Source organism: Talpa occidentalis, unplaced genomic scaffold, assembly GCF_014898055.3.
Source record: "Talpa occidentalis isolate TD23 unplaced genomic scaffold, MPIMG_talOcc4v2.1 talOcc4.3, whole genome shotgun sequence".
In the NCBI taxonomy this organism is placed as follows: Eukaryota; Metazoa; Chordata; class Mammalia; order Eulipotyphla; family Talpidae; genus Talpa; species Talpa occidentalis.
The window spans coordinates 122,959,019-123,479,720 of NW_023603184.1; the positions used below are offsets into that span (position 1 = coordinate 122,959,019).

At 41.8% G+C, this 520,702-nt stretch overlaps 4 protein-coding genes and 2 long non-coding RNA genes across 16 annotated transcripts; 4 read left to right on the forward strand and 2 right to left on the reverse strand.

Annotated features, from left to right (window-relative positions):
• Positions 1 to 138,299: 138,299 nt before the first annotated feature.
• Positions 138,300 to 310,054, forward strand: SPATS2L (spermatogenesis associated serine rich 2 like). Of its 8 annotated transcripts, none has more exons than XM_054699976.1 (14): positions 138,300 to 138,450; positions 162,726 to 162,775; positions 219,726 to 219,786; positions 241,113 to 241,221; positions 244,183 to 244,232; positions 247,204 to 247,450; positions 264,037 to 264,243; positions 265,561 to 265,696; positions 287,067 to 287,125; positions 294,208 to 294,317; positions 297,333 to 297,435; positions 300,129 to 300,349; positions 303,058 to 303,349; positions 309,702 to 310,052. In XM_054699976.1, the coding sequence occupies exons 1-14, from the start codon at positions 138,334 to 138,336 to the stop codon at positions 309,824 to 309,826; spliced, it is 1,887 nt and encodes a 628-aa protein (XP_054555951.1). In that variant the 5' UTR covers positions 138,300 to 138,333; the 3' UTR covers positions 309,827 to 310,052. The 8 variants fall into 8 exon arrangements, with proteins under 8 accessions (XP_054555951.1, XP_054555956.1, XP_037379694.1 ...); XM_054699979.1 differs by lacking the exon at positions 138,300 to 138,450 and adding an exon at positions 138,642 to 138,740; XM_054699978.1 differs by lacking the exon at positions 138,300 to 138,450 and adding an exon at positions 138,906 to 138,947.
• Positions 310,055 to 313,453: 3,399 nt separating this feature from the next.
• Positions 313,454 to 330,105, reverse strand: KCTD18 (potassium channel tetramerization domain containing 18). Of its 4 annotated transcripts, XM_037523793.2 has the most exons (8): positions 330,049 to 330,105; positions 329,572 to 329,695; positions 327,346 to 327,579; positions 325,699 to 325,910; positions 323,809 to 324,002; positions 322,247 to 322,341; positions 316,737 to 316,839; positions 313,454 to 315,100 (listed from the first exon to the last, which is right to left on the reverse strand). In XM_037523793.2, exons 3-8 carry the CDS (start codon positions 327,503 to 327,505, stop codon positions 314,635 to 314,637), a joined length of 1,230 nt encoding a protein of 409 aa, XP_037379690.1. In that variant the 5' UTR covers positions 327,506 to 327,579; positions 329,572 to 329,695; positions 330,049 to 330,105; the 3' UTR covers positions 313,454 to 314,634. The 4 variants fall into 4 exon arrangements, with proteins under 4 accessions (XP_037379690.1, XP_037379691.1, XP_037379689.1 ...); XM_037523794.2 differs by lacking the exon at positions 329,572 to 329,695; XM_037523792.2 differs by lacking the exon at positions 330,049 to 330,105 and having other exon boundaries at positions 329,572 to 329,914.
• Positions 330,106 to 338,069: 7,964 nt separating this feature from the next.
• On the forward strand, positions 338,070 to 362,459 carry SGO2 (shugoshin 2). Its single transcript, XM_037523798.2, has 9 exons — positions 338,070 to 338,215; positions 345,338 to 345,472; positions 347,258 to 347,433; positions 348,496 to 348,573; positions 351,099 to 351,184; positions 353,447 to 353,679; positions 355,146 to 358,313; positions 359,373 to 359,523; positions 361,305 to 362,459. The coding sequence occupies exons 2-9, from the start codon at positions 345,340 to 345,342 to the stop codon at positions 361,318 to 361,320; spliced, it is 4,041 nt and encodes a 1,346-aa protein (XP_037379695.1). The 5' UTR covers positions 338,070 to 338,215; positions 345,338 to 345,339; the 3' UTR covers positions 361,321 to 362,459.
• A 4,074-nt stretch (positions 362,460 to 366,533) lies between these two features.
• AOX1 (aldehyde oxidase 1) lies at positions 366,534 to 433,804 on the forward strand. The gene is made up of 35 exons (XM_037523799.2): positions 366,534 to 366,987; positions 373,658 to 373,715; positions 375,901 to 375,997; positions 378,455 to 378,563; positions 380,365 to 380,491; positions 382,270 to 382,331; positions 386,476 to 386,565; positions 387,223 to 387,303; positions 387,868 to 388,012; positions 388,986 to 389,078; positions 389,896 to 390,047; positions 390,224 to 390,317; positions 391,925 to 392,034; positions 393,030 to 393,214; positions 394,163 to 394,325; positions 395,959 to 396,051; positions 397,439 to 397,608; positions 397,930 to 398,056; positions 400,049 to 400,171; positions 404,052 to 404,148; positions 408,685 to 408,809; positions 410,222 to 410,355; positions 411,572 to 411,659; positions 415,626 to 415,712; positions 416,531 to 416,722; positions 418,358 to 418,585; positions 421,983 to 422,078; positions 424,215 to 424,343; positions 424,954 to 425,028; positions 426,424 to 426,476; positions 427,662 to 427,776; positions 429,144 to 429,209; positions 431,402 to 431,590; positions 432,002 to 432,169; positions 433,047 to 433,804. The coding sequence occupies exons 1-35, from the start codon at positions 366,904 to 366,906 to the stop codon at positions 433,095 to 433,097; spliced, it is 4,056 nt and encodes a 1,351-aa protein (XP_037379696.1). The 5' UTR covers positions 366,534 to 366,903; the 3' UTR covers positions 433,098 to 433,804.
• A 45,943-nt stretch (positions 433,805 to 479,747) lies between these two features.
• Positions 479,748 to 484,542, forward strand: LOC119256086 (uncharacterized). Its single transcript, XR_005127626.2, has 3 exons — positions 479,748 to 479,803; positions 481,025 to 481,102; positions 483,105 to 484,542. It is a non-coding gene; the product is annotated as an uncharacterized LOC119256086 (long non-coding RNA).
• A 16,930-nt stretch (positions 484,543 to 501,472) lies between these two features.
• LOC119254819 (uncharacterized) lies at positions 501,473 to 507,405 on the reverse strand. The gene is made up of 4 exons (XR_005127370.2): positions 505,588 to 507,405; positions 505,255 to 505,382; positions 504,969 to 505,023; positions 501,473 to 501,890 (listed from the first exon to the last, which is right to left on the reverse strand). It is a non-coding gene; the product is annotated as an uncharacterized LOC119254819 (long non-coding RNA).
• Positions 507,406 to 520,702: the final 13,297 nt, after the last annotated feature.

Here is a 520,702-nt window from a genome sequence, read left to right on the forward strand (position 1 = left end):
TTTGGAGGTGAGGGGATGGGGTGTGATGGTCAACAGACGTGGGTTTCTTACGGGGTGATGAAAATATTCTGGAATTAGAAAGTGGGGATGCTTGCACAACTTTGGGAATAGTTAAAACCACTGAATTGCGTACTTACGAAGAGTGCATTTTTTTAGTGTAAGAGTCACATCTTGATTTTTTAAAGAAGAATGAACAAATAAATACCTAGGAGACAACTCGGTTTTGTAAAACTGTAACAAATGCAAGTTCCCAAGATGCTATATCCACCGTGAAATAACAAAATATCGCCATTGAGTTCCCACAGTTTTGCCTGCACTTGGTCAAGCAGCTGCCAGCCCATCAACAATTGAAGCAGTGAGCCCAAACCAGGCCTCTGGCACAAAGTCAGCATCCAGCGCCAAGAACTCATGAGAACATCTGGACGATGTCATAGTCAATTCCGACTTCACCCACATATCATCTGATCATCAGATTACAGTTCTTCATAGCCCTAAAATTCTACAGGGTAAAAACTCTCTCAGAACAAAAGATATCTGGATGAGTTCACTCTATAATCAGCCAATCAAAGGCAAGTAAAGCAAAGGAAGGCAAGATAATAAAAGAGAGAGGGACCTTGAACAAAAACAGCAAGTTCTTTTCATTCAGTTGTTTATGTCAGAAATCAATAGAGATGTTTTCTTTCACTTTGGAGAGTCAGAATTGGAATTTGTTGAAATGGGATCTTGAGGCACTCAAGATTTTTTTCTTGGTACTGGCACAATGGCACACATTCTGTTTACCAGGAAGCTCTGGCCACAGGGGCAACAATTGTAGCAATTGCAGTAATTCTATACTCAGCTTTCTGTTTTCAGAACTGTAAAGAATAGGCTCAGAGATGTTCAGGGGCAGTACATGAAGAAAGGCTCTAAGATACTTTCAGAAATATATAAAATATTTTCCTTTATGGAATGCTTGTTTCTGGAAATATCATTGGACAGTAATGTAACCATCGCTGAGTGGAAATTTCATTTCAGAAACAGGAAATGATGATCGTAAATGATCTCCAGATCAAACGGTTTTATGCAACAAGCTAAAATTAGGGTGGCAGTGCATGTTAGCCAGCCTGCTATGACTTTGTTTTAATTAAGGGCTGATTACCACAGCTGCTACTTGTTTACCTAATAACAGAGCTTTGTTTTATCAAAAGCAGGAAACCCCAGGGCTGGAACTGCAGTACCTGAATGTGAGAAGGAGCATCTCATAGTAACCGTCAGTGAACAGGCTATGAATTGCTACAGGATTTTGCCCAAAGCTCCATGAATTCCTAGCAAAGTCAACATTGTGATGAGCTGTGGAATAAGAAGCAGCTGTTCGATAATGCCTCCAAATAGGCCAGTGTGGGCCTCGCACATACCCCTGTTGTGACTCAGAAAATTCTTCTCCAAAATCCCCCCTAGCTTATTAGGTCTCTAGAAGATTCCCAGTTTCCCCTGGAGCAAACACTGCGAGCCAACTGAAATGAGGACATTCAGAATCACCTTTCTTCCTGTACAGGGAAAGTTTATTTCCATGTACTTTCATTTGAGTAGATGTTAGATCTGTAATAGGTTTTTCTGGGTTGATACGCCCTTTAGGCAAGGCAGTTCTAGATTGGGCCAGTGCTGCAAATGCAGAAAGAATAATTTGCTGGTTGTAGTATAGGGAAAGCTTTGTGTAATGGACTATTCGTGCTAGCCAGTCCCCAACAGCCTATATTTTTCTTTCCCCAATCCCTGTCCTATCCAACGTTCACCCTCACCTGTCCTGAACTCTGATGCCTAAATTTCAAACTACCTAGCACAACTGTGTTCTGCCACATCTGGTAGAGCTGATAAATCCTGATGAAAAGCTTCCAGAGGAATCCTTGTGGTTTTATTTATTTTTTTAAAGATTTATTTATTTATACAAGCACAGGGTACAATCAGAAGCGCAGGAGGGTGAGAGAATTCACCAGAGCCAGAGCAGGGAGCAGAGCAGGCAGAAGGACCGAAGTACACTGCTGAGGGGAGCAGCAGGCGGCGGGGGAGGTCTGCGCGCCATGTGGGACCCTCCTCGGGTGGCCGGGGAGCAGCCGGGGATCTAACCAGCGCTGCAGAGGCCGCGGGCAGCTTTGCAACCCAGCGCTCAACCGCTGCGCCACCGGGGTGGCCCCCTTCTGGTTTTAGAGCAGAAGAGGCTGGACTAGGACAGTACCTGAAGTCTCACCCTCCAGGCAGCTCTGTCTCCCTGAGTACCCATGGTGATGTTATTTGACCCTGATTTCTTGTCTAAAGCTGGCTGGGATAGAGGCCATCATCTTGGCTAAAATCAACCATCAATATTGGGTACCTGGATAAGACAACCTCAAATATTTTTAACCTGGAAAAATGTTATTTTGGTTAGCCTTATACAAGGTCTGTGTAGGGTAAGTGAAAAATTATCAGGCTTTTCTGCATTCCTGCCATTAGCATTAATGATGGATCCCTGCAGCGGTTCTACATGCATGCCTGATGGCGGACACCTGGAGTAGGGTGTGGGCATGCATAAGTGGACACACCTGGGCTGAGACTGGGCTTTTAATGGTGGTGTCATGGGGGCACCAGGAGAACAAGGAGAAGAAGAACAAGAACAACAGAACGACAGCAGAACCAGTAGAAAAGCTAAGACCACGAGAGAACGCCAGAGACCCCAGAATGAGTGAAGATTCCCAGCTCCCGGCCCCTCCCCCACCCAGTCTTGTAAAAAGCCCAATAAACCTTGAAAAGCCACCCGAATACTCCAGGTCTCTACCCATCTCCCGGATCATAGAGATCCTGCTCTGTGCCTTCCTGCCACTTCAGTCTCCATCTAGGATAGAGGTTTCAGAATGAGAGGTACTGATGTTCAATTTCTAAATGAGTGGTTTCATCATAAATATCCATTTTTCTGCATTTCCTAAATATTTACTCAATCTTTATAATAAACTTACAGTATCTTTAAAATCCAGATTTTTATCTAACAGAACCTATCTCTATGCCTTGCAAACTGAGAAAGCTAGTGGACCAAAGGGTTTGATAAATTCCACAAGAGCAGGGATCACATCTATTTGTCTCTGCTGTTGACACAAGGCCCAGACTAAAGTAGGAGCTAGAATCAATAAATAAATGTTGAATGCATGGAGAGTAACCCCCTCATTTCCACTTTATCCATGAAGTTAGGATGTGGGAATCTATGTTAATCTAAGTGGAGGTTCTTAAACTCTAGATATGGATATTGTCAACATGACTAAATTAACTTGTTTGAAAAGGATCACTTCCAGTCAAAATGAAAAGCTATTCAATTGAAGCCAGCCGATAATTGGGAAGAATTAATTGTAAATAGCAAAAAAGAATTCTTAATGAGTTTCATCAATGTGGTGTAGTGTTTTACTTGCCTTATTAATTGATATAGATAAGAAGCTGGATGGTCTCATTTAGGGAACATTTAGGTTTATGCAAGAGCACTAATCAATCTAGGACTCAGGATCTTCCAGCACTGGAAGGAGGGCCCAAGGCATAAAGGACCATGATTCTCAAATTTAGCTTGCATCAAAATCACCTGGAGAACTTTTTAAAACTCAGATTGCTCCAGAATTTCTGAGAAGGTCTACAGGGTTGTCCAGAGAAACAGAATCAATAGGAGATAAATGATAATAGATGTAGACGTAGACATTGATATGTAGACAGACATATGGTATGAGGCTGAGAAATCCCAAGGTCACCCATCTGCAAGCTGGAGACTTAGGAAAGCTGATGATGGAGTTTCAGTCTGAGTCCAAACACCTGCAATTTTCAGAAAAGCAAAGGATGTAAGTTCTCATTCGAGTCTGAAGACCTGTAGCTTGAGGGTTGACAGTGTAAGTCCCAGTCCAAGGGCAAAAGAACCTAGCTTAACAGGCAGGCGGAATTCTTCTTCCTTCTTCTATTTATGTCTTCAGTGGATTGAATGAGGCCCACCCACATTGGGGAGGCTATGCTTTACTCACTGTAGGGTAAGGAAAAACGTCAGGCTTTTCTGCCCTCCCGCCATCAGGATAGATGACGGATCCTTGCGGTCCTGAATGCATGCCTGATGGCGGGCACCTGGAATAGGGTGTGGGCATAGGTAGATGGGATTCACCTGGGTTAAGACTGTGCTTTTTAAGGGCGGCGTCACGGGGACAGGAGAAGAAGCCAAAGTAGAAGCCAAGCGAGAAGCAAGAGAAGCAGAAGCCGAGAGAAGGCCGGAGAGCCCACAGAGTGAAGATCTGCTAGGGGCTGGGAGGCCTAACAGCCTCCCGGCTCTCCAGCACCCCTGCCAGCCATATGCCTGGTGAACCCCAATAAAAGACCTGCAAAACCCTTGAGGTCTCCAGAACTCCTCCTTTACCCGGTCTGCATGGGATCCTAGAAAACCTGCTCAGTGGCCATTCCTGCTCCTTACACTAACACTATCTACTTAAAATGCTAATCTCTTCTAGAAACATTTACAGACACATCCAGAAAAAATGTTTAGCCTCAGATACCTGTGCATTCCATGACCAAATCAAATTACAAAATTATGAAGCACAAACCCATCCCTTATCAAGTTGGCAACCATAAACATCTCCTTAAATCATATTTAATCTCTGAATAAAAATAAAAACAATGTCAAAATTCCACCTTGCATGAAACAACTATACTTCACATAGCCTAAATACTAGTTCTTTCTCCAGAAGAGATCAAGCCCTTCTCTTTTCTTCTCCTTAATATGCTATAACTTAAATACTATGTCAAATTAACAGCTGTTAAATACCATAATAAAGTCAATATGCCTCATAATATGGAAATAAGAACAGAAAGAAAACAAAGAAACATACAACACAATATGAAGGAAATGTTCACGATAATTACATGTGATTAACTTTAGCTGATATTTATAATGATCTTCTTCCTTTGCCTACTCTTTATTCCTTTTACCCTGAGCAAGTGCCTCAGCTGGTCATGGTTCTTTACCTGGTGGGATGACCCAAACCTTCATTTCTGAAGTGCCTAGGCCATTGCAGATTCTGCTTGGATTGGATTGTTATTATTTTCCATTGACCTTAATCATTGGGCATGATAATACTAATAGATGCCCTAAGACATCTCCCATATTCCAAAATATACTTGCTCCCTCCATTGTGGAGTTTTTTGGTCCAATTTTTCCTTGGTAGTTAGGATCAGCCAACATCATAACTCCCTTCTTTCCTGCTGGTTGAGAGGCATGAGTGGCTAGGTAGCAATCTTAACTCCCTGTTTAATGAAATCATTGTTGTCTTGTGTTCTGTGTTACAAATACATCTCCATTAGGGGGAGGTATTATGTTCCATGCCCCCAATTAATGAAGTGTAAGGCTGAGCAGCCAGGTGAAGCAATTTAACACGGAAGGCAGGTGCACTTTGGGGAGACACATAGAGAAAAAGGCTTGTTTGCTTTTCAGCTTGGGACTTGCACCAGGGCTTTGGAGGGGAAACATACAGGGATTCTTAAGGAGATGGACTATGGCAGCCATGATCTTGATTTGTACTTTGATTTTGCTCCTTTTGTTCCAGACTTGCCTGGCCCCTTTCACCACCTTCTACTTCCTGTGATTCCCTGCCAGAAGGTGCCTTAGACTTGTAGCAAGTTTTCAGGCCTCAGCAGCCCCAATGCCTGTTTGACTAGGCATTTACCCACAAGGGAATGGGTAGCTTTGGAGGTTTTATTGGAATTTTTTTTTGTTCTTCTCTCTCTATGCACACTAATTCCATTAATGATCTTCTAGACTTAGAGTTTTCTTTGTCTTTGTGCACATGCATGGCTAGACTTCTTTAAAATGTGCAAGTTTGGGGTTCCCTGGGTGCCCCTTAGTTGTGCACTAACAGCTGGATCCCTGCCTTTGGAACTAGGCCCTGTGAAACTCACCTGACATCAAGGAGAGGTGGGGGAGTTCGTATGACAACAGAGCAAAAAGTCACAGAAGCAGCAAGCAAAAATTTTGCTAGTGAGCCACTATGAGTAATAGCAAATGGTGACATGACAGCCCCACTCTCATCCCTTGATCCCTGGGCCAATGATTCTTGGCTATAGGAAAAACAATGCAAAATTGGTGTTAGACACTGAGTCAGAGCACATACAGACTTCTGAAGAAGTCTTACTCTAGCACTACACTGTGTTGCCACCCCAATGGCACTGTAACAGTCCTCAAAAGGACATTCAGCCTCTATCAAGCCAGCTCCTTTAGAATGTTGAGGAGCATGGTATGGCCAGTGAATTCCATGAGCTCATTGACACACGTCTTTCACCACTGAGTTTCTTGATGAGAAATAGTGCTGAGTGGAAATGCGTGTCATGGAAATCCATGGATGCTGGGTTTGGCAGAAGTAGCACAGGCAAGTATAGGATTGCAGGGGGAAATTTCCCATGCCCCTCTGAGGTTCTTAGCAGGCTGGTCCAGCAAACAAATTAATATCAGATAGATTAGCAGGAAAAACAATAAATTTAATTACATGTGGAGAATTTATGTGACTACAAATCTGAACAAGTGAGAAAGACTGAGGGCTTTTGAGCTAAAGAATGGGGTAGAGGCCTGGACACCAAGGAGAGGTGGGGGAGTTCATATGACTAGGAGGGAGTGACTCATGTTTCCTCTGGAAATTTAGATAGGTTTTTCAGATAGATCATGTCCACAGATAACCCCACATCTGGACAACAGTTCTAATCTTCATTCTTCTAGGTATTTAAGGGAGTGAAGATAATATCTCTGATTAGGGAGGTCCAAGAGCTTTTCCTTAGCTGCCAGAGCCTCATGAAAACTTGGCTCCAAATAATCTACACGCCAAAGCAACACATCCTGAAAAGGCCAGTTCTGGGAGTCTTGGGATGTCCTGTTCTACGTATCATCACATGGAAAGCAAATCTTTATCCAAAGAAAATGTCTATTCCTTAAAGCCCAATGTAATCAACCCACTGCTAGGTAGTTAGCTCAGGGAATGGTACCATATCAGGGACTCTGTTGATCTGTGTTACTGACTCATTGGTTACTGAGCAGTGCACATAGTCAGGTCAGTCTTGGTGAGTAGAAGTTCATGTTACTGAACTCATGCATAACACCCATCACCACACCATGGATAAGTTGTTTATGAGCCCATTCAGTCATGACAGGAGTGAATGGGGGAAAGACACTGGTATCCTCAGAGCAACTATTCACCTGATTATTAAAATTCTTCTCTGCTGAGGTCACCTTTTATGAGCATTCACATGGGACACACATATCTTCACACTATTTGCCCACATAGACTTCTCTGAGAAGTGCTTCCTCCAAATTCTTTAATACCAATTTTCCAATCATGTTCCTTCCAAGTCCCCAACCATCCAGTAAACAATTGCCCATGGTCCATGAACTGGTATATAGTCACATATCTGCCCATGTCAGGTGCACATATCTGGTGCAGCATTGGAAGTTCTTTCCTCGGGAGGAATGCCTTTGCTGTTCTTCAGGAATGTCCCAGAAAGGAATTATGCTTCAGCTGCCTATTTTGGGGTGCTACCTGCACATTGTGCAAACCATCTGTAAACCAGGCTCAAGTCTTCTCTTCCTCAGTCCATAGAATGTTGGGAACTCCCCAGGAGGTCTTGGGTCTAGGGTGGGAGAGTGGAGACCCACCAGCAGCAGCAGAGACCATGGCCATTTGGGCCACTTCTTCATGTAAATTACTTGTGCCTTCAGGGCCAATCACATGGATACCACAGTCTTTTGATGTTGGAGCATTGCTATGTGTGCCCAGCTTTTATTTTTTTAAGATTTATTAATTCATACAAGAACTGGGGTCTAGGCCAGAGATGCAGGGGTGAGAGATTTCAACAGAGACAGAGTGGGGAGCATACCAGTCAAATCTACTGAAATACACTGCTGAGGGGAGCAGCAGTTAAGACAGGAGATGTCTGCTGCATCATGTGTGTTAGCTCCCTGGCTGAGGATCAAAATCATGCCGCAGTGGCTGGCGATAGCTTGATAGCACTGAGACTTTAACCCCTGCACCACCAGGGGATCCCTGTGCATGCCAACTTGATGGATGAATAACACCCAGTCTATGATGGGCAGCTCAGGTTTCGTGGTAACTTGGTAGTCGACAGTCAGGCATTCAGTCTCTATTAAGGTCCAGTTGCAGGCCAAGAAATGTTTCCCAAAAAGAGAGTAATTATCTGTAGAGAATGGCAGGGCATTGCACTAAAATCCTAAGGGCCTGAGCAGTGATTTACTTATAGGGGACTGCCAGAGACTCCAAACATCATCCCTGTCATTGACACTTGAAGCACTTCAAGCACTGTTGGATCTGCTGGAACATGTGGCCCAAGTGGCTGAGCGGCTTGCACAGCAGCCTGGACATATTACAGAGATTTCTCTTGTTCTCAAAACTAGCAGCATTTTTGGGTCATTTGGGAAATGGGCTGGACTAACAGCCAGTGAGGAATATGTTTCCTCCAAATCCAAAGAATCTATTCCAATTATACACTTCAGAAATGGGGGAAATAACCACAGGATGGGCCAACTGTGAGACAAATCTGAGCTAAAACTCCACTGATCACCTGACCTCTTCAAGACCTCATCTGACTGGTCCGTCACGGGTGCTTTGGGTCTCCTGGAATTAGTGTCAGTTCAGAATTAGTGTCCAATAGTCCTCCAAAATATCTGATTATTACCTTTTCCCAATGCACCTTGGTAAAAGACCATAGGTAGCTTTGAGGAAGGCTAGGAGAAAGATTAATAGTATATATTCTCAGTAGTGTTCCAAGTTTCTTCCCAAGGGGATATGCCTTCCCTTAAGAGGTTCTGGTTCTATAAAGTGACTCAAGACTGGAGAGAGAGAGAGAGAGAGAGAGAGAGAGAGAGAGAAAGGAATCTGCTAAGAAGGCCCATGTCATCTGTAAGTTAAAGACCCAAGAAAGCCAGTGATGTAGCTCCAGTCTGAATCCAAAGGCCTGAGAGCCAAAGAGCCAAGAGTGTGGTACCAGTCAAAGGATGGGAGAAAACCAATGTTACAGCTCAGTCAGTCAGGCAGAGTCTAAAGATTTGCATTTCTAAGAATTTCCCAGGTGATGCTGCTGCTGCTGCTGCTCCCGGCCCAGACTCTGAGAACACATGAGAACAGGAGGGAGCTGACATGAGGGCTAAAGGGAACCTCCTGTCACAATGTCCAGCAATGTAAATCCTACCAGATTGACTCAAGCATTTGTTGAAGATCCAACTAGGAAAACAGAACAGACATCATTTAATTACCAGAAACCAGTTATACAGTGATGAAGGACTGAGCAGCCAAAGAAGGAATGGCGTGCAGTCCTTAGAATAACAACAGAAGGATGTCACCAGCACGCCTAGACCGTAGGGACAGCAGGAGGAGGTAGGGTTACTGGAATTCAGGGGCAGGGGACACTGGGGAGGCTGCAACCAGAGTGAGGCCTGTCTGTGTCAGGGACTCAGTGTTGATCTGTGTTACTGTCCGATGGTTACAGGAACAATTGATCCGTGGTGTGATAAAGAAGGTTGTGCATGAGTTTAGTAACATGTACTTCTACTGACCAAGATTGACCTGGCTAAGCCCATAGTGGAGGAAATTCAGTGACTGCAGAATATGTTGCCCTGAGCGAACAGAAAAGAAGCCCATGGCTCATCTACACCCACTGCGAACACTCTCTACATGGCGTGCACACACAGCGGAGAGCAGGCAGGCACAGGGCCATCCCCAAAAGTCCCCTAAACCGCCTATGGTGGAGGAGACATGCATGGCCCTGTCTCACTGACCCAACAGTCTAATAGATTGATGGTATGGAAACTCGCAGCCCTGTATGATACTCCAGTCCATGACTGTAGGGTAAATGAAGCTATTCAGGCTTTTATGCCTATGGCCTCTGTGACTATTGCCTGCAGCCTTGATCTTGTTAATGAAGAGAGTGCGTGGGTGTGAGGCATGTCGGGCTGACTATGGACACCAGAGCATGGGTGTGTGCGCATGTATAAGTGAGCACACCTGAGCCTAGACAGCAGGGCTGTAAGGGCGGTTTTACTCAAACATGGCGGAGCAGCTAGGGAAAGAGACCACGAGAGAACGCCAGAGAAAGCCAGAGGAAAGAATATATAGAGATTCACAGGGGGCCCAAGTTGCTGTGACCCTGCTGGCTTGTTTCCCCTGTGGACTATTAAAAAACCTGTGGGGGGCCTCCCTGGTGGCACAAGGGATTAAGCACAGCACTGTGAAGCTATCCACAGCCTTTGCAGCTGGAGTTCCAGCCCCGGCTGGCCAGGGAGCTACCCACATGGCGTAGCAGACCACTTCTGACTCGCCTGCTGCTCCCCTAAGCAGTGTATTTCAGTCAATCTGCCTGTTCTGCTCCCCACTCTGTCTCTGGTGCATTCTCTCACCTCCCTTCCCCCATACCTCTGGCCTGTACCCCAGTTCTTGTATGCATAAATCTTTAAAAAATTAAAAAAAATATGGCCTCCCCTGGTGGCACAGGCGGTTGAGCGCCGTGCTGTGAAGCTGTCCTCAGCTTCTGCAGCGCCAGTTCCATCCCCGCCGGCCAGCGAGGGTCCCACATGGCGCAGCAGACCTTTCCTGTCTCGCCCACTGCTCAGTATATTTCGTCAGTCTGCCTGCTCTGTTCCCCGCTCTTCTCTGGTGAACCCTCTCACCCTCTTGCACAGCTGGCCTGTACCCCAGCTCTTGTATAAATAATAAAATAAAATAAAATAGCGGTGCGGTTGATGCTGAGGGCTCCAAGTTTCTTTTAAGCTGCCCAAGTTGACAGTGAACATACCCGGCCTGGGATGGTTGCAAAACAATGACTTATGCTCTCAGAGAAGTGCTATGTACTCAAAGTTTGTGTTCCCTCAAATTTCCTATGTAGAAATCTAATCTTCATTGTGATGGTAATTGAGGGGGGGATCCTTTGAGAGGTAATCAGGTAATGAGCACAGAGCCCTCCCGAATGGAATTAGTGCCAAGAATGGCAGAGGGCTAGCCCACTCTCTTTCTGCCATATGGGATCTGGCAAGTCAGCAGCCTGCAATCTCAAAGAGGGCTCTTTCCAGAACCCCACCAGGCTGCTACCTATCTTGGACTTGCAGCCTCCAGTACATGAGAAATAAATCTCTGTTGTTGAATCACTCAAACTATCTCAACAGCCCGAAATAGCAGCCTGAAATGATTGAGACAAAAGCTTTTAATTAAATGGATAGGTCACTTTATAGATAAAGATATGAAAAGCAAATTCATTCATAAGCAAAGCTGGGCTTAAAAATTAGAAATTACAATCATAATATAATACATTTTCACTTGTCTGCTAGCAAGTGATAAAAATATTTTTCCTTTTGCCCAAATAATCATGCTCTGTATAAAACTAATGTTTTGAAATGGAACCGTTCCAGTAGTAGCAGTGGTTATCTTTTGAATTTATGAATATTGTTACCATCATATGTTACATTAAAATTAATAGGAGCTGAGATGTGTATTGAGGGGGAAGGAAGGGATCCCTCGCTGAGCTTTAGTTGGGGATGACAGTTGTGCCGAGAAACGGAATTTTAGGTATGATGCATAATCAAGCATGAATTAATAGCCCTGCGGAGTAGGGTCTACAATAAAATGTGTGTATCGCTTCTTGGCCTCTTGGCTAAGATCAAGTATAGTACAATAAAACACGTGACTGTCTTTCACAGCTCAAGTGCTGTGCTCTGCTCAGCTCCACATCCTAGAATTAAGCACTTAAATCAAATATCTAAGTTCTTGCCAGAAAAACCCCAGATTTCTCTTGTAAGCCTGGATTTTTTTTTTGGTGGGGGAGGTGGGTGGATGGCAGTATCACAGAACTGTTCCTTTGAATGTTGTTCATATGGGATGCATTTGAATGACATTGACATTTGGGGGGAGATTCTATGAGGATATGAGATAACTGCATAACTGTTTGCTGGCTGTAGCCATATGGTAATGATATCAGCTTCGCCTGGGAAAAATGACAGCATAAAATTCAGCTGATTTGCCTAGACAAAATTACATGAAATTGCGTGTGTTTGCCTAGTGCATTCTGGTAATAGCATTAGAGGGATAGATTTTTGTTTCTTGGATAGCAAATAATTTGAAGGCATAATTCATACCCAGTATACCCTTGTAACAATAAACAAGTGTCAGAGAACACCTTTCTTTAGGATTAAATGTTGTTGCATAGCTTATTTAGCATGATAACATATTTTCTTCAGAATCTCAGCTGTTAAGAGGACTATTTATACATCTTACTTTCAGGTCATCGGCTAGCTGAGTTTATCTTCTCCTTGGGGCAAAAACAAAGTAATGCCTATTAGTAAACAAACAGGTTATTTTTCTCCTGACAAGATTGAGTTGGTGCTTTATGCTTGCACAGATGTGTCGCACATGATAAAATAAAGGTTTTCTTAAGATCGTGTATAAATTGGGTCATTTTCCTATTGGCTCATATTACCTTGTCAAAGATGTTTTATCTTCCTTTCAGATTGGACTTTAATTAACTTCAAACACTTTAACTTTCAGTTTCTGTGTACTCCTGCACTCTTTCCAAAAGTTTTTCATATTAATCTTGGTAATCTTAAAAGCATGAAATTATTCAGTAATGTCACAACTTGGAGGATCCATTTATTCTGATAAATAACTGCCCCTTTTTTTTCCTTGAAGGCGAGTTTACCCTGTAAACGGCAAACACATTTACCTTTTATCAGTGAATTTAAATCCTGTGATTATGGTGAACACACAGTGCTCTCAGGGTGCAGGCAGCAGCGGGGCTGCCAGCACCCCCCCCTCACCCCCTCCCTGCTGCCCTGTTTCTACCTCAATGCAACAAGAGGGAGTCTCAAATTTCTCAATCACCACCACTCAGGAAGAATCACTCTTCTGATTGCTAAATTCAGTATTCTAGTACTGAGGTGACTGGGCCTTCTCTCTGGGAAAACACCCGTGGGACCACTATATGGTGCATAGCCAGTGCTGGAATACTGAAGGTACAGACCTGAAGCAGGCTGCTCAGCTCTCAGCACCCAGGATCAAGTTCATTCCTCTTTCCCCTCTGCCTCCATCACATGCTATATGTTTTTAATCCATCTTGTGTGATAACAAGACTTTAGGTTGGGGAGTCATACCGTAGAGTAGGCAGGCTTCCCTAAGACATGTCATTCGGGCATGTGGGTTATTTCAAGTTGAGGTCAATGGAGGCCCCCAAAGGCTCACAAGAAACTTTTACCACTCACTTCACTATCTAGGCAAATGAAAATGGGGGTACTACCAGAAGTGGGATTCTTGTCAGAATAACTTTTCTGTCAGAGCAAACTATCTACATGCAAGCCTCTCAGCGCAGAGCATCTGGTCTTCAGCACATGAGTCACTTTCTTCATGATGTGAGTTCCCTCCCCTCTCTTTTCTGCCCCCTGCCCCCACACCATTGAAACCCCAAATCGCTATCAAATTCCTTAGCTCAGGATATAGATCCTCATTTTGCTCTGTTAGTTTTATAATCCACATGCATGTAGATTCCCCATCAGTATGCAATTAAATTTGTTCTTTTCGCCAACTAATATGTGTGATGTTAGTTTGATTGCATGACTAGTCAAGAACTCAGAAGGGAGGGGAAAATTGTTTCTCTGCCCCTACAATGTAAATCTATATCTGGATTCTCTCTCTGACATCTACTAGGTATAAACTGTCTGCCTCAACATTCCTCACCCTTAAAATGGATTTAGTAAGTGCTATGTTTAGGACTTTTGCAAACATTAGTAATAACATATCTTTAAAAACTAGCACAGGGCCTCCTTGGTGGCACCAAGGGTTAAGACGCAGCCTATGAAGCTATCCGCAGCCACTGCAGCATGAGTTCAGTTCCTGGCCAGCCAGGGAGCAACCTCTCCTGTCTTGCCCGCTGCTCCCCTCAGCAGTGTACTTCGGTCAATCTGCCTGTTCTGTTCCCCACTCTGTCTCCCGTGAATCCTCTCACACACACCCCACCCCCAACCTCTGGCCTGTACCCCAGCACTTGTATGCATAAATAAATAAATCTTTAAAAAATACAATAAAAATAAAAACTAGCACAGTTTGTTAGAGGTCAGCCCCAGGGACATGGAGTTGACTGACCCAGGTTGTGAGTCCTCATCTACACATGGAAGGACAAGACTGAAAGGTCAATGCAGGAGGCCGGCATGGTAACTGAGGCCCTTCTTAACACATTATCCCCTGTAAAGGACACCAAACTGACAATTCTTATGTTACCACAGATAATAGCAAGACTGATACAAGGGCTCTCACACTCACAACTGACTCTGCCGCAGACCCTGCCCATATTCTCTTTCTATCTGTCCCCTCAATCACTCCGACTGATGAGCCTAATGAACGCCAATTCCTGAGTCTACTCTTCTTCCACCCCTCCTTGAGTGCAAAAATCTGGCAGATATGTTCCCATTGTCAAACCTGTGCTTGCATGTCACCTCAAAGAGGAGTTCGCCCACCTTCTTTTGCAGCTCACCAACTGCGTGGACACTTACCCAGACAGGATTGGCAGATTGATTTTACTCACCTCCTTACTCACAAAAAGGTTAAATATCTGGTAACAATGGTTGATATATGACACGTTGGGTCGAGGTCTTCCCTGCAGCTAGAGAAACGGCTCAGGTGGTAACTGAGGCCCTTCTTAACAACATTATCCCACGCTTTGGCCTTCCCACCTCTCTCCAATCTGACAATGGTCCAGCTTTTATCTCAGAGATTACTCAGCAGGTCTCCACGGCTCTGGGTATGACCTGGAATCTTCACATTCCCTACCACCCACAATCCTCAGGGAAAGTGGAGCGCACCAATTGGCTAATCAAGGATCACCTAACTAAACTCTCATTAGAGCTCCGCAACTGCTCAGGGAAAACACAGACCGGTACTTACCCAGTCCTGCTTTGGATCTTGACCTCCTCAACTGACCTTCCCCACCACTGCATCCGGGAGACCAAGTCCTGCTCAAATCGCTTCAACCAAAGCCGCTGCAGCCTCGGTGGACCAGTCTGCACATGGTCATTCTCACCATGCCTACAGCAGTAAAACTTTTGGGAGACCCCTCCTGGTACCATCTATCACGGGTCAAACGTGCCCCCGTAGACAAACTGTATGTCATAACCTGGGTCCTACTAGGATGCACATTTCTTGTCAAAATCTCCCCTAGCTCAGTGTCCTGTGTATGGAAATTCAAAGTTAGGGAGACCTTTGTCTCAGGATCCACTGAGACCACCCACTTGGTGGGTACTGCGGAGTGTCCACTGGCTGGATGCACAGCACCTATCACTCTCACCCTCACTCTTGTCGATTACTAACCCTAAGAACACCTTGTTTTGTTTCTTTTATGATCGAACCTTAGATTACTGCAAGAATACCGACAAAGAATACCGGAGGTGCCCTTACCCGTCAAGCGCAGTGCACCTTCCAGACAAATGCAGAGTGTTCTCACCGGTCCGTCATAATATGGATTTCAATACGAATCAAGTTAACTATGCTATTTCAGATCCTTGGGACCAAGGCTGGGTACAGGGAGTCCAAGCCGCAGGGTACACTGGCTGGCATTTCTACCCAGGGACAACACTGTCCATCTCAAGGGAATATGTCCCAACACAAAATGCCACAGTCCAAGTCTCCCAGGACATCCTCCATTCGGAGCAAGTCCTACAAAATCAGCTAACATCATCAGAAAAGACTGAGACACCCTCAACCTGGATTCATATAATCCAAAATACTATAACCTCCTAAATGACTCTTCTGGGACTAATACCTCCTCTTGTTTCTCCTGTGCTTCCCTTCAGAGGCCTCTACTGGCAGCAGTTCCAATTAATCTCAATACCACTACGACCAAGATAACGGACACTGCTTGCCAGACTCCCCAACTCTCAATCCCCCTATAGGACTCCAGTTGTTACAGGGCAGGGAGAGGGGCAGCCCAGAGCCCACAAACCTGCCTGCTCTAAATAGGTTCTGCCATCCGCCGCATCAACACAAAACATATGAGACTTTAATGGGAAGGAACTTTAATACAATTAGGAAACAATACAGGAAAGGCAAAGAATCTAGTTTCTAAATCAAGTACCCAAAGTTACCCGTGCCCTCATGGTAAAAGTCCATCCAAATGGGATTGGCCCAGAGCAAGGCCCCAAAGCCTGCCACAAGTCTAAAGCATCTTAGAGTGGGGACCCACATACAGAAAAGGATCAGAAACAATCAGACAAGTCTGGAGGGAAAAGAGAAAAATCAAAATCAAGACAAAAACCGCCACTGTCACCTCCCCACGGGTCTCTCACCCACATCTGTGTCACCCAGTCCACGACCACAAGACAAGCGCAGTTTCTTCACGTGTCTCGGCTCCATGTTCCTCTTCCAGGTCTCCTTCTTGCTCTGCATCCTGCTTCCTTCCTTCCTCAGTCTCCTCTGCAGCTTCTTCTCCTCCCTGCTCAGCTCCACCATCATTTTGGGTGGGGCAGGAAACCTGGAACCTCCCCCTTTCCTGGGGACCACCCTGTTACACAATCACAGCTACCCCCGCTATCAAAATGACGCCCTTGTCTTTTTCATTCCTGCACTTCTAACATTTTGGTTAATGAATAGATACCTCCTAAGAAAAAAACCTATGTGTCTTTAGCATCAATACAAAGACAGCTCACCTCACCAGCACAGGTCACCCTCCAAAACCAGCGGGCTCTGGACTTGTTAACTGCTGATAAGGGGGGTACCTGCCTGTTCCTTAGGGAGGTAGCCAAAGCAAGAAACTTGCCCCCTTTTCCTATCAACAAAAGGCTGATATGAAAGGTCAATGCAGGATGCTGGAATGCAAAAGCCCACCAGGAAGCCCACCTGGGGGCAGGAATGCAGAAGGCTACCTAGAAAATTCAGACAATGAACCCATCCCCGCCCTAGAATCTTTTCCCGCCCTGCAAACCCAGTCTCCCACCTGACCTCTCCTTACCCTATAAAAGCAATTTGATGCCTTCAGGGTGCTGGTGCATTGCCTGAGATCTCTGGGGCCAAGCTTCACCGACCCCCACCTTGGGTCTGTGAATCCTGCCCGGGGTGCAATAAATTCCCCCCCCCTTCGAGAAATTTAGCCTGGCTCTCCTTTTATTTACCACGCTGAACCTTTCAAAGACCCAAAAGCAGACATGCAGAAAGAAATTTTTTAAATGTTTACCACAGGAATAAGAAAAGGGAGAACAGAGAGAGATAGAAGATTAATTGGTCAACATGTCCTACAAGCAACACCCAACACCATCTGAGCTGAGACACCAGGGTATAAGTAGAAGCTGTAAAAGCATGAGAGAGAGAGCCCATATGTGTTCAGTTTTAAATCAAGTATGGCCACTTAACTCTGCTCCTAGTTTCCAGCAGATCCCAGTCAAGAAGGAGTATTCCTGGCATGCTGTGTGTGAGTTACAGTCCTTGGTGCCTGACAGCTTGTCAGAGTGGAGATAGAGGTGGAGTTGTTAGGACATCATTCACTGGCTCAGGAGTTTGCTCCACACTTTTCCTCTGACAAACTCATGGCACAGAATTGATATACAACAAATGACAATTATGATCATCTTCGTTCTCATCATCATGATGATCATCAGTAATTACAGATAGTGCTTTATTATTATTTGATAGGAAGACCTGTAACTTCAGGAGATAGTGCAGTATTGGCATAGCATTGTATATGTACTATATAATAATACATTGAAAGAATTCATAGGTAAAATTGAGCATATCAATTACATATCTGTGAACTCCAGATTCCTCATGCCCCACAAGGATACAAAAAAAATCCAGAAATGCTGACTCATATACCTGTTACATGTCTCTCTAGTATCCTAAAATAGGCTTTTTGAATATTTCTATGAGTCTCTAGGGTTGTCTCATTTATGCATAGAAAGCAGCTTGGCCCCAGAGATCTCCTCCTACATCAATATCTATCAGGCAATGCACCAGCACCCTGAAGGCATCAAATTGCAGGCAAGTTGACAGCACAAGGGCCTGGGGGTGTCTCTCTCCATTTGGTATTGTAAGCTAGCAAAATTTACAACCCTAAAAAGTCTCTTCAGCATAAGGATTAGGCTAGATAGAGCTTCTCCAGTAAGGAACATTTACATTTACTAAGCAAAATATTCATTTGTGTGTCCCAGTAACAGGAGGAAGACCTAATTTCTTTAACTCTTAGAGGGAAGACTAAATTTCTTTATTATTAGTGGAAAAGGCAGCGATTCAAATCTGCGCAACAGACATACCTTCCTTTATGATGTTTTTCCTGGTAACCTCCCCTAACTGACTTTGCCTTCCTTTGTCTTTAAATGAAATTAAGAGATGGTTTAAGCCATTCAAGAAAGATTTTATTGGGTTACTCCCATCTATACAGGAGTTATATATATATATATATATATATATATATATAAAACATATATATGTATCACTATACTTAATTTTCTCACTTGTCAATCTGTGTGGTGTGAATTTGATTATTTGCCAGCTTAGAACTGAGGAAGGTAGGGGTGCTTCTCCTCTCCCCCACAGTATTAAATTCATTATCAGGTTTCTAAAGCAGTATTGTTTAGGAACTATTAAAAGACAAAATGCAGCTGAATAAAGTTAGAGATCTAACTGAATTTATTAAATAATTCATAATTCAGGCAGCACCTTGCATGGGAAGTACAAATGTTAGCACACAAATGAGGGGCACCCAGTTAGATGCATTCTCTAAAAGGTGCTCTGCCACCCACCACACAAAAACAAAGGAAGCAGATTCTTAGTGTGAAAGATATTTAATAGAATACTTGCACCTCAAGAGGAAAGAGGAGATATTCCTAATAATAACCCCCCAGTAAATGCCCCCAAATTACACATCCATTCATGGACAAATGCCCAGCCAAACAGGATTGGACTGAGTGGGGCCCGCTGAGGCCCAAAAGTTTGCCACAAGTCTTCGGTAATTTCTGGTGGGGAACCACAAGAGGGTTAGGCAGGTCTTAGCTTGTCTGAGGACAAAAGAAGACACCACATAATAATGATGGTTGTCATTGTCAGCCTTCCCATATGTCTCTCTCTCATTATCTCACCCATTTGTCTCTTCCAAGTGTTTCAACATGTCTCTCCTCCATCTGTCTCCTTCCTGCAGCACCAGAATACAAGTAGGTCCACCTGGCCACTCAGTCCATCCCTAATTCCCAGGAGCTCCCCCACTCAGGAAGCCAGTTCATGGCACACCGAGCCCTATCAAGGCAGTTGCATGTTAGTGAAGGTGGGGAAATGGCATCTCCCCTTTGCCGAGGTGTATCTGTACAGGAAGGCACTGCAAGTGTAACAGGGTGGTACCTAGAAAAGGGGGAGGTTCCAGGTTCCCTGACTCGCCCAAAGGAGGGTGGAGCTGACTAGGGAGGAAAAGAAGCTGGAAAGGATTCTGGAGAAGAAAGGAAACAGGATGGAGAGAAATGAGGAGACCTGGAGGAGGCACACCGAACAGAGACATGTGAAGAAACTGCGCTTGCTATTTGGTCTTGGACTGGTTGACACAGATGTGGATGAGAGACCTGTGGGGAGGTTAACATGGCAGCTATTATTGTTATAGGACAGGGAGAGGGGCAGCCCAAGCCCCCGCCAAACCTGCCTATTCTAAATGGGTTCTGCCATCCGCCGCATCAACACAAAACACATGAGACTTTAATGGGAAGGAACTTTAATAAAACTAGGAAACAATACAGGAAAGGCAAAGAGTCTAGTTTCTAAATGAAGCACCCAAAGTTACCCGTCCCCTCGGGGTAAAAGTCCATCCATATGGGGTCGGCCCAGAGCAAGGCCCCAAAGCCTGCCACAAGTCTAAAACATCTTCCAGTGGGGACCCACAGAAAGGGTCACAAACAACCAGACAAGCCCAGAAGGAAAAGAGCAAAATCAACATCCAGATAAAAGCTGCCATGGTCACACTCCCCCACGGGTCTCACCCACATCTGTGTCACCCAGTCCACGACCAAAAGACAAGCTCAGTTTCTCACGTGTCTCTAGGCTCCACGCGCCTCCTCTCAGGTCTCCTGGCTCCCATCCTGCTTCCTTCCTTCCTCAGTCTCTTCTGCATGCTTCCTCTCTCCCTGCTCAGCTCCACCCTTCCTTGGGTGGGCAGGAAGCTGGAACCTCCCCTTTCTTGGGGACCACCCTGTTACAATCCCCCTTTTAATCTTTATTCACCATATCTATGGTGGCACAGATGTCATGGGTGTAATCATAGGAGACAGTCTTTTTCAGGGTCACAAGTGTGTAAGAGAAGCAACAATTTCAGTCAGCCAGCATTGTCCATGAATGTCCAGTATGACAGTTTCATTACGCTAAAAATAGTCCATTATCCAAGCCAAAAGAAAAAAATCTTGGAGCGTTAGCTAAAACAAGACAGCAATATATCAAAATCACAGGGAAAAAATGTGTAAAATGGTTTCAACTTATGCAAAAACGAATTCATCTCAAACCTTGATCCCAAACTTTAACAGCATAGCAAAAGTTTGCAAATTAAATCTACTTTTAAACCATTTTCCTATTTTTGCATAAAATCACAGGCAGAAAATAACTAACAGCAATTTTTTAGCTGGCTTTGTTGAAATACTCCATACAGGATCAGAGCGAACGGTGGCATCAGTCGATGTAGGCTTCAGGTATAAAGTTGGTCTCATCAGACTCCACCTGGGCTTTCCTCTTCCTCTGAGGTACCAGGGCATTTCGTTGGTCGGGTGTCCAGTCCTGCCAATGGAGGCAAGCTTCCTCACCTTCTTTGGAGGTCTCTGAACCCAAACAAGGCAAACAGGTTCTCCTCTTCTTGGTTCAGCTTTTTTTTAACTTTCTGGAAGAACTCCACACAAAGCCACACAATCAAACTCACGTCCAATTTTTTGTTAAAACAGACAAAATCCCTATGGAAGTTATGCAAAAACAGACTCTGAAATAAGTAGCAAAAATTACTACCACTATTTGTATGCTGTGTTGGTATCAAGGGAGAGAAAATGTGACAAGTTAGCTTTGCTGGAAAAAAATTGCTGCAGATCCTGGTTACTCAAAACAAAAACAAAACTTTGTGGATTCAGGACAAAATGCATAAAAAAATTACCAGTATTATGTCAAAGAAAACTTGTAAATGTCAGGTGTATTTCCAGGTCTATTCAGTCCTTTGTAGGAAAGTTTTTCCTCTCAACAGTTCCATCAATAGGAATCTGTTGAGACCTTTTCTCCCTATATTTCCGGAAACAATTTCTGTAGGTGTGAAACAATTGAATTATACATTACAAGGTGACAATCACCATTGACAATTTACATACATACCAGATACTACTGTTAACATTTTGTACATACCAAAGTTTTACCATTTTCCCAAGTGACAATGCTTCCCTTCCAGTTTTACTTCATTAGGTAAAAGCCAAATAGAACAAATTCATGTAATGCCTTTCCAGGAGGAAAGGGAGAAACTTTGTGGAGTGTCTCAGGAGCTCTACTGAGGTTCCACAAAATTCCTTGCACCAGTCAAATGACAGGCTACCAATTTGTACTTGAATTTAGATTTTTGGGAAGCTTTGCCATAAATATCAGAAAACAGAAACAACAATATTCAATCTCTATGAAGGCACCGGCTTAGTTCAGTAGCACAATGTTGACAATCAAACCATAACTTTTTGTTTTTCTCATAACCGGAGACTTTTTTTTTTTTTTCAACGTCTATGGCACCATGTATACCAATTGTCGATCACTGGAGGTCAAGACAGTTAGACACAAGGACATACAGACATACAACGTATAGACAAAGACAGTTTTTTTTTAGTTATGCCACGTAGAATATGTTATGTAACTGCAGTTTTACTCCATAGGCTCAGAAAAAAAAATGTCAAGTCCAAAAAAAATGTGGAGTGTTGCTGGCAGAAAAATTTCCAGTTGTCATCCTGCAAACCTAAGACTTTGGAAATAGGAAGGAAAAGTTTTATTAATCACAAGAGTTACATGACCTTGTTTATCACCTTAGGTTTTCAGTGTTGAAGACTTTTTATTAGAAGTCAATCCTGGGGTATTCTGTACAGCAACTGAAAGAATAAAGTAACAGTTAACTTTCAAGCAAAAGGAGTCATCTCTTGTTAGCCACCAAGCAGGCACTCCTTGGGTTTCCTGGAATAGAACCTGAAAAAGCAAAATCAAATTATCAGTAATTAACTTTCAATTAAAAGGAGTCATCTCCTTACTTCTGTTAGCCACTCTGGGACAGAAGCTGAAAGAGCAGAGTAAACATCTAAGCACAGATTACACCTCCCCCACACTAGGGAGGGGCAACAACAACACAGGTATGAAAACCTGGTACAGTTACATGATGCACCCTAAAGAGTGCTTTCCATAACAGACCTTCCTCAGTAGGAAGCAGAAACTTAGAATCTTGTCTTACACCAGCAATTGAACAAATCCAGTATTCAAAATGGCAAACATGCCCAAAACAAATTGTGTAGACAAAATTCACAGCAGCAAATCCTTTCAGACTCAGACAAAATCTTGTTAATTTTCTGATCCAGACTTTGCAAAAATTCAAGTTATCTCCAAGAATCCATCAAGGATACCAGCGATTACCAGTTACTGCTTAAGGCTACTCTTTCCTTAACACCCAGGCATACATTTGCTAATTAAACACCACCACTCCACAGTTGGCTTGCAAAACCGGTCAGACACAGGGCAGGAAGTAGTCAAAGACAAAGCAACATACCACTGAAGAACCATTATTGCCTTTAGAAATGCTAATGAGACAGCAGAGATTACAAAAAGAAAGAAAAAAAAAAAGTTCCAAGTGGCCTCAGACGCCATCTTTGATCTGGCCACATGGTCCAATGTACTGCCTAATCTTTGAGTAAAACTGGCACAGAACAATTTCCACAAAATCAAATGTCTTAGCAAGTCACTACAAACAAATTACATACAGACACACAGAATCTTCACAAAGCCCAAGCCAGTTTTTCAACAGCAAATCTGTATATGAAACAAACACACTGGAGAAACCAAAATCGCATTTGCGCTTATGGTAGCCAGTGCCATAGGGAAGCCCAATTTCCCATGGGGCTGACTAACCACGGATGGCTCTGTCCTAAATCACGTTGGACGCCAAATCTGTTATAGGACAGGGAGAGGGGCAGCCCAAACCCCGCAAACCTGCCTATTCTAAATGGGTTCTGCCATCCGCCGCATCAACACAAAACACATGAGACTTTAATGGGAAGGAACTTTAATAAAACTAGGAAACAATACAGAAAGGCAAAGAGTCTAGTTTCTAAATGAAGCACCCAAAGTTACCCGTCCCTCGTGGGTAAAAGTCCATCCATATGGGGTCGGCCCAGAGCAAGGCCCCAAAGCCTGCCACAAGTCTAAAACATCTTCCAGTGGGACCCACAGAAAAGGGTCACAAACAACCAGACAAGCCCAGAAGGAAAAGAGCAAAATCAACATCCAGATAAAAGCTGCCATGGTCACCTCCCCACGGGTCTCACCCACATCTGTGTCACCCAGTCCACGACCAAAAGACAAGCTCAGTTTCTTCACGTGTCTCTAGGCTCCACGCGCCTCCTCCAGGTCTCCTGGCTCCATCCTGCTTCCTTCCTTCCTCAGTCTCTTCTGCAGCTTCCTCTCTCCCTGCTCAGCTCCACCTTCCTTGGGTGGCAGGAAGCTGGAACCTCCCCTTTCCTGGGGACCACCCTGTTACATTATCTTGATTTTGATTTTGCTCTTTTCCTCTCAGACTTGCCTGCCTGTTTCTGGCCCTTTTCTATGGGTCCCCACTGGAAGGTGCTTTGTGGCAGGCTTTCGGGCCTTGCTCTGGGCCAATCCTGTTTGGGTGGAGTTGTACAAAATGGAAGATTTTCATAATCAGAAAATGGGTAGGACCAGAACAGAAAGATTTCAGTGAAAGTCACCCTCCCTGAGAGGAAGGCAAGGGGTTCCTATCATGAATGTGAACAGGAAAGTCCAAATTGATTGGTTTAAAATTCTACTGTTTGCAGAGGTTGAAATTGCAATTAAGTTTTGGTGAGGCTTGGGGTCTCCCTGGAGGCGCAGGGGGTCAAGACACAGCACTATGAAGCTATCCACAGCCGCTGCAGCAGGAGTTCGATCCCTGGCCAGGGAGGTGACCCGCATGGCACAGCAGACCTCTCCTGTCTCCCCCGCTGCTCCCCTCAGCAGTGTATTTCAGTAGATCTGCTTGATCTGTTCCCTGCTCTGTCTCTAGTGAATCCTCTCGCCCCCCTGCATCTCTAGCCTGTACCCAGTTCTTGTATGCATAAATAAATACATCTTTAAAAAAAAAGCTTCGGTGATGCTTACATGAACAACTGCATTTGGGGTCTAACCAATGTTACTGATACAGGCATGGGGCTGTGGGTGTGCACTCAGGATGCAGCAGAGAAAGCACTAGGCCATATTCAAAATTCGTTCTTCCCTGGGCAAGAGTCTGTTTCAGATCTAGAGTTCGCTTCCTCTTCCTTAGGAATATTGCACAAAGATTCAACAGGCAGGCACAAAATGGAGTTATTCATGTTGGCACTGCCATGACTCAATTCCTAACTTAAGTGCAATTTCAGCCTCTCTGAAAAGTGGAATTCTAAACCAACAATCTGGAGTTTCCTGGCTGGTACTAATGAGGCAATCCACAAGACACTCCCTACTTTCCCCTCAGGGAAGGTGGCCTTGCCTGAAATGATCTTTCTTTCTTCTGCTAATAACCTTGTTCCACACTCTTTTTGACTATAAAAACCTGTTTTAAAACACTCTTCAGAGTCTTGGTAGATGGGAGCCTGCCCAATTCATGACTCATTTAACAAAGCCAATCAGATCTCTAAATTTATTTTCATGGATTTTGATTTTTTAACAGGAGGAATTATCTTCAGGTGGCAGCTCAGCTGTCATGAAAATAGGTGTTGCTCAGGTCTGCCACCTTGGCTCCCAAGACAGGCCAGGGTACATGTGAATGCCTGTAGTAGACACAACTCCTGTGGTGTAGATGATGCTGGTTGGAAAATCAATGTCACCCCAGTCTGCAGTGACAACCCATACTTCCAGCCAGCGAAGTGTTTTCTTTTTCATTTTCTCTCAGCATTAATGGGTGTGTTATGGGAGACCTGAGGTTTCCTTTTAGGAGGCAATATGTGCAGGGCTTAGGGCCACTATGGAGAGGGCACAGAATGGTACAATGACAACAGTCAGCCTGAAACACATCTACTCACATTTACCACAGGGTTCCAGAGACTGTCATACTCCTCTGGTCTCAAAGTCCCTTCTAGAAGTTTGTAGACAAAGCAGACACAGTACAAGTGTACTGTGTCTGGTACAAGTGTAGCCCCAGGGACCACACAGTTAACCCTCTGTCACTGCACTTCAGGAACCAGGTGGCAGGATAGGAAGGAATCAGGACTTGTCTTTTTATCAATCAAGTGTCAGCTAATTACTAGGCTTCTGCAGCTTGGTGAAGTTCTAAGCCCTGGGGAGGATTTGCAGCTGCTCTAGGGAACAGGCCTGGAGGACCCGTGCCCAGTTCAGGCCACACTTCAAGGGGAATCTGGGTCAATGGCTCAGAAGAGTGTAGGAGAGAATCAGCTTTGAAGAAGCACATTTACCAACAAATAATGGCTAAGCATTTTGCAGTTGTCAAGTTCCTAGTCCCGGAATAATAATGAGAAGGGGCTTAGAGAGGCTAATGACTAATGGCCCCTCCATTTCCTGCTGATGCTGGCAGCTTTGTGTCATTTTGTTTTTATGTTAATTTATGCACACAGGATTAGAATGTAGCATTATGTGGTCATTTAATTTAATTGAAGTATGGAACTGCATGGGCCCAGTTTTAAATTTCCCTTATAGATTTCAGTGATTTTATCTTTAGCATTTAATCTTCCCCTCAGATCACCATTCCTAATGGCAATAATAACACATTTACACTGGCATCACACTTTTCCTTTCTAGGAACTCGGAGCACGTCATGGCCCATTACCCCGCAAGAGCTCGGCAAGGCAAATGCCAGGGTGGATTTTAAGCACTTTCCTTAGGTTTAACATACATAAAAAGGTGCAGCCTATATCAGAGAGATAAGTTCCCAGGCGCCCTTTAAATTACTTCTGAATGCAATGAGAAGCTTTGCTTATGCATGAGGCTTCCGCTGTGCTCTGTGTTTTTCATACCTCAGAAATATGTGACCTTTAAGGCTGACAGCACCACTCAGAGTGCAAGCAACTTCTTAGGGAGTTTTCATTGATCATCCCTCCCTGCTTCTCCTAAAGAATGTAGTGTTTGTGTCACATTGCCTGGAAAAACTGCCCAAGGCCACAGGAAAGCACCGATTGAGAAGTGGAGGAAAGAGCTCAGGGAACGCACATTCCCTTCAAAAGCCACGAGCTGTTCTCTGGTGAATACAGATGGGCCCAAGGAGCATTCTGGGTCTGGGATTCACTGGATCTATTCATGCTCATTATGAAGAGCCATGCGAGTCTCCACTTGGAGGCATTGGCATGTAGCACACTTTTTCTCCAAAGGCCAAAAGAATAAGGGGAAAGTGCAGCCAATCTTGTTGACGCATTCGGGGAGAAGGAGCAGATCACAGCCTGGCAGAAGAAGTTTTCTCTTGTGTCTGAAATAAGGGGCCATGGGAAGGGAAACTATAGAGGACTTGGGCTTGGGTACATCTGCATTTCTCTGAAGGGCCAGTAACACAGAGAGGCCATTTCTTTTACTAGAACATCAGAGAGCACACTTTCTGGCTCATGTCCTCAGTGAGTTGCGGGATTTTGTGCTGACATCCTGGCAGTGTCTATTGTGACAGAGAAGGAAGAACAAGAGAGATGGGGTTTAGGGCAACAGTCAGGACTGACATATAGAAGGTTCCATTTCAACCCTGACTGAAAGACAGGAATCTAATTCTGTCCCAACCACTAACCAGAGTTAACAGCTCAGCCCCACAAGACTGCCCTCACTTCAAATGCCTGCCACAGTGGGTCCCCAAGGAACCTGAATGTCTGACCAAACAATGATAAATCTAGGGGGTCTCAGCCCTCTTCTCAAGTTCAATAATTCACTAAAATGACTCATAACATTGTTAAACATGATTACAGTTTTATTATAAAGAATACAAATTCAATAGGTCAAATGACAAGACTTACAAGGCAAAGTCTGGGAGGGTCCTGAATGCAGAAATCTGTGCCTCTCTCCATGGAATCAGGGCAAGTAGCTGTCTTGCAAATACTGTGTTTACCAATCAGCTAGCTCCATTGAGCTTCAGGTTGTAGGAGAAGAGAGGCAATTTCCCCATCTTCCTTCCCCCTCTCAGGCTTTTGTTTTTTTTTTTAAAGAAAGAAGGGAAGCAGGAGGACATGTTCTTCCTTTGTATACATATATACATATATATATATATATTAAGATTTATTTGTTATTTATACAAGAACCGGGGTATAGGCCAGATGTGCGGGAGGGTGAGAGGATTCACCAGAGACAGAGTGGGGAGCAGAACAGGCAGAATGACCAAAATACACTGCTGAGGGGAGCATCGGGTGAGATGACAGGTCTGCTGTGCCATGTGGGTTGCTCTGAGGCCGGCGGGGATCAAACCGGTGCTGCAGAGTCTGCGGACAGCTTCACAGTGCTGCACTCAACCGCCTGAGCCACCACGGAGGCCCCCTCTCAGGTTTTTCTCAGGCTGGTCAAGTAATCACATCATCAGACAGATTAGCAGAAGAAAAAGATCGATTTAATTATCTATATATGTGGAACCTACATAGAATATGAGGATTCCAATTTTCAGTGAGGGACATGGGTTATATGTCCTGAGCTAAGGAATAGGATAGGTACCCAGGGCTTTAAGGAGAGAGAAGGGAGACTCACCTGACAAAAAGACCAAATGCTCTAGTCTTTTTTTTACATGTTTGTTCTGTCATGTAAATAGGGTTCACTGATAGAAAGGCTGTTTCTATATATAGCCCTAAATATGGGCAATATCCCATATTTCATTCTTTGATTCTTTTATTTCATTCTTCCAGGTAATTAGAGGAGTGATGCAAAGCTTCTTGTGAGCCTGCAGATTCCTCAATTGCCCTAAGTTCCAAATAATTCACATGTCAAAGTCACATATCTCAGGGAGGACTGTTTTGAGCACCCTCAAAGTCCAGAATTTTAATTGGGATTTTATTACGTAACCCTGATTGATTGACTCATTGGTTATATAACTTAACTCAGTCTCCAGGAGAACTTATACCCCCAACATCAGAGGTTGGGCTGGACTGACTCAAACCTCCAACATTTAAAAGCACAGGGTTGGTCTGTTAGGTGAACGGCCCCCATTCTGAAGCTTCTTAGGGGTAACCAGGAGTCACCTAATTAGTATAAAGCAGTTGTGAGCCACAGTGATCATGAACAACAATTCTGTCACTCAGCAAATGCCAAGAGTTTTAGAAACTCCATGCCAGGAACCTGGATAAAGATCAGAAATATGCTTTATTGTACAGTAATAAGCATCTGAATCAGGAAGTGTGACATATATACCTTTATTCTGCAGACTCACAGAGCCCAAGGGAGAGAGTGGAGTGAGTGTATCCTTGAAATTAAAGCTTTAGGGAATACTTACAGTTAGGGACCAGGAGAAGAAAGACATTTGGCTTACTTATTAAAATACTTGAATTCCAGCATCTCTTAGTCCCAAGTACCTTTGAGATTTATTGTCTGTATCCGTTAGCAATTGATGAGTAGCCCTCTTTAATCCATTCAACACTAATTAACACCTAGGGCTATATTCTCAATCTTTATTTACTTAGTTTGCAGTTTTCTCCATTGTTCTAAAACTAAAGAATTATTGTGTGTTCAATCAGAATTTTGGTGCATATCTGTGTTAGCAATCTGTGTTAGCAATCTGTGTTAGCAATGTTAGACACTGGAAGCCCTTTGCTGGGTCATCATAATAAAGAGATACTAATGCAATTGGGCATATGATATACCACAAGTAAGGTATACAAAATTATGACTACATGACTTGAGATACCTATAAAGCATATGAAATGGGCATGAATTTCTACCACTATTGGGTTTTCAAGAACTATCATTTTATTTTAGTTAAATCATATTAAATCTGTCTCAGCCAAATCCCATCTGCTGACTGGTAGAGAATTTCATTTTTGGTCATTTGGGGGCCCTTTGCCTCACTTACCAGCCCAGGTCATCACAACAAAAGATCTGGTAAGTCATCCCCAACTTCTCCATACTAATGTAGGAGAGCAAAACACTCCCACCCCAAAATATCAATATGTCTTTTCAGCAAAAAGTCAGTTTTATAGGACGGGCTCTGAAGGCTAGGTAGAGATTGCTTTGGAGAAGATATTTACATGTAAACTTCTCTCTGACGGGGTTCATACCGGACAACCCAACTCCTTGTCTCTTTTCAATGGAAAAGGCAGCAGTTAAATCTGCATACCTTTGTCTACTGTGCCTTCCCTGGTAACCTCCCTAATTGATCTTCCTGCACACACACACCCTCCCCCCAAGTCCTTCTGCCTTGGCTACACTATTTAATATGGTGTCTGAAACCACATGGGTGATTTCCTCTACCATGCTGGTGTTAAAGAAATAAAATTCACAAACTTAGGGACTTAATTGGATTTATTAAAAGATTCATGAATGGCACAGCATCCCATCTAAATAGGCAACAGTTTACACAAAATTGAGGGTATTTATAGACAGAAAGAGTGTGGGACAAGTTTTTTTGTAAAAGAAAAGATTATTTTGTACATAGTCACCTTTCCTCAGAGAAAGGCAGGGGAGTCTTATTATGTAGATTACCTTGCTGGTGTTGATTAGGAAATACCAGATTGATTGGGTTAGGATTATACTTTGGGGAGAGGTTGGAACTGCAATGAGTATTAAGTCTGGGTGGTGATTCAGCACAAGGACTTCATTTTGGACCTGCTTTTCTATTTTTAACACTGCATCCGTTCTTGGTATACAGGAGATATATAGGTATATATATTTTATATATATAATATATATAAAACTTCTTTTTGACTTTTCTGTTATCAGTCTGTCTGATGCTTGCTTGCTTATTTGCCAGCATTAAAAAAACCCAAAGAGATATAGGATGATTTCCTTTGCACATTGACAGTAATCATTGTGATAAGTCCAATGTCAGAGGACACTGGAGCCCTTAAATCTAGCAGCTTTATTCAGAAAATGCAAATTTAAGCTACTATACATATATTACAAAGGCTATAACAAAAAATTCTGACACCATGTAGTGCCCATGAAGATGCAGGACAATGGAACACTCACACATTATAGGTAGGAATGTAAAATAATAGCTGCTCTGGAAAACAGTGAGGTTATTTCTTATAAAACTAAATATATTCTTACCTTATGAACCAGAAATTCTGGTTCTTACCCTAGAGAAAGGAAATATTATGTTCCTATGAAAGTATACACATGAATGTTCATAGTAGCTTTAATTGTGAAAGCTGTACTGCTGAAACAAACTCAGCTTTGTAAAACAATGGCAAATCAATGCTTAAAAATCTAGGAGAGTAGAATGGGATATGCAAGAAACAATAATAAACAGAGAAGTTAACAAATTAAACAAGTTCATGATGAGGTTGAACAATAGAGCAGTGAAAGTATGCTGATATCAAAAAAAAAAAGACAGATCTGTACACAAAGTACAAAAATGTAAAATATAAAGATTTATTTGTCACCTATGTTCAGGAAAAAAATGTTAGAAAAGAAGATGTCAAAATGAATAGAGCATAGGAATAAAGTTTAACTAGAAATTGCAAATTTTTAAAAAATGTTCTTACTGTATAATCATTTAAAAATTATAATTAGAAAAATCAATCCATGGGCTTTGTTCCTCCAGTACCATATTTGAGTACACCTTTCTACAAGTCCTGTGGCACCAGTGCCGGGGGTCCAGGGAACCTGGGCCCAGAGTATACCCCCCCTTAGAGACGGTGCCACCACTCCCAGGAAATGGAAAAGAGACCATGGGCTCTTCCTGGCTTTACAGAATGTTCATCTTTTCTGGCAAATTTTTACCCACTCCTCTCCATTGTCATCCCCCCTAAAGGGTACATTGTCACTTAGTATTCTTAAAATTTTCAGGAAAGTCAGAAAGAGAGGTTGTTTCAAACTTTTTCTACTTTCAGCTCTTCAAATCCCCCTGAGACAAGAAATACAAAGGACTTGACCCCTTCAAGAAAGAGTGTTAGGGGCAGAATGAGGGGTACCCTACCCTAGAACCCCCCAAACTTTGCACACTCTAAATAGGTTCTGCCATCTGTTGCACAAAGACAAACAAACTCTTTTTGCATAAGACCTTCCCTAGCAAAGAACTTTGATAGAATTAGTGTGGAGAGAGAGAAGTTACCAATTAAATACCTAGTTACCTATCTCTTTGTGGGCAAATGCCCAGCCAAACAGGAATGTCCCAAAGCAGTGCCACTGGAGCTTGAAACCTTGCCACAAGTCTAAGGCACATTCTGGTGGGGAACAATAGGAAAGGGGCAGAAGGGGCCAGGCAAGACCAGAAGGAAAAGAGCAAATTCAAATAACAAGTCAAGATAAGGGCTGCCATTGTCAGCCTCCCCCAGGTTTCTCACCTATTTCACTTCCAAGTGTTCTCCTTCAGTGTCCCCAAGTCCCTGGTAAAAGTCCAAGGCTGAGAAGCAAACGTGGCTTCTTCTTCACATGTCCCTCTGCTCCACGTGCCTCCTCCAGGTTTTCCGTTCAAGTCTCCTCTTCCCAAGTCATTTTATTTTTTAGTTTCTCCTCAAGTCACTCAACTCTACCCGTCTTTAGGTGGAGTAAGGAACATGGAACCTCCCCTTTGTAGATTATGCTATTACAAGAGGGGAAAATAAAGAGAACAAAATGCAAATAGTACTCATTCTTCCAGATTTTTTTATAAGCATGAAAAAGACCCAAGTTAATACCTTGGTAAATACCTGCTCTTCCAGCAAGGAGAAAATTTTGACTTGGCATGTGTATTCTGGTGCCACTAGTCACCAAAATTGGAAAGTACTGATGCAAGTTAAGAGGACTGAGCACATCCCATGGATGTGCACATGAATTTTTGTGAATTGACAAAGGGAATAAGAAGGTTAGACAGACAGGATAGTGACACAAGGCCCCCACTCTGACTGTGTAAAGGTGACAACTCACCTGCTAGCAAGTGCGTAGCATTAGAAAGAGAACACCAAAGGAAATGGTCATCTTGGAACTGGGCAAGGAGTGTTTCCAAGGTGGGCTGTATCTTTAACGTGACAGGAGGAAAGTAAAAAGAAAAAAAGAGAGAACATCAAGCCTCCTGAAATCAAAGCCTAAATCCTATGTCTGACCTAGTGGTAGGAAAACGGAGGGAGGGCGAGGGGGGTGTGTTGAGGGGGGTGGGCAGTATGTGCTCTGTGTAAACTGAGACCTGGACTGCCCTAAAACTGAAGACAGGCAAGTCACAAAATGGAAAATGGTTGCAGGTATTACAAGGAGAACTGAGCTAGCACCATGACTTAGGCTGTGTCCTACGTGGGGGTGTGAGATGAGAGGCACCAATAAGACTGACATCTAACTCACGCTCTGCTGGCCAAGCCATGAGTCTTGTGATGTATCTGTAGCAGGGCAATTCATTTTAAAATTTTTAAATTCAGAAACACTTTAGAAAGATTGTGTATTTCCATTTCATTAGAAAAATTAAACACTAAACTTAGCCCTGAACTTTCTGAAAACCGAGGCAAATAGAAAAATTCCACTAACCCTTTACTTCCTGATTATTTAATAAAAGGAAAACTTTAAGTTCTACTATAGAAGCAAGCATCATATTAGAAGTAAATTACTGGATCCCACCAAGGGGGAAATGGTTTGAGGGAACAAGGCAGACAATGTTATCAAATTACAAAATATGCAAAACCATCCTTCAAACAAACATTTCCTAACCGACCCTCTAAAAAGCCAAGATGAAGACCCAACATAACATAATTTGCATGTATCACTTTATGACATTTTGAATTAATAATAAGATAAAAGACAATAGATTCAACACTCAATGGGCCACTAACATGGACATTTCAAAGTGTTCACAAATCTTTATGCACATTAAGCATTGTCTGGGGCTCAAACAAATAAAAGAAAATCTCAGGTCATGTGGGAGTCAGCAAATTCTTTCTACTTTAACCAAAAAATTCTGACACAATATCATCTATATACTTTCCCACTCAAGATAAATAACCTGAAGCTAATCAGGCAAACTAAAAGTTAGGAACATTCTGTTAAAACTGGAATGAGAGGGTGATGTGTGCTTCAAAAATGGTAATGTAATAAAATACAAAGAAAGGCTGTGGAATGCTCCAAATTAAAGTAGGCATGACTATTAAATGCAATATCTTACCCTAGTCTGGAGCCTGCATGGAAAGGGAAATGTGCTGTGAATGGCATTATTGGGTTTATTGAATATGAATATAGATTAGGTAAAAATATTATATAGATGTTACATTTACTGAAATTGATCATTGTACTGTGATCCTGTAAGAGAATTCTTAGGAAATACTTGCTGATATTTAATGACTAAAGGTCATACCATATGCAACTTATTCTCAAATTTTTCACAAATACATCAAAAAATTGAGAGAACAAATCATAAAGTAAATGAGGCAAGATGTTCATAATAAATAAATCTGGGTAATAAGTTAGCTTTCTTTTTATTCTTGCGGATTTTCAAATACATTTTTTCCTTCTTAAAAAGGAATCCTTTCTATATGATCCCACATGGTGGTTACATGTAATTCGTCCAAACCCCTAGAACGCACACCACCAAGAGTGAGCCTTAATGCAAACTCTGGACTTCGAGTGATAATGATATATCAGTGTAGGTTCATCAGCAACACCAAATGTGTAGATGTTGACAGTGGGGAAGGTCATGATTATTTGCAGGCAGATGAGAAACCTCTATTCCTTCTGTTCACAATTGCTGCAAACATTAACTGCTCTAAAACAAAGTTTATTCTTTCAAAAAAAAAGTGCCAGTGGTCAGCAAGGTTGAGAACCACAACAGCAGTCCTATATGGGTGGATTCAAAAATATATGGTTAAATTTTGAAAGCTGATGAACAGTTGATTGTCTTAATTGTCACTGCTTAGCCAGTAAACAATTCTTGTAACATTGTTATGAAAATTCATACCTCCCATCCTCTAATTTATTGTCATTATGCCTGGGTCATGTCCCTCAGCCATTGAAGCAACTAAGATTTTTTTTTAGGTTTTATAAATCAGAGAAAAATCTAAGCTGTTTATAAGTCTGGACTAACAAAAATCAGTTTTCCTCCCATGCTTCTTTCTTAAGCAGTATCACTGGGCTGACTCTCCAAAGAGTTCATGATCAATAATGATGGACAAAGAATATTAATAAGAGTGTGAAGAAGAGGGTTCTGGCATTTGAGAATTTGATAGATTGAGGATGGCACCATCAGGTATCAAAAAGGGATCGAGCAGGGAATCATTAAAGTTCGGGTGTTGTTTCCTGTTCAGCTTGACACCGGGGGTCTGGCTTCTCACTCAGTGCTCTCTGCTTGGCTTTCTAAACACCAAGGAGACCTCCAAATTGGGTTAAGAAATGTCAAACCACACGTCCAGAGGTGAGACCCTTACACTGTCATCACGTTGTAAACTACAAGTTGTCTTTCATCACGACTTCACAATCATAAATCTTGTCCCAAGCAAAATCCAGCTCTCCCCAAAGAAGAAAAAGGTGGAGGAGAGGAAGAGAGCCTGTATTATGTTACTTGCTGAGAATTCTCTTTCATTAATCTTTGCTCCAAAGGTGACTTTGAATGGCTTTTGGTACAATGAATAATGTTCACACACAATCTTTCCTGTCAAATATTTTACTCACTCCCAAGTCTGACGACAGTTTGGGAGCAGTGTCTTCTGCTATTATGTTTTCCAATTGGCTTACTATTGTCACTTCAAGAAGTGTGGAAACACTTGATTTATGAGAGCCTGGCTTAAGAATGTCATTTCCATGGCTTCCTTAGTAACCACCTCAAATAAGCAGAGGAGGGCAATTTGGCTCAAACTTTCTTTGAGAAGCTTAACTCTAATTTATACATTGGCTAGAGCTCTGCAACTCATTGAAATTCCACTTAATACATCCTCGGAAAACACCTGGAAGACAAGAACAACAAAGCTCCAGTACGCATGACCCCACAGTTATGGCAACAGCTGTGTGTTATGAATACAAGTCTCAAGCAGATCCTTGTTTCCCTCTCTTCCCTGCACTGTCAGAATATGTGAAAAACAAAATTTCAATGAACTCAGAAACTATACAACAGTTAATAATTAGACCTGTTTCTCAAAGATGCTTTAATCCTTTTATTTCCTTAAGTGCTTGTCTATCATTTGTCTATGCTACTCCTGATAGATTTTCCCCAATAACCTCATTCATGGGTCATGGCTTAAAAGTCAGCAGCAAAGAACTGACAGTTTGTGAAAAGAGAGGGTTTAATTTAATATGTGCAAGCACTGGAGTCTCTTGGAAGGTGATCGGTGCCAAAAATTTGGAAGGTCATTATGTGGAATGTCTGTAGTTCACTATCTTTTGAACCTTTTTGATGAGTAAGGAGAAACATTTATGCATAATGATATGGGACTTATTGTACCCTTGTCCTCAATGTTGTCAGTCACCTGCATGGCTCTAAGACTGATTTTGCAAAGTCAGGCTCACACCTGGCTGAACCAGCGGTTTAGAAGTTCCTCTCAACTTCAAGAGGTGAGCGTTTCTTAGAGACTGTTTCTCAGAATTTAACATGTGTGTAAGTCACCTGGGAGATGGTTCCAATGCAGAATCCAGTGGGAGAGTGTAGGGTAAGGAAAAAGTATCAGGCTTTAATGCCCTCCCACCATTAGGATAGATGAGGGAACCCTGGGGTCCCGAATGCATGCCTGATGGCAGGTACCTGGAGTGGGTACACCTGGGCTGAGACTGAGTTTATAGGGGTGGCATCACAGGGACGCCAACAGAAGCCGAGGAGAGAAGCAGTAGAAGTAGAGAGAACTCCAGAGAGCCCAGACAGAGTGAGGATTTGCTGGGGGCTGGGAGGACTGCCAGCCTCCCGGCCCCCCAGCACCCCTGCCTGCCATAGGCCTGGTAAATCTAAATAAAAGACCTGCAAAAGCCACTGAGGACTCTGACTCCTCCTTTACCCGGTCTGCTGGACCAGAAAACTTGCTCTGTGTCCTTCCTGACCCTACAGAGAGACATAGGCTCGCCCCTGAAGGTCTGCATTTTGGACAAGCCCTCAGGTGAAGCTGTTTCTGGCCCATTATCTACACCTTGGGTTTCAGGAGCTCACAGAACACTTTCCCAAGTTCTCCTCTGGTGTAGAAACAAGGACTGGAATACAGAAGATTGCTGCCCCTCTGTGCTGGTTGATACACTTCAGATTCAACTTCATTTTCTTTCTCATTTTCCTGTCACCAGCAAAAGGTGATGCAACTGAGTGAAGAATAGAAAGTGATGCAACTGAGGTAAGAATTTAAAGCTTGGTTTGAATCACTGAGATAATGGTCTTATGCTTTACTTTGGTCTTAGAAACCTGACTGGGAAGTGAGGGGGTGGCAGTGGGGCAGAGGGGAAGGGTCTAGTTTTTAATCTGAAGACAATGGCAGGTTAGTAATCTGAAGATGTGGGTAGTAAAGCTGACGTGTTAGAATGACTGTGCTCGCAGCTTTGTTCTCAAATGAAGGAGGCCAACATCAGATTGCCAGATTTTCCCATAATTCGGACAATTGTTTCCACATGGAGAAGTTGAGTTAGTCTTTTCTATTCAATGCATATGTCATTCCTTTCTCATTATTTCATTAGGGCAAGGTATAATTTCAATACAGGCCAGGGTCACATCACATGGTTGTGTTAGGGATACTAAATTTGAAAACAACTCAGATTTCTTATTTTTTTTCTCAAAGATTTATTTATTTATACAAGCACTGGGTACAGTCAGAAGCACGGGAGGGTGACAGGATTCACCAGAGACAGAGCAGGGAACAACAGCAGACTGACGAAACACACTGCTGAGGGGAGCAGTGGGCATGACATAAGAGATCTGTCACACCATGTGGGACCCTCGCCGGTGGCCAGGGAGCGAACTGGCGCTGCAGAGGCTGCAGGCAGCTTCACAGCCCAGCGCTCAACCGCTGTACCACCAGGGGAGGCCCTCTTATATTTTTTTAAACAGGTTTACTCACTTGATTTCTCTTGTATGAAAACTGTGGTGGCCACAACTGAGCCTGAGTCCTCTGTGCAGAGGTTCTGGTGGGGCTTCATAAGACGGTCAGTGAAATCCTTAGAGAGAGACTTGGTGAACTGTCTTTTTCTAGAGGTCAGGAGTTATGTAGCTGTAGATCTTGCAGATTGCATCAAAGTGGCCTTAGCAAAGTTGCCTGGGGTAGCCATGCAACCCCCCAGTCAGGTGCAGTAGTCACAGCTGCCAGCAGCAGCAGCAGCAGCTTTTAGGCACAGAGGCCAAAACTGTGCCAATGCACTGGGGTCAGGGAGGAGGTGCACCAGCACAGAGCTGCTGGGAAGGTCACCTTGCCAGGAATGGTGTGGCTTGCCCATCTTGTTCCCAGTAGACTCACTAACTAAGAATGATAGGGGGCATGCCCAGGGTGATGCCCCTAGATGGCTAATTCCTTGAAGTGTGTAATGCAAGACCAACATGTCAGTCTTAATCCACAATGGCCACAACCTGGTCCACTTGTCAGCAAAGGTCTGCTTTTACATCGGTATAATCTTCAAAACCTCATCCTTATAGGATGACTTCAGAAAAAATGAAATCAATGATCTCATATTTCATGACAGGCAAGAAAATAAATTGGATCTCCTCCAGGGACTTGATCTTCAGATCCTTGACCAGCTTGGTGACAGGGATCCATTTCTCATCTTCAGCCTCCTCCTTCCCCCCACGCTCACCTGCATAGCACATAGGCATCGCCATTTGGTGTGTTCTCAGAGAAAAAGCTTCTTAGATGTTTTAAGAAACATTTTTGTAGTTCTGGGTGTTCCTTTCTAAGCCTTCTTGAACAGTTTTCACTTGATCCCTTTGGAGTATAGAACTTTTCTGATAGTTTCCACAAGCTGATCAGCTTATCCTTAGAGGGTCTGTACATTAATGGTGGGAGATGTGGGGAGGGCTATGGTGGTCAGAGTCTAGGACAGTGGAATTCTAAAGGGACAGTGTGAAAGTCACAATGCCATGGTAACAAACAACACTGACTGATATATATATATATATATATATATATATATATATAGCCACTTATAAAGTTCTTTATTGTGCATTTTAATCCTGAGTAAAATGCAGAGGTAAAGATGGCAGCCCCCTTCTCACTGGTTGACTTCCACTATAACAGAGGATGTTTGGCATTAACAGAGACTATGAAATCCTACAGCTATAGAAAATACCCATTACTGCTATACCAACTCAACTTATTTTCATGAAGATCAGCTTTTTAAATACTTATTTGTGTAACACTGGTTTACCTTCAATCAGTACAAAAAGCTTCTCTTCTCCCCGGATATTACTTAATTAACAGTAGTAATAGCTAACATTCTTTGGAAACTTAGCATGAATCAGGCACTATTTGTGTTTAACATAACCTAATTCTTATATAACTCTATGTGGTAAATAATATTATTAGCCCCATTTCACAGATGGGAAATTTGATAGTTAAGTAACCCACCTGCTCACCTGGTAACTGCTGAAATCCAGATTTAAATATAAGTAGACTGACTCCAGAGGCTCTGTTCTTAACCAGGAGGCTAACTTATCTTCATTTATGAAGAAAAGTTGAGACTTATTTTTAATTTTTTTGAAGCAACATTGGATTACAACATTATATAGATTTCAGGTGTGTATCATTATAAAATAACATCTGTATATATTACATTCTGTTTACCACTAAAAGTCTTAATTCCTTCACCATGCAATTAACCCAATTTATTTTACCCAATTTATTCACCTCTTTTTGATATTAGCCATTTTCACAGGTATGAGGTGACATCTCATTCTTGCTTTGATTTACATTTCCCTAATACTAAGAAAAGATGAATATTTCATGTGCCTGTTGGCCATCTGTATGTCTTCTTTAGAGCAGTGTCTGTGTAGATCCTCTGCATCTTTCACAGAAATAGAACCAAAAAAGCATAAAATTTTATTTGGAACTGCAACAGGCCCCAAAGAGCCAAACCAATGCTAAGTAGAAAAAAGAATAAAGATAGAGGTATGATGCTTCCTGACTTCAAACTATATCACAAAACAATGGTTATCAAAATAGCATGATACTGAAATAAAAATAGACATTTGGATCAATGAAACAGAATTGAGAGACCAGAAATAAATCCACACATATTTTACAACTATTTTACAACAAAGGAGCCAAGAACATACAATGGAACAAGGACTGTTTCTTCAATAAATAGTGCTGGTAAATCTGGATTGCCACACACACACAAAGAAAAAAAAATGAAACTAGATGACTATCTAACACCATACACAAATATTAATTCAAAATGAATTAAAGGACTTTTCTGTAAGACCTGAAACCATTAAAAACATAAAAGAAAACATGGGCACTATATTCTTTGACATGAATATTACAGATGTCTTTGGGGACTCAACTCCAAGGGCAAGGGAAACAAAAGTAAAGAAATGGGACTGTGTTAAACTAAAAAGCTTCAGCACTGCAAAGGAAACCGTTGTTAAAACAAAAAGGCAACCTACAGAATGGGAAATGATACTTGCAAATCATATATCTGACAAGGGGTTAATATGGAAAATACATAAAGAACACATAAAATTAAACAACAAAAAAAGGGGCAGAGGATTTGAAGACTTATTTAATTGTCAATAAAGGGTATGACTTCCCTTTGCTTAGGATTTTGGGGTTTTTTTTTCAGGGAAATAAAAAAGGGAGAAGGGGAGGATTTTGGGGATTTTTTTTTAACATAGCCTCACCTTGGAGGCTCTAAACCCTTAGAATATCACTGTGTCTAGAACTTAGCTTGACTACAACAGTTTTCGTCATCTCCGAGTACTTTCCAGGCCGGAAGTTCTGTGTTCTGATAGGAAAATAAGGTAAAATTAAAAGAAAAGCTATCTATGGGAAACCTGGTAAATAGAACTGATTCATTCCTTCCCCGACACCACCATGTCTATTGAAACAGGGTTGGTGAAGGTCTGTGAATATTACTGGTCACAATACAAAAGCTCTTGGTCATTTTCACTTCTCGTCTTGCTTGGTCTCTTACTAGACATTGCTCAACACTCCCTCTTCCTTGAAACTTTTTTTTTTTTTCCAGTTACCTTACAAGAAACCATACCTTTTCCCTCCCCCCTGGTCTTTCTCTATCCTTTTCACTGCTCTGTTTGAGTCTCTGTTGCTGGTTCTTTTCATCTCCCTAACTCCCAAAATCAGAGTCCAGTCCTTGGACCACTTCTCTTTAGTCAATCATGCCCTTGATCATCTCAGCCAACCTAGAGGCTAAGCACTCTTAGATTTATGTCTCCAGCCTATACCCCTCCCTGAAAGCCAAACCTATATTCACATTCTGCCCTTAGATGTCTAGACAGCATGGAAAACTTATAATATACAGCTAAGCTTATGACTCTTTCCCCTCAGATTCTCTTTTGGCAGTTTTCTCTATCTCATAAATGGCAACTCTATTCATCCAGGTATTCAGGCAAATCTTGCAATCATTCCTTTTCCCTCACAGTGATAATCAATCTACCATAATCAATCTACCGTCAACATATATCTTAAGTAACTGTTGACTCTACCCTCAGAATATATACTTATGAAAACACTTCTTACCATTCCTACTGTTACTATAATTCCAGTCTCTCTCTTAGATTAGAAAACTACCCTTCTAAGCATTCTTCATGCTTCAACCCTTGTTTCATTAAAGTCAATTCTGAACAGAGTTGAAGTGATCTTTTGCAAATATAAGTCAGATCATACTACCCCTCAAAACCTCCCAATAGCTCCCTATTTCAACCACAAGAAAGGCCCATATTTTTTCAATGGTCTACAAGTACCTACACAAACTGCATTCCCCCAAAACCTTCCTGAACTCATTTTCCTACTTACCCTCTGGCTTTAATCACAGGTTCCAGGGATTAGGGATTAGGGTGTGGTCATCTTTAGAGCCATTATTCAGTCTACCAGAACACAAATCACCATTTAACACATTATATAGCTTATGTATTTACTTGTGTAGTATTCCCTAGTATATAATCTCTATTACATTAAATATTTTTCTACTTTGTTTTCTGCTGTGTTCCATGCCAAAAACAGTCTCTGGCACATGTTAGGAAATATATATATATATATATATATATATATATATATATAGAGTGTGTTATTTGCTTTTTGAATAACTGATTCCAAAAATTATTTAGTATCTATTATATGTCAAATATATACCTAAATTGAAGCTTGTTGACATTTTCTCAGCATTCTCAACACCTTGTCCATAAAGAAAACCTCATGTATGGTTCATCAAGATGAAAGCCAGGGGTCCAGCCCCAAACCACAATAAAGTTATATTTTTTCATTTTTAACACAATGCAAAAAAAGTTGTCTCTGTTACAACAAGCATGCAGCTGAAATCTTTGTGACCTCCTCTACCCACTCCTTAATCACTGGCCCTGTATGAAAAGGGAAGACATGAGATGAGGGTTGGGAAAAACATAGACCTTGGGTCTTAATTACCTATATAAGGTTTGGGTGTTGTGATTCATTCAGCTCTTAATTGAGCTGTCCCACAGCCATACTCAAGAATTTTGTTTCTGTAACATCCCATGCTATTTCTCCAGACAGTGCACAGATAAAAAATGGCTTGTATTTTAACTTTGAATTTCCTGATTCTGTATCAAGCCAGATGTGTGGAAATGTCTGTGTTTGTGAGTGTGTGTTTAGACACTGATCCATATGCTTGCATGGATGTGAATTTTGTGACCTTCTGTTCTTTCTTTTGCTTGATGACTTGTACACACAACCTCATAAGGCAAATCTCATAATTAATCTGGATCTGTTCCAACCATGAATTTTTCAAAAGATCATAATCATCATGGTTTTCATGTCCGTTTAAGAAACGATATAGTCACATATGTCCACAAGTGAACCTCACAGAATGCTGCCCTTATCAACTTTGTTTTGGAACGTGGGCCAAATTGGGCTTATTTATATTCATTTCAGATGTAATGACTTAGTCTGTTACTAAACATCACATAGAGAGCAGAGTCTCAAAACAAAATAAAAGAAAAATAAGCAATTACTCTTCTGTGTTAACTAGAGTCGGAGAATACAAGACTAAGGAAGCAAAAATTAGTTAAGAGCCCAGTTTCTCTTTAAGCCTCAGTTTTCTCTGCTGTGAGATGGGAACATTAAAGTGTTCCCTGAATTCTTTACCTATAAAATCAAGATGGTGATAATAATATTTATCTCACAAGGAGGGGGGGTTGAATTTCAATGTAAAATGCTCTTTTAAAACCTGGATGTCCTAAATATCCAGTAACTTTTAACACATTATTATTGACTCATGGAGTTAGTGAATGTAACACATTTGATTTACATTAACTAATTGTTAGCTATTATTTTTGAAAGCAGAAAGAACTCCCCTAACTAAAGAACATTTATATTGTGTGAATTCAGAAGCACTAAGAATGTTCCTGTAACCTTAGAAGTTTCTCTTCCTCCTTGAAATAAAGCCTGTGGTTTCTCCAATAAAGCTTAATTTGTCTGACTTCAAATTTTAAAATGAAAATACTCCTAGGAGAAATATTACTTTGAGCATTGTTAGCGATTTACACTTTAGAATGAGTGAGTTTTATGCCTTGTTATGAGAAATTTCCCCAGGGGCAGAGAGAAACAACATGAGACAATTGGCAGCAAGGAAAACAACTTCACCTGCTCCACAATTATAAATAACTTGTATGAATATCAAATTTAATGACATATATAATGTTTTGGTTGCAGTGCATTCCCACCACCTCCTTCTCATGCTCCAATCGCAGCGTCAGACAAGCCTCAGAGATATTAAAGAAACAAAAATGTTTTTATCAGACTTGATTAGACATCAAAATTATTTTGTTTTAAATACTTTTCAAAGAAAGTAATTATGGTTTCTGCAGAACATTTTATGGCCAGGACTAAAGCTTAGAAAAAAATGTACCTGCTGTTCCTTGCTTTTATTTCTCCCTCTTTCCTGGCCTGGCCAGGCACCCAATCTCTATCCACCCATCTCTCCCACAAGGCACCCTAGCCAGGCCTGGTTCTGCCAATAGCTTTGCTGGCAGAAGCAGAAACACTGCCTGAGGCTTCCTGGCACAACTAGGTAGAAGGTCTACTAGGAGGTGGTGAATATTTCACTCAGCTGGTGGGGGCTGAAACTCTCACCCTGTTCTTTCACAAACCCTGGCAAGTAGCTTCCACTCTCTTGGCCCCGATTTCCCTATGAGTGAAATGAGGATCAAATAAGGGTAATTTGTAAGACAAACCCCCTAGTGCTCAGATTCTGTGATTTCTCCTTGATATTTTGATGCCTGACTAAATGCCAGATGTCATCTCCTCCTACAAATTTCATACCCAAATGGAGTATAAGTTCCTCTATGCCAGAGTGCTGGTGCTCCAAAGCCCCTGGGAGCATGTCTACACCACAAAGATGGGGCAATTGGTCTTCAACGACTGCAGCCTCTCCCGTTCTCCCCTGGGGTGTTCTGACAGACCACTCTGGAGTCCCAAGCCTTGCTTGACAAGTTATCTAAATTCTCTAAGTTTTAATGTCCTCTTTAATAATATGGGAATAATAATACCCATCTCACTGGGCTGTGTGAGAATTAGTTTACATAAACTATATAACTTACCTAGCATAGGCCTGACACATAGTGGCCATGGCCTCTGCCCTTCAACTTCACTGGTCTGTGCTTTTAAAAGACTATTTCTTTCTCCACATTAAAGGAAAGGAAATAATTTGGTGAAACTGAAACTCATTCATATTGTATGATGATTCCCCCAGGCTGCTGTGGGGTTCAGCCTTTTATCTCAAGTGTGGAAGGCTTTGACCATTCCAAATGTGATCGCAAGCATCTGGGGTGCAGGTTTCTCTTGCTAAGCTGGGACTTTCCTCTGATTTTGAGCTCAAACTTCCTCAAAGACAGTTCCTTAGTCTACTTAAATTTTTTCCTAGGAAGCCAGAGAGCTAGGTAAGCCTGAACAGAAGCAATGGCCGGTCTCCACCAGTCCCCTTCGCCCCCTGCCAAACATGACAACTGTCTGGGCGCCTTTGGGAAGCAGTGGCAGGTGCTGGCACTTCCTTCCTGGGAACTGTGGTGTGGAGGATGAGGTGGTGGCACCATAGGTTGTTTTCAATGACTCCCCCTTCCCCCCTCAGTTGGCCATAGGAGTCTGGGTGAGGAACAAAAACAGGTGGAGACAAGAGGATGAAGAGCCAGGAGCAGCTGGACTCTTGCAAGAATCCCACAGAAAAGACTGTTTCAAGATCTGAGCACTTGGACCTAATTCAGGGTGCTCAGCTCCAGGTCACTGGCAGGGGACTCATTTGCAGTTGCTGCCTGTTATCTACAAAGGGCAGTCCAGATCCCTTTCCTGGTATCTAGAGCCTGCCCAGCATAGCTGTGCCCAGCTGTTGTCTCCCACCACTTCCAACACCAGCTTCTCATCATCTCCTGAGCAGCCTCCATGCCATGCCCATTCATCTGGAAGGCCTTTCTTTCCTTTTCTATATTCAACTCTGACAGTCTGTTTCACCTCCTTCGCACAGGCCTTCTGGTATCTGCCTGCACCTCTCCAGCTTTCATGCCTCTACTGTGACTATTCATCACTGTTAAGTCCCAGTCACCTCCTTACATGGTTGTTTCTCCACTGGGATGTGAGCTATTTCAGAACCTACTTTGATTCACCCCTCCTTCCAGCCCCAAGACTGAGCACAGGAGTTCAACACACGTCTCTTAAATGGATATTGAGCCCCTGCTGCACAAGGATTAAAGAGAGAACTTGATCTTCCCACTGTGTGTCCAGGAGTATCGCTGAGATGGCCGAGTGACTCATCGTATCAGAAACTCAGTCAGTACTGACGCTGACCAGGGTCTATGAGATGACTAACCAAACATGATAAAAATTATACATCTGACTCAGTCGTTTAAAAATAAGACTCACTTTAGTCACGGTCTTCCATATTCAAAATTTTTTTTCCTGGCCCATTTTAAAAATCCTTCTCTTGGGTTAGCAGAATGGTGCCCTCAGCTTCCAAGGAGACTAGTGGTGTACTTCATGCCCTCCTTCCTTATCAGACTCCTCGAGGAGCAACTGAGAGGAAAAAGTAATCATCATGCTGAGGGATTCAGAACTCTGTCGCAAAATGAGCATCAGAGCAGCTAGCTGAGGGTGATTTTTCTTTAAGAAAAAACTCTATAATATACTAAACAATACCATTTTCTAGATACTGTATCCATTTCTTTCACCCATGGAGGAATTCCAAATCTAATTATAGGCACTGATGGGAACTGCTTTCATTTATGCCTAATTACCATGTAGTACAATGACTATTATGTACACCACTCTATGTGTCAGATTAACTTTACTATAAATTTTATTGGACGATCACATCACAAAGCACACACTCAGTCCAGTCTTAAGCAAGTTTGTGCTCTTGGTATGGCTGGCCATTTGAAGAGGACAGTCGTAGCCTTATATCATAGAAAAACTGCTCATAAATTACAGTTATTTTTGATTCTCTTCTGGATACTTCCCAACTCTTAGTCCTGTGATGGCCTTAGAAGATTCCACAAATAGGTGCAAAAATAGACTACTTATTGAGAGAATGTGGAGTTCAGTAGAAAATGTGAGACCCATACAGAACCCTGGGTGGTCAAGAAGACTTTGGAAGACTCCCCATGACTTCTAACCTTCAGGAAGATAACAACGTATTTTTTTTTTTCCAATCTGGTATTTTTCTTTTTCTTTCTGGCTTATTCTGCTGAGCATGATCCCTTCCAGCTCCATCCATGTTGCTGCAAATTGCATGAGTTTACCTTTTTCCATTGCTGAGTAATATCCCATTGTGTATATGTATCACATCTTCTTGATCCAGTCACTTATTTTGGGGCATTTGGGTTGTTTCCATAGCTTAGCTATTGTAAGTAGTGCTGCCATAAACATAGGGGTGCAGGTGCCGTTTTGAATTAATGTTTCTGTGTCCTGTGGGTAAATACCCAGGAATGGAATTGCAGGATCATATGGAAACTCCACCTTTAGCAGATTGAGGAATCTCCACATAGCTCTCCATAGTGGTTGGACCAGTTTTCACTCCCACCAGCAGTGCAGGAGAGTTCCTTTTTCTCCATGTCCTTGCCAACATTTGTTGTTGCTAGTTTATTTAATATGTGCCATTCCCACTGGTGTGAGATGCTATCTCATTGTAGTTTTGATTTGCATTTCCCTGATTACCAGTGATGTTAAACAATGTATTTTTTTTTTTTTTCGGAAAAAGCAAAACTTCTCCTTCTTTAATATAGCAATAAACAATGTTGTTAAGATCTATTAAAAAATAAGTTCATTATTAGAAATTTTAATTTTGAAACTAAGGATCAAGTCATTTTCTTTCCACATATAACTGAATGTGTGTCAAAACAAATTTTGCTTTAGTTTTCATGATTCTTGCCATTTGTCTCCCTCTGTTCCCAGGACACCTGTAAATTGATTTTATATGCTACAAGTAGAAAATAAATTTTAGTACCCAATTGCTACCCTTTATTTCTTTTTTAAAATTTAATTTAATTTTATATATATTTAAATAATGTATTTTTAAGCAATCTTTTGAATAAATAAATGAAAATATGATTTTATTTTTTGTTACCTCTGAACCTTTCAGATACTGCTAAAATAATAACCTCCTTTATCCTTAGGTCTAACGTGGGAGCAAATTTCCTCACAAGAGGAGGCACAGGGTAGGGTTGGGTCACGGAAAGAACTGGGATGGGAGTCAGCCCTAGTTTTGTCTCTAACTGGGGCCTTGAGGTGTATTCCCTCTGGAAACACTGCCTGTAAGATGCACTTGATCAGCCTGACAAAGATCAGCAAACAGGATCATGGATGTAAATGTCATTCTGGATACAGACTGTGAAAGTGTTTGTGTTCCTGTGTAGCCCCTTCCACAGCTGTGCGTGCAGCAGGAGTTTGCTGAGGGAGTGAGACATGTGATGAGGTCCAAAAAGCCAAGGGGAAGATTTGCTGACCTGAAAGTCACCCCACATGTTTGCCAAGTACATCACCTACCCTGCCCTCCACAGTCCCTCTAAGCCTCTGGTCCTTCTCTCTCAGAGACATCCCTTCTTGATTTGTGCTGTAAATTATTGTCCATTCAGAAAGGTTAAGGAAAGAGAACTTGTAAAATCACTTCTTTGGATAAGCTTGGAAGATGCGGGAAAAGCAATTCAATGTAGCTGATGATTATTCAGTCAGTCCTGAGATGGGAACTGAACCTCCTGTCACATGTGGACATATCCCTGAACGCCCTGTATTGTCTGCACACCAACATCCAGATGACCTAGTCTGTAGAAGACAAGGAAGAAGGAAAGAGGCAGCCATGGAGGTATCAGCTCAGTTCTTCCTTCAGAGAGAACACTCCAAGGTGTGCTGAGAGTTGCCTCCCCAGACAAGAGTTCAAGTGGAGGTTGCTCTCTCTTCCCAGCAACTTCCAGTCCAAGACTAAGCCTGGCAGAGAAACAAGGGCTGGCCATTACTGCCCAACGCAAGACTCCTCTGAGGGATGATTGTCGTTCAGACTGGAGCTCCCCATTGGGCTAGCCAAGCTTTCTCAGAGTTTATCTGTAGCCAGCGCACTTCCTGCTCACCTCTCCCCATCCTGCCCTCCCTCTCCCCACCCCTTCACCTTCCTCCATTCTTCTCAGGATGTCAGACCTATTTCATGGTCTGATGACCCTCCCTATCTGCTCCAGTTCCTACTCCCTTTAACTTTTGCAGTGGATTTCCCCACCTCAAAATCCCTCACACTGTGAATTCTGTTTGATGTCTGCTTCACTAAGGACCTGAAATGATACCAGGTATATGCCCAAGAGAGGACAAATTTATTTTATTTTTAAAAGATTATTTCAACTCAAAATACAGGCCCACAATATTTTGCTCACAATTTAAAATCCAAAAATCTCTAAAAATACCAAAATTTGATATGACTTTCTGTGAGGCTATTTACAGTCTACAGTTATTTGGTATGTATGTATTCCGTGAGTCATACATTTTATTACAGAATTATAAGGTGCTTGGTTATGGGGTGCTGTCCTAAAATCTGCTGGGTGTGTGATATAATATATAGCACATGCATTAGATTAGCTCTCCAAAATCTAAAAAAAAAAATCTAAATTATGAAAAATATCTGACTCTAAAAGTTTTGAATAAGAGATGGTAAACCTGTGTTATGTAAAAATTAAAGTTTGCATAAAATAGCTAATCTATAAAAGAAGCTCCTGATTAACCACACCTCCCATCTTCTCACTCTTGTGTGGTCCTCTCACCTCGAATCTGGGTATTTTACCAACAAAATTTGATAGAAATGCTGCTGTGCCATTTTTTTTAAAGATTTATTTATTTTTATACAAGAGCTGGGGTACAGGCCAGAGGCACAGGAGAGTGAGAGGATTCACCAGAAACAGAGCGGGGAGCAGAACAGGCAGACAACCGAAATACACTGCTGAGGGGAGCAGTAAGCGAGATAGGAGAGGTCTGCCGCGCCATGTGGGAATCTCTCTGGCCGGGGGAAATTGAATCTGCGCTGCAGAGGCTGCGGACAGCCTCACAGCTCTGCACTCAACCCACTGTGCCACCAGGGAGGCCCATGCCGTGCCATTTCTGAGCCTTAGACTTAAGAAGGTCTGGCAGGTCTCACTTTTATATTTTTAGAAAATACGACCTACTGTCTTCCCTGGAGGACAGATCCAATGGAGAATCTTAGTGCACAGGAAGAGGTCCAGAAATTATATGAGAAGGAGGGCCCCGGCCATCCCAATGTCCCACCTGAGTCTATCTTTCTGGCCATCCCACCCATGTTATTTAAGCCATCTCCTGCCCTGCAGTTCCCACCACTGACTGCAGACAACTGAGAGCTCTAAGTGAGACAGTAAGCCATCCAGCCAAGACCAGTCAATTCATATTCTTGATAAATAATAAATCACTATTGTTTTAAATCACTACATTTATGTAACATGGCAGAAGAGAAATAAAATACTGCCCTACAATCATTGCTCACAAATGAATGAAGTGTCACAGAATGGCAAAGGGGCCAAACAAACAAAAAAACAAAAATAGAATTCCTCCAAACATAGATGACAGATAGATAGATAGATAATGTTAACAATTTTCACTAACAAAATCCCTGGTATGCTTCTACTACTGTTCTTACATATCTCAGAACAAGCTTAAGACTTAATCTTCATTTTTCAGAAGTGGAAAGTCATGTGAAGATAGGCTCTGTGGCTTGTCAAAAGTTGTCCAGCTAGACTGGGATAGAGCTGGCATACACCTAGAAATGTCCTGCAAGAGGAACCCTGGCTATCTCCCAGCTACTTGGGCTCCAGTGGAAATTAATCCCATTTATGGGGAACATGTACCATCACTACTACTCCTGCAGCCAATTACCCAGGGACAGCAGCCCCAACTTCATGCCACCCTCAGGACACATGCTTTGTTTGGATAGTGCTCTTGCTCATAATCTTAGCCTCTGTCTAGAAACAGATCCTATTTCCCAGGATATGGTTCAGGCTGGGGCAGAGATAGTGAGATTTACTGGGGAAAATACTGTCCTCTTTCCACACTGGTCCTGATACAAAGGTAAATGTTTCTTACACCTTCTCTTCAACCTCATCAAGGTCTCCATATGATTTTCTCGCTCAGTCTTAATGTTTCCTTAGCATTTACCTGAGTATATCCTTTGGCCTGGCCTAGATTGCCTTTCACCCACCTTCTCTTTTTTGTCAAATTGATTCTCAACTTCAAGATTCAGTTCATGTCTCCTAAAGCAGCCTAACCTAGCCCCACCCATACTCCTTCAGCCAAGGGCCAGAGTTTGGGCTTCTGCAGTGGCTGTACAGACTCATTAAATCACCAGTCATAGAGCTGTGTCCCCTCTGGTCTGTCTGCTTGTCTTCTCTGCCATTCTGCAAACTCCCCAAGGAAGGCAGCACATCCCAACCAGCTTTATATCCTTCTCACCTTGCGCAAGGATCAGTCCATAGACAATAACATAAGTTAGCTGAATGGTTGAATAATTGTAGAGGTCTAGTGACCTTCTTCATGTAGTGTAGTTCTCCCCATGGCAATTTAATGGCAGCATTAAATCTCAAGTTCTACTTTTGGCTTTCTTAGTGCTAAGTTGTGGATGGTTGGAATTGGCATGTGTGAGGATCAAAATATTTTGTAATTTCGGGTCAGGAGACAATAAATAGCATCTTCTTCCAGACAACTGAGAGCTCAGTAAAAAAGAAAAAAACATTAGCATTCAAATGTTAGTTTCATTACAGTTAAAAACAATTGAAGAACATGACTTTAATTTGGTGGCCAAGCTGGGTTGACAAATACTGTCTTTCAAAAGGAGAGTTTGGATCTGCAGAGCAAGACATTCATTCAGAATAGATGTTTCCCTTCACGACAAAGAGAGAAAGGACCCTTTAGAGTTTGCATTGCTTTAAGGGTTTTTTATCCATATATTCGTGGAACATGGACCAATAGATGTTAATTTCTTGTGAACCCAATTGATCATACAGCTCCCCTCCCCTTATGTGGAGAAGTGAGAAGAGGACCGAGGAGAGACCAGGAGAAACCACTTAGGAGGAGCAAAGGCAGGGATGTGCATGCTTCTTACATGGAAGGACATGTAGAAATCAGGAACTCTGGAGCTTAGCAAGGTGGTGGCATGTCCCTAGAGAAAGACAAATGTGCTGGTTTCTTTGATAGTTAGAAGGAACAAGTAAAATACCCAGTGAAACTGCAATTATGAGGTGTCTGTGTGAGCGCAGAAAACTGATTAGGAACCTAAAAACCGTGCACTTTACCAGCTCAAGCAATAGTATTTATGGCATGTAGAATAACAAGCCTCTTTGCTGACATATCCAAAGACATTTCTGAAACATGAACAATTACAGCATTCTTTAGTTTACTTGGAGATGTGGTAATTTCTCAGTTTTAATGGAAAGTGCTAAAATGTTATATTACAATGTTCAGGCTGAAATAAATGAGTTTTTTTTACATTATTTAGAAAACTTGGTGGTGGGGGTGGGGTTAGTACAACCCTGGTTCACACCCTATTATGCTTTCAAATTAGTGTTTAGATGACTGTTTTTTCCCATTTCAGGCTCAACTTTCTTCTTAAATTTTAAATGGGGAAGAAAGGTAAGCTGTATATATATTTTTAATGACTCCAGAAATTTGGGTGTAAGTTACTGTGATCAAGTCATCTAATTTCCCCATAACTCAGGTCTCTCATTTCCACCTGTAAAATGGGGATATTAATACCTACATCCTTGAGTTGAAATAGGAATTAAATGAGACAAAGTGCATAGAAACCTGCAGGACTGGGGCCTCCCTGATGGCGCAAAGGGTTAAGACACAGCACTATGAAGCTATCTGCAGCTGCTGAAACACCAGTTCGATCCCCAGCCAGGGAGGTGACCCACATCACGCAGCAGACCTCTCTTGTCTCACCTGCTGCTCCCCTCAGCAGTATTTCAGTCAATCAGACTGTTCTGTTCCCCACTCTGTCTCTGGTGAATCCTCTCACCCCGCCGTATCTCTGGCATACACCTCAGCTCTTGTATGCATAAGTAAATAAATCTTTAGGAAAAAATAAAGAAATCTGCAGGACAATTCCAGGCATTGAACTCAGTGCTTGATAAATGTTTATAAAAGTATTCAGCAGCTCATTCCATGATGAGTGGAGTGTTGCCGTAGCCCTGGCCACTGAAGGACATGGGGAAATCTGGTTGAAGGCAACTGGAGTTTTTATCCTGGTGTGGACTTGTCCCTGTGAACCCGTAAACTGCTTGCATAGAATTATAGATACACCAAGGTTGACTCTTAGAAAGAGGAGGAGAAAAAAATCAAAACATTTCAAAAGCCTTTGTGTAAGCCTTCTGCTCAGGGCATGGGGACTGCAGTATTGTAAGCAAATGGGCATGAACACACTCAGAACATAGGGACAAGTGCATGATGGGACTTTTGAGGGAAGTATTTTCCCATAGCACAGATACTGGCAGTAGCTACTTAATGTGAAAGTCACTCACTCCAGCCTGAACACTCAGCGCCCTTTGTTAAATACCCAAGTATGCCAAGAGCTAACAGTGTATTTTAGGCTAAGGGATGTGTGTTGTACAGACCAAGGGACAAGAATGGGGACAGGTTAAAAGAGAAAATCTGAAGGAGCAGGCATTTGCCCATCTGAAAGTTTTCTGTAGCCATTTGTGTATAATTTAATTTTTCCCCATTTGGAATTTTGGACAGTGAACAGAGAGAAAACAACTAGATAGCATAACAGAGACACATTTTCTTAGCAAGTCATTGTGAATCTTGTATCAAAGTACAACTGAACATGATGCAGACAGGTATTGTTTCAAAAAAGATGTCCAAACACACCTATCTTCAAATTGACATTTGAATTTTTTGTTTATTAATACAAATATGCAAATATGAGACTTGCAAAATTAACTTGATCACACATATCATAAAATATATATAACAAAATTATAAGCTCCATTACGACTAGGAATTAAACATTTTACTCATTACATCTGCCTCAGCACCTACCTGCAATGCTCTAGTAGAAGCTTAATATATATTGAATTACTGCAAATAAATTTAAATATTATAGATGCCAAATTGTTTTCCTTACTTTTCTGCATTTGATGAAAGAAAATGAGATGTGAAAACAAGGACAGCATTAGAAACACCTTAGTTTCTTTTATTTTTTTTAGCGAATGCAATTTTTAAACAATAAGTACCATTCTTATACTGCTGGTTTTTCAGAGTGAATTTGACACAATCAAAGAGGCAGGTTAACTGATCCAGGTCACTGGAGTATCGTTTTGTATGTTGTGAGAGACCAGAATTTCTCAGCACGGCCTCCAATCTCTCAACCTGCTCTGCTTGGGAATTGCCTGGCCCCTGCCTTTCTCTTGCTTTCCTAAATATGGCAAGGATTTTACTGATCTCTGCTTTCCCTATTGTAAAGGACAATGCAGCTCATAAAGGTGATCAAAATATTATCTCAAATAAAACAATTTTAGATGAACAAAGAAAGCACCAATAACTTTTCCTCTTCGCCTACCCTCAAAAGTGTCAGAAAGAAAGACAGTTACTCTAACAGGAAAAAGGAAACATGCTTCATTCTGCCAGCACGGGGGTTTACCAAACCCTCTAATGTCCCAAAAGAGAATAATTACATTCTAGCACCTTGTTCTTCAAGACAACTGATGCCAAAGCTACACAGCTCAGCTCTGGAAAACTCTGAAATGGACAGTCTGGGAAGGGGATCTCCTGGGATCAACAGTGGGGCTGAGATGTTTTACTAAAAGTTATGTATTCTTCTATTTAATTTCCTCCAGGATTTATGAAGGCAGCGACACCATAAAGTTTTATTTCCCAGGACATCCTGTCAAACACTCCAGGCACCAGGGCTAAGGGGTTGCCTCTAGGTTTTTTTCATGAAGGCTTCAATTTGAACTCTCTCCTTTAGCTCTACTTCACAGCCAGTGCCTCCCTCTCATGTCACCAGGACCCAAAGTTGGAGGTGGATAGCCTGAACTTTCCTGAGCCAACATAGTTTCCCAAGAAAATTCATGGATTTATTAGCTAAAGAAAAATGAGCATCTTCTTTTAAGTATATGCCTTGAAGCCCCTGGATGATTTCTACACAACACAGACAATAGGAGAGAATCCAAGAAGCAAGTACGAGACAAGTAGATAGGATCAACTTAGAACAGCTAAAATGAGACTGAGAACAATACAGTGCTTTGATTGATAAGGTGATTTAAAAATTAAAAGAGGGGAGTCTATCTGTGAGCTGAATGCCAGTTACAAGAGATTGATGGATGGCATGAGTCTTCCTTTCTTTGTGGCATCTTTCAGATCTTTCTTTATCTGAAATCTGCATTTTCCTTTAGAGAGGATCTTTATAAGACAATCGTTTGACTTGTGTGCGTGCATATATGTGTGTGTGTGTGCACCACAGCGTTTTAGAGTAAGCCTCTTTACCTAGAATGCAAGGCTGCTCCATAGCTTTGCAAAGTGTCTGTACTTCCCATAGCTTGTGCATAGATAACGTATTTTAAAAACGTCCCTCCTGGATGAGCTTTCATTTCCAATTGTGTCTATGCACCATGTGGTAGCCAACATGATTAAGGAAAAAGTGATTGTGTGAACCTCCAAATCCATCTGTCATGTCATTGGCATTGAAGAGCCTCACTGAAAAATTAGCCTCCTCCTTCCCCCAACTTGTGTTTTCCCATAGTCAAGACAATACAGGAAGCTCTTAGCTGGGGGAAAAGGAACAAAGGGCAAGGAATTCAATAAAAACGAGATCCTAGGCAAAATGAAATATTGTTTCCCTGTCTGTATTGCTCTTTCTTTCCAGTATGTCAGAAAATTAACCACTTGTCTGCTGCACGACGAAGCAGGATCATTTCTAGGATTTGCCTGCAGAATCTGAATTCTCTGAAGCATCGGGGAGTCCAGAATGAGGAGTATTCTGGAACTTAAGAGTCCAAACTGTACATAAAAATGACAACCAAAGTGTGAAAAAAAATTCAGATGTCCTACTTTTGGGAATTTTTCTAGCGCACTTGCTCATTTAAACATACAGGCTCAAAAACTTACTGGATTTTTATATTCTCTGTACATATTTGAGGACTTTCTAAAATGGTATACAAAATTTTATTAACCTGGGCATGTTAGCATTTTACTAAGCAAAGGATCTATACCAACCCTCAGTTTCTTTAAAAAGTCTGTGATCCACAAAGTTAAAATTCCCTACAATAAAGGTATTTGCTGTTCTGTTTAGTTTCTCAATTATAAAGGGTACGTTTTTCATCATTGGGGATTAGGAGTCAAATTCTATCGATGAAATACTTGGACCAAGAACAGACCACAAAGGAAACACAAGTAAACTAGACAACAGATGCTAAATTAAAAGATGAAAGAGGCTGCAGTGAAGGATTTTCAATTCATACTGACATGTTTTTTCTCATTTCATAATTGCAATTCAGACTCAGTTAAAACATAATATGCACAGTGTATGGATTTTTGTTGTTTTTTTAGACTGTCTTTTTACGAATTTTCCTTTTAATTTCTACTTATTTCAATTGTTGAGAGAAAAAGATAGCGTATTTGAACTAATGAACTCATTTAAAATGTCCTCAGTTGATATTAGATTTAAGGAAAGTTAATTAAAATGAGGAAATTACAGAGTAGCAAACTTGTTTCAGGTTAGAGGTTTTTGATAGAAAGAATTATTAACATAGCTTGCCACTAGCAGCCTTGCTTACAACCCAGAAATTTTTTAATCTGCGTGCATTCATCTTAACCTGAATATTTTCTAAGAGTTTTAAAAATCAGAACTCATTGGTGTATTTTAGAATGGAGTATATTAACTGCAATAAATATATAGACTATTTTAGGAAAGCGAAATGCTCCCAAAATTAAAATTAAAAAAGAGAAATATCTCTCATCAAGAAGTGAGTCCTTATACTAATCACTAATTTATTAGAGTCACATTGCAAACTAACCTTGAAGACACCAAAGGGATCTTTTCATGATCCAAACACTCAGTAAGCTAAAAATAGACAGGAACTTCCAAAACTGATAAAGGGTATCTATGAAAAACCATACTTAATATAAAAGACTAAAATCTTTCTCTCTAAAAACAAAATAGTGATGTCCAATCTCACCACTCTTTCTCAACATTATATTGGAAATTCTGACCTGAGAAATTTGACAGAAAAAAAGACATAAAAAACATCCATATTTTAAGGAAAGTTGTAAAGATATTTCTATTCACATATGATCTTATGTATTGAAAGTCCTAATTCACACACATAAACAATTAGAGCTAATAAATGATTCCAGCAAAGTTGCAGTATTACAAGATCAATATAAATACATCCATTTATTACTATACAGGAGTAAAGAACAAACCAAAAAATGAAATTAAGAAAGCAATTACATTCACAATACCATCAAAAAGGATAAAATACTTAAGAAATAAACCTAACAGCTTATACTCTGAAAACTACAAAACATTGCTGAAAGAAAGTAGACATAACTATGTAGAACTGCATCCCTTATTCATGTACCAGAAAACACAATATTCTTCTTCCTTTTTAAATTAAGGTAACATTGATTTATAACAGTGTATATCATTTACAGGAATAGGTTTGAACCACAGCACACCCACTACCAAGCACCCTCAGTCCTTTACCATAAACCATGGGCCCCCAACTCCCTTTTTTCCCACCTCCACTCTACCCTCATCTCTAGTATCTGACCACATAATATCCTTGACAGTAATATTTCCCAAACTGTTCTTCAAATTTAGTACAATCACCCTTAAGATCTCAATTGGCTTTTGGAGGGCAGAAATTAATATGTTGATTCTAAAATTAATATGTAAATGAAAGGGACTTAGAATTGCCAAAATAATCTTGATAAAGAAGAATAAAGTTAGATAACTCACACTTCCTGATTTCAAAATTTTATTTATCATAAAACTACAGTAACTAGAATAATCAGGCATAACATTAAGTAATGTGTAGGTCAATGAAATGGAATGGAGATTCAGAAATAATCCTCCCCTTTATAGGAAATTTATTTTCAGCAAAGGTGCCAGGACAATTCAATGGGAGAAAGAATAATCTTCAACAAATGGTTTTGGGAATGGATATCCATATGTAAGAGCTAAAACTGTAAAACTCTGAGTAGGTAGAAATCTTCATGACCTTGTGATTTAACCTAATCTACCCAATGTATCTTTTCTCGTGTAACTTTTCACTGCTCTCCCAATGAGTTGTAGTGTTCCCCCTCCTCCTATTGCTGTTGGGCATGGTCCTGTGACCGCTTTGGTTAGTGAATATTTGTGAAGAGCGATTTTAAAGGTGCTTGTGTGGTTCACTTGTATAAACACTGTTTACCAGGAGGAGACCATTACCTGGGTAGTCACTATTCCAAGGACGATGGGTTACATTTGGAGCAGACCTGACATGAACACACAGCTGGAGCTCAGCCCGATAGGTTGCCATGAAAGCAGAGCCTCCCAATCCAAAGCAACTGAATGCCAAAATAGCCACAGATGCATGTGAGTGTGAAAATAATGGTATTTGTTATAAACTGAAGTTTTTAAGTTGTCTTTTAGGCAGCATTACTATGACTATAGTCAAATAGTATATCAGTGAACAAGGGAGAGCAACTGAAACAAAAAGTAGGGTCTGTCTAAGTAATATTCAGAGGAAATGGAGTCTTGTTAAACAAACTTCAACTGATGAGTTTCCTGTACTCTGAAAAGAGGAGAGACAGATGGGCAGAGTGTGGTGTTGGTTGCCAACTCCCCAAGCAGTAGACCACAGTTTGAAGACATGTTTTGAAGAGTTGATTGCATAACACTCTAGAAGGAGACAAAATGACAAATATCCATTGTTAATACTTTTCAATTTTGTCCAAGTTCTGTGCTATAAACCAGGCTTTAATCTGAATTCTTATAAACAGGGGAGGAAGCCAAGAAAAGAAAGTTTGATTACAAACAAGAGCATTATATTAGTTATGCCTGTATCATGCTGAGGCACAAACACTTGGATGCTATATTGCTTTCATTTGCTCTGAACTTTATGCTACATGTTTTATACTTGCGCAAGTCCTGGAGTTGAGAACAGAGTTTTGGAAATGAAACCAGAGTCAACTGAAGTTGCTAGAAAATGTATAATCAAGGGCTCATGCATTTATTTATGTCAACAATTCCAAAGGAAATTGCTATCATGTCTTACCAACTGTCATCCACGTGTCCTCTTTCATATCCCGGGTTAAACTATTACAATAATATCTTCCTAGTCTTCCAGTCTCCCTAATCATACAGTAGCTGCTGTTTATTAAGTGCTTATTACCTTGTACCAAGGACTCTGCAGGACACCTTTCAGATGTATCTAATTCTCACAGTGACTTTGAAAGACAAGTATTATTATCATTCCCATTTTAGAGATGAGGTAGGTAATTGTGACTCAGAAAGACTGAGTGACTTCACTAATATTATCACACAGCTAAGAATATGAACCCAGTTCTAATTATAAACCTATTTACTGTTCAACAAACATCAGTTTAAGTTAGAAGTTGAGTTGTTGAAAGTGCTCTGTCTGTGGAAGTTTAGATGCTGGCATAGCAAAAGAACAGTTAGTTATCTTTCTCTGTCTATATCTATCTGATCAGAATCTATCAAAAAGATTCCAGAAAGTATCAGTTAGATCTAGATTTTCTCTGAACTTAATTCATTTTCTTTTCAGCTACTTGTGTGTCCTTACAACATGTTTGTCATAGACCTCTGACTCAGTCTAACATAGACTTGATTTTGAGGAAGCATAGTCTAAATAATTCCAGTCATTGCCTGTATTTCTGAAAAAGTGCAGTATGGTGTATGAATGCAAAATTCCCAACAGTTCTTAGAAATCCTATATCTTCTGGGCACCTCTTATTTTCAACCTCAGGAAATCTCTCGCTCCCTTTCTCTTTTCTTTCTGTTCCCTCCCTCCTTCCCTCCCTCTCTTTCCTATGTTTCCTCTTTCCAACCTGTCAGGCCTGGACCCTGACAACCACTAGACAATCTCTCCTTCCACGTTTCCATACCACTCCCAGGCACTTGGTGACATTGAACCTGCCCAGCCCCAAGGGGAACTAAGTGCCACTTTATAACAACCACTTGGACAAGAACCTCCTCTGAAATTTTAGTCCCTTCTAACTCACTTCTTTTCCTCTCTCACTTACTTCCACCTCACAATCATCTAAAAAAGAAAAAAAATACTGACCCAGAATGCTCTTTAGAAAGGTAGGATATAGCCAAATGGATAACCCAAGACTATTTGGAAAACAGTCCAGGGAAGAAAAAATTAAAAAGTGAGATCTTCCCAACCCCCCATATGAATGCTGTTTGCCCATTACATGGTGTATTAGTTTTTTATTGCTACTGTAACAAATACCACAAAATTAATAGTTTAAACAACATAAATTTATTATCTTACAGCACTGAGCTCAAATGTGCAACATGGGACTCATGGGGTAAAATCAAGGTGTCAGCAGGCAGCATCCTTCTGATGGGGGGATGCCACCAGAGGGTCTTATGGGCAGAACCCAGCAATGAGACTCAAAACTGGGGACTGAGATATTTGGTGATTTCTTGCTGCTTTTAGCTGATTGTCATTCCTAGTTTCTAGATGTCACCCGCATTCCTTGGTTCATGGCTCCTTTCTTCCACCTTCAAAATCAGCAACTGGTATGGCAAGTGTCTCTTAAGCTTCAAGTCCTTTCTTCTTCCACCTAACCCATCTAAGAAAAGTCCCTTGCTTTTAAGGACTTACAGGATTAGTCTGGGCCAAGTCACATAATCTAGGACATTCTGTTCCACCTTCAGGTCCATACCCTTACTCACATCTGTGAAGTCCCCTTTGTTGTCTAAGGTGTCATGTCCACAGGATCCCGAGATTCAGGTATGGACATCTTGGGGTTGGGGTGGGGATAGGGGGCTGGAATGTTTTGCCTCATTTATTGTTACTTCAGATGAAAAGCTGATATCTTAAGGTCATTGCATTGAACCCAAAGTCCCATTAACACACAGACTAACCCATGGTCAGGCTACACTAGGTCACACACATCTCGAGCTAGGCTATATCCTCAGTCTGTATATGATCCTTGTAGAAAAATCAAATAGTCACCTTTGAAAGTCATATAACTATGTCTTTTAAACTGCCCCCCAAATATTTCTACAGTCAATAATCACTTAACGACATTTTACTCAACAACCAAGCACATATATGACAGGGATCTGAACAGGTTATAGCATGCAGGGTAGGTGTGTTACAGGCTGTGGCATCCATGTGCAATTAAACTCTATGGCCTTCACACAAAAACAAACTTGCCCAACAACGCATTTTTCAGAACATATCTCCATCGTTAATTGACACACGGCTGTATTAGTTTGCAGATATTTTAGAATGCTTTCAAATGTAGAATCAGAAAAGATACAGTTTAAATAAATGAATGTTCTTAGGAAAAAAACAACTTTTTAAAATTTATTTTATTTATTTTATTTTATTTTATTATTTTTTAAAGATTTATTTATTTATTTATACATACAAGCACTGGGTACAGTCAGAAGCGCCGGAGGTGAGAGAATTCACCAGAGCCAGAGTGGGGGGCAGAGCAGGCAGAAGGACCAAAGTACATTGCTGAGGGGAGCAGCGGGCGGCAGGAGAGGTCTGTGCGCCATGTGGGACCCTCCTCCTGTGGCCGGGGAGTGGCCGGGGATTGAACTGGCGCTCCAGAGGCTGAGGGCAACTTCGCAACCCAGCGCTCAACCGCTGCGCCACTGGGGAGGCCCAAAATAACTTTTTTTTAAAAAAGATTTATTTATTTATTTATACAAGCACTGGGTACAGTCAGAAGCGCGGGAGGGTGAGAGAATTCACCAGAGCCAGAGCGGGGAGCAGAGCAGGCAGACTGACAAAATACACTGCTGAGGGGAGCAGCGGGTGGCAGGAGAGGTCTGCGCACCATGTGGGACCCTCACCCAGTGGCCGGGGATCGAACGGGCGCTGCAGAGGCTGCAGGCAGCTTCACAACCCGGCACTCAAGCACTGCGCCACCGGAGAGGCCCCAAAAACAACTTTAAAAGAAGTGTCTGGGGTACAAAAAGAGAAAGGCCAGTTCATATTTTTATTAGGCCACGTTTCTGTACAATTTGATATTTTTTTGCTCAAAATTCTTCCTCATAATGGTTTTTCAAGAAAATCACATTTCCCTACAATATCCTCTCTAAATGTCCTGATTTGGCGAGGGTGACAGCATTCAAAAAGCTCCAGTCATCATTACACCAGAACATCACATTTTGACTTATCTCTTCTGCAGGAGATGGAAATATAAAACATGCAGCAAAATGGAAGATGTCCAGAGGAGGCAGGGTAGGGACCACTCGCTTTATTAGATTATTTTTCAGAGTAGTTACTGCTACTGCGTTCAGCTCTCTAGGAAAATTAGAAGTCAAATTAGATCAGGCAATTGCAACAACATGCAGAAACCAAGCAGGATATGCACATGGAGGTTGCCAGAAGCAACTGTGATTAAATTATCTGTGATGAAAAAGTCGAAAGGAAAAACAGAAAGAGAGCTGGAACACCAAAACTGAGTAAGATATCATCACACATCAAAAGCTAATACAAAGGAAAGCACTTTGGGTGATGTTGCCTAAAGGTGAGACAAGGGCCTTTCCATGTGGTGGGCCAGTGGCTCTCCAAGACCCTTATTGGCATAAAATGAGTAGTGTCTCAGAAGATTGGAGTAGATAAATGGAATGCTGCCGTGCAGGCCCTTTTGTGGGGATTCTCACATGAAAGTGCTTTGTGCCATGTTCTTTGTTGTGCATTTTCATCCCACCTGCCAGAACTTCCTATTTATGCTTTCTCTTTTTTCTTCAGCAGAGAGTAGGAGAGTGGTGATGGGCAGTTGATAAAAATGTGGGAATTTACATAGTTATTCAGTGACTGTCATGCACCCTGATGCTTATGGAGTACAATTAAGGGCGTCTCTAATTTGAATAAAATTCTATTCTTTTAGTTTTGTGTCATATACAATATCACTACTAGCTCATCTACATAGCCTATTATAATACACACTTATACTACTATAGCCTTCATCTAATCAGTCATCTAGGAGCTAATCAGCTCAAATACTGTCACAAGTAGCATAATGCATGCAATTATCCTTAATTCAACTTCTAAACATGGAGGTGAAAGATCAGATTTAACCAAACAGGCTTATCAGGAATTCATGAATTGATAATCATGATTAATAGGAAATCGCAGTGCAAAACTTGTTTTAATTTACCTGTTCATGTATCTTGTGTTACAGAGAAATGTGAACTTTCATCCAGCACACACAAAGACTGTCTAGACTATCAAGTGAATTTTAACCCCAGGGTAAGCAATGTACATTCGCTATTTCAAGGATAATCTTAAATGACAGAAATCGGTGTGGCTAAGTCAGGATTATAGCTTTGAAGATATCCTGACCTTGACTCACTGAAAAAGAAATAATTACTCAGAAATGGAATCTCTAGTTATCACCAATAAATGTTTGAAGGAGGGATTTACTTTGAATGAGATAAATTGAATGGCTTGTCTCTGTAGATCCTCAGATTTCTTCAGAGCTGTGCTATTTTGGAAAAGTGGTCTTTGAAGATAACTGCATTAGGGTTTGTGTTCCCCTAAATACTGACTTCTTACTTATAAGAGACCAAGGATACTGACCTATAATTCAGTTATTTATTGAAATATTTATTGAGCAAATATTATACTCCAGGACCTATGCTAAGTATTGGAGATAAAGGTGAATAAAGAATATCATCCTTAAGAAACTTGCAGTTTTGTGAGAGAAGATAAGAAAAAAAAAACTGAAATAACTGATGTCACAGGATGAGACATTTAGAAAAATGCTGATGGGTGTTTTATTTTGCCACTCCTTGTTTACAATGAGTTCACCATGGAAGAGGAAAATATATATTAGTCCAATGCCAGTATCATGTCTCTAAAAGGTTTGGCTTTCTCTCCCATAGTTTCCACAGAGAAATACACATCTTTCATGTCCCTAGCAAAAATGAAAGAGGTTTCAAATAAAACAGATTATGCCAATTGTGGAAGAGTTGGGGTTGGTGTCTAGGCTTAAGTGGTGGTGGGGGGGGGCTGACCCAACACTTAGAGGCAGCTTTCCCCAAAATGAAAAGGAACACTGGCTTGAGGCTCTCAAGAAAAATGGGTATGTACGCTACAGGAACCAGGAGGGATAATGGAAACAGAATATTTATTTTTTTAAAGATTTATTTACTTATGCATGCAAGAGCTGGGATGCAGGCCAGAGGTGCAGGGGGTGAGAGGATTCACCAGAGACAGAGTAGGGAGTAGAGCAAGCAGATGTACTAATATATACCGCTGACGGGAGCAGCAGGCAAGATAGGAGAGGTTTGCTGCGCCATGTCGGTCACCTCCCTGGCCGGGGATCAAACCCAAGCTGCAGAAATTGCGGACAGCTTCACAGTGCTGTGCTTAACCCCTTGCACCACCAGGGAGGCCCTGGAAACAGGAAATTTAAAGGCTGTGGCTGGGCTCTGCCACAAAGTCTCCAGTCTATGGAGAGAACATCTCTGACCTGCCCCTGTCGCCCTGCAGCGCAGCAGCAGTGCTCCCAGGCAGCACTGGGCCCACACTGGCCACAGCAGCAATGACAGTGTTGGCCTGTTTTCTGGGAACCACTCCAGCTCAGAAATACTACACATTCCTGGGCATGTTTGGAAATTCCATGTGACTGAGATAGAATTTCTGGCCTGAGGAATCTATTGTTGGGGAGCAAATCCATACCAGGTGTTGAAAACTACATGCCCACAGGTACTGCAGCTACTATAAAGGGAACTTGTGATGAGTGGGTCTGACCTGACAAAGGTAAACTGCCTTTTAGCGAGAGGGACTGTCGATCACCTTGCACTGTTTCCAACCAGGCGGGAAGGTAGATAGAGTAGAGTGAGATGACTGATTTTTTTCCGATTTTTTAAAAATCTGAATTATTATATCCCCCCCATTTTATTTTTTTATTTTTTTTAAAGATTTATTTATTTATTTATACAAGCACTGGGTACAGTCAGAAGCGCGGGAGGGTGAGAGAATTCACCAGAGCCAGAGCAGGGAGCAGAGCAGGCAGAAGGACCGAAGTACACTGCTAAGGGGAGCAGCGGGCGGCAGGAGAGGTCTGTGTGCCATGTGGGACCCTCCGCCGGTGGTGAGGGAGCAGCCGGGGATCGAACCGGCGCCACAGAGGCCGCGGGCAGTTTCGCAACCCACCGCTCAACCACTGCACCACCGGGGAGGCCCTCCCCCCCATTTTAAATGTTAGTAACTAATTCAAATTCTAAAATATGAAAATCTAAAAAAATCCATCTGCCATATTTGATCCATAAATTAGTCATTTGCAAATTTGGACTACAAGAAGGATAAAGGTCAGTTTTTTTCTTCTTAAGTAAGAAGAGTTGTGGGGAGTGGTGAGGGAAGTTGGATTTTGAAATGGCAATAAAGGAATGGATGGGACTTCTTGTAAGATGTGAGATGTCTATTCCCTGACATCCTGCATCTCTCTTGGAGATTTACTCTTCCACATCCAATAAAGCACCATACTCTGTGGAACTCTTAAACTATCCAATCTGTCATTTATATCTCATTGTGAAAGTCTTTTCTGCACCCAATTTTTAGTAGATAGTCCAAGGTCATGAAGGGGGAAGGCGAAAGGAGTGTAGGGTAGACAAAACCGTGTGTCTACTTAAAATTTTATCTTCCAGCTGACGGTGACTGTAAGGTTATATTTAGATTAATAGAATAGTTAGACTGAACTCTTCAAATCAACTCTAGAATTTGATCTGCATTCTGATTCACTCTCAATTAGAAGAGTTTTCAGAATGGATGTATTTTCAGTGTCTTTAAGATAATAGAATCTTTCTCACTATTTTTAAGCACAGACATTGCTCATAATATAGCGTTTTTCATAGAATGTGGTTTCTTTGAGAGCTTTTAAAAGACTCCAGCTGTATAGAAATATCTCATTAGTGACAAAAACAAAGCACATTTTTTTCCTACTGTGTTTGATCTAACAATGGAGGACTCATCACGCACTGGTGCCTTGCCTCCTTAAAATGGGCCGTGTAAGTTGGGCATTATGTTACCATTCTTTAAACATTTCCTCTTCCTAGCATTAGTCCAGGTGCTCAGATTCCCTCCAAAGTCACAAAATACAATATGAGTTGAACATCTGGCTCATAAAAGTCCTTTTGAAAGCAAAGCAGAATGCCTCTCCAGTCAGAGAAAGATAGAAGAAAGCTCTTCCAGAGGATTCCTGCCGATATGGCTTATGGACTCGTTCATTGCAAACCTGGAAGGTATTGCCCTTGTTGGAGACTTAATTGCCTGGTATTGTAATCAAGAAGCATTCACAAACCAAGCATTCAGTCAGAGACGAGAAAGAGCAAGCATTCTCATGTCCTAAGCACACAATCCAGAGAGGTGGAACAAGTATTTCATACAAACTGTACAGCTGGGGTTCCTGTGAAGTTACTATTGACACGATAATGATCTAAAAGATGAAAGTGCCTAATGGCAAAAATATAAAGCTCAGGAAACAGAGCAGGAAATGTGGAAGTCTCACCCACATGGAAGAATGATGAAAACAAACAAACAAAAAAAAAATGTGTCTGATAAAACCTGCATGATTTGTTGAACTTAAGGCTGAAATACAATAAAAGTTTCTGCTATCCTTTTCACATTGCAAGGACATTTTGCCTGGCTATCCTGTGTCTGAGGGCAGGAATCCTGTCTATCTTCATCAACATTTTATAGAAGGCCTTGCACCCTAAATAATTTATTGAATGTTTGAAAGAACCAAATTATCTAGCCTAAACCATTGTATAAATTACCTATGAAATGGTTGCCAAAACACATACTTACAACATACGATTACTAAAATTTGAGGCCCAAATTTTTACTAAATGGGTTTTTTTTCCACTTGACTTTGTTCATGTTCTAATGGACATATTCAATTTACCTCACAGAGTCTCTGTTCTTCCAGAAGGATGTAGTACCTCCAGAATTATTTAGTAAATTATTGCCTTGTTGGTTTCAAATCCTGGGCACCCAATTTACCCAGAAAGAAAAAATATTGTCTCAGTGATTAAATGGGCAAAAACAAACTCTGATTCCTATTGCCCAGAAACCTCCAAGCTGTGTGACAAACAGATATCAGAGGCACAGAGTCTGAGAGAAACCCAATAGCCTGCACCAGCAGAAAAGCTAATCCTGGGGGAGTGCAATTACCGAGTGACCAGTGGTTACCTCTGTTGTGCTGTCTGGTGCAAAGGTGCCTCTAAGACCTCAGCAGCATGCCCCTGGCCTTGACTCTGCTTTCTAAAGTCATCAGAGCCCCCAGTATTCTTACTCTGCATTAACAACTTCACAAAGACATCATAAAGCACAAATTACTGGTTGGTTTCTTTTTCTCTTAATTCCTTTATTCCTTTCCTCCCTCCCTCCTTCCTTTCTGTTAATTTTGATGATTCAAGGACTAAAACTACACAGAAAGCAGTGGACATAGGGAGAGAGAGACAGAGAGAGAATTTGAGGAGAGTTGAATAAAGCGGCTGTTAGTGAGGGTAGCAAAAGCACATAATTACTGCAGCCCTCAGCTCCCAGGGTGACAGCCTGTAGGACTCACCACCCCCAGACCTGAAGAAGGGGCAAGGTAGGCTGTGTGGAGAGAACAGGAGCTTAGGCCTCCATCCGTTTTCAGTTACTCCACAAGAAGGAATATGGATGAGTAAACACATGCTCCCTCTTCCAGTACTTTTGTCTGATGTAACCCAATCAGAAGCCAAAATGTAAAGGAGTCTGTTAACATGTTCAGTAGAGGTCAGACTCCTGAGGCACCGAGCAGAAAAGGGTAGAAAGTACATCAAGAGAGGTAGAAAGAAGACACCCAGCATTGCTCTATATCCCCAGCCCCACATTTAATTTCTAGTTTAAGCACATAATTAAGATGTCTTTGAACATCTTTTTTTCCCTTCCTCAATTAGATTTCAAGGAATCTTTATTCTTCTGCCTGCTGACTAGATGGCCTATTTTGTTTTAATTTCATAGACTTTGATAGCCTACTTTCCCAACTCCATGATTATTTTAAAAGTTACAAATCAAAGTGATCATTCAGAAAACCAATCTCGTATTTAATATCAGACAATAATGGGTATCCACAGATTCACTCTTAGAAATTTAAATATTTAGGGTTTATGTTAACACACACACACACACACACACACACACACACTCTTTCTGGTATCTACACTTAGATAGTAAAAACAACCCCCCCCCCAGAAAGAAGTCAGGCTAAAATGCTAGTTCTCTTAAAGTTAACCAGATAATCAATTCTTTTTTTAAAAAAAGATTTATTTATTTATGCATACAAGAACTGGGGTCTAGGCCAGAGATGCAGGGTGGGGGGGACGTGAGAGGATTCACCAGAGACCTAGTGGGGAATAGAACAGGCAGATCTACTGAATTACACTGCTGAGGGGAGCATCGGGCAAGACAGCAGAGGTCTGCTGCGCCAGCCATGTGGGTAGCTCCCTGGCTACTGGGGATCCAACTCATGCTGCAGAGGCTGCGGAGAGCTTCATAGCACTGTGCTTAACCCCTTGCACCACCAGGGAGGCCCAGATAATCAATTCTGTACAAAAGTTCATTCAAAGTGGATTATGCTCTTTATGCAATAGGACTTGGAAATGAAATGATACCCAGAGTTCAAATTTGGAAACTATAAAAAGCATTTTATTTGCAAAGTTTTTACATCGGACATCTCTATTCCTGCTCCCAAGCCATAGCCTAGGCAGAGATTCTGCTCCCCTCTGTGAGACCTCACCCCTCCTATGACCATAATAAAGTTTTCCCCAGTTTGGGTTTCCAGTGAGAACCATCAACCCATGGTCTCCAGGGAGAGAAACATAAGGACTGGTTTTATAATACAAAATTACTTCAAGTCACACACAGGTCATTTTTCAAGCATGCAGAGGCTAACGTGAATGGATTTTTCAATCAAACACCATGTCCCTCAGGTTAGCTATTTTGGATACCATATTTTCTAAGTGGAAAAATAATTGTTGTAGCTCAAAGACCACCTGGCTAAGTGCAACTCCCTGGCCCTCCATGTCAGGAGTAGACCACTGCCATGGTGAAGGCAGATGCCAGCGGATGTCTTGAGATAAGTGAACATAACCACATGGAGACCCTCAAAGATCAGGCATTTGACATTATCTCCTCATTTGTTTCACATTATCTTTAGTTAAATGAGAATTTCTTGAAAATAATTTTAAAACTACCTAGTCCACCATAATATTAGGAGAGATGAGTTGCTAACTCTTTAATACATCTGTCTACTATCTTACACATCTTATCTACTACAGGCTTCCACTACATTGTGCTTAGAATTAAAGCTACTTTAGACACCTCCATGTTTGTTAAAGAACACCTTTATGATAATGACCCTCAATGTCTTCTATGATATTCCTTATTCTTGTTGAATCATATATGTCATCTACTCTTGCTCTATAAATCATGCAGCAAATTTTGGTCAAAAGCAGCACAAATCCGAATTGCTAATGCACTATCTTAATGCTAAAGGGGTGTTTTTTTTTTTTTGACTTTTGTCTATTCATTTGACAATTAAACAGATATTAAACAATCAGATAAGCATTTTTAGGGTGCACCATGCACAAAATGATATGATAGAAAGCAAATGAACTTGGGGAGGGTGGCTGATAGGAGTCCTTGGTCTAGAGAAGAAACCAGGCCTGGAGACCCTCCCCAGGAGGGAGCTGGTGAAATGAACACATAATCTCACTCCTCTCTCTCCCTCTACTTGGCTTGAATCCCATTTTCTCCACTTATCATTTATGTGGTCTTGGGCAAATTTATTAGCTTCTCTTAACCTTGAATTTTTTTTTTTTTTGCATATTTGGTTGGTGATAAAAACCAATTCCACTGTGTTGCTGCAATGATTAAATGAAAATGTAAATCCTTTAGGATGTCACCTATAATACTTATTAAATAAACATTAGCTCTCATCCGTCCACCCTCTCTCCCCACTTCATTGAGCCCAGTAAAAACAGCACTTACAAACAAGGTAGGAATCACAGAATTTTATCCTTCAAAAGGATCATAGAGGTCACATTTCCCTTCCAAGTAAGAATGCTCTCCATCATCCAATCTTTGGTATACAGAACTCATTTTATAGTAAAGTCACTGCTTCTGCTCTTATATAATTGCTAAAAAATTATTTCTCGTCTTGAAGCAAAATCAACCTTCAGGAAACGTCTATCCATTAGCTATGCATAATATGTCTAACTCTACTATGTTATGAAAAGGAAATCTTTCTGGGTTGAGAGGGAGAAGATATGGGATTTGGGACACTGTATATCTTTGTGACCTTGAGCAAATACATCAATAGCCCTGAACCTCAATTGATCCAAGAAATGAGGACAACCTATCCAAGGACCTGCCCAATCTCCTCCCCAAGGTCCCTGGAACCTGACAGTTTTGCCATGTCCTCCGCACTGACCACCCCCCATGGCAGCACTCTCACTTCTTTCAGCAGTTTTTCATTTGAAATTTTTAAAGGAATAGGGGCCATTTTATAATAGGAACTATTGAAAAATGCCTAAAAAGCAGTCATGACGGGCAAGGGTGTTCCAGGTAATGGGCAGCATGGAAAAAGTTGTGAATGTGAGAATAAGTGCTTAGGATAATGAGCAGGTGGTCCTGACATTTCACAGCCCAGGGAGATTGTGGCATCACTGAGCAGAGGCAGGACAGTTGTGGGAAAGAGATGTTCATGTAGAGTTCAGTGTAAATGCAGGGATAATAGGTATAATAAAGGGAAAGCATGGCTGATGGGGTGTTCCAAGGATGCAGACACATTGCAGAAGAGGCTCCTGAGTCGGTTATACTGCTTTCTTTGAATCATAGTACTTCTTCTGTATCTCCATTTATTACCTCCACACAGCAAGTGAGTCTATGTGCCATTATCACTCTGTAGGGACATCCTGTTCTTCAACCAGACTGTAAGCAGTGTGAGACCAGGAATTATATCTTGCTTTTCCTGTGCCCTCTAGTGAAAAGCATTTATGCATAGCAGATGCTAATTCACATTTTGAATAAATAAATTAGTTAACTATGAATGTGATTCAAGCCTGAATTGGCTACATCCCTGAAGAGATCTTTCACTAAAAATGCAAGAAGGTATTATAAAGTTTGGTTTGTGACCTGCCACTTCTACTCAGGCACATAGAAATGAGAGGAAACATGTAAAAAGGATTTTTAACACATAGCTCCAAGCTAAAACAGTTGTTTTTTTTTTTTTCTTGGATAAGAAATGAAATCATAATTCACAGCTGTAACCCAGGAACTGAGATCTGGGTATACAAGCTGTTGGGACAGTGAGGGTCAACCCCCACACTGCCGTGGTGCTAAAAGAAGCCATACTCCACAGAGAAGATGAGTCAATGTTACTTTTACATACTGTAGCATAACAAGTCACCCTAAAATTAGTAGTGAAAAGCAACAACCATTTATTAGGCTCATAGGGTCTGTGATGGGAGTTCAGAAAGGGCAATAGAAAGATACTCCTTCCCTGTGCCACCAGATCTGGGGCCTCAGCTGGGACAACTTGTACACTTGGGAGTGACTTGAATGACAGGTACCAAGAACAGCTGGCAAAATCCATTTCCGATATGGCTTCTTTATTCATGTTGGAACCCACGCTGGCATGCTAGAACAGGCTCAGCTGGGACAGTAAACCTCACGAGAGAGGAGGAAAATAGGAAAAGACATCAAATAATGTGTTAGTAAGAATGTAGAAAAATGGAATATGCCACTGGTGGAAAGATAAATTCATTTAATCCCTTGGAATTTAAGAGTTGAGTGATACGCAGCACAATTGAAAATACACATCACCCAACAATTTTATTTCTAGGTAAAAATCTTAGAACTTTCTTTTCAGTGACAGATATTTACCATCTCTTTTAGATGTTGATGCATAACAAACACCCACATCATCTCAATGGCATTCAAGAAGAAAGAGTTACTGGGTTTGTGGATGGAGGTTAGCTGAGCTGGGTGGCTCTGCTGAAGTCAGTCAGGGAGCTTCACACCCCGGGGCATCTGCTGATATAGGCTGAACTCCCCAAGGAGCCCAGATTCCACCCACAAGACTCACCCTCCTCCTGAGCTGTGCCATTGCCTTAGTAGTGGTGGTCATCTTGTCAGTAGCTGGACATGTTCTTATTACCATGGCAAGAACACCAGCCCAGCCACTCAGATGCTCTCCAAGTCTTTGATGACATGTCTATCAGCATTCCACTGGCAAAAGTAAGTACTGTAGGCAACCAGAGGCGGAGAGTAACTGCTAAGTCACATAAGGAAGAGTCTAGTGCAATGAAGAACTGAGTCTACTGACGCTGTGTACCACATCCATGGCAAAACTATAATAAGACAAAAGGAACTTAAATATTCATCCAACCAAAAAAAGATGAGTAAATGGATTGTGGTGTTTTCAGCCACTGGAGCACAATATAGCAGTGAAATTGAATAAACTAGAGCTGTGTATATCAACATGTATAAACATCAAAAACAAAATGTTGATGAAAAAAAGCAAGTTGCAGGATGAAATGTAAAGCATAAAACCATTTATGACAGGCCTTTAAATGCTCCAGACTACAGTATACATTGTTTATGGAGATACACACATGGAATAAAATGTAAAAGGGGAATGAGAAAGCTACACCTAGGCCTCAGGATAATGATTAACTCTGGAGACAAGGAGAAAGAAAATGGACTCATCAAGGGAGACCAAGAGGGCTTCAGCAGTATTGATGATGACACATTTCCTAATATAAATGCTATGAAGCAAATACGGAAAAAAACACTATTATGGGAATATTGAATGTTGTCAATGTTTCTACTATTTCAGAAGGTTTGGTGAGAAAAGGGTTACAAAGAGCCTGAGCAAATAGGTTTTTGGTGCTGCAACAGAATGCAAAATGCCAGAAGATTCTGTCCACTCCCTCTGCCTGCCCTGCTCTCTGTCTACATTCTGAAACTGCTCCAGAGATAGATGCAAAGCAAATTAAACCAAAAGCGATTACCAAGAATGAGAAAACTCCATTCATCACATTCTGATCACTTGTGAGCTTTGGTTTTAAATCCCAGACACACAAACTGCTGCTTGTTTTAGTGACATGTTTGGTTGCTTCCTGAGTCAGCAAATCAAGTTACTAGGACACAGAATCAAGGTGCCTTTGTGGGGAGGATTGAAGTTGGAGTTATTTCACTCACCTTTTTTTTTTTTCTGTTTAAATTAAACTTTTATCTGAACATCTTGGGTTTTTTTCCATCCCTAGGGAAATAAAAAGGACTGTTATGGAAAGAAAATGACACCCAAATTTTGTTAGCAAATATTAGGAAAAATTTAAATCAAGACAAGAAAAAACTGCCAAGGCGCCTGGAAGAACATAGTAGTATCAATGTGGGGGCTGGGAGACAGGATGACTTTAAACATATGAGTAAAGCTAGAGCCAGAAAAAAGAACATGGATTTTTTAAGTAATATAAGGTTTGATAAGTTCTTTTTTTTCCCCTAGCTGAGTTAAATTCACTGTCATTTTATTTTCACTGTGATATTTCACTCTAAAGATGTTGGTTTGGAATTGAAATGTGCATGCATATGAAAAAGCATATAAAAATTGTACCAGAGTAATACAGCCTTTCTAGATGGTCTTTGCAGTTGATCCATGGATGACTTTATTAGTATGTATTAATGGTAAACAGATGACATGACTTTGAAATGGCTGCTTAATTGAAGAAAATAGGATTGTTGGATGCAAGGCCATGAAGAGGCTAGCTGGCATATTTTCCAGAAACACTCAGTCCAAAATGAGTATCCTTGACAATTTGCAACATTAATCTGAATGGTATTGTAATGGAATGATTTTAGAGTTATTAACTGTGATTTTGAAGTTGCCTGTGGAGGTTGTTAATAAAAGAAAACTCTCTCCTCTTACACTCCTTTATAGTTATTTATTATATAGTTCTACTTCCAAAATAGATCTTGAATTTTTCCACTTCTTTCCATCTCCAAGGCCACCACCCTCCCACCTTCATCAAGCCACCCTCCTTTCTTGTGCAAATCTGGTCTCCTGTAGCCACTCTGGCCTCTCTTTCTGTTTTCTCTACAAAGGCAAGAGGAATCTTGAAAAATATAAATCTGGTCACGCAGTTCCCCCTTTGAAAAAAACCCTTCCTTTGCTTGCTACCCATCATCACCCTTAAAATCTTTTTTGTTGTTGTTAAAGATTTATTTATTTATGCATACAAGAACTGGGGTACAGGCCAGAGGTGTGGGGGGAGGCGAGAGGATTCATCAGAGACAGAATGGGGAACAGAACAGGCAGATTGACTGAAATACACTGCTGAGGGGAGCAGCACTCAAGTCAGGAGAGGTCTGCTGCGCCATGTGGGTTGCTCCCTGGCCGGCCTGGTATGGAACTCATGCTGCAGAGGCTGGGATAGCTTCACAGTGCTGTGCTTAAGCCCTTGCGCCATCAGGGAGGCCCACCCTCAAAATCTTAGTAAAGCCAAGAAGATCCGCCTCCCTGCTCAGGACTCCGCACTTGACTCATATGGCTCCTACTAGTGCATGGATTTTAGTTTTGGTCCAAGTTATAATACCCTCATATAACAAAGTTACAAACTCCATGAAGCTCTTAATGCCCCATCTGAAGAAAACCCACACCCCTCACCCCCCACCAGCACCATCTCCCCAAGGGCAAACATTTACAACTATTTTGCCCCTGCATCTCTAAAGGCCAAGGTTTTAATGCTAGTAACATTTTTGTTGTAATCATATTCTATTGCGGTCTCACTATGGAAGAGGAGAATTAGTTCTTTTCCAAAGCTCCCCTGCCCTCCCCCAACAGATCCCTTCCCAGTTCCTTTATCTTCCTGCCATAGCTGCCTGAGATCACTGTGATGCTAGCAATACTCTGTGTTCACATTTTGGTTATGTAAACATTTTTACAGTTGCGCCACAAAGCATCAAAGATTATTCTTCATTTCCTAAGTGCAGAGGAACTTTTGGCTTTCTCTGAAGTTGATCATTGTCATGATTTCCCCCTGGACTCGATGTTCTCATTGCTAAGTCAACCCTAAATGCCCTGTCAGGTGTGTGAACAGCTCCACACTTTCAAACAATTGAGTACATGTCACTTTTTATCATCTTAAAGACATTTCTCTTGCACAGACTTCTCCATCTGAGGAGCGTCTGTCACCCTGGGGTCTCTCTTTATTATCATTTTAGTGGAATTTCAGAAGAAAGCAAAGTAAGTGCAGGTGTCCCTTTTGCCATTTTCCCCACACTTTCTGGTTTTCTTCAGGGCCTTCCTCTCAGGCCTCTCGCCTTCTCTCAGGCTGTTTTCTCTTCTCTCAAACCTCTTCTGGTCTTTACCTGATCTCTTCTCAGCCCTTAGATCTGAGTTTAAAAGTTACTTCTTCAGAAGCATTCCCCGAGTTTTCAACCAACCATCCTCCTTAGACTTTTTCATAATATCCTGAACTTTTCCTGCATAGCACTTACCATGAGTGTTAGTGCAGTGCAATAACTTAAAATATTAATTTTTTCCCTTCCACAACTTACACATGACCTTTTCCCTAATCAGGCATATCCATTTACTCAAGGACAAGTAGGATTTTTATAGAGGGAGTGACAAGAGCAAGAAACCTTTAATGCTCAATTTTTCAACTTCCAAGAGAGTCTTGTGAATATTAAAAGGGCAGGTGGTGAGGATGGGGGAAGTGCGCAGGGATGATGCAGTGTGGGAGAGGAGGTCCTGAGGACCAGGTAAAGGAGAAGAGGGGGTGGGCATCAGGAGACTGCCAGCTCCGTCCTCATCCTTGGCTCTCCCCAATAGGGGCTGAGGCTGTGGGCTCCCAGCACAACATCAGCATCCCAAAGCAAACTGCCTGCTGATTGCTTTGTTCTTCTACCTCAGGGCCTCCTCCCAAGCCACAGGAATTCACCCAGCCTTAGGCAAAGGTAAACAGGACTCCCATCCTTTGGGAATAGACCTTTGAGCTAAGGTCCCCATGGTTTCTCAAAGGTTACCCACAGGATCAGGCCCTGGCCGCCCACAGTGAAAACCAGCACAACAATCTCCCATTTGTTGGCTTTTCTTTTTCCCCATCTCATTCTTCCCACTCTCTCACTCCTGCTTTCTGGAATCACATTCTAAATATACTACCTGTACCCCAAATCTGCTTTGCTGCCCTGGATTTGACAGATATCCAAATTAAGATACCCTCTGAATTATGCCCCAGAATAAATCCCGGTTTCCTATGGGAATTGTGTCAAACTCTTTAATGGCTTGCCCATTGCAGTGATGATGGTTAGTGACAGCAGATCCTGTGAGGGCCTGAAGAAAGTTTCCTGCCCTGCCCCTCTCTCAACTTACCTGCGTCCACTGCTCTCCAGGTCTCCTCCGCTCTCTTGCCATCTCTCCCATCTTACCAAGTGGACAAGCCAGAGAGGTAGGTAGGAGAAGAAGAAAAGGAGGGCATGAGATAGAAGAGGAGCCCGGTTAGAGCACACCAAGAAGGAAGGACCAAAAAGAATGGAAGAGATGAAAGAAAATATAACCTAAAAGGCAGATGCTGACAGTTAGGTGAGCACTCAGTCTTCGCCTTGCCCAGAGGCAGGAGGGGGCCCCGAGGTCATGCTGCACATCTGTCCTGATGAATGAGTGAGTGGGCCAGCACGGAGGGGTAGGAGGTGGGCTGCCTTCTCTCCTCAGGACTAGGTACAGGGAGGAGGAGGTGACAAAGACGTCTCAGACTATCACTTGCTGGGCACATGGTGTCCTGGCTATTAAATAGGCCCTAGGCACACCTGTTTAGGAGTAGTTGCCCACAACCAAAAGATAAGGTGCCAAATAAAACAAAGGTTATGAAAATCACTGGGACAAGTTGTCCCATGACAACTTCCAGTCTATGTAACAGCCCCCAGGAGCCTCTTCAACCTCTACCTAACCTGGACCCTGCTGTACCCCTTGGGAAGGGTTTCGCATTTCTTTGGGGTGTGTAGAGTAATTAGCTCAGCTATATAGTACTGCTACCCCCATCAAGACTTTAGAACCTGGGGTGATGGTTGCTTAACTGTATGGTGGGGGATTCATTTCACAAAGTATACATATATCAGTTCACCACTCTATAGACTTTAGATAGCATACAATTTTATATGTCAATTATGTTTTAACAAAGCTGAAGTCTTTTTCAAAAGGACTGTAGAAAAACGAAAGTCTCAATACTACATTGCCGGGAATTTTTGTGATAAAACGGCATGTGCAGGGAAATATATCATTTATTTAATTTCACCACATATTACAACTACTGTTATATTATTTCCCAACTGGCATAAAGATATTTCTGTATTTCAATAACTAATGCAGTCATATCAGAGGACCTCGAGAAGTCGAGTCTTGCCTGTGGGCTTTTATCTCCATTGCAGGATAGATCTGTACAGGCCTGTGAATAAATCAGCAGATTGTCCTTTCCCGCAGACTCTCAGGCTCCAGCCACATGTCAACATGTAGAATTCACCCTCGACCCCTTCCACTGTCCCTTCAGAAATAGAAGTCACAGACTTGTTTCAGTTTTTTGCTGTCATCTAACAAATCATCCCTGAACTTATGACTTAAAACAAAAATCTATTATTATATCTAATAGTTCTGAGCATTAGCTGGTTTCTGTTCTCACTTGGGGCTCCTCCTGGGGTTACAGAAGACTGTGAGCTCCCAAAGGCTTGTGTGGGTAGCACATCCAAGATGGCTTCTTTACTCATGTGTCTATTCCCTGGCTTGGGATCCTGAAACAGCTAGAGGCTGTCCAGGCATTTATTCACCACCTGACCTCTCCACATAACTAGCCTGGGCTTTCTTACAGCATGGTAGACTCATGTGGGTACCTGGCTACCTCAGAGTGAGCCTCCCCACAGACCAAGTGCAAAGCCTAGTTTAGAAACCATGTAGTCTTTAGAAAGTCTACCTAGTGTAGGAGTTACTTAGCATCTCTTCTGCCATATCCTCTGGATCACAAACAAGGTACAAGTTAGGCATATTTAGGTCAGGGAATGTTCTCAAATCACAGGAAGCACAATTCATGGGGCCGTCTTTCAGAAACTACTTACCGCAGGTCTTGCTATTAGAGGGAGTGAGCAGAAGAAAACTTTAGTTGAGTGAGACCAAATTATGGTAAAAATCCACCCTCTTTGCTTAGTATATATTTATTTGGGTAATTGTGTTTTTTATTAATTCTGTCAAGCAGGGGTTGGCAAGCTTTTTCTGTAAAGGTTCAGACAGCAAATATTTTAGGGTCTCTGTTATATCCATGGGGTCTCTGTTATATCAACTCTGTCTTTCTAGAGTGCAAGCTCTAGAATCAATAAATAAGTGACTGGGTATGGTTCTGCAAAATAAGCTTTATCTATGAACACTAATATTTGAATTTCTTGTCCTTTTCATGGCTCACATGTATCACTTCTTTTGATTTTTTTCCCCAACCACTTCTGCCACTAGCAGAAACAAGTGGCAGATCAGATTTGGCCTATGGGCTGTAATTTGCCTACTCCTGGCCTAAACTAAGACAGGGGCCATGTCTGCCTTATCCACCCCTATAATCCCTGTATTTAGTACATTATAGCAGTGTTCAATAAAATTTACCAATTGAGTAAATAGCTATAAATAATAGTATAAACAAATCATAATAGTATAAACAAATTATAAAACCCTAAAATAAGAACTTCTCTGAAAAACCTTAGTGTTTACTTCAACATTAATCTCCTCCACTTAAAATTTAGTCAAAAATTACATTTGTAGCTTTAATCTACATTTTTTCTAGAAATGTAGCAATATTCATATACCTAAGTCTCACCTTCCCATGCTAAATGTGCCCATAGTACCTTGAATAATCTGAAGCTTCAGTTCTAAAGAATGATGGAGGTTTATTGCCTTTTCAGCTTCTCAGAGAAATGCAAGCGCAGGCCATGAATCGGGTATGGTAACTCCTGAGTCACAATGGGCTATTTAAGTGCTGGCAATATGGTACCGTAGAATGCTAAAATTGCCAAAGTTGTCCTGGAGATTCTTGATCACATTTCCCCATTTTTCCAGCCATCCTGCTGGACATCCCATGCAGATGCCTTAAACACAGGATCTGATGCCAAAACAATGGTCTTCCCTGTTAGCATTCTGACCAGCTCCTCCTCTTGCCTTTCTTATTTCTATTAATGACCGCATCATCCCCAATCCTTGAGGTTCAAAGCTTTGGTATTTCCTTTTTCCTCTCCCTTTGATCCCATCTTCTCATTGCTGCAGGCCCAATGTATATCCTATTAATTCTTGTCTAGACTCTTGACCAAGGTACTCTCCTGACCATACTCTCTCCCTCACCCCATCCCACCTACTTTTTATTTATACCTCCAACAGAACCTACAGATTCAAAACCATGAGTAACTCTCAAATGTCACTTAATCATCATCATTTTATAATCATTTGTGTAGCAACCTTCTTAATGTTTAAATCTGATTATGTCATGTGCCTGCCCCCAAACTTTCAATGGCTGACCATTGCCAACCAAATTAAACAATCTCCTTGGCCTAACATCAAGGAATTATATCCTAACTTCTAGCCTCATCCCTCACATAGAACCTACAATTTTGGAGAAGTTGGAGTGGAAGAGACTGCTTGTCTTCCAATATTTATTCCTCCCCTTTACCTTAAAAACAGCACTAGTGTGTTTTGTGTGGCATAGGGCTACTGAATTTCCCAGCTTGCCTGGCAAAACATTTGATAAAATTCTGACAAATCAGATGTAAGCAGAAATGCCAGGTGCATCTTATGGGAGATATCCTTAAATGGTAATAGGTGTGTCCCTTTTCATTTCTTCCATGTCGTTAGGCAGTGTGTGGCCATGATGCCTGGAATGTGGGCTACCATCTTGGATGATGAGAAGGTAGATGCCATATACTGAGGATGGTGCCACAACATGATAGAAAGAACCTGACCCTGTCATGCTCACAGGGCACTCTGCCAACCCTGAACTCTCAACCTCTCGACTGTAAGAGGAAAAAAATAAATCTTTATCTTGTTTAAGTCACATTTTATTTTCTGTTATTTTAGATTTCATCCCTCACCTAATGTGATATCAGGGCTTACTCCACACTTTCTCAGAACATGCTATTTTTGCTTCTAAGTCTCAGTGTTCTCAGGGTTCCCTCTGCCCATTATGCCCCCGGCCCCTTTCGCCCACTCCGCCTTCCTTTATCTTTGCTGTTTATCTATTGTCAAGGGCAGTTTTCCAATGAGACATCTCTCAATTGTCCCATCACTAGCTTCTGCCACTCCTTAGATTCCTTTAACACTTTTATTCCCTTATAGAAACGTCTTCCCCCATTATGGTCATCTGTAGGCTAATCCTACCCCATTGCTCTCCTCTTTTATGTGAGGCAGATAGTTACTAAAGTATTGTGGCTTTGCATAGTAAATGTTGAATCACATTTTTGGTGTTGCTGCAACTCACAGAGACTCTTGCTGGAGAACCACCACTGCCCCACACCCACTCATACCACCACCACCACCAAGTTTTACTTTATGACTCTATGACCAAATTGGAGTCTCTTTTCTGAGAAATGGAAGTAGGACTCCAAGGCAGCATGTTAACCTGAGAGTTGTGTGCTACCGTGTTTTTATCATGACACTGGAGAAATGATGAGTGTCATTCTGCAGTTTGAGAAAAGATGGATAAAAGAAGGAAAGGGGTTCTAATGACTTTGCAGCTTTTTGGTCCAACCATTTTGGAGGTTGCAATGCGTTCCTGTTTTGGGGTTCTCAAAGACACCCTTGATTCTTGTTAAAATAGGTGACTCTTTTAACTTTATTAATTATATTTTTAATTTAAGCTAATTTTATCAATAATTAGCTTTTATTCCTTTAAATCAAAAGGCCAATACCTATCTGGAATTTTATTTAGCTCACCTGCTGAAGGCTAACAGCTTGTTTGGTGGCAAATCAAAGGAGATTTATCAGCTATAAATTTCTGGAATAATCACATGGGCTAAGAATTTCACACACTTTCTCCCCCACTTCTCCAAATTGTGTCCTCTTTTGGCTTCTGGTGACATGTTATCTGTGGCAGTCTTGTGTCATTTATCATTTGCTGTCTTATTTAGTCAGTTTCTATACATAAATCTAGCTCTGGAGTGACAGTACATGGCACTAGCTTACTTGTCCTCCTGTCCCATAATGCTTAATGAATCCATCAGTATGTTAGCATCTCTGTATTTGTACTGGGGATAATCTGCACTATCACATGCCTGTGTTTGTTATGCTAAGTCGATTACTACCAGGATTAAGTATATTTATAATTCAAATTGGTAGAAAACTGAAGCTCACAGATAAAAAGGAAGAAAAAAATGCTGTATTTTCTTTGCTATCTAAAAATCCTGACCCAAAAGAGAAGGAAACAGCAGAAATGAGAATGTTGAAGAAAAGATATTTCAATAGTGAATAACTTTACTCTTTGACATGAAACTCACTTTCAAGTGTGCTGTGCATTGGACACATATTCTTCTGTTTCTATGTTCAGCAGACAACTGGAAACCCAAACAGGATGCCAAAGCTATGTGACCTACATTTGCAGTTAGACAGCATTTGCTAAAATGAAATCTAAGATTCAGAAACTTTTAGTTAAACTTCTTTGGGAGTATTATGTGTACTGTGTGATGGGGTAACAGATGTGTTCCTTTTTTGATTCTAGATATTTAAAACCATGTTAATCTGCCTATCCATTCTTTAAACAAACAAATGAAATAACTCACTGAGTTGTGTTTTTGCTTTTCGGTTTTTTTTTTTTTAAGCATAAATAGCAATCTATTGAAAGTTTAACTAACCATATTTCTGTATCTTTAGATTTAAGATCTTAAATAAGCTGAACTCTTTGCATTCTGGCTTACATTTGTTTCTCAGTGGTATGGGAGAAATAAATAAAGCAAAATAATTAACATTACAGTATGATTTGTTTTTTCCTCATGCAAATTCCCTGTGAGTACTTCTGCGGAAGTCAATATTTTCAAGAGAATAGCACCTTCCCATGGGATTCCCTGAATGAGCCCATTTAGATCTAGCAATTAATTCCTTAAAAGTGGGTATAGTTTGTTTTGATGATTGTGGTAATCATGAGATGGACTGGGAAGGTAGTTCTTCCTGAAGCTGGTCCATGAGGAATATCCCTTGAAGATCTACATTGTTCTGAACTGGTGTCCACACCCTCTGACTCTCAAACCCCTATTGAGCAAATGAGCTTGAACCTCTCATGACCACAATTTTTTGCAGCCTGTGGAGTCAACTCACTGAGAGTTTTTTACCCAAATTTCCTGAGGAAATTAACTAGATATTTCTACACTTCCATGGCTATCACTTCTGTCTAGTATGTTTTCTTTATTATCACTTCCCCAATGTTCCCTTCCAACTAATGAGCAGAGATCTGTCTCAAAGGTCATTTCTTTAGGAAGTCTTTGCCAATTCACCAAAATTAATCATTCTTCTCTGATTGCCACCACATCTCTGCTTTCCTATCTACAGCTCTTACAAATTACATTAGTAAACAATTCTGTCCCCTTTCCCTGGGGATCATACCTCCCTAGCCCTCTCTCACAATGATCTCCATCTGGAATGTGACCCTTTTTACTCATCTTTGCATCCTCAGCACCTGGACTAGTCAGTTTAAAAGACTGATAATTTAAAAGTGAGTTAGTTGTTTTGCTAAATGAGTCATATACTGTCACTCCCATACCCCCAGCTCTTTTTTCTATGCCTATAAATATGCTCAAGTGGCTTTAGAAACTACCCATAATAACTGATTTTTAATTCTTTGAGTGAATAAGAATCCATGGGTACACCATGACATTACCAAAATGAAATGATTTTTAATCATTAGTGTTTAATCATTAGTGTTTTAATAATTAGTGTAATCTTAGTGTTGCCAAATGCAATCAGTTCTCTCCTAACTTTTTTCTGCAGCATTCGGCATTAACTTTACCTTGTTTCTAGACATTCAAGTCTTTAAGCCTCAACACAGTTTATGTTCTTTCTCTCATCCAAATTTATAGCTACCCTCCCACCATTTTTCACAAGGACTCTTTTTTGTCATTATTTGAAGTGAAATACTATTTATATATGGTTCTTTCCAAGCATGTCCTTTACTTAGATTATTCTCATCTTTAATCATCATCCCCCTAATCGTCATCCCACATTGCAGCTCCTTTGAGAAATCTTCTCTGAATGTCGCATTAAATCTTGATTGAACTTACACCTGTATTTCCTTCCCATAGCACTTAGCACCACATAATATAGTTGTTAATTTACTTATCTGTCGCCCCACTATAAAATCTTTGGGACAGAGACCATAGTTTATTCATCTTAATATTCTCAACATTCATCTTAATGTTCTCAACATCTTAAATGTTTTCAACATCAGTTCCTGGCATAAACGAGGTGCTTAATGTGCAATCAATGAATAGTTAATTGACAGAAGTGACATGTTGGACCTCAAAATAGAATCTAGCTTTTCATTTCTAGACCTCAAAGAACAAAATTTTATTCTAAATCAGGAAGTTGAGTAAAAGCATTAGTTGTTTTCCTTCTAAGTAGGTATATTTCATAGTTATGGCTACTTAGTATACTGGGACTTGACTCCCATTTGTAAAAAACTATTGTCTAACTCCTATAATAGCAGATCAAATGAAAGCATGGAAACTTCCATGCAGACTTTCCCTGACTTACAAATCTTCTCAGGTTGAATGCCAGTTATTTTTTTTTCCTTATACTGTAGTATCCTATGATTTCCATTTTGTAGAGAAAATAAAATGTGTTCACTAATCTTACTGAAACTTCAAAATGATGCCAAAAGTATGGCTTTATTCATCTGGAAAAAAATATTGGGCCAAATTGTTGAAACAAAATGAAACTCTGTAAGAATTTCACAATTCTTACAAAATTCTCTGTAATTTTGCCCCTATAAAGATTCATCCCAGAGACCAATATTCAAGGTATTTTCTATCAACTACAAAAAATGAGGTCTAACGTATACCGAGAACCATGATGTCAAAATAGAACTGACACTTTAAGCCCCTTGACAGAGTTTGTATCAAGTGATATCTTACAGAATATCAAACTCAATCTTGTTATTTTTTTAACAGTAATTAAAAATCATTACCTTTTTTTTTTTTTTTGATGGATATGAGGAAAGGCACAGTCAGACTGAAAATTGGCCTGAAGCCTAGTTTTATTAGGTTGGAGTTAGTATCTTTCTGTACTTTTACCTCCCCTGTTACCTTAAGGAAATCATGGCTTCAGTTCAATGTGGTTTTGTGGGATTAGGACTTGGATAGACATTCTGATGCACAATAAATTATGAAAGCACATAAAAATCTCAGTAAATGGGGAGGGAGGGAAATAGCTAAGAATTTAAGGGGTTTTTTTTTTTTTTTTTTTGCCAAAACTCCTTTTTCATACACCCTAAACTTGAACTCAAATTTTACTCTTGTGCAATATTCTGAACATAGAGATTTACTATTCAGTGATAGTGCGGATTCAGAATACTTGCTGATTCCAGGATATAAAACTGGGAAGTATAACAGAGTAATCTTTCTTGTCCCCCAAGAGTATAAGATGCAGAAAAGGTGACAGTAGAACCAGTGTGGAAAATTATTTGAAAACCAACTTTCAAAAAAGAGTGCAGTAAACATGGGGGAATGTGTTTGGGTCTTTAAAGTAGGCCATGTTTCTTAAGTAGGACACGAAGATAGTGCTGAGCATAAAAGAAAGATAAATAAGTTAGACTATATTAAAACACTGAACTTCTGTTTCTAAAAAGTTACCAGGTACGAAAAGAGAATATACCCTCAAAGAGTGGGAGAAAGTATCTAACATAAGGGACTTGAATCCAGAACATTTTTAAAAAAGAAAAAGAAAAAAAATCTCCTACATATCAATAAGAAAGAAAGCAGAAAAACTAACTTTGACTTCACAGACACTTCACAAAGATATCCAAATCACCATTAAACCTATAAGATGGTGTTCCACACTTGTCATCAGAGAACTAAAATTTTTAGTTCAATTTAAAGATAAGTGTCTGTTTCTGTTTGCTCTTGCATAGAAGTAAGTCTTTGAAGATGTGATAGAACACCCTTTTACTATTTCTTTTTTATTTCATTTTAAATTTCACAGAGAAGAATAGACTAGGTTCCAAGGTGCTAAGTCTGCCCCTAATAACAATAAATGAGTCCAAAGAGCAGATCTCTGAAAGTCATCAACAAACCTGCTTTCACTGAAGAGACAGACCTTCATGTCTGGCCTCTCTTTTACATACATTGGCTTCAAAATGATCGCATTTCAGTCACATCACATATATTTCATTCTCATTAAAATAGAAAGCAAAAATAAATCTTTAAAAAGATGAAATCATGTACCCAAATTCCAGGAACAAGAAACTTTAGATTTTAATTATTAAATTATTATTTGATCATTCAAATAAAGTCATTTCTTGAGCATCTACTACGATCAGGCCCTGAGCCAAGGATAAGAGGCAGGAACATGAGCAGTAGGTATATTTTCAAATCATTGGCTACAATGAACACAAATACAATTTGTGTTTTTTTTACTAATGGAAATCAGTACTGTCTGGTGACTTCATTAATTTAATCAGTGGTTTCAAGTTCCACTTCCATTTTTTCCTTCCCCTCCTGTACTCCAGATCATGGGGTTCTGCACTCCCACCCGCTGACACAGCAGTAGTAGTGGGAGAAGCAAGAGATCTGAACACCAGCGTTCTCTGTCCTGTGCCTCAGTAGAATGTGATTTTCATACTTTTATTCCCCTCTTATTCCTTCTATCCCTAGTTTCTAGGTTTTTATCAGATAACTTAGCATTTTAAATCCTGCATTCTGAATTTCACTTGGGTTGTGTCATTGAAGAGCTTTAAACTTTGAAGTGGTCGAATTTGTATTTTTAAAAGAGCACTATAATTTCAGTGGGGAAACTTAGATGGGAGACAGATATACTTTACAGCTCGCATTTTCAGATTAACCATATGTGGGGTAAATACTCAATAATAAATGTTGCAGGCATGAATGAGTGATGTGAAGAATATGCACATTGTTTCTAGTGACAGGCATGTTTTTATAGTTTGTGCCTTATAAACACATTCTCTCATAAAGCTCATAAAGAAGTGGTAGATAAGCTAGAAGCAACTGACAGAAATTCACATGATGATGCGGCCATGAACTGAGGAATTTCATTTTCTGATCCTTGTCTTTAACTCTAGAATGTCATCAGTTCAGCTCTGTAGTAAGGAGAAATTAGAGTAGTCAGAGGGAGAAAGCACTAATCTATAGGTCTAAAGTACCAAAAGAGGCTTAAATGAAATTTCTGCTTCTATTGCCTACAGATTCTGGCTTGTTTTCATGGGACATTTGCCATAAATATTATTTTATATTTAAGGGAATTTTGAACTATATTTTCGTCATAAAAGTGGCACTCCTATAAAACTATATAACTCCTAAATCTAATGTCCCAACATCTCAGGATGACTCTGTCTCAAAGGATAGTAATGACAGTAGTAAAAGCTAATGTGTATCGAGTGATTATCATACATCCAGTGTTTTCAAAATACTTTATGTGGATGTTGAAAATTGTATAAAAATTCTCAAAACACAAGCACTTCAATTCAAGCTAATCAAAAATACATTGGGCCTAATCTGTTTTGGTTGGAATCTAGCCTAATAAAATGATTTAGAATATGGAAAATACTGTTTAAATGACTATGACATTGCTCATAATTAGAAGCAATAGGGAATGGGTAAGTAAAATATGGTATATCCACCTGATGGGATATTCATTATATGTGTTAAATGATCACATAAATTATAATGCTTTTTTGTGATTATCTCTTTAGTGCCTAACTGTCCTTTTAGAATATAATCTGTAAAGTCTATTTTTTCATTACTGTATTCTTGATAGCTGCATAGTGTCTTACATAATTCATGCTCAATTAGTGAATGGTAAATTATTAGATAAACTATATAGAAATAGGAAAATTGCTTGCAAACAAATGGTAAAATAAAAAAAGAAAAGTCATAATACAGATTTCTCAGTGATATAAAATATGTCTATGAAAAAGACTGGAATAGAATATTTAAGATGATACTTCCCTGTAGGGGTAAAATTATGGGATTTACTTTCTACTATTTTTGTAATAAAATTGTAACATGAGGGTTTTTTTTTAAAGATTTATTTATTTATGTATATAAGAGCTGGGGTACAGGCCAGAGGTGCAGGAGGTGAGAGGATTCACCAGAGACAGAGCAGGGAACAGAACAGGCAGATCAACCGAAGTACACTGCTGAGCAGCAGGCGAGCCAGGAGAGGTCTGCTGCGCCATGTGGGTTGCTCCCTGGCTGGCCAGGAATCGAACTGGTGCTGCAGAGGCTGTGGACAGCTTCACAAGTTGCGTCTTAACACTTGTGCCACCAGGGAGGCCTCTGTAACATGAGGCATTGCCCTGCACAACTGCGCATAAGGTGTGGTGGTGCTGAAGGGGGAGCCATGTGAAAGTAGGGAGATGACTTTCTATGAAAGGTGGGTGTAGGGCAAGAGAAATTGGTCAGGCTTTTATGCCACTGGCCTCTGTGGACATCATCTGAGGTCTTGATTGTGCTAACACAGGAGACACTTGGGAGCGTGGGCTCCGGGTATGCATGCCTGATGGTGGACACCTGGAGTATGGTGTGGGTACGTGTAAGGGTGCACCCCTGAGCCTGGAGGCTGAGGCTATAAGGGTGACATCACACAGAGAAAGGGCTGCGGCAGTGAATGGCTACCAGAGTGATGGCTATGAAAGGAAGAGGCCACAGGAGAACACAAAAGAGTAAGTATAAAGATTCACCGGAGGCTGGGAGGCCTGCCAGCCTCCTGGCAATCCCCCCCTACCCCCCACTCCTTGTCTTAGCATCCTGCAGGCATGCCCCACAGTTGGCATAGAAAGAGCACTGAAGCCTGAAAAAGCTGCTTAGGGCTCCAGGACTCTACCCATCTACAGCCCATTCGATAGAGAACGTACCCCATGCCTTGCTGGCACTAGAGAGGGTGACCAAAGAACCCCAGAAAGTGCCCAATGAGAGAATAAAGTCATTTCGACCTTCATGACTCCAAAGTCGCTAACAAGGGAAAAAGAGGACCCTCCACCTCCTTCTCTCTGCTGGTGTTCAAACACAGGTCAGGCGGAAGTATTGACAGCTGAGGTAAAGTTGTCAGTTACATGAGAGATGGGAAATTTTGATCTAGATTAAGCTGTATTTTTTTATTACATGAAAATAACATTGTTAATAGATGGCTGTGACTGGGGAAAAAAGGATAGGTCTGCTTCATACATCTTTGAGTATGTAGCAAAAAGAAGATGAAGAAAGGAGAGCAGACAGAACAATTTTAAAATACTGAGATGTGAGAAAATAAGGGTATTTTACAATACCACACCACAGACTCAAGGTCATTCATTAAACTGGTTCTGTTGAGCCCAAAAGAATAATATGCTTTGTCTTTTCAATTTTGTGTGTCTGTGTGTGTACATAGATACACACACATTGTGAGGAAGTTGTGTTCCACTCACCCTATATTTACTTGTGTCTGCATTAGTGCTCTTGGTTTGCCTCTCCGGGGCTACTGTCAACTGTCCCTTCCCTACTCTGAGTCCCACTCGGCTGATGTCCATGGACTGTTTCACTTGGCACTTTGCCTTTAGAAAGGGCCATAATTAGAGGCATTAGTAGTAGATCAATGGGCAGGGGAGAGAGATACTAGAGTACTTATTTCCTCCAACTACCCTCCAGTCACTGCCACTCCAGGGCACTGGGCCATGATCACGGGCCCCTCTACTCCTCTGGCCTCCACCATGTCCTCAGCTTTTCTCACAGCCTCTTTCTTTTTCTTTCTTTCTTTCTTTCTTTCTTTCTTTCTTTCTTTCTTTCTTTCTTTCTTTCTTTCTTTCTTTCTTTCTTTCTTTCTTTCTTTCTTTCTTTCTTTCTTTCTTTCTTAGATTTATTTATGTATACAGGAACTGGGGTACAGGCCAGAGTTGTGGGGTTGGGGGAGTGAGAGGATTCACCAGAGACAGAGTGGGGAACAGAACAGGCAGACTGACTGAAATACACTGCTAAGGGGAGCAGCGGGCAAGACAGTAGAGGTCTGCTGCGCCATGTGTGTAGCTCCCTAGATAGCCAGGGATCGAACTCGTGCTGCAGAGGTTTTGGACAACTTCAGAGTGTTGCACTCAACCCTTTGAGCCACCAGGGAGGCCCCTCACATGCTCCTCTTTCAAGGACTCAATTTGCACTGGGGTCCCCCTCACCTTAGGTTTAAGGTCATGTGGCTTCCTGCTAATCCTAGGTTCCTCATTCCTGTTGGTTCTTTTTTCCCTGCACACACCTCTATAGAGAGAGAATTTTTGTCAAACTCCTCTTGAGTAGACATTGTGATTCTTTCCAGGAGTCTAAATAAAACGTACCTGTGCCCAAGATCTCTTATTACTCTTCAAGGGGAGAGACAAGATAATTCCCTTCAAAGAATTTACTTGCAAACAAATTTAATGATGTCCCTGGAATGATATTAGGGTCTGTGGAGGGGGCAGCAGGGGTGCAAGTTCCCTGTTGCTGTGATGGTGAGCTTGGAATCAGAAGACCAAGTTTGGGCCTTAACTTCAACATTTACTAATGAAGTAATTACCAATAAAAATTATCCCTACCCTTAATGTTTCAGAGAAATGCTATAGGAAAAAATATTTTGCATCCTTTAATAGTTTTTAAGGATGTGCCATCCACTGGCTTCTATTATTCCTTAGCAGAGAGAGAAGACTAATTCTTAGTGGGTTTTACTCAATGTACAGGGGAAATACTAGCCACAGGACATGAACTTCTGTCTAGGACAAGTCCACAGGGGGGGCAAAAAGAGCAGGAGGAAGAAATACAAGCTGGCTCTGCTGAGAATCTAGGCTTTAAACAGGCACCCCTACAGCCTCATCCTGTAGGCACTGTCACCCTCATGTCTAACACCAACACGACTCAGCCAGTAGCTTTGCCTTTGTCGTCTTTCTTCTAGCATTTGAATGGTTTCTCACTTTCCCAGATTGCTACTGTTTGCAGATCTCATTCAGGAGCCCCAAGATATACAATTATCTGATGTATACACCACCTGTGCATGCATTTTGTGGACTGTGAGAAATCACTTAGACTGGTTCAGGCCGCTAGACCTTCACAAGGAGCTGCCTGGGAGGCTGTGCCACTGCCGCTCCAAAGCTCTTTCTCTTCTGCAGTAAAAACAATCGCATCACCTCCTGCAAACATCAGGAATGCCAGAGACAAGATTAGTTGACATCTGTTTGTTAGCATTACATATTTATTAATGAGACTTTTGTAACATTTACATATGTTGAAGCCACTTGGAAAATTTTTAATGTTTATACTTTAGAGGCTAGTGGGGCATATTAATTTTCCATTGTGATCATCTTAGTTGATTCTGTTACTTACCTCAATATTTGAGGCTCTTGAGGATCAATACATGTCAGCCAGGAGTTTGCTAACTTTTAATTTGCCCTTTATTTTTAATCCATGTGGTTCTTAAGAAAGAAATTAAATATATTGATTTGAAATTTTATTCAATGAAAAATTAGCTTTCCCTGGGCTGCAGCTTAAAATTAATCATTGGTGAATGTATTGAATCACTACAAAGGACCTAACTTTTATTATAGGGGTGGTGGCATATTGCTAAGCAGCATCCTTCTGCAAAGCGGAGAAAAGATGTTTATGCATGGGAGATGAGCGAAATGCTTCTAGAATGAAGTGAAATTTTCTGAGGGCTTGCATTGAGATGTATACATAAACAATGAAAAGAAATAATAACGCCATTTTGAGAAAGGAGACTGACTGAAAAAGATGGGTACAATTTTTCACCCTACCACTGCTACCCTTTTCTTTTTACTTAATACTTTTTTCTCTCCTGGGATCTCTCCAAGATCTCCAATTTTTATGTCTTCAGTAGGATTCAATTAAACTTTAGTGAGTCATTTAGATAACTTGTTCAAATCATAGGCCATTTCTTAAAGAGAAATCTGCCCTCTATTAGCAAACATGTATCCATCATCTTCAATGTAATATTCAACCAGCTGATTCATACAGAGCACAAGTAGTAAGTGAGCCACTCAACATTGTTTGTTATATGGGGAAGATAGTCATCATAGGGCAAAGCATTGTGCTAACTGCAGCTCTTGTGATCAGAAAGATACACTCCTCAGTGCCCTCCTTTCTGTGATCTTTGCTATGAAGGAAAGTTATTTGGGTATTTTGATAGAAAATCTGAGAAAGTAATTTGGACAGGGTTGAATCTTGTATAAAAGTTTGAACCAAAGCGTCTGGAGTTGTTGGAACTGTCTATTAATTTAGGATACTTGTTTATACTTCTTATGAATATCAGCTCTTAACTCCTCTTTTCTTTTACTTGGGCCGCCTATGGTTAGAGAAATGTTTACAGATAACTTTATGAACAGCAAAATGTAATTATAGAATTACCTTCTGAGAGGGATAAGTCAAGAATCACTCCCTTTCTGAAATATCAGAAATAACAAATTGTCAATAAAATCTGTTATCTCAAATCTTTCCTAAAATTTGTCATTGGATTTCCTTGTCTTTTTCTTTTCTGGATATAATGCAGTTAAAGGTGAAAGAAAATTAGACTTTGAAGTACAACCCCAAAGAATGATTTTTTTCCCTGCTTCTTTGCAAGCAAGATGTTCTTGTGTAATTTAATTGGCTCATTTCTCATTTCTTGTCATCTCTTTCTTGTTTTCTAGCCGATGGGTCGACCACTGTACTTTATACCATTGTTTTAACCTCTATCAAAGGCCTTATTATGCATATCCCATCAAAAGTAATATCAAAATCTATAATCCTACCTTCAACTGAATTAAATATAATTGGACTTAAAGCAACCAATTACGTCCTCAATTCAGTTGGTGTGTAAGGTGAAGCATGCAATTTCCCTGTAGGAAATAGGAGGGCCCTGACTCTGTAAATTATTTTTTAAAAGAATTTTATAATTGTTCCTCTTCCCTGCCAGGCCTATGTCCCATGTACCTCCCCAACCATAGGTTCCATTCCTGTATGTTCTCACCAAACCCAAAAGCCCCACATTCTCCCAGCAGCACTTCCACAGTAGTCAATGTCTTTCTCACCTCCCCACAATTCCCAGCTCAAATCCTACTCATCCCTCCAAGCCCAGCTCAGATGTTACCTCCTCCTCAAAACCGCCCTCATCCCTAAAATTAATCCTCCCCCTTTTGGGGTCCTATAACATAACATCTCTTCTCACCTTGTGCCTGATTTTGTGGTCTTTCCTGTTTCACTTTCTAAACTGCAAATTCTTTAAGGAAAAGAATTTAGAAATTTATGTTTTTATCCCTCTAGTCCCTCACATGTTGCCTTTGACCTGGGAGACATTCCATCATTGTTTTTAGTGAGTGACTAAGCCACAAGTCTACATATGACATCCATTGTGGTTTCCTTACATTCAGAATCTGTGGAATAGCATGTTTTTCCTCAAAAAGAGAATTACTAATAAGACAGTTTTTTTTTCTGCTCACTTTTATAGGAAAATATAAAGCCTGCTGCAGAGAAAGAGGCTTATATTGGATTATTATTTTTCCTGTGCCTATTCCATGTCTAGAAAACCACTTTGCTCTAATCACTGCGATCAACATGTAATGTGCTCTGGTTAACACTGCTGTCTGAGGTGCGATTTCCCTCATGCGGTCACCTCCCCAGCCGGGGCCTGTCATTCAACAGCGCACCAGGCTGGGAGCTGCTTCATGCCCGAGTTTTGACAAGGCGTTTGGATCTTTTATCAGCACAGATAAGATGGTTTCAGAGTAGTAGTATTTTCTACCTCTTCAATTATTGAACGTGAGGGTAATTAACATGTTTATTAGATTAGTAATTTCTTTTAATTCCAGATTCAAAAAGGAGTCTCTTAGAGGATGTCCTGCCACGTGGACACACAGACCCTCAAATAGGAATGCTGTGGACATGCAAATTATTCAATCAAAAAAAAAAAAAAAAAGCAGTCTGCCTCCCTAATGTCAGAAACTTCTAGCACACACAAACACAATAATTTTTTTAATGCTTTATTAGTTTTGCTATTTGAAAACAGCAGAACGCTCGGTTTTTGCAAGTGTTGGTCTGATTTCCAAACCTGATTCGTCCTACATTGAAAGGCATGTTTCTCTATGAACCAGCTCAGGAGGGAGGTCCCCATTTTAGAAACATTTACAATAATCTCCAAACTTTGACCACCCTTTCCAGACCCTGAGTTCTCTCCCCATGCTGGTTCACTGGGTAACCTCCAACTCTAGCTATTAAATTTTCAGACAAACTCCAGATCATGCCCTGAAGAGTGAATCCAGTGATTATTTTTATTCTTCCCGGCAAGATGCACGAGAGATGAATCCCGACTTCCGGCGCCAGGCCCCTCAGAAGATGCCAGTCTCTCCTTGTGACACAGTTGCCCTGTGACACTATGGAGCACTGCGGACGTTTGCCGGCGAGCTTGAGACTTCACTGTGTCCAAAAATAACTAGACAGGCCAGGCGTGGATCTAGGAAACTTTTTAGCTCATAGACATATTTAATAATGGAAACACTGGTTCGAAATTTCCTACAGAGACCTCTGCTTTGGAAATGGTTTTATTTATACATGGCTACAAAAATACCATTTCTGAAATAGTTATGTGGGGCCCAGTATTTAATCTTTTTTGTGACTTCTGGAAAAGTTCTTTCAACTGGTAAAAATCAAAAGCTCTTCTGTTTTTCCTCAACAGACACCTCTATAAGCGTAACCAAGACTACAAAAAGCAACTTAAATAGAACCTGCTCATCTTATTATGATTTGACGCATCGTTGATAATGACTTTTTTCCCCTAGAAAATCTGGGTGTATTTTGTTCTGTTTTAAGCCGTCCTATATTTAAACATGCAAAAATGGTAGTGGATTTTTTCATTTTATTTAATGTTTAACAATGCTATGCATGTTGTGACTATACAGCTTTTAAAACAAATGTTATGATTCCAAGGGAGTCTCAAATTTCCTAGAAAACCTTGCAAAATGTTTAAATCTCATTAACAGCCCCCAATTCTCCTCTTCATCAGTTGCAGCATGTACCACTCCATTTTTCGCACACTACCTTCATGACTCAGACCTCAGATCTGCTGTCACCATTTGTGCAGGGTGAAAAAAGTAGCATTTTCCTGCAACACGTTGTAGAACATGTGTGGAGACCATGCCAGGAGAGGGAGTGGTATGAAATCTCCACTAACCAGCAGCAAACAAGATCCAGCCTTTTCGGGCCTCAGAGGAGAAAAGGATATGGACTGCACAGTTGTGACCCTGCTACTCTGACTCAAAGTCTAAGTTATTTATTTATTTATTTTTTGATTTTTTGATTTTTTTTTAAATAATAAATTTTATTGTTATAGTCCCCATACAATTGCAGCCCCCCCATTCTGACCCCAATCCCTCCCCTCCCGCCCCTGCCCCCCTAAAAGTGTCTCTGGTTCATAGTTTTTTGTTGATTTTGATTTTCACTTTCTTATAGTTATTCATTTTCCTGGTCCCTTATTTAAGTTTTCTAGATTCCTGTTATGAGTGAGACCATCCGGTATTTTTCTTTTTCTTTTTGGCTTATTTCGCTGAGCATGATCCCTTCCAGCGCCATCCATGTTGCTGCAAATTGCATGTGTTTATCTTTTTTGAATGCTGAGTAATATTCCATGGTGTATATGTACCACATCTTCTTGATCCAGTCATCTATTTTTGGGCATTTGGGCTGTTTCCAAAGCTTAGCTATTGTAAACAGTGCTGCTGTAAACATAGGGGTGCAGGTGTTCTTTGGAATTGATGTTTCTGTGTCTTTTGGGTAAATACCTAGGAGAGGAATTGCTGGATCATATGGAAGTTCTATGTTTAGTAGGTCCAGAAATCTCCACACAGGTTTCCATAGTGGTTGGACCAGTTTGCACTCCCACCAACAGTGCAGAAGAGTTCCTTTTTCTCCACACCCTCGCCAACATTTGTTGTTGCTAGTTTTTTTAATATGTGCCATTCTCACTGGTGTAAGATGGTATCTCATGGTAGTTTTGATTTGCATTTCCCTGATTACAAGTGATATTGAACATTTTTTCATATGCCTGTTGGCCATTTGCATTTCCTCTTCAGAGAAGTTTCTTTTTAGCTCTTCTGCCCATTTTTTGACTGGATTATTTTCTTTGTTGTTGTTGAGTCTCGTCAGCTCTTTGCAGATTTTTGTGATCAGTCCTTTATCATTAGTGTTGTGTGCAAAAATGTTCTCCCAGTTGGTGGGGTTTCTCTTTGTTTTTGTTATTGTCTCTTTTGCTGTGCAGAAGCTCTTTAATTTGATGTAGTCCCAGCTGTTTATCTTTGCCTTCACTATCACTGCTTTGGGTGATGTGTCTGTAAAGATGTCTTTGATGTGCAAATCACGTAGTGTTTCGCCTATATTTCCTTCTATATGTTTTATGGTTTCAGGTCTTATGTATAGTTCTTTAATCCATTTTGAGTTGATTTTTGTGTATGGTGTGAGGTAGTGGTCAAGCTTCATTCTTTTGCATGTAGCGTCAAAGTCTAAGTTATTTAATTGTACAAAATCTTTATTGTCTCATCCATAAAGTGGAACAATTCATTCTTGTTTTCCTACCATAAGGATTGCTGGCAGAATCAAGTGAGGTATATTATATGTAAATATACTTTGTAAATTAGGGAGATCTGAGAAACACAAATTATGCCTTAAAAAAAGAAACGAAGTAAGCTATTTTCCCACTAAACCTCATATGGTCTCCTTTAGATGCTGGAATAGGTTATTTTCTATTTCCCCAGTTACTTTCCTAATTGTTAATAAGAGGTTATCACAGCAGAAAGGGCTTTTCTGTTTAACCTCCAGCCTTTTGACAATCAGGCAGAGGAAATTAATCTGCATAAAGAAAGTGCTGGTCAAAAGGGTTGTCCAAAGTTAAAACTACTGAACACAGCTCTTATTAGCTCTTTAACATGTAAGGCAAGTCCATGGAAAATGTAATAGTAACCACTACCTTCAACTGTTGGATGTGTCTGGGTTGCTAACACTGTCTGTCTTGACAAACAGACACCCAACATTATAAAGGCCCAAATAAAACACATTATTTCTCGCTCATTGGAAAATCAAAATAGCTGTCCTTGAGGGGCCTCCCTGGTGGCACAAGGAGTTAAGATGCAGCATGCGAAGCTGTGTGCAGCCTCTGCAGTGACAGTTCGATCCCCTGGCGGCCAGGGAGCAACCCACACGGCATAGCAGACCTCTCCTGTCTCGCCCGCTGCTCCCTTCAGCAGTGTATTTAGTAGATATGCCTGTTCTTCTCCCCACTCTGTCTCTGGTGACTCCTCTCATACCCACATCTCTGGCCTGTGCCCCAGTTCTTGTATGCATAAATAAATGAATCTTAAAAAAAAAAAAAAGCCATCCTTGAAAGGTAAGGGCTATTCTCCAAGCCACATTTGAATCACCAGGCTCCATCCATCTTCTGGCTCCACCACCCTGTACAGAGTTCCCAGGTTGATGTGTTTGTCTGTAAGAAGAATGTGAGAAAACACTGGCTCCTTAACCACTTCAAACTGCAAATGATACCTATTACTCAGCTTATATCCCATTGGCAAGAATCAGGCATGTAGGCCCACCTTGCTGTAGGAGGTGCTAGGGATGACAGCCATCCATGCACAGCCAAGGCATTGTAATATAGACGGGGAGCAGCCATGTTGTTTGACAATCTGTTTTCAATCTGTCACAATATCACTTACACAATATGCCTAAAGAATTCAGAATTGGAGGGCACCCCAGAAGCATTTCTCAAACTTTTTTGACAGTGGCTTACAGAATGAAATAAATTTTACATCATAAACCAGTAGATAACAACTGTGTGTATCTGAAAAAAAAAGTTGAAAAAATAATATTTCACAGAGATGGGAAGAGCACAAGGGACTGTGGTGATGGTTCACAGGTGATGTGGTAGTGGGAGATTTACAGGGACTATGCCTGAGGGAGAAACCAAATACTGCACAGAAATGAACAAAAATGTAAGCAAATTTAAAAACGAATTAAAAAAAAAAAAGACTAAACACCTCACCATGAAAAAGCAGCAAAAAGTAATATTTCATCCTGCGCACTGGACACAGATACTTCTATCTTTAATTCCTTCAATTTAATTTCTTTTTTTAATCATTGACTTTGGCTTTTAAATGGTTTCTCAGTCTATTTTTGGGTTGTCACCCACAAGGTCTGCCTCATCACTTTGGAATGACATGTATGACGTTCCAAGGGGGTCAGTGGTCCCTCTGCCATCCAAGGAAGTGGGCAGCAGCTTTGCCTCCACACCTGGGAGCACTAGACTGTGGCTCAGGGATTAATTCTTCAAATAGTACACATTTCTGGTTTAGATTTTAGATGCAAGTTTCTTTGCTGGAAATTTTTTTAGATATATTTGATGTAGGCAAGTGTTTGCCTGCAAATTAGCACTTAATAATAATTATTGTCTATATATTTTCTGAAATTTGAAGATGGCCGTTTATAGAAATATCAACTGTAATTTATATATATTTAGGTAGTTTGAATCTTGAGTGAGTTCAAAAATATTTCATTTTCCGTTTTATGCATCTGTTTTAATTCTGAGCTCAATTTTCTCTTTTAAAATAAATTCTAGGGCCTCCCCGGTGGCGCAGCAGTTGAACGCTGGGTTGCAAAGCTGCTCGCAGCCTCTGCGGCGCCGGTTCGATCCCCGGCTGCTCCCCGGCCACCGGAGGAAGGTCCCACATGGCGCGCAGACCTCTCCTGCCGCCCGCTGCTCCCCTCAGCAGTGTGCTTGGGTCCTTCTGCCTGCTCTGCTCCCCACTCTGGCTCTGGTGAATTCTCTCACCCTCCCGCGCTTCTGACTGTGCCCAGTGCTTGTATAAACAAACAAGCAAACAAACAAACAAATAAATAAATAAAACATGCCTCTATAAAAAAAATAAATAAATAAATAAAATAAATTCTAAAAATTTGCCTCAGAAATTCTAACTTGGGCCTCCCCAGTGGCACAGTGGATTGAGTGCAGCACTGTGAAGCTGTCCGCAGCCTTTGCAGTGCAGGTTTGATTCCCAGCAGTCAGGGAGATAACCACATGGCGCAGCAGATCTCTCCTATCTCGCCCACTGCTCCATCAGCAGTGTTTTCAGTCGGTCTGCCTGTTCTGCTCCCCGCTCTGTCTCTGGTGAATCCTGTTGCCCTCCTGCGCCTGGCCTGCACCCCAGTTCTTGTATAAATAATAATAAATCTTTAAAAATATATATTATTTAAAAAATTCTAACTTTATTTTTAAATCTCCACTTTCAAAAAAAACTTTCTAATCACAGAGGTATGCAAAACTTTTAAATGATATGTGTGCTTCTTTTCTCATGCTGTTATTTTCAAATTATAGAGTTGCTTGCAAAGTAAAACTAAAGAGTAGACTTTGGAGACAGAATAGCACCCATCTCTATCAAAAACAAAGACACACTGTCGGGGGAGAGGAGGGATTAGGATCAAAACAAGGGGGCTAGGAATTGTATGGGGACTATAACTAAGATGAAAATGCATACATTGTGCAAAAATTAAAAATGCTGTAAAAAATATACAAAATAAAAAAAATGAAAAAATAGTCATCTTGGTCTTGAAACAAGAAGCAAAAACATCTCTGGAATAAATAGACCCACTTTAAATTTAGTTGTATTTTTTATTCTATGCAAAGCTTATGATAGTCTTACAATTTCTCGCCAACTTTTTTGATTAACAAGATGGTGTGGGGAAAAAATGCTTTTTTGAGCACACTCCACATACATTTTCCTGAAAGAACTGCACTGCACAGGGTAGTTAATATTATAAATAGTTAGTGTTTATTTGTATGAGGAAGCTGCAGGGTGTGAGTTCCCACTGGCTGGGTGAGTGTTTACTCAACTGAGAACTCCACACTGTCAGCACAATGGCATCACTATGCTGTTTGGGTGGAAGGAAGAGGAACTTGGGAAACTCCTTAGCAGGAAGGAGTTCCTCATTCTCTCCAACTTGGCTTATGATCCTGGAATTTGACTTTACTTTCTGGTAGCACCGCTGTGGCATCAAGGAGTGGGGGTGTGCCATGGCTCTGAGAACATGAGTTTTGGGCTCAAACAGACCCGCTTTCAGATTCTGATTCTTCCCCTGATTATCTAGGTGACTAGGCAATTTGTTTAACCCCTCCAAATCCTCAATTCATTCTGTAAAATAGAAGCATTTACATTATAGAAACCTATGAGAATGAAGTGAGAATGCATGTAGTGGTAGAAATATCTGGTGCATGGGAAATGTATAATAAATACTATTATTAAGTTCAATTTTAAGGACCAAAAGGAACTTCACAAGTAACAATGAGACTTGGTGTTTTTTTTGTTTTTTTTTTTTCAATCATTCATAAGCAGATTCCTTTGGGTTACAGAAGCATTATTATTGTTATAAAACTGCTTGTTTATTTTAAAAAGACTCTGTAGGCTAAAACTTAGTCCTTTCTAAAATTTAATGGAAAGGCCCTTTACTAGTATCACGTGGCAAAATAATACAGCAGATTAAAATATATTTCGAGGAAAAAAGATTCATCATCAGCTGGGTATAGTTAAGTTTATATTACTTTCCAGGGTGTCATTCATTTCAGTGAGCCTCCCTGTTCTCGATAGATTGTTTGGCTGCCCAGGACCCCTGATGAGAAACGCTCTTTGGGTTTTATTAGATTTCAGTACCACACAACTCAACAGAGTCACAATTCCTGGTTTGGCAGTAAAAGGTAAATCTCTTTACATTGTTGAAGAATCCAGAGGACTTTACAACACTAAATAAGTTTCATGTTATCTGGCTTATATCTTAGGTGATATTTAAAGGTAGGCTGTAAGACAATTATCTACATAATCCACAAGTCATGCTGTGTTACCTAGAGGAAATCAGGGCTTGTCTTGACCTGATTTCCATGTCGCTGTCAGGCTGATGAAACCCAGGTTCTTTTCTTTACCCGAAACCATTTAAATCTTAAAAATTTAGGAATTTGTAAACTTCAAGAGTTATTTTCTATTTAAATTCATTTCTTATTCTGAGAAAAGATTTCATCTATTACATACCTGTTTTAAAGTATGACCTTTCTGCCTTTTGAGGAATTTTTTATTTTACCTTATTTTTTTAAAGAAAATGTCAAGCACATACATGTTGTGGTGAAAAATCAGGGTGTAGGCCAGAGGTGTAGAGGTGAAAGAATTCACCAGAGATAGAGTAGAGAACAGAAAAGGTGGATTTATTGAAATATACTGCTAAGAGGAACGGCGGGGGAGACAGGAGAGGTCTGCTGCTTGAAGAACTTTTTTATTCTAGGGACAAAATAGTAACAATTCTTTGTTGGTAACTTCACTTAGAAGTTAGCATTATAAGTATACTCATTCAATGGAAACACTATTTCAAAGGCAGTTTCACAGAAAATGCCAATTTAAATTATTTGGCAATTATTACACTAAAGCTGTAATAATTTTGTTCACTGCTGCTGCCATCCCCAGCACCTAGAACTGTGCCTGGCACATACTCAATATATAATAAATATTAGTGTAATTATAATAATAATTTATTAAATCAATTTTGGACATAGACTTAAAGCCATGGTTTTAAGATCAAATTTCCTATTAGATCATATGGAATCAAAATAAAAATATTGATTATTGCACATTAAAATGAGAATATTAGAATATCTTGATGGTCACAGATATTCAACCATATTCCTTTCCACAAATAAATCTTTGATTCTTAAAGTTCAAGGTAAAAGCCATCAAGCACTATAAACTCTTTTGACCGACTGAAACTATTCCTCTGATCCAGGAATTGCTCTGATGAACAGAATTCTGTTTGCAATTTTCAGCTGGCAGATGAGAAACGCATGAAGCTCTATCCAAATGGAAAACTCAGTCATTCTTGGTAACACAGAGGGGAAAAAAACTGTCAGCTCTAAGAATTTGTCCCTGGGAAGAATATTAGGGTGATGCAATTTATTTCTTTGAACAGGAACAAGCCTAGATGGAGTAATTTCTAATTTGCACATTTAACTGGACTTTCATCACTATTATCCTTTCTCATCATTCTCCAGCACACTGCAGTACACTGACACACACACTGACACACATGCTTCTCTCACATATAAGTAGTTTCTAAGAATGTTTTGTTGAGGTTAGAATAGCGATTCTCTCCCACCTAGGACTGCAGCCAGTTGTACTCAGCAAGGGGACCCAGAGGAGAGAATCCAGGATTATCCTTGTGACACTCATTCTGGGTTAGCTTTTCCTGCCCCTTCCCCCAAGTTACATGGGAAAATGCATATTGCTGATGACTGCAGAGACCCTCCTGGGAGGAAAAGCAGTGTTTACACAATTATTTCTGAGCTGGATTCCAAACTTTTTATTGTTTCAGTTGTCTGTTTTAAATCAGCGAGAGAATGGTTAGGCAGTACATTGGAAACCAACTGAAAAAGAGAGTGATGTGGACGAATGCAGGGTTTCCCAGACTTCTGGGTTTTATGGACCAAGTAGTAGGTCAAAATTAACTTGGGGAACCAAGAGACGGCTGCCAACTTTTATTTTGGCAAGTAAGACAATGAAACAACAATACCAAATCTGATTATCCACTATCACCACATCTTCCTAAAAGAGGAAACACTTTAATACCCAAAAAAGCAGGAAGAACATAACTATAGAATAAAGGGCTTTTTTCCTAAGACTAGATTTTTGGTGGGGGAGGGAGGGAGAGAAAAAGATAGGGAGGGAAAAAGAGAGGAAGTGGGGGAGAAGGAGAGAAAGGTCATCATCAGGTCATTAGGGGGCTCTCCCACCCCCAGTTTCTGAGCTTTGCTCTCTTAGCTTCTACCAGTGACCTTCACATGTCCTTGGGCTTCTATGCTTGCCTTTAGGCTCATAGGCAGTAAACCGGAAGTGCCTGGGAGTGGCCGACTAGAGCTTGAGTATGAAGTCCCTGCTCCCTTCCTTAGATGTCATGGCCTCTGAGAGGCCATTGCTGTCTTGTCAGGTTAGACTGGGACTGCCCCTGAATTCATGCCCAGTTTGGTTTCCTTCCCACCTTGTCCTGCTTCCTCACTTTCTTGTCACTTTCTCCCGACAACCATTCCTTTATATTTCACTTGCACACAAAATTTTGCACACAAAATCTCTCTCAGGGTTGCTTCTGGGAACCTGACTGGGGACAGAGGGGTAAGCATTTTTTCCCAGTTGGGTGTCAGTCTGGTCACAGCTTTTGAGGAACAAACATCCAGGACTAGGATTGGACAAGAAGGCTGGGTTCTAGTGCGAGCTCACCCCCACGGAAATGTTTGTTTGGCCAAGTCACCAAACCCTTGACATTTCCTGTTCTGCCTTGTTACCTCATGAGTGTGTGGGAAGATATGGAATGAGGGTGAAATTTGGGCAACCCCACAAATGCAGGTGAGAAAGAAATGCAGCTTCTTTGACTCCTGGAGTTGATCTAGTCCTTCTTACAAGCCTTGGTCCTACCATATAAGGACAACATTAAATTCAGCCTAATTACCCTAGAATCATCCAATAGTTAAATAGACTCCTCAGCTAAATTAATCTTTCTCAGACAAATGCTATTCCTTCAGGTGACCTACTCCCCTCTAAGTTGGCATCCAGCAGAACAGAAGGGGAATGTGTTACCTCCATGTGTCAGGGGAAAGGAGAACCTTGGAGTTACACGTGGAGGACTCAGACTTGAATGCCTGCTCCCTGCTCTCTTTGCCCTTGACTGCCTGGCTGCTGGGTACCCCAGTGGCACTGGCAGCTGAATCTAAGGCTCAGGATGGGCAGTGGCTCCTTGATTCAATCAGGGCATTGAAGTCCTCCATTGTCTACACACCCCAAAAGTCCCCCTGTCACCAGGACCCCCTTTTGATGACCACCCTGAATGGTGCTCTCTATTTGGCACAGGGCACTGTGCCCTGTCATTGTGACTGATTCTGGCAGTTTCCCCAGCTACACTCTCAAGTCACACAGGACATTCGGGCCCTACAATACCCCAAAACAGCAAAGCACGGCTAGCACGATCACCCTTTCTGCCCAGGCACACTATGTCATCATTTTGCAGTGTGAGAGAGTGCAAGTTGTAAGGGAGACTCCTTCTGGACTACCAAATAGGAATGAGGGTCAGTGTCTTCTTCTTTGGGCTTTCCCCTAAACTCATTCAAAATGCCTCACCTTCCGGGCTTTCTAAAGAGGAGAAATTAGACTTCAGAGTTGATGCTGCTCTCACCTCTGTCTCTTTCTCCTCCCTGCTGCCCACTGAGGACCAGCAGGATGAGTGATTTCCCCTTCGTCCAGGTTAGCTAGGTTTAGCCCCACATTACATCAGGCGTCACCACGTAGGTTGTGCAGATGGAGGCCCACATGAGAATGCCCAAATGAGACAAGTAAGACTAGAAACCCAGCCTGCCCTCTGCTTACCCAGCAAGGAGCTCTGCATTGGGCTGTGTCTCCTTGGAACAAGAAAATCCTTTTCTAGTTGCACAAAGGTATTGTAAGAACGAGCAGCAGTCCTGGTCCTATCTGTTCTCCCCTGAGGGCATTATCTGGCCCCATTCCTATAGCTACAAGGACGGTGAGAAAACTTACAAGGGCAGAGAATGACATACCCACTGGTTAATATTTTCAAAATATAACACATATGCCAGGTGCTGAACCCCTTTGAGATGGAAGGGTTTTGGGTGGTCAGTTCATCAACAAGTATCTGTTGTGTTTTGCTGTGAATCCTTTACAAGATCAGGAGTGAGTGATGTCTCAACAAGGAAAACTGAAGCAAACTTTAGGGATCAGTGCAAGAAAGCAGGCAGGAGAGCGCCCTGGGGAGCTTAGGTTGCTGGGGCCAAGGGCAGGCGAGGCCCTGAGCATCCAGGGAACTTAGGCTGGGTAACCCCGCTGCTCTCTTACACACAACACAATCCAAGTTTTCTTTTCATAAATTTTTACCAATCTTGGACTTTTCTCTTCTGCCTCCATTCAATCTACTGAAGGGAAAGAAGGAGGGAAAGGGAAGGGAGAGAGGAGAGGCGAGGCAAGAGGAGGTGGGACAAGGAAAAGAAACGAAGTTCCCGAAGGGGCTGCCTTCAGATATGTACTGACCACAACAGGTTTCCTAAGCCTCTCATGAGATGCCGTCGTAGATATCAAGTTGATTTGTTTTCCCTGGTCAGAAGAAAACTCAAACATAATTATTGTGTAAAATTGAGATGAAAAGAAAAACACAATACTGAAGGGCTGAGGGTTTATTTATTTTTATTTATGCAGGCAAGAACTGGGGTATAGTGTGGGAGGTGAGAGGATTCATCAGAGAAAGTGGGGAGGAGAACAGGCAGATTGACTGAAATATACTACTGAGGGGAGCAGCAGGTGAGACAGGAGAGGTCTGCTGTGCCATGTGGGTATCTCCCTGGCCAGGGATCGAACTTGTGCTGCAGTGGCTTCAGATAGCTTCATGGGCTGTGTCTTAAGGCCTTGCATCACCAGGGAGGCCCCAGGATTTGGGTTTAACCCCGCCTCTCCCACCCCACACAGACCTGCCCTTTAGTCTGAGTCCCCTCCCTATTTCATAAGACATGGGATGGATGAGATTTTATTGGGCTAACATTCGTAGTAAGGACATCTGAGCTACGAGGCCAGTCTCCATTTCCTCAGATTGCCAAGGGTTGCACATTTGACTGCCTCCCTTACACACTTGTTTGTTGTCCAAAGAAACTTTGTGTCAGAGATATCAGTTCACTGGAAGGTGAGTTTGTCATCAGCATAAAGATCCTCCAGAATCTCATAGAATAAGGAAAGATCAGGCCATGCATTTGAAGGGGTTGCAGATTTAGTAGATTCACAGAAACAGATGAATGACTTGTTTTTAGTGAACTAGGGTTCATATCTACTTTATTTCTATAAACATATTTATAAAACTATGTAACATTTATAAATATTACAGGCTGTTTCTAATGGAGGAGGAGGGAGAGAGGGAAAGGAAAAGTGGGAGAGGAAGAGGAAGAGAGAAGAGAGACAATAAAGAATGCTTTGCTGGGTCTCCCCAGTGGCACAGCAGGTTGAGCGCAGCGCCGTGAAGCTGTCCACAGACTCTGCAGCTCAGGTCCCGGCCAGGCAGGGTGATTCCCACACGGCACAGCAGACCTCTCCTATCTCACCCGCTGCTCCCCTCAGCAGTGTATTTCAGTCAATCTGCCTGTTCTGCTCCCCACTCTGTCTCTGGTGAATCCTCTCACCCTCCCACATCTCTGGCCGGTACCCTAGTTCTTGTATAAATAAATAAATCTTTTTAAAAAAAGAATGCTTTGCTAACAAGAATGATAAAAAGGTATATTTATGGCCTTTCTCAGAAGATGTTTTTTCCTTCCTTATATTTATCAGAATAGGTGCACTATGGAAAAATAATGCACTACATAAATTTTAGTTATATTTAGCATAAAAATGAAAAGTAATCACAAGAAATGATTACAGTATAAGTATGCTTATAAATTCAATATTTTTCTTTGTAAAAGATGCAGTGCATGATTTCTAGTGGGGAAAAAACATGTTTATTTCACATCTGAAAATGGACTTTTTTAGTATAAAAAAAGGAAAAAAAAACAGACTGCTTAACGTGAATTAATAGAATTACACTTAGCCTGAACAACTCTTCCTACTGCTCTGAAGCACTCACCAACATTTAACAGAAATGTCAAGTCTGTTGGTTTATGAAATGAAAATGGTAACATTCAGACTTGCCCCTGCTCATCCCGCAGGGTTGTTCTGGAAGATTAAATCAGTCAGTAGTATGTACAACAGGGGCATTTTAATTTCTGCTAGACCACGGTGCATCCTGAGAAACACTCAATTTCATGTGGAAAATAGAATCTTTTGCTTTCACATCACTGGGGGCATGAGCCCTGGGCTTTTCTTTCTATTCTATCACAGCTCTCTGGTCAAAGTCCAGAGTCATCTGTATGGAGAATGAAAAGTACAGGTGTCTTGAGTGACTGAAAAAAATGAACGTACACCCAAGAGAGTCTGGATGGATCTTGGCGAAGTCTCAGATATGTGGCCACTTCTTTCTAGCGGGCAACCCAGGGTTGCTGTGCGGGCAACTGTGGATGAAGGAAACACACCCTGGGGTCTTAAGGTAACAACTACCACAGCTACCACTCCATTGACATGTTAGGCTACCCCTAAGTTGATAGTGAGAGAACATATAAGATCCGTATTTTAAGGTTTTGTCTCGAAAAGGATCACATTTTTGTTCTTTCAGCCTCTCCCTCTTCTGCTTTACAAATCATCTTCTTTCTTTGTCAGACCAGTTTCTGGTTTCTGTGAAGCAGAGTGGGTACATGGAGAGTAGAAAAACAGAACTGGCAATGTGAGAGAAAGCGGGGAGAGAACTGAACACGAGGCCCTGAGGAAAAAGGTTGTAAACTGGATGTCAAGTAAAACCACACAGGTAGCAGATGATCAAAGTTCTTTCAAAAAACACGATTAAACATGGGGATGTCTCTTTAATTTATTTTGAAAGCTAGGCTGAGTTTCTCTGGATGATATGCTAAGTAATCACACGAAGCTGTGGTGTTTGTTCAGGAGCCCTGGCCTTAATACCTTTTGATGGCACATATATTACCTGAATGATAACACACCACTGACAAAACTCAAATGATGAATCTCATGAGACTTTAGTAATGAAACCTACCCTGTATGCCTCAAAGATCCTTGAAACTCTTTCAGATCCCCACAATGACGTGAAAGCAAAGATTGTATTTTCCACATGAAAGTGAGCCTGTCTCAGGATGCACTATAGTCTAGCAGAAATTAGTGGGTGAGTCGTGAGCTTTATCAACTATTTCCAGTTACAACTGAAGACATTTTTCCTTCTTTGGCCAAGTCATTCTCTCTGACTCTTGGTAATTCTCCCAAGGATGGAGTAAGAGGACAAGTCAGACTATCATTTGTTATCTGTACCATGTTTGTCATAGCGAACATTTCAACAAAGTGAACAATATTATCACAAGGCTGGTAGATTAGTCAGGTTTCAGGAACCCCATGGCCAAGCCATCACAGCTGGGTTTATAAAATTGTAAATAAAACCATCATTTCATTCAGTAGCATGTAGTGTGAGGCACATCTCTGCTTGTTTGCCCAAAAGCCAGCCAAGAATTGTTTTTGAGCCAGGCCATTCCCCCATGTTGAGGGATTCCCCTCACAGATGTTTTTCTACTTTACCATCACTCCTGAAGGACCAGATCTTCCTGTGAGTTGGCACGAATGGGTGGCAAATGCAGTATCAGCAGCAGACTGGGGCAGGGTGGGCAGGGAGTCTGGAAAGAGCCTCTGGCCTCAGTGAGATACCTGAAAGAGGCTTCTCACCACCAATGCCTCACTAGAGCCTACTTCTGCCTTATGAAACTCCCCACACCTCTCACCTCCACACTAGAGATTTAAAAAGTTAACAAGCTTTAGGGGGACATATAGCTAAGAGAAGGAAGAGGCTGTTCAGAGAGGAAACAAAGGGTTGTTTGTTGCGTTCATGTATCAGCCCCGGAGAGCTGACTTTTCTGTTTTCCTTTGTCTCTCAGAGCTCATTTTGTTTTGCAACCAGAAATACACTTCAGTTTAAAGCCTTATCCAAGCTGAACCCTCCCGCTCCTATGCACCAACTCTTCCCAAAGTTTAATCAGGCAGTAGTTTGCCTTGCATCCAGATGAGGAATCCTTGGTGAATATCATTCTGGAATAATAGCTTCTTTATAATAATGACTTACAAGTAACTCATTACCTTCTCACCAGCCAAAAATATGCGCTTCTCCAGGGCATATCTAAATGACAGTGAGTAAATATGGAAGGAAAGAATTAACTGCTTTACATGGAAATATGCATTCATTCCCTTTCATGAAAACTGGCTTAACAAACTGATACTTCTACCCTGATTCCACAACTGGTAAGTGTTCTTAGCTGATTAATTCTCATAACAAACAAGACTCTGGAATACTAACTTGTTGCCCAGTCCTCAAGCTGGAACTAATTTCTCCCTTTATTTTCTCTTAGCATTTATCTGTACATCATTCCAGGGTTATGGGCCTTGTGGTATAATCATTAAGGTATAATATATCTCATCTTTCCTGCTATGTTTTAATCTTCGTATGATTTATCTTTATACCTTACAGAGCACTCATCACAGCACTTGCTTTTTGTAAGTTTGCCATAAATATAATCATAGTGAGAATGTGTATTTTCCATTCAATAGTCAATTAGTCCTTACTAGGTAAACAGCACTACGCCAACCCTACATACGTAAGGGACATAATCGCCAACATGGAGGGCTTTAAATCATGTTAGTGAAATGAGTTACTTATACACAGAACAACCAGACATTTTGTACAGAGGCCGTTAGCAAGCTACCTTCTACTTCAGTTAGTATCTTCTCCAGCTTAGTGCAAAAATGAATACTAAAAGTTGTTCAAAATCAAGGAGTCAATACAATATAATAATACATGGTTTCTATAACTATAACTGCAGCATATTTAGAAATACTGATTTATATGAAAGCAAGTAAGATAAGAACTATAATTTAAGTAGCAAGATAATTCTCTTTTAATAAAAGTCCTATCTACTAAGAAGGAGGGACTTAAACTGATTTTAATCTTTGTAAGTAAAACAAACAAGAATAGTAAGGAAGGCCATTTTTAAAGATTCAGTTATACAAAAAAAAGCAAGAAATATTGGGGGAGAACTTTTTTAAAAGGACTGATTGTGGGGGAGAAGTAGTTTTACCAGCGATTAAAATATATTAATATGTCTCTATAATTAAAATTGTTGCTATTGGCACATAACAAGAAGGAAACACCAAAGAAATCAAAAACACAGAAATAGACTTAGGTGCATATAAGAATAGAATATATGATAAACTCAGCTTCTCAAATCTGGGAAAGAAATATTTTAGTAAGTGGTAAGCACTAATGGAATACTATAAATAATAATATAAAATTGGACCCATTCCTTATACCAAGATAAATTTCAAATATATAGAAGATTTAAATGTACATAAGAAAAAAACATAACATGTAACAACTAAAAGAAAGCAACAAGAGTGAATTTATAATCTGAGAATAGGAAAATGTCCTTAACCAGAACTCAAATACCTAGAAGTATTAGGGGAAAGATTGTTATATTGGATTATCCATAGTAATTTAAAAACTTTTGTATGACAGAAATACACTATAAGGAAAGTGTAAGTTAATGGCAAAGTTGGACAAAATATCTCACGTTGTAGATAAAGGGTTAATATTCCTAATATTTTATGATTTATATATTATATAACATATCTTTGATTTTTTTTTTTTGACTGCACAAACTTGTCAGTGGCCTATTTCATTTCTATTTATGAATGCCAAGTTCTGTTAGCCATCTCTGTATGTCTCTGTAGGAGAGGTTCCCTTGGCTACCACTCCAATCAAGACACTCAATACCATAACTTTGCAATGATTGGGGTCCTTGTTACCAGCAAGCCCAGATCTGTGTTGGGCTCTCCTACCATTTGGACTACAGAGGAGAGCTACCACTGAACATCTCCTCAATAGTGGTGCTCTCCTCTGGCCAGTAAGTCCTATGACTGTTTCCACGGAACATTAGCTTCTGGATCTTCCTGCCTGCTTCACTAATTTTTTAAATTGTTTCCCACTGGCTGCATTGGCAGTTTAGGTATTCCAAGTTCAGGTGGACCACATCACTCTTTCCACTCTTGTAAGAACCGCCCTAATAGCAAGTTTGAAGTATCTCCTGAGGTCTCTGCCATGGTATTTTAAATCCTATATCTCCAAACAGTAAATAGTACCTATCCAATCTATTGATATGCTGCTATTCCCTTGATCAAATACCCTCTGATCTCAGCCTATGCAAAGAATCCTTGCTCATACTACATCATGTAGCTTTTTTAGGGTATCACATATCTTTCTTCCTCTGCCAGTCCTTTCCAATATCCCACAGCTGGTTAATGCTATGACTTAATCTTAACATTAGCCAGGCACTCAATGGAGGGGTGGTTGGGCTTAAGAGAAGGCCCTGAGGCAGTACATGTTACATGATGGCATGCTTTCTAAGTTATCTCAGGAAGAGGAGGATATTAGTTCTTTCTAAGAAGAGATAGGGCACTTCTGAAGCCTCAGATGTTTCAGAAGTTAGTGCATTCAAAATTTGAGGGGTCATTTACCCAGATATCTGCATCTCAAATATGGGACCCCCATTTTTCCCTAGATAGAGCTCACTCTTGGCATAACAGGCCAGTCTTGGTTGGAAGTTTAACCTTCTCCAGGGCTTGGTCACTTGATTAAGTCCTGAGCCTGGCCCCGGTCTTCTTCAAGATTTTTCTGACTTCTGCCACAGGAGAAGAGTACTCCTTTGTAAACTACGCGAAAATTCCTCTACTTTTTATACTTAGTTTTTTGATTCCTTGTTCATCACTTAGAGTTTTTCATCTTTCTCCAGGACATCAGTAGTGCTTAGCAATAACTACTCAATCTCTTTGCCCTTGGACTTACTATTGCTCACATACCTCTCAACTGCCTGACATGTCACACCAGCTAGTATATTACACTCTACTAATAGATCATTTCAATTCATCTCTGGTGAGAAGTTTAATCATTGGATTGCCACCTTGGGCCAGATACCATACATACGCCTCACCCCATAGTGAGGGGTCCTCACTGCCAATAGGGAAGTGTGTGAACCAGCGCCAAAACCTTGTCTTATCACCCATGTACTCTGATAATTCTTAGCATCAACTGTCTCAAAATAGGCAGGAGAAATAGAGGCTACATAGAGAAAGAACAAATCAATTTATGGAAATTATAGAAAATGTTACCTGGCAAAGTATTGAAAAACTATCACTGAAACAGAACCTCTCTCACTGATTCTTAGTCTGACCACCTGCCTCTACAAATACAAACAAATGGGGGTTTCTTGTAGAAAGAAAGGACTCATTTATTCTAACCTACAGGCTAGAAGAAGAGGAAGAATTCCAGTGTAGAAGAAGAGGGAAAAGCCCAGTTACCCCCAATAGACCTGCTATTACAGGAGCGGGCAGAGTGCAGCAAGGTCTGCTGGGTCTGGAGCTGAGGCTTGTGGTACTCTGGGGTCTTACCAAAGCCTGCCACCACCAGGATGGTAGGGTGTGGCAAAGCCTTATCGCAGTTGAGGTCGAGGGCTCCCTCCTTCCAGGAGGGGTCAAGGCTAGTTGCCCAGCCAGTGGACAAAATGGCTGCCTTCCACAGCAGCTCTGATAAAAAAAAAGAAGTTCACATGTATTGCTCCCTACTAAAGGCTCCTAAAATGGCCTCTCACTTGACTCCCTTCCCCGTAGTCCCTACACTCAGAACAAGAGTAGAGGTCAGACCATGGAACTGCCAAGGCAGGCATTTTCTGCTCTGGCCTTGATAGTATCTGGATGTCAGTGAGAGTTGCTGGATCCATCATCCTGGCCAGCTGCCAGAGGGCCTGGGGAACGTAGGGCTCAGTCACCTTGGGCTGCTCCAATAATAATGTCCCTGTTCTTAGATTGTTTGGCAGATTAAATATTGCTTATTGCATTGTTTGGTAATTTTTATATATTTGCAATTAATCTTTTGGATATATCTAATGATTTTTTAAAGATAAGAAAGCAAGAGATAAATTGTTTATTAATTGTTTATATTGTACAACATCTTATGCTACCATAATTAGAAAATTATGAAAAAGCATTACTGCATTTAAATCTTTTATTTTAGGCTTCCAAATACTTTAAAATAGTATATATGTTATTTTGTTGTTGTTGAAAGTATATATGCTTTGCTGGAATTAACAAAGAAGAGTGGTAGCTCATTATTCTCACTTTTTCTTGTAACATTAATAATTGATTTCGAATAGGAAAATCACTCAGTTGGAGCTTAATAATAGGGTCTATTTTAGCTTTTAACCAATTAATGTCTGAAATCTCCATTCTGAAATGCAGATAGAGATTTAGAAGTCATGATCTTAAGAGGTCTCCGAGCTAACACTCTCAATGTGATGCAGGCTCATTTCCTTTGTCCAGCTCTAATTAATAGTGGGTGCTGATCTTGCTCCATTAAGTTTCATCTTTCCATAAAACTTGTTGCAATATTAATGTAATGATTCTTAATTCTTACATGATGAAATCCTTAAATATTGGTAATTCACTATGGGCCAGCATTATCGATAAAAATCTTATATGACTGTTTTTTCAGCAAAATAATCATGTTTATGTTCCACAATATACATCTTGCTGTTCTATGGATGATGAATGGCTGAGAAGAGGGTAGAAAGGCAGGAGAGATGTCACTAAGGACTGTTGCCAATGTCCAACTGGAAAACAGGTTTTTTGAATCAGATGTGACAGTAGTAATGGAGAAGAATGGGACCAAGAAATATTTTGGCTATATTCCTATGAGGAATTTGGTTATCCATTTGATATAAAGCCAAAGAACAAGGACTAGTCAAAGGTGACTCAAATTTCTAGTCAGGCAGATTGGGTAAAAATGGTACTATCAGTACAGTTTAGTATCAGAATGAACTAATAGGTTTGACAGGGATTAACTTGAGGTTTAGCCATGACTGTAAAAGGTCTAATGAGTGTAGTGGTGGAAACAACAGGGATTATTAAGCAGGGACAATTGCCAAAGGAATACTTTTTAAGATTTTTTTTTTAATCTTTTAAAAACTTCTCCTACTTTTCTGTTTCCCTAGAGGAAACCAGCTCGATCTCCTGGACATGTGTGAAGGAAGAAAATACAGTCACATGCAGTTGAAGCTATCAGCAGCCCTGAGCCACCCCTAGTACCACATGTTGGTCCATGGAAGCCTAATATAGAACAGCATTTTTCTCCATATATCTTAGATTTCATTCTTTTTAAAATCACAGTGAAAACATTTTGAAAGCTATAAAAAGTCTAATTCTTTATAAGTTAGTAACATATAGCTCATGCTAAGAAAAATGATCAAATGCTGACAACCACACAATCCATACTTCTCAGTTGGGCTAACAGAAACAATCAATATATAACAATAGACGTACCAAATATCGATATATAGTAATAAGCCAATCAGCCCTTTAATGGGATGTATAAAGCATTAGCAGGAGGTCCACTTTGGGTTTTATTTTTAGTAGAGCTTAGCTGACCTTTAAATAGATTGGCACTGGGAGAAATGTAAAACTTCCTCAAATATAGTACTACTTAATTCAACACAAGCCATTGCAGTGGGGGAGAGGGTTGTGTCTCTGGAGAGACGTTTTATATTCCAGTAACTATAAAAGAAAAGTTTAATATGATGCAGTTTCTCTGAAATTTTCACATTCTAGTGAAGTTTATAAATACAACTTTGGGCCTAATAAAAATGCCACTGAGTGGTGAGGCTCTCCATGCTGTTCTTACCTCTAGGATTTACTCTCAGGCTCTTGGGGTCATTGTTATTTCATTCTCATAGCCATCCCTGCAATTTTGCTATGATGCCACCAGGTGGTAGTAAAAAAAAAAATTAACTGTAGAGGCTGTGCTCAGGGCTGCAAGATGGGCAGGAAATTAATTGATTAACAGATACCTCTTTTCCACCAATTATTTTAGTTTTTGTAGTGAGAACAGCACAAATACATTATTATTTGTATGCAAGTCTTAAGTAAATGAATTTTGTCTTCTGGACACTTGACACTCACATTCAACCCTCCAACCCCTTCCTGACCACCCCAGGTACTTCCCTAGGTACTCCTGCCTACCCAGTAGCACCTGTCCTGGTTCCTTCAATAGTGGCTAAAAGATCTATTTATTCATTATGTGGCAGATTTCTCAAATAGTCAATTATTCCTCATATCAATCTGCAAGATAGGAATATTATTATCCTTTTGCTGAGAATGATAATACAGAGGGAAACTAAGGATTGAAGAGATTAAGTAACTTGACCAAGTATCCCAACTTCAAAATTTTTAAAACAGGTCTAACCCTAAAACTTCAGCCATTATACCATGCTGACCTCTTATGTTACCTGCCTGAGTTCTTCCAAGGTCTTTAGCTAACAGGAATCTTTCTTATTTAAGAAAATAATTTCTAAAATAAGAGAATTTGGGTAAACTAGAGGATCTCAGAGGCTACAGCTTCATTCTGTTGGCCCACTAAGTCCCTCAGACAACATGTTGGCCTGCTTGATTCAATTCAACAATGATTCAAAAATCTCCACGTGCTAGATACTGTGAGCAAGTGTTAAAGCAGAAGCAAAGATAAATGAAACCAAGTTCTACCTCCTAAGAAGCTCTTGTTTCTTTCCATTTTTACCTACCAAATACCGTGGAATGGCGTGCTACCCTAAGAGAAGAATTTGGCTTAGTGAAGGCAGCAGCAACCTAAGAAAAATATTGGGAAAAGTTAGTACAGAAGTTAGTTAGGCCTAACCCAAGTCAATGCATTCCACATAGTAGTAAGGCTTACCTTGAACGGCAGAAGAAGAGGAGTTGAGAGAAGGAACAGTTGGTAATCTTCAATTTCAGATTATCAGAGCACATGGACTATTTATGTCAATAGTGGGCGTTTTTTTTTTTTTTTTTTTAAATCATCATCCCTTCCATACACAGAGAGATTTTACCCCTCCCATACATAGCGAGATCCTGACAGAGCTATTATTCACACAGTCTCTCCTCCTTAACCACAGTAGTGGATAGGAGACTCCTCAAATTATCCAATCCTGTCCCTCAAGTCATAGTGATTTGTCCAGGGTGTGCATGCTCCAAGCAGAGGCCATCAGAATCCATTTTTGGTATTGATATGGGAACATCTATAGAAGAAGCTGTTTTTCCCTGCTGAGATTTCTATGTGAAACTTGCCCACCTCATAGAAAGAGTCTAAGGTGGAAGGAAGTCAAGCAGAGACCAGCAGTGGAAGAGATAGAGTCAGAGAAGCCTGATGACATCAATTGAACTCTTGAATAAGTTTCTTAGACTCCCAGTTACATGAAATAAATGCACACATAAGTAAAATATTTTAATATGTATCCTTTTTTTCAGGTTTGGTGGGTTTGTTTGTTTATTTGGTGTAACTGAAAGTTGAAAAAACAGAATGAGAAGTTGAGTCACTGCTAGTTGGGAGCAAGTGTCCTGATTTCTAAAAGAAAAATGATAATACCCATAAACCTTGATGGTCATCTGTTAATAGGGCTGCATCCTTAAATCTCTGAGGGTAACAAAGCACAAAGTAGGGGGCCTGGTACAATGCCCTACTCTTCTTTTGCTATGCCTCCTGAGAACAACTCTCTTGGTTATGAGTTCACTGTGTTTCCCAGGTCTCTTCCGGAAGGATTTGGAGCAATCTCTGCCACTCTCTGTAAGTATTAAGGATGTCACTGAAAGCAGCTTCTTGGAATCCTAAGTATCCAAGGCAGCTTTCTCCTCCCTATTAGCAATTTGAACAGTTTGCCATCCGGTCTTGGGACTTGACCCTTTTTCTTTGCTCTGCCTCTCTGCAGATGCTGAGTGATGAATTGAAATCACTGATCTAAGGTTTCTACCTCCACAAAGAGCGATATTTTAGCCCATTCCTCTTAGTTATGAATAAATAGACTTCTGTCTGTGAATCATCTGAAAATAAGCATTTTCCGCGCTCTCACTGACCATTGTTAAATCAGTAAGTCATTCATCAATTTCAATTACCTGACACGATGGGAGGATAAGAACTCGAAACTCTCATCATGGCTGATACATGGTCTGTGGTGCCCTGGATTGGAATTCGGTTACTGAAAACATATGCAAAAAAGAGCTGAGGTTTCAGCCTCACAAGCTCTGATAATTTACTGCTAAAAATAAACATGTGCTCAAGAGACAACTACTATGTAAACACTCTCAGAAAGATTCTCCAGCATCTGCATACAGACGCTGCCATCCAATACCCAGGGAAGCTGAGGGCACGGTACACAAAGAATGCTTTATCTTTGGGGGGAGCCAGCATCTGCTGAGCATGAAGGAAAGGCAGGACAAAGGGTTGCTTCTCTTGTTCAGGCAGGGAAATGAAACGTGATTCATTGTTCCGTCTTAAGCAGTTGCACGTTTACTATTCCATAACTGTGCTAAATATTGGTGCTTGCCTTTCATTAGGAACAGAACACAAGTCCTTAGCATTAGTGAGGACAATGAAATACTTATTGGGAAGCAGAAACATCAACACGCCTTGTTCTCACTGAGTACTCAGTGCTGTTTCCAACATGCTACTTGGCACTTGGAAGGTGCTTGGTAATTTGGGGTTTATTTTTTTTACCTATTTTCCATTAATACTGTCTACTTTAGGCAAATAGAATTTTTACCAATCAGAACTACAAGGCAACTAAATTAGGACACAATAACTGTAAAAGCAAAAGAGTCCTTCACCTCACAATGTTTTAAACTAAAAGTTCCCTCCCTTGGGGTGCATTTAAAATGTAACACAAATTTATAGACATCTTTTCAGCTTCTTATTCAGGCATGGATCCCACTTTGCTTCTGCTCAGATTTGCAAAGGAAAGACTAAAGGAAGAATTGACCAAAAGAACAACTGTTTCATGAGGTAGGAAGTTGAAAACTTAAAAGCTTTTAACTTAAAATTAGATTTGGGGATTATCTGAGGTCTTCAAATATTCATACAAATTGTGTTCTTCATTATCACGGGTCAGAGGAGAAAGTGTGCAATGCATGAGAAGTGACTGCCCTCATTGTGGCAGGAAAACTTCCAGAATCATCAATTCATGCCTTTATGGGTTTTGAATATAAATTTTTGCATGGATCACACATTCATCTTGCTGGTGAGTTGCTCGCACTAAGCTGCATGAGACCCAGAAACCCAGGAGGAGGAGGGGTGAGAAACAACACGTGGATAGGAAACCTGCTACTAGGTTTCCTGCTTTCTGGACTAATTGAGAAGACTGAACACGGAAGCCTACCTCCAACCAGTAAAGCCCAGACTTCCTCCCCTGAGCCTCCTTCCTCACCAGCCACCCCCCCTCCCACCCCTGGTTAGAGCCATGACTTTCCCATCTGTGCTCAATAGTCTGGAAATACTCACCCCATATCTAAACTCGAGTGTCTCCATGGGTGTCCTTTGCAATTTAGGTGGGTAGTTGAGTTTCTTTTCCTCATTTTGAGCTTGTTTGTGTTATCATAAAGTTATGTATTTATTAAATAAATAGCATTATTTAAGGAGGGTTGAGGTTTTTCATGATTCCTAGCATTTACTTAATGATACCTATCATTTCTGACTATTAGATCCTTCCTATTCTAGCTCCTGAATCAGAATAAATGGAAACCATCACCTAACTCTAGTCCTCAGTATATCTTTTATAAGTTAGAAGGACAGAATTTTAGAAACAATTCTGTGACTAATTAATTTCATAGACTTGAGCAAGTCCTGGACTCCAGGACCTTTTCAGTTGTCTGTAGTAACTTGGCACATATATGTCATCCAATGTTATTCTGGATGCTTCTGTGAGAGCAATTTTTAGATTGGTAGACTTTCTGTAAAGCCCAGTGACCACCATGATGTAGGTGGGCCTCACCCAGGCAGATGAAGACCTGCATAGAACAGAAAGACTCAACTCCCCCTAGCAAGAGGGAATTCTGTAGACTTTGGATTTGAACAGCAACATTGACTCTTCCTTAGGTCTCCAGTCTGCTGGAACTTGCCAACCTCCATAACCACATGGTTAATTCCTTATATTGATATACGTGTATATCTACATACCTACAATACACATATATCAATGTCACAGACATACACAAACACATATCCCTTTGGTTCTGTTTCTCTTGAGAACACTGACTGATGCAACTCTCTTTCTTCCATTTTAAATCATGGAGTAAACTGGATCCATCCTGTAGTATCATGAGCCAAAGAATTAGTATATGCAAAAGAGACTTGCAATAAATACTCAACAAATTAAAGATTTATTTTGGTAAACCTTGAACTTAAGAATTTAGAGTGAAAATCAGTCCTGGACTTGAGGTGAGCATCACAGATTTCTTCTCCCGAAAAGCCCTTGCAAGAACTTGCTGCTCCGAATCCACATATCTACCCTTTTCTCTGCTGTAGATGGCAAGGTATGCATTAAACACCTGAATACCAAGAGTAGCACAACTTAACTCTCCAAGAGTAGCACAACTTAACTCTGTGCTCTTCTGCCCAACCTGGCTTCTGGGTGCTGATGCCAATCTGTCCTCTGAGATGCCACACCTTGTCTGGTCATTCTTTTTTTTTTTAATTTTTTTTTAAAGATTTGTCTGGTCATTTTTTATGTAATGTTTGCCCTTGATCTACCACCACTGGCCTCCATTCACAGACACTCTCCCCACTTTACCTGCACCTCCCCCCACTGAAAAGACTTACTGATTTGCCAAATTATATCAGTTTATTCTCTGTGGCTTCTCCTGGCCCACACTATTCCATTTCAGTCCAATTCCAAATGCTGACATGAAATTGGACCAATTATTTTATTTTGTATAATTTATTATATATTATTATATATTATTTTCAGAAAGCTTTTTAATATTTCCTACCATATGAAGATTTCCAATATTATCTTCCTTTTCAGCTGAGTGAGCAGTCTTTTAATTTCATCTTTTATTATTACTTAATTTGGAAATATATGCAATTATAAATATATAGCTCAATGAATTTTTATATCATAACATAGCTGGATAAGGACAGCACCCAGATAAAAGAATATTATCAGCACCCTAGGCAAGCTTCTAAGCTTGCCTTCCAGTTGCTACCTCTCCCTAAAAGATGTCCACTATCTTGACTTGTCTATTTTTTAATTTTATGCAAATAGAATCAAATAGTATTATAGCAGCCATGGACATATGCCAATCGGAACTCCCAAGAGAGAACCCACAGCAATGAGTAGTGAACTGACAATCTCTAGTGCTGCATTATCAGAATTTACACCATGGCCACGCTCCCCCTCAGCTGCACCAAGTCAATGGCTTAGCCTCATTATGGTGCTAGAATCAAGTTATTTCTGTGGAACAGAGGACCCTCTATCAGGGTCTTTGCTGAACCCACCAGTCTGGCTGTCCTACAATCTGAAACTTTTCTTACCAAACCTCTTTTCTTCTTCCTCCTTTCCCAGGTGTCAGACCTGCATTGTAACAGGACAGTACCCCCTACCTATTTCCAGGCCCTCTCCTTCTTACTTTAAATATTGTTATCTCAGACTTTAATTCCTTGTTGGCATCTGCTTTCTAGAAGATCTGAACTGACATACATTTTTCAGTATCACTTCTTTTATTCAACATATAGTGAGATTCATCCATGAGCAATCCTTTCATTTAAAAGTATGATCACATACTTGGGCCTCCCCGGTGGCGCAGCAGTTGAGCGCTGGGTTGCGAAGCTGCCCGTGGCCTCTGCTGCGCCGGTTCGATCCCCGGCTGCTCCCCAGCCACTGGAGGAGGGTCTCACATGGCGCGCAGACTTCTCCTGCCGCCCGCTGCTCCCCTCAGCAGTGTACTTCGGTCCTTCTGCCTGCTCTGCTCCGGGCTCTGGCTCTGGTGAATTCTCTCACCCTCCCGCACTTCTGACTGTACCCAGTGCATGTATAAACAAACAAACAAACAAATAAATAAAACATGCCACTATTAAAAAAAAAAAAGTATGATCACATACCAAGAAGGCTATTAAAATCTTGTTGATAAATACATTACAACTTTATAACTTACCATAGTCTCTTATCTTGTGATTGAATCTACTCTCCCAAATGCCAGTCCCCTCAAACCTCAGTTAAATTCTCTCCAAAAGCCTAACACAGCCTAATGTTCACCTAATGTTCATCATGCCCCAGAATCTCTCATAAATTATCACACATTCATTTGACAAATATACATTAAACCTGTATGATGTCAGACATCAGGAAAGGCGCCTGTTGGCAATCAAATAAATTCTAAATTCAGTAGCCTGGCAGTTGTTGGCCCCACAATGTGGTTCCAATCTCTGTGGTCAGGCGCTTCTTCACATCCCCTACTCGCCTTGGAAGATGTATGTTCCCCCATCCCAAGGATTCTTAGGACTTCCCACTGCACCAGTCTGAAGCTCAAGGCAGAATTGGGCAGGACTGGAATCTATTAACAACCCCAAAAGCTGACCCAGTCTTTGATTTCACCCTCAGGCAGCATTTGTAATGCTGGTAATACTGGAGAAAGGCCTCAGGATAAAATGGGGAGAATACTGGCTGAGGACTGAGAGAACCGAGTTCAATGTCCTGTACTTCCACTTTGTGATTTGAAGTAGTCACAATCTTTCTGAGCCTCATTTGTACAATACAGAGGCCAACCTAGATTGATCTGAAGTCCTTTATGGACCTTGTCGAAGATTCCAATCTAAATGATTAAATAGAGATGGCAAGATGGTACTGGCGCTTTTGGCTGCAGAATGAGCTACAACATGTACTTAATGGTTTGGTTACTTTCATTTTGTCATTTACTTGGATATAATCTTCTGTATTGCCTTGCCCTAAATACTGGATAACCCTGATCTCCATCTGGTACTTACTCTGTGGGCATTTGGGGGATTCTTCATTTCCTGTATGAGTCTGGAATCTTCAAAAGCCCTAATTTCAGTTTGGAAGGGGATAAAATTGGCACAGCATTATAAACTTAGAAAGGCTGAGTATTCTATACTCCATAAACACATTCACATACAAGCACACCAAAAATCCAAACAATGTTATTAATATGTAACAGCTGTTGTGCATATTAATAACTTTGATTTTAACTTACAAGTTCATATAATTGAATATATCAATTTATATTTGCATAAAAATTTTAATTGTAAGGAGCAAAATATTCTTAAGTCAGGACTGTAAGATTAATCATTTCAATATTTTTTGTTTCAGAATTTCTACCAATGATCTAAAAATAAAGAAGATTCTTTGCTTTTATTTTAAATATGAATTCCTTTTGACTTGATCATCTGTCATCTGAGACTCCTAGCTTCCCTCAGAATTGAATTCCATGCGTGAATTTGTAATGCCTAAAATTAGTGATTAAAAATGTAAGCATCAACAACATATATATACAACTATAGTCAAGTTAAAATTCTAACTATTAATGCTTGTGATTATGCAATATTTTAAGCACTTAATAGCACTTAAAAGATTTTGTCTTCATATAGCTCTAATTTTCTCTAGAGCTTTAATTCCATTTTCCAAGCATATTTATTTGCTGTTTTAAAAATGGCAAGAGGAAGCCTAGAGAAATATGTGACCAGCAATTTAATAAGTCTCTTTAAGTTTATAAGATGACAGGAAGAAAGCAAAGTAAAATGTATTATGTGTCTGCGCTAACTCAGATGCTAGGTATTTTCATATATCTTCTCTCATTTAATTAAAGACCACCAAAAAAAAGGGAAAGTATAAATGAATTTTGAGAATCAGCAATTATTTGATGATTTTACTGAATTTATGAAGCTTTTCAATGCCTCCTCCAAGTCCAAGTTGAATGAGTATTTATTTGAACTCTGTAAAAACATCACCTCTTGTGTATAATTAAAAAGAAACCTCTTGGATTCACCTTGATAACTAGAAATGTGTTCAGCATTTTGACCCTTCCATTTCTCCTATTCTATCTGTTAATGTAACATTAAAATTACATTGTACTCAGTCCCCTTTTGTTCAGTTTATTTTCGAGGAAATCCGAGAACAGATCTGCATTAGGTGTGATATGTTTTCCATTGAGTGTTACAAAAATGGAGTTCATTTGTATCTACTAGACATCATTGACATAAAGTAAGATAATTTTAGGTTACTTTTAATTCAAGTGTTGAGTTGTTAATGAATCTGTAGCAAAAAATAGCAATTAACAAATAATAGCACTTAAATAGATCCATTTGTACCTCTATAGCATACTGAATTGTCCAAGCATGTTAATATGAAACAGAAATTATAGAGGGGACAAAAACTTTTTTACCCTGATTGGCAATGAATAGTCATTAAAACAAAACTTTAATCCATCTTTGTAAGAAAAATCCCCGTTCCTTCTAGGAAAAATTTGTATAATGTAAGAGGATATTCTTTAATTATGCATCGATAAAAAGACATGGATCAAATATGAATAAATAGTCTCAAATATTAAAATCTACAATAGTAATGTCAGTGGCATTTTTATTGATTAATTAAAAGTGAGCATTTTGGGGAATTGCCACATACTATTGCAGTTCACTAAAGCGGAAATTTAATAAATGGGACTCAAGTGACTTAAGAGTCAAGTTATTAATAACAGTTATTGACATTTGGGAGCAAAGAACCATCAAATTAGTTTTTTATTTGATTTTCACAACAGCCCAATAAGTTCTCTATCATTATCCCATTCCCTTTTTACAGGTGGTATTGATGGGAGAGGCATTCCTGGGTAAGAATGATCCTTAACTGATTTTGAAGTCCCTGCTGGCTAATTTTCCAAGCAGCTTAATTGGGGGCATCAGATGTATATGATTACTTACCTTTATTAGTTCACCTACATTCCACTCCTGTAAGCTTAGCCAAACCCAGGAGACTGTGCAGTTATAGGCCAGTGCTTTCCAACTTTAACCTACATAATAATTGCCCAGAGAATTTGTTAAAACATAGACTCTCAGACCTGAATGCCAAAGATTCTGATTTAGTAGTTTCTGAGTGGAACCTGAAAATCTGCATTTTTATAAGTTCCTAGGTGATGCTCCTAGTGGCATACTCTTTGAGTAATACTCAAAGATTTTCTTTAATGGTAGGTATTACCCACCACAGGAATAGATTGCTAGAGCCATAGGAAATATCCAGTAGGTCAGCAATAATGTCTTTAATGCTAACTGAACCACTTGGCAGTGAGCATGTACATCACAGCTTTCGAGGAGTGACTCACCTCATCCACCGCCTGCACGACTGTCTGCTGCATCCTGGAGTGCTAACTGTAGGTGTCCCGGGAGGAGGAGTGTGAGAGGAAGAAGAAAGAAACAGGATTGTTTTGACTGTTGGGATTTTAGGACTTCCCAGGTCCAGGAAGATTGTAATAACCTGTCTAATCAGGCTGATTTAGGGCAGGAAATTTATTTGTGGACAGGATCTTAGATCAGATTTGGAAGTCAGATACTATAGATTGAATATTTGTGCCCCCCACACCCCCACTCCCATCCCTGCACCCAAATTGATGTTGAAGCCTATTTCCCAATGTGATGGTATTTGGAGGTAGAATCTTTGGGAAGTGCTTGTGAAAGGCATTCACAACACAAAAGCAGCAGCCAGAGAGCTCCTTTGCTCCTTCTGATATGTAAGTGAATCTGGATACCACCACCACCTCCCTGCCATCTCCTGGTGCCTGTGCTTGACCTCAGAACACTGCATGTAGAGGATGCAAGTGGCAGTGGGTGGTGGGCATTTTACTGCCCACTCAGGCTCCAGGTGGAAGCCAGCAGTGATCGTGAACAGCAGTGGCATGCAGGGCATGCCTCACCACACCACCCCAGGGCATGCAGCCCCTGGTTCAGGGAGGAGCCTGGGGCTCCACCAGTCCAGCTCCAATACTGAGCTTCCCTCCAGCTGCAGGCAGTAGAAAGGCCTGGAATAGACCAATCAGGTACAGCTATGAGCTGATTGGTAAATGGTCCAGTCAGCCACAGGACTGATATCTGTCCAATCATACTGCGGGGGGTGGGGGAGAAAGAGGACCCTGAAGGAGGGTGTAAGGCAGGGGAGAAGACAGCTTGGACTCCAACTCAGGCTCTGGCTCTCGGGCTCCTGCACTCTTGTACTCTCTGAGACTTGCTCAGACTCACTTGCTTGGACTAGACACTTGCTCGCTCAGACTGGGTGCTCTTACCCGCATCCAGCAGCTGGCCTTTGAAGGAAGAAGAGAAGCTTAAAGACTTCACAGAGAAGCCAGAGAGCTTCACAGAGGCCAGGGCTGCTGTCTGCCTCCGGCCTGCCCCTGATATCACCTGAAAGGAGCACCAGGTCTAGGGTCTGGTGTCTCAAAATGCTGTTTGTTGGTGGGTTAACAACTCACAAAGAGCTGTAACACTAGTGACCTGTAGTGGCTGGGACAACGGCCTGTGCTGTCCACTCCACAGGCACTCTGTGTCTAGGTCACCTCTGAGAGCTGTTAATCATCTGGCAGCATCGCCTCCCAGGACTGCTGCCTCTTGCTGTCTGGTCCAGCATCTCATGCTGTCCATCTCGGCCTTCAGACTCTTTCTTGCCTTGGGCAGCTGCGGCGTCATCTCAGCAGCCTGCCTATGAGCTCCTCCAGCTGCGGTGAGTTGGATCCTGGCCCGCCACTCTTGCTGGCATGCCACAAGCCCACACCCTTGTTGACGGAACAGTGCCTTCGTGGATGAACAGCCTTTTGTTTAGGACTTCTAGACACTGTGGACACTATCTGGGGTGAGATAGCCAGCCACCTGTGGCCTTAGACACTCTTTGTTTTCCCTTGTTGGTTAAATAAACCCCATTGTTATTGTTCCCTGAACCTGAGAAGTCGTGCAATTGTGCATGCTGGTGAAGTGCCCACAGACAGTGACCTGTCCTCTATTGGGCCCTGTCCTTTGAAGGCTACAGCCCTCCCCCAAACCCCCATAACCCTGTTCTGTGTGGAGACAGAAAAAAGAGTCACCAGATGCCAAATCTGCTGGCACCTTGATCTTGGACTTCCAGCCTGCAGAACTGAAAAATCCATCTCTGTTGTTTACAATCCACTCACCTGTGGTGTTCTGCTCTAACACCCCAAATGGACTCAAATACCAGGAATCTGGGGAGTCTTGCAGTTCATGTAGTACTATTTGGGATGAAGAGGACAAAAGGCATCACAAAGTTGGGGAGATCATCCAACTCAATTATTCCCAGGACTGTCAGTGACTTTGGTGGCACAGACCCTTGGAAGTGTAGGAACCAAGGCACTGGCAGCAGAGGCATCAGAACACTGCTCCTCCACATGGCTGCCAGATAGCTGCCTCCTTCACCTTACAAACTTTGGATGAGAAGAACAGGGAACCATGAGATGCCACCTGGAACTCCCAAAGGGAAAGAACAAGAAAACTCAGATATTCCAGTAGAGAAAGAGGCTGAGGTCTGGGAGCAGAACAGGTGGGAATCAAAAGCTTGCTGTTTATTCTTGAGAATGGTAATTCCTTTCATGCCCGGCTGGTGAGTTTCTAGGACATTCAAAATAAAAGAAGTGAAAAATGACATCAATCATAAGAATACAGAGTGTGAGCATTCCCTTTTGTGATGGCAATAATTTCATGATTTTACTATTAGTCACACACCATGAGTAATTCACTTTTCTAATTGATCCCTGCTGCTTGTAAACTGCCACTTCAATTACCACTTCAGTTTGTTACCAGGTTTTGACATCTGATGCCAACCCCTGACTCTGGGAGTGTGAAAACATCAGATGAGCAGGTTATGCTAAGCTCGCTGAGTTTTAAAAGACCATCCTCTCCTCCTCCCAGCATTTCCTCATCAACCCATAACGTCCACCTTCTTTGAAAGTAATGGGTGTCCTCATTCCATTTCACTCCTCCTGAAGGAAGGAGGAGCATGTATCTAACTGATAAATTTGGGGAAAGGAACTGAATTGTTTCTAGCTTTGTTCTTTCCTGTTTATGTTATGGTCAGTTTTCAGTTAAAGAATTATCTCCTCTTCTGCCAAGAAGGGGTCTCCCCTTCATGAAGGAAAATCCTAGGTGGGTAATCTAGTTCAAAACCATTTAGCTGCTGTTTCAAACTACATTCTCCCATCAGGGTCCCAACAAGAAACAGATGGCTTGCACAAATTAGGATAATTGGGGAACAAATATTTACAAAGGGGCAATCCACAAAAGGGGAGCAGAGTATAGGAAACATACAAAGGTTTGTGACATAGCAGAGCTCCCCAGCATGGATGGCCATCATCCAATTCATTGAGGACCTAAATAGACAAAAAGACAAAACAAGGTTAAATCTGCTCTCTACTTGCCTGCATGAGCTAAGTGTTGGTCCCTTGCTCTCGATGCTTCTGGATTTCAGGCCTTCAGACCCAGACAGGAAATCAACACTATTGCTTCTCCAGCTCTCAGGCCTTTGAACTGAACCACAGCTGTCTTGTTTCTCCAGTTTGCACAAAATAGATTGTGGAACAGTTCAGCCTTCATAATCACATCAGTCAATATCTTATAATAAATAAATATCTAGATAGATGTAGATGGGGTTAATGAAAGATAGATAGATAGATAGATAGATAGATAGATAGATAGATAGATAGATAGATAGATAGATAGCTGGATGGATGGATGGATGGATGGATGGATGGATGGATGGATGGATGAAGAAATAGAAGATTCATCCATCTACCTATTTCCTACTGTGTTTCTCTGGAGAATCCTGACTACTACAAGTACACTATGGGAGTCCTACTCACAGCGTCTTGCCATCTTGGTACTGTCCATTGGCTTCCAACTGAAAGCACTTACAACTCTTTGCCTGATGGTTTTCTCAGACCAGTAGAAATCTCCTTGGCCTGCACACAGAGCAGCTACGAGTCCCAGAAATTGGATTGTCAGAGCACATTTTCACCCATAACTGATGAAGAATAACTACCTCAGGACCTCACACCAAGGAATGTTCTACACCATCTCCCAGAATCCACCAGTAGGATTGACACACTCCACCCCTGTCCACAGTGGCAATATGCTTGATATTACATGCTTTATTAGGTTTCCTACTCCTTGCTCTCTCATTTTCCCAATTGTCATATGTGCACTTCTAAGAATTGGCTCCTAAGTTAACTACTTTACTCAAGTTCTCAATTTAGGCTCTTCTCTGGATGCACTCAAACTATACCAGTAGTACAAACAGTGTGAGAGAATCAAAAATAACAGTCCAAGCACATTATTTAGACACATAAAGAATAATGCCAGAAGAGACAGGTAAAATAATTGAAAGTGATTATCTTTGGGGAGGGGATTTGGGATAGAGCTGGGTAAACATGTAGGGAAGGAAAGAACAGCTGGTGTTTGTTAAAACTTTGTAATAGTATGTGATTGTTACACGTCTATACATGTGTTTTGTGAAAATAAAAGATAATATTAAAATATGCTTTTGACTTACTTGCAGAATAGGAGCAGCAGGGGAGTAAAAGAAAAAAAAAAGAAATATAGGTTAAGCTGGAGGAAGAAAGAACTTCCTTGGGAGAAATGTGATCTTAATAGTCAGGTCAGGAAAATGTGGAGAGAACAATGAGATTCTGGGGCCATCCTTAATCTACAAAGTATGGAAAGGGAGATGCACCTGAGCCTAACTGCTCATAAATATGGGAGTATAAAGCAGGGTGATGTTTTATTCTTTGCTAGCCCTTGAAAGGAGAATGGGGCTCAAAAGAAATGTAAAAGAGAAAGATTCGAGTTCTCAGGGAGTAAATTGGAATGACATCCCTTGGGAGAATTCAGATGCAAGGAGTTCTGAGCAGCATTCTCTTGAAGTCATAAATAGGGTGCCCATAAAAATATCAACTAGGAAGTACCCCTTGGAGAATGAAATAGCTCTATTAAGTGGTAACAGAAAACTTGGACAGCATTGGAAGAAAGAAATGACTGTAAAGATCAACATGCAATATGCAAAGCATTATTAGGTAGGTGAATTTCATAGTAGCCCAGTTATTGTAAAATGAATCTAGAAATTGCTGGTCCTAGGAGCACTCTACAAAATGCAGAGAACTAAAAGATTCATTGCTAGAAAATAACTGAATAAGTTCATATCAAACCTCAGATGATAACTATAAATTCCAGGAAAAAATATACTAGCCCAACAATCTGAAGGTTTAAAAAATGAATTAAAAAAGGCAAATTTGGGAAGGGTGCAGATAGTAGGAAGAAGATAGTTTCTTTCCAGCTTTTGGGCCAGGGACTAGCCCTAGTTTGCAGCATGCAGAGCAGCTAAAACTCATCTAGAAAATTCAAATGTATTTTAGAATCAGAAGATAGAGTGTGGGGAACTACAGCTACAAGAAAATGAATTTTCCCAAGAAGTACTTAGAAATACAGAGATCCAAATAATTCCATACAAACCTCCGCTGGACCCCTAAAGTCTCGATAAGGATAAAAGAATTGAAATGAGGTTAAAACTGCCACCTAAGAAACAGGTTGAAGTTTGAATGTAAGCAAGTTAATGCCTAAAAAAACCAAACCCAAATGAGACAGAACAAGAAGCCAATATTCATCAGGAGAATTTAATACAATCCAATCTCCACAACATAATAATCACAATGTTTAGGGTACAGCCCTAAATACCTCACAGATTGAAAACTAGGATATTATGATCCATTTTAAAGTGCAGCAACAATCAATACAGATCAAACCCAAAATGATTTGGATAGCAGAATTAGCAGACAAAAGTTTTAAAACAGCTATTAAGCTCTGGTCAGTGAGGTAGAATAAAATACGTTTAAAATGAATAAAAGGTTAGGAAGCCTTAGCAGAAAATTAGAAACTATAAAATCAGATGGAAATTCCAGAACCACAAAGAAAAATACCTGAAATAAATTCCCTGGGTAGAGGAAAATGGAAATGACGGAGTGAGTGAATTGGAAGATAATTCAATATAAATTATCCAACATAAAGAATAAATAGCAAAAAGTTAAAGGAAGGAAGGAAAGGAAAAGAAAATGAAAGGAAAAAAATAAAGGCCAGAAACTCAGGGGACTGGTAGACAATATCAAATCATCTAACAAATTTGTGATTGGAGTGCCAGAACAATTGTAAAGAGAGAAATGGAGTGGAAAAGAATATTTGAAGAAATCATGGTCCAAAACTCTCCAAATTTTGGTATTTGGTGACAGGCATATGACAGGCATAAAAGAAAAAGCTCAATTATGTCACCAAGGTCTTTTTTCATTATCCCTTTTGTCTACAGTGTTGGTTTCATTTCTAGGTTTTAAATGGAAGCTTTCCTCTCACAATGGCAACATTTTCAGGCTTATACTTTTACAATTCAGTGCTTGGAGTAATGGAGAAGAAACTCCTAATAGTTTCTACACAAAATTTTGAGATTCATTTTCATTGAATCAACTTAAGTCACATTCTGATCCATGAACAAATCTCAAAGAGCTAATAGAGCTAATTTGTTAATATTTCTCAGCAGAAGTTAGAGGTGGGATTAGCTTTTATAGAATTACATGGCTTCCCAAAGATACGTGGAGCTATGGAGAATGGAATAGTGGGAATGGAAGCTTAAAAAAAACAAGTCTACTACCTGGTTTCAATAGCTACCCAAAATTATACTTTTCCATGGACTTGCTGTGCCATATATTCTACTTTAAAAGTTTATTGGTTAATCCTTGTTTCTCCACTAACATGCAAGTATCCCTGTTAAGACAACATTCAAACATAATCACCAGTCATGGGCAGGCATAGATTCAAGGAAGGAAGATAGCAATTGAAAGCATGAGAGACCTTGCTATCTAGTGAGGAGAAGAAGCCACCAGAAGGAAAGGGGGAGAAGAGATTTAAGATGTTAACTGTATCTTTTAATGGTTAAAAAAAATAGAGAGGATTCTTCCCAAGACCAACAATAAAATGACTCTCACAAAGGTTGGCAAGTTGTTGGTGAGTTATAATTATGGACTTGTGAGTTTGGAACTGTTTGTATGACATAATGATAGAGACTGAGGATCTAGAAATATAGAGCCAAGGGCAGAGTTTAGAGCTCAAGATAGAGATACTGGAGTTATCAGTATATACAGACTAGGTGAATTAACTTGCACGGAACAAGTAGTCTAGGAATAAATTACAGGCTGAAGAGTTAACAGGCTGAGGACAGAACCAAGTAAAAGGACGAAGAAGGAAGATGAGCCCCATGAGACCACAAGAGGTACTCTGAGAGCTAGGGTGACAACTCAGAATGATCTCTCAGAGGACAGGCAGTGTCAGGTGATTCAAGGAGGGCTTGGGAAATGAGAAGTGAATAGCGTCAACTAAATTTGGCAAATAGGAGGTGGTCAGTGACTTGAGCGAGAGCACAGTGTGTGTCCTCTTAGAACGGACACCAGACATCACTGTGCTAATATTCTTGCCTTGCACTTTGTTTGTTAGAAAAGAGGCAGAAGAAAAACTGTGGGACATATGACTCATCCTTCTCAGATAGGACACTACCACATACTGTAGCATGGAAAATATAATGTGCATGTGTCTAATCTTGCTTTAATGCCTCTCTTTTCTTTTTCCCCAACACACACACTCGTACTCTCCTAATTTTGATTAGAATTCATGACACTCATCTCTTCATTCTTTTTCTCCTTCATTCAAGGCCCCTTGTTTCCTTCTCTTTTTTTTTCTAGATTCATCTCTCTCTTTTAAGTATCTAGAAAAGTGGCACCTGTTCACCATCTCCACTTCTTAACACTTCCAGGTCTGTTCATCTTCCAGCTTCCAGAAGTCCTGTCCTGATAGGATGGTGTCAGATTGGGGCAGCCTAGGAGTGTGACCACCAGGCTGTGAGAAGTCAAATGCAGATTGAGTTTCCAGAGGAGAACTATACTAAAATGTCTCTGAAATCTTCACTGTCAGTGCAATTCCCTCTAGTATGATGACCTACCCGGCCCCTACACTGAGATGGGCCGTCTCTGCTCACAGCTGCAAACTCTTGACTGCTCTCTGTAGGCCATCTGCTCTCATGCCTGTGGCTTATTGACAAAAGGGAACGTTTGGTGGGAGGCTTTAGGATTTGGATTGAAGTCACTTGCTCTTTCAGAGAAGTAGGCTTCAAACAGTGTTGCCAGTTTGGCTTTTATCTACATCCTAGTCCAAGTGACTATGCCTCTTCCTCTTTCCCCACCTTGTACTAGAATTTTTCAAACAAAATCCCCATCTCTGATTCCTGTTCCTTACTACCTGGCTTGTTAGGCACCAAAACTGGGAATTACTGTTTCAAATGAGATCAAAGATTATTTTTATCTCATGTAAAAAAACACATGCAGTTACATAGTCCAGGACTGCTACTGTGGTTGTTCAGTGGTGAGAGACCACTATCTTTCTTTCTGGAACAATGTCTTTAGCGCTGTTTTGTATTTTCAAGGGTGCCTCGTGGTCCAAGTTGCCTGTTGAAGCAGAAGCCATCATTGTTATCTTCTAAGAAAAAAACAGAAGGAGGAAGAAGGGAATAAAATGGTACAAAACAGCTATTGCTCCTCTTTTCACAGTACTTTCCGGAAAGTTCCACCTAGCAACGTCCACTTATACTTCACTGGCTAGAAATTAGTCACATGGCCAAACCTTGCTGCAAATATAACAGTGATTCTAAGTGAAAGGGAAAGACCAGATGTGGCACTGACCAACTGAACATAATTCCTTACCTAGAAACTTTGATCATTCCCATTATATCCTTCTTCTGCCCCTGCACCAGTGTCCAACCTTATCACTCTGATTTCTGCTAAGGGACTTCTATAAATCTGATGTCCTGCTGACCATCCGCCTGGTCTCCAAATATTGTCTGCTTCTACAGTTATTCTTGCTAAGCTATATCAATAGAACTGTTGAAACTGATTACTCTTTATTAGCCTTTCATGCTGTTGACTCTTGGCTTGGACTTCTTGTCTGTGAATTCCTGGTGAACATTGCTTTTTAGTATTGCCAGAGATGCTTGAAGGGAGAGAAAGATGAGCATATTGCACTAGGGGCAAATGTGGAAAAGGGCAATGATAGTAATTGTGTCAGACAGGAATGTATCCGGTCTGAGGCAAGCAGATCTTTTCTGCTTGAATTGCAGCATCCCTCCCTGTTCACCCTGCTCTATCAGTCATCATCTCTGGGGTATGCCCCTTCATTCAGTGCTTTCATTCCCAATTTGGTAACTAGATTGCTAACTTCTGGAATTTCTCCTCCTTGTGGCCCCCTTGGCTCAGAAGCATTTCTGGCTACAAGACATCTCTTTTAGACTTTATCTTAGAAATGATGTTTTCTGGACTTTCTCCTTCACTTGTCCTGTCAGACACTTGTTCTCATTAATACCATCTCCAGGTCTGCCCTGAGACTGTTGATAAACATGTTTGTTTATTCCCAGAGATTCACTGCAGCAGGTTCATACTGACTGTGTAAAAATAAAACAAAACAAAAACAAATATATAACTTGTCATTGAACTATTTGTGCCTTGAAATTGACTATGGTAGGAGCATTTTCAATATGGAAATTGGCAAATGCTATAAACCAGAGCTTTTTTACTGAAAGATGGTTAACTAGCATACTCTTGCTTGTTTGTCTTACATGCACGTGTGCATTTGCGCACACACACACACACACACACACACACACACACCAGTTCCAAGTCCAGATGCTCATCTCTTCGGGCTACCTTAGCTTCCATGGATAACTCTCTGACACTCACCTACATCCAGTTATTGGATGTTTTGACTCTTACCTTAAAACATTCACTTTTAACATTTGATAATAGAATATATATTTTGAAAATACATCCTGGGCCCTAAATAGGCTTATCCAAAAGTCTATTATCCAAAAGTCTATTTGCAAACTGTAAATGTAGTGCACCTGTCCATCTTCAGGGCACATGTAATCATGCAGGAAATACCAGTGGTGGCGTATCTGCATACTTAAAGAGAGGGAATTCATGTATCAGCATCAGAGATGATTCATTGCAGAATATTAACTTCTATGAACTTAATATGGGGAAGAAAAGGCCAGTTAGCTCTTGCAGGTATTTGAGAAAGCCTGGTGCAAGCTCTACAATGATAAAGCTGTGTGAGCCAACCAAAACATCAAGCTGCTTTGCTTCTGACAAGAATGATATCAACTCAGATCATGCTGCTACCTCATATCACCAGAAGCAGCTACATATGTCTTTGATTAATGACAATGAAAAATGAACTGTCACTTATCATTGCAGCATTTTAATAAATAAAACCTCATTCAAAACATTGAAGGACAAACAGTAAAAAAAAAAAAGATGCTGAAAGGTAGGACCACTGCACAATGAATTTTTAAAGAACATGTCAATTTTTTATTTTAAAAAGTCTAATGTTTATTTACTTATAAGCCTCCAGAGGTGGCTAGTACCATGACTAGAAGCACAGGCTCTGGACACAGACTGCCTGGGTTTGTACTGGAGCTTCTCCACTTACTAGCTCTATGATTAGGGGCAAGCTAATTTCTCGGTGCCTCAGTTTTCTCACCTATAAAATGGAAAGGAAAGCACCTGCCTCCCATGATTGTTATGAAACCAACATGAAATAGCACTTGAAGCACTTGGGATGGAGTCTGGCATGTAATAAATAATTAATAAATGTTTGTTATCATTTTCCTTTTTAATATTCTTGTTGGAGCGCTTACAATGTGCCAGGAGCTGTGCTCCTGCCCCCCCACATTCAACCTCTTGCGTCCCTATGAGGCATAAATTGAGCTGGTTTATGAGTAAGCTAGTAGACCCTCTGTGAAACAATGAAACATTTCCAAGCCCTCATAGCCCTTTTGTGAAAGAACTTGGCTCAATATATTTTAGGTGTTTTCACATAAATGACAGAAAGAGGTAAAAACCACAGTTTGTATTGGAAGCCAAAGCATCTGATTTTTTGTACTCTGTTGGGAAATCTTTCCTTCATCTTGTGTGCTGTAGCATCGTCTACTCCTGTTCTGTCTTCTGCAGAGACAGAGAAGCTCAGCAACTCCCATGTCTCCACTTAAAGCTTGCCTTTCTGACCCGTCCTCCCCAGGTTTTACAGAACTCTCCCCTAGGCTCTCCTCATGAACTCTGTTTATTAACCATAGACTAATCTCCACCGAAGTAGTTCCACTTTCTCTAACTGTAACTTTAAATTAGACTCAAAATCTAAAGTTCATTATTAATATAAGTAGGATGCAGTATCCTTTGGCTGAACTTGCACTGTTTGTAAAGCAGCTGAATCTAGGGTTCTGTGGCCCTGATTTGCACATTCTTATTTCAACATCCTTACTGGCAGCACTGTCCACAGTGCACTACCATGTACCTAATAAGTATCTATATTTTTTAATTTCCAGGTTTGTATGTCATTTTGTTTCACAGAGATGTGTCTCAATTCACTTATATTTAGTTATATGATAAGGAAAATAAATGGCCAAGTGGACTGGAATTTTTAAAAAAATGAATATTGTATTGTTCACCATCTGCTCTTTCATCTTATCTGGGCCAAGCACTATGCTAGACACCAGGAACAAAAGGCACGGTCCCTGCTCACAGGGGGTGTGTAAGTCTCATTGGGGAGATAAATGCACAATTACCTAAGTATTAGGATAGACTGATGCACAGGAATCAACAGAAACATGTGCGGAAGGAGTGAGAAGTCGCCCTGGAATGCAGAGGGAGTGAGATCTGATAAAGAAGCCTGAGTAACCAGTTAGAGACCCCAATTTTACTAAAAACTTCAATATTATACCATCTGTTAAGGTTGACTGTGAACCTTCCAACCCCTCCCCTCAACATACATTGAATTCCTAACCCCCAGTATCTCAGAATGTGACTGATTTGGAGACAGGATCTTTGAAATGAGGTCATGAGAGGGAGCCCTTGTACAATGTGATTGGCGTCCTTATGAAAAGAAGAAATTTAGAAATAAAGACAAATACAGATAGAGGGAAAGCAATGTGAAGAGACACAGACAGGAGTGCACATCTATAAGCTGAGAAGAGATTCTTTCCTCAACACCCTCCAAGGGAACCAACCCTGCAAACCTGTTGAGTTCAGGCTTAAAACCTCCAGAACTGGGACACAATACGTTCTTGCAGGTTAAGCCACCCTCCCAGGTTGCTGTTCTTTGTTATGGCGACCCTAGGAAACCACTTATCCATCTCATTGTCACAAGTGCACCCCTGTCTCAGGTTCTACTCTAGGCAAGACCAACTACGGGAAGATATGGGCAAAAACACCACAGCCCAACCACCAGAAAAAGACTGGAATCTGCTTTGGCTTATCTATATGCTGTAATGCAGAGTAATTTAGAGGTTCCTTTAAATAGTGACTTTTGTATCTACAGCAAGTGACTTTGTAACTTTCCAGTGTGGCACCCCAAAGCGACACCAGTAGGTTGTTGCTTATAAAACAGGTAAAAACATAATATAGGGAAATTTAGAATACAAGTTACAATAGATAACTTGATACATAGATGAAATTAAACTTTCTGTTCAATAACAGATCAACAAGGAACTATTTAAAATAGGTGGTTAATATGAATAAGAGGAGAGAGTCTTTCTCACTAGAAAACAGATTTGTGATGAAACCTAGTAAACAAAAGATAGTAATACATATCATAGACTGGATGAATGCCCCTCCTGAGTGATAGCATGTTCACCTGTAACATACACAGGCGTCATTTATCTTTCTGTTGGCACAACTAATGTTGGATGAAATTGGAAGTATCTTTCTAGAACACACATTGACATATAACCTTTAAAACCTAAATAAATAAATAAATAAACAAATAAATAAATAAATCCTGCTAGGGAGTATATATTAATTTCAGGCAACCTAATATTTAGCTCCCATGCAGACTAGCAAGTTCAGCCAAAGGACATAGCTTTGTTTTGTTATGTTTTTTTTTGTTGTTGTTGTTTCCAACATGGGTTGCCCTCAGGCCAGCAGGTTATCCTTTCTGTTCTCACCCCAAGTCATCCTCTTTCCTGGAAAATTTCCAAGCAGAACCCTGGTTCCAGGTCATAACGTCTCGATCCGCTGCCACTGGAACACCAAGGGAGTGACTCATTCCTTTGGATTTGCCTCAGCAAGTCTTCAACGAGTCTTTGTTCCTCTGCCCGTGCATCCTCAACCCCTTGGCATTGGCCAGTGTCCACCAGGCTTTTCTTACAACCTCTCTGACTTTTATTTAAAAACACACACACACAATAGTAAAATGGCATACAAAGGCAAAAAAAATCAAGTGTACAAAGTTAAAAATAGCAGTCCCTCACCCCAAGGGTTGCCAGAGTTAACCATGTACCTATCCTTCAGGATACACAGCTTTCTCCTCCTCCACCCCACCCCCTTTTAGAGGGCATAAGTACATATTGTTCTGACTTGCTTTTATCACTGAAAAATGTGCCACAAACACTTCCTTGTCAACACATATATATCTCCATCATTTTTTGAACAACAACTTATTATTCCATTGTATATGTCCCCAACGTATTTAACCATTGCGCTACTCTATAAATGTTAAAATGTGGTCCACTATTTTTTGGCTCTACAAATAATACAACAGACATGAATCTAACTATATTTTTGCACACAGCATTACTTGTGGGAATATATGGTCAAGGTACATATGCATTTTCAGTATTTACAGACACTGCAAATAGCTTTCTAAACTGTTTATCAATGCATACTTGAATCGCTTGTATATGAAAATTATTTCTGATACATACAAACATTTTTTGGCCCATCTGACAGAAAATGCTAGCTTGTTTTTGTTTACAGTCTGATCATTGGATAGGCTATGTCCTCATAAGCTTATTAGCACACACTCTTTTGAGAATTATTTCTTTGTACCCTGTGTCCATTTACTTGTTTTGCTGTCTGTTTCATATTGATTTCTAGAAGCTACATGCTATTTTTCAGGTTAACCCTTTCTGTATGTCATTGTTGCATATATTTTCCTATTAGGTAACATTGTAACCTATTAGGTAACATTGTTCATAGTACCCTTCACTGTAACACTATAAGAAATGTTGTCTTTTTGTAGTCAAAGCTGTTCACTCTTTTTTGTTATAGTTTCTGGGATTTTTGTGGGTTGGAGCCTGGCAACAAACATCCCTCTCTGTCTCTACCACTTACTAATATGTCAAAATTCTAATAGGAACAACAACTGACCATGACCTGAAATAGGCTTATGATGTCTGAGGACCATGCTCTACGTGACCAAACCTAGACACTTGGAGCTCCAGCACAACCTAGGGGGTGGGAAGTCAGGAATACCGCATTTAGCTTCAATCAGTTCTGCAGGGGAAAACTCAGCCTTATTGTCATACATGAATTTTTTCTACATGCTTTCAATTAAACACATCAGATAAAGGGTGTCGGTGACAACAGGATGGAAAGCAGTGGACATTTAAAATAATTATATGGAAATACGAGAATATGTAAAGTAGTATTTTTTGCTCATCCCTCAGAAAATATTTACTCTTGTGAATTTTGGTTTGTTAAGTCAAGATCTTCACTTTTCTATTTAGTTTAAAAAATAGTAAAATGAGATTTAAAGATTATAATCATAGAGAATCATTTTGGACAACAGAGTCATAGCAGCAAAATTTCCAATAATGTATTTTCAAATAAAATTTAAATATCTGGTGCCAGTACACACACACACACACACACACACACACACGATGTATATTCCATTTCTTTGGATTTCTACATTTCCATGTAATTATAGGAATGCAGCTCATGTTTTTAAGTCATCTTATGTTTAACTCATCAAGATTTTTTTTTGTTACTTACTTGATGTGCACAAAGTTTTTACATACTTTTCGAAAGACATTGTAAAACTCTCCCAGAAACAGAAATTTTCATTTTCCAGAATAAGTTAATTTGAACAGCAAAAGTTAAGTTTGATTTGAAACTCACCATCTATAAACTATTAAAAGATTGCTTTCTTTTCCTCTCCCTTGGCTAACACTTGAAAAGTAGTATTTGTTGTCTTTAGTTACTTTATAACTAAAGTTCATGGGCTAGGCCTCCATTCCCAGTACAGATTTAGTCAATTTGTGGTAGAGTGGCTACTAGCAGTCCTATTTTCCATTTTTTCCCATCAATTCAATGCTCTAATATTTTTGCTCTCAATACACACACCAGTTATTCCATGCTGCTACCTCCTTACTGAGAAGTAGCCCTCAAGTATAAAAGACCATGTAGGGGCTCCTGGAAACACTTTCTTCCCTCAGGTCATCTCGTTATTGAAAGCATTTTTCTTTCAGATAGATTTGGAATCTTAGGAAGAGCCTGAAGTGGTAGAAGAAAGGAATAAAGATGGAGTTTAATGTCATTTCCATAGCCCTTCCTAGGAAACAATAATTTATTATTCATTTTGGAATTCTAATTATAAGGAGAACCCCCCTCCCAAACTTAATAAATTATTTTGTCAAATTACCTAAAAAGTGTATCAAATTGTAAGTCAAATTATTATACCATTTCCATCTAAAGTCAATAAACAATATTATACCTATCCTTTATATTTGTATGTAATATGGCTTCCAGAGGCAAGTTTTCCTATCTGTAGCACAGGTGGAACCAGACTGTGCAGGTTCAAATCCTCCCTCTACCATTTACTAACTAAACAACTGAGGCAAGTTTCTGTGCCTCAGTTTAACTGTAAAAAAAAGTCAAAAATATTATGACTTGATAGGATTGGTTGAAGGACTAAATGAGTTAATATTGATCTATAAATATTTGCAAAATAAATTATAGGATCCACACACTCACCCAGTACAACGAGCAACGCTATAAGTCATATTAGAAAACCGAACCTTTACTTTCAGCTTCTCTATTTCTTACTATGGCTGTGCCTTGTCAACAGGAATGCATTATGCTAGCCGATTTGAACTTTACCAGAAAGATGGTATTTTATTTCAAGTTATGAGTTCCTGAATATCGGATGATATAGCAGGCTGCGGTACACTCAGAGGTTTCTTAGAATTTTGGAGCATGAGAGGTATAACCCGCTCTGATCTGATATTTGCAAAGGAAACTTTGACATCCAAGCAGCCGCTAAGGACAGTTACTAGCATTGAGGAAAAAAAAAAAGAGAGAGAGAGAGAGAGACTAAAAAGTCACCCTCAAAAAAAAAAAAAAAAAAAAAAAAAGAAAGAGAAAAAAAAAAAAAAAAAAAAGAAAAACTGAATTGGTGAACTGCCTGCATTTCACTCTATTGCCTCTGGAAGAGGTGTGTTATCTAAAGTGCTTCCATCATGAATAATGATTGAGAAACTGCCTGTACTCTCCTGACTACTGTACTCCTAGGCAGAAGTCCATGGACGGATGCCCACGGCGTCTGTCTGCAACTTGGTTTGCACGCACGTCTCGAGCCCGCCATCCTGCAGGAGTCCAGCGTGAACGCGCAGCGCAAGGGAGGGATCGAGCACTCCAGGTCAGCGGGGTGTCTGAGGTCTGACCCCAGCCCCGGTACTTTCTCCGCGCCTAGTTTTCCAGGTCCCTTCAGCGTTGGCTGTTTACATCTTGAGCTTGGCTCGGCCCCAGAAAGCATTACTACCTTCTAAAAGGGGAAGCATCTCGCATTTGCAGACAGTGCTGGGGGAGGAGGGGCAAGTTCTTCGGTGCACGGGAGGTTGACTTTCCTGCAACACGTGCGGGTTGTGACAAGATTTTTGAATAACAGGGTAGTTTCAGGGAGGCAGCGGTTTGGGGAAAGGCAAGGAGGTGGGTGTAGGGCCAGGCAGCAAAGTGCGGAAGCCGCCCGGGGATTCTTCTAGAAAGTGGGGTGGGAAAGGAGCTGGGGAGGGCGTGTGGAGGGAAGGGATCTGTGTCAGAACGTGCGTGTGAGCGGATACAAAACCCGAGGGAGGCGTGAGCAGCGCCGTGTGTGCGGGCGCGAGCGGGGGCGCCGGCCGGGGTGCGAGCGCGCGGGTGAGTGACACCGCGGGGCGGGCGGGCCGGCCGGCCAGCGGGCGGGCGCCGGCGGCGAGGGGCGGGAGCGTCCCCGCGGGGAGTGGGTCGGCCCGGAGTTGTGTCAGTGAAGGAATCCAGTCCCGGGGCCGAGCAGGCTGCGTCCTCCGCCGCCAGCGCCGGCTGCGCGGAGCGAGCTCCGGACGGCGCGCGGCCCAGGCAGCGGCTCCGGCTCGGCCCGCCCTTCGCGCCGCAGGGGCCGCCGCTGCGCCCCCCCCGGCCCCCCCCCCCGGCGACCGCGCCCCCCGGCCCGTCCCCCGGCCCGGGACCGAGCGGCCAGAGCTCCGCGCTGAGGTAAGCCCCGGACCCTCGGCGGCCGCCGCCCGGGACTCCCCGCCCGCGCCCCTGCTCGCCCGGCGGGCCGGGACCGGGCGCGGGCGCGGCGGATGCGGTGGGGCCTGCGCGGCCGGGACGGAGGCGCAGCCCCGCCGCGCGTTCCGCAGTCTGGGCCGCCCAGCCCCCGCCGCCTCTGGGTGTGGCTCCCGCTCGGGCCCCGCGCGCGCCGGACGCGGCGGTGCCGTCCTGCCTCCGGCTGGCGGGAGAGCGGAGAGCGGGCGGGAGGTGGCGCCGGGTCCCGCGCACATTGGCGCGCTCGGGGCGAGCGTGTGGCCGCCGCGCTCCGACGTGGACCCGCCCGCCCGGCATCGCAGCCGGCCGCGGCCCCTCGCCCGTCCTCCCCGCGCGAGCGCCCCCTTCCACTCTCCCAGCCGGGGGGTGGGGGACGCACCCCCTCCGGCCGCCCGCCGCCCTCTCGGTCCGAGCGCCCGAGCGGCCCGCCTCGCCGGGACCGCCCCGCCCTCGAGCGCAGCCCGGCGCGGAGGCTGAGGGTCCCCGGGAGCCCCGGCTCCTCGGCGCCCGGCGGGAGCGGGGTGCGGCGGCCCCCGAAGTCCGAGCGCCGCGGCGGTCTCCGGCGGGGTGACCAGAGTGGACGCCGAGCGCCCCGGCCGCGGGAACAAGCGCTCGCGCCGCCGCGTCTGGGCGGGCGGGCCGGGGGCTGAGTCGGCGGCCGGGGCTCGGGACTCGCCGCGGACCGAAACCCGAGACCGCGGTTGTTGGGAAGGGGCCGGCCGAGAGGGCGCTTCCCGCTCGCCCAGCGCACTCGACTTCTCAGGGTCGTGGAAGATCGGCCGCTCTCGCTCGCCCGCGGCTCGCGCGCTCTCCAGCTGCTACTGCAGACGTGGGAGATGAAGGGCTGAGACTTCACCTGGACGGGGATGCAACCCAAGCCTCCCGTCTTCGGGGTGTGTGTGTGTGTTGGGGGGTGGAGTAGGGATGGGGGTTCCATGAGCTTTCAGTTCCCAGCAGTTCTGGTTTTAGTGGGTGTCAAGGTTTTGGATATCTCTGACACTGTAAAGGTTTTTTTCTGTACATCATTTTTCTTGGAGCATATTGCAGAGTCAGTGAAAAGCTTTGAACTTCAAACAGCCTCTTTCTTTGCATAAAATGTTGATTTGTAATGTTTTCACTTGCTTATTTAAACATATAAAAACGTTATATCAAAACTTTTACCAGTTCCCTCACAAGAAAAAAAAAAACACTTAATTTTTTTTTTTACTAAGTATTTAGTATTTGAAAGAGTAAGGGCTTGTGATCTTTATGACATCTCTTTAGATTGTTGCCACTCTGATTGGTTTTATTTTCCAGAGATTAAGCAGATGTGCAATATGGCTGGGGAAAGAAGGGACAGGAAGTCTGAAATCGCATCATTCTGAGAAAATAAAAAAAGAATATTCAAGTAACAAAACTAACTACTTTGAAAGATACTCTGAAAATAAAGACTAAAGTTGTAGACTTATAAAATTTTGTCAGTTAACCGGAAAGTGGTGTGTTGTGTGGATGGGGACAGTTTTATTCAGTAATGAAGTGTTTAAAAATATCTGTGTGTGATAGTTGCTAGATCTTTAACTGGGAAAAAATTAACCTTGGGAATGATTATCTATTTGGACAAGGCAAATATGGCTGCAGTTTCTAATTAGAGTTTTGGATTAAACTCAAGCTTTGTTAAAACCTGTTTTACGAAGCAGCAGAAGAAAAAAATATGTCAGGTTCTATATCTGCATGGCTTTACACACACATGCACACATACACACACAACATTAGATTAACTCCAAAGGATAATGTGCATAAAAAATACAATCGCTTGAATGCAGAGAATATTTAAGAGGATAGTGAAAAGTCAACATCTGGGAAAGGAGTATATTAATTAGCAATTTTCTTTCTTTAATCCCTGCTTCTGAAAATATTAAGTGATTTCCTAGGAATCAACTTAGTTTAATGTTCTCAATTCAACAGGCAAAATGATCAAGGCTCCTTTTGTATTCATTTTGTTTCAGGGAGTCCTGATTGAAAATCTTCAATTGATCATTTCTGTGCTCATGCTGATTTTCAAGTGGCCATTGTGGAGATAGGTATCTGTGGGCTTGTGAAGCTGCTGGCCACCTCTGTAATGATCAGGAGAAAATGCTCAGACCACACCGTTGCTGTCTTTGAAGTTCTGCCAGGAAAGCAGCTCATAGATCTACTTTGACATGCACATGGAAATACTGTCCACCAAAAATTAAGCTTCAGGAAGGTCTCATTTTAGGCTCTGAGTTTTATAAGTTTCTCAGTCTGATCATAGAATTATGCCACTGTCATTAACCATGACTGTTCACTTGTGGCTTTTATGTTGAAAGTGCCTAGGTGTTCTGCATGCTGTTACTTTACACAGGTTTAATCAGCCAGCATCTTCTCAAAAAGAGCCAGGACAGGAACTTTGGGTTACAGTTTTGATAAAATGAAAGAAGTTGAGGTTGCTTGTGGAAAGATCTAAGCTGCCACCACCTGTCTCTCCCATATGGTTAGAGTAGAGTGGGTTTTGTCTGCATTAGACAGATACTGCTTACTCATGGCTTATTCTTCTTTGCTAGTCCTCTTCTGGAGACTTTTTGCTGTTATTTGACTGTGATAATTGAATTAAAGTGATCATTTTTGTACATAGAACAGTAGCTTTTACAAGTATGACACAGGATTTGAGAGCATCTACAATATGGACAGATTTAAGTGATGGATTCTGTTTATTGATCTCTGAATGATTGTGCATAATTCAACTAATCCTTTCCATCATTGGTCTGGTTTAGAGTGTAATCACACAATTAGGACATGACTTTCATGATACAAACAGTTAAAAATCCAGTAAACATAATTATAGAAGAAAAACAAACCTTTCTTCTTTCCTTTTTTGAAGTAGTCTGCAATGAAGGTGTTATTTCCTTGACACATCAAAATGGCTAATTTGGAGTTGTGATGCTTGTTATGTAAATAGGCCATATGTTGAATTTCTATAGTTTATTCCTTCAGTGTTGTAATGGATAGGATACCCTAAATACTGTAGCTAAGAAAAGTAGTCTGTGAAGATGTACTTCTCCCTATATATACCATTTCCATTATTCTTGTTAATAGCTAGTATCTTTATTTTTGTTTTTTTTTAAGATTTATTTATGCGTACAAGAATTGGGGTACAGGCCAGAGGTGTGGGAGGTGAGAGGATTCACCAGAGACAGAGTGGGAAACAGAACAGGCAGATCGATGGAAATACATTGCTGAGGGGAGCAGTGGACGAGGCAGGAAAGGTCTGCTGCACCATGGGGTTGCTTCCTGGCCGGGGATCGAACTCATGCTGCAGTGGCTGCTGATAGCTTCATAGGTTGCATCTTAGCCCCTTGCGCCACCAGGGAGGCCCAGTAGTATCTTTATTTATGAATAAAATAGTCTTTAATGTGAGGTTGTTATCTTTTCTTACACCATACTAATCTTTGTCTCTAGTGCTTTTCCATGTATGCGCCTGTTTAATAGACTTTTCTTGGTGGGTGTCCTACTGTCAGGCTAAATGCTACATGCTTCGTAACAACCTTTTCATATTCTCTGCCTTTCACAGTGAAAAAGCTTTCCTTTTTATGATACTCTTAGCAATCTTTTCATCACCTGGACTTGGGACCCTGGAACCACTGTTGACTCTTTCTCTTTCATCCCTTCAGTAAAATTGCCCCAAGTCCCGGTGAGCTTCCTATGTCACAGTTGCTCTAAGCTGGTGCCCACATTTCCTTGTCACTGCTCACTCCCCTGCTATCCCAGGTGCCCAAGCGACCTCTGCGGTCCAGAACCATCACAGTCTTCTACTTCCTGGCCTCTTTGAGTTTTCTCCATTCTGTGTCCTTCTACCACATCAGCCTTCCCCAAACTCTTCTCCCGAGGCCTCCTCTCCAAGGATTATATCACAGGAAGGCCGTGTTGAAGTCAGGTTTACCTGGTGCTTAAGTTAGTGCTCATTCTCTAAGTTCCTTGCCTGTTCCCCCATCTCATTACCCCTGTTGCCTTGGGTGTAAAGTCCATTCTTTCAACCTGGTTTTACTGTACTTCACAGTCTTGCCCAAATTGAACTTATCAGCTTTATTTTCTACTTCTTTCAACACGAACCTTCTGTTCCTGCCAGTCAGATCTCACTGCCCTTCTAAGACAACCATACACTGTTTTGTTCAGGTTCTGCCTTTTAGAATGTTTTTTCCTTTTTTTCCCTGATCTCTACCTACAGTTTCCAAGTTCAGGTTGACCTGCCTCATCATGTTACTCTCATTGGTTTCTTCCTCTTCTGCCATGTTGTTAGCATCATTGTCTTAGACAGTCAGGTACTCTCTTAAACTATCCTGTCCTTATTCTTGCTTTCTCAGCTGGTTTGCAAGATCCTTGAGGGCATGAATGTACCTTGTATGCTATCTTTGAATCATCTACAGACCCTTGGGTTTGGCAAGCACTTGTCAAATAAACCTGTAGAATCATTAAACTGGAAGTGTGGTTTTTTTTTTTTTTTTTTTTTCTTTGCTCTGTTTTAATGGTGGGCTTTGATGTTGCCTGTGTACTGCTCACCATGGAGTCACCAGAGCCTAGCTTGCAACCTGACACCTTGTTGTGACCTCAGTAAATATTTGTAAACAAAGAAATTAATGTTGACTTTGGATAAAAGAAGCTGGCATTTGAAGGAGGCATCTGTCAAGGAGTTTTTTTCCCCATTTTTCTTCAGTGGTTCTAATCACCCTCCCCATTCATCTGCTATGAGGATTCTGAGGCCTTGGCATTTCCCAGAGTTGAGATAATGATGGAGGCTGGCAGTTGTGATTTGGAATTAAGGAGACTGTCGTTTTTTTAAGGTAGAGTGATGGGTCCCAGTAGTGAGTAAAAATAAAAGCATTCAGGCTTTATGCCAGTATTTTCAACATTAAAACAATTAGGCTGGAGTTATGAGTTACCTGAAAGTTCAGCTACTCAGCCTTCAAATCCTAGATTGTATTGCAGGGCTGCCCAACCATTTCATTTAAAAGCTTCCTTGTAAATTAAAAATAAAAAAAAGCCACAAAGCATCTGGGGATGGAAGGTGAGGTGGGGAAGAGTTTGCTACAAACCATCATAATTGTATTCAGGACAAAATTCAATTGTTTAAACTTTTGGTAACAGGTGACTGTTTCTCCTGGGAGGCAGATTATAGTCTAGTAGGAGAAATCATATAGGCATCTGAAACAAAGGTCCAAGGCAGCTCAGAGGGGGATATTTTCTTCTGTTTGGGTGTGACACTTGTTTAAGGTGAATATTGAGAGGATGTAGATGAGATTTCAATAACTGTTGTTGGAAATACAGAGGTGGGGCATGGTGGTGAGGCAGGGGCTTTTCAGGGTGAGGATTCAGAGTTTGTTAACCCTAAAGTCAGTGCTCTGTTAACAACACCACGGATCCTGTGCTGAACCCTCACGAGGGCTCTCCTGGGCAGTGCTGGTCTGCAGTGTTCAATAATGAAACTTAAAGTGTATACAGACACCTGCAATAATTACTTTTGGTGCCAAGTGCTGAACTGACCGTGACAGAGAGCGCAAAATAAATCCTGTAAGCAGTATACCCAGTGTGTTTCTGGGTAGCATCCAACTTGCTTAGAATGCCTGGAAAGGCCTCCTGTATTATGGAAACACCGCTGATGGTTGAAACTGTCCCATAAATGTAATTAGAAAGAGGGCTACCCTCAGATTGTGGTCCCAAGTAGCCAGCCATCTGTGGGGCCATGCCCAGCACAGCTAGCAGAACTCAATAAATGAGTCAACATACTGTTACTACAGAACCCTAGTTGTGATTTGGTGGCACTACCCCCACCAATTGTAAAACTAGGACCATTTCAGAGAGACAGATTTGGCATCAGTGAAAGGAAAGGTGGTCCTTTCATGGCTGGTACTATTTTGTGAGGTGGTAAGCCCCCCATGACTGAACGTGTTCAAGCATAGGCTATACTAGGCAATGTCTAATTTAAAAACCTGTGTTATCTTTTGTCCTCAAAATAGTGCCTTGAAATTCATACTCTTATTATCCCCATTTTACTGGAGAGCAAACTGGAAGCCTAGAAAGGTTGCTTGGCGGATATGTTGGAGAACAGATGACAAACCCAGGCAGTTTGAGAGCAGAGACTGAATTTGTACTGTGGTAAAGGACACATGCAAACATCAGGTGGCCGTTAGGGTCTTTAAGGACCCTGCCTCACATTAGGATTGATTTGTTAATTCTTTTTAGGGATCAAGATACCACTTGTTGCAAAACTAATTAAAATTAGCAGCAGCACTCAATTCCTTGAAATTCAGCACCAAGGGAATACAGTCATCATCAGCAGCATCACTGGCTATCTTATTAAATCTCAAAGCCATCTTGCAAGGTGCAGGCTAAGTACCCTAGAAAAGGGGGACTCCAAAAATGAAGGAAAGTTACATAACTTGAGTCGTTCTACAGAACTGATAATTGGCTATGAGTCTGTTCAGATTCCTAAACCCCAACTTTCTTCTTACATCACCCTGTGAGATACTGAAAATATTACCATTCAGTTCAGCACAGACACCTGCCTATCAGAGAAGCTGCTAGCTAGAAACAACTACCCTGGCCCTCTCCAGGTGATGTATATCCCCAAGTGATGTTTAGGTGAAATCCAAAGACTTGTGAAAGTCTTGTCATAAACCAAGACTGCAGATCTGGAGTACCCCAAAGCTAGTGACTCCTTGTGATACATAGTATCACATAGTATCACATAGTTTTCCATGTGATACATACTACTAAAGGAAAAAAAGTCTTCACATATATTTCATTAATTGTTGTAGATAAGAAAAAATAGTTTTGCAGTTAAGAAATATTTTGTCTTTCTTATAAATGGTGTAATCTTTTCCCTGTTCCTTCCCTCTACTCTCTTCTAGTCTGAGACCAATCTTTCCAGATGGAGGGACCTTGTTTCGGTTTCTTCTTTGAGGCCTCAACCAACCCCCTTTATAAGTGCACAAACATGCATAAGTCTAATCCTTTATAAAAACAGAAGATAAGGCATGCAAAATTCCCTGAGCACTTTGCCTCAGTCTGGTTATGTTCCATATCAGTCCTAATCTTAAAAGGCAGCTCTTGACAACAGGGTTTTTGCAGCACTGTCCTTCAGATCATCAGACCCATTGTCTAGGAGTCTCTTCTAAGTCTTCATGTTTGTGGCATTTGCTATTAGTAATCAGGGACTTTACCCATCTGTTTTCTGAGACACCTCTTTATGATTTTTTTCCCTGATGAATTGCTGCACTGTATAGACATCTTCATGGGGTCCTTCCTGCCTGCCCCCACCAAACGTCAGCATCCTGTGGAGTCCACCCTTCAATCTGCTCACTTTTCCTACTTGCTCTGGTCCCACTCATCTGTTTTCTTCTGCAGCCACCTAGATGCCCTGGATTCTGCAACTCGAGCCTTGAACTTGTCACATTTGCTCCAGGTGTCTTAAGCTCAAGAAGTTCAAAACTCCACTTCTACAATGAGCACATTCTTTGTGTTCTCTTACCTCAATTTATGAAACCCACTTCACCAAGTTTAAAATCTGGGTCTTCTAGAGTCCTCTCTCTTTCTACACTCCTGTGTTTCAGAGATCACTGAGCTCTGTAGAAAATATCATCCCAAACTTTCTTGAATCTGTCTTTTCCATACTGCCTTGGTTGAGGCCCTCACCACTTTTCTGGAGGATTATTGCAGTAGCCTCATAACTGGTCTCTCTTCCTTCTGCCTGGCCTGCCTCCAACCGTTCCCTACACTGCTGCCTTTCTAAAGGCAAATTTGATCACGATTCTCTGCTGCTTGATATCCTTCAGCAGGATAAAATCTAAGTCACTGCTTCTCCAGGATAAAATCTAAGCTTGCTAACATGTCACAAAAGCTCCATTGTGGTCTGGGCTCTCCCTTTGGGTGAAACTCAAAGTCTCTTCTAGTGATGCTGGTCCCCACTGTATACCCCTGCCCAGAGTATCTCTACCAAAGGAAATGAGCTGTTAAGAAGAATGAAAGACAAGAGGTGAGAGGATGGAGGAACAGGAAAGAGATTATGGAACTATGCTGTCCAGTACTGTAGCCACTAATTGCATTGAGTGCTGGGCTATTGAGCACTTGCATCGTGGCTGGTCCAAATTGAGATGTGCTACAAGAATAGAATACGTGAGTGGTCCGATGGCTTTATATGAAAATAAGAATGTAAAACAGCTCATTAACAAATTTGAATATTGTTTACCTGTTGAAACAGTAATATCTGGGATATAGTGAATTAAATAAAAAAACATTAAAATTTATTTCACATGTTTCTTTTTATTTTCCTCTCTTTAAAATGGTTACTAGAACATTTTCAATTGCCTGTGCAGCTCACATCATAGTTGCATTGGACAGCACTGTTATAGAACATCTCCTCATTTCCAGGGGAGGAATCCTATATGGGTGAAGTCCATGAGCTTTTTTGAATGATTAAGTCAGCTCTGCAGGAATAGAGAAGCAGCAATTGCTCAGTTTCTTAAATCCAGGGGTATAAAGTGCTTTCAGTAGGATTGAGAATTGGAGAGACAGCTTGTGAAAAGTACAGGCAGGAGTCATCCATACAATATGCACAGCACAGAAAGCACAATTGGAGCATACACATCTCCCCAGACCTACCCAACCACTGTCAGGAGTGGGAAGGAGGTATATAGGGAGGTGGTACAGGGAGGGTTTGAAAAAGAGCATGGGAGGGGCAGCTGGAGGCACCCTCTTGGGAAGCCTTGTACTTGTGAGGCATTAGGGACAACATGAGAACCACACCCAGGCCTCTGAGATCCCCACCTGCAACTGAGCCTTGTGCATGGGCTGAGCCCAGCTCCCCCACTGCCCAACTCTAGGATCCTGAGCAAGTTAAGTCAGTCAGTGGAGTTTAGGAATACATACATCGTTCGGTCTTGTGCACTGAGCACAATACATGCCAGGTAACCAGTTAGTTATGCCTTGAGGTACTGCAGGTTACTTGGCCTAAAAGGCTTTGAGGAATGGGTTTATGGACTGTCAGAAAGACCTAGAAGCTAATGAATTGTATCCTAAGAGATATGCAGAGCTTTATGTTTTCCTACTGAAAAAAGCCAACCTGAGAGAGGAAACCAAGCTTGTCTGGCTGGAGCAACCTGGAGGCAGGGGAAGAAATCTTGATTGTCTAGAGAAAAACCCAGTGAGTTCAGATGTTTGAAGTTCTCCAGCAGCAAACCTTGGGACTTTCTTTCCTGGCAGTTTGCATGCTGTGTTTAGTTGAGCCCTTGCATTCTGATAAAAATCCCTCTGAGCAGTTGTTTTTATTTGCTTTACACATTAGGTGTTTGTATATGATTCTGTTAAGGGGAAAGGTTCTTGTGCTAAAAATCAAAGTTTAAAAGTCATACTGCTACAAAAAATGGGCTGAGAGGAGTGGTTACCACCTGCTGTGATTACTTCTCTGCCATTTGTACCATCCGGGATAGATGTAGGCCCTTTGCAGGGGATACAGCTCCCTTATGTCTGTGACTTAGTGAGCCACCATCAGATTAACTGCTCCCTTTGCCTTCCCCTTACCCACACAGCCACAACAGCTTCATCCTTGGGTAACCAAGTCTTCACTTGGTGCCCTAGGTTCTACTTTGTTCCCCAAATTCCCAGGTCCTGCTTTGAGTTCTGATGTGGGAATCCCAAATTGCCTTGAGTAAGGTTCCGTCACCAGTCTCCACACCTTCTTGGGACAGTGGACTTGCCCCTTGGCTTCAAGTCTTGGCTACTAGTCCTTGCTAGTCCCTTCTAGGCTTCTTCAATACAACCTGCCAGCACCGAGCAGGAAACTCAGTTAATTTAATATGTATATGTGGAGTGGAATAGCTTATCTGGATATAGCTATTCCCTGCTTCAGACCCTAGTCACCTAATACTCTTCCTAATTGGCTCTTCCACTGCTCTCGGAGTCCCCTTTGTACCATGTGCAACTTGGGAGGAGGAGGAGAAGGCAAGTACAGAACTGATTTTCCTAAGTCATGAGGCATCCCATTTTTGGTCTTTCATGTGGATGAGAAAGATGGCTGCCTTTGTGGTATGATTTCAGAGTCCATACTGTTCAAGGGATGCTTCAAGTATCAACAGTTTCTCCTTCCTGCTCTCCATTGTGTGAAAGCCCACATTATAAGAGATGTATTCTTTTTTCTAAGACAATATGTGTAGAAGAAAAAGAGGACCAGCTGTGGTGCTTGGATGACTTGGTTTTGACTTATGTTGTTGACTGACTAATGAACTTGAGTAAATTACAGAATTTTTCTGAACCAATTTTCTTATATATAAAATGAAATTTATAATACCTACTTGTTTTGTTGTGATTTTGTTATGATGAAATAAGAAATAAAGTGGTCAACCCCAGGGCCTAAAATACAAATGCCAGTGAAGTAGTAACTTAAACTTATTAGAAATGTCTCTTAAGATTGAGTGATTTTATAGACCCTTCCCAGAGACTAATAAGGAAGAAATCAAGGTCAAGGGGTCCAGATTAGATTTCACCCATCCAAGGATGAAAAAGGACCAGAAGGAAGTTGCCTTCACATTTTGCTTAAGGCCAGTTCCTGCTTAATGGTTTGCATTTATGAAAATACTCATCTGGGATTATGAGTACAGCATGAAACCATGAAAAAAAAAGGCACGTTTACTTCCTCTGCCAGGCAAATGAAGAATAAACAAAGCAAATTTTTGCAGCTCCGAATGTCAGGTGCATTACCATCAAAATAAACTTTTATTCCTATTCTTTGTTGATAAGTTACAAATATAGGAACCACTAAATTACCCTAAAAAGGAAGAGTCATAAACAAATTGACTCCAGGGACAGATCTCACACTTATTTTGTTGAAGCTATTCTGTCCTTAACTGTGGGTGTTTGGGAAGCTCTTTTGTTGTAGCCTTTGTTCCTTATAAGAAGGGGGGAGACTTCAGTGTATTAGGAAAGAATGGTTTTGATTGGAAGCAATATTGTTCCCAGTGTGGGGTGACTTTCATATATTACAGTGATTGCTAATACATAACCAAGAAAACTCATTTATTGAAGTGCCATAAACTGCAGTGAGATAGCCTGATCTGACATATTGCCACTTCTGATCGACAAGGGTTTATTATAGGGATGTGGGCAATCCTATAATTTTTAGAAAGTGGAAGATGTTATGCTGGCTACCGTGACTGCTAATGTCCTGATCTAGAAGGGCTTTGTCCTTCCTGACATATTTCCCCTGTGAAATCTAAATGGTGAACTGGATTCAGAACATGCATTGAGCTGCCAGTGACTTCTGAACTCTTTATGCAATTGATCTCCCCATTTCAAAACCATGCCTTTAGTATAGTGTCATATTAAAATTGTGAACACTCGAGGAGAAAATGTAAATCTACTTCCTCAAAAATTAAAAATAAAAGCATTAAAAATATTATTTAGTACTGGCTGTGGCATTGAATATATAAACTCATTTATTGTTCTGGTAGTCCCAGAGCAAGAACTGCTTCAGCTGCAATGGATGGTATCAACTAAGGTTGCCATGACAACGTTAATTTATAATTTCCAAACTTTGGTAGAATTTCACCTTCTGAACTCTCTGAATTGCATTTAAATTTATAATTATTTCTCTTTTATTAAAGTGAAGCATATTTAGATATTGCTTATATAGATGCGCTAGGTATGACCCCATGAAAATTACTGACATGAAATGAGAAGCCGAGAATGTGGGCATTTGAAAGGGATAGTGGTTGCTGTCATCTAACATCCCCCCAGATGCAGGAACCTTTCCACAGTATCTCAGTCAGCCTTCTGAACCCCTGCCAGGAATGAGGGGTTCATGATTTTATGACACTAAGCAGTTCTGCTGACAATCATCTGCATTGCTCCTAGACCTTACGCCCCTTTAGATTTGGGCCTTGTCTTATTTCTAGTTGAACCCAATACTCATCTCAAGCACAGGTGTGTAAAAATATTTTTTAAACCTGCTCTGCACAGTGAGCTGAAGTCATCCTTGCTGCAGCTTCCTCGCTGCTCTTGCACTGCCCTTTGGACCCGAGGGAGAATAGATGAGCACTTCCTGGGCCGTGGTGCTTCAACTCTTTGTCTCTAGCCATTTTATCACTACTGCAGGTCTTCTCTTGGAGTACTTTCCATTGCGATTTGCTGTGCTGTTAATGTTCCTCTGGGCACCTGCCACTCTGCTGGAACCATTTTAAGTGAAGCATCTTGATGTCTATACCCTACTCCTGAGTCTCTGAGCAGTTTTCTCCTGCTATTAATTTTCTTGTTTGGGACACCTCTGACTAGGTTTTATTCATCCGGTCATATATTGCATTGGTGTCCATTTTAAATCAGGGGCAGCACATTGTCAGTCTATATCCAAAGTCATTTTCAGCTTCCAAGTCTTTTTTCTTAAAACTGCTACAAAACCAAACCTCTTTTCTTCTGTCCTTGTGCAGTTACTTGTGTGACTTGAGCAGAGGACTTTACATTTATCCTTGTTAAACTTCGTGTAACCATTTTCCCTCTCAATCAAGATATTTTTGAATTGCAGTTATTAAACTTCAGTCTGCTGGTGGTACTATATTCATTTATTTATGTGACAATGGGACTTTCTCTGTTGTTGATAAAATGTCAGTTGAGACAGATCAAAGATGAAACCCTCTGATTTTCTACAAGAGAATTCTTGACATCCATATTGAATTTTGTTATTTAAAAAAAAAACCTCACAAAACTAGTTTGTATTCTCTCACTTAGATTTACTTTCTTGTCCCTGAACTAAGAGGATACTGCCAGAAAAGACTTAGTCAAATGCCTTAGTAATGTGACCCACTTACCTCCAGTCATACAGCCTCTATTATGAAGTGGAACTAGCTTAACCTGACTAACTTTTAGATAACATCACTTTTTTCTTTGGAAAAATTGACTAAAATATATACCTAAATAAGCTAATTTTTAATTTATTTTAAAACACAATAACCATTTTATAAAATAAGTTTATACCTCACCTATAATTTCACATGAACTTGTTTGATTCAGAGAAATTGCTTTTTAGTACATCATTTGGTTCCCTTTATGAAAACCTTGCTCTGCAGCAAGGGGGAGAGGGGAGAGTGACAGGAAATCACTCTTAGATGTCACTCCAGCACATCATTACATTCACATCTCCTGGGACAGACAGTAATCAGGCTGAGGCATGTCCAAATAGTTCTCAGTGTTCACGTAAATGGCACATGACAGTATCACTAACATGTCTATGACAGAGAATGTGCCTTTGGCCTCATGTCACTAATGGATGTTTGCTCTAAGTGGGAAATGCTGTGTTTTTTGAAAAGAGTTTATTCTTTTCCCCCTCACACAAACTCTTCTCTGACTTTTTATGTTAGCATGAAATATCTGTCAAATACATATATGGTGCTTTCTGTACTATAGTTTGCTGTATTCATGGACAGTATGTTTTTTCACATGCTTTCCACCTTGGGCTAGATGGAAAGAAAAAATAATAAAAGGACCCAAATCCATAAGTCAGGAAATAAACTATCACTCCATAAAAATACTAGTATTTGTGTTATGTTTTGTGTTACAAATACTTTCTTTTTTTTTAATTAATTTTTTTAAACATTTGTGCTTTATTTATTTATTTATTTATTTATTTTAATTTATACAAGCACTGGGTACAGTCAGAAGCGCCGTAGGGTGAGAGAATTCACCAGAGCCAGAGCGGGGAGCAGAGCAGGCAGAATGACCGAAGTACACTGCTGAGGGGAGCAGCGGGTGGCAGGAGGGGCCTGCGTGCCATGCGGGAACCCCCTCCAGTGGCTGGGGAGCAGCCGGGGATCGAACCAGCGCTGCAGAGGCTGCGGGCAGCTTCGCAACCCAGCGCTCAACCACTGCGCCACCAGGGAGGCCCACAAATACTTTCATGCATTTTCTTCTTTGAAGATTTTTTTTTTTCTTGTGTAAAAATAGTGCATACTCATTGCACTGGAAAAGATGCGGAAATGGATAAAAAAAATTAAAACTCACCTAAAATTTCACCACCCAGAGATTGTGACTGTTAACATCTGCGGGGTTCCTTTTACATGTGGGTGTTTTGGGTATGTTTACATGCATGTGTGTTTAAACTAGCCTTGTGGTGGACGTCGGAACTTTGCCCTGGAGAGCCAGTGTGACAGAGTAGTTAAAGGTACCTTGGAATCAGACTCTTCAATGTAACTGTCCTGGTCATGTTACTTATGTGGTGCTTTTAAATTTCTTAAGCTGCCCAGACTTCAGTGTCTACTTTTATAACATGGGGATAATAATAGCATGCACCTAGTAGGTTTATTTTATGAATTAATAGGATAATGCACATGAGGCATGTGGCAAGGTTCATAGTAAGTGCTCAGTAAATGTGGGCTATTATTATAATAAAGGTTTTCTTTTCTGCTTTCTTCACTTAAAATCTAGGATAATAATTCCCCTTATCATAAAATATTATTTGAAAAACATTTGGAATGACTGCATACATTTCAGTACATAAATATACCTTAGTGTAAGCATTTCCTTAAGCTTAGACCATTCCTAATTCTTTGCTGTCATAAAAAGCTCTGCAGTTAATATCTTTTACATTATTTTTGTGCACAGACAACAGATTCAAAATGAGTTACTAATGGCATTTCATAGAGAAGTGGGAATGAGCTAACCATTCTTTAGTTTCTACTAATGTGTCAGGTTACATGCTGGGTTTTTTTTTAAACAGCAAAATTCTCATTTAACTTTTGCACAACATCTTTGAGGTAAATCTGTTATCCTCATTTTTCAGGTGAAAAAGATGTGAGGGGCGATAAGTAGTTTCCCAAGGTCACAGAGATAGTAGGGGTAGAGATGGTATTTGAAGCCAGCTGTGTGATTTCAAAGCTTAAGCTTTTCCATTCTGGCATGCAGTTCATGCCTATCTTTTTAAGGCTGGCAGAATGAATAGTTATCATTGTGCTTTTTACAAAATGTCACTTAGTGCCACGTAAAAGATAGGACACTTGGCTGGAACTTCTGGCTTACCCAGTATAGTACCCCTTGTGTGCGTATGTTCTTATATGTCTTGGAATCAAGTGTCATTAAAAGAAGGTGTTAGCTAAAGGAAATAAAACATTGATGGGAGTTTTTGATGAAAGAAAACCTCAGGGAAGTAAACATTTCATCAGCAATACAAGAGTCTTCTTTGTTTTAGTTGTATGGACTAGACCAGAATTATTTATCTAACTATGAGTCAAGTATTTCACATAAATCAATATAGAAATTAAACAATAATAACAGCCAAAGTAAATCGATGCTGCCAAAAGGAATTGTAAGTTTCATTATTTGTATTTTAGGGATTGAAATGAAAAAAAATCTTTAGCCTTATCTATAAGATGATAGATCAGGAGAGGGCTGGCAAAATTGCTATAGGTATAAGTAAAGATATAGGGAAGGTGTAAGGTATACTGGGGTAAACCCCCAAAGAATTATTTGGTGAACTGACAGGTTGTCTTTAAAAAGTCAGCCATTTGGAACATTTATCTTGGCAGCTCTCAAATCTGACTTACAGTGTGTAGTTTGGCAGTCAATTTTGTAGGAAAAATGCATAATTAACATGAAGATCAAGGTATAGGTAATGCCAGTTATTACCTAAGACACAATTTCTTAGAACAAAGGAATAATTGAAGTTGTCTTTTAATAGGATAATCCTGATTTGTCTTTTTGTAGATTTGGGTTCTTAGTGAAAGAAGCAAACAAAACAAACCAAAAATGAACCAAAAAACCTCTAATGGTTATCTCATATCTAAGAGGTACTTTGTTTCAGAATTTATAACCAACAGTTGTCCATTCGAAAAAGCTGTCTTTGGGGCTTCCCTGGTGTTGCAAGGGGTTAAGATGCAGCACAATGAAGCTGTCCTCAACCACTACAGCACGAGTTCGATTCCCAGCCAGGGAGGTGACCCACATAGCACAGCAGAACTCTCCTGTCTCGCCCGCTGCTCCTCTCAGCAGTGTATTTCAGTAGATCTGCCTGGTCTGCTTCCCACTCTGTCTCTGGTGAATCCTCTCACCCCCCTGCATCTCTGACCTACATCCCAGCTCTTGTATGCATAAAGAAATCAATCTTTAAAAAATAAATAAATAAAAAAATTTTAAAAAAAGAAAGCTATCTTTGGTTTTTGAGTTTTTGAATTTTTATAGTCCTTGATCTTACACAGTCTTGCTTTAGAATTGTTCCAGTTTTCCTTCTGTCACTGTAGTTTTTGCAAGGGAGAAACAGTGTCAGTCCTAGCCCCATAACTGCAAAGGTTTTGGATGTTGGCAGAACAAAATCATTGACATGGCCTGTAGAGAGTATGTCCCGCAGGGTGGTGTTGCTGGTGGGAAGGCCCAACAAGTTACATTTGGACCCTGTGTTCAGCTGTTGAGTGCTTGGAACTCTGAACAGAGAACTGGATATGGAATCTGCAGACTGGATCCCAGATATGACTCTGTTGCTAACCCTGGGTAAAGTGCTTTACTGTCTCTGAGCCTCAGCTCTCATGTGGAGAAATGACTACTGCATAGTCAAAGGTCATTTGGAGAATTCAATGATATTGAGCAAACTACTTGGTTAACTCAAAAGTGCTTTTATGATTCATTTCCAAGCTATTAATTAATGCCCATAGGTCATTCCTTTCAGGGAAGAGCTGGTTTACCATTTAAAACATTTTTAAATGAATAATGGGAGTATTTGTAAAAATATATATAAAAATGTACCACTCCTGGGGCTAACCTCACCAGACTCAACTCTTTACTTATACTTTATCTAGCAATAGTGGGACAGGCCTTTTCCTGCCCTCAAAACCCCTGGTGCCTAACTTGGAGTCTCTCAAAATTGGACTCATATTCCTCTGATGAGGGAAGAGGGTCCTTGGCATCATTAGGAGGCTCCTTTGAACACCATAAAGACTGTTATAAAAATAGGCATTTAGAGCTGTGATGTTGGGTCAAGATAAAAGCAAAACTTGTATCTTTGATGCATTATTTTAGCTTTCAATAAAAATGACTCAAAGAAAAAAACTACCAGGTTGAAAAACATATTCCAACAAGGTTGCATTACACACACTTACAGGAAATTCTTTGATTGCTAAAGGAATCATGGTGCTGGAGGGAGGAGGAAAGAGAACCAGGAATTTGGGGATTTTGACACTATGCAAGCTTTTCCCAAGTCTATGCAAGCTTTTCCCAAGTCTCTCTGGGATCCCCCAGCCCTGGTTATGCCGATAAGGACTCCACAATGGTTTCCTAGTCTGACTGCAAGACAGTAAACCCCAGTCCTGGGAACTGCATTCCATTTCCTTGGGACCCTGGGGGCTAACCTGGCTTTTTCTGCCTCCCAGACAGGTGCCACAGGTGCCTCCCTCACAGTCCTTTTGAAGGACAGAATTTGTTCCTCAGCCTCCCTAACCCAGACTGTACTTTAGGATCCTTATGAAGGTGTATCAGGCAAGAAATGACTGCAATGTCTCTGTGGCATTCCCAGGAGGTGGGAGTGGGTCAGCCATGACCAATTAGTAGGGAGTCCGCAGTGGAAGGTCCAAAGATCCCCAGATTCCTTGAGTGTGCTTCCTGGGATGGCTACATCTGCTTGCTGTACTTATCTTTAATCAATTTCTAAATTTATCCTCCCACACAGGAAATAATTCTGAATTTCCCCCATTTGCCTTGGTGTGGCACTACATTTCATTCAGCTCATTTCCTCATCAGCTGTTTCTTAAACATCTGCTCTAGACCAGGCACTATGAGGGGAACAAAGCATCATCAGAGGTGACAAAGGTGGAACATTATGTACCTTTGGATGAAAGCAAAATATGCCTTCAGAATTGAGAGAAGGGAGAGGTTAAGTATGTAATGATTTTTTTTGCTGTATTTTCTAAAATAAATTGTGCTACATAAAAATCTATACCAATATTCATTAATGTAGCAAATCCCCTTAGAATGAAAATTCCTGTTTTCTGTGACTTGGGCAAGCATCATTAAAACACAATTTCAATACAGCAGAAGATTTTGGACTGTTCTTGAAGTGCACTGAAATGGGATGTGACCTATATATCAAGCTTTTCATGGTTTTGATATTTTTCATTTCCACGTGTCAACAAATACCTGACTTGATATTAAAGCCAGTTAAATCAATATTTCTTCCTGTAGTCGAGCTACAGCAACATATATCCAAGGGCAGCATTTCCCCCACAGCTATATTTTGTTGAGTACATATCTTTCATCATAAACCTAACTGATGAAACTACCGTCACATGAATAAGATGAAAATATCAACATACTAACATAATAAAAGGAAGGTCAGAGAAATGACAATCTTTTCCTTCACCCCTCATTTAAGCAATCCCATAATTTTTTTTGCTCACTTTAATCACAAGCAGTGACAGTATGGGAAAGATCTTGATTGGGGTAACTGAGGTTTCTTTCTCTATAATTAAAGCATCTCCAGTGGGTCTGCTTTTACCTTCTTCTAACTTCATTCCCAACCAGAGGATTTGTGAGCACTTCTAATTTTTAAAAGATTTTCTGAAAGTTACCTGTTGAAAACTCAGGGTCTGTAGACAAATGGCTTGAAGCTTCAGTTTGTGAACACCATTAAATTTATTTACTGATACCAGAACAACCTAATGTCTTTTCCCAGTGTACTAGGAATAGAGGAGTGATTGTCATTTATTGGGCTCCTACTCTGTGCTAAACACCTATAGTATCTTACCTGTAATCAGTAAAATGATATGTCAAGGCATGTATTTTTTTCCATTTTATGTGGTGTTTGGGCAGCTAAGTAAGTTGTCTATAGGCAGTAACCTAGAAAGGGTACAAACTGGGCTTCAAACCCAAGTTTACCTGATTCCAAAACCTTTTCACTTCTTACATTAGATTATTTTCTACAATATATTATGAGATTGAAAAAGCAGGGGTTTTTTTTCTTCAAATTGTTAAAGTTAGCACATGTTCATTACAGGAAGCTTGGAAAGCAGAGAAAATTATAAAGATGAAAGGGAAAAAAATCACCCATAATTCTTCACCCCAGAGAAAGTCACTATAAAAACTTTAATTTTTTTTTCAGGCTTAAGAAAGCTGTAATTTATTTATTTTAAAAAATATTTTATTTTATATAATTCTTACATCATTTTCATCTTTGTACAATGTATGCATTTTCATTTTGGTTATATTCCCCATACAATTGCATCCCCACACCCCTTATTTTGACTCTAGTTCTTCCTCTCCCCACCCCTCCCGGTAGTGTATCTTTGGTTTATAGTTGCTTGTTGATTTTTATTATTACTTTGCATTGATTAGTCTTTTTCCTGGTCTCTTATTTAGGTTTTCTAAATTCTTGCTATGAGTGAGACCATCCGGTATTTTTCTTTTTCTTTCTGACTTATTTTGCTGAGCATGATCCCTTCTAGCTCCATCCATGTTGCTGCAAACTGCATGTGTTTATCTTTTTTGATTGCTGAGTAGTATTCCATTGTGTATATATACACACATCTTCTTGATCCAATCATCTATTTTTGGGCATTTGGGTTGTTTCCATATCTTAGCTATTGTAAATAGTGCTGCTATAAACATAGGTGCCCTTTGGAATTACTGTTTCTGTGTCCTTTGGGTAAATACCTAGGAGTGGAATTGTTGGATCATATGGAAGCTCTGTTTAGTAGGTCCAGAAATCTCCACACAGCTCTCCATAGTGGTTGGACCAGTTTGCACTCCCACCAACAGTGCAGGAGAGTTCCTTTTTCTCCACAACCTCGCCAACATTTGTTGTTGCTAGTTTTTTAAATATGTGCCATTCTCACTGGTGTAAGATGGTATCTCAGTGTAGTTTTGATTTGCATTTCCCTGATTACGAGTGATGTTGAACATTTTTTCATATGCCTGTTGGCCATTTGCTTTTCCTCTTCAGAGAAGTTTCTTTTTTAGCTCTTCTGCCCATTTTTTGACTGGATTATATTCTTTGTTTTTGTTGAGTCTCATCAGCTCTTTGTAGATTTTTGTGATCAGTCCTTTATCATTAGTGTTGTGTGCAAAAATGTTCTCCCAGTTGGTGGGGTTTCTCTTTGTTTTTGTTATTGTCTCTTTTGCTGTGCAGAAGCTCTTTAATTTGATGTAGTCCCAACTGTTTATCTTTGCCTTCACTATCACTGCTTTGGGTGATGTGTCTGTAAAGATGTCTTTGATGTGCATGTCATGTAGTGTTTCGCCTGTATTTCCTTCTATGTATTTTATGGTTTCAGGTCTTATGTCTAGTTCTTTAATCCATTTTGAGTTGGTTTTTGTGCATGGTGTGAGGTAGTAGTCGAGCTTCATTTTTTTGCATGTAGCGACCCAGTTAAGAAAGCTGTAATTTATATATCCAAGAGAGTATTGTTCTCAGACTTGTCATCTTTAAAGTTTGAAGTTTATGCATGTACTCCAACAGTGCCACCCTTGCTTCAAACACTTCTGGAATCCCTTTCAGAGCCTATTTAGGAATCAAATTCTTTATAGATTCACAGCCAAACAGATATGTTGCCTGAATACCTATCAAAATAGCACATTTTTGTATGTGCTGCCATTTTGTGCCATCTACAATTCTATGTTAAAAAATAAAATAAAATTCTATGTTGCATATATTTAACAATATCCTATAAAGTGTACTCTTACTGCCCTCTTTAAGGGCCATACCGACTTGTGCTGGCTTCTGTTGTGGTAGAAATGGAATTCATCCAAATGTTACTTTTTCCATGTCAAAGGTGATGGATATTTTGGGGTAGGTTTAAAAGTCTTTACTAAAAATTAAAGTTATGAATGTTTAGTATCTCATTTGTTCTCTCATGTTATTATATTGTCAACACAACAATGTTTGTAGTCATAAAATCTGAAAATTGCTTTCGTCCAAAGGTTGCTGGGCCTCCCTGGTGGTGCAGCAGATTGAGCACAGCGCTGTGAAGCTGTCCGCAGCCTCTGCAGTGCGGGTTCGATTCCCCGCCGGCCAGGGAGATTCCCACATGGCACCGCATACCTTTCCTGTCACATCCGCTGCTACCCTCAGCAGTGTTTTCAGTCCATCTGCCTCTTCTGCTCCCCACTGTGTCTCTGGTGAATTCTGTCACCCTCCCATGCCTCTGGCCTGTACCTCAGTTCTTGTATAAATAAATAAATCTTTTAAAAAAGCCACAAAGGTTGAAAAGCATATTTTAAAATCAATTTCTTTTTAATGAAAGTATGTACTCACTGCATTCTTCCCCTCTGAGTTTTTGTGAAAGCATGCATCTAAGTGTGATGAACTGATTTTTAAATAAAGTTAGTAGAATCTGTTTCCAAGCGAATGTTTCTCAAAGAAGCAGGCACATGGGCACTCATATGCACATAACATGAAAGAGAAGATTTCCGTCCAAATGGCCATTAATATATTTTCTTAGCCAAGAAAGTCAAATCATCAAGTGCCAACTGACTCTTCATCTCTTTAGTTTACTGCATACGACTCTGTACTTTCAGAAAACAAACTTAGCCCTCAATTCAAGCCTGTCTCATTGGTTGTCTGATTTCTGTCTTATTTTTCACAGATAGTCTTACCTGCCTTATCATCAGCTTGGTATGACCTGTCTCCCCCAGACTTCAGAGCACCTTGGATTGGTGCAAAATTCTTTAGGGCCACACCACAGGGTTTCGAATGAGGCCAACTGGGCAAGCGTAGTTGTGTGTGTCTGTGTGTGTGTTTGTGTTGCACTCTTCCCTTGTCTGCAACGTCCAAGATTTCATAATATAAGACTTCATCTTGTGCACGAGCAAGTATAGGTCAAATAAAATATAGTCAAAGTTTATGTTGGTATCCTAGGCACAGTGTCTGGCATTGTGTTTAGTTAAAGTGTGTAAGATTTATGAAGGATTTTAAGTTATTCTCTGAAAATGGACTGTTGGGAGAAAAGTTAGTCTGATAAAAAGTCAGAATAAAATAGTAGATTAAAATCTCAGGGCTTGGGCCTCACCTGGTGGCGCAGCGGTTGAGTGCTGGGCTGTGAAGTTGCCTGCAGCCTCTGCAGCACCGGTTTGATCATTGGCCGCTGGTGAGGGTCCCACATGGTGCACAGACCTCTCCTGACTCACCTGCTGCTCCCCTCAGCAGTGTATTTCGTCAGTCTGCCTGTTCTGTTCCCCACTCTGGCTCTGGTGAATTCTCTCACCCTCTTGCGCTTCTGACTGTACCCAGTGCTTGTATAAATAAATAAATAAATAAATCTTTAAAAAATAAAATAAAATAAAATCTCAGGGCTTAAGAGCCTTTAAGTCAGTCTTATGTGCAAAGGAAGCCCAGAGAGCTCCGCTGACCTGGACAAGGTCACCCAGAGAGCTGTTGGCATGGCAGGAATTGCATGCAGTGTCCTGAGTCCTGATGGTCCTTCTTGGCACCACCTCCTTGTTCCCCAGTTGTTTCTTGGAGGTTGATCTACTCTGCAGGTTCAGGGATCAGAGCACTTGAAGCCTCACACACTGCTTAACAGAGCATGAGATATGTGGGGATTCCCAAGAAACACTGGAAGTGGTTGTCGATGTAGTGAGTGATTGGTTGGTTGGCTTAAGGCCCTGTACCCATCTCTCCGCCGACATGGTTACTAACTAGATGGTGAGTTCCCTGGTGGTGTGTGGATATTATAGGCTATCTCGTGGAGAGAAGAATATGATAACAACTATAGTAACAACAGTCAACATTTGTTTGTAATAAATAAGGCAGGGTATCTAAATCATTATGGTTTAGAGCCTAGGCTCTAAGGTCATAGTTAGAATCCCAGCAACCTCACTTACCCCATCTGTTTTTATGGAGAAGTAATAAGACCTGATTTCTTCATCTGCAAAGTGTCAATGATAATTAATAATGCCTACTTCAGACTATTGAATAATTAGCTTGTTTAAAGCCCCAGAACAATACAAGATACTTTCTAAACAAGCAATAAATGTTAGCTATTGTTGTTATTAAAGTATGCTAAATCCATTATATATATATTTTTAAATTTTTTAAAATAAATTTTATTTTTATATTCCCCATACAATTGCAACCCCCTTATTTTGACCCCAATCCCTCCCCTCCCCACTTCCCACCCCCCTAAGAGTGTCTCTGGTTCATAGTTTTTTGTTGATTTTGTAAATCCATTATATATTATCCATTTTTCTCAATAACTATGTGAGGATGGTGTTGTTATTATCCCTAATTTAATACTAAGTAAACTGAGATGCAGAGAGATCGTTCCATCTACACAGTAGTCACTGGAAAGCCCAAGTCTGTGTCTTCCTGACTCCAGATCCTGTGCTTGGGGGTGGATGTGATGAAGCGTGAGATCTGACCTCCCAAATTTCTTTTTTTCCTAGAGCGCTTGGGAACCCAGGCTGCTTTCAGGAATCTCTCCGTGGATGCCCAGGTAAGCCGAGATAGTCCTTCCCTTCTCCGTATCCTCCTCCTGCCCATGTGACCAGCTGTCCCTGCACCTGCAGCTGGATCCTAGGGGCCTCATCACAGCCCTTGCCAGCCTCTCCCCTCTCCCCAGGAGGGCTCTTGTTGATAACTGTGTAAGCCCAAGTCATCTGATGGTGTGGGGCAGGGAGAGCTGTGTACCTTAGTGCTCCTGCTGGTCTCCATGCCTTCTTCACCTCCACTGACATTTCTTTTCTTAAAAAAAAAGGTAGCATTTTTTTATTGAGGTAACACTGATTTATAACACTGTATATAATTTAGGGGTATAGGGCCACACCCTTCAGTTGTGTGTGTATGTGTGTTACCACACCCTACGTACCACCAAAGCACCTCTGATCCTTTCCCACAATCTGTTGTAGACTGACATTTCTATGGATTTCTTTAGAGTAATTTCATGCGTAAAGTAGTTTCAAGGTACGGAAAAAAAAAAGATACTGTTTATAGAGGTCCTTGTGATATGGGAAGGAGCTGTGGTGAGGAGTGGTGCTAGCCTGGTTGTCTTGCCCTCCCAGTGATAACTATATTTGCTGTGTTGCTGATGTTGAAGAACTTGCTCCAGTGAATCTGTAAGACTGACTTGCAGTCTTCAGCGGTCACGCGGTGTCGAGTGGGGAGAACACAAGCTTTTGTGCCAGACAGCTGGCTTGGCGTCCTGCTCTGCCTCCTGCTGATTGTGTGATCTTTGCATGTTGCCTGCTTCTCTTGAACCTCAGTGCCCTCCTAAGATGGGGATACTTATATTCATCTTGCAGAGTTCTTGGGATATTTCCTGCTCTTGCATATAAAGTGAAGTATACAAGGTTGACATTCAATTAAATGGTAACCATGATCATTATCAGTTATTGGTGTTTGAATGAGTTCATCAAAAGTATTTGTTGTACAGACTACTTTCTTTGCAATATTTTTGGCCTCCCACCCCCTCCCTGATCAGGCTTGCTTGTTTAAAGTAATTTGCATAGCAAGTTATAGATTCGTTGTGAAAAAATCATCTCTGCTCTGGATTCCATCAAAGGATCATAAATTCCAAATTGAGGTAGTCTAAGTTAATGAAGTCTTATTGCACCTCAACATTGCCATGAGTGTTTAATCTAAGCCTGATTCTTTTTCCATAACCTGAAGCTTTAGTAGTTAGATGATGTAACTTTTTTTTTTTTATAGAGGCATGTTTTATTTATTTATTTTATTTGTTTGTTTGTTTTGTTTATACATGCACTGGGTACAGTCAGAAGCGCGGGAGGGTGAGAGAATTCACCAGAGCCAGAGTGGGGAGCAGAGCAGGCAGAAGGACCGAAGTACACTGCTGAGGGGAGCAGCGGGCGGCAGGAGAGGTCTGCGCACCATGCGGGACCCTCCTCTGGTGGCCGGGGAGCAACCGGGGATCGAACCAGCGCTGCAGAGGCCGCGGGCAGCTTCGCAACCCAGCGCTCAACCGCTTCGCCACCGGGGAGGCCCTAGATGATGTAACTTTTAAAAAGAAACATTAACATTGGTGGGAACTGGTTGTTTTCTGTGAATGGAACAGAATATTTTATTTCCTCATCTCTGAAATGTGAATTCCTATGAAATAATTTTCTTTGCAGTGGTTGGAAGAGAATTTTATTGGAAACTTCTGCTAGATTCTCTGTCTCTCTCATACACTGTTTAGTTTTTCTTTTGGTTAGGCAACTGAAGAGTTACTATGTAAATTCTGGCAGCCTTCTCCCCATTAGACAAGCAAGGGCACAATCAATTCCTGTTTTCTTGGAACATACCAAATAATCAGAAACTCTGATTATTCTGCTGGAAGACAACAAACAGCTTGATGGAAAGATGTACCAATTGAAAACAATTCTGATCATATTTTTGTGAGAAGAATGAGATGCCTCCAGCTGTCTGTCACTAATCACATTAGAGGTGGAAAGCAGGAATGTTTGGGCCTGCAAAAGATTAATCACATGTTAGAACACTACTTATACTGGCTGCTTACCCCAAAACAGTGACATTGGGTGTCCATTCTGTGTAACTCATTTTGCCAATTGATAGTAGTCTCAAAAACGTCACTTAAAGAATTTTCTAATTACAGTTCAAAGGATTTACTTTTATCTTTTTATGCTCACCCTGCAGACATCACTGATTGAAATGATTTCTCCCTCAGTATAATCCTAATGTCAGCAGATGCAAAGGAAGAGAGAGATGGCAAATGAAACCCACAATAACTGAAGAGGTGTTCGGATTCAATTAGGACAAGGTCTCTTCCATGTGGACACATAAGCCATATAAATCCATTTTAATTGTTAGCTGTGGTACTTATCTGGTCATGTTTATTTTGGATGCAAGTGCCAAAGCTGGATTTAGACCAGAACTCCAGGTCTTGGAGTCCTAATGACCAATTTGGGTATCCATAGAATCCCTTAATTCATTTCTTAATTAGTTCCCCCAGATTTCGAGAGTTGTTTGGTTACAATCATTTTCACAAAATTTTCATAAATCAAAACAAATGTGCATATACTTTTCTCCCTATAGTTCCCACATTTTGGCCTGGCCTTGAAGAACTGTTCTTGTTATTAACAAAATAATAACAATGACAATAACAGCAAGTATATCTTGCTGCCAGCTAGTGTAGTAGAAGATAGACTAGGGCACTGGGAAGAGTGGTTTTAAATTCCCAACTCAATCACTTACCTTGGACTTAGTCAAGTTACTTTCCTTCTCTGTGCCTTAGTTTCCTTTCATAAAGTGAGAGGAATAATAATAACAAGTGATAGGGTTGTTTGGGGGATTAAAAAGCATTGCATCTATGAATTAATATGCAGAAAGCATCTTACCCAACAATAATGGTAGTTATGGTGTTTACTTTCAGTAAAACAATGGTGCTGGTCCCACAATATTGTCATCTAAATATGTCCCATTAGTGTAGTCCATTTGGAGAATACTCAGGATGGTAATGAAACATTAGAGACTCCAAAATTTGAATGAATTGCTATTATTTGTATTTGTACTCCTTGCTAGCGACAGGATTAGCATTTTTGGCATTTCATGCTTGAGCAATATGAGTGTTAAAATGAAACTTTTTGGTGCAAGATTGCTTTAAAAGTTGAATGAACATTTTGTTCTCTCAGTAGACACAATATTGGCCCTCATTAAAAGGAAAAATATGATTACATTATGTAAAAATATGTGTTGTGTGTGTGAGCAAGAGACAGAATGGGGGAAGAGAGAGAGAGACAGAGAGATAAAGTTGAGATTTGGGAGAATGGCTTCAACAAATCCTTTGAAAATTTCAAAACTATTTTTTAACAGTTAAATGCATGTAAAATCATGGTCCACATTTAATGAATGTGCAGGAGTGAAAGTCTAGGAAAGGATAGATTTGTACTTTAATGAGCTTTCCTGATGGCTATGTCAGAGTGAGTGAATATTAAAGTTGATTGCCAAAAGATACACTGGAATTATCTTCCCTTGAGGTTTGTTTGTTTTTTTCTTTAAAAACTAAGATAGGATCTAACACTTTCACTTGCGGATGTGCTTGTGTAATCTGGAAAGATATATACTAGCGCTTTCAGAGACATGTGCAGGAGGTTCATTGCAGCATTGTTTGTGCTCATCTCAAATTAGAAACATCCAAGCTATCACTAAGTAGTAGAATGCATGAATAAATTGTGATGTTATCATAAAATGAATTGCAATCCAGCAATGAACACAGAGTAAACTAGAGCTACACACAGTAAGAATCCACTAGAACTGCCCAACAAGATAGGGATGGATCTTATAAACATGTTAAAAGAAAAGAGATACAAAAGAATACATCACAATCTTACTCCTTTTGTAAGACCTGTGGAAAACAGTAAGATGAAACTCTGTTGCTAAGTGGTGCATATATAAGTGGCTAAAACTACAAAGAAAAGCAAGGAATGTATTGCTGAATCAGGATAATGGTTACCTCTGAGAGAGGGCGCACTGGAGAAGAGGAAGTAAGTACCTGGAGGAATTCTGTGGGTACTAGCAGTGGACTGGTTTTTGACTAGGCTGGCAGCTACATGGGTCATACACAGTATATTCTATCAAACATTAATGTTGTATGTGCCCTTTCTGGTTGTGGGTTACAGTTCATAATTTTAAGGGTTTTTTTTTTTTTTAATGCAAGATAACTGTCTTTTCTGCTTAGGTTGGTTTGTCCTTTTCCTGAATAGCTGTAGGCTTGGAGAATCCTTGGGATTGTAGGTGGCTCCAGAGATAAACTGCTGCTTCGCTCAAGCACAAAGTGGCCTCCAAAGTAGACTATGCATCCTAGGGGATGCTTGAGAATATTCTTGTGAATGGAAAAGAAATTGATTAAAACTTGCATTTGTATTTGTTTTATTATCATAATAACTGATGTTGACTATAAGACACTGGCACCACCCCTGGCTCCATGTCAGGTGGTTCTTGTCACAGGAGGGAGGGAGTTAAGGCCTCCCTTTCTCAGAGCTTCCCCACTGGTTCATTTGTTTCGGTTATTTTGTGAACTGTGTCATGCCTGGTTAACTGGATTTATAAATTCTATTTTTTAGTTTTAACAAACCCTGAAAAACTAACAGAATCTTTAAAAAGATTCTACAGAGAATTCCTGTGAATTGAGCATCATTTTGATACTGCAAGCAACAAGAAAATGGCATAGGTTAGCATGAACTCTTGTTAGGCCTCTTATAAGGTAGTAACAGTGACCATAGAATCAGATCTGGCAAGAAGCTGGCCACCAATTCTAAATTTTCTGGATTTTTTTTATATATCCACCGTGGTTAGTTATAATGAACCTTGTTCTGTATGTATTTGCCTTGAAGAGTTAGGAATAACAAAACATTACATCAGTTCTGCCATGCTTTTCTACTTTGTTCATGTTTAATAAGGTGTACAAAAAGTTAATACAGTAATTCATGTAAGTGAATTATAAACAGGCAACCAGACATTTGGGGGGAAATGTGCTCATAACAAGTTAGATGAAAATATCTTGGACCCTTTGGCACATAGTTCAAAGGCTACTTCCTTATAATTGTTTAAATGTGTAGAAGATGGTTAGAGTGCTACCCATATCAAAAGGAGGTGCCTCCTGGTCCTTATTTTTTTTTTATCGACAAATATCAACATTAAGGCAGTAGTTTATACATTCTACTTTATTAAAAAAAAATTTCCAAGCCACTGGGTTGGAGTTGGGGAAGGAGAGAACAGAAAGATACACACACACACACACACACAGAGAAAAGCTGTTTTTCTGTTTTATGTAAATTTTTTGTATCTAAGGATTTTGTATGTAGGAAATATTGAAGACTACTAGGTGGACTTTCTCAAGCAGGAACAATAGAAAGTCCTAGGTGGCACATGCATCAAGGGCAGTGCACCAGCAATCAGCAGACCCAGGTCTTAGCCCATCTCTGCCACTTGCCAGCAGCCAGGCCCCAGCACATACCTTCTCTGAGCTGTCTCTGCCTTTTCTTTATTAGGAGGATGCTAATAGCAGCCCTTTCCTAACTCTTACAGGATCACATGTGAGAACATCTATAAAATTACAAACGTAAGGAATTAAGACCATGTCCCTTCTACTTCTGCTTTAACAGACTATAACTTTTTATTTAAGTGCTGATGTCCTTAATCTTCAACATTCATTTGAATGGAAGCTATAGAAATGGACTGGTTAGCCTAAACCAAAAGAGAATTGTTAAGCATTTTTTTTTCCATTGGAAGAATCTTGGGGTAGATCTCATGGAATTGAAGAAAGGGGAACCATCCAACTACACAAAGAGCCACAACCAAGGATGCTCCAGCCATCTCAGAATTGGGGTTTGTGACCCTCTTTTCCAAGAGGGTTACTGTTTTAGTGCCATCAAGTACTGGTGACTTCCACCCTCTGGGTTCAGTTTTCTAAGTTTGAGGCCATTAGAGGAGAGACTACTGGTTCAGTTTAGCTTGACTGACCACCTTTGGCTCAGTCTGCCTCAGGGGAGGGGACAAGGTCACATGTTTAAACAAGATTCCAGGGAGCTCTTTGTCCCATGTTCCTGGGCCATTGCAGAAAGATAAGGGATTCCTAAGAACACCTACCTACAACTGGTATTGTTTCAATAGTTGCTAGTGACTCAACTTTCTTTAAGGAATTTTTATTAAAAGAATCAAAGGAACAGAGATACAGAAGTATGTGAGTGTTTTTGTCAATAAATGTCAGCATGCATAATAGAGGCTAGACTTTTGTGTTCTTTATGTGGACACTGGGCTTGAAATCACTTTCATTAAATACTGAAAATCCATGTTGGTCCGAAGGGGCCTCCTTTTCTTCAACTGTTTCTCTAAGGTTAGGCTCCACTCCCACTTTTACCTATTGCTTGCCTCTTGTTAGAAAGAAGGTATTAAGTCATGGTTAGCATGCCTAATATGCTCTTCACTGGTAACCTGGCTGACCCTAAAATTTTGTTTCAAGGTAGAAAGAAAGTAAGAAAGGAGCACAGAGTTGGTGTGCATTAGTCCACGCCACACCATTAAAGGATCTTTGTTTTTTCTCTTGTGAACCTATTAAAGTATATTTGAAAATATCACAGCCTCTCCCAAACAGACTGTATATAACTTTTCCTCACACCAAACACATTTGATATATAACATTTGTTTTATCAGGGCTCAAGCAATTAATTGTAGTATTTCCAGTATGAAAATGTTTATGTGTCTGAAATGTCAATGTCTGTCTGCCCCCAGAATTTGAGCATTGCTTTTAAATATTATACTGACAAGTCTTAAACAGAGTAGGATCATTCACTATAAAACTAGAAAATGCCATTTTTTTTTGTTTTTCAAGCACATGTACATATGGAATTGCCAAGTTTTATATTGTTAACACACAGTGAGATTTTCTTTCTCTGAAAAGAAAATTTCTTCCTTAGAAAAAGCATACCACTGAAGAAAATGATGTGGTATTAACAATGATTATTTTAATTAGCCTCCATTTTCCAAAGTACTGAGTTATAATCTATAGCTCGTACTTTTAAACCAGCTCTCAATACATTACCAATCTAGTGTCTCCAGCATAGGATGATTTATTATTTGTCAGACTTTTAAGTGCTGACCCATGATATGTTAAACTGGTATTGGCAGCTGTTATCTGAAGGTTTGCAGGTGTCCTGACTAATGCTTTGAAAAATCAGCATTACAATAAATCACAGCATACATAATTTTTCAATAAAGTAATGGGAAGGATTTTGCATTGAGTCCGATAAGCTTCGGAATTTGGAAGTTACTTGCATGGCAGATTAACATAAAGGGGTAAAATGTTCTCAGGCTTTAGCCCTTGACCTCTGGGGTAGCCATAGTCAATAGCAAAAGCATCTTGGTAGCTTTGTTCTCCTAACCCTGAGATTTCTTGGCTCTGAGCACTGACAAAGTGCCAAGTATAGGCCTAATTGCATTCCTTGTCACTGAGAAAAAAACTCAAAGGAATTTTCCTTTTCTTTCAAAGGGATACCTTAGGCATTAACATTTTTTTGCAATAGCAGAGTTGTTTATAAGACTTTTGCAAAGCTTTCTGAAAAGAGAGCTTGAAGGGGGCTGTCTCGCCAAATAGAGGCCTGTGTTGCTTACCTATAGCAACAAAGAGTCTGGGTGATGAAATCAAAGATGTGGTTTTGTGCTTTAAGCTTGTTCTCTGATTAATGAGGCAGTGTGCTCTTCTTTCCCTGTGTTCTGCTCAAAAGTTTAGCAAGATAGTACATGATATTTTCAGCTAGCCTCACAAAGACCAACTGTCAGTGTCACTTCTGTCCACCAGTTTCCAGTGCTGTGTCCATTGCCCGATATGTAAAAGAAGTTCAATTAGTATTTGTTGAAATAAGGAATCGATTTAGCAGGTCTATCTGTGTTTTTATATATTGGACTAGATATGCCCTGGGCCAGATTAACTCTGATCAAGAAAAGTACCCAATGTTAGTAGATTGGGGTCTTCCAGTACATAAAGCTAATATTCTAAGGGGGGGCGGGGCATGGACCCAGGCAATGAAGATGCAAGTAACCAGGTGTATAAGCACAATAACTATAGCCAGCAGTAAGGGCTGCAGAAGACCCAAATGGGGTAAGTGCTGTGATGGAGGCCAAGGACTTGTGGAAACAAAACTGGGAACAACTTGAAAACTCAGTGGTGTAGAAGGAATTGATACAGCCTTCCAGAAGACTTCATTTACTCCAGAAATTAGCATGTCCAATGAGGTTCTGTTTATTGTAGTTTTACTTCATGCAGATAGGTTTGCAGATTTCTTACTATATTAACAGTATCAGTTTCACTTTATAAAATTTTGCTTTTAACACATCATTTCCTTAGCACTGAGAGCCAAGGCCAAGGGTTAGCTGTTTGCTTCACTTCCCTCTCCAAGCTGCAGCTTCTCTCCCAAAGCCAGGCAGCTGTGTTCCAATGTACGCTGACAGTCACATGAGAAACCATATGACTAAAAGAGGACTGATCAGCACAAATTTACCATCAAAGTGAAAGAAAGACCCTGAAGGAGAATTCTCTACTGACTGCAGGTCAGAAGTGTTATCTTGTATCTCAAGGACAGAACATTTAATAAAGATTTGGGTGCAAAGTACATATCACCCTGCAGGCATGCTGAACCATGTCAACCGGAAAACCATTCCTTAGGGTTTACAATTTCCCTTTTTCCCTAAATTAAAAAATGCTAATGTGAACTCTTGACTCTCAGCAACACATGTTATTATTGTATATAGGGCAGAGAGTAAATAAGACACTTGCCTAATGACCTAACAGTTCGTTTTAACTCAGCAAGCTGGAAGTAATTTTAGCTTGTTTTCTTTTTTTTCCCTGTGCTTCTTTATGGAAATAGGCCACAAACATTTTTATTCCACCATTCTTCATAACCTTATAGAATGCCTCCTATTTATGCTTTAAGAGCTGTTTTTAAAGACCCTTGAGGGATATCCCATAATACATTCTTTTTAAAAATAATTATTCATCTCTAGTCCCCCTTCCCCTCCCCTTAGAATGTCTAAGGGTTTGGAAATAGAGAAACTTCTTAATGAGATATGCTTAATGGTCTATGCAGAGTATTGCTATGTTTACACCTAGTTCAGTTAATGTAAATTATATTTAATTAGTCATTCTGGAAGAGTAGTAGATATTTTAGAATAGATTCAGCACCTTAAGCCTACTGTTTGGCTTTTATATACAGTATTTATGAATAAAATTCTATGAATAGTATTTGTAGGGGCCTCCCCGGTGGCGCAGCGGTTGAGCGCTGGGTTGCGAAGCTGCCCGCAGCCTCCGCGGCGCCGGTTCGATCCCCGGCTGCTCCCTGGCCACCGGAGGAGGGTCCCACATGGCGCGCAGACCTCTCCTGCCGCCCGCTGCTCCCCTCAGCAGTGTACCTCGGTCCTTCTGCCTGCTCTGCTCCCCGCTCTGGCTCTGGTGAATTCTCTCACCCTCCCGCGCTTCTGACTGTACCCAGTGCGTGTATAAACAAAAAACAAACAAATAAAATAAATAAATAAAAGCATGCCTCTATTTAAAAAAAAAAAAAAAAAATAGTATTTGTAGATTTTTTAAAAAATCTATAGTAACATAAAGTTGGCTGTTAAGGATTTTTATAATAATATGAAGAATGTATCTTTTGAGGGCTTGAAAAACATCCATGTGGGACAGATCACTTTTATAAAAATTCATTATAAATTTTAAAGTGCTGTACAAATGGAATCATATCACTGTTATTTTTACACTTGTGACTTGCAGTTCATAACTTTGTGTTTTAATGCTGACAGTGTTCTGTTTGGAGTAAGGTTTCCTTTTCACCTATAATCCTGTGTCAGAGATGCCTCAGTTCCTAAGGCTGTTCCTTCACACTGAGCTTGACTTTTGAACCCTCGGTCCACACTGTGTCTCTGGACGCATGCTTCTCTAGCTTTAGAAGAGAACCTTGGCTTACGTCCCATCTTCAAGCTGTATAAGACACTGTCAGCATCTCCCAGCCCCTCACGTACATAGGAAAGACTGAGGAATTACTTATTCCTGGCCTAATGTGGCCATTTGTATGGTCCTTTGATGTAGCTCTGACACAACACGTTCTCTGCTGCTATGGGATCTTCTGCAGACCAGTCCTTTTTCGGGGGGAGGGTGTAAAGGGTGTATTTCAGCTACCCCCTTGTCTTGGTTGATTTCTGTTCCTCCCCGCTTCCCAACACCACCTTCTCCACACTGCCACCCCTAATTGCTGTAAGAATCTAGAAATAAGAAAATGTGTCCTGGTAATACTGCTCTGTTGATTTCCTACTCTCCTCTTCCCCAGTGAAATTGCTCTTTTCCACAGCACTCCAGAGTTGCCAGCTGCACCTTTGTTCTCCTTTTTTCACATAAAACCCTTGCAGCAGGGCCTCCCCAGTGGCGCAGCAGTTGAGCGCTGGGTTGCGATGCTGCCCGCGGCCTCTGCGGTGCCGGTTCGATCCCCAGCTGCTCCCCGGCCACCAGAGGAGGGTCCCACATGGCGCACAGACCTCTCCTGCCGCCCGCTGCTCCCCTCAGCAGTGTACTTCAGTCCTTCTGCCTGCTCTGCTCCCCGCTCTGGCTCTGGTGAATTCTCTCACCCTCCCGTGCTTCTGACTGTACCCAGTGCTTGTATAAATAAACAAACAAACAAATAAATAAAATAAAACATGCCTCTATAAAAAAACAAACAAACAAAACAAAACAAAAACCCATGCAGCAGTGGGAGCAGGGAGGGCTGGGGCAGCACAACCCTTCTTCTCAGCACTTCCCCGGGAAAGTGCTTCGTTGTCAGTGTCAAGGACCAGGCCATAGGAGACAGGCTCCCAGTGGTCACCAGAGGCTACACAAATATCAATTCCATTTCGCTTGACCTTTCATTGTGCTCTAAAATGACTGAAAATACCTAAACCCTGCACAGCATTTTTCTGGAAACAAACATAAATGGAGTTCTTTTAAGAAGCTACATTTGAACTTTAACCCATTTTTACCTTTTTGAGTTATTAACTCTAATTCAAGTTTACCTTTTTTCTTGTATTTTCCTTTTGTGAGAAATAGGTAATACTGATAAAATTATGAAGCAAAGTCATTTTTAAGGTTAAGGATAAGGATACCTCATATGGCCTTAAAACACTTAGCTCTGGGAAAAGTGTGTGTCCAGCAGACTGACTTCCTGATTCTCTAACTGCTTTAATGTATTACAGCAGCTCTGTGCTGTGAGTTGACCCTTTTTGGGGGGGTGAAGGGAAAGGATGTAAGGATGTATTGTCATTTGTTTGTGTTTTATGATGTAGACACTGAAGCATAATAAAAGTAAATAAGTTGCCAAAGCGTTATCGGGCAGGGTGAGGGGCACCCCAGAACCCCCCAACCTGCCCATTCTAAATGGTTTCTGCCATCTGCCTCATCAAGGAAAAACATACTCTAGGGGGTAAGACCTCTAATGGAAAGAAACTTTAATACGATTAGTGTGCAATGGCGACAAGAGAAGGGAAAGTGTAGATAAAATAGTTTTCACATGAAACACCCAAAGTTACCCATCCCCTCATGGGTAAGTGCCCAGCCACACATTGTTGACCCAAAGCAGCACCACAGAGGTCACATAATTAGCAGTGGGCAGGGCCCGAACTTGAACCTTGGTGGTCAGTTTCACTGACCACTTTGTTTTTTTTTTATTTTATTTTTATATTCCCCATACAATTGCAGCCCCTTTAATCTGACCCCAATCCCTCCTTTCCCTGTCCCCCACCCCCAAAGTGTGTCTCTGGTTCATAGTTGTTTGTTGATTTTGATTTTTTTTTTCTTATAGACTCACTGTCCACTTTGTTAACCACTGAACTAAGTGGCTTGACTAATTCGGGGATGTCTTGCAACCTCTGGGATCCTAAGTTTCTTGTCTTAGAAGTGGGAATAGTGACACCTACGCTTACTAAATCACAGAATTAAATAAAATAATTATTTGAAAGGGTATAGTTGGTGAAGTGCTAGAACATCAGGTTTAAGTTTGGGCTAAACTGTTGATATGAGATTTTCTATTAGTCCAGTGGGTGTTATTTTTGAGTTTGGTCCTAGCTCCTTGGAACTATATTGGATCAGATGGAAAACTGCTTGTTTTTCTTGGAATTTCAGAAAATTTTGGCTTCACAAAGAAAATTATCCTTTCTGCCCAAATGGTAGCATTCAGGAATATTTAGGCCAGTCTTATTAAGTATAACATGTAATATAGCACGTTAGTTCAATGACATGTATTCCCTTCAACCCCCATGAATGTGGCACTTCACACCCCTTTGCCCTTTGTTTCTAAACATGCAGAATTGATTTTCTTCCAAGTCTTTGTTCACCGCGTACCACAGACTTATGAAGTATCCTTCAATTTGTATTACCAGACCTGGGACCTTGTCTCTCACTGCCAGTATGAGGCCCTGAGACAGAAGAGATCAGACAAATTTTTGGAAATAGGGAGGGTGGAAATACAAAGATAAGGATTTAGAGAAAAAACATGTTTCAGAAAGTGGGATGGGAGACCAGAACTAGACCCCAGAGAGGTGTGATGAGATGCTGGATGAGTCAGAGAACCTGGGAAGAATAAGGAGACTGAAGGACAAACCAAACAGGAGTTGGGCGTTTCTTGCAGCTGGTCTGGGAAAGATTGAAGCTTCCCTCCTCCCACTGTTGCTCTTGGACTCCTTTCATTTTCGGGTCTCACAATGCACCTTGTAAGTCAGAGTGTTAGCGATCTCACTTCTTACAGTCTCGTGGGGGAAGTAAATACCCAAAAGGTCTGAATTTTTGTGGTTCTTTGGAGCTATTATTATGCACTCTAGAAACTGAGTTTTCCTGATCTTTTTTTGGAACTGGTGTTGCATACCCATGGTCACTCTGTTTGGAGCGTCTTCCAGGCAAGATCTGTGTATTTTTTTTACCTCTTTTCCTGGACAAGAACAATATCCTTACCATTCAGTCTCCAAAGATAGCAAACAGTTTGATAGAAGAATATCCTTATGTTAGGAAAGAAGTTGGCAGTCTCGATGATGTGAAAATGTCCAATTTAGAAAACACATTTAAAAAGAAAAGCTGCTTTAAGTCCTTGAACCAGGTGGAATAAAAATGAAAGAATAAATAAAAAATTTAGAAGAATATGTGTGGTCTGACAGCACATTCCACTTCATCTCTTTAGTCTTGCAGGTACTTGTTGATTTTGTCTGAACTTCAGGTGTGTTTCTGTCATACCATTAAAATGTCAGACTGCACACTGGCTTTGGCATCTAATTGGGAGCATAACTCAGATGATATATTTTCTAGCTGACGCTTCTAGTCAGAGCTCTGCAAGAATGTTACCATGGACTAACCATCGAGAATTTCTTTAAGTATATTCTTAAGAGTACTCAACACAGGGATGAGAAAAAAGGCATCAAATTCCAAAGAAAATCAGAATGGAATATATAATTCAATCATGACTGGAGGTATACAAATAGGAAACTTCTAGTATAGAATCATCAAATTGATTAAGGTGCCTGCATATAACACTCACTAAAATTATAGATGTAAATACATCTGGTACATTTGACCAACCCTTGGTGTTATATAGTGTTTTCATGAACTAATCAAAGGGTAAAAAGTATGTAATTCAAGTAAATAAAACTATATGACTCCCTTTGTAGATGGCAGTTTGATAGTGTGTATGTTTTTAAACATTTAAAATATGTTCACTATTTTGTTGCAGGAATGTTGTTTCTAGAAAATTATGCTAATGAAATAATTAGGTAAATATGCAAAGGTTTTAACCCCAAAGATGTAAGAGTGGACTGGACACGGTGTAGGTTTTCTGATCCAGCAGACCGGGTAAAGGAGGAGTCAGAGTCCTCAGTGGTTTTGCAGGTCTTTTTATTGGGATTTACCCGGTACACAGCAGGTAAGGGTGCTGGGGGGCCAGGAGGCTGGCAGGCCTCCCAACCCCCAGCAAATCTTCATTCTATCTGGGTTCTCCGGCCTTGTCTCAGTTTCTGCTTCTCTTGCTTCTCTCTTGGCTTCTGCTGGCATCCCCGTGGCGCCGCCCTTAAAAAAGCACAGTCTTAGCCCAGGTGAATCCCTTCTACCTATGCCCACACCCTATTCCAGGTGCCCGCCATCAGGCATATATTCAGGACCGCAAGGATCCATCATCTATCCTGATGGTGGGAGGACAGAAAAGCCTGACATTTTTCCTTACCCTACAGTCCACCCCCTCAGGGTTTTCTGCCATATAGTCTTCATATATACAATTTTCTTAGCAAATGTAAACAATGCAGCCATGGCCCACAAAAGCAAATATATCACAATATAACAACAGAATACAACAGAACACAAATAAGTCCAGGCAGGGCCCCAACCTAGTGGCAAAAGACAATTATTGGTACCAGCAGATGAGTCACCACATCTGCTGCTGAAGGCACTGCTCATAGGAGGGAGGGGAATCACTCATGGCATCTACTGTAACACACCAGGAGCCGTCAGGCTTCCTGGCCTTCTCTGGCTGTAGTCTCGGCTACAAGCCACACACCACATCCACCCCCAGGATGCACTCACTCGCGATTGGCGATTCTATACTGTGGGGGTAATCGCCAACTCTCAGGTTTCTGTCTGCAGTCACTCCAACATTCGGCCTTCATGGCCACCAATGCGACTTGCAGACCCCTGCACTCAGGCCAACCCACTGCACAAGCACATGGGTCGGGGATCCAAACTCTACATTCGGCTTGGGCTCCACCCCAAGCCACGTTCCCCACCCGTCCCCAAGGACTGGTTCCTTAGCTCTTCACCCTCACTCGCCAACGAGCAGAGCATCACCCACAGGTGATTTTATGAGACTCACAGGTCTTCAGCATACTCAGGCTGCTTAACAGCCACTCAGGGCTTCTCAACTTAGCATCAGCACCAGCTTTTGCCTTCTCAGTTGGCTTTTCTCCTCCACCTAGCTGCTGGGCATACACAGGCTGCTTTTGGTCAACCCACTGGCCACCCCCAGATTCTCCCAAAAAAACCCCATAACCTGCCAAGGTCCTCCACCTTCTGGCAGGATTATCAGTCCAAATTCATTAGTCCAAGTCCGTTAGCCTCTCCCTGCATCAGCACTGGTGAGCTCCGAATCATGGTCCTCTCTTCCGATGATTCTTGCTGCCTCAGGGGTCATTGGCTGGTCCTCTTGGGCAACTCCTCCACACGAGGTCTCATCCTGCAACTTCTGGACCTCGTCCATCTCCTGTGCCACCATGACGCCTCCAGTGTCATCACAGGGAAACAGTCTGTTACTCCTTAGTCCCTCCAGGTCTTCGGAGGGCTCCATACCCGTCTGCATGGATCATCTTGCTGACTTACGCCAATTGTAAAGGTCAGGAATGGACACAGTGCAGGTTTTCTGATCCAGCAGACCGGGTAAAGGAGGAATCAGAGTCCTCAGTGGTTTTGCAGGTCTTTTTATTGGGATTTACCCGGTACATAGCAGGTAAGGGTGCTGGGGGGGCCAGCAAGTCTTCATTCTATCTGGGCTCTCCGGCCTTGTCTCAGTTTCTGCTTCTCTTGTTTCTCTCTTGGCTTCTCTTTTGGCTTCTGCTGGCGTCCCCGTGACACTGCCCTTAAAAAAGCACAGTCCTCGCCCAGGTGAATCCCATCTACCTATGCCCACACCCTATTCCAGGTGCCCGCCATCAGGCATGCATTCAGGACCACAAGGTTCCATCATCTATCCTGATGGCGGGAGGGCAGAAAAGCCTGACATTTTTCCTTACCCTACAATGTTCATCACATCATTCTATAACAAGGTTGTAGGAAATTGCTGAAATGTAAACAATAATGGGTTAAATATATTAATTTATAATGAGATAGTGGAATGTTATTCAGCCACTGTAGACAATGTTGTAAATAAATAAATATAATTAAAAGTTGTTCATTTTATATTATTAAGTTATATTTATATAATTTATATTATTAAGGTAGATAAAACCATGTTACAAAAAACCAAATATACATGGTGAGAACACATTTTTGTTAATATATGGCTATATTCTTATAAAATGACTTAGAAATTTATCTAAGAATTTTTTAAGTGGTTCTTTGGAGTGGTAAGATAATGAGCATAAAAAATGTTCTGGTTTATCTGTGTCTTTAATTTCTCTACGCTGAACATATCCTGCCATCATAATGATAAAGAAGCATCAAAGTTTATTTTTAATCAAAAAAGGAAAATACATGAGCCAAACCCCACTGAAAATATTTCTGGATAACTGAAAGACCTCATGTGATGCTTCTCAGGTGAATGTATTTGTAAACATATTTCAGCTGAACACAGGAACAGTCATTGCTCTTTGTTACCAAATTTAGCAGGAGTTATTAATTTTCTTCCCTATCTCTGCTAAATGAAGGAACTCAACTTATTAGACATCTTGAGATTTCTTCCTACTCCCACATTCCAGGTATACTTCTTAGGTTTACTCAGAGAAGCTGCTGAGTCATGAACTCCCTGCTTTTCTCATATTTACTAGCTGCCAAGTGGTGAAAGTTAAGGTAAGGGTTCATCTTATTTGTAGTACACTCAGACTATCTCACTCTGCAAAGTTATCCTTGATGCTTATCTTCTTCTACTTTGAAGAGAAACCTTCAAAAGATGTAGTTTTCTCATCACTTGTTGATTACCCTTATTTTGAGAACTTATGTTGAGGGTGAGATGACTGAGAGTTGCTCAGTTTTTGAGGGGAGCTTCAGCAGCAGGTGGGAAGGAGTTGAAGCAGACAGTAATAAAGACTCCACTCCCATTAGAGAATAAAAGTCCCATGAACTGTGAAACTCTAACAGATCTCAGCCTCTTCCTTTGGTATCATGGACACTGTCCACACCTCCTGGACCCAGTTAAGTTTAGTGAGGCAAGAGGTCATATATTTTTTCTTACTAATTACTTCTGGCAGATACTTGTTATTACAGTTAATTTTCTCCTACCTTTAACAATATAATTTCAAAGTGAGTTCACAATAAATATAGCAGATCAAACACAATTCCTAATCTGTAACTTCTGAAGTTAGTGGAAAATGTGTTGTTTCACGAGATAGTAACTTGTAGTTTGATCCCAGCTCTGCCATGAACTTGTAGAACATTAGTGAGGTGACCCAGTCTTTTTCAGTATAGGTTTTTCTCCTCTGTAAAATGAGAGGGTTGAATTCAGTTTTTTTTTTCCAAGTCTCCTTTTAGCTCTGAAATTGTATGAATATATGGCCTGCAAAGGTCATTTATTGTTACCTACATAACTCATGACTGAAGGCAGAACATCTATTAACAATCCCTGCAATTTCCCTGCCTCTAATATGTCCTGGTCCAGTAAACCTTTGTTTTCATGTTTATCTTCCTTTTCTCATTCAACACTAAATTTCAGAGAGAATCTCATTTTGGTACTCGCTATATTCTCTATGATATGTCTTTGTGACTAGTGAAAAAGTTCTTAAGAACAGATACTTACATTATTCTCCAGTTTTTAAAGCCATCCCCTGAGAACTAAATGTCAATTCAAAGATTCCTACATTTGTTATCATTTCTGTCCTAACCTATACAAGCCTAAGGCATAATTTGAAACGGAAAAATTACTACCTTGGGACACTGAATTCATAAATATGTAGTATGATTTATCCCTATAATTTAAGAAGAAATAAGGATATTTAACATTTTTAGCAACATTTGTGTCTATGTTGAATATGCAAAATTGGGTTGCTGTGCATGCTTGCAGATGCCACACTTTTAATTGCAGATACCTTATTTTAAAATTGAGTAATAATTTCAAATGAATCTACTATAAAAGGGAAATCAGGTTACTCTAATGAAACATTTTACAAATCAAATACACATGTATCTCAACTTGATCTCTAATTTATAAGCTCTGAAATGTATACTTCCTTTATATGTATATAACATATCATACATGTTATCTGTTTTCTGAAGTAGAAACAGAAAACCCGATCCAAACAGGTCACTGTAGAGACTACTGATTGCTCATCCAATACCCATTCATTCTTTCTTCCTTAGTAACACTTATGATTTTATTCAAGAGGACAGTGTACCCAGCCAAAAACTTAATTTCCCACCACCTTTACAGTTGGTGTAGCCAACATGATATTGTTAGATAGGGCTTTCTGGAAACCACCTCAGTAGGAGTGGATTAAACTGTGTTATATCTTGACTTGTCCTCTATATTCCATTATGTTGGCTCCTTCCTGAGTTCTGCGTGTTTACAAAATGACTGAGGCAACTTAAGTCTCATTATTCTCTTTATTTAGACCTAGCAAAGAGAAAATCTAATTTCCTAAGAGCTCAAACAAAACCCTAGATTTTCTTCTCCTTGGGCTGATTGCCTGTTTGGCACTGCAGCAAACCCTAAGTAAGATACATGGGACGATGTGCAGAGGCACTCATCCTCAGTCAAATACCCCACGCCCAGGTCCATAATGGAGGAAGTGACTCCCTGGGGTTCACTGAAACAAACAGAGCTTTAGTGACCAGGAGTAGTGGGAGTGAATAGGTACCTAAGGGATCAGACCACACATAACCACCTCACCAAGTTTCCCAATTTCTTTTCTGACTTGTTTTGGTATCTAGTCGTGATATAGGTAAATCATTTGGGTTGTAAAGTTATATCAAACAATGATTTGGTTATTGAATTCATTTATGGTAAATGAAGTTGAAGAAGGTCATACCTTTAATCCAGATTACAGATCAAAATATATATCTTTTAGTTTGCCAGATTAATGTTTTGCAATAAGCAATAAACCTGCCCATTCTCATTAGCACCGGTATGGTCCTCTAATGGGTAAAATCAAAGTTTGCCAAAAACATTTTTAAAACTCAGGAAAGCTATATCTTTCAACATAGCTTATTGCTGCAGCAGAGGAATTACTTCTAAGCAAAAAGTTATATAACAAATTAAAGCTAAATGAAATTTAAAAGGACTCATGATAAAGCTTTTAAAAGTGGTACTTTAAAATAGTAATATCAGCAAACTGCATTATTAATATCAGTGCTCTAAGTTGAGATGGAGGAGTCATAGAGCAGTGACAAAAAATATTGCGGTCTTCTCTTTAGTATGAGTGATGATATAAAAGTGATTTTGAAATGATTTACTGAAGTTGTATGTTGGGACATGGTAAACAAGAAGACAGATGATTATGGTCACCATTCTGGAAATGTTCAGATGGCTTTCAATTAGCTTTGGGCAAGCCTGCTTCCTGCAGAAGCCAGTATTGATTTTTCAGAATGCCTCCTAGCTTTTCAGCAGAAGGGCCAGTCATGGCAATCCTTCGAAGCCATAGAAAGTCATTGGAGAGGGGACTGCAGAAAGCTGGGGCCTGGCTATCTACGCTGAAGATAGCAAGAGTGGGGTGAGGGCAAGACAATGAAATGGAATGATGGAAAGTTTGGGTTCTCCAGTTAGGGTGGGACCTAGGTCTGACCCTGAGCCTTCCATATATACCAGAAGATCACTGAAGCTCTCAGAGCCCTGATTTTCTTATTTGTAAAGTGGGGGTATGTGAGAATCTAGTGAGAAACAGCTTCTAGCCCAGTGTCTCTGACTTACCCTAAGTGTTCAGTGGATATTAACTATTATTCTGTTTTCAGAGTTGATCCTTGAAAAGAGGGCATCATGTTGGGTTTTAACTCTTCTGAGTTTTATTAAAGCAAAGCAAAAATCTAAGCAAAACAGCATGAGAGTGAAGAAGTTGAGTTTGGGTTGACTCCTCCTGACAATGCTTTTCCTTTGTTATATGAAGCATTGAAGCATTGACATTGGCATATTGTAAGTCCCTTTAGATCCTGTCCTGTACTTTGGATACAATTTGTTGAAAAGAGTCTTTTATTTGGAAGGATGGTGTTACTGCATCAGTTCTAAGATTGGTAACCACCTGCTGTGGGAGCAACAAGGATCCCAAAAAGTCAGTGAAGTGTCCTTCCTGTCAAAGACCCCTGACATTCCACCTACCTATCATTTTACATGGAAGGGGGTCTCGGCATCTCAGTTAGCAGACTCCTAGGACCCTCACCCTTCATTTTACAAATGAGGAAACTGGCTGAGAAAGGAAAAGTGACTCAAAGGCTATATGAAGAGTCAGTGAGACAGGAGAGACCTAAACAGAATCTTCCTGATGTCTGCATCACAGGAAATCGTGACAAAACGCACTATCTTCTACTAGCTATCCTCAAATTCTCTCCTCATCCAACCATTCAAGGGCAGAAACTCATTCCTTTCAGCAAATTTAGTTTGTTAGAAGATACCCACCCGCTCCCCAAATGTCGATGTCTATAGAGCTTCCTTCTGTGACCACTCAACTTCCCAGGAACAGAGTGCATGTCTGTCTGGGAGTGGGGGGCTCAGGGTGGAGGCTCAGAGTAGCCCACACTAAGGTGGTAAGTGGGAGGACTGGAGCTCCTCCATGTCAGCCTGGCACCTCACACTGTCCTGCATGATGCCTGAGGGCTCCAGATTGTTGGCTTCAGGTTTTTGAAGAATCAACCATCCATGCCCATGGGTTTGGTGGAGAAATGGCTGACTTCTCTAAGCAGGGTGGGTCTGCCCCCCTCCGACCCTCCCAGGGATTCTTTCAGGGCCAAGAGGCTGGCTTCTCTGTGTACTTGGTTGTCTCAAGTTTCAGGTGCCTCTGCTCAGTGGGTTACACTTCCTTGTTGGCTTTCAAATTGTTGTGATGTGCCATAGTTGCTTTGTCTCCTCTCCAATTTGTTGGACTTTGGGTTCATATCCTTTTTCTTTATTTCGCACTATATTAGTGGGATTTGGAAGGAAATAGATCAACTGTTAATAGATTATCTGTTAATCACCTCCATACCCCTAGAATGGTAATAACCATTGTGGGGCAGGTGGGGCGGGGGAGGACAGATAGTGTCCAAAATCTCACCTCTCTTGATACAAGGTTCTAAAGTGGACTTAAAGCTTGATGGATAATGACTGACCTGGGCTGAATGCAATTATTATTTTTTTTAAATAGAAGACCTTGACCTTTGGCAGTACAGAGAATGCGCCAAGGTGTTTGAGGATTTATCATACCATGTGTTCAATCACTGCCAAGAACCTTCCCCAAAAGTCTAGGTTTTGTGCCATCACCAAAAATTAACCTCACAGTGTGGTTCACAAGTACATTTATGAATGTGTTCTGAAAATGAAATGTGCTTCCATGAAATCAGTGGATGGAAATCAAAGAGAGAAGAGGACGTTTTGTATATTCCTTTTGTAGCTGAGCACTGGCTGGAAGGAAGCACTAAACATCTCTCTCAGTGTTTGTGTTTTTAGATGCATCAACCAGCAATAGAAAGCTTTCCTCCAAGTGTGTACATACCAGAAATGAGAGGGATAAATATTTGTTATGTGAATACATTTAATGGATGATAGAGGATTTGGGGACTATGGCAAATGTTTGTGGTAAAAACATCTGAAGGCCAGAGACTTTTCAAAATGCTGAGAAATTAACATGAACTGAATGGCACATATTTCATTTTGCCAAGGACTAAAAATTTCCATTAAAAAATACATAAGCCTGTCAATAACTTTTATCTAATACCTGATGTATTTTAGTTAATGCTACATTTTTCCTGGTGTTCTGACAAACATAATTGTCTCCAAAGGTACTCACTAATATTGTATACAGAACTGATGGCTGATTTCATAACCTTAAACTGAAGGCTGAAGCATTAAAATTTTTGTATCCACCCCTCCAGTCTCTCCAGTGAGGGATTATAAATTGAGTTTTCATTTTGATGCAATTGTAGTTCGACCTTGGGAGAATGTATTTAACAAGAACGTTAAATACATGAGTGTTGACATTAGTGTAAGGTGGTCATGTGGTTTTCAGTCAGGAAGTATTGCATTCTGGCAATATGTGAGGAGTGTGTCTCTTAGTCCCCCACCCCTTAGCATAGTTTTTTAAGAAGGTAGATCTACTTCAGTGTTGTTCAATTAATGGTTGCTTTTTGTTGCCTCTTAGTGGATTCTAAGAATGTGATTTCTCTTCTTCAGTCTATGTGACTACCTTTCTGCTTTGTGCTGTTTCCCATTTCAGTGAACATTTCAGTTTTATGTTTATGTGCTTGAGGAAAGAATCAGGGACTGATGTGATTCTGTGTCTCACCTCCTGCTTTTCCTTAATGCCTACATGCTGTGACAACGCCTCAGGGTTCACAACCAAAAGAGGTACACACTGCATTTGTATTCTGAGTTTGTTTTCCTGTGTGAGCAAAACTGATGATTTAAGGATGAGAGAAAAGGGCATACACTTAACAACATAAAATGAGTTTTGCAAGTTCTATAGAAAATTCAAAACACTGTGGTTTTGAAGCCATTATATAACCAGAACTTGAAAACAGGAACACAAGCAATGTTTCTCTCTTTAAACATCACCTGGATACCTGGTTTAACTATCAATAATTTCTCCCCACTATATCGACAATCCAGTTGCTCCAGCCTTGTGCAGATACAGCCCTAGAAGCTCTAGTGAGTCTGCTGCTTTAATAAATAAACAAACAAACAAACAAATAAATAAATAAGTACCCTTGTCTTTAGTATAGCAGGATTTAATGGAAGGGGGCCTTAGCCTCTGTTCCTGAAGCCTCTTTCTCTTCCACTTCCTTGGAGAAGGAAGCAAAATTAATTTCTCCCCTTCCCTTTTGATTGTAGGCAAACTCCGATGCCACCTGAATTCAGGGGGCAAACCCCCTCCCCTGACAATTACTCCCTTGTTCTTGAGCCTCATGGGCCTGGGGAGTAGGGAGGGAGAAAGGGTAATGAATTCCTCTAGGTGGTGATAAAAGCTACATTCCTAGAGGATAAACTGCACAAAAACCTTCTTCTAGGAGGAAAAAAGGAAAAAGTGAGGACTGTGGGGGGGCACACTTACTTTGACACACCAACATAGGCACACACGGAGCTAGTGTGTGCTTAGAGCCACATTTCAGTTTTAAAGCTGTAAAAAGGAAGTGACTTTAACATGTTGTCCATAGAATGGACATAGATGGTCTAAAGGTTGGGAGAAGTTTTGGTCAGAGGAAGGGCTGTTTTACTGCTTTACTGTGAGAATTACATGTGGCCTCTATCAAGTGCCATACACCCTGGTCAAGACGTGGAAACATTTTCAAAATGCCTTGATTTCAGACTTTTCAATTTCAAGGAGCAAAGAAGAGGCAATGAAAAAGTCCATGTAATTTGTTCAGCACATCTGAGAATGGAGGTATGGCCCCATTTAAACTTTCTTCAAACAGCACAGTCTCTGCATTGAAATTGGGGGTCTTGATTGTGCTACTCAAGTGGCGGTCCCTTGTATGTTTTTCAGCGGATATATTTGGTGAGACGTAAAGGCAGTATCATTCCTTCCTGCTAATCAAGGGCCAGAACCAACCCACACACATCTGCCTCGCTGTTCCTCACTGCCTGTTATGAAAATAAACTTCTCGTTTTTCAAAAAGAAATCACTACCCTGAAAGCAGGAAAAGGAGCACATAGCTGTAGTTCCCAAATCTTGCCAGCTTCTACCCCTTCACCACCCCACCCTAAATAGTCTCAATACCCCGGCTTTTCAGATTTTAAATCTAAACACCCTTCATCTTGCCATAGCCTCTCACCAAGAAATCTGACAGAGTTTAGATAACCCCTAAAAAAATAATTCTGAAGGTGTTTGCCACTCAGACACATAGTTCTTGAGAAATAAACACATAATCAACTCTCTGGGATGCAATGAATTTTACAAGTACTGTGCTGTAGTATAAAACAGAAATATACCTCAGTGTTGTAGGTAACTGCAGCCTTTACAGTTTCTTGGCTGAACTCTGGTCCTCTCTTTAATGAGAAGAAACAGTCAGATATCACACAAATATCAAAGTGGGCTTTTGGTAAAGATGCCCTATCCGCAGTTTGCATCACTGAGTCCATTGGAAATGTACCCTCTTGATGTCAGTATATCAGGTTTAATGAAGTTAAACATTTGCCAAGTGAGTTTGTTTTTCAGAGGAGTCACTTCAGGGAGGCATGTGGGAGCAAACCTCAGCTTAGCTAACCATGAGTAATTATTTGCCTCTGTCCATAATTTTAACAATGTGAATCATTAGCTAAGACCCACTCTTCTGTCCCAGAAAGGTAAAGATGCATTCATCAAAGCCATGGATTTTAGTAGGAGAGGATGTTGTTTACTTCACCTTTGCACGATGAGATGATTAGCTTTATCACTGTGACCCTGGAAATGTTGTCATGGGTCAGGTACTAGTCCTGGTAAAGAGTGACCTTCTTGCTTACCTGCTCTGAAGTCCTCACCAATGTGCAAGACTAGTTATTGCCAAGGATTCTTGTTAGTATCCTTTCTTCTCCTTTGAGGGGACAGTTTGTAGAAAATACACATCTATTTTAATTTTTAAAATGCTTTCTGGAATACATGAGAAAATGCCTTCCCTTTTAAGAGGAAATAGCCATGTGTTTATTAGGTATTTGTTGTGACTGAACAAACCAGATTTGAGCAACAAAGGCAGCGTCTTTGACGTCTTGCCAGGATTGTATTTCGTAGCTAAACATGACATTTAGGAAATGTCAACTGTGAATGACTTTTTTAAAAAAACTGGTAAAGTATGGTTGGATATACGTACAAACTTGGACATACAAGGACTTAACAAGTTTCCAGCAGACATAAAAGACCACCCTGCCTCCACCACTCTTTTCAGGACCCCTTTCATTTCTCCTTTTTACCCTGCTAGCCCTGTCCCCCTCGTCCCCTCCAACACCAGAGTCTTTTCAACACTGCTATGGAAACTGCCTGTGGAGAAACTTGGCTCTCTGGGAAAACTCTGTCCTCTTAAGTGCAAGAAGAGCTGTGTGGCCTGACCCAAAGATAGCTGCTGGGCAGGGCCTGGGGGACTCCCCAATATTTTCTTGAATGCAGTGTGATTCTTTGTAACTTCCTTTACTTTTATTAGACTCATGGGTATCCTATTTTAAAGATCAGGATGTCTGAGAGCCATGAGGAAAACAACCTTTGTTCATTTGTTTGGTCACGAGAATTAGTCACGCTACAGTGACCACTTACACAAACACAGCCCTCGCACATGGGCTGTGCTTTATGGCGAGCCGTTGACAGAGAGCCCACTCAGACACTAGCCCTTCACAGCAGACACTGCTCTACAAATGGGGACACTGAAACTGAAAGAACTCGAAATATTTGAGCTGCTGGAAATGGAACTAGAAGTTGCAAATTTAAATTCTGAATTGAGTTATTTCATTCTATAATCCTTTGTGTGTGAATATTTTATCCACGTACGTGTTTTTGTATATACACATATAGGCTCACGTTGCTGTCGTTTTAAATAGTGAAGCAAATGTATTTGCAGACAATTAGCAAATAATAAAACTCAGAATATTCAAACCATCCCTGACCTCAATATTCTGCTATTTAAAATATCTGTATACCTGAAAGGTGAAAATGACATGACTGGGTCTTATTTCATAAGCTTTAGAGCTTGAGAGTACTATGTGTGCCTATAAAAAAAAACACATTATAAACCTGAAGGTTAGGATCTTACAACCTGATTGCAAAATATCTATGTAATTGTAGTTAATGAAATGCATACGTTATATTTCTATTTATAGGCTAATCCCAGCACTAGTGGTAGATTTACATCTGTGGTTTTTGAATACTTTATACTTATTCTCGGTGAATGGGGTATTATTTTTATCTGCAAAGTGTATTTGAATTCTCTACCAGAAAGCCAGTTTCATTAGATATTTCCATGTGATCACCTTTCTGATCAAGGCCTATTAGCATAAATCTAAAATAGAAAATGATAAACACTCAAAAAGCACATTACACAGGTCTGTTTATAATAACAATGACGACAATGATGACTCTAAACAGATTGTCTCATTGACAGTGAACATGCAATGGGAACATCACAAGAGATCAAGTAGTGCCACTTTCTGTGATAGAAAATTCTCACATTTACATAAAGCCAGAAATAAAAATGACCCCAAGAAAAAACATGTGTTAAGAATTATGAGTGTTAAGCTTAGAAGGAGGGGGGGAAATTGGGTTATCACAAACATTGCTGTTTTCCTTCCAAAATATAGACACACTTTCCATTCTCTGACTCCATGACATTGACTCTGGATAAAAAATGTGAAGAAAACAGAATCAGGCAAATAAAGACAAAATTGTTGTCAATTACATTTAATAGGAGCTGAAAATCTGAAAGCAGTGTGGTAAATAGCCAGTGAGGCTTTAAGGAGTATGGAAGTATTATCTAGAACATTATTTATGATTAAAATATATAAAGTTCTACCTGAATTATTTTCTCTGAAACATAGCATCATCTTCCAACATTCTTTAGCAAAAGAGGTCACTTTTATTTCATGGCCAGGTTTTTTTGTTGGGTTTGTTTTTGTTTTTGTTTTTGTTTTTTTTGACTTGTGTTTGCCCTTCTAATCTGCCTCACTAGGATAGATTACTACTCCTATTCCTGATAGGCGTTTTGATGACAGTAACTGAGAATTACACTCTGGGTTCTGCTGCAGTCTTCATCATTGCTGACTCAGTGAGGCCACTGAGACTGAAGCCGAAAGGTGTGTCACGAAGACTTTTCACTCTCTGAATGTGGCTGAAGTTTGCAGACTTTAAGCCTCAGCTCAGCCTCTCACTTTCTTTGGAGACAAGTAGAAAATTACAGATACCAGCAATTTCTGCTTTTTAAAAAACCTGGAAATGGGGGAGAGCAATGCTGTAACCAATATGATTCTTTTATTAAGTGCCTCTTTTCATCGTTTAAATAAGATTTGAAAAGCCAACCCAGACCAAATTACTTTTTTCCTTACTTTAATACATTTTGGCTAAATTTTAAAGCACAGGCTATATTTTATATAATGAGAATAGGGAAACTTTATTCCCATTTCACATGAAATGACAAGTACAGTTACTTGATTTAGATCCATTTAGATCTAAGTAGACCATCACACTGTTAGCCGTGAACTAGCACTGGGTCTTAAAGTCTTTGTAGTTAATTTTAGAGCATCAATATATGTATGGGAGCAGAACCTGTCTCAGAATGCATTGCAGGCATTATCTTTGAGAGATGACAGGGATAATCAGTTTGACTTCATAGCTGAAGGCACACAGAACCTGGGAGAGAGTTGCTTAACCACTGAGACAAAGAAGCTGCCCTCATGTCAAGCAGCTAATGTTCTGTCACTTGCCAAACATTCTTGCTTCAGATTCATGTTCTGAAGTTTCACAAACCAACTGAGTGAACAAACTGTGTGGTCTAGATGAAATGATATCTGCCTGAAAGGAGAAAAGTGAAGTTAGCCAAAAGTCCAGATGGCAACGGTATTTTCTGCAGAACTCTATTTGGAAAGTGAGCTTTATGTAATTTTTGGTCACTTCTTACTATCTTAGGAGACCATTTTAAGAATAAGTCATTGAGGAATACCGCAAATGTTTCAAAAAATGAATTCCGCCAAGGCAGGTACGTCATATAATCTGTCCACAGAATCATCGCTCTTTCGTGAAAATGTTGTGATTTTTTTCTTTTAGCATTGTTATGACTCTCTCCTCTCTCCTATATCTTCAGTATTCAGCTGGTTACATTACCCTTGAACTTCGGTTCCATAACTTACAATACTGTGGTGTACAGATACGGGGTGACGTGGCTGGAAAGGTGCACGAACTTCCCACTGGCCTTCATCTTGTGCTTGGCTAGATTGCTCACTTGCATGCAGAAAACCAGCAGTTTTCAACTGCATCCACATAAACGTGATGCTTCCTTCTTTTTCAAGGCAAAATGCCACTTCTAAATTGCATCTTCCAGCAAATTTGTAAATACCTTAGATTTACTCCATCTTCCATGTTTAGGAATTTTACTTTGAGGCTACAGGGTGGGTGAGCCCCATAGTTGCAAATAGAAGCAAAGAAACATCAACTCACACTGGGGTTCATTACATAGCAAATCAAGATAGAAGAACATTTTTAAAAAACAATTAAAGCTCTTCGCTTACCAAGTGGTGGGGTTATCTCTAGTCAGATTGGGTTTCTTCTCTTTCTTCCTTCTTGTCTTCTGGTTACCAAGACTTGATCATATTTCTTCTAATTGACTTCAGATTCATACTTTCTCCTCCATTGTCACCTTCATGACATAGTCACACTTTCATGCCCTCATTCCCATCTTTAAGGAGCAGCACTAATGTAATCCAGGCACCTTTACATCCAACTTACACCCCAGTACTAGTTTAATCTTTATAAAGCATTGATATTGTGATGATGTTAAAAATAGTCAGTGGTTTCATATTTTGTCCCACAGCCAATTAGCTCCAAAAATCTCTGCCTTTATTTCATGGCCCAGGATAACCTGGTGCCTTTCCTCTTACATCTCTCCCCCTCAATGACCAACTTTATTTCTGCTCTATAGTATGTTGGCACTCAAGTCAGTATCTGATGAAAACCAACCTCTATCCCATTTCTGTGAGATCTGTTCTTAGACTAGAGTATTCCAAGATAAGTCTCACCTAGAATACTCCTCCCATTTTCCTTCCAGCTCCATAAATACCCATTCAGCAGTCCTCACCATCTCCTTCTGCTTCACTTCAGCATACACTTCCTGAGCACCTGCCATTAAATTGAAAGTCCCATGACGATGTGTGGGAAGGAGTGTAAGACTATGTGAAATAGGGTTCTGATGTCCTGCCTGATTCTCCCACTCCAGCCTCCAGATCCTTCTCTTCTGGACTTTGACAGTACTCAAAATGTAGACCATGACCAAGGATGCAGGAAAATTCTATTGGAACTAATATTTCACTTTTTTTCCATATTTTTTCAAGTTTCTATTTTAGTGTAGTTTTATAAAGTATGTAATATTTTGGTACAAAAGTACACATTTAATGATCCATGTGCAAGCACTTTTCCTAATGGAGTGAATGATCAAAAAGGTGAAAAGCCTGATGATATTCAAAACAACTTCACTGGAGTTTTAGGAGGTCAGTAAACTGGTCCATCAAGGTCCATTCATCTCTCATTCGGAAGTCATTTCCTAATCCCCTATAGTGTGCCAAACAGTACTGAGAGAGCGAAGTCAGGCAGGAAGAAATCAAAATGTCAGCTTTATTTCTGATAAAAGCTCACTGGAAATGTTGGCTTTAAATCAGGGCCAGGGTGGTTTGCTTCATACTTCATCCCTGTGTTGAGTAGACCCAGTCACAGAAATTACACTTTTTTTCTACCTCTTCCTCCCCACCAATAGCAAACCCTGCACCCAAAGATTACTCCATGACCAAGTCGGGGTGAGAGGCACCCTCTTTTAGGCAGGCAGAAGGATCCTAAGCAAGGGGACTAAGGAGGGGTGCCCAGTTGATTCTTTCAGCAGAACCTATGAGATAAGCCATTCCTTCTTGGGGGAAGGAAAGCAAGTAGCAGCCGTTTAGTAAGCAGAAGCCTTTTTACTCCAAAGATGTAAATATTAGAAATTTCTCGAAGGTCAGCGCCGGAAGCTTTGATTGTTAATTATTGATTTGATTGATTGATTTGATATTGATTGATTTGTTTGCTGTGACAAAAACCAAATAACAGTTGCTTAAAAATGTAAGTCACTATCTTCTTTCTGAACAGTGTAAGCAGGCAGACTTTTGTGGAAGTTCCACAGTGATGGGGGCCAGTCTTACTATCTTGTTGCTCAGCCATACTCTCTTTACTAGCTTCTATTGTAAGATCTTATCATACTTTAGCCCAGAAGGGGATGAATAAGATGGGGAAAGCACACCCCTCCTTTTAAGGTTACAACAGGAATTGTGCATATCACTTCCATTCACATACCATTGACCAGAACTGACCTACATGCACATCCTGAGGTGCAAAGGAGACTGGGAACTTTAGCTCCTATAGGGTGGTCATGTGCCTTGGTAGGACTTCAAAATTCTACTACTAAAGGATGGAGAGATTAGATCTTGGTGGACAACAGGTAACGCTGCCTTTAGCTTGATAAAGCCATTCTGAGAGACATGTTCTGGCACGTTGTAGATTGGTAGGCAGGTCATGAGTTTTCAGAGAGGGAACTTATAAGCAGTGTAGAAAATATTGGGGACATAAAGGGGGACGTCTTGCTCTGCAATAGGAGCCCAGATTCTTAGATAAGCTCAGTGTTGCCACCTTACAGACCTCAGGCCTGAGGTTCAGTAATGTGGACACCTTTTCTGCTACTGGAAAAGAAGTTGAAGCTTAACTTCCAGAATATCTTTTGCTACTGTACAACTGAATAACAGTGGATTTTTTTTTTATTTTGTATATTTTTTACATCATTTTTCATTTTTGCACAATGTATGCATTTTCATCTTGGTTATAGTCCCCATACAATTCCCACCCTCCCTTGTTTTGATCCTACTCCCTCCTCCCCGCCAACCTGTAGTGTGTCTCTGGTTTATAGTTGCTTGTTGATTTTGATTTTTACTTTATTACAAGTGAAGTTTCCAAAATAAATAGATTTGGTCTAAAGCCAGGATAACCACTTTGCTCAGTTACCCCCGTTTCAGGCTTCAGATCACGATGCCCTATCACCCCTTGAGCCATCATCCTCCCAGTTCAGGGTATAGCTACACTTTTCTGAAAGGTCAGTAATATATACAAGAGGCTTGTAATGATAAAAAAAAAAAATTAAAACAAGGCTTCTTAAATGCTAGTAATTTTAAGTTAAATTTTAAATTGAATTGTACTATTGTTGAACCTCAAGTGTAAGGTCTGAATTACTTTAGAACTATTCTAGGAAAATAACCATAAAAAGACACTTTGCTGATTACAGTGCTGAACATGCTCTACCTGGGACTTGCATGTCGCATTTGTTTACTTCATTAACCAGGCGCTTTCTTGTGTTAGTGTCCACATCCATCTTTTTCAAATGTAACCCTGGTTTTCATCTCAACCTGACAAGACCAACCTGGATTTTGACAGTCACGCTGATTTTTATCTACTTAAACTGCTAGAAGCAAAATCTGATTTTGTTCCTGGCTTTTGTTACTGAGAAAAGTAATAAAAACCAAGGCAGAATTAGATCAGGGACATCCATTATTTTAACCAGGAACAAAAAACAAACATATACCTCTCCCTAAGTATTGCACTAATTTAAGTATACAGGGGATGTTAAAAATTGCATTTAAAATGTATTTCTCAGTCAATCATTTATTTGATATATACATGTTAACATTTCTTTTGTCTCCAATAGAAATAAAAATGGAGTAGTAGTGGTAGTAGAAGTAGTAGTAGTAGTAGTAGTAGTAGTAATGATAATGGTAATAATAATAATATCTATCATTTGTTGAGTGCTCAGGTGTGAACAAATTTCACACTAATTTCTAAGGTCAAAGCTTAAGTCTTAAATCAGACCCACCTAAACTGCATGGCTGCTGTGTAGTCGAGGAAGGCTGTATTCCCCCCAAGGGAGTGAAAATTGGTTCTTGGAGAGCGAAAAAATCAGACATAGCCAAGGTCAGAGAGGGGATGTGACCATGGAAGGATGATGGTTTGTGCCACTGACTCAGATGGAGGGAAGGGGACAGAGCTGAGGAATGTGGACAGATGTCAGCACCAAAAAATGCAAGAGATCCTCTGAAGCTTCTAGAAAGGAATGCAGCTTTGCCAACACCTTGATTTTTGCCCAGTGAGATCCATTTGGGTGGGCTTCTGACTGACATTGTAAGATACATACTGTTTGAGGTCTCTCACATTGTGTTAATTTGTTACAGCAGTAATAGAAACCCAATACACTCCATTTCTTCTCCTGTTCAGTGAGAAGAATAGAATTCTATGCCACAGGTTTGACGTATGCATAAGTAAAATAACCTGTGAGAAGTTCTTAGCATGGGGAAACATCGGACCCTTCCGGTGGCCTCGCAGTGTTCAGACGGCAGGGTTTGCACTCGGAAGCACTTTCTCCTGTTTAAGTTGCTGATATACTTATTTTTTATGTCAGTGAGAACAGTCAAGTTTTATACTGTCACTTTACAGGGTCTTTGTAGATGGCAAGGTGTTGGCAGGGCTGCATTCCTTTCTAGAAGCTTCAGAGGATCTATTTTTTGACTTTTCAGATGCTGGAGTGCTTCCACTTAGCTCTGTCCCCTTCCCCCAATCTCAAAGTCAGCACCTAAGCCACCATCCTTCCATAGTTACATCTCCCTCTCACTGTGACTACAGCTATAGTCAGGTACTGATTTTATATTTCCAATTGTGAGACATTTATTTCCGTGCTTTCTATGTATCACCAACTCTTAGGTCCATCCCCAAAGCAACTTTCCCTCTCTTTTCTTCTGTCAAAAGAAATGCCTGAATCCTTAGAGAGGTGTGGAGTGACATCCCACCAGGAGCAAAGAAAGGTATTCTCTTGACTGGGAAAAATGAACTCAGGTGTATCTTTTTCTTTTTTTTTTTTAACTTAAGGGAAGTGTCTGTGTGTGTGTGCATTCTCTGTTGTGTTCATTCTTGGTTTTTTTAATGATTAAGAAAATCCCAATGGAAAAGTCTTTCTTCATAATTTCACATTCACTGACTTGCTTCATTAAGTCAGTTGGGTAGAGTCTGGTGTAAATGAAGTGAAGGCCACAGGTTATTCTCTATCTTTGTTGAGTCAATTATTTTCACAGAGAACAGCTTTTACATTATCACAGGAAAGGAAATGAACAGAATTGTATTCCTACTACCCAAGTGCTAAAACTATGTGTGTTTACATATGTTATCTTTTTAATCCTCACAGCATCACTGAAACAGATATCATTCTCATTTCCTGCTGAGGAAAGGGATTCAGCCTCACAACATCACTATGAAATAGATAAATAGATATTGTAGGGGTTCAGGGAGGGTGGCAGCTATACTAGTTTGACTGAGTCAGCAATGTGACTTCTATCTAGAACATCTATTATCTGGTTACATAGGCAAGACCTTTCAGTGGAGGCCATGTTTCAAAGCCTTGTGTTTAGTCCTTGAGGATTGTACATTGAACTTTCTCTGTAAGCACAGAGATGTTTAGACTCTATAGTGGTATACTCAGGCTAACAAAGTTTTAATATGGTGAAGGATCAACCAGAAAATCAACATCTTTTTTATTGGGATATTTGTCTTACTCTGAGGAGCAGGACATCTCCTTTTCAATATCAAAGGCTCACAGATTTCTCTTGTCCTCTGTAAGGGCAGGAATAGACACGGTGCAGGTTTTCTATGATCCAGCAGACCCAGTAAAGGAGGAGTCAGAGTCCTTAGTGGCTTTTTGCAGGTCTTTTTATTTAGATTACCAGGTACAAGGCAGGCAGGGGCGCTGGGGGGTCTGGGAGGCCTGCTAGCCTCCCAGCAAGTCTTCACTCTGGGCTCTCCGGCCTTCTCTCAGCTTCTGCTTCTCTGGCTTCTCTCTCGGCTTCTCTTTTGGCTTCTGCTGTTGTCCCCTAATGCCGCCCTTAAAAAGCACAGTCTTAGCCCAGGTGAATCCCATCTACCTATGCCCACGCCCTATTCCAGGTGCCCGCCATCAGGCATGCATTCAGGACCGCATGGATCCATCATCTATCCTGATGGCGGGAGGGCAGAAAAGCGTGACATTTTTCATTACCCTACATCCTCCACATCAGATTCCTGCCCTGACCCAGCATTCTTTCTGAAGTATGCACCTGGCCATTTCACTCCCTTGCTGGCAAGCCTTCAGGGAATAGCTTGCTACCCTCAGGATAAAGATGAATCTCTATTACCTGATTCTTTCTTGCTTCATCTGTTGTTCTCTCTTCATTCAGCTCTACAAATACTGAAATAGCTCAGTTAAACCTGAATCTCTTTGGCATCTGGTCTTTGGTGTAGTCCAGCCCCACTGCTGGGGCAATGTTCTCCCCTCTTCTCCCATTTGCACTGTACTCAGTTCATCTGTGGTACTGTGATGAGGCAACTGAGACCTAACACCCACCTAGAAACCTTCCTTGACCCTCCTAATCTCAGTTGTTTGCCTCCACCCCCACCCCAACTACAAAGTGCTCTAATAAAACCTTCTGGTTCCTCTAGACTAGCTTGTGTTGAATTTGTCCTGTTGATTTGTCTGATAACTCTCACCACAATCAAACTTGTCTGAGGCTAGGATCCATATTTCATTCACTAAATGTTGTTAGCCTGGTAGTTTTTCTACCCAGTACTTGATGCAAGCCTGCTATGTTAGAAATGCTCACTAAAATTGTCTTGAATGAATTGAGAATGTTCAAGTCCTGGCTCTATAACTTTTTAGTTGTGTGACTTTTGATAAATTCCTCATACGCTTATGACCTCAGTGTCCTCATTTATAAAAAGAGAAATCTCATGAAGGTGATAAGAATTTCTTTTCAAACATGAACATACTGGGGTTCTAATGCAACTCATTAGCCATCTAGAAACCATAAATCAATGATTGTATCTTACAAATGGTAAAATAGGAGCATTACCAGGGACTTAATTCCTTGAACATGGATAGACCATTTCACTCCACTCACTCACAAACAATATTAGTCTACAGATTCATGCCTAGTTTTTTGTTGTTGTTGTTGTTTTTGTGGGACCCTCACTGGTGGCCAGGGATCGAACTAGCGCTGCAGAGGCTGCAGGCAGCCTCGCAACCCAGCGCTCAACCGCTGCGCCACCAGGGGAGGCCCTCATGCCTGTTCTTGAGTTGATATTTCTATCCTTGATGTAGTAGTTTATTTTCTGCAGCATACCCCTTTATTAAAACTGCTTGGGGGCCTCCCTGGTGGCGCAGCGGTTGAGCACTGGGTTGCGAAGCTGCCCGCAGCCTCTGCAGTGCCATTTCGATTCCCGGCTGCTCCCCGGACACCGGAGGAGGGTTCCCACATGGCGCGCAGACCTCTCCTGCCGCCCGCTGCTCCCCTCAGCAGTGTGCTTTGGTCCTTCTGCCTGCTCTGCTCTCTGCTCTGGCTCTGGTGAATTCTCTCACCCTCCCGTGCTTCTGACTGTACCCAGTGCTTGTACAAATAAATAAATAAATCTTTAAAAACAACAACAACAACAACAACAAAAAAAAAACTGCTTGGCATGAGCCTTTTGAACCTAAGAAAATAATAAATTATGTTTGTATCCTTTTTTGTTTGTTTTTATGTCCATCTGTTTTTACCTAGATGGAGCTGATAATATCTTTTGCTGTACTAAGAATTTTAAGTGAAGATAAGTAAATAAACTACTAGATGAAAACAGCAAATCAAATTAAGTTGCCAGAAGAGATAATACCATATATTGACTGTGGAATATTTGATAGGAGAAAAGAGAACTACTAGCATGCTAGCTGTAAAAGTGTGAATGCCCAGTGTAAAACAGCTAATACGTGATGTCCACTAGCTTAACTCCCTGGTGATAAAATCTTTGTCAAAATTTAAGATTGTATTTGAGCATATACATTTTGGAGGCTGCTACCTTCTTCGTTCCTAAGGCTTATTGCCATATAGGATGCTACTGTGTCTCAGGTACTTTTGCTAGCAAGTCAAACACATTTAGCTACTTCATTAATATATTGTATATAATAATCTGAAGTAGTAATTTTTCAAGAGTTTCTATCAGTGCAATTTGTTTCCTAAAATTTGTTCCATATCTCTTGGTAATTGTGATAAATTCAAGATTTGAAACTATTTCAAAAGTCACTTCTTAACCTTACTGCAAAGTCTCAATATTATTGAAATGATAATTATGATGAGCTAAAACATCAGTAATTTTAATGCTCTACAATTTTTATTTTTCTTGTTTTTAATTGAAAGTTTTCTTGCTGAATGCAGAATTTCTTTTGTCTTTGGACAAAACTGTATCAGGCTAATTAGCATTAAAGGTTTTTCCCTTTCTCTCCATTATTTAATGAGTTGTTGCTTATTTAGCAATCCATCATGATTTCTGACCTCCTGACTCAGCAAAGTCTACTTACAGGTCAGGTGGCCATGACCTTGTGTCGACAGAGCAGTCTGTTAGCAGCAAATAGAAAAACACCACCAACAAATGGATTTGTTGTTTCGCTAATGACAAGTTACTCTGAACTCAAGTCACAGCCAATGAAAATTATTTGATGACTCCAATACTTGATATAGAAACCTTGCTGGAAACCTGTATTTTTAAAAAAATGAGAGTATGTTTTGCTTCATATGAAAAATAAATTATTATGGTTAATTTGGAGGCAGATTTTATATTTGGTTATTGATTATTTAAGTTACTTAGCAAAAAGTAGACTAAAGAAATTGAGAAAGTAGTGATTATATTTACATGTGCCTAGTATTTAAGTGAATTCCAATATGTATGGTACATATGGGGTCTATGGGTATATAAATTAAGCCCTGTAAGTTTTATTGGTCATATTGATGATCAGCTGAATAATAGTTTAAATTTGCCTACATTCTTTAAAAATGAGATTAATGACTCTTAATAGTGGGTGGTAAGAGACGTTTATACACAATGTTGCACTTTGTCATAGCTATACTTAATTTTTAAATTATTTTTTAATATTAAAACAAATTTTAATTATTAAAATTACTTTGATACTTCAAATAGCATTATGGGAAAGCCTGAACGTTTTCATTATCAAATACTTGAGAAATCCTGTTTTAACTAATCATAAGTTAAATAAAGGTTGGTCAGTGGCAGAATTTTGACAGAGAAGAAAAGGGAGGAAAATGAATTATTCCCATGGTGCAGAAATCCAGATGTTCTAGGGGGGTAGAGGTGTGGGTGTCAAAAACCCCAAAGAGGACATGAATTTAGCAAAGTTAAAAAGAGAAAAAAAATACCGTGCCCAGAGCAGGTCCTTGCATATAATAGGAATTCAGTAAATACTTTTAAGTGTATAAATTAACTGAGACCACCCAACCATATCAAGCATTGCTATGATTCATATATAACGTACAAAAGTGACACAGTCATAATAAGTAGGAGTGATGAGACACAAGCTATTTGGGCATCTGCTGGAAGTCTTACTCACATTTAAAATAAAACAGGATCTCAGAGACCAGTTTACCTCACTGACATTTTCATTTCTAATAAGGTAAAGTAAATGAAGAGAACTGCTATTTTGGATCTAATTTTAACTAAGAAGAGATTGGTTGGTGAAATAGAAGTGGAAACCATACCCATTTCTTTAATAACTATTTATTGACTACCATGTGCAAAGCACATTGAAGGTTGTGATCATATCACTTTAACTTTTGTGATAACCAAAGAACAGAGGATACATAGAGCCAGATTTGTACTACAGACTTTAGGAGAGAATTTTCAGATGTTCAGGGAAAAAAATAGATATGATTCAACAGCCTTTAAAAAAGATGACTAAAGAGATGAGAAACCCAACCCTACAGTTCAGATTTAGGGCTCTTTCTACATGTTCCCAAAGCTCCTCAAAACTCCCTTCTAAGACCCAGTACATGCTGGATGATAATCACTGTTTATTGTGAAATGTTAAGCTTCAGCAGGACAGGGCTGCTTCTATCATGTTTATTATGTCTGTATCCCCAGCAAATAGGATGGTACTTGGCACATAGCTGGTACCCAATAAATTACATAGACACATGTATAATTCATTGTGTATACAGTGAAGTCATCAAGCATAATGAAATTCTGGTAATATAGTCATAAATATTTTTCCAAACTATCAAAAATCATGCAAAGACATGCATGTATGTACACACACTAAGTCTAATTGTCCACAATTTTTTGAACAATTATAGTTAGGGTTTTGAAAGTCCTAAAAAAAATAAGGAAGAGAAATGGCGGTGACTGTAAAGAAAATGTTCACATGAGCTCAAAATATAAATGACTATTTAAAGAAGAATGCAAGGAGAGGCAACTAACCAAGAACAAATACCAAAGAGAGATAATCCCATTAGAATCTTGTCAGGAAGTCTAGAGTCCAGAGTGAGCTGAAGTATGTAAAAAATTCTAAAAACAACAGAAGAGACTTAAAAAGCTGGCTAGGAACAAATAGTATAGAAAATAAAGGTGATAGAATAAGCCAGACGTACAGCATTGGAATGTTTGCGATGTCAAATGTGTTGTGTCTCTTTTTGATAATGACATAGCTATAATTCCTGTCAAGACTGGAATACTATTTTTATTTCTTTACAGTAGAATTTTGTTTTACTTTTGTAGGGAAAAAAATTGAAAAGGAACAGGACCTCTATGAGAAAAACAGGTTACTATTCATCTCTTCTTATTCTTGCCTTTTAATCAAGAATCATGATTTTCCATCTGGTAAAAGTCAAAAAAATGTGAGTAAGAGGAAACTGTAGCTCTTACCAACACTGTATTACATCCTTAGCCCTTCATCATGATGGGGTCTCCTGGCCCAGATTGTATTTACAGGCCTGAAAGCACTCACACCTGTGACTGTTCCCATCTCCTTGCTCATCTTGGGGAGATTTCAGTGAGTAGAGAAAGCCCCAAAAGGTTGGAAATTGGAAAAAAGAGATAACAAAGTGCCAGAAAATTCTAGAATTAATTCTGAGGCTTTAGATAACACCCAGAAAAGAAAGTGATAATCATGAGGCACCAGCCAGAAGTCAAGCCATTCAGTAGGGTACTTAATGCAAGATGAAGAAAGTGTAATAGGATGTCCATGAATTTCATCAAGGTAGTTCTCACATTATCTCAAGATTTCATTGTGGATTTAATGGAGAAAATAGGAACTGAATAACAGAAGAATTCAGTGGATTCACAACTAGGTTTGCTTCACCTAACCCAAGAAATGCCAAAGAATAGGTCCATGTGATTATAGAGGGAGATCTATAGACATCTACTACTGTTTTATTCTGGATCTCTCTCTATCAGTGACTTGAATGATAATGAACTTGATATAAACAATAAAAATAACAGATATCTGTTAAACTCTTATTTGTCAAACGGTGCTCTGTTCTGTTACTCTATATTACTTTATTTAATTCTTACAACTATTCTACACAATTGATACTGTTATGTCCTTTATACATGAGTAAACTGAAGCACAGAAAATTTATTTTTTTCTCTTTTGTTAATTTTTTTTTATTTTTTAGATCATTGTTCATTTTTAAACAATATTTGCTTCCCCCCACCTCCTCAGGTGTAGTCCCCATAAAGTTTCCTTCACCAATGCACCCGTGCACCATCACCTCAGTCCCTCCCTCTGATCCTCCCTCCCTCCCTTTGATCCCTCTTCCTCCTCCTCCCCTGCAGTATGTCTCTGGTTTTATAATTGTCCATTTTTGCTTTGTTGTGTTGTGTGCTGTTATTTTTTTACACTGATGTCTTATTTGGTTCCCCTATATTCCTGCTATAAGTGAAACCATCTTATATTTTTCTTTTTCCTTCTGGCTTATTTCACAGAGCATAATTCCTTCTAGTTCCATCCACGTTGCTGTGAATGGCATGAGTTTATCTTTTTTGATTGCTGAATAATATTCCATCGTGTATATATGCCACATTTTCTTGATGCAGTCATCTGTTTTTGCGCATTTGGATTGCTTCCAGGTTTTACCTATTGTAAATAGAAGCACAGAAAATTTAAGTAATTTCTTCAAGGGTACAGTTCTTTAGTGTCAGAGCTGACATTCAAACCCAGATTTTTTTATCTACTGGCATAGTTGCATAAATGATAACCATCAATTTGTGAATGACTAAAGTGAAATGTATAGCTAAAATGGAAAGTTATAAATTTGGTATCCAAAAGATCCCCATCAGAATAAAAAAATTAATAAGACAAAATTGGCTTATCTTCTTATAACATAAACTAATGCATTTAAGTTCCTCAAAAATCAACTGCAAAAGTAAGTATTGGAGAAAGGGAATTTGCTGATAAATCACATGAGGAAATGGTGGTGGTTTACATTTACTATTGACTTATTATGACTAATGTATAGTGTGATGTGATTGTGGACAAATTGCAATCTTTCCTTACATTAAAAGAAAAAATAAAGCATAGAATGAATATAGACAATAGGTAGGTATGTGGGTGGGTGGGTGGGTGGGTGGATGGATAGATAGATGATAAATACTTCATGTAAAGAAGACAACATTATGTCACATGAGGAATGTCACATGAGTGTCTGACAATATAAAATTCTGACAATATAAAATGTCTTATCCAGAAAGTAATTTAAGGATCTATGAAGCCTTTCTTACTCTAACCTCCTATGATTCTATTCTAGAATAGGGAAAACACACTTAAGATAGTTTTAGAAGAGTGGTCAGGTTTGTGGACTGTCTGGAGGCAGAACCTGGGAGCATTGGCCTGAAAAGCTACAGGAAAGAAGTTGACTCAGTTTTACTGAAGAATTTACTCACAATTACACTGTGCAGAAGAATCTCTCTTAGGAAGCATTGAGTCTCCTTTGAGCAGAGGCTGGATGTCCATGTTATGAGGATGTTGGTGGAGAGAACTTTCACTCATAAGTCAGAGAGATGAGAGGCCTCTGAACCCCTTGTAATTCCAAGATTCCAAAGAGTAGACAATTACTAACTTCTCTCTGTGAAACAAATAGTGAGAGATGGATGTTGATTTGAGTATTGAAGCTGCCCCAGTTTGCAGGACTGTGGGTGAGCTGAGACCCAGAGATGCTTTCTGTGGGAGTTAGATTGAGTTATGAACCAACTCAAACACAAAAATTGAAGTTAGATAAGAATATATTTGTGCCTTTCTGGTGACAGTTTCTTTAGATTTTGCTTCAGTGGTAAGTCACAAATTGTTTTCCAGCAAAGTTAGATATTTGGAGGCGTTTCTGGTCTCCTTTGTAGGCCAATCTTTTCTATCACTATCTTAGATTCCTGGGCACAAAAAAATCTCAAAGGAAACAGCTCACTTCTGGAAGTTTGCCCAGTATCTGCTGGACCTAACTTGTTTTCAGTTTTCATTTCAAGCATTCAGACAATAAATGACTAAGAGAGAATGACATGCCATGGGCCTCATGGAAATGTATAGACTGAGGAAAAATGACAAACTACGCTGTAATTTTTGAAATCTTGGAGTTACCAGGAACTTAAAAGTCCCTCATCTCTTCCTGAACTGTAAGTGAATCCCCTCTTCAACACCCCATTAACTGCTCCTTCAGCTTCTGTTCAACTAGTTCTGTAATAGGAGATTCTCTATTTCCTAAGACATTTCCTGTCATTTAAAGACCCAGATGTAACAGGAAGAGATGGAAGGGGAAACAGAAGACAGCAAGTAAAGGAAAGATAGCAGTTGTTTGGAAAAGTGTATTCCACAGTGGTCTGTCCCCCTTGAGAAGTGAGAGCAACGTTGAAAACACTGAGAAAACATTGTTCTTCCCAGTGATGATTTTCCTTCCCTATTTGGCTTTTTCTCTTTTTTTTTTTTTTTTTAACCACGCCAGATTTACATTTCTGATTCTAATTGTTGTGGATACTAAGATTTCTTACCTTGAATGAACCCACTCATAATTTTTAAACGATTCACTTTATTTGCATTGAACCAAAACAATGGTACCAAACTAGTGTAATAAACATAAGCTAGGAGTTGGTTTCAAAGGCTCAAGTTCCCATCTTGCTGTTGACTGACTTGGGACCTTGGCCATAACTCTGTATACCTGGTGCCCTCATCTGCAAAATGGAGATGATAATGCCTACCTTGTAGGAGCATTGTGAGGACTCAGTGAAACAGACACAAAGAGGTAAAATCATCCAACACAGTGGGGGAGGGGTGGTTGTTTTGTACACTGTCATATCCCAGCACCTACTGGTGCCTGGCACTGAGGAGGGGCTCAGGGTTTAAGTGGAGACAATTTATGATTGAGTGAATGAATGTAAGTGCTCAGTACATAATGACTCTAACTAAAGAGATGGCAGTACCATCAGACAAGAGAAGTCTTTGTAAAGCAAGAGGCTGATTGATTATTCAGAAGTTTGAAAAAGGAGAATGCTTTGTTATTGCCAAATTAATTTTTTCTCTATTATACAGCATGGCTTCAGTATTTTTTTAAAAATTAGACTAAAAATGTAATTATTATCTAGTCTGTGCTCAGTCCTTACCCTGTGTGTTCCATGAGGAATCTAGAGTTGTCTTATTCTGTCTAGTCATATATTGTTTGAAAGCTTGAAATGAAAAATGAAACCAAGTAAACTCTGGCTGGTAGCCATTCAGAAATGTTTTTTTAAGTAGATTAATTGTTGAAGATATTTTTTCCCCCTTAATGCTTACTCATTTTTAAGAGAAGCATTTAGTAAAACAAACATGAATCTTTTTGGTGTCTGGTTATCTCTTTTTCAAGACTGAATTTAGTAAATTATGTGGTATTGGCTGTCAGTCACCAAGTAAAAATGAAACCAAGTGAAATTTTTAATGTAATTTATGAGTTGCTTTCCTAGAGCTAAATGAAACTCAGCTACATATCTTTTATTTGCTTTGGAGCCTTTAACATTCATCAGATTAAAACATGTTTTTAGCAAAATAAAAAGGGCAAAGAATCAAGTTACATCAAGTTGAAATGATTTTTTAAAAAAAGAACCAATGTTTGATTGAGCATTTTAAGAATAACATAAGAAATAAGGTCTAGTCCCAGAACCTTATAATCAAAAATGACAGTGGAGTGGGACAGAGAATTGGAGTAGAGTGGAACTCCCATTTGCTAAAAGGAAAAATGAAACACGGATGTTATCTCTTTGCTGCATTACAAACAGGACAAGCGTATAATTGAAACCACACTATATAACACCCTCCTCGCATACTGCCTTCAGATGTCATCTGATTGCTTACTGCCTCCTAATCTTACCTCCCTTTAGAAGCTGATAGTAAAATTACACTGCATTACATTTTGCTAAACACATTGTATGTAGGCAAGGTACCTGTGGACCCCAATAACCATTGATTGATTGACTTCTCTTCACTATGCCAGTAGGTTTTCTTTCTGACCTCACACTTGACTTACTTATTTCTGCCAGAGAGGGTTCAGTTCTGCTCTTTATCTTACCTGAAATGCTATTCTTATCATTGTCAGCACAACCTCAAAACCATGCAAAAGAGCGCCTCCTCTTAGAAACCCTCTCTAAATAAACCCTCCTAAAGTAAAGCCCTCTTACCCCTCTAGAAGCCCTTTTATAAATATAGTTGTTGTCAGATCAGAATGACTTAAAGTTCTGTTACTCACATTCTTACTTCTGTTGCCTCTGGCATCTCCCACAATATGTACCCCTTAAAAATAGGCATTGAGGCTGGCCCTCCACAGGCAGTGTCCAGCCCATGGGGAACACACTCAAAGGTTGTGTCCTACATCTGGATAATGACATCTTCTGTTTTGGTAAAAATCAGATAACACTGATTTCTTGTTTCTATCAATTTGCCAAGAATGAGTATATATGGAATCAAGGCTGTGAGAAACTGATCTATTTCATCAAACAAGTGATCAAAACCTAACACATTTAGAACTCAAAATTTCTTTAAAGTAGATTGGATGGCTAATAGAAAGTCTTCTGAGAGGAAATAATATATGGTATTATATTTATTTTGAGAAGCCTGTAGAATAGTTGAGCTACTGTACAAAAGAACAGTTTTGATTCACTCAATCTTTAGAAAAATGATTTGAAAGGGATTAAACTACATATCGCTTAGGCTTACCAACTATCGTAAACAATTGGTACTTTCTGAAATTCCCCCAAAGTGAGTTGAAGCATAGGGCAGGCTGGAGCTCAGTGTAAAAGAGAGGACGTGGTGTCTCTGCCAGGCCTTCTTTGCTGTAAGCTAAAGAGGTAGGCAGGCAGGTCACACTAAGATTTACGAAGCACCCATAGTGTGCATGTGGATTTCAATAGCAGTAAAGGCCCTTATCTGTGGGTGTGGTTACAGTTAGTGGTCAAATGTGTTTACAGAGTAGGAGTCAATTTATTTTTTTCATACCTCATTGTAAGGCAAAATTTCAGCCTTTTTCTTTTGCACAGAGTACAGGTGGAGAGGACTAGTCAAGTGACCTGGTTATTCTGAATACAAGGTTCTGCCTTAAGAAGACATACAATAAATAGAAGGTGTTGAGGAAGTTACCTGGTTAAAGAAGTGGGATACACATGGCCTAACACTGGGAGAAGTGAACCACTTTGCTCTTGTCAAGAGCCCTTGACTCTGAGAATGACTAAAACATCATGGGTTTGGAGGAAACTAGGAGTGGATGGGTGGCTGTAAGGGGTGTGGGGAGGGCAGGGGGAGGTTCAAAGTGATCTGACATTGCTGGTTTTAATGTGCCATTTAAAGGGATAAGCCCAGATATTGAAAACTGGGACATAAATTATTTTTAAAAAATCCAGTGCAACCAAGAAAGAAAAAGAAAATGAAATGACATTTTTCCACTTTTTCCACAAATCCTTATTGAACATTTAGCTATTGAAGGCATTCTGCTTGGTACTTTGGAAAGAAAAAGGAAAGGTGGATTTTACCAGACTTTTTAGAAGGAAGTAATTCTTTGTATAATTTATCAAATCTATTAATATCTTATATATCTGAAGCCCTTTAAAAGTGTTAATTTTCCATAGCATATTTCAGGTGATAGCATTTCTCTTTTTTATTACAGTTAAAAATTCACTAAGATAGTAAATGTGGCTTCTAGAATTTTGAGCATATCATAAAATGGTCAGAATGAGTTTTTGTTATCTGTGATTGCATTAGAATAAACTCAAGGGCATTAAAGTCATATTTTCTCCTTTATCCATCTTGATACAATTACCTGAAATCAGAATGTGTGAATAGAGATTTAGTAATTTTTAAGTTGTTCTCTAATCAAGTCTAAGACTTTATTTGAACTTTGCTCTGTGTTGTACCTGCTTGTTGCCCTTTATTAAAGACAAGAACCTGAGCTATGAATTTGGTCACTAGATCACTGATCATATCTGGTAGCCACAAGGCAAGAAATCATGCCCTGGTATGGGGCCCTGAGCGTTCCGTGGGTAAGAGGTATTACACAATTGCGTCTACTTTTGCTCGTGCTGAAGTTTTAAGAACAGGAAAACAAATGTGCCCCTGACTATAGAGCCCTGAGAGTTTACACCCCTCTTAGCTGTGCTGCAGTAGGATAACCTTGGGGTGCTACCTTCACCTTTCTGGAGTTGCCCTGATTCTCCCTTTAGGTGGGAGTGTCCGTGGGAAGGGAAGAGTGTAGTCATATGAAGGCAATTTGTGGTCAGAAACTTGTGTTTCAGAGAGCACCTCCATCACTGCCTAGATGCATAACCATAACATCTTAAGTCTTTCTTTCTCACCTGTAATGGGAGGAGAGTAAGAAAGAAATCACAGAGGCAAGGGAGGAATCCGAGATTATCTATTTACCTATGTTCTACTGCAGTTACTATGTGCCAAGCACAGTTTGAATCACTTTACAAATATGAATTTGTTACCACCCTATAAGGTAGTTACTATTATTAGCCTAAATTTATTGATGAGGAAATGGAGGCAGAGAGAGGGTCAGTAATTTGCTCAAATCCCAAAACTAGTAAGAGGCAGAGTAGAAATTGAGGCTTAGTAAATTGGAATTACTTATTTTCTATCTTAAGAAGATAAGGAAGACTCTGAACACTAAAAAATAAGCTTCCTTTTCTCCTTGCAGTCATTTAAGGGTCCAAGGTACTATAGCTGTTGTATTGGGGTGAGGCTGGAGGTGCAGGGGTGAAAGAATCCACCAGAGACAGTGGAGGACAGAAAAGGTAGATTTGTTGGAATACCCTACAATTGGGCAAGATGGAAGATGCCCATGAAGAAGGATTCGGGACTCCCTTTCATAACCTGTTTTCATGGACATTTCATGACTGGGCAAGTCAGCTTGGGTCACTTATGGATGTCTGGTGCTGGGCATTGACCAATGTGTCCTGGTCCTGCTTCCACATTCATCATCCAAGTGATCAGTCTTATGGTCTGGTTGCCATAGTAATCTTATCAATTCCTTTATCTGTTCAAGCCTCACAACCCTTCCTGCTGAGCCTGGAATGGAGGCTTAGATTTCAACCTTATTAAATGATACCCCAACAAGAAGTACCTTAGTCAATATGGTTAATACAACCTCTGCCAGGGTCTGACTGTAGAGGCTTCCTCCTGTCTGGTGGTTGGGAGATGGGCTCTGATAGTGTGACCCTAAAGAGAAATAGCATTCCTAAAAATGTGTTGAATTCACGTGTTAGTTTTTTAAAAAGCAAACACAGGCAACAAATACCGACTAATTTGCCTACCTGTTGAGAACTCCTGACAGGTAAGAAAGTTTCTCCCTTCTGCCCTCCATTGTTATCCCCACCCCCATGCTCCTCACATTAATTTTTCACAGGTCAAGACTGAACATTCATTCCTTTGGGTAAGAGCACAACCCCCAATAAAATGTTTATACCCCTGGGCAGGGTAATAAATCATTCCTTTAGCCATAAACTTAGCCAACAAGAATCTTCCAGTGAAGTCAAGAACCAGGAACTTGTGTTAGAAGGCAATAAGGAGAGAGGTAGCCTCAGGGTACAGTGCGAGGAATGTTTGCTAATGGATTGCTCTGCCTGGACTAATGTCCAGGAAGATTAGAAGCCCTTAGCAAACTATACCCGGAAACTGACCTTTGAAATGATGACTGCAGTTCCATCCTACTGTCTCTCAGCCTCTGGGGCAGTCAGTGTAAAGGTTGCAAGCTCCTCTAACTTGTGTCTTTCCCAGAATAAGAATGAAAAACTGTACTTTGACTAACAGGGGCCTGAAGGCAAAAATACTGGCCAGTTTTACAAAAAGAACACTTTCTCAGAAGGTGAGTCCCTCTGAGCCCCAGGTGGCAGAGGCCACCAACCCACTACTGGTTCCTCAGCCACACCCAAGATCCTGCCACCTACCCAGGTTACTGACTCCACCTGCGTCAGACTTACAGGTCACAGTAAAAACAACTTGATAAAGGTAACCGGCTGGGGAAGAGGCGCTATCTGCTTACTGAGAGAGCAAATAGCTGGGACTGTGCAAGGAGTTCTGATTTGGAACACCAGGACACCTTCAAAGTGAGTTGGAGGCTGGTGGTGTGGGAAAGCCTTTGGAGGAACTGTATGGGTGGAGGGAGAGATTAGAGAGGGGCTGGCTGCCTGCAGGTTCTAGCCTGCTGGGTGGTGAGGTGCTGCCCCAGTTCCCCAGTATTTCCTTCCCACTTAACCCCAGAGTGTTCAAGGTAGTACGCTGTATGCTGTTCTTAATCAGCCAGTGCCAGTGACATTTCAAGGAAGAAGGAAGAACCCGACTTTCTCTTGTAGAAAATCATTAAATGTTTTCCATTAGAGTTCTGATGAGCTAGGAATGATGAGCTAGGAATGCATGTTTATTGGGTCAAAAGTTTTTGAAACTAGGAAAGTCTCTGCAGAGATGATGGCTTCCTTTACTAGGTGCTTACTCCATCACCAATGAGCCAGCTCCCCCAGAGTCAGGCTTAGTTGGGATTTTTCTTTGCTAGTCCTGAATTACATTTTAGAACCACAATGTAGGTTTTCTTTGGAAATGAATATGCAGTGTTTTCCTTTAAAAGATGATATAAAAAGTTAACTGCTAGCCCGCCACCTCTGTGGTGCCTGGCTTCTGCAATGAGACGTGTAGGCTGGCCACATCCCAACCCCATGTTGCTCTCTCCAGAACTCAGGAAAAGTTCCAGCTCTGACTTCCTCTGTTGCTTCCTGGTCCAGCTCATTTCTGTGCTTCTGAGGACCTGTCATTCTCCATCCAGTGATAGTATTTTTTTAGGCGCATGAGCTCTGGAGCCAAGAGGTCCAAGTTCAGATCTCAGTCAGTCTCTTCCTAGCTCTGTGACTTGAGTATGTAGCTTTACTCTCTGTGCCTCCATTTCTCTTTCTGTAAAACCAGAAGATAAACCATATGAACACTTATACTCCACATATTATAAGGAGTAGAAGAGTTAATACAAAGCAAGTGCTTAGAGCTGTGCCTGGTATACAGTAAGACTTCATTCAAAGAGTGTTATTTTGTAACCAGTGCTAGCATTCCCCACAGAACTGGGCATATTATAGGTGTTTAATAAATGTTTTCGAATAATAAGAAAAAACATTGCCCTTTCAGTAGAAAATTGCCCATAGCTAGTTGAGGAGCTGAGGAAATGAGAGAGAGAAGGAATGCAGGTTATTTCTTTTTCCACACTGGGGAAGTTTGTGGTAAGGTGTCTGGTGTTCAGGAGAACTGGTGCTTAGTGTTTTGTGTCGACACCTTGGGATTTGGATTTGCTCACTGGGAGGATGGAGCACCCAGTGTGATCCATAGGGAGTGGGTCTTTGATGATGTGCTTGGAAAGGGTGGGATTTATTCTTCTGAACCTCCTAATGCAGGCCACTTCACCTTTCCTGAGGCCTTGTTGAGGATGGGTGTGTTTTAAAGGCTCGAGCTGACATCATCGCATCTTAATAGAACTGAGCATAATTGAATTGCTGATACAAGTGGGTACTTGCACCAGGCCTGGGTCACCCCCATCTCTATGGAAACACATGTTTGCTTTAAAGCCCAGCAATCAGAAGCACAACCTTACAGGAGCCAGCATCAGGTCACTTTTGGAAAAAGGCATTTATTTATATCCTCAAGCCGTCAGAGACCTATGAAATGAAATAATTTCAAATTAAATAGAAAAGCATGCCATAGATGAATGCTAATACTGCCTGCCATGTGCCCTCCCCCTGCGCGCATAGTGCCTGAGATCTGCTGCATTTATTTTAGCTGTCCTTTGCTCTTTTGCTTCCATTTGCATTCTGCTGCCATGGGGAGGTGGTTTGGCACTTTATGCAAAAATGGTTAATCTTCATTCATACGCATTTCCCAGTACTAAAATGGAAAATTCAAAGCTGGGCCTGCCATCAAGTGTGCTTTGTGCTCCGCTGCTGTCTCTGTGTGCAGCACACACAAGGGCATACAATTCGGAGCACTCTACCACCTACACCAGCACCCAGGCTGCTGAGTGAAGACATTCTCCCACAAAGGTCTGAAACTTGCATCAGCACATCTTGCCCTAGATGTGCTCAAGTGATATTCTGAGTGATTGGAAGCTTTTATCTGCCTCTAGAAGCAGGCCTTTTCAAATAAGTATTGACTGTTAATGACCTGTTTAAATAAAACATTCAATTTTCTTTCTTTCTTCCATAAAGAACTTAGTAGGCAGTGACATTTCGAAACCAAAGGCTAACCCTGCTTTTCAAAAGAGGCAGAGCCAGAGCTTTTAAATGTGAATTTTTTCTCTGACATTTGCCCTTAAAATGCTTTTCAGTGAAATTGTTCTAACAGTGGGCTTAGTACACTGAAGTGTCTTTGAATAAAAATGCAACCTTGAGATTTTTTTTTTCCCTCCAATTAAAAAAAAAAAGTCTAGGTAAGTCTCTTTCTATGAAATTCATATTTCAATCACCATTCCTTGTTTCGCTGTTTATGTGTCCTCATTCCTAATAATTAAAGCCCCTTTCCTCTAAGGAACAAGGCACTGCACAAGAACTTTTATTAAACTGTGGGAATTAAACCACGGAAGAATGAAAGCACTTGGAATGTAAGAGACCTCAGTAATTACAAGACCAGATAAAGAACAGCAAAAGAATTGAGGGAGAAGGAGGAAGCCACAAACAGAAGGGAGAGCAGTTAGGCAATAGAAAAATTAAACAACAGAAAACCTACAGAATGTTACATTCTGTAGACAAATTTCCAGTTTTATAGAGAGAACACTATTTCCCGCTTCAGCTGCCATGCAAGAGGCACTCCTGGTCTTGCCTCTGCAACTGGACACTTAGTCCTTGACCAGTTTAAAGGTGATCTTTACTGACAAATAGCCTGCTGCATCAGAGCTGGCGCCCCCACCATTTTTTTCTTTTAAGGTGAATTTTCAATTTTCTGCTACTCTGTCACTCCCAGGGCTCTTACAGACTTGAAATACCTGAGAGCCGAAATGACCCACAGAGGTCATGTTCTCTGAAGGGTAGAGACTGTGCATCTAGAAATTTGACTAAGAGTTCAAGTCATCACACCCCAAAATGCCGCTTTGGAATATTGATTGCTGTGAACTGTAAGCACTTGAAAAACAGCAAAAGCAGGAAGAGGCTTTCTCTAAACTCCCGTGTATGTCTAAAGAAAGAGACTCCTAACAGGGCTCAGCTGTCATACATCCCCTCCCCGGAGCTTCATCCACCAGTGAAGACTGGCTCTCCTCACTGAATGCAGTGGAGAAGGCACCCTACCTGGACACCTTGTCACACACGTCACACCTTCCCTCAGTCATCAGGGATATTCATGTTTTCTAATAATCACTCTCCCCGTATACCCCACCCCAGACCCCTTCCCATTAAAATGGTGTTTAATCCTAAATCTAAGTCACCTGGGAAAGTTCCTCCTTTTCCCTGGCATCACCCATGTATACATAAGTGTGCATGCTAATAAGTTACCATTTGCTTTTCTCTTGTGAATCTTTTATTACAGGAGTCTCAAATAAGAACTGGGAAAGGTAGAAGGAAAAGTACATTTCCTCCTCCACAATTCCAGCCTTATATTTGCACATCAAAGGCCTGAGGTCTTCATGCTACACCATGACCATCGAGACCCTTATCCAGTCTCAGAATTACTGCTGCTAGTGTAGATAGCGCACGCCTTTCCAAGCTCTCAAAGTGCCTCTGCCCCCTTCTCATTCTTAGAGCCCTGCTCTCTCCTATGGGCCAGTTGAGGGCAGTAGAGAATGAAATAAATTAATCTGTGATAATTATATCTTATCCAGCTATAAGAGCATACTATAAATTAAGCAAAATGCAGATATCTCTTAAGAAGTTTATCCGGGTTAGATACTGGCATTCTGGGAGACTGTTGGACACGATTCTGACCGAGAGGCGTCTTTGCAGCTTCTCAGCCACATCACATAATTGACTTCCTACCCACAATATCAGTCCTGACTCTTCCTGTTTGTGGCAACCATGAGAAAATGTCTCAGGATCTACGTGATCGCAGGGCTGTCTGGACTATACCAATGTTAGACGCATGCCTCTTTAATTGCTTTGATTTAGAAAGAAGCAGTTAAACATTAGACCTGGAATGTTTTGGACCCTCTAGCTGCATCTGAGAACCAAAGAAGCAATTTGTTGGCTGAGAGCCCACTAAATGCAGCTTTTACTCTCTCACCTGAGGGAGGAAGCTGCAGAAAAGCAGCCATCTCTTCATAACAAGTACATTCCTGTGTGAGTTAGGTGGTTTGGCTCTGTAGTCTTTGTGTCCTGCATTTGGGGAAGGCCTGCATCACATGCCTACCCCTCCTGATGGGGCAGGAGTTCTTGTTGAATTCTTAGTGCAGTTCATATACAGTGAACCCCAAGACATGTTTGTGATACTTTTGAGGTGCTGTAGACATGATGGCTGTGGGCTCCAGTGTCAGACAATTAGGGTGTGAGTCCTGGCCTTGTCACTTACTGTGGGGCCCCAGGTTAGTAACTGAATCTCTGTGCTTCCACTTTCATACAAATAAAGTAAGAATAATCAGGATTTCTACTTTATTAGGGGTGTGTGAGGCTTAATTCAAAAATTGTGTGTCAAACGCTTAGCAGAATGCCTGGCACATTATAAGCGCTCCATAAGTGTACTGATTATCATTACATAAAATTAATATCAGTACTATTAATATTAGCTAATATTATTGATATTAATAACATGTTGGTGAAAGGACCGTCCCTTAAAAACATAATTATAGAAACTGGCCCCCATTTATATATTTAGGTTTCTATGAGAATCTAGAGAATCTATCTGTTGTGTGTAGTGATGGGGTCAGAGAAAAGGCCCTTTCAATATCCCCAGCTTGAGGCTTTAGGATAGTGGTTCTCAAGATTTAGTTGGTGTGTATCTGAATGCCCTGGAGGCACCTGCACACCACTCCCAGAGCTTCTGTTTAGTGAGGGGCAGAGAATTTGCACTAGTGAGGGGCAGGGAATTTGCAATCTGGACGTCAGGTAATGCTGAAACCTCTGGGAGGCACACTTTGAGAACCCTGCCCCTGGTATAAAATTAATATACCAATCACTACCAATCACTTCATGTGCAAAGGTATATCATGTGCCTCAACCTGGGGATATTATGAAAGGGCTTCTTCTCTGACCCCAATCACTACACACAGCAAATAGATTCTCTAGATTCTCAGAAGCCAAGATAGATAAGTGGGGGCGTGTTTCTACAATTATGTTTTTAAGGAATGGTCTTTTCACTGACATATTATTAAATTTAAATTAAAATTAATTTTACTCTAGTCAAAGCCTAATGTGAATCACATATCAATTTTAAATTTTCTAGTCATCACATTAAAAAAATACAGAGAAAAGTGGGAGCCAGTTTTTAACCATATGTTATTTAAACCAATATGTCAACTATTTCAATGCATACAACACATAATCTATATTAAAAATATTAGGACAGTTCCTTTTTTGTACTAAGGCAGGGTGTATTTTACATTCTCAGTACATTCCAGTTCTTTCTACCCATGTTCACATCTCGCTTTGTATGCAATGACCCGGGAAGTTGCTTTTTTCAGGCCTCCATCCCATATACTATTGGCATGGGGATCCAGAAATCTCTATTTATAAAAGCTCCCAGTTTATTCGGATCATTAACCAGAAAGTCAAGTTGATCCTCAGCCTCTACAGCTTACTTATTTTCCTTCTCTATGCCTAATTTCAGGACTTGCCGTTTATTGATCCCTTTCAGAAACATTAAGATAATTTATTAAGTACTCTATTAACAACCCCAATTATGCAGTGTGACTTTCACATTTTTTTATAAATCATGGGAGAGTTGCATTAATTACCTTAAAATTGTCAAAAATCTTTATACTAAAATTTTTCTTATTTATTTTCTCTGGCTCTTTAAATCCAATTCAGGAAGAGTGATGTAATACCTGAGAACAGGAAAGTGAATCTGAAATCAGTAATAGGTTTCAGAGAAACAAAAGTGAAATTTTATTACTGCCTTCACAATAAAGCATGAGGGAAACAGGAGATTAAGTCAGAAAGCAATTTGGCATTTCAATACATTGTTTTAACTTTTTATGTTTTATATGATTGCATGAGAAATATATATATATTAAACTTGGAGTTTGGTACTTGATTAGATTGTCATATATATTAAACTTTACTGACTTGTAATAATTGTAAGTGCTTGAAACAAACATATTTGCCAAAATTTTACTATTCATGTTTATTTTTCATAAAATAATTTATGTTTGTTTTCAACTAATAGATTTTTCTGACTGGCATAAATGCATATTAAGTAAGATCTTTGCATAATGAGTAGTTCAGTTTGAGCTAACTTTGCACATGAAGTGATTGGTAGTAACTGTGTTTGTGGTTTATTAATTTTGCACTGGAGAAGTGTACAGGTGATATATTGGTGATCTAAATGGTGAAATTCTTTTCTTAGTGTTATCTTTTCCTAATAAATTTTTAATGATGGAAAATAAATACACATCTACAATGAAGTAAGAGATTAATCTGTTATTTCATAAGTAAAATTTCAGTCAATAATTTCCTTGATTTTTATTTTTCTCTAGGTTATATATAAAGCTTAGATGATATCTGTGCATGTTTGAAGTAATATTGCAGAAAGCTAAAGCATAACTTTAAGGAAAAACGTTCAGGCAATACCTAAGCTATTGAAACATGTCAATCTCAGGACTTGTTTTTCTGGTTATTTTAATTTGTTTTGACTAGTTGTATGTATGGACTATGCATTGGTGGATTTGAAGAGTTCGTTCTCGGTGATTGTTTGGTTCTAAGAACAATCTTAAGTGACACCAGGAATTAGAAACCAGGTTCTTTGCCAAGAATTCAGAGCTCCCTGAACCTTTCTAGTGGACTTAAAACCCTAAGATTCATCTCTGTTAGGATTTATATGGGTATTCACCAGAGGCAGTGGTGATATACTGTCAACTGTGGTGACCACCTGTGACTGTGAGCCAAGTAGGTTACCCCTAGGGTAACCTAGGGATCTACAGCTGTGATGACTGGGGTTTCAGGCTGTCCAGAACACTGGGCAGTCATTTGGGAGGAGATGACAATATGTTTCCTGGAGTTAATTTAACTCTTTAAGTTAAGCAATTAAGGTAAAGATTAAGTTGATCTGAGTGTCCAGCTGCAGTTCATAGTCAAAAACAGAATTCCAAAGAATAGGGACACAGCACAGTTTCATTTTCACAGGGGCAAGGAGTCAGCTCAGGCAGAACAATGAATCTGGGCAACACCACATTGTTGTCAATGCTCAGAATCTTCCAGAGGGGCCAGTCTGTGGAAGCGATGTTCCGTAGAGACCTGGATCCCTCTGTGGATCAACCTGGCCTGTTCCAAGTTTACTTCACATTTACTGATCAATAGAATCTGAGTTCACTATCTGGACACCCAAACTCTTAATTAGGGCTAACCAAATTTATGTTCTATTTAGATTAAAATCCTTCATCTACTTTCTGTGACCAGAGCTATCTCTGATTTCCCAATCCCTCCCTTATACACCAGCCAGCAAAAAGCCTTGATGTGGGGAAGGCATTGGAATCTACCTGGAAAGCAGAGCCTGTGGGGGCAGCCCTCCTCCTAGGAAAAAAAAATAAGAGTAAAATGGGCAAAGAACAACTCCCTGTAATTATTTTTATCTTATATTCCCATCTAAGAAACCTGTAATAGCTCCCATTCTACCATTATAACCTACATTTTCCTTCAACAACAAAAAAACAATGTTGTGATCAATCTCACTGGCATCACCACCAAAGAAGAGGTTTCCTTGAGTTAGACTTTGAGGTCAAAGAGGGGGTGTGTGTGTGTATATATATATATATTTTTTTTTTTAAAAAAGCAAGTGTATGTATATATTTATCAGCCTATAAATACTGTTCACCATTCAGTGCTGTCACTTCCTCAGATCTCAGAAATTTTCTATCCTCGTGGAATTACTCCCTGATTCCTCTGTGGATTATAACCATTATAACCTTCCAGCTTCAGAAAATGCTGCACACCCAAATCCTAAACTTCAAAACAAAACAAAAAACTTTTCTATCAGATTTCATACATCTGTAATGGCAAGATTATGTGTGTCCAGAAGATTTAGCTAATCTAGGTTAATGAAAGGAATTGTGACTCACAGATTCATCCTAACAAATAACAGCAAATCCAGCTGTCACCTTTGGTCCTTCATAGTTTCATAGGTAATCCTGTATCTTTTTTCCTCTCTAGCTCCTGCCCCATCCTTGTTCTCTCACACAAAGATACATACACTGTCACAAATACAAAAATCCATGTCTCTACAGAGTATGTTTATAAATGCCAGAACTTCATTTGAATAAGAAAATTAACCATCCAAATATCTTCAAATATCACGGTTGTAGACCACCTTGTAGGCACTGTGATGACTGATGAAAGGTTTCACTTTTCATCTATGGTTTGTAAACAAGAATGATTATTTGCCCTTGTACCTCACAAACCATCTCAATTGACTCTTATAGATGATCAGAAAATAAACCTGTTGTCTTTTACTAGTACCTCTCAGAAACAGGAAAAAATGAGAATGAAATTTAGGTGTTATTTGCCAACTGGTATTATTTACTTTCTCCCAAGTGCCAAGGCAGAGGATACAGAATTTACCATTCAGAGAGTTGTTAAATGGGAGACAACTTCAATAGGATGGGTGCTCTTTGCAACGCCTGTGGGAAGGAGTGCTCTTGCTGGGGATCGAGAATGCAGGGTCTGGCCTGCCAGTGCACCCAAGTGTCTGTGTCAGTGACTCTATCATCTGGAAACATACGAAAATAAAATTTTACTGTTCCTAATCTTTGATAGTACATAATAATATATCTATGAGGCTTCCTATTTGAGGAATAATAGGTTTAAGATTACATATTGCCATGCTTTCATCATAAAATCAACAAAAGGTAATGGACCTGATCTTATGCTTCATTTAAGACCTAGCGAATTCTTGCAAGTTATACCTAAAATGTGTCAATTCTAGATACTCTCTTTATTGCAAGAGTCAAAAAAAATATAAGAAGGTGCTTCTGTGCTTCTTGATGCACAGAAAGTGTTAAACATGCAAATAGTAGGATGTTAATATCTTGGCCTGTCTATTTGCTAAATTCTGACCCAAAATGTTTGTTCATTTTAAGTCATGCTCTATTTCAAAACAAAATTGAAGCTCTGAAAGATTTAAGATCTATCTTCCATAGTCACGTGTGAAAGACTTAGGGCAGATGAGACGAAAGCAAACACCACAGCTTGATATTTAGAATACAGATCTTGGACTGCAAAGGTAGAAAACCTAAAGAATTTTGGGAAATAGGATTATGGGAAGTATTAAGAGTCCATTTGAAACTGACAGTCATGGATTTATGATCATTAAAAATATAGCGAAGGTATGTATTGATCTGGATGGATGTTCACGATAAGTTGGTAAGTTAAAAGCAAGTTTAAAAGTTATTATATACAGTTTGGGTTTTTTCAATGTTTAAATCTGAAAACATTTCTCCTCTTTCTTGCTCTAGCACTTGGTATAATTTTACATGCATGCAGGAAATAATAAATGTTCTATTAACTGAGGCTGATAAAAGGCCTGGAAGTATGATGACAGTGCTAGTTAAAACAGATACGCTTTTCCTCCTTTGAACTATTTTTGACCACCTCTCTTTTACATAATGAGTAAAAACACAATTAAGGTGCATACCCATCTGTCTTTGCCATATTTCATGTCAGTATGCTATAAATAAAGAATTTTACATTGTCTCTAGTGTTATTGTAACATGCTTTTAGAACATATATAAGTCAAACGCTCAACTTGAAAGAATTTTTACTTTCTAAAATGGCATTTGTAATCATGGATGAATGAAATTGTTTACTACGTTGGCAGAGAGCATAAAAATAACACATTGAGAAATCAATTTTAAAACTTTAATCTTTTTTTCCCCTCTTCTTTATAGGGTTTACCCCACTAGAAGCAAGATGGCTGAACTCAATACACATGTGAATGTCAAAGAAAAGGTAAGATAAAGTGTATATTGTAGAAATTCCAAATTGGATATTCTAGTCTCACACTACTAAAAACTTAATTGCAGTGAAAGAAAGGGAAATGATTTTAGAGATACATAGTAAGTCTGACACACAAGGAAACTAACAGAATATGAGTGATGATTACTTAATGTGTTAAGCATATTATATTCATTTTCTCATTTAATCTTGATGACCATAACCTCATAAATACAATACTATTGTTATTTTTTTAAAGACAAGGGAATTAAGACACACAGAAGTTAAGTAATTTGCCTAAGTCCACATAACTAATAAGTGACAGAGCTGGGATTTGAAACCCGGCAGTGCCATTCTGCAGTGCATAACTTTTAACCTCCTTATTAGTTGCATCTAAGAACTGTTAATCACTGTCTCCAGAAATGGCCTTAAATGGAGATATCCAAAATCTCACCTAATGGTCATGCTGGGTAGCCTTAAAGTCCCTTTCAACACTGTCATGACTCTGAAAATCCCCCTTCTCATTATTTGTGGGAGGCCCAGTCATATACTGAAGCCCTTCCAAATATTGTCCTCTTCTGTGAAGTTTACTCCACTTGCCATATAAGCTACTTTGCACTTAGTTCTTAGTGATCATATACCTTAGATCACATGAGACCATGGGGATGAATCTGTCTAACCCATTCATCTGGTACCCTGGGAACTGAGTCCCTGGTAGAGATGTGTCCATGTTGTACTGTGGAGTTGGGTCTCTAAGAGATCTGTGGGTAGAATCCAGGGTTCCATAAACTTGTATGGGGAAAAAATACATTTTCATCTTTGCCAACCTCTAAATGAAATTTAGCATTTCCTTCTATCATGAATGTAGGCAAAGGAAGAAAAAAAAAAGCACCCCACAGTTGTAACAGGAATAGCTGTGACTTTCACAACTAGAAATCACAGATACCTTCCTATCAAATTACATTTGTTGCAGATATGCTGAAATGTTGTTTTTTCATTACTACTTCAAAATTACTATAGTTGCAGAACCCGCTACTGTATTGTGTTATTTGATGTTGATAAAGAAGCATGTCTATTACTATTGCCTAAATTTGTTTTTTATTACTACGTTAACTTTATTTCAATATGAGTGCTTCCTCTGTAATCACATATAATTTATTTCATGAATATTAAAACATTATTCTGAGAAGGACCCCTAGGCTTCACCAGACTATTAAAGGAGGGTCCATGCCCCAACAGGTTTAGAAATTGAGATCCATGCAGGCCTTAGTCAAAGGACAAAAGTAAACTGTGGAAAGGTTTTAAGCAGGAGCATGACTTGGTGTGATATATTTTTTTAAAGCTCCCCATGATTCTGTCAACCACTGTGCTACGTGTTTCAGAAATCTTCCTATTAGGGCCTCCCTGGTGGTGCAGGGGGTTAAGCACTGCACTGTGAAGCAACCTGTAGCCTCAGCAATACAAGTTCGATCCCTGGCCAGCCAGGGAGCAACCCACATGGTGCCGCAGACCTCTCCTGTCTTGCCCGCTGCTCCCCTCAGCAGTTTATTTCAGTCAATCTGCCTGTTCTGTTCCCCACTCTGTCTCTGGTGAGTCATCTCACCCCCTGCATCTGTGGCCTATACCCCAGCTCTTGTATGCATAAATCAATCTTAAAAAAAATCTTATAATTAAATAACTTTCCTATTTGATGAGGACATTGAGGCTTGAGATAGAGTGACTAGTGGAAGTCAGACTCTTAGGAAATGTGTAGGAGCAGTTCAAACCCCTTTGTGATTGGTTCTAAATGTGCACTCTTCCTACTGCATTGTTGTGCTCCAAAACTTTCCACCAAAATACCTTTGTACAAAAGAACAAACTTGCTAACTCAAATATCTGTGGACATGGTCAAAAACAACTTCTACCAACAAATAATTTCTTTAGAGTCTTATGTGTTCTCTTACAATTTGATACATTTCTTTTATCCATTGTATTCCATAGTTTATTCCATTTAGTATTTTAATACAAAACTCTCTTCACTTATTGATCAGTGCTCAGACAATTGCAGCAAAATGTGCCCCTCTTATATCATGGCTTCATATTCTCCTGACTCATTGTCATACTCAGATGAAACTTTGAGAAGCTGGGTCCAGCACCGCAGTGTTGACCAAAGATTGGCCCCCATTTTTATGTGTCCTAAGGATGGATTGACAAGCACCTCAAGTTGAACTGTGGGAAGGAAAGGCACATGAAGGCATCAGAGTCATGGCAACTGATTACTTCAAAGCACAGCTAGTGGGCAGACCAAATCAGTATTGTAGGCACTGCAGTCAAAGTTGGTGTCTTATTCAAAGCAGGGGTGGCATGTGGCAGGGAAGGGAGAGGAGGCTGATCCGCTGGCACATGGAGCACAGAGATGTAGTGTGAGCACTCCATGCCTTGGCTTTGGCGCCACTTTCTTTCACTCATGATCAATGTCAATTATACATTTGAAGATTCACAAAAGGTGGTGTTTTTGCCACTGCGCTTCAGTAACATCAAAATGCTGGCATTATTTTGAAAGGGGGTGATGTTTAAGTTGTAAATATTATCAATCTGCATGACAATGAAAGCACTAACTCAATTAGTAAATCCCATCTTCCTATGTCAAAGGTTAATAGACTTCTCAATTCAGTAAAATAAATCATAATAAATAACTGAAAACCTGATCATTTATAACTTCACATTGATTTATTTTAGTGCATTTATTTCCTTTAGTTATTAGCTTTTATGGCCTTTTTATGATTAGTTTGTTTCTCAATCTGTCACACAGAGAAATGGCATTTTAGTTCCAAAAATTAATAATAACAACTGTTATGTCTTAAATTCTAAATCATAAGCTTTTAGACATCTGAGAACAGATATATGCAGTGTTCTTATATGATACCTAGTCAAGCTCTGTGGGATTTTAAATAGTAAAAGTAAATGTCTCGTAATGAGGTTTCAGGCATCCACCAGAGCATCTTCGAACCCATTCCCCTTTGGGTAATGGGCACCGCTGTACGTGCTTTGGTGAAGAAGTCATTCCTGTGCTCTAGCAGCTTTAGTTCAAAAGAATAATTAATAATTTAGCTAGTACAATTCAAGGCAACTGAAATATACAGTTGAAACTCCTGGTGATTTTTTAAGGAGATCTTCATTTTATTGGATTATAAGTGTAAGGATTTAAATTGGAAATATTGTTCTTCAATCTCCTTAGAGTGACATGCAGCTCAGTGAGCTGACCCATCTGTTTTCACACCTTATCTGGTGTCACTTCAACAAACGCATTGACTCAGCCATCCTGACCTGTGTGCTTTTGCAAAGGCATTCTCCTCCCTGTGGGGTGTCCTCCTCAGGGACCCTGTTTTCATTCAGCTCCCTTTTAGGAACGCTTTCAGATACATCCTTGCTCCTTCCTCCTGCCCCACCTGAATTATTTGAGCTGTTTCTGTTCTGTTTTGAGCCTCTCTACATTCTGTGCTACAGCATTATTCCTACTATTGCGATTCTTAGTCTCTTTTTCTCCCCATGTGTGCTGTGTGCTCCTTCATGTTCTTGGTTTGACATACAGCTGACCCCCAATTAGAGTTAGATAAATGAATGGATAAATGAATGAATGAACCTGTCTACTTGAATAGTTAAGTTCTGTAGAGACTTTATTTCCCATTCATGATATTTTGCAAAATCTCAAACCTTCTTGAAAACTGAAATGTAGGTTAATGGAAATGTCATCTCATTTTAGTGCTCTCTTTGCTATTAAATAAAGCAGGTTTTAAATTGCTTCTAAAATCAGAAACTAAGGTTACTTAGGTTGACTACCTGTGGTTCTACAGGAAAGCAGCGTCTTTCTGAGAAGGTTATCAAATACAGGTGGTTTCCTGATAACAAGTGAAGTCCTTAGGTGAGCAAAGAGTCATCACCTACTGTCCAAAAGAAATGGGAGGAGGGTCCCCATATCTCACCTTATTAAGGAGATATACCAGAACAAAATCTTTGAAATAATCAGGGATATTATATTTAGGGCATACTCACTTATTACAGCTTTTTTCTAAATGACATGATTGTAGAATTTAATACTGAAAGCTTATAGATGAGTTAAGAATAGGGCTCAGTAATGACTTTTATACATTATTTCTTGTGTGAAACACTCGGGTACCAAGTTAAATTGATTTATAACTTTTTAGATGTAATTCTTGACTAAGAAGGAGTTGTTAGAACTGACATAGACAAAAATAAAATTTAGCAGATATTTTCATGCATTATTATAAAACAGCTAAATAGACTATCATTCAGCAATAAAATTTGGAGATGGAAAGTTGAGGGGTTCCTTATTTGTGAAATGGAATATGTGTTTTCTAGGTGTCCAGTTATGACTGGTTACTAATTTCAACAAAAAGTGATCCCAAAGCCCAACTTAGGGAACCCAGTATAAGTGGGAAGTGACCTTCAGTGAAGTAAAGTCATAATGGAATTTGAAGACATTGAGATGATTGACTCCCCAGTTATTAGTTGAGCAGCCAGGAGTAAGTCCTTTAACTTTTCTGGTCCTCAGTTTCCTAATATGTAGATTAAACATGATAATAAAATCTACCAAAATCATCAAATACAATAATAAATGCAGCATTGCTTTAACAGCTTCAAACCTTATACTCTAGACAGGATCAAGAAGTTCATATCTTAATTTTACAATTAAAAATGGAAAAGGAACTCTAGTTAATATTTTTGTTTGGAAGTCAAAATATAAATTCACATACAACCAAGATTAGAAAAATAAAAAGCCCAAATGAAGAAATAAAAACAAAAAACATGAAATTGGACTTGAATTTTTCAAACTTTCATGGTTATTGTTGAACCTCCAAAAAAATAAGTGAAACTAGAAGATAGGTCAAGAGCTTAGTCTATATACTATCCTTTCTGAGTTGTGCCAATTCTTGTGAATAACTTTTAAAGCTGGTGAAGTTAGAAAGGTAAATTGGATTGTAAACACCAATCATATACAGTCCTGAAAATGATGGAGGAGGGGTGGAAAGGGGAGAAGAGCCTCTTGTCACAGTGGCAGCAGAACGGCGTTATCTCAGCATTTCTGCAGATGATCACGATAAGACTGTGTCCTAAGTCTGTCCACAACAGGTGGGAAGGTGTATACTGTTTTATTGTTCATTTTTCCTAGAACTGTCTTGATTATTGTTTTACAAAGTACTGAAATATATGTTTTAAGGCAACTTAGCCCAATCCTTGGATTTAAATAGCAAGAACATAAACCACAAATACACATCTTTTAGGTTTCACCATGGACAGGTTCTTGCCTTTCTTTTATCATAGGGAAAGGTCATTAAATTTCCTTTCAAAGAACAGAGAAACATTGACAATAGTTATTGCCTCATGCTTATGTACAGAATTGCTGTTATTGTTGCCTGGCAACTAGAAGAGATTTGACAAGGGGTCTAAAAGAACTGAATGAATAAATGGAAATGTCAGCATCACTTTCAGGGGATAAGAAGAAATTTACTATTGCAGGATTAGCATCACATTGCTTTTTCTGAGCTACATGATTGGAATTCACAGTGTTTCTGTTCTGCTTCTACTGCCCTCTCTCCTTCCAGCCTTTCATCATACCCCTTTTGCAGCATGGCTGAGAGGTTCATACAAGATAGATGGTTATTGCCAGAGAATACAAGAGCACATCAAAAATTAAAACCTTTGGCGGCAGGGGAAAAAAAGTTACTTCTACTGGCAATCCCTTGGGATTTACAGGTGTTTTACCACTATCTAGTTATTTCCCACGATGATCCTTCATCTTAAATTATCCATTTTTATTGATTAAAAAAAGTGACAAGACTGCAATGATTTCTTATCATGAGCACAAAAAATATGTCCAGATAGATTAGTTAGGTAGGTCAGTAGGTAGGTATGTAAGGAAAGATAGGTAGGTAGGTAGGTAGGTAGGTAGGTAGACAGACAGAAGGGCAGACACATAGAGTCAGCACTTAAAAGTATGCTGCTTTTATTATTATTTTTACAACCACTTTTTCTCTGTAAATTATTTCTTCATGACTTAATTACAAGCTCTTTATAAGCACAAATGGACTTTTAATTTATTTGTGTGCTCAGTATCTTCTATAATAGTGGTAGCATAGACTTTATGTCCCGCAAATGTTTATTATTCAATATTTAGTTAAAGAATTGAACCAAGGTTGTATAATGGTGCTTCTCCACTATTAGGAAGAAGGGAGAATGAAATGGAGCATGCCTTCCTGGGTTGGGGCAAGCATTAGAATGGCAGTGGGGAAGAGAGAGTAATAATTAAGCAAAAGCATATTTTGTGTTCACGTAAGTTCCCCAAGAAGCAGATGCCAAGATGGGAGTAGATGGGGAAGAAATTTCTTGAGGGGATGGGAATGCTTGTAAAAGATAAAGGGAAGGAAACATGAACAGACAAGGAGCGTCTACAGACTTTCAATCGGGTCTGATGTCTTTGAAAGAAGGAGAAGAAAGGAAAATTGGGTGGGAGGAGTCTCAACTTGCAGTACAGTTCTAAGAGTTTCTTCAGGCTGCTGGGGAGTCCTCAGGCCAACACTGCCTGCTGAATAACTTCCAAATCCTCATCAATGAGCTTTCACTATCCCCCCACGACCTCAGTCATTGACTAGGAGCATCCTGGGGGACTTGGGAGCAAATAATCAGGGAGATCCAGGGGGATGGCAGCTTCCTGGGACAGATTTCTACGGCCGCCACAGTATTCAAGAGCATAATATTTCATATTCAAAAAGGCAATGGAAGATGTATTTTGTAATTCAGTCCTGTAGGAGAAAAAGCCTATTGAAAAGAATTGGTGAATAGTTCAAGAAACACTGTTCTATAGTAATTAATAAATCCAAATGTAGATTCTAAAATTTTCCTTTTCTTGGCAAGCTGGGTCATGCTGCCACTAGAATAGGGAGTTTTCTCAGCTTCTAGGGCTGAGAATGACTTAGAAGTCTTTCCTTTTAAAAATATACTCTGTTTCTAACCATGTTTAAGGAAACAAAGGGACATGTTAATCCTACTGAAGAACAGTGCTCTTCAGTATGTTGTAACCTCTCTGGACGTCAGTACCTTTATCTAGCAAATGTAGTTCATATGCAGAGGATCTCCAGAACTCTTCCAGCTCTGATGTTGGATGAATCCATGACCTTTCCCACCTCATGACCTCAATGCAGGACCAAAAAATAGAGCCTGTGCCACAGATCAGAGAACGAGGAGGCAAGCTTAGTCGTGATAGGAATTTAGCTGTCTCCTTTAACTGTGGTACATAAACTCTCTATACTCAGTTTCTTGCAAAATAAAGGAATTTGATTAAACCTTCTTTAAGGTCCATTCACTGGGATGACATTTCCAATGCTGTCCTGTCTTCTGGGCCTTCAGAACGCCTGCTTTTCAATCCTTAAAAGTAATTGTCAATAAAAATGTATTGAAAGGTCTACTCTGTGTTTACAGTACAGCATTGCTCACAATACACAGCAGATCTCTAGAACTTAATCATCTGGCATAATTGAAACTTTATGCCCATTGAATAGCAACTCCCCATTTCCTTTCTCCCCAGACTCTGGCAACCACCATTCTTGCTCTCTGCTTCTGTGAATTTAACTCCTTTGGATACCTCACAGAAGTGGAGTCATGCGATATATCTTTCTGTCACTGGCTCATTTCACTTTATCATAATGTCCTCCAGGTTCATCCATGTAGTCACATGTGACAGGGTGTCCTTTTTTTAAGGCTGAATAATGTTCTAGTACATGTATCTCCCACATTTTCTTTATCCACTCATCCGTCTGTGGACATTTGTTAATGTTTATTCATTTTTATTGACTCAAATTGTAATTTTAGTTATTCTGTCCAGGCTGAGTGCACAAACTAGTTTTAACTCTTTTTTCTGTCTTTAGAGGAAAAGCAAACAAACTCATAAAGTCACTGGGAAAACAAGATCTGGTCAGTCAGGTGATACTTTTCACTGACGTTTAAACCAGCATGCCTTTTCTAAATTGGTCAAACCTGTTAAAAATAAAAAATAATATGTGGGTGAACAAGTGAACACCCCCAGAGAGGGAGCGTGTTCCTGGTTTCCATGGTTTTCAGTCTCCTTCTTCACACCACAGTGAAGAAATAGCCAAAATTGATATAATTTAGAGATTAACTTAACTCTTTTATTCTGCCATTTATGGAAGGGTAAGAGTGACCCATACTTATGGTACTTTTTACTGAAAACTTCTGTGAATGAGCATGGAAAAAACCCACAGGGGAAGTGAATGTCAGTAATTACCTTGCCCACCACTCCCCCTCATGTGGGGATCTTAAATTCCTAAGAAATGAGAGATTTTTACTGAATAGCCCAAGTTAAAGAAGAAGATAAAGATAACAGATGATAAAAGAAAATTATATTGCTTTTCTATTCTGATTAAAATACCAAAAATAAAATGCCTTGTAAAAATAGAATCATCTCATATCTTCACTAATAATTCAAATATGGAATTTATTAGAGGAAGTTGCTAGACAGAATATTTACCTAATTCTTAATACAATGTGGGTGTGACAGGCTGGCTAAGCACAAACTTACAATGGACTCAGAGACTGACCCTACCCTAAATAAGGCTCAATTTTAACTGGAAATTCTGGGAAAATCTGAGAAAGAATCAAGCACAATTATAGAAAACATTTAGGTATGCACTGAATACATGCTAGCACTGCATGCTAAGAATGCAGTGAGGCTGGTTGCTCGTCTCCATGAAGATTAGAGAGGTGACTGATACTAATAACAACCTTTTGCTGTGTACATATATATATTCTTTTTAATTTACAAGTATCACATTAAAGGTCAAAATTCTAGACTAAAAGCTATAAGACATTTTGTTTATTTCATTTTAATTTTATTATTTCTTTAGCTAGGAGAAAAGTTCATTTGGGTATCTCTGCTCTACAAGTCATCAGGCTTATTTCTGGAAATTAAAGGAGTTATATCTAACCAGAACAGTTTCCCCTCAAATGTTCACTGACATGATAAAATATTGTCCCTGAAATTGATAGAAGGAAATCTGGGTGGTGATGGTTTTTACCTTTTGAGGCTCATTGGGGATGAAATGCACCAATGACTGCAGCAGTAGCTCCCCCATTGAGTGGTGGGGTCTGTGACCCTCCCCCAAAACTCAGCGGATTTTTAGAACTGGTGAGCAGGAGAGTAGGAAGGAGGTAACACCCTGTGACTTCTGAATCTAAGTGATTCAGCATCTTCTCACTAGTTGGTAGGCTTGTGCTGGAGCTCTGAGCTGCCATGCAAACAGTCTGACTATTCTAGGGCTGCCATGCTGTGAGGAAGCTCAGACTAGCCCAAAGGGGGGTCCACATAGAGAAGACCTGAGACACCTAGAATCCAACCCCAGCTGCACCAACTCCTGCATCTGTCTGCTTGAAAGACCAAATCAGCCCAGCTCCACCCACCTCCCTGATCCCCAGAAATGGGGAAAAGAACATATTGCTTGTTATAAGCCACAGAATTTTGGGGTGGCTTGTTAAGCAGCAGTTAGATTACTGGAATACTCTCTCAAGCTTTGAGGGAATATCCTCTCAATAAGTAAAACGTTTCTTGGGGCCTTCATGGTGGTGCGAGGAGTTAAGAAACAGCACTATGAAGCTATCCACAGCCACTCCAGCACAAGTTTGATCTCCTGCCAGGGAGGTGACCCACATGGTGCAGCAGACCGCTTCTGTCTTGCCCACTGCTCCCTTCACCAGTGTATTATAGTCAATCCATCTGTTCTGCTCCCCACTCTGTCTCTGGTGAATCCTCTTACCCCTTGCATCTCTGGCCTGTACCCCAGTTCTTGTATGCATAAATAAATAAATCTTTACAAAAAAGTAAAATGTTTCTAAATTAGAGCTGGTATTTTCAAAATGATGCATAAATAGGGGAAAGATGTATGGATACAATGCTCTAGGTAAATTAGTTGATAGATTAGCAGTTAACCTATACAGAGGTCTACCCTATGCCACTTTCTTTTCTTTTCCTTCCATATGATCCTGTGCTGTCTGTGATTTCTGTTATATCTCTCACTCATGGCTTTCAATTCTGGGTGGACTTTAGAAATTTAATCAGTGTTCAGGCCCAGGTTTAATTGTTCCAGGTGCGACCCAAATGAAGATAGCCTGTTAAAACTTAGCTGGTAATTTCTATTTGCAACCAAGGCTGAGAATGAACCACTGTTTAATGCTGACAGTGTCCAAATCTGTGTCCAGGGCTTAGTTCTTTTTAGCTACAGACTCACAGATTCAGCTTATTTCTACATATTGGATGTGGATATTTCACAGACCCCTCAAGCATAGCGTTCCTTGTCTACTTTTCTCGGAAATGGCACCACCATCCATGTAAACACTCTGGCTAGAAACCTGGGCGTCATCTAGATCCCTTGTCTTCCTCATTCCTCACATCTAGGTAAACACCAATCAGCCACTTCCATGTAATCTGTGCTTTTCTCTACACAGCCCCGTCTTGGTCCATTTTCTCTTCCCTGGCAACTGTGTTAGAGTCCTAGGAGCAGCTTCATGATCCCCTCCAACTCATCCACATAGAAACCACAATGACCATAAATACACAAATACCATTCTTCCCCTCCAAATAAAACCTTTCAATCACTTACCCTTAAAATAAGACTCAAGATTTTAAGATGGCTTGTAGGCTCTTGCACACTTTTCTCCATGTCTTTTGATCAAATTTCTCTAAAATCCCCTTCCTTTTAACATTTGGTGCTCCAGCAGTTATGGGGCCCTTTCTCCTGATGGGCTTCTACTCACTTGTCCTGTGCTTTATATGTTGTATCTCTTCCTGGAATACTGCATCTCTTCTCCTTTTCTCCTCTCCTGTCTTGGTCTTAATCACTCTTCACCCCCCTTTTAACTGAGGCTCAGTCCTAAGAGGGGGCTTACCTGACTCACTAGGTTAGGATAGGTCCCCCTGTTACAGACATCCAAAGTATCTTTACTTCCCCTTTCTGTAATATTCAACAAGTTCCTCCAAAGCCAGTGAGGCAACACACCTATCACTAGCTGCAGTCTATCTTCTAGTACAGTCTCTACTTTGTGAATGACTGAGTGAATGAAGGAATAGGAAAATGGACACAAATGATGAGATCAGTAGCACCACTGCAGTGAGTTCCTGTGTAATAATCTGACCACCATGCTTCACTCTGCTCCATCCAACATTCAAATCAACAATTTGAGTAAGCTATAGATGCTGGCAACTAATATTTTAAATGATATGAAATTGGAAGGAATAGATAGCTAATGCATTCCCTGATTTTGATGACAGAAAAGCAAGGTTCGAAAAGATAACAGTTGACTGGGGTGATGGGTCAGAACTTCAGACTGGAATTTCACAAAGATGGATGCAAAACCCTACCCTGGCATGCTAGTCACCGTGCAAGTGAAACACAGGACACTCACCACAGAAACAATCCAGAGTCTGCTCATAGCAAAGTAGCTCTCTTTGAGAGCCTGAAAGTGCCAGTGCCATCTTAGACTCCTTTAATGGCTAAATGGGGTCCAGCCATGGAAGTGTGGGTCACACAGTCCTTGGCTGTGATCCAAACACCACTGAAACAAGGTAGTTTATTTAGAGCATCTTGTTTCAGCAGTATACACTCACATGAACTTCACCAGCATGACAAAAACTTAGAAAGCACAACTTAGGGAACACAGCTAGAGAGTATATGTTTACTCCATAAAAGACAGAATTCTGGGAAACTCTTTATTTCCTTGAAAAAGGCAAAGGATGTGGTCTTTCGAAAAGGGCTTACGCTTACACACCAGAAAGCCTAACTAGGCAAGGACTGCCCATATCTGACCTACCCTGTCTGACCACATCCTTCTTATCATAGACCTCCCTCATCTTGCTCTCTTTATCATCTGCTTTGTATTCTCAATAGGATCTCTCCTCCCTTAGCCTCTGCCTAGTCTTCCAACTCATCATCCACTTTCCTACTTCACGGATGCCTTCATCCACTACCATAATAATTCTCATATCCCTCAAGGTCTACCACTGTATTGCTTAGAGTTTGTAACCTTGGATCATTCCTTGTCTCTGTTCCTGTGTTTGGCTTGTAGAGAATTGCTAGAGGAAGCCATGCCAGTTGGCTCCATGACAAACCTGAGCTTTCCAGCTCTATAGAACTTCAGTCCCACTTAGTATCCTTTCATTCACGTTGGCCATTTTCTATCACATTCTCACAAGGCAGTGCTATACCCCTTTTCATTTTTTAGCCCTAAAGCAAACTAAATCTCTCCCTCAGAGGAAATAGTTTCCTTAAATGTTCCTCTTCACAATTCAATTTTTATTATACCTTCACTTTTCCTTTCTCTCTTTTCCTGCTTTCTCAGAATCCTGAGAAAGAAAGTGAAGACTCTCCCCTCCTTTCAAGAGTTTGCTTTCCACATGGATTTTGATTCCATTTTCTTTCATTTCCTCAGGGACTATACTTCATAGTTTATCTCTTGTGTTTCCTCTCTTCAAATTCTTTCTCATTGCCAGCTCCTTCCCTTAGTGAACATGCTCAACCACTTTGAGGAGATTAATTGTGCAGTGATTGCTTGAAGATGAATTGGAGAGAGGAGAAACCAAACCAGAGACCCAATTAGAAGGATTTTTCCCAAGTCCGGGTGAAAGGTGAAGAGAATCTATCCAGGGTAGTGAAAGAGAATAGAGAATGGGTGAGATTCAGAAAGGATTTTGTTGTCAGCATGGCTCTTGAGTTAGTTATTATTTATGACTTTGACTTATTTTCCCACTGTTCTGTCAGCTTCTTAGCAGTGGAGACAGTATCACATTCATCTCACTTTGCCTCACAAAATCTGGCTGAATGAATGATTAGAATTCCTGAAGCTGTTTGGAAAGGAGAGGTGAGCTGCCCTCTCCATGGTATTTTTCTTAAAAAGAGGACATTTTGAGAGAAGGGGAAAGACTGAGAAAGGAGTAGACTCTTGTTCCTCAGAGTGTGGTCCTTTGTACTAGCTTCCCAGTGCTATAACAGACGGGCTTTGCCGTAACAAATTGCCAGAAACATAGTGGCTAAAAACAGCACAAATTTATTATCTTACAGTTCTGGAGATCCGAAATCTGAAGGGGTCTCATTGAGCTAACCTCATGGTGACAGCAGGGCCTCCTACCTTTCTGGAAGCTCTAGGGGAGGATTTGTTTTCTTGTCTTTTCCTACTTCTAGAAGCTGCCTGCATTCTTAGGCTCATGGCCCCTTTGACCTTCAAACTCATCAGTGGCAGTCAAAGCTTTTTTTTTAAGATTTATTTATTTATGCATACAAGAATTGGGGTACAGGCAGGGGCGGGGGTGGTGAAAGGATTCACCAGAGACAGAGTGGGGAGCAGAACAGGCAGACTGACTGAAATATACTGCTGAGGAGAGCATCAGGCGAGACAGGAGAGGTCTGCTGCGCCACATGGGTAGCTCCCTGGCCAGGGATCGTACTTGTGCTGCAGTGCCTGTGGACAGCTTCATAGGTTGTGTCTTAACTCCTTGCACCACCAGGGAGGCCGCCATGTAGCTGTCAAGTCTTTCTCACCTTGTATCACTCTCACTCTCCTCTTCTACTTGTAAGGACCCTCATGATTTATATTGTACCCTCTGAGATATTCAAGGATACTCTCCCCATCTAAAAGTCAGCTAATTAGCGACCTTAATTCTATCTGAAACATTAATTTTCCATGTAACCTAGTGTGCATGGATGACTTGGGTGTGGTGGTGGGAAGGGGGGATAATTGTGCCCACACCATCTGGTCCAGCAGCATCTATATCACTTAGGAGCTTATTAGAAGTGCAGAATCTTAGACTCTTTCTGCAAGCTCTGAATTATAATCTGCATTTTATTTTATCTATATACCTATCTACATTTATGAATTTGTCAGTTGTTTACATGTCTGTATAACTTTGGGGTTCTATTGTTACTCCTCCATATGTGCACAAGCTTCACTTGCCTTCCACCAACCAACCAGTGCCCCTTTTCTTCCTTCTCCAGCCCTCACTGCTGTCCCCTCTGGACGTAACCTGCATTCTGATCAGATTCCCACATGACTTGAACTTGCTTTAAAGTTTAAGAAGCCACGACTAGACTATCTCTAAGAGTTTCTCCCCTTTCAACGTCCCATGATTTTATGAAAACTGCAATTTTTCCCACTTTCAAATCGTCATTATTCTTTCTAATCCTGGTTTCCTGCCCAAAACAAAAGTTAATTTTGATTTGCACTCCTGGTGTTAATTCCCCAAAAGTCAGCCAAATAGAACATGACAACACCTCATACATTTTTTTTTTTTTTTTTTTGCTGGCAGAAAGTAGATGTTAGAAAAGGCAATTAAATTATAGAATTATCCATGATGCAAAGGTACTGATCTGCAAAAAGTATTTTTTCTTCTCCACGAAGATTCTTAGGAGAACTGTCTTCATTAGTGTGTAGATAATATTAGTGGCCTAGCAAGTGAAGCAAAACCTACACAGATGAGCTGTTTTTAAGGCATCTCTGAACGGCTTAGCATTTGAGAAGTGTGACCAAAGCTGATTATAAAATTCCTTTCAAAGTTGCAGGAATGGCAAACCCATAAATAACTCTGGTTCTCACTGGTGTGAAAAGGAGGTTGCTGGTTGTTTGATAGCTGCCCTTACTGTAGACAATAATATTAAACTCACCTCCCAGTTTATAAGCTCCTCTAGGCTAGGACCAGCCACATGCAGTGCTTGGGCCCTAGGAGACCCGTACTTTGGGGGCTTGACTATCTTTTAATACTGTGTAATGCTTTGTGCTGAATTACAGAGATGCACTGAAAAAAAAATGGATAAATAAAACTGGATATGTCCATGACCATCTCACTAGACTTCCCACCTCCTCAGTCCCAATTCACTCAGTCATTTAGTCATCTATTCAGCGAACATTTATGAATCATCTACCTACCCATTGTTCTCAGCCTTTGTCACTACAAAGATGTGGTCCCTGTCATTCAGGAGCTCCCCTCCCCATGGAACCACAAAAGTAAATAAGGGCTACCAACACGAGTGCTAGCCAAGGTGTGTGAGCAAGGATGTAGGTGACAGTCCCATTTTCACTGGACTTATCTTTCATGGCCCCTTTGCCAACTGGATTAATTATGTGACTCCATTATTTTTTTCCACCCTACTTATTAATGTTGCCTGTAGGCACTCACTGCTTATTCTAGAAAGTGAAACCCTCTCCAACGAGTGCAAGGACAATGGAGGTTTTTATAACTCTGGAAAAAATGAAGAAGTAGCAAAGGCAGGAAGTGAAACAGCCCCTCTTCATCTCCATCAGTTGTCTCCCTTCATATTGGGTAGTCTGGGCTCATGTTGGGTAGTCCAGATTTGCATATTTGCTTCTGTTTCTTGCCTAAGAGTGATGACCATATCTGCTTTGTTACTGCTGTATCCAGCCACTAGTTCAGTGCCTGATCATAGAAGGCACTTAGGGAATGCATGCAGGAAAGGATGAGAGAAGGAAAAAGACACATGTTGTTAGTGCCCCTAAACATGGGCTTCCTGACAATGCCAGGCAGGCATCAGAAAAGGGGAAGGTGGAGGAGAACCTGACCACTCAGCAAGGGTGTGTAAGGCGGTTCCTAAGAAGGAAGGGAGGCAGTCTCCTCCAAGTAAGTCTCAGCCACATGTTTTTTCCATTTCAAAGATGTGCCAATGTTTATGCCTAGAGACCCTTCTCTTTTGTGACCCTATGTAAATGCTCCTGCCCTTTCGTTTTTTTATTTTTTTAAGGATTTATTTATTTATGCATACAAGAACTTGGGTACAGGCCAGAGGTACAGGAGGTGAGAGGATTCTCCAGAGACAGAGTGGGAAGCAGAACAGGCAGATCTACTGAAATACACTGCTGAGGGGAAAGGTCTGCTGCACCATGTGTGTAGCTCCCTGACTGGCCAGGGACTGAACTCGTGCTGCAGAGGCTGCCGATAGCTTCACAGTGCTGTGCTTAACCCCTTGCACCACAAGGGAGGCATTCCTACCCTTTCTTTTGAAAATTTATTGAGCAGCTAATATATGCCAAATTCTATACCAGAAAATTTACATGCATCCTCTTTTTCTATTCTTACAGAGATCCTAGCAAGTAATATCCTCACTTTACAGCTACAGAACCATGTTTCAAGCAGTTCATCCAAGGTCACAGAGCTAGCATGTATCAGAGCCAAGATTAAAACATAAGTCTGTTTAATTCCAAAGCTCCTTCCATGATATTTGACTGTCTCCTTTGTAAAGTACTATTCCCTTCTCGGGCAAACTCAAGTGTTCCCTTCTCTGTAGTACCAGTCCCTTGTTCATTGAGACAGGAACTCTTCCACACTTCCAGGGGCAGTGGGTCTGGCTCAGGGCTGGCCCTCTCAGGGCAATGACTGTATCTGGTTTCCCTTTGTGCCTCTGTGCCTGTCACTTAGTGAGGACTCAGCCAATATTTGTCTTCTGGGCAACAGTAAGATTGCAACTAGAAGGATAGGCAATCTTAAATTCTAAAAAATACCATGAGCACTTTCTTATAAAGAAAGCAAAGCTATTGAAATTATAAGAACTGTTGCCTCATGAATATTCTTCCTACCTCTGTTATTAAAATGTGAAGAACCTATGTGTATTCTCCCTGCCCAGGTCTACATAGCCCTATTTGCTGAGACCCAGCCCTGTTACTGTGGATGGTAAATGCAGAATGGCCAGTCACAATGGTGAAATGTCCCTTTGACTCAAAACAGCAACCTGTTATAACTTTAAGGTGGCGTTTTCTCACTCAACACATCATTATTAGATACCTAACTGTGCACCATATGTAACTCAGAGGTGAACATGGTGATTAAAGTGTCTGAGTGGGTTCTGTGCTGGTGTCACTTACCCATAGATACATGTTCACACACATTCAGGTTATAGAAGTTTGCTAAGTGTTAGAAGACACTCGCAGATAAGAACTTTGGGAACTGAAAGAGGCATAGGTGACTTCTGGCAGTAGTGGTTGAGAAGGACTTCACAGAACATGTGGCATTTCAGCTGGAATACAAAATTTGGACCAGCAGATACCTCTCAGGCCAAGGGCAAAACTTACACAGAGGTGGGGGGAGGGCAGCATGGGGCTTGTACTTGTCTATAAAGTATAGAGCCAGAGGGGCATTTGGAAAACAGATGGGGGCCCAATTGTTAGTGGCCTTGAGTGCCATATGCAGACTTAACTTGATTCTTGAAAGGGAGTAAATTGGTCAGGCTTATACTTTCAGAAGAGCGGTCTGACAGCAGACTCAGCACTAATTTGCAGGGGAGAGGCTAGAAGCAGAGAAGCAGCCGTATTATGTTTATTTGATAATACCAGGTCTTTACTGATCACACAGCTACACAGGTGGATTGAAAACTGGTCAGAACTGTTTTTGAAACTCAGACATAGTCTCAGTGACTCATCAGTAAGCTAAGAAGAATTTCTAAGGAGTCATCACAGACAAGCTCAAAAAATATACCGTGTGAATGAGGAAATCTGCTAACAGCTCTTAAACCAGACAACTCAGGTACAAGGGAGGTAGGTTAACATGGGAGGCTGGAATCAAGCAGCATCGCTTCAAGTCTGTGAACGCTCTACTGCCCGGCTGCTTAGTGCAGGTGAGATGCCAGCGGGGCGGGCCTGAGGCCGAATGGACACAGCCTGCGAAGCCCGATAGGAAAGCCCCAGAGAGATGTGAGAAGGGGAAATTCAGACACTGAAGGTAAAATCAAAACAACTTTTGAGGTGCAAAAGGCTGATATCTCAATAGCAAATTGAATTTGCCAAATCAGATTTAAGTTAGTGGAAACAAAACAGGAGAACCGTAGAGCAGTTGCTAGGTGAACCGCTAACTAGCAGTCTCGATTGTCACCCAACAGCCTGGGCTGCCACCTGGCCAGTGCTGTTTATGGTGTGAGGCCCCTCAAGGGATACAGTTGCGTACAGCTTGAAACTGGGCTTCAGTGTGAAGCTGCAGCAGCAGCAAGCACACCAGCTTGGGCTGTGGCGATGAAGTAAAGGCTGTGTATCTGAAGCAGCGCCAAAAACAGCCTCTGCAAAACAGCCACCGCAGGCGTGAATTTTATGAGTTCCCCATGTGCAAACTACCATTAGTCACGCATTGATTGATCCATTCCTCCAGGAGCTTCATTTCCAAATGCAAAGGCAGCCTTTCAATGCAACCTCACTGTAACTCTGCCTTTGTCATCCAGCCCTTGGCTTTAAAGCTCTTTCACCCCGAGATCTTTTTTAGATCTAAATGCTCAGACCTCTTACAATTCTGCTGCATTGTGAATGTTACACTGTGAAGTTCCTGAATCTTTGTGCACATGTAGTTCTCCTTTCTCATTCCATTTTCATAGGTAAATAAATGTAGTGACTTTATAAATAAGACGGTAGAGAAACAATACCGCTCTGTTCACAATAGCCAAGCCCAGAAACAGAACTTTGCCCAGAATTTCACCAAAATCAGCATTACTGTGGAATATCTAAGAATAGTGAAAATTTTTTTTCCTTTTTCTCTCGTTTCTTTAAAGGTTGAAATTCTTGTCTTAATTATCTTCCTCTGGGAATTATATGTAATATTCATAGTTAGATTTGCAATGCGAACTCAGTTATTGACAATTTTCTAAAGATCTATTCAGAGCTAGGAGATATAAAATGACATGGGTAGATTTTTTTTTTAATCTCTGATTATGGTTTCTTTGTCTTTTAAGAAGAGACAAGATTTTGCCTTAATGTAATAAAGCATATGTTTTGCTGAGGAGAGATTAGAAGCGAGGAGAACAATTATTTTTTGTTTATTCCATAATTCTGGATCTTTACTGATCACATGTCTGTGCAAGTAGATTGAAAACTTTGGTTTAATGTAGCTATACTGTAGTAAATGTAATCAATAACTACACATTGCATTAATAAGAAGGGCATGGCTGATGTGGTAGTGATGGTAATTATTAAGAAATTGTACATAGTACTCAGTGGTTTGAAATGCTAGAATTTACTTGAAAGAATGGCCTTAGAAGGTAACATGTCATTTCTGAACATAAATCCATTGCACAGGCGTACATCACCCTAGACCAATAGTATTTATTGTTGGCCACATCTGATAATAAATATTCAGGGGTGCATGCAGGCATTTTTGTTTTTATACCCACTTTGGTTTCTCTTTAAAAAGAGAGAAATGGTAATATATTGGTCAAAGGGTACAAACTTCAGTTATAAGATTAACAAGTTCTAGAAACCCAATGTACAGCATGATGATTGTAGATAAAAATAATACTCTAGTATATACTTGAAAGTTGTTGAAGATATATGTTAAATAGTTTCACCACAAAAAAGAGGTAACTGTGTGATGGAAGGAGATGCTGACTATGTGAACATTTTGCAATATATAACTGTATCAAATCAACTAGTTGTGTACCTAACTTAATGTAATACACACACAGAGAAAGAGAGAACAAAAAAGAGAGAGAGAGAAGGGGGCACAGAGTGCTAGCTGTCTTTCTGATGTGATGCAGGATAACTTCAGAAAAGGATGGGAGAGGGATACTTACAAAACATAAGTTCTCAGACTTACTTGCATGGCCTTGTAAGCCCTACATGATCTTCCTGCCGACCTCTGACCTCATCTTGTACTCTAGAAACCTCACTCTCTGCCTACCTTCTAACTCACCTCCAGCCACTCCCTCTTCAGCTGAGCCTTGCTCTACTTTCATGCTGTTCCCTCTGCCTGAAATGCCTTTCCTCTTCCCTCCAACTCACGTGCTCTCACTTGAGATCTTCATATCTCAGCATGTCTGTATGAAATCAAGTCTCCCCACCATATGATTTTATAACAGTTATCACAGTATAAAAGTATATAATTTTGCATATGCCTTGTCATATAATAATCTAAAATTATTCACCAAATATATATTTTAAAGAGAAAAAATGAGAAAGAACTTCTATTTGAAGAAGTTAATATTTTTTAATTGGAGGCTAGAAAAACTAGAAACAATAAAATGTGAGAATAGAATAATTGAAGGAATGTTGAATCAATAGATACAAATATATATATATACACAAATATATATATATAGCTATAAAATCCTTGATAAAACCCACACATTTAGCATTTATGAACATCAAGATTGAAAACCAGGTTTCTGTAGTATCAGAAATTTAACAAGTCATCTACCCATAGTTGTGCTATTTTCTCATTGTAACCTCAGTACTCTCATCTACAGATCTATATGGACTAGGTTACCTGTTTTCTAACATAATAGGAAATAGGCTGTACTCCTTATGTTCCTGAGAGTAGAATCACTTTATACATATCATACGCATCTAACATATTTCCTGAATCTGATCACAATAAGCTGCTTGTTACTAAAACTCTACTGGTGATAATTTAACCATTGATTAAAACTTGCAGAGGCTGTGCAGTGCTGTCATCATTGTGGTGGTGGTGCCACTTATACCTGAATTGGCAGTACTTTGCTGTTGTTCGGTAGCAGCTACAGTACTCCTCAATAGAAAGCTGGGTGAACCAGGTTTTTTAAAGTAGCTAAGAACATCTTGTAGTGATTGCAAGTTCTGTGAAATAAAGGTTAATTAATTCTAATAAATAATTAGAAGGAATACATGCTGAGTTTAATGAAGAAATACATCCAGGTCATGAAAAATTGAATATCAGCATAAGCTATTTGAAATTCCTAGCTCTTATGTATGTATTTACTTCTACTAGTTTTAAAATTTTTTCTTCAGAAGTGTGTTTGGGAACATTTTCTATATTAGAGTTAAGATTGCCATTTCAATAAGTACAGTGGCCCACATTTTTATATCTCTATAAACGTTAATGGAGTTTCACCACACACTTCTGTGAACTTTAAGATGGCTGTTTCCACTTTGCTGATAGAGAAACTAAGGCATGAGGCAATTTCTGAAAGTTTTCCAGAGATTCCCTGAGCTAGTGTAGAGGGGAGCCAGAGAGAGAAAACAATCTGTGTCCTCACTGAAAATATTCCTTGTATGCAAGATAGATGGCAAAACCAGAGTTGGGCTTTTATACTGGCTACTGCCGTCCTAACAAAGAGATCTTTGTAGAAATCTGCAGACAAATATAGAGGGTGTCAAGGTGATTACCAGGATGAATTTTTATGGCCCGAAATGCCTTGAGCATGCTTGATAGCAAGATAGATTAGTTGGTTTTTCAAGGCCTTTCTAACAGTTGAAATTCCCTGCAGAGAAATTCATGGATGAACAATATTTAAAGAGTTTACTTTTCTTTTCCATTTCCTTTACAGATCTATGCAGTTCGATCAGTTGTTCCCAACAAAAGCAATAATGAAATAGTCCTGGTGCTACAGCAGTTTGATTTTAATGTAGATAAAGCCGTGCAAGCCTTTGTGGATGGTAAGTACAGAAGTACCATGAGCTTGAAGATGCTGGAATGAAATAGTCATGTATTCCTTTTTGTTTTCCCCTTAAATGCGTTAAATGCCAATTAGTTACTTAATTATTAAAATACCTTAGTCTCATAAAAATAGGTTTGGCTTTAAAAATGCACATACATACTTAATAAGAGCAGAATTTGTAAATTCTTTTTCCACCATAAAAAAAGCCATACTGTAAATAGTTTCCAAAGGATACTTTCTATAATGCTACTAATTCTACTAGTCATTCCATTTCTTATTAAACATGTCTTATTAAACATGTTTGATGGTGTCCTTGCAAATGGAGGATAATATGTTTCATTCCTGACCTGGAAAGCTTCCTCAGCCAGTGTAGTTCTACTTGACTGGAATCCTGGAACTTGATGTTTACATAGTCTGAGAAGACTGGTTTATTTAATACCCTTAGCTTATGATTTTGAGATTGCCTAATTAGTCACAGTATCAATTCATCTTCTCTACCTCTAAAATGTTTTGTCCTTCTCTAAGAAAATTTGTTTTTTAGACCACCCATTGTCAGTGATGTTATAGAAACTAAAGTCTCGGGAATGTGCTTATTTTATAAATTCATAACTTATTGAATTGGATTTCCTGTAAATTATGGCAAAATTCTCCTCTCCTAATCAAATTAGAGTTCCATTTATGAACAAAGATCCCCTACTTGGCCTTAGTCATCATATATCTTCTGTCCTGGTGTCAGCTTCTGTTTTGTAAATATAGACTAAACATAAACTGACAAACGCCACCAGGGAAGACCAGCATATTCTCTGTCTTATCCCATTAACACTTTATTTGTTAAAGATGGCTTGATTTACTCATTTTCCCAGGAGTTGATCTGAGTAGATCTAAATCTTCCTAAGTTTTCAACAAGTATAATTGCATTTCAGGTCAGGTCTTAGAACCAAGCAACGTAATCACATTCTGATATCTACAGTCAAGGTTTAGGGTCCTAACTAAATTAAAAAATAATTGCTGTTCAAAATAGACCTGCAAGCTCACAATGTGTAACTTTCCCTACTGTTTTTTCCCTTCTTTGTGTATTCGCAGATGTAGACTATTTAGTCATAAGAACAAACGGTAGAGAATGTAATATTAATCTGACTTTGCAGCTTGTCTCAAGAAAAAAAATTGGAAATAAGCACATCCTGGCTCGGATAAACTGTCTTTTCAGGTTTTACTTGCCAATATCACTTGTATGGAAAACAGCTTTGAAAAAGGGAAAAAGTTATTATCCCCAGTCCTCTCCACCCTCACTTGGATTGAGGCCCCCACATTCCCCATCAGGAAAGTTCTTATTACAGAGTGACCCTGATGAGGTGCACAGATGCTCAGGAATTGGTATACTGTCATCAGAGCCTTTGCATGTACATACCAGACTCATTCTTGCAATTTTCACCTTGTCACTGTTGAGATCTCATTTTAAAAAACCCATTGATCGCTAAGGAGTCTCATGTCATTTTAGTTGGGGACCAGTATAAAAACGTGTTTAAAAACCACTGAGAATCACAACTATCTGTTAGGAATCACTTAGGAGGTATATTAAAAGCATTGTTTCTGTGTGGCTTAAAAAAATGCCAAGCAATTTCAGTGTAATTAAAATTTAATAATAACTGTTTCAAAAGCCTCTGTAAACATGGGTAGTTCTTCTTCAGAATTACTCTCTAAAAGCTCATTGTCCAAATTGCAAGTAGAACTTATGTCAAACCATGAAAATTAGAAGAATAATTGAATATTGCTATTGAAGCAGTAAGCAACTCATGTCTCCCTCTGACTAAAAATAAGAGTATTTAACATTTTTTTAAAGATCTGCTTTTATTTAGAAAACTGAAACTTAGTGCTAAGAACTAGCTTGAAGATTATTAGCCACTGGAGTAACTTACCCAAAAAACCTAATGAAAATTACTTCCTAAAGTTTTTTAAAAGAAAAATACTGTGAGGCATTTTTCTTAATTCTCTGGGCAAATTAGAGGAAGACCAGCCCAGTTAATTAAAAAAGTCTGAATTATAGCTTACTTTTAAGTGCAGTCTTATTATTTCAAGCACATGCAACTCAAACAAGCCTAAAAGGAGCATTGAATTGGAAACTTTGAATAGATAGGAATAATTAGCCTGTTTCAACATTAGTCTAAGTAATATGGCCTTCTGCTTATCTAACAGTGACAGCAGACTCAATAATTGGGACCCTACTAATTTGAAATTTGTTATAAATAAAGACCAGCCTGAAGTTTATCTTTGTTTAGCCAACGCACTCATTATAGAGAACTATTCATGTAATAAGGTTGTATGAGAATACATGAATGACATACATACATGAATGACATTGACAGAACCTGGAATTCAACTTGGCATTTGATGAACTTTTTTTTTCATAGTGCACATCTTGCTAAGGCCACATCACATTACTATTCACACCAACAAAGGTAAAAAGTGTCATCAGATAATCTGTCCTTCTTATCACCCTGCAAGAGGTGAACATAATGAGAGGCAGAAAAAGAGCAGGAATAGCCAAACAAAAAACTATGATTCACATGGTTAATAATATTCAAAATCCTATGTTTGGTCCAGAAGATTATAGGTATTTTGATTCATATATCAACTAGAGCAATTTTAATTCTACCTGTGGCAATGAAGCAATCAGAAAATCTCAAGATACATTTCATTTTCTCCAAGACAACATAATGATAAAAGAAAAATAAGCTTCATGGAGTGGGGCTTAATATTTCGATAAAACCAAGATCATGCAGTGAATTAAATGGAAATCTGGAAATAAAAAATGAAAGTGGCATTTTTATTAAGGTAGGATGTATCAAAACAAATGAAAAAGCCCAAGAAAGGATCGCTACCAAGATGGAAAGACACAGATGAATTTTGTGTGGTGTTTTATAATGCGAATATATGTTGAAGATTCTTTGTCTTTGTCTAGGCAGCGCAATTCAAGTTCTAAAAGAATGGAATATGACAGGAAAAAAGAAGGTAAGATTAATATTGATTGAACATTAACAACATCTTCAATCAAAGCCTTTGTGGTTGTTACCATTTTAACAAGGCTGCCAACTTTATGCTGCTTTAAAATATGCTAATATGTACACCAAGAAAACTTCAAATTCAAGGCTCTCTTAAATTACCAGTCACCCTGAATGCCTTTGTTTTCTGTTCAGTGTTTTTAACTACCAGGTGTGCTTAAGAAGTCCCCGGTTTTTCTTTAAGGGGAGCCCAGTCAGAGAATTCAAAGGATTCAAGATGTTAACTTGCCTGAGCATATCCTGTAGCACAAAGGAAAAAATGAGGGAGTGTTTCAAAGATACTTGAAAACCTCTAAATAAATTTTCACATGTTTTTTCCAACTGAAAGAATTTGTCCAAGGCTGCCCTGAGATATATATTTTCTTTCTTTTTTTTTTTTTTTTGCTGAGTTCTCAACTAGATCTTTAATAAAAGAAAGAAGAAAATGCCTTAAAGACCATAGTAAATAAGGGACATTTCTTCCCTTCTCGAGAGATTCCTAGCAACCTGCTCTTGGAGAAGAGAGGAGGGAGAGTTTGCTCTGCCTCATTCAAATTATTTTGCTTTCTTGTCCAGTCACACAGTCTGACTTCTGTGCACACACTGGGCCTCTCATCCCCATCTCCTGCCACCCTGACCTCAGGGGCCTGCGTCCCCACTCCTAGAACTTTCTTGTTCTTGGACTATAACCTGCTTCACGACTGTCAATAAAAAGTCAGCTTCATGTTTCTTTCTTATTTATTTATTTATTGAGGTAACATTGTTTTGCATCGTTGTTTGTCTTTTAGAAGTAAAGGGCAGCCCCCTTCCAGTGATGCTGCCATAGTGCCACCCAAGCACCCATTATCCACCATCATATTCAATGGTGCTCCCTCCCCACTTGTGTTCCTCCCTGCCCCCTTCTCTTGCCCCTCTGAATGTCTTAGTTCTATAGTCTGCTGTCAAGGGCTAGTTTCTGAGTTTGCCTTTATCTGACCCTCTGTCTGTTTCTCTATATTCCACATGTGAGTGACAGCATCCAGTATTTGTCTTTTCCTTTTGACTTATTTCACTTAGCATCATCGCTTCCAGCTCCATCTTTGTTACCACAAATGATTACTGAGTCTTCCATTTTCAAAGTAACTGCCTCTCCCATTCCACTGTCTCCAGCAAAGCCTTGTGTTTTGGGTATCCTGGAATATAATACTCTCCCCCATGATGGAAGGTCGCAGGCCTGAAAAAATAAGTTTTCAGCAAACAAACAAAAAAAAAAGCAGTATTACTTTCATAAAATCTTGAGATTACTAGAATTATCATTTCCTCTTTTTTTACTCCTAGTTTCCATAGAATAGAAAGAAATATGAGGATTTTTTTCTACCTTTTGCATGTGACCATCTTTGACAGTCTCTGCTTGTCTTTAATCATAATTTCCCAGGCTTCTGTGTGAAATGAAGATGATTTGCAAGTGATTGAAAGGCAGTATTTACACTTACATGGAAAAATTTCACATGTGTGGCTTGGGTATTAAATTTCCCTGATCTGAAACAAAGAGCAGACAGCCTCTGCGGACTCAGCCAATTCCTGCGCCTCTGCTTAGGAGACCCAGCAGGAGCTGGTCTCCCCAGCCCCATAATGTGAGGATGTGGGTTCATGGAGTCTGGGGGTGAGCATGTACTGCTAAGCAGCCCTTCAGGTAGTGAAGCACTCCTCTCACGTGAAGAAGCATTTACTCAGGAACATGATTGTGGTTTCAAAGGGGAAGAAAGGGAGTGAAAAGCAGAATTAAAAGAAAACAGTTGCTTTTTATTTGTTTTCTAAAAGTGCTGAGAATAAAGCCAAGTGCTGGTCTCTGGTGCTCCCTAATGCAGTAAATGGGGCAGGGTCTGTCCTAATGGGTCAGGCGTCCATTCACATCGACTGAGACCTGTACCATACTGAATGTTAAGTGTATTGAATATCCCCTGGGTTCAAAACCAAAGTCCAGTAAAGCATTCAGCATAATTAGGAATAACATCTTCTTAATGTTCTATATATTATAGAACATAATGTTCTAATCATAATGTTCTGTATCTCACCATTAGGGCATTTTAGGAAACATGCAGTAAAACCCTGCCCTACTGTGATCATTAAGCTTAAAAAAACTTCATTTGTCTATAATGCAGGGTTGTGCACTTGTTTCTAAGTAAATAGTGAAGCCTTATAATTCTGTTCAGCTAGTAGCCAAGTGGTCAAGGGTCCTGCTACATGATCCAAATCAAGGTGGACCCAAATCAGTTAGCAGTAGCCTGCTCCAACCTAAATATTCATAGGATTACGTATGGGCCTGTGCTGCCTGGGGCCTTAGGGCAGTGGCAGCAATCCCAACATCTCCTGATAGGGCAAGGCCTGTTTTATCAACCCAACCTGGACTTGGAGGATCTTTCTTCTACTTCCACATTTTGCAAAGTTGTCTGCCTTTTTCACACCAATCCCTCCCTGATTTCCCCACCTCCCCAGAGGGTCAGGACCTTAGTGTCCTCCTTGTGGCCCCACTCACCATCACTTCTTTAGAAAACAAGGGCTATTCTCCAGTGGCACCCTAACTGAATTCAAGTTCTTTGGGGGCAGTTAGCAGAAGATTTTACTAAATTAATATTCTTCAATTTGTTCAAATACCATCTCTTATTTAAGACATTCCTTGCTACTTTTTTTCCCTTTGAAGGAACCTTTTCATCAGTATGTTTGTGAGATAATAGTTTATAAAACTTATTGTAAAAAATAAACATTTACATTAAGATAATTACATTCATTTATTGTAGAAAAAGGTAATTGCATTATGGGTGGTTATTAAAATCTAGATGTTTTCTGCATTCTATTAGAGCCAGAAAACAACAACGATGACATATCTTCATCTCTCAGGTTCACCTTATATTTCAAGGGTCTGAGATGAATAATACTATCTTTGTGTTTGTTCCTCATTCTAGAACAATAAAAGAAAAAGAAGCAAGTCCAAGCAGCATCCAGGCAACAAAGATGCTAAAGACAAGGCAGAGAGGCCCGAAGCAGGGCCCTTGCAGCCACCACCCCCACAGATACAAAATGGCCATGTCAACGGCTGTGAGAAGGACAGCTCATCCACTGACTCAGCCAGTGAAAAGCCAGTGCTTGTCCCTCGAGAGAAAAAGATCTCAATACTCGAGGAACCTTCAAAGGCACTTCGTGGGGTCACAGGTCAGTAATTCTTAAGTAATTCAACTTTCAAAATCTTCCTTAATGAGGAAGATGTAGGAGTGAAAGATGCAAAGGGAGCCCAAAGGGCAGTTGCTGCTGCTGTTGATATTGTTGGAAGTGAAGGATTTTGATACGTTGTGTATGCATTCTTCCTGCAGGATTAGTGGGGGCAGAGAGGAACAGGGTCAAAGGACATATACTCAATCTAGCCCTACACTAAATCAGGACTTTTTTTTAACTAAAAAAATCATAATTCTAATCTGTATTAGAATCATCGAAAAAGTGGAAATTCCAGTTTGAAGAAATTTTCTTTGTTGACACCTTTGCTGAGATAAGGAAGAAATAGTTGGTGACGAGATTTTATTCAAGAGCAGGCCAAATTGTTTCCATTCCCAGTGTTTTGTGTTATGTGATAGAACATAATCTTTCAGGATATTAGAATCTGGAATGTTAATTATTTGTGCTATAGATTGATTCATCTAAAAAGGCTGCTTCTTAGTCAACCATAACATCTTGGGTGCATTATTTCTGTAAAATAAGGAAACCGTACTAGAATCTATTACATCAGGTTTTCAACACTACCTGACCCAGTGCTCCACTTTTGTAAAAATCCAAAAATAAATTCATAGATAATATAATCTACCTGGAAATAAAGTAAAAATAGAAGAAATTCAGGAACAGGTAAAAGAGAAGGCCTAATAAAATAGTGAGATGTTCACACCCACTTATCATGAATCACTTTGCACCTACAAGAAGTAAGACAGTAGTCAACTGTATATCAGACACTGTTCCTTTATATGTGACATGTGAGGTAAGAGCTTAATAAGTTCTATTTTTATGTGACTGCTGGTGTGGTTGGCCATGTGTTTTTCCAAATGCTGAAAAAGTCTTTGTAAAATCCTGAGTCCTATAAAGTGCAATCTTTTTCCTAATTCACTCAGTAGTTGAGTCCTAGCATACAACAAATCCAGGAAATCCGTAGGTACACTGAACAAACAGCACTTTGTGTTTATATGTAAGGTGTCCGAGAGGATGTGAGAGTTCAGGACACAGGCATCCCCTTGTGCGTGGAATTTCTGTGAATGTCAGTCATTTCGCAGTCACCTCCCCAAAATCATTTTGATACAATTTTTAAACACCTATCATTTTTTCAAAGTATCTCCCAAGAGGGTAGATCCCTTAGTGAGAAACACTACACTGAATGATTCCCAAAGTCCTCCTTCTAGTTACAAAATCCGGAGTTTATTGAATCAATGACATTTTAAACTCTTTTGACCTGCAAAGCATTCAGGCCACAATGGATTCAGAGAAGGATGTGGTATGGTCCAGAACCAAGGGAACTCATACTTGGAAATTCTTGAAGAGAAGCCTGTGCATACACCAGGGATGTTTGGAGAAGAGAGCTAGCTGTCATGGAGGCTAAGAGATGGGGGAGATGAGGGAGCAGTGGGGCCTGACAGACAGAGAGCCTTGAGGTGGTCGAGAGAACTTAGCAGGTAAGAAAGGAGTAGGGAGACTGGACCAGCACCCTCAGACACTGTGTCCTGCTCTGTGTAAGGCAGTGCTCTGGTCTGATAGTCCATCCAAAGATGAATAAGACAGGGGCCCTGCCTAGAAAGAGTTCAATCTAACAGAATAGATAGGTACATATATAGAAAATTTCATGCGACAGGGACCAAATTAGAGATACAGTGAGGAAGCATTAACTAGCACTAGTATAACATTTAGCTAGACACCTGTATAACACACGAGTAAGTTTCTAAGTAGCTCACTAAGCAGTAATTTTCTTCTGAAAACTCATGACCTAACAAATTTCTGTAGTAAATGCTATAATTCAGATAATCCTTAGTACAAGATGATTTCTTAAAACCAACCAGCCAATAACAAAAATAACATATTTCCCATTTAGAATCTAAAATTTCCAGGAATTTTTAAATCAGTGTTTGCTGTGCCTTTAATTTTGAGAACGTTTTGATTTATAACCAGGGCAGGAGAAAGAAATTAAATAATCCAGTGGCAGATTCCCAACTTTACTTGTTATTGCTTTCACATGAATTACTTTCAAATCTAATTACTCAAGTTGCTGTTTTGATATCAATCATAGACTAAAAGCCTAGCACGAATATTTGTTCATTTACCTTTAATTTATACCTTCTTCCTAAAACAATTTTGGTAACTCTATCAAGGATATAACGTAAGAGCAAATGCAATATTGAAGTGCTTTGCTTCAGGGTGGATAGCTGTCTTGAAAGTTAAGTACCCACCAGGCATGTTCTCTGTACAAGGGGGGTTTGTAAACCCTAAGGTAAAACTTTTAGCAAAGAATCCTTATTACATAGAGACATTCCAGGATTCCTTTGGTTTTGTAAATTTAGCATGAAGATATCAAGGAATGTAAGGATTATTTGTTAATGTCACTGGTTCAATACAAATCTCCTCATCATGTAAATTTTTCCATTAAAGAATAAATTATCGTAGTGGAAGATTATTAGATGTTTTTGCATAAGGAAGGGAATCCTGCTGGTTGACCATTAACTTCATTAAAAGCTCACTTATTATGATCATAAATTTTAAAATGAGTTTGTAACTCGTTTTAGGTTTTCCTTCCCAAAGATGGTAAAGATTAATCAGAATGTTGATACCAAATGATGTCAGATGACTTTTGTTCAATCTATCTGAAATCCCGAGACCTCTAATAGCTATTTCACAGATGACTATTAAGGTCTTGGATATTCTGCACCCCATTTTGAGTAAACAGAATTAAAAAGGATGGAAAAGATCCTTTGATCCCTATCCCTCACTTTGTAGAAGTGGAAGCCAAGGCCGCCCACGTTGAGAAGCTGAGGGGATAACCCACACCTCTAGGGTAACTCTATTTGGTTTGGAAAAGACTAGTAATTTGGAAAAATCCATTTAACTTTATGCATGCATGGGAGAGTTATGGCTAAAACCACTGGCTCCCTAACTCCTAAAAGATGTATAATTGAAACATTAGGGAAAATAATCATGACAAATCCAGATAATGGTATTTTTTTCTCATACTTCCTTTCAAAATACGAGCTTAAAAGAAATCTCTGGTCTGTTAGTCATTGCACATTTATCAAGTTTTTCAATAATGAAACTGGCTCAAGAAAGCTTGCCCTAAATGCCCAGCTGGGTAGCAGGCTGTGCACATGTGGAACGCATGTTTTATCTTTTTATAACACCTTTACATTCAAGATCTCTCTTTTTGAAAGTTTTAAACAGAATCATTTTCTGGTAGGGGAGAAGTTAGCTTTTAAGATACATGCAGGTGGCTCAGGGGTGTTAGTGTGACTTCCTACATGAAACCAAAAGCATCATCCTTTGAGACTGTAAATATAGCTCAGCCGAGTAGGACAGTGCTGCATGTCAGCATATAACTTATATAGCTTAGGAGCTTGGGAGTTTGGTTTAATCTTAGTACAAAATTACTTGTTTAAGCCGTGGAGTAGTTTCTTATTTCAGTATTTTTAATAACGACTCAAATTAGATCTTTTACATAATCCAATCAAGATCATCCTTGGTCCAGAATACAAAGTTAGGCAAGCAATAGATACACCAAGGTTTATTTTTACCGAAAGAAATGCTAGGATCATTTTTATTTCTAAGGCCCCATCTAAATGTCTAAAGCGGTTAATGACCTCAGGGTTCAATTTTCCCAAATGTTCCTCCTGCTCTCTTGTTCTGAGGGCTTAGATTGCTGAGATGTACCGTATAACTTATATAGCTTTGTTTCTCACCATAGAGGACAAAACAGGAATTCAGATTTCTGTGTTGTCTTTCTCCCACTGAACACAATTCCCAGTGAAGGGGCAAGGATCAGGATATGGGGCACTGCTGACTTCACTGAGATAAACTTGGGGGTGGGATCCTTGTCCTGGGCCCTTCCAACCCCAGCAGACTTCCTTTATATCCCCTCATCTTGTAAAGAAACCTGGAAAGTCAGCTTTTCTGTTACCTGTTACTTGTCTCAAATAGCCAGCTCCCTGCTGTGTTCACCTACCTCGAGCAGCCCTGTCATGCCCTTTACAATGCCGATTCTGTGTCAATCGGCCTGGAACATAACTGGCTTCTCATTCTCATTTGAGGCGAACCAAATGTGTGGAAAAGGATCTTACTATTTTACAATGTTAGCTTCATTTATACTTCTTGTATAAACCAAACAAACAAAAAACACCAGCCCATCAGACTGTTGCACAATATTTTATAAAGTGAGATTTCTTCTAGTATGTCCATGCACAGTTGTTGATACTGCTGTTGGCCCTAGATTATTTCCCCTGTTTCTCTAAATCCTATATTGGACTAGAGGATTAGAAAAGATCAACAAGAAGAAAGCAGCTCACCTAGAACTTCAATAGTAAAGTCAAATGTATATTCTGGGGTTTTAGCAGTGCCGGGTCTCAAAAGGAAGCCATATAATAAATAGCTAGGAACAAGAGCTTTAGCATTGACATCGTTGGGTTCAGATCTTGGCCTCATCACTTAAACAAGGTGTGGGACACCCTGGCTGAGTTAACCACTCCGTGTCTTAACCTCTTCCCCTACAAAATGGAAAATAAACTCCACTTTACAATATGTGGTGAGCATTGAGTGAGATGCATAAAGAGATGATCAGTTTCAGGCACAATGTAAACCCTCAAATCATTTATTTATCTGTCCAGAAATTTTTTCAGCATCTGATAATGTGCTGGAAGTTCTTCTAGGGGAAATAAACAAGATAACAAAGTTTTTGTCTCATGGAGTTTGCATTCTTTTGGGGGATAGGAAGAAGATATGCATAATAAAGGAGAATACCACTAAGACACAAGGTCAAGATAACTATAGATTATAGCAAAGGTTGTGAAGGCACAAGGACAGAGACGGAGCAGGGGTCCAAGACGACATGCTTGAGCAGAAAGGAGAAATTTAACGTGAGACCCAGAGGCTTCAATTCAGATTCTCTCACACCAGGCTATGATGGTCTGAACAGCCAATGTGTTATTTAAACCTTAAGTCAGGACCTTTAGCTGAAGCCCCCATAAAGTTATAACCATAGGTTTTTACTAGTTTTAATTAAAGATATAACAATTTATTAATTATATACAATTATATGAACATGCACAAAGTACAATTTATCATTGTGCTCATTCCTCTGTAATTATTATTTTAGTATCTGAAATACTTGGTTTTAACTCCCATTTATAGCTGTGTGTTGCTCAGTCTCAACCTCAGCTTCTACAACTCTGTGTCTGAATTGTTCACATAATATTAGGGAAGACCTCAGGTTGCATTTTAGTGACTCAGACTTATGCTTCTTTCTCCGTATATGACAAAGCAGAAAGGGACAGACACAGACACAGGATGTAGTGACATGAAGATGCAGGAAATATAAATGCCCTTGGATTGTTTTTGGCACTTGGGTGGAGTAAAACCCAGAGTCTTCTCTTTCTCATTTGAAAACTAGTTTTGCTGCAACCGTAGAGCAAAAACACAGAACTATTCATCTCTGAATAGCTGATACCTTGCTAATATCTCCCCTACCTTGTTGAGAGGATTTCAGTTACAAATGGAATGAACTCCTGCAAAAGAACAAAAGGCCCCTCCAAAAACTTGTTAATGATTTTGAACAAATGACTCTATCAAAATGCAGTGAGAATGAAGCTTGTTTTGCAGGTTCAGTGAGTTGACACACCTACTGGTGTCATTGGTGTCATGACAGCTTAATTCATTGATTTTATTATCTAATAAATAAATAAACCTGTAAGGTATTAATGACACATGAGACCTTGTTAAAAAAACCAATGTAAATAAAACTCAAAAATATGTTTCCAAGCAGAGAGTTGCTATCTGTATGCTCAATAAACTGATGAGATTTTATAGGACTTGAATGAAATAGTGAAATATTTGATAAAGAAGTTTTGAAAAGACAGCACTGACTGATATTACATCTAAATAAACCCATTTTGGTCTCTGTTCCCAAGTTATTGCTTCCTCTGAATATCTGTTAATTACTCTGTTAGGTAGCTTTAGAAAGATGATGGAACATGCAAATCCAGGTGCACAGTATGCATAGTAGTTGCAGTGTGCAAAGAGTTTTCTTGGGGCATCATCAATAGACCATTATTCTGTAACATCTCAAGTGAGTTATCTTTACTCAGTTTCCATTTCTTCATCTCTCTCTCTCTCACTTACCAACCTATTCTTTATAGCTTGCAGCCCTGTCACTCCAAGGAAATTGCCCCCACTAAGTTCACCGATGGGGTCCTCATAGTGAACTTGGCAGACATTCTTTAATCCTTACTTTACCTTTTCATTTCAACATTCAATGCTATTGACCCATTCTATCCTTGACCACTATGTCTTTTCTCTTTGGCTTCTGACATGACACTCTCCTGTTTCTTCCCCTCTGTCTTCATTGCTTCTCCGTTTCCCTTGAGGGTCATTTCTTCTCCATGTAGCTGTTAATTGTTGAAGCTATTTAAGGCTTAGTTGTTCCAAGTCCTTTATTATATGAAGCTATACTCTCTTCATGGATCATTTCAACCATACCCTAGCTTTAATTATGTAAGCTGACTCACAAACTCACCATCTCAGTGCAAAGTCCTCTCTGAGGTCCAGACTTGACATTTTCACTTTGACATTTCAAAGCCCTGTGACAACATGCTCAAAACAAACTCGTGACCCAGTGTTAGTTGCCCTTTAGTGTTCCTGATCTTACTATACCATCTATCCACTGTGCAAGCCGGAAAGCTAGGTGTCAGTCATGACATCTTGCTCTCTGTCATTCCCTCCATCCAAGCCATCACCAAGTACCATTGATTTTTTTTTCCAAATAGTCCCAGAATCCATTCATCTCTCACTGTGTGTACCTCTGCCTTCCCACCCAAACCATCATCCTCTCTTGCCTATGCAGCTATAATCATTCACTCATGAATTGTGTTTCCATCTTATTCATTCTCTATGCTATAATCTTCTCAGAATACAAATCTGAACTCTTTTTCTAAAAGATTTATTTATTTATGCATACAAGAGCTGGGGTACAGGCCAGAGGTGTGGGGGGTCAGTGAGAAGATTCACCAGAGACAGAGTAGGGAGCAGAACAGGTGGACTGACCAAAATACACTGCTGAGGGGAGCAGCGGGCGAGCCAGGAGAGGTCTGCTGCACCATGGGGGTAGCTCGCTGGCCAGGGATTGAACTCGTGCTGCATTGGCTGTGGACAGCTCCGTAAGGTGTGTCTTAGCCCCTTGTGCCACCATGCAGGCCCAAATCTGAACTCTTAAGACAACTCTTAAAACAACTATTACCCTGGCCCACAACTAGTGTAGGCTGACCCCTGTGTCCTGCTTCAGCTTCATTGCCTGGCATTCTTATTCTTGTTCTCTCTGTTGTAGCTATCCTGGTCTCCTGTAGTTCCTCATACTGGCCATGTATATGAGTCAGGTTCAAGTCAGGAGACAGAAGCCACACTGTTTTTGAATGGGCAGAATTACTAACTAAATCAAAAAGAGGTAGTCAACTACTAAAAAGGACAATGAGGACTTGTGGGGATCTAGACATGGCAAGAGAGCATTTATTATCTGTAGGAAGATTGGAGAAAGAGGGCCTCCCTGCTGGCGCAGCGGTTGAGCACTGGGTTGCGAAGCTGCCCGCAGCCTCTGCAGTGCCGGTCCGATCCCCAGCCACCGGGTGAGGGTCCCACATGGCACGCAGACCTCTCCTACCACCCGCTGCTCCCCTCAGCAGTATACTTCGTCAGTCTACCTGCTCTGCTCCGCTCTGACTCTGGTGAATTCTCTCGCCCTCCTGTGCTTCTGACTGTACCCAGTGCTTGTGTAAATAAATAAATAATTCTTTAAAAAAAAAAAAAAAAAAGATTGGAGAAAGAAGGTACTAGGACTGGGAGAGTCCTATTCCAAGACTGAGGTTCTGAACTTACCAGAGAAGCATTTTTGGCCATTAATAATAATGCACCCTTTTGGTGGCAAGAAAAAAAAAAAAAAACTTGTCACATGGAATGTTCCTTGATAATCTGCAGAAGAGACCAGCTATTGCCAGAGGTATAGATAGACTGGAACTGCCAGTGGGGGAGGGAAGGGCAGGAGTATGGCAAGAGAGTGAGTGGAGCACCTCTGGGTGGCTGTTGTTTCCTGTGATGAATAATAATAATTGTGAAGGGCCAAAGTCTCAAAAAGAAGTGTATTCCATCCTTTCCACTTTGCAGGGTCATGTAATATTGCCCATTACTGACAAAGCTAGCATTCTGTTCCTGGGGTCCAGCTCCATTATCGCACAGTAGGGTAAATAAGGTTAGATTTGGAGCCATGGGCAAATAACTCAATAACTGGATCATAATGCTTGGTCCTGCCTCAAATATAGTCTCTGTCTGGAAAATACTTTTTCGCCTCTCCACCTGTAACTCCACATTTGTTTGTGTGGTAGTTTGATTTATACATCTTCCTGTTAGACTTAAAGTTTTATAAAGATAAGAACATCTTTCTTTGATCACCTAGAACAATTACTGGACATAACAGATACTGAAATAAACCTTCCTTGTGGTCTCTATTGAATTATTAGTGATAAATATGTAAAGTGTAGGCTAATTTAAAAAAATTTAATTGCTATGTCTGAATTCCAAAACAATTTATATTAATGGAAGAAATTTGAGAAAAAAAAAATGCATTAAGGGTTAAGGGAGAAAAAAACCCGACCTCCCAGAAACAATTATTGTTAAATTTCCTTTAAAAATTTTTACCTTCACAGATAATAGGCTTTTAAATGAAACCTATTCACATATTCACCTATAGTATGTGAATTTTTGTATTCTGCTTTGTACTTAACATGGCATTATTAATACAACCAATATCATTATATAGTCTTTTAAAGCATGCTTTTCATGGCTGCTTTGTATATTTTTAATGTGTTATGTTTCTTTCATTTATTTCTAAGCTGTTGTCCATGTGTTTTGTTTCCATTTCTTTGGTATTATAAACAATGTTACAGTGAACATTTCTTGTCTATAAAGCTTTGTGAACAACCATTTCCTTAGCATATTTTCTTAGAAGTAGAATTAAAAGTGTATAGATATTTCTAAAGTCAATATATTACTATTGAAAAATATTGTACTAATCTAATTTTTTACTTATAAAACTGATACTAGGGAGATAGAACATTTTTAAGATGCTTAATTTGCATGTTTATTTCTTCTATGACTATTTAAGAATACTAATATCAGTAACAAACCACTACCAAATTTATTATTATCAGTTACCATGTTTACATTTAAGAGACTGGTAGCATGCTTTAAGTAATAGAGACATTAGGCATTGTAGACATAATTTATAACAAAATTTGTTCCTTTATCAATTTTTCTATACCTACTTTTTGTTATCAGATGATGTGCTTTATTGAAATTACGTGTGTATAGGAAGAGAAAGAGAGTTTTCAGAAAGTTTCAAATCTTAATAGAAAATGACAGTACATATATTATGAAAATATTTGAATACATGTCTGTATACTTTTCCCAAGGGGAGGATTTCTTTTATCTGATACTATTAAAAAAAAAAGTTCATATTTTACTGTATAAGTCAAGGAAAGTCAAATATATAAGTTGATACCATGATTTGATAGACCTCAGTATTGGCAAGAGTTAATTGTTAAAATAATTGCATGACTGTAGCTGAGTATAGATGGGAACAAATAAACTAGAAAATAATTTGGCAATATATACAAAGAACTTTTTAAGAAGAGGAAAGTAATGAATTTATATCTTTCTAATCACAAACTCTGTTGAATTATAGTAAAGAAATTTTTAAATGTAGAAATCCACAATAATGAAGAAAAAGGGAGAGAGGAAATCGATTTCTAGAAGAAGGAAAATAAATAGAAAAGGATAAACTGATGATGCAGAGAATGGGAAGCTGTAGTATAAAGAATTTAGAGGGAGGGAACTTTGGTAGGGAGATGGATGATGCCTGGCAGAAAATGAGTAAGTTCCTAATTCAGAATTAGAGAGGGCAGAGGTCAAACTTAAAAAGAAATATAAAGGAGGGCGATTTAATGAAAATATCTTATGGAAATGCTGTAATCCCCCTATCATCTCTTCTACCCCCAGCTTATTCTATAAGATGATTCATGTTTACTTTTAGGACAAAAAAAGGGAGAGTAGGAATGGAGAGTGATATGCTAATATTTTGATAACCTATTAGAACAAAAGTCAAAACTTTTCAGATTAAAAATAAAATCTAACATTTCTCAATGTGTCATCCACAATGTTCACTTCTGAAGAAGTAAGAAAATGTGACCTATGGTGAAGAAAAAGATTAGTCATTAGGAGCAGACAACCCATAGGCAACCCAGATGTTGAAATTAGCTGCTCAGGGTTATAATATTTTACTATTTTACAGGGAAAATGGATATAATTGGTGAAGAGAAAGGAAATTTCAGGGGGGATTAGAAAGAATGAAATGAAAATCTTAAAACTAAGAAGTACAATATCTGCCCTTGACAGCAGTTTGGACAATAAAGAAGAATGACTCAGTGAACCTGGAGACAGGTCAAAAGAAATGATCCAAATTGAAGAACAGAGAGAAAAAGATTAAAAGAAAAAATAAAACAGTACCTCAGTGAACTGAGAACAGTTTCAAACAACCTCATATATACATAATTGGAATCTCAAAGTGAGGGATAAAGGGGAATTCTATGATGAAATAATACCACAGTTTTTCCAAATTCACTAGAAAACAATAACCTATATTTCCAAAAAGCTCACCAAAATCCAATCAGGGTAAATTATAGAACTATTTATTGGTAAGATATATTACCCAAACAGTAAGTATAATAAAGAGAGTATGACCGTATTAGCACCAAAGATTTCAATACAACAAATATTACTAGAGATGATGAGGATCATTTCATAATAATAAATACATCAGTGTATTAGAATATGTAATAACCCTAAATGTTTATGCTCTTAATAATTGAACTTCAAAATCATGAAGCAGTAGTAAGTATAGAAAGGAAGAGAAAAATTCAAGTCAGCTGTAGATTTTATCACTATTTTCTTAGCAATTACTAGAACAAGTTGATTAAAAATCAGTAAGAATTTTGAAGATTTGAATAATACTATCAACAACTTGAGTTGATTGACATTTATAGGAATCTGCACCTAACAACTTTAAAAGGACATGACTTTTTCACCAAATAGGCCAATTACTGGACCATAAAATATGGTTCAACAAATTTTTAAACATTAAAATTTTTAGGGAACTCTCTAAATAAAATACAATTAAATGTGACAGTAAGATATCTAGAAAATTTCCCCAAAATTTGCAATTAATCTTCTAAATCTAGTGCTTAAAAAAATTCAAAGAGATATTAGAAAGTATTTATAGTTGCATCCTAATAAAAATACAGTAACCCAATTACTAGTATCTGGAATAAAATTATCCCTAACCCTTCACTCATTTAAAAATTAACAAGGTATTATAACCAATGTTTTGCAAAAAAATTAAATAGGTAAATTAGATGAAATAAATTGCTTCCTTGAAAAACACAACTGCTCAAAATGTGTTTCTGAGAAGAAATAGAAAATTGAATAACACTATGCCTATCAAAGAAATTCATAATTAAAATTTCTAGGTTCAAATGGCTTCACTGATAAATGCTAACAAACATTTGAAGGAGAAATAAAATCTTAAACTGAATCAGAAAATCAAAAGGGAACACATCTTAATTCATTTTATGTGGTTAGCATAAACTTTATCAAAACCTGACAATGTTGTTACAAGAAAAATTATAGAACAATATTGTTCATGAAAACAGATGCAAAATCCTCAACACAGTATTGACAAATTGAAGCAATATGTAAAAAAGTATAGTGCACCATGACCAAGTGTGCTTTATCTCAGGAATGCAACATTGGTTTAACATTTAAAAACCAATCAACAAAATTTACTATATTAACAGAATAAAAGAGAACAATATAATCATTTCAATTATGAAACAAAAAAATCACTTGATAAAATAAACACTCTCACCAAACTAGAAATGTAAGAGAATTCTTGAGTCTGATAAACAAATGAAAAACCAAATAGCTAACATCATAAGAATAAACCTTGAATGCAATTTTCCTAACTTCAAGAACAATGCAGGTGTTAATTCTGCATTGTACTAGGATTCCCAAGCAGTCCAAAATCGCAAGGGAGGATTAGAAAAGAAAAAGTTAAGCTTCATTTACAGATGTCACTGATGCCTATGTGGAAAATCTTAAGGAATCTACAAACAAACAAACGAAAACCAAAATTAATGAGAAAATTAACAAGGTTTCTGAGTTTGAGTTCAATATATCATTGAAACACCCATTTTACTTCTGTATTCTGGGAACCAACAATTGGGAATTGGAATTTTTTAAAATATTATATACAATAACATAAAAAGTCTATAATGCCTAGGAATAAATTTAAAGATGCACAAGCTTTGAAAACTATAAAGTAATGCCAAAACAAATTAAAGAGAGATAAAATAGAGAGATACATCATGTTCAAGTGTAATAAGATCCTATATTGTTAAGATACCAATTATCGCTAAGTTGATTTATAGATTCAACACAAAGCCAGTCAAAAATCCCATTAGATATTTTTTAGAAATAGAGAAGCTGACTCTTAAATTTGTATTGAAATGCAAATGAATTAAGATATCAAAAAGAATCTTGAAAAAAAAAGAGACAAAGTTTGAAGACATAAATTACCTGATACTAAAACCTGTTCTATAATTACAGTAAGCAAGACAGTGTGGTATTGAGGTGAGGATAGACAGTTAGTTCACTGGAATAGAGTCCAGAAATTGACTCAGTCAATTGATTTTCAGCAAAGGTGCAAGACAACTCAATGGATAAAGGCCAACTCAGATGTATTGTGTTGTAGTCTTGTTTTTTTTCACTACTTTTCACATTTTACTTACTAGTTGTTAAAGGAAAAGAGACTGTTCCATTTACCTCTATAAATAAGTCAGAGCTAGCACACAATGGGTGCTCCATATGTATCTGTTGTGTCAAAGAGAATCAGAAACCACAAGATATTCAGGAAGTTACATAGATGGATATGTTAGGATTTAATAAATATTTTAATAAAAGTGATGATCAGATAATAGTTAATTAAAACAACACACACTCATAGGAGACCTTTCTAGACACATGGACAAAGATTCCATTTAAAAACAGGGGTGGGAAGAGCACAAGGGACTATGTGATGGTGCATGGGTGAACTGGTGGTGGGAATTTCACAGAGACTACACCTGAGAGGAGAAAGCATACATTGTACAAAAATGAAGAATGATGTGAAATATATATGCAATTTTTACTGAAATCTGAACAGATTGGGTATTTCCAGATCTAACTTTTCTTTCCAAGATGTGGCAACTTTGGTTCAAGAATTTGATGAATTTTAGACTAAGACACCCAGACTCATATTAAACTAGGTTCCCTGTAATTGGAAGGGCCTCGTTCTTCTGTTCAATATTCATCATGTATCTCCTAGGCACCAAGCATATAATAATGAGTGAGAAGGTCATTACTCGGTCACCACTTTCTTCGCATAGAAATTGCAGATAATATTTAAGATTTCACTAAAATCAATATTCTCTTAGTCTAAAATATAAATTGGTGGCAATTACAGATTGTAGACTACCAATCTCACACTCCTTATAGTTTATATTAGGGCTATCCAGTAGAAATACAATATATAATATGTGAAGTAATAAAATATAATGTAAAATATTTAATTTAAAATTTTCTAGTAATAACAGTAAAACAGTATAAGAAAGTAATGAATTAAATTGGGTAATATAGCCTATCTAACAGTATATCCAAAATATCATTTTCACATGTGGTCAGTATTTTTTATATTATCAAAGAAATATTTTTAATTTTTGTGCTAAGTCTTTCAATTTCAGTATATATTTAATACTTATGGCACATCTCAGTTCAGACAAGCTGTATCTCAGGTGTTTAGTAGCCACATGTGGCTAGTGGCTACCTTATTTTTGGACAGTGAGATGGATCAACTGCAAGTGTGTGCCATCTATTGAAGTTCATAAGTGAATTCTAGAAAGAACTGCTGGTGCTTCTGGAGGAAAGTCAGTGTCCAGGAAAGAACTCCCATTATTTTGTTGCTAGAAATATTTGTGTATTTTACTGTGATACCTGTATAATTCCACCAATTTTCATTTTTGACAAAACCCAGTTTTGTTGTATTTGGAAACAGATCTGTTCAGTCAGTGGGCCGCTATACCAAGTGTTTTTTGAAAATTTTAGATCTTCCTGGTATCTTCCATTGTTTCCCACCAATATTGAGACAACTTTTCAGGACCAAAGAAAATACTGCTATACACGTTTCTCAATAAATGTTCACTGGATGAATGATGAAATGAACCAGTAGTCCACATATCAGTTCTCTGATGTACAACAGAATATTTTTAGCTCTAGGTTAATGAGCCCATGCTCATTTGCATGCTTGTCCTCTGTGTAAAATCCTTTTGCACTGATCAGAAAAAAATGTTTTCCTCTATGCCAGGGTAATGACTTCCATTAGGCTAGAATACTGATCCACATATTTTCAAAAATAAGATTAATTTGCTACACTATATACATATGATCAGTATTTTAGAGTCACAATACATATTTCAGCAAGGCTGAATCACAACTGTGATTTAGAGAGGGAATGAATTGGGACCAGCCTGTATTTAATCACTGTTTTAACAAAACATTTATAGACACATCAAAAAAGTCATTATTCCTCTTTCACAATAGAGTTTCTCAAGGTGGGTGGTGCTACTCATCTCCACTCCAACAAAATCACCTGGGAAATAAAGTCTGGGCCCACTGTTCAGTGAGAATTCTGAAAGTGGTATCTGAGAATTTGCATTTGTAATAAGTACCAGGGGAGAACTCATGCACACTGAAATCTGACAACCTCACTGCTCTGCAGTGAGGTTCCACTCAGTGTAACTGAAGATGAAATTGCATACCACTATTTAAATCTGTGTTATTACTGGAGGAAATACTGTTTTCAATTCTCATTCACTTTGTTCACTACATTTGATAAACATCTCATTGTGTACTATAATTTCCCTTTAAATTGTAAAAGGTCTCATTACTCAAGCAGTAGAACGTATGTTACGCTTTCTTGATTATATAGATTATGAATGATGGGATCGACTAAAGTCAAGTTTATAGTTATCATAAATGGGCTAATGTCTAAAATTAAATTGATTAGGACTCAGATCACATTCTTTTGCACTTTACAAATGTAATTTCTGAAATGTTTTTGACAATAACAGAAAAGTTATCCTTTGCTTCTTTTTCAAGGAAGTCATTTTAAGTGTACCTTATTTCAATCACAATTCTACAAATTGCTATTGAGGCAAACATAAGTACTGGGGCTTCAAAATTGAGCTGCATTTTAGTATCTGCCTTAAAGAGAATCAGCTTATCCAACACAGGGGTTAGGGGCAGACATGGAAGCCTTGTGTTAAGTCTGATGCACAGAGCTTTTATGAGACATCATAGGAGTGGAGAGAAGTAAGGTAGAGTGACTATTTGAAAAAAGAAAAGTCTTCGAGTAGACATATAATGTTGTACTCTGTAAGTATGAGGCATAGTATGCCAGAGAAAGAAATTCCTCCAAGGTCACCCATGACATAGGGAAGATTAGAACATGGGTTTCCCCAATCCAAGCCTGCATTCTTTCTACTATCTCAAACATCTCCAAGCACCTGGCCTTTAGAAGCACTCTGGCTTCCCTTCTTTCACATCCAGAGTACTCTGGTTTTGAGTGAGATGTTAAGGGTAATATATTTCCTTTTCAAGCCACTAAAGTGCCATTTCATTCACTCCAGCAATAACTAAATAGAAACCTGCCTTTAAAAGATGCTGAAAGAAACATGCTACTAATTTATTGCCACATTTATTAAAGCTCCAGAGAGACTCTTGACTACCTGATTTTAAATATAGTTGAGATAGTATAATGATGTTTCCTGATTTAATCCCTCCATAAATTAGGCAAAATTATTATAGTACCTGTTGTCACTTCATTCTTGCCCTATCTCCAGTCACTCCTCTGCCTTCATTAATTCAGAATAAAATACCACAAGACAGTAATATAGCACTTGAAGAGAGAAGATCACAGATTTATAGCATCAACTTAAAGACATATTTAAACACACCTAAGCCTTTACCAAGTAGGAAAAGAGGCCCTGCTCATTTCATGTAAGGCTGCTAATAACCTTCCTCAATAGTTATAGGTAAAAAAGCTAAGCCTAAGATAGGTAAAGTGGCTTGCCCAGGTCACTCTGCATGTAATTATCAGAGTCCAAAAACTCGCCCAGGTATTCTGACTCCAAGTACAAGGCTCTTTCTAGTTGATCCTCTAGTCTTCTGGAATTCTATGAAAACAGTTTCTCAACTGTTTGCAATGAAAGGTGTTAGTGCCCAGATTGAAACAAAAACAGAAATCTTGGCATCCCCCATCACTTTATCATCAGTGTTTTTAGTTTATCACTTCACAGTCATTATTTGGTGTTTTCTTACAGAAGGCAACAGACTACTGCAACAGAAACTATCCTTAGATGGGAACCCCAAAGCTTTACATGGAACACCAGAGAGGTCAGATGGCCTACAGTGGTCAGCTGAGCAGCCTTGTAACCCAAGCAAGTCTAAGGCAAAAACATCTCCTGTTAAGTCCAATGCCCCTGCAGCTCATCTTGAAATAAAGCCAGATGAGTTGGCAAAGAAAAGAGGTAAAGTGATTTCTTTTGCACAAATGATTCGACATATTTTGCACACAGAGAAGTGCCAGATGACAGAACTTTCCAAAAGATGCTTTTCAGTGAAGAGAGATATCCACGAAATTGCCTTTCTTTCTGAGACCCACATAGGTGGAAGGGCAGGTGTGATTCCTCCCTGGGTGATCCAAGGGCCTGAATGGTTAATGGAATTACACATGCTTTCTCCTCCTCTTGATTTCATTCCTTTCTCTGTAGGCATGGATAGATTTTTACCACAAATACTTTCTGTCCTAATATCTTATAAAGCAAATATTAATGCAGGAGCTCTCTTTAAAAATGTGCATGATGAATGTTTGCCTGATACCAGCTTCATCACTGCATTGAATGAAGAAGAATCTAGAGGCTGCTATGTCTTCTTCAGATATAATCTTCCTCATATAAATTCAGTTCTGTGTTAGAACTGTCAGGCAATTTAACACTGAAATGTTTCCTACTTGACATACTATCATTTTATTAATTTTAGAGCTTTGATGAACTTTATACAAAATTGGTGTTAAAAATGAAAGGGACTCAATCACTTCCTCTCTGATTCCCAGATTGAAAATACTTTTCTCATTCAGCCTTAGTTGTATCTGATTTCCTTGGTTTTGGTTGGATATGCTTTCTTGCTTTTCTTGAGGGAGATTTCTTTCTTGTAAGAAACATGTCTAGTTGGGATAAGTACAGTTTGCCTATTTTCTCAGTACTATCTGTAAACCCTGGTGAGGGTTTCAGGAAATCAGGCAATATTGGCACCCACAGAGTGGCCTTAAGTCTGCTGCTGTCATTACAGGCTGGCTCGGGACCGTTGAGGTCAGAGCCAGCATACCTGGCACTGATGGTCTGTCCAAATCTGGCTCATTTGTACCTCTCCCAATCTCTGTCAGTTTCCTCTTCCAAAAACCCTGCTGGGTTTTAACCACTTTGAGTGGTGTTTATAGAGAAAGCCGGGTGCCAAGAGTCTTTAGGCATATCATATTCTAAGAAGCTGCAGTTTGTGCTAGAACATAATAGCTAGAGCCTCCTTCCAAAGAGCAAAGGAGACACGTGTGCCCAAAATGGCCTGGCCATGGAGCCCACTCCTCTTTGGAGTTGTCCAGTCCATCCATTCTAAATTTTAAAACTCTGGCTTATCCTCTTGACACAACCTTTTTTTTTTCCATTGAAAAACAAAAGATAAATTTGGGGGGGGATGGAGGAGGCAGGGTGAGTGCTTTACCTGTGGTTATTTAACTCATAAATAAAAAGAAAATGTGCTCCACCTAACATTTTTCTTGACGTTAATTTTAGGCCCCAATATTGAGAAATCGGTGAAAGATTTGCAGCGCTGCACTGTGTCCCTCACAAGGTACCGCGTGATGATCAAGGAAGAAGTGGATAGTTCAGTGAAGAAGATCAAAGCTGCCTTTGCTGAATTACACAACTGGTGAGTAATTCAACCTGAAAACTGGAAACGTGTGGCACTTGAGCTGTTCCTGCAGGTAAAAGCTTCAGATGGAAAACATTGTTTATTTAATATGTAAACATCACAGGATGACTCTTCAGTGGATTTTTTTTTTAAAGCTCTGCAGGTATAGGCATGTATCTTGGGAATAAATAGAACCGTCAGCATTTGAATAAAAAGAAATGTGATAGACATAATTCATTGGAGTTTGAAGTTGGCCCAAAGTGTGTGAATGATCCAGAAAACACGCTCAATGGAGAACAAAACCTTCAGAAATGGTATTTTTGACAAACCCCTGGAAGATTAAGAAAAAGTATTTTCTGGTCTTATCATTATAAAAGAAGAAAAGAGTCCTTAACAAAGCTCAGAGACATCATATGTTAAGCCTGTTCTTCAGTATCTGAGACTGGAGTTAAGAAATGATACACTGGTGTAGTTTGGGGTTTACCCTGTCCCATAGCTGATTTTGAGGGAAGACTTATCTTTGAATATGCACATTTGCTTGTGCCCACAATTAGAAGGTAAATATCTGTTATTATCAGCAGAAAATGTTCTTAGTATATCAGTCGGCACTTTGTTAGTTTCAAGTGACAAAAATGCAAGTTGCTCTAGTTAGTGACAAAAGAGAATGTATTGGCTGATACACAGGAACATTCCAGAGATTCCTTTAGGCAAGTTTGATTCTGAGCCCAAATTGTATTACCAGGGTTCAGTTTGTCTCTCTTTGCCTCTCTCCCTTTTTCCCATACTCCATCTCTCCCACCTTTCCTCTCCTACAGTCTCCTAGTAATTCTTATTCTTGCCTTTATTCTTAGGCACAGTTTCTCCATATAGCTACAAAGATGACTCCCTGGCAGCTCCAAGCTTACGTAATCCTTAGCCCCGTGATCTGAGGCAGGGCTCTGTCTAGCTTATGCCCAACAAAAGTCCATGGGCTAATTCCCATTGGCTGGGTTGGGCCAGCCCTAAACCAGTCACTGTGGCTAGTAGGACAGAGTCTCCCCACAAGCCAAGCCAGAGTCATGTGTCTGCCACCAAGACGGCAGAGTATGAACATCACTTGACCCCCACAGAACAAGAGTTGAAGAACCAAGGATCCCTAGAGAAAAATCAGGGTATCGAAGAGGAAAAATATAGACAAAATACATACCCACAATGTAGAGGCTCACATAATGTGTTCCATCAGTTTTACCAGCCTCCCATGATTCTAGAATTTGATTACATTTTCTGCATATCTTTCCTATTCCAAGTTCTTTCTTTGCCACTGCTGTCCTTTCTAGCTGATTATAGTCATAAAACTAGGGATTATGTTTACTACCAACCTAATCTAATATTCTTGAATTTTAAACCATCTGCCGCATGCAGGACCCTAAGGGTGCATAAGTCCCCAGAGACTTGAAAGAAAATGTCTTCTTCAGTTGTCATTCAATGAGGTGTCACTTACCTCCGTCCAGTCACAGAATCTCTACTGATCTCTGCTGTTTGATCAGGTCACAACCTAACTCATTAAAGTTAGCTTACTTTAAGGATATATTTGAAAGTACTGAGAGAAGATAAAGCCACTATCCAAGCTGAAGGCATTATTTTTATTAATACTTTTTCAATTTTTATAGCTAAGTGACTTTTCCAATATATCCTCAAGTCACTCTGGCAGGTATATGCACACTTAACTTGCAGGCCTGTTCTCCAGAGCCAGAGTCAGCAAACTTTATCTGCAAAGAGCCAACTAGTAAATATCCTACATTTTATAGGCTGTGAGTTCTCTACATGTGGTTCCTCTGCTCTCACTATGTGTAGTCAGTTCAGCTCTGTGGTGGGAGCAGCCAGAGATCATGCAAAGCAACAATAGGCCGGACGTGGCTCCTGGGGGTGTAGTTCACCAGCCTGGGTCTGGAGGCGTTTGTTAGCTGCTCAGAAAGACCACTCGTATCCTTTTGTGTGGCCTTTTAGAATAAACTCTTCCTCTGAGGCCTCTGTATGATACCTTCCATCTGAGTGACTCACACACTACACTAATTGACAAAGGGTAGCAGTGACCTCAAATTACCTCTTTCCTGCAGCTGCTTTGAGTACTTTTATATTTTTATGATATTTCCTTAGTAAAATGAACATCACATGGGTTATGAGACATCTGGAAACTTATAACAAAGTCTTCGAGTGTTTTACTCCTCAGTAACTAAAAGCACGGGGCTAGGGAAGTCAGCACCCTGGGAAGCTGTGTATCAGTTCTCTGCTTGGGGTTCGGTCTGTGTTTTAAACTCATGGAAAGGATCACTTGGAAATGAGCTCTGCCAGGTGATAGTGCTGTTTAAGAGTCACCTGCCTGACAAAATGGTGCTTTTCCTCCATGTTGATGAAGAAAAAAATTAGACCAAACAGGTTCAGTATGGTATTGCTACAAAATGACTAAACACCAACACTTGTTTTTTTCAGATCTATCCCTTAATAAAAATGATCCCAAAATAATTACATAAATGTTAACTTAAAAATAAAACCAAAGTATTTTTTTACGAACCATTTACATGTGTTTCTGCCAAACAGAAAGACTTTGCCTCTGTTCCAAATAAGCCTGCAGCCCAGCCAGCGTGGTGATATACTTGACTAAAACCTTCCTCTCATTTTCTGAGGGGGAGAAAGAGATGTATTTTAGGGATTGTGCTGCTCTTGAAAAATAATAAGTTTCAAAATTTTAAAAGGCAGCTTCTTTTTTTTTTTTTTAAATGGAACTTTTCTACTGGTGCTCAAATGACAAACTCTGGGCCATAGAGAGAATTTTCAATGCAGCACTATTCATGTAACACAGTGAAACCTTAGGCTTACACCACAAGACATCCAGATTTGAAGGATGTGGACCAAGTTCTCTGCAGGTTTCCAAAAGCAGGACCAAGTCCTCTGCAGGTTTCCAATAGCGGTGTTGGTTCAGAGACACACATTAACTCATCACTGTCAACATGGACACCATAGATGACCCTCTTCCAGGCCTTGTCTTCTTCCTCTCAGTCACCCAGTTCCCTCCCCAAAGCCCTCGGCAGGGATTGTGTGTAGTGAAAAAATAAATAGAAACTCTCAAGATAAGAAATTCTTAATGTTCACTTTGTGACCAGAGACCTAGCTTGAGGAGGTGAATCCTGCCTGACTAAATTTACCCGAAATAATGGCCAGAATTGATGAGAAGTGTGGTTTTCTGGGGTTGGTTGGTGCCTCCTCAAGACCTGTAAGCACGTAACCAAGTAAAATGAACTAAATGCTGCTGCTTCTCAATCTGGTCTGAGGAAGACTTTGTTCAGTACAGTTATTGAAAAAAACCATGAAGTCACTAAATTGTAAGCGCAAAGTTTGGCATTTAATCAGGACACAGTTAAATGGGACTAAATGACCATTACATAGATCATTTTCATTTTCCAAGAAAGAATGGGGGGAGGGGGTTGAAGGGAAACAAAGATGACACAATGTTCTCACAATGTGTCTTAACAGAAAATAAATTTTGCAACATGAGCATCTTATGAAAAGTCACATCAGGAACTAACATGAAACAGCTGGTTGCATTTCTATATGATTGGCCCCCTACCACAACTGGAAAATATTCATCCTTTGGAATCTTAGCTGCCAGATTTAATTGCTTTGTGTGCAAAGTAGTCTAGCTTCTCATCACAAATCTGTGTGTGCGTGTCCAAGTTGATGATGAAGACTTAAAATGAGCAATAAAACATTAAATTCAAAAAACATTGAGGAAGGAGAGTAATACTCGATAGTTCTGCCATATGCTAAGGGAGAAAGTATTCCAAAATAGAACTGTAAAGATTGTTAGGTGCTGTTGTCAATTTAGCATCTAATTAAAAGCACTCCTAAAAACAACAACAACAACAAAAAAAACGGAAGATGGTAATGAGCCAAAGGGTAGAGTGTGTGCTGGGGGCAGAGTTACAGAGTTGCAGAAAATGGGGCCTAGAAGGTCAATATTTTTAGACTGCTTTGCTTTTATATAGAAAGGGAAATCAGTCAGAGCATGCATTCCACAGAAGCAAACAAAAAAGTTCCTATACCACTTGTTTATTTTTTCCTGAAGCAATGCCAGAAAATTGGAAATGGGTCAAGAGTTTCATCTCTCCTGACCCTCAGCCTTTGCCCACTTCTCTTTTCTGGGCCAGGTTTCTCTCCATTTGAACAGTGCAAACCTCCTGCTGCTCCCCCAGGCCAGGGGCTCCTCAACATGCAGCACCTGCTGCAGGATAGAAACTTATTAGGGGATATCCCTCTCCTTTTCTTCTTTTTAACCATTGGAATTCATTTTTGTGCAATTGATAACCTCATTCCTTAGATGACCATGTATCCTCTCTCCAGATAATATATTTGCATATTGACAAATGTTAACAGAGTCTGTGGAGACTTTCCACCAGCTAAAAGAATAACACCAAAAGCGAGAATTTCAGGCTGAGAAAAAGCTATTTAGAGATAAGTATATCTTCTTTCAGCATCCCTCAAATCCCACTCCAGAGGGGGCGTCTTGTCTGCTACTGAAACCCTGTTGGAAGCCAAGAAAACCACATACAACCCCCGGGGTGGACAGCAGGGCAGCCCCACACAGACCACACATCATCACTGTGACATTTTAAGTAGCATGTCTTTTTTCTGGGGTGCCCCCCTGAGAAGGCCTCCCAAAGGGGAAATTGCTTGTGGGGCTGTTGCATTTCAGAACAACCGAGGCAGCATTCTGGCCTGTTTTCCCAATTTGCTGCTCCTCAGGTGCTCAATAATATAAAATGGACAGAGTCTTGGAGCTGCTTCAGTTTGAGTCCAAATAAGAGCATTTTCCTTTTGCATTTTGGTTGGTTATTTTCCTTCCACGTCCCCCAAACTTTTGGTTGCTTTTGTGTAATATCTGGCTCTCCATACAATGCTAAAAAGCCTGGTTTCCTGTATTCTTTGGGTTTTTAATTTTTCTTTTTGTGAATAACTTGACTGAAAGATGCTGTAAATTGTTACTTGCTTCTCTTCATACCAAAGTCTACATGGATGCACTGTGATTAAACACTCTTAGAGCTTTGTGGTCCACCTTTGCCAGGGTGCCACTCAGCAATGCTGATGTCATTGGTCTGAAGGGAACTAGGAAAATGGTGTTTTGTTTTGTTTCTTTGAAAACTCCAGGTGATTCTTCTGTGCATCTGTGTGAGTAGTGCAAAGGCAGTGCTATATCTGGGGCAAGAGTAATGTTCTCTATGGGATGATTTCCCTGCCCAGGAGACAGTTGCCATGTCTTGAGGTTTGATCAACTGTCAAAGCTGCAGGAAGCAAGTGCTGCTGGCATCTAGTAGTTAGAGGGCAGAGACACTGCTAAATATCCTAGCTACAAAGGCAGCTACCCACCCTACCCATGCCAAAGAATTATTTGGCCCACAATGACAACGGTGATGAGAAAGCCTGAGCCAGAGGAGGATGAGAATATGCATCTGCCCTTCTGCAGATTCTGCTGCAATTTGTGGGGAGGGACAGAAACCCCTCCCTCTGCAGCAACCGGAAATCTCTCAACCCTTTCCCTGGTTACCCTCCTATCCCACCAGTGGGCACAGAGAGAGATTTCCTTTCCAATCATTTACATGCCAAAAGAACAGTCTTCTCTTTTCATATCAGAGCAGTAAGAAAATATTTTTAAACCCCCTAGCTTCACATTGGAGATGACATTTTTGTGTCTTTAAGACCAGAAAAACAATTATATTGAAGTCAAGAAAATTGAGGGCTTTGCTTTTTTGTCTGGTTTTCCTGGTAGCATTCAACTCAGTCCTTAGGAGGAAATGGAAAAATTAAGAACTGAAGCTTGTAGCTAATGATAGGCAGCCGCTTTCATTAGCCATTCTGTCGCTACCTGAATGTTTTTCTCATTTCGCAATAAAACCAAATATCTCAGTGGGGACCAGGATTAGGATGAAGATCCGAGGCATGTGAAGATAAATACAGTAGGGAGTTGTTTTGTTAAATGTCTGTTTAGAGGATTATTATTTTTCTTTGGCTTCAGCCAGGCAGCGATATTACTCGGTGTTCTTAGGCACACATGGCATATGTCCAACTACTGTTAATGCCAGTGACATCCTCTGATGCCAGCCTAGTGCTTTTTAAACTGAATGAAAACACAAGGTCTTTTTTCATTTCTTATGGTACAGTAGTGATTGGACCAATGCTGGCTGGCAGTACTCTGTGTTACTTGGGGGATTCTTTGGCATTGGGGCACTCTATGTACTTTGATAGGCAAGGACAGGAAAAGTATGTATTAGGTGAAACAGGTCCTGGAGCTGGATCTGTGTCACAGACTAGATACAGGAACAACAAGCAAACTTGGTTTTTGAGTTCAGTTTCATGTAAAATGTTGATATAAACACAGGTAAAGCATAGAGGGTCTGTTTTAAAACTGCGTGGCTGAAATGGTAAGAATTCCTGATGTTCCGCTGGCCTTGCCAGTGTCTGGAGTATTACATTACACAGAAATGAAATGATGCTTTTTTCTATGGTCATGAACAAGGGATTATCATTAAGGAATGACCAGTAGAGGAGCTGACATTAGGGACCATCCCGGCCACTGAGTAGTGTTACATAATCACTGTACAAAGTCTTCCATTCCCTGTTATATCAGCAGTGTATTAAATGACTACTTGAATTTGCCAGGTCCTGACACTAAACGTGTGATGAAGACAAAAATCAAGAGTTGAGTTGTATTGTTTTATGGGTCTTAAAAAAATACATTTTTTTTTGTAATAAAAGGTAATTGTAATAAAAGGTCTCAATGTCCTTCTGCTGTAGATAGAAATAATGCAATCTTTCCACTAATCAAAACTTGTACAAACAAGACTTTGTGACTTATCCCTTCTCATCAAATGGTTTTTCCAAGGAAGTGCCCACCTGCTTAAGACTTATACAAAGCACTATATACAATGGAAATTCAAGCTTGCTCCTTCTCCCCACACCCAATTTTGGGATTATGCTGGGATATTAAAAACACAAAGAATGGACCTGAAGATCCACCTGCAAAGGCTATCCAGAGACAATAGTAGAAGAGGCTAAAATAAATACTTATGCCTCAAGACAGCCATATGTGGCTGGTTTTTGTTGCTTTCTTAGCTGACAAATTGCTCAAAATGACTCCTTTTCTTTACGAGAGTCTAATAAACAGAAATAAGCTCCAGAATCTGTTTTAAGATCGTGAGAAGGGTAAATACCATATAACATGGAGAAACTCAAGGTCCCTGTGACTTTGTAACTAAGACAAGTCCCCACGGTCCCATGTATTTCAAATCTTGCTTCATTTGTGAATGTGTCATTCTAAATAGCTGTATATAACTCGCTCTTTGGAGGTGAAAGCTTCTCTTCCTATTTTCTTTTCTCCCTGAGGCTTTTCTTTGTGTTAGATGTTTCCCCAGGGCCACTGCAAGGACTGAGTGAATCAGTCGACATGAAGGAAGAGCAGGTTGATAAATACAAAAAGTACAGAACTGGCCTTTTCAGTTTGGGTATAGTCCCCAGGAAACCAGCATAAATAGCGTCTTGTATTAATAGCCCTCCGAGTTCCGTGTGTGATTACCTCCATCCATTATGTCAGCCACACACTTACACTGGAAGTCAGCCTTCCTTTCACTGCAGACTCTTTGTGGAATAATAGGCCCACAATAAGAAAAGGAGGGCAAGAAGTTGATTCTGATTTCAGCTTGAAATCTGAAAAGATTTCTGCATCTTTTCAACAAATGAAGGCTGCCAATCAACAAGTTTGGTAACATGCTCCTGAATAGGAACTGTTAGATTTTACAAAAATGTAAAAAGAAATTAGGCAAATTGTTTTATCTACACAACCCCAGAGAGAGTGTGTGTATCATTTGTGTTTTTTTTTTTTAATTTTACAGTATAATCCATTTTCACTGGGAAAATAAGACAAATTTGTTCTTGTAAGTATAAAATATAAAATGTATTTTAGTTTAAAAAGTGAGCTATCCTAGATTACAATTTCAGGATGGATCTTGGAGCTTATATCTATTTATTAGACAGGTACCAAGTGAGACTAAGGAGTCATTTGGGACAATTTGTCAGCTAAGATAGCAACAAATCCTAAAAGCCTGTATCTGACATCAGTATAATGAATTTCTTATATTTAAGTTACATTTTTCTTCCAGTGACTATAAACATTTGATTCTTAGTAGATCATAGCCTGACAAAAGTCACATTTTCCAAGGTTTATTAACTACTTAGTTAGGAAGCTTGGGGTACAGAGGTAAAATAGGATCTAAATTTCATCTCCGTATCTTCAAGCTTTAAAGATGGTTGAGTTTCTTCAGTTGTACTCAGCTACGAAAAGGGTTATTGCTGTCATGTTCTAGGGGTTTTGTGAAGATCCATGTACAAGATAACATTTCCCAGATCATTCCAGAAAATTTCCAACAGGCCTATGATGGTTCAGTCCTTCTGAGATAAGCATTTGGTATGTATTTCTTTTCCTCTTTACCAAGACATTGAGAGTTCTGACAGTGCCATTCTCCAGCCATTTTCTTTACTGAGCATGATGTGGGTCCCCGCCAATGAGATAAGGGTATTCATTACCACATTTCTCTTTTCACTGCTGGCGGAGAGAAATGAAGCAGAGGGACTTCTTGCTCTAACAGACACAGTTGCCACAAAACAACTTCCACATAAGACTTCTTGCCAGCCTTCTCCTGACCTCTCTCTGCCCCTTCCTTCCTTCATCCATTCAGTAGATGGATGAATCTGTGACAGGCCAGCACTTCTCAAACTTTGGAATGCCGGGGAGCATCTGACTCTATTCCCAGAGATGCTGAGGGTGTGCATGTGGGTGGAGCCCAGAAGTCAGCATTTATGAGAACAGTGGGTGTTGATGTAAGTGGTCTGAGGATCGCTTTTATAGAAGCACTGCTAACAGAGGCTGGGGGTAAGAGACAACCTCTTTCCAAAGACAGTCCAAAATCTAGTAGGAGTCAACAGAAACAAGATGTGTAATGCAATATGGCAAATACTGTAATGGATCTGTTGGTGGGGGAAGGGAAAAGCAATACTACCAGCTTAGGTAGAAAAGGGTTTATGGCAGAGGTGACATTCGAGCAGGATCTTAAAGGAAGACAAGGAATTTGCCAGACTGAGAAGGGAGAGGATCCCATGCAGGAGAAACAGCATGGGGAAGCAGAAGCCAGAAAGACCACGGTGTATTCTGGGAGGAGCATGAGCCCTGGGTCTCACTGCCTCAATCAAGAAATCTAGAGCATTACTCTCAAACCACAAAAGGTGCTTGTATGTCATGTTGTGTACTCATAATCTATAGGCTAAGGACCAGCAAAGTCTACTTTTAGGAATAAAAAGGAAATATGTAGTTTAGTGTTTCATTCGAAAGCCAGTGGGCTGGGGCAGGTCCTGAAGAGGACAGGCCTGGGTGGTGAGCGCCTGTGGCCAACCCAAGAGGCATGCAGAGCCATCCGGCTTCCATGCCCTTGTCACGTGACTGCCAGGGAACTCGGGAGGCCCCGGGGCAGTAGAGGCCAGCCGGGCCTTGGGTTGGTTGGGGGGCCGCATTTCTGTGACTTCTTTTTTTTTAAGATTTATTTATTTATTTATACAAGCACTGGGTATAGTCAGAAGCGCAGGAGGGTGAGAGAATTCTCCAGAGCCACAGGGGAGAACAGAACAGGCAGAGCAATGAAATACACTGCTAAGGGGAGCAGCAGACGGCAGGAGAGGTCTGCGCGCCATGTGGGACCCTCGCCCAGCGGCCGGGGATCGAACCAGCGCTGCAGAAGCTGTGGGCAGCTTCGCAACCCAGCACTCATCTGCTGCGCCACCCAGGGAGGAACATTTCTGTGACTTCTTGTGCCAGATCCATCTTTTCTAGTTTCTGTTAAGTTATTCACGTTCCACAACCATGAAGTCTTCTGCAGAGACAGCCCCTCACCCCCCACCTCCCAGAATGTTGGAAAGAAATGGAGTGTGCAGAGTGGTTAACTCTATTTTGGGTATGAGATAAAGAGAGATTTGCCCTTTTTTTTAATTTTGAAATGCCTTTTATTTTATCCTGCTTTCTATATTTTCAGTGTTTTTTGATGAGCATGTATAATGAAGTAAAAATGTAAAGAAGAATGTTAACTCGCTACCTTAAATGATCCCTTGTGCTATGGCAATTAACATCAACAGATAAAATTTTGTTTCCTTTTCCATAGATACAGTTTTTGTTTTTTTTGGAAGGGGGTGATGGTACATCATATTTTTATATGTATAGAAACTGAAATATGTTACTTTTCTTGAATAGTGGTCTCTATAGAAAGAATTGGTAAAGGTAATAAATTATATTAATCAAAACCTTATGTAAAATTCTAAATGAAAGTAATACAAGAAACAGATTTTTCGGCTGAATTTGTGGTTGTTGTGGGATTCATAGAATTTACAGGATTTAATAACTGTCCTTTTTGAGGAATTCTAGGATTTTGTGTCAGGAATTAGTCCTTATATTCAATCTATACATGTCATTATAGAAATGCACCTCAGACAGAGTGATGAAATATTCATTAACTATGATTTAAATCATTGTGGGGTTCCAATACAAAACAGACTAAGAAATATTAATATTAACAGACGCTGTAACCTCTGATAAAAGAAACTGAAAGAAAAAGGCTCAGCCTGATTGGCAAATTAAGTGCAGTTGTCAAGGTTCACAGACAGTCAGGCATTTTAACTTTGCTTTGCATGTTAAGTTTGATTCATGGCGAGAGGCACCTCTACTTTATTTCTGAGTCACGAATTACTAGGCAGCCTTTCAAAGGTTCTGTCCTACCTCCAGTCTTCATGCAATAAACATATATGTTGGATTTTGTATTTTACCAGATAACCCTGGAATTCAAGAAATCTTTAGAAAGATCAGTTATTACCACTGCTGCATTCACATAAAAGAATTCCATTCCCTCCTCCCGATTATCAAAAGAACACAGGTTGTGGGCCTCCCTGGTGGTGCCAGGGAGTAAGACGCAGCCTGTGAAGCTGTCCACAGCCTCTGCAGCACGAGTTTGATCCCCGGTCTGGCCAGGGAGCCACCCACATGGCACAGCAGACCTCTCCTGACTTTCCCACTGCGCCCCTCAACAGAGTACTTCAGTCGATCTGCCTGTTCTGCTCCCTGCTCTGTCTCTGGTGAATCCCTTCACCCACCTCTGGCCTGTATCCCAGCTCTTGTATGCATAAATAAATAAATCTTAAAAAAAAAAAGATACAGGTTGTTGTAAAACCTAAATGTAAACATGTATAGTGACACAGATCCAGGAATCTCAACAAATATTAAATAAATGTATATAGCCAGCTCCTTGACAATGAGTGGAGAGTGGAAGTGGAGAGTAGCATGGGAGAGCCATTTGGGGGTAGACTTCAGAGACTTGATCATGTAGGAAGTTAAGGAAGAACAGTTTTGGAAGTTGGGTGAGAGGTGATATAGGGTAAATGCATTAATCAGGCTTTTTGCACCACTAGCCTCTGTGGCTATCACCTGCGGCCTTGATTGTGTTAACGTAGAAGGCACTTGGTAGTGTGGATGCAGGCACAGGTGCCTGATTGTGGACACCTGTACACATGTACATGTGTTCACACCTGAGCCTAGAGGCTGGGCTATAAGGGCGGCATCACTCAGAGTCAAAGGACTGCTGGGAGTCGGGGGACCAGTGACTACAGAAGAGGCGAGGCCATGAGAGAATGCCAGAAAGAGCACAAAGAAAGCTCAAAGACCCTACCCATCCCACTGCCTCTCCTGTGCCTGGTTGCCCCACCAGCATGCAAAAGATAGAGAAGACAGGAGAGGAATGTAAGGAAAGAAAAAGTTCTACTCTTCTCTGAGTTCTTAGCTAAAACCACTATAATGAAAGCAGGATAACATAAGCAAAACAAACAGAAGTACCCAGGGAAAAAGCAGAAGCTCTCTGAGGTGGCTTAGAATTCAGGATTAAATGCCATTTAATAGGGCAAGGGGTGTCAGGGGGAGATGTAGGCCTCTTGGGGGAGAGTAAATGATTTTTAAAAAGATAAGCGGGCCCTTAGGAGAATAGAATAGACAGCAGATAAGATAGCTTGACAATGCTTGTCTGGATGTGGTATCACCTTTTTATCTCTTCTCCTGTGACTAGAGTCAACAATTTTCCCTGATTGGTGGAAATCCTGCTTGGGGAAAGTTGAGTTCCTTTTAGAGGATCTCTTTATGCCAGAGAAAGCCTCTCCCTGCATCAGCTGTTTTTCAAGTGCCTCCAGCTCAAAAGCATCACTATGCCGAAGTGCTTTATTTTGAGGTGGCATCTTCTGCTACCCTTCAGAATGCAGAGCAGAGTAGAGAGGAATGGGGAATGGGCAGCATGCGAGAGCCTGGGCACACCATTTGCAGGCCTCTGTCCTGAGTGTTGGGGCTACCTGTCCTCCTACCCTTGCATTAGAGACCCACACAGTTGTCTGTTATTTGTGCCAGTCAAGCCAGGAGAAGAAGCTTTGTTGCCAACTGCAGTAGTTGAGAAATGGGTAAGCTGAAACCTCTAATTAGTTTTGCCCTGGGCTTAAGAATTCCTGGTGATACTTGGGGAGCTGGATTGGCAATGGTCACAACAGAACACCTTAAATATGTAAGGCATTTGTGCTCTCAACCTGTTGAGGAAAGTCCTCCCACACAGGGAAGGAGCCCTGAAGCACTTCTTCTGTCAGTGCCAGGTCCCCAGCTCTAGGTGGAGAGGAATTTTTTTACAATTACTTTCTCTTTATTGAAAGAAACAGATTTTTTTTTTTAATAACTTTGCACTCTTTTGCTGCATTATGCTATTTGGTAGAGATCAGAAAAGCTGAAAAATCACCTTGGCATTCATTAGAATCCTTTCTCCCCAGCAGTTTCTGCTTTCTCTTCTGCTTTCTCTGGTGGGGAGTTCGTTCTTCAGTCTGCTCACCCCAGCCAGCTCCAGCTTCCATCTTCTCGGCTGGAAATAAAGTCTCACTGATATTTACACAGAGTTTATTAGATAATCAAAGTGAGGATTTGAACCAGGGAAGAATCTGACAATGTTCCTCTGCCAGGAATGTTCCTGCAAACGAGAGTTTGAATTTAGTTTATATAGGTAAACTAAATGTAATTTTTCTTGGGGGGCATGGGAAGGGTAGGAAGCTTATAGTTCTAAATTGTCTTGACCTAAAAATACGCTGATGCTAGAGGAAGTTTGCAAAGCAGGACTTAAATCTCTTCCTTTCTAAAGAAAGTGCTGCACACTGTTTACAATAGCTAAGCTTTGGAAACAACCCAAATGCCCAAAAATAGATGACTGGATCAAGAAGATGTGGTACATATATACCATGGAATATTACTCAGCCTTCAAAAAAGATAAACACATGCAATTTGCAGCAACATGGATGGCGCTGGAAGGGATCATGCTCAGCGAAATAAGCCAAAAAGAAAAAGAAAAATACCGGATGGTCTCACTCATAGCAGGAATCTAGAAAACTTAAATAAGGGACCAAGAAAATGAATATAAGAAAGTGAAAATCAAAATCAACAAAAAACTATGAACCAGAGACACTTTTTGGGGGGTGGGGGGCGGGAAGGGAAGGATTGGGGTCAGGATGGGGCTTTTGCAATTGTATGGGGGAATATAAAAATAAAATTTATTATTTAAAAAAAAAAAAAAAGAAAGTGCTGCAGGCTTGCAAAGGCTGGGTTCCCATTCTTAAGTCTTCTTTATAAGCTCCTTGCTCATTACTATGGGTTGAAAAACTGGTTTACCTTAGGCAACAGATGCCTGTAAAGGCTACAGGGTGGAGCCTGGTCTGGCTTAAGTCTGTGCAGACAGCTTTGATGGGCAGGGGTAAGAGTGGGGGTTGGTCCCAGAAAACAGTTCACAGCCTCCTTCCTTCCCAATTCCCACCTGCCTTGTTCTGCTTGGCAGGTAAGGAGTTACAGGAGCTCCCAATTGAAGCACTTCACCTAAGAGAAGGTCCTGAAGTAAAATTGTCTGGGGTCAGATGGTCCTAGGCAATTTCCCTCCACAGTCTCCCTGAGGCCAACAGGGGAGATGGAATGTAGCCTGGTTTTAACTCTTTAACTTTTAACTCTGGCTGCTGTTACAGATTGATTTCTTTAAATTCCCTTTGAAATTCGGCTTTCATTCTTCAATATCCGCCAGCAGGTTCTGCTATCCAGCTTATCAGCCCCCGACAGCCCCATGGCTACTCCCCAGCACAGCATCTTTATTTATGAAGGACATTGGGCTCGACTTGGCTCATCACGGTTTCCAAATGAAACAGTTTCCTCACTCAGTGTCTCAGTCTCCAAATACAAAGAAGAGTCTTCCACAGAAGAGAAAATGATAAATCAATTCCTGCTAAAGTACCTTGCCGATTCTTTTTATTATTGTTATCATGAGTCCTCTATAGCAGATTTGAGACAGTGAAAACATTTTTATAAAATGACACTTTATCTCTGTGATTAACTATATAATAAACCATAAAGGCTTTGCCATGGTGATCTCCTTCTTACACCTTATTGCTTTGCTAATAAAAGCTTTTTTATGGCAACAGAGTAAAATTTTACTCTCCTGACAGTTTAGATAAATTGAGAAGATGTGTTTTCGGGAGAATAAAGGACACATCTGAAACATGTGAGGTCACCACCATGTTTTTTTGTGAGCTCTGTTTACATAGAACATGTTTGCTGTGTCTTAAATCTGGTGCCCTCTGGAGGGTGTAACCCAGCCATGTAGAGAACATTTATTTAGTGGCCAGTGAAAAGACAGGCAAGAAGTTTCTGTTTCTGTTAAGTAGAGGATCTTTTGAAATGCAAGAATGTTCAAAACCTAGAATTTCAGCTGAATCACAGTGGAGGGTGGGGGAGCATTAATTCCAGTAATTCATTATCACCCCAATTTGCAAACAGAATCAATTAACTGTTTTGGATCCTGAGCCAAATCCTGTGTTTGGTGAATATTGTATTCACCAAATTCTCCAATCAGCATATGTTTCAAGTGATCAGATTCCATCAGTGACAAAGTACATGAAACACCATGATGTGCCCACTCAAGTTTCTTTGTTGTTAGACCCTAGAAAAATGAATGTTTCCTCCCTTATGTCCATCACTATCAAATAGATTTTGCTAAGCAACGCACAGTAATGTAAGATCAGAAAACTGAACAGAAGTCTTGAAAAACTCTGTCAGGTCTCCTGAAAACACAATTCTATGTGGAGACCTGAAGGACAACCCAAGGTTAATGAGATGAAGAGGGCTGAGGCTGGAGCTCTGGTCGTCAGCAAAGGGGAGGGCGTGTGCCAGGGCCTCACCTTGAGGCAAGAGCAGGCTCATCCCTCCTGGGGTGCCATGGACTAAGATCATTGCAGTGACACCCTGGCACTTACCCTAATGTGTCTGGCGTACAGTGAGCACCCAGGCTGTGTTAGTTGCGATCACTTCTCATTTTCATTTGTCGGAGGGCTGATGTCATTGTAGAGTAAGTGAATTAATCAGGCTTTTTGCTCCACTAGCCTCTGGCTATCGCCTGTGGCCTTGATTGTGTTATCACAGAAGGCATGTGGGTGTGGGGGACACATGTCTTTGTGGACACCTGGAGCACCAGGTGTGTAGGCATGCAGAACTGTGCATACCTGCACCTAGAGGTCAGGGCTGTAAGGGCGGCATCACTCAGAGAGGGAGGGTGGCAATGGGAGTTCAAGCAGTGTGAATACAGATGAGGTGAGACCAGAGAAAACACCAGAGAGAGCTCAGAGAAAGAGGAAAGATTCCTGGGGGGCTGGGAGACTCAGTTGCCTGCCTGCCTTCTAGTGCCCCCTACCCCTGCCCCTGTCTGGCCAGTGCCTGCCTCTTTTCATCCCAGCCCCCCTGCCTTGCCAGCCTGCAGGCTTGGCACAGCAGTCAGCAACACAGGTGTACCGGGAGCAAGTCACGTGGCATTTCTGCTTCACTAGTGGCACTGTGATCCCTGACGCTGATTTTTTTTTTTTCATCTTTGCTGTGATATCATTCTTCTAAAAGGCTCTCTCACCTGCCTCCAGAACTGGTAACTCCTTGTCAGGGTTCTGCCAAGTACCCTCTGTCCTTATGCAGCCTGTAGAGTTGATTTTCATCAGGCAACCCCTCAGTCTTTATCTCTGTCTAGTACCCATAGGAAGATTCAGTCAGACTTGCAAATGGCACTGATACAATTCACCAGGATGCTGGATGTGGGTGTTTAGAAGCTCTTAATGCCCTCTTTCCTCTTGGACCTTTCCTTGGTCTGCTGGTCCTGTGATTGAGAGGCCGGCTCCTCGCTGGCTGACAGCTTGCAGAGGGCAAGACAGCCTGTACTACTTCAGCCTCTGTATCCACTCCCCACAAGTCTCCTTCCTTGCACAAACCTGCTGCCTCAAAAGCAAAATTCCAAGGAAACCCTCCTGTGTACCTTATTGAGATTCTGGAAGGAGGTTCGGGGGCGCTGCCCCAGACTGGCACCTGATCTTGGTTTGCATTCAGTTCATCCTTTCAGAGCAGGGTCCTGACTCAGCGAAGATTTCTTGGCTGCCTTTCTGCACGTGAGTTCTGAAAGCAGTGCCTGAACTGTTAAGATGCTTGAGGACAATCTTTTGTGGAAATGCCCGGAGGAATGGAAGCATGGTTTGGTGCCAACTTCACAGGCTTTTTCACATCCTCAAGTGGGCATTAAGCAGATTAACACTTATTAAGTATAACCTTCATCCCTCCTGTTGCTAGCCCAAAAGGCCTGAACTAATAACTACTGTGCGAAGATTTAGCTTTGTTGAATATGTGTTAGACTTGGGGATATGTGTTATACCCAAATGTCCATCTTGTAAAGTCTCAGAGCATGAAATTATGTTAACAAATTAAATCAACAAGACATTTTACCTTGCTCACGTAGCTGGTAATGAAATGAACAAAGGCCACTCTCTATGCCATTCTCCCCACAGAGCATATACACACAGGCGATAGGGTGCTCAGCCTCCAAGGTGTATAACCCTATCTGGGGAGTGAGAAGGTGAGAGATGGCATGGGGCTTTCCTAGCGCTTGCCCTGAAGTCTGCTTCTTTCCTACCCACTGGGAATCTGAAGCTCCCAGTTCATGTGCATGCATTTCCCTTAAGGTGCACCATGCATGCTGTCAAAACCTGGCAACTCTCCGCAGAGCCTTTGGTTCATTGAGGATGGGGAAATCCCGATTTCTTTTTTTTTTTTTTAAAGGATTTATTTATTTATTTATACAAGCACTGGGTACAGTCAGAGCATGGGAAGGTGAGAGAATTCACCAGAGCCAGAGCCAGGAACAGAACAGGCAGACCGATGAAATACACTGCTGAGGGGAGCAGCGGGCGGCAGGAGAGGTCTGTGCGCTATGTAGGACCCTCACCAGCTGCCAGGGATCGAATTGTCGCTGCAGAGGCTGCGGGCAGCCTCACAGCCCAGGACTCAACCGCTGCGCCACCAGGGGAGGCCCCCTGATTTCTTTTTGTTTTCTTTTCTTTGCTATTATTATTTTCTTTCCTCTCCATCTGTTTTTCACTATTTTCCCAGTTGAATTTAGCACATCTCCTCACCTTCTTCCTGCTCCCAAAAAGAATGTAGGCTCCACAAGGATGATCGGAATGTTTTTAAAATCTGTAGCTATTTTCCCAGCCCTAAACTCTTGTCTGACATATGGCAGGTACTCAGCAAATGATTGTCTAGTGAATGAATGTTTTGTCAATCTCCCCATTTCTAGTGCTCTCTGAGGCATATTCTTGTGCAATCCTGTCCCAAACCTGTGCAACCCTGCTTCACTCCATTGGGGAAAAGAATGGAATACAAGTTACTTTCACTTAACCTATCGCCCTGAAGTCCTTAACCTATCGCCCTATCGCCCTATCGCCCTGGTGTCTCCCAATCCTTCGGGGTCAAATATATTGTCCTGGACTCCTGTTCCTTATGGTGTGGAAGTTCCAAAGCCATCTCCAATATTTGTAGCAGTTCCAGGGGTGGGGCAGAGCTTAACACGCTGCACTCACTCTGCCTCTTCCCATCCGGTAAGCTTCTCATTGACCCAAATGAGAAACCCAACTGCTTGCCCAGTGCCAGGTGTGTGCACCGACACATGCGGACCATTCACACCAAGCACAGAGAACTGGCTGTCGTGAGGAGGGCTGACTTCACACACTTCACAGAGACACATTGCTACAGCATCCTGGCTCCTGGAAGTTCTTTTGCCTGCCCTGCTACTGGTGATTTTTTCCAGCATTTCACCCTCCACAGCTCCTAGCCTTCATGCTGGTTCTTCTTTCCCGCTTCTCCCTTACCTTTAATTAAAAAACATTTTCTCAGGCAGAGTAACTTAACTGTATATTTGTAGTGAAGGCTCCTAGCTCCAAATCTCCAGGTTCTCATCTTAACTCCCTAACAGTTTATCCATTAGCCTTCTTTTCCTAAACTAACATGGAACTGCTCTCCCTACAAAGGTTGTTAAAAACAAATATTGTTTGACGTCTATTGCAGCTCCATTTGTAAATTTAACAGAGAAGCTAAATATATCTCCTAATCACAGGAGCGCCAAGCCTATTGACTCAACTCAGGATTTCATACAATGAATAAACACATGCTGGTTTCTGCATAGGTGGTCTCTGAAAAGAAACACAAAACACTAATAATCCCCAGAGAGGGGAACTGAGATGGAAGAGAGACTTCCTTCTCATGGGATACACCTTCCTGTATTTAAAACACATTGATATCATAAAGTGTAATGTCAATACATAAGGTACAGGTATGCTGGTCATACCAAAGTGACCATATCTGCTGACCTTAAGCCATATGCGTCATGGGCATGTCTACACGGGATGGATTAGGCTTGGTTCCCAGTTACAGAGAACTTGCCATTCACCATGCATGTCGGTTTTTTCCGTTAGGATTTCCTGGTTGGAAAGAGTTGAGCTCCTCCGCCCTCACTCTCCAAATGTTTAGTATACACCATCTGGTTGAAGAGCCCCTAAACTTCTATGGATATACCCCAGGAACCACTTCTTACCTTGGAAAATACTTTAAAATATTATCTCTTAAATGGAAATAAATTTTCAATGCACTTTAAAGTTTAAAAGAACATCCAGTGGAGAAAGAAAATGTGTTGACAAAATAATCTAAGTAACAATAAAGTGATAACTGCAGTATTTTGAAGTGCATTAAGTATGAGTTTATCAATTATACAAACAAAAATTTCATCATTGATTACTTGATGTTAAGGAAACAACTATCATTTTGAAAACTGATTGAGAATCAATCATCTATCCTGCCTTTCCTATACAAACTGTATTTCATAACTAAATAGTTGATGAGGAAGTTTTTCATTATGGAAGAAGTACAGTAAGTAAATGAAAAAAGAATGCTGGAATCTAAATATCCCTATTTTGCAAGCCCTGTTGATCTAGGCAGAGATCATCAATGACGACTAATATGATAGAAAGAGAGAGATGCCCCTTGGATTTCCTATAAGCTTGTTATTAGATGAAGAAATTTGAATATATTCAGGTTTGATTTCTTTCAGGAAGAATATTTGTGTGCTGTATCATTATGTGTCTTCTGGTGGAAATATGTAACATAAAGTATTCTTCCTGAGATAAAAACATCTGAATCTAATCAAATGTCTATATCTAATAAGAAATGTATAGGAAACACAAAAGTGGATAAACCGGAGACACACTATAGTGGGGGAGAAGGGAGTAGGATCAAAGCTAAGGGGGTGAGAATTGTATGGGGACTATAACCAAGGTGAAAATGCATACATTGTGCAAAAATTAAAAAAGATGTATAAAATATATAAAATTAAAAATAAATAAAAAATAAAATAAATAAAATTAGACAAATCAAAAAAAAGTGGATAAATAATACCATGGAGATGCAATCAGCAAAATTCAAATGCTGGAAAACTCTACAGGGCAAACAAACTACTTTCTTCAATAATAAATTATAAAGGGCAAAAGAGAAAAAGAGGGATGAGACGGAATCTTTAATTTAAGTATATATTTGAAATATTTTAAATTTTAAATATATTAAAATAAATAAAATATACTTTAAAACAAATTTAAGAGATAACCAACTATGGGCCTCCCCGGTGGTGCAGCGGTTGAGCGCTGGGCTGCGAAGCTGCCCGTAGCATCTGCAGCTCTGGTTCGATCCCCGGCCATTGGGTGAGGGTCCCACATGACGTGCAGACTTCTCCTGCCGCCCATTGCTCCCCTCAGCAGTGTACTTCGTCAGTGTGCCTGCTCTGCTCTCCGCTCTAACTCTGGTGAATTCTCTCACCCTCCCGTGCTTCTGACTGTACCCAGTGCTTGTATAAATAAATAAATAAATATTAAAAAAAAAAAGAGAGAAATAACCAACTAGTTGTAATGAATAGACAGGCCATATTTAAATCCTGGTTTAAACAGGGTTAAAATGTTTGGGACAATAAGGGAAATTTGAATACTGAGTAGATATTTGATAACATTAAATTATTGTTAATGTGCTTCTATAGTACAGTAATGTGGTTATGTTTTAGAGATAATATATTGAAATAATTATGGTTAAAATGACTTTTTTAAAAATCTGATAACTATACATAAAAGGCTGTGATGGATATATGGAATTTGTGATGATGTGTGCTTCTGGGAAGGAAACTAGGAATAGGGAGTGGTATGGAAGAGAAACAAACTTTTGGACAGATCATTATTTTATGCACGTAGTATCTTTTCAAAGGACTAACCAAAAAATAAATGAAAAAAAAAAGGTACAAAAGTTAATTTGAACTTGGAAATGCTTACTGGGAAAATGAGATGGTGTAGGTTTCCGTTATAGAGCACGGGGATGAATTAATCCAGACCACATCACAGTAGTTCCCAAGACCGTCTGCATCAGAATTGGGCCCACCTTCCTCCCTCCCAGAATCCAGCCAGAATCCAGGACGGTGAAGAACTACAGACCTGGGTACCAGCTGTTCAGCAAAATTCAAAATACTTCTAACATTGCTTTGGAACTTTGGAATTTATAGGGCAAAAAGACTCCCAAATTTAAACTCAAAGCAGCACAATTTTGAAAGTCTGAAAAGAGGTTTTTTGTTTGTTTGTTTGTTTTTTGATTTGCTGACAGTGATTGAATCTGCAGATGTCACTGTGTAATACTTGGGAGCATCCTTCCATGTTGCCTTCGTTCTGGAAAGGCAGAGTGTGCTCCTGGCAGTGTAACATAGAAATATTTATGGTGATTTTGTATTTTGTTCAATGAAAATAATAGTTTTTTTCCCCCTTACTTCCACTGCTTATTAGAAGTTTATCTTTGAGTAAGCATTTTTTGTTGTTTTTTTCCCCCCAGCATCATTGACAAAGAAGTTTCATTAATGGCAGAAATGGATAAAGTTAAAGAAGAAGCCAGTAAGTACACCATGGTTGTGTGATTAGAAACACTCCCACCGCTGACAGTGATGTGGATTTTGAGAGGGAACCCAATTCACAGAAATTCTGGCTCGTGTGCTCTGTAACCTTAGGCAAGTCACTGATCCCCTGGAAACCTTAGTCACCTCCTCTGTCACTCAAGAGAGAGTAGTATCATCCATTGAGTGTGGACAGAATAGGCACTCAGCAAATAAAAGGTGTCAGCTAAGTATTTAGAATCCAACAGAACTTTTGTGGATATAAAGGACTACTTATAGTTAATTAGATTTAAAACGATACTGAATTTGGTATTATATTTTAAAACATAATTCTATAAGCCTTCGTAGCTTATAGATGTTGCTATGCTCCTTATATAATCACATTTACTTGTTTCTCCTTAGGTTCAATTAATCAAGTTTAACAAATTAAATGCCCTAAAAAATTAGTCCCATTTGAAACTTACTTAAATTCTCCTTTACATTTTTAATTACATTTCTGAATTTAATATATCTGATCCTTTTCTAAGCATTTCAGATACCCAAAAAGGCAAACTCTCAAATCTAACAGGCAAAGTATTTAATCCTTTTGAGCAACTCTTACAAGATTAATCTAACTTTGAGATATGCTAAATGAAGTTTTCTTAAAACACTTTAACTGTGTTTACAAACTTAGTCAAATTTGCTGACAACCGCCAACTTTAACATCTCAGAAGAATCATCCACATGTTTTAAATTGAAAGCGCAAGTGAGATTGCTTAATGTACCAAATACTCTAATTAATGAACACACTAAAATTATTTTGATCATTGCAAAACATTTCTTAAATTTAACGTAAAATATTAATACTCTGGGTTTGATTTATTGTATTATCTTCATATTTGTTTTGAAGCCTTTCCCCTCTTGTAAAGGTACTGAACAGCTAATTTAGGCTGAGGTTTGCAGACTGGAAGATTATTCTCAGTCAGATTCAACAACAAGCAACATGCTGACCCCCCTCTTATAGTTGAATCCAGTCTGCTATGTTAATGGGAACCCGAAAGACATATTTTTCAGCTATGATTTAGTTTTATAATCCTTATCTCTAGGGCATTTTAAATTTGTCATCTTTTCTCAAATTTTATCTCATGGATTAGATAAATGGTAGTCTGCACCCCCAGCCAGAGTTCAGTTACATTCCTTGCCTTTGGCCTTTCTTTTTTACCAGAAGGAAGGATCAGACCTGATTCCTTTTTCTTTTTATATTTTTCTACCAGGTCCTTGGCCTTAATTCAGTAGTCATTCTATGGAAAACATAGACAATCTTGTTAGACAATTTTTCTAAATAATTTGAAATACTATCTTAGGATAAAACTAACATACAGCAAGTTTTAATCAATGAAACTAAATGGGATCCAGGATTAAACTATGGACTATTTAGATAGTTACACAATTCCTTTGATTGTGAAATTATTTTATTATTATGAAACTTGTTGACTCCTTCAGTCCAATTAGATTACCACAGGATTTGGAACTTTTTTCTCAGGTATAGCTTTTCTTTCTTATTTTTTTTTTGTTTCATGTCTTCTTTATAAAAATGCTAACAGTCCACAGAGACACAAATATTTCTCTAGCCCTATACTAGACAGCTACTAGTTAGTCACTTGGTAAGAGAGTAGCAAAGGCCTCCAATTTCATGTGCTCATTCTTGGAGATGTACTAAATGAAATTTTCTTAAACACTCCAATTCTGTTTTTAGTACATCTCGTTCTTCCTTCTGGGGACAATACTGTTAGGTGCCAAGACCTTTGGAATTAGGAGCATCTCTGGAGAGCATCCCCATTTTTAAAACTTATTCAATCAGTAAATACCTACTGCATGTTTCTTTATGTGCTAAGCACTGTTAGAGACTGAAAAAAAAAAAACAGCAACCAGATAAGTCTGAGACCTGCAGTCAGAGAGCTTTTCGCCTAGCTGAACCGGCTAGCTTGGTTGACAGGGTTCACCTAACTTCAGTGATTGCTACTGTAGGTTCTGATTTTAGAACTGCCAGAGCCCTGGGGAAGCCACTTCTCAGGCCTTGGAGGCAAGCCAAGCTGAGCCCAAGTCCAAGTTCCACCCATGGACTGGCAGCGTGACCTTGGACAATTTTGTTAACTTCTCTCTCTGAGGTTTTTTTTTCAGGGAAGTGGAAATGAAAAAAATATGACCTCAAATAGTTACTATAAAGAGAAAAGGAGAAAATATATGTCAGGTACTTACCTGACATAATCTGTGTACAAAAAGGGAAATATTTTTATTAGTAAAGAGGTTCATCCAACCACTCAAATAATAGTCAGAAAATGGAGGTTGGTGGGTACACAGCAGCTCTCAATAATAGACAAAGGGTTTATTAGATAATCAAAATGAGGAGTTGAACCCAGGAAGCAGCCTGACAGACTTTACTCTGTGAGAACAGTTCCAACAGTCACAAGTGTGAGTTGTATATAGATAGGAACAGTGAGTCATTGATGTAAAAAAAAAAAGTAACTATTTTACTTGGAGGGAGGGGGGCTTCTGGTTTTCTCTAGACTTAGTTCTTTCCATTTCCTAAGTTATTTTGACCTAAAGATAAGGTGACAAGGAGTTAGGACTCAATCTGTGCTGTGCACAGCCAATGCAGCATGAGTTCTATCCCCAGGCTGGCCAGGGAACTATCCACATGGCGCAGCAGACCTCTTCTGTCTCGCCCGCTGCTCCCCTCAGCAGTATTTTTGGTCATCTGCCTGTTCTGCTCCCTGCTCTGTCTCTCGCCCTCCTGCGCCTGTGGCCTATACCCCAATTCTTGTATAAATAAATAAATCTTTAAATAAATCTTTTAAAAAAAGATAAGGTGTTATCTATGTGCTGAGGAGGGCAAATGTTGGGGTTTCTGAAGAATGCACTGTGGAGACACAGGTGCACACACCTCTTTTTTTACATCTTCGTTATCTGCCTCTGTGGTCTTTAGTGGGGGTTGAAATGTTGGTTTATCCACAGGCAGCAGATTCTTGCTTAGGTAACTCTGCATAATAGAGTGGAGCCTGTTCTGACTTCATGTGTATGCAGGTGACTTTGCCTTGGAGAGGGGGGAGGCTCCAGAACATTTATGTCAGTCTTTATACATATACAATCCATGCCTCTGACAGCTGTGTCTTCCCCACAGATAGGAAAAAATACTGTGTTTCTCCCCACAAAAAAACTGTCTTTACAACCTCCATCTTGAACTTACTTATCTATGATCTCAATTATTTTCCATATTTTCCATTTTCTGCACATGGTATAAACCACATTCCCTCAATTATAACACAGAACATAAATTATGATGTAAAAGATGTCCCTTGTGGCACCTAACACAATGCTGAAAAGACTGTAGGTACTCCCTAATATTTGTTAAACAAGTTATTATAATTAACTCTGTCTATAGGCTGTGGTGAACATAATGTAATTGCAAATGAAGACGTATATTCTAGATGATGTTACCTCATTTTGTTAATAATAATTGTTGATTTCACATAATTATTTCATTTAACTTCACAACAACCCTGCAAGGTGTGTAGGATGATTACATTTTGCAGATGAAGAGACCAAGGGTGTTGTAGTGCTAGGGTCTCAAACTTTGTTATTAGACCCAGGAAATTAAGGGACTAGATACATTCCTGGGCAACCCCAGGGGAAACAGGGTTGTAGCCCTCACCCATACACCCATACACTTAAGAACATGGTACAAAAACTGACATGCAGAGAGAAATAAAAAAAGGTTTATTTATAAGGGAAGTGAAAAAGGGGGAACAGAGAGAAATTGGCCAACATGTCCTACCAGCAACACAATCCGAGCTGAGACCCCAGGTGCAAGTTGAAGCCAGAAAAGCAAGAGCACAGAGAATGCACATGTTTAGTTTAAGCCCAATGTGGCCCCTTACCTCTGCCCCTCATTGCCAGGGGCCCCCTGTTTAGGAAGCCAGGTCTGTGGCAGGCTGTAAGTTGTGGACACCTGAGAGTTCAAGATGATGGCATCCTTCAGGATGCCATTCACTGGGTTGGAGTTTGGTCCTCTCTGTTCCTCCAAAAGATAGGCATATTTTGGGGGTGTCAAATTTACTAGAGATATGGAAAGAAATCATTACTCTGTGTTAGCAGAAACACAGGTATGTGATGAAATAAAATACAAAATTTGCAAGAATTTTTAAGGAATAAAAGGGATTTCTAAGAATTTTTGTGCTTGAAGAGCTACTTCTGCCCTAACTCCCGCCTCCTCTTCCAGAATTTTGAGTTATCCTCTGTTGAGGAGTACAGAGAAGCTCTAAAATTTTCCATAGTGAAGTAATATGAGCAAGTTTCTCACGTGTTCCAAAAACTTGAAGGAATTTATAAATCCTTTTGAGAAAATGGATTTCAGCATACCAAATACTGTTTATAAAAGCACATAAATAACATTAATCAAGTCCTGAATGTAGTGAAAATCTAAAACTGTACAGAGCTGTTTCCCTCCACAGATTTCCAAAAGGATGGTGCTTTCAAAACATACTTATTATTCTATTTTAAATTATAGGATCAATGAATCTAAGGATCTAATCTGCTTTTTATAATGTGATTGATGTTTTCAGGTGAAACTGTTAGCTTTCCCCAAAGAATATTGACTTTAGATCTCAAGTTTTAGGACTTTTTCATAATGAAAAGCTTTGAAATGTTAATGAGACTATATGTAAGACTCATCCCAACACTTGCTGATGCTAAGTATTCATTTCCATGCATATTTTGCATGAGTGTAAACTCAGAACTTATTGGTGATCTTGCACCTGCATTCCTATTTTAGGGGCCATTTATATCTATTTCTAAAAAAACTTTTGTTTAGTGTGAATGCCCAAGTTCTACTTAATCAAAAAGAACAATTACCCCTAATTGTCACCAGTCCCCTAAATGATCCTTGAAGAAAAGTCAGATCTGTTTAACTGTGTAGTCACTCAGAGTCTGCCAACCCCTTCACTAGCTGCTTATCATGTATGGGAGTTCAGAATTCATTTTTTTGTCTTTGCAAGAGGAAAGTACCCCATTTCATTTTCCAGCTTGAGAATTGTTTTCTCATGCTCCAGGTAATTAATCCCATCCTTAGGTTGAATTATAATGGCAATGGAGCAAAAGGCTCCTAGTCATTCTTAAGTGGGCCTTTTAGAAACAGAACTTCCATCTTTCTTTGCATATTCCTCTTAAATAATGGAATGATTCATGCATTGAACCCTCCATTCCTCAAACATACTGAGCACCCACTTTGTACAGACCCTTGGTGTTGTGAATATAGAGAAGTGTTTGCAGGCAGGTAACATTAGTGATCAGGGAAGGGTAGGAGGACCATGGAAAGCTGGGCACCATGCTTCATCTAGAAGGGCAATGGCTCCAGAGCTCTAACTAATTATTGCCCAGTGGGAATGTTGGCCAAGAGCGGCCAGAAATTCCAGTATTTTAAGAGAAATCCATCTTTCAAATGGAATCTCCTAGTTTTCATATCGGGTAACTCATATGTGGACCAAACAAAACATGTGTTCTGTGGCTATAAGTGATTAAATCCCATGGTTTTATGATTGCTGGTCTATCCGGATAACCTGGGACATAATTCAATAATACATTGCCTGTATTCAGATGAAAATTCCATTCACTCCCATCTGAGAGGTGTGTTTTTCATTCGTTCCTCTGTATTCTGAAAGACCACCAGGCACAGATCAACCTCTGTCCAGCTACAGAGTATTGCAAATGAGAGGCAGAAGATGTCCTGGTAAATAATCTAAGCATAATTAGATTAGTTGAGCAGATGAGTTGGCTTTCTGAGTTATAAATTAGTTATTTTATTGACATCTCAATATTGGTATTTGCATTAAAAGAGGTTTCTCAGTCTATCTGGAAAGTGGTTTATGGTTTGCAGGAAATCTTAATTCTTGATCAATTGTGAGCTTCTTTTTAGGATTTTGAAGTGACTGGGTTTTGACAATATATAAGTTAAGAACTCTGATACTCATAAACCATATTGCTTGACTTTGTGTGTATGCTATGAATCTGGTCTAATGAAGCAGCTGACTCTTGTTCAGCCAAGAATAGAATGCGAATTGGACATGCACATTGTTCTAGCTAAGTGGACTTCTCATGTCTTATAACTCAAAATGCTTGTTCAAAGGAAATAAAGGTGATTCATATATGATTTGAAGTAGAGAGCTACAAATCTTTCTTTTAGAAGATCATACTTCATATTTAAGGCTCACCTTCCGTGTTTGTATTCATTGCTTCCAAGCTCTATGATTTGGGGGAAAGCACACAGACACACAAAAGTTACCCCGTGAACTACCACATCTATTTGAGACTTTAGCTCATCTGACAGATGTGTGAAACATGGCACCAGGGGACTCCTGATGTCTTATCTACATGTGCAGATGCTGAAGATACACATGAATCCAGTTCAATCTGGCTTTGACTTACCCTTGAAATTTTTCCACTGGGGACACTTATAAAAAAGACAAGACTCTCTGGCCTGGAAGTTCTCTCTGGTTGCAAAATGGAAACATATCTGCACAGTATCAAAAGCAGAGGCATTTTTAGCTCACAAAAAGCTAATAAAGTAAAACTTTTATGTCATATTCCCACAGCTAGTCGCCCTAAATGAGTGTATGTTAAAGTTCAGAAGATCTGATGCTGTTAGAATTTAAAAGTACAGCACATACAGAGAAATGGTTTTTGCTTAGTGGACTCCCTACCATTCAGATAGGACTTTAGTATCTTTTGGGGGGAGATAGCCGTTCTGAGTAATGCACAGATTCTAAAGTCCAAATTAAGTAAGTGAGATCAGATGCAGTGTGGTAAATGAAGAAGATTGTGGGTGTGGAGTGAATCAGAAAAGGACTGTGTTTGGTTTGGGGACTGGTGGATCAGAACATAAGGAAATGAGTGGTCGAAATGGGCCACCACCAAAGGCATCCTCCCCTTAGCAACCAACTCAGAAAACATAGTCCAACAGAGCAGTCAGTGGAGGGGAATACTAATTCCAGGAAGTTAGACCGTGTTTAAACCTCTGAAGCTAATGGAGTATTCTTTCTTATTTGGCAGTGGAAATCCTGACTGCTCGTCAGAAGAAAGCAGAAGAACTAAAGAGACTTACCGATCTAGCCAGTCAAATGGCAGAGATGCAGCTGGCTGAACTCAGAGCAGAAATTAAGGTCAGTTTCCAAATATCCCAGCCTGAACCCTGAGCCAGAGATCTGATCCCCATTATATTTGTTCTACATCCACAGAGTGTGCTACTCTCTGAGGATCTGACATCATACAGCCAGCTCTCTTTCACAAGGTTGAAATAGAGGATACAAAAGGGTGAAGAACCACCTAATCACTGTTTTTAAGTACAGTGTGGTTGAAGGGGTTATGTTATTGCAGAGGAGAGATACAAGCTATTTTCTTAGTCAGTGGAGACTGACCTAAATAAAATGTGTTCAGCCATGAATTATAACTGGGATGAGGGATATTATTTTCACTCTCTGTAATTTATGTTTATGTATATAAACACACACACATAGGAACATATATTAAATATGAGGATTCTGAAGAATGCACAATATATGGAGACTTCTTTCCTATATCCTTTTCTAGCTTATTGCCCTTTTATTAAGAATCCCATCTGTAGGGGCCTCCCTGGTGGCCTAGAGGCTAGGATGTGAGTTCGATCCCTGGCAAGGGAGCTAACCCACATGGCACAGCAGACCTCTCCTGTCTTGCCCGCTGCTCCCCTTAGCAGTACATTTCAGTAAATCCACCTGTTGTGCTTCCCACTCTGTCTCTGGTGAGTCCTCTCACCCCTCCATACCTCTAGCCTACACCCCAGTTCTTCTACACAAAAATAAAATAAAAAGAATCCCATCTACAAATGTATTTAGTAAATTTCTGCTGCAAGCAATAGAAATTTACCCTTGCTAACATCAAAAACAAGTAGAACTTAAGAGAGAAAGAGAGAGAACAAGTAGAAATTGAAAGAGTATGAGTATAGTTCACTAATGCAGAATGTGATCAAAGAATTTGGCTACAATTAGGCAGGAACCCAGGCAGCCAGCAGGGTAATGTAGGTAGAGGTATTTACTGGACATTGTTCAGGGCACCATCAGTGAATGACCTCCAGACATCATCAGCCTTTGTGTCACCCTACTTAAGTCAAATTCCAGAGAACAATTCTTATCAACCTCCACTTAGGTCACATCCATTTGGCCAGGTGGAGTCTTTATTCGCAGACCCACCAAGGCTGTGGATCTTCAGAAATTCATTGGAGTAATTACCAGAAAGGCAAAAACAAGTGTTTACAAAATAGAAAGTTAACAACTTATAAATCTGCCCTTTGTACCTTTTTCTTGTGCATATACATGTACTCTGTTGCTGACCCACTTCTAGGAAACTAGAGCATTTTCAAGCACAGTTGCTGCTAACTTTATTAGTAGCATTGTCTGCTGATCTGGGCATAAAACTGGTTGGGTGTGATAGAAACTAGCAAGTGACTTTTCAGTCTCCTCCATCCCAGTTAAGAATGAAAGTAGCCTATTGGGAATGAGGGCTTCCAAGGGTCCTGAAATCTTCTTACCTTTTCTCTGTTGCCGCCCACCTAGTTAATTGCAATACTTCCTTACTTGTCTTCTTCCAATCTCTCCCTCCACCCTGATCATCCATTCTAAGACCAGGGTTAAACCCCCAGAGCAGATCTGGTCTCCTCCAATATGGCCTACTCTTCCCCTCAGAATAAAATCCTCAACTGGACTCCAATAATATACATCAAGGCTACCACATCCAGCCTGTTAGAACATCAAGTGAGGAATGTGATGGTGCCAGCTTCCGGCCTATTGAAATCTACTCATCCTCCAAGTTTTCTTTTCTGCCTATCAAGATTCCACTCATCATAAAATGGTTGACAGCATAGGCTTTGGAATGACACAGTCCATCTTCTGTGTCCTTGGATAAAGTACATATTTTCCTAGATACTTAGAACTTTAATTCTCCCTCTGTAAGATAGAATAATAGTACTGACTTCATAATAATGTGACCAGATGAAAACGAGATTATCTGTGAAGATTTTGATCCTTTTCTGATAGGTGTCTGCTACTTTTCCTTTACTGTTCCAACTCCAATACTTCCTCTTTCATAACCCTTTCCCCATTCTCCTCAGTAGGAAATGATTTCTTCCCTTGGATATTTCTAAAGCATCTACCACATTTTACCTTATATTGTGTTTAGTGGTAACTGTTGTGTAGGCCACATGTAAACTCCCTGGTAAACTCAAGGAGTGACTGAGTCATAGTTATTTCTGTAATTCTCACTCTGTCATCTACACAAAGATCTTAATTTTTAAATGAATAAAAAAATCATGTCTTTCCCAATTCTCTTAACAGCACTTGAAATTCCATTATCCAAGATAATATTTTCTGGATACAAAGACTTTTTGGACTCCCTAGTTCCTGTTAAAATGTAGATGGGGGCCTCTCTGGTGGTGCAGGTTGTTGAGTGTTGCACTGTGAAGCTGTCCGCAGCCTCTGCAGCCTCTGCAGCGCAGGTTCCACCCCCAGCCAGCCAGATTGAAACCTACATGGTGCGGCAGACCTCTCTTGTCATGCCCATTGCTCTCCTCAACAGTGTATTTAGTCAGTCTGCCTATTCTGGTCCCTGCTCTATCTCTGGTGAATCCTCTCACTCTCCCATGCATCTCGCCTGTACCCCGGTTCTTGTAAAAATAAAATAAAATTAAATTAAATAATAAAATTAAATAAAATAAAATAGGATGGGTGTCTAGGAAGGATGACATGTTTTCTCATAAGGGTTAATATCTTAGCAGGTCATTGACCAAATTAGAAAGATCCTGAATAGCAACCCAGAAAATTGCAGCAGGGTGTGAAGAGTTAGCATGAAGCCAAGGGGTGCAGAAAGGTGAAATAGAGGAGTCCAAATACACATTTGGCCTGTATCACAGTTTTGTCTGAACTCAGGAAAGACAGGACCCGCCGTGGTCCTAGGACAAACAGGCCAAGTCGAACCTGATCTAAGGGAGCCCTCCCTGTAACAACAGCCTGATCCTTCCCTAATCTGCCCCTACCCCACCCCTCATTAGTACCGTCACTAGTAACTGAGCACATAGTGAATAAATCTACAGCGCCTCAGCCATTTCTGTAATTGTGGGGCTCCTGTTTTACTTCTCTTTCCTCCAGCACTTTGTCAGCGAGCGTAAATATGATGAAGAGCTCGGGAAAGCTGCCCGATTCTCCTGTGACATTGAACAGCTAAAGGCCCAAATCATGCTCTGCGGAGAAAGTGAGTTTTGCATACTTGTTAAATAATTCTGTGTGAGCAAGCTTGGTGCTATTTGGAATGGAGATTGGAAATGTCAGATGTGCAGTCCCCCACGGGGGCTAAAGTGAGGTCTAAAGAGATTTAATGATCTAAGGTCATGACACAAGTCACTTGAAATGTCAAGATTTGAACTTAGAGTCTCCAAATGCCACTGCCCATCAGTAAATCCCCAGGATTTATTAAGTGAAACAGAACAGATTAATAAGTGTGTACCTTTTGCAAACTTTTCCTAAGCACCACCAGATAAACTGCTCTCTGCTTTCAAACATCCTGGTAATACAGAGACCTGTTACACTGAGAATGAGTCTTCCTGATAAATCGAGAAACAATGGGCCATTGTGGTGAAGGGCCCAGGGCCCAGCTGTTGTGTGTGCTCTGCAGCGCCCCGCCTTCTGGGTTCTCTGCACTGAGTGAAGCCTGCAGGTAATGAAAGACTTCACTTCAACCCTTGGCTTTACTCTGGTTCCCTATTAAGCCTTAATTAGAACCGCTAATGGGCAACAAAATTGGCTGATACATCTTCCCTCCTCCAGCCCACCCATCAGAGGAGGTGGGAATGAGCTAACTAAGGTGGCTTCAACGGTGATCCCAAGGAGGGAAGAAAGACAAGTGAGGGGCATGGAGTACCCACAGCCTCATAATCAACTGAAAAACTGATTTGACCATACATTTGTTTCCGAAGTGTAAAAAAAAAAAAATCTCAAAATTACAGAACTATATTAAATATTTTTATTAGTTATATATTAAATAGAACATACTTCTTTTGTATGTTCCTCACATTTTAATGTACATATCTCCTGTTCACTTAAGTTATATGTAATTATGCTATACATTATAATTTACTATACTACAGATATGTATAGAAATATAACTTGCTCTTTATTACTTCACAGTTTATAGTTGACACTCATCCATGTCAACATATTTAACTGATTATATATTTAATTGACATATTCAGTCCCCTGATTGTGAACATTTAGGTTGTTTCCAGTTTTTCACCATTAAAAGAACACTGCAGTGAGCGTCCTTGTTCACACATCCTTGGCAATTATCTGATCTTCTGATTTCTTACAAATTATTTTCCTTTTTTCCTATATGCTTTCTCCCATATGAAAGAATCTATTTGCCATTCTCTAGCCTCAAATTTTGTTCCATCTCTAAAGACACATTTAGAGAAATTCACATTGGAAATGTACATTCACAATGGAAATGTAACTGCCTATCCAGTTTCCACTCGGGACTGATGATGAGTGAGACTCCAGTGCACTCCCTGAACTGGGAGGCTGGCGAGGACACCTTTACCTGCTTCCCTCAGGTGCCATCCATCTAGTGGGAAAAACCTTCCCTTAGCCAAATTCCTAGTGTTCACGAGCCTCACATATTTGAGACAATAGTCCTCAAAAGACCTTTTTCTGCTCAGCTTTGTTGAAAGCATTGAGAGCCCACAGTTACTGAAACAGAAATAGTGCACTCTGAGCTGAAAGAAGCAATGACGGCGCCCCCCCCCACCCCAAAAGAAGCTGAATCTAGGAGCACAAGAGCCACAAAAGCCCCCAAGTCATGTTTGGACATCCCCAACGTGCTGTCACACCATATCTATACAATAAAGGGACAGGGATGCTTCCTGCTCTTTCCATTTCTAATGTTCTGTGAAACCCACTAGTCATGCCTAATCCTCTGGGAGCACCCTGGGATTAAGTCTCATCCAACACAGGTGGCAGAGAAAATTGCTTTTAAAAATTGGTGACAATTTTAAAATTCAAAGGTCTTACTGTCCTGCCTGGCAGTCCAATTTGGTGAACTGTGAGAGGGAAATGATGACTTTATCCTTGAATGGATCCCCCCCATGCCCCAATTCAGCATAATCACACAGAAATCATCCCATCAAAACCCACTCCTTTCAAAACCAGCAGGAATGGGGATAATAAACATTGAACAGGCCTGCCCGAGCCTGCCGGGAATCTGTCTGATTAGCCTGCTTTGACATTAGCATTGGAATTGGTACAGATTTGCAGTGGGGCTGTAGAAAATAGAGTTGATAAAAAGGCAGATAATGGAGCTCTAATGGAATAGAAAGGATGCTTTGGGGGCGGCAGGCCTGACTATCATTGGAGGATACGTATGATTCTGGCTGATAAAGTTCCTAACACCCAGCATTACCCCATTCCCTGTTCTCAGAGCATCATGGCACTGAAGGGCAAAGTAAACAACCACCTCCCAGTCTTCTGTGCCTCTGTTGTATGGACTGGTCCAGGGAACTGCCAAGAATCTCAGGAATGGCCTTGGTGATAGGAAATAGGAGGCAGAATGCATTTTGGACAAGGGGGTGAGGGGATACTTCTGGGTTTCCTTATTCCTTGTCCCTTGGTGATTCTGACCTAAAAGATAATATTAAAGTTGCCCGGATATGCAATATTTCTTGCAAATGTCTCCTAACTTGGATGATTATGCTATAATCACAGTTCAGTGGTTCTCACAGAAGAAATTTGGTGGTCTCTAAGCACCAAAGTGCCCTTTCAAATGACAGCTCTCAAAAATAAAACTTTTCTTAATGTTTTTATGAAGCTCCTGCCAATTTCCACATCTCCTGATGGGTTACTGAGGCTGCAGGGCTCCTGGCCTAGCCCATAACACCTAGCACTTTGTTTTTGCAGTTACACACCCAAAGAACAACTATTCCTCAAGAACTCCCTGCAGCTCCCTGCTGCCTCTGCTGAATGCTCACCCAGCAGCCTCTGGAAAACAGAATAACTTTACCCGAAAATCATCCAGTCACAACAAGCCCTCTGAGGGTAAAGCAGCAAACCCCAAAATGGCGAACAATCTTCCCAGCACTGCCGACACCTCTCACCAGGCCATGCCTGTGAACAAGCAGGTAAGCTGTTCTTCAGGGGTTCCTGTAGACCCTGGTGCATAATGACAGGGAAAAAAACTCATTTGCAAAGGAGAAAAACAGCCATTGTTGGATGCAGAGCAAGCTGGGATTGCCTCCACCTGCTCCCCGCCCCCCCTCACCCGCTCAGCTTCTCACCCCAAGAGCCCTGAGAGACCACACCTGTGCTCCCTGACCATACAGCCCACACTCCAGAGGTGTTTTCCATATGGAGAAGTGACCTTTGTACACTGCTGACAGCATTAGCAAAGGGTACATACACCTCAGAGGCCAAGCTTCCCTCACGCCCTCCAGGGCTACTGTCCCACTTGCCTGCATGTGGAAGGGACTCATAGGAACAAGACACGATTAGTAAGAGGAAATTGACTTTTTTTAAGCTCATTTAATTCCCATTTTGTTTATTTTATCAGTAAGAGATCATAGTTCAAACTTTCCTCTCTTCTCTTGGACTTCCAGTAAAGAGAATACATTTTAAAGTGACATTACTCTTATCTACCCTGACACCTAATAACAAGATTCCGAAGGACTTTCTGTTCTTTTTCTTCTCCACTATATCCTTGAGAAGTGATTTCCCCATCTTTAGAGAATGAATAAGAAATGGAATTTGATGATACAGAGGTTGGACTTGCTGAAAAGTCACCTTTAATGATCTCTAGGACAGAGAGCTCGAATAAAGGGACGTTTTTTCTTAAACATTCCAAATACTAGTTTTCTAACAAGTGCACTGTTGGATTTTGTGGTCTTGGTCTTTTAGAATTCTCATTAATGATGCTGGCAGACATTTTCCCTGGCCCCAGCTGTCTTTGTGAACTTTTAAAATAACATCTTCACAAGGGATATTTTATATATTCATAGGTTGAAGGTCATCATCATATCTGTTTTACTTGTAGTGTGACTGCATCTCCACAGATTTTGTTCCATGCTCATTATTAAAGACCATACTAATATTAAGTCTAAAATTTAGTCTTGAGATTCACTTTCACAATTTCTTTGAAAATACAGTAGGCCAGATTCAATGTATTTATATTGAGACTTTTTCAGCTCACTGTTTTATCATTTTCAGCAAAGCGTGTTTAAGTTGAATTATATGTCCACCTCAAAACCTGTAGACCCAGCAAGAAGGCCTTTGTGCAGGGCCCTATGCTTTAAAAACCCCCTCTAGTTCTCCCCCAGTCATGGCCCACCCTTGCCATGAGACCGAGGAGATATACTACCCAAATCTGTACTCTCCCCTCTGGAAAGTGCTCCAAGGACTCAAGATCCTGGAATTCTATTTCCTTACGATACCAAGGCTACTCTCAGAGTCTGTTAGGGCTGCTTCTAGTATAACTGATGATGTATCTGGCTGGATACACCATCTTGAGGGCAGATAATACTACTGCTTTGTACACCTCTGGTTCCAAAGAGTGATAATTTGTGGGAGTGAGGACAAAGCTTAGGTGTGCAGGCTAGAGCATCCACATTCAGGGCCGCAAACCCCCTTACAGTGTGGGGCAGAGCCAGAAGTAGGAAGAAACAGTATTCAGACCTATGGTTTGTGGGCCTGCATTTGTCCTGTTGCTCGAGACTCTGAATTATTAGGGGTAGGTCTGCCCTAAACCTGTAGCATCCAGTCACAATGCACAAATTAAGAACTTTACTTACACATCATCAAAAAAAAAATTATACATTTTAGTAGAAGAGTTTTGATTTTAAAAAGCGGTTCTTGTAACAACCTACTTAGGAATCTTGTCAGAAGACAGTATGTGAAATGGAAATGGCTCCATAATTTTTTTAGTTATAGACCTTGGTCAAGTCCCTTAAACTCATTATCCTTAGTATAAAATGAAGCAGGTGATAGCAGCTATCTTAAGGATAACTGTGATGATAAATGAGATAACATGAAGTACATTGCTGAGTGCCCTGCACACTATAAGTGTTCCGTAAATGTTGGCCATTGTTGACCTTAAGGAGTTCAGAAATCTTTCCTTTACACAGGGCTGGTTGCTGTGGTTGTGGTGGCTGATTTGTTACAGGAATAATTTTTCACTGTGGTGCTTTAAAATTCATGGCTGAAAATAGAAAAAAAGTTTAGAAAAAAACAAACTACCTCTATGAAAATAAATCGCATCTCTATAGTCCATCAAGATCTACCAGATGTACCTCACCTCTGTGCTTGCCCAAGATAATATTTCTGAACTATAAGATACTTGCTTTGAAATAAAATAGAGAAGAAAAATTACAGACAGAATTTTACATTTTTCTTCATTTATGTAGTCAGAGTTCATGTACATAGTCTGTACAGAGTCTCCCAGAAATTTTCATGGTTGAGAATCATCATTGCACTGCCCCTGTGTTACATTTCTTCCTGATGTATTTTAAGCACACTTTGCGGGTTTTATTTGGCCTGGTCTTGAATTGTCTTATACTCATGTGACTTCTCTTTCAACACCAGTAATACTCTTAGCATCCCATGGACAAAACAGCCCACTGTTCTTTTAAGATGTAGGATTTTATCAAGTTAGCCTTATTTGCCTGTTATTATATTCTGGGGTACAAAAAACTTACCTGTGGTTTGGCCATCTGATCTGGTTTCCCTGATGTGTACTGATGTTATCTGTAGCTTGTTAGCATCTAACAACTATCTCTTTTCTGTTTTTGTTTTTTTGTTTGGTTTTGGTTTTGGTTTTGTTTTGTTTCATTTTTGGTAGAATGGGTCTTCTAGCCAAAGACGAAGATTTAATCCACAGTATCATAACAACAGGCTCAATGGCTCTGCCAAGCCGCAGGGTGGTGGTAATGAAGCTGACCCCATGGTGAAGGGCAACAACCGCCATGAACACAGAAGACAGCCTCACAACGGTTTCCGGCCCAAAAACAAAGGGGGTGCCAAAAATCAAGAGGCCTCCTTGGGGACAAAAACCCCCGAGGCCCCCATCCACTCCGAAAAGCCCCGGCGAAGGCAGCACGCTGCAGACAACTCGGAGGCCAGACCTTTCCGGGGTAATGTCTCCAGGGTTTCACAGTGCAATCTCTGCCCCACGAGAATAGAAGTTTCCACAGATGCCACGGTTCTCTCAGTCCCAGCTGTGACATTGGTGGCCTGAGCTAGGAGAGAAAAAGATTCAGTTTTCACTCAGTTTTGGTTCCCTGCCCAAGGTGCTGACCCAATTCGCTGCCAAAAGAGAGTCAATCAGTATATACAAACCCTATATGGTTGTGTCATCCTCTCTTAATCATTTTTACTAATTCTAATAATCAGCTCTAGCTTGCTTCATAACTTTCATGGCTTTGCTTGATCTGTTGATGCTTTTTCTCATCAAGACATTGCAGCATTTTAGCCAGGCAGTATTTACTCATTTGTTAGGAAAAATCAAGAATTGGCTGGAGATCAGAGCCTCAGTAGCGACCTATGTTGTAGCAGTGATGTCAGTCTATTGATTGTCTTTAGAGAGTTAATGTTGAAAAAAATTCTTATTGATCAGACAAACATGATCTGCCGAAGACACATGCGCTTTTGTAGAATTTAACATCTGGTGTTTTTCTGGAAAATATATATATACATATATTGCTTTATTTGAAACAAATTAAAATATGCTGCATTTGACTCCTGGCTTGTTTCTTTTATTTGATGCCCATTTTCTTATTAAATACACCATGTGGCACTTTCAAATGCAGTTAGCAGCTAGAGGTTGTGGCACACAGCTCCGTGCTATACTGTTTCTCTTGAGATAAATATCCTTTCAGAAAAAACAATGCTTACAAATGGCCGCAGCCAGTACATTACCCACGTGTAGGTGGGTACGCAGCCCACTCGTGTAAAACACTGTGTGGGAAGACTTGGTTCCAGGTAACATCAATCTCAGCTCCACATCTCTTAATAAAGAGAATTTATTGGCTCAGTGACTGAAAAGTCCAGTATCAACATATGCCTTGGGCCCAAATGAATCAGGGTTCTGGCTCTTTCTCCTTGACATCTCAGGTCTCCTGCCTTAGGTTGACATTGTGTTCACAATGATGGTAGAGGTGACCTGGCTCCTGAGAGTCAAGACCATCTCCCACACTGTCAGAAGAAAGAAGCTCTCCAGGCACCACCAACGTGGAGCATGTATCTTTCTCAAAAGTCCCAGCAAGTCCTTTGCATGTTATTGACCCAGAATGCTAAACCAGGCATCAAAGCAGGAGAGTACTAATTAGCATAGACTAATCAGAGCCCATCCCTGGCACTGAGGGGTGGCCATCTGCCCAGAAGTACATGGGCTGTGTGGAGAAGGACGGCTGTTAGTTCAGGAGGAGAGAGTGGATACTGAGTGCCCCGACCTCAAATAGCCCCAAGCCCCTCTTTGACTGCCACTCAGGTACGGGCTCTGCTTCCATAACGCTTCCATGTGCCCTACAGACTGTTGGCCTCTTTCAAATACAAATGTGTACTTCCAGTTCAACATTACCATTTTTTCTAACAAGCCAGGTTTGGTGGTTTTCTTCCACAGAGCAGATCAGCTGAGCCTGCAGGCCACAGAAGCTTGTGTTTCTTTTGCCGAGCATAGAAGGATGTTTGAGAAAGAGAGCACTTTCTGAGGTCTTTCAGTGTACCCAGAGATTTAACAGGAATTTGAAATGTTGTCACATTCCAGGAAGGAAGGAAGAGTTTGTTCATTCAAATAAGAAAGATAAATGTTCAGGGCTGCAATCCATGTTTACTCTGTCTGAGGCTTTGAATATATATTTTAGAAGACAGAGGACTTGGCACAAATTTTGTGTAGCAAGATTTGGATCACCACTGAAAAATGTCAGTTGGTATGTGACAACGTTAAAGATGACTCAAGTAATTTTTGCAAAGAAAAAACAATGAATTTGCCAGCTCAGGGTTGGACCCGACCCTCTCAACCTTGACTCACTTGCTGTCTGGGTTAAGAAAGTTCAAACACATCCCTAACAAATGCTCCCAGATCACAAAAAAAGAAACAAAGAATGCTAAAAATGTTTATACACCTGATTATATCTTTTTCCAGAACTTTGCCTTTCTTTCAGATTCTGGGCATGTGAGCATTTATTAATCTGAATTTTTGAAACAGTGGTTTCAATATTTTAGTGCCCGTGTCAGGCCATTTAAATACTGCATTATAAATCTTCTGATCTGATGGAACCACTGGCATGATCCTAGAGATTTGGGTAAAATGCTGCTATTCTTTTAAAATATTTTAAACGCCTCTTTAAAAATCCATGGGTTATGAGTGTGCTGATATCTCTACTTAATGCACAAAAGCTAGAAGAATAGAGTCTTCTCTCTTAAACATCTCTCTGACAGAGGCTAAAACATCTTAATATCTGTGAAGATTGGGATTTAAAGAATAACTTCAAAACTCAGCTACATTGTACCACCAAGCCTCCATCTGTGAGATTTTAAACCTCCCTGTTGGGTTGCCAATTACATTCCAAATTTATATTTCATTTGACAATCTCTATATACTGCAGCTCTGTCCTGTTGAGCCTGTCCTATGGGTGCTGAATGCAGCAAGGCTTAAAAAGTTAAACCTAAATTATCACAAAATTCACCCTTTAAGCCCATACATGAGTTTGGGGAGAGTAGGGGAGAAGGGATTTCATTAGGCACCCACCATATCCAATTTTAAGCTCAGTTCACAAGCAGTTCAATTCTGCTGCCCCCAGAAAGATTCTAATTAAACATTCTAAGGTCGACCAATTGAGGTTAATGGGAAATGTTGCCAGACCAAAAGCAACCTGCAGATTTTTGCCAAGCAAGCAATTTGGGGATTCTCTCAATAGCCCGTGTTTGAGTCTCCACCTCGATTTAACCTTCTAAAGAGGGAAACTAGGGTTGGGACAGTTCTTTTCCTAGGGTAATTCGGTCGGTGGTTAGTAGTCCTGAGATAACAACTAGATAGAAACCTTCATTCAACATCACCCTTTGACTAAACATTCTCCTCTATCCCTTACTCCCTTTTAACTCTGTATCCAGTGCTGTCTGTGTAGAGTGCCCTCTTGTGTCTAGAGATGGTATGATTTTCATTTCTCAGCATCCAAGAAGCAAGTAATGATACATTTTTTATATTTTTATTTTTTTAACCACGCCTGTTTCAGAAATCATACCTAAAATTTGGGCACAGGGGACTGGACTCCAGATTGCCCTCAAGTTACCAAAACATAAATCAAAAGAAAAAGAATCTGTCACTTGCTTCCAGATTTCCTAAGCAAACTATAACACAGCAAAAGACCACCACTATCATCATCATCATTAGAATAAGTCAACTGCATAATATATGGCCCCTACATCTTCCTGAAAGTAGTAATCCATCTTAACTGCTCAATTTGGTAAGAAAAATTATGAAGAGTTTCAAAGTCCCAGGAACTCTTTTATTACTTCAGAATTTGACAGCACAATTTTAATACTTTTAAGTATTAAAGCTATTACCAGAACTTTTTTTTTCACCCTTTGCTTTTTCCTACCAGCCTTTATAAATTCTAAGGAAACTTTCTATCTATTCTTAGTTACCAAGAAGCAGGTTCCCAATCCTTGGAGCCAGATCAGCCAAAACCAGTATTCATTACAACAGCCCCTCAGACAAAGGCACTCTGGTCTGGACCCAGTTGTACTGTCCAAAAACTCATAGTGTTGGTCTCTCATACACAAGGTTTTTATAAATTATTTTCTTGTCTCATTTTCAAAAGGCCCCTTGTTTATAAACTTGCTTCTTTCACAGCTCAGAACAGCTTCCGGTGCTACCACTAAGTTTCAAATTTCATAGCAGATTACCATATACAATTTTTTGAAAATAAACACTAAAGCAAAGTTGTTTATTTACCTGAGAAAGTATGTAGATTTCTGACCAAAAATAAAAATGTATTTCAGAACCGCTACTAGAGGGACCAAAGAATTTCTGCAGAAAATAAATGTAATAAGCACTTCTTTTCACAACAGAAAATATCCTATTTTTAACTTCAGATACATAAGTTTGAATTAGATTTACCTATTCCTAGTCTTTTGAGAGAAAACGCATTTTCTGTAAATTACTAGCATTATGTGGCAAGTCAGTCACTATCATTTTCCTTCTACCAATGCCTGACACACAGTAGGGTCTTAATAGACTGAGGACGGAAGAGGCAGCAGATGTGGATGACTGTTTAACTCCAATACCCTCCAGATATCCTGGGGTCTATTCTTGCACAGAGTAATTCAGCAAGTTTCCAGAGCAGCTCAGGCACTCAGGTAGCCATGGTGGCAGCTGCCTGGATTCCAGTACAGGCCCCACCAGTTCCTAGCCATGTGAACATGGGCACATTTCTAACCACCTCACTGCCCCAGTTTCTCCACAGGTCAATGGTGCGAGTAACCATACCCATCTTGAAGGGTTGGGATAAGGATTGAGTAAATATTTGCAAAGCACTTGGAGTAACTGTGTGTGGGTCAGATTCCAATCAGGAGATAGAGTAATGTGAATAAGTAAAAAATATATACATACACACATATATACAATATATACACACAAGCATACACATGTATGCAAATATATAATACATACACAAATATACACACATACAATAGATACATATGCACATACATTGAATTTATAGAGAGGTACAGAAAGGATCTAACTGCCTGTCTATCTGACCTAGCACATTTGCTACTAGAGCTAAAGCAGAGGAACCAAGGAAATAACATGTTTGGGAGAACATCCCACCCCCCATACCTCACTTCACTCCTGCCCCGCCCCCACACACACACACACCAAGGTTGAAATTCAGACCTTGTTGGGGAAGGTGTGGCTGTGGCCCACTGGAGGACCAAGAAGCCGAGTTGCTGGCAGGCAAGAAGTCAATGTCAGAGTTGGGGAACTTCCAGTGCAGGAGCTGGCTAGCCAACTGGGGCAACAGCAAACCTCACCAGGAAGCAGGGGTGCTGTTGCATTTTTGGGGTGCCAGAAGGGGGACCACAGAAATGGAAGCTGACTGGGAGTGAGAACCTCCGGCGCTCTCTCTCCCTGACCAAGCATCATACAAGCAACAACACGGGGGCACACTTTGAACCAGGAAAATGTCCCTTGCTCCTGCAGTATCTCCCATGTGACAATGCAGCTGGCTAAAGAGAAGTGCTCACAGGGTCCAGTCCCATGTTACAAGCAAGGCAACAGATTTGGAAACAAGAGGCAAAGAGTTGATAATTGGCATACCCTGAGAAAGCTCTGCAAGAGTATTTAACAAGATACTAGCTCTGCAGCACACAAAGGATGCCAAGCCCTACCTGACCCTTTCCTGGGAATGGAGCACAAGCTATCTCTGGACTTACAGGCCTGGGATCGAGTAAGATGGCCTGCGTGTGAATCCTGCCTTTGCCTGTCCTTGCCACTCAACACCTTACGAAACCCCTCTGCACTTTCTCCAGATATCTGTAAAATGGGGTGACAACAGTACACCTACATCATAGATTAGATGTAGTAAACAAGTTAACATATAAAGGGCTTAGAGGAGAACATCTTAGTTTTTATTAGGTGGTTGCTTGGTCAGAACAGCAAACAAAGATGTTTCTAATCTTATACCAAAACCAGAAATGTAAGTGGGAGTTAATAGGGCAGATTTTGTTAATTGGCAGGCCTGAGACATCCTTTCTTTGGTATCATCCTCCCCCTCAATTCCCAGAGCTCCACTCCTGCCTGTGATTGATCGCTCCAATGTTCTCTTACTCATTCATAGCCCCCATCAGAGAAGCAGTTATTTTGCTAAAGTTAAGTCACCAACTAAAGCAGTGGTTCTCAACTCAGATAATCGATTTTGTGGCCATCCCCACCCCCAGGAGCTATTTGGAAAAGTCTGGAGACAATTTGTTATACCTGGGGTTGGGGGTGGGGAGGTAGAGAGGATATTTTCAGACCCTGAGGATACTTCTCAGCTAGTGGTGAAAATACATTAACATCTGACAGATTAGTAGAAGAAAAAGAACTAATTTGGGGGTTATTTTCTATTTTTTGTTTATATATATTTTTTTTATTAAGGAAACATTGGTCTACAACAGCATGGTTCAGAAATACAGGATCCCACCTCTTCAGGAATAAAAAAAAAAAAAATTTAATCACATACTTATTGAGAATCTGCATGGCTGTAAATTCCAGAGTAAACAGAACAAACCAAGGGTTTTTATCCTGAGTAAAGAATGGGACAGAGACCTGAGGAGAGAGGGGACTCGTGACAAAAATCACACTAACTAGATGTTTGCCACCATATAGATAAGTTTCTCTGATAAAGAGGTAATCTGAAGATAATTTTTAATTTGGGCACCATTCTGAGTCTTCATTCTTCTATGCCTTTAAAGGATGGTAATAGTTTCTCTTGAAACCCACAGGGCCTCCACTGACCTTAGTTCAAAATAATCCACCTGCCAATGTGACACATCTGGGAAGGCTTGAAGCTTCTTGGGAAGGCCAATCCTTCAGGTACAAGGGGTTTGGAGAAAGGGAACAGAGATAAAGTAAACATTGACTTGCTCTCCTGAAATACTGGGATGTTGGTTCAGCCAAGGCTACCAAATCCAGACTGTCTGCCCCATAGTGAGGGTCTAAATGTGCAATTCTGATGTCCTTGGGCTCATCATTTATCTAGAAATTGAGTTTCCAGTTCTTTCCACCCAAGAAATCAGGGGATGATTTCTCCAGAGAACTGCTATTGCAGCAGAATATCCAAAATTTAAAAAAATCTTGTTAGAAGGTAATGTTTGCCTTTTCCCAACTTTAGGAAATATATTACTTTTTTCTTTCCATAAGGCACCCCTCTGTTTAAGACAAATTTCTTTCCAAGCCTTAGGCCCCCAGCCTGAGAGCTCTGTAGCACAGCAAAATCTTACTAAGGTAATGAAGGCTCTCAGGTAAAAATATATATATATATATATATATATATATATATACATAATAAAGGAAATGAAAAGTATGAGATGGAACATTGTAAAATGAAAAGTCATTAAATAAGCAAGAAGGGCAGAATACTGAGTTACTGTAAAATCCTATTTGTCTCAGGCACAGCCTACTCCAGGAATCACCTAGCCAGCAAAGATGAAGTGTGTATGCGCAGTCTGAGGCAACACATGTGAACAAAGAAAAGTTAGCTTTTCTGTAACAATATCAGCCATGTGTGTTATGAGACTTAAAGGACTGCAAGTGAAAAAGACCCCTCTGAGGCCAAACCACCAACCAAATTCCATGCATATGAAATTCTGAAAACAGCTGGAAACCAAATCTATTTTTCTGTTAGCTATTTATGATGCTTCCCTTTTTGGCTGTATTACATGCTTGAAATCCTTCATGCTAGCGGTAGCCCTTAGCAAAAAGAGTCACTACTCTGTTCTCCATAAACTAGGATAATTGATAGTTTTTAAGGGAACTTATAATAATAGTCTTTCCCATTACTAAAAAGTTCCTAGTTAACTTAGGAATACACATATGTAAATCATTTGAAAAAACTTTTAATTTGCTTTAAAAGTTCTTTCCCTTCATTTTATCAAATTCATACTTATTAGTTAGTATCTAACAATCCTCCTACCAAATGTAGATTGTAATTACTCAAAGGTATTGCAGGTATCAGGCAATTTATAAGGAAATCTCATATTCATATAAATGTTGGCATCCTTCTTTTACAGAACAATTTACTACCACATCTTCATGCAATTCAAAATGCTACTTAAATAAATAAATAAATCTCTAAAAAAAAATGCTACTTAAAAATTTTTCTAAGAACAAATTCGCGGGTAAAGCCAAATATATTTGTGTGATAATTCTAGCTTTAAAAATCAAGGTATAGCTGCATAATGATTATACTGTATTTAATCATAGAATGGGAAATCAAGTTTTTTCAATGTTAGCACTTGCAAAGCAGGCAACAGGAGTCAGTCTGTGAAAGAAAAAGAAATTACATCAGCAATTTTAACAGCAGCAGGAATGGAAGGGAGGCCAATCTGCTTTTTTCCTTTCTCTAGTCAGAAAGAATCCAGAGACCTCTCTGGAAGCTCACGTTCCAGCCATTACTTTAAACAACTTGACAAGTTACATAATCGCTATGGTCATTACTAATAGTAATTGTAGTCATTGTTAATAATACACACTAAGGAACATCCACAAGCACTTCCTTTGTTTTCTGGACAGAATAATTCTGCAAGGTTGGACATTTGTTTCTTTATCCCCTGAAGATTGTTACCAGATACATTTTCTAAGGTAATTGGGGGTAGGAATTGCCTCAACTGACCAAAAATTTATGGATATGTAATCCAATAGAATTCCCAGCTATCCAAAAAAGTAGTGCACACCTGTGAAAGCTTTATAAAATGAAATGACATAAAGCAAAGAAATAATTACCATTAGTTACATGGTATTTTTTTGAGGATTTCAACACCTCCCCAAAATCTAACAAATCATACCAAAATACACATTAAACCTAAAATAATATTAAAATGTAGTAAAAGCAGGAATATCATAAACACACGCCTGCATAAAGCAGTTTTCATGAACGAGGTTGGAGGTAATGCTCTGGCTTCTGGGGTACACAGCACATCCAGAATGACAGCTGCAAGACAAATTCTGAATGCTATTTCCAATGCTTGCCTTTCTTCATAAAAGTGAACTACTTCTGGGGTGTTGTTATTGTATAGCCTTTACTTTGCTTAATTTCATTTTCTTGATCTTTATGAATTGGGAAAAATTACCTCATTATGGTGTAAAACTAAAAAACAAATTCAACACAATGAAGCTATAAAATACATGAAATACATTATGAACTGTAATGTAAGGTAATATTGTAAAAAAATTATTATTTAAAAATATAAACAAATAAATGCTTTAGTAGATCCCCATTACTAGCCTTAAGTTTTCTACAATAGAACTAACCAGTTTTAATCAGGGTAAACCAGTTTTTAACACACACATTATCTGGAAAGGTAGTCAATTACTTTTTATTATTATTATTTTTTAGAAGATTGATTTATTTATTTATACAAGCACTGAGTACAGTCAGAAGTGCGGGAGGATGAGAGAATTCACTGAGCCAGAGCGGAGAGCAGAACAGGCAGAAGGACCAAAGTACACTGCTGAGGGGAGCAGCGGGTGGCAGGAAAGGTCTGCGCGCCATGTGGGACCCTCCTCTGGTGGCCGGGGAGCAGCCGGGGATCGAACCGGTGCTGCAGAGACTGCGGGCAGCTTCGCAACCCAGCGCTCAACCGCTGGGCCACCTGGGAGGCCCCAATTACTTTTTAAATATGCTAAGAGTTTCTATTGTGTCCCTTGAATTGCATAGACCTAAACTTACTTCTCCAAAGTAAGGATACTGAGTCATATTTATAAATGACTCAGAAAATTATTTGTCTAGGAAGAGCAAAAGGTTATGATGAGTTACCATGAAAACTCTTCCCTGTTTTCAAGAGTTTGGTATTAGAAAAAAATGTGTTTTGACGTTAAATTAACCATCAGGGAACCACACCCAAATAATGTTGAAGTCATTGGAGCGTTATATTTGTCTTTTGACTCCTAATATCCATAAAGGACCATGTGACCTTCCCACCTTAGTTGTGCCAGTTTTCAAGGGTTATTATGAAAACTCTTCTTACAAAGGTTAAACATACTAGATAGAGTCCCCTTAAACTACCCTACACAGAGTTAAACTGTTGACTGAATCACTCATGATTAATCTTTAACATAATGTTTCCTTTCCAATTAAATGTTTATTATGTCTAAAATACACGTGCTATATTTATTAGTATAAAATTATATTGTGTGCATCAGCAATTCAAGATGTCCTAGATGAAGCAATACAATGTCCTGATTGGAAGTTCTCCAATATTTACTATGTTCTTTACTATGTTATTTAATATGACTTTCAGAATGCCTGAATTTGCTATAATAGTATTTTTCAAAGGTGACTAAATATTTTATATACTACACAGGGAATTTAATTCACAAATCTTCAGTTAAATATTCACTTTTTCTAACTAAATAAACCACCTATTTTAAAAGGCTACGGGTACATGGATAGCTATCAAAAATTGGTTTGTTTCATACGTGATATGAACAAGAAAGCAATTTTGTAAGCAGAAAAACTACTCACGGGCTCCAAAGTTTAAAAATAATTACAGTCACAGAAAAGGTCACTTTTTATGGAAAAGTTTTTATTTTATTTTGTAAAAAGTAGTGTGTTGAGCATATTTACTTTACTCTTTCAAAGCAACGCAAGTACAACGATGAGCATTGAGTAAAAAGTACCCTGCTTTATGAACTTATTTTTACACACTGAAGGCATACAGCTCACTAATGGTAGAAATTATGTGACCCAATTATAAAACATAACATGTGAGAGTAAACATACACAACTGAATAGTTGTGAAAAAATAGAGGATTAATCAAAATATTCTGTTTAAAAATATTAAATTCAAGTTTCATGGAAATTTTATGCATAAAAAATCAGATTATATAACCAGAAGACTCTTCAATGGTCATTTCTGACAAACAAATATTAACTTTAGTCAAAAAGTTAAACTTTTAACTTCTCTTTTTTCAAAATTTCACTCTTCAAATTAAAATAAAATACTTAAAACATTATATAATTCTTATGCCAAGAAATCTCCTTGTGATGTCCAAATAAATCTGCTAATGGAAAAAGAGTAAGAAAAGCCAATCTAGGAAAGAAAATATTTCAATTATGTGAGAGTTAAAATGTGATAAATTATTGACTTTTTCCCCCTCCCCATCATTTCTTTTCATGTTGCCTTTGGAAACTAAGAGTAACTTATAGAGCGTTCACCTTGATCTACACTTTCTCGTAAGCCTCTCATGGCTGTGACACAGCACAGGGAAGTACTAACCTCACCCTCTCTTTCACGCAGGAATATGTAAGCCCAAACCTCACTCCTATGCCTGGGCTGCAGGAAGTAATATTACAAAAGTGCCTAGAGCCTATAAATTCTTTCAGCAACAAAATGGACTTCTCTAGTGAGGATTCTGCAATACTACTTTGTTGCAGTAATGCCAATTAACCACTTTTAAAAATTCAAAACCTGAAATTCAAACTGTCCATAGACAAATAATCACTTAAAAGTAAGGGAAAATGAGAAGTAAATACAACCCCAACCACTTTAAAGTCTCCCTCCTCCCATCCTACATCACGCAATTCATTTTTCCCATAATTATCCTACTTAGAAACATAAGTTTTCACCTCAAATGCATCAATGCATCAGTGCTGCTTAACGCATGGAACATCTGGAGGCACTGGGAGGCAAACTGAAGTCTGGAGTCCGGTTACTGTCAATCAGTCTGGCCCTGCCCATTTTCAGTCTGGTTCAAGGCACCGGTGGCATCTAGAGGTGATTCTGGGGCTCCTGTGGAACTGGTGGCTGTGCAGGCAGAAGGGGAAGGCCCAGCAGCGCACAGTGGAGTTCGTTTCAGCTTTATCACCCGGTGAGAGGTGGCCTTCTTTTCAGAGAGCAGAACCTTAGCTGGAGGTGGGAATGTAGCTCCATTTTCAGCACTGCCACGGCCAGGTATACCTGGGCCCACAAGGGACTGGGCTTTCAGAGCTTCCTTGGCACCTGGAGATGGGTTTGCGGCCCGCGAACTGGCCTGGAGGGCACTGACTGGAGGCACCCTGACTGAAGCTGAGTTCTTGACTTTAATTTGGGTGCTGGTAGAAGGTCCCAAAAACCTGACTGGTTTAGGACCAGTCTTAGAGTTCATACTTTCTTCTTCCTCTTCATTGAATGCTATCAGTCGCCTGTAAATACAAAAGTATGTCACAGTCAGCATTTACAGGTTCAGTAACTACTGAAAACTGACCAAACTTTACCGTCAGAGTGAACTAAAAGGTTTTAAGAAGGGAGTACTTAGCAATACAGGGCCATATCAATAAACAAGAAAAAGCTCAAATAAACAATCTAACTTTACCTGGAAGAACTAGAAAAAGAATAAACAAAACCAAAAAAGAAGAGAAAATAATAAAAAATAGAGTGGAAATAAATGAAATAGAAAACAAAAAGATAGCTCAAAAGGTCAATGGAATCAAGAGTTGGTTCTTTGAACAGATAAACAAGAATGAGGACCCTTAGGTAGATTCACTAAGAAAAGTGAAAAATACAAATAAAAACAGTGAATTCTGATGCTTGGAAACAGGAACATGATAATAGCATGTGATTTGAAAATTGCCATATGTAGTAAAGAATATATCTAGTACATTCAACCCTAAAACTACTGGACAGAACTAATTTTCTAAGGTTAGTCACATGATTCATGGGGATCTCACAAGTGCTCCAAGTTATTGTTGATGCATCAAAAATGATGCCTAAAAAATTCTGTGAGGAAAGACAACTAACAAAGAAGTCTCCATTAAACCATTACTGCTTGCTGTGTTTTTCAGTTCTTATCTTTTATTAGACCTAGACCAACGTTTCCTGACATTGGCACTATTGCCATTTGGGGTTGGATAATTCTTTGTGGGGTTGCTCTGTGCATTCAAGATGGCTAGCAGCATCCCTGGCCACTACCCAGTAGTATCCTCCACCATGAATGTGACAACCAAAAATGTCTCCAAACATTACCAATATTCCCTTGGGGGAAATTATTCCCAGCTGAGAACCATTACTCTAAACCTAAATTATATTTGCTAACTTTAGGATCAAAAGGAAAAATAAATGGTGACAATAAAGTAAGAAGAAAAAAACTGTTTTAATAAGAGATAATTAACTGCTTGATAAATTTCTCTGAATTTTTGTGCAAGATTCAGAGGGCAAAAGTAAGAAAGTAAGAAATTCCACAGGGACATTGATCCATATTCTAGAACAGGTGATTAAGAAATCACAATATCTGAAAGCCACAAATAGTATCCAGACACTAAAAAAGAAATACAATATTAAATGTATTTTATGCACAATGAAAGGCATAGATGTAGAGTAAGTTTAATATTAATAATTTCATGGGATACAAGAAAATAACATTAAATAGATAATGCTATTTGTAGCAACAAGGAAAAGGGAATTCGGGATAAGTCACGGCAGATTTCAACTATTAAATCTAATTAACTCATATTTTTACAATTGCCACAAAAGTCTGGGATTTCACTTTTGTAAGAAAAAATTGCTTACCACAGCATTCCCACTGTGTCCAGTGGTATTTTTAAACTCACTCTCCCAAAAAGAACATACCATACACTCAGTTTTAGAGAATTATTTGCATTTTCACATAGTTTAGGTTAACTCAGCATTTATTGAAACTTATGTTTTGATGTTAAGGTAGAATATTCACCGGGGTAGTTAATAAGTTTAGTAAGGGCAAGAATCATCATTTTCCCTTCAAAAAGGCAGCAAAAATATAGGTCACAGATTAAAACAACAAATAACAAACTGAATACAGATAACCTCTTTCGAATTGGAGCCATATGACGCATGCTTCCAAGCAAAGGCCTTTCTTCCAGAGTCCAACATTCTATCAGCTCATGAGGCACCCGCCAGTAGCTAACACCTACAAGATAAAAAACAAACAAACAAACAAAAAAAACAGTTGCACTGTCTTCTGCAAAATGTTCAGCAACATTTCATACAGACCAGCCAGAAAGAGTCTGAGGCTCGTGCCTTCCATGTGACTAACAGAGGGACACCCAAGAACAGGAAATGCCCCCACAAAGAGCCTGGATAGCAGTGGGACAACTCATGACCTGAGGCTACAAAAAGCTGGCTGCAAGCCCACGCCCTGTCACTGATTCCCTGAGAAAACTCAGCAGGCCATAAACAGGCCCTGGGCAGTATGAGAACAGGCTCTAGAGCCAAGACTGCTTGGGTCTGAATCCCACTTCTGTTATTCACAAACCACGTGATCTTGGGAAAGTTACTGAACTTTTCCTTTCCTCAATTTTTCATTTGTGACATGTGACAATAATAGCACATACCTCATAGGATCATTGTGCTGACTAAATGTGTAAACAAATGTAAAATGTTTAGAACATTAGGGCCTGGCAGAGACTAGCACTCAAGAGATGTCAGGTACCTTTATTATAATTTATAGGAGTGGAACGACCTGCCTGAATTGCTGTAACCATGAAATCAGGTAAATTTTGTGATCTACTCTATAAGAAGCAACCACAATATGAATTTGAGATACCACTCTTCTGTAAAAATCTTTTCAAACAAGAGTAATCTGAATTAATATGGTAGGCCAAGATTCCAGCTAGATTCATTTTAATCTTAAAATCTGGTGTTTCTGATTGAATGTGAAAAAAATATATTTTTATGAACCTGAAAACATTATGCTAAGAGAAAGAAGATGGTCACAGTCATGTATTGTATGATTTCAATTATATGAAATATCTAGAAAAGGCAAATACATAATATATTGAGATAGAAAGCAGGTTGGTAACTGCAAGGGGCTGAGGGGGTAAGGGGAGGGAGAGTAACTGCTTAATTGGTACTGCGTTTCCCTTTGGGATGATGAAAATATTATAGAATTAGATAGTGGCGGTGATTATACAACAATGTAAATGTAGTAAATGTCTAAATTCTATGTAATGTAATTTTCCCTCAATTTTTTAAAACAAGAACCATAAAAAATTACATAGAGACACATAAAAAAGGTTTAAAGAATAATGTTGCAAAAATGGACTTGGTATCTTCTTTTGTATCATTAAAGGTCTGGCAATAACAAGTAACTTAGCAAATCAGGCGTGTAAATTATTATATAAATATGTAAATTATTATATAAATATGTCTAATACTCAAAGAATACTATGAACCCTATTTTAAGACCATAACTTTCTGGAACTGCCAGATAATACAGTTCCAAAACCTACTGATATTGTAAAAATAATCCCATATCTCAACCATTAAAATTTTAAAGTCAGATTTACTGAAATATAATTTTATAAAATAAAATTCGCCCTGTTAAAGGACACTGCTCAATGGGTTTTGACAAATACATAGTCGTGTACCCACAACCATGATCATATGTAGAATATTTCTATGCCCCATGAAGCTCCCTCACCCCCCTTTGTAGCCTATGCCACCCCCTTCCATTCCCTAGTTTTGCCTTTTTCCAGAATGGCATATAAATGGGGTTATACAGCACATGGCCTTCTGTGTCTGACTTCTTTAGCATGCATTGAAGAGTCATCCATGTAGATCTATGTGTCAATGACAATTTCCTTTTATTGCTGAGTAGTAGTCTACTGCTATTTGTTTAAAAATCTTCTATTTATCCCCCACCTATTAAGTAATTCACACTCAATGTACAAGATTTGGGAGCTATAGAAAAGTATATATAAAATCAAAATCACTTTCTAATCCTAAAACTGGGAATCACAGTTCATGACATATCAGTGTATTTCATTACGGTCTTTTTTCTGCTCAGATGATAATTAAAATAATTATTTTTCTTATTAAAATTATTATTTATTATTAAAAATTAGTATTTATTATTAAAAATTATTGTTTATTATTAAAAATTATTAAAAATTAAATAATTAAAAATATTTTACATTTCCTGCTTTTGATCACTTCCTATTTTATCATGGGCACTTATCTATGCCAAAAGTTATTCAAAATAATTTTAATAGCTATATTATCCCATGGATCTGCCAAAAATATATTTAACTCTATTATAGACATTTAAATTGTTTTTTAAATCTGTTTTAAATAATGCGTAATTGAACTATTCTGTTCATAAGTCATTGTCTGCTTTTGATTATGTCCTTAAGGTGGATGCCAGAAGTAGAATTACTAGATCAACGAATATAAACAATTTTGATATAAATTATTTTACAAAGAAGTAATATTAATTTTTACTCCTGCCAAAAATGTGTGAGCAATCTTTCCTAATCTGGTATATAAAAATAAGTTCTAACTTAATGTATTTTCATGAGTAAATGAGTTTGAATCTCCTGACACACTCTTATTTCTTTTCTGGGAATTTTATGGTCATGAATCCTACACATTTATTTATTGGAGGGATTGAGTTGATTCTCTAATCATTTGAAATAAACCTTCTCTCTCTTAAGGATATCCTTTTTCCAGCTAATGCAACATTATTATTCTAGTTCTTTAGTAGTCTTTTAATTTCATATTTCAAAGTCCTTAAGATTTTCAATAATGTGTAATCAAGTTTATTAATCTTTGTGATTTTTTTTATATATATATATTTTTTTATAGAGGCTTTTATTTATTTATTTATTTATTTGTTTGTTTGTTTTGTTTATACATGCACTGGGTACAGTCAGAAGCGCGGGAGGGTGAGAGAATTCACCAGAGCCAGAGCGGGGAGCAGAGCAGGCAGAAGGACCGAAGTACACTGCTGAGGGGAGCAGCGGGCGGCAGGAGAGGTCTGCTCCTCCGGTGGCCGGGGAGCAGCCAGGGATCGAACCGGCGCCGCAGAGGCCGCGGGCATCTTCGCAACCCGGCGCTCAACCGCTGCGCCACCGGGGAGGCCCAATCTTTGTGATTTCTTAAAGCTCTTTATTTCTTTTCCTACTAACAAATAAATTACTTGCTTCAATTTACACTTGGTTTATTATAGTATTTTTCATTCAAAAATCTACCAGGAATTATTTTGATAAATGATGTGAGGTTAAAATTCTGCTTTTCTCTAAGCATATTTCTCACACATTAAATAATCTATCCTTTCTTCACTGCTATTTAAAATTTTCTTATGCCATAGTATTTTTATCTGTATAACTTTATGGGGATTTCCTCTTCTGTGAACCTATTCTTTTAACAGAAACCCTGGTTTTTGTCATTGTAGATCTATGCAGAATGTTTTACAATCAAATCCAGTTACACTATGTTTGCTGGGATGACAAGTAGTCTGACTTCTACTTCCCCAAATGTTCTTGGCCATTTTATCTATTTATTCTTTCAAAGGAATTTTAGAATCATTTTAAGATTCCCACAGAGTTCTACTGATATTTTGGTAAGAAATGTGTTGAACCTATGAATTAACCTGAGAACGGATGTCTATAATATTCAGATTTCCCATTCAGGATCATGTTATGTCTCACCATATTCTTTATGTCTTCTTTTATTTTTTAATGGATAAATACATCCTAGCAGTTTTCGTCATAAAAGACCCAAGAATTTCTTAGTAGGGTAAGTCCTGTTTATTTTATTTATTTATTTATTTATTAAAGATTTATTTATTTATTTATACAAGCACTGGGTACAGTCAGAAGAGCGGGAGGGTGAGAATCCACCAGAGCCAGAGCAGGGAGCAGAACAGGCAGAAGGAACGAAGTACACTGCTGAGGGGAGGAGCGGGCTCGGCAGGAGAGGTCTGCGCATCATGTGGGACCCTCGCCAGTGTCCAGGGATCGAACCGGCACTGTAGAGGCTGCGGCCAGCTTCGCAGCCCAGCGCTCAACCGCTGCGCCACCGGGGAGGCCCCCTGTTTATTTTATATTTTGTTTATCACTGTTGTGGCTGGATTTCTGCCTATAATTTCTAAACAATTTATCTTAAGTAAACTGTTAATATTGTATCCAGCTAATTTAGTCTACTAAATCCATCATTTAAAATACTATGAGTTGATACTTGGGGTTTCCTAAGAAGACTATTGTCCATAAATAGCACTGACTATTTTCCTTCCAATAGCACCTTCTCTTACATCTGTTTCTAATGTTATATCTTTCCACAGGCCTTCTAGAAATTCGCTAAGTAACAATGATGTTCCATATATATACTTTCTCAAAAAAAAAAAAAGATAAAATCAGTTGCAAGTTCTGTAAAAGCTGGTAATCCCAGCTCTCCACTCTGGCTTCCTGAGTCAGTGGAAAAGCAACCCAGCCAGTCCGGCCAGAAGCCTCCTTGGCAGCCTGCCAGGCTATGGGCCAAAAGAGACATGGAGAAATAACATGGGGTTTATTACTCAACTTTAGCCTAAGTCTCAAAGTTAGTTAAATCCAAAATAATAAGCTTAAAAAGAATAGCACATCTTTCATTACGTTTTATCCTGTCATCTTTTGAGGGGTATGAAAAGAAAAGGGAGAAATACTGAAGGGGGTAAAGTTGAGAAAAGGAAGACAGGTTGGTGTTAACACCCCGCCTGAGGAGGAACAGCCAATGTAGAGTTGTTAAGTCTCTTCTCTCCTTTTATTCTGTCCTATGGGACTCGCAACGTCTGTCTCTACCAGCTTTTAAGGTTTTTTGAGGACTAAGACATATCTTATTTATCTTCAGCCTCAATTCTAGTACTTATCATAGTGCCTGCACTCAATAGACAATCAACGCAAGCTCGTTAATTATGACAAAAAATATTTAAACACAGAACCATTAAACCTCTCTGATCCTTAAGCGAGTGGCATGGTGGCTCTGAGACTCAGTTTCCTTATCAATAAAATGGTAAATAGCATACAGATTTGTTTCAGGACTAAGAGATATTGACAAACTATTTGACACACTGGATATTAACAGCATTAATATAGCCCACTCTCACGTAAGCAGTTAGGTAAAAATGATCAGATTTCAAAGTATGCACTTAAAAATGACTTTGTTTTGTAAGGGTTCTGTAGACATCTTTCCCAGCATTATTTTTTATTTCTCTCTCTCTTTCTCTTTTTGATTATGCATTTTATGCTTAATTTAGAAGTATACTCCCTACGACAATATTAAGTACATACTGGGTGCTAAATAAATTCACATCAAATTTAACTAATAAGCATAACTAACAGAAGCATAGTTCAGGTTTCTGAATTATAAACTATTACTAATATCTAACAATTCATGGGGTTAAAGATCTTTAAGTAAACTGTCTCAATGTTAGCATGAGGTGACAAATTCCTTAACACGCACAAAATTACTGCTTCAGAAAAAGAAATGCAGTATTTGAGCATACTTTGTCTTATTAAGGAAAAATCTACCTGCTGCCATGAAATAAAAGAATTGTACTATACCTTTTCCCTCCCAGGCATCAAAGGCATCCATCATTTCCTTCAATTCTGCTACTGAATAATAGCTCCAAATGTACTGAACATTATTTCCAGCCTCTCTAAAAATATGCAAAAAGTAATGAAAATATATTACCTAGGTATTAATATAATAAAAACATATAATAAAATAATAAAAACATATTACCTAGGAATATATACAAACATACACAGCTAACAGACATAAATGCTTGTTAATTAACAAAAAATATATAAAAGCAGTAAGTGTTCTTCTGTGACCCCGAAGCATACATGTGTGTACATGTATGTACATACATATAAACATATATATTACTTATAATCTATGCTATATTACTTATACGCTATTATTAGTATACTAAAAATATACTATACTCATCTACCGAACTATCTCCATCTGATCTCATTTTCCTGTAATAAAGTATTTACTAATTCCTTCATACACAGACCATGCAAACAAATCAACAAAGTTTTCTATGAAATCACCAAACCCTAATAAAGCTAGAAAATTCAAACTTTGACTAAAACTTTCCTCGGACTGCATCAGGCACTTACATAGGTGTATATTTACCTATGAAGAATTCAGAAACTGATGATATATTTAATCATCTAAAAGGCCAGCTTATATGGTCATGCATTAGCCACTTATATTGAAGCCAGAAGTTGCTCAGTCTATGCTTGGAGTCTGCTGCTTGGATTCTGCGGCTTGCTGGGGTGGAAAGTTGCTGGGTGTGCTTCTTGAACACAGTAGTAGCCGCAGCTACCTTGACCCCCCCATTCCAAACAATAAAGAGAGTAAATGATGGATGGGGTGACAAGCTTCTTCAAACAACCTATATAAAGTCCTGCCATTTCTGCTCTTTGGGGCTCAGACTTTTGGGGAGCTATCCCACTGAGCCCACCGCTGTGACAATTAAATCTCTCTCTCCACCTCTCTGAGTGCCGCCTGATTTCTCTGGGTAATAGCCATAACAATATGTGACCCAATCCAATTTCCCAGGGAATTAAAAAAATTTGCTAAGTCAATTAATTAATGTAAGTAAGATTATAGGGAAAATACTAAGAGAATAACCGTTAGGAACTTAACATATTTGAGTTAAAGCATTTTAAAGCATTTTAAAGCTAAGAGGGACCATGGAAGTTTTTCATGCTTTCTCAAAATAGGACACCAACATACTAGCTGGTCCTGAGTACCTCAGCAGGTCTGCTGACTTCTAGATCAGTGCCTCAGCTCTAGACCGTGGTGGAGGGGAGAAACCCAAGCATGTGACTGGGCTTTTCTTTCTTTTTCTTTTTCAATAAGCCCTCTCAGGGGATTCTGAAGCCCACTCCCAGTTGAGAACCACTGTATTAGGCCAAGAAAATATCCTGTATCTTATATGTATTATAATGGTCTTAATTATAATCTCCATTGCTGGAAGGGCTCACATTGATAAGCTGACAGACATTGATGGTATTTTCCAGTCAAGAATATAATTCATTGAACAACACCTCTGAGAAGAGACCAAGACTTTATTTGTGTTCCTTTTCGTATTTAAATATGGACATACCTTTTAAAAATGCTTTTACTGTGAATTCTTCCTCCCAGCTGCTTATCGATAGCATCTGTTCCATCAGATTTTGTAGCATATACACCAATAATTCTACTCTCACAGCTTGCACCAGATGTGTTAAGATAGTGGAGAACCCAAACTGTTGGTTTATTGCAAACTAAACCATACGAATCACAGAAGTCTGTTAAAGCCTGAAGCAAAAATATATATACAGAATTTGAATTTAATTCTGGAGTAAAGTAAAATGAATTTACTCTATTACATTCATGTAAAGCTGCACTTTCAGTTGGTCATAAGGGAAATAAAATGATTATAAACTTAATAATAGTCATTATGCCTTTAAAAATCAATCAAGCATTTATTGAATTTATTGTGGGAGGGCAATCACCCTCCCAAAGCAACACCCAAAACACCACCCAAATTTATCTATATGAAATATCTAGAGAATCATTCTTCACATGGAAATAACATTTCATTTCAAAATTTGCATGTAATAAAGAAAAGTCAGGCATTTTCCCCCTTTATTTTCCGAAAATTTCCCATTTGACTCACTCTTCCTTTCACCTTCTACTGAATACTCCAGTGGTTGCAGTTAACTTTTAACTCCATATCCAATAATGGATTGATCAGATTAACTTGCTCTTTTACACGGAAAATGCGAAGATATGAGCTCAATATATACACTCTGAACTCATTTGGCATTTAACCACCCATTCATTATTTCACTTGAATACTGAGTGCCTACTATGTGCTGACCACTATCTAAGGCCCCAGAGATATGATGGTGAACAAGAGCCCTTCTATAGTTTACAGTGAATGCAGAAGACAGACATTACATAAGTCATCAGTACACAGGGTTACAAATGCTACAGGTGAGCCTACGAGGTGCTATGGGAAAAAGCAGGAGGGAGGGGCAGGGGCCTTCTCTGGGAGAAATGCCTTATCCCTATAACACATACTTTTGTCTGTCTGCTCACTGCTATCCCCCAAGTATAATAGTTCCTGACACAAAGGAGATGTTAACTATTTACTGACTCAGTGGAAGAAAATATGGCCCTGAGGTATTGTGCATCTTTACTTATTATTGCTATCTGACTCTTGCATTGCTTTTAATTTTACTTGAACATCTGAGAATCCCCAACGATTTATAAGCTATTTATAAAAGGGCAAGAAGTGTATGTCGCATTTCTTCGTGCCCCCAATCCCTAGTATAGTGCTCTATATGCCACAAATCATAAAGATCTTTAAAATATGATTTAAATAGGTGCATCACATGCTACAGTACTGCTCTTAATTTAAAAAGAATTTCAAGAGTGGAATAGTTCTATAAAAAAAAATCCATCAGAAAGTGTCATCTTCAGTGAGGAATAAAAACTCCATACACTGGGCCTCCCCAGTGGCGCAGCATCTGAGCGCTGGGCTACGAAGCTGCCTGCAGCCTCTGCAGCGCTAGTTCGATCCCCGGCTGCCGGCAAGGGTTCCACATGGCGCGCAGACCTCTCCTGCCACACCAGCTGCTCCCCTCAGCAGTGTACTTCGTGAGTCTGCCTGTTCTGCTCCCCGCTCTGGCTCTGGTGAATTCTCTCACCCTCCCACGCTTCTGACTGTACCCAGTGCCTGTATAAATAAATAAATAAATCTTTAAAAAAAAAAAAAAAACTCCACACACCATTGACTGTCAACGTAACACATTTTCCTAGAATAGAACATTGGCCTTAAACAAATACGTAGTAATTAAGAAATGTGTCTTCAAAAATAGAAAGTCTCTCATGTTGGATTTCATGACAACACAGACTAAGCAAAATAACACACATTACTTTGTGCATAATAAGTGTGTGTGTGTGTATGCATACATGTATATTTTAAAACTTAAGAAAATGCCAAGACCTTTTTAAGTTCTATATTTGACCTTAAAGAATATGTCTCCATTTCATTGGCCAAGTGGTCAGACAGGCTGTAGGGATAAGGGATGCCAAAGTAATCAGCCTCTTCCTGCAGAGCAACCCGAGTCTGCTCATCTGTGGGAATGTGAACTTCTCCATGAAGATAATCCAAAAGGTATTTAAACAGATGGCCATCACGGTCAATAACACAAGCCCCTAAAAAACATTAAATTCAAAATGAATGCACAGATATATATGGCCATCAATAAAATTTCAATGTGTCAAACTAAAATCAGACTGAAGGCTCATACAATTAGATATGTTCCTTTCCTACAAGAAAACATCAAGTGTTCAAAATAGGTGTAGTCAAATTGGTTACCAGACTCTGTATTCTCACCAACCATGTATGAAAAGATATTCTGAGCACCATCTGGAATTTTGGAGGCAATGACCATATTGCCACTACAGTCACTACAAAAGCCATGGCTATCTTACACTGCTGCTAGAAAGGGAAGCTTGGCCCTAGCCTCAGCCCAGCTAGGCCAGGAAAGAAGCATGGAGTCCTCCTTAATTAGGGCATGTGAGGTTACTACGTCCAGCATTTGTCCCAGGGTTCCTAGCTCTAGGAATGCCATATGTTTGGACTTACTAGGTTAGTTCCTTTGTACAATGAGATCCTAAACTTTAAAAAAGAATTGCTATGTGGTATCACTTATGAAACATGACTTTTATTAGACAATTTAGCAGAATTCCTTCTATGATTAGTTTTAAAAAGAAGGAATTAAAAAAATAAAACTCGGGGACTGAGGAAAAAAAAATTCAATCCCTGCATACCATCTTTTCTCCAGAAACCTTTCTGCCCAGATGAACACCAAGCTCTGGGCACCAGCCAATTGGTGTTTTCCATTCAGCTGGCAAAGCAATCTGTCAAGACCCAACATTACTAGCAGCCCTTTACACTCAAAACTCCTCAATCCCTCTCTATGAGTTCCAATACCCTTAAGACATGCAAAAAGTCACACTTGCATTACTGAATTAAAGTCATCTCCAGAGCACTTAAGAAGAGAGAGCAAACTTGGAACCCTACCCTATGTTTGTTTTTTCTGAAAAACCAATTGTCATTCCTTTGCCAGTGGGTGACTAATGGTATCGCTGCACTAACATTTCTGACATTTTTCTCAGGCACACATATCAACCCACACAGGGCTACCCAGCTAGATGAGGTGGCTATTTGATCACTAATTCTACACTGACAGTGACCACCCTGTCAGCTACAAGGGGAGATGCTTTGTCCAGAGAAAGACTTTTTTTTTCATTTGAAAAAGACAGAATTTGAAATATTTATTCAACCTCAATACTTTTACCCATGAAGTTGTATGAATATAACTTTCAAAATAAAATTAATCCCCTAATTATATCATGATTGGCCTTTGCGCTCTCATTTTTGTCAACTTCGTGCAACGGCATCAGATTCCAGAAACTGGTATTTAATTTCTCCATGTACTGAATGAATCTCCATATAATTCTAACGATCTCAGTAATTAACACACTAATGTAATACATTCAGCTGCAATTAGGAAACTCAAAGAGAATTTAAAGGAGACTCCTATTTTAATGAATATTCATGATCATGCTTACAGACTTTATTTACCTGATTCATCTGTTTTTAGAGGAAAACGACCACTGAACATGGATGCCAGCATTGAGTCCTTAAAGCGGCACAAGGACTCACGTCTGGCTGTATAATGACAGCCACCCACGTTCAGTCGCAGAACATCTAACACCTCTTCTTCTGTCTTGGGACCGTCCATTGCTCCCACTGACACCTGAATTTTTACCTCAAAACACTTTCAGAAACTGCAAAACAATGGTGGTCCTGTCCCCTCTGTAAAAACAAAAGACAGTCACCACTGACATTCCCAACAATGCACTGAATAGATAATAAATATACTTTAATGTGATTTAAAATAAATTCCATGGCATTGGCAATTTTGATGAAAGATTTTACATATTATGAAAAAAGTTTGAGATATGCTAAGCAGCTGGAAAACTTTGGCTCACAGGATTTGTAAATGATAATAACTATTACCAAACAAATTATAGCTGTTGAAGTGATTGTGTAAAGAATTAAACAAGACAATACACAGTCTGTCACACAAAAAGCATACATGAGATGTGCCTGTGATCTTTGATATCACATAGCTTTTTAAACTACATTAAGTTGGAGAGAGCTGTGGAGACTGCCCTTCCACTTACTAACTGTGGGACTGTGGGCAAATATTTATCTTCCTCTGCTTGTTTCCACATCTATAAAACATAAGTAGCAACTATGCCTGTCTCAAAAAAACTATCAGAGGAACAACTGACAAACAAACAAAAAAACATGTAAAACAAATCTCTGTCTCAGATTAAATACTCAATAAATGATAAATATTATCCATCGTGATATAAATTTACCATATATATATATGGACTTGATATTAGCCCTGGAGATTTAAATAATTCAAGATTTTTGTAATGGAAACTATAATTCTTAAGCTAGGTAACTAAGTAATATATTTTATTTACTGAGTTCAGAATTCTATGTATACTAGTAGACTGTTCAGAAAAACAAAAAAAAGCATCTCTAAATCACCTGTTTTTTTCACTCTAAAATGGCTAAAGTTTTAGGGGAAGTTTGAAGATTTGATTTAACACATTCTGGAGATGGATAGACCACAGATGACTTACGGTATTTATATGGAACCTCAAACAGTTTACTCCCAATTTTGAGATCCACTGTATCTGTACATTTCATAGCAAGCCTAAAATGGCTGCTAAGAGGCTCAACTACAGCCTTGGCAATTCACTTTTTTTTTTTTTTAAAGATCTACTTATTTATGCATACAAGAATGGGGATACAGGCCAGAGGTGCTGGCAGTGAGAGGATCCACCAGAGACAGAGTGGGGAACAGAATAGGCAGACTGACTGAAACACACTGCTGAGGGGAGCAGCAGTGAGTCAAGAGAGGTCTGCTGCGCCATGTGGGTAGCTCCCTGGCCAGGGATCGAACTCATGCTGCAGTGGCTGCGGAGAGCTTCAAAGGCTGTATCTTAACCCCTTGTGCCACCAGGGAGGCCCTGGCAATTCACTTTTGACTATGCAATCAACTGAATACATTTGCAGGTGCTTCAATTTGGCCAGTCTCCAGGGTTATGGAATAATGAGACCATTAGAGAGTCTGAGAAAGATCACAGGTACCAAAGGTGCTCAGCAGAAGGAGATCATTGGTCCAGCTTTCAAAATGGTCCAGCTTTCAAAAACCACTGGAATTTCTGGTTCTGTGGAATCCTACCTGTTCTTCAAACGTGGGGGGTGGTGGGAAAATTTCATTATTTGCAGGATTTTCCCAAATGCCCTCAGCCCCTAGTTAGAATCCTTGCACAGCTTTACAAATATATTTTGTACCTCTGTCCACATTTGCCTCATTGATTGAATCCCCAATGTTAAGAACTACAAATCCAAGAAAGTCAGGGCTATGTGGCTCTCAGTAATACCTGTTAACTGAATGCTTACTATGTACCAGTAACTACAGGAGACACTTGACAGGACCTAATTTCCACACGAGCCCTATTGGGTAGTAATTACTGTCCCTTTTGATGGATGAGGACAGTGGGGAAAGAATGAAGTGTGCAGAGTCAGCCCCAATCCTGGTCAGCACGACGAATCCCAAATTCTCCCTGCTGTAGGCCACACTGCCTCTGTCAGCAGCACTGTTTCACCCCTAAGGCCCCTGATCAGTGCACTTCATTCACTCAGCGCCTGTCTGAAGACTCCTTTGGGCGGCAAGAGGAGCACAGCAGCGCCCTGAGTGCAAGGACTTAAGAGACACCCCACCTGAGTCGGTGTCTCCTGACAGAGGACGATCACCTTTTCAAGGCAGGTCGGCGGGCCCCATTCTCAAATGCACCCAGTTAGGCTCCCTGTTCGTAAATGCCTCACAGTGCGGCCCTGTGACCACCTGCATCAAAACAATGTGGGGCGACGGATGAAATGCAGATCCCCAGGCCACGGCAGAGAGTTCGGTTCAAAAAGTCTGAGGAAGGGTCCGAGTCCGCTGCGGATCCCACCGTGAGAAACGCCCTTAAGGATCCACTTCTCCCGGAAGAGGGACAAAAGGGGAGGAGCGGGAACCCCGCGGCCCAGGGACCCCAAATCAGCCCGGAGCCCAAGCCTGCAGTCCCGGACGCCCGAGTTATCAGCGCAGCCCGGGCCCTTCTTCGGGGCGCCCCGCCGCCTCCCGGGCCCGCGAGGCCCACCCGGCGCCCCTTTCCTCCGCAGGGCCGGGCCGTGTAGGCAGCCTCCCCGACTGACCTGCAGCCCGCCGGGCAATCGGCGCAGCCGCCGGACGCCGCGGGGCCGACGCGGAAGTGAGCGCCTCCACCGCTGCTCGGCAACTCGCGGGACAGCGCCGCCCCACCGGCGCCCCCGCGCGGCCAGACCCGGAACTGGCGACCGGAGAAGACGCGAGCGAAAGAGGCCCCGCCCCCGACACGCCCCTCCCCGCCCCGCCTTTCGGCTGGCCCCGCCCCTCGGCCTCTGTTGTGGGTGGAGAAGGGCGCTAGAGTTTGGGGTCTCAATACTCCGTAGAAAAGAGGAGGTAGAAAGACTTAGGCTGTTTTAACACAAGAAAGAAAGAAAAGAATCATAGAAGTTGCAATTGTCCAGGGTCGGTAAGCAGCGAGAGTTAGGATGAATTAAGTCTTTCGCCCCCACCGCCAAGTGAGGGCTCTTACCGCCAAGTGAGGACACTTGCCTCCAAACTGGGCTGCTCGTTACCAAGGTTTATTAATATGTTGCGTTTAGATAAGTCCATTTGGATAGCGTTTGCAATCTCCAAAGCTGTTTCACAGAGAACATTTTTGTTTAATTTAGTCTGTGACAAGCGTATATTTTATTCCCATTACAATAAGGAAAATTGAAGTTGGAGCAGACACTGAACACATGAACACCTGGCATCCTGCTAAATCTTTTGCATGCACTATTTAATCTCCTTTTAATAATCCCCAAAGAGTTCTTTCAGTTTCCAGCTGCATCCTAGCTTGTTCAAGAGACTGTGCTAAGTATTTCAAGATGAATAAAATAGTCCTATTTTCAAAATGTTTCCCCAGAGCCAACAATAATTGGCTTCTAATTCCACTGGCTGGGTGTTAAGAGGGAATAAGTCAATCAGGGGAGAGCCCACCTATTCCAGTCAGATGTTAATAGACTTGTTCTACCTAAAATTCTGGAGCACCAGCTGCAGACCAGGCACTGGGAGTAAAGAAGAGAATGAACTCATCAATCAATTCCCTTGACTCATGTCCCTTACATTCTAGAGCAGAGGTAAAAACAAAACAAAACACTTTTTTGTGAATATCTTAGGCTTTGAGGATCATACATAACAACTCAACTTTGCTGCTGCAGTGTCAAAGCAGTCATAGCAACAAATGAAAGCCTGTTCCAAAGTGTGTTCCAACTTTGCAGTCATGAGTCACTTAACTAAGGGAACAGTTTCTGAGAAATGCATTGTTAGGTGATTTCATTGTTCTACAATGTCAAACGGTGTAATTACACAAATCTAAATGGCATAGCCTATTATACAAGGAGGCTATAGACCCAACTATAGCCTGTTGGGGCTACCATCATATAGGCAGCCCAGTGTTGACCAAATCATAGTTAAGTGACACATGACCGTATTATGGTCACCAAAATTTGAATTACACATAATTTTCACGTGTTGTAAAACATTCTTCTAAAAAAATTGTTTTTTTTTTTAAGATTTTTTTTTTAAGATTTTATTCTTTCTTTTTTTTTTTAAGATTTATTTATTTATACAAGCACTGGGTACAGTCAGAAGCGCGGGAGGGTGAGAGAATTCACCAGAGCTAGAGCAGGGAGCAGAGCAGGCAGAAGGACTGAAGTACACTGCTGAGGGGAGCAGCAGGCGGCAGGAGAGGTCTGCGCGCCATGCGGGACCCTCCTCTGATGGCCGGGGAGCAGCCAGGGATTGAACCGGCGCACAGAGGCCGCGGGCAGCCCCGCAACCCAGCGCTCAACTGCTGCGCCACCGGGGAGGCCCTAAAAAAATTGCTTTAAACGTAAATATATGAAAACCATTCTTGTTAGATTATGGACTATAGAAAAACAATTGGCCATCCATGGACTGTAGTTTGCCTGCTCCTACTCAGGTGGGAAAAACAGACACTAAGCAACATAGTTACAGGTCGAATAACTAATTGGGAGGAAATAGTGAGGGTAATGTCAGGTGGTGATGACAACTGGGGTGGAAAATGCCTCATTGATGAAGCAATATTTAAATTGAGTACTAGGGATGAGAATGAGTCCACCCTCTGAAGGGATGAGGGGAGAGTATTTTAAGGAAGAAGGGAGGGCAAGTATAAAGACCTGGAAGCAGGAAAAGACTTCACAATTTGTAGGAAGAGGATGCACTTAGTGAGCATGGAGGCAGGGGGGAGATGATAGGGATAAAGTGGAAAGGAGAGGCACAACCAGGTTTTAGTGCATCTTGTGGCTATAATAAGAGTATAAACTTTAAACATAACATGAAGCCATTGAAAAGTTTTAAGCACGGAAGTGTCATGATTGATATACCATAAAAAAATCACGCTGTCTACTATAATGAGAATGGATTGAAGGGGCATAAAACGAAAGTAGGCTACTGTTGCGGAAATGCAGGGGCTAAATGGCATAGCTTCTACTGCAGAGGTGATAGCCACTGAGAAAAGTGGGTGGATGCAAGAGTTATATGTAGGAAATAGAAATAATATAAAACTTGCTGACATATCAGCTATGACATGTTAGTTCAGACTCTGAGAAACAAGTAGTAAGTTCAGATTTACAGAGGGAGACATCTATGAGGGATATGAGGAATCTGAGGAGGACTGGGAGAGCCCTTAGACTGGAGGCAGATTCAACTCCTGTGGACAGAAAAGGAAAACTCATAGATATGATGTAATTCTAAGAATGTTTCAGGAAGCCAGTAGGGAGTCTTCAAGTCCGTGTTCCCCATTCAAGGGATCTTCTGTCTCCCCGGAATGGACTTGCCTTGATATCTCTGCCACACTGAGTCACAAGCCCGAAGTAGTTAGTGAAAAGTGCAGCCTGAAACATGATCGATTTTAGGGCACAGAAGCTGGAGCCATCCGTCAATAATGTTCCCTGTAATTGGAGATCTGAGGGGAGAATTTTAATGATTGCCACATACGGGAAATGAGATAAAAGGTGGCGGGGAAATTCAGGATTACTTCTAAATTGTTGCCTTGAACAACTGGATCATGGCATTGTTTAACGAAATGGTGAAATTATGGGAGAGATCAGAAACTGTGTTTTGGATCATTAAGATTAGATATTCAGTAGACATCCATGTGCAGATCAAATAGCAACTGAATGAAGCTAGAGTACAGGAATGAAATTCTGGGCTAAGGGGTGAATTTGAAAGGTATCAGCATTTAAAGCCAGAGGATTAGATGAAATCATCAGTGTAAAGAGCAGGTAAGTAAGAAGAAATAAGATGAAGCACAAGTCCAAACACTTACAAGTCAAGTTTAGAAAAATGAGGCAGAAAGGAAGGAGCATGGAATGCTACAGGAATCAACTGAAGAAAGTGTAATTAATTTACATCAAATGCTGCTAAAAAAAAAGTGGAGAGTTCGCCAAGGATATAACCCCAGATAAATTGGGTTGGAGAGTAAACAGGAGCTGGAAACTTGGATACAATTCTGCAGAAAAAAAATTGTAAAGAGAAGTAGAAGGGCGGGGCTATAGTAGAGGTGGAAGGAGGGGTCAAGGAAAGGGATTTTAAAATGAGAGTCACTAGACAGCATTCAAAAAAGATAAACACATGCAATTTGCAGCAACATGGATGGCGCTGGAAGGGATCATGCTCAGCGAAATAAGCCAGAAAGAAAAAGAAAAATACCGGATGGTCTCACTCGTAGCAGGAATCTAGAAAACTTAAATAAGGGACCAGGAAAAAGAATAACTATAAGAAAGAAAATATCAAAATCAACAAATAACTATGAACAAGAGACACTCTATGGGGGGTGGGGGGCAGGGAAAGGAGGGCTTGGGGTAAAATAGGGGGGTTGTAATTGTATGGGGAATATAAAAATAAAATTTAAATTTTAAATAAATAAATAAATGAAAAATAAAATGAGAGTCACTAGAGCAGGTTATGCTGATAGAAATATCTAATATCAATAGATAGGTAGAGACTGGTGATGCAGGAGAGAGGGAACAATTGAAGGAATAAAATACTTGAGAAAGCAAAAGGGTGCCAGAGGGCAATGCACAAAAAGAGGAATTTCTGTCAGAAGAAAGGATAGGAATTAAAATAGAAAAGATAGATTTCTTTTTTAAAAGATTTATTCAGTTATGCATACAAGAGCTGGGGTGCAGGCCAGAAGTATGGCGGGGGGGGGGGCTGTGTAGGATTCACCAGAGACAAAATGGGGAACAGAACAGGCAGATCTACTGAAATACACTGTTGAGGGGAGCAGCAGATGAGACAGACAGGAGAGGTCTGCTGTGCCATGTGGGTCATCTCCCTGGCTGGGGATCAAGCTCCTGCTACAGTGGCTGCAGATAGTTTCATAGTCTGACACTTAACCCCTTACCACCAAGGAGGCCCTGAAAAGATAGATTTAAATTCAAAGAAGTTGGTAGACTTCACAGTGAAGAAAATAGGAATAATTATTGTAGTAAAATAGCACAAAGTACTGAAATAAACCTTTGTCAGTCTTTTGGCTGTCAGCTCAAAATGCCCTTCCTGAGTCGAGGTGGGAGGCAGAGATGGACTCTCACTGAGATGCAGCAACAATCAGATACTGGCTAAATGTTCAGGCCTCCTTTGCAGCCTCCTTTGCAGGTGCTTGTAGCCTATGCTTGACATATCAGACACACTGAACCCCACTAAAATCAGGGCTAGCAACAAAATGTAGTGATGCAGAAGTGGGGAACTACAGCACAGTTATGCTCACTTTCCCAGTAGCAGTTTGGGGGGTGGGGGGAAGGGCTGGGAGGCATGTAGGGTTACTGTGCAGCCAGATTCCCCCCAACCTGTAGCTTCAACTTTTAGAAAGATTAAACTAAGCAGAATCAAATGCCAAGCACCCTTTGTTCTCCCTTTACCCTCCCACTGCCCCCCTTGTGATTTATTCTCTACCTACATTCTCAGGAAGCTTGAGAACTGATGGTGCTACATCTTCAACAAAAATTCTCTGTGCCCCTCTGAGGTTAATAACATCAGGGCAAGCATCCGCTGGACTGTTAAGCCCCAAAGGAACACTATCTGCTGAAGAAGATAAACACTGCATCTCAGGAGCCCACACTGCTGAGCATCTCCTTCATCTGGGAATGCCAAGCCCCTTATTCAGTCCTGCACCTCTTCACTTTCCTAAGCTAATCACAGCATCCTCATCGGTTGGGGGAACCAGATACTTTTAAGGTACTAACCCTGCCGAATTTCTTGTTGGCTACCTTGTATAATAAACTCCTTAATGCAAAGACACTCTCTTGGTTCAGAATTTGGCTTTCTGGGCAGTGAGCAAAATACCTAGTTTGGTCTGTTACAACTGAGGCCTATGCAAGATCAGTAGCACCCTCACAGGCTGAATGGGTAGTGTGACTATGGCTGCGACTTTTTCTATTGCCAAGACCCCATTGTTTTCGCCTGTTTTCCAAGCCCAAATCTCTATCCTCTCCAGAAAAGCTTTAAATTATCCAAAGTCCTTTTCTGCTTCTATCAGCCTGTTTTTTTCTTGGTGAAATTCAACCTGCCAGGCTGATACAAATTATCAGATCAAATGTATGCTAGCATATAAGTACACTATTTCTACTTTTATTTATTGATTTGCAGTGTTTCTTTTACTTGGCTCCCTTTCAGGGACTATTTTTCTTGGATGAGTTTGTTTTGAGTTTTGTTTTAGAAATGAGGATATGTTAAAGAGGATTTTTGTTGCTGCTTGGCAATTTGTTTTCTTCTCCCTCTCCCTCCATTTGTGGGTCCAGTCAATCAAATTTTAATTGACTGGAATCTACCCTTAGATAGAGAAAATCAGGCAACTAATGCATGTAACGATAAAGAAAAATGGAGGAAGAGGTGCAAAATTCAGTGCCTCATGCAGGAGACTATCATAATAGAGCTCATTTAATTTAACTGATTTATTTTATAGATAAGGAACTTGCAGCAAAGAACACAGCAAAGAACAGCTCAGGATATAACTAACTGTATTTTCACACTGCTAGTCCAGGCTTTCTGCTTCTATCCATCATACCAAGAAGCAAATGCCCAGAAAGCAAACTCAGATCAGGTTACATTTAGCTCAATTACTTACACTTTTTAGGTTTATGGTTGTGTATAACAAGAACTTACATTTTGAAAAATCTAAGAACTGACATTTTGAAAGATTTACAAAGCTCTTGGTTCATTAAATTCTCTCTACTACTCTGAGATAAGATAATCAGTATTTTTTTTTAAGTGTTGGTATTCATGTCTTGATAAATTTTTAAACAACTCTCCCTCCTCTGACCTCACTATTTCCTTCACTGTTTTGGTTTTGAAATTGTAGTTGCAATATGAGTCAGGAAGAAAGCATTATTAATATATTGAACAATGAGTCTGTTGATTGGAACTATCATAAAAAATATATTGGGTATTGTTATTAACCTTTATTTCACAAATGAGAAAGGATAAGCTGAGAGAGATTATGTGACTTGACAACATTAAATTGCCACTAAATCACAAAACCATGACGTGGTTTGTTAAAAAAAAAAAACATATATTGAGAATATAATGTGTCAAGCTGGGTAAACAAGATATATTGTTAGTTAATCCCTCCATAACCAGAAATTTTTATAACCCATGTATTTTAAATTACCATTATTGAAGTTTTTACTGTAATTTTAATAGTTGGCTAATCTATACTTTTCTACTTAAACAAGATTCATGTAACCAGCTTTCTTTGGATACTTATCTTGAAGTACATTAGGCTAAAATGTCTAACTCAAAACAAATTTTTGTATTATTTTGCCTAGATTTTCTAAAGTAAAATGGAGAGTCATGATATTTGACTCTTCCCAAATGAAGAAGAAATTGACAAAAATAGAAAACTGATGGAATCACTGTATAATCAACTATTAAAATCTAGATTTAACAAACTCTTTTCATTTTAGATTAATTAAATACAAATTCTTTATGTAGATTACTAAAGTCACTTGTGAAAGGACACTAAGCTCATTGACTTGGAACACTAAGTGAATTGTGTGAGTGTGTGTGTGTTTGTGTGTATGTGTGTGGTGTTAATGTGTAACAGAAATGGCATTCTTGAATACCTTTTGAAAACAGACAATAAAAAACCTAAATAATAATGAAATCCAGGGGTTTTTTTTTGATAGTAGATTTTAGTTAGTGTCGGGTCAGTTTATGGCGCCAAGGATGTATTTCCTTCTTTACAGATTTAAAATAATGAACTCTAGCATTTGAAGGAAAATGTTACTAGTTTTAAGATCAAATATAAACTGTTAAAACTTTATTAACCATTATTTGATTTTAATTTGCTTTGTAGTTAAACCATGTCTTTCTTGTTTTTATTTTTATTTTTCCTGATTCCAACTGCTCTTCATTTGAGGTAACATTGGTTTACAACATTGCATATAATTCAGGGAAGAGGGCCAGTATATTTAAGGAAAAGAGGGGAGGCTTTTAAGTGAAAACTAAATAGTGCTGGTATAATAATGCAAAGATGAAAAGAAACGGAAAGATGCAGAAATAATAATAAGATGTGGGCAGGTAGTCTCACTGTAATATCATTAACAACAAAAACTTTCCAAGACTTCAGCTTAAGTTTTTTAGCTATCTGATTGACAGAAGGTAGTTTTTTTTTGGTTTTTTTTTTTAAGATTTATTTATTTATGCATACAAGAGCTGGGGTTTAGGCCAGAGGTGCGGGGGCAGGGTTTGGGGTGGGGAGGGAATGGGGTGAGAAGATTCACCAGAGACAGAGTGGGGAGCAGAACAGACAGGCGAGACAGGAGAGGTCTGCTGTGCCATCTGGGTTGCTCCCTGACCGGCCGGGGAATCGAACTCGTGCTGCAGAGTCTGCGGATTGCTACATAGTGCTTTGCTTAACACCTTGCGCCACCAGGGATGCCCAAAAGGTAGTTGTTTTAAAGGAACACTTACTTCTCAACACCACAGCAGAGAGTGCAAAACCACTACCTGCTCAAAAATCGCAGGGCACCCTGGGCTCAACTGACCACGCCCCCTCCAAACACTCGCGACGAGACCCCGCCCCTTCCGTCTTCCACTTCCTGGTGCCCGCGCTTGCGCCGCCTTCTCGGGACATGATTGGTTAGTCTCTAGCTCACTGAGTGCTCACGTATGGCAACCGCCAACGGCTGCTGAGTTTAAACCCGAGCTCTAGCCGCAGGCGCCGAGCTCCCGGAGCTGGGTGCTGGCCCCCCCAACGCTGAAAAAGCGGTAAGTCTGTGAAATTTGCCGTGGCATGCCCCTCCCTGGCGGGCTCCGTGTCTTAACCTGCCGAACCTCTGGTACCCCGAGTACCCCCGTCAGCCCAGCCCCGCGCGGCGGCCAACTCGCCCCCACCTTTGCCCCCACCTTTGCCCCCACCTTTGCCCTCCGCCCTCCAGAATCCCCAGCCGCGGCGCCCCTGCCTTGGTGGCTGCTGTGTCCCCCTCTTTGAGAGCAGTCTCTAGCTCACTGAGTGCTCAGGAAATGTCTGCTGAAGGAATGGTGGAAACCAAGGCTTGTCCAAGTTCTCGGAGGAGCCCTTTCCTGTGGGGCTCTCCTTTCGAAGGGCTGCCGGCTGAAGGCGAAGGGGGCATGGAAGATCGGCAAGAACTTGCACTTGAACTGGGGAGGAAATAGGGACAGTGATATTTCTTTTTTTTTTTTTTATTTTTTTTTTTATAGAGGCATGTTTTCTTTATTTGTTTGTTTGTTTGTTTATACATGCACTGGGTACAGTCAGAAGCGCGGGAGGGTGAGAGAATTCACCAGAGCCAGAGCAGAGCAGGGAACAGAACAGCCAGACTGATGAAATACACTGCTGAGGGGAGCAGCCTGCGCGGCAGGAGAGGTCTGCTCACCATGTGGGACCCTCCTCCAGTGGCCGGGGAGCAGCCGGGGATCGAACCGGCGCCGCAGAGGCCGCGGGCAGCTTCACAACCCAGCGCTCAACCGCTGCGCCACCGGGGAGGCCCATATTTCTTTTTTTTTTTTAACTGAGGAATGCAATTCAGGTGAATTGGTGGTGGAACTGAGTATTCTGATTTAGATATACCCAAGATGCTGGCCAGACAAGAGCTCCAGAGTCATAATAAATAGATAATATTAGTTACTACAGACTAGATACCGGCTCCAATTCTGGGCTCATGTTGTCCCTACAACGTGATGCCTTTATTTTCTATAATTTTATCTATCTGGAAATTGAGACTTAGAGGTGTTAAGATCATATGCTATTAAATGTTGAAACTGGACTCTCACACAGTGCACCCACTATTTATAATACTCAAGTGTCCATTTGGTATCGCCTTGGGACAGTTTTCCAAGGGCCTGGTTTGGGCTTCCCAGTTCTTATGCAGTGAGGTCGTTAATATGGAGGATGACAGAGCAGTGTTAAGGAAGACTGTGGTATCTGACATGAGTATTTGGGTGGGGACTTGGTAATGTAATTAAGTTAGGTAACTAATAAACAACTTTTTGGGGAAAACAGTTCAGCTGTAGTTTTGTAAAATATTTGATCATCCTGACTGGATGTTTTTTTGGAGATGAACTGGGTTTCTATGTTAGGATCTCTATCAGGTGTGGGATGTGCAAGTGTGCATGGAGTTTCTGTGTGTGCCAGCCTCTGTTCTATCTATGGAATATATGGTGATCTACTTTGAGTTACTTATCTTTTCTTTTTGGCAAAACTTTTAGAAGAAATAATAATTCTTAGTGTTGAAAGTTTCCTAGTTTAAGTTCTTCTCCATTGCAGAAATGTACTAACATCTTCATAATGTAGTCAAAGGAGAGTTATATTGAGTAGTTTTTGCTCTTTGAAATTTCTTCCATTTATCCATAGTTGTTTCTTCAACAAATGTGTATCCATTAGCTGCCATGCATCATGCAGCAAGGGCACAAACATCAAAAAAAAAAGTTGACACAAATCTATGCCTTCTGTGGAACTCATGTTTTAAATAGTAGAAGACAGATAATATGTTTTTTAAGTGTAATTTATGTTAGACATTGATATGTCATTGTCTTTGAAATGAGATGAAAAGTGAATTGGATCCAGGTATGCAGTTTTAAATTGTTTGGTCTAGAAAGGCTAATTAATAGTGACATTTGAACAAATACTTAACAGAAGTGAACAACTCTACATTTATTTTAAGGAAAAGTTGATACACATGAGGAAAAGGAATACAAATATTCTGCCAATGGAAGCTTGCCAAGATGGCCAACTCTACTGGCCTTTAGTGAAGAAAAGTAGTGAAGAGGTCAGAGGGACACTGATGGGGAGTTGGGGAAGGGAAGACATACCAAATTGTATAGTACTTTATAGGCCATTATAAGGATTATGACATTACTGTTAGGTGAGATGGAAAACTGGAGGGTTTTTTAACAGAATTGAAATGAATTTACTTAAGTTCTAAAGGAATTATTTTGGCTACTGGGTTGAAAACAGGGGAGAGAAGATGGCAGCAGGGACACCACTTATGTAGCTGTAGCAATGTACATGAGAGAAGGGCAACCTGAAATGGAGTAGTTGCAATAGAAATGATGGGAAGTGGTCCTTGTGACTGTAGTGTGAAAGTTGGGCCAGCATGACTGATCAGAGAGTGGATATGAGATGTGAAAGCACTTTCTGACCTGAACAACTGGAGGGTTAAAGTTGCCATTAAGTGAGATAGAGAGGACATGGTAGAGCAGGTCTGGGTGGGGGGCGGTTAGGGCTGGTTAAAATGTAGATGCATATTGGACTTCCTTGTTAGAGATAAATAGACAATTGGATGAAAACCTCTGGAATTAATTAGGGATTTAAATTTGTAAATCCATCTGCATTTAAATGTATAAATCAATGCACTGGATCACATCTTCAAGGGAGTATGAGTAGATAGAAAACAGATAAGAAACAAGTACTAAAATATGGTGCACTTCGATGGTACAGGATTAGGTTGCTTACAGAACCAGCAGAAGAGACTTAAAAGAAGAAGTCAGTGGACAGGAGAAAACCCAAAAGAATATGATGCTTTGGAAAACAGTTGAAGAAAGTCTTTTGAGGAGAGAATGATCTGATGTTCATAGAGCAAGTAAAATGGGAACAGGGTCTTGATTACTGTATTTGATATAGTAACATGGCATTTTAGTGACCTTAGTGATCAATGTCCATACAGTAGCATTGAAAGCAAAAACGAAATTGAACCGGATCAAAAGAGAATGAGAGGGCCTCCCTGGTGGCACAAGGGGTTAAGCACCACTCTATGAAGCAATCCGCAGCCTCTGCAGCAAGAGTTCGATCCCCAGCCCGCCAGGGAGCAACCCACATGGCGAAGCATACCTCTCCTGTCTTGCCCACTGCTCCCCTCAGCAGTGTATTTCAGTCAGTCTGCCTGTTCTGCTCCCCACTCTGTCTTTGGTGAATCCTCTCACCCCCTGCATCTCTGGTCTGTACCCCAGCTCTTGTATGCATAAATAAATAAATCTTAAAAAAAGAGAGAGAGAATGAGGATGAACTGGAAACAGCAAGTAAAGATAACTCATTAAAGGAGTTTTACTGTGAAGGGAAACAAAAAGAATAATAGCATTTCAAAATCAAGAGGCAGATAAAAATTCATGACATTGTGAACGTTAGATACTCAGTTGGGGAAGGCAGACAATTTGTAAATTCTATAGTGTATTAAATAGTGATTTAAATGCTATGGAAAAAAAGGGTTAGAACCATCAGATATGCTGGGGGAAGGATCTACAGTTTTAACTCGCTTCATTGAGAAAGTGATATTTGAACAAACACTTGAAGGAGAAAAGTGAATAAACCATTTCTGTATAAAGGAAGAGCTTTCTTTGTAGAGGGAATAACCAACACCAAGGACCTGAGACTGAAGATTGTCTGCCATGACACGAGCAGTTTGATGTTGATGGCTAGTGGGACTTGAGATATAGGAACTAGAGGGAGAAGGAGAGGAAATGGAGCGATGGTGGATATTTCTAGAAAGACCATTTTAAGGACTTAGGCAATTCTATAAAAGAAATGGGAACCATAGGGGAGTTTTACATTTTATAAATTAGAAAATATACCATATTGAAGGTAGGAGTTGCAGTGGGAAATAAGAGGCTATAGAAATAATTCAGGTGTGGGCCTCCCTGGTTGTGCAAGGGTTAAGATGCAACCTATAAAGCTATCTGCAGCTACTGCAGCATGACTTCTATTCCTGGCCAGCCAGGGAGCAACCTCTCCTGTCTTGCCCGCTGCTCCCCTCAGCAGTGTACTTCGGTCAGTCTGCCTGTTCTGGATCACATCTGCCTGTCTCTGGAGAATCCTCTCACCCCCTACCCCCTACACCTCTGGCCTGTACCCCAGCTCTTGTATGCATAAATAAATAAATCTTTAAAAAAAAAAAAGAAATAATTCAGAGGAGACATGTAGTGCCTTCATCTAGGTTAGTAGCAGTGGAAATACAGCGAAATAGTCAGATTCTAAGTGTTTCGTGAATATAAATAGGGTTGTGAGAGCGATTTTTGGCCAAAGCAGAAAACTCTATCTATTAGGATATTGTTGCCATTGGTTGGAATGGAAATGGCTATGAGAAAGCCGTTTTGGGCGACTAAGTTATATGCCTATTTTTCTTAGTCGAGTAGAATTGTGAGTGGACAGCTGTATGAATCCAGGGAAACTGAGACGAGTGATCCAGACTGAGGACTTAAATTTTGGAATCCCTTGCAATAGGTGGTGTTTGAGGCCTCGGTTATGAAGTCACGAAAGAAGTGAATGTAGGTTAAGAGATCCAAGGGAAGAACCTATTAGAGGTTGGCAGGATGTATGAAAGAGACTGAGAAGAAGCAGTTAATTTTAATTAATTTTTAAAAAGTCAAGGAGTTTGATATTTTGAAAAACCCAAAAATGATTTGTGAGGAAGATGAAAAAATAAACGCCAAATGTTGCTGATAGACCAAATTAGATAAGGACTTGGAATTCACTATTAGATTTAGCGGTATGGAGCTCATTAGAGAACTTGACAAAAGCAGTTTTGTGGAGTGGAGTGAAAGCCTGACTGAAGAGGTGTATGAGAGAATTGGAAACTGAGTAGACAATTCTTTCAAGTTTTGCTATCACCTTTCTAGAGAAATGGAATGGTAGTCTGAGGGTGAAGTGGGAATAAGAGAGTATTTTTTAAGATAAATAGCAGTGTCTTTATAAGCAGAAGAGTATGATCCAGTGGAGAAGGAAAAAGAGAATGATGACGTAGAGGAGAAAATTGTTGGAGAGGTGCCTCTGAGGAGGCAGGGAGGCATGGGATCCAGCGGGTGAATCCCTATCTAAATAAGGCAAACTTGGCATTCGAAACACAAAGACAAATGCAAGGATACAGCATGATTGTAGGTTGAAAACTGTAATGGGAGTTTAAGAATGTTCTTTACAGGCTGCTTCAGAAGTATTCTCAGGGAGAGTAGAAGTGAGCCAGGATATGAAATTATTGTCTAGTAAGAGAGAATAGCACAGGGATTGGCAGTTGACAGTAGCTCAAAGGGGTGAGAGGTAGTGGAGTCTAATGATAATATAATTTTAGGGATTTTAGGAAGGATGAAAGAAATATGTATGCAATCATGAATGTAGTGCATCCTCCAGTGGGCCTATAGGAGAAAAAACAGCCACCGCATGACAGAAGTATAGGCAAACTCACATCCTTCTGGAAGAAGCAGGTTCAAGAATATAAAGGGGGCATTCAGAGAAGAGATTGAGGCTAGAAATTCTGATGATGGATTGTGAGTTTCAAGGGATTTGGAGTTGAATATGGGTGAGATACAGATCTTAGATTCATTTCCTATAGCTACTATATCAAATTACCACAAATTGGATGGCTTAAAAACAATAGCAATTTGTTCTCTTATAATTTTAGAGACCAAAAGTCCAAACTCAGTATCACTGAACTGAAATCAAGGTGTCTGCAGGGCTCTCCTCCTGCTAGAGGACCTGGGGAGGATCTATTCCGGACCTCTTGTGTTGTCACTTCTGGTGGCTCTCTGCAATCCTTGACTTCTGGCTTCATCACTCCAATCTTTGCCTCTCCCTTAGAAGGACACTAGTATTGTCATTTTGGTGCCTACCTAGATAATCCAGGATAATTTTCCTACCAAAAGATCCTCAATTTAATCACTTTTGTAAAACACTCCCCCCTTTTTTTTCCTGCATAAGATTTAGAATGACAAGTATTAGGACCTGATGTCTCTGAGGGATCAATTTCAGCACACTGCAGGACCAAATAAGAAATGTGTGGAGAGTTGGAGGGAGGTTAGAGTAAGGGAAGTGAGGGTCTTTTGGGTCTGGGAGTGCTTGTGCTGATTGACCTTAAGAACAGTGAGATTAGTTCTGTGGACTCTAGGCAAGTAGTGGTGGAGAGATTGAGTATTAGAGGTTAGGCAGATGCAGATGACAGGATTTCTATCTTTTTAGTTTTTAAAAAATGAATTTTATTTTGTAAAAGAGTTTGGGTTTTTGGTTTTGTTTTGTTTTTGAGGTAACATTGATTTACAACATTGTATATGATCAAAGGAGTATAGGCTCTCTCCCTTCCGGTGTTCTTACCATACAGCACCCGTAATCAAAATACCCATCGTCCACCACCATAGTCCTTCGTGCTCCTTCCTCACTTTGTTCTCTTCTCTTCTCTGGTAGCCTCACTTCTATAGTCAGATTTCTAGATTTTGTTATTGATTTGGCTTTCAGATATCTGCAGATGGAAGCAATAAGCTTGGGAGGGGATGGGGGCTTTGGGAGTGTCCAAGTACATGGTTCAACATCTACTATTCCATCTCAGTATAAGCTTTTCTGTTCCTACTCTGCCCAGGCACTTAATCACCTCTATTCATTGCATATTATATCCATTATTCTTGTCATATGATTCTCCTCTTATTATTGCTATTAGATTTTAAGGTCTAATAGACCTAAATCTAATAGACAAATAGAAAATTTTTTAATTTTCTACTCTTCCAATATCACCCTCATAGCCCATTCATCCCATATGATTAGGTGCATCTCTTCTGTGCCTATCTCTAATGTCACACTTCTTATATTGCATCAAAATAGTATCTATACCCACACAGGACTATGAAGCCATATCCTGTTTTCTGTCTCCAGTGCCTAGCCTAGTGCCTGGCACATCAATATAAAAATATAGTTTTAAATGAAAAAACAAAGTTAATGTACCTTTTTTGGATTCTACTTTACATCACTGGTGATTGCATTCATTCTTCCAAATTTTCACAAAAGGTTTTACAAATACTTATGTAGAATAAACATGATCGTTACTTTTTAGAATGTATTTTTCTGTTACGCCTTTTTATTAACACTAAGGTTTCTTTCTTTTCTTTTTTTTACTTCAGTGATGGAGTACCCAGCTATGGAAACTGGCTCACTTTTTACCTCAGGAATTAAAAGACATGTGAGAGACAAAAGAAATTCAAAGACTGCCAAGTTGAATGTTTCTCTTGCTTCAAAAATCAGAACAAAAATATTAAGTATGTGCCATTAGTTTTGAAGTATACTCACAATTTTAGTTTTCCTGGGGAATTGACATATTTAGTACTTTCATCAAGTGTAAAAAATTACTTTGTTAACTGATCCTTTTTCTCCATTTAGTCCTTCATAACTCCTACTCCAGTTAGTTGGGTAGTTTTGATGACTAATTCCTCAGCAGTGACAACTGAATTTTCAGCAGAAGGACTGAGGTAACCCAAAGCAGCTCCTATACTGCAAGAAAATACCAATGTGACGTGTCTGGAAGAAAGCTGGAAGACGTAACAGGTTGTTCTGGAATGCTGTAGCAATTGGATAATTGGTGACCTACATACAGTAGATGGTGTCTTAATGGGTGATTTTATATAAGCAAAGGTCAGCAAAGACATTGAGAAGTTTGGAGATGGGGTTTTATGAATTCAGAAACTAAGATATCAGAAAGGCAAAAGTAAGTGGAAAAACTCCCCAAGGATATTTCTCTTTAACTCTTGAAAATATCTTAATTGTTCATACCCATTTTAGCAAGAGCAGGAGAGGTCTCCTGCTAACATAGCACCTGTGAAAGGTAATTGTGTATACCTTGTAAAATAGCTGAGCTTCCTGAGTATCTTTAAATCACAATGTTGTTTCTATCCAGATCCCGAGGACCACATTGTATGTGAGACTACCTCCTATAGTGGCTATTTTCTGTTCTCTTTGACAGGACCTCTGTACATCCACTGTTATTAAAGAATACACTGAGTTTGAGGAGTACAACAGGAAAATATTGTTATCTTTTAGCTTCTGGAAGACCTAAGTTGCTGCTTGTCTATTTCCACTTGCTCTGTCAAGCATGACTCTCTGAAACTACCTTCTCTGTGCCAAAGATAAAGTACTTTTTTGGCCCTATTTTTTTAGGTGCTCAGGCTTTCCTTGAGTTAAAAATATGAGTTTTATAAAACACATTTTACACATGCTATACTTTTGTTCAGTGGAATATGTTATTGAATAGTGACATGTAAATCAAAATTATGAAAATATAATTATACTGTAAGTGTACCAAGGGAACATACTAAATTTAAACTGAACTTTTCCAGTGAATTCACAATAAAATTCCTTTACTATCAAAAAAGCCTTTCTGGTTTAAATTATATTTACATAGTGCTTATAAAGAGAAGAGATCAACATTAGATTGCTTTAAATGCCTAGAAGTAAAAGGTAGAATGTAGTGAAGGTAGTAGATCCCACAGAATTTAATAATCTACCCAACATCACACTAAGTGTGTTACTGTACTTGCTATACTAAAACCCTTTCACTCAAAGTTTTGAAAAATGGACTTGATCCTTTGTTTAGTCATGGAGCCACAGAAGTTAGTTTTAAAATTTTCAGATTGTCTCTGCTGATTCCTTTGGGATACCCAGCTAGAACTGTGGGATCAGCTTTTTCATTCTACCTTCCAGTCAAAGGTAGGAAGGGGAAGGTAGGGCAACAAGCATCATGATTTAGTTTTTGTGACAACTTAATTGTCTAAAATATTGTGTCAATACTAGAGTCATTTCATTTGAACTCTGTATTCATAAACACTCTGTATTCTTCACAACTCTTATTCTTCATATTCTATATTTTTTATTTCTTTAATTCCAAACTTGGTATATATTTTTTCAAACTATGTCAGTGTTATTCTCTTTTCCTGCCTTCAGTTAAAACTTGTAAAGTGAAATACATTTTGTCTAAAATAGTTTTATAAAAGAATATGAACATTAACTGAAGTTTATGTTCAATACTAACTCTAAAAATTTTTTTACAGACAATTCTTCTATTTTCAAAATTTCTTTAAAACATAACAACAGAGCATTAGCTCAGGCTCTTAGTAGAGAGAAAGAAAATTCTCGAAGAATAACAACTGAAAAGATGTTATTGCAAAAAGAAGTGGAGAAACTGAATTTTGAGAACACATTTCTTCGCCTCAAGCTAAATAATTTGGTATGGAAGCTACATCATATTTGAAATCAAAATTAACTAAAATATTAGCTATTTTAGAGGTTCTGAAAATCTTTTTCAAATCTCCAATTATTATAAGAAATTACTGAGGGCCTCCCCAGTGGTGCAGTGGTTGAGCGCCGGGTTGCAAAGCTGCCCGGAGCTTCTGCAGCGCCGGTTCGATCCCCAGCCGCCGGGAGAGGGTCCCACATGGCACGCAGACCTCCCGTGCCGCCCGCTGCTCCCCTCAGCAGTGTACTTTGTCACTCTGCCTGTTCTGCTCTCCATTCAGGCTCTGGTGAATTCTCTCACAGTCCCATGCCTCTGACTGTACCCAGTGCTTGTATAAATAAATAAATAAATCTTTAAAAAAAATTGCTTTAAAAAAAAAGAAATTACTGAAACTATGTGCCATATTAATGGGCAGATTATTCACAGATAGTAAAATAAGTATCTTGAATCTATGTTCTAAATTGTGCTTATGTAGTGTAAAAGCATACTGTGGCTCAGAAAACCAGTATAATACCTCGAGCAACTTTGATTGTTTCTCATAAGCAAGACTTGGTATATGAATACATCTTAAGAAAATAGGCATAATTCCATCTAAGTTAAGAAGATAGGCATAATTCCATCTCAGTTCTAGTGAATTGAAAGGAAGAGAGTCCCAGAGTGTTATTCTCTAATCTCAGCAATTCAATGACTGCGAGCCAAATAGAATGAAGATATAGTTGTTTGCTTGTCCTCCCTTCTTCATATCTGTCCAGATAGTGCACTGCCGCTGCATAGTCAGGCTGCAACTACACATCTGACTTTAAAATGAGTAAGAAATTAATGTAAAATTGGGAAGTGACCTACATGAGAAAATAGAAAAATGAAAGAACATTTATGATTGATAGCTTAAAAGCTTTCAGAGTGAGAGAGAATAATGCTATTTGAATTTATAAGGTAGCACCTTTTTAGCTCTATGTGATTTCAGTTATTTTCTAAATCTTTTCAACTTACGATATTTGTAAATGTATGATCAGTCTCAATTGATTACAAGGGTTATTTATTTTACATATACAGAATAAGAAGCTTATAGAAATAGAAGCACTCATGAACAATAACTTGATAACTGCAATTGAAATGAGTACCCTTTCTGAGGTAAGTAGAATTTATGTGTAAGTAGGGTAATATTTTAGCATTGTTAAGGATGACAGATTAGTTATATAGCATCAAGGTTAGAGACTCATCTTTTAAACTTTGTACAAAGAAGTGATGATAATATCAGTTTTAACTGACTAATAATATATTCTAATTTGGTATAATTATTGAAATTATTAGATGTAAGTTAGATTTTGATTACAACTAACACAGGTTAGATAGTTCAGTAGAGCATAGTAGCCCCTAAGCAGACTCAGAAACAAAAGATATTAGTAGAAAGGTGGTATTTCAAATTAGGAAAGAATTTATATGCTTAAAAAAAAAAAGGAGGAACACAAATAACTATGGGGGGATGAAAATAGAAACAGATCTTGCTTCTGTTTTTGAAATTTTTAAATGAATTTGAATGTAAAAAGGCAAATCATGTAAAATGAGAAGAAAATACAAATGAGTTCACATTAGGTTTGAGAAGCCTTTCTATACCTAGAAACAGAGATAGAAACCATAAAGAAGTTGGTGGATTTTCTTAGAAAAAAATTGTTAGATGTCTAAAAGTAAAAAATAAAAGATAAATAGCAAACTGGGAAAATTAAGACTACATTCATTGTTTTCCAATCTCATCCATTGCCTGATACTTTCTAAAAAGTGAAACTCCTGTTCTTTTTCTCACCATACTACTACTTTCCTCCTCCTGCTCTTCAGTCTCTTCAACAAACAATGCTCCCTTCTCCTGTTCCTCAAATATAGGCCAGCTGCCACCTCTAGACCTCTGTACTTGTTCACTTGCTTCAAATCTTGACTCAAGTAACTCATTGAAGTCTTCCATGGCAACCCTGTATAAATCTAAATCCACCAGCACCCCTATCCCAACATTTTGTGTTCTGCTTCTGCTCTTTAATTTTTCTCTTTAGCACTTAACGCTATCACATACAATTTTATTGTTCTTCCCGTCAGAATATGTCCTTTTTGGATGAAGGATTTTTGTCTATGCCTGAATAATGTCTCAAACATAATAGAATGCAATAAATACTTATAAAATGTTGGATAGTGTTTTCCTATTAAGAATTTTTTTTAAGTGTGAGGTGTAGGTATTTATTCTGCAATATTTGTTATTGAACTTTTAAAATAAAAAAATGTTAAATAATATGAAATCCTTTCTTTTTTGGCATCTGTGGTGATGATCAGTCCTATATAGTCTTTCTTTTTAGTTGATTTAGTAGCTTTCTAATTTTTAACTTCAGGAATAAATTGCACAAATGATTTATTGTTCTTTTAATGTGCTCCTGAATTCTTTTTGCTAGTATTTTGTTTGGGAACTTAATTGTTATCCAGAAGTGAGGTTTCCTTGAAGTTTTCTTTTTGTACAGTCATTAGGTATTGATAAAAATGTTTTATGGCCTCTGCTAACACCAGGATGACAGGACTAATGATAGAGGAGAGATTGTTACCATTGAAAATCCTGGTTCTCTCTTAGATTCTTCTGTTATCATCCTAGAAGAGAGAGAAGAGCCTCTTTGTTAGCAAGTGAGAACAAATGTCCAGAGACACCACATGTTCTCCACAGACACTGCTTGCTGGGGGAGGGACTCATTACAGCTCTTCCCTCCACAGCTTCTGACAGCCCTTTAGGTTTAGAGGGGAGTATTGCTTGAGTGTGAAAGTCTAGTCTCCCTATTTGACTTTTGCTTCTTTGTCAAAAAGTAATTGACCAAATAGGTGAAGGTCTTTTTCTGGACTATTTCATTAATCTATTTTTCTGTCTTTATGCTAATACTATAATGCCTCAGTTACTATACACTTCCAACTTTGTTCTTTTTTTTTTTTCTTCCAAAGTTGTTTTAGCTATGCTACGTCATTCACATTTCTGTGTGAATTTTAAAATCAACTTGTTAGTTTGGCCATACTCCTGTTAATGATACAGGCTAACATTGTAGTTGGAAGATATTGTTGTAAGGTGCCTAATTTTAGTCTTTGCTAAATAATTAAAACATGTTCAGAGACCATATCAGAAAATATAAAATATAGACAAGGAAAACCTAAAAGATTTTGAATTTTAAATGGCTTTTAAAAATATATATTTATTTATCTGAAGGGTGTGATCCTGTACTGCTATATCATATACAGTGTCTTAAACCAATGTTACCTCAGTTTAAAAAAATGTATTATAAAATCCAATAATATATTACATAACACTTATCTAGACATAAGCAAGGTACATGTATTTACAGAGATATTGTATATGTGTGGGTATATATATTTATATTTATTCCTAGACATAAAAGGATGGTTGGAAAATTATACTAAGATATTAGTGCTGACTGTCTTTGAATGGCATAATTAAGGATGAAATATGTTTAATATTATCACATTCTCATTCAACTATTGAAGTCTAATCTGCTTGAAGTCAAAGCAGATATTGTTCTATTACTCTTGGTTTCCTTATGTAATTTGGTACCTTAATAACATGATTTAATGAGATTAGAAGTTTTGTTGCTATTCATTTTCTTTGTTCTTTTCAAAAATAGTTTCATCAGAGTTCCTTCCTCCTGCCAACTAGCAGTAAGAAACGAGCTAGTAAACAGTGCAAATTGATGCATCTTCCATTTGCAAGGTGATTACATCAAAACTTGGTTAAAATAATGACTTGCATGATTCTACCTGACTCGAACTTTGAATAGTTGTTATGAAGAGAATCACGATATATGACATTTTGTAATTGACTTTTCTCTCTTTGCATAACATTTTGATTGTACATCCAGTTAGCATGTATTACTACTTCATTCCTTTTTATGACTGAATAATATTCTGACTGAATAATAGTCTTTTGTGTGGATATACTACATTTTGTTTATTCATTAGTTAGTGAACACGTTTCCACTTTTGTACTATTGTGAGCAGTGGTGCTATGAACATTCACATAAAATTCTGTATGCACATACTTTTCAGTTCTGTTGTTTGTATACCTACAAGTAGAATTGTGGGGTCATACGATAACTCTTATGTTGAACTTTTGGAATTTTCCAGAGTTGTTGCACCATTTTATATTACCACCAGTAAAGTATTGGTTCCAGTTTTCCACATCTCCAACACTTGTTATTACCCATCCTTTTGGTTGTAGCTATCCTAGTTGTTATGAAGTGATATCTCATTGTGATTTTGATTTGTATTTCCCCTATGATTAATGATACTGAGCATATATTCATGTGTTGATTGACCATTTTTTTAAGATTTATTTATTTATGCATGCAAGAATTGGGGTACAGGCCAGAGGTGTAGGGTGTGAGAGGATTCATCAGAGACCGAGTGGGGAACAGAACAGGTGGGTTGACTGAAATGCACTGCTGAGGGGAGCAGCAGGCGAGGCAGGAGAGGTCTGCCGTGCCATTGGGGCTCGAACTCGTGCTGCAGTAGTTGCAGATAGCTTCATAGTGCTGACGATTAACCCCTTGAGCCACCAGGGAGGCCCAGATTGACCATATATATGTCAGGGTCATTCTCTTTTTCTCTTGAGTTGGAATCATGTTTTTCTGTTGCTTTATAGCTTGAATAATAATACGTGCATAATGCACATTGTAAATCCTATGTTCTAGAAAATCTGAACTCGATTTCCCCAAGTTTGATGTTTTTATTGTAGCAGATACCGTGCCTGAACTCAAACTTCTTACTTCCCTGTGATAAGCAACATATAAAATCTTGTTTTATTTCTTTTACCCTCACTTGATCTGTTCGGTATCTTCTGTGTGTGTGTGTGTGTGTATGTGTAAGAGGGAGATTGATTCAGGGATCAGCAAGAGATTAGGAGGGATTTTTCACAATATTTGGGCCTTTTCTACCTCTCCTATTATTTCCCTGTTGTAGTTGTCTTTATTGGTTCTTGTTGAACTAATAAGACTGGATTTCTAACTTTTTGAAACGGTAGACCTGATTAAGGTTGTAAACAGTGGGAAATTAACCCTTCTAAGTATCACCCCCGCCCTTCTGTATCCACTTGCTTTTTTGTTCACTCTCCAGAAATTTCAGGTAGTTTTTGTTGTTAGGTTATCTATGATTTGTTTGGCATGCAAGGCAAAAATCTTTATCATTGGGGTATAATACTCTTCATTCTTTGAATTTGAAAAGGTTAGTTTACCAAATTATTTCAGTGGGATTCCATCTTTTTCTCTCCTTAAATTTTTTTTAAGATGTATTTATTTATGCATACAAGAGCTGGGGTGTAGGCCAGAGGTGTGGGGAGGGGTGGGTGAAAGCATTCACCAGAGAGAGAGTGGGGAGAAGAACAGGTATATCTACTGAAATACACTGCTGAGGGGAGCAGTGGGCAAGACAGGAGAGGTCTACTGCACCACGTGGGTTAGCTCCCTGGCCAGAGATCGAACTCATGCTGCAGTGGCTGGCGATAGCTTCCAGTGCTGAGATTTAACCCCTTGTGCCACCAGGGAGGCCCTTCTCTCCATAAATGCAACTACTCTAGGAATATGACTTTAGTCAAACTCTTCCACAGGAAGAGTTTTTTGGCTTCCCACAGAATTAGTTATAGGAAAATTAACATTATATGTGAGTATATTAAGTATATTTGAACTTTATTCATTTCACTATTATTATCCTAATAACCCAACCAGTGATTGTATAAATTATCTATCTCCTTTTGGGACCCCTGAGGCTATGGAGTAAAAAACATTCTTATTTTACTTTTAAGTTCTCTGTTGTTAGAAAGTGCCTTTTTCCTATCTGATTGTCTTTATTGAATACAAAAAAGTACCAGAATGGATTTGTGGTTGGATCTTAAATAAATGAAATAGAGAAAGTACTATACTTGTAATTTTCTAAATAATTTTTATAAAATACAGAATTTTTCATTCCCTTTTATTGTTAGGGTTCCATTAACTTCAAATGATGATGATGATGATGATAAAGAGAAAATGCTGTGTGACAACAATGCCGTATCAAAGACATCACCTGATATTCCCTCTTCAGTGTCAACAAGACAATCTTTATCAACTCAGAACAATTTGGAGTTGTTATTTCTTAAAGAAAATAATCAGAATGTGTGTGGGTTAGATGACTCAGAACATATTTCTTCTTCTATTGTCGATATATTTCCCAAAGGTGAGTTTTTTTTTAATTCATTTTTAATATCAAAGTTACATTCATCATATTTTCTTCTTGAGTTCAGTGGTGTATAAACAGTTAATAAATTGATCTCCTATGTTAGAGCTTTGCTGACTTCTACCATTTAAAACTCCTGACAGGAAATCTAATAATTAGAAAATAAGCTGACCAATGTCAGGCCTACAGCAGTGTAATACTGTTATTTTGAAGGCAATATTTAGACGTGATGAATGGAAGGGTACCATATATTTATTTAGTTTCACCTTCTTTTCCCAGATGGCAAAAATTGGGGGCCTATATAGGTGTAACGATTTTTTTCAAGAGCCTAACCAATTAGAGATAAAAGCAAAAACTTGAGTCCAGGTAATGATGGACCAAGAAAAAAAATAATGACACCTGTATTTTAAATTCATGATATTTCAAAATATTAATCCTGTGGTGTACTCTGGATTATGCATTTGTTACAGATTTTCAGACTGGTATATGGAGCCATAACTATAATGAAATATGGAGTTACACTTTTTTTTTTTTTTTTTTAAAGATTTATTTATACAAGCATTGGGTACAGTCAGAAGTGTGAAAGGTGAGAGAATCCACCAGAGCCAGAGGGGAGAGCAGAGCAGGCAGACTGACTTAGTACACTGCTTAGGGGATCAACGGGCCGCAGGAGAGGTGTGCGCCCCTTGTGGGACCCTCACCCTGCGGCCGGGCATCGAACCAGTGCTGCAGAGGCTGTGGGCAGCTTTGCAACCCAACGCTCAACCGCTGCACCACCGGGGAGACCCTGGACTTACACTTTTTTAAAAAATAATTTTTAAATAATTTTTTTTTAAGATTTATTTATTTTTATACAAGAGCTGGAGTACAGGCCAGAGGCACAAGAGGGTGAAAGGATTCACCAGAGATAGAGCGGGGAGCAGAACAGGCAGACTGACAAAATACACTGCTGAGGGGAGCAGCGGGCAAGACAGGAGATGTCTGCACAAGACAGGAGAGGTCTGCCACGCCATGTGGGATTCTTGCTGACTGGTCGGGATTAAACCTGCACTGCAGAGGCCGCGGAGAGCTTCACGGCACTGTGCTCAACACACTGCACCACCAGAGAGGCCTGGAGTTACACTTTTATTTGGGTTCATTTGCTGCTCTTCTCTCACTCTAGAAATATGTTAATGGCTCCATTTTACTTTTGGTATTAATGCAGAATGAATTATCAGTGTATGTTTTCCATAGATACAAATGGAAAAGATAACTTTTGAATGTTCTGATCATTTCTGCTTTATTTTTTATACTATTTTTATAAAGTATAGATTATTTTTAATAAATAAAGTATAGGTTCTTTATAAATATGTAAACTACATTATCAGAAATCCTTTGTAAAATAACTTGATTTATTATCTAATTTGTTTAAAATAATAAATTCCTTGCTATTACTTATTTCTGAAAATTATTTCCCTTTATCGTAGAAAACCATTCTCACTCAGACCAAAGTTCCAAGATTTCGCTAATGAATGAGATGAAAAATGTCCAGCCTGTCAGCCACATAAAGGACAAACCATCTCTTAGTAATGTGACGAAAAGGAAGAAACGTGTATCATCTTGGGAGCCAAATAATCCTTCTGCAGATATTCCATGTGTCGCAGATTTACATGAACAACAGATTTCATGTCCAGAATTAAATTGGAATAATGAGATGAATAATCATACTAAGGAAATAAATGTAAGGATGCAAAGAAATAAACAGTGCCTTCCTGAGTCTTCTGAGCCTACAAGTGAACCTACCACAGAGGGCATGAATGAGGTTCAGGGTAGTGAGGACTTTCAATTGCAGAAAACCGTGTATGATGGGGACATGGATTTAACTGCTAGTGAAGTAAGCAAAATTATTGCAGTATCTACAGGAACTAAAAATAAAAGTAATAAAAAACTAAATGATTGTGGAGTGAAAACTTTTAGAAAAGTGAAAGATTCAAGCTCTGAAAAAAAGAAAGAAAGATCAAAGAGAGAAGTGAAAAATAGAACAGATGTGGATATTGAGACAACACTTGAAAATGGACAAGAAAGAAGATCTGTTGTCCTGGATGGCAAAGGGGATTCAGAAGATCTGAATTTTATGTTCCATACTGAACAGCAGGCTCAACAACCAAGTATGCTGAAGAAAATAACATTTCATAATGGCTTTTATAAGGATGATAGACAAAATACACAGTATCATAAAAAGAAGAAAATACATGCAACAAATGAGCAAGAGGAAACATACTCTTTCCCCCAAAGTGCAGATAAATGTCAGCAGGAGAGCAAATCTGATATGTGTCAGAATTCTCTAGCTTGTAAGAAAAGTAAGACTTCTAGAAAGACATTTGTGATTCAGACATTAGAGAAAGGTAACTTACTCCCAAATCTAAAGGATAAAGAAACCATTTCTGAAAACCTAAAAGTCACAAATAAATTTCAAACAGCTGATCTTCCCACCAAAGACAATGGGAATTTATGTGATTATGAGACCCAAAATACATTGGATTTTAAAAAACATGTCACTGATGTGCAGTCTGCTCAGCAAAATGAATCAAAAATAAATAAGAAGCTTAGGCAGAAGGTAAATCGAAAGACAGAAATAATTTCTGAAATGAACCAAATACATGAGGACAATCCTGAAGATGTACATGGCCCAGGAAAAGGTAACTTTTCCCTTCAAATCCAAGAGGGTGAAGAAAACATTTCTGGAAACCTAAAAGTTTCAAATGAGTTTCAAAAACATACTCTTTCCATCAGTAGTAATGGAAACCTGTATAATTATGACACCCAAAATATGTTGGATTTGAAAAAGCATGTCACTTATATGCAACCTGCTGAGCAGAATGAATCAAAAATAAACAAGAAGCTTAAGCAAAAAGTAAATCGGAAGACAGAAATAATTTCTGAAGTGAATCGTTTAGATAATGACAAAAGTGTGTATTGCCCCAAAAGGAGTAACACTTTCTTTCTAATGCAGGATAAAGAAATCTCTGAAAGCTTAGAAGACCCTAGTGAGTTTCAAGCACTTGTTCATTCTACCAAAGATAGTGGAAATCTATATCATTTTGACACTCAAGATGTTTTGGGAATGAAAAAGCCTGCCTATGATCTGGAACCTTCTTCTCAAAATAAATCAAAACGAGATAAAAAATCTAGGCAAAAGGTACATAGGAAGACAGAAATAATTTCTGAAGCCAACCAAATATTTGAGGATGACATGGGCATGCATGACTCAGAAAAAGGTGATTTATTTTCTCTAGCTCAAAAAGATAAAGGAATCCATAAAGACCTGAAAGACTCAAATGAGTTTCAAATTGCTGATCCTTCTTCCAGAGATAATAGGAACCTATGTAATTATGAGACTCAAAACGTTTTGGGAGTGAAAAAACATGTTACTGATATACCACCCGTAAAGCAAAATGAACCAAAAATAAATAAAAGGCTCAGGCAGAAAGTAAATCGGCAGGCAGAAGCAATTTTGGAAGGGAACCAAACAAATGAGTTTAATAACAAAGGTTTGCATGATCCTGAAAAAGTTAACTTCTTTCCCCTAATCCAAAAGGATAAAGAAACCATTTCTGAAAACCTAGAAGTTACAAATGAATTTCATACAGCTTATCTTTCTACTAAAGATAATGAAAGTTTATGTGATTTTGAGGCTCACAGTACGTTGGATTTGAAAAAACATGTCACTAATATGCAACCTACCCAGCAAAATGAATCAAAAAAAAAAAAACTTCAGCAGACAGTAAATCGGAAGACAAGACTAATTTCTGAAATGAGCCAAATATATGAGGATAATACTAAAGATGTGCAAAGCCAAGAAAGCCATACAAAAGATCTTGATTTTAAAATAAATAAATCTAAACAAATGTTCGAATGTGTAGGTATTACCAGTGGATACAATATGAAAATCAGTAGTAGTGAAAAGGAAAATTGTGACCAAATTTCAAATCATTACAAACTGGATAAAAAACATGGGAAAAAATCACCAGGCAAAGCAAAGAACGTTTTGGCAGAAGGTAAAAATAAACCTAGTTTGAAGTCACCAAATTCTTCACAAACATCTATCTCAGAGTCAGACTTAAAACATAATACTGATGAAGCAGATTCTGATCGTGGAAACCAAATGAAACCACGTAAGAATCCAAAGCAAAGCACTACAACTCTGACTAAAAAAGATACTCCCTTTGTGGAAGTGACAAAAGAAGACCAAAAAACAGATAAAGAGACATCCAAATCAAAGAGAAGGAAGACCTTCATAAATCCTACTCATAGACAGGAAGTATTGGAGATAATACCTGACACCATTCAGGGACTATCATTTCAATCAGAACAAACTGATAAAGAAAAAGCATTGGAAAGTGAGAAAATTATCAAAATAAAGCCAGACTTTTACACAAAGGTGTTTAAATCTTTATCTCAGATATATTCGCCTAATATACATGATTCTCCCTTTAACAGTGTTCATGAAGGTTCAATACCTTTGAGTATTTCTTCTAGTAAAAATATAATGAAAGAAAATTCTGCCCAGAACTCACCAGTCAGTGATGATGTAAATGAGAAGATGAAAGAAATGGATTTTAAAATCAACCAGAGAACACAAAAATCAGGAGTAGGTAGGTCAATACCTGAAGTGCTCAAGTTTTAAAAGTTATTTTTACTTAACCAATATTTTCTATTATAACTGATATTTTTATGAAATTTGAAATGGAGGAATTGAAAGAAAGTTTAGTATTTTAAGTAGAGTAAGAATATCTTGGGTATTCATAACCTAAAAAACTAATTTGACCTTTGCCATAAAGTGTTTCATACATTTGAAGAAAGTCGAGTATTTTGAATAATACTTAATAACCCTGGTTTGATTTTACAAAAGACAATTGCAGATTTCTTAAGAGTAGTACTCTCTCAAACAGCGTATATTTAATGTGATCAAAACATTCTTCTAATTATCACCTGGTAGAACTGGTAGAACTGCAGTGAACTTTTGGCATATGGACTTGAATCTTTGGACATTATATACTTGAAATCATACTACATATAACATTACTTGTCCTATTTGTTTTTCTTAACATTCTCTCCTAATGGTATTAGAAATATTGTAACATCAGACATTCCCATGTCAGTTAATTTTCTACTAGGAGCCTATATGCAAACATTAGGCTCCCAGTTCATATATATATATATATATATATATATAGAATACCAGGAATTTGACGGACAAGGCTATTCCAGGTAAAAATATTGAAGCAAAAGAAGTACAAAGATCTAAAGATGCAGAATATGATAGTGCACTCATGAGCAATATTTCATCTCTACACTTATGATGTTTTTCCACAGAATATGCAATTGATGACCTGTTGAATGAATGTGCTATATAATTTGGGTGATTCAGTAAATGGCTTGAATTTTGCTCAGCCTATGTGTGATTTCAGAACTAAAATGTTGCAGGCTGCTTTCGTAGTTTGCTTCAAATTTTAAGACTCTTTCCTCTCAGTATCACTGGAAAGCAATTAAACTGATTTATAAATATTTTCAGTGCTACTGCTTAATATTTAAAAGTTATAACTTGATTCTGTTTAAAAATTGGCTGCCAGCATCTTGCAAACCACTATAGATCCCATATCTTTCCATCTATGTATTTTGACAAATATTTATGAAAATAATTTTCTTTTCAGGTGATAGGACACTACAGGACTTGACAAATACCAGTTTTGTTTCAAATAACACTGCTAAATCTGAAAATAAGACAGAAGACTTGTCATCAGAGCTGCCAAGCCGAAGACGAAAGTGTGCTCCTCTCTGTTTTAAAGAGCCAAGTCTCAGAAAGTAAGTTTTCAGTGATAAATGCTCCAGCAAGGTGGAATCTTATCTAATGAAATGCAATCTCAGAATTAAGACACCACATCTCCCTTGCCATATTCTATTGGTTAGATGCAAGTCACAGCTCCCATTCGTTCATACAGGGGGATGGACACCAGTAGACAGATCATTGGAGTGGTTTTTTCTTAAAGTCTGTCTGTCTTCCAGATCATTAATCTCAACAGAAAACTAAGGAATATATGCATATATACTAATCAATTCATACTCATTTATCTGTTTGTGTATAGAAAAAACCATACACTAAAACTTCTGATTCCAGTCCAACTCCCACAGGATTCATTTCAGCTTTGCTAATTCATTTCTTTCTCCATAAGTGAGAAGCTGGACATTCATTATCTGTAATATATTCAATTGTAGCATGCACATTGTTTTCAGAATTGCTAACCTATATCCTTGTGAGAAACAACATTTTAGTATGATCTTTTTGTCACAGGTTAGTAATTTTCACACGCATCCCTTTCAACATAGTTATTCTGTAACTCAGGTACATTTATTATTGTTTGTATTCCATTTTCTTTTTTTTCACATCTTGGTAGGTTTGTTGTTTATTTTGGGGGGGGGTTGATACATTTCTTGGGTTGTACAAGTTAAAGTTATATAAAATGGCATATGCAGAGAAGTTTCAAATACTTTCATCCCTGCTACCACATTCCCATTACCCCTTTCTGTCATATTTTCACCTATATCTTGTGGTTTTCTTTAGTTTCTGGTTTGTCATTCTTGTATTTCTTTTGCATAAATAAGAAGGTAGGTGTATATTCTCCTTTTCCTTGCATAAAGGTACTATACTGCAGCTACTCTATTGGACTTTGCTTTTTTTTAATTTAACAATATTTTCTGGAAATCACTCAATATCAATTCATTTTTCATCTCTGAAAAGTCAGATTTTTCTCTTTTATAACTAGATAATATTTAATTGTATATAGATGATGTACTGTAGTTTATTTAATCACATTCCCATATTTGCACATTTAGGTTATCGCCAATGTTTTGCAGTTATAAATAATACCATACTGAGTAGTCTTGGGCATATATCTTTTCATATTGTTGGGGAATTTAGATAAATTCCTAAAAGTGGGATTGCTGGGGTAAAAAATACATAAATAGTTTTATCGGATATTGCCACACTTCTTTCCAAAGACCTGTACCAGTTTACATTCCAAGTATCAGAAAAGTACCTACTGGAATTAATAGGAATGATCCTATTAATATAAAAGTCACACGTAGAAAAAAACCAAACAGTATGCTTTTTAGTTGTGCAACTGATCAATAGTAAAAACTATGAAGTGAAGCAAGAGAGTGATTAACAATAATCTAGTATTATGTGATTAACAACAATCTAGTATTATGTTCTTAGAGGTTTCTGGGGCACACAGGAAGCCTCAGAGTAGTAATATTTTCTTAACATTTGTCATAGGTGCTTTGGAATCTATTTGATTGTTCTTAAGTTGTACACCTTCATATATTACATGTATGCTAAAGTTAATAATAAAAAGGAAATATGTAGTAAAACATGCAGTATAAAATCTACATTGATTAATTTTCCTTAAACCTTATTTATAATCCCCACTGTTACAGTTTTTTTCAACATATGGCAAAGTTTATGGTTTGAGGAAACTGCTTCCTACTGGTAAGAGGCAGCAATTTTCTCCTCCATACTGAAGGACAAAAGCATTTAGTTTGGAGTTGTTATTATTGTTAATATTCCATTTTTTTCTACTTTGCAGGAAGATGAGGAGATGAGGTGAATTTATGGATTCTGGTTTTTCTGAATTCTCAAAACATAACGAGTCATTGCAGGGATCCAACTAGGATCAAACAGATGAAAAATGGAATGAAGAGTGTTGCATTTTTTTGTTCTGTTTTGTGCCTTCTCATGGAGTGCTGACTTATTCATGTTTAAATATATGTGCACAAAATTGCTATTTTGTAATACTAAATTTTTCAAGTCATTTTGGCCATGCTATAGCTTATCTTCCTGTTCATTTAAACTTCTTTCAACTTAACAGCCTTTAATTAAACCATAGCTGTTATCCTTTTAACCAAATAAAGTGTATTCTGAATATTTTTGATTATCTTGTTGCATACCTAGCTGCCTTGTTTTGTTTTAAACTATTAATGTGAACACATCTATAAGAGTTTAAAAGTTGCCTCCTGCCCTGGCCAGTTTTCTCTCACACTTTATTCTTCTACTTTCAGAATGACTTGTTAGGTGTCCGCCTATATATTACTTCTATTATATTGTGATCTGTTTAGTTGTCGGGGAGGGGGGTGGTTAACCTTTCAAACTCTTTGGATTGAGTTTTTGTGACTTTATTTTAAAGATTGCTTACTATTCCAGTAATAAGGAGTAAGTATATTAATATCTGAGATCACTGAACATAAAACCATGTTCAAAAAAGTTACCATAGTGAAATCCTATTATGCCTGATGAGAAAGCTTTCTTAGACAATACCTGACAAGTAAAAGGGTGGACCCAGAAATCTGCATTTTTAACAAACACTTCGGGTATTCTAATTCTGGGGCAAATTGTCCTAACTTTGAGAAACTGATGTAGTAATACAGAGTCCCTCAGAGCTTACTTATAATATTTGCAATTTTGGCTGAATGGAGGCTAGAATCTTTATTAAAAAGGAACACTTTACAGAGCAGTTAAGAGTTCAGTACTCTGAGATCAGGATAATAAATAATTAAAAAAACAAAAACAAAATTAACAGGCCACTATAAGTCAGAGACATTCTACAGAGGTGGGGGAGGGAGAAGTAAGAACCCAAGGGACTATGGTGGTGGTGTGCGGGTGGTTTGATGGTGGGAATTTTCTGTGGACTACACCTGAGAGGAAAAAGCAAATATTGTACAAAAATAAACGATGTAAAATATATACAAATAAATTTAATTTAAAAGAAGTTAAGTACCCTGATCATCTTTTTTGTATACTTTCCTGTGCTTCTATTACTTTTAAGACTTTGGGCCTTTTAGAGTCATTCTCTGGCTATTATACTTTTGCTTCTATTGTTTATGTCTATTTTTCCTGCTTTCTATGAGACATCTTTTTATCCCCTTTGCCATGAAAATTATTTTTCATTATGTCCTCAAATTTATCAACATTTTCTTTTGCTGATGCTGAAAAATAGTCACAGTAAGAAACAATCTTTCTATTCCCAACTTACGTTTACCCATGATTTCATTTTGTTTTTACATTTATATTTCTTATTCATGTGGATTTTGTTGGGTGTGAGGTATAAATGTCTTTTGACCTTTTCCAGATAATTCCCCATTACTTAAAAAGCTCATGTTTTCCAGTACTGCCACCTTTTAAAATATATTTTCATATATAGTTAAAATTATAAATTATTACATACAGTTAATATTCTCTTCTGGTCTGTCTTTTTATGCCCTAATATACTTTTTCTAGTTATATAAACTTAAGGGAGTTTCAAAGTTTTCCCCCATAGATGTTTTGTATAGTGCTTGATTAATTTATGTGTAGGCATATTACCCTTTTTCTTGGTAATATAAAATGGAATCTTTCCTTGATCCTCTTCTACTTATTGTTTGCTTTTATGAAGTTTGCTGGTTTCTGTAACTTTAGTTACTAAACTGGTATTATTTGTAATATTTTCCAGGTATAACTCTTGAATACCAAGTTCTCTCTACCTTTTTCCCCAATTCTTACACTTCTCACTACTTTCTTGTCTAATTGCATGGCTGCTATTTTAAGTGTTTTAAATGTGGTGGAAATAGTGCATATATTTTTTCTGTTCCTGATTTTCATGGTAATGCCTCTGGTTTTGCCCCATTGATGGCTGTTTTGAACTTGTTATTTATATTTCTAATCACATTAAAATATTTTATTGGGTGAGTTTTTAAAAAATTATGAATGGGTATTGAATTTTATCAAGTCACTTTTGGCATTGATGGAAATAGTATTAGCATCCAACCAAGAGACAGAAATTATTTTAGAAATTATTAACCATATTATTAACCATACACTGGAGAACTGAATAAGAACTAATAGACAAAAGGGACACAGATGTATCATAGAGGACATAACTAAAGGAAGTACCTGCCACTTTTGAAGCTAACAGGAAAAGGATGGAATTACTGAAACTGACTTGGAAGAAACACTACAGGATTTTGGGGGACTGTGCAACAGGTTGGTGCTGTTTCCTTGCGGGCTATGACAAGACTGGTCTAAGGTAGAAAGGCTGTAAACTGTAATGTGGAAAAGGAGCCTACTGTTGCTATTGAAACCAATTTTTCTGATGGAGTAAACCATTTCTGTCATGATGCCAACAGGAACCATTTCTGTCATGATGCCAACAGGAATGAACAAATTTTTCCTTTCTCCTCCAGTTTGCATCTAGTACTTTTTTTTTTAAAGATTTATTTGTTTTTATTTATACAAGCACTGGGTACAGTCAGAAGCGCGGGAGGGTGAGAGAATTCACCAGAGCCAGAGCGGGGAGCGGAGCAGGCAGAAGGACACTGCTGAGGGGAGCAGCGGGCGGCAGGAGAGGTCTGCGCGCCATGTGGGACCCTCCTCCAGTGGCCGGGGAGCAGCTGGAGAGCGAACCAGCACTGCAGAGGCTGCAGGCAGCTTCGCAACCCAATGCTCAACCGCTGCGCCACCGGGGAGGCCCTGCATCTAGTACTTTCTATCACTAGAGATAAAAGGGAAACTGGCAGGGCCTGATTCCACCACTCTCAGCCTCCCCAGATGTTTAATGCATCCCAGCCTATCCTCTGCCTGCCCTTCCATCAAGACCTACCTTCTCTCATCCCCACTCCTCCAACTAAGCCAGAGTGCTGTGAGAACTCCTGTTTACCTGCCTGGGAAGCCCCACACTTCTCAAGGTGGTGATGGCTGACTTTTGCTGTCAAAAAGTAGAGCTTATTTCAGTAAACAATTTTCACAGAAGTTATTAGTTCAGAGCGCAAATACAGCACTGACAAGAACAGGCGTGCTCTGAGAAAAAACAATCAAAAGGAGTCAGGCAGAGGAGAAATGTGGTTTAAAGGACAGCTCTTAAAGTGGAGTAAATAAGTGTGGATCAGCACAAAGATGATAGATGGTGGTTCTCCTTCGATATATTGCTGTGGTGAACTATATAGATTTGTTGATACAGAAATTTGCTTATTTTTGTAGAGTAAATCCCACTTTTTACTGTATACTAGCTGCTCTCGCAATTGTTACATCCACCTCTATAGTTTGCTGTGTGATTCTGATCTTTGCAAATCACATTTTGCTAGCTGACTCCTTTATAGCTTCCGTCAGTAGGGGGCAGTAGAAGGAGACAGAAAATCATGAAGAAGGAAAAAGGGCTTTCCCATTCCCCTTAGCTTGTTTTCCTGTCAAAAGCACCTCAGCAGTAGTGCTTCACTTCGGGTAGCAGTTGGTTCCAGTTGTCAGTTAGCTTAGCATTCCTAGACCCAGCGCCAGTATGCCCCCTTGGAAGCACCAGCTGCAGTTGTCTTGTGCCCTCTCAGAGACCCCAGGCCTAGCTCCTTTTGCTACAGGCCATCCTTAGAGATCTGAGTTCCGACTCTTGGAAACCTTGCCCTAGCTCATAAGGTATTAACAGTGCCTGGGCAGCGCCCACCTCTCAAAGGTTTCCTCCAAGCTCATTGGTTGTAATAATCCCAGCCTCTTAGTATTTTTTTTTTTTTAACCCCAGCTAGTCCCTGTACATTGCTGCAGGGAATGCAAAATGATACAATCTTCAAAGAAGATTTGGAGACTATCCAGCAAAATTACATATGCATATAAAGTCATCCGACCCAGCAATCTCACTTTTTGGAAAGCATACTAAAAATTTTCTTGAAAAAGAAAAAAATCTCACGTAACAGGAAAAAAGAAACAACGTAAGTAATCATCAACAGGGGCCAGCTAAGAATGCCACCTGAAATGAATGAAAATTACTTTGTCAAATTGGGAAGAAATACAGAGATACCTGGACCTTAGAAAAAATAAATTTGTATCTTTAGTACAGCATACTCTCAGGAGCCTAAGCTTTCATTCACTAGCCTCATTGCTGCCATAATACTGATGTGATTATTTTGAAATAACTCTAAAACAGATTAAAGCAATTAAAGTTTCAGTACCAAGACTTTTGGGATAGGAGAAAAATGCAATTATAAAATCCAGGAAGGTTAAAAAAAAAAAAAACTGCAATCTTAAGTTTTAGTTAGAAATGTTAGTGTGAACTCATACTTTTTGCACTCTTTAGAAGTATGTCTTCTAGCTTAGTTCACTGAAAATGTCTTGACATAATGATAACTGACTAGCAATGCCACCCAGCAATACAGAGGGACCTGCCTTTTCCTTCAGTGCCTCCTTTCCCTCTGAATGAGAGCAGTTTCAGGTTACACCTCGGTTGTGACCCAACAGTTTTCATACACACACACACACACACACACACTAAAGTAGAAACAACGCAATACCTGAGATTGGCATTAAAATACTCCATTAAAAAACAAAGAAGTATTTTATAATAGGGGCAGAAAGTTCATTGCTGTGCTCTTCATGTTTATGTGGAAATTCTCGTAGTAAAATGTGCTTGCATAAATGAAATAACATCAGAAAGTGTTCTAGGAATGTTAAGTGAAAACAAATCTGGAAAACAATAAGTCCCATTTGAGTTTTTAAAAGATGTTACTGAGCAGATTTCAAAAATATAAAGATAGATCCAAAAAGCTAACAGAGGTAAATACTGGGTGATTTTAATTTTTATGATTTTCGGTATTTTCCGAGTATTACTTTTCATAGATGTTTTATGATTCCATTGATATTTATCAGGTAAAGTTTGTGGTTATTTAAAAATAGCTCATACCAAAGTGGCAATTGATTTTTCAAATAAACAGAATTTAATGCTGTCAGATAAAACTGTGAAACCATTCGCTGTCTTTAAGCTCCTGCACAGCTGAACTAAGTGTGGTTGTTTATTAGAGAACAAGGCTGCAGAGGGAGTGGTGGGAGCAGAGGTACAGAAAAGACCAGCTTTAGTAGGCTTCAACTCGAGCTGAAAAGCCTCTTCAAACGTAACATAAAAACTACCAAAGAGATGTCAACAAGCCTGCAGAGTTTGCTAGAAGGAAAGGGGGCGGCACAGACGCCAAGCAGCACAGGGGAGGAGGAGAAGGGGTCTCGCCAGTAAGATCAGTCCACTCCCAGCGCGCCGGTGACGCCCTGATACCCGGGGGAAGAGTTTCCTGGCGAGGCGCTCGCGGAACTTCGCTTCTGACTCAGGACTTGCTCCACCGGGTGCGTGGACTTCAGGCTCCGGCCGCCGCGCTCACTCTCGGGGCGAGCGTCTCCGGGACGCCATGCCGGCCGCTGCTCCCCAAGCCCCGCCGGGCGCCGGCCAGGACCGCGCGGCCGAGCTGCTCTTCTACGTGAACGGCCGCAAGGTGAGTGCACCTGCTGGAAGCGGACGGCGGGGAGCAGCCCCTGCGCGTCCCCTTCGTGCCTCGATGCTCATAATGCCCGCACCGGCATCGTTATTACTCTGCATTATTATTATATTACTGTGGCTGGGGAGAGATTTGCCTGTTGCGCCCGCACCTCCACCCTGGGGCAAGGTAGGATGAGTTTGAGGGGACTGTCCTGGATATTTGCTCCCACCCACCCACACACACACCTTCCTGGTACTCATTTCCCCTGTCCTTCCCAAACGCACAAGCTGGTTACCAAACTCACCTCACCCCTTAAATAAGAAGAGAAATGGCTATTCTTACTCATCGAAGCCAGCACCCTCGAAGCTTTCCTTCCTCCAGCCCCATCGCTAAAGGGAACTTCTCTCAGTAGATTGCCCTCGCTTGGGCTGTTTAGAGGAATGGGGAGCCCTGGACCATGGACACGGACCAGTTCAGATCACCCCTCTCATTTCGCAGGTAACATGTGTGACTTTACAGAGTCACACCTTGTTTCTGGATAAGCTGAAGGAAAACTGAGTTCTGGGACTAAGGGTCTTGCTGGGTGTCCTGCTGGCCCTGCGTCTAACTTCTCAAAACTGGGCTTGGTCTGCTGAACCTCTGGGAGAGTTCCAGACAGTGTCCCCAAGTTTGGAGGCCCCCTTTAAAACCTCCTGAAGGTGGTCCTAGACTCTGCTCTTTCAACTTTACTCCAGCATTTTGGCACCACTTTGGGAGGGGAAAACAAGCAGGAAGGTTAAGGGGCTTCCTTTAGGGCAGACTCCCACACGAGGGCTGGGCTACCTACCTTTGAGTGGTGCCAGCGCCTGTGGTTCCCCCCACACACACCTAATGCCTGCTTCTGGGTCAGGGATAGCCACCTATCACACTCTCCTAACTGGCAGAACCTCACCAGATACCCTTCTCCACCCCCCACAGTACAAGTTCTAGGCCCCCTGAAGCATTCCGTCTGCCCCTGCTGCCTGGGCTCCACGCAGCTTAATATGAGTTTGCTTTCCCTGATCTGTGCTGGGGACAATTAGGATCTCCCCTGTGTTAGACCACTCTGGAACCTCAGGTGAGGAGCTTAACATCACTAGCCTCAGTTTCCCCCTCTGCAAAGTGGGACTGTGAGCACTGTCATGTTCACACTGTGTCACTTTTCTTCTTTTGCATAACTGCATCGTACATGCAACTCGGATCTTTCTCTTTAGACAAACAAGGATTCAATTCCAGCTCTGACCTCTCAGTGCTGTTCCCCTGTTAAAAGGGGGTAATGCTGTTTACTTCCCAAAGTGTGATGATAAGTGTGCCATCTGTGTATTTGTTACGGGCTTGCTGTATGCCAGGCAACACTCTCAGGGGATACAACAGAATGTGAAAATGGCCCAGCCCCTGTTTGTGTGGAGTTTATTTGTGCTGAACAACCCAACCAATATAAATAAACAGAGTGTATAATGTCAGGCAGGGATAAATGCTAGGCCAAAAATAAATAAATAAATAAAGAGAAGGGTGGGGCCAGAGAGTGGGCAGGAGCTGACACTTTATTTGGGGTGGATGTTTTGTCCTCTTTAAAAGGGTGACATTGGAACAGTGACTGGTATGAAATGAGGAGCAAATAATGCACATTGGGGAGGAACATTCTAGATGGGGGATGGCAGGTGCAAATGTCCTCAGACACAAAGATTTCTATGTGCTCAGGGGGTAGCAAGGAGGTTGATGGGGTGGAGATGTGGCCATAGTCAAATTACTAGGACTTTGTTGGCCATGGTGGGCACTTTGCTTAAATGAGGAAACAGATATTTGAGTCTAGTTTGTCCCCTGCCCTCCCTTGCTTTGCTCCAACCAAACTAGTGGAATTTTTAACTTCATGGCCAGCAACAGTTAGTGCCCTATTGATTTTTAAAAATAGATTAGCTGATTCTTATCTGTGGGCTTGTTTTATCTATGTTCCAAATACCTTGTGATCATTTAGAAAGTACACTCCAGAGATGTTGATTCAGTTTTTGCAATTACCCTGTAAAAAGAAATCGTGGCAGCCTTTCCCTTCCTCTACATGCACCCCACCCTTTCCCCTTCCAAATTCCTTTAAATGTGTGCCTCAGTCTTGGCGAGCATGCCTGATTGCTACACAAACAGAATTAGAACAAAGTCTCTGGGTCAGGGTGAAGGGCTGTTGGGAGATGTGAGAGAGAAAGACCACCAGGGAAGGAGATCTTCAACTCAAGCATGATCCCTAGGATTTCCAAAGAAGCTTGGAATCCAACTAGGAGCTGCTAGGTGATGGGACTAGTCTCTGGTCTGTGTTTTTTGCAAAAGTCCCCAGTCACCAAAAGGTGTCTTTAGTCGGGGGCTAAGGCCATGCAGAGGGAAGGCACATCTGTCAGAGATCTACTAGTAGAGAGATTTCTGATATTTTGCTTGCCTCAGAAGAACAGCTATCCAATTAACAAGGAGATTGAGGGAGGAAGAAGCCATGAATAAACAGTACCCTAGAGAACGCTCACTAAACTCAGGTCAGAGGCTGAAGCGTTTCATCTGTGAGACAGTGAGGCTTGGAGATGGGAGTGTAGGCTTTGGACTAGTTAGGCATGGGCTTGAATCCTGAATCTTGCTCTGCCACTCAGCCACCCTGGGGCCTCAGGAAAGGTGCTGAACCTCAATTTCCCCCTGTGCGAAATAGGGCTAATAACCATTCCTTCTCCCATGGAATTGGGTGAGGATTAAACTCCATGAAGAGTGGTTGGCATAGTCAGTGCACAGTGCTTGGCACACAGTGAGCCCTGGATGTCTGAAAATGATTGTTGCTATCTGAACTGAAAGATAATACTGCTTCATGGCAGAAACAGAACCTGCCCACATAGTCAAGGAGGATGAAAAGTAGTCACCAAGGAATATTTGCTCAACAACACATCAGATTTTGATTTTGGTGTTATTATTGCAATCTAGAGTGAGCTATCCATTGGCTAGTGTTTCCTGGGGTCCTTGGTGTGCGGGGCTGAGAGAGGACAGTTCTGGGCTGCTGGGACAGCTATAATGATTCAAAGAAAAGTGGAAGATTGGAGGTGCTTTGGCAGGAATAACTAATGATAAAATGAATTTAAAACAACCCAAATCTGAGGCAGAATTGTCCTTACTGGCTGTGCCCTCAGGCTTCCTCATCTGCTCTGGGACTGCTTGGGTTGTTGTTCTTCGCTACTGTATCCCACAGTATTGACCTCTCCCTTCCCTCTTCCACCTCTCAGCCGTGTCCTGTCACATGTACTTCTCTCCCTGCCTTAGTTTCCATTTTCTCACCCCTTTCTCTCCTTCTGATTGCCTTTCTTCTTCTTTCTTTCTGTCTCTGTTTTGGATTTGGCAAGTTCCCTTTGGCACTAGACACCACCCTTGCCCAGAAGAAAGTGATTTCTCAATCTTGTGCAATGTGAACTTGAAACCTCCCAAGGGACTGGTGGAGATACACAGAGAGAGAGCCTACCCTTGCAACACCTGAGTCTGTCCTGAGGTGGATCATGCGGGGACCCTAACATGAGAATTGGCATTATCTCTTCAAATAAGAGTCAGTGAGAATAACTCTCCTCCACTACCTCCACATCCCCCACCCCGGTCAGCTTCTTAGCCCTGATCTCCCTGTTTCTCTCCAAGGCCAGCTAGGACAGTTTGCATGCAAGATTCCTGTTCCCTCTTCCCTCCTCCAAGTCAAGAAAAATAAATGCATTTCAAGTGAGTGACACTTTGATCAAGACCCCAATCTCTTGAGACATCTGCTAGAACAAATACCAAACAAGCAAAATCTATTTCCTCCATTGATTTCATTCCAAATCATATAAATGTACCTCAATACAAGCCTAAAATGCTACTCTTTACATTCTAGGCTACCCAGATCTGGTCTCTCCATTAAGCTGGGCTTCTGTGGATTCTTCATTATATGTATTAACTTAGTTTCAGCCGCAAATGGCACAAACTCGAACCAGTAGTGGTTCAAGCAAGTTACAAGTCATTTTTTCATAAAGGAGGTCTGGGGAAAGACAATGAGGGACTGATCCAGAAGCTTTGTGGTATCCCCTGGGACTTGGTTTCTTCTCTCTTTTTTCTCTTTTGCCATTAATGTGTTGTCTTATGGTCTAAAAGGGCTGCTGGAATTCTAACCATTTTATCTCTATTCCAGGCAGCAGGAAGAAAGGGAAAATGCATGCTGGGATAGACAACCAATAGTGTCTGCCTTTATTGGCACTTCTCTATATTTCTTTCTTTTCTTCTGTTCAGATACCCCAGCCTGTGAGACATCATCCCTCACTCCTCAGTATTCTCAGCAAATTGTACATATCATGTTCAGATCATTCCTTGAAGTTAATTCATATTTATTACATTTCTATGACATAGCCTCAGCACCTAGTTTAGCACTGGACACAAAGAATAAAGGTGAATGGTTTTTATCAGGATCAAGAGACACACATACAGGCCTCCCCTGGTGGTGCAGCAGTTGAGCGCTGGGCTGCGAAGTTGCCTGCAGCCTCTGCAGCACGGGTTCGATTCCCGGCTGCAGGAGAGAGTCCCACATGGCATGCAGACCTCTCCTGTCTCACCCGCTGCTCCCCTCAGCAGTGTATTTTGTCAGTCTGCCTGTTCTGTTCCCCGCTCCGGCTCTGGTGAATTCTCTCACCCTCCTGCGCTTCTGACTGTACCCAGTGCTTGTATAAATAAATAAATAAATAAACAAATAAACAAACAAACAAACAAATAAATAAATAAATCTTAAAAAAAAAAGAAACACACATACTTGTTATGTGAAAGATGTGTGGAATTGGACTACAGAGACACAGAGGAGATTACTTAATTGGAGTAGAGAACAGGAAGGTATTCAATGGCAGCACCCACCACAGGGGAGAATATTTGAGCAGGGCTCTGAATGACATACAAGATTATGGCAGGTAGAGAAGAGGACCTTCGGGAGAAAAGTAATCCTCCATGCAATGCAATGGAGGGTGTAAGTTCTTGCTCTGCTGGGCCTGGTACGTTCTCCCTTTTGACTGTGTTTCCAGATACATTGGTTGAATGACAGAAAATGTTGGGCAGTTTATCATTTAACTTGTGCATTTTGCCAAGAACTTGTGCATTTTGCCAAGGAGTTTGACTTTCTTCTTTTATTCTAGAAACTCTTTAATATAAAATTACCTAAGACCCACTTGGTGTGCTCTTTAAAGGTACACCTTTTCTGGTTCCCTCTCCCAGAAATCCTAATTCCATGGAAGTCTAATTTTAATAAGCTCCCTGAGTGATGCAGAAATGTGCAGCATGGCAGCCAGGAACCAATGTTGAATGTCAGCAGATGTAGGAAATGATCAGACTTGGTTTTAGAGCATTCCCTCTGCTGGTGTGTAGAGGGTAGTGTTGTGGGGGCCAGGAATGGAGTCAGAAGACCTGTTAGGAACAATGGGCATGGTTCAGGTGAGAGTCTCTAAGGGTTGACTCTGGGAGGTGACAGTAGATGTGAAGGGCGTTTAGAGAATCATTATGGAAGTGTAAGTGGCAGGACTTGGTGGCATTTGTTTTGGTGGATTGAAAGAAAGAAAGATTGAAAATTATTGATAACTAGGGTTTTTTTAAACTTAGAAGACCTGACAGATGATGAGGCTTTTAAGCAAGCCAGGGAACTGAAGGGAGAAGTACATTTGAGAAGAGAAGAGCTCCACTTGAGCACCAATTAAGTTGGGGTGTCTGGGGCCCTCCACATTTTCCCTTGTATTGCAAGATGTATGTGCACACACTATGCACACAATCACTTCTCCCTTGCTATATTGCAAACTCCTTTACGGTGCAGACTTGACACTTATGATTGGTATTTGACCTCCTAAAATATAGGGTGAGATGGCATAGAATAAGCATATTACTTCTCCTCACTTACTTCCCAAAGAGAAGATTAGTATAACATAGTGAGAGATAAACCCTACTTGTGAAATTGTGAACTGAATAATGTTTCTATTTGCTCTGTGAATCTAGAAGAAATCCAAACCTTTAAACAGAATAAAGATGTGACCCCTTTATAAAACATAACCAATCATGACTTTTCAGTCAAACCTGCCTCAGGTGTTGCTGTTCTACTGCTACACTGCTCAGTTTCCCATATAAACTTGCTTCTTTCTTAACCATGTCCTTGCTTGTAAATCTTTTCAGCATTTGGCCGATACTCCTCTCTTTCTTTGATTTTGGCATCCTGGTTGGTTATAAAATGTTCCTTCTTTGAACATGATAAACAAATAAGTCTTAAAAAAACTTATCAATTTTCAGTGGATATTCATTCTAATGGATCTCTATCCATCTGTCTATCTATTCTGGTCTCTAGCTTTTTCCTCACCTGTTTCAGACTTCCTAGGAAAAGCTAAGCAGGTCCACAAGTGTCCTGTTGGAAACAACCACCGCTTGAGAGAACAGTGACGATTCAGGACCAAGGACAGTGACAATACGATGGTGGGACTCAAGGTTTAGACTTGCTGTCTATAAGAGAGAATTTGCCTGTCACAGGTGCTCCATAAACATACATCAAGTTGAAAATATGAGAAGTTAATATGCATTTTCTAAATTTAGCATAAGCTTTTCAATATAAATATCACGCTAGCTCTTTCAACTTTGTGTGCATTAATTAGCTATTATTTTCCTTCTACCACAGGTTACAGAAAAAAATGTTGATCCTGAAACAATGCTCTTACCATATCTGAGGAAGAAGCGTATCCTTTGCTTTGCTTTGAGTTTGTATGTATGTGTGTATAACTCTTATGTCTTCATCAAGTGATATTTCAAATATCGTTTTAAAACCACACTGAATCATTTTCCCGACGATTAGGGTTTTATGCTTATCTTTGAGAAAGTCCTACATCTTAGTTTTGTGGGCAGTGCTAACTGTGACTTATCAGAAGAACCAAGTACTTTGTAACCTGTGTCTCAGAACTAAATATATTGTACAAAATGAAGAAATAATGGGAATTAAAGCAATGGAAATCAAATGAAGCTAATTAAACATCTTTCAGAATTAAGAGTCACAATATTGATATCCTGTCTTAAAGAACTAATCATCATGCCTATTAGAAAAAAGAGGGCCCAAAATTAACCTGAAATAAAAGTCAAGAACAATGGAGAAATTAAAAGGTTACCTTAGGAAAACTTTCTAAAAGTGTCATCTATGGAATGGATTCCTAGCCTCCTGTGCATGAACTCCAATGGGCTTCCTGAGATCTATAGACCCTACTAAATTATATGTAAAATTGCAAGGCTATCTGAGTTTGTGCATTTTTTTTCTTCTTGGAGTGAAATTTCTAAAAGAGTACACAACTTAACAAGCATTAGTGCTATCTTCTGAAGGTCATTCATGATCTTTGGACATAAAAACAATGAAAACCAATTTCCTGGTTATCCTTGATACCAATGGTATATTTAAGATTGTGTTCACTGGTAGGTGACAGAAGATACCAAATAGCAGTAAACAAGATAGAAGTTTATTTCTTTCTAACTTTGTTAGTTCAGGTTCTCTGGGAAGCAGACACCACAAGATGGGATTAAATGTGCAGTGTTTTATTAGGAAAAAAAAAACCTGAGTGAAAAGAAATAGGAAGGGAGCCAGAGAAGGATCAGGGAGCCATTAGATCACAAAGCAAGTCTGACCTAGAAATAAGAAAGGGAGAGAGGGTTGAATGGAGGGAATCTTAGATTTCTGTACTGTCTATCACAAGTTCATCACATCCATCGGGCATGGTTGACAAGGATGCCCATATTTCCATGGCACAGAGCCATCATTTAGGAGCAGCCCACCCATAAGACATGGCCTTAATGACAAATGGAGCGATAGAAATCAAAGTGCAGCAGCTGTGGCTCTTGGCCAATTACCCTCCCTCTTGAAGGAGGTCTGTGAGGCATATTTTCTTGGCTGTCCTATTCATGTGTAGGTAGGTAGTAAATACTTGGAATACTTGTATCATATTATCCATGTCTGCCATATTTCTCTGCTTCCCAGTGACAGAATCTTCTAATTATTTCCCAATATCTGTTCATCTGTTCTCTCAATCTTAGTAAAAGATTGTAAAGATAGTAAAGATAGTAAAGCACTATCACAACATTATAAGGGATGGAAGCTCATTCTATGTTGCTTCTCCACCCTCTCAGCATGCAACTTTCTCCTCATGATTCCAGATGACTGATTGAAGTCCAGACATCACATCTGAATTCTAGAAAATAGGAAGAAGGAAGTGATGAAGGGAACAACCCCTTCCTTTTGAGGACATTTCCCTTCTGAATTGCATGCACAATACTTATGCCCACATTAATCAAAATCATTAATGACCCTGACCCCAACCAGCTGCAGAAGAGAGTGGGAAAATGTATTTTTTTAAAATTCTGCACAACTATGTATATAGCTAAAAATGGAGCTTTCTATACAAAGGAAGATTGAGAGAACAGATGAACAGATATTGGGAAATAATTAGAAGATTCTGTCACTGGGAAGCAGAGAAATATGGCAGACATGGATAATATGACACAAGTATTCCAAGAATTATTTGCAATCTGACATCTTTCCATGTATGTTATCAGAGTCACAGATAATGGTGAGAACAAATATACAATGTACTCACACTTCCAAATACTAAATCCCTTCCTTGGGGGGGGGGTTCCCTCTTTTTTGGCAACCTGGGGTCCAGGTTTTTTTTTGAAAGGGGAGAAATAAGTTATAACACAAAAATAGAAATCAAGAATTTACAAAATTCTAAATAATAGCAGTAAAGACATATACATCCTTTGATAACTATGGATTGAATTTAATCATATGTTTAAGAATCTTTGATGGTATTGTATCCTGAAGTCAGTTCTATTCTAGAAAGACAATTATGGAGAACACATTATCTTTAACTATGCATTTTCCAGTCCGACTCACAGGAACCAAGTATGGCTGCGGAGGAGGAGGCTGTGGTGCCTGCACAGTGATGATATCACGATATAACCCTATTACCAAGAAGATAAGGTACCTTGTAGCAAAATCCAGATCTGGTTGATTTTTTACAGTTTTGAACTTTGTTTTAAGCATCATCATTTGGTAAATATCCAACGAGCACCTACCATGTGGTAGGAATTGTGATAGCATTAGGAATACGATGATAAGCGAGATAGACAAGAATACGAATGGGTTAGGAAAAAAATGTCCTGTCAGTGAAGATAATATTTGGTCCAAGGATTCCCTCGTGAAAGTTGAAAGACTGTCTGACACCCTGTGCTGTCTGGGGAGGAAAGGGAGGACTGAAATGACAGCGGAGCTATCATCACACCAACATATTACTATCAAGCCTGCTAACTGATGCTGCTTTCACCCACCTCCCTACCCCTCAGAGTGCATTCTCTATTCTGTGTTATGAAGGCTATACTAATGGAATTTAGTTTGAGTTTCTTTACATACTCAGCATCTGATGAATTTTTTAAAAAGATTTATTTATTTGTTTGTTTATTTATTTTTATTTATTTATTAATTATACAAGCACTGGGTACAGTCAGAAGTGCGGGAGGGTAAGAGAATTCACCAGAGCCAGAGCAGGGAGCAGAGCAGGCAGAAGGACCAAAGTACACTGCTAATGAGGGGATGAGTGGGCAGCAGGAGAGGTCTGTGTGCCATGTAGGACCCTTCTCCAGTGGCCGGGGAGCAGCCGGGGATCGAACCAGCGCTGCAGAGGCTGCGGGCAGCTTCGCAACCCAGCACTCAACCGCTGCGCTACCAAGGAGGCCCTGATGAATTTTTTTAAAACTGTGGTTATGTAGTTTATATGGCTTGGTTTTAGAGTAAAGGTCTTTTATGACTTTCTACATTTGAACTGAGAGCTCTGTTATCTTTGAATCAATATTCAAACTTCTGACCCTTACCACTACCTACCTTGCTCCTGCCTGTCTCTCAACGTTGAATCCTACCACTCCCTTTGTACGGATTATGCTCCAGCCTTCCCGGTCTTCTTTTTGCCCTTCTTTCTGTCCCGAAGCTTATTCCTGCCTCAGGACCTATGCATGTATTGTCCCTCTGCCTGTCCTTCTATTTCTTCTATAACTTTTCATATCCACCTCCTTGAAATCATTTAGGTTCAGCCAAAATGTCCCATTGTCAATCTTTCCTGATAACCTCCTATGTAACCATGTCTACCTCACTTCTGTAGCTCCCTATTCCCTTAGCCTATGTGAATTTATTTATAGCACTTCTCACATCGAATTTATGTGTGTGTGAGTGTGTATGTGTGTGACATCTATGTGCATGTGTGTTGTCTCTCTTCCCTCAACTAGAATCAAGAATGTGTCTGCAAAGGCAGGGATTTTATTTACCTTATTTGCTAATGAATCTGAGCACGTGGAACTCTGCCTGGCACATAGTACTCAATAAATATAATATTTACATTTATTTATAAATGAATAATATCCTTTCAATCTTTATTTTTTGTGTGTATTCATATAGAAACATACTACCTATACCATTTAGGAACTTGTATATTTTGCTTAACTTCTCATGAATATTTTTCAAATAATAAATATAAGTTTAATGATTATGTACCTTCAGTGGTTCAGGTGTGTTAAACTGATCTACAAATAGTGGTCGCTTATTCTTAACTTTTCATTATCATCAATGTGGCAGTAGAATTCATGAATATATTTATGTCTGTTACTATTTCTTTATGACACATCTTTAAAGTTAGAATTGCAAGGTAAAAGAATATATGCATCCTAAAGATTCTTATGCATTCCAGTGAAATGTCTCACAGAAAAGTATTATCAATTTTTAGTTTTATCAGCATTATATGAGTTTCATTTTCCCAAACCTTTACTAAAAGTGGATACTATAATTTTAAAACATCTTTGTCATTTTCTTGATAAAAATGGTGTTCTTCATTGCTTAATTTGAATCTCCTTTGATTGCTTTGGAAGCTGAACATTAGTTTCATGAATTTATTGATTATTTATCATTCTTGTGGCAAATGAGAACATTTTAGGAGTCATTTTAAGTTGGACATTTTCTAACAGTAGGCTCATGGGCTTGAGGAGTGCTCCCACACTATATGTCTTTTTCTGAAGCACAATCTGCTTCATTTTACTGCCCAGCCAAACCCTGACTCAGCATCAGCCTGGAAGATGGAATGTGCTCTAGGTAACTGGTCACATGTGACTGGAAAGGAAAATGCCAGGCCCTCACTCAAGAGGAAAAACAAAGACAGGGGAAACTGTTCTAGGGTTAGAATTGGGAGGCCTGAATTGAATCCCATCTCTGACACTCCAGCTGACTGAGCAGATCACTTTGAGTGTAGATCTTACTTCTCTAGAATGAGCTAAGGAGAAAGAAATCTGTGCCAGACCTGGGACATCATACATAGCCAAGTGTTGGAGGTGCTCAGTGAATGCTCTGCCCTTCCCCACTGGATACAATGTAATTTGTGCTTCCTTTGGCTTTTCAAAGGCATTATCCAGCCAATGCTTGTCTGACCCCTATCTGCTCTCTGTATGGGGCTGCCATCACCACCGTAGAAGGCATAGGAAGTACCAAGACCAGGATTCATCCTGTTCAGGTGAGAATGTACCTCTTCTTCACAAGGTTTCTGAAGAAATGGGGTATGGGATGCAAAAACCATTAATACATGGATGGAGCTGGAGGGGATTGATTACGCTAGCTCAAATAAGTTAGAAGGAAAAGGAAATATCAGCTGTTCTCACTAAACAAAAGTTGAAGAGAAAGTTAAAACTAGCAAGCTGACCATAGATCTGAGGCATACAGCAAGCAAGAGGGAGGGGGTCGGAACAGGGGAGGGAAGAACACAAGGGAATATGGTGATGGTTCACGGGTGATATGGTGGCAGGAGAACTGTGGGAACTACAACGATGTCAGAAAAAGATAATAAGAGAAAACATTATTAATGATGTGATGAGTTCCTGCTATTAACAGAGGGGAGTAGTCTGGCTCTGCTGCTTGGTTACTGCCAACAGATGAAGCTGTGCTGGGGGCCAAGGGTGAAAACTGGAATGTGTGGGTATTTGTGATTGGAAAGATGCTTTTGGAAGATCAGAGGATTTTATCTTTATTAAGAAACCTAACAGCCACTGGGTCTGTTTTCTATGTTCTAATCAAACGGGATTTGTCTATCTCACCACTTCCAAACTCAAACAAAAGAGAATTACAGGCACCAAGGGATCTAATTTTGTTCATATATACGTACATATCTGTGTGTGTATAGTGTATATACATATGCATATATATTATATATATAATGGAAAACAACATGATTTTAAATCTGAACTGAAACCTCAGCTACTAAAAATATTTGTTAAATTCAAGGTTTATTCAAAGACAAATAATATGAGTTGTCAGTAAATGTTGAGGCTTAGACAGCACCCTGTTATAGCTCTGCCTCAAGTGGATGGGCATTCAGACTCCTGACTCTTTAAATCCTGTATTCATTGCCCATAGAAATGTTACTGCTACTTGTTTTTATCGCTGTTAATGGGAGTCACTTGTAAGGAGAGTGGATGAGAGGGAATATGGGGGCAACATAGAAAATAGCTAAACTTCAAATTCTCTGGGCTTGAAGGAATCTTGGGTTATGTTTGTTTTTTTATGAAATCTTGCCTGTAAATCTTGTGAGTCTTCACTTTTCATAGGCATGAAAACACCTTTCATTAAGTACCCTCTGCTGAGCACCTATGGTGGCAATGTAGCCAGACAGCTTCCAAAATGGGGTTGTGCCTTTGAAGCCAGACTTCAAAGCACAAGTGCTGGGGAGTAGGGGAAGTTTAGAAGAGAAATAAAGGGAGTTTGTTGCCTCTGGATTGTTTTCTGAGGATCCTTTGGAAACAAACACCCGTGTGCCAAAGCTGTAAGGCAGTAGCAGGCAGTGAGAAAGCACTGGGGAAATCCTTGAAGTAGTTTTTTCTCTTTCTGAACTCAAGTTTAATTTGGTTCATTTCTCTGAAGAATTTCCAGGGAATAACCTTTGTCTCAGTGATTCCCATTCTGGACTATAAATTGAAACCACCTGGGAATTTTTTTTTAAACTTGTGTCTGTGCCCCGCTCCCAGAATTTCTAAGTCAATAGCTCTGGGGTGTTGCTTGGGCTCTGGAAATTTTAAAGTGTCCCTGGTGGTTGTGAGGCTTAGAACTGTTAATGAAGTGCAAAAGCTGGGGAGGACCAGTATTTGCAATCCCCCAGCCCAAGAAAGAAAGACCACTAGCTTGAGAAGAATTTTCTGGGGCCTCTTCTCTAACCTTATTGTGTCTACACATCTCCTAGGGATTTTGTCTAAAGGGAGGTTCTGATTTAGTAGGTATGGGATGAAACCCAAGATTCTGCAGTGCTAAACTTTGTGTGCTTCCAGGAGAGAATCGCCAAGTGTCATGGCACACAGTGTGGATTCTGTACCCCGGGGATGGTGATGTCCATTTACACCCTGTTGAGGAACCATCCGGAACCCACACTGAATCAGTTAACTGATGCCCTTGATGGTAAGATGTGTGTGTGTGTGTGTGTGTGTGTGTGTGTGTGTGTGCGCGCGCGCGCGCGCGCGCGCGCATGCGTGCATGCACACGCTTACATTTATGATGATGATGTGAGGTAATAATGGGCACCTACCACATTCCATAAACTGTACTAAATGCTATAAAGATGATTTCCCTTACTCTTTACAATAAATGTATTGAGATAAGCAATATTCACATTTCAGAGATGGAAAACTCAGGTTAAGAAAGAGCAATTTGTCCAAAGTTATCCCACCAATCAGCAGAGGAGTTGGTCAAATCAGGAATCAAGCAAGATCCACACATTTCATTTGGCTGATGTATTTCTTATGTCTTTGTATATAAGAATCTCGTTCATTTTTTATTGTTTGCTTAATTTTTGTAATCATTACAAAGCTAGTTTATTTACTCTTAGAGAGAATCCAGTTTTCTCCATGTACTGCCCTTTCACCCTGCTCTCCCCTGTTGGGTGGCTCTCTCAGGACCATATTAAGTATCAGAGGCTCTTGAATACAACGTGGAATCAAGCAGACTCAGGTCTTTTGGTGACAGTGTTTCAAAGAATTGTCTTTAGTGCTATTTTATCAAGTTCAGGAACTCAGTGTGTATGTGAGTACAGGAAAGCTCCATTAATAAGATTTTAAATAATGAAAAAAAATAACAGCCTACCTTCCAGGTCCTATTTCTGATTAAACCTTTCATGGCTCATTTTGTCTTCATCTCCTGCTTCTGCAGACCTCTCTCTGCTAGAGAACATGAGCCTAAAGCCCAGGTGTGCAGGTCCTCTGCAAAATCATTCCAGGGAAGACCAGAGAGACGCAGCATATAAACCACCTTCTGCCTGATTTCCTTTAGGTCTTATTATGCATTTGATTCCATGATTGCTTATCACACGAACAAGGGACAAAACACTCTCAAATTTGAGAGTGCTTGTTTTACATGGAGTGCTTGTAAAAAATGAAGATTTCTGGGGCTTAACTCCAGAGAGCTTGTTTCCAGTGGCTTTGTATTTTAAATATAATAAAGCATTTGGGAGTGGAAGGAGAATGTAACATTTGGGCCACTGTGAAAGAAACACTGGTCTTGTGATTTAAGTTGCATTTCAGTGCTTCCTAAGTTTAATAATTACCTTTCCTGTTATATAAGGCCTTTGATATCTCCATCAACTGAAAATTAGCAGTTGAATGTAATTCTAGACCAAGAATCTTGGGCTTGAAATCATTGTGTTCTTTGAGCACCTGTCACAGGACAGGATATGAAAACTTTCACAGAGAGAAAATACAAGCAGTTGAGTTGTTAAGACTCTCAACTATCCCAAGTTGCTGACCAAAAAATCTGACTTTAAACATTAGTTGGAGTAAAATGTCAACAGGGGGCCTCCCCGGTGGCGCAGCGGTTGAGTGCTGGGTTGCGAAGCTGCCTGCAGCCTCTGCAGTGCTGGTTCAATCCCCGGCTGCTCCCCTGACACCAGAGGAGGGTCCCACATAGCACGCAGACCTCCCCTGCCACCCGCTGCTCCTCTCAGCAGTGTGCTTCAGTCCTTCTGCCTCCTCTGCTCCCCACTCTGGCTCTGGTGAATTCTCTCGCCCTCCCGCGCTTCTGACTATACCCAGTGCTTGTATAAACAAACAAACAAATAAATAAATAAATCTTTAAAATGTCAACAGGGCTTCTTTCTGGGACAGGATCCTCTGTCCATCCTGCATTGGCAGGCTGTGAATCTCTCTAGCTTATGTGAGTAACAGAGCTGGGTGTTTCTCCTGCAGGTAACCTGTGCCGTTGCACTGGATACAGGCCCATAATTGATGCCTGCAAGACTTTCTGTAAAGTAAGTAGAAAGGAACATGGTACTGAATGTACTTTCTCCCCCAGTGAAAGGAAACAGCATGGCTTGTCAGGTGTGATTATGGGAACTGTTGTTATTAATTAGAGGTCGGGCTTGTCCCAGGTCTGTAGTTCCTGCTGTTAGTTAATCTCGAGCAGGGCACTTACTCTCATGCACCAAACTTGCCCCTGAGCACCCAAGCTCCTTGACATTGGCTGTGATGCATTGTTCAGGGGGCCTTTCCTGAGCTGGGGTGCCCTGCCCCACTCTCCTGCAGCCCTTTGGTCACACTGTGGTATGGTGGTCCACTTGCTCTTCTGTCTCTTCACCAGACAGCGAGATGCCAGACTGCAGAGGCAGTTCCTGTGCAGGGCTGGTCACCAGGCACAGAGGGAGCCGCGGCTTAATCAATATTGTTGAATGAATAGATGACAAACAACTTTGAGATGAGGGACATAAGATTGCCCTTTAGAAGTTAAACTATGAAATCAGCACATTCAAATAAGAATAGAATAATCTAATGCTTGTTAATATTTATATGTTTATTGCTATGTTGCCAGACTTGCTATAAGATCTTTCATGTTAATTTATTTCATAACCACTGCTATTCAAAATTTTTCATAAGCTTAGATTTCTTTTTTTTAAAGATTTATTTATTTATGCATACAAGAACTGGGGTGTAAGCCAGAGGTGCGGCGGGGGGTGGGGGATGAGGTTGAGAGGATTCACCAGAGACAGAGTGGGGAACAGAACAGGTGAGTTGACTGAAATACACTGCTGAGGGGAGCAGCTGGCGAGACAGGAGAGGTCTGCTGCACCATGTGGGTCACCTCTCTGGCTGGCTAGATGGAACACTTGACCTCAGTGACTGGTGATAGCTTGATAGCATTGAGACTTTAACCCCTGCACAACCAAGGAGACCCAAGCTTAGATTTCTTATTAGAAGTTAGTTTGGACATGGTTGAGTACATGTGGCTCTCTTTCATAACATTTAGTAATACCTATTATATATTACATTTCAACTAATAGTCCACTGTTTAATGTAAAACTTAGTAGAAGGGATTTTGTTTCCTGGCTGGGCTCCAGCATTCATCTTCAGCTTCAGAAATCAGCCCTGAAGACAAGCTCCCTTCTGAGGCCAGACCAGCTGCCTTCCCAGCTAGGTGCCAGATGTGAATCAAGGCTTAGGCCAGAGGGGGTTGACATCAACAGAATGGTGAGGTGGGAGTTTTACTTGCTTCTTCCTAAAGAATACCAATTTTGACAATCACCCATGGACGAGAGTGCCTGGAGAAAAGTCTGGGAAGCCAGTGAAGATGTTTTTGTGTGAAAAATCCAGCATTGGATGTTTTAGAAAGGTTAGTTTTCCTCTCCAAGGGGTCACAGCTTATGCCAAGAGGGACTTTGTCAGTCCATGATTTCTTCTACAGGAAACAGTGAGAGTATATGAGTGAGTTCCCAGTTTTCACCAGAGTGTGAAGATCGTGTCAGATAGGCCCATTTTTTCCCACCCCATCCAGATACTGAGGTGTGTTGTGTGACTATGGGGCAGGGAGGGACAGGGACAACAGCAGCCAGGGTTTGCACTGGGTGTCAAAGTGACATGGATCCTTCTCTGAGGACTCTCAGTCCACCCATGAGCTGTTGGGAACACCTTGCATGTAGATCCCCCTACTGGCCCATGGTACTGCCAATGCTCTGTGTACATCATTCTCACACACCCCTACCCAGTGACTGGTTTCCTGAGCCTGCCCTAAGGGTAGTGAGTGCAGTTTGGCTATTAGCACTCACAGAAAGTTGCCAGACTTTCTTTGAGAGTAGCTTGAGCCTAAAGCAATGCCATATGGAAACAAGTAGGAAGCTGTCAGCACCTGGCAGGGCTTTGCAGAATCAAGGTGGGTGGGGGGCAGGAAAAGGAGGGATTGGGGTCAAAATAAGGGGGTTACAATTGTATGGAGAATATAAAATAAAATTAAAATTAAAAAAAAAGAAATACCCATCTCCCCTGCCAAAAGAAGCAAGAAGTGTGGAGCAAGCATATCCAAAGAAAGGGTCTGAGGAGGCCTCAGGATCCCTAGTAGGGATGACAGAACATATTTTTCTCTGAAAGCTTCTCAATAAAGACTGAAGGGGATGATTGCCTCTTCAAATGTGAAGAAAGTAATGAAAAACTTCAAAGAACATAAAAATCAAGGGAACATGATAGTACCAAAGGAACACAGTAGTTTTCCAGAAACAGGCTGTAAAGAATTAGAGATCTGCTTTCCCCAACAACAAATTCGAAACAGCTGTTTTAAGGGAAGCTCAGAGAACAAGAAGACAACACTGAAAGACAGTTCAGTAAAATCAGGAAAACAATATCTGAACTTTTTTCAGAGAAAAATGGTACTAATTTAAAAAGAATCAAATAGAAATTCTGGAGCTGAACACAATGAATGAAATCTGGAACAAGATAAGGATGCTCATGGTCACCACTTTTGTTTAACACAGTACTGGAAGTTCTAGCCAACCAGTTAGGCAAGAAAAAGAAATAAAAGCTACCCAAACTAGAAAAAAGTGGTGAAATTGTTTCCATTTACAGATGACAATCATCTTATACATAAAAAACCCAAAAGACTTCAGAAAAAGAAAAAAAATGTTAGACTTAATGAATTCAGTAAAGTTGCAGGATACAAAATCAACATCCAAAAATCAATTGCAATTGTAGACATTTGACAACAAAACTATCAGGAAGAGAAATTAAGAAAAGAATCCCACTTACATCAAAAACAATACAATACTTAGGAATAAATTTAACCAAGGAGGTGAAAGTCAAAAGATAAGTGTTGGCAAGGACAGGAGTAAAGAGAGCCCCTATGCACTGTTGCTGGGTATAGGAATTGGTACAACCACTCTAGAAAACAGTATGGAAAATAGAACTACCATAAAATCCAGCAATTCTATGTCTGGGAATATAGCTGAAGGAGAAGGAATCAGTACCTTGAAGAAATATCTGCATACACCCATGCTCATTACAGCTTTATTTATAATAATCAAGATATGGCAACAAACTAAGTATTGACAGACTTAAATATTTCACATCATTATCCACCTGTGTGTGTATACTTATACATACAAACATATATATTATATATAAATATATAATATATTCGAGACAAAAGGAAATCCTGCCATTTGAAACAACTTGGATGAATCTACAGGACATTATGCTAAGTTGAAATTAGCCAGAGAATGACAAATACTGTATGATCTCACTTATGTGTGGCATCTAAAGAAGAAAAATTGGGCCTCCCTGGCAGTGCAGGGGTTAAAGTCTCAGCGCTATCAAGCTATTGCCAGCCACTGAGGCAAGTTTTCGATCCCTGCCCAGGAGGTGACCCACATGGTGCAGCAGACCTCTCCTGTCTCGTTCACTGCTCCCCTCAGCAGTGTATTTCAGTAGGTCTGCCTGTTCTGTACCCTACTCTGTCTCTGGTGAATCCTCTCCGTTCTTCTGGCCTACACCCCAACTCTTATATGCATAAATAAATAAAGTAAATCTTTAAAAATAAATACATAAATAAGAAAAATTAAAGTTGAACTAATAGAAACAGAGAGTAGGATGGTAGTTACCAGAGACTGGTAACTATAGTTAATAATACCATGTGCTGAGAGGAAACCTCAGGTGTTCTCACCATAATGGTAACCAAGTGAGGTGATGGATTAACCTGATTGTGGTAGTCATTTATTCATGTATTTATTTTTTAAAGATTTATTTATTCATACAAGAACCAGCCAGATGTGTGGGAGGGTGAGAGGATTCACAGACAGAGCGGGGAGCAGACCAGGCAGATTGATGAAATACTCTGCTGAGGGGAGCAGCGGGGTGAGACAGGAAAGGTCTGCCGCACCCTGTGGGACCCTCGCCAGCTGGCCAGTATCAAACTGGCGATGCAGAGGCTGCAGACAGCTTCACAGTGCAGCGCTCAATCGCCTGTGCCACCAGGGGAGGCCCTGATTGTGGTAGTCATTTAATAGAGTATATATATATGCCAAACATCACATTGTACACTATAAATATATACATTTTTTGTCCATTATACATCAATAAAACTGAAAGAAATGCTCAATATTAATTACCGGTTATTTGTTTTTTTTAACCTGTTAGACATCTGGCTGCTGTCAAAATAAAGTAAATGGAGGTTGCTGTTTAGATCAAGGGATGAATGGATTGCCAGAATTTGAAGAAGGAAATAAGGTCAGTGAAATGTTTTAGGTTATTAGCTTTTCTCAGGATATGAACATTGATCAGCTTACTCTTAGGAAGAATAAACAACTGACCAAGTTGACTAATTTGAAGGGTTTCAACATGTCCCTTCTTTCATTCTTACTCCATCTCCATTAAAAAAAATTCTATTTTAACAACTTCATTCCTCATCCCAGATATTCATCTCATTCAAATATATCCCTTTAGGAGAAAGACATTGATCCCTTAATGTCTCTGTTTAAAACAAACAAACAAACAAACAAAAAAACCTTTTTCAAGGGTCAGAAGCAAAGCAGGATCTATAGGGAAATAGAAGAACAGATGGAGGGAGCAGTGAGAGGAGACAGGCTTTCAGGAAAATAATCTTGCTTTTCCTTGTGCTGGTGCTACTGCCTGCCTCCTCCGCTTTCCCAGGCTCCAAAGAGGATGTGCAGAGAGTGAGGGCTTTCGGGGTCCATTGACATCTGCCCTGAGTCTCTAATGACCTGTCGTGTTAGAGACCTTGACTTTGAGCCGAGGGGTTGAGGTTGACCCCTTGACCTTTCTCAGTCTACCATCTATCCGTATTCTCCAATATCCTTTCACAATAGATTGAAAGTGGTAAGATCTGTCCAATAACAATAACTTCTGCTACTTTCTCTTTTAAAGATAAATGCAAAACTCTTCTCAGAAGAGGAGTTTCTGCCATTGGATCCTTCTCAGGAGCTGATATTTCCTCCTGAGCTAATGGTAAGTAAGGCCAAGTTGAGCTCGTCCTAGAGGAATTCATGGTGAAGTGTCAGGAAGCATATTTGCTTGGGGGTCTCTCAGGCGCTGACTAGTAAATAGGTAATACCCGAGGTCTAAAGACCATGGACTCAGGTAGGGATGGCGATGCGGGTGGGGTCACCACAGGGCTGTGGCTTGTAGCCAGCAGCAGGTGTCTATAGAAAGTCCTGAAATGACATCTCCACATTCTTAGATGTAAACATGTTTTTCTCCTTTCAGCTTTGCTGACATTTACTGTTCCTTAGACTGATTTGACAAAATTAAGCATGTAAAAATATGCTTAGGCATTACTGAATTCCTTTGAACTATAAAAGCACCACAGGGAGAGACATGGGAACAGTCTCCTGAGGAGTAGGCAATATTGTTATACTTTTGTCCTGATCTCTGGGCCCTCGTAACACTCTACTTTTAGGTCATTTTTATTTTTTAGAATGATCTCTATTTCCTTTCTCTATTCCTAGAAAGATAGAGCAGAAACAGGAGGACATGTTGCCATGACTTAATATAGAATCTAATTTTCAACAGATAATGGCTGAGAAACAACCACCAAGGGCCAGAGTTTTCAATGGTGAGAGGATGACATGGATTTCCCCAGTGACTCTGAAGGAACTTCTAGAAACTAAAGTCCAGTATCCTCAGGCCCCTATTGTCATGGGGAACACTTCTGTGGGTATGTAGAACTGTAGGAACTTCTGAGGAAATGGAGAAATACTTTGGGAGGAAAGGACCTCATTTATGCATGTTCTCAGGAAAAGCAGCCAGAAATAGCATTCCTCATCATTTAGACCCGGCTTCCTGAGCATGGCTCAGGAGACTTTCACAACTTCCGTTACAAAAGTAAATACCTATTGCCCCTAATCAGAGCAGTACCAAGAGTTGCCCCCAGGAGTCCCTCTCTCTAACAAATCAGACAGCTGCCCTGGCTTTCCATGTGGAGATTGATCTGGGACTTGTATTTAAAATTGCTGCCTGTTTCCTCCCTTACTGGTGTCTCAGTAGGTATATTATGTTTTCTTTTCTTTTTTTTTTTTTTTTGGCGTTGAAGAACTGGGGTGTTGGCTAGAGGCACAAGGAGGTGAGAGGATTCACCAGCGACAGAGTGGGGAGGAGAATGGGCTGATTTACTGGAATACACTGCTAAGGGGAGCAGCAGGCGAGACAGGAGAGGTCTGCTTAGCTTTATGTGGGTCAGCTCCCTGCCTGGATATCTAAATCAGGCTGTTGTGGTGGGCCGTGGTGGTGATAGTACTGAGACTTAACCCCTAAGCCACCAGGGAGGCCCTATTGTGTTTTCTTAAACGGAAGTTATAGGGTCTTTCTATTGTAGCTATTGTAAACTCACTTTGACTGCCTGCTACTTTGAGGAGCCACCTCAAGTCTCCCAAAAGAGAATTTTAAATACATTACAAGTTGTCTTGAACTCAACAGGCAAGTTTTCAGGCTTTTCAGGCGAAAAGCCTTCCACGTCTAGTGAAAACCCATGTGGCCATTCTCTGTATGTGTGACTTGGCAGTGAACAGAGAGCTAGAAAGACTTGTAATTGTTATATATTTAAAGGCACTGGTTTTAATCACAATTTCAAAATGTAAAGGGTGGTTAGCCCCCTTTTATCCTAGTCTTATTTTTTTTTTCTGATCATTTAGGGCCTCAAGTGAAATTTAAAGGTGTCTTTCACCCAGTTATAATTTCTCCTGATAGAATTGAAGAATTAAATGTTGTGGATTGTGCACATAATGGTGAGTCCTTAAGGGCCCTGTTTTCTTATTTTAAAAACATAAATCAGTTTGTCTCCTTTGAACAAAAAACAAAGAGTTATTCCTAATAAAAGTATACAGAGGTTTTTCTGTGTATTATAATGATAACCTAGAGGAGGGTCAGGGGAAAATTTTCTGTAGGTACAGAAACACCCATTGTCTAAACAGTTATATTTTTATTGAAAAAAACTTTTATTTGCCATATCAGAGCAATGTAACAAGTACATATAAAGAGTACCCTCCTGCCCCCGATATAAGATAAAGAGGAGAAAAACTGCCTTTATGTATTAAACAGCTTGCAGACTGGCTTTTCCATTCTCATAGAGTAAATTCATTTAATGGCAATGATGAAAAGCAGTATAAATGTCAGTCTGGTATCTGCGGTCTAATTCTTGACAATATCATGTATTAGCTCCAAGGACTTAGAGAACTTATGTAACTGATTCTGTTTTTTCATCTGTAAAATGGGGCTTTTAATGTTTCAAAGCTTTGATAGGATCCAAGGAGACTCTGTGAAGTGTTCTACTCTGTAATTGACACAATGAGTGTTCAAAAATTGTAGCTCCATTGGCACCACCACTACCATCTCCATCACCATCACTGCTGCATATTCCTACCACCATTGCCACCACCTCCTGCTATTCTCCATCGACATCTCCACCACCACCACCAACAACAAGCAGGGCAGCATCCTGCTTCCTATTGAGCAGGAAGTTCCCCTATGTGTAACCTGTGTCCAGTGGACAAGTGTAAGTCAGCAGTGACCACATTACATTATTTACAAGTGATTGTATTTCAGGGCTGACCTTAGGTGCCGGCCTCAGCCTGGCTCAAGTGAAGGACATTCTGGCTGATGTGATCCAGAAGCTTCCAGAGGAGAAGACACAAACATACTGTGCTCTCTTGAAGCACTTGGGAACTCTGGCCGGGGCCCAGATCAGGAACATGGCTGTATGTATTAGATGGCTTTGGTGTCACCCTGGGGTGACTGTCCCGGACAAATTATGATATTTTTACTCTTTCTAATAGACATAAAGAATATTTCTCCAAAATACTGCTTAATTCTTATTTTATCCCTTGTATTTTAATAATTACAACTGTTGTGCAAACAATTCACTATTTTATAGTCCTTAGGTGGCCACATCATGAGCAGGCATCTAGATTCAGATCTGAATCCCCTCCTGGCTGTGGGCAACTGCACCCTCAACGTGCTATCAAAAGGTAAGTGGTAATTCCGTGGGAGTTATGAAACCTGCTCATGGTTTTTTTTTTTTATTTTTTTTTAAGATTTATTTATTTATTTATATAAGCACTGGGTTAGAAGCATGGGAGGGTGAGAGAATTCACCAGAGAGAGAGCGGGGAACAGAACAGGCAGACTGATGAAATACACTGCTGAGGGGAGCAGCAGGCGCCGCAGGAGAGGTCTGTCGCGCCATGTGGGACCCTCGCCAGCTGGCCAGGGATCAGACTGGTGCTGCAGAGGCTGCGGGCAGCTTTGCAGCCCAGCGCTCAACCACTGTGCCACCAGGGGAAGCCCAAAACCCGCTCATCTTATCTCTTGTCTCTGGAGACTCAGGAAGTCTAGTTTTGAGAATAGCTATTCCTTACAATAGTAACAGTTCTCTCTGCCTTTCTGGAGCCTGGAAAGTTCAGCAGTCTGGGTCTAATCCCACACACTCCCAATGTCTTCACCTCTTTCTCTTTGAAACTTGTGCTAGATATTTTCCTGAACTGGTCATCCAACATCAAACACACTTGTGTTGGTTAGTTGCTGTGTTGGTCAGTGTCCCAATGTGCCTGTAGGCTGTTGAGACGCTCTATGCCCTTTGGTACAGGACTTCCTCCAGGTGCAACAGGAGTGTTGTGACCCTGTAACATGTCATGTACTCTACCCAGTCATTCATTGAAGGCGGCAGGTCCTTTTCTTTTTGATTGGGCTTCATTCTACATTTATTTACTTGCGTTTTGGTTTTGAAACTGAGTTCAGCAATTTTAATTTATTTCTTGCATTCCAACTTGGTCAACAATTACTAGAAAGTCCTATTTCATCCTCCATAATTTTTTCCCATTAAAAAATATGAACTAGCTTTCCATTACCTCCACTCTTAAATATCTGTTCTTTATATCATCTCAATCACAAAACTATTTTAAAGAGGAAAATTTGCATGCAGAGTTGTCAGTTTAGGAAACATCCCTTGAAAAAAAATCATATAATGGCAAACAGTTTTGTGATGTGAAGATGAACATCAAAAGCTTCTTATCTTTCACCCCAAAGTCATATATCATTATAACCTTAATTCCTCACTCCCATATATTGATTAAAGAACAGAAATTCTTTAAGTGCTGAAAGAACATATAAACAAATAAGACAGCACCTTATCATTATAAAAATTCATCAAAGGTAATTTACTTATTCATGATTGTACCTAATAATACTCCGGGTTAAACAATAAACATTTGTTGAATGAATTGATTAGCATATCAAAAGGGATATTAATAATACTCCATACTTATGAAGTTCAACATGAATTGTGTTGTTCATAAAGAAGACTGCTAAATCCTGTCCTTCCTGACCTCTGGGCTGTTTTGCTAGAAATTTTAATTTACAAGCAAACAAAGAAGACAAAAAAGTGGGACCTAACCTGGAGGAAAGAAGGTTGTAAGACGCTCTTAAAGGGTGAAAGATGTATTTAGCATAGGGAAAACAATTCTTTTCCTGAACAATTGATTTCCTCAGGTTTTTGGTAGAATTATTTCCCAAGCATTGGATTGTTTAATTGACAGAACAGATTCTATGGAAAGTGTCTTTTTTTTTTTTTTCAACAGAAGGAGGACGACAGATTCCTTTAAATGAGCAGTTTCTCAGAAAGTGCCCAGATGCAGATCTTAAGCCTGAAGAAATCTTGGTCTCAGTGAACATCCCCTACTCCAGGAAGGTAAGAATGTCCTAAAGTCCTTTCCACTTCCTGGTTTTACCTGTGAGCCCATGACTTGTTAATTCCAAGGTACAGTGAGTTAAGAAAAGGTGTTGAGTGTTTCAGTGGAAATGATGATGATGTGTGAATAGTCCGTTTTACTGGGGGTGTCCCTCTGCCATTCCTGGAATCAGAGCTCTCCTTCCTTTCTTCCTTCCCTCTCTCCTTTCCCCTCTGCCCTCCTTCCCTCTTCCTCCCTCGCTCTCTTCTCCTCACCCCAAACTTTAATGTTACTTTCTTATAGAGTTTTAAAAAGTCTTTGTTCCATTAGGCTTTTCCCTAAATAAGGTTTGAAAAAATATATCTCTAGTTTTATCTGGGGGTGAGGTGTGTGTGTGAAAGTAGCTAAAAGAAAATACTTGGGCAATAGAATTTAGTGGGAAAAAGAAGGACTTCAGAGTAAGTATCAGGATTAAATCTTGCTTTCAAGATCTGAAATGACTCTCAACTAATTATGCTATCACTTCAAGACTGATCAAGTCTCCCCCACAGAAGCATCTGAGTTTGCTAAAGCTGCCATAAGTCAGAGCCACAGACGGGGTGGCTTGAACAACAGACATTTACATCCTCATCATCTAGAAGCTAAGTCTGATATCAGGGTGTTGCCAGGGCCGGCTTGTGTTAAGGCTTCTCTCCTTGGCTTATAGCTGAGCGCATACTGTGTCTTCACACGGTTTTTGCTCTGTTCGTGTCTGTGTAAATTTCCCCTGTCTTGTTGATCTAACGCCTCTGTAATCACCTCATTTTACTGTCATTACCTGTTTAAAGACCCTTACCCCCAGTACAGTCACACTGTGAGGTTCTGGAGATGAGGACTTGTCATGCAATTTGAAAGGTTCACAATTGAGCCCATAACAGTGTGATGATGCTCAAAGCAGGCAACACCCATAAATGGCCCCTGCTAGTTTCACTCAGCGAGTGTGTGTCTACGTGTTCCTCTGAACTTCTGCTTTCAGTGGGAATTTGTGTCAGCTTTCCGACAAGCCCAGAGGCAACAGAATGCCCTCGCGACCGTCAATTCAGGAATGAGAGTCTTTTTTGGAGATGGAGACAGCATCATTAGAGAGTTGTCCATTTCCTACGGGGGTGTCGGTCCAACCACCATCTGTGCAGAGAAGGCCTGCCAGAAACTCATTGGAAGGTACAGCGTCGTGTCCTTACACTCAAGAAACTGAGCAGCTCTTTTTGGGGTGCCAGACTGTCACAGGGAGAAAAATGCCTACTACCTCCTTACTTAATGGCTTGGTATCCTAGCAAAATTTCATGGTTATTTCTGTATGTCTTGATTTTGCTGGATTCCGAAGTGAGCATCATACAGTCTGTGTGTGTGTGTGTGTGTGTGTGTGTGTGTGTGTGTGCGCGCGTGCGCGCGCGCGTGCATGAGAGAGAGAGAGAGTTCCCACCTCCGAATGTCATATAGACACAGTAAGCAAAATGAGTCAATTTGTATTCTTTATTGTGAGAGAATAATTTGCCACAATGAAAAATAGGCTATGAGAGTTGGTTTTATGATAAATTGCCAAATGCATTTGTTCACCTGGCTTTTCATTTCTAACGGTAATACTATAGCCAATATATCCTGAGCATTTGTTAGGTACTGGTTGCCATCTCAGAAGTAATAGAGAGTAATGATTAAAAGCATGAATTTGAGTCAGATGGCCGGGTCCGAATCTCAGTTCAACCCCTATTAGCATCAGTCAGCTTACTTAACCTGATGGTATCTCGGTTTCCTTGTCTGTCAAAGGGAGATGATCATCCTGGCCTCACAGGCCACTGGGAGGATTGAATGAGTGAACCCATAAAAGAGAACCACTTTTAATAAAGGGGTCAGTTAATCCTGGGCTGAGAACCTTACAGGAGTATCATTTCTTTCTTGTGACCATTGCATGACACGAGTTCTATTATGATCCTCCTTTTACAGATGAGGCACTGGGGGACCCAGACCAGGTATCCTGGGAGTGGTAGATTGTGACTTGAGCTTAGGTAGACTGACTCAAGTGTGCACTCATTCCTGCATGAGCTTGATGCTACTGACCTGTGAGGCAATGAGTCCTGTGAGGCTAGGAGACTTCTCTTTCGACTCCCACAGGCCCTGGAATGAAAAGATGCTGGACGAGGCTTGCAGGCTGCTGCTGGACGAAGTCTCCCTTCCAGGTTCGGCTCCAGGTGGAAAGGTGGAGTTCAGGAGGACACTCATCATCAGCTTCCTCTTCAAGTTCTACCTGGAAGTGTCACAGATTTTGAAGAGAATGGTAAATGGATCTGAGCCGTAGTAGTCCATGTTACTGGCAGCTATAGTGATAGCTAACGCAGAGGCAACGGCCCCCTGCCAAGTGGTTATAGGACAGACAAGACCACCCAAACTACAGACACATAGGCTGGCTGGGCATATGGCAGGCTGTCCATTGATACAGTGTAAGTTTGGAAAAGAATCACAAGTAGAGCACAGAATTATGAGGGTTTGGTTATTCTGTTTCTCACCTGTTGTCTAGATGGTTTACAGAAAACTTGTGAATAATTTGAATTATTCACAAGGTAAACAAAGAGAGAAAGCAAAGCACAGCATTTCTTCTGCTTGTTTACCTTCTTACATCTGGCTGTCTTCAGCTTCATTTCTCTCGCCTATGAGATGATGATGGCAGCTGCTCTGCAAGGTTATTGTGAGTTGCATCATCGCAGGCGGAGGGCTTGCTCTGCTCTGAACAGCCCTAGAGCTTCAGAGGAATGTGATGAAGACCGTCTAGTGGAGGCTGCCCTAACAGCTGTCATCATGCAAGCATCACCCTGGTCTCCCTTTTGACAAAAGATTAGAGTCACAATTGTCGGCCAGGGAGGACATAAGTAAAGACATTTCTCAGAGAAAATTTGCTAAATCCAAAGGGGACTTAAACATATTGACTTCATAAATCCCATGCCACACCAGCTGACCAAATTAGGCCAGACATCAAGGACATCCTTCATGTGGCCTGGAAATCATTATGGTCACTTTAAATAGGAGACAAAAAGTTCTCTTATCACTCCTTCTGGGATGTCTTCTCATTATACATGGGAACAATGGAGAACCAGAAGGGTGTATCAAATTTTGGAGAATGGAAACTTGATGTCAATGTAGACAACATATTATCACCTGGTAAATAAAGAGAAAAAGTAAAGCCAATTGTAGACTCTTCCAATTAATAGTAAACTAATAACAAATTTTGGGGGGTTAGTGAATCAAGTGGTTTAATTTTAAGCTTTCACCTTGTAGTCTGAAACCTTCCATTAAACTTCCTCTATTCAATATTCCTTGATAATTAAAGATAATGGCCCTTGTTAGCTTTGATTTCCTATTAAAATCTTTTTTACTTGGAGGTACATTTTTCTTACATCGTTGTTAAATTTTGGACAGTATAGAAGTGTAGTTCTCCCATCACTACAGCACCCATAGACCATCACCATAGTCCCTTGTCTCTTCTCCCCACCCCTGTTTTCACCCATCTCCAACCCCTTCCCTCCTGGATGCCTCATATCTATGGTTAGCTTTCAAAGTCTGTCTTTGACTCTTTATTTGGTTCCTCTATATTCCACATTTATTTAGCTTCCATCTCCTGCTTTGTAAGCCCTCAAATCATTGAGGAAAGCCTGAGACAGACTCATAAGAAACATGGAGATGTTGGAAGTCAGCGACCTACTGTATTCACGCTGTTCTTCCAATGTGTACTGGGATGGGTGGCTCTTGCACAGGGTGTGTCCTGGAGGGTGATTTGCTTGTGCTTCTAGACTTCTTGGGTGAATATTTAGTGAAAATTAGACTTCAGAGTAGAGCTACTTGCTAAGAACCATGTAGCATCCCTTCAAAGACCATTTAGGCACATTTAAAATATCGGCAATGGTTCTGTTTTTCAGGACCCTGTTTACTATCCTACTCTTGCAGACAAGTATGAGAGCGCTTTAGAAGATCTTCATTCCAGACATCGTGGGCGTCAATTAATGTACCAGGTTCGCAACTCTTTTTTTTAAACTAAAATATCTAGATTATGCCTCCTTCACCTGGACATACCACTTATTGCTTAGTGATTCTTATGCTATATATGGCTGAGTTCCCCTTCTGGTGAACTCAAAAACTCCTTTTGCATTTGTTAAAATTCCAAAATCATTGAAGAATTGTGATTCAAAACAAAGCTAGCAATGATAATTTTAAAAAATGTGCTTTGCTCTTGAAGGCCCTGTGTTTTGTTGTGTGGCCTGTAGCATTGACACGAGCCAGCTGGCAACATACTCTATGTCCTTGGCCTCCTGGAAGGCAGAACACAACCAAAGGCGCATTTTGTCTCAAAGCCGTGGGGCTGCTGTGATTTCATCTCCAGAGGAGCAGAAAACACAGCCCCCGGAGATAAGCTGTTCCTCAAACAGCGAGCCAAGCCCCCGAGCTGCCCTCTCCTTTTAGAGAATAGTCACAGGGCTTTTGGCTGGCAATTTTCCTGGAATTTGTACCTCCCACATTCCCATCACCAGCTGCCCCACCTGTGGCAGCCATAGTCTTCACCCCAGTCTCTGAGCTTGACCTATATCATTTCTCTTAACCCCTTCCTTCTTACCTTTAGTTCTTCTCTCAACAACAAGCTCAGAAAGCTAACAACTCTCATATCTGAAATACTGGGAAATAGACTGTTTCTTAATTTCCACTTTAGTGAATGAGATATGTTTAAGGTATTTACAGAAACTTAAATGCTAGCAGGATGTCTTCTATATGTCTCCAAGAAAGCCTAGCTTAAGTGAAACATTACTCAGATCATTAATGAATACCATCATTATTTTTGTCTTCTTTCTTTATTAGGATTAATGAAATTATGAGTTTTACCAATTATTTCTTAGATACCATCATTCAAATTGTTTCTTAGATATCATCATTCAAATTATTACAAAAAATAGCTCTTCTGTGTAAAGTCATCCCCTCAATATTTTCTCTAAAATATAATCATGATGTATCATGCTCTTTTGCAAAATACATGTGCCATATATGATATAACTAAAATATTTTTTATAGTAAAATTTAAAGATATCCCTGAGCATTATAAGGCAAGTGGGTATATTTTACATTATCAGGAAGAAAGGATTATATTCATTTACTTACACAGTTAGTATTTGCATTAGAGAAGCTTGTGGTCTATAGTAAAACAGTCAGGGAGAAATAAGAACACCATGGCTAAATATTCCAGTTTGGCTATTGCATTATTGAAATAGGCTTATTGCCCCAAGGTTACTGATAATACTGTTTTCATTTTCAAAATTGTTCTGATTTGCCTGTAAATTACACAGCCACCCTCTTATGGGAGACATGCATACTGTTATTATAAAAATCGTATGTTGGTTATTGGTCAAACAGAAGATAGACCCCAAGCAGCTTACTCAAGACCCAATTGGCCATCCCATCATGCATCTGTCTGGCATCAAGCATGCCACGGGAGAAGCTGTCTACTGTGACGACATGCCTGCTGTGGACCAGGAACTTTTCTTGACTTTTGTAACAAGTTCAAGAGCTCATGCTAAGATAGTGTAAGTGACGAAGTTCTCTCCCAGTGGACAGTAAGTCACATTAATGAAAAGCGATGGTGTGATGAGGGTAAGTTATTTGTTGGTGATGGCTAATGTGGATTAAAGGTGAAATGGAATGAAGATGGTTTGCTACCATTTGTCTTTCCAGAAAATAATGTTATCATCCCAGGAATTTCCCCCCAGTTTTCGAGGAGTGAACTGGTTGAGGCTTTTTGGATGAATCTTACCTGTCCCCTATTTGATTCTGCAAGTGAGCCCATTCTACGGGTCCTGGGCACTGCAGCGGCTCTGCGAAGCCCTGCTCTGGGTGTTCCCTTCTAGGTCCATTGATGTGTCAGAAGCACTCAGCATGCCAGGTGTGGTGGATGTCATTGCTGAGAAACACCTTGAAGGAATAAACTGCTTCAGCTCTTTATCCCAACCTGAGAAACTTCTGGAGACAGAAGAGGTAGGTATTGCACTTTGGCATTCTGTCTTAAAAATAACTTCCTCAGTTAATGTGCTGCATCTTTTCTTAAATGTAGCATCATGTTTGGCACATCATAAAGGATTTCAATACTCTTTGAATGCATATCTTTAAAAACTATATTCCCGATATTAAATAGACTCAAATAATTCATTATCCACATAAGTCAAGAAGTAGACTAGTTATAGAAAGGATGCTGTAGTGTTTTATATTTTCTAGTAGTAAGTTGGTGGGATGTTAATATGAAAGGTAATATGAAAGGATCAATGAGAAGAGAAGAACCTTAACTTTATTTGCTCATTCTCACCAACATCTCAGGCTCAGAGTCCCAAGTTCAAGTCCAAGTTGAAATGGAATCTTCCTTACCCATGGATCCAGGAGTTCTTTCCCCCTCTTTGAACTCACTCTGACTCATTCATCCTGCCATGTGTCTAACAGATGTTTTTAAGTGATGCTTCTTATGGCAAATCAGCACAGCTGAATAAGACCCAGATGGTCTTGCCTTCACAGAGCTTGAAGTCTAGAGAAGCAGCAGAGTGGACCATTAGTGCACTTTCTACCTTAGTGAAGCTTATGTTTTTGTTTCTTCTCTCATATTTTTCCTCTGCTTAGTAGAATTCCTTGAGCAAGGGCCTGTATCTCATTAATTGTCTCGTCCACACTCTGCTTCGCCCGTAGCAGGGTAAATGAGTGGACAAACAATGATGCCTTGTCACTTGAAAATTATAGATGATTAAAATTTTGGCTACTGTATCTTGTCAGAAATTGCAGGAGGGCCGGGTCCAGCAGTGTCCTGCATACCTGAGTCTTCTCAGTCAGTGTTTACCCCCCAAAACTTCTTCATTTGGAACAGTCCCTCCTTCTGGCTCTTAATAGCAGACTGCGTTTTTATAAGTGAATGTTTGAGGACTGAGAGTCCGAAACCCAAGCTGAACCCCCCAAGGCTGGACTGTGTGGCACCGGCAAAAACCAATGAGAATAGTGGCCTTTGCCTAAATGTTACGTAAATAAGCAAAGCCAGGCTGCATGGTGGTGCCTGCTCTGTGCGGTGTGCATGCTGGCTGCAGGTGTCTTGGGGGCCACGTCCCTGCGCCTGGTCACCGGCCCAAACCAGGCATCCATAGAGCACAGCGAGCAGAGCTGCTGGGAATCACTGCTAGCATAATTGTTGTCATTCTAATTACATTTAATCACATTATGTTTAATTAAACTAATGCTTGTTAGTTTAATTCTTTTTTTGCTACCATTTTCTTTTAAACGATAAAACTACCATATATATGCTCATTGTAGGAAAGACCTAACTGTCTAAAGTAATTTTGAAAAGTGAGTATGAAGTCCTAATTGGGATTGTGGCATAGATGGGAGAGAGAACTTAACAGTTGTGGTGACTTCTTCAAGTCCTGTTTGTTTGACCTTTCTGGAGCCTTAATTTTGTTTTCTCCCTGCTCTGGTCCCTGTGTGAACCCTGTGGGCTGCTCACCCACCTGCAGGTGAGCTGAGGAAGGGGCTGCCCGACGTGTGGCATGTCTTCCAGAAGAGCCTATGATGCACCAATCTGGAGCAGAGATCTGCTCTCAGCAATGTTGTGCCCCCTGATGACATCCCTCCTCTCCAGAAGAGAGGAGCTGTGACCCCCTTTTCCTCTGTGTCCCTGAGGGCAGAGGCTGCCTCTCACCATGGCCCTGATGGTGCTGGGACAGCCACTGCTCATGCTAGTACTGGCTCTCCGAGGCCAGCTGGCGCTCAGCAGCCCAGTTATACAACATAAGGTCTCAAGCTCCCGGCAGCAGGCCCACTCTAACAAAGCTCTTTCCTGTGGGAGCCTTTGTTAAGCCAGGCACTGCCGTTGTAGAAAGACATGAAGGGTCATCCACCATGAGTCCAGCTTTGTGCTAGGAGGGAAGAGGAGCATGAGGGAAAGGAGAGGACCTGGTGCCGGGCCACCTGGAGATCAAAGGTCTTTCTGTGTTGTAGGTTTCCTGTGTGGGCCAGCTTGTCTGCGCCGTGGTTGCAGAATCTGAGGTTCAGGCAAAGCGAGCTGCAAAAAAAGTGAAGATTGTCTACCAAGATTTGGAGCCAGTGATCCTAACCATGGAGGTAATGATGGTCAGGGGTGTTCAGGGGTGTGCCAGAGAGCAGATGTCAGCGGTGTGTCAGTCAAAACGTGTTTGGCTATAGTAATAAGAAAGAGAATCTGATTCAAGGTGACTTCCAAAACACAGGAAATTTATTAACCCACACTGTATCAGTATCAGCAAGAACCTTGATTTTCTGCTTCTCCTCTCAGCTACCCACAGCACAAGCTTTGTGTCCCCTGCGATCACAGGATGACAGCAGGAGGCCCCAGCTCACTCCAAGGAGGCAGAGTGCCATTGTCCCAGTGTTCCAAGCACTGAGTCCTGACATGCTGTCTTACCAGGCCACTTAAGTGTCCTGTCACCTCTGAATTAAGGACTGCTCAGAGGAATGGGAGAGCTGTCAGTTATTGTTGGGGGTGTCAGGTTCCTTTGAAGTGCACAAACTGTATGGGGGAGTGGTAGAGACCCCAACAGAAATCTGAATGCTGTCTGGAAAGGGACAGGTGAGAGGAATGCTAGGTGAGCAACCAGCAGTGTCCAGGAGAGTGAACACGCCCTACATCTCTGTATGACCTTCACCCAAAGGCCTCAAGGCACTCAGATGCCTCCAGGCACACAGTGAGAACCAGCATGATGCCCCCAGAAGCAAATAGTGGAGGCACAATTTTTAGACCCTTTAACTCACATCTTAAATGAGTATGAGAAATAGATCCTAAGGTGTCTGCAGGTACTTTGGCAACCTAAACAAATTGGAGAATTGCATTTCCTATGCTGTTTTCTAAAATGGACTTCAAAATTTATAAAGGTTATAAGTCATCTTCATGAAATGATAATGTCTCCTTCTGCATATGTTTCATTGGTTCTTATAACAATAAAAGCTTAAAAGTTGGAAGGCAGCCCTCTAGATTAGATTAAGTACATAGACGCAGTGTACTCTGGGGTTCACCTTCTCATGAGTACATTGTTCTGTGGTGGCTCTTATGCCCTGAGGCAGAAAATGAGGAAATGACTTTTCAAGACTATTGTATCCTGGAGAACTTGGCCTTGGGTGTGTTTCCTGTCCTGTAGCCAAAGAACAGAGAATTTGTTTCTAGACCATGTCCTCAGTTATTTTAAGACTAAAATCAGTACAAGAAGACAAACATTCTTTGATTTCAATGAAATCAAATCAGGATGACTTTTAATAAGAAATTATTTCCTGGGCCTCCCCTGGTGGCGCAGTGGTTGAGCACTGGGCTGCGAAGCTGCCCCCAGCCTCTGCAGTGCCGGTTTGATTCCCTGCCACCAGCGAGGGCTCCACATAGTGCGCAGACCTCTCCTGCAGTGCCCGCTGCTCCCCTCAGCAGTGTATTTCGTTGGTCTGCCTGTTCTGTTCTCCACTCTGGCTCTGATAAATTCTCTCTTACCCTCCTGTGCTTCTGACTATACCCAGTGCTTGTATAAATAAATAAATAAATCTTTAAAAAAAAAAAAGAAATTATTTCCTTTGTCCAGTACCAGTGGCTAAATGTCTTCCCTTCCCTCCCACTCATCAGCCAAATAAAATTTCAAGTTTGTAAATAGATACCACTTTCTCCCTGCCCTCCCCCACACCAAACAGCAGATTAGTACTTGTCTGCCAAAGAACACCAACATCAAATGCCAAACTTTGACATTGTGGAGAAGACCTGCCTAGTCACAGGTTAAGCTCTCCGAAGTCAGTCAACTGGAACAGACTGGATCTAACCAAAGTTTACAGCAGGGAAATCTGCCCGGTTAGTTCCCTGTACTTCAGAGTCTTTGGTCACTTTCCTGATCAAGAAGCATTCAGGAAATTGTCTCAAAGTTACTCAAAGAGCAACTAGCAAGTGAAATTGAAATCAAACTTTTAAAAATGAGATTTGTAAAACTTAACTTTGGTTTTCAACCAATAATATCTGAATCTTAGATTAATAAGAAATCATATGAATTTGGTTTCAGTAGGAAATAGGGTAAAGACAAATGTATGTCTGTCACTATCATGATGGCTTAATCTACCGTATGCTTTTTAGAGTTTCTGGTAGTTTAAATGGAGAAGCTCTTATCAAAACTCTTGAGGCCAGGCTGATGATATGGTGAAAAAAATATGTTCCTGGCCAGAATTCATCATTAGTCATCATGAACAGCACAGGACCAGCGCTAACACCTGCAGGGCACTCACTGTGGTCACGTGGCTCTAAACAGACTCCACACATTAACTCAGTGCTCACAGCTATCCAATGAGGCAAAAACTGTTACTATCCTCATTCTGATGAAGGATATAAAGCACAGGATATCCAAGGTCATATGGTCAGTCATCAAAGTAATTAACAAACACTCTAGCAAAGAACCTGGGCCCCATTGGTTTAAAAAAAATAAACCCAAAAACCCCAAAACACCTTTTTTTTTTTAAAACCACCCTTTATGTCTTCAATGCTACAAATACCACAATGCTTCAAATACCACAAATTTTCAATCTTTTATTGCAATTTCATATGTTACCAGGGTTCTGCTCATTTTCTTTTCCGTCTATTTTCTCTCTGATGTTCAGGTTAGGGAATTTCTGTTGTTCTATATTCTTGTTCACTCATTCTTCCCTCTGTTCTTTCTAGTCTGTTGTTAATTTTATTTTGGTTGCTGTATTTCTTAGTTGTAAAATAATAAATGATCAAGACAACCCTGTCTGTCAGCCCCATCCCCTCCTTCAGGAGGAGCACTGCATTTCATAGGGTGGCAGAGCACCTGGGGTCTCCAACCCTGAAAATAAGATCCTATTACAAGTCCAGTCTGGGCACCACAAGTCCTTTTATAATGTAGCTACAATAATCCAGGTTGATTTTTTTAAAAAATCTATTCCTAGAAATTTATCTCACTATAATCCCTTGTCCACTAGCAAATAGGACGTGCTAACTCCTGCTATCATTATCTACCACAAAATGTTGTCCATGCATTAACTTTTAGCCTACTGGTAGTTGGGAATTCTCCTAACTCTGGTTCCCTCTGGCCACAAGTAGGTGTCTAGATCTATCAAAATACCTTACAGAATATTCTATTGGATTCTGCCATTTCCTACATTCAAAAAATGGGTTGTTTTTTTTTTAATTTAATATGATTTCTTTTTTTTAATAAATTTTATTTTTATATTCCCCATACAATTGCAACCCCCCCATTCTGACCCCAGCAGTCCCTCCCCTCCTGCCCCCCACTCCCCAAAAAGTGTCTCTGGTTCATAATTTTTTGTTGATTTTGAAAAAAATGGGTTGTTTTTTTTTAAGGTGGCTTTTTTGGTTTTGTTTTCAGCTAGCAATTATTGAGCACCTACTCAATAATTGCTGTGTAAACACTTTACTTCCTCATTTCATTTTATCCTTACCAAAACCCTACTAAAGCTCTATGCACAATTATAACCTCCATTTTATAAAGGATGTTGACATGAAACCTGCTCAGTTTGAGGTGCCCCTTGGACAGGTGTGAGGGCAGGGATCCCAGAAATAGATACTGGGATGAGGGGCCTCTAGGAGAGATGAAGTAATAGACCCAAAGGGCGGGGTGAACTATTAAATGGAGTGAATAGCAAAACTGACTAAATCCAGAGCACAAGCTCTACTCTATGACTTTAGCTGCATAAAATGGGTTGTGGAATGAAAAGAATATGGGGCCACCGAGGTGTCAGATTTTTCCAAAGCATACTTGGTTTCTCTTGACTCCATGGACACATGCACGTGCTCCTTAGGGAGTCTCTGAAGCCTGGTTCTTAGCTCACCGTGGTCATCCTGAGAGCATAGGGTGTTCTAGATGAAGGGAAGAAATGCTGCCTTGACTAGCAAAACACACCCCTGCTGTGGGCACTGCCATGGGCTGGTCTCTCACCAGCCTGCCTCACTTTTCTGTTCTCTTTCTAGGAAGCTATACAGCACAACTCCTTCTTTGAAGGGGAAAAGAATCTGGAATGTGGAAATGTTGATGAAGCATTTAAAGTGGCTGATCAAACTCTAGAAGGTAAAGCTATCAGAAAAAAAAAAAATGATGAGAGAGGAGCAACCCTAGAGCCTTCTAAACTTGTCTAGTTTCGTGTTTATTGTCTAGACATTGTCATACACAAACACACAGATAACACAATGTCCTTCATGCCCCTAATTTTGTAGTTGTGCTAAACCTGAGGCCAATGGTGGACTTACTGAATAATCTCTTCTGGAAGCTATTGAAAAGATACCTTGTGCCATCACCCTGCCAGCATTCTTTAGTACCCTGGGCTCCTGGTTTCAAAAAACATGGGGAAAAAAAATACTGGCCTTGAAGATCCACTGTGAAGATTATAAAAGATAATGCATGTGTGCTTGGCACACAGTAAGAGATGCATGACTGTGAGCAATAGCTGATAAGTTTAGGTACTTTTGTTGTTCTCTGTAAAAGCTCTCTATTATTGGGTTAACACACTGTCAGGTATTCATTCATCAATCTCAGTGTCTCCCAGATTTTCTCACAATAAGATGTTTATGGACCTGCCTAGAAGTTCCTGTGGAATTCCTGAGTTGGAGGATCCAGGGTAGCCCAGGAGTCTACACTATTTTTGACAAGTTTTAACAGTGCTCTAGGGGACTTATAGGTTTAGTAAAATGTGGTAAATCCTAGAAGGATGGGTATGTTTTAGGGGCAGAATAGGAAAGAGCATTTTTAGCATAGCCAGTCCATGGTATGAACATTTGGTAATATTTATGTTTGAGGGGGTTCCTCCCTTGGGTAAGTTCTTACCTCTGTTCTTGCTGTGTTATGGTTTTGTTTGAGAATTTAGTTATTTATATTTTTCTAGTTTGGTTCATTATTTAATTCAGTTAGGGAATTTGTTCAATCTCTTACTTGAATTTTAAATTAGAACCTGCACTATACCCTATTGATAAGCATACTAATGATACATAGGGCTTTAAAAGAGGCATTTATACTGTTTTTAAGTTATCATCTTGATTCACTAGTTCGGGTAATTTTTTTTTTTCCTTTCTCTGCAATTGACATTTGAATTAAGAATTTTTGACTACTTATTTCAATGACAGGTCATTGGAGATAATAATCACAACAGCATTTTATCTGCCCCATAGGAAAATTGGTGCTCAAAGTTAAAAAAAAAAAAAAAGAATATTTAAAAGATAAAATAACCAGAGCATTATATCATGTCTTAGAACTGTGTTCTCAAAAGACATGAGATCATGTGTTTTTACCCACTGTGAAGATTTATTTCAGTCCTCCCTAGCCGTGGTGTCTGAGCACCAAGGGACATTAAAGATCACTGTTTACAAATGGAGCCAGCTGAGACCAGAGGGGCTTGTGATTGACGGAGAATCAAATCAAACTTTGCCAACTCTGACGTTCACATTCTCTCCTTTACATTATGCTGTTTCTCATCTATCTCTTTAAATTCTTCTAGCTGGAATGGGCTTTATAGTAGGGAGTGCAGATGACAATCTCTGTAGCAGGATTTGTAAGAGACCCAGGGAGCCCTGAAACTGAGATTATTTTCCCCAGAAGCTGTTCTGCTGCACGTAAAACAGATAGACTCCTTCATATCTTAATAGCTTTTCAGTCTTTAAGGGCATCTTATTAAAATGCAAATATGTCTGGAGGAATCACTCCTAAACCCATAGTGGGATAAAATTTGATCTTGGGGATTAGCTGATCAAATTGGTTCCCAACCTAGAGAGTTGAGAGCAGCACCCTAGGGTGCAGAATGGGCACCAGGGTCATAGGGTCAACAGAATGAGCAGTGTCGTGTAACAGGTGCTAAATCTGCCCACCTGAAAGGTGAAGCAGGATGGCTTTTAGCTGTGTTTATTTGTTTGGTTTTTTTTTGAGAATTGTAGCTTTGCTTTATTGATTTGTTTTTCTTACATTCTTGTTCATTTTTGTACAATATTTGTACCCTCAGGTGTTATCCCATAAAACTCCCACCACCACATCACCCATGAACAATCATCATAGTCCCTTGTTTAGCTCTATATTTTTTAATGAGGTAGATATTGAACAAATTAAATTCTGAGTGGGTGGGTGAAGTTGCTAATCCTGCAAACCATGAATTTGAGCCTACTGACAAGTGGGCTTTTCAAAGTGCAGTCTTCGATAAAAATTAAGTTGATTAAATAATTGGGATCTGATCTGTTGGTGTTTTAATTTTTACATTTTATAGAAAAACAAGATCTGATCATTTTTCTATACTTTACTCAGATTTCAAATAAAATTGGAAGTCCAGACTACAAAGGATTTCCTTGGGAATATCCTGCAAGCAATTTGCAAAATTTATTGGGTACATTTTTTAATTTTTGAAAGTTCTGCCATCTACCTAGTATATCTGATCATAATTTTATTCTGATTTTTTTGTTTTTATTTTTTCTCTGGCTTCCTCAGTTACTTGAACATTTTTTTAAAAACTCCATGTAGTGGTTTTGAGTGTATCTATTTGTGTAGGTTTTTTATTTTTTTTAGTAGTAGTGCTAAGTGTTAAATTTTATGTATATCTCTGTGTGTGTGTGTGTGTGTACAGCATATTTTGTAGCAATATTAGTTTAAGTATAGAAACTTACTTCCATTGATCTCCTTTACCTGCCTTCATTTATAAATGGCTTTAAAATTTCCTCCAACTACACTGAGCACTGCACAAAGCAATGTTTTAATTTTGCATGCAATACAATTTATAAAACTTAAGAAGCAAAGGCAAGTCTATTGTAATTAGGTAATTTAATTCTTTCCATGTTGTCTCCTCCCTGCTGAGAGATTCCTTAAAAAAATATTTTTTTTTTCTGTTTCCAAACTTCCTTAGCCATCATTTTAGAATAGAGTTGTTTAAGATACATCCTCTTTATTTTCCTTCATCTGAGACTGTCTTGAGGTTTCTTGTTTGTTTGGTTGGGTTTTTTTTGAAGGGTATTTTCACTAGGTATGTGATTCTTAGTCGCTAGATCCTTTATCTCTTGAAAAAGATGTTTATGTTCCTCTGGCCTCCATGGTTTCTGATGAGAAATCTACCCTTTTAGTATTTTTCCTCTATAGGTGAGGTGGTACTTTTCTCTTTCTGCTTTCAAGATATTTTGTTTTTAGGTTTCAGAAGCTTGGACTGTGATGTGTCTTGACATGGATTTGTTTGGATTTACTTTCCCTATTTTGAGTTCATTCAGCTTCTTGAAATCTGTAAGCTTATGTCTTTTGCCAAATTTTGGGAATTTTCAGCCATTATGTCTCCAAATACTTGAATTCCACAAATGTTAAATCTTTTATTACAATTTCATGGGTTATTAGGGGTCCATTCATTTTCTTTTCCATCTGTTTTCTCTATGATGTTCAGGTTAGGCAATTTGTTGTTCTGTATTCTTGTTCACTTATTATTCCCTCTGTTTTTCTATTCTGTTGTTAATTTCATCCATTGAGCACCTGAAATTTTGGTTGCTGTATTTTATAGTTGTAAAATTTCCATTTGTTTGCTGAGATTTTATATTTTTTCCACTTATTTCAAGTGTGTCTGTAATTGCTCAATGATGCATCTTTATGAGGGCTACTGTAAAATCTTGTCAAATAATTCCAGCACCTGTGTCATCTCAGTGGTGGCACCTTTTTAGTGTTTTTTCTCACTAAAATTCAGTTTTTATGGCTAGTGATTATGGTATCCTGATCATTTGGGGCATTATAAGACTTATTACCCAAATCTTATATTTTACCAGAACTTCCCTGACCCTGTATTGGTGGGGGAAAGGTGAGTTATATTATTGGCAGGTGGAGAGTAGAAGCCCTGGTTCCCCAGGGGATTTTCATTGATGTCACAGAAGTTCAGGATACCTCATTACTGCCTGATATGAGCAGAAGTCTAGGCTTCTCACCTAACTTTTACTAATAGGAATGGGGCCACATATTTTTCTGTAGAGTAGTGTGGTTGCCTATTGTATAAAAGTTTTCTGTCTTATTAGGTTTTCCCTTTCCTTGTGCTCTGGCTAAAGAAAGTAGGCTTTTCTGGGCCTTCTTTATTGTCTTTCCCTATTGGTATTTTTGGATTACTGACTTCTCTGGTACCAAACCTGGGATATATGGAGCAATCAACACCACCAAAACCCACCAAACTCACTATAGTATCCTTCCATGGACACCTGTGTCCTTAGCTGGCCTGCCTCCTTCTAGCTACCTTTAACAATTTTTTTATGTTCTTTTATATATAAGATCTAAGGTCATTAGCTACACTTTGCAGAAGGATTAGGGAGAAGTGCATTTATTCCATCTTGTCTAAGAGTTTGAAGTCTCTTTGCCATAGTATTTTGACTGTAGGAAGCCACATGTGTCTCCTGTGATCTTCTGTACTGCTAGCCATGATGGGTTCCCTTACAGAATTCATCTTCAAATCTATAGGGTTAATGAAAGTTAAATGTGCTGTTTGTTGTCCTTAACCATGAAGACTGCTGTCCCAGAAGAAGCACCATCAGTGGAATTTCTATAAGAAGGTAATTGCAGGTCACTACCTGTTCTATCTGACAGCCTCGTTGACCCTGGTGTATTTTCTTCTCTCAGGTGAAATATATCTGGGAGGCCAAGAACATTTTTATATGGAAACTCAAAGCATGCTTGCTGTCCCCAAAGGAGAGGATCAAGAGATAGATATCTATGTGTCCACACAGTTTCCCAAATTCATACAGGTAACATGGGGTGTGTGTGTGTGTGTGTTGGGGTGGGGGGTCCTGTCAATAAAATGTACCAAGAACAATTAGGGACAAAACATGTCATTTCAGAAATAGAAAGAATTTGGAACACTAATAACCATACTCATTTTGGGTATTAGTAGCCATATCATTTCAAAGTTTTTAAGAGAATATTATGAAAACAGGAGCCTCCTGTGTGTGAATCTGTTTAACTCTCAAACCAGTTATGGAATCAGCACATCTCATGTAGTACTTTTGGTACCATTAAGAATACAATCAAAAAGGAAGAAGGCCTGCCCTCCAAAACTTACAGTATCTCTCTCACATGAAGAAGTCGGAATACAGTACAGGACAGATGTCACCAAGTGCTAGATCAGAACTTACACTGGTAGAAGAACTAAAGTAATGGAGAGCTTGTGGAGGGCTAGAATCATCCAAGAAGTCCCAGGAAGACCAAGTAACACTATGGATTTACAGTGAGGTGAAGTTTGTCTAGACGCTGAGGAGAGGTTATTTCTAGAGAATTCTACACTAAGATCAAATTCTACTCATTCATTCATTCACTCGTTGCTTCTGCAAATACTTTTTATCTGTTCTACATACCAGGCAGCTTACATGTAAGAAAAGAGGGATGGTAGAAAGACTGGCCAAGCTGGAATGGAGAATGCAATTAGGGGGGCTAGTTTAAGGCGAACAAAACAGAGGGGTCTTGATTCAGTAGATCATAAGGAGCCAGAGTCATTACTGAGCAAGTAGGAATGTTGGACTGTGAAGAATGTGCCTTTTAGAAGTTTGTATACTGAGACGGGACAAGCTAACTCTACTCCCTGCTCTACTCCATGGATGTGGGGCCCATCACTTCACCTCCCTTGGGCCCACCATCTCTGAAAATGAGTTGTTAAGATTAAATGACCTATAGATATTAGAGGAAGAAAAAGACCTGCCTTCAGAGAAGACCCACTGGCCAACTTTATAAGTAATCCAAATGAAAGGTGAAGGCCTCCTTGTCCAGTGAGACAGTAGAGTACAGAGAAAGACCCACTCAGAGATGTTTGGAAGGCCATGAAATCTCACAGCTTCACGAAACATGTCTTTAGGAATTAGTGTGAAAAGGATACTTTGGATGTAGATCATGGGGAAAATTTATTTTAATTTGTTATCACCTCTCATAAAAACCTCTCACTGATATTGAAAGGACTACTTAATATCAGTGACAGCTTTGGCAATGTCATTATGCCAGATACCACTGAGCTCAGCTATAATACATGCCTAGGTTATTGAAAATCCTTCCATGATCCTGCCTAATCACACAGCTTGCATATCATATACAACATTATAGAACCAAAATTTATAAAGGCTGTGCCACTGCACAGATGGGCCAGATTAATGTGAACTGCTGTCATTCACAGGACATGGTTTCTGTGACCTTGAAGATTCCAGCTAACAAAGTCATGTGTCACGTAAAACGTGTTGGTGGGGCATTCGGGGGGAAGGTGGTCAAGACCAGCATCTTAGCAGCCATCACAGCATTGGCTGCCAACAAGTAAGTGGAGAAAATCTGCTAAGTAGACTAAAAACTAAATGAAGTCATGCTGAAAATTCTCAATGTTGAGGTTGAGGAAGAATCTAGGTCAAGATTATTTAAAATGATATATAGAAACACAAAACAAGTTGCCAGCTTGTTACAACTTTTTAACATTTTTTAATCTTACGTTGTCAAAGTACATACTATAGGAACCAAAACAAGAATCAATTACTGAAAAAAGATAAAAGTCACAGAAATAATACCTGGAAAGCAGACAAAAGCAGGTCCTTGATGGGTGGGGCTTACTTGTCCTTAATACTTGTATGTATAGGGTCTCCCCGGTGGTGCAGCGGCTTGAGCACAGTGCTGTGAAGCTGTCCACAGCCTCTGCAGCGCAGGTTTGATTCCCTGCAGGCAAGGGAGATTCCCACATGGTGTGGCAGACCTCTCCTGTCTCTCCCACTGCTCCCCTCAGCAGTGGTTTAAGTCTGTCTGTCTGTTCTGCTCCCCACTCTGTCTCTGGTGAATCCTTTCACCCTCCTGCACCTCTGGCCTGTACCCCAGCTCTTGTATAAATAAAAAGTAAATCTTATAAAAAAAATTGTATGTACATACATATCCAACCTTTTGAAAATAATTCAGTCATATATATTTCCTTAAACAGAGACTTTGCTTTTGTTATGCTTACCTTTATTATGTTATTTTTTCTTTGGAGGATCTCAAAACATTACCATAGGAAATTATCTTTAGAGAAAGCACATCTAGAAGGCTTAATTTCATTGCTGGGTAGTATGGGTCAGTTGCTCTAACACAGGCAGCAAAGACACCTTGATTTCAAATCTGTCCTATGAGGAAGCACTTGGCAATGAGACCCCACCTGAGCGCCTCCATGTGTATGCTTCCCATAACATGGCCATAACAGGGCCACTTGCCTGCAGAGGAGGTGGTTAGCACAGTGGGAAATGCCTCCTAAGCAGTACTCTGAAGTCTTTGGCACGTAAGTAAGTACGTGCCTCCCATAAGTATGGGATGCCAGGCATTTCCCTGGCCCAAAAGGTGGGGAGACCACTGTGAATGCCTGAGATGAGCCCACTTGGGTGGAGGAGTAGTTCTGTTTTTCTGATGTAACTTGTGTGGACCCCACTAGATTCTCACTAGGAGTTACACAAATCTCAGATAATACCTATTTGGTAAGAGTTTACCTGTCTTGCTTTTTTTGTTTTTTCTATTTTAGATATGGTCGTGCAGTCCGCTGTATCCTAGAACGAGGAGAAGACATGTTAATAACTGGAGGTCGCCACCCTTTCCTTGCAAAGTACAAGGTGAGTAGAATATATATGTAAATATATGTAACATATCACAAATGCAGAGGGAAGCTTGTGTCTGTCTCTAGTAGGGAATAACAATTAGAAGATCAACAAACTATGCTCCCATTTAACTTTCTGTTCCTAGTGTTGACTGGTTGCTGACTTTTCTGCTTTGTGAAACTTTTCTGCTTTGCTCAAAGATGTCATTTTGTGAAAAAATACTAACTGGTATTGGCTGCTACAGTAAATAACTGGAAAACCTGAGAGTAGACCTGATAATCATAATATCCCCACCTGTATAAGACATAAAAATAGAATAATTCCCATGAAAATAGTCCTATGTGAATTTGCAATTGCCTGCCAAGAGTTTCCCATTTTTCAGTTTTCAAGGGCATTTTTGGAAAACTATGTTCTAGAAATTGCTTTAAAAATTTCCATAGCAGAAAATATTATTCTTTTGCTTTATGAGAAATAAGATTACATGTCAGAGTAGGCTAAGTTCTCTAAGAAACAACCAAAAGTCTCAGGGACATAAACCTTTATTTTTTCTTGCTCAAGTAACAGCCCTATGTAATCAGTGGGGGCTGGGAAGGGAATAGGAGAGGCCTCTGCTCTGCACAGTCATTCAGGAACTCAGACTTTTCCCACTGGGGAGCTTCACATCACCCCTTCAATAGGCTTATATTGCTCCTTAAATTTTCTAAATTAAATAAAATTTAAAATTCAAACCTCCATTATATTTCAAGTGCTCAGTAACCACATGTGACTAGAGGCTGTCATATTGGACATGGAGATAGAGAAGATAATCATCATCATAGAAAGTTCTACTAGCTAGCACTGCCCCCAGGCAGTCCTCCACTAAATTCTGCAGAGGGCAGAAGACAAAGTAGCAAAGGGAATGCAAAGTGTCATGTGGGAGGTATTTTAGGCAACAGGCCTGTGGGTAATAGACCTTGCTTTTATCCACATGTTATTGGCCAGAATTTTTCCATCTAACTGCAAGGGAGACTGGGAAATGCAGTCTTTGTGCCCAAGATGAAAGACAACAGAAATTATTGAACACAGAGCATTGTCTCTACCACCTATAACTGGTGTACCTACATACATATTTTTAAAAGATAGTGAACATATCTATTTCAATTCGGTTACTCTAAGGTATATTTTGAATTTGGTTTAGTTCAACAAAGATTTATTAGAATTAACTTTGACCTAAAGGAGATTACATTTTGGGGGTTGAGAGGGAAGTAAAACTTTCAGATATGAAGTTATTATTAAACATAATAATCTCAGGTTAAAAGATGAGGCACACCTAGTAAAACTACAGGGGTAAGAGGAATATGTTAAGGGGTGTGTAGAGGAGACTTTTTACAGAAAGTGAAACATAAATGGCTTCAAGGATGGATAGACAGAAAGAAGGCACAGCAGGTGGTGGAGATGTAAGAGCAAAGATGCAGAGGTAGAATGAACATGGCATAGTTGATGGGGCTGAAGTAAGGGGAGAGGGAGAATTAGAATACTGAAAGCTCACTGGAGAGAAGTGGAAAATAAGGTTGGTTGGGTTTGGGGACGTCAGACTAAGGGTCTAGAGTCCCAGGATGGAGAGTTTATCTTGATCCACAACAAAGAGTGAGACTGAATAGATCCCCCTCGACCAGTCAAGTGTCATAACCATACATGGGTGCTCTGAGAAGCATAATGGCCTGGACAGGATGACCTGTGAAGAAGAGAGGATGGATGTGGGCAGAGCACTAGGTTGCCAGTGCCCTCAGACATGAAGCAACTGGGATCTGAGCTTTGATAATAAAATGTAGAAGAAGAGATGAGTCTAAGAGCCATTATATTTTGGTGATGGCATATCACCAAAATAGGATTTGGTGAAAAACTTGACAAAATACAATGAATAATGAAGCCACAAATGTGATTTAAGAAACAGAAAAGTTGGAAGGAGGAGCCAATCTGGAAGAGAAATTATGCACATGTGTAAGAGTTGGGGAAGAGGTATCAAGGGCACTTAAGTAGAAATGTCCTTCTCCAATATGGGAATTTAGTGAAAGGTCTTGGTTATGGATATAAAAGCCAACAATGTAGTGATAATTAAAACCACGAGAATATAATGTTTTCTGATGGAAAGTGGCATGATAACAGGAAGTAATATTAATGATATTAAAATAGTAAGCCTGAATTTGATCTCCGACCAGGGAGCTTACCCACAGATGGCACAGCAGACCTCTCCTGTCTCACCTGCTGCTCCCCTCAGCAGTGTATTTCAGTAGATCTGACTGTTCTGCTCCCCATTCTGTCTCTGGTGAATCCTCTCACCCCCCCCCGACCCCGCTCACCTCTGGCTTGCACCCCAGCTCTTGTAGGCATAAATAAAATAAATCTTTAAAAAAAAGAATAAGAGGTCAAGAAATACGTATTTATTTTTGCTTTTGAAGGAAGGAAAGGATCAGTAGTGATGTGCTGAATAGGACAAGTTTCATTTGTTTGTTTTGCTTTTATATCTTTTGCTGCTCTTCTTTTTTTTCCTCTTTAAATTATTGTTTTTAGTTGTGGAAAAATACACATCTCAATCATTTTTTCAAGGAACAAGTTCAGTGGCATGAAGTACATTCACAGTGCTATGTGACCATCATCACCTTCTTTCTCTGAATAGTTTTCATCTTGTAAAACTGAAACTCAAAGCCCATTAAGCGTAACTCCTCATCTTCCTTTCCCCAACAGCCACTGGCAACCACTGTTTTACTTTCTGTCTCTATGAATTTGACCTCTAAGATACATCCAATAAAAAGATTCATAAGGATTTGTTTGTATGTGTAATTGACTTATTTCACTTAATGGTATCCAAAGTTCATCCATGTTTGATATATGTCAGAAGTTTCTTCTTTCTGAAGGCTAAGAAATAGTTGTGTGTGTGCGCTTGCGTGTATGTGACTGGCCTATTGTACTTAACATAATGACCTCAAAGTTCATCCATGTTGTGGCAGATGCTAGAATTTCCTTCTTTTTTAAGGCTGAAAAATATTCAGTTGCATGCATATTCCATATTTTATTTATCCACTCATCCATTTATGGTCACCTGGTTACCACTACCCCTTGGCGCTGGTGCATAATGCTGCAGTGAGCACAGCTGTACAAATATCTCTTCAAGACTCTCTTCAGTTCTTTTAGGTAAACACCCAGAATTGGGATTACTGGAGCATGTGGTAGTTCTATTTTTAATTTTTTGAGGGACTGCTGTACTGTTCTTACAGCAGCGGCACCACTTTGCATTCTCACAACAATGTGGGATTCCAATGTCTCCAAATCCCCACCAGCACTTAGATTTGCTGTTTCTGTTGTTTTTTTAATACTGTCCTAATGGGTGTGCAGGTACTAGCTTGTAGTTTCAGCTTGCATTTCTGCAATCTTTCGTGACAAACATCTTTTCATGTGCTTATTATATAGTTTAACATCTTCTTTTGAGACAGTGTCTACTCAAGTCCCTTGTCCACTTTAATCAGGTTGTTTTATTGCTGTTGAGTTGCAGGAGTTCTCATAATTCCTAGATATTAGCCCCTTCTCAGATATATGATTTGCAAATATTTTCTCCCATTTTTCTGGGTTGCCTTTTTTTTAAAAAAAGATTTATTTATTTATGCATATAAAAACTGGGGTACAGACCAGAGATGTGGGAGGTGAGAGGATTCACCAGATACAGAGTGGGGAACAGGACAGGCAAATCTCCTGACTCGCCTGCTGGGGTACCTTTTTAATCAGATGATTACGTCCTTGACTCATGGAAGTTTTTAATTTTAACATAGTCCAATCAATCTAATTTCTTCTTTTGTCACCAGTTCCATGGTGTTATATCCAAGAAGTCACTGCCAAATCCAATGTCTTGAAACTTTTCATCTATGTGTAGAGAGTTGAGAAGGGACAAAGCACACAAGTGAGACTTGGCCCCGGCAGCAGCATCACGTGTCAATTCTCTTTCCCCAGGTTGGGTTCATGAACGATGGCAGAATCCTGGCCCTGGACATAGTGCATTATAACAACGGTGGTGCCTCCGCGGAGCTCTCCTTATTTGTGAGTGTTTGAAGGAGCACAGTCACAGTCTGGAAAGTATTGCGTAAAGTGACTTCATTCAGAAGATGTTCAATCATTACATAATATTTAGTTATAAAAGCAAAAAAAACCCTCACTAGTGGTAGCCATATGTTCCTTACCCACTGGACACCCCAGCAGAAGCCCAGAAATATCAGCTGAGTCTGCACATGTGTGTGAGCCCCACATTTCCTGTGCATAGAGCTTTTTTCTCAAATGCAAGCCTTAGCCCTCAACCTCAGCCCCATGGTTATTTTGGACTGGGTAGTTTTGGTTGTCACAGCTGCCCTGAGCATCAGAAGGCAGTTAGCAGCATCTTTGACAGCTGTCCAGGAGATGCCGCTGACTGCCCTTCAGTCTTCACCAGAAATGTCTCCAAACATTGCCACATGACTCAGTGGAGAGGATGTACAAAATTACCCTTGGCTAAAAGCCACATCACTAGACTAATCACTAAGCATCTTTTTTTGTTTTGTAGGATATTGTATTTATTACATCCTGTAAAATCGGTGTTTAAGGCCTATGAAAGCCTGAAAGGTTTTTGGATGGATTGGAAACTTAGGGAAAAAAAATGCATGGACTCTAAAATATGAAAGTTAAAAATAATGATTTCAAAAGGAAAATTATTCAAAACCTTTAAAGTTATTCTGAAGCAAATTAATTTGGGATCTGGGCCCATTTTAGTGTGTTTAGTGTGATGTGTCAGGCATTTCCCGCCTGATTTTGGTCTGAGGTGTCAGGACAGTAAAGCAGAAACAGCAGGACAAAGGTCTCACCGTGTCAACTCTGGCCACCCCCAGGTGCTAGAACAGGCACTTCTGAAAATGGACAATGCTTACAAGTTCCCGAACCTGCGCTGCCGAGGGCGGGCCTGCAAAACCAACCTTCCATCCAACACGGCTCTGCGTGGCTTCGGCTTTCCCCAGGCCGGGTTCATCACAGAATCCTGTATCACAGAAGTTGCAGCCAAATGCGGCTTGTCCCCCGAGGAGGTAACACTAAATTAGTCAGGAGTGGGAGGGCCATGGGGGTCACCAGCGGACTGGGTAATACAGAGCCGGGAATCCAGATGTCAGCGATCCTTGCCTCAGGCGCCTTCTCAAAAATCATGACAACAGGACACTTTAGACCATGGGGATATGATGAGGGAGCGCTGAGTTCTAACTGACCTAGTGAGACATCTCCATTGGTCGGAGATATAACTGCTGCCAGCAAGTTCTGTCAGTCCCTTCTTTACCCTGCTATCTTAACATCCCAGGATGTTACCGTAAAATTTCAGTCATTTCAGCTACTAGTGACCTCCTTTCAATTCTTTAAGTCCTGAGCCCCAACTTCATCTGTTAACAAGCTCTGCCCTTCCTCATGCCTCTTCTACCCAAAGTCCTGTAGTGGAGTCAGGGTGGAGAGATGTGGGGTGTTCTCTCTCCCCTGACTTCCCCTCTGCCTTCTGTGGTGTTGGGCAGGAAAGAAAAAGAGGACCACCGCATATGGGCAGCTTCTCCCTCTGACTTCTCCCAGTGAGATCTCTGCCCACTTTGTTAGATGTAGCCATTTCCCAAGTGTGTGGTCTGCGAGCTCCAGCAATCTCAGAAAACAATAGTCCCCTGTGAGTGTGGGTTAAATCTCCATTCGACCATTAGCTGTCACATCACACAGCATTCTGTGATGCCCATGTCTTTATGTCCCATCAGCAGCAACCCTTGGAAAGCCCTAGTTCCCAATTCACACACCCGGTATCAGACTCTGTGGCCATAGGCAGGAGCCACCTTCTTCATGTCTGTTGAACTTGGGGATAATCTTTGCCCCTCCCTTCCTGGCCATCTTGCCACAGTCTCTCTTTCTCCCAGGTATTCTGACACATTTGGTAGCAACAGGAAAGAAAACCTTTCCTGGGGAACCTGGAGAACAGCCATCCTTACTTAATATGCTGCCTTCCCCAAAATGACACAGCCCACTGTGGCATTTCTAGTCTTCCTGTGATAATGATCTGGAATTACTTTGGGGGGTTGGAGAGAGCATATGTCTGTATCATGGCCCCTCTCGACCTGCCCTGGCTGGCCACAACTGTTGAGAGTTCTTCAACTATGAATGTGGGGTGACTGGCACTTGTTCTCAGCCAGATTCATTAGTCCTCAAATCAGGGAATTCAGAACCCTACTCATGGCGCAGACATCCTCAGAATCTTTGAATATGTTCTATTTCCTAGTTACAGGTTATATTTTAGCAAACTTTCATATTTTCCTGTTTGGAAGTGAGTGGTTTTATCTTTCCACAGCATCTGAATAATCCAAATCATGTGGCCTGGAAATTAAATTCAAGATTACCTTTCAACAGATATTCATATATCCAACCAGAATGAAGTCTATAGTGTACCTGGGCTCTGTTAAATTATGTGTGAAATATGAGGAAAGGATTCCTTTCCTTGAACTTTCACAAGAGCATCTCAGAAAGCACAGTTCTCGTGCATTTGATAGAGGCTCAGAGCAGAGGGAGAGGACATTATGCCCTGGAAAGGGCTTCAAGAAGGAGTAAAAACTCAGTTTCAGCCATATAGGATGAGCAGAATTTGACTAAGCAGACAATGGATGGGCGGGGCCCTCTCTCTCTCTTAATCTTTTCTTTCATAGGTCCGAATGATAAACATGTACAAAGAAATAGATCAAACACCCTACAAACAAGAGATCGATGCCAAGAACCTGACCCAGTGTTGGAAGGAGTGTATGACCATGTCTTCCTACTCCTCAAGGAAAGCAGCTGCAGAAAATTTCAACTCGGAGAATTATTGGAAGAAGAAAGGGCTGGCCATGGTCCCCCTGAAGTTTCCTGTTGGTGTTGAATCCCTTGCTGCTGGTCAGGTCAGTTTTCCAAACAAATAAACAAAGGAAACCTTCCACTAATTGATTAGCCACATGGCTGTACTACCTGATGGTTAACCTCTGCCAACACTGTGCTCAGTCAAGCCAGTTTTTCCCAGAGGGACAAGTGCTCCTTGGCCCAGGTCCCCAGGTTGGTAAAAAGCATTCTTGCCAGGGTATCAGGAGACCCAGTGTCTTCTCCCTGCCCTAGCATCAAGCAGCCGAATGAACCTGCTCTGGACCCTGGATCACTCAGTTTAAAGTAAGAGTATGGGACCCATGCCTGGCCTATTTCTGGTGGCAAAAACAACACCAAGCCATTTGCTCATCTGTGCACAATTTATTCAGATAAGAGATAGTCAAGTGGCTATTGTGGAGGAATAAAAGCAAAAACAAGGTTATTTAAAAGAAGAAAGAGGAAAAGGGCTCATGAGCAGTGAATTTTAGCCCAAAATTTTGGGTAAAGTGATTAGAAGCAGCTGGTGAAGAAGTCATTCTGAGCTGTGTCTGTCCTTGAGCAGATGGGCCAAGGTCATTGGAGCAAGCAATGGCTATTGTTCAGGGATCTCTGGAATTAGTGTTTTTGTATTCTTCAGTTATACATGCAGAAGTGGGATAATAGAGTGTGTGAATTTCTATTTTTAACTTTTTGAGAAGGCTCCATAATATTTTCCATGGCAACTGCACCAGTTTATATTCCCACCAACAGCACGTGAGGCTTCCCTTCTCACCACATCCTTTGCAACACTTGTTTCTTGTCTTTTGGGTAATAGCCGTTCTCAGGTGCAAGATGGTATCTTATTGCGGTTTCCCTTTGCATTTACCTAATAATAAGAGATGATGATCATCTTGAGATGAGCTCTCGTATCCAAGCACATTTGGCCAGTGAGTGGCAGAACAAGAATTTGACTTCAAGACTGTCTGGCCATGTGATTTTCTCATTCCCTCCTGCCTCCTTGAGCAGAAGCAGACCCTACATCCCAAAGGGTCAAAGATACCTCATTATGTTACATTTAAACATGACTTTTTTTTTTTAATTCTATTTTTTTTTTTTAAGATTTATTTATTTATTTATACAAGCACTGGGTACAGTCAGAAGCATGGGAGGGTGAGAGAATTCACCAGAGCCAGAGCGGGGAGCAGAGCAGGCAGAAGGACGGCAGGAGAGGTCTGCGCGCCATGTGGGACCCTCCTCCGGTGGCCGGGGAGCAGCCGGGGATCGAACCGGCGCCGCAGAGGCTGCGGGCAGCTTCGCAACCCAGCGCTCAACCACTGCGCCACCGGGGAGGCCCAATTATGTTACATTTAATTCCTAGAGCAGGAACTCTGAAGGGCACATCATGTCTAATGAATGTCTGTATTCCAGTGCCTTAGTATAAAATCTGGTGCAGAGTGGGAACTCAGATGTTTGAATGATTGAGACATTTTGGGAATCTGTGGGACTAAAGCTAACTTCTCACCAATACTAGCGATCATTGCTTGAGGATTTAAATTTCACAGACTAAGTCCCCAATTTATATCCAAGAACCATCTGTTCCAATGCTCCAGTTGTGCCAATTTCATAAATGAAGCTTTGTGGAATTATCTTTTGTGCCACTAACAATGAAACATCGGGTGGTGCCACTTAACTGAACCAAATTTGACATTTGAAATGGCCCGAGGAGATTGCAGCAGCACATGGAACAAATTACTCAGCAGTCTCTGATAGAAACGCTGCCCTGGACACGCGGGCAGAGTGCTGCTGACAGTAGGGCCCCACCATGTGGGAAATGTACAGTCCACTCTAATCATAGCTCAATCGCATGTGCCCAGGACAAGCAACTACTGAATTGCTCACAGAGCCATGGAGGCCAAATACAGAGTCTTCAAGATTAAGGAACAGATCAAATGGCTATGCTATCGCAAATTCCTTTATCAAACTTTTATTGAGCACTTAGTACATGTGACACACCATGTTGTATTCCAGGGAGGCCTTAGGTTGTGGTGCTTCCTTCTAAGGGGCTCGCATTCCAGCAGAGTACAATGAAGTTCCATATGATGGAGCCATTGCAGCTGGCATCTCCTGGCATGTGACATGAATTCCCATGGCAGACAGCCTGGGCTCTATGTAGAGGATGCTGCTCCGTGTTCTTATTATTTTGAAAATAAATAGCTGGGAGCACAAGACAGTGTCCAGGAGTGATGTGTCGATAAGCAGTAAAACACATGTGCAGCCTCTTCAAAATTTCATGGCTGTCATGGCTAAGATGCCTTCCTCAAGGTTCTAAGACTCTTTGTTGGACTGTGAATGTGTGTACCTTTATCCTCAGAGAACTGATCCCTCTGTCCGTGTTTCCCCAATTTATCCCTTCACCTGGCAAGTAGAGCCTATTTTCACTGTCAAGTGTCTTGGTTGGAATGATAGAGGTTTCTGCTTGCCATTCCTGGAGTTATGTAAACTTTTGGAGTCCTTAAAGAAGTGGTTCTCCAAGTGGCCTCAGCCCACAGGTAGCTAAGCGGGTCCTTCTGGTGGGCAGAAAATCAAACTAGGACACGTGTTCTTTGGGACCAATGATACTAATATCGTTTTTACATGGAAACTCGAAGTGAAGATGTCATCCTGGTTTTCTGCAGTCTCCTGGGATTGTTCCATTCCCCCTACTTTAGTGTGGAGAGACTTGCAGGAAGACACATTCTTGTTCATTGTAAAACATGTTGAGCTAAGAGCTTGGATGTTTCTGATTACAGCAGCCTTTTACTACTGCTAGTAGTTTGGCTTGTCTGGGCTCCTGTGGGGAGCTGTACAGTTAGAAAAATATACTTCCAAATTCTCTTCCAACTAAAAGTTCTGGGATTCTGTGCCAAGAAATTTTAGAATGGGTTTAGCTCATTTTGCAGCAAAAAATTAATGATTCTCTGCCCTGTCTTCTTTGGATTTTTATTTCTGCTTCTCTATAACACACTATGGGAACATGTGTACACTTAAGCAGTTCTCCCTCTGCCCCAATATATATTCATATTCAATTTGGCATCTTAAATCTGAAACCCCCCCCCAAAAAAAACCAGCCAACAACAACATCAAATCCAGGATGTTATTCCCCTCTGGATAGGGGGTTGAGGAGTTGGGTTGAGGGTACCAGTATGCTGAATTGTCCTGATGAGGACAGAGTAGCTTAGGGAGCACAGGCCTGCCACAGACTGAAAGCACATGGCCTCCTGCAGGGTGGTCACAAGACAGCCCTCGCCCTGGCACTGCCCTTCCTCTGCTCGGTGCTCACAGGACAATGGGGAGCATGTCTGCATATTTCAGCAGGAGATAGAAAGGAGGGGATCGATTCCAGGGAAAATGTTTTCATGGACATGAACTGTGATAATGTTACAATGATCATGGAAACTGCTTTTCATCTTTTTCACATAGGCTTCTGCCCTGGTTCACATTTACCTAGATGGGTCTGTGCTGGTGACTCATGGTGGAATTGAAATGGGACAGGGGGTCCACACGAAAATGATTCAGGTAAGAATGCAAATAATTCAATTAAGTTGGATATGTGCTTGAGGCCATGTGTATGAGAGAGAAACTGTGAATGCACATTTTCTGTTCCAAAATAAAAAGGTCTTTTAGCTTTGGCAGCTAAGCTATTAGCCATGAGCAGAAACTGGGTAAACAAGTCAGTTCTGTAACTGACCCTCCAAAAAGATTGTGGCAGAAGAGCCTTAGGCTGTCTTACTGCTGAAGGTCATTTACTGTATTTCTTTCAAAATAGTAACATGTGAGTAGATTTTTTTAAACCTTTGCTGAGTAATAAAAAGATGCATAAATTCTGATCTATAACATTATTTCTTGCCCTTTTTATAGGGAGGTGTCTTAACAATTGACAATACAAAAATATAAAATATTTCCTAGATCTGACCAAATTTTACCAGTTTTCGTGTAGCACATTTACTTTGGTTATTTTTTATCTACTGTTTCTATTTTTTTCTAATCATAATAGCAATATTTTAGATCATAAAACATTGAAAGAGGTGAAAAAAAAAAAACCCTACACAATTCTACCACTTAACAATAATCATTGTTTGGGGGCCTTTTTGCTTTGGTTTATTTTTCTTTTTTAAAAAACACTGACATGCTCCTCATATAATCTTATATCCTATTTTTATTTTTAACCTAGTCTGATATAAAATGAGTACTCCCTCCTGTCATTAAGAATTCTTTGCTGATTTTTCATGGCTGTGTGTGTGCATAATTGAACCATCTCCAATCTTTGATAAACTTTGAAGAGCAGCAACTTTTGAAAGTTTTGGTAAATATTTCTGTACATAAACTGCAATTAAATGAGTGATTTTTTTTCCTTAAAATGGATTCCCAGAATGGTATCACAGAACTTACCCTAAGTCCCCAGATGCATGTCACCAAATTGTTTTCCAGGTGATCTCCATCTCATTGTACCGTTAACCGGCATTGCATGTTAGGGATTATTACATAATTTTAGATACCTTGATAGGTGAATGACAGTACTTCATTATTGCTTTAATTTTCACTTTCCTAATTGTAGATATGTGGGATAGATATTTTCTTCTATGTTATCAGCTACCCAAGAATTGTCTTGTCAGATTGTCCCCATTTGGGGTGAGACTTCAGTGATTTCCTAACTGGGCCACTAGACACCTTACTTCTAAGCCTGTGCACTATGTGCAGATGGTCTTCTGGAAGCTACACACATCAGAGGGCCCCATGTGCCCCTCATAGCAGTCTCAGGCTGACTATATCGAGCCATCCTGCCAGGGGAAAGAGGAAATTTGTGGATCAGCTGAAGTCAGTATGTTCACCAGCAAAATCTCCCTTTTGTTTCTAAGACAATGCAGCCAACTAAGTCTTCACATTGGTCAGTGATCCCTTGTTGGTGCTGCTGCTTTTCCAAGACAATCGTCCTTTCTTATAAGAAGTGCTCTTTTTCTGGAGCAAATCCACAAATGTAGATGAGGCATATGCAGCTGATCTTATCAGATAAAATCAATGTGTGTGGGCATCCCCTGGTGGCACAGGCGGTTGAGCACAATGCTGTGAAGCTGTCCGCAGCCTCTGCAGCATGGGTTTGATACCAGCCAGCCGGTGAGAAACCCACATGGCGCAGCAGACCTCTCCTGTCTTGCCCGCTGCTCCCCTCAGGAGTGTATTTCAATTAGTCTGCCTATTCTATTCCCCGCTCTGTCTCTGGTGAATCCTCTCACCCTCCCGCACATCAGCCTGTACCCCAGTTCTTGTATGCATGAATAAATAAATCTTAAAAAAAAAAAAGATCAAAGTGTGGTCACAGTGGAGGGTTCAGAGGTGTTGATTTCACAATGGTAAAGATAGAAAGTGTTTCTTCTTACCTTGTCATGGGACCGAGCCTCCTCTTCCTGATGCTGATGTACAAAGAAAAGTCACAGAACACAAAAGTGTGCAGGGCTTGAGGTCCACAACAGTTACAAGGTTTAGAAAAGAGGACATTTTTGTAGCTGAAGAAAGTCTTGGTTCTGCCCACCTGTTTGTTGTATGTATGAGGGCTTCAAGCATGCACTGCCATGTGGGCATGTGCTAGTATGTAACATGTGCAGGGGTCTGTGACTAACCAAGGTATGAGAAAAGAAACTTTCTTCTAAAATCCAGGTGGTCAGTCGCGAACTAAAAATGCCAATGTCCAACATCCATCTGCGTGGAACAAGCACAGAAACAGTCCCCAATGCAAATCCCTCTGGAGGTTCTGTGGTGGCGGATCTCAATGGGATGGCAGTAAAGGTAAAAATCATTGCAATACATCCAAATCATGAACATCGTTAATGCCCAGTCCCTCTCCTTCCCATGCCTTCTCATTGCAAATTATGCTTCCCCGTGTCTCAGACTCAGAGCTACAGCACCCAGTGGCTGGAACACCCCCTCACCCTTGACATCCCTCTGGCCAGCAATGCATGTCAGTGCCACTTGGAAAATGCGTCTGTGTCTTTCTGCTTCCTGGTCAGGTCATTCAAACATGTGCCTCTTGCCTCGGCCACTGCAGGGCCCTGTCTCTACCCCAGTTTCATTGCCTTTCACTCTGCTTGCACATGGCCAGGGCAAGCTTTCCCATAAAGTAAATCTGACCATCCTGTGTTTAAAACAGCACCCAACAGGCTGCCAACATTTTTTGTTCTCTCCTGAGCTCTTAGCACAATCTGCAAAGCCCCCATCCCAGATGGTCCATCTTTGAGACCAGCTCACACTTCACCCACCCCTGGGAAACCTTTCACATCACCTCATGGGTTTGGTCTCTTTTTTCTCATGGGCCTCTTAAATAAAGCTATGTCATGCTAGCTCTTGTGTTGTTTGTATGAAATTATGACTCTAATTTTAATTTTAAAATAATCCCTAGGATGCTTGTCATACTCTTCTAAAACGCCTTGAACCCATCATCAGCAAGAATCCTCAAGGCACTTGGAAGGACTGGGTGAGAATCACTGTTTCTCTATGTTTTGTGTTAGGATAAGAAAAGGAGGGAATTAAATATCCATACAGTGGACAGTGGACACCTTAGAAGTTACTATGGTTACATAGTAATTTAACAGAGGCCCTTTGGCTCTTGGCCTGTGGAAACCCTTTAATAGAGGAGTGGGGGAACTCCTGCATTTGGGAAAATCACCTTATTAGAGAAAAAGGTGGTTTTTCTGCCCAGAACTCTTGGTTGTGAATAATAGTTAATTAACGTTTCTTCTTATGATCTAGGTACTTCCTAGATATTTGCCATAAATTTATTTGTTTTCTTTCTTTGGTTTCTACTGCCCCTGAAATGGGAAGTCAACACTAGATTTCTATAAAAATAAAAATCACATAAGTGATCATTTAGAAATAGGAAACCAAGCCCCTGGATATTTATTCAACCCCTGCGAGGCACTAAATTGTGGAAATATTCAATGACTTCCTTTGATCTAATTGCAATCTCATTAAAAGACACACACTCTAAAGTGAACTAGCAAACTTTTGAAGCAATGGGATACAAAACCCCAGATGGTGCGGAATGGATATCAGCAAAAGCGGGACATGTCCTGCTGACTGTTCCAAGATGCTACAGTCAAAGTGTTGGTCTGGGGGAAATAACATTTAGAAGTCCTACTTAGAAATTGCTCCTGCTACTCCTCAGAGTTAAGATTCATTCTATAATTCTTATTTATGGACGCTCTCAATCCTTTCTGGGCACATTCATTTCTGCCCTATGCTCTGTGCTGCCTGGGTCCAGAGGGCTGGGAGAATCTGATTAGGGAGAGGCGGTGAGTGAGTGCGGGAGAAACGGTCCTTCTCTAGCAGATTGCCACCTCCTTGATTCTCTAATGATTGTACTTCTCCCCTTTTTCTTTCTCAGACTTGGGGACTTAAACCTCACCTCCATTTTGCAGTATATTAACCAACTGTGCATTACAAACTCATGGACCATTAGCAAAGTTATACCCCTCTTCTAAGACTGTTATGGATACATGATATTCAAATTAAACCTCCAGCCACCCATTGTTTCCTGAAATGTGGCATGTTAATGGCTTGTCTTTCCAGATGATGGAGTCAAGTCTTCTTAAGCAGATCATATGCTACCCACTGCAGTCCAGTCTATAAGTTCAGCATAGCCTGGCAGTCATTAATGTGGTCACATGCATTGAATAAATGCTGTTCCCCTAACAGTGCATTATAATTGCTTTGTGGAGCTGGAGAATGCTGAAAGAACTAAATTAATCTGGTCCTTCCTAATTATTACTCCTGATAGATTTATTTAACACATAGTAAATTAAAATTTAATTCTTGAATGATTCTTTCGTTAAATATCCTTACTGTGTCCTGCCATTCTCTTCTTTCACAGGCAGAGGCTGCTTTTAATGAAAGCATAAGTCTAACCGCTACTGGATACTTCAGGTAAATAATCCTTTCAGTCACACACTATGGAAAATAGCAGTGGTATCTAGAGGAAGACTTTTACTTGTGTTTGCAATTTTGGCAAAAATTGATGCTGTCCCTTCTAGTATTAACCACTGTTATTAAAAACACTTAACTGCTAGTTAATCCAAACGTCAAAAAAAATAGTTTTATTGGGAAAAGTAAACAAACACACACACAAAAAATAGCTGAATTGATTATTCAAGTCATAATGGGTCTTATTTAGATCCTGGGTGGGTCTAGTGCTCAAACCCCACAACTGTGGTCAATCCTTTGTTCAAAACTCAGAGTATCCCATAAGTTAAGACACGAAGGTGTGGAAGTGCATGTTAAAGCCATAATAAGAGAAAAACATTTCACACCTGTGTTGGAAAGAAATAAGAAATTCGACAATAGCCATATAGTGCAAGATATGGAACAACTGAACTCATGTACTTTGGAAAACAATCAAATTACTTTAATGGACGTCACCACTGAGCAAGATGGTATAGAGAGACTTACCTGATTTTGTCATTTTGTCAGTTACCTCGGGAGGCCCAGAGCATGGAGTGGCTTTCAGAAATAGGCAGTAGAAAAGTTTTCATGACCACCTCCACTTAATGGCTAGAGAGAAGGCTAGAAAGTCCTATAAGCTACTCTTTTACATGGCCCATGCTTCTCTTTTACATGACACTTATGCCTCTACCAGAATAGCAACAGAGAACAAGGGCCATGGACGCTTCACATAGAAAGCTGAATTCTGGAGCCAGAAAGATAGGTGAACAGACACAGGTGCAACTTCAAAGCAACATTTAGTGTAAATTGCAGGTTGAATTCTCCAAGTCTGGTGACAATAGGATTAGATGATTGAACATTAACTAAAACAATAGGATGGATAACCACACACTCAGCAGCTAACATCCAGGCATAAGGAGACTTTGGTCAGGAGAGATGGGATTTATTATCATACAAAGCAAATTTAATAAGAAATAGGTAAATAGTTATTTATTAACAGGTTTATCACCTGCCTTATGTGCTGGCACATCATTGTGCAAGTGTGCGCCTCTATTTCATTGTACATACAACACTGAGTACAGTTCCTAATGGGTCTGCATAATCATCAGGGTCAGGGATTAGGGGATATGACCACTTAACAACACTCCTCAAAGATTCTTTTTCCTCCAGGGGTTATGAGTCAAGCATGAACTGGGAAACAAGCGAAGGCCATCCTTTCGAATATTTTGTTTATGGAGCTGCCTGTTCCGAGGTTGAAATAGACTGCCTAACAGGTGATCATAAGGTCGGTATCAAAAGGTCTCCCAGTTGCACTGAGATACATCAAATGTTTTCCATCTATCTGAGCACCATAGATATGCCATGTATTGGCCTGAGAGTAATTTCTCTACACTACCAGAAAAAAATAGAAATTCAACAATGGCACTGGTAATATGGTTGCTTCCATGGAAAAAACTGGTAGTCTCGTCTTTATTTTCTTTAGCCTCTTTTAATTAGGAAAGAAACCATTGCAGGGAAGAAACACAGCCTAAAGAAGGTTTCCGTGTAGACGGTAGGCACAGCCAATGTGCCAACCTCTTCTGTGAAATGCCAATGCTAGATAAAAATGTGAAAGCCAGGAGTGGGAACCCTGCTTTAAGGGTTATGTAAGCAGGCTAGCACAACTGAAACCACTCTTTTCAGACTTATCCAAAGACATGACAAACAGCAGGAGTTCCGAAGTTTTGAAAGAAAAACCTTCACTATGCTGTACCTCTCCTCTCCTCCAGTTGAGGCCACTTGTCTCCTGGAAGACCAGCCTGCTAACTGGTGTTAAGCAGTTTTGCATTGCATTGTGTTTTCAAGGAGGCAAGTGCCTGAAGTTTTACTGCAGTAAAGCATTCTTGATCACTATCTAATTGCTTTAAGAAAAATGTCTTGATGGAAGGCCCAGATCAAATAGTCTGAGGTTTGCTTTGTTCCATTAACAGTCATCAGTAGACTGTCATGGCAAAGACCGTCACATCACATAAAGAATGGCCAGGCTCACCGGAGAGCAAAGGTGTCGCTGCTTGGCCAGCTCTGCTCCTCTTCATTTGTAGGTTAGCAGAGAACTTTTGCTCACTGAGTTGTAGTCAGATTTACTCTCTTATCTGCTTTCCTGTAAAAATGAAATAGCTACAATCAAAAAATGAAATGTCAAGAACAGCAAGTGACAGCTGAAAGACTTTTTGTTAATGTGCCCTAAACTCTTTGCTTCAGTAAACATCACCCAGCCAAGTTGGACTCTGGCTGCTGGGTTGTGTGGTAGACACAAAGTGTTGCACAATGAGTGTCATGGAGGTTTTGTGTGTCACATGTTGTGTCTGTCATGGTGGATAACTCAATATGTTACTTCACTCAGCTGGAAGCAAAGACAAGTAAATATTTTTCTCTCTTATTGTTTCCAAGAAAAAAATAGTGCTTAAACTAGTAAAGAGTGCTTGTATAACTTTGGATTACATGTAATAAGTTTGGTGGCATCATAAAAATCTTTGTTGCTTCTTTCTACTAAAATATAAGGTAGCCCAAAGAGAGGTTCTATACACATGCCATCCTGGCAGGAACTGTTTCTCACCTTTCTGTAAGTTGTAATCACTTAAATAAACATTTTTGCTTTATTTTTATTACTAGAACCTCAGAACGGACATTGTCATGGATGTTGGCTACAGTATCAATCCAGCCCTTGACATAGGCCAGGTATGCATAATTGATTTGCCTGACTGCCTGTTTGTAAAAGCCAGAAATATTACAGTAATCTGCAGAGAAAACATTCCATCCTGCTCAGTCAGAATCTTGTTTTTCTACCCTCTTTGTCAGAGTCTTATTCAGGTCACCCACAGAATTCAAATTTCTTATTTCTTTAAAAAGGGAAAGAGACAAAGGTGCTTTAGGTAGTTTTTGAACAAATACAATCTGTGACTGGGGAACTTGAATGAAGCAAGATGAAGCCTTGTCATGGCAAAATAAGCCACAACTCTAGGACTGAAGTAAAATGCAGGCTGAGTGTCAAGCCTTGGGCACTGATGGCTCTAGCTCCAAGGAGTTTGAAGGTTGGATTGGGATAACAAATATCAAGTAACCACAGCAGTAGCTGTCAGTAGGTAACCTGTTTTTCACAGAGATATTTTAATATAAATTTAAAATAATTGACAAGATTGGAAAATCACAAACTATTTTCATAAATATTCAAATGTTTAACATGTATTAAAAAAAAATTTGCCAACTCTGTTGTTTCATTTCCACCAAGGAAAGTCAGTTAGTTGCCTCTTTAGAGAGTCATGCTCACAGGGCCCACCTGGAAGCTTCCTCGCATTCTTTACCTGCCTCACACCCGTGGGCAGTTCAGCTCACTACTTCCAATTGAGAACATAACTTGTGGTATCTCCAGTCATGACGTTGCTTGGAGAACAGAGAGAATACATGAATTGAGAAGTCAAAGGCTTCAGGGAGGAAGTGGGTGTGGAGGAGAGAGTCAGGGAAAGAATAGAAGGAGGCATGCAGGTTGGGTGGAGAGTAGAGAAAATCAGCCTCTAGGAAGACATGAAATTTGCTGGCTACAAGGTGAGGCAATGACACTGGGGAGCACCTGCTTCAGAGGAGCAGGCCCTGAGGCAGGAGGTAACAAATGAAGAGGGCCAGGTTGGCAGAGGACCTGCAAAGACAGAGCTTAGCTTGGCCTTGGGATCTAGTCTGGAGTTACAGGAAGTTTCGTCTAACATGGTGGTAGAGAACAACAGCAAAAGTGAGGATGACCTGCTAAAGATGGAGCTTCCATATGATCCAGCAATTCCACTCCTAGGTATTTACCCAAAGGACACAGACTCATTAATTCAAAAGGGCACCTGCACCCCTATGTTTATAGCAGCACTATTTACAATAGCTAAGCTATGGAAACAACCCAAATGCCCAAAAATAGATGACTGGATATGGTACATATACACAATGGAATATTACTCAGCAATCAAAAAAGATAAACTCATGCAATTTGCAGCAACATGGATGGAGTTGGAAGGGATCATGCTCAGTGAAACAAGACAGAAAGAAAAAGAAAAATACCAGATGGTCTCACTCATAGCAGGAATTTAGAAATAAGGGACCAGGAAAAAGACTAATTATAATAAAGCAAAAATCAAAATCAATAAGCAACTATAAACCAGAGATGCACTACAGGGGAGGTGGGAGTAGGAGGGATTATGGTCAAAATAAGGGGGGCGGGTTTGTATGGGGACTATAACCAAGATGAAAATGCATGCATTGTACAAAAATGAAAAATGATGTAAAAAAATATAAAAAAAAAATATATATATATATATAAAGTGAGGATGGAGAACCTAGCTAGCATCACAAGAAGGAAACACATAAAGAAAGATCCAGGAATCAGAAACATGTGTGGAAAGGTCATTTTGCCCATGTGTTGATAGCTAAGAAATGGAGTATCTTAAGGAGCGAGCCCTCAGTTCAAACCTTCATGTTATAAGTGAGGAAACTGAGTCCAGAAATACAGGGGTACCCCACTCATGAGTGAGAGTGACGAGATGAGATATCAGATGCTCAAGCCTTTGGAGCCGTGTCTGTGGACATAGTCAGAGAGGGCTTCATCTACTTCATAGGTGGAAGCAGTGTGGGCCCTGGGGCTACAGAGGCTCTGAGGCCTCTTCCAGAGCTATAATTTTAACAGCCAAACTACAATCCTTTACTAGCATTAAATAAGAATTTTTAGAAATGCTTTTAGGTGAATTTTTAAGTAAATTTTCAGAAACATGCTCCAAGGCACAATGAAAATCCTCTTAAACTGTATTTCCAAACTTCAGACAAGCTGAAGAATGAACTTGAAATGCTATTGTTGAATGTATTTTCTCATATGTGGAAATTCTTTTTCCCCCTCTCAGATTGAAGGTGCCTTTATTCAAGGCATGGGACTTTACACAATGGAGGAGCTGAATTATTCTCCTCAGGGTGTCCTGTATACTCGTGGTCCAAACCAATATAAAATCCCTGCCATCTGCGACATCCCCACAGAGTTGTATATTTCTTTGCTGCCTCCATCTGAAAACTCAAATACCCTATATTCATCTAAGGTAAGCCGTGTTCTGTGATTGAAAGCATGTCAGTGTGTTATCTGTGTAGTGGGGGGCAACATTCTTCTCTTAGTTATTCAGGGGTTCTAGTAAACATTTTCAGTATTAGGAAATTTAATAACATTAAAATTTTCAAGAAATATATTCCAAATTGGGAGCCTGTCTTCTGTTGCTGTTAGTTTATATCTGACTTTTCATCTGCCATAGTCATCTTCAGGCCTCTGCTATCTCTGCTTTCTCCATGGGGATCCCCTCCTTGAAAGGCTATAATACTAAGAATAGACATACTAAAATATTTACTTTTTTAAATGAAAAAGTTGCGAATAAAATCTTCAACACGTGCACATATGCATGTTGCTACCTGTATATGAGAAGAGAGTCATCAATCTGGTTAATCTGTTTCCGCTCCAGGGTCTGGGAGAGTCTGGTGTCTTCCTGGGGTGTTCGGTGTTTTTTGCCATCCGTGATGCCGTGAATGCAGCACGTCGGGAGAGAGGCCTAACTGGGCCCCTGAAGCTCAACAGTCCACTCACCGCAGAGAAGATTAGAATGGCCTGTGAGGACAAGTTCACAAAAATGGTGTGTTCTGAGCATAAAACTCTCAATTCTTGTCTCCTGTTCTTTTGATGACGTTTCATTAATCCACCACAGGGCTTCTCCCTGGAAGGACAAGTGACAGGAATCCTGAGGGCCCTGGCCAGGAGAGCAAGTGCCCTTGGACTGTGTCCTCTCATCACCTGGCCCTGCCTGCCTATAGAGTCTCAGTTCTATATCACTCCTCAGTTATATCTCTACCCCCTCCCCGCCGCCCTTGTTCTGTTCCCTTCCTGGGATACTTTATTCTGGAATAGAATTGAGGGAGTATGTCCTGAACCTAGGATATCAGGCCAAGAATACAGGCCACTCCCACAGTCTATCTCTCTGTACCCCAGCCAGGCCCCAGCCAGGTTATGCAAGTGCCTGTTTTGAACCATAGCATGGGAAGGGTCCTTCTGGCCCCAACCCATTCAATACCAAGACTTTCTCCTTCAACACCGCTGCTAAGCAAACATCTCAGCTTTCCTAGGTCATTTTCAGTGATGGGGTTTTGAATTGCAGGAGGAAGTTCACAGTGACTCCTCTGACTATACACAAATTATTCCTATACCAAGGGGAGGGCCCCCTCCTGTCCTCTCTCGCCAGCTTGTTGTGTAAACTCCACACATCACTTCACAGAGACTGACTCCACTTTTCTCTTGTCCCTCTCAAGCCTGAGATGATGACTCTTAGAGATGTCTGTCCTGACCCTTTATCCTCTCTGACTTGCTCCCCATTTCTTCTGCTAAAACTCCAGTGCCTTCCCGTGCTGGCCATCCTCTGGGTGGTTTTATCCTATTTTATATTTTGCTATTTTTTTTACCACCTGTCACAAGTATGCTCCATGTTACAAATAACCAAATTTGTATTTTAATTCTAGATTCCAAGAGATGAACCTGGATCCTATGTTCCTTGGAATGTACCCGTATGAATCAAATATAAACTTCTGGAGAAAACAGGGTGATTCTTCCAACACAGAAATGTATCCAATTTCTATAGTCAAAGATGCTAGGAATGAAAGACGGATTTTTACTGCTCAGAAATCATTTCACAAAGCACTGCTTCTATATGACACTGATTTTAAATGTTCCATTTAGATTTTCATAGATGCACATAAGTAGTTTATAAATCATATTTTAAATGGTATAAATACTAACTGGTTTCCTCTAGATTGATATTCTCCATTATTCTATCCCTTATATATATTCAACTGAATGGAATAGATGATTATTTGTATGTGATTCATACATAGCTGGCTTATATCTACCAACAGAAATTATATTGTCTAGTGAAAGGCAATTTCTAAATAATTTTGCTAGTAGTATAAACTGTAAAGTTGTCATTTTCTCATTTGTCTCTAATTTCTACCACCCTCCTTTTCTTGTCAGAGTGGATCCAGGCACTGTATCTAAAGAATCTGTAGGACCACAGTAAAAAATTAATAAATTAGACTTTATCAAAACTAAAAGCACTTGTGATTCAAAAGACACTATAAAAAAACAAAAAGGCAAACCACAGCCTGGGAGAAAATTTTGCAAAGCATGTATCTGATAAAGATTTAGCATGCAGAATGTGTAAAAATCTCTTACAGCTCAACAATAAAAAGATAAATAACCCAGTTTTAAAATGAATGAATGAATTGAACAGACATTTCTCCAAAGAAGGTTACATAAATGGTCAATAAGCACATGAAAAGGTGCTCAACTCATTAGTCATTAAGGAAATGCAAATCAAAACCACCATGAGAGCCATTTCACACACATTGGTGACTGCAATCAGAATGATGAATAGTGAGTATTGGTAAGGAGGTAGTGAAATTGGAACCCTTATCCATCACTGGGGACAATGAAAATACTGCGGATGCAGTGGGGAAAAGTTTGGCAGGTCCTCAAAAAGTCAATGTGGAATTGCCACATGACCACTCCTAGGTTCTCCCAAGAAAACATATCCTTGCGCAAAAACTTGCACACAAACGTTCATAGCATTATTCATAATGGCCAAGAATAACCTCACTCTGGCCAAGAGTGGCCTCAGACTGGTCGTGACTGATAACAAAATACTGTAAACACAATGTGGCTTATTTGCACGAGGGGATTTCATTCAGCCATCCAAAAGAAGGAAGGGCTGATACCTGCCACCACGTGGCCAAAAAAGACATTATCTAAGGGAAGGTAGTCAGACACGAAAGGCCACACATTGCATGATGCCATCTATGCGAAGTGTCCGGAACAGGCAAACTCATAGCGACAGGAAGTTGGTGAAGGGTTGCCAAGGACTGAGGGGAGAAAGGAATGGGGAGGTGACAGCTAGTGGGTATGGAGTTTCTTTTGGGATGACGAAAATATCCTGGAAGTAGATAGTGACGATGGTTGCACAGCCTGTGAATATACTGAACACCAAGGAATTGTAGACTAAGAGAGTGAGTTTTATGGTATATGAATTACATCTCAATTTAAAAAAATGCAGAGAAACGAAAAACATGAGAAAGAATGAGCAGTTGTGAGAATCATAAAAAATTTACTGCCATGATCTTTCCTGACAAATCTCAAAGGGAGCAAAACAGCAAGACTTAATTACTGAAAATATGTATATATACCAAAAAAAAAAAAAATGCTAGGAAAGGCTCTAAGTTCATGCGTTTTACCTTTTTGGTGGGATCCCTGGTTTCATAATAGATGTAATGACTCACTTTAAAAAGAAGAAGAATTCCATTTCCATCAATGGCAGAGACAAGTTCTACACTGAGGTAGAAAGTACCTGAGACTAATATATATCTTCTTCCAGTCACACTTTCACCAAAGACTTTTGTCCCAGGGCCAGGTTAAGAAGGCATTGGTTCTTAATGGCCTCTGACTGATGACTAAGGTATTCTTGTTATTGGTTACATGGGTTTCTCCCATTAAAGAGGAAATTTTCTCACTAATGTCACAAATATTTTAGAGCACCTACTATGTGTTAGGTACTGTTCCAGTCACTTAGGATATAACTGTAAGCAAAATCAATAGAGACCCCTGCCCTCATGCAGATTATATTCTGGTCAGACAGAACACTATAAATAAATAAGTAAATTATGGAGTAGAACTGATGTCAATGAGGGGACAAGTAAGAGCAGAGCAGGTTAAAGTCAATGAAGAGTGAGGAGGGTAGGAACAGGTTGCTCTTGAAATGGGGTAGAGAATGAAGGTGGTGAGGAACAGTCAGCCAAGAAGCGGGCACTTGGGACAAAGTCCCTCTGGCAGGGGGTGTGCTCAGCCTGTTTGTAGCTGGTGAGAGGGCTTGTGTGACTGAAGTAGAGAGGGGGGAGGGGACAAAAATCTAGAGCTTTGAGACTGTTGCAGGGCCTTAGGCTTTTAATCTGAGTGGGTGCGGAGCAAGAAGGAACATGAACTGACACATTTTAAGGCTGATCCTCCTACAGATCATAGGAGGACATCACTTATGTTCCCAACTTAATCTTTCCCAAGTTGTCCCTTTCTTTTGCTTTCTCCCCATCTCTTTGGTGTGTGTGTGCCCTTTTTGCCCTTTGCCTCTTGCTCCTCCAGCCCGTGTTGGAATTCCCAAAGAGGCTGAGGGTCCTTGTTTCACCTTGTCACATGCCTTCTCCCAGGAGGTGCCCCTCACTTCCATGACTGGGGAGTCCTCCTGAATCTCTACAGCTCAGGCCTCTGAGCTATAGGTTTCCAGTTTGGAAAACCTAGCACATGCCTTTGCTTGCCACTGGTATGTCACAAAGTCACCTCAAACATAAGTGGCCCAAACAGATCTGTGAGGATGGCCATCGGGAGTTTCCAAGCCAGAACTGGGGTGGGGGACCCAAGATATTCCGTCCCCTGAGTGCACACACTTCTTCAGGCATGAATTCCTGTCAGTCCCACCTCAGAGAGAGGTCTGAAGGCTGCCTCGCACTCTCTCACTCCCATGGCTACTCAAGCTCCTTGTCCTCCACCCCGGCGGCTGCAGTGTTCTCCTTTAGGACTGCCCTGCTTTCCGGCTTCTCTTCCAAACCATTCTCCACATTGAAGCCAAAGTGACATATAAATTTATGGACACACACACGCACACACACACACACACACAATATGATCATTTGCACCCTTGCCTAACACCCTTGAATGGCTTCCTATTCATCCCCCTGGAAGATTGTTCCAAATCCCTAAGATGGCAAGTGTGTCCTCTGTGATCTGGTCCATGCCTATCTCTCTAGCATGATCGCCCTCTCTTTTACAATCTGTATTTCCCTTCTCTATTTGGGTGTCTTTGTCTTTGTCCTCTACCTGAAGGCCCTGTCACTTCCATCCCTCCTCTTGTCTGTCTGCTACTGAAATTTTAATATGCACATAATAAAGAGCTTGAGCATTTTGTTAAAATGCAATCAAGCAAGCTCAGAGCAACAAGGTAAGATGGAAGAGGAGCACCTAGAGTCAAGCACCAGCAGGCGGAGAAGGAAGAAGCAAGCGCATGAGAGGGTGGCCACAGTCCAGCCATGCACCGCTGCCGCCTCAGCTTCCCTCCCTAGCTCACGCCTGAGTTGCCTGGGCGAGAAGCAGCTCCTGGTGGAGAAGGGAAAACAAGCTCTGTGTGTGCGAGCAGCCAGCTACGCTCAGGGTCTGCGCTACTACTCACTCAGAGGGTGATGGGGACGGTCTCCCAACCGTGCTGCCCTTGGTTGTCCACTTTTTTTTTTTTTAATAGAGGCATGTTTTATTTATTTATTTGTTTGTTTGTTGTTTATACATGCACTGGGTACAGTCAGAGGCGCGGGAGGGTGAGAGAATTCACCAGAGCCAGAGCGGGGAGCAGAGCAGGCAGAAGGACCGAAGTACACTGCTGAGGGGAGCAGCGGGCGGCAGGAGAGGTCTGCGCGCCATGTGAGACCCTCCTCCGGTGGCCAGGGAGCAGCCGGGGATTGAACCGGCGCCGCAGAGGCTGCGGGCAGCTTCGCAACCCAGTGCTCAACCGCTGCACCACCGGGGAGGCCCGGTTGTCCACTTTGAGTGGAAAAGTGACCTGGGGTGAGAAGACAGTGGACTCACAGGTCGTGGTGAATGGTTTGGGCAGCTGGGCAGGATCTGGAAGAGGAAAGATTAGAAGACAAAGCAACAGAAATGAGTATCCAGGAGAGGCACAATATGTGATTTTCCTGTCAAATGTTAAAGATGCAAACTGTTCTTGACATAAATTTAAATGTTACAATGTGGAAAATTTTACCTTTCTTCTAGTCACAAAGAAAACAAATTCATCCACCTCCTTAAAATGAGTCTTTTTGCCTAATTAATTGACTGAAAGTTGTGAAGTTGTAGGCAAAGTAGCCTCTGTGTGTTCCCTGAGAGACTGACCTGAGATCTACCCCTGGGGGGTGGACAGCTGGACACGGGGCAGCCCCCAGGGGCGAATTTGATCTGTTCTCTGAGTTATTCCTCTAATCAAATCCTGTCTCTCTAATTTCCCTGCCTCCCTCTTCTATCCACACTTTCTTCCTCCCTTAAGTCAGGTTGGAGATGAATTTCCATCTAGTTCTCACATAGATCACACTCTTCCCTGCCCTGGGGTGACCAGATTTTCTAAGATAATGGCGAGAAACAAACTGATAGAAAGGAGATACTAGGCTCAAGCGGCCAGTGTGTGAGCTGGTGATTAGCTGGTAACTAGACAGTCTGTATCTGCAGTTGTCTGGGGAGCGGGGAGGAAATAAAGAGGTGGGGGAGGGAGAAAGTACGAGATAATAAGATTCCTAGATGAAAAGCACTTGATTATATTGATGTCTTCAGACCACATTTCGTAATTGCATTTGTGCACTTCTAAGTATTTGGTATCGACTTCTCTTTATTACAACCTTCTGCTTCCCTCTTCCTCCCCACCACTTCCTCTGCTGCCTCCTTCAACCACCATCACCAACACAAACACACACACACACATTTGGAGTCTAAAATCTTCAAGTCTAAAATCCGTTGCCGATATTTTTAAAACTTTCAACCAGCAAGAACAGACATCATAGCAGAAAGCTAGGGACACATTTCCCCAGTCCGTTTACATTTTAACACTTTACTCCTTTAAACAAGGATGCTCAGATCACTAAAGAAAGTGGGCCAAATAATTTTCCAGCCCCACTTTTGAGCTCTTGAGCTTTAGCTGGGATATAATTCATGAAAGGAATGTGCTCTTTGATTTTCACTGTCCTGTGGTGCCTGCCGGGCGGCTTGGTATCATAGCTCTCAGCGCCACGGGCAAAGGCAAGGCAGTCAAGGTTGAGCTGAGGGGTGTAGCCCAGTGTGGCTAATCACACTCTACCCGGGCTGTGCAAGGATACGACGCCAGGTACCCACGGTCAGACAGGCAGAAGAGGGGTCTTGCTCCCCATCTGTCTGGTCCCAGAGCCCCCTGCTCTTTCCCCACGCGGGTTCCCTCTCCTAGGAGGTGGCAAGCAGCCTTCACTAACACAGTGGGTTGTGTGCATGTTTTCCTGCGGCTGCTGAAATAATACTATTTGTCTACAATTGCCAAGGTCTTGTTAACTTTTCAAATATGAGTGAAGAACAGGTATATGTTTTGCACATAGTGATGAGAATAAAAAGCCTTTTATTCAAGAAATTTAAATGTTTATAGCTATTTAACCTGTCCTAACCTCTTATATTTTTCTGAAACCAGTGTTATGTTGAAGGCTTATCTGTGGTTACCCTCTGAAACAGCCAAACATTTGTCTGGCTTAAACAATGCCAAGTACAATACAGTTACATAATTTTGTAACTGCAAAGGGTAATGTTAGTTCAATCAGACAACAACATGTTCCAGATGACTCTTCCTATTCAGCTATATGGGTTGCAGGAAAGCTGCCTTAATCTACATACCCATGTCCTCTGCACACATCACAGTGAGGATATCAGACCCTGGAGTAAACTCATCGTTCTACCTGAGAAAAAACTGTATCTTTGTTTGGGAAGCCAAGGAAATAAGAAAGTCTGGAAACTTTTCCATTTCTTTTGCATTTGTAGAACTTTTTTCCTTCTATCATGCTTCATTACAAGCATTTGGAGTGTATTGATATGTAGGGTTGGAGTGAAGTGCCTTGTCTCCAAATGGAATGATGTATGGCAGTGGGCCATAGCTTGCAGTTTCAGAGGACAAAGATGACAGGGGAAGGTCCCTGTCCCTTTTCCAGGAAGAAATGTTACCCTTTTCTACTTCTTTTCTCCTTCTGCAGGTTTCTTTACTGTTTGAAATTTATTACATTTCCCCGAAACCTCAGGGGAAGCAGGTGCAGAGGGGGGACACCCTGCCCGAGTAACTGGGATCATCTCACTGCCCCAGGGAGGAACCCTCCCTCCAGGGAGACTTTGAACCCTCTGTACTAAGACATGGAAAGGGAATAATTCACATGTATCTTGGGTCCTAGGATAAACTGAGAAAAACAAGGAAGTATAGTATATGGTTGGTTTGTGTAAATACCTACGCTGCTCTTTCCAGCCAGGAAAAAAAAATACTTTTGTGATTTGGATAAAGGAATTTAGCACTTGTTGCCGTGAATAGTCTTTACTCACAACTACATAGGTTGAATATCCCCAACCTAAATTATAGACACTTTGGGGGCAAGGATTACATCTCATTCTGAAAATGCCTTCCCATACCACACAGAAATGGTGTGCCACTGAGGATGCTGGAAGGTCACTGAGTCTAAGACCGGGTAGAAAAACACATCACTACCTGTTTGTCATTCTGTATTCTGTATCCATGCTATAAGAGGCACAAAGCTAAGTATAAGCCTAAAAGCCAAGTATTTATAGGATTTATTAACACAATTACTGAAGATGCATTAGTAAAATATGTCAAGAAGTGAATGAAACACCAGATAGCCTTCCAATGTCAGAACAGGAAGTAAGAAATAGAAAAGCTGGAGAAAACTACATTATGAACAGAAAACTACACTAAATTCCCCCAATCCAAATTCATTTTTCCTCCACCAACTGATAGAAGAAGGAGGGAAATACAAAATAAAAGCAGATAATGTCACTTTCTGTGGTTTTCAATGGAACGTCTTCCCAGAAAGTTTCTCACTAGTGTCCCTTAGCACTTCTGGTTGATACCTGACAGGTCTGTGCCTACCTTTACCTGTACCAATTATAAGCCTAGATTTCATTTCTGAGCGCTTCCTACCCATACACTTTCAGGCTGGATTTGCTGTGTTCTTTGTTCAGAAAAGGGTTCTTAAGGCCACAGTGCTCTGGGCAGGGTCTGCACCTCAGGCCTGGCGGTGAGTGTCCACACTCCTAAGGAAACACCCGGAGCCCCCCACGGAGCAGTTCATGGCAACTGTGGGTGATGTGCTTGAACCTCTCACACCGTGAGACAAGTGTTATCCTCGGCAAGAGATACGGGGTGCTTGAGCAATCTCCCCCAAGGGATTAGACCAAGTCGCTGGACAGAGATTTATTTGTTGCTCTTTATGGTCCGCACCTCTCAAGCAGTGTTAACAAATATTCATCCCTCTTTTGCAGGAGTGGAAACTGAGGCAATCAGCCAGAGAAAGCGAAGTGAATTTTGCACATGACTCTTGCATTCTTGGCACCATGTCAATTGTTTCTGATCATTTAAGTGTAATGTATGTTTGGGTAGCATATGCTTATTGAAACAGTCTTTGCGTGGGTGATTTTGATGCAATCGCAATGTTATTGGAATGGTGTTTGGAAATATGACGACTTTAAAAATCTTTTAATTATGTACTTAGAGTTAGCCAAAAGAAGCAGTGACCTTTTGGTTTGTTTTTATTTTTTGTTGTGGCTGTTGCTGTTGCAGTTGCTATTTAAGTATTATTAATGCTTATGAAATCATAGGCTCTTAGGAATTAGAGGAAAATCACTTATGACTCATAAACTCATAACTCACACTCAACTGAAATGCCTCAAGACTTTTAAAGCAGTATTTCCCCTTTTTCATCCTTTTGGAAAATTTGTTGTTCTTATTAAATTTCATGGAGGCATTCCACCCTGTCAAGGTACCTTTAAACTTTTATTATTTGCAAAGCTGATAAATATTGCCTTCATCTTTATGTAAATCATCACTTTAAAAAATATTGAACAAAATAAGCCAAGCAGAGAAGTATGAGAAAATTAATCAACACCGTTTACATTGAGTTGCTGTTGAGTCAAGTACAAACCTTTCTGTAATAACATTCTTTGCATGTCTCCAACTCCTCACAGAGGGAACCCAGTGGCTCTTAAATGCTAGGGGGACGCCCACGCACTCTGTCTGCAGTGCTGAGCAGAAGTCTTATCTCAAGAGAGAACAAGCCTGGCTCTCTTGAGTGCCCAGTCTCCTCCTGTGGACCACTGCTGAAGCCAGTTTATCAAGAATCCAGTCCAGAATAGATCCAGAGAGTTGCCTGAGTACAAAATTAACCTCAGCTAAATCCAACTTTTTGGGTACCAGGATCAACGGCTGCCTGTCTCCTGTAGTTTAACACTGATTGCCTGTGATGTCTCAAATAGATTACCTGCCACAGTTTCTCAGTCTCATCTACAAATTATTTCAGGGTCAAGGGACACAATTCACTTTGATCTATCTGACCACTTAAAGAAATTTAAAGAAGCTAAATTTTCTGTTAAAGTCTCCACCTATCTTGGTCTTCAAGTCTTTTTTCACTGTGCATGCTGATGCTCCTTTGCTGAGAAACAGGAAAGCAAAATTGGGAATCAAATAGTTCTGCCTTCTCTGTGACATCAGTTACTGTGACTCTATCTTCATCGGGCAGTGCATTTTTTACTCTGCTTAATACATTTTATTGTCAATAATATTTCCACAAAATCAATCGTTGTCTAATGCTTAGCCAACTTGACACAGCTCTGGATCACCCTTTGGCCTTCATTATCATTTTACCCTTCTGTCCATTGTTTGTTAGCGTCCTTTCTTTGTCTTTGCTGATCAAGAGAGCAATCTGGTTATAATGTGTTCCTCCCATCCCCATCACCTTGTTTCTTCCTCATTTACCATTACAGCCTCCAAATTTCATTTCTGAGAATTTCCTACACTTTTCATGCTGTGTTTCTGGTAAATGGGAGAAGGTTCATCAATACCCTGTACATTCTGGAATTGACTTTTCATAAGCTGTGGCCCCGAATATTAGACATTATTTACTTCTCTTGTTCTGAACCCACAGATTCTCTCCCTCAACATTCTTCATTTCACAGGGCTTTGTGGGCATCATGGCAGCACTTCCCCTCACATATTCTTCTCACTTTTGGAGCATGTAAGATCTATTTGGCTCCTGTTCTTCTGGAAGTGAATTTCTCACACCTGAGTAATTGACAGAACCTCTGCAGACATATCCTTCCTCTGTTCCAGTTTTATAATTTGCTTTAGGGAAACCAAGTCCATACTTTGGTTGGACCAAGGGGTCTGTGTTGTTCAGGAGTTTGAAGTTGGTTTAATTGGCAGGATGGAGTTGGAGGTACAGAGAGAGACCACACTAAGGCTGCCAAAGATGCTGAAACTAAGTGTTCAGATGGAGGAATCCAGGTTTATAAACCAGAAGCAGAATTCTCAGCACTTTTTCAAAAACTTGAGACAGATAAGGAAAGCCAAAGAAGATCAACCATCAGAAGTTAAAAAAACAAACAAACAAAAAAAAAATGTTAGTCAGGAAACAAGAAGGGTGAATCTGGGAGTGACCTTAAACAAACACTGTGGCCCATGGAGTGATGAATGAGAGAGCTTCAGGCTCATTTCCTCTGTTTCTTTGCATGTGTGTGTGTGGAAGAACTGGGGCTAGGCCAGAGGTGTGGAGGGTGAGAGGATTCACCAGAGACAGAGTGGGGAGCAGAACAGGTGCTAAGGGAACCAGTGGGTGAGACAGGAGAGGTCTGCTGAGCCATGTGTGGATTAGCTCCCCAGCTTGGGATTAAACTCAGGCCATCACGGTGATAGCACTGAAACTTAATCCTTAGGCCACCAGGAAGTCCCCCTCTGTTTCTTTTTAAACTTCTATCAAAATGGACTCACCTACTCTTTCCTGTGAGGATCCTGGATTTCCACTTCACTTTATATTTATGATCCTATGGGACCTACCTCCTTTATTAGTTTTCTTTTTAAACTTCACCACGTTTCATTAGTGGATCTCATCCCCCCAGTTTTAATGCTGCTTATTAAGCAACAATAACATCACTGCAACAAAACCACAGATCATCTTCATCTAGCTGTGCTTTGATAGCTAGATTCCACCACGATAACTAACTTTTATTGACTACTTTCTATGTGCTGAGCACTATTTTATGGTTGAAATGATGCCAACTGTGGAAATGATGAGACTGAACTACAGAGGAGGTAGGTATAGACTGCCCAAGATCACATTACTAGCTAGTCAAAGAGTCAGGATTTGAACCCAGGTATTCTGGCTGTAGAATCCATGTTCTTAATCACCTTGTCTGTATCTGTATATTTACTTGAGACCATTTCCCTCATGATATTTTCCCTAGAAAATCACCAGGGTTTTCTTTCTTTATTATTTTATCTCCAATATAACTAGAGTCCTCTTTGGTTCATACTTTAGAGTGCCATTTATGTAAACTTTTTAGTCTTCTGATTTATTTATTTTGTTCTCTAATTTATTCATGTGCCCTTCTAGAAGCATTTGAGTGCCTATTGAGTTATGAGCAGTATTCCTATGGTTCTTATCCTTAGAGGGAATCAGTCCAGATGAAAGGTTCATATTAGGGCTACTTAATGTTTTTAAGAATCCACAAATGTGCAAAATGAGTGACTACTTACATGTGATTTTGAGGATATATTCACAGAACAGAACTGTCAGCAGATTCTCAGTCTCTATCCACCTCCATAAAAGTGAAATCACTGGTCTAAAGATGCGCAGAAACAATGCATACAGTGACATCCTGATTAGATCCAAGAAACTTGCCCCCAAGCGTGCTTTCCCAACCCTTGTAAAAGACATTCCCTCTAGGTTAGGCCAAATTCTAAGATTTTTAATATCATCTAGTGGTGCTAAAGGGTGTAAGATTTTACACTAGATACAAGCTGAGAAATTAGCCTGACAAGGTTGACAGATGCTAGCCAAAGACAAGATTCCTGGGTCAGAGACAAAGGGCTTACTCTTCAGATAATTGTCTAGCTACAGTGTTAGCATTTATGCCAGCTCCCTGATTCTCAGTTCCCATAAAGCAGTGTGGAGAGGGTCAGTTGATAACTTCGATATGCAATGTTTGTGTTATAGGCAAGGAGCACAAGTCTTATAATAGGCACTAATCCTTCTAGAAGGTGGTGTTATCTCTATCACATGGGACAGTGAGCATCCCTGTTAGTTCCTTTACAGGGAGACACTGTCTTCCAAGACATCTTCTAAGACTGTTCACAACATCAACACATTTGCAAACGTAGCTGGAACGAGAGCCATTGTCTCTTTGCTCGGGATGTACACACAATCCAGCCGTGTGACTTACACCCGTGTGTGTTTCTTTTTTCTCCACTGATTTCCCAGTCTGCACCTGTCCACAGAGTGCTTTCCAGAAATATGCCCTACAGTCTTCTGATGACTCTGGTTAAATCTAGAAAAGCTACTAGGATTTCATCTATGATTCTTTTTGAAGGCAGAAAGGAGTCCTAGTTGTGAATGAGGAAGACAATGCCAAGGACAGAAGAGTTGCCTTTGGGTAGAAACATTATGTATTTTCTTTTCCCTGGGTAATTTATGTTTCTGTACTAGATACAGTCCCATTGCGGACAGTGGGAAAAGTGTTAGTCCTGTGAGTTTGAAACAGCAACTGATTGTTGCTGAGCCAGCACTTCTGGGTTAAATAGAAAATATCACACTCATTATGTGGAATTGGTTTTCAAGGAAAACACAATATTGTGCTTTAGAGACTCTGAGGTTTACCATTTTGCCCATCGCAGTGAGGATAACTAGATATTTTTCTCAGAAATACAGACAGGGAGAGCCATAATGGCTTTTTTTGAAGGGAGGTTTATAAAATAGTATATTCTAAGTGAAAACAGATTAGGCCATCTTCCTAACATCTGGCTTTGTGATAGGGAAAAACAGAGAAGAATCTATTTCTCATACTGTCATTTCATTTCATGGAGTCACAGCCAAAGTGAAACATTTTTGTGAAATAAATGCCTATGTCCTCTCTAAATGTGATTCCATCTTTGACTGGCACTAATGCTCTATGGGGAGAGAGGAGAAACCATTTCCATCTTTCACTTTGCATGGAATCAATAGCCACTAAGCAACCTGTAACATCTCTAGAGAATTGGTTTCAAACCCTCCTCTGCCCACCACACACACACACACACATACTCACACACACACTCACACACATGCATGCATGTATGCACACATATCATTATGGTAAGTAGGTAGAAAGACTATATGGAATCATTAATTTTTAAATTATAATCATTTTCTTGCAAAGATACACCTTATAAACTGCAGAAGCTATATATCTCCAGAAATATTTGGTACCTAAATTGTTTAAAGAATGTAGAAAAATGAGAAAGAGTTAAGATGATGCCAAAAGAGGATATGCAAGGCAATGTCTAAAAGAAAGATTAAAAGGGAGACTAGAGAGCTATATAAACAAAATTGACATGAATAATCCACATAAAACATTTTTTATGGTGCCTCGAAGTTATAAATATTAGTGTTACTATTCACCTGAGCTGGGAAAGCAAGACAAGTTGCGGTAAAACCTATTTGTTTATTTGTTCATTCATTTTTAAATTTTCATTCATTATTTATTTGAAATTATGTGTTAAAGAAACTCGGTACCTGCGACTGTCATATGTATTTCTGATTTGGTTTCCTTGGGGGTTTAAATATCATTTGATTAACTTAATGAGCTAGAACACTGGGTCAAATAAGCAGAGAAAAGACTGGGCCAGATTTCCAGGGTGAAATGGATGGAGGGGTCATAGCTTGAGCAGCAGAAGGAGGAACCCCTCACTGGAGCCAATCCTGGGGTCTGGGTGGTGGCCTGCTGGCACTGGCAATATCTTTATAGCTCTGTGTCTTTAACCCCTGTGCCACCAGGGAGGACCCCAAAATTGTAATTATTATTAATCACTACAGGCAATACAAAATTTTATTTTATACATTTGAGCTCCAATATCAGAATGCATAGCTTCAAATTACAATTCTGCTGGTTTTTAGTTATAATCTAATAAATAACTTCATTTTTCCAAGCCTCTGTCTCCTTATCAGTGAAAGAAGATTATGATCATGAGACTAAATTCTATTCACATTGGTCAATTAGAAAAACCTCGCTGAGTGCACGCTGACAGCTGGTGAAACCCCTGCTGCAGCAACACAACCACGGCTCCCAACACACCACCAGCACAGGCTCCTGCAGTATCTCAGGATTCTAGGACTCCTGCTCTTTACCTCCATGCTTCACCCATGGTCTCACCTTGCTATTGAAGGAATGGGGATGCCAAGGGTTGCTTGGATCAGGAAGAAAAGAAACCTTGAGAACAAAGCTTCTGTGTTTTTCTTTCTTTCCTCTTTTATCTGCAGATTCTCATATTTGACCTCAGTGCATTCCACTAACTGATCATGATGAACTTGACTGACAGGGCTTGGCGGGGCTGGTGGAGAGGGTGTGGAAAAGATCTAGAAGCACTTGTCTCCTAGTTCTTCTATCCCTTTCCTCCTACAACCCTCAACCACCTCAAATGCAAGTCTTCCTGGGAAGAAAAGGATGCCCTATGCCGGGGTTGCAGGAAGTAGTAGCTAAGCAAAGATAGAATCAGCTTGGTGACTCTGACTTTGGCAAGAAAGGACCCAGCTCTAGTCCCAGCCTTGTACCTTTCCAGCTAATTTATCCCCCCTGCAGTATAATTGGAATAGTAATTCAAAGATATTGTTGGGAAGGTTGAATGATACTCATAAATGATGTACAGAAAGTCCTAAGCACAAAGCGTTTGCTTAGTAATTGCCAGTTTTTCCTAATAACTGAGTTCACATCTCCCTTAGAACCAGTCTTGGCAAGAGACAGCTCACAAAGGCAATTCAAATCGGTGCCCAGGGAATGAAACGCTTCCTTGGACACGCTTTTTGGGCCAGCAATTCCACTGCCAAGAACCTGCCCCAGGGAAATAATTAGAGGCAGGCCAGAGGTTTATCATGTGTAGGGATACTTGTCATAATGCTATTTTATTATAACCAAAATTAGAAATAACCTAAGTGTTCAACACAGGGGATTGGTTAAATAAATCATTGGTTAAATAAATAAGGTAGGCTACTCATACCTTGAAGAATCTCTTTATGAGTAATATTCAAAGGAATTAAAATGAAAATGATTTTTAAGTGGAAAAAAATTTTAAATGGAGTGATCTGACACCAAATTGTTGGAAGAAAATTGTATATACAATGTAAATATATATAGAGAGAAGACAGAACCAAAATGAAAAGGAGGGACACATATTGATGGTTGGGTTATGAAGTAATTTTATTTTCTTTTCTAGACTTTATAGTAACTCTGTGATTTTTATATGAACATGCATTAATTTTATAATCCAACATAGAAAAAAGTTTAAACAAAAAGTGTTTTCTGCAAATGGTTTAATAATTACAGCAGAAACATAATTCTCTCTAAAAGTCAAGTTTGCTTGATTTAAAATTTTGATTTAAAAGGGAGGGGCGGAGCCTCCCTGGTGGCACAAGGGGTTAAGCACAGCACTATGAAGCAATCCACAGCCTCTGCAGCACGAGTTCAATCCCGGACGGCCAGTGAGCTACCCACATGGCAAGGCAGATCTCTCCTATCTCGCCCACTGCTCCCCTCAGCAGTGTCTTTCAGTCAATCTGCCTGTTCCGTTCCCCGCTCTGTCTCTGGTGAATCCTTTCACCCCCCACATCTCTGGCCTGTACCCCAACTCTTGTATGCATAAATAAATAAATCTTTAAAAAAAGAAAAAGAAATATACTCTATTGAAATAAATAAATAAAAGGGAGGGGCAAACTTTAAAGGCAGGCCTGACTGCTTAGCTATCAATTATCACTGTCTGGGGCACACCTGCTGCCCCGGCATTTGCAAGGTTTAAACCTTCCCAGCTCTGTGCTCCATCGATGCCATCACAGTCCAGACACCCAGCTCACAGGTCATCCTACTAACAGCTGCCCCTTGGCCACCACTCAGGCCTAGAGGTAAGCTCCCTTGTTCCATGTCAGCCCTTTCTGGAAAGAGGGACTAGAGCAGAAACCTGCATGAGTCTTGGAACTGGGTTTGGTTCTATGGGGCAGGGAATCCTGAGGTTTTGGGTGCCCACGGTTTGTGGCTAGAAGATGGAGTCCTGGCTTCAAGTGGACTGTCCCTTGGATCTGAGAATTCCTGGCCTCTCATGAAAGAGTGTGGCAAGAAGGGGCCGAGGGGACCCAGAACAAAGTCCTAATGACCTCAGGCCTAAGGTTGATATTGGGAATAGACTCCTTGAATCCACATCTGGTATTTCTGACATCAATAGAAGTATAAATAAGAATGAAATCCAGGATGGCAGTTTGCAAAAAAATAACGCTTCTCACATGTATATTAAAAAAAAAAAAACTTTACAGACAATGTAATAGAGCATTTAATCTAAGTATTATTCACTCTTCAGCTATTATTTTCCCTATATCATCTCCCTCCCAAGTGTCAACTAATCATGTTTAGTTCCCACTAGAACTGCTAAACTTCTCAGTGGTAAATTTCCTTGGAACTGTAATAGCTGATGGAGAGTGATCCTGGGCCCAGCTCTGCCTGGAAGTCATTTCTTGTTTGATTTGAGATCTGCTTTCCTGTAACTTCCACATGTGGGATAACACCGAGCAGCCTGTGCTTCCTCTGAGACAGTCTTATATACATGTAGGGGGCCCGGCTTTCCCCAATTTCTTTCTTTCTCATCCTCCTTGCCTCCTTTCTGAGTAAGTCCTTTACATGCACTTTCTTCACCTAATCACATCTGATCCTGAGATTCCAGGTTACGTCACCATCAGTAATTCCTGAATCCCCACCTGTAGTCTCCCAACCCCACCCTCACATACCAAACCTCAGTCCATTTCGACCCCATTGTTAGGCCACTAATTGGTCTCTCCTGGCTTCCACATTTAGGTCAGTAGCACCGCCATTATTTGTCTTTTCACCCCCAGTAACAAGGTCTGATGATTCTGGCGGGCACTGGCACTCAGACCCACCTGTGCCTTTCCTCTGCACGCACACTGCCTGGTCCAGGCCCTTCCCATGACGCTGAGATTGTTGGGCAAGGTCAGCAGCTGACTGCTTTCCTTCTGACACCTCCCCCATCCGTCCCAGCTTGAAGCAGGACACCCATCCCTCTCAGAGTTCCTCAGGAAGCTTTTTCAAAATGGAATTGATTGCGATGTCCCTCCACCTGCTGGATGGGAATCCCTCGTGGTCAGATGGCCCAGGAGCAGTTCTGAATTTTTACAAAACATTTCAGAGGCCAAAGGCAACTGCCTGCATGTCTGGAATTGGGACACTGCATACCTTAATCCAATTATTCTCAGAAATATTGACTCAGAATTGCTGAGGGGGCCCACTGTCCCTCAACACCATCCACATCTGAAGCTCTTTGAAGACTCTGCAGCAGCCGGACCTGCCTCTCCAGCCAGCTCATTCTTGTCTCTCTCTGGCCCTTAGGGTGAGCTGTGTGATGTCCTTCCAAACCCTCATGAGCAGCCTCCCATATGAATCTGTACCCCTCTTCCAGAAGCTCCTGCACCCTAACCCCCTGGGAATGTTCTCTTTGTACCATTCTTTTGACAACTCAGCTTCAACTACTCCTATAGTGAGCTCATCTTTCTCCAGCTCAGTACAGCATGGGACCCAGAGCAGATCCTTAACAGCTTTCGGTTTCCTTCCCCCCTCCTTGCCCCCAGCTTCTCCAGACAGAGTAAAACTAAGGGGTCAGTCTCCCTGAAGCCTCGTGTCCCCAGTCGCCAGCCAGGAAAAACTCAATTACTGGTTTTTCATGACCAAGATCCTGATCGACCTTTGACTTTGTTTTTCCCAAAAGGCTAAAACATTAATTGCTTTAAAGGTTTGTACCAAATTAGATAAAATTTAGCCCGTGGGCCCAGCCCAGGCTTGCATATTTCCACCTAAACTAATGGCATAGTCTTTCTCCTGATCTGCTTCTCTTTTTATGCTGAGAACAAACAGTCCCATCGGCTCATCCCCAGCTGATACTTTTCAGTATATTTTTCTCAGATATCTTAACCTGAATGTCACAAGGAAAATGTAAAACATCTTCATAGCAGGCCTCCCCTGGTGGCGCAGCGGTTGAGCGCTGGGCTGCGAGGCTGCCACAGCCTCTGTAGCACTGGTTCGATCCCCGGATGCCGGCAAGGGTCCCGCATGGTGCACAGACCTCTCCTGCCATGTCCGCTGCTCCCCTCAGCAGTGTATTTCATCAGTCTGCCTGTTCTGTTCCCTGCTCTGGCTCTGGTGAATTCTCTCACCCTCCTGTGCTTCTGACTGTACACGGTGCTTGTATAAATAAATAAATTTTTTTTTAAAATCTCATAGCAAAGTACACTCTTCCTTATGGCTTGTTTCTTTAGTTTTCTCTCCATAAATATAAAACCAAGGTGAAAAAAGATTTAGTATTGATCATCACAAATTTCACTTAAAATTTTAAGCGGCTTGGTATCTGTTTGCCCCATGGTGCTGCTGTACTGTGGTCACCCTCAGGAGTCCCTGAAAGGCATGTTCCCTCCTGGCCCTAGTCCCTTGTCAACTTGTCCCTGACTCTCATCTAATGGAACTCCTCAACCTTTGTGCCTAGGGCAGGAATCACACAAGCAAATTTACTAAAATCCAAGAAAAATCCAGGGTACAAACACTAAGCAGTTACCAGCTTTCTTGCTCACCCAGCAGCTTAACGCAGGTTTAAAGTATTTATTGTCTCCTTTGATTTTATTTATTTTTACTTGTTCCTGCAGGCATTTCATGAACTTCTCTTGGGAGGCTCCCAGACATTAACACTCTTGGGAGACAAAAATGACAAATGGCCTGTCCCTCTGGAGTCCACAGTCAATTGGAGGAGTCAGACAGTTGTGTCAATAACAATTAACAATAGAATATGAAGAGGATTATAAATGAGACCTGTGAAGTAAGACCTAGGAGTGGAGCAGGTAGCAAGAGATGAAATAAATCAGTGGGATATTCAGAGGGACTTTTCCAAAGAGCCAAGCTTTGACTAGATCTTGAATTATAAATACAAGCCATTAGGAAGGGGGAAACAAAATGAATGGGACACGGAAATGGAGATCTACTTAGAGCAAAAATCAAGTGCATTGCTTTGCAGAAACTTTCAGGAAAAACAAGCAATTCCAAATGACGAGGACATGGCGTATTGGAATAATTATTGCAATTCCCATCCCTCTCCCACAGTATGAGTCTAAAACAGAAGAGAGGCCAAATCCTGAAGAATCTTTAATGTAGATTTAAAGAATCTTAATTTTTTGTACAGGTAATGAAGAACCACTAAAGGATTTCAATAAAGGATTTTGATAAAGAATATTTACAATTTGAAAGACATTCTGACTATTGTATGGAGAAAAGATTGGAAGGGGTCACAAGTGAATGCAGGATTCCAGGTGAGTACGTGCAGCCCAGTAGAGGGACAATGGCAGCTAACATTAATGTGCTGGTAGAGGATATGAATAGCAGGGGGTTTGGTGGTGGATTAGTATTAATGGGACTTGGTGGTAGATTGAATATGGAAGGGTGACAGAGGAGAGTCAGTTGTGATTCTGAGGCTTTCAATCTGTACAACGATGCCCAGTGAAGGATGTTGTAAAATCACCTTTGACAGAACAGATCATAAATTTGAATTTTCATATTCTAGTTTGAGATCCTTTTTACAAAATCCAAAGGGGTCTGACTGAATACGGAAGCAGATATGCAAATCCAGTTATCTTCTTTTCAGCTAGAGGAAAGAGAGTTAACAATAATTGTAAAACAATGCCTCTCTTCTCACGGATTTTTATTTGGAAAAATATAGCGATTCTTATGATAAAGAAATTTTCCTTTAGACTTTATTGTTCTTCTCCATTGATTTAGTCAGCTTAGCAGCCTCTAACATGACATTTGTTCCATGCTGAAATTATTCATTATGAAATGATTTGTGAAAACATGGAAATTCCACCAAAAGATCTGCCCTTTTGATGGTTCCCACAGAGAACAAAACAGTTTCACATAAAATTTTTTTTTTAATTTTTTTTAATTTTTTTAAAGATTTATTTATTTATTTATACAAGCACTGGGTACAGTCAGAAGCACGGGAGGGTGAGAGAATTCACCAGAGTCAGAGCAGGGAGCAGAACAGGCAGAAGGACTGAAGTACACTGCTGAGGGGAGCAGCGGGCGGCAGGAGAGGTCTGCATGCCATGTGGGACCCTCGCCCTGCGGCAGGGGATCGAGCCAGCGCTGCAGAGGCTGCGGGCAGCTTTGCAACCCAGCGTTCAAGCACTGTGCCACCGGGGAGGCCCCACATAAAATATTTTTAAGAGAGTATCATCAATTTTAATTTCAAACAAATTAAGCAATTTGCTTCTTTGAAGATGTGGTTCCCCTGTTTAATATTAAGGAACAAAAATTGTTTAAACCATGCTTCATCCACATGCATGGAGCCATTTCAATCTCAGTGGACTCTGGGCAAGGAGCCAGAGGGTTCATGACCACGTTGGCATTAACCCTCTGAGTCACCTTGACCAGGTAGCTTCTCCTCTTTGCGCTTCAATGTTATTTTCTTTTATAAAACTAGATCATTGGTTTCCAGATTTACCCATCTGAATGGGTCAATTGTAAGGGCTTTTCTTTAAATTCCTTTGTTGACAGGGAGGGAAGAACACAAGAGAATATGGTGATGGTTCATAGGTGGCATGGTGGTGGGAGAACTATGGTGACTACAAGGATTAAGAAAAAATTAATAAAAAGGGGGAAAATGCTTTGTTGATTCTCATAAGATAGTAGTAAATTTAATTAGATCAAGTATAACAGGAACAATTTCACACCTAGAAAATATAACTGTATTATATTATTCCTGTACTGACCAAAACTGGGATCACAGAAACCCATTTAAAATGAGGGAGGAGGGGTCTCCCTTGTGGCACAAGGGCTTAAGCACCACACTATGAAGCAATCCGCAGCCTCTGCAGCTGAAGTTCGATCCCCATCCGGCCAAGGAGCAGCCCACGTGGCACAGCAGACCTCTCCTGTCTCACCCGCTGCTCCCCTCAGCAGTGTATTTCAGTCAGTCTGCCTGTTCTGTTCCCCATTCCGTCTCTGGTGAATCCTCTCATCCTCCCACGCATCTGGCCTGTACCCCAGCTCTTGTATGCATAAATAAATAAAGTTTTTTAAAAATAAAAAAAAAGAGGAAGGAGGAAAAGGAGAGGAAGGGGAGAGGGAGAAAAGAAAAGAAAAAGGTCACCGATTAGACAAGGTCAATTATTTGCAAATTACCCTCATATTTATTTTCTAGCTGTTCATTCTATCTTATTGTCATCTATCCCTTATGGAACACCATTGGTTTTGGAAAAATGGATGGAAGAAAAAAATTTAAGGGAATTGTGCCCTTTGAATACTTCTGATAATTGAGAAACGTCCAGTTTTCAACTTTAGCTGTGAAACCTGTCAGCCTATCATGGGAAACAACAATGGTGGGTGACAGGAAGATTCTCCACTGACTTTACAAAGTCTAACATTTGATACTTTTACCATATTTCTGCTGTTCAACAAAATAACCCGCCTTATCTCACAAAAGTATAGCCTAAGAGCCAAAAGAATTTCTGATCAAATCCCTGAATGGCAGATGAAACAAAGCCAGGCCTGGTGAGGTCTGGGTTTTCCTGAATTCCCCTGACAACTAAGTGGCCAGGCTGGGCTTAGAACCAGAGTCTCCTGTTTTTCCACTCAGAGTACTCAGTGTTTTTACACTTGACAAGCTTGCCTAATAATAAACAGCACAACCCCCCCACCACCAATGCCGCATAGTTAATTCCCTGTTGATGTTCTATCATAATTTATAACTTAGCCAACAATTATTTCTTCAGTTGAGAATTTGACATTAGAAATCTCATCCTGGCACATAAGATTCTTGTTTGTTTATAAGTTAAGATTTAATTAAAATGCACTTAGTTTTTTGGTTGTTTTTTTTTTCCCCCACTAGAAGAGATGAAAATATAAATATGCAAAGCAGTGGATTTAATTCTGAATTAATTAGTTCTCCATTCTCTAAGTATCTGTCTTTGTTTTGTTATCCATGGCCAGTTTCAATCATCCTTGTTCAGTTTGTGAGCTGTAACGACATCCATGTATGTGCTGTTGATGTTTCTATTGTGGAGAGTGACAGCAGATCCAAAAAGAAATTTCTGACTTTCCATGGGGAGAGGACTAGCTGGATCACACTAGGGTCCCTAAATGACCTTCTGGAACTAAAGGTGAAGTACCCCAAAACTACTTTTCTGTAGGGACACCTCGGCAGGAGCCAAGAGGCCACAGTTCCCAGTTTCCATATTTGAAAATGAAATTAGTGGAAGATATGAATTGTAGCATCTGTTCACAAATCAAAATGCTTCCCTGCCGATTCAAGTTCACCCCTTAGCCCAACTATTAACCAGCTTCTTATATAGTTAATATTTGGGGCTCCAAATATTTCTGGTTCTTCTCACTCCAACTTAGAATGCAGTTAGATTTTTCTAAGGTTAAAATTTCCCTTCTTTTCAACATCAGTAAATAGTCAAACAAATGTTTTGCTCAGGTTCCAGAGTGAAGAAATCTGCAGATGGGTTTACTGCTTGGGTCAGAGTAGCTCGACTCAAATGTGGGAGAGATTGGTGAGGAGGAAAACAAGCTCATTTGTCATCATTCTATTTTACTTTGTTTAGCAGGCCTATAATAATTGCTTTAATCGTTATGTTATTTGCAACACAAAATCTACCTGGCATCTTTGCCACAAATGGTAATTCTTCTTCCTTTTAGGGTCTGATATGAAGGTTAAAGATGTTTTCTTTCCAATTATTATCTCTTTTGCGAGGATTTTGAAATTACTTATAGTCTAACACAGCTGTGTTCTCATTTCTTATAATAAGGTCCTTCTGTTGTAGATGGCTCTACTAAAGAAAGCTAAAGCTATTTCACACTAATCAAATCACAGGATCATGTGGATGAAGGAAGCTGTATTTTGCACTGTAATGATGACTCATATCTGGTCTATTGAAAATATCTCCCAGATTCAGAAAACCCTGGTAAAGATTGTGCATTCTCTCAAGACTCAATTTTGTGTATGTATCTGAAACTCAACAAATGTTTGTTGGTTCACCCAGAAAGCTCATTCAACTATCTCTGACTACCTCTATTATTCAAGGAGTTTGTTTCTTCCCTCCAGAAGTGGTTGAGAATAGCCACTTTCTCTGTTAAAGAGCCCAGGGCATTTTCACAGGCCAAACTGTCACCCAGTACTCTTTCAGTGTTTTCTTCTCCAACTCTGCAGAACCAATTTCAGTGATTGTCCCAAAAGTATCCAACAAGGAGAGGCATGTATTTTTTTTCACAGTTTACCTCTCAATTCTTTAATTTTTTTAAAGATTTATTTATGCATACAAATGTTGGGGTATAGGCCAGTGTTGCGGGGGAGGGGCAAGTGGGGGTGGGGGTGTGTAACATGAGCAGATTCACCAGAGACAGAGTGGTGAGCAGAACAGGCATATCTACTGAAATACGCTTCTGAGGGGAGCAGCGGGTGAGAGACAGGAGAGGTCTGCTGTGCCATGTTGGTTAGCTCCCTGGCCAGGGATCAAACTTGTGTTGCAATGGCTGCCAATAGCTTCATAGTGCTGAGACTTAACCCTTTGCACCACCAGGGAGGCCCCTACCTCTCAATTCTTTAAATAGTATTGTTCTGTGAAAGGTACAAGTAGAATAAAATCACTTTGAACAATCATTATTAGTTATGAAACTACCCTATGTCAGGTGCTGGGCTGCACCAGTAGAATCAGTAGAATCTTCCTCTACAATCTGAGGAATGCTTTCAAAATTGTTCTCTTTTGGGATTAGGCCAAGTATAGTGATATTTAAATAAGAAGAATTTGGGTTTTTTGAGGAATGAAAAGACAAAAATTAAATACCCGTGTAAAACGCCTCAAACATTAATTCTAAAAATAGATAAAAAGTTGCAAGCACAAAGTAAAATAAATCTTTTATTTTAATACTCTTCTTTACACATTTTCCTGCATTTTCTATTAACAAAACTGACTTTGATAACAAGGGAAAATTGAAGTTTTTAAAAAAATGTTGGTATCTTATAGCAACATACTAATTAGATATGTGTAATAATGGCATGGGTGATGCTATGGAGACTTCTAGCTAACATATCCTTTGCTGTCATAATTAAAGGACAACAAGAAAATTGTAGTTTCACACAAAAAACTCCATTCTGTTAGTGTTGCTGATTTCACCTGTGGCTTCAGTACTGCTAAGTCATCTTGTTTGTTCTGCCTCTTTATCTAAGAGATTAATTCATTCTCAGTTTTATTTACTGTGTCTTTGAACTTGGATCGTGTTGTTGAAAACATCTTTTAAAGTCTAAGTAAATACCGTTTTATAATCCCAAAGGTCAGAGACCTCTCTTGCAATATCAAGTGTTCAATATAAAATCAGGGTCACATGAAAAGAAATCAACAAATTTATACCCTGAGTTCACAATGCAATATAAAAAAGAGGAAAACATAGGTAATTGGAGTGTCGATGGTTTCTTCTTTCTAGATGACTCTTTAGACTCCTGAGTGGGGAAACCTACTAGGTTAGCCATTTTGTAGGCAAAACAGAATCTCACTGAAAAAAATTCTGCCCCTCAAATTCATCAATCATATCTATTTATGCAGAGGAAAATCAAACCATTCCTAATCAAATGGTCTTAGTGCCAAGAAGTACTAAACAGAAATCTTTATAATTTGGATAATTTCTGAATATAGATTTTGTTACTATTGTGAATATTTTGTTTTCTATAATTTGACTAAACAGAAATCTTACTTAAAAAGAGAGTCACAAATTTTATCTCAGGTTTGTTATTTGCTGTCTGCCCAACTTCCAAAATTAAAGCATGAGCTCCCTCTGTTGAGTGAATAATGTATGTCATGAAACAGAAGCTAAAACATTTGTGCACTGCCTAGACGGTCATGATGTTTTAAGAAACACAAGCAATTATGAATTATAAACATTTTTTCTTCTTTTTAGATCATAATTATAGAGGAGGAGGGAGAGGAATCAGAGGGAGGGAGGGAGGAGCACAGGGGACTGAGGTGATGGTGCACAGGTACATTGGTGAAGGAAACTCTGTGGGGACTACATGGGGGGGTGGGGGGAGCAAACAGTGTTTAAAAATGAACAATAATGTAAAAATATATAGATAAAAGTAAAATTTAAAAAATAAGTGATTTTAATGTGGAGTGGAATGGAAAGAAGGAGAAAAGTCATTTACAAGGCAGAGATTTGTAAGACTTCTGCTGAGATCAGAGGGTAAGTGGGAGAGACCAGATAAAGGGCAGAGCAGTGTGGACAAAGTGCCAGAGGGGAAAGGAATTGTGGCTGGAGCTTTGAGGGAGAAGGACCTCACAGCCAGGGAGGGAGCTGCCCAACCCAGGGAACTTCTGGAGCCAGGGGCAGAACTGGCTCTAATGGTTTCCAGAGAGCTAGAGGAACTTTAAGTTATTTTTACTCTCCTCTCCCTACTTGTCTATGTTTATAGGATGCTCTACAATGTGCTGCTTTAATAATAACAATAATAATAATAAAGGACATATTTATGAAAGAGAAAGGTGGCATTATATGCCTCTGGATAGTCTTCTTTCCTTGCTAACCTTTTTCTTTTCTAGGTTTTCAGAATACTAGTGAAGGCATCTCACGGTCAGGGCTGAGATTAGGTGCTGGCCTCAGCTGTGCCCAAGCACAGGACCACCCCAAACCTCCCAAGGCACAAGATACAGACAATTCATCCATGAACCCTGGCTAGACAACGAATTAGAACATGGCAGCAAGTCCTAAAATTTTAGTGATTTGCGTGTGTTTGTGTGTGTGTGTGACCAGAAATATGCCATAGAAACTTAACTGTTGTTTCTGTCAACCAACCTGTGGTAAAATTTGTTTTGTTATACATCATTTATACATGAAATCACAGTTTCCAAGGACTAATGGATGCCATACTAGGGTGAGGAAAGGCATCATTCAATGTTCCTGCTGTGTTCCTGCTAGATCCATCTGTGTTTTCACATGACTGACTCAGATGGATTACCAGTGCCAAACCCCGGTGGCATGAGCTATTTTTTAAAAGATTTATTGGGCCTCCCCGGTGGCGCAGCGGTTGAGCGCTGGGTTGCGAAGCTGCCCGCGGCCTCTGTGGCGCCGGTTCGATCCCCAGCTGCTCCCCGGCCACCGGAGGAGGGTCCCACATGGCGCGCAGACCTCTCCTGCCGCCCGCTGCTCCCCTCAGCAGTGTACTTTGGTCCTTCTGCCTGCTCTGCTCCCCGCTCTGACTCTGGTGAATTCTCTCACCCTCCCGCGCTTCTGACTGTACCCAGTGCATGTATAAACAAAACAAACAAACAAACAAATAAATAAATAAATAAATAAAACATGCCTCTATAAAATAAAAGATTTATTTATTTATGTATGCAAGAACTGAGGGTACAGGCCAGAGGTGCGGGGGGTGGGGGGTGAGAGGATTCACCAGAGACAGAGCAGAGAAGAGAACAGGCAGACTAACTGAAATACACTGCTGAGGGGAGCAATGGGCCAGACAGGAGAGGTCTGCCGCACCATGTGTGTTGCTCCCTGGCCAGCCGGGGAACTCATGCTGCAGTGGCTGAAGAAAGCTTCACAGTGCTGTGCTTAACCCCTTGAGCCACCAGGGAGGGTTTTAATGGGGGTTTGTGCTGACAGCGTGTGCTGACTCCTGGTCCCTCTACCTGTGTGTGACCTGAATTATTGAGTGCTGTGGCTTTGTGTTTCAGCCGGCCTACTCTGGACCCTGTGATGTTTGCATTAGAATGATTGCATCTCAATGAGGGCCCTTAACCAGCAAGGGTAATCACAGTCATTCTATCTGCAATCTTAACTCAAAGTGAATTCCTCAAAGGTGAAATCTTCACCAGTCACCTTTCCCAGGAGGCAGCTTTGCCAGCGGGAGGGTGGTGACTGTCTTAGCCACACACCATCTCCCCTCAGCCCCCATCACACCAGGACCAGCTGTAACAAAAGACCAAATCTGACAGTTCTGAGCCTGGAAATTCAAGATCCTGGTGTGAGTATGTCACATTGTGGTGAAAGCTGTTTTCCTGGTTGATACGGGCATCTCCTTGCTGTGTCCTCATATGAATTAAAGGACTGGAGAGCTCTCTGGAGCCTCTTTTGTAAGGTACCTGTCCTGTTCATGAGGACTCCACCTGATGACCAAACACCTCCTAAAGGCCCCACCTCCAAATACTATCATTTTTGGGGGTTAGAATATCAACAGATGAATGTCACAGGGACACATTTAGATCATAACACCCCACCTACCCTTACCCACCCACCCACTACCCACCTTTCTATTCCCACCCCATTGCAAGCACCCAAGATTACTCTGTTTAACCATTTGGGATCATCACGCAAGCTACATATGCATAGTTTCAGAATGAATTCTTCCACATAAATCATAATTGCAGTCTCTTCCATGTTAGAAATTAGAAGGGGATAGCATTGAAGTAATTTCCACTATTTGTCTTCAAGATTTGTTTTGTAAATAAGTAAAGGGATTTGTGTGATTTCTGTAAAACATTTTAGAACTTTCAAGAAAATCATTTGTGCTGGCTTTTTTTAACTCCTAGTTAGGCTTTAAAAAAAAAATGCCATTCTCTGTTTAATTCAGCATTCACAATAAGAGCCCAAGGTTGCTGGTTAACCTCCCTTTTAGTCCCTTAGTAAGCCATATTATGAGCAGACTTCTACTTCTCCCTAACCCTTTTCTGGGAGTAGGTAATTGCAACCTCAACTTGATTGAAAAGGGGAGCCGCTGAACCCCCTCATAAGTACTGATGTCGGTTGAATAAACATAATGAATACAGAATTATGGGATAACCTGTACCCACATTTATGTCATTGTGTGCAGAGCCAGTTTTTCAGTTGCCATTGACAGAACTTAAAAAAATGCACACATGGGAAGATTTTAGGGAGATGAGGCTCTGGGTGATCAGGACAGCCAGTGAAAGCAGCTCAACTTCTCTTCTATCTATTCACGATTCAGAGATAAAAATCTTTGCAACTGAAATCAGCTTATGATTAGTTTTAAATAACAGGATTGCGATGTAATGGAGCATAGAGTTTTTATTTTAGAGGCAGATTTATTGAATAACTATATGGCTTACTTTCTGTCCTGGACTTAGGTGTTTAGGATTGAAAAAGATCATTTACATTTTTTTTCAATTTATTATTTTTTTAAAAGATTTATTTATTTATTTATACAAGCACTGGGTACAGTCAGAAGAACGGGAGGGTGAGAGAATTCACCAGAGCCAGAGTGGGGAGCAGAACAGGCAGAAGGACCGCAGTACACTGCTGAGGGGAGCAGCGGGTGGCAGGAGAGGCCTGCGCACCATGTGGGACCCTCCTCCAGTGGCCGGGGAGCAGCTGGGAATCGAACCGGTGCTGCAGAGGCTGCGGGCAGCTTCGCAACCCAGCGCTCAACCGCTGCGCCACCAGGGAGGCCCGAGATCATTTACATTTTTAGAAGTTTATATGTTGAAATTTATGGGGAAATGTACCATTATACAAGATAGATTTATTAAGATTACAAGACTTCTCCCATGGTGTCAAGGACTTATTAAATGTAAAACGTTCAATTTTATTTTATTTTTTAAAGATTTATTTAATTATGCATACAAGAGCTGGGGTACAGACCAGAGGTGCAGGGAGTGAGAGGATTCACCAGAGACAGAGTGGGGAGCAGAATAGGTAGACTGAGATACACTGCTGAGAGGAGTAGCAGGCAAAACAGGAAAGGTCTGCAGTGCCATGTGGATAGCTCCCTGGCCAGGGATCAAACGCATGCTGCAGTAGCTGTGGATAGCTTCATAGTGCTGCGTCTTAACCCCTTGTGCCACCAGGGAGACCCTAAAACATCCAATTTTAGACTGACCTTACCAGGCAAATTAATTTGAAAACATATTCCCAATGGGACCAGCTAGGGGGAAGTGGACCCTCTGTGTTGAGATGGAAGCAAATCGGAACACTTCTTGGTTCACAAACTAGACATCAAAATTAGTCTCTTTTACCTTTGACTTTAGATCAAAAACTGCATTAGGTAATCGAACCCATTGCCTTCTCTATCAAGCTAGTTCCTAAATTTCCTTCTTACCAGGAAGCAAATCCACCCTCCATGGCCTCACCATGGAGGCCACAGGCTCTGAATAAACATCCCCCAAAAGAGTTCCCAAATATCTGGGGAGGACAGCACTGCTGGAATAGAAGTGTGCTCTCTTCAAGGAGAGTGCCTGCGGGAGTGACAGGCAATGTCCAGGTTTCAGGATTTGGACTGAAAATAAGTGCACCGCTTTACGGCCATCTTTTATTTGTTGGTGCTACTGTTGTCACTTACATTTCCCTTGTTGTCACCATTCTTGTAACCTCTCTCACAGGTTCTGGGTTTGGCTGCCTGCCACCAAAAATGCAAACAAAAGGAACTTTGGTGCAGCAAAAAAAAAAGAAAAAAATCAACTTATTATAGCCAACAGGGTAGAGGCAGAGGGAGTAAGTCCAATTACTACCAATGATGGAGTTGCTGCTATAGAAGCCACCAAGGTGCTGCAGAGGCCTACCGCTGCTGTGTTGGGGGGCTTTCCTGGCTGGGGGGAAGGGGAACCTGCCGCCTTCTGCAACACCTCCTATGAGAAAGAGCCAGTCCACATGCCTTGCTCCCTTTCAAGGACTCCCCCCAAAAATAATGACTCACTCCAACTCCTTTCCAACAGCCCCCTGCTCAGGACCTAATGGGGGGAGTTCAGACCACCCCACTACACACAAGCCCCAACATTAGGATGCAGAGTTGGGACCCTCCTCTTGGCAGGCACATTCTGTGCCCCGCCCAGGAACCCTAAGGGAATACAGGGCTCAGCTGCCCCAGGCTGCCCCAATATTTGCTTGAGTGATGTGTATCTGGGTTTACCCCTGTGCCTCTTGAGATATCTCATCTCTAAACGCACCCACATGCTCTCTGTGTCTGTCACAACACACCCATCTGTCTGCCTTTGTCACATACTAACCTACTTATTCAGATGCTTGTCTTAGAAAGCACACACCTTGGCAGACTGAGTCCCATAAGCTGAAGGAATTCTGCTCTGAGGGCACAGGGTAAAGCTGTTTTTCCAAAGCCAGGTCCCAGGTGCATCTGGAGAGAGGCCTGACATTCTATGTAGCTGTTTTTCAATTTCATTTTAACTTTAGAATGCATTCCTTGAATACTGCTGGATTTCATAAAATACAGTTTCAGTGACACTACTAAATGAAATGTATTACCTTTAAGTAAAATGCTTTCTTATTTCCTAACAAGAGGAACTCAGCAAATTTCTTTTTTTAATTAATATTTTATCTTATATAATTCTTACATCATTTTTCATTTTTGCACAATGTATGCATTTTCATTTTGGTTATATTCCCCGTACAATTGCACCCCCCCCCTTATTTTTACCCTAGTCCTTCCTCTCCCCTTTCCCCCCCCCCACCTGTAGTGTGTCTCTGGTTTATAGTTGGTTGTTGATTTTGATTTTCATTTTATATTAATTAGTCTTTTTCCTGGTCCCTTATTTAGGTTTTCTAAATTCCTGCTATGAGTGAGACCATCCTGTATTTTTCTTTTTCTTTCTGACTTATTTCGCTGAGCATGATCCGTACTAGCTCCATCCATGTTGCTGCAAACTGCATGTGTTTATCTTTTTTGAATGCTGAGTAATATTCCATTGTGTCTATGTACCACATCTTCTTGATCCAGTCATCTATTTTTGTGCATTTAGGTTGTTTCCATAGCTTAGCTATTGTAAATAGTCTCAGCAAATTTCTTTAGATGATCATTTTCCTACCATAGCAACCAACATAAGGCTAAATCCTGTTTTCATTCCTAGCTCCAGAGAGATACAAGATTATGATGTTTATGGTGTCCACGTTCATCTGTTCAGTTTTTGCTACTTTCTTTTTATTTTGAATTATATTCAACATAATAAAAACACAGTTTGCATTTTAACGTTTTGATATCCCTAGATGCAAACAATAAAAGCAGGCTAACTGTTGATATACTTCACTAGAGAACATCAGAACAGTGCACTATTTTCTAATTGAAGGGACACAGGGGAGAATTTCCCCAGCTTTCTGAGTTCTTCTCAGGCTCGTTGCACAAATAGATTAACATCAAAAAGATTAGTAGGGGAAAAGGATCAAATTTAATTATATATATATGTAGAATTTACATGGCTTTAAATTCTACATTAAACGAGGTAGGCTGAGGGTTTTTATCCTGAGTTAAGACATGGGAGGAACCTGGAGCATCAAGGAGAGAGGGGGCAAGGAGGCTTGACATGATAAGGAGGAGGGGTAACGTCATAGGACAAAACCTTGTCTCTAGATGTTTTTCTTGCCTTAAGATAAATTTCTCCAATAAAAAGATTATTTCTACAGATGACCCTTAGTCTAGGTAATCTGTATTCTCTAAGGTAATGGTTACAGTTTCTTCTGAGAACTACAGAGTCTAGATTGACCTTAGTCTCACACACCAAGGTGACAGCCATTGGAAAATTCTTTCTCTGGCCAGCTTATCAAAGGCCTCTCTGAACATGTTGGGGGAAACCCATCCTACATTATCCTTTTCAAAAAGTCAAAAAAAATGGGGGGCCACCCCATTGGTGCAAGGGGATTAGTCTCAGCACTATGAAGCAATCCATACCCACTGCAGCAGGAGTTAGATCCCCAGCCAGGGAGGCAACCCACATGGCAGAGCAGACCTCTCCTGACTCGCCTGCTGCTCCCCTCAGCAGTGTATTTCAATAATCTGGCTGTTCTGCTCCCCATTCTGTCTCTGGTGAATCCTCTCACCCCCGCACCTATGGCCTATACCCCAGCTCTTGTATGCATAAATAAACAAAATAAATCTTTTTAAAAAAAGATCAAATAGGGCCTCCCTGGTGGTGCAGTGGGTTGAGCGCCACGCTGTGAAGCTGTCCACAGTCTCTGCAGTACAGGTTCGACTCCCAGCCAGCCAGGGAGATTCCCACATGGTGAGACAGACCTCTCCTGTCTCACCCACTGCTACTCTCAGCAGTGTCTTCAGTCCATCTGCCTGTTCTGCTCCCCTCTCTGTCTCTGGTGAATACTCTCACCCTCCCACACCTCTGGCCTGTACCCCAGTTCTTGTATAAATAAAAATAAGTCTAAAAAAAATCAAATAACCTAGGATCCTTAGAATCACAAATCGTATCATTGAAAGAGACTAATAAACTCATTAAATAGGTAAGGAGGTTGAGGTCCAAAAAAATATAATTATTTGAAAAATGCTTCACAGTGAGTAATAGCAGAACCAAGACCAAAACTCATGTATAGCAAAAAATACTGAAGCCAAACAGCCTTCTATTTTTCTAACATTTAGGGTTAACAAGAGTCCACCAATATGGGGCAGCAGAGGTCGCCTCGCCTGCCTTCTGCTAATCTCTTTCAATTTTAAGAAAGTGGCTTTCTCTTGGATGCCATTTCTGAGGTGACAGAGTGCAATAAGCAGGCAGATGTATAGTCAGGTCTTGTCATCCCCCTGGAGGCAGTAAGTAATCAGGTGGAGGCCGACTAGATGGCATTTCTGGGGCCTTCTCTCCAGGTCAGAGTATGTCTATCCCCCTCAGAGCCCAGTGGGGGCCCAGCTTGGCTCTAAATCCCACAGCTGTCTTAGCAGGAAACTGCCATTTAAGGCACTGGAGCTCAAGTCTGAATTTTAGCTCAAGTCTAAAATTTCTTTCCACTAGTCAATAAATTAGGCAAAGGAAAGTGGTGAAACTAGGACACTGCCAAACATTCTCATTTTCATTTCTAAGCAAACACCAACCAGCAACCATATTCTGCATTATCTGCAAGGCTTTGGGATTGAAAATGAGGAAAGGCTGGGAGGGAAGGTGGAGGATGAAATCGGGGTGTGAGCTCAAAAGCCCAGGCTGTGAACCAGTTCCTGGCCGGAGTGGGGTACCAGGTCCTGACCACCTTCCTCTTTCCCAGGCCACTGCCCCTTTCCTCTCTGGCTCCCCTCTGCCCTCTCAGGCCTCCCTGTGCTGCCTCATCCCTCAGGGAACTCACACTGCAGTTTCCATCAGTGAAGAGGGTGCCTTTTCAGATGCTTGTCCTCGGCTTCCACCAAGGAAGCCAGTCCTCTGCCCACCTCGGCTGGCTGTGGAAATGGATTTGTCAGTCTTAACCCTGCACTTATCCAGCAGGGCAGATGTGTCTCAGGCTGCATAATAACACCCTTTCTGTCTGCTGGAGTCAGTCTGCCCCATCAGCTGCCAGACCACTTTCAGAAATGGGGGGGCGGTGGTTGGGGTACTTCACAGGGCCTGGGTCAAGAGAGGCATGGACTGGGAATTTAATGAGGAAAGCGTGTGCGCACATATACACACACATTTGCATTTTCTTATTAGAAAAGTGAAACTTGTCTTTTAACGGACTCTTGGCAAATGTCTAAAGACTATAAAGAAGAAAGTGGAAATCTCCTGTAACCCATTGTTAAGCAAATACAGTCACTGTCAAAGTATTTTGAAAATATAAAAACGCAATACCCACACAAATCTAAAGCAAGCACATGTCAAAGATTCATTCAGCTCAACTAATGAGGGAACAAGCAAGATGATCAAGGTGAATGAGTGACTATGAGGGGCTGAGTATACAGATTGGGAAGGGACAATGAAAGGGGACTAGTCTAGATACTAGATCAGTTACTGTCTTATAGAGAATCAAACTGTAACCTTGGCCAGGAGAAATAGTTTAATTTGCAACAGAGGGAAAAATAGTCCAGGTGTTACGGTATAACTTCACAGCCCCTAGAGTCTGCTCAATAGTAACTCCAACGTAAAGAAATGCTCCCCTAGGTGATCAGACAGTCATGGGATGGGCCTGCTGAGCTGCTCCAATGTGACTTGGGAAGGTCATGCAGTCCCTCTATTTACCCTTTCCCTGACTATGCATTTTTTAAAAAACAAATAGATGTGCTAGAACTTATTTAACCACACCCATCTCCCTGCATTGTTGGGAGCAAATTACATTATAGGGAATATTCTAGTACATAAATCTTCATACATATCCTTAATTAGATCCAATCCCAATTGTTCTTACAAATGGAGATGCTGTTCACATTACTTTAAAGGTTGTTTAAATTTACACTCTCAGGAACTGGGTATAATTACACCCATTTTATCCCACCCTTAGTCTTTGACAATTTATTTTTTTTAAAGATTTATTTATTTATACAAGCACTGGGTACAGTCAGAAGTGCAGGAGGGTGAGAGAATTCACCAGAGCCAGAGCAGGGAGCAGAACAGGCAGAAGGACCGAAGTACACTGCTGAGGGGAGCAGCGGGCGGCAGGAGAGACCTGCACGCCATGTGGGACCCTTGCCAGCAGCCGGGGATCCAACCAGTGCTGCAGAGGCTGCAGGCAGCTTCGCAGCCGATTGCTCAACCGCTGTGCCACCAGGGTGGCCCTAGTCTTTGACAATTCATAAAAAAATGGGATGTTGCTATTTTTAATCAAAATTACTTTAATTATTACTTGGATTATTAGTGAATTTATACCTTTTTCCCCCCAGACGTTTACTGGTCATCTTAGTTTTGTCATGTTTTTTGTGCCAATGAACCCTCATAAAAATGAACACAAAAGATGGACTTAAAAGAACAGAAATGTAGTAAAATTGCAGCTGGAAGCCTGGGGATATGTGGGGGGAAAGGAGTTTGTCTCTGACCCCTGTAGCTGGAAGGACAAAGAGGATGACTGTAAGTACCATGGATGTGACACTCAGGGCCCCAGGCTAAGCACCTGCTATACACCCAGACATCAGGAAAGAGAGAATGGAGCAATGGTCAGATTTGTTTCCTAGATCACACAGACTGGTTCTCCCACTGGGACTGATTGATCGGCTGTAGCTGGCTTGGCTGTTGGTCCGTGTAGGTTTACCAGATGGCAGAGAAGAATGTCATTTGAGAACTGCCTAGTTGGTATTCATCCCCAAGAATACCAGAAGACATCTGCCAGGGCCCGGAGTGCTCACTGTAACTCTGGTTACACAGAATCACAGATAGAAGAACTGACACCTTTTAAGGATCTTCTTTAACAAGTTGTCCCATTTGCCTGAATGGCACTATCCTCACTCCACCTCCAAATTCAGAGTCACAGATGAAGTCATCAACAATAGTGTCTAAGATTCTTACAGCATTTTAATAATGGCAATTGCTATTCCCTGCTACTACTTCCAGGCCATAAATATGCAATCCTCCTAACAACCTTAGATTATTTATATTACCCCTTATCTCAGAACAAATTTAAGGCATTTGATCATCCTGTCAAACTGGCACAGGTGTCTCCATTGTAAGATGAAGTCACTGGGGCATAGAGAGTTCTAGTAAATTGGCTGAGGTCCTGAAACTGGTGGGAGCAGGAACAGTATTCAAAGCCAGGTCCAGGCCCTACCCTACAAGTAACCTCACAAGTATCATTCCAGGGTGTGTCTCCCACGGCTGCTGGGGAGATTGCATGGGTGCATTTTGATGTTACTCAATCTGTTCCTCCTGCGGGTCATTTGCGTGGGTCCTGTTATCTGTACTGAGTCTCCTGGTTTAAATTCTCATCCCCATTGGGCTACAAAACAAAGGTGAAGATTGTGAACCAAGACTGGAGCCTGACATTGTGGCATTCGTCAGAATTCAGTTGGTCGTTTGGTTCTGAATGAGTGCTGAAGCATGTTATTACCACACGTTGTTACCAGACTGGAAAACTTAATTTCTCCTAAAAATTTCAGTCTATTGCTCTTTCTATTTCCACTCTCTAAAAATGCATCTTCTGGGCCTCCCCGGTGGCGCAGCGGTTGAGCGCTGGGTTGCGAAGCTGCCCGCGGCCTCTGCGGCGCCGGTTCGATCCCCGGCTGCTCCCCGGCCACCAGAGGAGGGTCCCACATGGCGCGCAGACCTCTCCTGCCGCCCGCTGTGCCCCTCAGCAGTGTACTTCGGTCCTTCTGCCTGCTCTGTTCCCCACTCTGGCTCTGATGAATTCTCTCACCCTCCTGCGCTTCTGACTGTACCCAGTGCATGTATAAACAAACAAACAAACAAATAAATAAATAATACATGTCTCTTTAAAATAAATAAATAAATAAATAAAATAAAATAAAATTCCTCAAAAAAAAAATAAAAAAATAAAAATGCATCTTCTCAGCTTCAACATATCCTGAAATGTACCCACTGCTGTTACATACACCTGACATGTCCTGGTTTTCCTAATGTGAAACCACTGAAGAAAGGCCCACATTCCAAATTTAACATTCAAATCTCAGAAAGTTTAAACACTTGCCTTTTAACATTTTTTTATTTTTAAATTTTTACCCTTAGATCCTGTCCCATATTTGCAACTGTCCTAGTTCTTCATCTCCTGTAGCTTTCTCTTGCTCTCCGAGGAACTGACTTACTCACCACTGAATGTGCAGAGGATGCTTTTTTCCCTGGGATTTTCAGTACTTTTTTCCAGTTTCCAAGTAAAGCTGCACTGACTCCTTTTGTGTATTCCTGATAGATCCACTGAAGGGAGAGAAACTTAGAGGAAGTGTTACAGGGAAGCCCCGATATAAAATGGGTTGCCTAACAGTGGGTCCTCACCTGCGCGTTGAATTAGCTTAGGACATCTTTCCCCCTAACAGAACTGTGATCAGAATTCTTTGCATGACACTGGCCAGGCTGGCAGCCTACTAGACACCCCCTGCTCCCTTCCCTAAGGGCAGAAACTGAAGATTCATTCACAAATGAACACAGAATAATCAAATCACACTTGGAATCAGGTTCTACATGAAAATCAAAGCTGAGCAAAAGGAACCTTAGCATACCACACCACTACATCAAGATAAAACAGATTAAAAACAAAAATGGGGGGTGTTCCCGGTGGTGCAGCGGTTGAGCACCGGGTTGTGAAGCTGCCCACAGCCTCTGCAGTGCCAGTTTGATCCCCAGCCACCAGGCGAGGGTCCCACATGTGCGCAGACCTCTCCTGCCGTGCCCGCTGCTCCCCTCAGCAGTGTATTTCGTCACTCTGCTTGTTCTACTCTCCATCTGGCTCTGGTGAATCCTCTCACCCTCCCACATTTCTGACTGTACCCAGTGCTTGTATAAATAAATAAATCTTTAAAAAAAAAAAACTAAAATGCCAGGAATGAAATCCAAAGCGCATAAGAAGAAACTGTGGGAGAATTCCTTTATAGTATTTCTAACTATAACTCAAACTCTAAATTCTATAAAAGGTGTGTAAGTGCATAATTATGTAAAATAACACACTTTTGCAAATGAAAATTAAGCAGACTTCAAACATAAGCATCAACTGGGAAAAGTAGTGGAAAATCAAGTCACAGAGAACCTAACTCTCTCAATATGTAAGAATCTCCTACACAGTGAGAAGGAAAGGCAGAAAAGTGGGCAAATTGTCCATAAAATCCAGAACATAAGGATTAATACGTATGACCAGGCTCCCTAAGATTTATGCAGATTAAAGTTTGAGAATGACTTCATTAAAATAATCAATAAAGGTTTAGTTGCTATTCAGGTGTCTGAGTATTGAAATCATTCTCCTTAACATACTTATCAAAACCTGGTAAGAGTGGGAGGAAAATTCTAAAAAGCACCTGCTTGACTGTAGAGATTAGACTAACCTAATAACAAGCTTCCAAAATAGGTCTGTTTGTTGTGAAGGTCACAGATCAATGAACTCTTCCCTTGATGGGCCTCCATCATGTGGTGGCCAGGTTGGGGTGTATGGTCTGAGAAGTGATGTTCCCAACGAGGCACTGGGATATCATGTCTGAAATCTGTGCTGGCCTAGAGAATTCTAGGGGTGATGGTTAACATGATGTAGAATTGTTAGGGGGAAAGGAAGTCCTGAGCTAATTCCTTACAGGCTTTGTGGACTCCACCCCCACTCCAGACCAAAGCCGTCAAGACATTGGGAAAGACAAATCCCGTCACCACCAAAGGGAGGGTGGCTGGGACCTGATGGTGGAGTTGGGCAGCCAAGTTGGATATAAAAACCAAACACATGGGCCTTGGGATGGCTCGCTGTCGCTTGCCTCCTGGCTACACAGCTCCTGGCTTGCAGCCAGCTCTCAGAGTGCCATTTTGGGATTCCTGATCGGCGGATCGGGTAGGACTCATTTAAAACTTTGAGCTGTACATTTCCTCATTTGCCCTTCCCTTGTAAATAAACCTTTTATTAACCTTTTGCGTGTGCCTGCAGTAGAGCATTGATAAGTCCTTTTAAGCGCGCGGTGAAGACCCACAGTCAGGCACTCCGTTTTGTATCAGGGTTGCTCTACAACAACTTCTCAGAGAAGAGACCCCATCTCTGTAGACCTGGGCAGACACTTTGCCATCAGGATTCTAGGAAGACTAAAGTGAACCAGTGAGAGGAGCCCCAGTGCCGTGAGGGGCCCAGGAGAGAACCCTCCATAACTCCTGAAATGCAGCAGCGGACGGGCCCTGTGGGCAACAGCTGAGCTGACCCCACACACCTCCCAGTGTGAACACGGGCCTGGGAAACAAGAATGCCCAGCCCAGAAGCACAGGAGGGGGCGCCGGATCGTGGACTGAGTGACCTCTGCTCTGGGGCCCAGGGTCGGGGATTCTGGCTCTTTTGGACACTTCTAACTTGGGGCAGCTCTTGGGCTTCAGTGGCCCTGCTTTGGGACAACCCTATTGGCCTGAGCCTTTCCCCACATGGGGCCAGAGGGGGAATGGGGAACTCTGGGTGCTGGATTTGGAAGCCATATCTGTCCCATTTTCTTCATTGCACACTAATTGTATTAAAGTTCCTTTCCACGAAAGGCCTCACGCACTAGCAGATGTCTTGTCTCAATGCGCTGGTTGGCAGAACCTATTGAGAACGGGCAGGTTTGGGGGTGATGGGGTGTCCTCACCCTGCCCTCCAACACTTTGTTGGAAAGCAAGTGAGAATGACAAAGACAAATACCCTCGTTGACTTGCTAGGGGGAAAGGATGTTCTGAGCTAATCCCATACAGGCTTTGTGGACCCCACCCCCACTCCAGACCAAAGTCATCAAGACATTGGGAAAGACAAATCCCATCACCACCAAAGGGAGGGTGGCTGAGACCTGAGGATGGAGTTAAGCAGCCAGGTTGGGTATAAAAACCAAACACGTGGGCCTTGGGGCTCTCGCTCTGTCGCTTGCCTCCTGGCTTCACAGCTCCTGGCTTGCGGCCAGCTCTCAGGGTGCCATTTGGGATTCCAGATCGGCGGATCGGGTAGGACTCATTTAAAACTTCGTCTCCCACTTATCTCCCTGAGCTGTACATTTTTTCATTTGCCCTTCCCTTGTAAATAAACCTTTTATTAACTTTTCGCGTTGCCTGCAGTAGAGTATTGATAAGTCCTTTTAAGCGCGCAGGTGAGGACTCACAGTCAGGCACCCCGTTTTGTATCGGGGCTGCCCTATAACAATAAGAAGCCAGCGAGGTTGCTGAGGGGCAGAGGAAAGGGGAGAGAGGACAGGCCAAAGGGAAAACTATCAGGGACTAACAGGTATTGGGAAGGAAAGGTCAGGAAAATAGATGGAGGTTACAAGGGTGCTATTGATGTCATTTTTGGAGTGAGTGCGGGGTCCTTGGGTTCACTCTGGGAAAGATTTCACCAGAGCTCCCATTTCAGCATCACGCAGAGAGTTTCCCAGGTGAGTTTCTCCATGAGACAGAGAGGTAAAGAAGAGGTTTATTAAGGAAAGGGAAAGGGACAGGTTTGCTGAGAGAGGCCTGCATGGTTGCAGGCGGGCAGCCTTGAGGAGAGCGGCCTCCATTGGGGGAGGTCAGTGGAGAGAAGTCCTGGCAGGTACAGGTCACGGGCAGGCAGGAAGCTGCTGCCCTGCAGAGGGAGAGAGTTGGTGAAAAGAAACACCTGCATAGTCACAGGTGGGCAGTGGGAGTGCTGCCTGGAGCTTGTGCAGCACCTGCACTGATACGTACTCTTCTGTTTGGGAGGGGTCACTCCTCTGTGGAGTGGCCTGTTTGTTGCTGAACCCAGGAAGGGACCAGAGATTCCAGGGTGAGCCCAACCTCCATATCTTTACCCTCAGGTCTGTGCTCCACTCCCTGTAGCATCTGATCCTGCTGGAATCTCATGCCTTGTGATAAGGCCCTGGTGCCGGAGGGTCACGACCTCTATAGCTGGATTAATGGTCATGTTATTTTGCTTGACCCCCACCTCCTGTGTCAGTCAGATTTTTGTCTTGTGAGGCTTCCTTTCCAGTTTTTCTATTCTTGTCCTCCGTCACTATTACAGTGTGATCCTGGAGGGGGGGGGGGGGGGGGGGGGTTCCTCTGAGGAGCGATTGCTTGACAATGACGACAATGCAGTGACACAGTGGGGCTTCCAGCAGAGGGAACCTCCCCTGCAAAAGTCCGACGCGGAAAATGTGGTTATTGTCAGCGAAGTTAATAGGGCCTCTGTGTGCATGGGGGCTGGGGCGCGGAGAGCGGAATGAAAGCTGACATCCGCCCTGTTTTAGTCCTGGAGATTGGATAACCCGCCATAGAAATGGTAATTTGATTTGCCCATTGGAGGAACACCACCTAGAAGTCAGCCCTAAGTCTGGGGAAACAAACTGATCAGCAGCCACGAGGGAAATAAATAAATGCACAGACGTGAAATCCAAAGCGTAAGTGTCGGGCCTCCCCGGTGGCGCAGCGGTTGAGCGCTGGGTTGCGAAGCTGCCCGCGGCCTCTGCGGCGCCGGTTCGATTCCCGGCTGCTCCCCGGCCACCGGAGGAGGGTCCCACATGGCGCGCAGACCTCTCCTGCCGCCCGCTGCTCCCCTCAGCAGTGTACTTCGGTCCTTCTGCCTGCTCTGCTCCCCGCTCTGGCTCTGGTGAATGCTCTCACCCTCCCGCGCTTCTGACTGTACCCAGTGCATGTATAAACAAAAAACAAACAAATAAATAAATAAATAAATAAAAACATGCCTCTAAAAAAAAAAAAAAAGCGTAAGTGTCAAGAGCAAAACCCGCACGGGGCCCCCCTGGGGGAGCGGGGGTGAAAGAAAGCGCAGTCAAGCTCTGGCCAGCCACTCAGCAAGAGAGGGATCCCCCGCAGGCCAGAAGCAGCGCGCAGGGCGCAGCAGACCTCTCCCGTCTCACCCGCTGCCCCCCTCACCAGGCTATTTCAGCAGATCCGCCTGTGCTGTCCGCCACTCTCTCTGGGGCATCCTCTGCCCCCGGAGAGGAGAGTCGGGGTGGCCTTCAGCGGCCTGGGGGCGGGGGGTTCTCCGCAGAAGGCGGGAGAGTCTCAAAACGCCGCTCAGACCAGCCAAGGCGGGCCCCGAGGCCCGAGCCCTGCCCGTGGGGGACGAGCCGCGGGGCTCCCGGAGCAGCTGCCCCTCCTCGCGGCACCTGTGGGTGAGGCCTGCGGGCTGGAGCGGGAGGGTGAGGGCGGAGGAGCCTCCGGGGCGGGTGGGGACGTGACCTGTGGGGCGCCCGCGGTGGAGCGGGCCAGAGCGGCCCGCAGGGAGCCGGTCTCCAGGGCCTGGCGCAGGGGCCACCGGTTTTAGGGGGACGAGACCTGGGGCGGCGGGGACGGCAGTGAGTACCCCTGGGGCTGGGCGGTCACCCCAAGAGAGCTGAGCGTCTCAGACCTCAGAGTGCGGGCAGCGAGGGGTGGGGGTGGCTGGCGCTGAGCCCGCAGCCCCAGAGGCCAGAGCCAGACGCCGGCGCACAGGACCGCAGAGGCCGCCCAGACTGAGCGGTGGTTCTGTTGGGGAGAAATGATGTCCTGAGTTAATCCCATACAGGCTTTGTGGACTCCACCCCCACCCCAGACTAAAGCCATCAAGACACTGGGAAAGACAAATCCCATCACCACCAAAGGGAGGGTGGCTGGGACCTGAGGGTGGAGTTGGGCAGCCAAGTTGGATATAAAAACCAAACACGTGGGCCTTGGGGGGCTGGCTATCGCTTGCCTCCTGGCTTCACGGCTCCTGGCTGGCGGCCAGCTCTCAGAGTGCCATTTTGGGATTCCTGATCGGCGGATCGGGTAGAACTCATTTAAAACTTTGTCTCCCACTTTTCTCCCTGAGCTGTACATTTCCTCATTTGCCCTTCCCTTGTAAATAAACCTTTTATTAACCTTTCGCGTGTGCCTGCAGTAGAGCATTGATAAGTCCTTTTAAGCGCGCAGGTGAGGACCCACAGTCAGGCACCCCGTTTTGTATCGGGGTTGCTCTACAACAGTTCCCCTGCAGGGAGCGGGGCTGTGGGGGGCAGACGGGAGTGACCATCGGGGGGCCTGCAAAAGGGCTCCTCATTCCGCCCTCGGGGGCGCCCTGTCTGGAAGTGTAACAGGGTGGTCCCCAGGAAAGGGGGAGGTTCCCTGCCCCACTCAAGGGAGGGTGGAGCTGAGCAGGAAGAGGAGAAGAAGAGACTGAGGAAGGAAACAGGATGGAGCCAGAAGGAGCCCTGGAGGAGGCGCATGGAGCCTAGAGACACGTGAAGAATCTGCGCTTGTCTTTTGGTCGTGGACTGGGTGACACAGATGTGGGTGAGACCCGTGGGGAGGTGACAATGGCAGCTTTTATCTTGATGTTGATTTTGCTCTTTTCCTTCCGGGCTTGTCTGGTTGTTTCTGACCCTTTTCTGTGGGTCCCCACTGGAAGATGCTTTAGACTTGTGGCAGGCTTTGGGGCCTTGTTCTGGGCCGATCCCATATGGATGGACTTTTACCCACGAGGGGACGGGTAACTTGGGGTGCTTCATTTAGAAACTAGACTCTTTGCCTTTCCTGTATTGTTTCCTAATTGTATTAAAGTTCCTTCCCATTAAAGTCTCCTATGTTTTGTGTTGATGCGGCGGATGGCAGAACCCATTTAGAATAGGCAGGTTTGCGGGGTTTGGGCTGCCCCTCTCCCTGTCCTATAACAGGAGCGGGTGTCCGCGCTGTCTGCGGTGATGTGGTGCTCGGTTGCGCCGCTCAGCTGCGTGGGTCATGGCTGCCGGTTTGGTGGCCCAGAGAAACCAGGAGGGGACGGTCCAGACACAGCAAAAGGAGGGGTAAGGGAAGATTGCTTCCTTTTGGGGTTTGCGCCGAGCGCCTCTGTGGCAACCTGCAGCTGGGAAACCGGGGGCCTGTCGGGAGTGTGCGCTTCGCGTCGGCTGCCTGCGGGTGGGCGCCTGGGGAAGGGGTGGGCATGCTTACGCGGCACACCTGAGGCTGGGGGCTGAGAAAATAAAGGCTGCGGCAGAGAGCAGGGAGGAGAAGAGGAACAACCAGAGCATCGCCGCTGGAAATAAGGTACCGGGAATGTGGGATGGGGGTAGGGGGTGCAGGGGGTTTCTGGCGCCCCTAGCGGCGGTTCCGAAGGTGCTGCTTTTGCGCATGCGCAGTCGGGGCGGGGTCTGGCTCACCTGGGGCGGCTCCTGGGGTTTCTCAGCTCTGCTGGGGCAGGTGCAGGCTTTTCCCCATCGGGGACGCGGGTTGCCCTGGGCTTGCGCGCGCAGTGGGGAGTCTCGAGGGGTCTATTTGCGTTTTCTGGCAGGGGGCGCGGTCACCGTCTGCCTCTGGCTAGAGGGGTGTGTCATCCCTGACAGTGACCTGGCCCCTCCGCCCAGGGCGTCCTCGAGGCACAGGCTGCTTCTGGGGGTGTCAGTGCGAGCCGAGGGTACAGGTGACCCTCTAGCCCCCGGCGAGTGTGGCCAGGGCCAGGAGGTGCTAGGAGGGTTCGGGGAGTCCTGGGGATGCAGCAGCTGGCGTTCCGGGGGGGCCGGGCGGGGTGCGTGCGCCCCTGCTCTGCTTGGAGCCCCCCTGGCGTCTCAAGGTCGCGGGCCTGGCAGGGCCTTGAGCGGCGCCGCCTCTGCTGAGGGCGGGCGGGCGGGCTGGCTGGCAGACAGGGCCTGGCCGGGGGCGGCACCGGGTTGGGCCGGCAGCTGCTGCCCTCGCTGGGGGGAGCTGGGCGTCAGGAGCCACCGCACCGTCCCGGGGGCAGGAGGACGCTGCCCTGAGCTCGGTCTCTCCAGCGTGATCCCCATGGCGGCGCCGTCACTCCTGCGGCTCAGGTCTTGCTGAGCTGAGCAGTTCAGTTACCCGTGAGAACTGGGGACCATTTCAGGTCATGACATGGGCCTCCCGAGGGGCAGGGTGTGCAGATGGAGATCCCCAGCTCTGGCCAGACCCTGCAGGACGAGTTCCCCGCCCCTCCCTGCCCCCCGCGGGCCAGGAGCAGCCCACTGAGCTCAGAAGACCTCCCCCTCTCCCCGCTGGCCCCCTCAGCTGTGGATTTCAGTCCACCCCCCTGTTCTGCTCCCCAGTCTGTCTGTGGTGACTCCTCTCACCCCCTGCACCTCTGCCCTAGACCCCAGTTCTTGTTTGCATAAAAATAAATACATCTTTTTAAAACAGATAAGAATTAGCTTACTTTCTTCCTCATAATTTCCATTATTTTGAACCGTGAACTATAACACCCGTGTGTAAGGGCAGAGACTATACACGTCGAAATTCCGAGTTACAAAATGAACTCCCATTAACTGGGTGAAGAATCCTAAGACCACACTATATCATAATCTTCCCGCCAAGTAAGCAGGAATATGTGGCTGTCATCATAACTATTTCCCTTGCCCTTCATGACAGTCCATCACCTAAGTGTGTATCACTAAGTGCATACATCACACGTGATTTCCATTTTGCCTGGTATTTAAAATTTAAATCAATCCCATTATGTTCACTTTATATCTGGAATAATGAATGGTAAGCCTACAATTTTATATCTTTCCTCCTTCATTTATTATAACACAAGTATTTTCCAAGTCATGTAAAACTATTCAGAATGACTGTGCCTCATTGCTACATTTGTTTCATGTACATAGTGCTACATATGTCACTGTTTCCTGGAGTTTTGACTTAGGTGGTTTCCAGTATTTGTAAGTATGAGAAAATGCTGGTTAGCATGTTTACAAATAAAGATTTGGGGGGGGAGGGAGGGTCAAAGCGTCTCCTTAGGTCATGTCTCAAAATCCGACATGTCATGTCTCAAAAACCTGTATTTCTTTTAATACAGACACACAACACCCCAAATGCTGGCAGCTAAATTCAGAGTCCCCGCAGAAGGGCGACACCACCTTGTTCTCCTCCCCGAATGCGTGAGAACCCCTATTTCAGCGGGTTCTTGCCCTCATTTTATTCTGTTGCCCCACTTCAGTGCTCTGACGTCACACTCCCGCTTCCTGCCCCGCCCCGGCGCGGGCCCCCCACCCCACCCCACCCCACCCCGCATGACTCTCCAGGCTGCGTCCCTCCTCGGCCGGCCGACTCGCCCCTCGGCCGCGGCCGAGTTCCGCCTGCGCCTCCCACTGCCCCGGCGCCTCCTCCCGCCCGTGTCCCGCCTCGGCTGCACCGCCCCTCCGCGCCACCAGGCGGCGCGCGCCGCTGCTCCGACCCTGGTTTCCCCCGCGAGCCTCTCCTTCCTCGGCGTTTCCCCGCCCCCTGCGTGCTGACGCCACTGTGCTGCGTGCTGACGCGAGAGTGGCGGCGGGAGCGGAAGTGGAGGAGACGCGGAACCCCGGAGCCCCCGCCCCAGCGGAGCGGGCCCGCGGGCCGAGGAAAAAGACGCCCCGGGGGCAAAGCACAGGAGGGGGGAGCGCGCGCCGCCTGGTGGTGAGGCGGGGAAATGCGACCTCGCGGGGAATCATGAGGCGGCGCCGGGGCGGGCGGCCTCTCTGTGGGGGGCAGCGGGTTTGGGGGACCCTCTGTGGCCGCGGGTCAGTGTCCCCCCGCGTGTCTGTAATGCACATGGACACGATCTGCTGTTTTAATGGCTGCGGAAATTTTAGGTTAATAGTATTTTCAGAGATGTGGGCTCTTCGCCTCCGTTTCCGTTTGATTTTCTAAACTTCAGCCGCGGCGGGACGTGCGGGGGCCCCCGTGAGCACCCCGGGGCTTTCCCGCTTGCCCCCGGCCCTGGAGCGCCCCCCCCTACACCCGCACCTGCAGCCCCGCCCCAGCTCCTGCCGCCCCTGCCCCTGCACTGGGGGGAATGCGCCACAAGCCCCCTTTGGCCCGGTCCTCTACGGGCCCGGACGCGCTGTCCACGCAGAATAAGCCGCAGCAAACACCGAGGCAGAGCTGAGGGGGCAGCACCCGCCGTCGCGCCCGCGGAGCGGCCATTTCTCTTGGCGGCTACGGGTCCGGCCAGCGGAGGCCAAGCTGTGGCCCCGCAGGTGTCCCCTCTGGGCGCCCCCCAGGCCAGGGGAGGGTTTGCCCGGCCCTTCCGCTGGGGGACCCGCCCCCGGGAGCTGGCTGAGCCCCTCCTGCCCGCGCCCCCGTCCCGACTTCCCCGGCTCAGCCTTTTCCTTTTTATCAAGAGACTCGCAGACCTCGGCCGCGCCCGCACTTCAGACTCGTGGCTGCTGGGAGGCAGTTTTCTGTGTCCATTTGGCGGGGAACCGGGCTGGCCGCTTTCTACGGGGAAGGGGAGTTTGGCTGCGCCGAACAGCCGGCCCCGGGCGCAGCTGAGGCGCCCGGGCGGGTCTGGGGCTCGGGCTCCCACCCCCCAACCCCGGACCGTCCGGCAGCGGGACCGGGACGCCGCTTCCGCGGCCCCCGCCTGAGTCAGCTCCGGGAAGAGCCGCGTCAGGGGCGGACGGGCAGGCGACAGGAAACGCTGCCGGATACTGAGGCGCCCCAGCGTGCACTGACGCCGGCGCGCACCCCGGGCTGTCTGCTGGGGTTGGGGGGGTCACTGCAGACTGTTCCAAGCCGCTCTCGGCCGTTTCATCAACGCCACCGACGTGCCCGGAACAGTCGTTTCAAGCAAAAGCGGCTGTTTCTCGCGGATCCACGAGGCCGTGTCCCCCTCTGCCAACGTGACCCGCTTCCCTCGATGGGCGCAGCCTCGGCCGAGCTTTCCTGGTCGCCTGGAAATGTTTTTCACGGCAGGTTCCTTTAACCTGTCCCCCCGTGGCCCCTGCATCCGCGCGCACCGCCCCCGACACCCCCGGAACCCCTCCCTCCCCTCCCGATGAGCCTCGAGCGCGCGACACCCCTAGGCGTCTGTGGGGGCGCCCGGAGGTGACCCCAGGAGAGCAGGGGGCCGCGTCTCTGGCACCTGGAGGTGCCGGTCCGCGGGGGCGCGGCGAGCATTTGCCGAATGACCAAATGTTGCTCCGTCCTCAGGTTCTGAACCCGCCCTGGGGCCAGGGAGCCAGCTCGGGCGCCCGCCCGCCTTGCAGAACCTCGGGCCCGACCCGACGCTCGCGCTGCTGGAGCCCGAGCGCGCCCAGCGGCGTCGGCAGCCCGGGACTGGGGGGCCGTGGAGGCGGCGGCCCCCAGCGACGAAGGCGAGGAGAAAGGTGAGGGGCCCGCGGGGCGTGAAGATGGCGACGCCCCCCCACCGTCCAGTGCGCGAACATTGTGGGGGCCGTGTCGGCGGCTTCGCTGTGTAAGGAGTCACCCCAGACCTAGTGGCTTCAAGCAGCGCCCTGCTCCTGCGTCTGCCGGCCATTGTGGGGGCCAGGCCCCTGGCCCTCATGCCGTGGGGTGCACGGCGGGGTTCCTGGCACCCTTGGCGGCGTCGGGGCCTAGCTCACCCGTGGCTCCAGCCAGGAGCGCACCCCTGCGCCCTCGACCCGGCCCGGCCTGACGGGCGCACGGGGCTATACTGACGCTGCTGCCTCGTGGGCGGGGCCGGAGCCCTGAGCACCGGGCGGGAGCCGGGACTGATGGCGGGACGGGCCGCGGAGCTGGGTAAGCGGCGGGGCGAGCTGCGGGGCGTCCGCAGGCAACGAGGTGGGGGCCGCGCTCCCGGAGCCGCCCACGCCGCGGGGTCCTGGGAGACGGGGGGGGGGGGGGGGGGGCCACAGAGGGGCGGGGTCTGCGGCCCACAGAGGTCGTGGTTTGCGCGCTGGGAACCCGGGGGCGTCTGAGGGAGGAACAGGCTCCCCTGTTTCAGACTCTGGTTGGGCGGCCCCGCTGGGCCCATTTCAGCCTCTGGGGAGTTTTTGGGGTTTTTTTTTTGCGGACAGGGGTGTCCGCGTCTCTGCGGGACGCTGCTGCCCCCTGGCGGTCAGGGGTGGCGGAGCGCGCGCGTCCTCCCAGGCTGCGGCTCCGTGGCTCCGGAGGGTGGCGGGTAAGTGGACCCGAGAAGCAGGGTCCCCCCGCAACCTCTGATGGACCTGCGGGCCGAGGCCGCTCGCAGGGTGCCGCCCCGCACGAGGGCAGCGCCACTTGCGCTGCCCGGGGCCCATCAGCCGCAGGGGCGGCGGGGTCCATCTTAGGAGGGGCGTGAGCGTGGGGAGTCCCTGTGGCCCGACCCCGTCCCGCGCAGGCCTGCGGGGTCACAGGCTCTGGCTGTGGGGAGTCTCCGGGAGCCAGGAGGCCCCCGCATCGCCGAGGTGTCCCGAGGGGGCACGGTGCGGCAGGGAGGGACTGTCTTCGGAGGTGAGGGGCAGGCATGAGGACACCCAGGCCCCCGCACTCCTCCCAGCCTGAAACTTGCAGGGGGGCAGCAGGGGAGGGTGGGGCCGAGCACGGCTAGCCGACTGGTCACTCACGGCCTCTCTCTGTGCTCCCAGACCTGTCTGCTCTGGATACATTCCCCTAGGCCTGGCGCACAGTGGAGGAAGATGCCAGGCCCGCCGGAGGACTCCCAGGTAAGGGGGCTTCCTCCCCTCGGCAGACGCCCTGCCCTGGAAACCCCACCCCATCTGCCCAGGGCTGGCCTAGGAGGCCCCCATGGGACAGGACTCCAACTCTGGTCACCCATGGCTGATGCAGCGGCCTCTTCCATCCCCCAGCCCTCACGCATGAAGCCACAGCACAGTAGCCCCCATTGTAGCCCGTCATCTGTGCACTGGTCCCTCACCCCAACCTCCTGCTCCCCCCACACACACAGTGTGGATCCAGTTTCTCCTTAGTTAGCCATCCAATTGTCAAGGGCTCTCAGCCCGCCCACTGCCTGCTCACCCACTCACCTGTGCACCTTTGCTGACTGTGGTGAGGCGCCACCAATCATGCTCTCAAGACTGTCTTGGGGCCACAAGCCTGGGGTGTGAGGCCGGGACAGGCTGCCCACAGGTGTGTGTCCACCCCCTGCACCAGAGGCTGTGGCCACTTGCCCAGTGCAAGCATCCACCCACCTCTTGCTGGACCTGACTCTGATGGTTCAAGTCAGAAAGGGACTTGGGGGGGAGGAAAGGCAGGCCATAGGCTTGTTCTGGGGCCTCCCAGAGAGACCCAAGTAGGCGGGGGTGGGGTGGGAGGAGTGCAGGCGGAAGTGTGGGCACCGGGGGCTGGAGGGGGGGCGGCTAATGAGTGTGGGTCTTCTTGGCGCTGAAACGGTGGCCTTTGCTGCAGGAGGACCATGAGGGTCACGGGCGACAAGAGTTGTCCTGGCTGCTGCTTCCATGGGCCCCTCTCTGCCTCCTGTGGAGCAGGCTGAGGTGGCTCAGGTGAGGAGCAAGGGCTGGATGAGGTGGAGGGAGAGTGCCAGGGCCATTACCTCTGAGCTCTGAGGGGTGAGCGGCCCCAGTGCACCCCACCCCACATAGGTGGGCGCAGTAGGGGCAGTGTCGGCCCCGTGAGGTTTGGTCACCCGCTCCATGCACCGGCCCAAGACATAGTCACCCACTGCGGGCAGCCTCCATAAATCTGTGGCCATCCCAGGCAGTGTGGGTTCTTCGTGGATTCAGACCCCTGGAAAGAGAATCTCGGAGCCCGATGCCACCCCGCAGGTCAGGGACAGAGGCTGGCAGGGAGTCTCTGCCAAGCTCTGCGCCCCGCCTCTCGTGGCCACTCATGGCCATCCTGTGTCCTGTCTGTGTGCCCAGGCACCCACCTGGCCCGCCCCACCACACCCCGGGCTCCACCACCGCCACACCCACACCACCTGCATACAAGGGGTGGCCACAAGGCCAGCGGCGTGAAAGTCAGACCTCTCTCCCCGCATGGGGAGCCAAGCCCCACCCACCCCTGGCTCCCAGCTGAGTTGCCAGGACGGGCTCTGTCAGGTCACATGGAGCTCAAGCGAGTTCCCCTGTGTCCGGGCTACTAGAGGAGAGGCCTTCTGGGCAGAAGAGCCATAACACAGAGTTGAGAGTGGGGGAGCTAGGCAGCCTTGGGGTGTGGTGAGGGGGTAGAGGTAGGTGGCAGGTGGAGCACGGCCTGGAAGGGCCCGAAGCAGAGACAAGGGGATGTTGTGGGGAGCTTTAGGGGTGGGGTGGGGGGATTTTGGGCTACTTGGGCTTCGTAAATGGCAAGAAGCCCATTAAATCTGTGGGGAGAGATGGGAGACAGATGGAGCTCAGGAGAGGGTTTGGTGAAGAAACTTGGAGTCAAAACGGCCTCTAGCACCGCGAGCCTTGCTGGTGGGGAACACGTGGAGCTGCCATCTCAGGGACAGTCTCACCTTCCCTCCACCCGGGCATGGACGATGGGGTGACCCTTGGCCCCCAGAGCAGTGTGGGTGTGGCAGGACCGTGAGACCACACCCTCTGCCGGGCACCCTGGACATGGCTTGTGTATTTATGTCACCCAGTTGTGCCCTCCTACAGCTGAAATCACAATCGGCACTGCGAGGCTGAGCCATCCCTGGGCCTAAAGCCCTCCTCCTGCAAGCAGCCCCCCTAGCCGCTGTCACCCCCTCTTTTGTCTCAGGTGGCCCACAGCGCCCCAGCAAACGACCATCATCCTGGTGGTGTGTGTGCTCTTCCTGTTCCTGGTGTTGACTGAGATGCCCATGGCGCTTTTCCTCTGACTACAGTGCCGTGACTGGGCTAGCAGCACAAGAGGCGACTGATGGTGACCAAGTGCCCTCCCAGCATCCATTGGTACATTTGTTGCATTTAACCTTTGGTGAGGCTTTGCACCTATGACCCTGAAGGAAGTCATCATCGATGCAAATGTTTTCTTTCCCACTGGGAGGGGGGCAGGGATTTGCTGGTGCCCCCCACTGGAGGTGCAGCCTGACCTTGCAGAAGGTGGATGTGGGTAGCTCTGGGGTGGACAGTGCTAGTAGCTTCCTGACCTGTGTCCTTGGGGTGTAGGATACATCTCCAGATACTGAACCCCCATCTTGATCGTTTCTGGAGGAGTCTCATGTCTGTCGAGCTTGGTGTCACGGCTGAGGACTGACTAACCCTTTTATCTGCTGGTAAAAAATTGGCTCCTTGACATTTGGAAAGAGGCTGCTGTTGAGGGATCATGTCCTGGATCGAGGGAGGGCTAACTCTTGACTCCCATGTATCCATTGCAGTTTTTAATTCATCCTGATGATAGATTTTGTTGCTAGAAAATCCTCCTACTCAGCCATTCCCATTTTTGCCTTAATTTACCATGTTACCCTTCCTTTTTTGGTTCATTTGTAAGCGTTTGACTAGTTTACTCTGCTTTTTCCAAAGAAACAGCATCCGGATGGATTTATATCCATTTCCCTCCAGCTTTATTAGGTCTAATCTTTGTATTCTCTTACTACATTATCCAGTAGTCGAACCTGCCTTGCAGCTTCCTAAAGTTGGATGTCCCGTGTTTTTAATGTCACACCATCCTGTTTCTAACTCGATTTAAAAAGTCATTTTGTTGATTTCTGGCTCTGTGAAGGGATTGTGGCCTCTCAGCATCACGACCAGTGTGTGTATGTGTGTGTGTGTGTGTGTGCGTGTGCGTCATGGACATTTTAGGCCGATTTTCCATTTGTAGAATTCCAAATTCGGCTTATTACACTGTGTGTGCCTTATTTTGGCCCACCCATGTCCCGACTCCACAAAGGTTAAGGGAAAACCTGTGGGAATGAGCCTAGTTTTCTAATTTTTGCTCTCTCAGCTCAGCAACTATGACTGGAGATGGAAAATAGAGCGTCGCAATAGGATTCACACCAGAAAATCCCAAATAAATGGTGAAACTGAGTCCCTTCACGTTGCTTAACCAGGATTGCAAGGCCTTTTCCTAGTTTGCCAGAGAAATGAGGACACGCAAGTCTGAAATGGGGAGTTCTGTCCCCCCTTGCGCTCCTGGGGAGTGCACCCCAGCAAGAAGAGCATCTAAAGGGAAAAGACAAACCTGAATGGGGGCGCTGTAGCCCTCGACCTCCTCCGACTCCCGTCCTGTCCCGTCCGGTCCCGTCCCGTCCCACCACAACATAGCGCCACCTGGTGGTGGGCGGGAAGGGCCATCTGGTCGACCCGCTGTACCGCTGCGGGGCGCAAGCTGGTCAACTGGTCGACCTCAGCAGGGTGTAGCAGCACCTGTGGCCCCTCCTCCCTATTGGGTTCCAATAGGGAGGAGGGGCCCCCAGGAGGCCCCATCTAAAACCCAGACGAGGCCACCTGCATGCACCCCAACCCTGAGGGGGGGTCACCAGCAATAGGGGAGGGAAGACCATCCCGGTACCAAGCCTGGCCCAAAAGCTGCTGCAGGAACAGACTTAAGGATAGCAGCCACCCCCCAACCAGGGGGGTGTGGCTCTATAGAGCTGCACCCAAACCCCAACAGGCTTATGGCCAAAACTTGAATTTTCCTCACACTGACCAGCAGTATAACCCCAGCAGGCTTAGGGAGTTTCTAGTGGGTGAACAGAACCCTCATATGAATCAGGCACAAAGGAACATAGGGAACAGGTGTGGCAAGAACACCCCACTCCCCAAACTCAGCCCAAGAGACAAGAGAGCAGCAGACAAGAGAGCATGCTTGAAACCTCCACAAGGGCCTGCCCTATTGATCCTGGGCAGAGCACCTCCAACACTACAGCAGGGCTTAAGCCCAAGCCCCCCACAGTTGTAGCCTGCAGGATGGAGGACCCAAAGGTGCACAGCTCCATAGGGTACAAGCAAACTGCACAAACTGCAGGGGCAGCTAAGGGCTAACACCTGCCCAGGTCTCCCAGAGCCCCTAATAGCCCCACAAACAGACAAATGGACCCTGGAACATAATCATGGCATGTAGGGCTCACCCCAGAGCAAGAGGTCCCATTGGACCAACAGTCACCACACCCCCCAAGCACTGTGGGGGAGGACCCTAGGGCACTGCTTGGGGAGTGGAGCAGCCACTTGGGAGACAGCCCAACTTCTAGTAGCCTACCACTGTGGCAAGGTGAGTCAAATGCACCCAGGCACCTTTCCTTGGCTGACTAGTGCACCATACCCCCCTTCCATGATGAGGGCACATTCAAACCATGAGCAAGTTACCCACCACCAGGCAGTCAGAGGGACTTGATCTGCTCCAACCACAAGCTCCACCACTGTAGAAGCCCAGCCTAGGGGCTCCAACTCAGGAACCAGAACCAAAGGGTGCAATGCAAAGGCACCAAGCTATACTAAGCAAGCAGCCTTATTGTGGGAATGGCACCACACAAGCCTAATGCCCCAGAAGACATGCAAGGGTAGCCACCATAGGCCCCCCCCACACCTCTGTTTACCCCCAACAGGGCCAGGATACAAGCTCAGTGACACTCCAAAGGCCTGCAAGCAGACCACCCACCTCTTGTGTTGCCCTCACACCATATAAAGGCCCACGGGGTGTCACTTTGGTTCCAAAAGCAGAGAGCAGCCCCCTGTGCTGGGAGGCACCAGTTCCACTTCAAAGTGACCCAAACCTGAGAGCATTGAAGTGAGTCCTCACAACCCAACAGGGGGGGCTTTGCTCCCCAACTACAACCAGGGGAGTCCAATGCCCTAGGGGTAAAGCAAGTACCGGGTGCTAGCCCAACTCACCTAGGGCCCCCCACACCAAGGGAGTGGGCCACTGTCAGTGGTAAAACCTCAAACAGCCACGCAAAAAGCCCTTCACGCCTCCAGGGCGAGCAGCATCAATGACCACCCTACTTGTCCAGTCTCAAACCACGGTACACGTAAGCATTTTTGGGAAGCACTTGAGACTCCGGCAAGCTCTGCGTCCCAGGGGGCAGACGCTAGTCAAGGAGCGGGTGGTGGAAGGAATCGGGTCTTCAGAGCAAGGTCGTAGACGGCCGGGCAGTAGCCGGACTACTGGACCCGGGGAAATAACCCCATAGTCTGCACCGCCCCACGCGCAGAATTCAAGACAACCCCCAACCCCCAGCGCTTCAGTGGCCGCCACCGACCGGGGCGGGTAGAAGCGGCCGGGGAAGCACCGCTACCTACGACCGCACACTGCTGCGGGGGCCAAGGGGCGTCAGTTCCAGGAATAGCGGGGGCGCGTAGGAACGCACCGCGAGCACCGCCAGCAAGAAACGCGCGGGCTCCTGCGGACAAGGGCGCAGCGCCCCAGGGCACATAAACGTTGACAGAAAACAACGGACATCGCAGTACCAGCGACGTTCGGGACCCAGAACACATGCCTGCTTTTCCGCGACCCTGCCCCAGATTCGCGGCCAGGGGAACACAGCCCAGCGCACAGCGCCCCCTCCGCTCCAGGAAGCCGGCTCCCCACACTTGGTGCGTTTTTGCGAAAAGCACGGCCCTACACCCCGCGGCGCAACTTTCTGGGTGTCGGCCTAGCCCCGCGCGGTCAGAGAGCGACTCTCTGTGGCCAGCAGGAATCTGGCTGCGCGGCTGTCGGGAGAGAAGCTGACAGACTAAGAGCCTGAACACGGCCGAGGGTCTTTCACTAGGGAAAGATAGTACCCCGTTTCTCAGGCAGCCAGGTGTGAGAAAACGTCACGAACGTTGTGTCTGATAGCGCAGACGACACAAGTGCTCCCTGGCGCCAGGAGCTGGGCCCTGAGAAGCGTCAGATGACTTTCGCGGCCCGCCGCACAGCGAGCCCGGTGAGCCGAGACCCGCGCAGCGCCAAATCGTTGCAGCCGCCGGGAACCGCCTCCCGTGGAGAGCTGCTCTCGGCTTCTATTTTCTACAGCGTCTTTGTATATTTGGGCGGACACAATCTCATACTGTAGAGATCAGTAAAGGAAACGCCTGCGTAAAGCTGACAAAGCAACGAACCTACTCGCGTGTTGGCGGGACACTCGAGCTCTCGGGAGCGCGAGCGCGGGCGAGAGAGCATGCAGAGCTCCGCCCAGGGAGAGGAGCCTCTGATATTCTGGAGGCAAAAAGCGCCGATTTCTGGCCAAAAAAATCTCAGCACCCAGGGACGGGGCCGAGCCGCAGGCCCCCGCGGGCCCCTGGAGCGGAGACCCGGTCCCAGGCCCCCCACGCGACCCCTTTCTCTCCGCCCTGGGTGCGCGCCGGGACCTCTGGTCGACCTCGGGGCGGTGCGGGAAGGGGTGGGACCCCGCTGCGGGGCCATCTAGCTTCGGCCGTCCGGGCGGGGGCCTCTCCGCGCCGGGGTCGCTGCCGACCCGGCTCACCGCTGCGGCCCTCCGGAGGGAGGGCGGCTCCGGCCCGACCCCGCCGCATACCCGCGTCTTGCGGCCCCAGGCTCCTGGGATCCGGCCCCGGGCTCGCGGCTACACCCCAGGCCCCCGGCTTCAGCGCGCAGCGCCGACCCCTGTTCGCGGCCCCCGGCCCTGGCTTTTCCGCGGGCTTCGGCCCGAAGCTCTCAACTTGCGGGTCCCGCCCCAGGCCCCGCACCCGCGGCCCCAGCGCTCGGCCCCCGCGACAGCCCTCTTCGAGCCAGGTTCTCGGCCCGGCTCTGCCTACCCTGCCCCGCCCGCGGCTCCAGGTTCGCGACTCGGCCCCCTCGGCCTCCTCGCCCGCGGCTGCTGTCCGGGCTCCGGCTCCAGGTGCCTTGGCTCGCGGACCCCGACCCCGCTCCCATAACTTGGGTAAAGAGCGTCAGCACCTCCGACCTTTGGGCACAGCAAGGGCAGGAGTGGGGTGGACCACGGTCGTCTCATACCCCACTGGGCACCACCGCGGCGCTCCCTTCCCCGGAGCGGGACGCGGCAGTCGGACCAACGGAGATGCAGCCGCTGCCTCTCTCGGGGGACCCGGCCGGCCCATGTGCGCTCCACGCTGAGCAGCGTCCCGCGGGCTACGGGGGTCTCCGTGCGGGCTGGGGTCCCGGGCGGGCCCGTGGGGGCCTGGGCGCCCCTGGCTCCGGGTGGGCTGCGGGGGTGCCGGGCGGCTAAGCATCAGGGGCGGTCGGGGTATTGCCGTGCGGGCTAGGCGTCCCAGGCGGGTGGAGGTCACGGGCTCCCAGCGGGCTGCGGTCCCGTCAGGGTGGTGGACCTGGGTGGGCTGGGGGTCCCGGCGGGCTGCGGGAGGAGGCACGGACCCCCGGAAAGCTGGTCGACCAGTGCAGCGCGTAGCCCCAGCCCATTTTGGCTAGCGCGGTGATCGCCTCCCCCGTAAACCTGCGCTCACAATCTCCCATCGTCAGACGCCGCGCGCACAGCCTGTCCGACCGGCTCGTCCTGCCCGCGCGCTCCGGCCTCCCGGAACCGCGCGCCGGGCACCGCAGCCAAATCCGCTCCCTTCACAGGTGGGCGTTCGAGCAGCAGGCGCCGTCTACTGCGGCCCCGCCGCCCGCCTGGCTCCGCCTCGCGCGCGGCTCTAGTGGGTCCGGGTGGCCGCGCTCCCGGGGAGACGCGGAGATCGGGCTGGCGAGGCGAGGTGGTGGGGTCGGCCCGCGCGCACCAGCCCGAGCCACACAAGGACGCTGGACGCGGGAGACGATCCAGTGGCCCCGGGCCCTGGGAAGCGGGGGCGGAGGCGACTGGGGAGTCGCTTCCCCGTCGGCTGGAATTGGGGAGTGGGTGTCCGGCGCCCGCCTGGGGGCTGGGGGTGCAGGTGTTGCCCCGAGGTCAGGCCTCCTGCCGAACGGCGGTTAGCTGTGGCCTCGGGCCCTCCCCTGGGGGTCACTCTGCCAGCACGGCCACCTTTGCGCGCGCCTCTGGGGACCGGTCCGCCCTCCGCGCCCTCTGCTCCCGCTGGCGTCTGCTCTGCTCGGTTCAGATGGGGTGATGCCAGGAGCCCTCCACGACGCCGAACCTCGCAGCTGCGCGCCCGGTCTTGGGGCGGCAGGGCGGCGCATCCGGGCCCTCACAGCGGGCTCAGGGGCGGCAGGGAAGGCGCGCGCGGTGCCGGGCCCAGCACACTGGGTCTGAGGCGAAGGAGCCCGCGGCGCCCGCGTTGGGAGGGCCCGGGAGGTTCCCCATCAACGACAGGCTGGAAGGGGGAGAAAGGGCAACTGTGGGCCTCCACGTGCCGTCCGTGTTTGCATTTGTCTGTCGGATTGACCTGCACAGACCCGCAGGTGCCTATATGAGAAAAACCACGGTAAGGAGCTTCAAGTGGAAGCGGAAGTGAGGGGCGTCCTGAGAAAAGAAAAGCTCCTTCACGCAAAGGGGGGGTGGCTGACTTCCTGCGAAGGGAGGACTGGCTCTCGCCTGAGTGAAATCTGCCCCTGGAAACTGGGGTCTTATTTCACTCCTTCAACCACCCAGCTGGCATTTCCTTAGCATCTACTGTGTGCGGAGGCAGGGGCGGGGAAATGTGGGCCAGTGGGAGGAGCTGGGCTGCGTGATTATACCCCTGGGCTCCGGGCCCGGGCGTTCAGCTGAACAGTCTAGCACAGCATTTCTTGAGGACCTAGTGTGTGCTGAGACCTAGATGGTGTCTGCGGCCCTGGGAGGAAAGAACTGTGTGTTGTCTCTCACCTTCACAGACTCTAGAGTGGATGCTGAATGAACTTGCATTCAGCTAGGGGGGGAGGTGGGAGGGGGAGCTGGCTTCGTGAGGACCTGCTGTGTGCCAATGGCTGGGCATAGGAAAAAACCAGGATGCTTGGTTTCTGACTTGGAGGGCTCCCAGGGCTAGTGCTGTGGATGCTCACCATGCATCTGTTCACCCCAGGACTCATTCTTACTGAGGATCCACTGTGTGCTGAAGCCTGGGTGACATCCAGAGTACAGGGGAGATTCAAACCCAATTCCTGACCTGCTGGGCACCAGGGCCAGGCCAGGGCTTTCCCCACTTACTCATTTCCCCAGATGTTTTCTGAGGACCTACTGTGTACCGGGGCCAGTGCTGGTGATGCCAGACCAGAAGCAAAAAGTCCTACAGTCCCTGGTTCCTTCTCAGAGTTTAGCTGAGAGGAGAGGCCTCCCAGGTCTGGGCTCCCCTCCTCCAGTTATACAACTGCAGATCACTTGGATTAACTTATTTTCAAATAAATCATGTTTTTCAAACTTCTGGGAGTGGAACAAGGAAACCTGAGTATGGCTTGGACAAGGATACAAAGAGATTCACTCTGTTGAGCTGATGCTGCAGCTATTTAGGAGATGATTTTGCTTAGGCACGCGCAAGCAAAGGTATTTACCAATGAAGTGAGGTCAGATCTTATAATTTATTTCAAAATAAATTTGGAAGCATACAGACATTGTCATGACCTATTTCAAAAGCAGTTATCTATTATAAAGCCCAGTAAACTCTTATTTTTCTTGGTGTTTAAAATTTCAAAGGTGTGAGATTAGGGAATGCACCATGCTTCATACTTTTTGGTATAATTGGAAAATCTCGTTTTGTTTTGTTTTTTAAAACGTGGGATTTTTGTGTAAACCTGTTGTCTTAGATACAGCAGTTCGTCAGTCGACGTTGTGCCCAGACTGTGGGCATCTCGGGGTACCCCGTGTGTAGGGTGTAAGAATGAATGGAATCCCCAGGGGCCGCCTGTGTGGGGGCGCATTCAGGCAAATGAGCAAATATTCACACAAACCCTCACTTACCCGGAAATGGGGCAGAGGCGGCCAGGGGACCACAGACAATGGTGAATGGGGGGCCCCTGGGATGACTCTTGGGGGACTCGGTGCCTCTGGAGAAGACTTAGTACCTGGTAGGGGCTCGGTGCCCGGGGGAGGGGTGGCTGGTTATTTTTTTGACTTCACAAGTTGCCCACCACGTGGATGTGACTGGTGAGATGATGTTGGGGGCAGGGGTCCTGCTGTGATTATGGCTCGGCGGGAGGCCGCGGCGTACCCACGCCCAGTGGGGCACCGAATGCTGCAGCAGCGGGGCGCCCCGAAGGTGGCGGCTTCTGGTGGGCGGGGTCCTTTAGGGTGCGGTGCCGCTGAGCATGGAGGGCCCACGCCTCCAGGGTTCCCTGACCTCGGGGCCGCGCTGTCTCCGCTCTCCAGCCCATGGGAGGTGCCCATGCGCGGCCAGTCTCTCCACCGCAGAGTCCGGCGGGGCCGGCAGCCCATGCGTCCTGCTCCCGGCGGCTCAGCCGCAGTCTCGGTTCCGGATCTGCAGGACAGAAAAGGGAAACCTGAGCCAGTGCCCTTTGTCCCGGGAGCAGCGGCTTCTTGGGGAGTTGGCGGAGTCAGGAGCGCACGCAGGACAGCCGGGTCCAGGCCAGGGCTGCAAGGGGAGCGGGGCCCAGGCCTGGACAGGGCTGCGCGGGGAGCCGAGAGCGGGGCCCAGGCCGGGGCTGGGCGGCGCGGGGCAGCAGCGGCCACGCGGGGCGAGGGTCAGATCCTGCAGGGGCTCGGGCGCTGCGGGAGCGGGCCGGGTGTGGCGGCCCCCTCGTGCTGGGGGGCCCCGCGCCCTCCGGCTGCACCTCTCTCCTCCCGGGGGCACAGCGGGCGTCTGGGAGAGGACGGGTGGGTGGGCAGGGGAGGGAAAGGGCCAGCGCGGGGGTCGCCCCGCCTCTGCACCGCGAGGGAACAGCTGCGCACTCGGCGCAGCCGCGCCCTCCCCGTCCGGGTCCCGCTCCGGGGGCTTTGGGCTGCCTTCTCCTCGCCCTGAGACCCCAGTCCCGCCGAGGCGCGGGTGTGCGACGCGTTCAGGAGGCGCCCGCGCCCGGGAACTACAGCTCCCAGAAGGCGCCGCGCCCGCCCGCGTCGCCGAGACTACAACTCCCAGAAGCCCGAGGCGGGATAGGGGCGGGGCGGGGCGTGCCTGCGGGGGCGGGGCCGGCGCGAGGACCAGAGAGGCTGAATCACCAACCCCAGGTCACACAGCGGCCCTCGGCACCCTCAGTCCGACAGGCGCGGCTCGCGCGCGTCCCAGCTGCACCTCACCGGTCACCTCGCGGGCTCGGCCGATCCCCTACCGTTGGGACGAGCGATTTCCCCGCAAACGTCTGGGGCTCCCCAGCTCGAAAAACGAAAACGGGTGACGATCACAAACCCCGTGCCGCGCCCCTGACGTCCGCAGCCCCGCAGTTTGTCTCGCCGCCAGTGAGACCCCAAGGGGGGCGCAGAATAGGGTAGCGTCGGGGGCCTCCGCAGGAAGAAGTGCCCAGGGGTGCCAGGGAACCATCTCAATGCACAGCGACCTCTTGCCCCGCCGCCCCCCACTCCTTCCTGCTCCCCGCCGTGGGGTCTGCCCGTGGGGAGGCGGCAGCGCCCTCAGGAACTGGCCCCACGTGGGGGAGCGGGGCGTCTGCGCCCCGTCGGGCCGGCCAGCGCCTGGGAGCCAGCGGGGCGGGCGCTGCGCCCGAGAAACGTCTTCCCTGGGGAGCCCCAGTGTCGCTCGCGGGGCTTCCACTGACTGGACGAGGCCCACCGTCAGGCTGCGGGATCGCCACTTCGAGACGGACCGACAGACACGGAGCGCGGCTGCCGCCACCTGCCCAGACTGAGTCCACTAGTGGGGCCACAGCCTGTGCACGTACGCGGGACCCCCCTCCCAGGCTCAGGAGGGCGGGCAGGAGCGGGGAGCGAGGAGGGCAGAGGAGGGCAGCGGGGCGCGAGTGGGCTCTCGGCGCAGTCACTAAGCATGTCGGAGGGCGGAGAGGCGCGGAGGGGCCTGATAAACTGAGGCAGCTCGCGCCCCAGACGCGCCAAGGGAGGGGCGGGCCAGGCTCCCAGGCCAGGCCGGGCCGGGCGCTGTGTCGGGGACAAAGGAGCAGCCGCGCCCCTCAGCCAGGCTTTCCCGGCCAAAGGGGGGAAGGGAAAGAGGGGGGGCTAGGAGGCTCTTCGGCCCCCTGAGCCCGGAAGGCAGTGGAGACCCCTCCCCGGAGCCCGCCCTGCCGCAGGGGTCCTGGACGCCGAGGACCGCGCTGGACAGGGCTCGCTCCCCTGGACGCGGCTCCTTGGGCGTGAAAGGGACTCGATCCCCTAAAACCAGCGACCCGTCCTCGGGCCTCCCCAAGGCCAGGGCGCCACGGTTGTCACGGAGACGGGGCGTCGGGGCGCCAGAGGGGCCGCCACACCGGGGCGGAGCGCGCAGGAGGCCTTTGGCGCCGCCAGGTCGGGAGCCCGAGCGCAAACCGAGGCCGGACACGCCCGCGCGGCCACGGGCTGGGTCCGAGGCGGCGCAGGCGGCGTTTTCGGGAACGGAGGCGGCTGCGGGGAACCGGGTCGGAGCAGCCGCATTTAGGGCCGCGCGGGAGCGAGTTGGCGGCTTCCCGGCCCGCGCCCGCCTCCTCCGCGGCCTCCGCTCGGCCGGACCCGTCTGCTGCGCCCGGGGCGCGGTCACGCGGGCACCGTCCTCCGCGCCTCCGGGCTCCGCCTGCCCCCGGCTCCGGCTCCGTCTGCGCGACGGACAGGACAGCAGCGGCCGAGGGCGCGGCGGCGGCCACCGGGCTGCGGCGGGAGCCGAGGGGCGCCGGGGGAGGGGGTGGGCCGCTCTGTCAAACTTTCCCTCCGGACTTCAACGGCCGAGCCGCTGACCCGCAGCCGCCCAGCCCGATCTCCTGCCAACCAAGTCGGTCCCCAGGGCGCCCGGAGCCTCGAGAGGCCACGGGGAGGCCCAATTCTGCGCCTCCGCGGCCCTGCCCGGCGCGTCTCTCCGGCGGGCTCCCGGGGGCGGAGGTGGAGACGCGGGAAGAGCCGGCCCGGAAGGTCCCCCCGGGCCAGCAGGTGCAGGTGACCCCTTGGACTCACTTCCTGTTCTGGGGGGGTGGTGAGCGCCTGGACCCCGGCTCTGTGGAGCCCCCACACGAAAGGAACCGGCGCCGAGGTGTGGCTGGGAGCAGGAGACGCGAGAGGCTGCGGCCCCCCCCAGCCACCCACCCCGTCCCCCCTTCTCCCCGTCCTCTTCCCTCGCCGGTGGCTTCCCCCAGGCCAAGAGGGCCGCTCCCCCCAGCGCGTCCCTCTCCCCTCTTGAGAAGCGTGTGGGCCCCTCGGACCCGGGACCGACTCACGGAGCCCAGCGGACTGGCGGGTCCGGGCGGCAGGGAGCGGAGGCGGCTTCCCGGCCGCGCGCACCGTGTCCGGCGAGGAGACAGCGGCGCAGGCAGGGGCTGCTGCTTCCTTCTTAGCGGCCATGACTTCTCTGGCCGCGGCCTCGCGGCGGGGGCGGGCGGGCCGGGCGCGGCAGGTGAGGCCGGGCCGCGGGCGGTGCGCAGGGGCCGCCGGGCCGGCGGGGAAGCGCTGGACGCGGACGCCGGGGGCTCTGGGGCTCATCTGGGCCTGGAGGAGCACACGGTCGGGTCCGGCCCTGTGAGGGTGACCCCCGCCGCCGCGGGCTCGCTGCCGGCTCCTCGTGGGCCCTGAGGGCGCACCCGGGTCGGGGCTCCCCTCTGTCCCACGGGCTGTTTTCAGTCCCGCAGGTTTAGGGTGGAGTTTGGGGCGCACGTTGTAAGCTTTCCGGGCTGAGCCCCCTCCCGCCCCAGGCCCGGCAGCGGGAGGGCAGAGCCGGTGCCCGGGTGTGCACAGCTGGGAGTGGGGGGCGGTCCCTGCTTACGCCCCGAGGGGAAGCCCCACTTCACCCCAGTGTGACTGGAGGCAGGAGAGCCGGTGCCCCCCCAGAGTATCAAGGTATCGCAGGCGGTGCCTCCTCTGCCCGCTGCCACCAAGCACTGTTGGGGGTCCATGTCTTTGGGGAGCATCTTCCCTTCTCCCTCTGTCAGGTGTTTGGCCTGCAAAGTTCTGTCTCCTGTAATCTCCACCTGTTGGGGAGCCCCTGAGGGCAGCGGGCTTGCCTTTAGCTTAAGCCTCCAAAGAAAGGGCTGGAGAAACAGTCGCTCCGGAGGCCACACGGTTCCGCGATGGGGGGGTGGGTAAAACGGAGCTGCAAAGGTGGTCGCAGGCCTGGAGGACCCCCTGGCATCTGCTCCTTCACACAAGGCCTGCCGGCCCCATCTTTCAAGGCCCTCCCTGCACACTTCACTCCTGCTCTGCTCCTCCCTGCTTCCCTCACTGCACCCCAAAGGCCCTCCCTGTCCCCTGCTCTTTTCTTTCCCTGTCCCCAATGTCACAAACTGAAAGAGCAGCCCCACTTCCAAGTGGTGACATTCCTATCTTTGGACATCTTGGCTGGCGTGGAACAGTGCAGATAACGCGCTGACTTTATGACTTTGGGGGTCTGGAGGTCTTGGTGGAGATGATGGTGGGTACCTGAGGCTGCTGGTACCCAAAACTCAGCCCTGACCCAGAGCACAGCATCGCCCTCCTCTCTGGGGACTCTGTCCTGTACTCCCCCGGGTGTGTCAACCACTGTTTCCTGTACGCCCCTTCTGGTGAAGTACCAGTAGCTCTGTGAGTGCTCCCCGAGTCCAGAGCTGCCCCATCTCTGATTCCAGACCCCGCCCAGGTGGGATCCTCTCGCCAGGAGCTAAGACCTTCGTGCAGGGGAGCCGCTACCTTTGGTAGAAGCTGCACAGCCTCTGAGAACCCCACGGGACCCGTTCATGCCGGGTAAGAGTGGGAAGGGGAACTGGGCCTGTAGGATTCCTGGGGTGCAGCGTCAGGTCACTGGGAAGGGACATGGAGCAGGACAGCGGGAGATCTGTACAATTGTTGTGATCTTTATAAAAACCTTTTCTTAAGAGAAATACCCTGTACCTTCAGCTGGAGCCATTTCCCTTTTGCTTGAAAACACTCATAATCAATCCCGGGCGTATTTTCTGTTTCAGGCTAATTAACATCACCCCTGATGTTGACGAAGCACAGGGTGACCAGGAAGCTCAGGTAAGTGACAGATGTGAGAGCTTTGATTACGATGCATAAATGAAAAATGAATCCATGTTAATAAAAACAATGATCAATGTTGTCATCGTCTCTGAAGATAATCTAATTCGTGGCTCCACCACACAAGTATCTTCTCATTTTGAGCTGGCAACAAAATATTTTATCACAAAACTGCAATGAAATAAAATAAATAGCATACATGTAGTGAGTCCCACCTGGACATGTTACTTTTTTCCTATTATAGAACATTCATAAAACAGAGCATTAAAAAAACCCACCTTTGTTTTTCTAAAAAAACACATTAGATGTGTTTGAGGAAGATGAAGAAATAATATTCCGGCGATAAAGCTGGCTTATGTTACAGAGAACATGTTGTTATAATAAGGCCACTGTAGAGCTACCACAAAAGTTCACATGAGTGTGTTAATGCCCCCATCTTTCCTACTGCCTGTGGGGTCTCCACTAAATGAACCAGGGTTTGAGCCCTAGGTGAGACAGAAAGTGAAAGCCACAGTTGAACAATCAACTATGATCTTGTTTGCCAGGACACTGGATTTATACTGACCTGTGACAGCTTGAGCTGGAATAGAACGGAATTCCATTCTATTCTGTTCTTTTTTTTTTTCTTTTTGTAAAGGCAAGGAACTAGTCACAGGGAGGAGCTTTCAGTTATATAAAATTTTGTTTTATGAAATACCCTGGCCCCATTCATTATTTTGTCCTGCTCCTCCTGTAGGTGTAGACAACTTTCTTGTATCTGGAAGCTGGAAGGGCCCAAACTTTGAAGTAGTGTCTTGTTTTCACTGTTTTATTTTTAATTGAAGCTGTATACAACTGTGGATTAAACAGAATAAAATTCTAAATTTAACAATGAAAAAAGGGGCAAAAGTTGTTTTTCTGGATTTAAAAGCTAGCTGGAGCACAGGTTCAGGCTAGAAACCCAAACCCCCTCACTAAAGAAAAAATGAGGTGACCTCGACATTAACTCCCAATGCTGCTGCTCTGCCCTCACCTGTGTGACTAGCAGGAGGCCATGTTTCATCCTAAAATGTTTTTCTGTAACCACATGGAATTCTTAAGACTTTTTAAAATTACTTTCCCCTGCCAAGGAGCAAGGAGTTAATTTTACCAATGGAGTTTTCATCAGCTTCTGTTACCGGTCCTGATAGTGGACAGGGACTTGTGTATAGTATAGAAAATGTGAAGACTAGAATAAAATAGAATGAACAGTATCAAAAAGTACTCTGACTTAGCACGTTTCCTTCCTAGTTTTTTCCCCAATATTTGCACTTGTGAAATAGATGCCTGTGTAGAAGGTAGGTTATTGGGAGCCACGCTACTCGTCTGACAAAAGTCTGGGCCTGGGGCAGATTTCTGAAAAATCAGGAATCTCGTTAGCTGACTCCAAGATTCTCCTCATTTGTTTATGGCTAGTTTCTGTCATTGCTAAAAATACGCATTTAAAACTGCAAATACTTATCAATTACTGAATAACCAATTTGATGGCAAATGGCACTGCATAATACAATTATTACATTTTTTTATAAAATTGGTCTTTCTCTGCCAAAAGGCAGTCAACATTTGGCCTTACATTAACAAGTGAAAAAACTTCTAGGAACAAAAGGCTATAAACATCCCTTGGCCAAGTCTTTAATATGGAGATGTGGTCTTTTGAGGCAAGGGCTAAATGGAGAAGGAAATTCTGTTACTTTAAAGATAGCAGTTGGGTGGCAGACGTGATCCATGCTCCAAGTGTAAGAAAATTTCTGTGTAAGAAAATTTCTAATAAGCCAGGAGGCGCCATAGCTGACTCCTGCTAAATTCTTCCTGTTTGTTTAGGGCTGATTCCCTTGGAGGTGACAATTGGTATGGTAGCTGTTAGAGTATGCATTCAAGAATAAGACAATAGCAATTTTATGACTGGTCAAGCTAAAACAATATAGATGATAATTTCTAAATAAAAGCCTTCTGTTTTTTGCTTTAATCATTTGGCTATATGTTAGTCTAAACTTTGTAGTTTAGTTAGAAAAAATTCCTTTGTCTCCCTTCCCCCAGGTAACTTCCTGCCCTTTGTTTCCCCTAGCCCTTAGTTAATCCTTCACTATGGCAAACATAGAAATGTTACTTGCAGTAGTAGAGTAAGCTTTTTGCTAGTAATAAAATGACTGTTTGGTTGTTTAAAGTAAATGACTACTCTAAGAACACTTTTGTTGAGCAACTGTACCTTCTTTAAGTCAAAAAATAATAAATGTCATGATCTCTGCAGGTGGGCAAATAGACACTTGACTGTTCTTGAGAATGATGTGATGATTGTTATCTTCCTGCCTTAATGCATATGCTTATGCACTCATGGTTTGCTTGAAATGTATAAATAAAGGGTTGCTGAGACTCTCAGCAGGATGATGTCAACACCCTGATCAAGTGTCTGCGTCTCCTCATTCCCCTTCCTACAATTGCGCCGACGCCTTCCCATCCTTCAGGAACCCCTGACACCCAGACTGCTGAGGTTGGCTCGCAACAGTAGGTAGTAGCTTGAAAATTATAAAATGAGCTTCCATTAAATAGGCAAAGGAATGCAAAGTCACATCATAGCATGATCTTCCTCCATAAGGAAGCCCCTGTATGGCTGTCACTAATTTTTTTTCTTTGCTCTTCACTACATATCTTAGGTATGTATCACTGCATGTATCATTAAAATGTTGTCTAATATTTAGTATTTAAATTAATCATGTTCTGTTTCTGCCTTGGATGTCACTCAACAGTGTGAAGGCAAGACTAGTCCACATTTTGGATGCAGCTAGATTTTATTTTCCCTGCTGTATAACAGTCCACTCGATGCAATTGTTTACATTGTGTTCTACTCACACATAAGGGGTAAGGAGAGGATGTTTCATTAATATTTTCCTTCTGTGGTGGAATTACATCATTGCTAGAATTTTCCACTTTCAACATTTAACACTAATATAAGTACTTTCCACATCGTTAAAAATTCTTCAGTGTTATTGTATCTAGTTTTTACATTTAATTTTGTATATATTGGGGGGTTTTATTTTTATTTAGATAGTTTCAAATCATTTTACTGTAAATAAAGTGTTGGGGAACATTTTTACACATAAAGATTTTTTATCTGAATTTGAAAACATTTCCTTAGGTCATGTCCAAAAATAAAATTATTGCTTCCATTGAAAATGTATTTTAAATTCAAAGTTCCCAGCAGAGGGGTTGTGAACTTATTTCTCAGGAATAATGAGGACAGATTTCCTCTGCTGCCGTCATTTGTTCTCTCCAGCTTTCCTGGTCAAGCCTCCCGCCCTCGGCCCCTGCTTCGCACCACCATTTGTTCTGTCCCGCTTTCTTAGTCAAGATTCCCGCCTTCCCCCTGCTTCGCGGTTCGGTCCTCACTTGTCTCAGCTCCCGCCATTGTCCCGAACGGCCAGCGGCGCTTTCAGTCCACTGGCAGGTACTTTATCAGCCTTTTGCTGTATCGGCCCTTTAAGTGCGCCCTCGGCGGTTACGTCATCACTCTGAGGCTCCCAGGATGCACCAGGCGGAACGTGAAAGGCCGCGCCAAGAGCGGCTCCCAGGGGGTAAACTAAAGGAGCGAGAAGTGAGAGTGTCGCCGCCTTGTGGTCCGGGGTGGTATCGTGGGAAAATCGGGGCCCGAAACGCGAGCGGGACCAGAAGGTTCCGACTGCAAAATAAAGGGGCTAGAAGAGCGAGTGTCGCCGCCTTGTGGACCGCAGTGATATCGTCAGAAAATTGCGGACCGAAAAGCGAGAGGGACCAGAAGTGGCCGCTCCAAGAGCGGCTCCAGGGGGGCGAAATAAAGCGGTGAGAAGAGCGCGTGTCGCCGCCTTGTGGACCGGGGTGGTATCGTGGGAAAATCTAGTCCAGAAACGCTAGCAGGACCGGAAGTGGCCGCGCCAAGAGCATTTCCTGACAGCAAAATAAAGGAGCGAGGCGAGCGAGTGTCGCCGCCTTGTGGACCGGGGTGGTATTGTGGGAAAATCGCGGCCAGAAATGCAAGTGGGGCCAGAAGTGGCCGCGAGAGGCTCCCTGGGGGCGAAATAGAGCGGGGAGAAGAGCGAGTGTCGCCGCCTTGTGGACCAGGGTGGTATCGTGGGAAAATCGCGGCCCGAAACGCAGGCGGGACCGGAAGTGGCCGCGCCAAGAGCGGCTGGGGGGGGGGGGTCTAAATAAAGGTGTTAGGGGAGCGCGTGTCGCCGCCTTGTGGACCGGGGTGGTATCGTGGGAAAATTGAGTCCAGAAACGCCAGGCAGAGGGGACGTGGCCGCGCCAAGAGCGGTTCCTGGCAGCAAAATAATGGAGCGAGGCGAGCGAGTGTCGCCGCCTTGTGGACCAGAGTGGTATCGTGGGAAAATTGCAGACCGAAACGCGAGAGGGGCCAGAAGTGGCCAAGAGCGGCTCCCGGGGGGCGAAATAGAGCGGCGAGAAGAGCGAATGTCGCCGCCTTGTGGGCCGGGGTGGTATCGTGGGAAAATTACGGACCGAAACGCGAGCAGGCCCGGAAGTGGCCGCTCCAAGAGTGGCTGCGGGGGCGGAGGGGGGAGGGCGAAATAAAGGGGTTAGACAAGCAAGTGTCGCCGCCTTGTGGACCGGGGTGGCATCGTGGGAAAATCGAGTCCAGAAACGCCAGCTGGAGGGGAAGTGGCCGCGCCAAGAGCAGCTCCCTGTTGCGATAATGAAGGCGCGGGTGTCGCCGCCTTGTGGCCCGGAGGTATAATGGGGGAAATGCAGGATGATGACAGTGGGATGGGTAAGGTAAAGCGCCAGGAGGCGTGAGAAAGGGGGAGAGTAAGGCGGGAAATGGGAGGAGGAACGAGGTAAACTGTGGATAAGAGGTGGACTGTAAATAAGATGCAGAAAAGTGTTTCAGGGCAATGGGAAGGGCAGCGAGGACCATGAGAAAAATAATGGGGAGGGCGCCACCTGGTGGCAATCAGTAGCACTTGTCAGTAAATCCTTGACAAGTGGCCAAATGTGAGGATGGAAAGGCCCAGGTGGCCAAACTCAGGTACCACGAGGGGGGCCTGTGGGGCAGAGTCAAGTGGAGAACAGCCATGACAGCCCACGGGGAAGGGGAGGGCCCAGCACGGAGGCAGGAGCAGCAGAGCATGGTGGAAATTTGTGTCCAGAGCCTTGAAGAGAAAAAATGGATAGACTAAAATGTTAATGAGACTAGGAAATCTGTCCTCACTATTCCTGAAAAATAAATTCAAAACCCCTCTGCAGGGAACTTTAAATTTAAAATACTTGCATTTTTAATGGCAATAATAATTTTATTTTTGAAATAACCAAAGAAAATGTTTTCAAATTCAGATAAAAAATCCTTATGTGTAAAAATGTTCACCAACACTTTATTTACAGTAAAATGATTTGAAACCATCTAAATAAAAACACCCAATATATACAACATTAAATGTAAAAACTAGATAGATACACTAACACTGAATAGTTTTTAATGATGTGGAGAGTACTTATATTGCAGTTTAAATGATGAAGTAGAACATAAAATTTTAGCGATGATGTAAGCACACTCTCCTTAACCCTTATGTGAGCAGAACACAAAGTAAACAACAGCTGTACATTGAGTGGAATATTATACAGCAGTGGAAATAAGTCTCAAGCTGCATCCAAAATATGGACTAATCTTGTCTTCATACTGTTGATGGACTAGTCTTGTCTTCATACTGTTGAGTGTCAAGACAGAAACAGAACATTATTTAATTTCTTTAAATATTAAATACCAGACAAAATTAAAATCACGTTTTAATGATATATGCAGTGATATATACCTAAGATCTGTAATGAAAAGCAAAGAAAAAAATTTAGGGACAGCCATATAGGGACTTCCTTATGAAGGAAGATCATGATATGATGTGACTTTACATTTCTTGATCTATTTAATGGAAGCTCATTTTATAATTCTCCAGCTACTACCTACCTTCTACACAGGCATTCTATTTCACAACTGCAAATATTGGGGAAAAAACTAGGAAGGAAACATACTAGGTTGTAAGAGCATTTTTTGATACTGTTCATTCTATTTTATTCTACTCTTCACATTTTCTATACTATACACAAGTCCCTGTCACTATCAGGACCAGTAACAGAAGCTGATGAAAACTCCATTGGTAAAATTACCAAAAGTAATTTTTAAAAAGTCTTAAGAATTCCATGTGGTTACAGAAAAACATTTTAGGATGAAACATGGCCTCCTGCTAGTCACACAGAGCAGCAGCATTGGAGTTAATGTCAAGTTCACCTCATTTTTTTTTTTTTAGTGAGGGGGTTTGGGTTTCTAGCCTGAACCTGTGCTCCGGGCTAGCTTTTAAACCCAAGTAAAAAACCTTTGCACCTTTTCTTCATTGTTAAATTTAGAAATTTATTCTGTTTAATTCACAGCTGTATACAGCTTCAATTAAAAATAAAACAGTGAAAACAAAACACTACTTCAAAGTTTGGGCCCTTCCAGCTTCCAAAAACAAGAAGGTTGTCTACACCTACGGGAGGAGCAGGACAAAATAATGAATGGGGCCAAGGTATTTCATAAAACAAAATTTTATATAACTGAAAGCTCATCCCTGTGGCTGGTTCCATGCCTTTACAAAAATAAAAAAAAAAAAAAAAGAACAGAACAGATAGGCCTCCCTGGGGGCATAAGGAGTTAAGACGCTGCACTATAAAGCCACTGCAGCACAAGTTCGATCCCCATCTAGGGAGCTGACCCACATGGCACTGCAGACCTCTCCTGTCCCCCCGCTGCTCTCCTCAGCAGTGTGTTTCAGTCAGTCTGCCTGTTGTTTTTTTTTTTTTTAAAGATTTATTTATTTATGCATACAAGAACTGGGGTACAGACCAGAGATGCAGGGGGTGGGGGGTTAGAGGACTCACCAGAGACACAGTGGGAAACAGAACAGGCAGATCTACTGAAATACCCTGCTGAGGGGAGCAGTGGGCAAGTCAGGAGAGGTCTGCTGCACCATGTGGGAAGCTCCCTTGCCGGGGATCGAACTCGCACTGCTGTGGCTGCAGACAGCTTTATAGGTTGTGTCTTAACCCACTGTGCCACCAGGGAGGCTCCTAAATAAATAAATCTTTAAAAAAAGAATAGAACAGAATAGAATTAAATTCCCGTGTCCAGCTCAAGCTGTCACAGGTCAGTATAAATCCAGTGTCCTGGCAAACAAGATCATAGTTGATTGTTCAACTGTGGCTTTCACTTTCTGTCTCACCTAGGGCTCAAACCCTGGTTCATTCAGCAGAGACCCCACCGGCATCAGGGAAGACTGTGGCATTAACACACTCATGTGCACTTGTGTGGCAGCTCCACAGTGTCCTTACTTCAGGGCAAGCTTGCAAACCATCCAAGGTCAGGAGCACCAAGAAGAAAGAAAAAAAAAAGTCCCCTCTGGGAACAGCCAGGGGCATTTAAAGGAACCATACAAAGGCCAACAATATTTAAACCCCCATTTTAAAAAGGGGTTTTTTTTTCCCCTCAAAATATTTCACTTTAAATGAATTTGTCAGCTGTCAAGGAAAGAATGTGCCTCATACACCGCGGACACCTTCGCAGTGTCTGCCCTCCCCTCAACGCCCCCTTTTTTCACATGGTGAATTTCAACCAAGCAATCACAATAAATGTTAAGAGTCTAAGGCTCAACATATTTCACCAATTTTGAAACCAAACGAACCAAATAAAATTTATATCATCACAAACATTTCCACTGAGACTGTGGGGACTCGTGAGCCTTCCACATGGACCTCAGAATTTTTAGGTTAACTGTTTTTCGAGAGGACATGGAATATGCTTGCCTCCATTTCCGTTTGAATTTCCAAAATGTCACCAGAGCCTGCAAGGGCTGTGGCGGAGAAGCTTGAGATGCCTCAGTCTTCCTGGTAAGGGGTCCCTGACACGCATCTGGGGGGGTCAGGCAGGGCTACCTGGAAGCAGCTGAGACTGATGCTCAAGAGAGTTAGGCAGACAGACGGGGGCGCGAGGAAGAGCGCGCCAGCAAGCCAAACACGGGCAGGATGAAGACATGGGGCCAGCCTCGCCCAGGCAGAGGTGACGTGCCCTTGCTCCTGCCAGCAGGGGAGCCGGGGAGCCCAGCCTCAGCGAGGACAGCCCCCACACGAGCGAGCCTGGCCTGCGCGCGGCAGCGGGTGACTGGCCACAGAGGCTGCAGGTGTCACAGACACGTGACCAGAGCCTGGGCTGTGACCCGGCTCTACCTTTATTGCCCATTTCAAGTTTCCACTTAAATCCTGCACCTGCTCCTGTGCACCCGCGCCGGTGCTGTACGGGGACGTCAGCACCACTCAAGGGACACCGTCTGGTCCCCGGGGCGCGGGGCAGGAACGCCCTCCTCGAGGCCGGAGAGGGAAGCTGGGGTAGCTCCCGGTGTCATAACGACATGATAAACACGCTTTATCGCTGGAATAGCCTTTCATCGTCCCCAAACACATCTAGTGTGTCCTTTTAGAAAAATAACACCGAAGTGGTTTTTCTGATGCTCTGTTTTATGATGTTCCACAACAGGGAAAAGTAACACGTCCAGGGGAGACTCGCTACCTGTATGCAATTTATTTCATTGCAGTCTGGGGATAAAATATTTCTCTCAAAATGAGAAGATACTTATGTGGTGGAGCCACGAATTAGATTATCTTCAGAGACGATGACAACATTGATTATGGTTTTTATTAACATGGATTCGTTTTTCATTTATGCGTCGTAATCAAAGCTCTCGCATCTGAGTGTCACTTACCCGAGCTTCCTGGTCACCCTGTGCTTCGTCAACATCAGGGGCGCTGTTAATTAGCCTGAAACAGAAAATACGTCACAGAATCGATTATATGAATGTTTTCAGGCAAAAGAGAAATGGCCCCAGCTGAAGGTACAGGGTATTTCTCTTAGGAAACGGTTTTTATAAAGATCACAATTGTACAAATCTCCCGCCATCCTGCTTTGGGGAGGTACTCCATGTCTCTTCCTAGTGACCTGACACTGCACCCCAGGAATCCTACAGGCCCGGTTCCCCTTCCCACTCTTACCCAGCATGACCCGGTCCCACGGGGTTCTCAGACTCGCTGCCCCGTGGCTGTGCAGCTTCTACCAAAGGGAGCAGCTCCCCTGTGCGAAGGTCTCAGCTCTTGGAGAGAGGCTCCCGCCAGGGCAGGGTCTGGAATCAGAGATGAGGCACCACTGGACTTTGGGGGGAGCACTCACAGAGCTACTGGGACTTCACCAGAAGAAAGGGGCGGGCAGGAAACAGTGGTTGATACAGCTTTGGGGGGGGGTGTGGCGTACAGGGCAGAGCCCCCAGAGAGGAAGGCGACGCTGTGGTCAGGGCTGAGTTTTGGGTATCAGCAGCCTCAGGTACCCACCATAATCTCTGCCAAGGTCCCCAGACCCCCAAAGTCATAAAGTCAGCGAGTTGTCTGCACTGTCGGGGAGAGGAGCCACGCCAGCAGAGATGTCCAAAGATAGGAGGGTCTCCACTTGGAAGTGGGGCCTGCGAATCAGCTGCTCTTTCAGTTTGTGACATTGGGGACAGGGAAAGAAAAGAGCCGGGGACAGGGAGGGCCTAAGGGGTACAGTGGGGGGTGTGGGGAGGAGGGGGAGGAGCAGAGCAGGGAGGGCCTTGAAAGATGGGGCCGGCGGGCAGGCCTTGCTTGAAGGTGCAGATGCCAGCGGGGTCCTCCAGGACTGAAACCACCTTCACAGTTCCTGCTCTGGCCACCCCCGGGGGTGCGCAGAACCATGTACTGAGTGGCCTCAGGAGCAGGTGTTAAAGGGAGGCATATGATAAAGGTGAGCCCGCTGCCCTCAGGGGCTCCCCCATGGGGGGGATGGGAGGGAAGATTACAGGAGACAGGACTCTGAAGGCCAAACACCCCAACTGAGGGAGAAGGGGAGACACTCCCCAAAGACATGGACCCCGGAACAGCACTTGGGGTCAGCGGACAGAGGAGACGTGTGCCCCCCCCCACCCAGTTACTTGGTTAATTTCAGTTCATTTTGATTTGTGGTGTGACCTAGAAAGTCTTTCAAGGAATGGGAGCCAGTTCCTACTGCCAGTGTTTTCATGTTAGTCAACTGAATAGATAAACCTCTGCATCCTAGCGTCTAGGCATATAATCCAAAAACATACTAACCCTTGCCATAAATATTCTGATCTACTTATTTTGTAGCAAACATTTTCCAACGCGTTCAAAGATGACATGATGCTTACTCAGCAAATCTGCACATTTTAGCATAAAACATACGTGGCAGTTACTAACATTCTACACCTGAAACTCTTCATTTTGCATTAAATTTGTGGAAACATCCTGGGTTTCTCCCAGGGCTGCCACTGGTGCAGAAAACCCCATCAGTGCATCAGCGCGCTCTGCGCAGGGATTACTCCAAAGACGGTTTCAGCCAAGAATAAGAAGCCCCGAAGCCTCAGTGTGCAGAGGTAAGAGTCTGTGGGTCAGGACACACGAGGCATTTGACGACTAACAAAAAGACAAACCAATTTTGAAAGTGACTCGAGGACTGGAATAGAGGCTCCTCCAGAGGACACGGGCCAACAGCCCACAGCTCCAGAAGAGCCTGTCAGCGTCGCTAGTCGCCACAGAAGCACAAAACTAAACCCAGGGCCTCCCTGGTGGCACAAGGGGTCAAGTCTCAGCACGAGTTCGATCCCTGGCCAGGGAGCTACCCACATGGCAAAGCAGACCTCTCCTGTCTCCCCGCTGCTCCGCTCAGCAGTGGATTTCGGTAGATCTGCCTTTTCTGCTCCCCACTCTGTCTCTGGAGAACCCTCTCACCCCCGCCTCGCCCTTGCATCTCTGGCCTGTACGCCAGCTCTTGTATGCATAAATAAATCTTAAAAAAAAAATCCCAAACCCACTATCCGCTTCACGCTACGACGAGAGCAAGGGAGAACATTTTAAATAAGCAACACGCGAAGCTCGCGTGGAGTGGACCAGGCTCCCGTCTCCGCTGCAGGCAGCGTGGCCTTTCCCAGCGGGTTACAGATGGCGCTGCCCTCTGCTTGGGCCTCCCCACTCCGGGCCGATGCCCCGAAAAACAGGAAACAGGTGTTGAAGCTCCAATTTGCACACAACTATTTACAGCGGGGCCACAGTGGGGTGAAGCGGGGAGAAGTGGGGCTTCCTCTCTGGGGCGAAGGCGGGGACCCCCCCTCACCGCCCCGAGCTGCGCACACCCGGGCACCGGCTCTGCCCTCCCGCTGCCGGGCCTGGGGCGGGAGGGGGCTCAGCCCGGAAAGCTTACAACGTGCGCCCCAAACTCCACCCTAAACCTGCGGGAGTGAAAACAGCCCGCGGGACAGAGGGGAGCCCCGACCCGGGTGCGCCCTCAGGGCCACGAGGAGCCGGCAGCGAGCCCGCGGCCGCGGGGGTCACCCTCACAGGGCCGGACCCGACCGTGTGCTCCTCCAGGCCCAGATGAGCCCCAGAGCCCCCGGCGTCCGCGTCCAGCGCTTCCCCGCCGGCCCGGCGGCCCTGCGCACCGCCCGCGGCCCGGCCTCACCTGCCGCGCCCGGCCCGCCCGCCCCCGCCGCGAGGCCCCGGGCCAGGGCGCACCGGGCGCCTCCCCGCCGGGCGCTGGGGGCCGGTCCCCGCCGCCACTTCACCCCACGCCCCCGGCAGCCCGCGCGGCGCGCGCGAGGGGCGGCGGGCGCATGCGCGGCAGAGGGGCGCAGGTGCGGTGGGCGGGGCGAGCGCGGAGCCGCTCCTGGTGGCCACGCCCCCGCGGCCAGGTAGGACCCTCGCGCTGGAGCGGAGCGGTGCGGGGAAGCCATGGCCGCCGCGAGGCCTGTCCACCTGCGCGCCCGGGCGGTAAAGGCGGGACGCGCCTCCGCACTGAAAAGCGAGGTCACCTGGACACTGAGGTTCCAGGTGCTGCTGCTCCGGGGAGCCTGGGGGCGCAGGGAAAACCACGAGGCCGCCTGGACCCCCGCCGAGTTCTCCGGACGTGTAAAAACGCCAGCGGCTGCTTTTCATGGACGCGCGCGGGCAGGGCGTTCGGCCATGGCTTTTCAGTAGCTTTAGCTGACCGGTTCTGGTCATAAAAGGGCGTGTGTACATTATAGAAAATTTGAAAAGTAATAAAAAACATAATGAACAACATTCGACTATGATTCTTCCATCAAAAGATACTTTTATGAGCTAGCTTATTTTATTCCCAGTATTTCCCAACATTTTAAATTGTGAAATATAGCACCTGTGTATAAGGGTAGATGGTACAAATGGAGAGTTTGAGAATTACAAAATGAACTCCCATTCACCAGGTCAAGAAATATCAAATTGTTAGGGGGAAAAGGCTGTCCGAAAGCAAATTCCATACAGGCTTTGTGGACTCCACCCCCACCCCAGGTCAAAGCCAAAGACACTGGGAACTCCAAATCCCATCACCACTAAAGGGAAGGTGGCTGGGACCTGAGGGTGGGGTTAAGCAGCCAGGTGGATACAAAAGGCAGACACGTGGGCTTTGGGGATCCCCCATTTTTGGCTCTCCGCCAGCTCGCAGCGTGTGGCCAGCTCTGAGGGTGACTTTGGGTTTCCAGGTCGTCAATGGGGTAGGACGCATTAAAGACTTTATTTCCCTATTTTCTCCCTGAGTTGTACATTTTCCTTATTTCTTTTTCTCTTGTAAATAAACCTTTTTTTTTTTTTTTAATAGAGGCATGTTTTATTTATTTATTTTGTTTGTTTGTTTTGTTTATACATGCACTGGGTACAGTCAGAAGCGCGGGAGGGTGAGAGAATTCACCAGAGCCAGAGCGGGGAGCACAGCAGGCAGAAGGACCGAAGTACACTGCTGAGGGGAGCAGCGGGCGACAGGAGAGGTCTGTGCGCCATGTGGGATCCTCCGCCGGTGGCCGGGAAGCAGCCGGGGATCGAACCGGCGCCGCAGAGGCCGCGGGCAGCTTCGCAACCCAGCGCTCAACCGCTGCGCCACCGGGGAGGCCCGTAAATAAACCTTTTATTAACCCTTTTGTGTGTGCCTGTAGTGGAGTATTCATAAGTCCCTTTAAAGCGCGCGGGTGAGGACCCACAGCCAGGAACCCGTTTAATATCGGGGTTGCTCTATAACAAAATCACATCATATCATAATCTTCTTCCTCCATAAGGAAGCATCAATATGACTTTCATTAAAATTATTTCCTTTGCTCTTCATTTTAATATATCATCTAAGTATGTATCACTAAATGCATAATTAAACATGATTTTAATTTTGTCTGGTACTTAGAATTTAAATAAATCAAATCATATTATGTTTATTGTATATCTTGACTCTTTCACTAAACAACATGTAGGCAAGATTAGTCTGCATTGTTAGATATAGCTAGAACTTAATTATTTTCACTGCTGTATAATATTCCACATGATGCAATATAATTTTTCCATTTTATTCTACACACACAAGGATTCACATCATATTTCATTAATATTTTTCTTATTTGGTGATATTACATTATCTCTAGAATTTTATATTGTACCTTCATTTAACGTTATACCACAAGTATTTTTCACATCATTAAAAACTTGACAATCTTGGTATCAATTGTTACATTTCTTTTGTGTATATACTGTAATTTATTTAACCAGTGCCTAGGGTTTTCATTTCCATTTGCAATTATTTGCTACTATAAAGAAAAAGCTGGTTGGTGAGCATTTCTATATATAAAGATTTTTATCTGTATTTCCAAGCATTTCCTTAGGCCATGTTCCCCAAATAGAAAGATGTATCAAGCAGTGTAAATATTCTAAATTCACAGTTCTCTGCAGAAGAGATACTAATTCAATCTTTCTCAGGAATGAATGAGGCTACATATTTCACCTCACCCTTGCCAACATTTCATTTTTTTTTCTATATAAAAAGGAGCAGGCAGAGGAGCAGTGGTTACACTGCAGTTGGGTGCAGAAATTAGAGGCGAGGGAGGCTCTGGGAGGTCTACAGTCTGGAAGTTCTTTCCAGGAGGTCTGCACATGTCTTCCCAAAGACTGTCTGCCAAGTTCTTGCCAAGAGAAAGTCTCCATGAGTCTGGGTCTCTAGATGTCTGGAGCCTCAATTACATTCCTGGCCTTTATAAGCCTGACGCTTCCATTTTACAGTTTCAGCTGTCTGAGTGGAGCTGGTCAAATGCCAACCAGATTCTTACATTCTATGATTCTTAATCATCTCAAAAGCAAACCCCAGCCTTTGCTGAGGTCAGGAAGCCTTGCTGGTGGTGGATCCAGGGGAGCCACGGCCTGTGCTGACCTTAGCAGGGCCTGGTGCTTGTCCTAGCAGGCTACGCAGCTAGAGGTTGGGGCTGGCCTGCAGGCTTCAGGCCTGGTCCTTAACCAGTCCATGTCCCGTGGTAGCAGCAGCCCCTGGGGTTTTGTTTCAGGGCCACTTGCCATGTGCTCTGCTACTTCCCACTCCACCTCAGCCAAGGTCTGCAGTTCCTAACACACGGGACTGGCCAACAAGTGCCCCTCGATAGGGGCTGGATAAAGGAATCAGAATACATAATCAAGGGACTGCTGCTCGGCCTTGACAACTATGAAGTGATGTCTTTGGGGACAACATAGATGGGACTTTAGCTGATTCTGCTAAGTGCAATAAGTCAGAAAGTGAGAGACAATTACTGGGGAGTTTCACTTATTTGTGGAATATAAATAAGCAAAAAAAACTAGAAAAACACACCAAAAATAACTTGAAGACTCTGAAAAACATGGCAGTTACCAGAGGGGAGGGAGGGAGGGGCGGGTCCTGGCCCCAGAGCGGCTGTGGCGGGTTGTGATGACTGACAGATGAATGACATTTACGGAGAAACTCAGTGAAATGAAGGGGCGAGTGTTTTCTTTTCAAGAACACAAACTCCTTTAACCTGTCCCAACTTACCTTTCCACCGTGATGTCCTTGCAGAGTTTGCTGACCTGGTCCCGGCTGCACAGCCACAGGGAGGGTGACCGGCTTCTCCACAGCTACCCAATGTCCTGGGCTGACATGAGCACTGGGTGGGAGGCAATGGGTGCTGCAGCTCTTGGGAACACTGGGGATATGGATTGAGGTGGTGGTGGCCATAAGATCTTCCTTGACCTCCCGTCTTCCCCTCATGGAGACAGCCCCACAATTCTGCTGGGTTGGTCTCTCCCTGCCCCTGCCCTGAGAAACCCTCTTAAAAAACTGCTCTTTTTGGACAGACAGTCCTTCCAGCCCAAGCGAGAAGCGGAGACACAGCCCTCCCTCCCACTCCGCCACTCCTCACGCAGCACTGGAGTGTCTGGCCTGGGTCAGCTGGAGGCTTTGGGAGGAACTGAAACGGGGAACCAGCAGGTTTCTCTTTCTCTGCTCAGCCAGGGTCACCTGGAGGTTTTTATAGGTTCTTGCCAGACCCAGTGACTCAGCGGCTGGAGGCTGCTCCACACCAGCACCACAGCAGCTCTGCCGCCGGCAAAGTTCCTCTCTCTGTTCATCTCCTGTGGCCCTTCCTGGCCTGCGGCAGTGGCCCACAGTGTGGCCTCCTCACCGCCTCAGTCTAAGCCCAGGTGCCGATGCCCCGGCCCAGCCACTGTCCTCCCTGCCCACTCACCATGGCCTGGACGGCTGGTTCCCAGCAGGGCATGAGGGAGGCCGAGGTCCCTGGCACAGGAAGCCATGTTTGTCCTCCACGAAACCACGGCCTCAGGCAGGGCTGTGACCTGAGGCGTGGGGAGGTCTCCTAGGAGGAGGGGAGCGTCAGGTGCTTCCAGAGGCACTGTCTCCACTCCCCCTCAGCTGCCAGGAGAGCCATGTCTGCCTAGCCACAGTGCTGTCCTCAGAAGTGCTCAGAGGGACACGCACCCTTCTGCTCCCACACGCTCTGGGCCAGACGCAGGCCTGGAGAGACATACTGGTGAGAGCAGCCCAGCCTGGCAGGATTTCGTCCCTGACCCCTGCAGCCTTCGTGGGCACCCCCACCCCTACTCACCAAGACAGAGCAGGGCTGGGAGATGTGGCTTACGGTCCATGCAGCCTGCGGCTCGTTTGAGGAAGGATCCTGTGGAAGGGGGAGACCACAGGAAGCTGTGGGCTGGCCTCGGGCCTCACCCTACTTCCTTCTGGTGGGCCTGCAGCCCACAGGGACACGGGCGGCTCAGAGTGGCCTCCCCCGCTGTCCTGGTGCTGCACCAGGTCCTCTGTCCATGCTTGCCGCAGCTTCTCCGTGGCAGAACAGGGTCCTGGTGTCCCACACCATGGTCATGGCCTGGGCTTGGGAAGCCTGGTTAAAGATCTGTGCTGAGAAGGGGTTCCCAAGGGCTCAGAAGCTGATGGAAAATCCCATCACTGAAATGAGGTTAATAGAACAAAAGCGGCTCCAGTGGGGTCTCCTTTCTCTGCACCAGGGGAAAATCTGTCATCTAGCTATCAGCCACCCACCCACATCACCTGTCCTGTCCCAGGACACAGCACACTATATTCTAGGACCATTTTCAGCTGTGCTAGTTAGCAGTTCCTTGCTCGGAGAAAAAAACTTACTGGAGGAAGGTGCAGAGAATGGATTATTGAGCTTTAAAACCTGCTGTCTCGGGCCTCCCTGGTGGCGCAAGGCGTTAAGCACAGCACTGTGAAGCTATCTGCAGCCTCTGCAGCACGAGTTCAATCACCAGCCAGCCAGGGAGCTGACCCACATGGCATAACAGACCTCTCCCGTCTCCCTGCAGCTCCCTTCAGCAATGTATTTCAGTAGATCCACCTGTTCTGTTCCCCACTGTCTCTGGTGAATCCTCTCACACCATCCACCCCCCCAGCTCCCGCCGCACCTCTGGCTTGTACCCCAGTTCTTATACGTGTAAATAAATAAAAGCTTTAAAAAAAACCCTGCCATCTCTTTTCATATGGCCCTAGAAATAAGAACAATTTGTCATTTTTATCTGATTTAAAAAGGAAGAGAAAATATTCCATGACCTCCGAACATGCCCTGCAGCTCAGTCTAATATCTAATAAGGGCAATTGTTCTGGGACACATGTTGCTTCCGTGACTCTGTGTCACCTCCGGTTGCTCCTTGGATGAGAGCAGGGTCGGGGGGGGTCAAGAGATGGAAGTGACTCTAGAACCCCAGATATGTACTAGTGGACTTGACAAAGAGCTGTCATTTAAAACAAGGCAGAGACAACAGGTGGCATCTGAGGAAGTGTTCAGAGAGAACATTCTAGAAGTTCTGATGCATGCTGATCACTGGGGAGATGTAGAAGGGAGACTCGGGGTGGGGGTCAGCAGGCTCTAGCAGGGAGCGCCAGAGCCCACAATGGGTGAGGGAGCCTAAAGAGACGGTGATGGGTATGCGGTCACCTCTGGTGTCCTTGCAGGACATGCGGCCATAGTGGCCTAAGTCCAGGACATCATCACTCACTTCTGTGGGTGGGAGATGAGAATCAAGTCATCCCATCGACCATCTTAGGGCCTAGGGTTAGTCTTTCTGTGATTCTGTTGCTTTCATCTCCTGCTTTCCACCCATTTCCCTTCCAGACAAGGCAAGCCCCGAGCAGCAAGACCAGGCGAGCCTGGGAGCATATGGTACCGTCAATGCCAAACGAGACTCCAGATGACAGTTCTACTTGGGGGCCTGCTTTCCACAGCCCTTACATTTAAAAACAAGAGAGAGATGCTACTGGAAGTTCCTCAGCGTTTCTCCCCCAGCCCCTCACCCTCCCTCCAATCACACCCGCTCTGCGATGCCCGCCTTGCCGTGTCACCGGCCACGCAGCGGCAGCTCTCTCCTCAGTCATGTCCTGTCCTACATTCTCAAGAGCAAACATTTCACCCAGGCCCGCAGACACATTTGAGGGCACAGCTGCTGGCCACCACCTGCACCAAGCTGTGCAGGGGCCGACTGACCCCACCCGCTCACCTCGACCAGGGAGCCTGCGGTGGGAGCTTGCTTGGCAGAGGGGGCTGTGGGGACTGAGTGAGGGGAGGGTAGGGGTTATCCTGGGTGGCCAGGTGGGCCTGTGTGACCACGAGGGTCTGGATTGGAGAAGCAGGGGTGGGGTAGGTAGCGAGAGGCAGGAGGGGCCAGCACAGGGGCAGACACTGCATGGCAGGATGTCACCCAGAGGAGCTGCAGCATCAGGGTGCAGCAGAGAGCAGGCACAGAGGCGAAGCCCAGAAGGCCAGAAATGAGACCAAAGGAAAACAGGTGTGGGGACATGTTTTCAGACTCTGCTCTCTGGAACAAAGGAGAATAAGAGTTTTGCTTAACCCAGGGTGTTTATTCCATCTGTTGCACACGCGATCGGAAGCGAGTCCACTCCACTGTCTGGGGTCCAGGGCTCCACGGCCCCAGCCCCCGGGGTCCACACCTTCCTCAGCTGCCAGCAGAGAGTCTGTGTCTGCCCACGGGTGGGGCTTGTGGGAGGCCCTGTGAGAGCATCTTCCAGCTATGCCAGGCTTCAGCCACCATGACCAGCAGGACCAGGAGAACCAGGCCAGCCAGGCCCAGGCGGACCTGACACTCGGCAGAAGGAGGGCATGCTGCAGGCTCTGAGAGAAGAGGATGGGAGGTCCGAGGCTGCTCTGCTCCTGGGCCCTGGCGGCCCAACTCATCTCTGCAGAGGCCACAGCTGCCGGCCCCGCCTCTGGGCAACAATACCTTCCTGTCCTACTGTCTGCTGAGATGGGTTGTTTTTTAAAAAAAGATTTATTTTATTTATGCGTAGAAGAACTGGGATATAGACCAGAGGCGTGGGAGTGAGGATTCACCAGAGACAGAGTCGGGAGCAGAACAGGCGAATCTACTGAAATCTACTGCTGTGAGGAGCAGTGGGGAGACAGGAGAGGTCTGCTGCTCCCTAGTTGGGGATCGAACTCAGGCCACAGTGGCTGGCGGCAGCTTGATAGCACTGAGACTTAACCCCTGCACCACCAGGGAGGCCCCTGAGTTGTTTTTGTTTGTTTATTTGTTTTTATTTTTTTGTGGAAGTGAAATCTGTTACCCAAATTTGGAAAAGCACATTTATTTCAAGTTGAATCTCTTTCTGGAATTTTGGTTAATTCGGCTGGTTACCTCAGAGCTGGAATATGGGGTTAACCTTGATGCAATTTGATGCTTTCCCCTGTCATTTTATTTTGTGGCCATGATTTTCAAAGATCTCAGTTGTCGCCGACCCAGCTTTTGTCAAAATAGCCTGGCGCTGGCCCAGCTTTTTGAAATGCTGTCTGACCCCCACGTCCTTGAAAACAGCCCTTTGCTTGCCCTGCACTCCACAAGGCATTAAGAGTTACTCAACCCTCCCTGGGGGTACAGGGGTTGTTTCAGCACTGTGAAGCTATTTGCAGCCACTGCAGCCCGAGTTCCATCCCCAGCCAGGGAGCTGACCCACAGGGCGCAGCAGACCTCTCCTGTCTTGCCCACTCCTCCCTTCAGCAGTGGATTTCAGTAGATCTGCCTGTTCTGCTCCCCACTCTGTCTCTGGTGACTCCTCTCACCCTCGCACCTCTGGCCTACACCCCAGCTCTTGTATGCATAAATAAATAAATCTTTTTTTTTTTTAGAGTTACTCAAAGGTGATGTGGCTGCTACTAACCCCCAAGGAGTCCCTCATCTTAAAGAAAGGTGGCCGTCATGGCACCAGGAAGGGAAATGCAGAAAGTGGTATTTAGTTAGAGGATGAGTTCCCAGCAGAAGAAACAGCTATAGTAAAATATCGGGTGCTCAGTGCCCCTTAATGAGGACGTGGAAAGAAACCGGCCTGCGATGGAGACACTCCTGTCAAGGACAGCTATGGAGACGGTCACTGCAGACCCCAGTGGGAACCTGACCTGACCAAGGTAACCAGCACACTTGTCAGAATCCCCCCTGGACCACAGTTAACGCCCCAGGCCCATGGGCGCCCCTCCAGGTTCTAACCCAGCCGAGCTGACCACAGCAGGAGCAAAGAGCAGTCCAAGCGCCACTGACAACCACAGCGCATGGGCGATTACACCATACTGTCCCGAGTCCTTAGTCGACTCAGAACACACTTCTCTGGCCGTCTTGGTTTTCTCATCTGCAGGTGGAACATCTTGACGTAAACTCGTCTTTCTGTTTTATTCAGCTGCAGCTTGGCTTCTAAGCTCACTGAACTCAGTGGCACCCCAGTCTGATGCCTGGGGGCCGTGGCTGGGTCATCAGGAGCCTCTGTGAACAGGGGTGCGGTAGGCTCCTCACTACCACCTGTCTAAGCCCGGGTGCTGACACCCCAGCCCAGCACTGTCCTCCCTCCCCACTCAGTGCACCTGGATGGCTGATCCCCAGCAGGATGCGAGGGAGGCATGGAGAGCCGTGCTTACCTTGTACCACCAGCTGCAGCGGGTGACTGGGGTGTGACCACACATAAGGGCTGCTGCGGAAGGTGCCGTAGCACCTGTATACCCCAGCCTGCATGGGGCCAACGTGGTGCATGAGGAAGGTGGTCTGGTGTCCACTGCCCTGTGGGCTGGTGCTTCAGTTCTGGGTGGTGCAAATGCCATCTTCTTTGGTGAGGACAAACATTTCAAACTTGAGGCTGGAGGAACACTGCAAATTTGCGTCCTTCCCAGAAGCCAGCACCGTGCCAGCAGGGCTGGAGAGGGAGGGCCTGTTATAAGCTCCTGAGGGAGAAGCGAATTTGGTGTGAGGTGGGGAGCTTGTCCCTTTTGTCCCTGGGAGCACAAGAGGCTCCTGCTTCTTCCCTCTCTTCCTGTGCCCCCAGGGGATCTGCTCCTGGTAACCTGGGCTCCTCCCAAGGGCAGAGGCCTCCCTCTGACTGTGCGCAGAGCCAGTGGGCCTGGAGCCCCTGAGCTGGCCCAGCTGGCTATGTCCCTCTTACCGCTTATTGCCAGCTACAGGGATGCGCTGGGCCGGGCCCACCGGCCTCCAACCTGATAGGTGCACTCATACAGCCTAGCGTGACCAGGGGTCATCACTGGGATGTGCCAGGTGTGGGAGCTCACAGCCTCCAGGCGGCCCTCCTTTGGCCCACTGCCCACCTGAGAGATGCTGTAGGCGTCAGCATCTGGGGACCCCTGGCACAGGAGGGCCACGTTTGTCCTCCACGGAACCACAGCCCCAGGCAGGGCTGTGATCCGAGGTGGGGGGAGGTCTCCTAAAAGGAGAGAGCGTCAAGGGGCTTGCAAGAGCACCATCTCCACTCCCCCCACTGTAACAGGGTGGTCCCAGGAAAGGGGGAGGTTCCCTGCCCCACCCAAGGGAGGGTGGAGCTGAGCAGAAAGAGGAGAAGCTGCAGAAGAGACTGAGGAAGGAAGCAGGATGGAGCCAGGAGACCTGGAGGAGGCGCATGGAGCCTAGAGACACGTGAAGAAACTGCGCTTGTCTTTTGGTTGTGGACTGGGTGACACAGATGTGGGTAAGACCCGTGGGGAGGTGACAATGGCAGCTTTTATCTTGATGTTGATTTTGCTCTTTTCCTTCCGGGCTTGTCTGGTTGTTTCTGACCCTTTTCTGTGGGTCCCCACTGGAAGATGCTTTAGACTTATAGCAGGCTTTGGGGCCTTGCTCTGGGCCAATCCCATTTGGATGGACTTTTACCCACGAGGGGACGGGTAACTTTGGGTGCTTCATTTAGAAACTAGACTCTTTGCCTTACCTGTATTGTTTCCTAGTTTTATTAAAGTTCCTTCCCATTAAAGTCTCATATGTTTTGTGTTGATGCGGCGGGTGGCAGAACCCATTTAGAATAGGCAGGTTTGCGGGGTTTGGGCTGCCCCCTCCCTGTCCTATAACACCACTACACCCCCAGAGGCCCTCGCCTCATGTCAAGTGCTCCCCCTCAGCTACCAGGAGAGCCTCATCTGCCCAGCCACGGCTGGGTCCCCAAGAACGCTCAGAGGGACACTCACCCTTCTGCTCCCGAGCACTCTGGGCCAGATGCAGCCCTGGAAGAAGACAGGTGAGAGCAGCCCAGCCTGGCAGGATTGCTCCCCTGCCCCCTGCAGCCTTCTGTGGGGACACCTCCCCCCGCCACCCCCCCTACCCCTGACGCCTGGCTCACCAAGACAGAGCAGGGTGGGGAGAACGGGGCTCATGGTCCTGTGTCCGTGCGGCCTGCTGCTGGTTTGAGAAAGGATCCTGTGGAAGGGGGTGACCACAGAAAGCTGTGGGCTGGCCTTGGGCCTCACCCCCAGTGAGGCTGCCTCTCTCCCACTTCCTCCTGGTGGGGCTGCAGAGTGCCTGCATCAAGAGTGTTTAATCATCTGAACTTTAGTCAGTCATAGTCCATTCGATTGTCTGTCCCTAATCCCACATCAACTGCTGGGAGCCATGCTACTCATGGTCTGACAAAGGTCCGGGCATGGGGCAGATTCCTGAAAAGTCAGGAATCTCCTTAGCTGACTCCTGCTAGATTCTCATTTGTTTATGGCTAATTTCTGTCATTGTTAAAATACACATTTAAAAGTAATACAGCAAATGCTGTTTGATCAATTACTGAATAACCAATTTGATGGCAAATGGCACTGTGTGATACAAATACTACATTTTTTATAAAATTAGTAGTTCTCTGCCAAAAGGCAGTAATTCAACATTTGGCCTTACATTAACAAGTGAAAAAACTTCTGGGAACAAAAAAGGCTATAAACATCTCTTGGCCAAGTCTTTAATATGGAGATGTGGTCTTTTGAGACAAGGGCTAAATGGAGAAGTAAATTCTTTTACTTTAAAGTTAAAGATAGCTGTTGGGTGGCAGACACAAGCCATGCTCCAAGTGTAAGAAAATTTCTACTAAGCCAGGAGGCGCCATAGCCGCTCAGGCTAAATTCTTCCTGTTTGTTTAGGGCTGATTCCCCTGGAGGTGACAATTGGTATGGTAGCTGTTAGAGTATGCATTCAAGAATAAGTCAACAACAATTTTGTGACTGGTTAATAACCATGGCAGCACAAATAATGCACTTGAAAATAGTCAATGGTACAACTACTGATATGTCACGTATTAACCATTCTGGAAACCAAGAGCTATAACCATCTCTGGCCCTGCCTCTGATGAAATATTTGTAGTTCCTTAAAACAACAATCAGCAATCCTACAGAAAAAGGAATTTTCCCTTGATCTTAAAGTTAGATACGGAAACTAGGCTGACGAGATAAGTATAGATAGGAGTAACAGGTTAAAAAAAAAAAAAAATTGTTAGATTAGGAAAATTCCTCCCTTAATAAAGAGCTTGGGGCTAGGGAAAAGTCAAGGTATATTCCTTCCCCCAGGTAAATGCCTGTCCTTTGTTTCCCCTAACCCTTAGTTAATCGTTCACTATGGCAAACATAGAAAAGTTAGTTTCAGTCACATAAGTTTTTTGCTGGTAATAAAATAACTGTTTAAGTTAAATGACTATTCTAACAACACTTTTGTTTAGCAACTGTGCCTTCTTTAAAACAAAAAATAATAAATGTCACGACCTCTGCAGGAGGCAAATAGACCCTTGGCTGTTCTTGAGAAAGATGTGATGATTGTTATCTTCCTGCCTTAATGCATATGCTTATGCACTCTCACAGTTTGCTTGAAATGTATAAAGAGCTGCTGAGACCCTAGGCAGGATGATGTCTGCACTCTGTTCAAGTGTCTGCGTCTCCTCACTCTCCCTCCCCCTCATTTTCTACAATTGCTCCGACGCCATCCCATCCTTCAGGAACTCCTGACACCCAGGCTGCTGCAGCCGGCTAGCGGCAATCAACATTTCAGTCTAGGAGTGAGAGAAGTATATATTAAGCAATACAAGAAAAAGAAGTTCTGAAACAACAAAAATTACGTGAGAAATGATGCCATTACTGCAGGCAAGTCCATATTCAATCAGCATACTCAATCATGTCAGCTTTCAATGTTACATTCATTTTCAAATTGTAAATGTTAAGAATAGCTGCGGTTAAATAATAGAGTGTAAGTATCATAAAAATCAGTTACCTTTTCTTTTTTGTGGGGCTTGGATCCCATCTGCTTCTAACAAATGCAATATGGCCACCAACACCGTAGTTTCACTGACACTTTGCAATGTCATCAATTTTTCATTTCATGGAGAGAACATTTGCTGTCTACTCTCTTAACTGCTTTCAAGTACATTGCTAATTGTGTTATAGGGCAGCCCTGATACAAAACGGGGTGCCTGACTGTGGCTCAGGACATCATTTCCCCCTAACAATTGTACACTAGAATTTGCAGGTCATGTCCATCTTATCCATGTAAGTCTGTACCCCGTGACCCAAATCTCCCTGTTCAATTCACTCCCTTTCTTCCTCATCCCTTTCTCTCACTTTCTCTCCCTCTGCCTCTATTTCTTCAATTTAAAATAAAATGGATAGAGTAACAAGCAAAAGTAAGGCAAATAGGGCTGACTCTGGCCCACCATTGTTTTTGTCAATAAAGTTTATTGTAGCACAGTCCATTTGCTATGTATTGGTTGTAGCTTTTTTTTTTTTTTTTCTGTAATGGCAGAATAGAATAGTTGTAATTGAAGCTATCAGGCTCACAAAACTGAAAATATTTACTGCTGGCT

Coding starts and splice junctions, on each gene's coding strand:
- SPATS2L (XM_054699976.1), top strand. CDS start 138,334: ATGGACGGATGCCCACGGCGTCTGTCTGCAACTTGGTTTGCACGCACG. Junction 138,451..162,725: donor GGAGGGATCGAGCACTCCAG/GTCAGCGGGGTG, acceptor TTTTTTTCCTAG/AGCGCTTGGGAACCCAGGCT. Junction 287,126..294,207: donor TAAAGTTAAAGAAGAAGCCA/GTAAGTACACCA, acceptor CTTATTTGGCAG/TGGAAATCCTGACTGCTCGT.
- KCTD18 (XM_037523794.2), bottom strand. CDS start 327,505: ATGGACGGTCCCAAGACAGAAGAAGAGGTGTTAGATGTTCTGCGACTG. Junction 325,911..327,345: donor TCTAAAAACAGATGAATCAG/GTAAATAAAGTC, acceptor AATGTTTTTTAG/GGGCTTGTGTTATTGACCGT. Junction 322,342..323,808: donor AGTAAAAGCATTTTTAAAAG/GTATGTCCATAT, acceptor GCATATTTTTAG/AGAGGCTGGAAATAATGTTC.
- SGO2 (XM_037523798.2), top strand. CDS start 345,340: ATGGAGTACCCAGCTATGGAAACTGGCTCACTTTTTACCTCAGGAATT. Junction 345,473..347,257: donor AATCAGAACAAAAATATTAA/GTATGTGCCATT, acceptor ATTTTTTTACAG/ACAATTCTTCTATTTTCAAA. Junction 348,574..351,098: donor AAATGAGTACCCTTTCTGAG/GTAAGTAGAATT, acceptor TTTCAAAAATAG/TTTCATCAGAGTTCCTTCCT.
- AOX1 (XM_037523799.2), top strand. CDS start 366,904: ATGCCGGCCGCTGCTCCCCAAGCCCCGCCGGGCGCCGGCCAGGACCGC. Junction 390,318..391,924: donor CCTCAACGTGCTATCAAAAG/GTAAGTGGTAAT, acceptor TTTTTTCAACAG/AAGGAGGACGACAGATTCCT. Junction 424,344..424,953: donor TCAATGGGATGGCAGTAAAG/GTAAAAATCATT, acceptor AATAATCCCTAG/GATGCTTGTCATACTCTTCT.